Raw genomic sequence first — 498,056 nt, forward strand, 5'->3', positions numbered from 1 at the left:
AGCGTGATAATAGAAACATTGCGAAAATAGGCTCATTATCCTAGATGCATTCGCCATGTTATGCAAGCGACGATAGTGATGAAGAGCTTTACAGGATTGTTCTCACTGCTGTGATTAATATTGCCACTGCCATCTCTTTTTTAATAAACCTGTATTTTTCCATCAATTTTTTCAGTGCCCGACATCTAGCGTAATGTACTTCTTAACTAAACGCTACGTAATTATTCTTTTATTGTGCACTTGTTTGGGATTTTTGTTAGTGGGACAATTATGCGTAGAATATCAACAATGGGACAAACAGACTTGGTATTTTTTTCGAACAAACTGTATGATTTGGATGTGTTTTCTGAAAATATACATAAAAAAGGACTGTTTGACGAAAATGACCAAAAAGCAACATGGGACAATTATGCGTAGAATGGCAGTATTCTAGTCTGGACTGGACATTGCAAATTCAATTATCACATGGCTACTACTCAGCGTGCTGAGTATTGTTCGTGTGATCTTTGTGAATCCGATTACGGAGCTTCATTTGGTATGTAACTCACCTGTAGTAATACAATTGCGTATCTGGATTTTTGGTTCTCCATACATAGATGAATCGAGGATATGCTATTGTTTCTAACTCAGTATGGTAAAGAGCTATAGTTTAAGCAATACTTGAATGACAATATCTCTTTTCGGGGGTGTTGTCGTTTTGTTATCTCAGTATCCCCTCGGGGGTGTTGATATATCTGTTCGCTGCTTGAATAAAAAATATAAATCCCTCCGAAGGTTGGATGTTTTATTCCTGCTTTTGCAGCACCTGCAGATAGTTCAGCATCATTCAGGTCCAGAAAGCTCTATTTTAATTATTCTGTGTCGTTATTTCCCTTACCCCTAACCATACCATTTCTCCAATCCTTCCCATCGGGGAAATGATAAAAAGACAAATCATGGAAAGGCACAAATTTCCGATCAACATGGAGAACGTACCATTTGAGCCAGTCGCTTCTGATTCCTGATAGCCTTGTATAAATCAACAACCATTGCACTAAATTAGTTATGGAATATGCGTTTCCACTTCGTCTCATCAGAATCCGACACTAACTTAGTGGCAGGACAAAGTGAGGACTGGATTGACGGTAGCTGCAAAACCCGGAGACATACTTTGGGTTCCTGAGCAAACCCCTAGTCAATCACTCACTGTTCACTATAGATAATCGCATGCATTGTTGAGTCTTCGCACATCATCAATCCTTAATAAATTCTGTTCGCTTTTCCAGAGGAAAAAAAATAATAACCAAAATGATACAGAGAGGAACAAGTGTTATTAATTAATAAATATATTTTGGCCACTCCGTTTGGTCAACGGATATGAAACAGAAACATGGTTAATCATATTTTATATTATAGTTGGTGAATTATGACTACGTAAACTAAACTGATTTTAAACCGTCTGGAAGTCGCGCTTATGGTCCATTGAACAAGCAGCCGCTGGTGCCCTATGACGATTTCGTTAGATTTTCAGAGCAGCGTGCACTTAGAGCTTTAGCGCGACTGCCGGAAGGTTAATAACGTACATGTTTCCATTTCAAATCTTCGATTGGTCCTTGACAGTGATTGCCATTGGCTCAGGTACTTTTGCGCGTCATGCATTCCATGACTTACAATCGAATCGTGCCTCGACCAAAACGGCATAATACGCCCATTCCCCTTACTGAGCAAAAGGGTAGGGTTTAGCAATTTTTTTTTCTTGATGGAGAACAAACAGTTTTTACCTAAATTGGAGAAATGTAGCATAGTTCAACCAACCGAAAGATTCCGATAAAAGTACCCAACCATACACAGAAATGTGATATTTACAAATCAATACAACAAAATATATTGTTCACTCCATACACTATTCACATTCAAAGTGAAATAAACAAAGTAGTGCATAATAAGTTAACTATGAAGTATGTAGTAAAACTACTCTCAAACAGATATTTAATTTCGACCCTCGGCCAGATTTCTTTGTACATCACTCTTAACTATAAGGTCACTATCGCCGTACGAAGATAAAAACCTGCAATTCACATATCTAGTAATATAATAATTGATCCACCTAGCAGGCACAATGCTTTTAGTGCGTCCGTCAACTTTAGGAATTTTGTTACTTGAAACATCCACATTCAACAGATAAACTCAACCGAACTGTCCATCCTTTGGAAAAATAGCTTCCAATAAACAAATACTTCGCACGTTTTACATACGAATCTACAGTCTTCTAATGATGGTGATGATGACCATGGTTAACAGGCGCAGCTGGAGGGTTGTTCGTGATTGGTCCTCCTACCATAGTGCCATTATTCAGCGCCTGCTGCGTCTGTTTACCATTTCCCGAGTCCAAGTTCTTCAACTGCTGATTCCACATATCAGCATAAACGCCTTGCCTTTCGAGCAGCGATTCGTGCTGACCACGCTCGACGATTATACCATCTTTCAGGACTAGAATCTCATCCGAATGAATGATTGTCGACAGACGATGCGCAATGACAAGTGTCGTACGGTTAGCACAGACCTTTGCCAGTGCCGATTGAATGTTCCGTTCGGTCTGGGTATCTAACGCACTGGTCGCTTCATCCAACAGTACAATGAATGGCGACTTGAGTATGGTACGCGCGATGGCCACTCGTTGTTTTTCACCCCCACTCAACCGAAGACCCCGTTCACCCACCTGGGTGTCGTACTGTTCAGGGAAGGTAAGAATCTTGTCATGGATGTCGGCACTCTTTGCAGCCAATATCACATCCACATCCGGGGCATCTACTCGACCATACTGAATGTTGTACTTGATAGTGTTGTTGAACAGTACCGTGTCCTGGGGAACAACACCAATGGCTTTCCTGAGCGAAGCCTGCTTGACTGTTTTTATGTTTTGACCATCAATAAAAATAGATCCACTTTCGACATCGTAGAAACGGAACAGTAAACGCATGATCGTACTCTTGCCCGCACCGGATGGGCCAACGATGGCTACCGTTTTACCCGCCGGAACCGTAAAGTTAACATTGCGTAATACAAACCGCTCCGGGGTGTAGCCGAAGGTGACATCTGAAAAATCAATAGAACCACCTCGGATGACTGCCAACGCATCAGCACCGGGAGCGTCAATTATTTCCTGATCCTCGTGCATCAGATCGAACATGTTTTCCATGTCGACGAAATTCTTCTGAATAGCTCTAAAACAATAAAAAAAATTTCAAATATATTTAATCGTCGACGTTAGGTTGTTGCGATAGTTGCGAATTTTTACCTGTAGAATGTCCCGAACCAGTTCAGTGGTACGTATAGCTGGATGATGTAACTGGCAAACAGAACATAACTACCAACCGTTAGGCCCTCTTCGTATACGACCAAATAGGCGCACAGCAGTGAGCCCGCCAGTAAACCCACACACACGACGACATTTTGCATCGTGTTGAGGATGTTGAGGGTAATCGAGGAACGCCACTCTTCAGCCTAAAATCGCATATTGGCGAGAAAAAATAAAGATTCGTGAAATATTACTATTTGGTTTAAAAGCGCACAAAAATAGAAAAGGGAATTCACCTGGAATTTCAGGATAGCTGCTCGGTAGCAATCCACTTCGTACTTCTCGGCACCGTAGTATTTGACGGTTTCAAAGTTCAACAGCGAATCGACACTACGTGCTTTCTGATCGTTGTCCGCTAGGTTCATACGTCGCTGGAACTTGGTGCGCCATTCTGTCACCATGATGGTAGCCGCTGCAGGGAGAAGATAGTAACATGAGAGTTAGTATACATTTCACTACATGACTATATATTTTTTATTTTCATATCTTTTCAAATTTCCACTAACAAAAACGCTATACACACTTTTAACATGTTTACCAGCTACTAATTTTGTAAGTCCAGGAGTTTGCGTTTCGACTTTGTCTCTTCAGAACCATGACACTACTTGTGAATACACTAAACGACACCCAACTTAACGATGTCTCGTAAGGGAGAAAGTCGTTTAATTCTTCCCCTACTAAGTCAATCTGGGCGGCTCTTCGACTTCCTTGTGCCATTCAGCACCACGACTCGGCTCCATTGTACCATTCAGCATCGCAACTCCCTTCTCGTACCAGTCAGCACCATCTACTCGTTGAGCTCTCGACTTCTTCGCGAACTACTCGATCTAGTCCCCGATGATGGACCCAGCCAACTCCGACGGAGAAAAGTTGCCCAGAAAGCGAGGCCCACCAACCAGGCGTTGAGGTCATTTCCCCGGTGGTGAATCTAGCCGACGCCGACGGAGAGTCCCCCGGCGGAGGAGGTTCTTCCGATACTGATTTGGTTTTCGCTATATTTCGATCGGACCAACCGGTAGGGTGCAGTGATCGGTCCGGCGATTCCGAGTGGAGTATGACGTCCTGTTCGCTGGCGCCCTGACGGTCCATACCCACCGCTCTGTCGTAGTCTACTCGATTTGTCTGGCGGTGATTGCTCTCTCGAAACCGTTGCTCGCTGTTCATTACCCCATTCTAGCTGTAAGTCGGTCGTGATCTGCGTCACCACTCCGTCAACCGCGTTCCACGTGTTTACGTCTATTGTCATTCTTGTGACGACATTATCCGGGTTGATGTCCGGTCCTCCCGTTTCAAGCATCTTCCTGTGCGTCGCTTCGAACGTCGGACATTCGAAGACCACCTGCTCCGCGTGTCTCCCCGACGTTCTCACACTCTGGGCACAATGGTAACGTTGCGTGCCCGAACCAATGAAGATACTTCTTGAACCAGCTTTGACCCGGCAGGAGCTATGTGAGGTGGAAGTTCACCTCGCCACGCTTTCTATTAACCCTCGTCAACAGGTTTGGTATAAGCCGGTAGGTCCACCTTTCCTTCTCCATGTTGTTCCATTCCTGCTGCCACCTCACCATCGAATCAATTCTCACCATTCTCCTCACGTTTCTGGTGTTTCTCCGATTGTAGCACTCCATATCCTCCGCCAGGGTGATGCAGATGAGGATTCCCCCGGCGATTACACATAGTGCCTCCGACGATATTATTCTGTACACGCTCGGGACTCGTACGGTTATCAGCCGGAAAGTCCTCTTCAGCTTTTCGCGGTTTCGCGTGCCGCACCCCAGACAGGACCCATAAATCGCATTATCGACGATGAAACACTATATAGCAGAAGTCTCGTACTGCTTCTCGTCGCTGACGTTTGGCATGATCCTCGTTATTGCGTTTGTTGCTTTCACTAATTTTTCGCAGGCGTAGTCGACGTGGTTGTTGAAACTTAACCCGTCGTCGATTATCACTCCCAATTGATTCAGTGCGCGCTTCGATGCAACAACGTGCCCTCCGACGTCAATCTGCATCCGATGAATCGCTTTGCACTTGCTGATCAACAACACCTCCGTCTTGAAGTGATCTATCTGTAGCTTGACCCCGTTCATCCAGTTCTCAATCGCGTCCATTGTCTCCGTCACAGACACCTCCACTTCTTCAAGTGTTTCACCCATCACCTTCAGTGACACCCCAACAAACAATTATGCTGGATAATGGCTTGTTCAGTTCTATTTCAGCTTGTTTCCTCGTAAATAAGGCTTGTTCAGCTTTCTTTGTTTGTTGGGACGCTGCGTCAAAACTTCATTGTACATCCCATTCCAGAGAGTTGTCACTTGCATTGACTTCTGCTCTTCGTTCGTCTGGTATAGCATTCTGTACAGCGCTGCGGCGATAGCTCCCCAGGTGGCGCTGTTTAATGCGTTCTTCACATCTATCGTGACCACACCGCAGCATCAATCTACTCTTCGCCTAAAATCAAACAATGAAGAAGTTTCGTTTAATCTGCAGCAACATCTTTCCAGTGGATTATTTTGTCCATACGCAGTACACTGTCCAGGGATCCCCGACAAAATGGGGTTACGAAGAACACGGGGAGGCGCACACAAATTAACGCCCGAGAGAAGATATGAACTGTCGATATTACCTGACGAAGACGAAACCCAAAAATCGTTGTAAGAATATAGAGCGAGTCGCCAGAGTCTGCAGACCGAGTAGCATACCATCTATCGGCGTAAGAAGGCAATATAACTGAATCATTCCATGGAAGTTTCCGCGAATCGCACAAAACATCTTTGTATACGTTCTAGTCGGTATGGTTCCCACACTTGCACAGCGTACTCCAGAACACTTCTGATTAGGGCACAGTGAAGTGCTTTTAGTGCGTAGAAATCATCGAAGTCCGCGGTGTTCCGCTTTAAAAAGCCCAGCATTCCGAAATCCTTAGCAGTTGTCGCGGTGATATGGTCGGAAAAGTCCACGCTTTCAATTGTTCTTCCTTGTAGACTGTACTCATAACGTCCTGGAGTGATCAAGCATTCAAAACTAATTACTTTGCATTTATTAATGTTGACTTCCATTTCGTAAAACGTCCACCATACTTACATAATACAGATATCTTCTTGAAGCACTGAGTGCCGAAGCGATAGTTCGGAAGATTTTGAGAGCGTCCGCGTATAGCAATTTCCCAGACTTGGTCCGACTACAGATATCGTTGATAAACAAAATAAAAATAAGCGGGCTCAGATGACTGCCTTGCGGGACACCAGTGGTTGTTCTGACATTGCTTGAGCGTGTGTTTTTACACTCACGAATGCCGAGCGATCGGAAAGATAAGACTGCAACGTTTTAATTTCAGGATTGCGATGTTGTGCGGTACTTTGCCGAAAGCTTTTGAAAAGTCGATATAAATTGCGGCCACCCGATGACGCTTCTCGATGGCGGGAAATAACATAGAAGTGTAAGCTATTAGGTTAGAAGTTGTTTCGTTACACACCCGCTTTGATACTCGGAGATAATGTAGGATGCAGTTGGAAGAGACAGTACGCGGGCGCAGCATTTTAAGAATTGTGGCGAAAGATGTTTGCTCCTTCTTCTTCGCCGTACGGTGTTGGTGGCGAGGTAGTTGGAGTGTGCTTCGGGAAGAGACCCTCAACGATAATTCGTAGCTTACCCGAACACATTTCGACTGGCGTCGACTGACCCTTCATTTTCGCCATCACGACACGGTACACGTCGCCCCAGGCATTGGCGTCCACTTCTCGAAACAACTCCTTGTGATAATCTGAATTGCTAATTGGCCCTAGCTTTCCGAAACGCCACCTTCCGTTCCTTCTAGTCGGCTCCGATACTGCTCTCTGAGACAAGCAGCGCGTAGCATACTGAGTGTCTCTCTCTACTAGTAAGCTGGACGTCGTCTATTGCGTGATTCCAGTTGTCGTGGCATTGTGGCGTCACAAGCCGTCACAATCGTTCTTGTTAGATCAGTCGCATCCACGTTCTCGGTCTCACCGTCCGGCTGAAATGCCTCAACGAAGAGGATTTTGTTGAAAGCTTTCGTCTTCCACTTTCGCTCGCCGGTCATCCTTCTCCGTGCTACAACAGGGTTCCGTTGGCCGATGCGGTAGCGAATCACCTGGTGATCGCTTTGCGTATACTTCTTGCATGCTCTCCAATCCATGTTCGCGGTCAGCGATGGGCTACAGAATGTAACGTCGACGATAGACTCCCTCCCGTCTCTCCAAAATGTACGTCTAACTTCGCTAGAGCTTCCTGCAAGATATACCCTCTTGTGTTGGTTATTCTACTACCGATGCGTTTAAGTCACTACCAATGACTACCGGCCTTCGGCCGATCTACTGATCGATTAACTGCTCCAGCATTGGGCTGAACTGCTCCACTGTCTACTGTAGAGGAGTGTAACAGTTGAACACGAAGACGCCGTTGGTTTTGGCGATCACGAAGCCTTCGTGTCAGCGTTCTACCACTTCTTGAACGGATAATCTGCTCATAACTTGTACCGCAGCCGTTCCCGATCTGTCCGACACCGAGTTACCGACATCAAAAGGGACTTGATTCGGCTCTGCAATCAAAGCGACGTCGCACATCGTTTCTGCCGTAGATTGCCCCAACACAGCTGCACTGTGTCACAGTGATTCTGATTTAGCTGTTATCTCCATTACCGTTGGTCTGTGGACAGAGCATTTGTAGTCTCCCAGCATTGCCAGTACATCCTGGATCTATCCGGGCCTTTGCAAGTCTCTGCCAAATGTTCAAAGCCCGAACACATGAAGCATTTCTCCGCTTGTTTATTCACTAGAGGGGCATCTCGACCATCCAACCGTAACTTTGCCTACCTCCAGCACCTTTTCAGCAGCAGTTACCGGTAAACGAATCATCGTTGTCTGAGTGTCATCGTACCCCTTTTTAATCGGATCGTCATGCGCACCCCCCGCCCACGTTGCACAGCTGTTTCAGTGCACCTCTCAGCTCGTCGTGATCCCATCACCGTCTTCGGGCTTAAGGCTTTAACTTCTGTCCATTGGTTTGTTAATAGTCTCCTGCAAGGTCGAGCTATTAATCGTGAGATCCTCCTTCATCTCGAAGAGATTCTCACATTTGTGGGTTCGTCTGATTCTTACCACGTTTTCCCTACCTGACCTTCTTGTGCAGCACTGCATACGTTGTTGCGACGAGCTTTGGCGAGCACGGTTTCTCCCTTTGGCGCCTTCTGACGAGTCAGAGGCTTTGCTTTCCTCCTCTGCTTCACTTTTCTCTCTTCCTTCCGCTCTTGCTGTTTCCCGTGTTTCTCCTTCGACCTACCACGGCACCCCAGCTTTCACCCGGTTAAGTAGCGTCCTTCCCTTCAGCAATAAGAGCGTCCTCACGCGTCTGCTTGTTGGACCCCTCTCGTCTTCCGGCTCCTGGCGAAGTTCTTGTCCTATTTGAAGTCATGAAAACTGGCGCGGTCTTCACTTCAACCAGATTCTCCTTTCCCTGCAATGGGGGGGGAGGGCGGTGGGGCTAGGAAGATAACCTTAGCCGACACCAATGCTCGCTCAGCTGCATCAGTTCTCTACGTTACCGCGTCATACTCCTACACGGCAGATACTGGCGCCTTTCGGATTCTCAGAACCATCTCTGCTTTCACAACTGATCAAATGGTTTAACCCTCCAGTTCGGGAATAAAATAGTGTACACGAGTCAAGGTGTCTCATGAAAGGTTTTTGGCTGTGTGCTTACAAAGATCTGCACTGGCTGTTGCTGCTACTTCTCCTCCTCCTGCTCTTGCTGAAAAAGTTCAGCTGCTACTGGTGGTGGTGTCCCCACTAAACCAGCCCTGGTGAGCGGATTAGCCGCACCTGCTCCATATGTGAGTTTCTTATTTGTTCTCCATTGCCTTGGATCCCAATTCCGGGCCACTATCTCCACTCGTTGTGCGTAGTCGCCTCTTGTAGTTCCATGGTTATCTATGCAAGCAGGGAGGTCATGCTAGATTGACACTATCCTTCACAGGAAGTCGGATGAGCGTAAAATCGGGAAAGGTTCATTCGAACCTGGTGACAAGTTCGAAAGCACCCGGAGACCTGCCAGGGTGCCCTGGCGCTCCAACGCTCCCCACTGCTAGCTATTCAACGCGATTTACTCGTTCCGATCCCCGCCGGTGGATTTAGCCTATTAACGAGCTACCCGGTAGGGTGTCGAGGTCGGTCCGGCGATTCCGGTGAAGCCTGAGGTCCGGTTCACTGGCGCCCCAACGGGCATTCAAAGACTACGTGTTCCGGTGTCTCTTGCACGTTCACACATTCCGGACAAAGGGGTGACGAAGCTTGTCCAAACCGATGCAGGTACTTCCGGAAACATCCATGCCCGAACAAAAACAGCCTATGGACCTATGGACCCAAGCAGACACATATGGGTCCACCTTCCTTTCTCCGCGTTATCCCACTCTTGCTGCCACTTAGCATGCGAGTCCGCTTGGACCAATCAGCTTGCTTCACGTGCATTTATCCGCTGGCAGCGTTCCACGTCCTCAGCCAGAGTGATGCAAATACGCATACCGTCTCCGACGATATCGTACTGTACATGAACGCGACACAAACAACCATTAAGCGAAACGTGCTTGGCACGCCATACCTTAGTATTGAGGATGAGACACCTGCCAGGAGACGTCTCGTGCTGCCTCTTGCTCCTCCGTTATTCGGCAGGATTCTTGCCAATACCTTAGTTGTCCTCGCAGCCTTCTCACACACATAGTCGATGTGGCTGTTGAAATTTAAGCGATCGTCGACCATCACACCCAGGTGCTTTAGCGCTCGTATTGATAAGATGAATTGTCCCTTGACGCTGATCTCGACATGCTGGATTTTTTACGGTTACTGGCCAGCACTACCTCGATTTTTAGGTGAGCCAGCTGCAACTTGATGTTAGCCATCCTGGTTTACAAGTTGCATATTGTCTCTGCTGTCAACATCTCCACCTCCTCAAGGGTCTCGCCGGTTATCGTCAGGATAACATCATTTGCAAAACCGACGATATCAACTCCCCTCGGCAGTTCCAGTGTTAACACTCCGTTGAACATTATATTCCAGAGCGTTGGGCCGAGTATGGAGCCTTGAGGTACTCCCGCCGTGACCCTAATCGACCTCTTCCCCATATTCGTTTCGTAGACCAGTACTCGAACTTTAAAGAACCTCCCACAGATGGCCCGGAACCCACATTTTATGCAGCGCTATGGCGATTGCCCCCGAGCTGGCACTGTTGAACGCGTTCTTCACGTTTATCGTTACCACGGCGTAATAGCGATTACCCCTTCTCTTTTGCTTCAATGCTTTTTCCGCGTTCACGACGACTATGCGGATGGCGTCCACCAACGATATCCGGAGCCCAAACTGCCTCTACGATAGTCCGTTCTCACTTTCAGCCTAGATCGTGAGCCTGTTGAGAATAACCCTTTCCCGAAGCTTACCAAGAGTGTCAAGCAGACATATAGGCCGATAAGACGCTGAATCTTCTGGTAGTTTCACAGGTTTTGGTAGCAACACCAACTTCTGAATCTTCCATCTATCCGGGAAGTAGCCATCGTACAGGCATTTGTTTAGAACTGTCGTGAACATGTCCGGAAACGCTGGGATCGCAGTCTTCACGTTGGGGATACCCTCCGGTTCGGGAGCTTTCTTCACTTTTAGCCCATTTGCCACTATAAGGAGCTCGTCATTGGAAACTCGATTGTCACCAGCATTACCAACGTCTGCATCAACGTATGGTGTAGGCGGCCGTGCGGTTGGGTCGTGCTTCGGGAAATAAGCCTCCACGATAATTTTCAGTTTGTCGGCGCACATTTTGGCTGACGGCATTGGACCCTTGGTCCTGGTCATAACGACACGGTAAGTATTCCCCGAGGGGTTAGGGCCCACTTCTCTGCACTGCTCTTTGCAGCAGGCAGACTTGCTTAGCACTATCTCGCGTATAATAGCAGCCCTGGCCGCCCGGAATGTTACCTTACACTCTTCTCTGCATGCCTCAGATCGTGCTCCCTGAACGCGTCTTTTGGCTTTTAGGCAGGCAGCCCGGAGGATACTTAGCCTTTAGGTTCCACCAGTACGCTGGACGCCGGTAATTCCTGGGCTCCATTTTCCTTGGCATTGTTACATTACGTGCCCTCGCTACTGTTTCCGACAGGTCATCGCACTCGGAATTGGAATGACGCTGTTAGCACGAAGTGCTTCCCCAAAAAGGTCTTGGTCGATGTCATTTATTTTCCTCTTCCGCTCGCCAGTCCTCACTCTCAGCGTTACCGTACAATTTCACCGATCAATGGTGTAGTGGATCGCTTGGTGGTCACTATGTTTGGACTGCTCACTAAGTCGCTAATTCAGGTTATCCATCAGCGACGCGCTGCAGAATGCTACGTCGATGATCGATTCTCGGCCGCCTTTACGGGATGGGCTAGCGTTACCTTAGTTGCACAGCCTTACGTCCAGCTTCGCCAGTTCTTCCACTCCATGGCCCAAGCGTCCTATAAAAACCGGCGTTCGCCCGACTAACGAATCGGTAAGTGCGTCCAGCATCCGGTTGTATTGCTCTGGTGTCCACCGTGGGGGAGCATAACAGCTACATACGAATACGCCGTTGATCCTGGCGATCACGAAACGTTCGTGTGTGCTATGCACCACCACTTGAACAGGGAAACCGCCCATCACTTGGATTGCCGCCAGCCCTGCACTATCCACCACCCAGTTACCGTTATCGGGAGGAACACGATATGGTTCTGCAATAATTGCAACGTCAAACTTCGTTTCTGTTGTTGACTGTCACAACAGCTCCTGTGCAATGTCACAATGATTAAATGCAATGCAATGTCACAAAGATTAAGCTGGATTATCCCCATCATCATTGGCCTGCCTTCGCCTTTTTGTACTATGGGCATAAGAAGCCTTCCCTCATGTGGTCTTTTCCGCCCTCATTTGTGCAGAGTAAGCACTTCGGTTGCTTCGTGCAGTCTCTAGCAATGTGTCCCTTCTCCCCACATTTTCTGCACAGATCTGATCTGTCCGGGCCTCTACAGTTTCTTGCCTGTCTGATGACCGAGACCCAAGCACCTGAAACCATTCGTTTAGTGGCCCCAGGGTTCAATCGTAACGAGTACACTGACCATCCGATTTTGATCTTACCGGTCGACATAAGCTTGTTGGCTGCGGTTGGCGATAAGCGTAGCACTGCTGTCTGTGTTCCACTATACGCCTTTCTCGACCTGATTGATATCTGCTCTTTCCCCAGATTACATTGCTCTATTAACGCGCTCCTCACTTCGTCTTCCGTTGTGATCTCGTCCAGATTCCTGCACTCGACCACTGCTTCCTGAACTAAAACTCTCACATTCGCTTCTCTTCCCACCGCTTCCGCCACTAGTTCCCGATTGGCCCCGCTCTTGTTCAATGGATCATTCTTCAGCTCGAACAGCATTTCCCTTTTCTGAGTACTAGTAGTAGCTTGGGATGCTCTCTCACCCTTCTGAGGATGGCAGCGTACGCCACGCCGTCATTTGTTTTGACGACAAGAGCGTCTTCCCTATGCTTCTCCTGGCGAGGCCGAATGTCTTCTTTCTTTTTTTCCTTTCTTTCCTCCTTTTCTTTCTGTTTTTCTTCCTCTTTTCTGCGGTTTCCACAGTTCGCCATTCACTTTGCAGTTGTCAGCAGTTTCGCTTTCACCGACCTTCTTGGGCTTCTTCAGTTTCTTCTCCTTTCCTGGTGTTTCCTTTACTCTTTTCACGCTACCCTTGCTTTTAACGAATTCGTAGTTATTCGATTTTTTGCCTCAACTTCGTCACTTTAGGTAACCCAGCTGGTCTTCTTGGGTAATGCTTGGCTTCGACGTGCGTTCCTGAAACCCCAGTTTTCCTTGGCGTCCAGTTGGTTTATCGCCGCTTGTTCGGACGGCAGGCGAAAACAAGATTTTTGAAAATCCGCCTTTTTTTCCTGTGCTGATCAAACTAAATAACTTTATTTCTATTTACCGTAAATAATCGATTATTTGTTTTACTCACAATTGTTTGTTCTCCTTACTTTACAGCTTCCTCTTTTCCTTCCTCTATCGCTGTCTATCGCAATTTATCTACAATTTAGTATTCACATTTTTTTATTTTATCGGTTTTAGTAATTAATTTGTACGTTCACTTACTTCGTTTTATCTCGGATTTGATAATCTCAACTGTACCGTTCGTACTTGTCCAGTCTTTACCTCCGCGTATCTAGTCATAAATTTGTTGTTTTAATTCACTGCTTTATATTGTTTCACAAACTTACGTATTCTGGATCTTAGTTTTTTAAGTACAGCTTAATCTGCAATCTATCCACTATCCGAATAATTTCCTTGCTCGCAACTTCTAATTTCTTACTCCAAAGTATTTTACTATTCTACTACTATCACTTTCAAAATGGTGTTTTTCTATCCTACTTTCCTTCTTATGTTGTTTGTTTACTTATGTTGTCTCTGACAGTTCCCTCGCTCTACATTCGTGATGCACTTCGTCGTCTGTCAGCATGACAGCAAATTTGTTGCATCTGTCAATTCGACACCGGTGCAATGGTGCAACTGCCAGTGATGCCAGAACATTCCCCGGCCCGTAACCCTGTCCCGGAGCTCGCATCCGGTTCAGAGCTACCAAACTCCATCACAGCTAGTTTTGCTGTTGCTCGCCTATAGCGTCCACTGTTGGTGCGTACCCAGGCCTGCCGAATTCGTCCATCACCGGACACAATGACCTCCTTTATCACCCCGCGGATCCAGTACTTCCGGTTGCTACCTTCTACCACATAAACTAAGTCTCCTATTCTTAATGGTCTCGACTCACCAAACCACTTTGTCCTCTGGTTCAGCGAAGGAACGTACTCCTTGACCCAACGTTCCCACAAAATGCTGGCCAACTGCTGCGATCGCTGGAACGCGTCTCGAAGTGCTGCTGCTGGATGAGGTGGGGAAGATTCACGCTAGGCTGATTTGGGGAGAGTCCCCGCAAAAAGTGGTTTGGAGTGAGTGCCTGCGCTTCGTCACACTCTTGAGACACGTACGTTAGCGGGCGAGAATTTATCATGTCTTCCGCTTCCACCACTACTGTCTGCAAAATTTCGTCCGTCAACCGTCTCCCATCATCAAGCGCCACGAATGCCTCCTCAACCGACCGAACGAGACGCTCCCATACTCCTCCAACGTGAGGAGCCAAGTCCACTTCGTTCTCGCGCTAGTCAGCTGATCCGCACAATCTTCTCCTATTTCTCGGACAACTCCTTCCAGTTCCTTACTGGCTCCTAGGAAGTTCGTCCCATTGTCGGACAGAAACTCCGTCGGCCAACCTCGCCGACCAATGAACCGGTGAATCGCCATCAAACACGACTGCGTAGTCAGTCCGTGAGCCACCTCCAGGTGCACCGCGCGGGTTGCCAAGCAGGTGAACAACACGATCCATCTCTTCTCCGTTCGGCGTCCTACAGTAACAGAAAATGGACCCAAATAATCCACACCTGTGTAACTAAAGGGACGAAGATTCGGTATTAGCCGCTGCACTGGTAAGCCATTCGTGGAACTCGAGGCCGACTTCGATGGACCTTACACCATACGCAAGACGACGACACCTTCCGGACTACTGCGTCAAGCTGCGGAATGTAGAACAGCTGCTTCAGCCCGTTCTTCACCGCCTGTCGATATCCGTGACCGCTCTTCTCGTGATAATGCTGAATAATCAGCTGCGTGATTTTATGCTGATGTGGCAGGATCGCTGGAAAACGTAGATCGAATGACAGCAACCCTGCTTTCTCTGCTCTCCCCTCCATTCGAATCAGCCCGCTTTCGTCAATCAGCGGAGTAAGTTTGTAGAGTGCACTGCTCGGTATGGCCAGCCTGGATTGCTCCCGCTGCCGCTGCTGTTGCGGTTGCACTTGTTAGTTGTTCTGGGTCGGCGTCGTCGCTAACACATATTTGGCGAATTGATTCACCACACTTGCTCCGCTAAATATTTCTTATTTTTGTTGTTTTTGTCCCAACATCAAGCCGCTATCTACGCCCGCAATAAGTTTTCGCCTCATAAGATCCCATGATTACCTTTGCGAGCAGTGAGGTCACAGGCAAGAGTTGACGTGGTCCTTCATGGGGTACCGTGTTCAGAGCCGGATCGGCGCTAGTCAGGAGCCTTGAACTGAGCCTACTTCTACTGGCTAAGGTGCCGTTTTGGAACGTATTTGGAGAACAACCAAAGTTTTATTGGGACGGGGGGCAGCCAGTATGTATGTATGTTTATTTGCAACGACAACCTTTTACTTCTAGAGATATACTTAGGATATAAAATAAATCAAACAAAACTGATACTAACAAAAATATGGAAGGTAATTGATTTAGATCAAACTTCTTGTGTAGCTCTTGAAAGAAGCTATCGTTGATTTCAGCTTGGCGTCGATTGGTAGGTTATTCCAGCAGGTTGCTCCATACACCAGTACACTTTTGCCAGTGGTGTTTGTGTGCCTGGGTATGATGAAGGATCGTGTCCTCAGTTGCTGCCCATGTTGTAAGTGCTGTTGAATGTAGTTTGGCAGATCTCCGTGGTATGCCTGCCTCATGAAGCAGCATATTCTCAGCCGGTAGTTAGAATGTAGATCGACTCCGGGGATGGAGTTCCGGACGTCTGCGGTTGTGTCTCGTCGTCGGAGGTTGTAGACAAAGCGGACAGCTGATTTGAAGCAGCGATGCAGTTGATTTTTGAGAGCTGCAGAAAGTCCGGGGTAGTATACCACATCGGCACACGTGAAGATGGGCATTACTACTGCTTGCATCAGCTTTCGTCGAGTCGGTAATGAAAGGACTGGGGCGAATCGTCGAAACGTTCGTAAAATGTTGTAAGTTGTCAGCGTAATATCGTTTACTTGCTGAGACCAGGACAAGTTACGGTCGAGTTTCAGACCAAGATTTGTGACCTCGTTTGACACTGGCACTATTTCGCCACAAAAAATAATGTTGGTTTGTGGTACCATGACTCCGGATTTGCTGAAGATGATTGCTTGGGTTTTCTTTGGGTTGGGGGCCAGCCAGTTTGCATCTGCCCAGTGAACTATCGTTTCGAGGTCAGTGTTGATAGCATGTACAAGTCTATCCACATCGGAAACCGGGCCGGATATATATATATATATATATATATATATATATATATATATATATATATATATATATATATATATATATATATATATATATATATATATATATATATATATATATATATATATATATATATATATATATATATATATATATATATATATATATATATATATATATATATATATATATATATATATATATATATATATATATATATATATATATATATATATATATATATATATATATATATATATATATATATATATATATATATGTATATATATATATATATATATATATATATATATATATATATATATATATATATATATATATATATATATATATATATATATATATATATATATATATATATATATATATATATATATATATATATATATATATATATATATATATATATATATATATATATATATATATATATATATATATATATATATATATATATATATATATATATATATATATATATATATATATATATATATATATATATATATATATATATATCTGTAGATCATCAGCATACAGGTGGTAGTTGCACATTAAATACGAAGGTAGACTATTTATGTACAAACTGAATAGTAGTGCACTGAGGCACGATCCTTGAGGTGTACCGTCGGGGACATCTTGCTCAGTGGACAGTGCATTTCCTAGGCGAACTGACTGCTTTCTGCGATCCAGGAATGATGATACCAGGTCGCATGCCGTCTGAGAAAAATGGAACTCGTTCCGAAGTTTTGCTCTCAGAGTTTGGTGTTTTACGCAGTTGAAGGCGAGAGAGAAGTCCACAAGGACCATAACAGTACAGAAGTTGTTGTCAAGATTCGTGTACACATCATGTACTACCTTAGTAAGGGCGGTTGTTGTACTATGTCTTTTCCTGTATCCGGATTGGTGCCTTGCTAGAAGGGGTGCATTTGGATTATCAAGATGTTCTGTGATTTGAGAAAGCAGTATTTTTTCTAGAATTTTTGAGATGGCTGGTAGAACACTGATTGGCCGGAAATCTTTAGGATGAGTGGGATTAGACTGCTTTGGTATCGGGGTGATGATTGCCTTTTTCCAGTTCAGGGGGAAGGATTTGGTTTCAATTATTGCATTGAACAGATGTGAAAGTGGTAGCAGGATAACCGGACAGAGTACTTTAATGAATGAAATGGGGATTTGGTCCTGGCCAGTGGCGTTCGTGTGGATGTCACAGATTTTCCGACAAATTTCTTCGCTAGTTGTGCGACGGAAGTTGAATTCGGTTGCGTTTATGTTGACATCCGCACATTGAAGGGGTGCGGTAGGTATCCTAGATTGGTTTGTGTTTTGAAGCTGGCGATGACCTTTGCTAAAGAAACGGTTCAACTCGTCCGCATCGATTCCTTCGGAGAGTGCATTCTTTTTCGTGATGTTATGGACACCTTCTCGCCTCAGGTTGCTCCACAACTTTTTCGCCGGAAGACTATGATCAAAATGTTTCTCAGCGTAGTGTTTTTTGGCGGTGAAAATGAGGGAGTTTGCTCTATCTCGCTTCCGAACGTAGTCCAACCACTGGTTGTCTCCTCTGGTTCTGTTTGGATTGCGTGAGTAAAGTTTGTAAGCTAAGTCCCTCAGCGCAACGGCCTGCTTGATGCTTTCCGAGATCCACGGCGTGCGTTTGTCTCGGACAGTGATTGTGCGTTCTGGAGCGTGATGTTTGAGCATATCTGTGAGTTCTGTAGTAAGTAGGTCTGCTTTTATCGAGACGTCTGCAGAGGTGTAGAAGGGCTGAAGATCTCTGGCTTGGAAATCGGCTTGCAGTCGTAAAGGGTCGATATTATGGAGATTTCGAATGCGCATGGTCTGTGTAGTAGTCCTTTGCATTCTGATATTTGCTAGGAAGTAGATCCCCTCGTGATCTGAAGTGGTATTTCCAGTGCATGTTTTCGACTTAATTACTGAGTCAGGAGAATCTGTGATCATCAAGTCGATAGTAGTTGCGCTGTTCTCAGTTATACGCGTTGGGCCGGTTGGGAGAATAGCTAAGTTAAACACAGCGTTGATGCGCGTCAGTGCTGCGTGATTCATTGTTGGCTGAGTCGAAGATACATTAATGTTAAAGTCTCCGACCACAAACAGCTTGTCGAACCCGATATCGAGAAGGTTGAGTAGTAATTTTTCGTAGCATTGGGAAAAATGAGGGTTTGAACCGATTGGGTTGTAAAGGGCCACTACACAGATGTTCAGCTCGTTAATCTTCATTTGGACAGCGAGAAATTTAAATCTCAGGCCGATAGGAATCGCCGGGTCGAATGATGACTTAAGTATTGGTGTAGCTTTGATTCCCTTCTTCACGTACATACCGATTCCACCGCAGGTTTTTGTACCACGTCCTCTACTTGTGGGCAACGAGTGCCTGATGAAATTGAATGCAGGTATACGAATTAGACCAACGGGGGAGGATGCTTTGAGCTTTGTTTCGGTAACAGCAAATAAATGGTACTGATTCTTATCGAGAAGCAACTTCACGCCGTCGATGTGGCTTTCAAGTCCTCGAACATTTAGATGTCCGATGCGTAGGTTCGGGAAATTATTTCTGGGCATTTCACGTTTGGAAAATCGTCAGCATTGTAGTGTGGAAGGTTAGCAGCGGGATGAGGAAGATACATCGGACGATAGAGCATCGAAGAATACTGATGAATCGTTTGAATTGTGGCTATTTCCAACCAGCTCGAGAAGATGTGCAGCACTTTCCACGGCAGTGTATCCTTTTTGTTCTGGCTGCAGAATAGAGATGTTGTCATTCCTGACGAAAACTGATTGGATGATCTTCTTTTGCTTTAGTCGGAGGGCAAGGTTACGAATCCGGAAAGCTTGTACTGACAGCATTTCATTTACAGTGAAGCGATACTCAAGGGCAGGACCATTTTGCAGATGACATAATTTAGCGTTTTTGTACCTGTCGAAATATCTCTTGATAACCCTATCTCGTGCATCTCTATTATCAAAGACAGCAACAATGGTTGGTGTTATATTGCGATCTGACCATTTAGACGGTTTCACTTTCACTCGAAAACTGCCGGTTACGTGAGGCATTTCTTCTTTGATGTCAAGGAGGGTTAGTACACTTTCAACAATACCACGGACACTTTCTCCATCTTGAAGGGGGATTTTGTTGATAGCAAGACAGTGGGAGTTCACTGACTGTGAGCAATTGTTGGCAAGTTTTGCACCCGCTTCGATGATCTCAAGCTTCTCTCCGATATTGCTTATCAGTGTGTTTTGGATGGCGCACTGGCTGTCACGTTGATTACTGTTGTTGACCTTACTCTGGATCCGGTCTATTTGCTTCTTGTTAGCGGAACAAACACAGTCTAGCTCTGACTGGAGCTTTGCTAGCTTCGCCTTCAGGTCGAGTACGGTTTGCTTCAGCTGTTTGACTTCGTCTTGTACTGGATGAGAACTAACGGGTTTGCTGACTAGACTTCCGCGAATAGAGCAATGTTCGCAAAAAAATATATAGTTCTGCACATCGTTAATCTCAGTGTCTCTTATATGGACACAGACGCAGTGGTACCATACTGAACAGTTGTCACAACAGATCCAACTGATTTGTTGAGCTTGCTTCGACTTCTTCCCTTTTCTGTTAGCTGCCGGATTGGATAAACCGCAGAGACCACACTTTTCCTTTTCCATACTGTGGATGTGATACTTACACAACGCTGACGATTCTCGTAGTTTAAATACGCGTCATTATTTATCCGGATGTTGCTCCATAGCTACTAAAGGAGCGGGCCAGTAAACTTTAGCGAGTAGTAGACAACTGGCAACTCTAGCTGCCTCCGAAAAATTTGAGGAAAACTATCGATATCGCGCACCGCAGGTGCTTGGGTTCCGTACTCTACCGGAAATGCACTCGGAACACTTTGCTGCAGTGATACACTAGAATTTTCGCCAGAAACTAGAGGGAGACACCCGCGACAACAATAAGCCCGCATAAAATCAATTTGTGTAGAGTGCTGGCAGCTCTGTCAACCGCCTCCGCTGACGCCACTTGAAAATCGTTATTTCCGTCCAACGCGGACACCGAAGTTGCGTACTCCACCGGAAGCGTGCTCGGGACGCGGATTAGAGTAGATTATTCAAACTCTCGCGTAGAACAAAGCGAAATAACACGAGAAAATACCTTTGAAAATCGGAACGAAAAAATCGCGACGCGTCACTAGCAGTGTTGCCACAGTACCATCAGCCCACTCGCCGTTTCGGGGAAGTGTCACCCATTCTTATTAGAGTAGTGGAATGGTGTGGCTGTCGGTCCGTGGATAAATTTGAATGAAATTTTTATTTACATCCGTGTTCTGCCACCAGTATGCCATAATGAGAGTGAGGGTGCTTTATTCTAAAATCTTGAATAAAACCTTAGCGAAAGCGGCACCGACTCGCTTCGACGGACCTGCTTTCGGATTTATATGGCTTTTTCTAGAAGTTTAGCAGAGCCCAACCATATCCTAGCAAGACTCCCAAACTCGCAGTAGGTTCCTGATGCCCCATGATGGCCAAATGATGCAACTCTTACTAAAATGTATGCAATATTAGTTGGATTTGCGGTTCTGGATTACTAATGACCAATCGACGTAGCTTTGACCACATTGGCCGTCTATGGCGATTCCTGAGGCCCCGGGGAGTTTGCCAAATTCCTAAGATTTTTACAAACTTGGTTTCAAATGAAAGATATGACAATCCCCATTAACTGCTATTGACTTTCATCCGGCTCAGACTTTTAGTTAGCAAGATTGTTACAAAAAAAGTCCTCTAAAGGCAATAATAAACAATGAACACAAAACTACTCACCAATATACAACGCCATCGTGACAAACACGATCAATCCGAACCACCAGTTGAACGCCAAAACGAAGAATATAACCGCAACGAGAATGTCCACAATAGTCGGTGTAATCGAGAACAAAATGTAGTTCAGCAGATTGTTGATACTATCGGTGCCGCGATCCATCACACGTAGCACCTCACCGGTTTTACGATTCAGGTGCCAGCGCAGCGACAAACTGTGCAGATGGGCAAACAGTTCCACCTCAATTTCCCGCGTAGTGTACTGCTGGATTCGAATCCACAGGAAACTCCGCAAATTATTCAGCAATCCCATAGAACCGGTTCCGCCGCCCTGTAGAAACTTGAAGCCAACGTACAAAAGGATCCAGTCCCAGCGGAAATCGACCGGCTGCTTCGATAGGCTGTCAACGATCTTCATGTTATAGATCTGAACGTACAGATTGATGACGCGACCGCCCAGAAGTAAACCGAAGCAGACTAGGACGCGAATCTGCAGCATGACGTCCTTTTTAGGCCATAGAAAGGGCATCAGTGTACGCATTTTCTGTATTCCATTCCGAAAAGTTGATCGATTTTCTTGCTCCTCCGGAAGGTTTTGATACTCGTCACCAAGCTGGACAGAGGTAATTGCCGGTGCCTTAAGACCGATCACAAAGACAAATAGAGTGGCCGTGTAGCGTAGCACGAACAGAGTAAATTCGATTTTATCCTTCACGGTACTGAGATGGAACCACGCTTTTTCGTAATTGAGATTAACGAACAATAGGTTTTGAGCAATGAACAGTAATGTCCAGAACATTAGTAGAACCAAACCATGACCACGGGTTGGAACCGACGGTAGCAAGTAATACCGTTCCTTCACCAGTAGTAGAATAGAATATGGATACATAAACAGGATAACGCACACCGAGAAGATCATGAATCCGTACACTTGAGCGTCCTCATATACAAATCCTTCCAGAATAAACCGTACTACAGCTAGCAGCGGTAGCAGCACCAACAGAAACAGCTGAAAATTGTACATCTTAGAGGGACCGATCTGCGATGGGTTGGTTTCGGTGCCGTAGCGTCGGTACATAATCAACTGGATGGTACCAAAGAGTAGCAGAAAGCCACCGATCGTAGCTGCAGATACGGTATCCAGAAAGCACTGCGAGATGCCATGGTTAAACCAGATGACCGACATCGACACATTGGTCGGGCAAAATTGTAGCGGAGGCTGCATCGTACTTTGAACTGGCCCGAGGCCACGTCTGCAAAAGACACCGAAGAGAAAGAAACTTTATGTAGTTGGAACTGTTGCTCGAATCAGGTCTTCACGAGTGCGAAAAAGATAAGGGATAAGGGTTGTATTCGTTATGGTTAGCTATATATTGTTATCTTGTCAGGTATGAGTAGATATTTGCTTTTAAGCTACGCAACTGGAAACTCATGCTAATAGATAATCCAAAGAACCTGGTGTAAATAAAATAAGGATCATAGATAGCATTACCGGGAAATACTATCACATGTACGTGTTATTGCCTTCAATAGGAATTTATAATAATCGCAAATACTCTAATTTCGAATCGATTAGCATTGTTCAAAATAGCGCCCGATTGCAGCCACTAATCCAATATTGTAGGCGAGCTTTACAGTAAACAGTAAATAGTGCGCAGTCACAACACGATATAACGAAAGTTTCTTTCGGTTGATCGAGAAGGGATATTTGATACACAGATCGTTACATCATGGCCCAGAAACTACAAAACCAGACCAGTTCCCCCGCCTGTCGTCTACCAGCATGCAAGTGGAGAACAAACAGCGAAATTGTTCCACCGGCTCCCATAGTAAAGGTCACACTTATCAAATTAACACCAGACATCGAAGAAAGTGCAAGTTGTTGCTCGCTAGTAGCCCGTACACCACGAAAGAATTTCATAACCATTTTTGATATTACCTTTCTCACGGTGAAAATAACTTCGCAATTCTACACTTTGTAGCAAGTAGCAGACACTTTTGATCACTAGAATACTATCAATATAATCAGTTTAGCACGGTGAGGAAACGCACTTCATCGTTGGTTTTTATCACTGATACACAATTACACGGCCTGCCGAGCCGAGAACAAGCGGCACCATCAACAGAGTAACGAAACGATCGGCAAGAGAATGAGTTTTGTTTTTTCTAAACCGAATAGAAACTTCGTTTCAGAAACTGCATCGCGATGCACTCTTGATTCGTAAAATGACAGTTTCGTTCCATGCGTCAAAATTTAACCGGTTCGATATCGGGGTTTCGCCTTGCTGCACCGTCGAGTGATCTGCCACTACCCGGTCAAAAAAAAAAGCGGACGAACACGGTGAGGCGATTTAAACAGTCTGACGTTTGACTCAACTCGCCTGTGTTCCTAGGAACAAATGCAATTTGCGAATGCGATTTAAAGGCAATTTCAACACTTAGTCAAATTTTCTGGCGGCTGAAATTGACTTGGTTGTTTTTTGTGTTTTTCAAACATGGTGATTCATGTTTGGCTTAAGCTTAAAATTGTTTTTAAGCAAATTGCGTGTTCTCGCTTGTATTTTGTTTGTCTAGTGCACTTTATTTAGCCAACGAACGTGGGAAATAGTGGAATTGTGTGTAAGTATAGACGAATTTTGCGCCAACTCGAACAAATGTTGGCAGCACTATCTCAGATTTTAATGAAACTTTCTGTACATGAAGACTATTGTCACAAAAAGCCACTTTGCATACTTTGTTTCTCCAAAAATGATCTAGACAGCCTTTTGAAAAGGGCCAAACTTTTTTTACCAATTTTTTTTTCAAAAGGCTATCTTTTCCTTGTCCAAACTGAATTTTTTTGAGTGTATTTTTATCGAAAACTAAACCAATGAAACTCATAATCATCTCAGAATCCATTTTTCCAGCCGCTAGCTGCCTGATACATGCAAAAAGTATCAGTTACGAATGTGGTATATATTCATAACAAACTTAAATGAAGACTGGAAGATTGGAAGATCAGATGACTGGAATATTGGAAGATTGGAAGACTAAAAGACTGGAAGACAAGAAGACTGGATGACTTGAAGACTGCAGTTCATTTGTTCCTCTCAAAACTGATAAATTTTATGAAACAATTGATAAACTTTTCTAAAATTTATTTTATGTCTAATGGAGCAGCAGCACAATACAGAAATAAGAAAAACTTTGCAAGCTTGTGTAGATTCCAGTCAAAGTATGAGTTAAGCGCAGAATGGCATTTTGTTGCAGCATCCCATGGAAAAAGACCCTGCGATGCTATTGGTGGCACTCTCAAGCGAATGGCAAAAAGAGCCAGTCTTGCTCGCGACCAGGCATGGGAAAATTCACTCATTCGTTTGATTGCATCTGATAGCCATTCATCCTTGGTTCAGCCGCACACAATCATCATAGTGAGCATGGAGCAACGAACCATGAGAGAATGCGATGAATCCTCTCTCCACCACCATGTTTGTGCACTCCGAACGGTCAGCGAACGCACTATGTAAGTGAGTGGTTAAAAAAATACTTGAAACGAACCGAACGTCAGCAAACAGGCAGGAATTCAATTCTGGATGAATCAAAATTCGCTCACTCATCGAATGCATATGTTGACTCATTCAGAGGGTTCCTTGTATGTATCGTTTACGCAGAGCTGTACGAATTAGATTTTTCTTTAAACTTCTTGTTCGGCTCGGAAACCTTTTGGTGATTATAAGCCGGGAAATTACATGAAAATATAACACAGTTTGAACGCTGTGTCTGTGACATATGACTTCTATAATAATCATTGCTTCATAGGCAAGGACTCGACGTCGCTTTTGGGAATTGGGGTCGCATTCGGAAAGCGATAGAAATTGTTAAATTTAAAATTAATTCTTTTAAAAGGCTAATGCGATGTTCATATAAACAAATTCATTATACCGCTACGGAGCGTAATTTCCTCACCCTTCGTAGTAGCAATCGTACAGCTGTTTATTATAGTAAATTAAGAGTAAAAACGAAATTAAAGTTTGTTTTGCTATTTTTAAGATTATATTGATTTGTAGACAGAGCTGCGCTAAATAATTTTAAGTGTTGGATACGTTGTACATAAAAACGTATTGACTCCAAAAATACGTCTGTTGAACATTTTTTTCATAACTAGTTCGTCGGGATAATGACGGATATCAATCTTTTTGTAATTATCTTTGTTTTTGAAATGAGTTTGACGAGTGGGTTTTGAAATACCGTCGTCGGTGATTACTTTACGCCAAAAATAGAACGTTTTGTACATTACACTCAAGAAATACGATCACGCAACTTCAAATTTGAAACTGTTTGATGTTTTACATATGGCACAAGTACCTCCAAAGTCATTGAATAAAACTTTTGGAAAATCAAGATTGAACGTGAAATCTAAAGAACTAAAATTGGCGTAAAGTCACCCCCACAAGGGGGCTACCTTACGCTAAAATTTTTTTCCCCAAGATTCATGTTAACTTCTTGATTTATTGTTATGGATTATGCTCGTTATTTATGTGTGAATGCAAATAAATGTAGTGCTCGTAAAAATAAAAGGGTGTGTTCAAAACCTGCGTACCACGCATCCAATAACCTTGTTTTGGAAAATCGATAAGTCCTACAATAAAAAAAGCAAGCCGAGAAAAAAAGCTCTACTTGATATACTTTTTCATTGAGCCTTATGAATTAGACCACCTTGTTTTAGTATTTTGCTAAAAGTAGTTTTAACTATGTTCCGGAGTGCAAAGACTCAACAGAAACGTTGTAATGGTCAGGTCAGTTCATCCATCTTTTATGACATATCCATTTATAATACGACGAATTTTGCGCCAACTCGAACAAATGTTGGCAGCACCCTCTCAGATTTTAATAAATCTTTCTGTACATGAGAAATTTGTCACAAAAAGCCACTTTGCATAATTTGTTTTTCCAAAAATGATCTAGACAAGCTTTTGAGAGGGTCAAACAACTTTTCAAATGGCTATAGTCTAAAAATGATAAATCCTACAAAAAATGTTGTAGGAGTGATTTTCGCAAAAATTAGTCATTAGTTGGACACTTTCAAGAAAAAAAAGTTATTTGAAACAAACTTTTCCTTGCCCAAACTGATTTTTTTAGTGTATTTTTATCGAAAACTAAACCAATGAAAGTCATAATCATCTCAGAATCCAATAAAACTCAGTTTGTCAAAAGATATTGTCCAATTTAGCAATTAAGGGTGTTTATACGCGATTAAAGAGTTTTTAAACTATATGGGGTTGGCTCGATCGGTAGTTACCGAAGAAGCTGGTTTCATTCCAGTAAAGCACATTCGGAATTTAAGCTGGCTTGAGGTTTCTGTCAGAATTTCGAATCAAATAAAACAACCGATCCCGGCTCATTGCTTTACCCTTTGGTCGTTATAACACCTGGCACACTATTTTTGAGCTTTATAACCTTGAATGTCATGTACGTCATGATATCCAAATCCATTGTGAAATATTGTAGTTTTAGTTGAAAACTGGAAAATCCAACCAGACATAATCGTATTTTCTCTGGTTTTTAGGAATGGAACACACTACTCCCGACGTCGTGAATTAGCATTGAACAAAAGAGAAAAAAAATAGTCGCTGATAGGATTTTCCAGTTTTCAACTGTAACGATAATATTTTAACTGCACAAAAGATAGACAGATTAATAAATAGGGGAACCGGGGGCAAGTCCGACGCCGTGGGTAAGCCCGACACCCCAAGACTTTTCCCAGATATCAAATTTTAAATCATACAATAATAACAGGTTATCATTAGTACGATTATTTTGAGTATTTCGAGACACATAGATGCCATATAGATTCATCCAACGTCACAAAATAAACAAAACATGCGAAAGCAAAGTTGATGCGCACTTGGATGTTATTTTTGTTGAAACATTTTAAGGTTTTAACAGCACAAAAGCTTTGAAAATTACCAGTATTTTGCCGCACATTCTAATCTATTCGGATTGTTGGTCAACAGAGTTCCGAAAAATCATAACACATATTCACATTTCTGCTACATATTCACTGAACATGAAATGGTGAAATTGGCATTGCACACCAAAACTTACCACAATCTGACTTCTATTAAGAGTTTAGGTCAGATAGCTTATTCCACTATATTTACACACGATTCCACAATTTCCCGAATTCGTTGGCTAAATGAAGTGCACTAGACAAACAAAATACAAGCGAGAACACGCTAATCGTTTAAAAAAACTATTTTAGGCTTTTTTTGAACTGCCATGTTTGAAAAACGCAAATACAACCATCAAGTCCTTTTCAGCCGCCAGAAAATTTGTCTAAGTGTTGAAATTGCCTTTAATTCGCAAATTGCAATTAACACAGACTAGTTGAGTTAAACGTCAAACTGTTTAAATTGCCTGACCATGTTCGTCCGCATTTTTTGTTGACCGGGTAGCAATTTAGTACCGCAAAAATGGATTATAGGATCACCATTCCCCTTATATAATATGCCCTAAAACTTATTTGAGGAAATCGGCATTTTTGAATTGTAACGTTATTTAACAACCTATTCATTAAATGGTACAAGTGGTGCTGACCATAAGTGGAATAGACAATATGATTGCCAATGGCGTTGGTTTATCGTTTCGTAAATTATAAGGCGAAACTTCAGGGAATAGTTTTTTAAGGTCCAAATGCCATTGCGTTGATCGTACAGGAATGGTCATCAAGTATGCGGGAGACCTAACGTCACTTACGGCCAGTTTTTTTACCTGAATGAAAACCGGCTTTCGTTAAAAACAGGTTTTTGGCTAAGTGGTCACCAGCAACATAAAAACTGGTTTTCAGCGAAAACCAGTTTTCATCCGGTAAAAAAATTGACCGTTAATGAAACTCGAAATGTTATAAATTTTATATGAAAGATGAGTTAAGTAAAACATATCAGTGCACAATTACATACATAATCTTTTTTCTTGCCAAATTGTACTATACTTTCAGATGCAAACCATCAATGAATAGAATAAATTCAAAAAGCTGGATCATTTTTCTAATCTCCAATTATGAGCACCCACTGAGACGTCCAAAAAATTGTTCCAAAGTCGTTCAACACGGGTCCAACGATCGACGTTCGGTGAACGGTTATTTGAACGTTGTCCAAATTGGTCCAACGAACGTCCTTCATTGGACGATTTTGAAACCAACCGTTCTTAGAGGGCAATATCATGAAATGTTCACACCTTTCCACCTCGATCGGATCAAAAACGGTGTAATGCGCATCTTTTACAACCGGTTCGTGTTATGATTTGTTGTTTTGAAATTCTCTTGAGAAACTGCTACCTATCTGTTATAAAAAAACAAGCTCGTTTTACAGGTTTTACAATAATTATTATTTATCAAGCAAATTTCACAATATCGGTTTGTTTGACTAGCAGTACAGCATTTTACACTATTGTGTTCTAAGGTTTTAAAAGTAAAATAATAGAATAATGGATGAAGATGTCGAATTTCGTGACATGGTTCTAAAAAAGCTGGAAGAGAATGGATCCCTGTTAGATCTCAAGGTAGGACATACTCTGGTCAGACCATTCACAAGATACCTAGTACACTAATCCCTTTGATAGGCAAAACTGCGCGCTCACCTGTACGATGTTATTGAAAACGACGGAAAACTGTCCGAGCTTAAAAATAGCGAGCTTATCTATAACGGCGACAAATCGGAACTGGATGAAGATGAGGACGAGCCGGAGGAACAAAATGTCGACAACCGGAGCTTATCGTTAAGCTTAGTGTTCGATTTATTAGACTGCTTGAATCTGGCGTATACTAAACGGGTACTGATGGCAGAGTCTGGAACTAAGAAACCTTTCGCGAGAGATCGACTGCGGAGGGAATTTTTGCGGGAACCAATCAGCGAAGAGAACGATTTTGGCGAAGATGCGAGGGAAGCAATATTGTACAAATTGATAAACCAACATCGGAAAGAATCTCCAAGCATTAGTAAAACAGAAGAAATCCCCAATGAAGAAAGTACAACTTCTTAATGATTACTTGCTTCACCGTCAGGCAACATAAACATTCCCAGAATTTAGGCTTCATATGTGTAAGTTTTATTTTCTTATGATTTTTTTAATCTAAGTTTCTTTACATATATGTAAATGTATTTTTATTTTCCTTGGTAATTGTTTTGCCTATTAATTTATTTCGGGAAATCTATCCTTTGTACTGCTCTTTCTGTATACGTTGGGTGTAAGTCCGGGAAACTAGGTTCCATGAATCCATATACCTATCCATACACATTGCGATGCATTTCTGGAAAGGAACTGTGCGTTAGTGTATCAAATTGATTTAATAAATAACGTGATTCACCTGTTCGGATCCATCCAACTCCGTCCCTGGCTTGGATATACACTTTTTGAAGCATTTTTCAGTCATTTTCTACGATTAATACGCTGAAGCAAACGCAAATCATTCAAAGTAATATTGGAATACTTACCGAGAGTAATTCCTGGGCGTTAGCAAGAGCTATCTGCTGTTTTACCTGGATCATTAGTTCATCTTTTTGTCCCGATGACAGATTATCCAGAGACATTTCCATCTCTCGTTTCTCTCTATCGAATTATTTCAGGTTGCAAATGCACGTCGCCGTAAATCTTTATCAAGCGCAGGTAGGCGAAAGAAAAACACTCGTTTTTTTTCAAAGTTTAATATTTAAACCCAATCTCATGTAAATGCCTTCCTGGGGTTGTGTAATCTTCGACGGATAACACCGGACCATGCGAGAAGCGATTGTTTCGATTCAGATGCCAAACTGTCACTTTAGCATGCATCAAATGACATTAAGGTAGCTGCCGGTCAGGTTAACACACTACTTTGGTTCTTTTAGGTTTTGAGTTATTAAAACTGTGAACCATTTTTTTGTCGCCCTCTTGGGGCCGTACACTATTTACATACGGATTTTTACAACTTTTTAATCTACCCATCCCCTCCAGTTAAGATTTCGTCGATTTCGTAAGATTTTGATGAACTACCCTCCCCTCTACGTAAGATTCTGTCGTGAACTTCTTAATTGAAAAATCACATTGTTAATTCATTAAATAATAAGATAGCGAAAACGATACATATAGAATTATTACAAGAACACTGGCAGATATTCAGAAATTCCTATTTGGTCCACATGATCTGCTTCGCTATATTCCACTTCCTTTAAATCTATTTTCTTGAGAATGTATTGTGGTTATCACTGGAAATTAGCAAAAACATCGAAAAAACAAGATTGCGTAACCAACGACACGACCTGAAACTTGATGAAATATTGTGAAGAAAAAATGTGCGAGTCTTTTACCGCCAGTTATCAGCACATTGAGTGATCCCTTGATTCAAGTGAAAAAAGTATTTTTAGCAACACTTCATTGTTTATAGATTTTTAGTGGCTCTATATAAACCATGTTATGTTTACAAAACCAACCGCCTAGTTACTGAAAAAACGAATTCAAAAGTGCTCTGTGCGGGCTATCTCCCGATGTGCAGGCTCAGGTCCGTTTACAACTTCCAAAGATTGTAAAATATATCTAGCCAACTATTAGGGCCATTCATAAATTACGTAAAGCCTTGGGGGGGGGGGGGGGAGAGGGTCCCACAAATTGTGACATGTTGTTACATATACACGTAAAAGAATTGTGCATGTTTGATTCTATAAATTATGTCTTCATTTTTAATCGATAAAAATTCTTCATTGTGAACCAAGGAATTTATTAAACCAAACTTATTTTTTTGGTTAGATCAACCAAAATATATTTTGAATCAATCTTACAAATTTTGTTATCTGTGCTTTTCGAAGATCGACAAAATTATTGTTTGTTCCAAACAAATCAGTGATTCTAACAAAAGCATGCAGCTGATTGATTCAAAAGGACTGAATGCATTACATCAATAGTCCTTGTTGAATTGAAATAAATAAAAAATAAAAGTTGCTACGAAGAAAACTTTTTCCACGTACGTCAATGTTGGAGAAATTCGCTATTTTTAAATCAGGGAATTCAGATTTCGTAAATTCTTATAGTGCTCAGATTTTCCGGACTCGAAGAGTGCAAGTGCAGCTTGAAAATAATCATGATGTCGCACAAAGGTTAGTGAATAAATTAAGTCGAATGCACACGGTGCGTTTTATGGTGCCTTCCTCTATTCCAGGACTCAAACAATACACCCTGTGTGGCTTAAAAACGACAATCGCAGAACTGAAAACACGTCACCGCACCAGAGATAAATAATACCCGTTCGAGAGGGCAGTTTCCTGTACTTCACCATCTCTGGTCCAACAGGAAGACAGCGTATTCGTGCGCCTTCTGCAATCTTTTTGGAAAATCCGAGACTCTGAAGCACTACATTATAGCGCACATCTGGAACAAATCACGCGCACGGCCAAAGGTACCACATAAAGGGACGGTGATTGGAATCGTATGCGCTGCATGTAATAAAATTTCATTTCATTCCAAGCAAACCTACTCCGGAACAGGTTTGGAATCCCTTATGGATTCTCGCTCAAATGCAGCAAACGATTGAGTCGGAATCGGTTGTTACCTTTGAGCTGGAACTCATAATGAATCCATTCAGAATTCCAAACCGATCCCGGAATGGGTTTGACTGAGTCATACTGAATCCATTCAGGATTCCGAAGCGGTTCCAGAATGATTTGACTGCGTAAAATTAATGCGTTTGTAGCCTGTTTTTAGAAAAAGGCCAATAAGTCAATGGCAAGTATTTACTTTGTGAGGTTCATTTCTCGACAAACATATGATTACGGCCAAAAAGCCAGCTGTCAAAATCCACTTTGAATGGAAATTCCAGACAAACTGTTGTTAGTCGAACACAGTTCACAACAGTTTATGAAAGAGAAAACTTTTCTCTTTCGTTTACTACCAACATCTGTGATTGACGTGTAACGGTTTGTCCGGAATTTCCATTCAAAGTGGATTTTGACAGTTGGCTTTTAGGCCGTAATCATATGTTTGTCGAGATTTGTACTGATGTTATCTGTTCTCAGCGAGTAATGGTTTGTTCTAAATTTGTCACCATGACAGTTGGTCTTTGGTTCCTATTAAAGAATAGGCATATTTTATATACAACAAAATTGGTTTTGCTTCAATATTTGCTATGCATTGATTCAAATATTTGTTATGTTTAAAACAATAAAAGATATTATTTGATTTAACAAAAATGTTTTTTGTATTGAACATTTGACATGCATTGATCCAAATATTTTATTAGTTTTATTCAACAAAATGAGCTCATTGATTCAACAAAGTTGTTTGTTGTTTCGATTGTTGTTATGATAAAATCAAAAAAAAAATTTGTTGGTCCAACTATTTTCCATGTTTGATCCAATAAATTATTCAGAATTATTTCAACAATTGTTTTATTTATATAAACATGTATTTTTTATTGAACACAGAACAACTTGGTAAATTTATTATTTCAACCCTCATATTATTTGACATTAAAAATTATTTTTCTGCGAAGAGAGGGGAAGTAAGCTAGAACGTTACGTAACATGTTTTTACTGAAGGAAAAAAATATTTTTTAAGAATTTGTTACGTAATAGGGGAGGGGGGATAGTGAAATTTGTAACATGAGGGAGTCAATTTTTGCGTTACCATATATATGAATGGTCCTTTAATGTCAGATCGGCACACTCAAAAAATAAATCACTTTAAATTCATGTGAATAAACACGTACTTGGATATTTTTAAATTCCAACATACATCATGTGATTCATATAAGCACCATGTGGTAGTAGCCAGCGATGCCAACCGTCCAGTTTAAACTGGATTCTTACAGTTTTTTTTACAACATCCAGTCAAAGGGACAATTGGAAAAATCTTGCAGTATTTTGAAATTTGAGCCAGTTTTATCCAGTTTTTTTATATATTTATTTGGATTTTTTCTCACAATTTGTAACTTGATTCATAGAATTTTCAAACAAGCCATGGGATGATGCCGAGTGCCCCAGAATAAGATTTTACTCCATCGCACAGTGGGACGGAATCAAAAAAAGCCGGACATTGATATTTGCGACGAAACTATTGGTTATGGCACTTTGATGTCTTCGGAAAGGTTTCTTCATTTTTTAAGCAGTTTAATATAATGTTTGAAATTTTTTATTTAAGGGGGTATATACGCAGATAAAAAAATAACTTTGCAAGTTGTCAAAATTGATAGTCATGTATGGAAAGTTTGTAGACGAAATGATTTTATGAAACTTTGTTGAAGTAGCAAAATGGCTATCTGTTAAGCGAAAAAAGTTATTGGGTGAAATTGAAGTACATGTCGGAATACCCCCTTAAGAAGTGTTTTTTCATTGTAACTTTTTTATTTGATTTTTTACAGTTTCTCAATGTTCTAGAAAGTTGTTGATGCTTTCAAAATACACCTTTTTGTGGAATAGACCAACTCGCTATCTCTTCGTTTTTGAGGGTGTATGTCTGGTTTTTTGTTTTTTTTTGGGCTAACTTTAAGGGGCTATGGTTTGTAGAGTAGCACGTAGTAGCAGCTAAATTTATTTTTATGATGTTCAGCAAGAAATACCCTATTGATACATATATAAATCATAGCGGGATCTAAAAGGATCCTTGGAATAATGTGGGGTAGAATAAACTAGCGTTTAAATAAATTATTGTATTATGAAGCATGAAAAATAAACTATTATGTGAAATTAATAAACATTTGAAATATTATAGTTCATTCCATATATTCCGACATCCAAAATTATTTTTTTTTGTTATTAACATGCTCATAAGTCATCAGTGTCCTGCCAATTATCTTCTTCGGCATTGGGTGAACAAGGTAGTAATTTAACCGAGTATTCTAAGCAACGAAATACCTTGTTCATCCAATGACAAAGAAGATAATTGGCAGGACACTGATGACTTATGAGCATGTTAATAACAAAAAAAAATAATTTTGGATGTCGGAATATATGGAATGAACTATAATATTTCAAATGTTTATTAATTTCGCATAATAGTTTATTTTTCATGCTTCATAATACAATAATTTATTTAAACGCTAGTCTATTCTACCCCACATTATTCCAAGGATCCTCTTAGATCCCGCTATGATTTATATATGTATCAATAGGGCATTTCTTGCTGAACATCAAAAAAATAAATTTAGCTGCTACTACGTGCTACTCTACAAACCATAGCCCCTTAAAGTTAGCCCAAAAAAACCAAAAAACAGACATACACCCTAAAAACGAAGAGATAGCGAGTTGGTCTATTCCACAAAAAGGTATATTTTGAAAGCATCAACAACTTTCTAGAACATTGAGAAACTGTAAAAAATCAAATAAAAAAGTTACAATGAAAAAACACTTTTTAAGGGGGTATTCCGACATGTACTTCAATTTCACCCAATAACTTTTTTCGCTTAACAGATAGCCATTTTGCTACTTCAACAAAGTTTCATAAAATCATTTCGTCTACAAACTTTCCATACATGACTATCAATTTTGACAACAACTTGCAAAGTTATTTTTTTTATCTGCGTATATACCCCCTTAAATAAAAAATTTCAAACATTATATTAAACTGCTTAAAAAATGAAGAAACCTTTCCGAAGACATCAAAGTGCCATAACCAATAGTTTCGTCGCAAATATCAATGTCCGGCTTTTTTTGATTCCGTCCCACTGTGCATCGTAACCTGAACTCTTTTTATACCACTTGTGAGTAAAACGGTTCGGGAATGTACGAATGATTCGATTTCAAATGATTTTTACTCAAACATAAAGGTGGCAGTACATTATGTCTAACATTTTGATGAACATTTGTTGAATTCTCAGCTAGGTGCTATAGTGATATCTAGAGAAAGATTTAAGCGCATCCTTAAGTTTAGCAAATGGTCATAAATTTAGGATTTTGTCGATGTGTAGATTGAAACCTTCAAAACACTAAAATTCTATTACAATTAAATTGGAATATTTTAATATTTTTTTTTTAATTTGGACAACAATATCATCGAATCAAATTTTCAATAAAAGGTATGGAACATACTTTTTGCTTAAAATTACGTTCATTTAATCGTTGACTTTCTCGAGCATCCAGTTTTTCCAGTTTTTTTTTCATGAAAGGTTCCAGTTTTTTTGAAAAAAAAAATGTTGGCAACGCTGGTAGTAGCTATGTGATTGATACATAATCTTCAAGTGATGCGAATATTATAGTCTAAGCGCAGTTTACGTGCATTTCCTATGTGAAAAAATGAAATGACAGTGTGATTAAGAATTTGTTGAATGCAGGACATAAACCTTTGCAAATACGCTGCTGAAAGTATAACTTACTTGTTATATAACATGTCGTTCAAAATGTAATGAGTATCTTAGTATACCATTTCTTACGATTGCCTAAAGGCCTTGCTACTATTATGAAGTTTCGGATTAGTATTGCTTGTAGTCGATATTTCTTCGTGCACATTACTTATGTCCCCCGCTGTTGGTTCGGGTTGTTTTGCTCGTTCTGCTGCAATCTCGATCCGCACTATTGTATGTTCTTCGGTTGTTTTCATCGGTTTCGATTTGGTTGGGTAAGCTAACACTTTTTCACTTTTGTCGTTTGCAGATTGGTTAGGCTTCGATAACAGTTTTTGTTCATATTGTTTTTGCAAATTGGTTGGGTTTCACTGAACTACCACTTTTTCACTTTTATTGTTGCAGATTGGTTAGATTTCAATAACAGTTTTTGTTCATATTGGCTTTGTAGGCTTCGGCCCTCTTGACAACGGTCGCCATGAAATATGTTTAAATCTTCGCGGAACGAGATGCAACTTGGATGGGTGACTTAGTTAGATTTTGCAAAGAAAAAAATGTACCGAATGATTTCTTAACTCAATGGCTTGATAGCCGATTGTCGGACTGGATGTACATCCGTCGAGTCGGGTCAGACCAAAAATAATGAGTGTCGTTTATTATCCAAATTCTCCTTATATACCCGTTTTCGGGTTCTAATGCTAGCTGACAATTAGTCTTCCTTGAAGCTAAAAAAGAGACATAAAATGAAGCGAGGACTAAACTTGCTTACCTTGCAATACTGAATTTATTGATTGTTTTTAGGCTACGTCGCTGTGCACCGAGGCAAGCGCTGGCTCGGTGCAAAGCGGGAAAAACTGTTCCTATCGTATGTAACTTGAGATTGCAGGTGTACTGTCTTATTTATTGCGTTTGGTCGGGAAGCAAGCCAAGCGCTGGGAGGTAGTAAAGCGTGTGTAAACTAATTGCATTGAGTACGGGTTTGCGATGACTTATGTACTACATGTTGATATGGTCATAGGCCTGTTTCGGTAGGTAAGTTAGGTTTGGTATTATTTGGTTGCACAAGATATGTAATAAGAATGTGCTGTACTTGATTAATGTGTTTATTCGGTTTTTAGTTTCTCTGGTAGCTTACACAGAGAGGTGTATACTAAACAGTCCGAACTATCACAGACGACACAGACAGAGTTATGTTTTCATTCTTTCGCTATTTCGCTTCGATTCCGTCGAGTGCTAATCTCCGGTGAAAAACACAATAGAACTCAAAAGAGTTTATAACCTCTTCTAGTGTGAATTTATTCTGAGTTCCAACTGTGATGTTTATCGTACGTATAGCTCTGAGATGACCATCTCCGAATTTGCTTGAAGTAAAATACAGTTCACACTCTTGAAACAATCGCATGGCAGAACATTTTCCGGATACCTTCCGGATTTAAAGCGAAAATTTGAAAAGAATGAAGTTGGCCTAACAACACGAAGGTTATCAACACTTTTTAACTTGTAAGGCATATTGTGACTCCAGCTCCTGAACAGAACAATGTACCACCAAGAGCCAAGGAAATAAGAAATTTTTCTTATTGATTTAATTTTTGATAATTTTTTTATGATATAACGTATGAAAGTACAAACTCTTCCTCCTCTTCAGATAAGTATTTGTGAGATATTTTAGAACTCCTTCCTTATGCCCTTACGTAATTAGCGTACACGCAGTTTTCAGATCTGGGTATCGGGAGTTGAGTGTGCATCCCGAATATATTTTGTTCTCGGGTATCTGCATAGTATGAAATGTCATTTGACAATAAACCAATCGAAAACGAAACAAAAATTTAATCGATTTTGTTTACCACCGAGCCCAACAATTCCAGTGTCTGATTAAATTTTGAGCTTACATTTTCTCAAAATACTATCGTTAAATTTATCGTAACTTGTGTATTAAATCACTAACGAAATGTCGTAATTCGTAATAGTTACCGTGCACCGATTGAGATATGAACCAACACGTGAATGGGGCCATATTTTTGTCGGCGGGTGGCCCTTCTGGCACCAATAGTAACAGCACCACCGCCCAGGTGCCATTGTCCGATCTGGAAAAATCCTCTGCAAGAAAAGCTCGCAAGGAGGCGGAGAAACAGAAAAAGCAAGCAAAAAAGTATGAGGAACAACTGAAGAAAATTCGTGGTCCAAAGAGCCAGAAAATTCAAATAATCGACGAAAGCTTCCTGGAGAAGTACAATCATGCTCAATCGTTACCCCCTGGGCCCAGCCTGAAGACGAAGAAACGTTCCAAGAAAACTCCCAGCGATTTGGTGCAGATTAATTTATCGGATTGCATTCGGGACCGTTTATCGTTGGTGGAGAAGGGCGAGGGTAAAGTTGGCGGAGAAACAAGAACCGTACTGACACCGGTGGTACCAATTGCCATAACGCAACCGATGGTATTGCACAAGGGAAAACAACGGGAGGTCCCGAAAGAGAAAAAGCTTTCCAGATTGAAGAAAGATATAGTTAATAATCGAAAGATCAAACAGGAAGGTGCCAGTGCTGGTAGTGGTGAGCAGACAGTGGGAGAAGAGCAGGAATCTAAAGCTACGGTTAATGGTGAACAACCGACAGATATTAAAGTACAGCCAGTGCAGAAACATCCCACTAAGCAAGCTGTTTCGCCATTTCTCAAAGCGATCGAACGATGCTGTTCCAATGAGGATGCAGTTCCGCCGTGTGTCGGATCAGAGGAGTATCGTGATGGTTTTCCCGCGCTGAATGACACCGTGAAGACTGTAGATAGGATTCAACATTCCAGAGCATTTAGAAGGTAGATTAGCGACGTCATATTAGAGCGATATATTAACTTTTTAAGTTTTTTTAGTTATTGTGACCATCTAATCACGGACGAGCTGCGTACTCATTCTGAAACACTAGTTACGAAATTGTTTCAGTTCCAGGCGACCGCATATGGGAAAAATCCGATAAAGGCTGTTTCCAACAAACGGTATTGCGTTGGATTCAACGAAATACTAAAATATATGGAAACACGTAAGGTGAAGCTGGTTCTGATCGCACCGGATTTGGAACCGAACGACAGCATCGATCAGTTGGTGGAAAGAGTCAAATCTATCTGCCGGCAAGGGCGTGTTCCGTACGTTTTCGGCGTAAAGCGAAGAAAGCTTGGCTTCTATTTGATGAAAAAGGTCCCGGTCAGCTGTTTGGGTGTGCTAAGCTATAGTGGGGCTGACGAAACAGTGAAACGTATGTTGGAGATTGTCGATCAGGAGCGGGTAAACTATCGAAGTCTTGCTGCGGAAGGTTAGTATTTTTAGCGACTGGCAGGCGGTAGCCAGGGTCAATATGATTCTTCGAGGCCAAATATCATATTCTAGTCAAACTTTCATATTTCATGCCTATGCTCTCTGCCGCTTTACTGTCCGGTATCGAAACAATTTGTGTGGACGTTATATTCCGCAAAGAAAGAACATTCCCCTAGTGTATTACCCGTTTGTAAACCCTGGGTATAAATTTGATAAACTTCCGATCTGGTTCTGGCAGGTTCGTTGCTGGTCACAGTTCTCCAGAAATATCTATGTTTAGGTGTTGTGTCAGCGATACAGGAAAAGTCGTAAATGGAAAGTAGTGTGTCGGTAATAAATAATGTATTGAATATTCAGTAACTGAGATTAAAACTTGAATTGATGACGGCCTCACGAGCTTTACAACTGTTCCATTACTAAAGCGATGCAAAACTGAGTCTCTGGTGTACTTTTTCTAGTAGTCAGTTGCTAGAAATTCATGTTTGCATTTTATTTTACTAAATCGAGAATATTTTGTAACTTCTCCATCTTTGTCGTAGGGCTGAAGACGTTTATGATTGTTGGCACTATTTACAATCAAACAGTGATAAAAACAGACCGTTTAGCACAACGTAAGAGATTATTCAATTTGTCGCACAACATTTCTGTGGGAATGTTGAACCGGAAATCCTATATTTATTTAAAACGCTTATCAACTAACTCGTTACAGCTACCCGTTCATTTCTGATGCCCCGAAAAGGGCGGAGTGGGGTCGTGTGTTAATGAAAATAATTACAACAAGAGTGGTGTGAACCGTTTAATGGCTTGTGCAGAATCAGACGGCTGATTAGGTTAATGGATCACGTGTTAATAATTAATGCGGTTGCTGTCGGTCAACTGCATCTTCCTAATCAATTGACAACGATGGAGGATATATACAAATTATCCAATGCACATCAGTAATCAACTAGTTGCTCGCCAATAGGCTCTTTGCCAGGATGGCAGGACTTACACGAATGAGTTTGTTGGACTCCGTTAAAGTGCTGTTTTATACCTCTTCAATTTTGGGCTTGGTTCCCTACTCATTGAGGGAATACTTTTCCAAACATATGCTGAAAATTTCCATTTTAGGAAATATTTGGGTAGTGCTCAACATGTGCAACTATTCAGCGATGTACCATTTGGCTACTGATGATTATATTGGCGTGGGAGGAGGTGGACAAGGTAAATTTGGAATACTCCTTGCCTGAAATGTATAGGATTAAGTTGTGCGTAGTTCCGTTGAGGAAGGCAATTTGCGTTGTCCATTAACTCTTTGGATGCAGAATGTTTAATTTCGTACAAGTAATACTACGTTATAGAGCATTATTCGATATTCCTAATTTTAATTTGTAAAATATCCAAAAATGTCCTGTTCCAAAGTCGAAAGTTATACGAAACCGAAAATTGTGTCATAAAAATCGCATAAACTAATCATAAGCTGTATGATATAATTTGATTCAAATTGATTGGTCACTCAGGTTACCCCATGTGATCAAAAATATTCACATCAGTCGTTTTAAGGTCAGTTTTAGCGTGAAACTTCATTCACTTTAGAAAAAAATGAAATTGAGAGGGTCGCACAGTGGCGGATTTGCCTAAAAACATGGTCAAAAGTCGAAAATTGCATGGTAGTACTTTGGGTTCTAGTACATACATTGTCCTTCAGATGGTGCTAACGCATGCTACTTTAAGTGAAACACTCCAAAATTTCCATATTTGAGGGGTTGACACATCCAAACAGTTTAAACCATCGCGTTTTGCTCATATTTCGATATTATTCATTGAGCGCACGAAACAGACATTTTTGCTAAATTATTGAAATACTTTTTTTGTCCACGTATGTCCAAGGCAATTCGTGTTCCTTGAACGATTCTTCATTTGGAACATAATATAATCCTTGCCCGAATTCGCCCGTTTATGAGTAATCTTTGATTAAGTGAAGACGGAGATGGATTATAAGATTTTCAGTTTAAAATTTTGAACTCGTACTTTTAATTACTGCTGCACCTCCGGTTGTCATAGCGAATCGCGCAATGCATTTTGATCAGGAAGAATTGTGTATTTAGCGGTTAAAATTTCATCGAGATTCATAAACATGTTCAAAAGTTATCAAAAGTGGAACGCAAAAGTCGTAAATAATTTTGGTCGTTCATATTGAAAACCAACGAGGTCAACAGAAGTGACCGCCAAAGGTTCCAAATTTCAAAAATCGATTACGAATACCATGGTTAAATGTTACCGGGAAACTATGACGTTTGATCATGCAAAGCAAAACAAATCTAGAGATGGTATATGTGACTGGATTCTACGAGCGAAAATCAGTAGAGTAGTGCAAAAGAATACTAGGATCTCCGGCCGTGATTTTTCCAAAGAGCTCATTTTGGCGTACACTCCAGCTTGGCGAATTTGTTTGTGAGAAGGTTGACAGTCATAGCATGTCAGCAAGCATTACAACAAAACGTGGTTGCTCAAAACTGTACCGCATGAATTTAAATAGCCGTTTCATCGTAATAATAGACTTTGGACAGATCCTCGGTAAAAATTTAATTTAAATAAAACTATGAATCTTAGTGAATTTCACTTATTTTCGTATTTTTCTCATATTCATTTTAGTTACTGTAATTTGCAAACTTGTTGTCAATTTTCACTCCATGCATTTCGTCGCAGAATCGGCTTATTTTCTGTAATTTAGAAAAATACTATTTATCGTTCTTTGAGAAATATGTGCATCGGACAGCAATTGAACAATAATCGTACAGAGAGTTTAAAAGTTTTGTAACTATGTTGCATAATTTTTCCAAATACTAGTTTGAAATGACTAATAACATCAATTCTCATAATAACTACATTATCTAGACACCCAAACATCTTAATGCGTGCAAATCAACAAATTCTATTATTTAACTACACACTATTTAAAATTCTATACATTATAAACGTTATTGGCATACACTGGAACCATTAAATCTTCATTCGTGAAAATTTACTTATATTTAGAATAAAATTTGAGTTTTGAAAATCTGACATCAAAATCGTAATCTGCGCCCCAAAAAACCGTGGTATGCACCTTTGCAGGTCAATCAAAACCATTTTCGACTTTTGGCCAGGTTTTTGGGGAAATCCGCCACTGTGCGGGGTCCGGTTTTTCGGACTAAACATATTCCTGTCGAACCGATCTTAATGAAACTATTTGTTATTTGTTGTTTATGTATTAAGGCTTTAACCTCGAGAGTCATTCGCCTTTTTGAAAATAATATAGATTTCAAATACATTCCCGATTCTTGTGTTAATTTTCTTCCTTGGTGGTGAGTATAGGTCAGGGTTATCCTCTGTCACTTGCTGATCATTCTGTCTGCCTTCTCCCTCGATTGTGTTTGAGTCCACGATGTCGTCGCTAGAGCTTTGATTTTCGCTGTTTGGTGCTTTTTGTGATTCGAACGATTCTGGTATAGCCGTCATCATTTTTGTTTATTACTTCCCTTGGGACGTTAACTTGGGATGCCATGGAATATTGTTTGTCTGGTATTTATATTTTGTCACCGCCACTTTTTCAAGAGCACCATTCCACTCGATCAATTGTGTTTCCAACTATTTTGCATGATTTGAATCCTGATAATCTAATAAATCGACTAATTTTGTTCTTTTAGAGTTTAATAAATGTTTTATACGGATAAACCGGTGACAAAGTTGAACGCATTTTTCCCAACGCATTCTATCAAGCGTTCAATTCGTGTAGACGCTCACCGAAAGTTCTTTGAACCTTAACATTACCAATGTATAGTACAAAATTTATTCATGAATGAAACAAATCTTCTTGGCGTATTATGTACTTAGATTTGATCACTTACTACACACAATACGACCTGGCAAGCAACGATTAATGATTCAAAATAAATTAACATTCAACATTGATATGCATAGTTTCCTTTCATTAATCATTAATCATCACTCATTGCAAAACAAAAATACATGTTTTTTACTAAAAGGGATTCCAAATGTCATTTCAAATAAAAAGCTTTATTGCTTTGTTCTACAAAACTACAAATTTGTTGTACACGGTCACTTCCAAGAAATTGTGAAAAATGCACGAACATTTATCATGAAATTGCGGATTATGAGGAATATTCGACACAAAAGTTATCTACGACTTCAAAAATACAAACAATAATAAGTTTCACACTTTCGTTTATAATGTGAACAAAATTTGTCTTGTAGGATAATTAATCATTAAACTTTATCAAGACTTTATGAACATGATTTTGAATCTTTCTCTCTGTTTTGATACGGATGCATGTAATGCCACATTATACTATTGGGCAGTGGCGTAGCCAGACATTTGGTTTCGGCACAATCATTTCGAAACCATCAACTTTGAAGGTTGAACAGCCTCGAAGAAGCTGTCCGACATATAAAAGCGCATACTTTGATTATTTTGGTGACTAAATCTCCTAGAAGTAATTATGGAGAAGTAACTCTTCAAAAAATAGTAAGAGCCTTGGTGTCTTCAGCAAAGTTGTTGATAATGTCATTCTAAAAAACTTTGTAGAAAATATGAAGGCTACATAAATGCTATATATCGAGATGGAAAATAATATTTAAGAAATTGTCTTAAAGCCTATTGATTTCAATAAAATTAGACTTTAGAGACTATCATGAATAGAATGTGAATTTTGTTGTTTGAACACAGCAGAAGAGATTTGTCAATTACAGTAAAATCAGCACAACTTGTTTTGACGGTTTTCTTTCACATATAGTCTAGTATATGTCGATATTCTAAACACACGGAGTATTCACGTCTTCTTCAAAATTAGTTATGGAATGTCTTCCACAATTTTTTTTTATTTTGATTATAGAGGCATTAGCTTTAGGGTTTTCGGCTCTTTTTCAAGTTAGAAAAATTTCTAAGCTTATGTACGAACCCAGGTGGGTTGCGTACAAGGCAGTCAATTAAACAATTACGCTTTGCCTGCTTCATTCAACAAAGTTTTTTGAAATAGTCTTGTCGAAAACTATGCTGAAGACATTGAATTCCGAACTAAATTTGTTTGAAGAATAAATATTTTGAATTACTTCTATGAATCATTTATATCATTAGAAGATGTGCGGCTTTACGTTGTAATATACTTCAAAAACGTACAAAGTTTCGAAATAATGTGATCATGACGGTAATATTTTTTTTTGATGGTAATTTTACTTTCATTCACTATTAAAGCTCACAACTCCAAAGCGAGTGCTCATATACAACATGTTATTATACCATTCAATTTAACACTCAAATATACACCATTAATAGCCACTAACTTGAAATATTTTGAAATATTTATTATTTTCAATCCTGCTTTTAGAGGCTATTTATATAATTGATAGTACAACAAAAATCAAACGCTCAAAAAAACCGATCATGACCTGCTAATGCAAACGGAAAAATTAATTTTTCATCATTTTCCTTATACTTTTCAAAATATTGCTATAGTTGTTAATCACGTTGAGTTCTTGTGTCAACTCTAGGCATTCTAAAAAAACATTTTTAGCAAATATTGAAATGTATGCAATTTTTCGGTGAGCAAGTTTATGTTTATAGACAATCAACCTAATCAAACATCACTTCCCATTCGAAGAATTGTCTCTAATCTATATTTCGGAACATCTCTTCAAAAATGAGCTTATGATAATTTGACAGCTATGGGACCTCGGCTAAGGGTTCAGTTACAATTTTCAATTCCCACAATTTTCCAAAAGTCCTTATGATGCCTAAAACAATAGATTCTCAATGTTATTGTATAATATTTAATTAAAGTAGTCAGCATAAACTATTTTTTTTCAATCCAATAACCCCCAACCACCCCTCCCCCGGCATACTGCTATTTGGTAATTAACAGTAACAATAAATTTCAAAATTGGTTGATTTATTTGATTATTAAAATGAAAAAATAACATTTACTGACAAATAAATTTGAGATCTGCGGTTGCAATGAAGTGAAATCCTTCGATGTTGGCAGAAACTTTCCAATCGGAATTGCAACTCTTTTCAGGTAGAGCTAGTTTTGGATAGGTAGATTGGACATGCTTTACAAATCTTTACTCTACCTTTGTACATTCGAAAATCCCGATTAAAAATAGTTATGACCAAACCGAAAAAAATTATGGCAACAGAAAGGCCCACTACGTCATTTGTTAATGCTTTTCTTCTTCAAATTTGCTTGTTTTTTTCAGCCCCCTGTCAAGAATGGCGTCTCTGTACAGCCAGCATCACTGCCATGAAAATCAAAACAATAATTTTGGATCGAATCATTAAAAGCTGTACTTAATTACTAAGTGCCGATTCTCTGAATGAAATGGTATCTATCATCCCGAATGATGCAAAACATCGTGTGGAATGCTTCAATATTGCGCATAGCGCCGAACAAAATTCTTTGTTTGGGGCTTTATAGCTATAATGCCCTATATATCTCGACAAACATGGGATTACGGCCTAAAAGCCAACTGTCAAAATTCTCTTTGAATGGAAATTCCGGACAAACTGTTACTGGCCGAATACAGTACATAGCAGTTAACGATAAAGACAACTTTTCTCTTTAATCTACTGCCAACCTATGTGATTTGCGAGTTACGGTTTGTCCGAAATTTCCATTCAAAGTGAATTTTGACAGTTGGCTTTTAAGCCGTAATCATATGTTTGTCAAAATATGATGCGCTTTAGTTGCCCACTCTGTAAATAGGGAAAAAACGAAAGACGCAAGTCAATTTTTCGATTTTCAACTGCAACCAGAATACAGAGTGTTTGGTTCATGGTTAAGGACCTCTCGAGGGGTGATTCACTGTCATATTTGGAGAAAAAAATCGTTCCACACATACCATCAAATCTCAACCGTTACAGAGTTATTGAACTTTTTGTGTTAAAAACTTATTTGTCTTAAAATAGACGGCGCCGGTAGTTGAGTGGTAAGCGTGACCGCCACTCATTCCATTTGGCCTGGGTTCAATTCCAGCCGAGGTCGTTGAGATTTTTCTGAGGTGAAAAAATCTGTGGTCACGTCTTCCTTCGGAAGGGAAGTAAAGCCGTTGGTCCCCCGGTCCATGAAATTGGTGGATCGATATCTAGTCTAGGTAGTGGAATCACCTTTCTGACGTCGATAAAGAAGAAGTATATCCAACTTCTATACTCTTACTAACAAAAATATCCTCCTCCCGTGATACTTGTGGAGTGCGCAGTAGTATATACGGCCTTTAGCAAAAGCAAGTATCGGACTAACCATTCCTTTCCTTCCGCGATCTACGTTCAGGCCTGGCGTGCGCCGGTATTGATCCAAAAAACACTTTAGGATTACCAGGAGTTGCACATTGAAAGATGTTTCCGCTACTCCCAAGCATAATTATCTACTGATTCCCTGTGCAACTTCAGCAAAGTGTCAAATAACAAGGTATGGAGAATGTTAAGTGGCACCAAATGAACAATAGTAAGGATTAATTTTGTAGATTAATGATTAAAATAGTTATAAAACTCCTCAAAAACGCTAATTATGAACAATTTTACTAGTAAAAAGTCATGTAATACTCTTAACTAAGTGATATTCGTGCATACACCGATACAAAATTTTCTCAGCTTTCCAATGAAACCTTGCAAATAACGATATAAAGTATATTTTTTAGATTATAGTCTTTTAAGCACTTGCCAAGTCAATCACAGGAAAAGTTTAGCAATGAAATTACTAAAAAATAAGAAGAGATAGGAATGTGATGTTTAAGAACAAATTATGAATCGTCTTAAAACCCTACTTTTGGATAATAGATATTACTATAATCATAATTAATTGTTTTGAGAAAATTAACGAAAACTGCCTCAAAACACTAACTTTTAACTACTTTACAACTAAAAGGTAATTAAAACTAATTAACTGAAAGATATGAAAACACCATTCAATAGGAAAATTTGTCACCTTTCGCATGGAACTAAAAGATTTAAAATACAAAGTATATTTTTTGAGTTAGAGGTACTTTAAGACAAATAGATTTTTTACACAAAAAGTTCAATAACTCTGTAACGGTTGAGATTTGATGGTATGTGTAGAACATTTTTTTCCTCCAAATATGACAGTCAATCACCCCTCGAGAGGTTCCTAACCATGAACCAAACACCCTGTATAATCCGTGCTAGTACGATGTGCTCAATCATGCAGGCAAATTTCCGTTAGATCAACGTCCAAATGGTTGTGGTATCGGTAATACCGGTATCGGAAATCCCGGGAATACAGACCCTCTTTTGGTACCGAAATACCGGTATTGAATAAAGACTTGAATTATGGGAGGAACTGGGGTAAAACGAGTACACACGTTTCGGGCGGTCAGTCTAACTATATTCAAACGATAACCTGGACTTTTATGCATAAAAATTACTACCTTTGATCAGCCGCATATAGCCTTTTCCGAAATTTAATGCCAGGAAAAACTTCAAACTTTAGTTGTGCAAAGAATTGGAGTAAAATGGGTGTATACGTTTCGTGAGATTAATCTAATTATCTTGAATCGATGCTCTGGGCTTTTTTACACAAGAAAAACTAATTTTGATCAGCCGTTTGCAACTTTCTTCCGAGTTATATATTCTGTTATATATTCTGCTACGATAAACGATAAATGAATATTCAAGTTGTTGCAGCTTTGGCTCGGGTGGGTTCGCTGTGCCAAGTTGCTTTGCTTAATTTTCTATGCCAGCGGAACACTTCATAGTTGAAGAAAGCTTTCTTGTGAATGGAGAACGACCGGTTCATGTTGCGATTTTTCCGTGCTTGCAAGAAACGAAATTGTTCCGTCCACGTTACGGAGAAAATAAACAACCCAACCAAAGACATAAACAGCAAACAACAGTCGAAATCCGAGCCCATATGCTGTACTACCAGGTGCTGATGAAGCTCAATGGATGTTTCTTGGTCGATGAAACAAAACAAACAATTTTAAACAAATCCTGGAGTTGAAACTCTGCGATGCTCCCGCTCGAGACAAGTTTCCTAGCAGGTTCAAGTTTATTTTTACGAAAAAGAATTATGGTTCGGCAATATATCTGCTCTGGTAGCAAGAATAGCTGTTTTTGTGACGGATTAGACTACGAATTCGGAAGTGTTAAAAATGTGGTACAATAACAAACAAATTTCACCCTTAATTAAGTCCCATCATGGTTTAGGTACTTTTTGACCAGATCTAGACTGTTTTCATTATAGCAAGGACGATAATAGTTCAATGGCAAAGGAGCACAGCTCTTTCTAAAAGAGCTGAATACACCAAATTTTTCCCTGCTTAAGGCAGCAGTCACCAGCGTCACATTGATCGGAAGAAAAATTTGTGCAATCAGCTAGCCATTGAATCCGATTACTCACGATCATTCCGAGCTCCGCTCAATCAAGGGCAAAAGAAGAAAAAGGACATAATAACGGACTATGACCGGCATAATTCGCTTTCGCCGTCTAGTGCTGTAATCGAGACCATCGTAGAGGATGTCCACGTAGAGACAGAACAGGGAGATGAGTCTCAACAGCTGAAGGAAAGTAAAAAAGAAGAGCTGCAGGAAACAGAGGAAGCAACTGTGTATTCAAAACCAGTCGAAGAATCGACGAGTGAGCAGAAGATCCAGTTAGTCAAACAGGAAGAGTTTAGAATAAGTGAAGAGCAGTACCAGGAAATTAATGATCAGAAGTATAAATCAAAGATGCCCGATATGGCTACGAAGTACGACTTTGAAGCGGACGATAAAAACGATTCGGTTGGTTCCGATTCGTTTGAGATGCTGGAGCAACCGGATATTTCGGAAGAATTCGTTATCGTTGAGGAGGTGGCCCGCGAAGCCCACGAATGTGACACGGAAGGTAAAAGTTTCTCATTTAAGCCTGTCAAGGAAGAAAAGAAATACGACGAAGAAGTGGAAAAGTTGTTGGTGAAAATAGCCCCTGCTCACACAAACGCCGGTTCGTTGTATATGAGGGAGGACATGATGTACGAATTCGAGGAAAGTCACGCAACTGAGAGCGAGGAAGTGGATCCGAACGGAGTGACGATGGATTTGCTGACCAATGGTTACTCGTTGGAGGAGAGCAAACACTGGGTTGAAATGCAACTAGCTGAGACTCAGAACTTCCGGTATGCGTACGAGGATAGGCTAGAGGATATTAAGGAGGAGGATACTGATTTCGGTTGAACACGAACGGGAAAAAGATCCAGTTGGTTAGGCTCAATACTGGCGTTTTCGAGTAAAAATGGTAGCAAAGCGAAATCACAAGCGGTTACTTCGAGTGATTGATACGAACTGAGTTTATACCTAATCTATTCTATTAATTCTAAGCAACACGTTGCCCCTACCTCCTGATCTACATCTGCTTTTTCCCCTACTTTCAGGTACTCTTACCAATGCAATCGGGATTTTCATCATCTACATGGAACCTCTGATGATGTGCATCGATTTGATAGCTTCGATGATAAACCAAAAACTACTCATCGACTGCCTGGACCGGCTGGAAAAGGTGGATCAGAAACTGTCCACAGAAAACATCACCGTAAACAACAGTCGAATCCAGCGTTACATCATAATTTTTCTTGTGCTGGTACTGTTGTTCGAATTTCTGCTGACCACGTACAACTTCGTTGTTTTCTCCCAGTCTGTTACCCTCTGGTCATTGGTGTGGTTCATCACCGCCTTTCCCACCGGGATTAATTCGGTTAGCCGCATTTGGTTTGTGGTTTTGGTGCTGGCCGTTCGTCATCGGTTCCATGCTATGAACAACCACATGGATGAACTGGCTGGATTGCTGGAAGAACACAATGACCACTGGGAGGACGAATTGGAGATTGAAAAGAATGACATTCCAATGAATTATCTGGAAAGGGAGATCTTTACGATTCGTAGTCACCGGAAAGGGATTGGAAAGGGTTCCGCCGGAACGAAAATCATCAGTGTGAGACCATTCGAGAAAAAGTTAAATGAGGAAAAGGCGATTGCCCAGAAACGGTCCAAGTTTGATCTTTTATCTTTCGAAAAATACATGAAGATTGACGAGAAGTTGGACAAGAAAATGATCTTGGTTTGTCGGACACACGATGAACTATGTGAAATCGGTAAATCTGTCAACCATATGTTCAGTTTCCAAATGTTAGTCTCGATGGCGCATGGTTTCATGGCGATAACTGCACAGTTTTACTTTCTGTACTGTGCACTTTCCGGCCAGGATGTGCCTGTTCTGTTTCGGTCAGCGCAGGTACCACAAATTACGGTGCTGCAGATTCTCTACATTGCTGCAAAATGTGTCATCTGCATCTATGTCTGCTGGAAGACCAAAACCGAATCGCAACGTACTGGCATCTACATGCACCATCTGGCAAATATGGTGGATGAAACGCATTTCTACCAGATTGTGAACCATCTCTCGCTGAAGCTGTTGAATCACCAGTTCAACTTTAGTGCCTGCGGTTTTTTCGATTTGGACATGACAACCCTTTATGCGGTATGCGGTGAGCTGGGTTTGTAGGCAACTCTCAACTGATTTTCTTTTTCTGTTTTTCTTTCGCAGATAACCGGCGCGATTACGAGTTACCTTATAATCCTGATTCAGTTTAATTTGGCCGCACTTCAAAAGTCGGGAAACTCTACAAGTAGCGTAAATGTGGCTAGCACTGTAGCATCGTTAATGAATATTAATACCACGGAGAGTACCGCTTTGAGCACCTATGTGACTAATCCGTAATGAATATGTAGCTAATCGTAGCAAGCGTTTTGACGAGTGTATCTGTTATAAGTGTTGTTTGAATTTTCCTTTCCGGAATTAAAAGAGATTATATCAAGAGTGCTGATTCAAATGGACCTTAGTGACAAATGTAAACAAACTGAGTTATTTGCAGCACAGCATGTGATTACAAAATAGCTAACGAATACCGAAAACCAGGATTCATTATACACAGTATTTATCAAAATAACAAGCATTATATAAAAAGTCGCAAAGTTTTCATGATCATATTTTGAAATTTTGCACTTGAGACCTTTTAAAATGAAAGGACCTATGCGCGAAATATTTCAAAACCTCTGCAACTGTTCATAGGCGCCATGCAAAAACGACGCAAGATTCATTTCATTCCATGTTTTCCCCACTGCACATAGGTACCTAGTAAAAACGTCCTAAGCATCAAAATAAAAGAAATTATTTTCTTCTGTTCATGCGACTTATTTTCGAAGTTAAATTTAATAAGTATAATAATTAAATGATAATTGGAAAGCTTAGTTATTCTAAAGTAACATGCCATTCGTTGGTTTTAACCACTTCCAGCCAATGATTTGTTAATATAAACTAAAGTTTCCCGCATTTTTTTTCTGCAAGACTTCTGTTAAATCCAGTGCAACTATTTACCATAGTAATGAAGAACATTCGTATTCCGGTGCTCATTTTGTCGAAAACTTTGAAGAAATTCAATATTCGTCGTAAGAGCTACCTTTGCTGAAAAAAGCCGTATGTGCAGCGTCGTATGATTCTTGGGCCCGAAAAGAAGACCTATGTGAAAGGTCCTATAATTTTCAAAAGGACGCATCATTCTAAAGTGCTTAAAAACTACATTAGCACTAAACATTTCATATTTTTAGCATTATTTACCTAAAGAGCATAGTCCTTAGACTATATTGGCATAATTGTTCCATCAAAACGCATATTTGTTCTTTAATAGGGATTTGTTTTAGGTCCATGAAACTTCAGCCTCGTTTTTCTCAGTTCGAGCTCAATGTCACTTAGGACCTTTTGAATAAGTACTCTTGATATAGTTCTTGAGGTGTTGACTGGTGTTTTAAACTGGTGTGAATCAAACAATTAGTAGAGAGTTAAGAAGAATAATGAAGTACGAGTGAAAAAGAAATGCAAATACGGTTATACAACACTGGCAAACAATCAGGGTAAGTACACTTTCAGAATAATACTACCATTTTTGGAATTCGAATTTCAGATGTGAATGTTTTAAAACCGCTATCCGTGTGCCATGAATTGAGCTAGATTGGTAGTTGTTGGTAAAAAGCTAAGTTGATACTTCGAGATATATACTAAGGTCTCATGCAACAGCGTGTTTCCTACTAAGATTGGAAACAGCTTTGACCCACCGTAAAGTGAGATTATGCCACGATAGTTTGCAAGATTTTACTTCTCACTCTTTTTGAAAATTGGAAACAACTGATTTTTTCCAATACTCGGGAAACGCTGATTGTGACAATGAAAGCCGTAACTATGCTCTTTTCCTGCCAGATAACAGTAGTCTAAATCAAATAAACTAATTTGGAAGCCCCCTGAATGCAATATAATGTGAGGTCGCTATCATCGTTGTCCTAATCAAGTTTCATTATGGGTTGATGTCTCTGACAGAAGAAATTGTCGGCGAAAAGGCTTCCTCTTAGGCCATTACTGATATAGATCGTTTCCATGGCGTATCGGCAGTCAGACAGTAAACACTGGAACAGGCGACTACCAGTGGTCGCTGCCAACAAACTGGCGGAGACCGGCAAGATAAAAGTCGGATGGTCGGTATGCTCATTGAGAGTCACTCCGCGAGTAATCGAACTGATAGAGCGATGCTTCAGGTGCTTGAACCTCGGACATTAGGCGAGGAACTGCAAGGGCCCGGACAGGTCTGCACTGTGTAGAAAACGCGGAGGAAAGGGGCCCGTTGCTAGAGACAACTCGAAGCAACCAAGGTGCATGAACTGCAAACCGGGCGGCTACAAATGCCCTGCATACAAAAAGGCGAAGGCAGGCCAACCATGATGGAGATAATCCTACTTAATCTCAATGATTGCGACACTGCACACCAAGTGTTATGGCAAACGAAGTGCGGCGATACAAATATTGTAGACCCGTATCGTGTTCCTACCGATAACGGTAACTCGGTGATGGATAGTGGGCAGTTTCCCTGTCCAAGAGGTTGTGGATAACAGACAGGAAGGCTTCGTGATCGCCAGGACCAACGGCGTATTCGTCTGTAGCTGCTATGCTTCCCCAAGATGGAACCCAGAGCTGTACAATCGGATGCCTGACGCACTAAAAGACTCGTTAGTCGGACGAACGCCGGTTGTTATAGGAGGAGATTTTAACGCTTGGGCCGTGGAGTGGGATAGCAGGCTGACCAACGCAACAGGTTACAGCTTGTTGGAAGCCCTGGCGAAGCTGGATGTAAGAGTGTGCAAAAAAAACGTAAAAACGGTCGCCTATCGATAATGGATAGGCGACCGTTTTTACGTTTTTTTTGCATAACATTCTGCAGTCCTTCGCTGTCGGATAACACGAATTGGCGAGTTAGTGAGCAGTACATACATAGCAATCTCAAGGCGATTCACTATACCATTGGTCGGTTACTGTAACTGGAGAGTGAGGACTGGCGAGCGAAAGTGAAAAATAAAGGACTTTGACAAAAACCTTTTCTTAGAAGCACTTCGTGGTGACATCGTTTTTCCAATCCCGAGTGCTGGTGAGCTGTCGAAACAGTAGCGAGAGCCTGTGATGTAATAATGCCGAGGAAAATGGAGCCGAGGAACTACCGGCGTCCGGCGTACTGGTGGAACTAAAGGCTCAGTATCCTCTGAGCTGCCTATCTAAAAGCCAGAAGACGCGCAGAGGCAGTCAGAGAAGAGTAAATGGTAACATTCATGGCGGACAGGGTCGCCTTTAAACGCGAGATAGTGCTAAGCAAGACCACTTGGTACAAGAAGCTGTGCAGAGAAGTAGACGCTAACCCCTGGGGCAATGTTTACTATGTCGTTATGGACACGACCAAAGGTCCAAAGAGCGCTGACAAATTGAAAATTATCGTGGAGGGTCTTTTCCCAAGCTCATGGCCGCCTATACCGTACATTGATGTAGGAATGCTGGTGACAATCGAGTCTCTAACGACGAGCTCCTGATAGTGGCAAAAGGGCTGGAAGCGAAGAAAGCTTCCGGACCGGATGGTACAGCCAACAGAAAACCGCGATCCTGGCGTTTCCGGACATGTTCACGATAGTCCTACAGAAATGTCTGGATGGTTACTTCCCGGATAGATAGAAGATCCAGAAGCTTTAATCGTTGTCTTGACGATAACCGTCGAGACCCTTGAGAAGGTGGAGATGTTAACGGCAGACACAATAGGCATCGTGGAAACCTGGATGGTTGACGTCCAGTTGCAGCTGGCTCACCACAAGACCGAGGTAGTGCTGTTCAGAAACTGAAAAAAACCAGCGTGTTGAGAACAGTGTCGGGGGGCAATCCATCCCGTCGATGCGTGAGCTGAAGCCCCTGGATGTGATGGTCGACGATTGATTAAATTACCACAACCATGTCGACTATGTATGTGAGAAGGTTACAAGGACAACTAACGCATTGGCAAGGATCATGCCGAATCAAGGAGGAGCAAGAAACAGCACAGCACAGTTGGTAAATGACTTGGAAATGCGTAATATAGACCCGGTGGTTCGCCACAGTGGTCCTTAGCCTCTTGTCCAGTAACTCCTATCCCTTTCCAGCTGGGGTACGAGTAACCATAGGAAAGATCGGCTAACCAACCTCGGTAGGACAGAAAGGGGGGCTCCTCTTTTCGGAGGGCGAGTCCATCCGAGCGTCTGTTCCCCATGTTAGGGGCGGCTCAAAATAGCGTCTGTTCTCCATGTTAGGGGCGGCTGATGTATCGTCCTCGTGTCAGCGTGAGACTTTGAACAGAGCTGACACGATGGTCCTCCGGCGAGACAGGGGGTTGGGAAGGCCCAACAAGCCGCCTGGAAAACTAACCGTTACGAACAATGCAGAAGAAAATATGAATCGGAACAATCGGCAAAGACCTACGCAACGAAATAAGGACTACGATTGGAAACTCGGAACATGGATAATCTACGACGAACTCCAACCACGCAACTTTGAAGTCGTAGCACTGCAGGAACTTTGCTTGACAGGACAAAAGGTATGGAAAAGCGGGCGTCGGGTAGCTACTTTCTACCCGAACTGTGGCAGCACTAACGAGCTGGGAACCAGCATTCCCGAGCAAACGAAAAGCCCATAATACCCCCATGCTCATGGGGTTTGACATGGGTGTTTGAAATGGGTTCAACCCATGAAAACACCATTACCATGGTCCGGTAGATCTCATATAAAATACCATATCTTGGTATATTTATGGGTTACTGAGACCATTTTATGGTGTCTTGATGGTTGTGAATTTAGGCACGGACCATGTTTAAGATCTTTTGAAGGGGCTATGTGGTGTTTGAACCCATGAGTATTTGCTCCGGTTGTACTGCTGGGTAGGATGCGTCAACGCGTGATTGGATTGACTCCGATCAACGCAAGGATGTGTAAGTTGAGGATCAAAGGCCGTTTCTTAAACTACAGCATCATCAACGTACACTGCCCACACGATGGGAGACCCCACGACGAGAAGGAAGCGTTCTATGCGAAGCTGGAGGAGGTGTAGGCCGGCTGTTCGCAACGGGACGTGAAAATCGTCATCGGTGATATGAACGCTCGGGTAGGACCGGTAATCGGGCCAAACAGCTTGCACACCGTACCGAATAATTACGGCCAACGATGCGTGAACCTCGCAGCCTCCCGTGACATGGTTGTTCGAAGTACCTTCCCCCGCAAAGATATCAGCAAAGCCACCTGGAGATCACCTGACCAACGCACCGAAAACCAAATCGACCACGTTCTAATCGACGGGCGATTCTTCTCTGATATCACCAATGTTCGTACCTACCGCAGTGCGAATATAGATTCGGACCATTACTTAGTTGCAGTATGCATGCGCTCAAAGCGCTCTGCGGTGTACAACACTCGTCGTAGTCGGACGCCAAGGCCCAACATCGCGCAACTTGCGGACGCCGGGGTTGCCTAAGACAACGCACAGCGGCTGGAAGCAGTACTACCCACAGAAAAACAGCTTGGCGCAGCTACTCTTGAAGATGGCTGGAGAGAGATCCGTTCCGCCATAGGAAGTACTGCTATAGCGGCACTAGGTACAGCGATTCCGAATCGAGGAAACAACTGGTTCGATGACGAATGTAAGCGCCAACAGGAGGAACGAGATCGCAAAGCGATGGAACAACTGTACCGTGTAAACGACACACGGAATTTCTACGAGAAGCTGAACAGTTCGCGCAAAGGCTACGTTCCGTAAGCCGATATGTGCAGGGACCTAGACGGCAACCTTCTTACGAACGAGTGTGAGGTGATTGAGAGGTGGAATCAGTACTATGACGAGCAGCTCAACGGTGAAGCAGCAGAGGACGTAGGCAGTATGGCAACGGATCTTGGAGCACGCGCAGAAGACGACTGGGTGCCAGCCCCTGATCTCCAAGAAGTCAAGGAGGAGATCGGTCGGCCGAAAAACAACAAAGTTGCCGGCGTAGATCAACTACCCAGCGAGCTATTAAAATACGGTGGAGAAACACTAGCTAGAGCGCTGCACTGGGTAATCGCCAAAATTTGGGAGGAGGAGATTCTTCCGGAGGAGTGGATGGAGGGTGTCGTTTGTCCAATCTACAAAAAGGGTGACAAGTTGGATTGCTGCAACTACCGCGCGATCACATCACTTAGCGCCGTCTACAAGGTCCTCTCTTAAATTCTTTGCCGCCGATTGTCACCATTTGCAAGGGAGTTCGTGGGATTCATGGGTCCCCGCACCACCACGGACTAAATATTCGCAATTCTGTAGGTTCTGCAGAAGTGCCGCGAATACGACGTGCCCACACTTCATTTGTTCATTGATTTCAAATCGGCGTATGACACAGGCGTAGATTAGCTATGACAGATAATGCACGAGTACGGTTTTCCGGACAAGCTAACATGATTAGTCAAAGCGACGATGGATCGGGTGATGTGCGTTGTTTGAGTATCAGGTCCCTTTGAATCTCGAAGAGGGTTACGGCAAGATGATGGTCTATCGTGCCTGCTGTTCAACGTTGCGTTAGAATGTGTAATAAGGAGAGCGGGGTAGACACGAGTGGCACGATCTTCAGGAAGTCCGTCCAGCTTCTTGGCTTCGCCGACGACATTGACATAATGGAACGGAACTCAGATTGAATGCTGAAACTAGCAGGATTGGACTAGCCATCAACTTTTCGAAGACAAAATACATGAGAGGAAGAGGTTCTAGAGACGACAATGTGAATCTCCCATCCCGAGCTCGGATAGACGGTGACGAAATCGAGATGGTCGACGAATTGGTGTATTTGGGCTCACTTGTAACCGCCAACAATGATACCAGCAGAGAAATTCAGAGACGGATGTTGGCGGGAAATCGTGCCTACTTTGGACTTCGGAGGACGCTCCTGTCGAACAAAATTCGCCGCCGCACCAAGTTGATTATCTACAAGACGCTGATTAGACCGGTGCTCCTGTACGGCCACGAGACCTGGACTATTCTCGTGGAGGACCAACGCGCCCGTGGAGTTTTCGAACGAAAGGTGTTGCGTACCGTCTACGGTGGCGTGCAGATGGAAGACGGAACGTGGCGCAGGCGAATGAATCATGATTTGCATCAGCTGCTGGAAGAACCATCCATCGCGCATATCGCAAAAATAGGACGTTTGTGGTGGGCTGGACACGTCGTAAGAATGTCGGACGACGACCCGGCGAAGATGGTTCTTGAGGGCGGCCCTACAGGAACAAGGACGGTGGATCGACTAGATAGAGGACGACCTGCGGACCCTTCAAAGACTGCGAGGCTGGAGTAGAGACGGCTTCTTCATACAGCAAGACATAACAAGCCTCTAGATTGAACGGTAAGGTAAGTAAGAAACAGCTCAAGACGTCTCCTGCTGGGTGTCTCATCCTCAATACTCAGGTATGGCGTACTGATCTGGGCTGCTGCGCTGAACTCAAAGCGGAACCGGACGAAGTTCATAAGCACGTTTCGCCTAATGGCTGTTCGTGTCGCGAGTGCATACAGAACGATACCGTCGGCAGCGGTATACGTAATTGACGGGATGATTCCAGAGGCGACGCATGGTTCCACCGTCAGCCTGTTCAATATACCATAAAGGCCCTCAAAACGTCACAGTCATCTCTAAAACTAATTCGACTCCATGGGACGTTTTTAGATCAGCTGATTATTTTTCGATTATCTCTTCTGATGTTACTCGGGTGGATTCGACGTCCGACAAAATCGTCGATTCCATCCAACATCATAGGGCCAATGAAAGATGTTAGTCGACAACAAATTTGTTGTCAAAATCCACCGGTAAATTGTTAAATAATCGTCTGGTAGAATGCTTAAAAGAGTAAAAAGTAACATATCCGAGATGTGAAAAATTTGAAAAGATTTTCGAACTGATATTTAAGCAAAACAATTATGTATAAAAAATCATTGAACAGAGTTAAAATAATCGAAGCTCTTTTTGGACGGCTGAAAATCCGAAGGGGTATGCCTGGTGTGACAGTGGACAATATCGTCGAAGAAATGTGCCGCGACGGGCATATCTGGGACGCTGTCAACAGAGTCATTACGAGTATACTCTCCGAGCTGCAGAGGAAGTGGCGAAGGGACCAACAAAGTAGCGCCATTGGCTACAATGCCGAGGTGAAACCACAAATTGTGTTTCGGGAGAAATTCCGCGCCGGGGAACTCTCCGACAGTGTAGACTACGTCTATCGCCGGGACCAGTTGAGTAGTACGCGACATAGCAGCGGGCTCGGATCGTCGGGGTCCCTGTGAACCGGACGTCAGGCTTCACCGGAATCTCCGATCTCCACTCGACTTACCGGGTGACTCGTGAGTAGACTAGATCCGAATTAGACCGAATAGACCGCGTCGAATAGCTAGCAGTGGGTCGGTGGGGCGCCAGAGAACTGTAAGCTACGCTCCACCTGGAATCGCCAGCAACTACTGGCTGGCCCGTTGTGTAGACTAGGTCCACCGCCAGAAATTAGATCGCGTAGATCGGGACAAAGCGAGGAGCTAAATGGCTTACGGAAACTAGCTAACGGGAGTAGTCAACCTCCGGGGAATCCACGGTTGGGTAGATTCGCCGCCGTGGATTACCCGACAGAATCGTGACGTTAAGGGTAATTAATTGACTCACGAAATAAACACCGGTACCGAGAGAAATTCTGTTGCCGGGGAATTCTCAGTCGGAGTAGGATAATATTCGAGTTGATCTCGATAAAGCTGGGAGCTAAATGGCTCAAGGAAGCGGGTATCGGTATCGTAAGGAATTCCTCCGTCGGGGAACTATCGGTCGGAGTAGGGTGAGTTCATTATCGGGTACTATCCAAGTAGATCGTGATAGGGTCGGGAGCTGAATGACTCACGGAAACAGGAGCTGCTCACGGCTCACGGGGACGAGAGCTAAACGGTGGCGTGACTGCTTACTACAAAGAAATACACTGCTTCACTGCTCTACTGGCCGGATAACAAAAAACGCGCGGATACAAAAATGAAGAGAACAATACTGAAACCTCGACGAGGCAGAGAATGCGTATAAGATAACGTTGGCAGCGGATTAGCACTATTATTTTTAACGTTACACTATATGGACTGGATAGATCGACTGGAACGATGAGAATGAAGAAGCGGTGAAAATTCACTTTTTTATTGGAAAAGACGAATTTTTACTGCTTCTTCATTCCCACCGTTCCGGTCATTCTTTCTCTGCCTGTTTTCCAGTTCATAAAAATCCTCACGTCAAAACAAGAAATGTATGGATAGATCGATCAATCGGTCCAAGAGTCACCGAACGAATGATAGTTAAGGTTAAGGGAAAAAATTCTTTTGTAACACTTGGAAGAAATCCCACAAGGCCCGGCATGACCTGGAATAGAGAAATTTTTTTCTTCATAAGTAGACTCCCCGTACAAAATTGGTTTCTTAAAAAATTAAAGTGAACGCTACACCACTTTTTATTAAGCATTTATTTGATATATTTTGCAAATTTTACATCGATTCATTTTAATATTTACCTTGCAGTTAAGGTGTGTACTGGTATTAAATATCATGTAAAATACTTGGTTTGCTAGAGGTTTTGTTTTGAGATTTAACTGCGCTCGTTTTTGTTATCATTTATTCTGTTCGGTAAATATCAGTTTGTTTGGTTTTGTCATGCATCAACATCAAAAAAAGTTAACGATTTTGCATTTCACTCCTAGCCATGGTTACTCAAGTTGGTTCAAACATTTCACATTTGTTTTTTTTTTATTTTTTACAATTTTATCTTAACGAAATATTAAGCGAACGAAAGGACTCCAATGATATCAATTTCAGTTTCCTTTAAGCTTACACATACCTTGACTGTGTCAAAAAGTTATATGTTATGTTTACTAAAATGAGTGAAAGTTATTTCTCTAATTTATACTCTGTTCTAGAATAGAGTTATCCTGGGAAATTCTTATCGTCCGTCATCCGGTGACTAGCAGTAGCATTCCACTTTTTTTATTTATGAAGACATTGAGAACTTGTCAAGTCCTGACTGGCGATATTTGCTATCCTCTAGTTGTTTACAGTACGGTTGCTTTTTCTCTGCTTACTAGGCTTCTTCCGCTAGACACTAGTGTGTTGTGTATGTGTATATATGGCTTGTTCCATTTTTTGAAGTGATGCTTTCATTTTTATCGGTAAATTTACTTTTCTCAGTGAGTTCATAGATCTAACAAAAATTGAGCTAAGCTTTTACCTTTTTTGGTATCTGTTGTCTTGATTATTCCGCAGTGTTTCTATTACAATAAGTAAGTGAATAAATTTGGTATGATTTGCTGTTTTGTTTTTGCCTTTATCTAAATTGAAGTAATATTAAATATTTTCGGAAAGGTTTGCAATTAGTTGCTGTAAGATGGATGGAAATCAAATCAGCTGATCTCCGCGTACGCTACCGAAGAGTCGTAGTTTAGTCGTCTTTCTCAGTCGTTTTCTGTATAGATTGAAGAGAGAAAGTGTTAATCGCATCCAGGAATCCATCAGGATTTTGTAGGAGAACTTACGCTCTGTGATTTTTCTTTCGCTGACTCCTTTGCGTCATCAAACGTCAAGTCCCCTATAAAGAATGTAAGGAAGCCTTTAGATATTTTCAAATAATGCATTTCTATTATATTTCAAAATTTTTAAACTAGCTCTGTCTAAAAGGCATGCATGACTTTTGTAAAGCTGGTGTTGATCAAACAATAATCACGTAAACAAAACTTTCTGGTGAGCTCCATTTCGACTCGTACAATTGCATTAACAACGCTTTGAAGCTAAATTATAAGATGATTTGTAATTTTTTCTTAATAGGCCAAAGCAAAAGTTGTATTATATAGTTGAGCGAAAAGTATTCGAAATCTAACCTGGATACATATGTCTACTTAACAGTTCGATTTCCGAAACCGAAAAGTCTCCTCTGCTGCTAGCCGTCGTGGTAGTGGTGGTAGTAACTGCTGATGAAGAGCCACGAAGTGTTTGCGTAATCTGCTGCTGCTGCTGTTGCTGGCCAGAGCTTGTACTACTCTTGAAAGTAATGCTTTCTTGCATGCCGAAGCCATCCAGGTCGCCCATATTGTCTAGGTTATCGACCATCGTGATAGACCCACAGCTCGTTACACTCGATGACATCTGCGAGTCGGTTTCGTTATGGTAGGTGGCATTCGTTGCCGTAGAGCTGGTCTCAAGGCTTTCAGTACTTGTTAGGAAAGCTTCCTGACCCGTTAAAGAATCTACAGAAATATCCTTCGACATACCGACTTGCGTGGTGTACTGGTAACTAGCTGCACTTGTGCCCGCAATGGCTGTATCTTCCGCAGTCACTCTTTGACCGCTAGGAGCCTTAGTTGGGCTACTGAAGCCGCTTTTATTTTCAATACTGTACGGTAACGAGTCCAACGAATCTCGCTTGGTTTCGCTAGTTCTCGACGAGATAGCTCGCTGCATTTCAATCGAATCCGTACTGTCACTGCGCTGGGTTTGCTGTAGCGCCATCTGTTCGATCGAATCGGAACGAGACGTAGTGACAAGGCCGGCTTTGGAGAACTCAATCGAGTCGATACTACTGGTCATGACATCCACATTATTCCTGTTATGAATTTCCAAACTATCGCTGCTAGAGTGTGCCGAAGGAAGGGTATCCTTACTGATGGTCTGCTTCTGGACAGGCCCCGCCCCGTCCAAACTATCTGTAGACACAGTAAACATATGCGAAGTGTCCTCTTCATCCAGTGTATGTCTTATTTGGTTGTCGTGGGAAAATGTTGTAACTGTCGTCGCCGTGGTTGTGGTGGACAGGGAATCCTTGCTTAGTTCGGTTGTTACAGTCTTTGTTTCAACCTTAGAAGTACTCGTTTCCGGACCGGAAGTTACCGTACTAGTTACGGTTGTGGCTTTAACGATAGTGCCGTTTGTTGGTGGACTTCGTTTGGCGCCATTCGATTTGTCAGATTTATTAGATTCGTCCGATCTGGATAAAAGTGCTGCTTCTTCTTTAGCTTTGATCTCAATACGCTGCGCCTCTAAACATGCTGATTCTAATCCTTCGAATTCTTTCAAGCTTGACAAACTTATATCATCGCCATGTCCGCGACTCATAAACCTCTTGGTAAAACTACCATTGCTCAACGAATCCTGGGATCCTTGCAGCATTTTTCTGTTTTCAAGTGAAATGACTTGCTCCAAGCTTTCAAACTCCTGCAAGCTACTCATGGAGATGTCATCATGCTCTCTCGAAGCCAGCCTCTTTGCCAGTAGGTCGTAATCCGGCGTGCTGGAAAATGAATCCTTAACACTGCCAATTCTACTGCTTCCGACTTCGAAATCAGTATCCTCCTCCTTAATATCCTCTAGTCTGTCCTCGTACGGATACCGGAAGTTCTGAGTCTCTGCAAGTTGCATTTCAACCCAGCGTTTGCTCTCCTCCAACGGGTAACCATTGTTCAGCAAATCCATCGTCACTCCGTTCGGATCCACTTCCTCGCTCCCAGTTGGAGGACTTTCCTCGAATTCGTACATCATGTCCTCCCTCATATACAACGAACCGGCATTTGTATGAGCAGGGGCCGATTTCACCAACAACTTTTCCACTTCTTCATCGTGTTTCTTTTCTTTCTTGACAGGCTTTATCGAGACACTCTTACCTTCCGTGTCACATTCGTGGGCTTCGCGGGCCACCTCCTCAACGATAACGAATTCATCCGAAATATCCGGTTGCTCCAGCATCTCAAATGAATCGGAACCAGCAGAATCGTCCTTATCGTCCGCTTCGTACTCGTACTTCGTAGCCATGTCGGCCATCTTTGATTTATACTTCTGATCGATAATTTCCTGGTACTGCTCTTCACTTATTTTAAACTCTTCCTGTTTAGCGAATTGGATTTTCTGCTCACTCGTCGATTCTTCGACTGGTTTTGAATACGTAGTAGCTTCCTCTGTTTCCGGTTCGCCCTGCTGTATCTCCTCCGTTACCTGAATGTCCGGAATGCATGTCTGTTGGTACTCCTGCAACTCTTCCCTCTTGCTATCCATCAGCTGTTGAGCTTCATCTCCCTGTTCGGTCTCTGCGTGAACATCCTCTACGATGGTCTCGATTACAGCGCTGGACGGCGAGAACGAATTACGCCGCTCGTAGTCCGTTTCCATATCGAAACCTTCCGCCATTATGTCTTTTTTCTTCTTCTGCCCTTGATTGAGTGGAGCTCGGAATGATCGTGAGTACTCGGATTCATATCTGTCATAATCGGAATCCGACGATTCATCCCGCATTTCATCACGCTCGGAGCTTGATTGTTTGCCAGATACTTCCTGTGAAATGGAATCTTCTTGCGAGTCCAGCGAATCGCGGGCTTCGGCGGCGATTTCCGAGAGCAGATTTCCAGGGATCGTACTTTCGGTGCGCTTGTGACCCCGCTTTCTGGCCGTTTCTTCGACTGCCTCAACCGTCATCACTTCCGTTGTAGCTTGCGTGTTTAAAAAGTTGATGTCTCCTTCTCTGAAGACTGTAGAGGTGAGCGTTATATCACCTATGATTTCTTTGGTGCTACTTTTGGTGGGCGTTATCGCGTCCAGACCTATTTCGACGTGAGTTGGTAGACTATCAGCTTTGTCCGTTAGATTTTCCATGATTGTTTCCAAATTTGAAGCGCTCGATAAGCTAATGGATAGAATGCTGCCATCCTCCATACTGGTTCCAAGTTTTGCATCATCGATGCACTCCGTTTTAACGTCTTCCAAGCTGGAAGCCTTCATCGATTCAACTAAATCCGAAGCGGTTCCAATGCTGGAACTGAGTAACTCGGCTTGCCCATGTGCAATCCTTTCGGCGTCGTCCTGAAATTGGAAAACATCTGTGGAATCTGCTAGTAGATCATTGTTGAGATCGGTTGCGAAGTTCATTTCCTGTGAGCGCTTCATGGCTATCGGCATTGCGCTGGATACGGAAGAGAGCTCTTCCGGTTCTCCTAGCAAGGGTTTTTCGCGAAGATCCTCTTCTGAATCGTCGTGAATCAGTGCCGCATCTTCCGAATCGAAGTCAATGTCCATGGTCGACGGGACGAGCGTCTCCGTAGCTTCCGATTCGCCGCTAGCCAGATTACCGGAGCTTTCCGAATCGAAGCTTTTCATGCTATCGTGAGAACTGACATTGTAGGAGTTCAGCGTACTAACGGCGCTATGGAATTCCGTCGAGGCAGGCAGGATCGAATTATCCAAAGCGGTTTCGTACTCAGACGAAGCGTATTGTTGCATCAAATTGTCTACGTCGGACGAAAGTGGCCGGCTACTGTCTGTGTGTTCGAAGCTTTGGTAATGGCTTTCGCCGGAACTGTCAACGTCGGTCGTTGACCAACGGTTGCCCTTGCTTTGCGGAGTGGTTGTGCGTATGCGTGGATAAACTTCAAGCTTCGCTACCGAGCTATCGGAGGAGAGCGAGACTGGTTCGCCTGGTTTCGACAGCTGCTCAATTTTGTCCTCGGTATCGGAGGTTTTTTGTTCGAAGGCTTGTGCTTTTGATTCACCGAGCAGGGATGGTTCTGGGAGAATCGTAGTTGTAGTAACAGTTTGAGGAGCTCCCGTTGAGATAATGGTAATTTCCTCTTGTTGAGTTTCGTAGATGGGATCCTGTGCGTATTTGGCGGACGGGAGAACCTTGAACTCGAACTCAGAGGGGGACTGCTTCAGCAGCTTTCCATCGATGACTGATTCGATCAGTTCCTCCTGTACAGCGTCGAGTGATTCCTTAACTTCGTCCAAGGTTTTTTCGATGACCAGTTCATCTATTGTGCGTTTTGTGTAGTGGGAAGTTGTGAAATCATCTTGCAGGGCTTCGATAGGTTCGGTTGGTTTCTGCTTAAGTGGTGTGGCTCCCTCGACGAGAGTGGCAATCTGAGGTTTGATTGGAGAATGCATAACTGGTTGTCGGGCAGAATCGAGTGGTCTGCTGAGATCCAGTTCAAATGCTTTCTCGTTAGCAATACCCTCAATCACCTCTATTACTTCTGCTTTGATGTCCGAATCGAGTGCTGTTCCGCTATCAACTTCTTGTAGCGATTTTAGTGAGAATCCGTCCTCCTGCTTGACCTGGTCATGGTAGGCTTTGAGGGCGTCTGCTTCCGGAGCTGATTCCTGTGAGTACTCGTATCCGTCATTGTCGAAGGCGAAATCTGCTCGCTTATCTGCGGACGAACGAGTAATAATGTCGCTACTTCGATCGCCAATGTAGAACTTGGCGGAGGCCTGATCCTCGTCGCTGGTCTCGAAATCTCCGAAATCTTTCTGTGCGGCTCCGGAGTAATCTTCCGATGCGAGTGATTCTTGTTGCTGGCTGGGTTCAGGATACTGCTCAATCGAATCTTCCGGATGATCGAAGGATTCAATGATGCTGGACCGTGTCTGGGTATCGGTACGGGATGAGATGCTAGTGCGGGGCTTTGGCACCGGCAACGGTTCCTGGCTGCTGGAGAGTTCACTCATATCTCCCGATACCGCTTTGTCCTGGTCGGTTTCCAGCAGGGATGCAGCGTAATCGTCTGTGGTTTTGGCAGCTGGTGCGGATGTTGTCGTCGCTAGCGATGAGGAGGCAACAGCAGCAGCAGAGCTAGCGGTAGTGGTTGTGCCCGGAGTGACACTAGTCGTCGTCGCAGCAGAACCATCAGCTTCGGCGGTAACGATAGATTGCAGCCTGGGCGTTGGCTTGGGAATGTTAATTTCTGTTTGTGGTTGCTTATCTGTTTCTATAAGAATAAAAGCGGTGAGAAAAGCGTGTTAAGGTTACAGATGGTAATAGAAATAAGTGAGATTATCTTCGTTCTTTTGGCGGGTCGAATGGAACACTAAAACAAAACAAAATTTGATGAGTTCTGATTCTGGTTGAATTGCTTCAGTTTGGGACGTTTTTTGAGAGCCGTTTGTTAGTCGAATTTTAGCATATTCTTTTTTTTCGGAAAAAAGCGAAACGTATTTGGTTCGATTGCCAATTCGGTATTTTTTCGAAAATGGAGCTCCAATGCTTCTGTTTTTTTTGGTTGGTCGTATTGAATGTAAATTGGTGGGGCAAATCAATATAAGATAACAAAACCGAAACAACAGAGAGACTGGCATGCTTGTTAGGAACGAAACATTTGTTAATTTTCTGTGATCTAGTTAGTTTAAACGCGTGTTATTATTTTTTGTTTTCATTTTGCTCAGCGCTACCTTGAAGATCATTATCGGGAGTACTGGAACCAAAATCACCGGTAGTAGCGGAAATGCTCTCATCCCAGCTCATTTTTGAAAAATCACTCTGCAGCATTGAAACTTCATCTTTGATTTGTGCTATGGCTTCGTCATAATCGCGGTTTTTATCCAACAACGCTTCCGGCTCGATGTCAGACGACAGTCGAGCAAAGTGCCGATCTATTTTCTTCGCTCGGCGTTCCTTCTGCGCCGCCTCGTCGACAATGCCATCGCCCACGGGTTCCCGGGAGTCGCGAACCGTTGGCATGGCACCGTCTTCCGCCTCACCGGAAGGGGTGACAGTAGCGAGATAGGCTACTAGCTGGTTAGCTTCGCTACTGTCATAATCGGGATTGCTAATGTTATCGTCGAAAGACTTGCCTGACATAGACTCTATGGTGGGCGACTTAACGACTAGGTCAGCCTCGTTAGACGACAGTATATCGCTGCGGATCGCGTATTGCTCGCTCTCCGACTGAGCCTGGGCATCGATCGCAGCATTCGCTTGCAGCTGGGATGAGCTGACGATCGAAACGCTCTGCTCCAATATACTATCGACTAGGTTACTGGCTTCCGATTGTACTAAATTTAGATACTCTTCGCCTGAAATGAGAAAGGGATTTAGGAAAAATAGTTACAATTGATTGTGTACTGGGACACTGATTTCGCGAGCCTTGCGGGCTATAGCTTTGAGACCTTCTACGGCAATGAATTCTTAATGCAGATGATCCAGTCGATTTTCACTGTAATCGACCGTAGTGGAATGAATGGGATGAATCATGAGTATGGATGAAGTATGAATTATGCCAGCATTTGCAATTTATACGATTTCGCTTTTTTCGTCTCTACTCTTTTAAATTAGCATTTCTAGATACCCAAAAAGTGGAGATCGTGTGGACAAATTCCATTAGTTAGCGCCTAGAACCTGCGGAATAGAAATCTTCGCAACCAGAATCAGTTCAAACTCAACTTGCTCTCAGCGCGATGGAACCGATGAGCGCGTGTGTATGTGTTAGTGCTCGCGAGTTTGTGTGTATGTAGATGTGCTCGTAAGAAATTGTGTACAGGACAATTCAGAAGAAAGACCAAAAAAATGTTGAACGATCGAGTAACACACGACAGAAAAACGAACCACAATACTAACCTTCAAAACTTGCCGACGTATGTTTATCTTCTTGTTGTTTGTCATCTGCAATACAAATTAGAGGAACAAAAGCACAACGATAAAAGTAGGTATTCAACATAGTCTTGGTCGAATCGGTTCTCTGCGAATTGTTGATTGTTTATCATAGCTTATAAACGACTAGCTATAGTAACAAAGTAGAAGATGACTGAATTGATAACATATTGATATGTATATATTTTTGTAGCGTAAAGTAAAAAAAAAATGTACCAACTGAACGGTAACATAGCCTACGTAAACATCAAGCTATAGAAAAGAACACCCGTAAGTCACGCATACCAACTGAGTCTATAATAAACCGAAATCAACACTGCTTGGCTAAACAAAAACAAAAGATAACTTTAATAAACTAAACCGATATACCATACCGTTACCGCCACAGACACAATACACAGACATGTTTACTGCTCCCCGGCGTTTGCCACGTCATCCTCTAGGAACTCTACGTCGGTGTGAATTTCCTGCAGGTCACAGCCAACCGCCATACCTTTCACGTCTAGCAGTTCGCTTTTGGGCCGGGTGCTTGTGTCGTAGACCTCCGAGCTGCCACTTTCCTGCAGGGCTGCACGCGTTAGCTCCATCGGAGTAGCCGTCTGTGCCCGGGAGTAACTCTCATCGTCTCCATCGGAGACAACTTGAATATCTTCGCAGTCCGTATTGCAGTAGTATGTATCGGGACTAGATGAAATTCGGCGTATCATTGGAACAGGTGCCACATCGAGCATCCGCTCGGTTATCGGCCCATTTCGTTCTAGTGTCTTTGTAAGGGATGAATAGCCGTCGTGGGATAGTTGGGGCGTTTGGAAAGTGTAATCATTTGTAAGTTCATCACCGGACAGAAACTCCACATCGGTTTTACCGCCGTAGTCGTTTTTAGCTTCCAGACCGCTATACTGTATCGTCGCTCGCCTCTGTTTTGCGCGTTCAAACCCACAATCTTTGGCGTCATCGCTCAGGTACAAGTCTTCCACGTCTGTAGTGGCTGCCTGGGCTGTTTCGGCTTTCATATCTAGGAATTTCTTCCCTTTAAACTGCTGACACGAGCTGCTGTATCCACCATGCGCATGCTTCGGTTTGCGGCGACGTCTCAGCTCACTTCCACTGCCGCTGTTGGAAGCGCCTTGCTCAAAAAACAGATCCTCGGTGTCCGTAAGTGGTTCCCTTGCCGGACTTTTCACCTCCAGTTTCACACTGTTAATACGGGTACAGTCGCTAGAGTACACATCATCGTTCACTGCCTCCGGAAGTGATTCAATAGTGTACTTGGAACTGTCGTACATCTCTCCACCATCCTCATTATCCGACATATCTTCCACGTCTGTCAGCGCTTGTTCAATATCCGGTGTACGAACGGTCAGCATGCCCTGATTCAAGGGCATTACATGCTGCCTCTGATCCCCGGATACACCGTGTTTAACAACGGCTATCTCACGAACCGGTGAAGGCAGAAACTCACTGCTCGCTATCGGCTTCTGTTCTTGCTCATCATAATCTTCACTGTCATTGAAATCTTCGACGTCGGTAGTTCCACCTCCACCGGCTTTGCCAGACCGAACAACGGCCACTGGCATAAGTCGTCTTCCCACGGTTTCCGTGTCATCATCACTCTCAGATGAATCCAAGTTTTCGACATCCGTTAGTGCTTCGTCCGGATTCGGTGCCTGTACCATCAACGACGATGGCCTTGTTCTTGCTTTCGGTTTAACAGGAGCACCTCGTTCGTCGCTAACAAACGTTATATTGATCTCGGGAAATTGATTAGTTTTATCCTCTTCAACATCGCTACCCTCCATCACCAATTCCTCCGCGTCGAACAAGGCCGACCGACGGTTCGGTGCAACAGCACTTGCACCTGCCCTGTCATCATCAGACATGACGAAATTCTCATACTCAGATTTAGGACGTTCTTCCGCCCTTCGATGACACTTTCGATGTCGAACACTAGTATCAACTTCCGAATCCGAAGAGCTCTCATTCGCGGCTTGCTGCTTGTGGAAATGCTTATCCTGTCTACGCCGTACCACGTTATGGATAGCGACTGCATCATTTTCGTTATCTTTCATCAGAATATCTTCCGGACAGTCTGGAATCGATACCTTTTCAAGGGAATCATCATCGCCATCATCGGACATATCTTCGCAATCGGTTAGTGCATTACTGGTGTCCACAAACACTTGCAGCGAATTACTCTCAGGCGCTTTCGATGAAAAGTGCGACGTAGTTTTTGGCTTCTCCCCCTTGCAATCCGATTGCGTTGTTTCATCTGTGTACCCTTGATCCAGAAAGTTATCCAGCACGATATCTGCCTCTTTGGCGGATTTCACCTCACCATCCTCGGCATCATCCGAATCGGTACAATCCTCAATATCTGTAACCGCACCGTTCACTGTTGGCGTTATTGCCTCGATCATGACATTCTTCGGTTTCGAGTTCTTCCGAAAGCGAACCGTGTCCTGCTCCATGATCAAATCTTCCGTGTCAGTGTGGGCTTCGTTGATGTTAAGATTTGCGACATCTTCGATGTCGTCGTCGGACGTTTCCGTAGTGATGGCGATGGTCGGTATGCCTGACATGGCGTACGCTGGGTTCGGTCTGTTTACTCTGAATGTTTCAACCTGAATCGAATCGTAATCGTGTAAATAAAATAAACAAACGAAATATAACAATAATGCGAAACCAATCATACCGAAACTTAGAATGTGTAATTGAAAAACAACGGCATTGCAAGGCAAATTAGGCATGTATCGACAGAAATGAATAATGGCCTGATTAAAACATCGATTATATGAGTTTAGTATGTCGCTAGGTATTTGCTGCTAACGTAGAGAGAGAGGATTATCTGACTACTAGACTTTTCTCCTATTCAGCTCTCTTCTGAATTCGGTTACGCGTTGTTTGCACTCTCTGTTGCTGATCCCTTACAATTAGTCCCGGCTAACAGTTTTTTTTTCGAGTCCGGAGTGTTCAAGTACTAATAATCAGATAACACACATCACCTTACGGCCAATAGGATGGACATAATACTGCTATAGGCAGGACCACGAACGCAAACCGTGCGGCAAGTTGTGTGAACGCAAAGCAAAAAATTTGGAAAGACTAAGCTCTCTTTCATCAAATGCTGCTCCCAGATTGAAAAAAAAAAGAAAATGGCGGACGAAAACGGCGGCGGATGCGTACAGCGAAGATATGCGCAAAAAGTAGGGGACGTCTCTATAATAGTATTATGTCATTTGAATTTGAGTGTGTTTGTAGATTTTTTTTTGGCTTAGATTGCGAGCAGGAGTAGGAAAATTTACCTGTAAACAGGGAACTATCGTAATCAAACTTATACTTCAGACGAGGCGGCGTGGATGCCCGGAAGTCTAGTATCGGCGAGATGCGACTTTCCATTACGATCCCGTCAAGCGATGCTACTGTGCGACGATCGGCATGTAAGGCCTGATAGATCTCGTCGTCACCGTCGGGCAGGACTTCCTGCGGGGGACCGGTTCGCATCCAAATGTCCGACTTGCGATATCTTTGCTCGCTTACGATTTGGGCCTGTTTACGAGTCGTGGTGTTCGTGGACGATGACGCAGACGATGTCGTAGTGTACGCCTTGGGCGACGCTGGGCTTCCGGAACGTTTACGTTTGCCGAGCACATCGTTCTCGTGCTCGGAAGATGACGATGGTAGTGCGATGGAGTCGGATAGACTGGAGTCAGTGGTCAGGTCAATGTCATTGTAGCGGTATTCGTTTATTTTGCGTATTAGTTCGTTTGACGTCGATGGCTGTCGGTAGATCACTTCAATTGATTTGGACGAGTCGATGGTACGCGTGAATACTTCACTTGTCAACACATTTGTACTGTTAGAGGAACTCTTATTGAGACGGCTCGGACTAGATGGCAACGAAGACGGAACTTCGGCGTGATCGAACGTGACGGCATCTTTGTATGAGTAGTGCATGGCCGACTTGCATCGGTACGTGTCGTCTTGCTTCGAATCACCGGACGTATGTATTGTTTTCGTCACTCTTGGTGCTGTTTTGACAAAGCCAATTGTGGATGACATTGTCGTTTGCACATCGGTGGTAGAGGTATCAGCGGACTTTGTAGTCGTTACGATTGTAATCTGTGTGGTTTTCTCTTCAAACGATTTCCCGATTTTTTTCATCGGTGATCTGTCTTTTGTTATCTTAGCTGATTCCTTCGTTGGTGTTCCCTTGGCGCTTGGAACTTTAACCGGAATTAAGCTTTTATTGGTACGTTCCTTTGTGCTCTTGGAAGTGCTGACTGTAGTCTTCGTAGCCAGATTGGCTTGCTCTTTATCGGCCTTCTTAATGGTTTGCTTCGGTTTTTCATCCGATTCTGACGGTAACCGGGAGCGTTGATATCGACTGGTACTGCTAGTTACAGTCGAAGATGACGATTTGCTTGTTCTTTCGGAACTTCGTGTATATTTTGTGCTTTGCACAACTGGTTTAGGCTCATGTTTTTTCACAGCGCTGGGACTAGCAGTGTCTGCTTTACTGGCAAGTTTCGTAGCGGGTACATCTGATCTGGTGCTGGAAGTTTCTCTGGAAGATCTCACTTTTTTCTCGACTAATTGCGTTGTAGTCGACGCAGAGCGGTAGGAAGACTTCACCGGAGAAGAATGGGTTGTTTCGCTTGATTTCAGTGGTTTTAATACCTTTTGGTCCCGGGACAGTGTAGATTGCATGTATCCATGCGATTTGGTGCTGGTATATGTGCGTGACACAGTCGTTGTGCGACTGGTGCTAGACGAATATTCGACACTCTTTGACCCAGACTTGATATCAACGGTTTTGCTCGATTGTTTAGAAATTTCGATAGGCGTTTGCTTTTGTAAGCTAATTTTTGTCACAGTCGCTTTCGTTTTGGGCCTTTTCTTTCCCTGAGTTGATTCTTTGTTGTCGGTAACGGGTTCCCCGACAGACTTTTTTAATTTATTTTCCTTATCTATTTTACTTATTATGACGATTTCCTTTTCTTGGACGTCGATTTTTTCTTCTTGCTTTTGTTGTTCAAAGTGCTTTTCCTTCTGTTTTAAGGCGCTCTCATAATTTGTACTGTCAATAATTGACTCGACATACGATACACTCTCAGTGTACTCGGTGACATCACTCTGTGGCGAAGCAGATTCATGACGCGGGTCCATCGACATCAGTTTGCAGGATTTAACCTGTTTCACTTCTTGCAATTCATCTGCTTTCGTTCGCTCCTCACGTGTTTTTGGTAATCCCGTCATTCCCCCATGACTTTCGGATTCCGTATCATACGGTAATTGGTATTTCGTGGTCGATTCAGTCGAGAAATCAGAGGCAGCATTGTCACTCAACGAAACAGATCTTTCATATTCGGTCGGTATATCCTGCTGAATAGATCCACTAGTATATAACACTTTTTCGGATTCATGAGTGCATGAATCTATGGTTTCACTTGTTGTTGTTGTGCATGATATACCTGACCCGGGAGTTAGTGCCTCTATTTTCATCTCTTCTGGTTTGCTGCTTACAGTTGTGATTTTTAAGAAATCACCAAAGCTGTCTCCAGCCATGAGTTCAAGCGACGATGAGTCGATTCGCTCACTAACATAAGTTATGGATGATGTCGTGAAATCCGTAAGCAATGGGGAATCGTCGTCGCATATCGATCCTTCGACAGCGGAAAGTGAACTCTTTCTTGTGTCTTCCAGACGCGTTTCTTCCTTCTTAAGATCTTCCGGAATATCTGATCGCTCAGATGGTACGGAAAGTTCTAGTTTGTTAACTCGTTCCGCGTCTGGATATAGTCTTTTGCTGATATCAAAAGTGTATCCAGACTTTTGCGCTACTTCTAGAAGTTCCGCAGAGACTTTTTCGAGTACATGATCTGTTGATTTGGTGAATTTCTCAGCTGCTCCAGTCAATTTCAATTCAAATGTTTCTTTGTGTGATTCTTTGTCAAAATTCGATTCTGTGAGTACTGTATCGATTGCATTTGTCCGTGTAGAGTCTTCTTTCACTGTATCAGATTCGTGTACCGTCTTACTTTCAGCCAATTGTCTTTCAGTCATAGAAGACACAAACATTTCCGTTTCTCTAGACGTAATTTTGGTTTTACCTTCTTCGACGCGCTGTCTCTCGGTCTTTGTTGCCGCTTCTTCCACCATGACACCCGTCACATGTGAAATTGACTCCTCAGTGCCGAAATGTATAGTATGCGTAGCTGGAGAAACTGTCTTTTCCTCAACTAGCTTTTCGATTTGTTTGGTCTCAGTCGTGATTTCTTGTTCTAGTTCCCTAGCTTCTACTTCATCAAATGTGGCTGCAATCACAGGCGGAACCAGTTTCTCAGTTACGACCGGCTTAGTTTCAACAACTGGAGAAACGGCCTTCTCCTCAACTAGTTTCTCGTCTTGTTTGGTCTCAGTCGTGATTTCTTGCTCTACTACCTTAGCATGTGATTCTTCAGCCATGATTTCAGTCACAGGCGAAACTGGTTTCTCAGCTTCGACCGGCTTGGTTTCAACAGCTGGAGAAACGGCCTTCTCCTCAACTAGCTTTTCGTCTTGTTTGGTCTTAGTCGTGATTTCTTGCTCTTCTAGCTTTGCTTCTGCTTCTTCAGCCGTGGCTTCAGTCATAGGCGAAACTGGTTTCTCAGCTTCGACCGGCTTGCCTTCAAGAGCTGGAGAAACGACCTTCTCCTCAACTAGTTTCTCGTCTTGTTTGGTCTCAGTCGTGATTTCTTGCTTTGCTTCTGCTTCTTCAGCCATGAGTTCAGTCACAGACGAAACTGGTTTCTCAACTTCGACCGGCTTGCCTTCAACAGCTGGAGAAACGGCCTTCTCCTCAACTAGTTTCTCGTCTTGTTTGGTCTCAGTCGTGATTTCTTGTTCTACTACCGTTGCTTCTGCTTTTTCAGCCGTGGTTCCAGTCACAGGCGAAACTGGTTTCTCAGCTTCGACCGGCTTGGTTTCAACAGCTGGAGAAACAGCCTTCTCCTCAACTAGTTTCTCGACTTGCTTGGTCTCAGTCATGATTTCTTGCTTTGCTTCTGCTTCTTCAGCCGTGGCTTCAGTCACAGGCGAAACTGGTTTCTCAGCTTCGACCGGCTTGGTTTCAACAGCTGGAGAAACGGCCTTCTCCTCAACTAGTTTCTCGTCTTGTTTGGTCTTAGTCGTGATTTCTTGCTCTTCTAGCTTTGCTTCTGCTTCTTCAGCCGTGGCTTCAGTCATAGGCGAAACTGGTTTCTCAGCTTCGACCGGCTTGCCTTCAACATCTGGAGAAACGACCTTCTCCTCAACTAGTTTCTCGTCTTGTTTGGTCTCAGTCGTGATTTCTTGCTCTACTACCGTTGCTTCTGCTTCTTCAACCGTGGTTTCAGTCACAGGCGAAACTGGTTTGTCTGCTTCGACCGGCTTGGTTTCAACAGCTGGAGAAACGGCCTTCTCCTCAACTTGTTTCTCGTCTTGTTTGGTCTCCGTCGTGATTTCTTGTTCTACTAATTTTGCTTCTGCTTTTTCAGCCGTGGTTTCAGTCACAGGCAAAACTGGTTTCTCAGCTTCGACCGGCTTGGTTTCAACAGCTGGAGAAACGGCCCTCTCCTCAACTAGTTTCTCGACTTGTTTGGTCTCAGTCGTGATTTCTTGCTCTTCTAGCTTTGCTTCTGCTTCTTCAGCCGTGGCTTCAGTCACAGGCGAAACTGGTTTCTTAGCTTCTACCAGCTTGCCTTCAAGAGCTGGATAAACAGCCTTCTTCTCAACTAGTTTCTCGTCTTGTTTGGTCTCAGTCGTGATTTCTTGTTCTATTAACTTTGCTTCTGCTTTTTCAGCCGTGGTTTCAGTCACAGGCGAAACTGGTTTCTCAGCTTCGACCGGCTTGGTTTCAACAGCTGGAGAAACGGCCATCTCCTCAGCTAGCTTCTCGTCTCGTTCGGTCTCAGTCGTGATTTCTTTTTCTACTACCTTTGCTTCTGCTTCTTCAGCCATGATTTCAGTCACAGTCGAAACTGGTTTCTCAGCTTCGACCGGCTTGGTTTCAACAGCTGGAGAGACGGCCTTCTCTTCAACTAGTTTCTCGTCTTGTTTGGTCTCAGTCATGATTTCTTGCTCTTCTACCTTTGCTTCTGCTTCTTCAGCCGTGGTTTCAGTCACAGGCGAAACTGGTTTCTCAGCTTCGACCGGCTTGGTTTCAACAACTGGAGAAACGGCCTTCTCCTCAACTAGTTTCTCGTCTTGTTTAGTCTCAGTCGTGATTTTTTGTTCTTCTACCTTTTCTTCTGCTTCTCTAGCCGTGGCTTCAGTCACAGGCGAAGCTGGTTTCTCAGCTTCGACCGGCTTGCCTTCAAGAGGTGGAGAAACGGCCTTCTCCTCAACTAGTTTCTCGTCTTGTTTGGTCTCAGTCGTGATTCCTTCCTCTTTTACGTTAGCTTCTGTTTCTTCGGTCGTGACTTCAGTCACAGGCGAAACTGGTTTCTCGGCTTCGACCGGCTTGCCTTCAAGAGCTGGAGAAACGGTCTTCACCTCAACTAGTTTCTCGTATTGTTTGGTCTCAGTCGTGATTTCTTGTTCTACTAACTTTGCTTCTGCTTCTTCAGCCGTGGCTTCAGTCACATGCGAAACTGGTTTCTCAGCTTCGACCGGCTTGCCTTCAAGAGCTGGGGAAACGGCTTTCCCCTCAACTAGTTTCTCATTTCGTTCGGTCTCAGTCGTGATTTCTTGTTCTATTAACTTTGCTTCTGCTTCTTCAGCCGTGGCTTCAGCCACAGGCGAATCTGGTTTCTCAGCTTCGACCGGCTTGGTTTCCACAGCTGGAGAAACAGCCTTCTCCTCAACTAGTTTCCCGTCTTGTTTGGTCTCAGTCGTGATTTCTTTGTCTACTAACCTTTTTTCTGCTTCTTCAGCCGTGACTTCAGTCACAGGCGAAACTGGTTTCTCAGTTTCGACTGGCTTGATTTCAACAGCTGGAGAAACGGCCTTCTCAACTAGTTTCTCGTCTTGTTTAGCCTCAGTCGTGATTTCCTTTGCTTCTGCTTCTTTCGCCGTTGCTTCAGTCACAGGCGAAACTGGTTTCTCAGTTTTGACCGATTTGGTTTCAACAGCTGGAGAAACGGCCGTCTCCTCAACTAGCTTCTCGTCTTGTTTGGTCTCAGTCGTGATTTCATGCTCTACTACCATTGCTTCTGCTTCTTCAGCCTTGGCTTCAGTCACAGGCGAAACTGGTTTCTCAGCTTCGACCGGCTTGGTTTCAACAGCTGGAGAAACGGCCTTCTCCTCAAGTAGTTTCTCGTCTTGTTTGGTCTCAGTCGTGACTTCTTTGTCTACCAACCTTGCTTCTGCTTCTTCAGCCGTGACTTCAGTCACAGGCGAAACTGGTTTCTCAGCTTCGACTGGCTTGATTTCAACAGCTGGAGAAACGGCCTTCTCCTCAACTAGTTTCTCGTCTTGTTTAGCCTCAGTCGTGATTTCCTTTGCTTCTGCTTCTTCAGCCGTGGCTTCAGTCACAGGCGAAACTGGTTTCTCAGCTTCGACCGGCTTGGTTTCAACAGCTGGAGAAACAGCCTTCTCCTCAACTAGTTTCTCGTCTTGTTTGGTCTCAGTCGTGATTTCTTGCTCTACTACCGTTGCTTCTGCTTCTTCAGCCGTGGCTTCAGTCACAGGCGAAACTGGTTTCTCAACTTCGACCGGCTTGCCTTCAACAGCTGGAGAAACGGCCTTCTCCTCAACTAGTTTCTCGTCTTGTTTGGTCTCAGTCGTGATTTCTTGTTCTACTAACTTTGCTTCTGCTTCTTCAGCCGTTGCTTCAGTCACAGGCGAAACTGGTTTCTCAGCTTCGACCGGCTTGCCTTCAAGAGCTGGAGAAACGGCCTTCTCCTCAACTAGTTTCTCGTCTTGTTTGGTCTCAGTCGTGATTTCTTGCTCTAGTACCGTTGCTTCTGCTTCTTCAGACGTGGCTTCAGTCACAGGCGAAACTGGTTTCTCAGCTTCGACCAACTTGGTTTCTACGGCTGGAGAAACAGCCTTCTCCTTAACTAGTTTCTTGTCTTGTTTGGTCTCAGTCGTGATTTCTTGTTCTTCTGCTTCTTCAGCCGTGGCTTCAATCACAGGCGCAACTAGTTTCTCAGCTTCGGCTGGCTTGGTTTCAAAAGCTGGAGAAACGGCCTTCTCCTCAACTAGTTTCTCGTCTTGTTTGGTCTCAGTCGTGATTTCTTGCTCTACTACCGTTGCTTCTGCTTCTTCAGCCGTGGCTTCAGTCACAGGCGAAACTGGTTTCTCAGCTTCGACCGGCTTGCCTTCAACAGCTGGAGAAACGGCCTTCTCCTCAACTAGTTTCTCGTCTTGTTTGGTCTCAGTCGTGATTTCTTGCTCTTCCAGCTTTGGTTCTGCTTCTTCAGCCGTGACTTCAGTCACAGGCGAAACTGGTTTCTCAGCTTCGACCGGCTTGCCTTCAACAGCTGGAGAAACGGCCTTCTCCTCAACTAGTTTCTCGTCTTGTTTGGTCTCAGTCGTGATTTCTTGCTCTACTACCGTTGCTTCTGCTTCTTCAGCCGTGGCTTCAGTCACAGGCGAAACTGTTTTCACAGCTTCAACCGGCTTGGTTTCAACAGCTGGAGAAACAGCCTTCTCCTCAACTAGTTTCTCGTCTTGTTTGGTCTCAGTCGTGATTTCTTGCTCTTCCAGCTTTGGTTCTGCTTCTTCAGCCGTGACTTCAGTCACAGGCGAAACTGGTTTCTCAGCTTCGACCGGCTTGCCTTCAACATCTGGAGAAACAGCCTTCTCTTCAACTAGTTTCCCGTCTTGTTTGGTCTCAGTCGTGATTTCTTGCTCTTCCAGCTTTGCTTCTGTTTCTTCAGCCGTGACTTCAGTCACAGGCGAAACTGGTTTCTCAGTTTCGACTGGCTTGATTTCAACAGCTGGAGAAACGGCCTTCTCCTCAACTAGTTTCTCGTCTTGTTTAGCCTCAGTCGTGATTTCCTTTGCTTCTGCTTCTTCAGACGTGGCTTCAGTCACAGGCGAAACTGGTTTCTCAGCTTCGACCAACTTGGTTTCTACGGCTGGAGAAACAGCCTTCTCCTTAACTAGTTTCTTGTCTTGTTTGGTCTCAGTCGTGATTTCTTGTTCTTCTGCTTCTTCAGCCGTGGCTTCAATCACAGGCGAAACTAGTTTCTCAGCTTCGACCGGCTTGGTTTCAAAAGCTGGAGAAACGGCCTTCTCCTCAACTAGTTTCTCGTCTTGTTTGGTCTCAGTCGTGATTTCTTGCTCTACTACCGTTGCTTCTGCTTCTTCAGCCGTGGCTTCAGTCAAAGGCGAAACTGGTTTCTCAACTTCGACCGACTTGCCTTCAACAGCTGGAGAAACGGCCTTCTCCTTAACTAGTTTCTCGTCTTGTTTGGTCTCAGTCGTGATTTCTTGTTCTACTAACTTTGCTTCTGCTTCTTCAGCCGTTGCTTCAGTCACAGGCGAAACTGGTTTCTCAGCTTCGACCGGCTTGCCTTCAACAGCTGGAGAAACGGCCTTCTCCTCAACTAGTTTCTCGTCTTGTTTGGTCTCAGTCGTGATTTCTTGCTCTACTACCGTTGCTTCTGATTCTTCAGCTGTGGCTTCAGTCACAGGCGAAACTGGTTTCTCAGCTTCGACCGGCTTGCCTTCAAGAGCTGGAGGAACGGCCTTCTCCTCAACTAGTTTCTCATCTTGTTTGGTCTCAGTCGTGATTTCTTGCTCTTCTAGCTTTGGTTCTGCTTCTTCAGCCGTGACTTCAGTCACAGGCGAAACTGGTTTCTCAGCTTCGACCGGCTTGCCTTCAACAGCTGGAGAAACGGCCTTCTCCTCAACTAGTTTCTCGTCTTGTTTGGTCTCAGTCGTGATTTTTTGCTCTATTATCGTTGCTTCTGCTTCTTCAGCCGTGGCTTCAGTCACAGGCGAAACTGGTTTCTCAGCTTCGACCGGCTTGGTTTCCACAGCTGGAGAAACAGCCTTCTCCTCAACTAGTTTCTCGTCTTGTTTGGTCTCAGTCGTGATTTCTTGCTCTTCCAGCTTTGGTTCTGCTTCTTCAGCCGTGACTTCAGTCACAGGCGAAACTGGTTTCTCAGCTTCGACCGGCTTGCCTTCAACATCTGGAGAAACAGCCTTCTCTTCAACTAGTTTCCCGTCTTGTTTGGTCTCAGTCGTGATTTCTTGCTCTTCCAGCTTTGCTTCTGTTTCTTCAGCCGTGACTTCAGTCACAGGCGAAACTGGTTTCTCAGTTTCGACTGGCTTGATTTCAACAGCTGGAGAAACGGCCTTCTCCTCAACTAGTTTCTCGTCTTGTTTAGCCTCAGTCGTGATTTCCTTTGCTTCTGCTTCTTCAGACGTGGCTTCAGTCACAGGCGAAACTGGTTTCTCAGCTTCGACCAACTTGGTTTCTACGGCTGGAGAAACAGCCTTCTCCTTAACTAGTTTCTTGTCTTGTTTGGTCTCAGTCGTGATTTCTTGTTCTTCTGCTTCTTCAGCCGTGGCTTCAATCACAGGCGAAACTAGTTTCTCAGCTTCGACCGGCTTGGTTTCAAAAGCTGGAGAAACGGCCTTCTCCTCAACTAGTTTCTCGTCTTGTTTGGTCTCAGTCGTGATTTCTTGCTCTACTACCGTTGCTTCTGCTTCTTCAGCCGTGGCTTCAGTCACAGGCGAAACTGGTTTCTCAACTTCGACCGGCTTGCCTTCAACAGCTGGAGAAACGGCCTTCTCCTCAACTAGTTTCTCGTCTTGTTTGGTCTCAGTCGTGATTTCTTGTTCTACTAACTTTGCTTCTGCTTCTTCAGCCGTTGCTTCAGTCACAGGCGAAACTGGTTTCTCAGCTTCGACCGGCTTGCCTTCAACAGCTGGAGAAACGGCCTTCTCCTCAACTAGTTTCTCATCTTGTTTGGTCTCAGTCGTGATTTCTTGCTCTTCTAGCTTTGGTTCTGCTTCTTCAGCCGTGACTTCAGTCACAGGCGAAACTGGTTTCTCAGCTTCGACCGGCTTGCCTTCAACAGCTGGAGAAACGGCCTTCTCCTCAACTAGTTTCTCGTCTTGTTTGGTCTCAGTCGTGATTTTTTGCTCTATTATCGTTGCTTCTGCTTCTTCAGCCGTGGCTTCAGTCACAGGCGAAACTGGTTTCTCAGCTTCGACCGGCTTGGTTTCCACAGCTGGAGAAACAGCCTTCTCCTCAACTAGTTTCTCGTCTTGTTTGGTCTCAGTCGTGATCTTGTGCTCTTCTAGCTTTGTTTCTGCTTCTTCAGCCGTGATATCAGTCACAGGCGAAACTGGTTTCTCAGCTTCGACCGGCTTGCCTTCAACAGCTGGAGAAACGGCCTTCTCCTCAACTAGTTTCTCGTCTTGTTTGGTCTCAGTCGTGATTTCTTGCTCTTCCAGCTTTGGTTCTGCTTCTTCAGCCGTGACTTCAGTCACAGGCGAAACTGGTTTCTCAGCTTCGACCGGCTTGCCTTCAACAACTGGAGAAACGGCCTTCTCCTCAACTAGTTTCTCGTCTTGTTTGGTCTCAGTCGTGATTTTTTGCTCTATTATCGTTGCTTCTGCTTCTTCAGCCGTGGCTTGAGTCACAGGCGAAACTGGTTTCTCAGCTTCGACCGGCTTGATTTCCACAGCAGGAGAAACAGCCTTCTCCTCAACTAGTTTCTCGTCTTGTTTGGTCTCAGTCGTGATTTCCTTTGCTTCTGCTTCTTCAGACGTGGCTTCAGTCACAAGCGAAACTGGTTTCTCAGCTTCGACCAACTTGGTTTCTACGGCTGGAGAAACAGCCTTCTCCTTAACTAGTTTCTTGTCTTGTTTGGTCTCAGTCGTGATTTCTTGTTCTTCTGCTTCTTCAGCCGTGGCTTCAATCACAGGCGAAACTAGTTTCTCAGCTTCGACCGGCTTGGTTTCAAAAGCTGGAGAAACGGCCTTCTCCTCAACTAGTTTCTCGTCTTGTTTGGTCTCAGTCGTGATTTCTTGCTCTACTACCGTTGCTTCTGCTTCTTCAGCCGTGGCTTCAGTCACAGGCGAAACTGGTTTCTCAACTTCGACCGGCTTGCCTTCAACAGCTGGAGAAACGGCCTTCTCCTCAACTAGTTTCTCGTCTTGTTTGGTCTCAGTCGTGATTTCTTGTTCTACTAACTTTGCTTCTGCTTCTTCAGCCGTTGCTTCAGTCACAGACGAAACTGCTTTCTCAGCTTCGACCGGCTTGCCTTCAACAGCTGGAGAAACGGCCTTCTCCTCAACTAGTTTTTCGTCTTGTTTGGTCTCAGTCGTGATTTTTTGCTCTATTATCGTTGCTTCTGCTTCTTCAGCCGTGGCTTCAGTCACAGGCGAAACTGGTTTCTCAGCTTCGACCGGCTTGGTTTCCACAGCAGGAGAAACAGCCTTCTCCTCAACTAGTTTCTCGTCTTGTTTGGTCTCAGTCGTGATTTTGTGCTCTTCTACTTTTGTTTCTGCTTCTTCAGCCGTGGCTTCAGTCACAGGCGAAACTGGTTTCTCAGTTTCGACCGACTTGGTTTCCACAGCTGGAGAAACAGCCTTCTCCTCAACTAGTTTCTCGTCTTGTTTAGCCTCAGTCGTGATTTCCTTTGCTTCTGCTTCTGCAGCCGTGGCTTCAGTCACAGGCGAAACTGGTTTCTCAACTTCGACCGATTTGGTTTCAACAGCTGGAGAAACGGCCTTCTCCTCAACTAGTTTCTCGTCTCGTTCGGTCTCAGTCGTGATTTCTTTGTCTAGTAACCTTACTTCTGCTTCTTCAGCCATGACTTCAGTCACAGGCGAAACTGGTTTCTCAGTTTTGACTGGCTTGATTTCAACAGCTGGAGAAACGGCCTTCTCAACTAGTTTCTCGTCTTGTTTGGTCTCAGTCGTGATTTCTTGCTCTAGTACCTTTGCTTCTGCTTCATCAATCGTAACTTCAGTCACAGGGGAAACTGGTTTCTCAGCTTCGACCGGCTTGGCTTGAACAGCTGGATAAACCTCCTTCTCAACTAGTTTCTCGTCTTGTTTAGCCTCAGTCGTGATTTCCTTTGCTTCTGCTTCTGCAGCCGTGGCTTCAGTCACAGGCGAAACTGGTTTCTCAGCTTCGACCGGCTTGGCTTCAACAGCTGGAGAAATAGCCTTCTCCTCAACTAGTTTCTCGTCTTGTTTGGTTTCAGTCGTGATTTCTTGTTCTACTAACTTTGCTTCTGCTTCTTCAGCCGTTGCTTCAGTTACAGGCGAAACTGGTTTCACAGCTTCGAACGGCTTGGCTTCAACAGCTGGAGAAACAGCCTTCTCTCCAACTAGTTTCTCGTCTTGTTTGGTTTCAGTCGTGATTTCTTGTTCTACTAACTTTGCTTCTGCTTCTTCAGCCGTGGCTTCAGTCACAGGCGAAACTGGTTTCTCGGCTTCGACCGGCTTGCCTTCAACAGCTGGAGAAACGGCCTTCTCCTCAACTAGTTTCTCGTCTTGTTTAGCCTCAGTCGTGATTTTCTTTGCTTCTGCTTCTTCAGCCGTGGCTTCAGTCTCAGGCAAAACTGGTTTCTCAGCCTCGACCGGTTTGGTTTCAACAGCTGGAGAAACGGCCTTCTCCTCAACTAGTTTCTCGGCTCGTTCGGTCTCAGTCGTGATTTCTTTGTCTACTAACCTTGCTTCTGCTTCTTCAGCCGTGACTTCAGTCACAGGCGAAACTGGTTTCTCAGTTTCGACCGGCTTGATTTTAACAGCTGGAGTAACGGCCTTTTCCTCAACTAGTTTCTCGTCTTGTTTGGTCTCAGTCGTGATTTCTTGCTCTAGTACCTTTGCTTCTGCTTCATCAATCGTAACTTCAGTCACAGGCGGAACTGGTTTCTCAGCTTCGACCGGCTTGGCTTCAACAGCTGGAGAAACGGCCTTCTCCTCAACTAGTTTCTCGTCTTGTTTGGTCTCAGTCGTGATTTCTTGCTTTACTACCTTAGCTTCTACTTCTTCAGTCACAGGTGAAACTGGTTTCTCAGCTTCGACCGGCTTGATTTCAACAGCTGGAGTAACGGCCTTCTCCTCAACTAGTTTCTCGTCTTGTTTGGTCTCAGTCGTGATTTCTTGCCCTAGTACCTTTGCTTCTGCTTCATCAATCGTAACTTCAGTCACAGGCGGAACTGGTTTCTCAGCTTCGACCGGCTTGGCTTCAACAGCTGGAGAAACAGCCTTCTCCGCAACTAGTTTCTCGTCTTGTTTGGTCTCAGTCGTGATTTCTTGCTTTACTACCTTAGCTTCTACTTCTTCAGTCACAGGTGAAACTGGTTTCTCAGCTTCGACCGGCTTGGTTTCAACAGCTGGAGAAACAGCCTTCTCCTCAAGTAGTTTCTCGTCTTGTTTGGTCTCAGTCGTGATTTCTTGTTCTACTAACTTTGTTTCTGCTTCTTCAGTTGATGCTTCAGTTACAGGCGAAATTGGTTTCACAGCTTCGACCGGCTTGGTTTCAAAAGCTGGAGAAACAGCCTTCTCCTCAACTAGTTTCTTGTCTTGTTTGGTCGCAGTCTTGATTTCTTGCTCTTCCAGCTTTGCTTCTGCTTCTTCAGCCGTTAATTCAGTCACAGGCGAAACTGGTTTCTCAGTTTCGACTCGCTTGATCTCAACAGCTGGAGAAACGGCCTTCTCCTCAACTAGTTTCTCGTCTTGTTTGGTCTCAGTCGTGATTTCTTGCTCTAGTACCTTTGCTTCTGTTTCTTTAATCGTAACTTCAGTCACAGGGGAAACCGGTTTCTCAGCTTCGACCGGCTTGGCTTGAACAGCTGGAGAAACGGCCTTCTCCTCAACTAGCTTCTCGTCTTGTTTGGTCTCAGTCGTGATTTCTTGCTCTTCTAGCTTTGGTTCTGGTTCTTCAACCGTGACATCAGTCACAGACGAAACTGGTTTCTCGGCTTCGACCGGCTTGCCCGCAACAGCTGGAGAAACGGCCTTCTCCTCAACTAGTTTCTCGTCTTGTTTGGTCTCAGTCGCGATTTCTTGCTCTACTACTTCTGCTTCTTCAGCCGCGACTTCAGTCACAGGTGAAATTGGTTTCTCAGCTTCGACCGGCTTGGTTTCAACAGCTGGAGAAACGGCCTTCTCCTCAACTAGTTTCTCGTCTTGTTTGGTCTCAGTCGTGATTTTTTGCTCTTCTAGCTTTGGTTCTGCTTCTTCAGCCGTGACATCAGTCACAGACGAAACTGGTTTCTCGGCTTCGACCGGCTTGCCTTCAACAGCTGGAGAAACGGCCTTCTCCTCAACTAGTTTCCCGTCTTGTTTGGTCTCAGTCGTGATTTCTTGTTCTACTAACTTTGCTTCTGCTTCTTCAGCCGTTGCTTCAGTTACAGGCGAAACTGGTTTCTCAGTTTCGACCGGCTTGATTTCAACAGCTGGAGAAACCGCCTTCTCTTCAACTAGTTTCTCGTCTTGTTTGGTCTCAGTCGTGATTTCTTGTTCTACTAAATTTGCTTCTGCTTCTTCAGCCGTTGCTTCAGTTACAGGCGAAACTGGTTTCTCAGCTTCGACCGGCTTGGTTTCAACAGCTGGAGAAACGGCCTTCTCCTCAACTAGTTTCTCGTCTTGTTTGGTCTCAGGCGTGATTTCTTCTACTAACTTTGCTTCTGCTTCTTCAGCCGTGGCTTCAGTCACAGGCGAAACTGGTTTCTCAGTTTCGACTCGCTTGATTTCAACAGCTGGAAAAACGGCCTTCTCCTCAACTAGTTTCTCGTCTTGTTTGGTCTCAGTCGTGATTTCTTGCTCTAGTACCTTTGCTTCTGTTTCTTTAATCGTAACTTCAGTCACAGGGGAAACCGGTTTCTCAGCTTCGACCGGTTTGGCTTGAACAGCTGGAGAAACGGCCTTCTCCTCAACTAGTTTCTCGTCTTGTTTGGTCTCAGTCGTGATTTCTTGCTCTTCTAGCTTTGGTTCTGCTTCTTCAGCCGTGACATCAGTCACAGACGAAACTGATTTCTCGGCTTCGACCGGCTTGCCCGCAACAGCTGGAGAAACGGCCTTCTCCTCAACTAGTTTCTCGTCTTGTTTGGTCTCAGTCGTGATTTCTAGCTCTATTACCGTTGCTTCTGCTTCTTCAGCCGTGGCTTCAGTCACAGGCGAAACTGGTTTCTCAGTTTCGACCGGCTTGATTTCAACAGCTGGAGAAACCGCCTTCTCCTCAACTAGTTTCTCGTCTTGTTTGGTCTCAGTCGTGATTTCTTGTTCTACTAACTTTGCTTCTGCTTCTTCAGCCGTGGCTTCAGTCACGGGCGAAACTGGTTTCTCAGCTTCGACCGGCTTGGTTTCAACAGCTGGAGAAACCGCCTTCTCCTCAACTAGTTTCTCGTCTTGTTTGGTCTCAGTCGTGATTTCTTGTTCTACTAACTTTGCTTCTGCTTCTTCAGCCGTGGCTTCAGTCACAGGCGAAACTGGTTTCTCAGCTTCGACCGGCTTGATTTCAACAGCTGGAGAAACCGCCTGCTCCTCAACTAGTTTCTCGTCTTGTTTGGTCTCAGTCGTGATTTCTTGTTCTACTAACTTTGCTTCTGCTTCTTCAGCCGTTGCTTCAGTTACAGGCGAAACTGGTTTCTCAGTTTCGACCGGCTTGCCTTCAACAGCTGGAGAAACGGCCTTCTCCTCAACTAGCTTCTCGTCTTGTTTGGTCTCAGTCGTGATTTTTTGCTCTTCTAGCTTTGGTTCTGCTTCTTCAGCCGTGACATCAGTCACAGACGAAACTGGTTTCTCGGCTTCGACCGGCTTGCCTTCAACAGCTGGAGAAACGGCCTTCTCCTCAACTAGTTTCTCGTCTTGTTTGGTCTCAGTCGTGATTTCTAGCTCTATTACCGTTGCTTCTGCTTCTTCAGCCGTGGCTTCAGTCACAGGCGAAACTGGTTTCTCAGTTTCGACCGGCTTGATTTCAACAGCTGGAGAAACCGCCTTCTCCTCAACTAGTTTCTCGTCTTGTTTGGTCTCAGTCGTGATTTCTTGTTCTACTAACTTTGCTTCTGCTTCTTCAGCCGTGGCTTCAGTCACGGGCGAAACTGGTTTCTCAGCTTCGACCGGCTTGGTTTCAACAGCTGGAGAAACCGCCTTCTCCTCAACTAGTTTCTCGTCTTGTTTGGTCTCAGTCGTGATTTCTTGCTCTACTACCGTTGCTTCTGCTTCTTCAGCCGTGGCTTCAGTCACAGGCAAAACTGGTTTCTCAGCTTCGACCGGCTTGCCTTCAACAGCTGGAGAAACGGCCTTCTCCTTAACTAGTTTCCCGTCTTGTTTGGTCTCAGTCGTGATTTCTTGTTCTACTAACTTTGCTTCTGCTTCTTCAGCCGTGGCTTCAGTCACAGGCGAAACTGGTTTCTCAGCTTCGACCGGCTTGATTTCAACAGCTGGAGAAACCGCCTGCTCCTCAACTAGTTTCTCGTCTTGTTTGGTCTCAGTCGTGATTTCTTGTTCTACTAACTTTGCTTCTGCTTCTTCAGCCGTTGCTTCAGTTACAGGCGAAACTGGTTTCTCAGTTTCGACCGGCTTGCCTTCAACAGCTGGAGAAACGGCCTTCTCCTCAACTAGTTTCTCATCTTGTTTGGTCTCAGTCGTGATTTCTTGCTCTACTACCGTTGCTTCTGCTTCTTCAGACGTGGCTTCAGTCACAGGCGAAACTGGTTTCTCAGCTTCGACCGGCTTGGTTTCTACGGCTGGAGAAACGGCCTTCTCCTCAACTAGTTTCTCGTCTTGTTTGGTCTCAGTCGTGATTTCTTCTTCTACTAACTTTGCTTCTGCTTCTTCAGCCGTTGCTTCAGTTACAGGCGAAACTGGTTTCTCAGTTTCGACCGGCTTGCCTTCAAGAGCTGGAGAAACGGCCTTCTCCTCAACTAGTTTCTCGTCTTGTTTGGTCTCAGTCGTGATTTCTTGTTCTTCTGCTTCTTCAGCCGTGGCTTCAGTCACAGGTGAAACTGGTTTCTCAGCTTCGACCGGCTTGCCTTCAACAACTGGAGAAACGGCCTTCTCCTCAACTAGTTTCTCGTCTTGTTTGGTCTCAGTCGTGATTTCTTCTTCTACTAACTTTGCTTCTGCTTCTTCAGCCGTTGCTGCAGTTACAGGCGAAACTGGTTTATCAGCTTCGACCGGCTTGCCTTCAACAGCTGGAGAAACGGCCTTCTCCTCAACTAGTTTCTCGTCTTGTTTGGTCTCAGTCGTGATTTCTTCTTCTACTAACTTTGCTTCTGCTTCTTCAGCCGTTGCTGCAGTTACAGGCGAAACTGGTTTCTCAGTTTCGACCGGCTTGCCTTCAACAGCTGGAGAAACGGCCTTCTCCTCAACTAGTTTCTCGTCTTGTTTGGTCTCAGTCGTGATTTCTTGTTCTACTAACTTTGCTTCTGCTTCTTCCGCCGTGGCTTCAGTCACAGGCGAAACTGGTTTCTCAGCTTCGACCGGCCTGATTTCAACAGCTGGAGAAACCGCCTTCTCCTCAACTAGTTTCTCGTCTTGTTTGGTCTCAGTCGTGATTTCTTGTTCTACTAACTTTGCTTCTGCTTCTTCAGCCGTTGCTTCAGTTACAGGCGAAACTGGTTTCTCAGCTTCGACCGGCTTGCCTTCAACAGCTGGAGAAACGGCCTTCTCCTCAACTAGTTTCTCGTCTTGTTTGGTCTCAGTCGTGATTTCTTGCTCTACTACCGTTGCTTCTGCTTCTTCAGCCGTGGCTTCAGTCACAGGCGAAACTGGTTTCTCAGCTTCGACCGGCTTGGTTTCAACAGCTGGAGATACGGCCTTCTCCTCAACTAGTTTCTCGTCTTGTTTGGTCTCAGTCGTGATTTCTTGTTCTACTAACTTTGCTTCTGCTTCTTCAGCCGTTGCTTCAGTTACAGGCGAAACTGGTTTCTCAGCTTCGACCGGCTTGGTTTCAACAGCTGGAGAAACGGCCTTCTCCTCAATTAGTTTCTCGTCTTGTTTGGTCTCAGTCGTGATTTCTTGTTTCACTAACTTTGCTTCTGCTTCTTCAGCCGTTGCTTCAGTTACAGGCGAAACTGGTCTCTCAGCTTCGACCGGCTTGCCTTCAAGAGCTGGAGAAACAGCCTTCTCCTTAACTAGTTTCTTGTCTTGTTTGGTCTCAGTCGTGATTTCTTGTTCTTCTGCTTCTTCAGCCATGGCTTCAGTCACAGGCGAAACTGGTTTCTCAGCTTCGACCGGCTTGGTTTCAACAGCTGGAGAAACGGCCTTCTCCTCAACTAGTTTCTCGTCTTGTTTGGTCTCAGTCGTGATTTCTTGCTCTACTACCGTTGCTTCTGCTTCTTCAGCCGTGGCTTCAGTCACAGGCGAAACTGGTTTCTCAGTTTCGACCGGCTTGATTTCAACAGCTGGAGAAACCGCCTTCTCCTCAACTAGTTTCTCATCTTGTTTGGTCTCAGTCGTGATTTCTTGTTCTTCTGCTTCTTCAGCCGTGGCTTCAGTCACAGGTGAAACTGGTTTCTCAGCTTCGACCGGCTTGGTTTCAACAGCTGGAGAAACGGCCTTCTCCTCAACTAGTTTCTCGTCTTGTTTGGTCTCAGTCGTGATTTCTTGCTCTACTACCGTTGCTTCTGCTTCTTCAGCCGTGGCTTCAGTCACAGGCGAAACTGGTTTCTCAGTTTCGACCGGCTTGATTTCAACAGCTGGAGAAACCGCCTTCTCCTCAACTAGTTTCTCGTCTTGTTTAGCCTCAGTCGTGATTTCCTTTGCTTCTGCTTCTTCGGTCGTGACTTCAGTCACAGGCGAAACTGGTTTCTCAGCTTCGACCGGCTTGGTTTCAACAGCTGGAGAAACGGCCTTCTCCTCAACTAGTTTCTCGTCTTGTTTGGTCTCAGTCGTGATTTCTTGCTCTACTACCGTTGCTTCTGCTTCTTCAGCCATGGCTTCAGTCACAGGCGAAACTGGTTTCTCAGTTTCGACCGGCTTGATTTCAACAGCTGGAGAAACCGCCTTCTCCTCAACTAGTTTCTCGTCTTGTTTGGTCTCAGTCGTGATTTCTTGTTCTACTAACTTTGCTTCTGCTTCTTCAGCCGTGGCTTCAGTCACGGGCGAAACTGGTTTCTCAGCTTCGACCGGCTTGGTTTCAACAGCTGGAGAAACCGCCTTCTCCTCAACTAGTTTCTCGTCTTGTTTGGTCTCAGTCGTGATTTCTTGTTCTACTAACTTTGCTTCTGCTTCTTCAGCCGTGGCTTCAGTCACAGGCGAAACTGGTTTCTCAGCTTCGACCGGCTTGATTTCAACAGCTGGAGAAACCGCCTGCTCCTCAACTAGTTTCTCGTCTTGTTTGGTCTCAGTCGTGATTTCTTGTTCTACTAACTTTGCTTCTGCTTCTTCAGCCGTTGCTTCAGTTACAGGCGAAACTGGTTTCTCAGTTTCGACCGGCTTGCCTTCAACAGCTGGAGAAACGGCCTTCTCCTCAACTAGCTTCTCGTCTTGTTTGGTCTCAGTCGTGATTTTTTGCTCTTCTAGCTTTGGTTCTGCTTCTTCAGCCGTGACATCAGTCACAGACGAAACTGGTTTCTCGGCTTCGACCGGCTTGCCTTCAACAGCTGGAGAAACGGCCTTCTCCTCAACTAGTTTCTCGTCTTGTTTGGTCTCAGTCGTGATTTCTAGCTCTATTACCGTTGCTTCTGCTTCTTCAGCCGTGGCTTCAGTCACAGGCGAAACTGGTTTCTCAGTTTCGACCGGCTTGATTTCAACAGCTGGAGAAACCGCCTTCTCCTCAACTAGTTTCTCGTCTTGTTTGGTCTCAGTCGTGATTTCTTGTTCTACTAACTTTGCTTCTGCTTCTTCAGCCGTGGCTTCAGTCACGGGCGAAACTGGTTTCTCAGCTTCGACCGGCTTGGTTTCAACAGCTGGAGAAACCGCCTTCTCCTCAACTAGTTTCTCGTCTTGTTTGGTCTCAGTCGTGATTTCTTGCTCTACTACCGTTGCTTCTGCTTCTTCAGCCGTGGCTTCAGTCACAGGCAAAACTGGTTTCTCAGCTTCGACCGGCTTGCCTTCAACAGCTGGAGAAACGGCCTTCTCCTTAACTAGTTTCCCGTCTTGTTTGGTCTCAGTCGTGATTTCTTGTTCTACTAACTTTGCTTCTGCTTCTTCAGCCGTGGCTTCAGTCACAGGCGAAACTGGTTTCTCAGCTTCGACCGGCTTGATTTCAACAGCTGGAGAAACCGCCTGCTCCTCAACTAGTTTCTCGTCTTGTTTGGTCTCAGTCGTGATTTCTTGTTCTACTAACTTTGCTTCTGCTTCTTCAGCCGTTGCTTCAGTTACAGGCGAAACTGGTTTCTCAGTTTCGACCGGCTTGCCTTCAACAGCTGGAGAAACGGCCTTCTCCTCAACTAGTTTCTCATCTTGTTTGGTCTCAGTCGTGATTTCTTGCTCTACTACCGTTGCTTCTGCTTCTTCAGACGTGGCTTCAGTCACAGGCGAAACTGGTTTCTCAGCTTCGACCGGCTTGGTTTCTACGGCTGGAGAAACGGCCTTCTCCTCAACTAGTTTCTCGTCTTGTTTGGTCTCAGTCGTGATTTCTTCTTCTACTAACTTTGCTTCTGCTTCTTCAGCCGTTGCTTCAGTTACAGGCGAAACTGGTTTCTCAGTTTCGACCGGCTTGCCTTCAAGAGCTGGAGAAACGGCCTTCTCCTCAACTAGTTTCTCGTCTTGTTTGGTCTCAGTCGTGATTTCTTGTTCTTCTGCTTCTTCAGCCGTGGCTTCAGTCACAGGTGAAACTGGTTTCTCAGCTTCGACCGGCTTGCCTTCAACAACTGGAGAAACGGCCTTCTCCTCAACTAGTTTCTCGTCTTGTTTGGTCTCAGTCGTGATTTCTTCTTCTACTAACTTTGCTTCTGCTTCTTCAGCCGTTGCTGCAGTTACAGGCGAAACTGGTTTCTCAGTTTCGACCGGCTTGATTTCAACAGCTGGAGAAACCGCCTTCTCCTCAACTAGTTTCTCGTCTTGTTTAGCCTCAGTCGTGATTTCCTTTGCTTCTGCTTCTTCGGTCGTGACTTCAGTCACAGGCGAAACTGGTTTCTCAGCTTCGACCGGCTTGGTTTCAACAGCTGGAGAAACGGCCTTCTCCTCAACTAGTTTCTCGTCTTGTTTGGTCTCAGTCGTGATTTCTTGCTCTACTACCGTTGCTTCTGCTTCTTCAGCCATGGCTTCAGTCACAGGCGAAACTGGTTTCTCAGTTTCGACCGGCTTGATTTCAACAGCTGGAGAAACCGCCTTCTCCTCAACTAGTTTCTCGTCTTGTTTGGTCTCAGTCGTGATTTCTTGTTCTACTAACTTTGCTTCTGCTTCTTCAGCCGTGGCTTCAGTCACGGGCGAAACTGGTTTCTCAGCTTCGACCGGCTTGGTTTCAACAGCTGGAGAAACCGCCTTCTCCTCAACTAGTTTCTCGTCTTGTTTGGTCTCAGTCGTGATTTCTTGTTCTACTAACTTTGCTTCTGCTTCTTCAGCCGTGGCTTCAGTCACAGGCGAAACTGGTTTCTCAGCTTCGACCGGCTTGATTTCAACAGCTGGAGAAACCGCCTGCTCCTCAACTAGTTTCTCGTCTTGTTTGGTCTCAGTCGTGATTTCTTGTTCTACTAACTTTGCTTCTGCTTCTTCAGCCGTTGCTTCAGTTACAGGCGAAACTGGTTTCTCAGTTTCGACCGGCTTGCCTTCAACAGCTGGAGAAACGGCCTTCTCCTCAACTAGCTTCTCGTCTTGTTTGGTCTCAGTCGTGATTTTTTGCTCTTCTAGCTTTGGTTCTGCTTCTTCAGCCGTGACATCAGTCACAGACGAAACTGGTTTCTCGGCTTCGACCGGCTTGCCTTCAACAGCTGGAGAAACGGCCTTCTCCTCAACTAGTTTCTCGTCTTGTTTGGTCTCAGTCGTGATTTCTAGCTCTATTACCGTTGCTTCTGCTTCTTCAGCCGTGGCTTCAGTCACAGGCGAAACTGGTTTCTCAGTTTCGACCGGCTTGATTTCAACAGCTGGAGAAACCGCCTTCTCCTCAACTAGTTTCTCGTCTTGTTTGGTCTCAGTCGTGATTTCTTGTTCTACTAACTTTGCTTCTGCTTCTTCAGCCGTGGCTTCAGTCACGGGCGAAACTGGTTTCTCAGCTTCGACCGGCTTGGTTTCAACAGCTGGAGAAACCGCCTTCTCCTCAACTAGTTTCTCGTCTTGTTTGGTCTCAGTCGTGATTTCTTGCTCTACTACCGTTGCTTCTGCTTCTTCAGCCGTGGCTTCAGTCACAGGCAAAACTGGTTTCTCAGCTTCGACCGGCTTGCCTTCAACAGCTGGAGAAACGGCCTTCTCCTTAACTAGTTTCCCGTCTTGTTTGGTCTCAGTCGTGATTTCTTGTTCTACTAACTTTGCTTCTGCTTCTTCAGCCGTGGCTTCAGTCACAGGCGAAACTGGTTTCTCAGCTTCGACCGGCTTGATTTCAACAGCTGGAGAAACCGCCTGCTCCTCAACTAGTTTCTCGTCTTGTTTGGTCTCAGTCGTGATTTCTTGTTCTACTAACTTTGCTTCTGCTTCTTCAGCCGTTGCTTCAGTTACAGGCGAAACTGGTTTCTCAGTTTCGACCGGCTTGCCTTCAACAGCTGGAGAAACGGCCTTCTCCTCAACTAGTTTCTCATCTTGTTTGGTCTCAGTCGTGATTTCTTGCTCTACTACCGTTGCTTCTGCTTCTTCAGACGTGGCTTCAGTCACAGGCGAAACTGGTTTCTCAGCTTCGACCGGCTTGGTTTCTACGGCTGGAGAAACGGCCTTCTCCTCAACTAGTTTCTCGTCTTGTTTGGTCTCAGTCGTGATTTCTTCTTCTACTAACTTTGCTTCTGCTTCTTCAGCCGTTGCTTCAGTTACAGGCGAAACTGGTTTCTCAGTTTCGACCGGCTTGCCTTCAAGAGCTGGAGAAACGGCCTTCTCCTCAACTAGTTTCTCGTCTTGTTTGGTCTCAGTCGTGATTTCTTGTTCTTCTGCTTCTTCAGCCGTGGCTTCAGTCACAGGTGAAACTGGTTTCTCAGCTTCGACCGGCTTGCCTTCAACAACTGGAGAAACGGCCTTCTCCTCAACTAGTTTCTCGTCTTGTTTGGTCTCAGTCGTGATTTCTTCTTCTACTAACTTTGCTTCTGCTTCTTCAGCCGTTGCTGCAGTTACAGGCGAAACTGGTTTATCAGCTTCGACCGGCTTGCCTTCAACAGCTGGAGAAACGGCCTTCTCCTCAACTAGTTTCTCGTCTTGTTTGGTCTCAGTCGTGATTTCTTCTTCTACTAACTTTGCTTCTGCTTCTTCAGCCGTTGCTGCAGTTACAGGCGAAACTGGTTTCTCAGTTTCGACCGGCTTGCCTTCAACAGCTGGAGAAACGGCCTTCTCCTCAACTAGTTTCTCGTCTTGTTTGGTCTCAGTCGTGATTTCTTGTTCTACTAACTTTGCTTCTGCTTCTTCCGCCGTGGCTTCAGTCACAGGCGAAACTGGTTTCTCAGCTTCGACCGGCTTGATTTCAACAGCTGGAGAAACCGCCTTCTCCTCAACTAGTTTCTCGTCTTGTTTGGTCTCAGTCGTGATTTCTTGTTCTACTAACTTTGCTTCTGCTTCTTCAGCCGTTGCTTCAGTTACAGGCGAAACTGGTTTCTCAGCTTCGACCGGCTTGCCTTCAACAGCTGGAGAAACGGCCTTCTCCTCAACTAGTTTCTCGTCTTGTTTGGTCTCAGTCGTGATTTCTTGCTCTACTACCGTTGCTTCTGCTTCTTCAGCCGTGGCTTCAGTCACAGGCGAAACTGGTTTCTCAGCTTCGACCGGCTTGGTTTCAACAGCTGGAGATACGGCCTTCTCCTCAACTAGTTTCTCGTCTTGTTTGGTCTCAGTCGTGATTTCTTGTTCTACTAACTTTGCTTCTGCTTCTTCAGCCGTTGCTTCAGTTACAGGCGAAACTGGTTTCTCAGCTTCGACCGGCTTGGTTTCAACAGCTGGAGAAACGGCCTTCTCCTCAATTAGTTTCTCGTCTTGTTTGGTCTCAGTCGTGATTTCTTGTTTCACTAACTTTGCTTCTGCTTCTTCAGCCGTTGCTTCAGTTACAGGCGAAACTGGTCTCTCAGCTTCGACCGGCTTGCCTTCAAGAGCTGGAGAAACAGCCTTCTCCTTAACTAGTTTCTTGTCTTGTTTGGTCTCAGTCGTGATTTCTTGTTCTTCTGCTTCTTCAGCCATGGCTTCAGTCACAGGCGAAACTGGTTTCTCAGCTTCGACCGGCTTGGTTTCAACAGCTGGAGAAACGGCCTTCTCCTCAACTAGTTTCTCGTCTTGTTTGGTCTCAGTCGTGATTTCTTGCTCTACTACCGTTGCTTCTGCTTCTTCAGCCGTGGCTTCAGTCACAGGCGAAACTGGTTTCTCAGTTTCGACCGGCTTGATTTCAACAGCTGGAGAAACCGCCTTCTCCTCAACTAGTTTCTCATCTTGTTTGGTCTCAGTCGTGATTTCTTGTTCTTCTGCTTCTTCAGCCGTGGCTTCAGTCACAGGTGAAACTGGTTTCTCAGCTTCGACCGGCTTGGTTTCAACAGCTGGAGAAACGGCCTTCTCCTCAACTAGTTTCTCGTCTTGTTTGGTCTCAGTCGTGATTTCTTGCTCTACTACCGTTGCTTCTGCTTCTTCAGCCGTGGCTTCAGTCACAGGCGAAACTGGTTTCTCAGTTTCGACCGGCTTGATTTCAACAGCTGGAGAAACCGCCTTCTCCTCAACTAGTTTCTCGTCTTGTTTAGCCTCAGTCGTGATTTCCTTTGCTTCTGCTTCTTCGGTCGTGACTTCAGTCACAGGCGAAACTGGTTTCTCAGCTTCGACCGGCTTGGTTTCAACAGCTGGAGAAACGGCCTTCTCCTCAACTAGTTTCTCGTCTTGTTTGGTCTCAGTCGTGATTTCTTGCTCTACTACCGTTGCTTCTGCTTCTTCAGCCATGGCTTCAGTCACAGGCGAAACTGGTTTCTCAGTTTCGACCGGCTTGATTTCAACAGCTGGAGAAACCGCCTTCTTCTCAACTAGTTTCTCGTCTTGTTTGGTCTCAGTCGTGATTTCTTGTTCTACTAACTTTGCTTCTGCTTCTTCAGCCGTTGCTTCAGTCACAGGCGAAACTGGTTTCTCAGCTTCGACCGGCTTGCCTTCAAGAGCTGGAGAAACGGCCTTCTCCTCAACTAGTTTCTCGTCTTGTTTGGTCTCAGTCGTGATTTCTTGCTCTAGTACCGTTGCTTCTGCTTCTTCAGACGTGGCTTCAGTCACAGGCGAAACTGGTTTCTCAGCTTCGACCAACTTGGTTTCTACGGCTGGAGAAACAGCCTTCTCTTTAACTAGTTTCTTGTCTTGTTTGGTCTCAGTCGTGATTTCTTGTTCTTCTGCTTCTTCAGCCGTGGCTTCAATCACAGGCGAAACTAGTTTCTCAGCTTCGACCGGCTTGGTTTCAACAGCTGGAGAAACCGCCTTCTCCTCAACTAGTTTCTCGTCTTGTTTGGTTTCAGTCGTGATTTCTTGTTCTACTAACTTTGCTTCTGCTTCTTCAGCCGTGGCTTCAGTCACAGGCGAAACTGGTTTCTCAGCTTCGACCGGCTTGGTTTCAACAGCTGGAGAAACGGCCTTCTCCTCAACTAGTTTCTCGTCTTGTTTGGTCTCAGTCGTGATTTCTTGCTCTACTACCGTTGCTTCTGCTTCTTCAGCCGTGGCTTCAGTCACAGGCGAAACTGGTTTTTCAGTTTCGACCGGCTTGATTTCAACAGCTGGAGAAACCGCCTTCTCCTCAACTAGTTTCTCGTCTTGTTTGGTCTCAGTCGTGATTTCTTGTTCTACTAACTTTGCTTCTGCTTCTTCAGCCGTTGCTTCAGTTACAGGCGAAACTGGTTTCTCAGCTTCGACCGGCTTGGTTTCAACAGCTGGAGAAACGGCCTTCTCCTCAACTAGTTTCTCATCTTGTTTGGTCTCAGTCGTGATTTCTTGTTCTTCTGCTTCTTCAGCCGTGGCTTCAGTCTCCTCAACTAGTTTCTCGTCTTGTTTGGTCTCAGTCGTGATTTCTTGCTCTACTATCTTTGCTTCTGCTTCTTCAGCCGTGGCTTCAGTCACAGGCGAAACTGGTTTCTCAGTTTCGACCGGCTTGGTTTCAACAGCTGGAGAAACGACCTTCTCCTCAACTAGTTTCTCGTCTTGTTTAGCCTCAGTCGTGATTTCCTTTGCTTCTGCTTCTTCAGCCGTGGCTTCAGTCACAGGCGAAACTGGTTTCTCAGTTTCGACCGGCTTGATTTCAACAGCTGGAGAAACCGCCTTCTCCTCAACTAGTTTCTCGTCTTGTTTGGTCTCAGTCGTGATTTCTTGTTCTACTAACTTTGCTTCTGCTTCTCCAATCGTAACTTCAGTCACAGGGGAAAACGATTTCTCAGCTTCGACCGGCTTGGCTTGAACAGCTGGAGAAACGGCCTTTTTCTCAACTAGTTTCTCGTCTTGTTTGGTCTCAGTCGTGATTTCTTGCTCTACTACCGTTGCTTCTGTTTCTTCAGCCGCGACTTCAGTCATAGGCGAAATTGGTTTCTCAGCTTCGACCGGCTTGGTTTCAACAGCTGGAGAAACGGCCTTCTCCTCAACTAGTTTCTCGTCTTGTTTGGTCTCAGTCGTGATTTCTTGTTCTATTATCTTTGCTTCTGCTGCTTCAGCCGTTGCTTCAGTTACAGGCGAAACAGGTTTCTCAGCTTCGACCGGCTTGGTTTCAGCAGCTGGAGAAACGGCCTTCTCCTCAACTAGTTTCTCGTCTTGTTTGGTCTCAGTCGTGATTTCTTGCTCTACTACTGTTGCTTCTGCTTCTTCAGCCGTGGCTTCAGTCACAGGCGAAACTGGTTTCTCAGTTTCGATCGGCTTGATTTCAAAAGCTGGAGAAACGGCCTTCTCCTCAACTAGTTTTTCGTCATGTTTGGTCATAGTCGTGATTTCTTGCTCGGTTACCTTAGCCTTTGTTTCTTCGGTCGTGTCTTCAGTCACAGGCGAAACTGGTTTCTCAGCTTCGACCGGCTTGGTTTCCACAGCTGGAGAAACAGCCTTCTCCTCAACTAGTTTCTCGTCTCGTTCGGTCTTAGTCGTGATTTCTTGTTCTACTATCTTTGCTTCTGCTGCTTCAGCCGTTGCTTCAGTTACAGGCGAAACAGGTTTCTCAGCTTCGACCGGCTTGGTTTCAACAGCTGGAGAAATGGCCTTCTCCTCAACTAGTTTCTCGTCTCGTTCGGTCTCAGTCGTGATTTCTTGCTCTACTATCTTTGCTTCTGCTTCTTCAGCCGTGGTTTCAGTCACAGGCGAAACTGGTTTCTCAGCTTCGACCGGCTTGGCTTCAACAGCTGGAGAAACAGCCTTCTCCTCAACTAGTTTCTCGTCTTGTTTGGTCTCAGTCGTGATTTCTTGTTCTTCTGCTTCTTCAGCCGTGGCTTCAGTCACAGGCGAAACTGGTTTCTCAGCTTCGACCGGCTTGCCTTCAACAGCTGGAGAAACGGCCTTCTCCTCAACTAGTTTCTCGTCTTGTTTGGTCTCAGTCGTGATTTCTTGTTCCACTAACTTTGCTTCTGCTTCTTCAGCCGTTGCTTCAGTTACAGGCGAAACTGGCTTCACAGCTTCGACCGGCTTGCCTTCAACAGCTGGAGAAACGGCCTTCTCCTCAACTAGTTTCTCATCTTGTTTGGTCTCAGTCGTGATTTCTTGCTCTACTACCGTTGCTTCTGCTTCTTCAGACGTGGCTTCAGTCACAGGCGAAACTGGTTTCTCAGCTTCGACCGGCTTGGTTTCTACGGCTGGAGAAACGGCCTTCTCCTCAACTAGTTTCTCGTCTTGTTTGGTCTCAGTCGTGATTTCTTCTTCTACTAACTTTGCTTCTGCTTCTTCAGCCGTTGCTGCAGTTACAGGCGAAACTGGTTTATCAGCTTCGACCGGCTTGCCTTCAACAGCTGGAGAAACGGCCTTCTCCTCAACTAGTTTCTCGTCTTGTTTGGTCTCAGTCGTGATTTCTTCTTCTACTAACTTTGCTTCTGCTTCTTCAGCCGTTGCTGCAGTTACAGGCGAAACTGGTTTCTCAGTTTCGACCGGCTTGCCTTCAACAGCTGGAGAAACGGCCTTCTCCTCAACTAGTTTCTCGTCTTGTTTGGTCTCAGTCGTGATTTCTTGTTCTTCTGCTTCTTCAGCCGTGGCTTCAGTCACAGGTGAAACTGGTTTCTCAGCTTCGACCGGCTTGCCTTCAACAGCTGGAGAAACGGCCTTCTCCTCAACTAGTTTCTCGTCTTGTTTGGTCTCAGTCGTGATTTCTTCTTCTACTAACTTTGCTTCTGCTTCTTCAGCCGTTGCTGCAGTTACAGGCGAAACTGGTTTATCAGCTTCGACCGGCTTGCCTTCAACAGCTGGAGAAACGGCCTTCTCCTCAACTAGTTTCTCGTCTTGTTTGGTCTCAGTCGTGATTTCTTGTTCTACTAACTTTGCTTCTGCTTCTTCCGCCGTGGCTTCAGTCACAGGCGAAACTGGTTTCTCAGCTTCGACCGGCTTGATTTCAACAGCTGGAGAAACCGCCTTCTCCTCAACTAGTTTCTCGTCTTGTTTGGTCTCAGTCGTGATTTCTTGTTCTACTAACTTTGCTTCTGCTTCTTCAGCCGTTGCTTCAGTTACAGGCGAAACTGGTTTCTCAGCTTCGACCGGCTTGCCTTCAACAGCTGGAGAAACGGCCTTCTCCTCAACTAGTTTCTCGTCTTGTTTGGTCTCAGTCGTGATTTCTTGCTCTACTACCGTTGCTTCTGCTTCTTCAGCCGTGGCTTCAGTCACAGGCGAAACTGGTTTCTCAGCTTCGACCGGCTTGGTTTCAACAGCTGGAGATACGGCCTTCTCCTCAACTAGTTTCTCGTCTTGTTTGGTCTCAGTCGTGATTTCTTGTTCTACTAACTTTGCTTCTGCTTCTTCAGCCGTTGCTTCAGTTACAGGCGAAACAGGTTTCTCAGCTTCGACCGGCTTGGTTTCAACAGCTGGAGAAACGGCCTTCTCCTCAATTAGTTTCTCGTCTTGTTTGGTCTCAGTCGTGATTTCTTGTTTCACTAACTTTGCTTCTGCTTCTTCAGCCGTTGCTTCAGTTACAGGCGAAACTGGTCTCTCAGCTTCGACCGGCTTGCCTTCAAGAGCTGGAGAAACAGCCTTCTCCTTAACTAGTTTCTTGTCTTGTTTGGTCTCAGTCGTGATTTCTTGTTCTTCTGCTTCTTCAGCCGTGGCTTCAGTCACAGGCGAAACTGGTTTCTCAGCTTCGACCGGGTTGGTTTCAACAGCTGGAGAAACGGCCTTCTCCTCAACTAGTTTCTCGTCTTGTTTGGTCTCAGTCGTGATTTCTTGCTCTACTACCGTTGCTTCTGCTTCTTCAGCCGTGGCTTCAGTCACAGGCGAAACTGGTTTCTCAGTTTCGACCGGCTTGATTTCAACAGCTGGAGAAACCGCCTTCTCCTCAACTAGTTTCTCGTCTTGTTTGGTCTCAGTCGTGATTTCTTGTTCTACTACCGTTGCTTCTGCTTCTTCAGCCGTGGCTTCAGTCACAGGCGAAACTGGTTTCTCAGTTTCGACCGGCTTGATTTCAACAGCTGGAGAAACCGCCTTCTCCTCAACTAGTTTCTCGTCTTGTTTAGGCTCAGTCGTGATTTCCTTTGCTTCTGCTTCTTCGGTCGTGACTTCAGTCACAGGCGAAACTGGTTTCTCAGCTTCGACCGGCTTGGTTTCAACAGCTGGAGAAACCGCCTTCTCCTCAACTAGTTTCTCATCTTGTTTGGTCTCAGTCGTGATTTCTTGTTCTTCTGCTTCTTCAGCCGTGGCTTCAGTCACAGGTGAAACTGGTTTCTCAGCTTCGACCGGCTTGGTTTCAACAGCTGGAGAAACGGCCTTCTCCTCAACTAGTTTCTCGTCTTGTTTGGTCTCAGTCGTGATTTCTTGCTCTACTACCGTTGCTTCTGCTTCTTCAGCCGTGGCTTCAGTCACAGGCGAAACTGGTTTCTCAGTTTCGACCGGCTTGATTTCAACAGCTGGAGAAACCGCCTTCTCCTCAACTAGTTTCTCGTCTTGTTTAGCCTCAGTCGTGATTTCCTTTGCTTCTGCTTCTTCGGTCGTGACTTCAGTCACAGGCGAAACTGGTTTCTCAGCTTCGACCGGCTTGGTTTCAACAGCTGGAGAAACGGCCTTCTCCTCAACTAGTTTCTCGTCTTGTTTGGTCTCAGTCGTGATTTCTTGTTCTACTAACTTTGCTTCTGCTTCTTCAGCCGTGGCTTCAGTCACAGGTGAAACTGGTTTCTCAGCCTCGACCGGTTTGGTTTCAACAGCTGGAGAAACGGCCTTCTCCTCAACTAGTTTCTCATCTTGTTTGGTCTCAGTCGTGATTTCTTGCTCTACTACCGTTGCTTCTGCTTCTTCAGCCGTTGCTTCAGTTACAGGCGAAACTGGTTTCTCAGCTTCGACCGGCTTGGTTTCAACAGCTGGAGAAACGGCCTTCTCCTCAATTAGTTTCTCGTCTTGTTTGGTCTCAGTCGTGATTTCTTGTTTCACTAACTTTGCTTCTGCTTCTTCAGCCGTTGCTTCAGTTACAGGCGAAACTGGTTTCTCAGCTTCGACCGGCTTGCCTTCAACAGCTGGAGAAACGGCCTTCTCCTCAACTAGTTTCTCATCTTGTTTGGTCTCAGTCGTGATTTCTTGCTCTACTACCGTTGCTTCTGCTTCTTCAGACGTGGCTTCAGTCACAGGCGAAACTGGTTTCTCAGCTTCGACCAACTTGGTTTCTACGGCTGGAGAAACAGCCTTCTCTCTAACTAGTTTCTTGTCTTGTTTGGTCTCAGTCGTGATTTCTTGTTCTTCTGCTTCTTCAGCCGTGGCTTCAATCACAGGCGAAACTAGTTTCTCAGCTTCGACCGGCTTGGTTTCAACAGCTGGAGAAACCGCCTTCTCCTCAACTAGTTTCTCGTCTTGTTTGGTTTCAGTCGTGATTTCTTGTTCTACTAACTTTGCTTCTGCTTCTTCAGCCGTGGCTTCAGTCACAGGCGAAACTGGTTTCTCAGCTTCGACCGGCTTGGTTTCAACAGCTGGAGAAACGGCCTTCTCCTCAACTAGTTTCTCGTCTTGTTTGGTCTCAGTCGTGATTTCTTGCTCTACTACCGTTGCTTCTGCTTCTTCAGCCGTGGCTTCAGTCACAGGCGAAACTGGTTTTTCAGTTTCGACCGGCTTGATTTCAACAGCTGGAGAAACCGCCTTCTCCTCAACTAGTTTCTCGTCTTGTTTGGTCTCAGTCGTGATTTCTTGTTCTACTAACTTTGCTTCTGCTTCTTCAGCCGTTGCTTCAGTTACAGGCGAAACTGGTTTCTTAGCTTCGACCGGCTTGGTTTCAACAGCTGGAGAAACGGCCTTCTCCTCAACTAGTTTCTCATCTTGTTTGGTCTCAGTCGTGATTTCTTGTTCTTCTGCTTCTTCAGCCGTGGCTTCAGTCTCCTCAACTAGTTTCTCGTCTTGTTTGGTCTCAGTCGTGATTTCTTGCTCTACTATCTTTGCTTCTGCTTCTTGAGCCGTGGCTTCAGTCACAGGCGAAACTGGTTTCTCAGTTTCGACCGGCTTGGTTTCAACAGCTGGAGAAACGACCTTCTCCTCAACTAGTTTCTCGTCTTGTTTAGCCTCAGTCGTGATTTCCTTTGCTTCTGCTTCTTCAGCCGTGGCTTCAGTCACAGGCGAAACTGGTTTCTCAGTTTCGACCGGCTTGATTTCAACAGCTGGAGAAACCGCCTTCTCCTCAACTAGTTTCTCGTCTTGTTTGGTCTCAGTCGTGATTTCTTGTTCTACTAACTTTGCTTCTGCTTCTCCAATCGTAACTTCAGTCACAGGGGAAAACGATTTCTCAGCTTCGACCGGCTTGGCTTGAACAGCTGGAGAAACGGCCTTCTTCTCAACTAGTTTCTCGTCTTGTTTGGTCTCAGTCGTGATTTCTTGCTCTACTACCGTTGCTTCTGTTTCTTCAGCCGCGACTTCAGTCATAGGCGAAATTGGTTTCTCAGCTTCGACCGGCTTGGTTTCAACAGCTGGAGAAACCGCCTTCTCCTCAACTAGTTTCTCGTCTTGTTTGGTCTCAGTCGTGATTTCTTGTTCTATTATCTTTGCTTCTGCTGCTTCAGCCGTTGCTTCAGTTACAGGCGAAACAGGTTTCTCAGCTTCGACCGGCTTGGTTTCAACAGCTGGAGAAATGGCCTTCTCCTCAACTAGTTTCTCGTCTTGTTTGGTCTCAGTCGTGATTTCTTGCTCTACTATCTTTGCTTCTGCTTCTTCAGCCGTGGTTTCAGTCACAGGCGAAACTGGTTTCTCAGCTTCGACCGGCTTGGCTTCAACAGCTGGAGAAACAGCCTTCTCCTCAACTAGTTTCTCGTCTTGTTTGGTCTCAGTCGTGATTTCTTGTTCTTCTGCTTCTTCAGCCGTGGCTTCAGTCACAGGCGAAACTGGTTTCTCAGCTTCGACCGGCTTGGCTTGAACAGCTGGAGAAACGGCCTTCTTCTCAACTAGTTTCTCGTCTTGTTTGGTCTCAGTCGTGATTTCTTGTTCCACTAACTTTGCTTCTGCTTCTTCAGCCGTTGCTTCAGTTACAGGCGAAACTGGGTTCACAGCTTCGACCGGCTTGATTTCAACAGCTGGAGAAACGGCCTTCTCCTCAACTAGTTTCTTGTCTTGTTTGGTCTCAGTCGTGATTTCTTGCTTTACTACCATAGCTTCTACTTTTTCAGTCACAGGTGAAACTGGTTTCTCAGCTTCGACCGGCTTGGTTTCAACAGCTGGAGAAACAGCCTTCTCCTCAACTAGTTTCTTGTCTTGTTTGGTCTCTGTCGTCATTTCTTGCTCTTCCAGCTTTGCTTCTGCTTCTTCAGCCGTGACTTCAGTCACAGGCGAAACTGGTTTCTCAGCTTCGACCGGCTTGGCTTCAACAGCTGGAGAAACAGCCTTCTCCTCGACTGGTTTCTCGTCTTGTTTGGTCTCAGTCGTGATTTCTTGCTCGACTACCTTAGCTTCTACTTCTTCAGTCACAGGTGAAACTGGTTTCTCAGCTTCGACCGGCTTGCCTTCAACAGCTGGAGAAACGGCCTTCTCCTCAACTAGTTTCTCGTCTTGTTTGGTCTCAGTCGTGATTTCTTGCTCTACTACCGTTGCTTCTGCTTCTTCAGCCGCGACTTCAGTCACAGGCGAAATTGGTTTCTCAGCTTCGACCGGCTTGGTTTCAACAGCTGGAGAAACCGCCTTCTCCTCAACTAGTTTCTCGTCTTGTTTGGTCTCAGTCGTGATTTCTTGTTCTACTAACTTTGCTTCTGCTTCTTCAGCCGTTGCTTCAGTTACAGGCGAAACTGGTTTCACAGCTTCGACCGGCTTGGTTTCAACAGCTGGAGAAACGGCCTTTTCCTCAACTAGTTTCTTGTCTTGTTTGGTCTCAGTCGTGATTTCTTGCTTTACTACCTTAGCTTCTACTTCTTCAGTCACAGGTGAAACTGGTTTCTCAGCTTCGACCGGCTTGCCTTCAACAGCTGGAGAAACGGCCTTCTCCTCAACTAGTTTCTCGTGTTGTTTGGTCTCAGTCGTGATTTCTTGTTCTACTAACTTTGCTTCTGCTGCGTCAGCCGTGGCTTCAGTCACAGGGGAAACTGGTTTCTCAGCTTCGACCGGCTTGGTTTCAACGACTGGAGAAACGGCCTTCTCCTCAACTAGTTTCTCGTCTTGTTTGGTCTCAGTCGTGATTTCTTGCTTTACTACCTTAGCTTCTACTTCTTCAGTCACAGGTGAAACTGGTTTCTCAGCTTCGACCGGCTTGCCTTCAACAGCTGGAGAAACGGCCTTCTCCTCAACTAGTTTCTCGTGTTGTTTGGTCTCAGTCGTGATTTCTTGTTCTACTAACTTTGCTTCTGCTGCGTCAGCCGTGGCTTCAGTCACAGGGGAAACTGGTTTCTCAGCTTCGACCGGCTTGGTTTCAACGACTGGAGAAACGGCCTTCTCCTCAACTAGTTTCTCGACTTGTTTGGTCTCAGTCGTGATTTCTTGCTCTACTACCTTAGCTTCTACTTCTTCAGTCACAGGTGAAACTGGTTTCTCAGCTTCGATCGGCTTGCCTTCAACAGCTGGAGAAACGGCCTTCTCCTCAACTAGTTTCTCGTGTTGTTTGGTCTCAGTCGTGATTTCTTGTTCTACTAACTTTGCTTCTGCTGCGTCAGCCGTGGCTTCAGTCACAGGGGAAACTGGTTTCTCAGCTTCGACCGGCTTGGTTTCAACGACTGGAGAAACGGCCTTTTCCTCAACTAGTTTCTTGTCTTGTTTGGTCTCAGTCGTGATTTCTTGCTTTACTACCTTAGCTTCTACTTCTTCAGTCACAGGTGAAACTGGTTTCTCAGCTTCGACCGACTTGCCTTCAACAGCTGGAGAAACGGCCTTCTCCTCAACTAGTTTCTCGTCTTGTTTGGTCTCAGTCGTGATTTCTTGTTCTACTAACTTTGCTTCTGCTTGTTCAGTCGTGACTTCAGTCACAGGCGAAACTGGTTTCTCAGTTTCGACCGGCTTGATTTCAACAGCTTGAGAAACGGCCTTCTCCTCAACTAGTTTCTCGTCTTGTTTGGTCTCAGTCGTGATTTCTTGCTCTACTACCGTTGCTTCTGCTTCTTCAGCCGCGACTTCAGTCACAGGCGAAATTGGTTTCTCAGCTTCGACCGGCTTGGTTTCAACAGCTGGAGAAACCGCCTTCTCCTCAACTAGTTTCTCGTCTTGTTTGGTCTCAGTCGTGATTTCTTGTTCTACTATCTTTGCTTCTGCTGCTTCAGCCGTTACTTCAGTTACAGGCGAAACAGGTTTCTCAGCTTCGACCGGCTTGGCTTCAACAGCTGGAGAAACAGCCTTCTCCTCAACTAGTTTCTCGTCTTGTTTGGTCTCAGTCGTGATTTCTTGTTCTACTAATTTTGCTTCTGCTTCTTCAGCCGTTGCTTCAGTTACAGGCGAAACTAGTTTCACAGCTTCGACCGGCTTGGTTTCAACAGCTGGAGAAACGGCCTTCTCCTCAACTAGTTTCTCGTTTTGTTTGGTCTCAGTCGTGATTTCTTGCTCTAGTACCTTTGCTTCTGCTTCTTCAATCGTAACTTCAGTCACAGGGGAAACCGGTTTCTCAGCTTCGACCGGCTTGGTTTCCACAGCTGGAGAAACCTCCTTCTCCTCAACTAGTTTCTCGTCTTGTTTGGTCTCAGTCGTGATTTCTTGCTCCACTATCTTTGCTTCTGCTTCTTCAGCCGTGGTTTCAGTCACAGGCGAAACTGGTTTCTCAGCTTCGACCGGCTTGGTTTCAACAGCTGGAGAAACGGCCTTCTCCTCAACTAGTTTCTCGTCTTGTTTGGTCTCAGTCGTGATTTCTTGCTCCACTATCTTTGCTTCTGCTTCTTCAGCCGTGGTTTCAGTCACAGGCGAAACTGGTTTCTCAGCTTCGACCGGCTTGGCTTCAACAGCTGGAGAAACGGCCTTCTCAACTAGTTTCTCGTCTTGTTTGGTCTCAGTCATGATTTCTTGTTCTACTAACTTTGCTTCTGCTTCTTCAGCCGTTGCTTCAGTTACAGGTGAAACTGGTTTCACAGCTTCGACCGGCTTGGTTTCAACAGCTGGAGAAACGGCCTTCTCCTCAACTAGTTTCTCGTCTTGTTTAGCCTCAGTCGTGATTTCCTTTGCTTCTGCTTCTTCGGTCGTGACTTCAGTCACAGGCGAAACTGGTTTCTCAGCTTCGACCGGCTTGCCTTCAACAGCTGGAGAAACAGCCTTCTCCTCAACTAGTTTCTTGTCTTGTTTGGTCTCAGTCGTGATTTCTTGTTCTTCTGATTTTTCAGCCGTGGCTTCAGTCACAGGCGAAACTGGTTTCTCAGCTTCGACCGGCTTGCCTTCAACAGCTGGAGAAACGGCCTTCTCCTCAACTAGTTTCTCGTGTTGTTTGGTCTCAGTCGTGATTTCTTGTTCCACTAACTTTGCTTCTGCTTCTTCAGCCGTTGCTTCAGTTACAGGCGAAACTGTTTTCACAGCTTCAACCGGCTTGGTTTCAACAGCTGGAGAAACAGCCTTCTCCTCAACTAGTTTCTCGTCTTGTTTGGTCTCAGTCGTGATTTCTTGTTCTTCTGCTTCTTCAGCCGTGGCTTCAGTCACAGGCGAAACTGGTTTCTCAGCTTCGACCGGCTTGGCTTCAACAGCTGGAGAAACAGGCTTCTCTTCAACTAGTTTTTCGTCTTGTTTGGTCTCAGTCGTGATTTCTTGCTCTACTACCTTAGCTTCTACTTCTTCAGTCACAGGTGAAACTGGTTTCTCAGCTTCGACCGGCTTGGTTTCAACAGCTGGAGAAACAGCCTTCTCCTCAACTAGTTTCTTGTCTTGTTTGGTCTCAGTCGTGATTTCTTGCTCTTCCAGCTTTGCTTCTGCTTTTTCAGCCGTGACTTCAGTCACAGGCGAAACTGGTTTCTCAGCTTCGACCGGCTTGGCTTCAACAGCTGGAGAAACAGGCTTCTCTTCAACTAGTTTTTCGTCTTGTTTGGTCTCAGTCGTGATTTCTTGCTCTACTACCTTAGCTTCTACTTCTTCAGTCACAGGTGAAACTGGTTTCTCAGCTTCGACCGGCTTGGTTTCAACAGCTGGAGAAACAGCCTTCTCCTCAACTAGTTTCTTGTCTTGTTTGGTCTCAGTCGTGATTTCTTGCTCTTCCAGCTTTGCTTCTGCTTTTTCAGCCGTGACTTCAGTCACAGGCGAAACTGGTTTCTCAGCTTCGACCGGCTTGGTTTCAACAGCTGGAGAAACGGCCTTTTCCTCAACTAGTTTCTTGTTTTGTTTGGTCTCAGTCGTGATTTCTTGCTTTACTACCTTAGCTCCTACTTCTTCAGTCACAGGTGAAACTGGTTTCTCAGCTTCGACCGGCTTGCCTTCAACAGCTGGAGAAACGGCCTTCTCCTCAACTAGTTTCTCGTCTTGTTTGGTCTCAGTCGTGATTTCTTGCTCTACTAACTTTGCTTCTGCTTCTTCAGCCGTGACTTCAGTCACAGGCGAAACTGGTTTCTCAGCTTCGACCAGCTTGGTTTCAACAGCTGCAGAAACGGCCTTCTCCTCAACTAGTTTCTCGTCTTGTTTGGTCTCAGTCGTGATTTCTTGCTCGGTTACCTTAGCCTTTGTTTCTTCGGTCGGGACTTCAGTCACAGGCGAAACTGGTTTCTCAGCTTCGACCGGCTTGGTTTCCACAGCTGGAGAAACAGCCTTCTCCTCAACTATATCCTCGTCTTGTTTAGCCTCAGTCGTGATTTCCTTTGCTTCTGCTTCTGCAGCCGTGGCTTCAGTAACGGGCGAAACTGGTTTCTCAGCTTCGACCGATTTGGTTTCTACAGCTGGAGAAACGGCCTTCTCCTCAACTAGTTTCTCGTCTCGTTCGGTATCAGTCGTGATTTCTTGCTCTAGTACCTTTGCTTCTGCTTCTTCAGCCGTGGTTTCAGTCACAGGCGAAACTGGTTTCTCAGCTTCGACCGGCTTGGTTTCAACAGCTGGAGAAACGGCCTTCTCCTCAACTAGTTTTTCGTCTTGTTTGGTCTCAGTCGTGATTTCTTGCTCTTCCAGCTTTGCTTCTGCTTCTTCAGCCGTGACTTCAGTCACAGGTGAAACTGGTTTCTCAGCTTCGACCGGCTTGCCTTCAACAGCTGGAGAAACGGCCTTCTCCTCAACTAGTTTCTCGTCTTGTTTGGTCTCAGTCGTGTTTTCTTGCTCTAGTACCTTTTCTTCTGCTTCTTCAGCCATGGTTTCAGTCACAGGCGAAACTGGTTTCTCAGCTTCGACCGGCTTGGTTTCAACAGCTGGAGAAACGGCCTTCTCCTCAACTAGTTTCTCGTCTTGTTTGGTCTCAGTCGTGATTTCTTGCTCTTCCAGCTTTGCTTCTGCTTCTTCAGCCGTGGCTTCAGTCACAGGCGAAACTGGTTTCTCAGCTTCGACCGGCTTGGTTTCAACAGCTGGAGAAATGGCCTTCTCCTCAACTAGTTTCTTGTCTTGTTTGGTCTCAGTCGTGATTTCTTGCTCTACTATCTTTGCTTCTGCTTCTTCAGCCGTGGTTTCAGTCACAGGCGAAACTGGTTTCTCAGCTTCGACCGGCTTGGTTTCAACAGCTGGAGAAATGGCCTTCTCCTCAACTAGTTTCTTGTCTTGTTTGGTCTCACTCGTGATTTTTTGTTCCACTAACTTTGCTTCTGCTTCTTCAGTCGTGGCTTCAGTTACAGGCGAAACTGGTTTCACAGCTTCGACCGGCTTGGTTTCAACAGCTGGAGAAACGGCCTTCTCCTCAACTAGTTTCTTGTCTTGTTTGGTCTCAGTCGTGATTTCTTGTTCTTCTGCTTCTTCAGCCGTGGCTTCAGTCACAGGCGAAACTGGTTTCTCAGCTTCGACCGGCTTGGTTTCAACAGCTGGAGAAACCGCCTTCTCCTCAACTAGTTTCTCGTCTTGTTTGGTCTCAGTCGTGATTTCTTGTTCTACTATCTTTGCTTCTGCTGCTTCAGCCGTTGCTTCAGTTACAGGCGAAACAGGTTTCTCAGCTTCGACCGGCTTGGTTTCAACAGCTGGAGAAATGGCCTTCTCCTCAACTAGTTTCTCGTCTTGTTTGGTCTCAGTCGTGATTTCTTGCTCTACTATCTTTGCTTCTGCTTCTTCAGCCGTGGTTTCAGTCACAGGCGAAACTGGTTTCTCAACTTCGACCGGCTTGGCTTCAACAGCTGGAGAAACAGCCTTCTCCTCAACTAGTTTCTCGTCTTGTTTGGTCTCAGTCGTGATTTCTTGTTCTACTAATTTTGCTTCTGCTTCTTCAGCCGTTGCTTCAGTTACAGGCGAAACTAGTTTCACAGCTTCGACCGGCTTGGTTTCAACAGCTGGAGAAACGGCCTTCTCCTCAACTAGTTTCTCGTTTTGTTTGGTCTCAGTCGTGATTTCTTGCTCTAGCACCTTTGCTTCTGCTTCTTCAATCGTAACTTCAGTCACAGGGGAAACCGGTTTCTCAGCTTCGACCGGCTTGGTTTCCACAGCTGGAGAAACCTCCTTCTCCTCAACTAGTTTCTCGTCTTGTTTAGCCTCAGTCGTGATTTCCTTTGCTTCTGCTTCTGCAGCCGTAGCTTCAGTTACAGGCGAAACTAGTTTCACAGCTTCGACCGGCTTGGCTTCAACAGCTGGAGAAACGGCCTTCTCAACTAGTTTCTCGTCTTGTTTGGTCTCACTCATGATTTCTTGTTCTACTAACTTTGCTTCTGCTTCTTCAGCCGTTGCTTCAGTTACAGGTGAAACTGGTTTCACAGCTTCGACCGGCTTGGTTTCAACAGCTGGAGAAACGGCCTTCTCCTCAACTAGTTTCTCGTCTTGTTTAGCCTCAGTCGTGATTTCCTTTGCTTCTGCTTCTGCATCCGTGGCTTCAGTTACAGGCGAAACTAGTTTCACAGCTTCGACCGGCTTGCCTTCAACAGCTGGAGAAACGGCCTTCTCAACTAGTTTCTCGTCTTGTTTGGTCTCAGTCATGATTTCTTGTTCTACTAACTTTGCTTCTGCTTCTTCAGCCGTTGCTTCAGTTACAGGCGAAACTGGTTTCTCAGCTTCGACCGACTTGGCTTCAACAGCTGGAGAAACAGCCTTCTCCTCGACTAGTTTCTCGTCTTGTTTGGTCTCAGTCGTGATTTCTTGTTCTTCTGCTTCTTCAGCCGTGGCTTCAGTCACAGGCGAAACTGGTTTCTCAGCTTCGACCGGCTTGCCTTCAACAGCTGGAGAAACGGCCTTCTCCTCAACTAGTTTCTCGTGTTGTTTGGTCTCAGTCGTGATTTCTTGTTCCACTAACTTTGCTTCTGCTTCTTCAGCCGTTGCTTCAGTTACAGGCGAAACTAGTTTCACAGCTTCAACCGGCTTGGTTTCAACAGCTGGAGAAACAGCCTTCTCCTCGACTAGTTTCTTGTCTTGTTTGGTCTCAGTTGTGATTTCTTGCTCTTCCAGCTTTGCTTCTGCTTCTTCAGTCGTGACTTCAGTCACAGGCGAAACTGGTTTCTCAGCTTCGACCGACTTGGCTTCAACAGCTGGAGAAACAGCCTTCTCCTCGACTAGTTTCTCGTCTTGTTTGGTCTCAGTCGTGATTTCTTGCTCTACTACCTTAGCTTCTACTTCTTCAGTCACAGGTGAAACTGGTTTCTCAGCTTCGACCGGCTTGGTTTCAACAGCTGGAGAAACAGCCTTCTCCTCAACTAGTTTCTTGTCTTGTTTGGTCTCAGTCATGATTTCTTGCTCTTCCAGCTTTGCTTCTGCTTCTTCAGCCGTGACTTCAGTCACAGGCGAAACTGGTTTCTCAGCTTCGACCGGCTTGGTTTCAACAGCTGGAGAAACGGCCTTCTCCTCAACTAGTTTTTCGTCTTGTTTGGTCTCAGTCGTGATTTCTTGTTCTACTAACTTTGCTTCTGCTTCTTCAGCCGTTGCTTCAGTCACAGGCGAAACTGGTTTCACAGCTTCGACCGGCTTGGTTTCAACAGCTGGAGAAACGGCCTTTTCCTCAACTAGTTTCTTGTTTTGTTTGGTCTCAGTCGTGATTTCTTGCTTTACTACCTTAGCTCCTACTTCTTCAGTCACAGGTGAAACTGGTTTCTCAGCTTCGACCGGCTTGCTTTCAACAGCTGGAGAAACGGCCTTCTCCTCAACTAGTTTCTCGTCTTGTTTGGTCTCAGTCGTGATTTCTTGCTCTACTAACTTTGCTTCTGCTTCTTCAGCCGTGACTTCAGTCACAGGCGAAACTGGTTTCTCAGCTTCGACCGGCTTGGTTTCAACAGCTGCAGAAACGGCCTTCTCCTCAACTAGTTTCTCGTCTTGTTTAGTCTCAGTCGTGATTTCTTGCTCGGTTACCTTAGCCTTTGTTTCTTCGGTCGGGACTTCAGTCACAGGCGAAACTGGTTTCTCAGCTTCGACCGGCTTGGTTTCCACAGCTGGAGAAACAGCCTTCTCCTCAACTATATCCTCGTCTTGTTTAGCCTCAGTCGTGATTTCCTTTGCTTCTGCTTCTGCAGCCGTGGCTTCAGTAACGGGCGAAACTGGTTTCTCAGCTTCGACCGATTTGGTTTCTACAGCTGGAGAAACGGCCTTCCCCTCAACTAGTTTCTCGTCTCGTTCGGTCTCAGTCGTGATTTCTTGCTCTAGTACCTTTGCTTCTGCTTCTTCAGCCGTGGTTTCAGTCACAGGCGAAACTGGTTTCTCAGCTTCGACCGGCTTGGTTTCAACAGCTGGAGAAACGGCCTTCTCCTCAACTAGTTTCTCGTCTTGTTTGGTCTCAGTCGTGATTTCTTGCTCTTCCAGCTTTGCTTCTGCTTCTTCAGCCGTGGCTTCAGTCACAGGCGAAACTGGTTTCTCAGCTTCGACCGGCTTGCCTTCAACAGCTTGAGAAACGGCCTTCTCCTCAACTAGTTTCTCGTCTTGTTTGGTCTCACTCGTGATTTTTTGTTCCACTAATTTTGCTTCTGCTTCTTCAGCCTTGGCTTCAGTTACAGGCGAAACTGGTTTCACAGCTTCGACCGGCTTGGTTTCAACAGCTGGAGAAACGGCCTTCTCCTCAACTAGTTTCTTGTCTTGTTTGGTCTCAGTCGTGATTTCTTGGTCTTCTGCTTCTTCAGCCGTGGCTTCAGTCACAGGCGAAACTGGTTTCTCAGCTTCGACCGGCTTGGTTTCAACAGCTGCAGAAACGGCCTTCTCCTCAACTAGTTTCTCGACTTGTTTGGTCTCAGTCGTGATTTCTTGCTCTACTACCTTAGCTTCTGCGTCTTCAACCGTGGCTTCAGTCGCAGGTGAAATTGGTTTCTCAGCTGCGACCGGCTTGGTTTCAACAGCTGGAGAACCAGCCTTCTCCTCAACTAGCTTCTCGTCTTGTTTGGTCTCAGTCGTGATTTCTCGCTTTAGTACCTTAGCTTCTACTTCTTCAGTCACAGGTGAAACTGGTTTCTCAGCTTCGACCGGCTTGGTTTCAACAGCTGGAGAAACAGCCTTCTCCTCAACTAGTTTCTCGACTTGTTTGGTCTCAGTCGTGATTTCTTGCTCTACTACCTTAGCTTCCACTTCTTCAGCCGTGGCTTCAGTCACAGGCGAAACTGGTTTCTCAGCTTCGACCGGCTTGGATTCAACAGCTGGAGAAACGGCCTTCTCCTCAACTAGTTTCTCGTCTTGTTTGGTCTCAGTCGTGATTTCTTGCTTTAGTACCTTTGCTTCTGCTTCTTCAGTCACAGGTGAAACTGGTTTCTCAGCTTCGACCGGCTTGGCTTCAATAGCTGGAGAAACGGCCTTCTCCTCAACTAGTTTCTCGACTTGTTTGGTCTCAGTCGTGATTTCTTGCTTTACTACCTTAGCTTCTACTTCTTCAGTCACAGGTGAAACTGGTTTCTCAGCTTCGACCGGCTTGGCTTCAACAGCTGGAGAAACGGCCTTCTCCTCAACTAGTTTCTCGACTTGTTTGGTCTCAGTCGTGATTTCTTGCTTTACTACCTTAGCTTCTACTTCTTCAGTCACAGGTGAAACTGGTTTCTCAGCTTCGACCGGCTTGGCTTCAACAGTTGGAGAAACGGCCGTCTCCTCAACTAGTTTCTCGTCTTGTTTGGTCTCAGTCGTGATTTCTTGCTTTACTACCTTAGCTTCTACTGCTTCAGTCACAGGTGAAACTGGTTTCTCAGCTTCGACCGGTTTGGCTTCAACAGCTGGAGAAACAGCCTTCTCCTCAATTAGTTTCTCGACTTGTTTGGTCTCAGTCGTGATTTCTTGCTCTACTACCTTAGCTTCCACTTCTTCAGCCGTGGCTTCAGTCACAGGCGAAACTGGTTTCTCAGCTTCGACCGGCTTGGTTTCAACAGCTGGAGAAACGGCCTTCTCCTCAACTAGTTTCTCGTCTTGTTTGGTCTCAGTCGTGATTTCTTGCTCTAGTACCTTTGCTTCTACTTGTTCAGTCACAGGTGAAACTGGTTTCTCAGCTTCGACCGGCTTGGCTTCAACAGCTGGAGAAACGGCCTTCTCCTCAACTAGTTTCTCGACTTGTTTGGTCTCAGTCGTGATTTCTTGCTTTACTACCTTAGCTTCTACTTCTTCAGTCACAGGTGAAACTGGTTTCTCAGCTTCGAACGGCTTGGCTTCAACAGCTGGAGAAACGGCCTTCTCCTCAACTAGTTTCTCGACTTGTTTGGTCTCAGTCGTGATTTCTTGCTCTACTACCTTAGCTTCTACTTCTTCAGCCGTGGCTTCAGTCACAGGCGAAACTGGTTTCTCAGCTTCGACCGGCTTGGCTTCAACAGCTGGAGAAACGGCCTTCTCCTCAACTAGTTTCTCGACTTGTTTGGTCTCAGTCGTGATTTCTTGCTCTACTACCTTAGCTTCTACTTCTTCAGTCACAGGTGAAACTGGTTTCTCAGCTTCGACCGGCTTGGCTTCAACAGCTGGAGAAACGGCCTTCTCCTCAACTAGTTTCTCGACTTGTTTGGTCTCAGTCGTGATTTCTTGCTCTACTACCTTAGCTTCCACTTCTTCAGCCGTGGCTTCAGTCACAGGCGAAACTGGTTTCTCAGCTTCGACCGGCTTGGATTCAACAGCTGGAGAAACGGCCTTCTCCTCAACTAGTTTCTCGTCTTGTTTGGTCTCAGTCGTGATTTCTTGCTTTAGTACCTTTGCTTCTGCTTCTTCAGTCACAGGTGAAACTGGTTTCTCAGCTTCGACCGGCTTGGCTTCAATAGCTGGAGAAACGGCCTTCTCCTCAACTAGTTTCTCGACTTGTTTGGTCTCAGTCGTGATTTCTTGCTTTACTACCTTAGCTTCTACTTCTTCAGTCACAGGTGAAACTGGTTTCTCAGCTTCGACCGGCTTGGCTTCAACAGCTGGAGAAACGGCCTTCTCCTCAACTAGTTTCTCGACTTGTTTGGTCTCAGTCGTGATTTCTTGCTTTACTACCTTAGCTTCTACTTCTTCAGTCACAGGTGAAACTGGTTTCTCAGCTTCGACCGGCTTGGCTTCAACAGTTGGAGAAACAGCCTTCTCCTCAACTAGTTTCTCGACTTGTTTGGTCTCAGTCGTGATTTCTTGCTCTACTACCTTAGCTTCCACTTCTTCAGCCGTGGCTTCAGTCGCAGGCGAAACTGGTTTCTCAGCTTCGACCGGCTTGGTTTCAACAGCTGGAGAAACAGCCTTCTCCTCAACTAGTTTCTCGACTTGTTTGGTCTCAGTCGTGATTTCTTGCTCTACTACCTTAGCTTCCACTTCTTCAGCCGTGGCTTCAGTCACAGGCGAAACTGGTTTCTCAGCTTCGACCGGCTTGGATTCAACAGCTGGAGAAACGGCCTTCTCCTCAACTAGTTTCTCGTCTTGTTTGGTCTCAGTCGTGATTTCTTGCTTTAGTACCTTTGCTTCTGCTTCTTCAGTCACAGGTGAAACTGGTTTCTCAGCTTCGACCGGCTTGGCTTCAATAGCTGGAGAAACGGCCTTCTCCTCAACTAGTTTCTCGACTTGTTTGGTCTCAGTCGTGATTTCTTGCTTTACTACCTTAGCTTCTACTTCTTCAGTCACAGGTGAAACTGGTTTCTCAGCTTCGACCGGCTTGGCTTCAACAGCTGGAGAAACGGCCTTCTCCTCAACTAGTTTCTCGACTTGTTTGGTCTCAGTCGTGATTTCTTGCTTTACTACCTTAGCTTCTACTTCTTCAGTCACAGGTGAAACTGGTTTCTCAGCTTCGACCGGCTTGGCTTCAACAGTTGGAGAAACGGCCGTCTCCTCAACTAGTTTCTCGTCTTGTTTGGTCTCAGTCGTGATTTCTTGCTTTACTACCTTAGCTTCTACTGCTTCAGTCACAGGTGAAACTGGTTTCTCAGCTTCGACCGGTTTGGCTTCAACAGCTGGAGAAACAGCCTTCTCCTCAATTAGTTTCTCGACTTGTTTGGTCTCAGTCGTGATTTCTTGCTCTACTACCTTAGCTTCCACTTCTTCAGCCGTGGCTTCAGTCACAGGCGAAACTGGTTTCTCAGCTTCGACCGGCTTGGTTTCAACAGCTGGAGAAACGGCCTTCTCCTCAACTAGTTTCTCGTCTTGTTTGGTCTCAGTCGTGATTTCTTGCTCTAGTACCTTTGCTTCTACTTGTTCAGTCACAGGTGAAACTGGTTTCTCAGCTTCGACCGGCTTGGCTTCAACAGCTGGAGAAACGGCCTTCTCCTCAACTAGTTTCTCGACTTGTTTGGTCTCAGTCGTGATTTCTTGCTCTACTACCTTAGCTTCCACTTCTTCAGCCGTGGCTTCAGTCGCAGGCGAAACTGGTTTCTCAGCTTCGACCGGCTTGGCTTCAACAGCTGGAGAAACGGCTTTCTCCTCAACTAGTTTCTCGACTTGTTTGGTCTCAGTCGTGATTTCTTGCTCTACTACCTTAGCTTCCACTTCTTCAGCCGTGGCTTCAGTCACAGGCGAAACTGGTTTCTCAGCTTCGACCGGCTTGGTTTCAACAGCTGGAGAAACGGCCTTCTCCTCAACTAGTTTCTCGTCTTGTTTGGTCTCAGTCGTGATTTCTTGCTCTAGTACCTTTGCTTCTACTTCTTCAGTCACAGGTGAAACTGGTTTCTCAGCTTCGACCGGCTTGGCTTCAACAGCTGGAGAAACGGCCTTCTCCTCAACTAGTTTCTCGACTTGTTTGGTCTCAGTCGTGATTTCTTGCTTTACTATCTTAGCTTCTACTTCTTCAGTCACAGGTGAAACTGGTTTCTCAGCTTCGACCGGCTTGGCTTCAACAGCTGGAGAAACGGCCTTCTCCTCAACTAGTTTCTCGACTTGTTTGGTCTCAGTCGTGATTTCTTGCTTTACTACCTTAGCTTCTACTTCTTCAGTCACAGGTGAAACTGGTTTCTCAGCTTCGAACGGCTTGGCTTCAACAGCTGGAGAAACGGCCTTCTCCTCAACTAGTTTCTCGACTTGTTTGGTCTCAGTCGTGATTTCTTGCTCTACTACCTTAGCTTCTACTTCTTCAGCCGTGGCTTCAGTCACAGGCGAAACTGGTTTCTCAGCTTCGACCGGCTTGGCTTCAACAGCTGGAGAAACGGCCTTCTCCTCAACTAGTTTCTCGACTTGTTTGGTCTCAGTCGTGATTTCTTGCTCTACTACCTTAGCTTCTACTTCTTCAGTCACAGGTGAAACTGGTTTCTCAGCTTCGACCGGCTTGGTTTCAACAGCTGGAGAAACGGCCATCTCCTCAACTAGTTTCTCGACTTGTTTGGTCTCAGTCGTGATTTCTTGCTCTACTACCTTAGCTTCCACTTCTTCAGCCGTGGCTTCAGTCGCAGGCGAAACTGGTTTCTCAGCTTCGACCGGCTTGGCTTCAACAGCTGGAGAAACGGCTTTCTCCTCAACTAGTTTCTCGACTTGTTTGGTCTCAGTCGTGATTTCTTGCTCTACTACCTTAGCTTCCACTTCTTCAGCCGTGGCTTCAGTTACAGGTGAAACTGGTTTCTCAGCTTCGACCGACTTGGTTTCAACAGCTGAAGAAACAGCCTTCTCCTCAACTAGTTTCTCGTCTTGTTTGGTCTCAGTCGAGATTTCTTGCTTTACTACCTTAGCTTCTACTTCTTCAGTCACAGGTGAAACTGGTTTCTCAGCTTCGACCGGCTTGGCTTCAACGGCTGGAGAAACGGCCTTCCCTTCAACTGGTTTCTCGTCTTGTTTGGTCTCAGTCGTGATTTCTTGCTCTACTACCTTAGCTTCCGCGTCTTCAACTGTCGTTTCAGTCACAGGTGAAACTGGTTTCTCAGCTTCGACCGGCTTGGTTTCAACAGCTGGAGAAACAGCTTTCTCCTCAACTAGTTTCTCGTCTTGTTTGGTCTCAGTCGTGATTTCTTGCTCTACTACCTTAGCTTCTGCGTCTTGATCCGTGGCTTCAGTCACAGGTGAAACTGGTTTCTCAGCTTCGACCGGCTTGGTTTCAACGACTGGAGAAACGGCCTTCCCCTCAACTAGTTTCTCGATTTGTTTGGTCTCAGTCGTGATTTCTTGCTTTACTACCTTAGCTTCTACTTCTTCAGTCACAGGTGAAACTGGTTTCTCAGCTTCGATCGGCTTGGTTTCAACAACTGGAGAAACAGCCTTCCCTTCAACTAGTTTCTCGACTTGTTTGGTCTCAGTCGTGATTTCTTGCTCTACTACCTTAGCTTCTGCTTCTTCAGTCACAGGTGAAACTGGTTTCTCAGGTTCGACCGGCTTGGTTTCAACAATTGAGGAAACGGCCTTCCCCTCAACTAGTTTCTCGTCTTGTTTGGTCTCAGTCGTGATTTCTTGCTCTACTACCTTAGCTTCCGCGTCTTCAACTGTGGCTTCAGTCACAGGTAAAACTGGTTTCTCAGCTTCGACCGGCTTGGCTCTAACAGCTGGAGAAACAGCCTTCTCCTCAACTAGTTTCTCGTCTTGTTTGGTCTCAGTCGTGATTTCTTGCTTTACTACCTTAGCTTCTACTTCTTCAGTCACAGGTGAAACTGGTTTCTCAGCTTCGATCGGCTTGGTTTCAACAACTGGAGAAACAGCCTTCCCTTCAACTAGTTTCTCGACTTGTTTGGTCTCAGTCGTGATTTCTTGCTCTACTACCTTAGCTTCTGCTTCTTCAGTCACAGGTGAAACTGGTTTCTCAGGTTCGACCGGCTTGGTTTCAACAATTGAGGAAACGGCCTTCCCCTCAACTAGTTTCTCGTCTTGTTTGGTCTCAGTCGTGATTTCTTGCTCTACTACCTTAGCTTCTGCGTCTTCAACCGTGGCTTCAGTCACAGGCGAAACTGGTTTCTCAGCTTCGACCGGCTTGGTTTCAACAGCTGGAGAAGCGGCCTTCTCGTCAACTAGTTTCTCGTCTTGTTTGGTCTCAGTCGTGATTTCTTGCTCTACTACCTTAGCTTCTGCTTCTTCAGTCACATGTGAAATTGGTTTCTCAGCTTCGACCGGCTTGCCTTCAACAGCTGGAGAAACGGCCTTCTCCTCAACTAGTTTCTCGTCTTGTTTGGTCTCAGTCGTGATTTCTTGCTCTACTACCTTAGCTTCTGCGTCTTCAACCGTGGCTTCAGTCACAGGCGAAACTGGTTTCTCAGCTTCGACTGGCTTGGCTTCAATAGCTGGAGAAACAGCCTTCTCCTCAACTGGTTTCTCGACTTCTTTGGTCTCAGTCGTGATTTTTTGCTCTACTACCTTAGCTTCCGCTTCTTCAGCCGTGGCTTTAGTAACAGGCGAAACTGGTTTCTCAGCTTCGACCGGCTTGGTTTCAACAATTGAGGAATCGGTCTTCCCCTCAACTAGTTTTTCGTCTTGTTTGGTCTCAGTCGTGATTTCTTGCTCGACTACCTTAGCTTCCGCTTCTTCTGCCGTGGCTTCAGTCGCAGGCGAAACTGGTTTGTCAGTTTCGACCGGCTTGGTTTCGACAGCTGGAGAAGCGGCCTTCTCGTCAACTGGTTTCTCGTCTTGTTTGGTCTCTTTCGTGATTTCTTGCTCTACTACTTTAACTTTTGCTTCTTCAGTAGTCACTTCAGTCACAGGCGAAACTTGTTTCTCAGCTTCGACCGGCTTGGTTTCAACAACTGGAGAGACGGCCTTCCCTTCAACTAGTTTCTCGACTTGTTTGGTCTCAGTCGTGATTTCTTGCTCTACTACCTTAGCTTCTGCTTCTTCAGTCACAGGTGAAACTGGTTTCTCAGCTTCGACCGGCTTGGTTTCAACAATTGAAGAAACGGCCTTCCCCTCAGCTAGTTTCTCGACTTGTTTGGTCTCAGTCGTGATTTCTTGCTCGACTACCTTAGCTTCCGCTTCTTCTGCCGTGGCTTCAGTCACAGGCGAAACTGGTTTGTCAGCTTCGACCGGCTTGGTTTCGACAGCTGGAGAAGCAGCCTTCTCGTCAACTAGTTTCTCGTCTGGTTTGGTCTCAGTCGTGATTTCTTGCTCGACTACCTTAGCTTCCGCTTCTTCTGCCGTGGCTTCAGTCACAGGCGAAACTGGTTTGTCAGCTTCGACCGGCTTGGCTTCAACAGCTGGAGAAACGGTCTTCTCCTCAACTAGTTTTTCGTCTTGTTTGGTCTCAGTCGTGATTTCTTGCCCGACTACCTTAGCTTCCGCTTCTTCTGCCGTGGCTTCAGTCACAGCCGAAACTGGTTTGTCTGCTTCGACCGGCTTGGCTTCAACAGCTGGAGAAACGGCCTTCTCCTCAACTAGTTTCTCGACTTGTTTGGTCTCAATCGTGATTTCTTGCTCTACTACCTTACCTTCTGCGTCTTTAACAGTGGCTTCAGCCACAGGCGGAACTGGTTTCTCAGCTTCGACCGGCTTGGCTTCAACAGCTGGAGAAACGGCCTTCTCCTCAACTAGTTTCTCGTGTTGTTTGGTCTCAGTCGTGATTTCTTGCTCTATTACCTTAGCTTCTGCTGCTTCAGTCACAGGTGAAACTGGTTTCTCGGCTTCGACCGGCTTGGTTTCAACAACTGAAGAAACGGCCTTCCCCTCAGCTAGTTTCTCGACTTGTTTAGTCTCAGTCGTGATTTCTTGCTCTTCTACCTTAGCTTCCGCGTCTTTAGCCGTGGCTTCAGTCACAGGCGAAACTGGTTTCTCAGCTTCGATCGGCTTGGTTTCAACAGCTGGAGAAACGGCCTTCTCCTCAACTAGTTTTTCGACTTTCTTAGTCTCAGTCGTGATTTCTGGCTCTACTACCTTAGCTTCTGCTTCTTCAGTAGTCACTTCAGTCACAGGCGAAACTGGTTTCTCAGCTTCGACCTGCTTGGTTTCAACAGCTGGAGAAACAGCCTTCTCCTCAACTAGTTTCTCGACTTGTTTGGTTTCAATCGTGATTTCTGGCTCTACTACCTTAGCTTCTGCTTCTTCAGTAGTCACTTCAATCACAGGTGAAACTGGTTTCTCAGCTTCGACCGGCTTGGTTTCAACAACTGGAGAAACGGCCTTCCCCTCAACTAGTTTCTCGACTTGTTTGGTCTCAGTCGTGATTTCTTGCTCGACTACCTTAGCTTCCGCTTCTTCTGCCGTGGCTTCAGTCACAGGCGAAACTGGTTTCTCAGCTTCGACCAACTTGGTTTCGACAGCTGGAGAAGCGGCCTTCTCGTCAACTAGTTTCTCGTCTTGTTTGGTCTCAGTCGTGATTTCTAGCTCTACTACCTTAGCTTCCGCGTCTTCAATTGTGGCTTCAGTCACAGGCGAAACTGGTTTCTCAGCTTCGACCGGCTTGGTTTCAACAGCTGGAGAAACAATTTTCTCCTCAACTAGTTTCTCGCCTTGTTTCGTCTCAGTCGTGATTTCTTGCTCTACTACCTTAGCTTCTGCTTCTTCAGTAGGCACTTCAGTCACAGGCGAAACTGATTTCTCAGCTTCGACCGGCTTGGTTTCAATAGCTGGAGAAACAGCCTTCTCCTCAACTAGTTTCTCGTCTGGTTTCGTCTCAGTCGTGATTTCTTGCTCTACTACCTTAGCTTCCGCGTCTTCAATTGTGGCTTCAGTCACAGGCGAAACTGGTTTCTCAGCTTCGACCGGCTTGGTTTCAACAGCTGGAGAAACAGTTTTCTCCTCAACTAGTTTCTCGTCTTGTTTCGTCTCAGTCGTGATTTCTTGCTCTACTACCTTAGCTTCTGCTTCTTCAGTAGTCACTTCAGTCACAGGCGAAACTGGTTTCTCAGCTTCGACCGGCTTGGCTTCAACAGCTGGAGAAACGGCCTTCTCAACTAGTTTCTCGTCTTGTTTGGTCTCAGTCGTGATTTCTTGCTCTACTACCTTAGTTTCTGCCTCTTCAACCGTGGCTTCAGTCACAGGCGAAACTGGTTTCTCAGCTTCGACCGGCTTGGCTTCAACAGCTGGAGAAACGGCCTTCTCCTCAACTAATTTCTCGACTTGTTTGGTCTGAATCGTGATTTCTTGCTCTACTACCTTAGTTTCTGCGTCTTCAACCGTGGCTTCAGTCACAGGCGAAACGAGTTTCTCAGCTTCGACCGGCTTGGTTTCAACAGCTGGAGAAGCGGCCTTCTCGTCAACTAGTTTCTCGTTTTGTTTGGTCTCAGTCGTGATTTCTTGCCCTACTACCTTAGCTTCCGCTTCTTCAGCCGTGGCTTCAGTGACAGGCGAAACTGGTTTCTCAGCTTCGACCGGCTTGGTTTCAACAACTGAAGAAACGGCCTTTTTCTCAACTAGTTTCTCGTTTTGTTTGGTCTCAGTCGTGATTTCTTGCTCTACTACCTTAGCTTCTGCTTCTTTAGTCACAGGTGAAACTGATTTCTCAGCTTCGACCGGCTTGGTTTCAACAACTGGAGAAACGGCCTTCCCCTCAACTAGTTTTTCGACTTGTTTGGTCTCAGTCGTGATTTCTTGCTCTACTACATGAGCTTCCGCTTCTTCAGTCGTGGCTTCAGTCACAGGCGAAACTGGTTTCTCAGCTTCGACCGGCTTGGCTTCAACAGCTGGAGAAACGGCCTTCTCCTCAACTGGTATCTCGACTTGTTTGGTCTCAGTCGTGATTTCTTGCTCTACTACCTTAGCTTCCGCATCTTCAGCCGTGGCTTCAGTCACAGGCGAAACTGGTTTCTCAGCTTCAACCGGCTTGGTTTCAACAGCTGGAGAAACGGCCTTCTTCTCAACTAGTTTCTCGACTTGTTTGGTCTCAGTCGTGATTTCTTGCTCTACTACCTTTGCGTCTGGTTCTTCAGCCGTGGCTTCAATCACAGGCGAAACTGGTTTCTCAGCTTCGACCGGCTTGGTTTCAACAGCTAGAGAAACGAATTTCTCCTCAACTAGTTTCTTGACTTGTTTGGTCTCAGTCGTTATTTCTTGTTCTACTACCTTAGCTTCTGCTTCTTCAGTTGTTATTTCAATCACCCGTAAAGCAGGTGCCTTATCTTCGATCGGTTTGATTTCTTGTTCTACTATCTCAACTTCAGATTTTTCTTGTTTGAGTATTTCGTCGTCATGTTTAGATTTTTCGTCACCCATGTCGAGTCTTGGTTTAATTTTTTCATAGGTTGATTTCATTTCAGTTTGTTTTGGTTTCGTTCTTTTAGGTATTTGTAATGTTTGTTCTGTTGAGTCTTCCTGTCGAAGTCGGTCAAATCGTGCCTTGATGTCAGCAACTGATTTTTGTAGTTCTTCTGGTGAATACTGCAGCACTTCTCTCTTCGTTCTAGCATAAATTTTATCTGTCTCGTCTTTATCGTGTTTGGAAATCATTTCTTGTTTTATTATTTTTTCCATACGCATACCAATTTGTTTGTTTTTGTCGAACATTTGGAGCAAACTATGATCTAGTTTCGAAATTTCACCTTGTCTGAGCTTTTCTTCGTATTGCGCAACGATTTTCGATTCACTTTCTCCCTTTAGCTGGACTGCATCATCCTTCATACTAACTGTTTCGGATTTGATAATCACCTTCCCAATTGATCGCGATTCGGTCTCCAGATGTTCTAGTTCAATGATCTGACGATCTTTTCGCGCTTCGTCGGTTTCGGTAATTATGGAGCGACTGTGAATTGTTTTCTCAACTTCGATCGCCGACATGATCGCTCTCGTTGCCTCATCCGATTTGACGCGTATTTTTTTTGGACTCCGTGGCGGTGTTTCGTCCTTAGGTTGTCTACTTTCGAACATTTGAATTAGTTCATTTGCACGTTTCTGTTCGAATTCTTCCGATCCGTCCTCCGTCAATCCGGGAACGTATTTTTTACAAATTAATTTCTCGCAAACTGGTTCATCTAGCATGATTTTGGTTTCCGTTTCCTGACTTTCTTCGTCCAGATGACGTTTATGTTGTTCCTGCAGTCCAAGCTGTTGGACGCCACGAACCAGTTTCGTTAGTTTTATCTCTTCGTCAGTGTGATCCATAAGTAGCGAGTCTTCTATTGATCTAATTTTTTCGGTTGGAATTATTTGAGCTTCCAGGTCGGAAAGATCTCGTTCGGTAAGGATTTCTTTCTTAATGGCAGGTGGTGGCAGTGTTCGAACGGCAGATGTATCAATCTGATCGAGTATCTTTTTGTCGATGTGTTCAACGGCGATGCGCTTCTCTAGCTGCTTGATGACCTCCTGAATTGGAGGAATCGATTCTGACATGATGTTTGACTCTTCGGGTTCCTGTTCTTCACCGAACAGTTTCTTCAGTTCGCTTATCTTAGCCGAAGCCACTTTTTGTTTCTTGGGTGATTCGTGGACCTCGATGCTTTTGGTTTGGTAGTCTTCGAATTCAACCTTCTTCTTGGGTGAACTTTGTGCGCTTTGGATTTTCTGATTCTGTTCTAAGATTTTAACCTTCGCTTTGACGTCTCCCGAGCCTCGACGACCGGTTAACAGTTCTTCGTCGGTGATTTTGGACAAGTCGCGTTTCAGAATTGAAATTATGTTTGTATCTAATGGACTGTTGGAAGCATCTTTAGTTTCTACTCGATCGGTTAGTGTTGCTGCTTCCGACGTGTCCATTGCCGCAGAAACAGACTGTTCCTCGAAATCTACTGGACTTGTTCCCATGTGTGCGTAATGCACGTCTTCATCTGCCATTTGGAAATCGACTGTAACATCCGTTTCGTCCGGTAGTATTGGACTTAGACCAGCGTCGGTAAGTTCTAATTCTTCAATTTCTACATCAACGGCCGTATCGGTAACGATGCTGATTTTTTTATTCTTATCTTCAGAGGACGATACGATTCCCGGCGATGTCATGGTTTCGGTAAAACCTCTTGTCAGGGAGATGCCGGTATCGGTTACATGGCCGGATCCGCTTGCCTCGGTTATTGGTGATTCGCTGCTGGAGTCGAAGCTTCCGAACAAGTATACGCTTTTCTTTTTCGAAAATGAAACTGTATCGTCACGCTTTCGGTCAACCGGTTCTGAGTCTTGGTCATCGTCGATGAGTTTAAACTGTTTGTAGCGTTTGGTCGTAGTGGATTCTTTGGCCGATGTTCCGCTGCTGACCACTTCCGAGCTAACTTCGCGGCCATCTTTGGAAGTAGTTGTAGTAGTCAAACTGATCGTCGATTGGGAACTGATGGAAATTTCCACGTCCTTATGACCGTAGACTGTTAAACGACTTTCGGTGATGGCCGACGCATCGGAAGTTTTAATTTCCTTGCGTCCAATAACAAGCTTAATAGCCGGCGATTCCCCCCTTGCATAGTGATGTACACTGTCCGGTGATTCGACGATGTCCGTCATGGGCGAAGTGCCCCGATTTGAGTGCGTTTCGAATCGAGTCTTTCGTTCTGTTTTCTTTGGAGTAGTCGCGTCAGTGTCCAGGTCCAAATTGAACTCCTTACGTGCTTTGGAGGCACGTGTTTCTGGAGTCGTTTCGTCACTGTCTTGTAATGGTAGCTTGCGTTCATCGCCAATATCGGATGATTGGAGGCTCATTGTGTCGAACTCTTCGGTAGAAGCCAGAACAACCCCCTGTCTCGGGATGGACTGTTTCGGGCTACTCTTGGAGGGTAGATTTGGTGTTGCGGTTGCCGAATCCGGCGTGTCCAACCAGTGATAGTCCCGGAATGCCTCCAGATCCGTAGTGGAGGCATCGTCCGGCACCAGCGAGTGGGCATCGTCTGCGAATGGTCCCCGCGAGATAGCGTTGGATGTGTGTGAGTTGGTAGTTTTTGGTGATAAGATTGTTTGATTTTTTAGGAAGTTGTTAATGTTTTGTGGACATCCGCGGCACGATCATTCGCGGTGGTCGGGTTTTTGGGTTCGGTTAGTGCGTTTTGGGGGTTTCGGTGGTTTTTTGTATGTTTTGATTTTGATCGGGTTGAAAGTTAGTGTCATTGGGTTTGATCCACCGAAAGTAATTGAGTGGTCGCAGCGTGTAATTAATCACAATAGTTAATTTTAAAATTAAGGAAATACGTCAATTATGGGATTGTTTTCAATAGATAAAATGAATGGGTTCCATTGAAATGACATTAATGTACATGTGTCAGGTGTATGTTATAGAACCTAAAACAGTCGATTGATAGATATGCGCTTTAGGTATGGATGGGCGCGTTCGATCCTGCTAAGGCACAAATGGTAGGATTTCATTGTTCACTCAATGGAAAATATGTAACAAGGCAATGTTTATTTACCGTATGAGTGTGTACATCCATAATGTTAATTATGTTTGGATGATAATATATGACGTCGTGAAGGATGTTCAAATATAACTAAACCGCACTTGTTTTCGTTTCTATATTTAGTATAGGCGGGGCAATATCAGTGAGTGCACCATGCTTATATTCGATTGGTTCTAAACAGATACTACTAACGATCCCTGTGAATTCTTCCACAATGCAACTCAATTAGGATGTGTTTGTTCAAAATCAAGATCATGGTTGTACTTAATCAACTGAACAAGAGAAGCCAATGCAATTTAACGGTCGAGGACACATGAAAGAAGGAACGAGTGCGTTTTTTATTGTGTTATTTTGAAACAACTAGACTCAAATTGGATCAAGTTTGATAAGGTGCATGCACGCGAGTGAAATAAAAACTGTACTTGTTCGCTTAGGCCTTTATGAAAATGGCGTCCACCATTTGGAGTTCGTATTGCCAGTAATATAAATATTGAAAATCTTTTCAGTTTTACTCAAACTCATAGGCGGATGTCATTTTAAAAAGTACAGGTGCTCTAGCGACGAACGCGTTGTGTTTATGCGTGAACGGCCGTAACACGACTTCATATATTATGCAGCTTGCGGGCATGTCGATGTGTATGTTGGAGTACAGTGTGTTATTCGTGTATGTGTGCGTTTTTCGGTGATGAAGTGCTGCAACCAAGGTGTACATAATTAGTGGGTGTTTCGACATATAAAGCTAATTATAAACAACTGAAGAACTTTATACTTATGGTTGAAGGTCGCTACAGATTTGAACTACCGTACTCTGACGTTTTTGTATTAGATTCGAAGCCTCGCTAGACAATATTTTATACTTATTGAACTGTCCTTGTACCTATTATTCAAAACCAGTATTCCAAACTCTTAACTCCACCAGACAATTGATCATGTAACGTTTCTTTGTCCATCGAATCAACTGAAGATATATGCTTGTTGTAACATAGTGAATTACCGTAAAAATTTCGATTAGATTCTAATATGAAAAGATTGGAACATTTCGATTGAATTCTAATAAGCAAATCTTGGACGATTATTTGATCAAATAGGCTGTAACCTTAGAGTGATTAACTTCTTTTTTCAGGTTTCAAATTTTATTTATAATTTCTATATTCATAGTCAGGCAGGCACAAAATTCAGAAAATCATCAGCTTTAATTTTTGAACACACTGGCATTCAATGCAAATGTTCGAGCTCTAACGAATTGTTTCATCGTCGCGAGCAAGTTCTTAAATGTTCGTAGAGTGAAACGAATTCGAAGATATGATGTGGCTTTATACTCGTGTAAATTTCCCCCGATGTTACATTAAAAATTATGTTTATTTTTGTTTCTCTATGCACGCTAAAAGTAAAAAAATGATCATCATAACCACAATACCACATACCCTCTAAGAACGGTTGGTTTCAAAATCGTCCAATGAAGGACATTCGTTGGACCAATTTGGACAACGTCCAAAAAACCGTTTAACAAACGTCTATCGTTGGACCCGTGTTGAACGATTTTGAAACAATTTTTTGGACGTCTCAGTGGGTAAGAAAACCTTATATGACGTCATGCCCGATTGGCTCCGGCATTTGAGGTATTTAATTGTATCCGCTCATTGTCTCCGCCTAACCACTGAGAACTGACATACAAGTAAAGTTTTCAACTTGTGTAAGAAATTAAACTGTTGCTTTGAAATGACAACAGCAAGTAGCAACTTGCCACTGATCGGCGCTTCGATCGGCCAGCAATCGCTATACAGGACTTGCATGCAAACTTGGATACAATGGTGACTCACGCATGCGAACCTGTATGCGATGGTGATTTTCAACGTATTTTCATTTAAATGTTTACACAGGTTTTTCGGGAAAGTTTGTTCTAGCTTATATGTCTGTTCTCTGTGGTTAAAGTCATTTATTGTCTATCCCGAGATAAACTAGCGTGTCGTTGATTTGTTGCTATATGTGGCACACATGAGTGCGAAGGAAACAAAAATAAACGTCAAATCGTTTTTTTCGCTAGCACTAATGCAAAATGAACATACGCGTAATTCGGCGCACGGCTTGGTGGCGCATGGCTGAAATGTCACGATGTGGATTTTAGAAAAGATTCGCAATACTGCCGTCACGATGGAAAATTGGTCGGTGTTAAGTTAGACCGGACTAAGTCGCAAACATCAAAAAATGAGATAATGACAATACTGGATAAAGAATTTCTTCAGCTACATTCAACTTTTGCCGTATTTGAAATATGTAACCATAAACAAGAATTATGGCAAAAATAATTTCCAATTATAACGTAGAGGATGCTGCAATTATAACGTTAAACCCGTTTTTCTCGAAATCAATATTTTGTCACTTAGTCCGGTCTGACTTAACACCGACCAATTGACGTAATGAAAAAACTGTAGGCAGATATTGTCAAGTGTATATTGTATCCCACCAAATCGAACTGCACAGTATGAAAGTGTGATGAATCAAAAGTGTGATCAAAAGTGCAACTCCTTCGACCTGACAAATCAATATTAATTCGTCAAAAGGGCGAAAGTGTTTTTTGTAAACAAACTTGTTTCGCTCATTAGTCTGCTGCAGAGTGGAATTTCATGAAAAATATGCGTAAATGTAAATTTTTACCCTTTGTGGGAGTAATTTCAATTGTTTTCTGCCTCGAAATTATAGTAAATTAAGAGAAACCATCAAAATAAAAGTTTGTTTACAAATATTATTCGCCCTTTTGCAAATTTAATATGGAAATTATTGACATAGAAAAGTGTCAAAAACAAACTTCTTCTTACTTTTAGTAGCTGGAAGGTTGGCATGGCTGCCAGTATCCCGGTTTTCACGATAAATTTGATGGAAAAAGTTAATTTTTTGCCGTTTTCATATCATTTCATTTGGCAACAATGAAAAAAGTATGATAGCGAAGTGCATCAAAAATCCAATTTTCAAAGCAATAAGCAATATCCACGAAAATAAATCGTATCAAGGAAATACAATACAGTCGTGATTCGCTGGTTGGACACTTTTCAATTGGACTGCTTTTTAGTTGGACGTCCGCTAGTTGGATCATTGTCCAACTAAAAAGCATCTGACCGTCAAAATCTCATGTCAAATTTACTTTGACAATCTATCTAACAATCTTGTACTCTACTAATGTCTTCTTTGGAGAGTTTTTGACATTTGTCAGTCGGTCCAACTAGCGAATCAAGTTCGTTGGTAGGACAGAGGCTGTGGCCCAACCAGCGAATCACGACTGTAGTCTTTTGTGGTAGCTGGATAGTTAGCTACATACGTCATCATTTATTATTTTTTTCATATTAATGAATTAAACATTTTCTAAGTCCAACTAAACAAGTTCGCTGAACTGTCAGAAAAGTGGGGTCCAAGTAAATGCAATGCAGTCAAACTCTCCCACTAAACTAAAAGACTAAAGTTTCGCACCTGGTGGTGTTATCCCAAATATACTTCGAATAGGCCTTCAATTTTTACACAACTACACCACTCGCGATTGGCCCCTCTCGCAAGTTGATGGGATTGACGGTATTGTAAACATCATCAAGCCACAATAGATTCAATAGAGTTATCTAAATATAAGGACCTTCGCTCTGTTTAGTTTTTATTTGCACCAAGTTCTACTACTAGAGGTTAATTAGTTCTCATGTTAATAATCCACCAAACATTATGATTACTGAGGACTTGATTTATATAAGAAGCCCGCTTCAAGATGTTGATTGCAATACGCCTCGATAGTGGTGTGTTGAGGAGGCCGGGAGGGCTGATATGAGCCTTTTATCTGTTCTATACCTTTCCTCTATTTACCAGCTCATAGCCAACAATCAACCAGTAACAAATAGATAATTGAAAAAGGATGTGCTATGTGTGGTGATTGGCTATTAAAGTATTAGTAGTGTTTGAAGTACTATGTCTCATGTGATGATCATAACTTCAGCTGTATCTTGTACCTATCTAATCTATTACGTCTCTCATATATTGTCTTTTATTTCTTCTTTTCGAGTCCTATACTGCCATTATACACCCGCCTTCAGCTGGGTCAACAAAGATGGTGATAGTGAACGTCTTAACACTCACACATTCTCAAACGCGGTCTCAGCGGGAACCTACAAAAATGCCATCGTGCACGCGATTACGAATCGGTCACGTCCGAAAGTCTATCCTTGATCCTAGAAGACTAGGTCCATGCCTTCAGCTGGACCAATTAAGAAAATACGCCCATACCTATTAGACAACACGTTTCATGGCGACATGACCGGGAACCCTATCGATATAAACGATCCCACTCTCTGCCAGAATTCTAACCGCGCACTGAAAATTTAATATCAGACTCACGGTTCGCGCGACCATTCAAGAACACACGTTACAAAATCACGTCAGCGCACAAACGTTAGAGCCCCTCGCGATTTTCCAAGCAACCTACGCCCACGAACTCGCAAACATGGTAACACCCCGGTGATAAGGTGAAAATCTCAGCACTCATAAACTTAGCAACACGATCTCAAGCGTCAACCTACAAACTCCCGCGCTCGCGCCATCATGAATCGGGATCGTCCGGAAGTATCTATCCTCGGTACCAACAATCTAGGTCCTTGTTAATTAATAAAAAAAAAATAATAAAATTGAAAAATAGCTCCCATATCCACTAGACAAAACGTTCCATGGCGACATGTCTGGAAACTCTAGTGATATGGAGTAACTCTCTCCCTGTCAGAATGTGATCCGTACACCGAAAGCTAAAGATCAGAATGACGGTCCGCGAATATATGAATGGCCGCAGGGTTTCAAAATCGAATTCATACACGCGAAGTCACATACACGCGAGCACACGCGACGAACACCTCAACATACGAACGCTTAAGCCCTTCGCGATCATCTACGCACACCTATGCCCGAGATCGCGTAAACTTGATAACACTCCGGCAATTGTGTGAACGTTTTAGTACTTACGATGTTACAAACGCGGTCTCAAACGCGAACCCGCAAACGCGCGCGATCATGAATCGGTCACGTCCGGAAATCTTTAGCCTTCATTCTAGCAATTTAGGTACATACATTCAGTTGGACCAATAAAAAAAAAATAAAGCTCATATCCACTAGACCACGCGTTCTACGGCGACATGAATGGGAATTCTAATGATATGTAAGAACCCACTTTCTTCTGGAATCTGAACCGTACACCAAAAATCAAAATTAAGTATCAGATTCACGGTCCGCACGCGATCATTCTAGAACACACGCGAATATGCGAAAGGCACACGGTTATGAAATAGAATGTATACACGCGAAGTTCATACACGTTAGCACACGCGACATACAAACGCGCACGCGACATACAAACGCACACGCGACATACAAACGCACACGCGATCGAACACGTTAACGTACAAATGCTCGAACCCTTCGCGATGATACATGCGATCGCGAGTCCCTACGTCCGCACATACCTGAACCGTACAATGAATATCACATTCAGAATCACGGCCCGCTACAATTGGCCTAATGCAGTGTTTTATTGGGCGACATTGCCTGTCTCGTCTGCAAATTATAGTATGTGATTCTGACGGGGAGCCCTTCCGAGAACCTAGCTCTACAGCTCCAGTAGGACAACTCTCGAAAAAAAAAACTACACCACTCGCGATTGGCGTCTGTTCTTTTTTATATTTAGATTATTTTGATATACAGTGGTCCAAAACCCAAAACATGTTTAGATACGAGTAGAAATCACAAGTAGTTTTTTCAACTTTTCATTTCAAGCGAAATCCAGCTTCTAATCTTGAACTGAATATATGTGCAATCAACTGTGGCTAGGTGTTTGATGGCAACAACTGTAGTATTTTACACGGAGATATGTTTACCGGGATATGGTTAGCAGTAATATCCGACGGGTGGACTGTATTTAGGATGTTCCGTTCCGTTGTCGGTAATTCGTTCTGTACCAGACAATAGCCCTTATAGCAGCTAGAACAACAATCTGAAGAATTTATTTGAATATTTGTTCCTTCGCTAACCATACGTTTCCGATGCTGGCACACTGGCACAAACACCGAAAAAAGAACAATTTTCAAGACATCTGACCGAAGCTCGTTTGTGATTGGCTGTCACACATTTCATGTAAACTCCAGCTGAAAATCTTGAACTTAAAATCTTACCATAAAAATACAATTTAAGGAAAATAATCCAAACTAGCTTCAAGTTTATGATATTGCGTAGATTCTAATTGATTTTATCTATAAATGACTGTGATTCAGCGGAATAATAGTTTATTGTCTCTTGTCCGGACAAAACCAACCAAGAAGCCGTCAGGTATACGGCGGGTTGAAGTATCTTAACAAAGAATCCATCAATCGGATTCCGGCTTCCATGTCGTAAAAGACAACTGCAGTAGTCCAGGCCATAGACGCGCTATGGCCGTGAGGACAAAAATATGTTAGCTGCAAAAAGGGATTTGCTCTTACTGTTTCAGTATTATAGAGGATGTTTTTTTTTCAAATCCTGGAACTCAAATTGTGTTCCTAAACCTCTTTCTCGATTCTTTCTAAACAATTCTTAGCCAATATGCTTGGCATCTTGAAGTTGTTGCGCCATTAATGCTGGTGATGTAATGTACAGTGTTCTGATCGAAAATAGCTATAGTAGCACAAATGAACTTCCAGTGTAAACTATGCACCAACTATGCATCTATCCCGCCTTTTGCAGGAAGATTAGCTTTCACAGCTTTGGTTCAAAAACCTTATACTACGTTCACACTACGAGTTAAAACGAGTTTTAACGCTATCTTGATGACATTTTTCTTGTTGCTAATTATTATAACGTGTTTTAACTCTGTAGTGTGAACATAGTATTATTTCCATAAAGGGAAACTTCAATGCTGAAAAGTCATTTAACACAGCCTCCGTTGTTTTTCAAAAACGGGCTTGAAAAATTCCTCGTGAAATGTCTCTTGCATGCATACTTGTGAATATTGTGAATATACCGCATAATGAATTGTCCGTTCTGATGATTTCAAAAGGGTTGTATCGCACTAAGGCAAAAACCGAAACACGATTCGTAATAATGGGCAGTTCAGATATTAATTTGAGATACTCTGAATTGATGGAATTCTTAAGTATATGTACGAACTACAGATTAATGCAAGAAAATCGTCTAACATTTCCACGATCTGGAAGGTAGAGGTGTTAGATATTACTCCCTGCTCCGACTGTATAACGCATGCGTTGGCGAACTGATGTGTGCCTAACGAGTTAACTAATCGCCGGTATTGGATCATAAATACATCATCTTTGATCGTTGAAACGTTTCGTTAGATATCGTTACGTATCGTACAAAACTGTGAATTGGGACCTCTGCGAAGAGGGTTTGGCTTTAGGATATATTGGTATTTTCCAACATTTTCTCACGACTCTAGCCTAAATGTTGGATAATACCCATATATCCAAAAGACAAACCCTCTTCGCTGAGGTCCTAGCTCACAGTTTTGTACGATACGTAACGATATCGAACGAACTCGCGCATAGCTAGCATGCGCACCTGTTTCCGGCGATGGGTATTTATTAAGAGTGGAATGCCAAGCTTGCATGAACTAGTTGTCGCATGAACGTAGTGTTGACTATGTGGGTTGTCATGATGGAATTACCAACAATGATCCCTTTATGTTGTACTTTTTTGGCGTCGGCCTATTTACGAAGACGACGCCAGAGAGGTGACTCCACTATCTGGACTAGATATCGACCTATCGACTCATGCACAGGTGACCAACGCCCTTCATTCCCTTCCGAAGGAAGACGTGACCACAGATTTTTTCACCTCAGTAAAATTTCAACGACCTCAACTGGGATTGAACCCAGACCAATTGGGATAAGTGGTGCTCACGTTTACCACTCAAACAACAGATCTGTCTACCGCCATTGGTTGCATCAAGCACCTCAGGAGGCATCCAGTATATATTACTACTTTATGCTAAGATTGTATTGTGATATTAGTTTCCTTTCTTTTTCTTTTCCTTTTTCCTTCCCATCAGGCAAATGATGGCATGGCAAGCAAAAATCCCCGGATAATGCAGGAAACGTGTCGATTGAGTCAATTTATTCTGATTCCCGATTGTTTATACTAAGAACATATAATTTAAAGAAATTAATCCAAACTATCTTCAAGTTTGCGACATTGTGCAGATTCTAATCGGTTTTATCAATAAATATGCTCAATCGGCATATTGGCTATATTATTAGGAGACAATATTTTGATTTTAGAAAGTCTTTTGTTGCTGATTATAACGAATTACGCAACTAGAAAGCGAGCTGACTAAGAAAACGACTGTCCGAAATTCTACACACAAAATATGTCTCATAAAATGAAGTATCCCGTTTTTCTAGCTTGAGCTAATCCACTCCTTCTTTTGTACATGATCTCAATATTCTTTCTTAAGGGTATTAACCAGAATGTCCCAAAAATTATCTCATGAGAAAATGGTATCGACCGAGACGTGGTACAATTTATTCGAGTTGTATAGCTTTAAAATTGATATTTGATGGAACCGTTGATAGAATAGTTGGAGTGACAAAACAAAATCTCGGCACGTTAGAATATAAATTTCATCGATTTTGTTATCTCAACACATTTCCACCATTTTCCACTTTCTTCATTCTGACCTCGTTGTATTTCAAACACTTTTAGGACGACCGATTTTCATAGCAATTATATTTATTCCTGAATACGTTCATTAGTGCCTTGCAACTGCCGATTTTTCAACATTTGCCTTGCAACTGCCGATTTTTTAAAAAACTTCTTACCACTTTCCAAGCTATTCCAATTTCTACGTTGGGAAATCCGTTTCCGATTCCGCGAACTTCTACGTTGTATTCAGTATGCGGAAATCTTCTACTTCCTGGGAACCGTAATACCGGATTTTTAACACAAACTCAAACACAATTCAGCAACACGGAAGTAGTCAAAATTTCACTAAATGCCTCCGGACGCGCGAACAATCAAGAAACGAGTGCAGCCTAGCAGAGGACTTCCGACACTGAAATGGCTCTTCGTTGACCATGAAGCATGCCTGCAATACGCAATACAACGTTAACCATTCCACCTGCGGCTGTAACAGGATTATTATTCCATCGTTCGTTATGAACATTGTTGAAGCGAGCGATTTTTCGTGTGTAGGCTACAATTTTGTCAGAATGTATGACGAGTACTACCATTTGGGGTGGAAGTTAGCCGTCATCAAGCGACAGAAAAACGTCATTCGAACATTGGCGATTGCTATGGATGTTCTAATTTGGGTTCGGCGTCGAACCTAGTATTCAATGCGGGTAAACACTCGAGGCGGAACGTATATTGCGTAACATCAATCAACCGGACATTTCTTGCAAACAACAGTAGGTGTCACTGAGAAATACTAATCTAAGTTCAATACATAACGTGACCATGCACTGATAGTATGGTAGGAAGCCATAGAAGATATTAGGCCTGTTGTATAACCGACTCTGACTGTTCGTGAAGGACGAATCGTGCGAAAGAAACTGAGGTATTGATTTCACTAGAAACTTAAATGTTCTGCTGAACTGTTAGGGAGAGAAACAGAATAACTTGGTTCTAAATATTTGGTAATTTTATTGAATCTTTAAATTGAATGAAGTGTGTTAAATCATGGTCCATAATTTTAGTTATGGACAATTTTTAAGAATCTTTTCGAAGTTTAAAGTTTCAAACACTAACGAAAGTAGACAAAGAGAAAGAATGACCGTGAACGGTTACGAATTGTTTATTTTATTGAACACACTGTGAAAAGCTATGTCCTCAAGCAGGAATCAAACCTGCTATCTTCTAGTCTCTAGATGGATGCGTTAACCACTTCTCCATGGAGGAACTGTGATGATGTAATCACAGATTCCCAACGGTAATGTAAGCCCCAATACCTATCAATGGATTCATCGACCCCAATGCCTCCTATAAGCAAATCGTCACGGCCCCCTTCCATGCATATCTCTCTCGTTTTCTATTTTCAGCTCCAGTGGATCGCGTTCAGGCTTGAGATATTATTATCACTGTTTGCGTCCCATATGTTAATTAGCGTCCCAAGTGATCGTGCAAGTGGTACTAGGAATAGTCCCAAGAAGCTTGGTGAGCGTAACGAAGTGGCCAAGAGGGTCCAGATATATGCTTAAAATCTGATCCAAGAAAGCCTTTACAACTCGATAAAAACTTGATCAGCGTCATCTACGATACTGACACCTAATACGTAGAAGAAACCAGACTGCGAAAGATGTGAAGGTTGAACAGGTCACGGATGTTTGACATATAACCAAAAGAGTAAACCGACCAACACACCTCTGGTCATCCTATCTTTCTCTGACCCTTGTCTTACAGAACGTTCAACAACATAAGACATCCAAAGAAAACCCATGTGGCAACCCACGCCTTTGTATATACTGTGGATAATGACACCAAATCCGTAGCAGAAAGCGTCCCGGGTTCATGGAAGAAGAATTGACCACCATGGTTTAATAGCTGACGAAAATCAAGAAGTCAGAGCTTTGATAACTAAACGGCGTCAAGGTTTCAGTTATGCCAGTACCACCCAAGGAAACATTAAGGATGACGAACGAGGCATAATCATAGCCCAGCTTTAAACAGAGTGGGCAACTTTGAGGGAATACAAGGCCTAAAATATCGAAGGATCACAAAGCTAGGACAATCAAAGATACACGATGACAAAAATTAGCCGTTGCTTGGGAGATTTAGCAGACAATAAGATAAGGACGCCATCAAAAGTGTCACTAAAAATCCCGAAGCACCAACTCCGAATTGACGATCCTGATTACATCAAACTTTTAGTGCAATATGTGCTGGTTCTGATCCAGCTCAGCAGTTTCTCTTGACATTTCAAGCCAAGATTCCGCATTGGACCCCGCCAACATAAAAGCTACCTTTTGTGTGCTACCGCTGGAGTCAGGATATTTTGGCATATGAACAGCGAATCACCTGAGTCTGCGGCATGTCCTTGACGAGCGTAAAGTAGCTTTGTACTTTATGTTGCCAAAATATTCTGACTCCTGCGGTAGCAGACAAAAGGCAAAAGTAGCCGGGAAACTCTAAGCTTGCTCATATGACCCTACTCCACACTTTTCTAAACTTTCTTCCTTCAATTCCTTGATCTCCCTATTAAAAATATTTCACACCTTCCAGTCCTTTGCTAATTAAATGTCGTTACAACACAACAATGTCAACAAAATTCAATAATCGAAACAACTTGACTTGACGGTCTTACCGGTCGTGCTTCAACAAGTTTCCGATGAATGCCAGCGCGGAGATTATCAACTATTATCAATATCTGTGTCTTTTGAAAGCGGATGAGCAGATGACGATAACTGATGATTGACGCCATTTTAACATCAAAGGAGGTGGCTTCCGGTTACCACAAAACACTAGACTACCAGCAATATTGGAGTCATTTGAAAGAAAGAGGTCAGTAGGTGACAGAAATTGATTAACTTCAAAATGGCGGCTTCCGGTTTCCATGAACTTCCTCACGTGTTATGTTAGTGCGAAATTAACCGTAAATCAGTGGAATTTATGGAAAGTAATATTAAATCGGCTGTGATAATCTCACATACACACATTCTCATTTTGAATATGTAAAGATAAGCATTGCAACTATACTCGTCTCTTAGATGTCACATAACTCAATAAAAGATTACAACCTAATGATAATAGGTGTCATCTGAAAGGGGAAAGTAAGTAGATGACGGAAATCGATGCTTGAAACAAGTTTCATTTTAAAATTTTGAAATCAAATGTTTGACTTCCGGTTACCACCAAAGTACAAGCTACAAATAACGGGTGTCATTTGAGAGAGGAGGACGTTAAATGAAGACGGAAGAGGACGTTTGAATTCATTTATGAAATCCCAAATGACAGCTTCCTGTTACCATCAAATTTTCGAAAGTTATAAAAGTTTGTCTCATTTGAAAGGGGAAAATAAATAGATGAGGGAAATTGTTTTTTGAAGCCGTTTTGAAACATTAGTTGGCGACTAACGGTTAGTATCGCTTTGATTCTTTATTGCTCATATTTAAATTTACCCAACAATTATACGGAATAAGACGATGTTATTTATAAGTATAGCTCTTTATTGTTCCACAAGCCTTGGAATAGAACTGGCACAAAGAGTAAAGGTTTTCTTCTTTGAGAGAGGAATAAAAGGAAACGTCATGTGGTAATCGGAATCTACCATCTTGAATTACGAAATGGTGTCAATCACCAATTTCTGACATCTGCTGACCTTTTTCAGATGATAATCATATTGACGATGGTTTCCATACTTATATTAAAGATGGTTTCGTATTGACGATGGTTCGGAAACGGTCATAACTGGTTCCTAAACGGCGTCAGTTATCGATTTCGGTCATCTACAATATTCCCGATCTGCGATGCTTTAATAGGAAACATCGCTCAAAAGTTAACTTTCGTAAGAATTAAAACACGACAGTTTCTTGGTCTAGTCACCTTCTTTTGAGTAGATGCGATTTGACTCACTTTGCTACATTTAGTCTGTACTTGCTTTTTTCGCTTGGGGAGGTGACCATGAGGCTCCTGATTTCAAACTGAAATGACTTTATCTTTATTTTTAAAATTTTGTATGTTAGGATTGATTACAAGTAAAGTTTCAAACTGAACTATTTTGCATGATTCTCATGCTTGTTGAATGTTGGCAGAAATTTGTATCATCTAATTTGAACCATTGAACATTGAATGAACCGCGATAGATTTTTGTGGAATCGTTCTATCATAGTGCATCCTTCGGAAAAGTTGTTAAAAACTTCCTACTCTTTCGCTAAAAATTAGGTTAATCTTTGCCAATTTACATTCTAATTTCAAATGCAATGAGGTAGCGAGCGAGTTCCGGTTGTAATTCTTCGTGGGTAAAAAGCATCATTGATGTTTTATTTGGATTATAGCTGATAATCTGACATGTAGACTAAACCACACATAAAGCGTGGTGCATCAAATCAAAAAGTGTGTTAATTCAAATATTGGTGATCATTAGCTGATAATCATCAGCGAAATCATATGCCGGAATGCCAGGTTCATTATGTCTCCTCAAAAAGCCATCGGCGGCAATAGACCAGTAAAGTGGTGACAGCATACCACCTTGAGGCCTTCCGCAGACACTCACTTTCTTAATCTCTACTTATCCTAACGGTGAGCGCTGGAGTGACATGAAATAAAATGACCCCCGTCGGACTACACCTGAGTCGATTCCTAGTCTCACCAGGAGTGTCTGCTTCAAATCGGATAAGCTACCGGAATACACTACACCATTGTAACGCAGAGAGTGAAGATTGGCGAGCGGAAGAGGAAAATAAAAGACTTCGATAAGGATCTTTTTGTGGAAGCACTTCACTTCAATTCCGAATGCCGATGAGCTGTCGGAAACATTAGCGAGGGAATGTGACGCAACAATGCCGAGGAAAATGGAGCCGATGAACTGCAAGCGTCCGGCGTACGCAGCATCCTACGTACTGTCAGTCTAAAAGCCAGAAGACGCGTTCAGAGAGCACGATTGGAGGCATTCAGAGAAGAGCGTAGGGTAATATGCCGGGCGGCTTTTAAACGCGAGATAGTGCTAAGCAAGTCCACCTGCTACAAGGAACTGTGCAGAGAAGTAGACGCCAACCCGTGGGGCAATACTTACCGTGTCGTTATGGCCAGGATCAAGGGTCCAATGATGCCAGTTGAAATGTGTGCAGACAAACTGAAGATTATCGTGACCTTTTCCCGAAGCACAACCCAACCGCGTGGCCGTCTACACCGTACGTTGAGGTAGACGATGGAAATGCTGGTGGTAATCGAGTCTTTAAAGACGAGCTTCTTAGAGTGGCAACGGGAGTGAAAGCAAAGAAAGCTCCTAGACCGGATGGTACCCCCTACGTGGCACTGAAGATCGCGATCCTGGCGTTTCCGGACATGTTCAGGATAGTTCTACAGAAATGCCTGGACGATGACTACTTCCCGGATAGATGGAAGATCCAGAAGATGGTGTTGCTGCCAAAACCAAGGAAACCACCTGGTGATCCGGCATCGTTTGGGCCTATATGCCTGCTGGATACTTTGGGTAAACTCCTGGAAAGGGTCATCCTCTGATGACCTACGCTGAAAGTAAGAACGGACCATCGCAGAGGCAGTTCGGGTTCTGGAAAGGGATATCGACGATGGTCGTCATTCGCAAAGTCATCGCGAGCGTGGAAAAAGCATTGACAGAAAAGAGCAGTGCTAGCTGGGGGGCGATCGCCGTAGCACTGCACAGAATGTGGGTTCCGCACTCTTTGTGCAAGGTTCTGAAAAATTACTTCCAGAACCGAGTACTGGTCTACGAAACGAACATGGGGCAGAGGTCGATTAGGGTCACGGCGGGAGTACCCAACTCTGGTTGAGAACGTGAAATTCTACCTACGGAGGAATACGCGAAATGCAAGGAGACTGGTCCGTGTGGACTCATTGGCTAAGTGGCAGCAAAAGTGGCACAACGCGGAGAAAGGAAGGTGGATTCATCGACTCATCCTAAATGTGTCGGTTTGAATACATACGAAGCATGGTAAGGTGAACGTCCATTTCATGCAGTTTTTGTCCTGGCACGGATGCTTCCGGAAGTACCTGCATCGGTTTGGACATGCTTCGTCACCTCTTTTCCCGGAGCATGTGAACGTGAAAGAGACACCGGAACACGTGGTCTTCGAATGCCCTAAGTTCGAAGAGTCTGGTGTAACAGTTGACAATATCGACGAAGAGATGTGCCATGACGAACATATCTAGGATGCCGTCAACGAAGTGGCTACGAGTATACTCTCCGAGCTGCAGAGAAAGTGGCGAAGGGGCCAACAAAGTAGTACCGTCGGCTAAAAATGCAGTAAAATCACAAATCGGGCTTCGGGTCGCCGGGACGCCAGTGAACCGGACATCAGGCTTTACCGGAATCGTCGGACCGACCTCGACACCGGGTAGCTCGTGATTAGGCTAGATCCACTGCCGGGGATTAGAGCGAGTAGACCGCGTGGAATAGTTAGCAGTGGGTCGTTGGGGTGTCAGTTAACCGGCAGCTACTCCTCGGAATCGCTGGCAGGTTTTAGCACCTACTGACTGGCCCGTTGAATAGGCTAGCTATACCGCCGGCGACTAAATCGAGTAGATCAGGACGAAGCAGGGAGCTAAATGGCTCACGAAAACGAAAATCGCTATCGAGAAAAATCTACCGCCGGGGAATTCAAAGTAGGGTAGATTCACTGCCGTGGACTATCCGACTATATAGCGCCAAAACTGGGAACTCTCAGCCGGAGTAGGGTTGTTCACCGCCGGATAATAGCTGAGTAGATATCTATAAAGTAGGGAGTTAAATGGCTCAAGGAAGCGGGAATCGATGTCGGGAGAAATTCCTCCGTCGGGGAACTTTCAGTCGGAGTAGGGTGAGTTCACCGTCGAGGACTATCCAAATAGATCGTGATAAGACTGGGAGTTTTATTCAGTTCACGGAAACAGCATCTAAATGGCACACTGGAGAGCTAAAGACGACGTAATAGATGGAGACAAGAAGCAGGATGAAAGTCGAGCCGTTTCATGGAGTTAGTGAGGCTAGAGCTAGAAATGAAGGAAAAGGTGTGACGAAAGCACAAGCCTCCCCCGCAAGTTATACCTTCATGTAGTTCCATGGGGAAGAAGCGCGAAAAAAGAGTAAGGTGGTAAGGTGGAGTAAGTGTCTTTTGTGGTTTTGCACGAAAGTGAGTCGTGAATCCCACACAGCGCCAGTACACCTTTGAAGCTTTTAAAACCTTACTATATAAAATCCGGGATAGTTTGCTCCAAATTTGAGCCAAATCGGACAAATCTAGCTACCGGACCAACGAGTTCGAAATATGGGATTTCTCGACAATTTACGTGAATAATGCCTCCTACCTTGCATGTTCACCGCTAGGTGGCACTGAGTGCATCATTTTGCCACTGCAAGTGATAAGAAACATAATTTTGTCAGAGCAGAGAGTTACATCTAACACCACTTCCTTGACAGATCGTGCAAATGCTGGGCGATTTTCTGCTTTGAGTATATGAAGATTCATGCTATCCGGTCTTCCTTGCTGTATGCCACACGTGACGTTAGTTGGATGAGTGTAACAACTTTGATTAAATCATCGAATCTACTATAATTATTAAAGACAACTTCTTTCTTCAACCTCAACGTCTCAGGAAACAAATATAAGTTACATGATCAATTCCATTTTCTGGTAGTGTCCATTTTTTCTTACGTTACACTATATGAGCCCTGCTTCTATCGACAATATTAGTGGGTTTGTTTACTATCGTCTCCACACTGAAATTAACGATTACTTAGTCCCGTGTACTCATGCTTTGTTCCACAAATTTTAAATCGAATATAGTTCTATAATGAATGGTTCGTTATGCTTCCCATAAATAAACCGAAAATAAACAGAAAATGATTTTGCAAACTGATACTCATGCTCCTATAGCGATTTATGAACTACCGTAAACATGTAGGACTGAAGTATCTAAGCCTCCAGCTTTCGTGTTAGATGTGTGAGGAATATATGATCGTGTCTGAGAATTGTTTGATCATCTGCAAGTGTGTGTGTTAGACTGGAAGCCGACTAGAAATGAGTTTATTTTGGTTTAGAAAAGTTGACATCTGTAAAGTGTTTTTTTTTAAATCAGTTTGAAACAGCGTTAGAAAGCATCATCGAAGGAGCAAAACACACTCTCACAGCGGAGGAAATGTCTCGTGGGCACTATTTCTTTTCCACGGAGCTATCCGAAATACGTGGGAGGGAAGGAGTTCTAGAAATGCTAATTTTGCTATTGTTTGGTTGTGGTACGGCTTGATGATTGCTGACTTGCGTATGTGCAAGCCGTAATGATGATGATGATGGAAGTCGACCAAAGTTATCGTAAACCCGGACAGTGCTACTACTAATTGATCGAATGATGAACACAACAAAAAAGGTTCGCTAAAATTTTGGAGAAAATCGAAGCTATGTTGATGTTACTTTTGTAAATGTTGATGATTGTCCTAGTCTTCAACGAATAAACAGAACTCAGCAAACCAGATTTTCAACAGTGGAAACGACTTGCGACGCACACTAACTTACTGTTCGAAAGGTTAAGGGTGGCAGTGTTGCCAAATTTTACGATTACAAGGTTGATTTATTTTGATACACGTCTCGATATTTGCCATTGCTTGTTGGTGTCCATCGCAACGTTTAAGATAAAAAAAACACAGGAAAATATGTACAAAGAAAGAAACTCATAGAGAACTCAAAATATTAACAGAATTTACAGAATGTACGAGTGTTTGTATTAGAAATGTTAGTCAAATACTTAAAATTAGCCAAGCAAAATCGGTAAAAATGTTAGTTGTTTTCTTACAAAGGTAGATAAAACTATTAAACTGGTAGAGATTGATGCAGATATAATTGAATCAACCTAGAGAACTCATACGGTTAAGCAGTGTTTAGTAATGAGGAGGCCGGGATGTTAAAATTAAATAAACACTATTATAGTTATAGTATGGGTCGTTCTGTCTCTAGACTTTTAACAGGGTTCGTTGTTTTCTGATGCTGGTACTGATTCTTTCGATGGTTGATTTACAATATTTGAAGTAAAACGTAAATACAGGATGATAGTGATTGAAATGAATCGGATGCTCTTTGTTTCGAGAGGGTTAACGATCATTTGTAGGTTGCACTTACCTTGCCACTTTGCGTGTTCCAGTTCATCTTCTTCCGCTTCGTCAACTAGTTCACGCTCGGTCACATACTCAGGAATCGGGTGAGGTGACTTTTCTTGAATATCTGGAAAAAATGGTTGAATATCAAAAAGTTTTCTCTTTCACTAGTCTTTCGTTAGCTCACCGTCTTCAGATCTGCTCAAGTTGAGCGTGTACGCAGCTATCTCTGCTTCCTGCATTTGTTGGACCGTATCGTGAGCTTCTTCAATTATCTCGTCAATAAAATCATCGGGGGTGACGGCTCGGTCGTCCTCAGTGATCAGTTCGTTCAGTACGGTCTCATCGATCGTGGTAAAACTCAACAGCTCCTTGACCTCCTTGCTAGTGATCTCCCCGGTTTCAACCATAGCACTAGCGAGCGCTTCCATTGGCTGCTCGTCGCTGTCCGACTTCAGCGAAGCATCCTTAATGCGTACCGTTCTAGGCGCTATGACTGTTTCGCAAGAATCGCTCGAGAACTGCTCGGATACTTTTCGATCCTTGAAGACGGGTATCTTCGACTGTGTCGCATCGGTTACAGGCGACTTGATTAATACTGACTTGGCCGCGGTAGATTCTGGTGACTTCACCGACGTAGCATCCGGTGATTTGATAGGGGCAGTTTCCGGTGACTTCCTAACGGTCGTTTCCGGCGATTTAACAGCTGTCACTTCTGCCTTAGTATGGGTAGTCTTGTTACTATCGAATCGTGGAATCTTCGACGCTGCGGCATCTACCTGCTTCACTACGTCTTCAGATTTCTGCTCTTTGGTTGGTTCTTTCGGTTTCGAGGGTTCTTCCGGCTTCGGACCTTCATCCGGGGAAGCTCGCTTGCTAAACACCGGAATCTTTGAAGTAACCTCCTGGGTGATCGTCTTTGTGACAGTCTCCACTACGGACGGCTTCTCGTCCGGTTTAACTGCCGCAGTTTGTTCAGTTCTTCGAAACTCTTCGCCTATTTCAGAAATTTTTTCCGCTACTACTTCGGCTCCCTGTCGAATACCAGTTTCGATTTCGGTTTTCGTTTTCTCCGCCGATTCCTTCAACATACCGCTGCGGTCTTGACTGACGGTTTCCTCGCGAACACATTCGAAGCTTTCCTTGGTAAACGCCTCCTGGATCTTGGGTGACGGTTCCTGTGAACTGGTAATGGTTTCTTTGGCGAATGCTTCTGCCCTTTTATCGACGGCTTCTTTGCTTTGCTGGCTAGATTCTTTGAGTTCGGATACCACTTCTGAGTCACGCATCTCCGTTATAGTTTTGTCAACCTTTTTGTCTACGGAAGTTTTCGTTTGAGAGCTCTGCGCGGCAAACTCCTGAACTTCCTGATGGAAATGGTCGCCTGTGGAGTCAAGTTTGGTTGCTTCCAGTTGAACGGTTCCCGCATAGGATTGCGTTTTCGATGTTACGTTGGTCATCGTCTCCTCGACCTTGCTGAGTAATTCGGATTTGGTTTCTTGGTAAGTATGCTCACTTTTTTCCTGCTTATCTAATCTGGCTTTCTGTGCGAGTATCTCGCGCTCTTCATCCCAGTCCTCCTTTATCTCGGTGACCTTTTCGCTATCCACAATTTTCTTCTGTTGCGTTTGTAGTCTTTCTTCCAGTTCGTCGAACTGCTGCTTTTGAGCCATTATATCTTTTTCAAGTTGTTTCTCCTGGGCTAGTACATCCTGGCTGGTCCACGACGTTCGTTTGCTGGATTCGGTTGATTTCGTTTCGAATGACGTTATTTTGTCGTGAACATTTTTGATCGATTCCGTCACCACTCCATGGTCCGAAACGTCCTCTCGCGATATACTGGTTCGCTTTGTTGGAACTGGAACTCGTTCCTTAGCTATCGGAGATTCGTCATCCGTGTCCGGTTTTTTCTTGTCGTCTTTTGGTTTCGGGTCGGCAGCTTTCGGGACCGCTGGTTTCACATCTTTCTTCGCAATTTCATCGACGATTTTAGCGGATGTGTCGACTTTTTCGCTAGTCAACACCTGGGATTTGTGCTCAAATTCATCCACATTTTTCAGGGTGGATTTGAATTTGTCTTGTAATTCCCGGTCGAATTCGTCTTTCGCAATGGCAGTGCCGTCCTTGATGGTGGTTGTTTTCAGTTTCACCACAGGCTCCGGTATTACCGAAGATTTGTACGAGTTGTCGATAGGTTTTTGCATAAGGATTTCTTCTTCGTGCTTCGCTCGCGTATCGTCAATCACGCTAGCCCGTTTGATGGTTATTATTTCTTCCACGATTTCTTTTTTCTGGGTCGATGCTGGAATCGAGCGATCCGCGGACAAGCGTTTCTCGATCTGTTTCCGTCGCTCCGCTACGGTTCTCTTGATGGTCTCCTCTTCCGATTCTTCAGATTCGTCGACCTGTTTCTCTTCTACCGAGTACTTACTGGATTCCTCCTTGGCATATTGGTTGTCTGTTGAGATGGGTTAAGGTGGGTTTAGAATTATTATGAATGTCGAATCGTTTGAAATACTTACCATCTTTTTGTACCAACTTGGCAATGGAATCCTGCTCGGAAATGATGTTTATGTCGTGACTTCGTTTACTAATCGAGAATGCAGTCTTGTTACGCATCGTCACCGTAGTGGTTGTGGAGGTGCTCGTCGCGGAGGATCGCAGGCAGCGATCGACAATATCATCTCGTTGAATTGTGCGTAAACCATTTTCTAGAATGTTGAAATCATTTCGGTCGCTCGATTGGAACATTTTCAGCATAGCCTGAGCTTGCTGAGCACTGCTGGTTGGGTTCTGGGCAATTATATTGTCAACGTCCATTTCGTTGACGCCAATCTCGGGAGCTAATTTGATCCAGTCTTCACCGAGAAGGTTTGAGATATCGACGACACGCAGTTCGCCTAGATAGTTTTGGTCACGTGGTGATACTCGGGCGGCTCGTGCAACGCGAACTACTATATCCTGTGAGTCTTCAATGGTGGTCACTTGGTCGGGAATTATTGTTTCTGGTAGAACGATGTTCAGGATGCAGATTGGTTGCTGTGGTGGTTCACCCTTGGCAATTTTCGGTTCGCGCATGAAGAGGGTCCTACCAACGATATCCGCGTGCTGATCCTTCACACGGACCGAGAACGGTAAACGGTTTTCTCGGAATGCCTTGAACGGTAAACTAAGCTGCTCACCGGATTTTGTTATCGGCACCAGATTACCGGCCAGCTCGATGTACTGCGATTTGTCCTCCAATACCTCGACATCGCGGCTCTTGGCCACCTCGGTGAAGTGCTCCTGATGTTCCAGGGTCTTGTCTTCGCGGTCGTCTGTCATGCAGAAGACACGGAGGCGCGCCTCTAGCGGATCGGTGCGTTTTGCGAATACGACAAATTTGGCCATAAACGGTACGTGTATGGCTTCTCTGCAATGGTAAGGGAAGATAGAGTGTTTTTAGAAGTGTACTGTGGGGATCCTGGCAGGGATTTTCTCAGCCTACTTGTATAATTCGGTTGCCATCTTTGTTGCATCTGCTATGTTACGACAGTCCATAAGCCAGAAGCGGGCGGAAACGGTGGTGGTGAACGAAACGCAGTCATTCACAAAGGTTAGCGGAGTGGAACCCGTAACGTCCTCCCATTGTGCGCGCGTCGTACCACCTGATGGATGGGGATTAGCAAATTCGATGGTTTAGATACTTTGGGCAACCAAGAATAAATATGGAGCTAAGCTGATCGTAAGAAGTACAACAATGAGTTCACAATATTGAAAGCATTCGATGAAACCTGTCCCGTTAGCGGCGTTTAGGGCGTAATTCTCTCGGCAATCAGGACAAGTTCCATGTTTTTGTTAAGAACTACATGAGGGAAAAAAGCAAAGAAAGAAAATGAAGTGAACTGAAGATGGAACGAAAGGTGGGCCAATTCGGTAAGAAACGGAACTGAGAGTGGAATGAAACTGAAAAACGTAAGGAATTCGTAAAACGCTGATCGAAAACATTTGTGTTATTGTTTGTTGACGCTTGAAACCATTACTATCCGCCATATATGTGTGTGTTGGTTTGAGATGTACGATTAATGGAAAGACAAAGGAATGAACAAATGAACAATGAAACCAATGGGATGTAGAAGAGACAAAAATAAATGACGAGCAATACATGCACATGAGCCGTCTTTTATGATTTTTTCGGTTTTTTAGTTCCAGAACATAAAGCGAATACACGAACACACGCAGTGAGGTTAGTGGAAAGTATTGCCTTCTGTAACTGGTTGCGACTTTACGAACTCTACTCGATATCAAAACTCTATAATTACCAAAATATGTAAGTTAAGTGTGTTCAGAAAATTCAAACTAACAAAACAAGTGTACGTGTGTCAGTTGGAAGTGTACGCAGGTGTGTATGTGTACGCGCTTTCCTTTGTGTTAAAAACCGAATGTGAGGAATGAAATAATGCTGCTCTTTCTAGTATCTTTACTAATGCAACAAATTTCGTACTAAAGTAGTTGCAGAACCTCTGGTGGCTTCGTACGCTACAGTGTTTATCACTTTTCATTCAGTAGGGTACCGATCAATTTGCTGAAGGATTTCAAGGCTTTTAGCAACGGTTTCAGAAAAGTCCCTTTTTGGGCAACTAACGTTTTGGAATTTTTTTTTCAGTTGTCGTTTTTTCACTTCCTAGAACTGAACACAACAGAACCAAGGATAATAAATTATTAGTGAAGAAAAACATAGTGTACTGGTAATTTGAGAAAACTAGGTACCCGAATGCATTTGTTTTGTTAAATTAGCAAAAGTATTAGTTGTTGGTAGATTGCTGACTTTGACATGAGAAAACATTAGTACTCCGCATTTTTAAAATTGATTAATTTAGACAAGAAGAACATTATGATAAACAACGGTGTTGCTTTCGGTGGTACCGCGTTCGGGATGCACGTCTTTTCAGTGAACAGTAGGCACCTGTTCGTTTTCTTATTGTTTGTAGCTTCAAAAAGAGTGAGAAGAAGCGTAACTCATACTGGGTAACAAACTGAAGAAGAACGCATTATCTTCGTACTGAAGTAATCAAAAGCTTCATTTTGTTGCTTTGGATTGTTGCTAGGCATGAAGAGCATAACGATTGAAAAATAATTTAGTGGATGCGAATTAGTTCAGATCAAAATAGTAGATCAGTTCACGCGAAAATTAACCTCACTTTTGGTCTTCTGCTAAACAAAACAATAACAAACTACGCACAAACTGACAAATGACCATTTCCCGGTGGTTTACTATTGCTTTTTTATGTGTGACACGTAACATGCGAAGATTTGAAAAGTGAGGTTAGTTCCACGGTGGAATAGCCTGAAATAAATTCAACAAAAGGAAGCGTAGCTCGCGATAGCAAAGTAATATTTATTGTTATTTTCTCGTAATTATAGACTGAAGAATATACGTTTCTGTGTCAACTTTTTGGGAGTTTTAATAGCTTAACATGGGACTTTACCAAAGTTGTAACATTTATAGTTAATACAAAGGAGCTTGATGTCATTTCAATGCAATATAGGTCAAGTAACTGTGCTTTTGTGTGTTCTTGAGTATCTTAGGTGCGGGTGTAGAAATAACATTATCAATGTTGGATAAAATAGGCTGCAGTAGTTGACATCGTTGTTTCTCAACTGAGATCAGACTCGGATTTTGTTTTAACTTTACTGGCAAGGGGTGGTACCCATTTGTTCGTTTAGAACCTTAACAAATCGCAATTTCGCGCATCTGTTGGCTTTGGGGGGAATAAAACAAATCGAAACAAAACTTGAGCGGGGAACAATCCGAAATCGAAATATAACAAAAGTTTAAAGTATAAAAATCGTAAAAAATTGAACAATTTTTGCAGATTGCTTTTTCTGTTTGTTTTGTTTTTTTAGTAGACTTGTTCTGTGTTAGTTACCTTTCAGAGATCTTTTCCGAAACACACCTTCAAGTGGGTAATAGGAATGCGTGCGGTAACAGGCATATTGTCGGAAAATTAGTACGAAAATGTTTTCTTCGTATTGGTAAAATGTGGAAAATTATTGCTTTTGAAAGGGGACAGGCTTGAGAAAAACTAATAAAACCTCTACAACTTAAAAAAAGAGAATACACAGGAAACTCTAGTGATGTCATATGTAGTAACATGAGCTAGTGAACGAAAACGCGTGTATGTGTGTGTTAAATGCCAAACTGACAATGATTTTTTGAAGTATGTGAATGATGACTAATGTGTGAGCTTGGTCTGACTTTGATGTGTTACTTATTGAAATCAAATATGGCCGAAAGTATAAACTTGTATAAGAAAAAATGCGATTCAAAATTGTTATGACGAGGCACACACCCGAATATCGACGAGTTGCGTCAACATTCTTTCAATCGATCGAAAAAAAAGATCATCGTAATACTGGCAACATTGAACTCTCACGTATTTTATGCTTGTTTCATAATTTCAACAAAGGGGAGGAGCAAACAGTGAGCACTAGACATTGGTAAGATAGTTTGACAGATACAGATAGATAGTAGGAATAGTAGAAGATATGGGTAGAGTTTGGTAAAAGTAAAGCCAGGAACTGTGGCGTACGTACCGGTGATGGAACACAGGAGCCGTAGCGTCGGAGCACTGCCCGAGTACTGGTTGATCATGCCTTGGCTGTGGGCACGGGGAGCCGGCATGCTGAGGGTGATTGCCTTGTGGAATTTGCGTCGGCGCGGTTCTACGGTTACGACAGGAGACACAGCAACACCACGGCCCAGCAGCTTCGCAGTCAGATCCGGATCAATTGGTTGAGCCTGTGGAGGGTAAGTTATAGGATAGAAATCCCGAGCAAGGGCTGTGGAACACTGGTTTTTTTTGTTTTGATGGTAGCCGCAGGTTTATTTTTAATATCCCATAATTAGGTTCTTTACTGGCACAGTTAACCTTGACAGTTCGCTTGTACTGTTTACATGGACTTAGAAAAAATTGTGGACGACTAGATTCGCTCGAAGAAAATCGTAAAGAATTTTTCTAAGTCCATGTAAATGTTACTATGTTTTAATTGCCGCAGGGTTCTACTGCATCGATTTTGTTGGCTATTTTCGGCAAATTTGAGACTAAGAGAAACGAAAGCAATGAAATTGAAAGACGGATAGCTATTCTAGAGCGAATCAGTTATAAACTTAGAACGGAAAACTAGAACTAGGCAGGCTCATATGGGCATGATCGAAAGGAAATGTGAAGAATTCTTTGCCTTCTGCAGAGTAGGAGTTGGACGTTTCACCCAAGTCTACCGCATGGTCTATGGTAGAACATAACTCATCATCATGTCGGCGGTCGGCGGTAAACATGATGATGAGTTATGTTCTACCATAGACCATGCGGTAGACTTGGGTGAAACGCCCAACTCCTACTCTGCAGAAGGCAAAGAATTCTTCACATTTCCTTTCGATCATGCCCATATGAGCCTGCCTAGTTCTAGTTTTCCGTTCTAAGTTTATAACTGATTCGCTCTAGAATACCTATCCGTCTTTCAATTTCATTGCTTTCGTTTCTCTTAGTCTCAAATTTGCCGAAAATAGCCAACAAAATCGTTACAGAAGTCCATGTAAACAGTACAATCAAACTGTCAAAAATGAACACTCAGTTCGTTTGTGACGTCAGCGTAAAGTATTCAATTGCACTTTGTTTACTTCTGTCATTTAATTTACGATGTTGCTAGTTTACTATGGTTTGTATAGCATTAGGTTTTACACCAAGCGATATAACCCATCGAAATGTGTAGGATGAACTTCGTTTGACAATTAGGTTCTTTACTGAAACAGTTAACCTCACATTTCTTTACAGTTCACTTGTACTGTTTACATGGACTTAGTAAATTTTTGTGGACGACTAGATTCGCTCCAAGCAAATTGCAAAGCATTTTGCTTGTACGCAGCGCACCTGGGTTCGAGTCCCGACCCCGCACATAGGGTTAGAAATTTTTCATAAGAGATTTTTCTAACACGAAGAGGCGAATGACCTCAAGGTTAAAACCTCTATAAACGAAATAAAAAAAAATATGAAAAATATGTGGACTCTCTAGGGGGACCTGTTTCAAAATATCGGTCTGCAAGATTACTTTTATTTATATTAAATACCTTCTATATAAATCGTTGAGCTAACACCTTTGTGGGGGAATGAGGTGGGGCCATCATCATAATAATTAATGTCAATGAGTTGTGGTTTTTGTCGTGGTTAAAGGGAAACTACCTTCAACACGGTTTACCAAATTTTACCTTATTCCACGATACCCCGAGATTGCGTCAAAAGAGCTCAACTTTTGGTAGTTTTTCGTATCCGTGTAGATTAGTTGGCATCAAATCAGCTAAAGTGCGCATTGTTTTCTTTTTTTAACTGCTATTGCTACTTGCTAATGACATTTCAAGCGTTTTTGACGTCAAACTGACCCCCATCGATCGGTGGAAAAGCGATGTATTGTCAAACTCTGTATGTAGAGATAGGGATGTCAGTTACCTGGTTCTACAAGATGACAGCATGAATAAACTTATGATGAATGAAGTTCATGTGTGACAATTCTCGATGGTTTGTTTACTTTGACAGTTGCGTGAGTGCAAGTGCAACGAGTGCTCATCTGTTACATTCGAAATTACGCAAATCCCATGTAAACAAACCACCGAGAATTTTCAAACGAAGTTCATCCGGCTCATGTTGCGGGGTTATGTCAGATGGTTTAAAACCTAATTCACCGAAAATTTTAGGTCAAAACATAACATTGTTAAATAAACTGTGGAACAAAAAACGCGTCTTTCTGTACGCGTAACACAAACATGAAGGTACATTACCAAGCTCAGTTACGATGCGGCGTGAAATGACGATCGTAAAATCACACGATTCTTGACTTGCCCAGTGAACGAATAGACGGCTAGGCGGGTTACACTAGATACTGGCGATCGGTAGACTATTGAAACTTGGTTCTAGGCTACCTGCCGGAACTTGCCGCTTACTGTTAAAGTAGTGAGGGCATTGACAAACATCAACAAGTTGCGCGTTAAACGCAATGTTGTATAAACAGGTAGGGCTGTGATGGCCCATTGATATTCGTGAAATGTACGTTTGAAGTATGTATTGTCGCGCTTATAATAAAATCTCTCATTGCGCGCGTCCGAAAGGCGCATCAAATATAGCCGCAGTTGCTCCGCAAGCCGATTTCAGTGGAGTCACTAACCAATGAGACAGTCGAACATAAGCGAACTATAGGAGTGATAAGAAGTCTCTATTACAAATAAATGTAGAGGGTATTCTTTTGCTTTGCTTGTTTCTTTTTCGGCCACCTGTGTGCTTTTCGAAAGCTCCGAAGAAAAAGCTTCCTATGAATATGTATAGGCGGCTGTCACGCGCCTATCTGAATTGAGCTTTCATATAATCGCATATCGAGCGACTATCCTGCAAGGCATGTTTGTTTATTTATTACGGCTTTAACCTCGAGGGTCATTCGCCTTTTTGAAAATAATGTACATTTCAAAAATTACAAATTCAAAATTTCATTCAAAATAGATATCAAAATATATATAAACCATCGAACATTATTTTTGTCGACTATCCTGGGTGCACTGCTTTCCGTTTCTTGTGTTGACTTTCTTTCTCGGTGGTGAGCGATGGTCGGGTGTACCTTCTGCTGCTTGCTGATCAGTCTGTCTGCCTTCCCCCTCGCTTGTGTTTGTGTCCATATCGTCATCACTAGAATGGTTGTCGCTGTTAGATTTTTGGTGCTTTTTGTGTTTTCGAGTGACTTTGATATAGCCGTCTTCTTTCTTGTTTATTTCATCCCTGCGTACGGTGAGTATTGGCTTTGGGATGCCGTGGAATATTGTTGGTCCGGCATTCATTTGTTGGCCGGCTGTTTGTTGTGTATCAGCAAATGTTGAAGGCTGTTTGGTAGTGGTGGTTGAAGATGAGTTTTCTTTAGTTGTTTTGGCGCATGGCTTACCGTAGTGTGCAGTCTGATTACAGAACTGACACGTGGGCACCTGCCCAGGGTATGTGCATAGGGTTCTTTGTATGTAGTTAACACCTTGAGATGATCTGCCCTCGAAAGTCAAGTAAGATGGTATAGGTTGGTACAGCCGCATTCGCACAACCCGAACACCGTTGAGAATGCCAGGGAAAAAGTTTCTCCAAGTGTCGTTAGAGACGGATTCCACTTCTCCATACTTCGACATGAATCTTTTAATATAATCCGTGCTAGTACGAGGTGCCAGATCATGGAGGCGAATTTCCGTTAGATCAAGGTCCATATACACGGGGATCTTGGTTTTGACGTTTTCATATTCGACGTCATGTTGCATGTTGTTCTTTGCTACGAACCTTTCTGCCTCGGCTAAGGAGTTGAACGTTATTAGTACTACATTCCTGGTGTGGTGAAGCTGGACGTGTGATATCTCTGTAAGATCAAGTTCCATTTTCACCTTGACCAATTGTTCCACCTCGCGCACTGAAGGTCTAAGACGGGTTTGCGAAAAATCAATCGCGATTGTGTTCTCCCGTAATGGGCGAAATTTATTTTGTTGTTCACTCATTTCACTCGCAGTTAGCTGCAACGGAACTTTCCTGTGTCTATATGCTACACGTACACGTTAGAGCGGCGCGGCGCGGGTAGTATTTTTTGTTTGTGTGCTGTTCGCAAGCAGGTCGCTTTTTGGCTTCTGATCTGTACGAGATGAGGAAGCAGACTGGTGCAAGGCATAATATACCACCCAGTGGTGTTTGTTTATCGAAAAATCGTTGAAAATGCCGTCGTGCACAGTGGAAAAATGCGGTAATACAACTCATAAAGTTCGTAAAAGTAAATTGTCGGTGAGTTTCCACGATTTCGAAAACGCTGCTGTGGGAGGAGCTCGTAAGAAGTTGAAACCAAATGGTAAGTATTATAGAAATTCGATATACCTACATACATTCACTGCGTTGAAGATATTTCGAATTTTCTGTTCGATTCCTCAGCCAAATCTCGAAGTTTTGACACGAATCACTTGGAGAAGAAGAGTTATAACTTTTTTGTTGAATATAATGACTATGCTGCGATGGAAGAATTTATCCCATGCATGCCTAGCTCATTTAATGAAGAAATAATACAGCAGTATGAGGAACCAGTAGACTGTTATGAGGAAGAAAGCGGATTATACACTCTGTGCCAAACAATTTCCATTAGAGAAGAATAAACGTCTGTCTTCGACTGTTCATAAGGATGTGGCTGAATCGCTCTTAGAAATCATACAATTTCAAAAAGCAAGGATACACAAAAAGACGCGGTTACCAAACACGAGAAAATCGGATAGCCGAGGCGTAAAATCAACGAGTAGCAACGTATCATTCGAAGTCTACAAAGAAAGGTAAGTTTTCTACTATTATGGTGAGAGGAGTGTGACTCGTTTTCAGCTTCACTAAAAAGATAAACAGCTAGTATCGCCGCAGAAACGTTTTGAATCGAAGACATCGGAGAAGAATAGGGAGATGCAAGAAATGGATAAAAAATTTGATTCCTGTGGAAGACATGCTTCGATTTAAAAAAAAAAGTTGTGTGGATGACGGAAGAGACCAATGTCTGTAAGGCAAGACTACCATTTTGTATTTAATTCAGGCTTTGCATCTGTTATCAATTTCATTGTTCTTTGAACACTTGTTATCATTTATAATGTAAAGTATACCAAACGAGGAAGTTTTCGATATTTCAGAAGAAGGATTTCATAAGAAAAATTACGTGAAGGATCTCTCTTTTAGAAGTCTTCATCATCTTTCACAATTTGATAAATATCACTGATAAAATGAATGCTTATTTCAATTACTTGCAAGACAGTAATCGGCTTTAGAAACTCAAAAACAGTCGACAACCGTACCGTAGTTTCAAAAAACAATTTCCAAGCATTCCTGATAAAATTCACCTATCATATATTTCGAAACGAATCAATATTAGAGTAAGACATATGCGAAAAACATCGGAGGACAAAAAACAATCAAAAATATAAGTTGAATCTTATATTTTTGAATTCTTAGTCTGCGAAAATAACCTTATCGGACCAGGAGGTACTGAAAAGTGAGATGTAGTTTTACGCAAAATTTCGAGATAATTGATGCACATCATGTACCGCAAAAATAATATTGAACGTTGAAACGAGCTTATTTTTCATTAAATCAATACTGATTCAATGCGGATTCAGATGTTATTTCTTCCTGTAGTGAGGTACCGTAAAACGGAGGAACATTGATCACTTTTCTAAAGTTTTTTTTAATGAGCTTTCTTCAAATCAAGTAGATGTAACTGATTGCATTTGTGCAACTTCTACTGATACCCATGGATTGACAACGTTCAAATTGTTGAGTATATTATTTCCTTTAACTATAAAAACATAATAACTTTGTTGTTCAAAAGAGAAATAACGCACGAAATACTGTGTAAATTGCATATCTGTAGGCAATGTAAAGGCTCGATATTGTGACGACTCGAAAGAAAACAAAATTGCCTAGAAGGATACTTTTTCAAGAAAATAGTCGTATTTAAATAGTTAACAACAAAAATTTCTTATTTTTAATGAAATATTAGACAGAAAAATTTACGGTTTCTAAATAACTAATCAGGTCTGTTGGAGCTGATTGATTTCAATTATATACAAGAAATTATTTGAAACGCTTGAAATGAATTCAATTTAAATTTGCGTTCATAAAAGACACATTAAATGACGAAATAATCGTTTTCGATTGATACTGTACATGTTTAGAATATGGTTTGCTTTACGTTTTAACTGAATTTTTAATTTTTTTTGTAGAATCATATTATCCAACGTTACAGAAAAAAGTCTCTTTTGATCAAAGATACCCCCTTTTAAGGTAATAGTAAAGCTGAATTGACTCAGTTCCGTTAAGGCTCTTGTGTGATTTCGTTCCGATCGGTTAAGATTAATCGCTTAATAGTGCGATGATCAAATTGTGCGCGCTTGCAGAGACACACCATTAAATATCTGTCCTCTGAGAAGATTCAGGTTATATCAGAAGAGAAGCAGGTTATATCAGCTATTAGCAAACTTAAATATTCAATTACTTTTGGTCTTGACCTTCATGTGTTCTCAAAAAATGCGCTAATGTGTTAATTGCCCTGTTCACAATTCTATTCAATAGTTCTTAGACGATGTTGTTATCCCTCCAGTTGGAAAAAGTCAATTGTTTTTCTTGTGTTTAACAAAAAAGGATCGACGAAATGTTGAAAATTACCGAGCAGTTACACGTTGTGCGCTTGTTCTAAAGTGTTTGAGATCGTAGTGAACGATGTTCTCTTTGCATCCAATCAAAGCTACATTTCCCCTGACCAACATGGATTCATCATAAAAGGATCAACCTCTACGAATCGTGTTCAATTCGTCTCATTCTGTTTACGAAATATGGACACTGGTGCTCAGATCGATACGGTATGTACTGATTTGAAATCAGTGTTTGACAAAGTTGACCACGGAATATTTTTGGAAAGATTGAAGCCAATAGGCGTTTCTATTGATCTGATTCGTTGGTTCGAATAGTAAGCGAGTGATCGTCAACTTATAGTGTCCCGTTTTCAAACAAATTGGGTATTCCTCAAGGAAGTAATTTGGGTCCACTGGACTCCATTCTTGTTTACACTATTTATTAAGGGGCTACATACCTTTTTATTTTTCAAAAAGCCGATTTTTTTTTACTTTATCTGAAAGTACAACTTGAAAATATTTTCCCAAATTTTTATAGAAATCCGAGACAATCGAAAGTTACAGCGCGTCCAAGCACGCTTCGTCTACCAGAGCAGTGATAACATGAAATTTTAAACTTGATTATCTCGAAATGTCGTTTTTCCAAAAATCGTTTTTCCGTGATCACGATGGCCGAAGAACCACTCAGCCGATTTTCCTAATTTTTTTTCCAATTGATCGTAATTATCGTTTTCTTGTACCTTAACGATTCCTTTTTTATGCATAAATTTTTGTTTTGCGAATGAGAATTTTTTTTTACAATTTTTAGAGCTGAAAACAGCGATTTTTTTTAGGGAAAACAATCCCGAATGCAGGAAAAATTATTATTTATCCAAATAATCGTTAAGGTACGAGGAATACTCATATACTAATGGATTTTTTTGAGTTTTGGGATTTTGGTTGATCTATTTGTCTTCAACCTCTTAAATAAAAATGGCTTTCAGGGAAAAAGCCATAACTCCGCCAATTATCAATTCATTTTTATAAACTTACGCTTATTTATTTAACTGACAAATGTACTACCAAAATACTATAAGTTTGATGCAATGATATCATTGATTTATGCCTTCATGTAAATTCAAACTTTCTCTACATTTTTCTCACCAAAAGTATATAACCCCTTAATGTTGTAGCTAGAATATTACTACCTACGTAACCGCTTATTTTATGCTGATGATGTCAAATTATTCATGCTGGTCAAGTATATCCAAGATTGTTTAGTTTTACTACAGGACAGATTCGATGACGGATTGAACGTATCGTACCCTCTTGCGCAGGACACACCAAAGTGGTGCCTTGGAAGATTTTTCGTAGTTCAGGCCGAATTGACAACGATTTCATCGGAAACAACAATTCAGGGTGCCGTTCGCAATACACCAATAGAGTACTGGGAGGGTTTTCCGCGGACCCGATGGATCTCAATACGGCGGCAACTAAAACAACTAATATTCAGCACTGGGGTGGTTTTTCGCCGCTTAGGTGGATTCTAATACTATTACATCAAGTACAACAATTCAGCGTACACTTCGTCACACTCGGATAAAGTGTTCGGAAGGTTTGTCGCTTTCCAGGTGAATTCCAACACGACTGGCACCGAAAGAACTCTTCAGCGGGCCCTTCACCGTATTCGGACAGTTTTGCCTAAGATTTTGTTCATCTATCTGATCCTATTGCGCACTTCCCACCAACCTGGACTCCGCACTTTCAAAGTGCGAGTGATCAAACTGCTGCTGAAAACTGCGAACTGTCAAAACACATGTATTTCAAGTGATAGAGATGGTACCTTCATAGACAGACCAGTCGAACTAACCAGTAGGGGAGCCCAGGGCTAGTTGGCGGTTGGGGTAAGTTGGCGGAATCCCCTTTTCTCCGTTTCTATTAGACATAAAGCGCTGTCTCTCGTTGTGAATCTCAAGTAATGTGAAACGCATTATCCAATGTGTTTTTGTTGCACAACATTTTGTTTTGTAGAAGCTGTGGACAATATTGTGTTTTGAGCATACTTTGAAAATTTTCTTAATTTTAAATATTTTGTGTTATTTAAGGTGGTTTTCAATATATTCCCCGAATGATTATATTTTTCGATAGTGCTTGAAAAGAGCTTTCAGTATCCGTATAAATATTACACCTATCCATACACAAAAGTAAATTTTTAAATCCTTTTTTATAAAAAGTGCGGTTGGGGTAAGTTGGCGGTGACGCACACGGGGCAAGTTGGCGGTACTATTTACAGTGCAAAAATAGTCATCAAATATTTTCATTTCTAGAATTCACTCCAAAGTATGAGAAACTTTTTGTTGTGTCTCTCGTCAATGCAGGGGACAATTATTTCGGCCAATCGCTTGAAGAATTTCAAAAATTTGCTTTTGAATATGGAGTACGCGTCAAAGTCAAAATGACGGGATATTGAGATGGAAATATAATGAAAAGTGTCGAATAATAAACAGTTTTATTGAAAAGACAATCGGAACATTTCAAAAGGACCACTGATGTAATCGAATTTCCATTTGGTTTCTTATTTTTTGGCATTCCGCCATCTTACCCCACACATACCGCCAACTTACCCCGGGGCTGGGGTAAGTTGGCGGCTTTTCCGCGTCACAGATTTTTGTCTCTAGAAATAAAGACAACGTATGAAACATTTTCATAAAATTCAGAGATGTTGCCAACAGTCTGCCCTTTCATGCAACGTGTTCTATTTTGCAAGATCTACCAAATTCAAAGCGGTAAACAATGATAACTGAAAACACCGCCAACTAGCCCCGGTCTCCCCTATATGAGAAGAATTTAACAGAAAAATAGTAAGTGCGCAGTGCGGTTAGAATCCAGTTTTTAGTGCCACAAGCAATATTTCAAAGATAGTTGCTAGGTTACACAAACCGTTTTTCCTCTAATGCTGTAAGGGGCCATCCATAAATGACGTAGTATTTTGGGGGGTAGGGAGGGTATACCAAATTTCTGACGAAGTGTGACGAGGGGGAGGGTAGGGTCAGAAGTTGTGCGTCGTAGCATTAAGTTTAAAACCCATTGTTTAGAGAAAACAATTTAATGGTCCTCCATTCCCAAGAGAAATAAATTTAAATTCAAACAAGTCACTTTTGATGTGGTTTTTCAAGAGGGAAATTTTACAATTCGCGGAATTACAAGTTCGCAAAAATACGAAAAGATTTTGTATGCGAATTTAACTTGCTACATTAGTTAGCTAATGTTGCTAACTAGTAGACTTAGTTTGGAAACTGAATTAAATTTTCACTTCGGATTGAACCAAACAAAGTAATTTGGATGAACGTATGCTTCTTAGAATCATTGGGAGCTGCAGGATTGTGAGCTGAACTCTTCATGCTCCCCTTGACATATATTTCCTGATTATACATCATATTAACATTAATCTATTCCACAATATTCCGCCACGTTACTCGGTCAGTTGCTGCTTGTCTCCAACATCTCAGGTGCTCGATACTCGCCAGGTTCTGCTCCACTTGGTCTAGCCACCGAGAACGCTACGCTCCGTTCCGTCTTGTACCTGCCGGGTTGGAGGTAAAAAACAACTTGGTGGGGTTGTTGTCCGGCATCCTCACAACATGCCCCGCCCACCGTACCCTTCCAGCTTGAGCTACTTTCCGGATACTTGGCTCACCATAGAATCGCGCAAGTTCGTGGTTCATCCTTCTCCTCCACACGCCATCCTCCTGCACACCACCGAAGATCGTTCTCAGCACCCTTCTTTCGAAGACTTCAAGTGCTTGCAGATTCTCCTCGAGCATTGTCCACGTTTCGTGCCTGTAGAGAACCACCGGTCTAATCAGTGTGTTGCACATAGCGCATTTCGTGTGGTGGTGAAGCTTCCTGGATCTCAAAGTTTTCTGGAGCCCATAATAAGCACGACTTCCAGAGACAATACGCCTTCTGATCTCCCGGCTGGTGTTATTGTCCGCAGTCACCAATGAGCCTAGATAGATGAACTCGTCAACCACCTCGAACTCATCGCCGTCGATCGTAATACTACTGCCCAAGCGTTCCCTATCGCGATCGGTTCCGCTAGCCAGCATGTACTTCGTCTTAGACACATTTATCTTCAGTCCTACTCGCGCTTCAGTCGGGTATACAGATCTGCTACCGTCTCCTTGTTTCTACCGATTATGTTCACGTCGTCAGCGAAGCATACGAACTGTCCGGACCTCGTGAAAATCGTGCCCCGCATGCTCTTCACATGAAACCTTCCAGCGCTATATTGAGCAGCAGCCAGGACAACCCATCGCCTTGTCTTAGTCCCCTGCCTGTTTCAAACGGACCCGAGAGGCCGCCCGAAATTTTGACACAACACCTTACCCCATCCATCGTAGCCTTAATCAATCTTGTCAGCTTTCCAGGGAAGCCGTTCCTGTCCATCATTTTCATCCCTGACCGTTTTGCATGGACGAGGGGGAGGGGGTAGGTAAATGCTACGTTATTTACGAGGGGGAGGTTAGAATTTTGTGACCAAATGCTACGAGGGGGGAGGGAGGGGTCAAAAATCGCCGAAAAAAAGTTACGTCATTTGTGTACGGCCCCTAAACAGTATATACTGCAAAGAGAACGAGTCAGTAGGTCAGTTTAGTAGAAAAAACTTCACTGTTTCCAAAATATATTCAGTCACATTCAGTGTGTCCAAAATATGCTTGGAACACTGTCCAAATTAGTGTGGAAGGGTCCGAAATGTGAAAAAGTCATGCTGTGAAGAAATGTCATTTTCGAGTTTATGTCAATGTATAAAACATCCATTGACAGTTTTCTTTCAATTTTGGAGCAGACTCGTGCATGTATTGCATTAAAAAACATAGGCAAGCAAATATTTTTTGACGTTTACTTAATTTCACTTCCTCTAGGGGTCCAAAATTGGTTGGTTACCCTAAGTATTGCTCATTAAACCAAGTTTATCAATTCTGTCATCTTAAAAGAATCTTTGAATATTACTGAACGTGGCACCACTTGCATCTGGTATTCTAAATCTGCACAAAACGTTGCATACAACAGGGCTAATTTTTGGAACAACTTGTGTACTGATTCACCCTTTCCTTATGCAAGTTTGCGATATTATGACAGATTGGCAAAGCGCGGCGTTTTATGAAGTGCGGACGTTCCCTTCGATCGGGAAAGGCCTAGCGGAGTTTTGGGCAAATGCGTTAAAAAATAATCTGGTTTGAAAAATATAAAACACTAGCGTTTGAGCGAAACAAAAAGTTGAGTGCAACGCACCCTTGTTCATCCTACCCTTTGATCTAATGAGTTGAATACTCGACAAACATATGATTACGGCTTAAAAGCCAACTGTCAAAACTCTCTTTGAAAGGAAATTTCGGACAAACCGTTACTCGCCAATCACAGATGTTGGTAGTAAACAAAAGAGAAGTTTTCTTTTTCATTAACTGCTGTGCTTAGTCACTAAACGGTTTGTCCGGAATTTCCTTTCAAAGAGAATTTTTTCAGTTGGCTTTTAAGCCGTAATCATATGTTTGTCGAGAATAGACACTGCTCTAACTAGTGTATTTAAATGGGTGGAATACAGGAGCTAAGTTGAATTAGGGCACAGTAACCCTAGTTCCTTGACTTTGATTTTTATCTGATATTCGATGTCGAATGTACACCCAAAATCCCTATTATCTTGAATTTTCTTTGTTTCTTTGTTGTTTAATTTGTAATGTTAATTTTAATTGATGGTTTGAGAATAAATAAAGTTTTATATTTGTTTTACAGCTTCAATTGCTAGTGTTGAGCTAAAATGGCTGATGAACTTAGATGGCTATATGAACCGAGTAACGGCAAGGGAAGGTAGCATTAATTTCAACTCTTTCTCGCTTGCAATCATTGCAAGATTTTGGATGCATCTTTTCTAGAAAATGGTGTTTATACATCAACCTAAACACTGGATTGTCATCAATTTTCATGTATTGTGAGTAGTTGCTTACTATAGTTAAATGATAAATAATATGATTGTGATATTTACGGGCATACGACTGAAAGTATTGTTATCGTAAACGTGGATGAATATCATGAATGATTTCTTTTCCATGACCGATGAATATTTACGATGTACTCCTGTGTGGCTACATCCGAAACGTATACCCTGAAACCTCAAACCAGCTACCATCAAAACACGAACAAATTTTAGAAGCAAGGCGTTATTCATTTCAATGATGCTCGATCACGAACAAAAAGCACAAAATATTTACAAATTAAGCCGAACCGGTGCGATGGTTGCCTCGGTTGTAGTACTAGATTAGTAAAAAAAGCAGACAGAAACAATAATAACTGTGAAGTTACATACGTACATGGAATGCTACATATAGTTGTATACGTGAAAGCGAAACTGAAGATTGGTTGGTGGCGCAAACAAAAGCGGTAAAACTGAACAAAACGTGGTACGATTTAATTGCTTAACAGCGAAGCTCAAAGTATTTAGTAGTTTTTTCTTATTACTTAAGTTTCTGTTGCTATACCGTGACTATTGAATTTATGCTGTACGATGGCATTTTGCGATGCCCAATAAATTTAGCCTTTTTGAATCAACTTTCTGGTGGCGCTATGTGTATCGCTAATCTCAGTTAAGCTTTCCGTTTTTTTGGATTGATTTTTAGAATAGACTTGAACTATTCTTGCTATTTTGTCACAACCCTGCCTCGTCGATTTGTTTTTGTTTTGATTGCTTTGATTCGTTAGAAAAAAAAATTTAGAATTAGAACCAAATGACATTTTGTATAAAACCAAAAAAAGAAATGAAACATGTTTTGTTAGTTTTATTCAAAAGAACTAAATTTATTGGGCACTCTCTAGAGTCAGTTAGCAATCAATAATGTTAAGTGAGTATTGTTGTTTCAACTTCAATTGCCATAATTGCATTTGCAAAGATTTGATTATAGTTATAGTAATGTCTTTTCGTAGTTGTTTATTATTCATTCAATTTTTGTTTATTGTATTTTGCATTTTGAACGAAGCTGATAGATGAGATCTAATATTTTTCAATGTAATGCATCGTTATGAGATCAAAAGATCGTTTTCCCGGTAGAGCTTTGGCATTGTTCATAATACTTCGTCCTCTAGTATTATATTTTTGAGAATTTTCAGGCGCGTGCATGCAACTATCTTTTTGCGTGTATGTGTATTATGGTTATGTACTATAAATTGAATGAAATGTATGAAATTCGAAACAAAACCACAGTTCAAAATAGACCTTAGCATTGGGTTCACTTGTTAATAGTTTAAGATAATAATGTGATAGAATCGCGTTTTCGCCGATAGAGATTGTTGTAGCATTGACGTTTTGAAATTATTGAACATAGTAACTGAAATCGTTTGGCTTTTTAGTTTGCAAAATTTTGCTTGTTAAGCACTGCATGTTTCAGTCAATCCGGTGTATCAAATATTGTGGGCATTTTTGAAGAAATATTTACATACTGATTAAATAGAACGTGAAATTTCACTGCTGTTACGCTTCTTTTCCTCTAGTACCTCTATACAACAGTAGAAAAAACATATTGTATATCTTTTTGCTTACGCAATTAGAAGTTGCAGTCAAAATCGCATGTACATTTCACTAATTTGCTCGGTATTTGTGTGGAACTACTTCGTTAAAATGTCTCCAAAAGTCTCACATGTTATGGAACCAGTGGAAGCTGCGAAGAAATACAAAGGATCGCGAATAAACTTCTTTGGTTCCGTTTTTGTAGTCTTGGTAATTACACACCAGGTTTGCAAAGTGCATTATCTACCTCTGATACAGTACGTTGGAATTATATGATTCCAAGCTGAATTGGTCCGCTCACCTTGAGTTCAGCGTCAATAAAGCGTGTATGGCCGACGGGCAGTGCAAACTAACTTTCAGAATAACTTGGGGTATTAAACCCAAATACATCTATTGATCTTATACGGCAATTGTATGTTCAATATTTTCTTGCATATGTCATGTGTGGTAGCCGAAGGGGGATGATAACAATCCAGTTAAAGGCCAAGCATCTGCAAAGAATGCCCCTTATGGCATTGACTGGTAGATTCACGACAACTCTGACAGCGACTCTTGAGGTGCTGCTAAATAACAGATACATCTTAAACCAAAGGCATACAGATTGCAGGTTACTGGTTTCTGGAACAATAATCTTTTGTCACAAATTATTGTATGGGATAATGAAATTCTTTCTTCTAGCGATATCACGTTCATATGTAGTTTTCCTGACAGGAAGATTCTCTCGAGAGAGGAGTGGAGTGGTTATATGGAGAGAAAAAGCAAAATTTGTGGAATACAAATCGCTGATGCTCCCTGTTTCTCTGTACGTCCATTAAGCATGGATGTTTGAGAAGTAACCTATTGAATGGTCGGCATATTTAAGAGAATTATTCTACTCTCGTTACTTGGAGACACAATAGAAAATGACGAATCTGGAATAGCACTTAATGGCTGTGGAAAGCTGGGTTAGTTGCGGTGCGGTGCGCCATGGTCCACTTGTTTCCATATAAAACCATAATTTGGTGTATTGGTGGGCCATTGAGATTATTTATGATTTTTTTAGAGAGTTGGGCATTCCAGTGTCTCTTCGAGGGGATCCAAGGAGTTACAAACGAATTCAAATTCAAGCGACAAAATTGCCTAAGAGACATCCGACTCGCTTGTGAGGTTAGATTGATTGAAGCAAAGCGAATTTCTTTCTATTTTATTGTTCAACATAGTGCTCGAAGTTCCGATAGGAAGATCTGTGTTGAGGAACAGAACCGGGATCTTACCAGCTTCTTGGATTCCCGGACGATACCGACCGCATTGACGTTGATCGTAGAGCAGAGGAAGAGGTATTTGTACTTGTTGAATTCTAAGTTACGAGAATAGGACTGACTATAAACTACTACAAGAAAAAGTACATGTTAGCTGGTAGAGAGTGAAGTAGTCTCAACGTTGCTGGTTCCGGTAGGTTGTCGACGATTTCACATGTCTTGAAACTCTGGAACGCGTAGTCAGCTAAAGTTCCGTAGCCGACAGACGCATACAAAACTGGCTCTATACAAATCACTGATACTTTCTGTTGCTCTGTACTACCGTTAGGAATGGGCATTGAGTTGAGGAAAGCAGCCTGTCGATTGCTTGGTCTGTTTGAGACAAGAATTCTATGTTTAATAATAACGCCGACGCATACAAACATGCTGACATCGGAAAGCTAATCAAACAAGACAGGTTCAGTGGATTGGACATATAGTGTGATCGTCGGAAGAGACACCAGCTATAGTTATGCACAACAGAGAACCTGAATGAGGCCGTCGACTTCGGGACAGAACCCGCACTTGCTGGCTGTACCCAAGTAACCATAAGCATTAAGCCATTGCACTAATGTTGCATTGAAACCCCATTATAGCACTAACAATGCTGTCAAGCTCTACATTAGCACCATAAATTCATACATGTACAGCCGAAATACAGCAGTATCGCTTGCTTTGTATACGTATTTAAAGCTGAAATAACGCGCACTTGCTGAAATAACGCGCACTTGCTTCAAGGTATGCTTTGCATGAGCATTTAATGCCATTATAGAGCAAATATAAAGCTGATATAAGGTATTTCTCCACACTTGTATTATATGAAGAAATGGTGTAAAACGGATACAAACGTTTCATGCGGTCAATATCTTCAATCGTTCCTCCGGATTTTTCAACATAATAATCAGCCACATTTAACCTCTTTCTGAGACGCACAACCAATTTTAACTTTACACTTGAGATAGGGGAAGAGTTGGGGTAAAACAGGTACACACGTTTCGTTCGGTCATTCTAACTATCTCCAATCGATTCCCCAGAGTTTTTTCATAAGAAATACTATTTTTGATCAGCCGCATTTAAACTCTTTCTGAAATGTAGAGCCAGGTTCAGCTTTATACTTGAGTTATGGGAGAAATTGTGGTAAAACGGGTACACACGTTTTGGACGGTCAGTTTAACTATATTCAAATGATAACCTGGACTTTTAGACATAAGAATTACTACTTTTGATCAGCCGCATATAGCCTTTAACCAAAATATAAAGTAAGGATTAACTTCAAACTTTAGATGTGCGAAGGATTGAGGTAAAATAGGTGTACATACGTTTCGTGAGATTATTCTATTTATCTTCAACCGATTCTATGAACTTTTTACATTACGAATGCTAATTTTGGTCAACCATATTCAACTTTCTTCCGAATTATATATTCAGTGTGGAACATTAACTCAAACGAAAAGGGGAATTGGGGCAAAACGGGCATGATAATACACTGTGCGATCGTTGTAAATACTAGCAATCAATTTTTCAGACTTGAAACACACCTTTTCTGGTACACGTAATCCAGCTTTTTCAAAAAAGTCGTGCTTTGGGTCCTTTTTTCCACTGTGCGACGTGATACTTGTGCATATAATAACATCATCCAAAAGATTGGTTAAATTTTTTTGATCTTGAGTAGATGAAAATGTCAATATAGACGATGAAAAGTTTTGCCACCTGGGACGGGACGAGCGGATGGATACGAAAAAACCTAATGTCAAATGCAGTCAGGGGAACTGTCAATGTAAAATTCAGCCAGTCCATTTAAAACATGTCAGACAGAAAGGGAGACTATACGAGACAAACGATACAATGAACAGAAAAAAAAGAAAGAGAACAACATCTATCCGCAGGGCCCGTCCCAACTAGCCACTAGCTTGCACTACGATCGGCCAGCAAACGCTATACGGATATTGAGTGCAACCTTGTATACAAGGTTGATTCACGCATGCCAACCTGTATGCGATGGTGAAAGTTTGTTCTGTGGTAACATTGAAATAAATTTATAGCGCCTTAGCACATTGGTTGTTACACGTTTCAATGCCACTTACAATCTCTATTAACAACGAAAAACAAAAATGAACTGTAGTTTATATGTAGATTCAGTATCATTGATATTTAGAACGAATTTCATGCTTGCCAAACTGCTTATGTTAGTGTGTATGGTCGTCCTATTAGTGTAAAGCCTGCGACTAGTAGCTGTGGTTAGTATGCCATTACTCCTAGCATTGCGTATAATAAATTGCACGTTATTGTTTATTTGATTATAAGACAGTTGAACGGTGTAAATTTATCGTTAAATTTGGTGACAAATCTAACTAAACCTTTCATCGTTTCTGTCGTCTGTATGCGGTTCTATTCTTCGTCTAGATGATAGAGCAAAAGATACCGCGTCGTGTTTAGAATTCCAGTTCATATACCTTGATATTAACGTATTCTGTTCTGTGTATATAATAGGTTATTTGAAGGAACGGAACAATTTTTACTTCTAAAATCTCAGTGGTTAATGCCTCGTTTTAAACTCGTTATTATTTGATTCGATTGTTTGATAATTATATAATATCGATTGCCTCAATGAGCATAAAAATAAGAAAATATTCTAAATACTTTTGTTTTCAAATGAGCAAAAATGGATTACTAAATATTTCATAAAAAAGCAAATTCAGAGCTGGTTCAAACATTCTACAAACATGCAATTTTCGACGCGTTCCGGCGCACCAGCCTAACTAAATTCGGCGAAAAATAAACACCTAATAATCCTGGAAGCCTTTACGACTTCTATCAAAAGCCAAACCTAACGCAAACATCGATCTGTGAATTGCCTTGTTGCATCTATTTGTTTGATTCTGCGCCTCACTCACTACTTAATACAGTTTACCAGATCAGCGAGAAGCGCTTCTTCTTCGGTACATGATTAACGCTGATTTTGCGCAGTTTCTCGGGCGCAACACCTTTACGGGGTTTGAACAAATTTACCTGTAGCCCAACTTTGATCTTTTTGGTGAGAGCACCTTGCGGGAATACTGCCTGCACCTGCGGTACCACCGTACTGGACACCATGCCACCCTCGGGTCCGATGGCGTGCACCTCTTGGCGGATGCGTGAAATCACGGCGAAGTACTGCGGAAAGTCGTAGGTAACGAAGCGGCAGATACGGCCACCGCCGAGCTCATCCAACTGGGCTAGTTCTGAAATGGGGAAACGGCGACGAGAAAGGTTTTAAAAAGAGTAGTTGTAATAAATTTCAATTAGGTGGCAAAAATTATTAAGAATGACCATACGAATCAGTTTAAAATGCCATAGAGCTGCGAAAACATTTGGACAATATACCGGGAAGGATTTGAAATAGGGAAATAAGTCGAAGTTAACCATCAAACAATATTCTAGATTTTTTGTTTATTGACAAAAATGTTTTTTGTTTATTGACAAAAATGTTTTTTTTGCGATCATAGGCAGTATAGGAATTGTTTAGTATTATCCAGAGCGAGTAAAAGCGCTACAACCTAGGCTTATTAGCCAGGGCAAGGTCTAAATACCTCTGTCCCATCCCAAAGGACCAAAGAAGGGACATTAACCTTCTTAGCAAAGTCACTCCCAACGATTTATTGTACATATCCCATTCAAACTGAAACGATCGGTACGGTTTTCCTCGTTTCTTCCTCCTTTAAGATTCAAAATAATTCGTCAATTAAATTATTCATTAAATGAATAATTTTATTGCCGACTATTTTTGAATCATCTTCAAATCCAATTCTGCATAGTAGGCCTGGCCGTTTTAATATTTGCGACATATGAAAATAGGCTTCAAATATTAATATTGACAAGAAAAACATTACAGAATAACTGCAGTGTTTTCCAGGATGCTTTTCAATACTGGCTGTGTAAGGGTTAGAATAGAATAGAATAGAATTATTGACAAAAATGTTTACGGTTACAAAAAAAAGAGATCATTTTACCAAAAATATGCACATAAATTGTAAGACATGGATAAAGATTTATGGCGAAAGCTTAACTAATAATAGGAGAACCCGGAGTTAATGAGCGGTGGGGGGCGGTGACTCTTTTCTCTCAGTTTGTTTTAGACAATCGCTTTCTCTCGTTTCTACATCAAGTAGTGAGAAAAACATTTTTTAAATGTGTTTATGTTGCATTATATTTTGTAAACTTGCAAGCACTTTGTAGAAGTTGTGGGCGATACTGTGGTTTCGAGCGTAATAAATGATTTTGTGTTATTTACGGTGAATGTTGATCTATTAATGGTTATATTTTCCGATGGTGCACGATCGACCACAGAGATAAAAAATGAAAACACCACAAACTAGCCTCAGACTCCCCTACTATTTTGGGTCAAATACGGTTGGATTTATTTATTGAAAAGCGGGTTCGGCTTTTAATTTTATTGATGCAAATACGGGTCGAGCTCGGGAATTGTATTTTTTAAAAAACCCTGGTACACCTCCGGTTCGGGTAAACTTACAAAAAAAGTATCTGGGTTTAAGTCGGGTCCGAGTATGAAAAAAACCTGTACACCACTAAAATGACATTCCAAAAAGAAATAATTATAAGAAATTGACGAGAGATCCGCTGAAAGTAAATAAAAATAGCCAAATTATGCGATTCGAATATTCTGATCTCCAGATTTAGTCGGTTCAAATCTTTTCGTCGACCGACTTGAATGGTTTTTAACTTCTAACTTATCTCCATATTTAGTCGTTTTATATCGACCAATTTCGATCGATTTCGTCTGCCCACTTCTGTCGGTTGTCGCATCGGTAGACGAGCACGTAATATGTCCATGTTAAGCTCCTGTATGAGTCGGGAGTCCATTTTTTATAAATTGGATTCTCAAAGAAAATTTGACAGTTGCGAAATTTCCCAGTCTACCGACGAAATCGATTGCTTCATGGTCGACCGATTTATTAACCGACTAAGTTGGGTTTCATATGCATCGATAGTGTTGGGATGGCAGTCATGTGACCCAACTACCCCAGCGGTGGCTCATCATCTGACGTAGCTGTCACATCGATTGACGTCGCCCGCGTCGAGTGGAGTCACAAGTTAGATTGTTCCGCGCCAAGCCAGTCGAGAAGTTCTATCGTTCTATATGTCATTAGAATAAAGTTTTAATTAATATTGTTGTGTGTTATACATACATCATATTGCAACAAAGTGGCGACGAAGATTTTGTCGGTTTTGCGAAAGTTGGCGATCGCTTCGTTTTGTTCGTCGTCGGCGAAAAATTGAGATTAGATGCTATGACTACACGTGGTGGTGCAGCAGATCACGCCGGAGAATCGTCCAGTTTCCAGCAAGCACTGATCGAGATTCTCACTCAGCAGTACACTCATCAGTCAGGTATCTCAGCAGATGACAGCAACCCAGATATGCCTTAAGGAAATGTCTCGAGATACCGTAGCACTTGATTCGCTTTCGGGCAACATAACCGAATTCTGTCACAATCCAGTGCAGGGAAGCACATTTTTCTCGTGGTTTTCCTGCTACTCGGACCTGTTTGATAAAGACGCCAGCAAACTCGACGATGCCGCGAAAGTCCGACTACTAATGCGAAAACTTAACCCTGCAGCCCACGAAAGATACACCAGTTTCATTTTACTTAAGCTGCCGACTCAATACACTTTCAAAGAGATGATCGAACAACTGAAATCCCTTTTCGGATCTCCGGCGTGCGTGTTCCATCGGCGGTATCAGTGCCTGAAAACAGCCAAGGAGGAGTCAGAAGATTTTTGTCTGTGGGCTAAGGTCCTCGAGAGACTTGGACATACGCATGAGGCTCATCACGAAACTGAACGAGACAGCGGACATAACCTTGACGAAGGTCGCCGAGGACTGCAGAAGTCTGGTCAACCTCAAGAAGGACAACGTACTGGTCGAAAATCCATCTCAGTAAGCGGTGAATGCTGTCAGACATAATTACAACTCTACCAAACCAAAACGACAACCAGTGGCTGCAGGGAGTAGGCAAAATGCCGAACAGCCGCATACTCCATGTCATGTGGAGGAATGCATTATTTTAAGGATTGCAAGTACCAAGACCATTATTACCGGGACTGTGGAAAAAGGCCACGGAGAGGGCTACTGTACCTGCTTCTCAGGAAAATATGTAGCGAAGGAGACCAACATCAGTGCAAACAAGACCAACAACAGCGCGAAGAAAACCAAAACGACCAAGGTCGTCTCCGTGCATTCAGTAACGGAAGGAAGTACGCGGAGGTACATATCAACAAGGTTCCTGTTCGATTGCAAGTCGATTCTGCATCTGACATCAGCATTACCACGAACCAGATGTGGAAGCATATTGGAAAACCGAAAACCACTCGACCTACACGCTTATCCTCAGCTACTCATTGCAACTAAAACGCTTTTACTCTAAAATGAGTAGAATTTGTTTGAAAGTACAATATGATGTATGATCGAAGTAGGTCATCTCCATCCGACATCGCTACTACATCATTCCAACTACTCTCACCTACTTTTACTCATTTTTAACAAGGTACGGTTTTTCACAAATGAGTAGAGTTGACGCATTTCATTCAAACAGCCGAGCTGCTCAATCATTTTCCATTCATTTTCGATTTCATTGACCCTGTGAATATCTCTGTACTGGGATATTGACTAGGGTTTTCAAGAAAAACTACTCTGAACATACTGCTTACTGTTCATGTAAGCTTGAAACGCAAAATATATTAACATTTAACCTAAACTATGCTTTACAGAGCAGATGACAACTTTGGTTGGTGAATGAAAAAGACGTACAGTTAGTTTATGAAAATATTCAAAGTGAATGATTAATGGAAGCTTTGAATTTGAATCATGGTTGGGTTTGATTGAGCTGCAAGTTGGCATTGGAAATTGAAAATTTGCAGCACTGGTGACAGCGTCTGGGGAAGCACTGAAACTTGCATCCGAGTTCTGGTGTGACGGTACCATCCACGAGGTTCGTGTCGTATTGTAATTCCCTGGATAAATTTGTACGTTTTAGGTACCGACATTGCCTCCATGCCCCCTCCGCACGATGTCCCCTCTCTTCGCTCGTATCTCGGAGCCGTGAACTATTACGCAAAGTATATCCCGCAGATGCGAAATGAAGATTTTTTTCATTAGGTCCAATCTGCAAATGAGAGCTCTCTCTTTCGCTTATTACTGCGAAACAATAAAACTTTTTAAACATTTATCAGTATGTTTCGAAAGACCAATGTTTTTACTAGCTTATTATGTATAGAGTTGAAGGGGAATCAGAAAGGTGACCGAGTAATTTGCGGAAGTGAAAGTAAACAAAGAGAGGCACTCTTTTGCAGATAGGACCTATTGAAAAAAAGTCTTCAAATCTGCGTTTTCCCATGGACAGTTACTGAAGGCAGATAGAAAGTGGAACTGGACGAACGAATGTCAGATATCATTCGACCATTTCAAAGAACTACTGCAATCACCGTTGGCAATCACCCAGTATAACCCCAAGCTGGAAATTGCGGTATCGGCGGACGCATCGACAGTCGGAATTGGTGCTCATCGTCGTTCAGATGGAACAACGAAAGCGATTAGTCACGCATGTCAGAGTTTAACACCTGCAGACTCGAACTACAGCCAAATCGAGAAGAGGGTTTCGCTCTGGTTTTCGCCGTTACTCGTTTTCACCGAATGTTGTTTGGGAGACATTTCACGTTGGAGACCGATCACAAGCCACCGCCAAAACAACCAACAGCAAAACAACTCTTGCATCATGGCCCTTACCAGAAAAATCATGGCAACGTGTGCATACCGATTTTGCTGGATTAGTCGGCAGCTGGTTTTATTTCATCTTGGTTGACGCTTCTAGTAAGTGGCCCGAAGTCGTTCCAACAAGGCGCATTACCACGACAGCGACTTTGACTATTCTCCAGGATATCTTCTCCAGATTAGGTATGCCAGAAACATTGATAAGTGACAATGGCCGTCAGCTTTTCAGTGAAGAGTTTGAGCGGTACTGCGACAACAACGGCATCCTACACTTAAAGACACCGCCGTTTCATCCACAATCAAACGGGCAGAGAGGTTCATAGACACTTTCGAAAGGACACTGAAAAAAAAGAACATCCGGAGGAAAATCTCGAGTCCAAGCGATCGTTTCTGTTGTGCTATCGCTCGACACCATGTCGCGGGGCACCACAAGGTTTAGGAGTCTTTATTTGACAACGTGCCTTTCGAATTCATTTTGGAAGGGACGAATGACTACCCGGTTAAAGCCTTCAATAAACAAATTACAATTCATTTTGGAAACAGCACGAGGTCACGGAGTACCTTTATATATCACGAACAGGAGGCACGCAATGCTTAGTAACAGACATCTGTGCTCGTAGTAAAGCAGGCCCGTACCAATAATATAAAATAAGTCGGAATGAGTATTACATTTGCTGGTAAACACAAAATTCTTGTCCGAAACTGATAGAATTGAAAAGGAAAGCCAATGTAAACACAAAAGGGGCGTAAAATTGAGACTCCACTAAAGGTGGCAGTAGATCACGCCACGGCCCTGTCAGGCCCATTCAAATTTATTTAGATGTCACCAAGGGGATCGTCAGAGTGGAGCTCTTCTCGAGCCAATGATTTGTCGTAGATATTCGTGCAGCTTTTTTAGTATTACTGGAAAGCGTGCTTAAAGCGTCTTGTAAGAGAACGCTTCAGATTATACGGATGCTTTCTATACGCTGGGCAGGGTAATAGGTGATATGAACTTTCCCTACAATAGGCGAAGTCTTGTCGAACAAGACGTAAATAGGTAAATCATTCCCACTAAAGGTCATCCGATACGAGTTTGTAGGAACATACTATTTTGCACTATTCTTTAAAATTGCCATGCAAAAATTTTGGCTCACTGGAGCAAGCGGTCCTTGAAACAGCTTATCTGGTGCATTAGTCGATCCACACATGAAAAAATCGAATCGGTAACCACACCGTCGATCTCAACTTCGTGGGTAGACATAAAATACTTTTCGCCAGTAATGCCAATTTCTTTCAATTAGATCACAAATCTTGAGCGTTTTTTTCAAAAAGACATATCTGCAATGAATTACCCTCTTTGTTTACTTTCTCTTCTGTTAATAATTCGGTCACTTTAACATTTATCCCTAAACCTCCCTAAGTGAAAAGTGTTATAGTGACGCCGTAAAAATCGAAAGAGAAAGTAAACAAACAATCATTGCAGATATGTCTTTTTGAAAAAAACGCTCAAAAAATCTGGACGTACTTTAGAGATATCTGCTACTTAGCAGGAGATATTTGATCTGAAAGCAAATCGTCGCTGTTGACTATCGCTATTTTATGACAAACGCCATTTTGGGGTGAATTGAACTAGATTTACGGTATGGTAAACTGACGATTTTTTACCAGAACGTCCGAGGCCCACGCACAAAAATCGAAGAAGTTTTCCTAGCAATTTCTTCTTCCCTTTACGACATAATTGCTCTCACCGAGACCTGGTTAGACGACAGAATTCATTCTCGTCAGCTTTTTGTTGATACATATATGCTGTTTATAGAAACGATCGCAGTTTTGTGAATACTGCATTGAATAGTTTCGTCGATCCAACACATGTTGACGTTTCGTTAGAACAGCTGAAGCTACCTGACCGTTTTGTCAGCATCGGTGTAATTTATTTACCACCAGATCGTAAGAGTGACCTAGACAGTGCAAACAACCATATCCAATCGATTGATGCTGTTTTTTCTTACCTTGGAAGTAATTATTGTTTGGAGACTACAATCAGTCTGGCCTCATTTGGGACACACATGACAACGTTGCACTTGTAGTCAACGTGCTTCGCTCTTATATTTCCACCGATTGCGCTGCGCAGTTGGATGGGTTCATGAATGATAGCATTGAAAATCATTACGGTCGTATCCTGGACTTTGTCTTATTGAATGAGACAGCACTAGCCGACTGTCAGATCCACGAATCGGCGGAATCTATTTCTGTGATTGATGCAAATCATTCTTCCGTAAAAGTTATTATTAGTCTGCTGGAGCCTTTTTTAGGATATCCCGAATGATCTTGGTATTGACTTTCGCCGAACTGATTTCTTAGGTCTTGCATCAGCACTCCTTCATGCAGATTAGCATTCACTTGAGCATGCGGAAGATATTGAGCTCTACAAGATGACGACACGAAGGAACTCATGATGAATAAAGTTCATGTTTGACAATTCTCGGTGGTTTGTTTACTTCGTCAGTTTCGTGAGTTCGAGTGCAACGGATGTTCATCTGTTGCAATCGAACTCACGTAACACCACCGAGTATTGTCAAAAGAAGTTCATTCGGCTCATTTTGTGGGGTTATGTCGGTTGGTGTAAAACCTAATTGACTGTGCCGTTGAATATTTCACTGCCGTGATTAATGCCCGCTTGACTGATTATGTTCTTGTGCGTTGGCCAGCTCATAAGCCACCGTGGGGTAATGCACATCTACGACATTTTAAACGACTCAGATCTAAGGCACTTCGCTTGTATTGCCGTACGCGCTGTCGTTTTGCCAAATATCTTTTTGCGCTAGCGAGTAATAATTATCGATTCTATAACCTTTTGTTGTACAAACGCTACTCCATTCGAACACAAGCAAACCTGCGCAATAATTCCCGGCAGCTTTGGAAATTCGTGAACTCCAAGCGGAAGGAGAAGGGCTTACCTACTGACATGTTTTTGAAGAAATCTGGCTTCGGAGAAGTGTGACCTATTCGCGACCCACTTCAAAAGTGCATTCAATGAAATTATTTCATCTGCTGATCAAATTGCGCGCGCTTGTAGAGATACTCCATTGAATATTTGTCTTTTGAGAAACTTCACTGTTACAGATCGTCAGGTTTTAGCAGCAATCAGCAAGCTAAAATATTCAGTCAGTCTTGACGGCATACCTTCATGTATTCTAAAGAAATGCGCGGAGGCATAAATTTTGCAGTTTACAACTCTATTCAACAGTTCCTTTAGGCAGTGTTGTTATCCTACAAGCTGGAAAATGTCAGTTATGTTTCATGGATAAGGAGATCGGCGAAATGTTAAAAACTACAGAGGAATTATATCGTTGTGTGCCTGCTCCAAAGTGTTTGTGATCATAATGAACGAGGTGCTTTCTGCATCCTACCAAAGCTACATTTCTCTTGATTCATCCTAAAAAGATCAACCTTCACGAATCTCGCTCAGTTCGTTTCATTCTGCTTACGTAACATGGAAGCTGGTGCTCAGATCGACACTGTATATGGTCAAGGCTCCGAAAATGGCAACCACAGGCGAAATTATTTTTTATCAAATTTTGCGTCAAAATTAAAAAAATATGAATGGTGATCCCAGAAAAAAATTTAATGTCTGTCATTTATGAAAGTTTGTTGATGCTACTTGCATGACCTGAAAGTGACTAAAAGACCGTTATGAGATAAAAAGGTAAACAAAATTCATATTTTCAACTTTTTGCTTGCTACCACATTTTTCTATCGTAGTCTAATTTAAATTTGATGATATTGCTTGAAAAAAATTGATGAATATGGATTATTGCTTATTTTCAGTTGTGAAGTAATGGAAACCAAATAACTTGTAACGTGACAGATCAAAAATTCAAAAAAGTTTTGTGGACCACACCAACAGCATGCATACAATGTCTAACCTGCATTTTTTCTTACTACTTTGAGTCTACTTTTTGAAACTGTATTGTGAAAACTTTAAAGTTTTATTAATTTTTAAGAAAACACAGTTTATCTTATGTAACGTGACAGATTTTTTCTGCTGTAAAGCAATTCTATCAAGTTTGATTCAATTGCGTCAATATTGGTGACCATCTTTGATTCCGATGAAACCTTTTACGTTTCATGTATATGGGAGACTAAGTATTTTTCAATGTTAAACAAACAATTTTTATTCAAGAGTAATATTTAAAAAGGGCGTACGAGATCTTGAATGCACTACTTTCAATATATATGTTTCGAAAATCGCCATTTGTGCAGCAAAACTATATGATAGCGAGGTCTAGGGAATTAGTTGTGTGTGAATATTTTTTGGTGAAATTTTTCAAAAAAAAAGCAAAAAATGTTAAAAATGCAAATATATTGTTAAAAAAAAAACAAAAAAAAAATGAAAATACAATTACAGAAAAACAATGTTTTTGTTTGTTAACGAAAGCCTGGAAACTAATGAAACTATAATTGCACTATTAGGAAGTTATTAGTAAGAAAACATTTTTAACTTCAAGTATTCTTCTAAATTTCTTGGTATTTGCCAGTCATAAATATAATTTTCTTATGCAATATTAATACTAAATATAATTTCGAAGCAAAATGCTCTTAAGAATTTTTTTTCGAAATATTTTTATTTTTTTCCAACAAAAATATCTAGTAGTGAAAATACGCCCTTTTAATAAATTACTCACAAATACCAAACGCAAAAAACATAACACGTTTAAAATTTAATTGCAAATAAAAAAACTTTTAAATATAATTGCATCGTAGAGAAAATAACAATAAAAAGTTTTAACGTATTTCAATAATTCTTTTAATTTTGAATTTTTCTTTATTTTTTTTTTCTTTAAATAATTTAGTTATAGAATGTATTTCAAAATGGGATTTCAATTCAAAATGCTCACGAAAAATTATCCTTCAAAATGCAGATGTTTTCAAGTTATTTTGGATTTTCTTTCGACATAATATGTTACTTCGTGAAATTACGACCTTTTCAAAAGTTTTTCACGTTTGTTCATCAAAACCAATATGTTTTTCAAAATAAACATGAAATTTCCCGTTAATACTCAGTTCCTAGATTAAGGATGATTTGTGTACGATTGTCTTGATATCCTTGCTTCAATAAAAATTCAGAACTGTAACGTGACAGATTCTGGTTGTAACGTGACAGATCATTGAGAATACTCCATAAAATCGAAAACAAAGTTTTTCTTCAGGAAAACTATATTTCAAATTATTCCTTGCTTTCTAAGCTTCAACTTCAAACTGTTTTTATGCAAATTTGGGGGCCAACGGAACAGACTTTTCCAATTTAGTCGGGCAACCTCCAAACTAACTGCGAAAATTGTGTAACGTGACAGACGTATCAAAATGACAATAAAGTGAAAACGGCTCATGTTAGAAAAAAACTTTCTGTAGAAAAAATGTGCGGTTTAGTGACCTTAATAATGTGCAGTTGTGATAGAATATGGTTTTATTGTTTTTGCTGACTTATCTTATGAAATATGCGTAAAAATGTAACGTGACAGACAGAAGCCTTGACCATATACCGATTTGAAATCAGCATTTGACAGAGTTGATCATGCAATACTTCTGGAACGGTTGAAATTAATAGGACTGTCTTATGATCTGATTCATTGGCTCGAATCATATCCGAGATCGCTTTTAGTAAAAAATTGGATGTGTGTTCTCTGCCCCATTTTCGAATAACTCGGGTGTTCCTCAAGGAATTAATTTGGGCCCACTCTTATTCACACTCTTTATCAATGATCTAGCTACAGTATTACCAGCGGGATGTTGTATATTCAATGCTGATGACGTTAAATTATACATGATCGTCAAGTGCATCAGGGATTGTTTAGCTTTACAACAGTTCTTTTTTTTTTTTTTTTCAATTTGTTTATTTGATAAGGCACGTATGCGTTAGCTTAAAGGTGCCATTTTTTCATTGTTTTACATTTTTAATTTCTTAAAACTAGGGGGTTACACATTTCAATATTATTTTGTTTTATATAATGAAACTAAAAAAAAAACTTTACAGCTAACTTATACATATAAAAGAGGGTATAATATAATATTCGTAAGATTTGGGGGACGGGTCATTTTGTGTGTTCTTTGTATAGTAATTCACTTTATGATTTTTAGAAGGGAGATTGTAGGAGAAATTAATTATTAACTAAGCGGAACATTTTACAAGCTTATTAACTAGAAATAACTAGAAAGAGTGGTTCAAGATTAAGGGGAATTAATTAGGGCTATTTTAAAGTAGTGGTACTGTTGGGCAATTCTTAACGAGATTAAATATTGATCAACTAAAACTAAGCACATAAGTTTTGGGAATATATTCAAGGGGAGAAGGGGGTGAAGTCATACATCTGTGTATCAGAGACATGGGAGGGAGAGCGGACAAGGCTGAAGGGGGGGGGGGGGGGTGAGATATAAACTTTCAGTTTCCGGCATCAGGAACTAACGGCCAAGATTACAGATTCGAACGGATTGATCAACTAACACTAGAAGATAGGGGTCACATAAGTTTTGGGAAGATATTCAAGGGGAGAAGGGGTGAAGTCATACATCTGTGTATCAGAGACATGGGAGAGAGAGTGGACAAGGCTGAACAGGGGGGGGGGATATAAACTTTCAGTTTCCGGCATCAGGAATCAACGACCAGGATTACAGATTCGAACGGATGTATCAAGTATTGGGACGCCGGGCGGTTTTCCTCGAGCCGGCAGGGGTTCCTCCAGACGATTTCGTAGTACGGCTCAGATACGGATCGGGAACACACCGCGCTGCGTGTGTGATGTTGTACTGTAGATCTCGCGTTGTTGGTTCATTCGACAGATGTTTTGTCTCGTCTTGGAGTCGTATCAAACCATCGTTGGGGTACGGTAGGCGGAAGAGGGCACTTCTGGGAATAATAAGAGAAAAGATAGGGGCATTTAAATTTGGATATTGATGGTTTTGAGGAACGTGTATATAAGGGACATGTAGAGAATATCGCGGCTTGCTAGTACATCTCGAACCGGGACATTGGGTGATCTTCCTCGGGCCCGAAGGGAATCGAATAGTTGAGATCTGGCAGAACAGTACTCGGCGCATGCCCAGACAACATGTTCGATTTCGTGATAACCGTTGCCACAAGCGCAGATACCGCTATCCACGAGCCCAATACGCCGGAGATGTGCGTCCAGCGTGTAGTGATTGGACATGAGCCGAGACATCACGCGAATGAAATCCCGACCCACATCCATCCCTCTGAACCAAGGTTTCGTCGATACCTTAGGGATTATCGAATGTAGCCACCTTCCCAGTTCACCATTGCTCCATGAAGTTTGCCAACTTTCGAGGGTTCTCTGATGAGTGATACTGAAAAATTCGCTGAAGCTAATTGGTCTTTCATATATGTCACCTTGTAAAGCGCCCGCCTTAGCTAAAGAGTCCGCTTCTTCATTACCTGGAATGGAGCAATGCGAGGGAACCCAAACTAAGGTAATCTTGTACGATCTTACAGACAAAGCACGCAGGCGCTCCCAGATTTTCCCCAGAAAATATGGAATGTGCTTTCTAGGTTTCATTGAACGGAGAGCCTCGATTGAGCTGAGGCTATCCGAGACAATAAAGTAATGATCGGTAGGCAAAGTATCAATGATCCCAAGGGTATACTGAATAGCAGCAAGTTCTGCGACGTAAACTGAAGCAGGATCATTGAGTTTGAATGAGGCGGTGAGGTTTTGATTGAATATACCGAAGCCAGTGGAGCCGTCGAGGCTTGACCCGTCGGTGTAAAACATCTTGTTGCAGTCGACTTCTCGAAATTTACTATGAAAGATGCTTGGGATCACTTGCGGACGTATGTGATCCGGGATTCCACGAATCTCGTCTTTCATGGATGTGTCGAAGAATACAGTTGAATCAGAAGCATGAAAGAGATTGACACGGTTGGGATAGTATGAAGAAGGATTGATATTTTGTGCCATGTAATCGAAGTACAAGGACATAAATCGGGTTTGAGAATTGAGCTCGACAAGCCTTTCGAAATTTGCAATTACTAACGGGTTCAAGATATCGCATCGGATGAGCAATCGATATGAGAGTTCCCAAAATCGATTTTTCAGCGGAAGGACGCCCGCCAGCACTTCGAGACTCATCGTATGGGTCGAGTGCATGCAACCCAAAGCAATACGCAAACAACAATATTGGATTCGCTCTAGTTTGATGAAATGTATGTTCGCAGCGGAGCGGAAACAGAAACTCCCGTACTCCATCACCGACAATATTGTTGTTTGGTACAGCCTGATCAGGTCTCCTGGGTGGGCACCCCACCATGTTCCGGTTATTGTACGAAGAAAGTTGATCCTTTGCTGGCACTTCTGTTTCAGATACCTAATGTGACATCCCCAGGTTCCTTTAGAGTCGAACCAGACCCCGAGATATTTGAAAGTTGAAACCTGAGCAATAGTTTGACCCATTAATTGAAGCTGTAGTTGCGCTGGTTCACGCTTCCTTGAAAATACGACTAGCTCAGTTTTCTCCGTGGAGAACTCGATACCTAGCTGGAGGGCCCAAGCAGACAAATTGTCCAAGGTATCTTGCAATGGTCCTTGCAGATCGACGGCTTTGGGACCTGTAATAGAGACCACACCGTCATCTGCAAGCTGCCTTAGCGTGCAGGAATTGACAAGATATTCGTCAATGTCATTCACGTAAAAGTTATAGAGAAGGGGGCTTAGACATGAGCCCTGGGGAAGACCCATGTAGCTAATTCGTGATGTCGATAAATCACCATGCGAAAAATGCATATGTTTTTCAGACAGCAAGTTTAGCAAAAAGTTGTTTAGAGTCGGTGAAAGACCATGCTGATGCAGCTTCTCAGAAAGAATTTTGATAGAAACTGAATCAAAAGCCCCCTTTATATCTAGGAAAACTGATGCCATCTGCTCTTTGCTAGCATAAGCCATTTGAATTTCTGTTGAGAGCAACGCAAGACAATCGTTCGTCCCTTTGCCTTTGCGGAAACCAAATTGTGTATCTGACAGTAAGCCATTTGTTTCAACCCAATTATCGAGGCGAAACAAGATCATTTTCTCGAACAACTTTCGGATACAGGACAGCATCACAATCGGTCGATACGAGTTGTGGTCGGAGGCTGGTTTTCCTGGTTTTTGAATGGCGATGACCTTCACTTGCCTCCAGTCATGAGGGACAATATTACCCTCAAGAAACTTATTAAATAAATTCAACAAGCGTCTCTTGGCAGAGTCTGGCAGATTCTTCAACAAGTTGAATTTGATTCTGTCTGGCCCTGGAGCTTTATTGTTACACGACAAGAGAGCAAGTGAGAACTCCACCATCGAAAACGGTGTTTCGTTCGCGTTATTGTGAGGGGATGCGGCGCGGTAGATCTTCTGTGCCGGGGCGGAATCCGGACAAACCTTCTTGGCAAAATCGAATATCCAACGGTTTGAATATTCCACGCTCTCATTAGTACTGTTTCGGTTTCGTAAGCGCCGGGCCGTACTCCAAAGAGTGCTCATCGATGTTTCTCTCGTTAGTCCGTCGACGAACCGGCGCCAGTAGCTACGTTTTTTGGCTTTTATCAAACTCTTCATGCGCGTTTCCGCCATCGCGTACTGTCGGTAGCTAGCTGGCAGCCCGTCGTCCCGGAAGGTCTTATACGCAGCGGCCTTCTCCGCGTACACGTCTGAGCACTCTTTGTCCCACCATGGATTGGGAGGACGCCCGCGTGAATTCGCGTCTGGTACGCGTTTAGTCTGAGCTTGAATCGCGGTATCGAGAATCAAGCCAGCCAGGAACCCGTACTCTTCCTCCGGAGGAAGCTCTTGTGTCGATTCTACTTTTTCGGATATCGCGAACGCGTAGCTCTTCCAATCAATATTTCGTGTGAGGTCATACGAAACATTGATTGTATTCGGTGGCCCTGAACCGTTAGCAATATTAATTACGATTGGCAGATGGTCGCTGCCGTGGGGATCAGAGACTACCTTCCACATGCAATCTAACCGCAGCGATGTCGAGCAGAAGGACAGGTCTAAGGCGCTCGGACGCGCTGGAGGGGCAGGAATCCGTGTCATTTCACCCGTATTCAAAATAGTCATATTGAAGTTGTCGCAAAGCTCATGGAGTAGGGTAGATCGATTATCGTCATGAAGGCAACCCCATGCCGTGCCGTGGGAGTTGAAGTCACCTAAAACTAGCCTCGGTGCGGGGAGGAGTTCCGCAATATCGCAAAGCCGTCGGTGGCTAACTGAGGCTCTAGGGGGGATGTAGGTGGAAGCAATGCAAAGGTCTTTGCCTTTAATTCTGGTTTGGCAAGCGACAACTTCAATGCCTGGTGTCGAGGGGAGGTCGATCCGATTGAAAGAATAGCACTTTTTGATCCCCAAAAGTACTCCTCCGTAAGAGTCTTCTCGATCCAAGCGAATAATATTAAAATCGTGGAAGTTCAGGGTTATTTCTGAAGTGAGCCATGTCTCGCATAGGGCAAATGCATCGCATTTCAAATTATTTAGTAAGATTTTAAACGAATCGATTTTCGGGATAATGCTTCTGCAATTCCACTGTAGAACAGTGATTAAATCCTTGACCTCGTTCGATGAATTAGCCATCGAAGGATACAATCGCTGAAAGAAGGGGCCATTTCGCAGTGAACTGCATCAAAAATGTTTTTACTGCGGGGAGAAAGCTTATCAAGATACTTTTAAGGGGGTCAGAAATGTTTAACGCTGTAAGAATACGGTCCACAATGTCAGAGAAATTTATTAAGCCAGCACTGTTTTCTTTCTCTGGCTGAGATATGGGAACACTTGGGGTTTTTGATGTTCCTGGAAGTGCTGGGAACTCCTTTTCTGAGCTCAGGTTACTGAGACCGGGAGCGACTTGCTTCGGTTTTGCACCAGTACTTCCTTGAGTAGTTATTTTAGGGGGACCATGAAGAGACACCTTCTGGCCTTTACGACGAAGCTTGGAAGAGGAAATGTTCTTCCTTTTTCTACTACTTCTAGGCACAGCAGAAGATGTTCCCTCCTGGGGTTCATCACAGTCGCCTTCGTCAGTAGACAAGTTGGTAAAGATGTTCGTAGAGACAGGTGGCGTAGCTATCTTAAGCATTTCTGCAAAAGATCGCTTAGAGCGTCCCTGAAGGGAACGCTTAAGATTTTCCTCGCGCTGTTTGTACGCGGGACATGAAGGGAGATCATGTGGGTTTCCCCCACAGTAGAGGCACTTTTCGACATCTCTACCACAGGAATCATCCGCATGATTCCCACCGCATTTCCCACAGCGGGCTTTATTGCTACAATGGGAGGCTGTGTGTCCCAATTGTTTGCAATTAGTACAGCTCATGACCCGCGGCACAAAGAGGCGAACAGGTAGACGAACCTTGTCAAAAAGGAGGTAATTAGGCAGGGCAGAGCCGGCGAAGGTCACCCGATAAGAGTCTGAGTTGACGTATGTTTTCTTCCCGTCAGCTGCGACTGATGCTGAATGCAAACGTTTGCATTCCAGTATCTTCACTGGCTTAAGCATGGGGTCTTTGAAACAGCCAGTCCCATATTTTAGCAGGTCCTCGCAATTCAGACTCGAATCGGAAACGACCCCACTGACTTCAACCCTGCTAGCTGGAATATACACCCTGTACTCCCTCGTAAAGGGCTCGTATCCAGCAATATCGTTTGCCTGAGTTGAACTGTTAACCACCACCCGAAGCTTATCAGGCCGAATTTTCGATATTTCTGTCACGGCCGAATACCGATCCGTCAGAACTCGAGAAATCTGCAACAGATTCAAACACTTTTTTTCTTTGGTCCGAAAGAAGATCACAAATGGCCCGGTGGCCGAGCTCGGATATACCTTGAGCCGGGGAGCCGATTTTATTTCGACGTCCATCTCACCTTGAGATGAACCGCCGTCAGGGGAAGTCATTTTTGCACGGGCCTATTGCCCAGTGCACGTTATTAAGACAACCAAGAAGGGGAAACGAAAACTAATACTTAGCTTGTGTATGTAACGGTATCCAGACGGCTTACTAAAAGAACACTGCTTCACTTCACTGACCGGCTAACGGTACTCAGAAACAGAAACACAAAAGAAGGGAAAAATAATGAAACCTCAACTAGGCGTAGAGTGTGCCAATAACCTTGAACGCGGATTAACACTATTTGTCGCTATAGAGTGTACGGACCGATGACAAAAGACTTCTATCTCGACTGAGTGCTCGATAACGAATGATTTACAACAGTTCTTGGACACTTTTAGTGACTGGTGCACTTTAAACTCGTTTACAATTAGTATTCACAAGTGCAGTGTAATATATTTTATCATCGCAAGCACAAACCAATTTCATACGACTACTGTATTGGCGATCAGAATCTTGAGTGTGTACTACAAGTGTGTGATCTTGGAGACACTTTGGACTCTGCACTCACTTTCCGACCTCATTTCGACTATATTATTAACAAGGCAAACCGCCAGATGGGATTCATATTTAAAATATCTAATGAATTTAATGACCCTCTCAGCCTCCGCATTGGTACGGTCGATATTGGAATCTAAATCTAACTAATATGGTGTCCGTATCAAGAAACATGGATAGCGAGAATTAAAGTAATTCAAAGAAAATTCGTTCATTATGTACTAAGACGCCTCCGTGGCAGGACGCTAGTAATCTTCCGTCATACGAAGACCGCTGTAGATTATTAGGTTTACACACGCTTGAAACGATAAGAAGAGATGCCCACGCTGTTTTCGTCGCTAAGATTTTTTTGGGAGAGTTAGATACGCCGAAATTATTGGGTCAACTCCACATCTATGCACCGGAACGTGTGCTCCGTGAACGAAGCTTTTTGCTATTGAAACATAGGAACTCCGATCCAATCCGATTTTTTACTTTTGTTTAATTTATTGTATTAGCCTGATTTGTTACAATTTTTTTATTGTTAAGTTATTATTTATTGTTAAGTTCAGTAATGTGTATTCAATTGAAAAGATATGGGGGTTTTATGCCAATTTGAGAAGAGTTAATGTTTCACTCAAATTGGCTTTTCCCGATCCCCCCATATTCATTAACCAACTAGGTCAGATGATTAATAAATAAATAAATTACATTCAGAGTTTATGTTAATACTTTCAATGTTTTGTTACACTGACTGTTCTTCGTTGAAGGGCCGAGCCGGTGCTGATGCTGGTGTTTACTGTCGTGAAATGAGATTAGAGTAATCCCATTCGCTTGGTAGATACTGTAGCGTATTTCAAGCAGAAATCGGCGATTTTGTGTGGCCTTCAATCGGCACTTCAACAGGGAATTTATGATAACAGGATTTATTTTTGCTTTGACAGTCAGCCTGCTCTTAAAGTACCTAGTTCGTCCAATTCGAAGTAGAAAATTAAAAAAAACTTACAAAGGAGCTGAGTGTATTTCATAGAACGTTCGTTTGTTTTGTCAATTTTGACAGCTTTTTTATGGAGTATTGTAGGAGTCACTTAACTTATGCTAAGATAATTTGCCTGTAAAACGAGCACTGTTCGAACAATGTTTCTTTTTTCGAAAAAGGTGTATGTAACACACTTACATCATTCCAAAATATCACTCTTGATTCAACATACAGATGGTCTAACAACGCAGTTTTTATATTTTAGACCTATTCTGAATGAAATTACTCACAAAGTATACAGTAGAAGGTCAGATTTCCACTGTGTACTCTATATCACTGAGTACAAAAAAGAACCATTTCGCACTACTTCGTAACTAAATTGACAAGCATAACCAATGTTGTACTTACCTTCCGCCTCGAAGCACTCATTCAGCACATCGTGAACGATTTCGTCGGACATGTCGATGTTATGTTCGCGCCAAGTTTCTCCATTATCCGATCGGAGAATAACGATCTCGCGTTCTTTGCCCCGAAGAGAAGCAAAGTGCGGTACCTCCATGATGACCGGGCCAAGAAACTTAGCCCCAACCGGTCCTAACTCCAGTACGCGACTAGCCAGCGCCTCACCCTCCATCAGCGGGGGTGGATGCATCGTACGCTGAGGTTTCACATAGCGACAAGTGATCCGCGTCGGTTGAGCAGCTGAACGAGGTGGGACGATAATACGTACTCCACTGTGGCGGCATCCACGCATCGCTCCACCACGAGCGTCCACCAAGAAGGATACCAGGAAGCTGTGGAATTTTGGGAAAAAAATGAAATGATAATTAGTTTACCAGTTCTTCTATCGACCCTTCGGTACTTACTTCTTCCAGTGTAGCTTTCTGCTGGGAGTTAATGTTAGTCCGGCAGCGTGTTAGAATTTTACAATGTTAAACCTTAACCGAGACTTTCTTGGGGTCGGCAGCGATACTTACCCGACATGCGACTGACGTTCGATGTTGATGTTATCAGCGAAATCGGTGACCGAAATACCCGATTGTACCATTGAAGCGTGCTGAGGGCTGATGGAGTCCTCCATGGCGGTTGGCGGAAATTGGTGTGATTCGCTGCTTTGAACCATTCTATTTGAATCATGACGTTCGTCCCGGGTGACGTCAATCGGTAGCGAATCATCACCAAGTGACTTCATCTCATCTACGGTCAAATATCGGTACGGTTGATCGGAGAGTACGGTGTCTTCGCCTGCGAATGAAAGGGTTTCTTTATCACTGTTAGTGAATCGTTTTGGCTGTAATTCAATTACCTCCTTCTTCTTCCGAATCGGACATGAACGTTTCGTGCATGGCTTCCGGAGCGACAACACGGTATTTTTCTTCGGATGGCGTTTGATCCGGTGTAGTCTTTGTATCGGTAACTGATTTCAGCGAGTCGAGTACACTAATGTATCCCAACTTCTGGGCGATCTTAAGTGATGTTTGTCCATTCTGTAAAAGAAATCAGGATTATAAATAATGGTACTATCTAGGGTGACACTTTTATTCACATACATTAGTTACTGCATTAGGATCAGCCTGATTCTCAAGCAAGATATTAACAATATGACAATGTCCCTGCTGTGCAGCTTGATGGAGCGGTGAATACCCGATACTGGTAGCAGCGTTGACGTCTACTCCCTGCTGCAGCAGATAGCGTACCATGTTGGCCTGGCCAAAGTGAGACGCAACATGCAATGGTGTGTATCCGGCCTTCGTAATAGCATGTGTATCACCACCATGCTTGACTAGAACTTGTGCTACGTTGACGCGGTCCTCCTGAGCACAAAGATGCATGGGAGTTAACCCGTTGCGTGCCTGATGATCGGGATTTGCTTTGTTCTCGAGCAGCAGCGCGGACATTTCGTGATGTCCTTCTTGCGAGGCTAGATGTAATGGAGTAAAACCAGCCTTGCTTTCAGCGTTGGCTTGTGCACCGTATTTTAACAATGTGGTAGCGATATTCATTTGATTTTTACGAGCGGCAATATGCAGTGGCGTGTGGCCGTTCTTGGCAGTTGCATGAGGACTGGCGCCTTTCTCCAGTAGCAGCAGAGCAACGTTCTGATGATCGTAATGACTAGCAACATGCAATGGTGTTACACCGTTCTTGCCCTGAGCATCGACCGGCGCATTCTTGGTCAGTAGCAGTTCGGCTACCTTGATGTGCCCGTACTTGGCAGTAAGGTGCAATGGTGTAAAGCCTTTCTTGGTAGCGGCGTCGATTTGAGCACCGTTTTCCAACAGGACACCGGCAACCTGAAACAATAAATTAATTATTGTTGGATAGCTTTATGCTGGGTTGGGGGTTTCAGGATTCAGCAAAATATGACCAGGTTATAACACTATTAGCAGTTCCCTCTAAATTGATGTTTTTGGCACTGGTCGTTTATTAGTACAACTCTAGTCTAATTAAGTTCGCGGTTAGTCATTTTAGTATCATCGATGTTTGGAACATGCTTCTCAGGCAAAACAAAATCGTAAATTAAAATATAACTACCTGTTCTAAGCTTCCTGTCGAGACGATTGAACCAATTTTTATAATAAATGAAGTTTGCTAGAAAATTGTCTGATTATTAAAAACACGAATAATTCGAACAGATAAGCGAATGACGATGGATAGGAACACAATGAAAACAAACATAAGGTGATTTGGTTCACATAAAAGATAACATTTATTCCAACTAGAAATTATAAGCAACAAAAACAACGAATAAGTGACTAGATATGTTTTCTTATAGAAGAGCTACTGCTCACTTAGCCAGCAACTTAGAAAGAACAATCCGGCTAATACATATCCATCCGGCAGCCACGTCCTACCTACATTTAGGCGCCCGTCTAAAACTCTCAGACGATTCCGCCTGAATTTCAGAACGCAGTGCCCTACGCGGCTTCCGAAGATATATTGAAACTCTTCTGCTTGCTTTGTGCGTATTTAATGCAATGTCGAGGATTCTTGTCGAAACTATTCGGCAAGTCGTATCATTTTTGAATAACGAACTAGTTCTTTTGTCTAAAACATCCCATCGAAAAATTCAACATAAACTATATTCTTATAAGCATATACAAAAAATAGCGCCTAGCTCTCTAGATAAAGTACTCCTGGTGTCTGATCCAGAACAACTGCATCAGATAGACCGTGTCTATGTGATCCATCAACTTTTTAGCTACCAGATTCTTTACCTCGTCCTGGCCTTCCTTGGCGGCGATGTGCAACGCGGTGTACATGTCCTTGGTGACGGCGTCCACCTGGGCACCGTGCTGCAGCAGTAGCATCACGATGTCCACGTTGCCGAGTCGGGATGCAATGTGCAGCGGTGTTTGCTGCTCTCGGGCCCTGGCATCCACTTGGGCACCGTTGCGTAGTAGGATGCGAATGATGTCGGTCTGTGGGGTGGAAAGAAGAAGGAATCTTTATAAGCTTTCCGGTAGGGGAATCGATGAAACGGGGACAATGTACTGTTCAGTTCATCTGGTTAGTGTCTGGTGTATTTGAAATTACTCTTACATCGTCAAATGGTTTAAAGGACTGAGCTATCTAACTATGATCAACTCTGGCATTTGTGAAACAACAGGTTGGGGGCGGAGCTTCGCTAGAACGACTAATCGTATGATGAACTTGTAAATTATGCTACTTCGGGGCTAAAACTTGATATTTTCAAACCCCTCCTTCGTACAAAGAACATTTAGAAATAGTTCCATCTCTTTGATTTTATTAGCATTTTCATTTCCCGAAACTTTTTATTAAAGTGATTTGGAGTTTTTTGTTATAAAAATATATTGTTAGCTTGATCTTTCTGTTCTTACAGTTATTGCTTTATATTTGTGCATGTCATATTCTGAAATAGAGGAACTGGGGGCAAGTTTGTCTTCGGGGAGTGTCTGGTGTAAAGTGCTCAAACCGAAAGTTATTTTGTTTATTGATTTTGAAGGCAAGGAAGCAATGGATCTTGTGTGTAATGTTAAGATTTATTTATACCTCCATTGCGCACGAAAAAAATATTTTCAATCTCGCCACACATACGAGCATTCCAAGAGTAGACGTCCAACCATTTCCACGTCGAGGAGCACCGCGGCGAACAGGATAACTATTGATAAAATTGTCTGACACAGGAAATCCAATAAGATTTGTATAGCATGCACTTGTAGTTACTCGAGGAATTAAAAAAAAGAAAGAATTTCTAGTTTCGAAAAATGGCTTCATGAAAACCGAAAAGTCTCATATTTTACTGTAAAATTCTCTCATTTTTCTTCAAAATAATAGTTCATCGACAGGTTACACATATTGTGCATTCTCATAAAAAAAATCAAGTCAATTCATTGATTAGTTTTTGGGTTATCGTGTTCGCCAATTTGAACAACGAGAAAAATGATATTAAAGTCCCAAATCAAATTGCATCACGGAAAAAACGCTGTAGAAAATAACCCATTGGGTATTTCCTCTTGAATATTTGGATACAAGTAGTTTAGAGTGTATTGTTTACACTATATTTTTATAGCTGTCAGTTTTTCGAAAATTGTTGCCGTTTTTGTTTTACAGCGTGGAATGCCTGGCTGTTTACAACAAAATAAGTTCAGTGTGGCCACCGAGATTGCTGGATTCTTGAGGTTCAATACTAGCAATTAAGCGGATAAAAAGAAGTCGATTTTTGCGCACTTCTCCAGACGACCTCTTATGCGTGATCATTTTTTAAAATACCACAGAGCTCCTAAAAGTGTATATCCTGTGCATAATCCTTGTTTAGGTGGTTTTTATCAAGTTATAAAATAAAAAAAGGTTTCATTAAAAGTTGTTGGTTGCCATAAATTGGAGAAAAAACGCAGTGGGTAAGACCAACACTCGTTTTAACTTTCATTTTGCCCATTTTTTTCAATAAAAATGTATGTGAATGTGCGGTAAAGTGCAATTATGGAACCTCCATTTACGAACCAAACCAGGGGATCGTAAATTGAATCAGTTCGTTATTTGGGATTTAGCTCGTAAAAAAGTTTACTTCACATTCTCATTAAAATTCGTTGGTTGGGCAACATTCTTGATAACCCTAACAATATGAGCATTTTTGGAACGGGATTGACAAGTCGATGATGAAAATGGACAATTGGTACCTTTTAGAAATCCAAGATCGTGACTTCCGGTTGATTAATATTCTCGATAACCCTAACAATGTTTTTTTTGGAACGAGCTTGACAAGTAGTTCATGAATTGAAAATCGATTTGATAATGACATAGTGGAAATTGTAAAAGAAGTTCACAACAAACGAACAACAAGTAACAGTCCTATGTTAGTTATTCCAAAATGAATCAGAATTTATGGCACTCTATTCACGAATTTGGAAACATTTCTTTCTGTGCGGTGTCTACAAAATAAATAGCAGAAGAAAAGCGAGTAATCGGAAACTGAGTGAACTGATATCATAGTAGTTTCTCTTGCTTTGGTAAACATTTGGTAGACATTTTGAGAATTTCCGTAAATAATCGTAAATCGACGTGGAATATAAGTTCGGGCGGTGCACCGCTGGCCTAGCGCTCGACGTCGGCGTATGTCAAAAACTACCGGTGGCGGCGGCATGACGCGGCGGTGCACATGTCTAAACGGAAGTTGCCATCTCGGATTTCAAAACGGCTCAAGACATCGATTTCGGTCATAGTCATCATGTCAGGTTGTTGGTCATGAACTTGTCAATCCCATTACTAAAATACCAACATTGTAGAAAATTTTGTTAAACCGGAAGTCGCCATCTTGGATTTCAAAATCGCTTCAGACATCGATTTCTGTCATGCACTCGTCTCTTGTTTCGATTAAACTTAAACGAAGAACGTTGCATGAATTTTTGAATAGCTGAAGTGAGCTGATAGGGTCATCCAGTTCAGTCTCAGTCAGAATGATTATGACGCGTAGCCAAAAATATCTCGTCGATCATAGTCCTTAATCCCTTGACGTTCTGGCAGTAAATCCAGGTTCCTTTCTCGTCTCCTTCGACTTTCTTTGGTGGAAACCCAAATGTTTCTACCGTCCGCTGCAGAGCGCACGAAAACAAACTCCCGAAATAGCAACCCGACGGGCCAAGAAGATGAATGCTGAGCTTTGGTTTTCTTGACGTTCTCTAAACCAATTTTATACGACACGAATGACAAGCGGGTAACATCTTTGCCTTTCGGCACAAGTCGTACTAGATGGATTAGTTCAGGTACACTTAAGCAACGGGGTACAATTTTCTGCACGTCACCGTCCGTGACTATTGGGTTGAGCCCAGAGAGGTACAGCCAAAATTTATAGACATTGGGTACAATAAAGACAACTGAGAGATTGATAAGGCCAACAACATTCGTTCCGTGGTCGGACTAAGCCGAGATAGACGAGTTTTCATCCGTCCGACTACGCTTCAAGAACAATGTAATCAATGACATTTCAAGGTCATCAATGTTTTTTTTCTGGATGCCAAAATTAAAATTTAAAAGTCAAAACATGTAGCTACGAATCAAAAATAAAAATTAAAAATCTGTTCCGTAGATACTTTGCCATTTATTCCTCATTTTTCCGTCCTTGTTCTAATAACAGTTAAAAAAATATTCAGTTCCGCGTCCAATGAAGTTTTTGCTACCCATACTACCCAGCGTTCAAATCTAATACATGCTCAAAAAAGGTAACTTGAACCTTAAAGCACAGGTGCATGGTAATGCTGATTTTATTTTTGGATCGGAGTTCGTTCTAAACTAACATTTTTGTATGACTCTTGTTAATATAAGAGCGAGCCTAGAGCGACTCGTTTCTAAAACCGAAGTCAGCATTAGTTTGGCGGAGAGCGAGTAAAGGCGCTTTAACCTAGGCTTAATGAGCCAGGGCAAGGTATAAATACCTCTGTCCCATCCCAAAGGACCAAAGGAGTGACATTTATCTTCTTAGCAAAGTCACTCCCAACGTTTCATCCTAACCCCCTATAAACTGAAACGGTCGGTACGGTTGTCCTCATTTCTTCCTCATCCAAGTTTCAAAACGATTCGTTGGTTGAATTATTCATTAAATGAATAATTCAATTACCGAATAATATTGAAATATCTTCAAACCCAACTCTGCACAGTAGGCCTGGCCGTTTTAATATTTGCGACATATTATAATATGCTTCAAATATTACTGCTGACAAGAAAAACACTAAAGAATAACTGCAGTGTTTTCCAGGATGCTTTTCAATACTGGCTGTGTAAGGGTTAGAATCAGTGTTGCCACAATTAAATTTGTACTGGGAGTTGAAAAATCCTTTGTATCTGTACTCTTCTATAGAAAAATCTGTACCGGATTCTGTACCCAAATAATGACAAGGTTGTTTAAAAAAATCATTTTTCTTATAGATATTTTTCGTTTGGGGAAATCAAACCAGACATTCTGACTCGTTTGTTTTATTTGTTGGAATTCCGCAAGAACCCAGTTAGAATTCCGGATGAGTTTGATTGGGTAATGTCAATATCAGCTCCAGCTCAAATTCTCGCTGGCACCCTGTTTGCAACCAAAGCTGGCCAACTCTGGCAGCGAGAAGTTGAGATGGGGCTGGTAATATCAATAGGATGCGAGGAACCTGCTTGCAGGAATTCAATTTAAGCAGGTCAGAGTAAATGTATGCACTCTGAGAAGATTTGCTCGGCTTTCACTTAGACATCATCCCTTTGATTTGCTGGAAGCAGGTTTCTCGCCTCTCGCATTTCAATGTCATGTAAAAAATCTGTACCAATTTGTACTTTTTTACAAAAATCTGTAATTTGTACCGTACAGAATCTGTACCAAAAATGCTTCAAAAATCTGTACCTTTTCAGATAAATCTGTACTTGTGGCATCACTGGTTAGAATAGAATAGAAATAGAGAATATTCAGTTCCGCGTCCAATGATCCATTAATAATAAAAAAACCGGTCGAGACATGACGGAGATATAAATTTTTCCCAAGTATATAAAATTTAAGCATTTTTGAGGTTTTTTTTGAAAAACTTATGCCAAATACAAATTATACATATTCATATATACATTTGCTTATACTCTGCAGTGAATATCTCGTAAAAAATATCTGACGTTCAAATTTACAGTTCGTCCAATCATGTATTAAATGTGTAGATCAAATAAAGGTTACTAAAATATAAGAAGCGCAATTTTCGAAAATTTTTGAAACTTTTTTCTGCACTTTGGTAGCTTGAATAATTTTTCGGATACATCAACACATTTTGAATTGATCAATGGTATTTTTAAAAGGTATTAATATTGGTACTGATCTAATAATTTTCTCACGAGATATTGATCAATATCTCGGTGCAATCGTGCCTTTCTCATTTCTCTAAACTATGGCTCGGTGGTTGGTTATTTTCAACATAATTGTGGAAATGTCTATTACATTCTTAGTAAACTTTGGACCTATACACAATGGCTCGCCAGTCACGAACTTGATGAGCTACGTGTCGACGGTGAAACACTTGAAATAATAAAAATCATACTTAATTAGCCTAATCAGCATTAGTTCAATGTTATCTTCTTGCTAACTCATTTTGTCAAGCGGGGTGGGTGTGTGAGGAGGGCGAAAATCACACGAACGAACGACTTCGAGCTTAATTTGGTATGCTTTGTGATATAGTAGTGGTTTGAAGATGATGGGATTAAGGTGGGGGGTATCAGGGCTGGATGGGGTGGTGGTATGAGGGGTGATTTAAAGGGGTTTTAAAAGGGGGGGGGGGGTGAACAGTAGAGGGGGGGTAATCTCTCCGTATACCCCTAACTACGCCCTGTTAAAATCCAGACACCTTATACCAGCCAAAAAAATTGGCCGGGATTAGGTTGACGATTTTCAGAGTGATTGCATAACTTTTCTATATGAGAAAGGCAAAAATGTGCCAAAATTCAAAAAAATTAATTTTCGTCGAATTTTTTTTCGAGTTTGCATCAAATCTCGACGTTTCATGCACCTTAAAGACATTTTTCTTAAAAAATAAAAATTCTATTTTTTATTTTGCCTATCGTTTATATAGCAAATTTATGTGTGGCCGCACTCTTAAACCCGTAACTCCGGAACCTGAATTCCATTTGATACTAAGTTTGGGCAAATCGGTCCAGTCATCTCTGAGCAAAATGAGTGACATTTTTGCACACATACATACACACATACACACACATACAGACTTTTTCCGATCTCGACGAACTGAGTCGAATGGGATATGACAATCGGCCCTCCGGGCTGGGATTTGGTTGACGATTTTCAGAGTGATTACTTAACCTTTCTATATGAGAAAGGATAAAAGCAAAAAAATGTTTTACGAAAAAATCCGAAAACGTTTCTATGGAAAATATTGTTTTCATGCTTAGCGACCTAATGTTAACCTAGAAAATACTACTTCTCGCCACTTAATTCTTGTTGTTAACTAGTGCTAGCTGCTAGCGGTTATGCCATTTTTCTGTGTACCCTCTGTACCGCTACATAAGGGTAACGAAAGCTACATAAACTAAAGACATATAATAATAATTATAAATAATATCCAGAATATCTACTTCTTCTAACCTTTCTGTCATGTTTGAGTGAAATAACACATAAAATGTCCGGACTTGGCACGAGATGTAATGTAATCGATAAATACTGCAAAAGAACAAACAGAAAAAACAGAAATTCACAAATATATTTCAATAAGACAGGTGAAATTTTAGAGCCAATATACTCACACGAAAACAAGGTTGTGAAGCGGAAAAACTACAGGGTTGATTCAAATGTCTGAAGCAGTTCAGTTTTGAGTGTCGAATTTTCTAGGTTATATGACCGCGCTCCGGTTGCCCGCATTTCAGAAAGCACGCAGCGTTAAAGCTATCCAATAGTAAGTAAACCGTCGTTTTCACATTGGAAGTGAAGTGGGACAAGCAGGCGCTGTAATTATCACTCGCTCACGCGATAGGCAGCTTATCTGGTGTTCAACTTTTCCGGGATAAGATGAGTCGCAAAATTTTCCGTCTCCACAAATAGCGCAGGAATGTTTTGTCCGATAAAATTTTTCAGATATTTTCCTTCTCATCGGAGGAGGTGCTAAAATTTTATTTCTGTTGAAATTAATAAAAGTGCCAAAATATAGACTTCAATAATTATTCGTCAAAAGGACGAAAGTGTTTTTATTAGCTCATTAGTCTGCTGCAGAGTGAAATTTCATGAAAAATATGCGTTAATGTAAATTTTCACCCTTCGTAGAAGTAATTTCAATTGTTTTCTGCTTTGAAATTATAGTAAATTAAGAGAAACCATCAAAATAAAAGTTTGTTTACAAATATTATTCGCCCTTTTGCAAATTTAATATGGACTTCATTTCAACGAAAACCGCCGGAAAAGTACGTTAGACTTGTTTTGTTGTGTTTTGGAATAGTACCAGCAAGGCAGCGAGCGCAAAAAGGATATCATGATAAACTCATTCGCCCATTCTCCGGCGGTTTTATTTATCCGGAGAAATAATGTGTTGTATTTATCCGAAGAAGTTGTGTGAGTGTCATTAGGGCCCCTTACACGAGGCACTCGTAATCTCATTACTGAGCAGTAGTGTCACTTTTAATGATCGTGTAAGGCGAGTAATGACGGAATTTCCATACAATTCTAGTAATGACATTACTTAGTAATGACACTATTATTGTGCGTGTAAGGGGGCCTATTAACTTTTCCTGTGAAAATTTGAGTTATATATAAATTGTCGGAGTGGTAAATTATCCTGACTTATTTACTCATATGAGTGATAAATGCAATGCCTGGAAGTGACTATTTGTGGTGTACATTGGAGTGCTAAATTGAACGGTGCAGAAGCTAAAAAAAATTCTGCATCAAAGACATTAGTGAAGCAAGCATGCGCTTTGTTCGTTATCCAATGCACAAACAGTATAAAGAAACAAATCTCGACAAACACAGGATTAGGGCGTACAAGCCAACTGTAAAAATTCACTTTGAGTGGAAATTTCAGACAAATTGTTGGTCGCCAATCACAGATGTAGGTAGAAAATAAAAGAGAAAAAAATTCGCTTTGATGAAATGCTGTGAACTGTGTTCGGCCAGTAACGGTTTGTCCGGAAATTTTCTTTCAAAGATAAGTTTGACAGTTGGCTTTTAAGCTGTAAACATTTGTTTGCCGAGAAATGTACTCGAACTACGGGATAACAACATTACGATTACCTTTTAAAAAACTCGAGTGACGTATGAAAATTAACCCACAGTAAAAACTGTGTTTTGATTATATTTAGAAGTTTTGTCCAGATAAAAAAACTACATTACAAAGAACAACAAACAACACGACTTCTAATACAGTAATATCAGAACTAAGTTACCCGTGTATATAGACAATGATATGGCGGATGTTCGTATACACGACCTTGCACTGCGCACTAAGAAAAATTGTTTCAAACGAATTATGTCGCAATACGGCAAGTGCAATCTGTATTCAATGACACTTAGAGTAATTGTTTCACTGGTATTCCCACCGGCGTTCGTGTTCTGATAATGCGAGTGCTAAACCTATTGCTTAACTAAGTACTCGACAATCGAATGCAAATCTCCATTGAGTGGAGTAATCTATAAGCAAACAACGCAGACCACAAACCCCAGGCCGTTTCCTATATGCCAGTTCTGTAACTAGACGATCAACTACGAGGAAACATCAACCAATAGTGAAGAGTGACTGTTAACAGCAAGAAAGCAGTACCGATGACGGCATGGACGTGAACGATAACGCGATAGAAGGCAGACCAAATGACCCCCAAGCTACGGTAGATAATGCAACTAATGTTTCTCCGCCAATGAAGAGGATCTCAACACGTATCAGCAAAATGCGTGAGCAAGATCCGGCAGTGTTTTTATTTTTACTTATTGAAAAATAGCAAAAAGATCCATGTCTCGGTTATGCTAACTCATTGAGCTGTGTCAAATAAACCTATTAAGAACAATGTTTTCTTAGCAATTAGTCTGTGCACGTAGTCGACGACTAATTCGACATAAATGACTTTTAGTGTGTTTTACACACTTTTATGATAGCAAATTGATTATTCTTGTATTTGCGAGGGATTGGCAACTGACAAATATAGCTTATGTGACCAATGGAGAAGACAATCGGCATAGACTTTTCTACGGCTCATGTACGTACACGTCACATGACACAAATACTACATCACTAGATGGTGAAAAAATAATAAACAACGACGGCAAAAGAAAATGGGATTGTTTTCAACCAAGAAACTGCATTAGTTTTCGGGAGACGGGTGGACAAGAACTCAATTGTATTGTATTGTATTGTATTGTATATGGGACCCTTTTTCTGTGGCCGGGGCACGATACCACACTGTTGTTGTTCATTAGATAAGCAACAAAGCTTAGGTTGAATTAATTGTTTGCTTTACTGACAGCTACAGCGGAGCGATTTCTAGCTGCTTCTCTATACTAGATGAGAAGATGTTCTCCAATCTGCTAGTACAATAAGAAATTAGTGTTTTTAAAAATAATATCAATCGTAGCATTGATTGTAGAGATGTCGTGCTCATTGTGCTGTGTGATTAGAGAAGTCTCAGAGAAATGGTCATAGTTGCGTCCATTTTCATTATTTTCATCTATTTTTTACAAATCCATGAAAACAAGTTCTATTAGATGCTTCTAAGCTGGTTTATGTGAAACGTTTTCTGCACACTTAACAATTTATAACGCTTGAAGCATAAACAAAAACAATTATCTCTAATAGACTCAACAAACATTATTTTTTCGAAAGGGCAGATAAGATTTGTAAACAAACTTTTGTTTTGCTGATTTATGTTGATTTACTATAACTTCAACGCAAAATACATTTGAAGTTGCTTCTACAAAGGGTTATAGAAATAGCGGAATAGTAAGCGAAACAAGTTTGTTTATAAAAATCTCGTTATCCATTTTGAGGAATAAATATAAAAATATTCATTCAAATTAAAATAAAATAAATCGTTGTTGAATATTTAAGTGACAGAATATTTGGGATTTGAACCAACATCTCACCAGGCTCCAAGTCTTCCGACAGAAACCTTCCCGCCATCTTCAATCGTTTCTACCTGTCTTTGGTTTAGCTAGGGTTACCAAATGGGTTGAGAGCAAATAACGGACATGTTGAATCTCAACTGAGATAAATTTGAATGATGTTGTACCAGACCTAGATGCACTGATCGTCATAACAGTGACAAAACATGCTTTTTACTTGAAACTGTTATGTTTTGTTGTTCATGGCACTCATTGACTCATATGAAGATGGTATACTAGCGCCACTATCAAATCAGTGGTACATATATGTAACAAACACTTTCTGCACAAATTCTTTCAGAGCTGGGCTGTTGCATGATTCGGAATTTTTCGTGAAAATGCATGGATTTTTACGATCTTAAGCGATTGATCGCAAAAATACCATGTGTTCTGGTGAAGCTATTAGCGAATTTATATTTGTTTGGAGTCGTTCCGAGAACCCCATGTCGGAGCATCTCTACTGGCGCGCGTACTGTACTATCTGAAGTATAAAAGAAACAATATACCCCATCATACAGCATCATCCAAATGCTAATGATGTGACACCATGGACGCGTCAGAGAATCTTGATTGACACCCTTCGACGTAAGTCTAATCATACCAACCCGTAACGCGGGTGACTTCGTGTAAACTGTCAATTACTATAACTTAATTTAATACATGTAATAAATTATACAAAGTTGCTCTTGTATGATTAGTTTTCGATAAAAAATAGAAATTGTAGTTAGGTACGACGGACAAGTTACATACCTTTTTATTTATCAAAAACAACCGAATAGAAAATTTTCTCAAATTTTCAAAAAGACCCGAACAATAGGTCGAAATTCGCAATGCTTCGAAGTGCGGTTCGTTTACCAAGAGCAGTGGAAAGATGAAATTTTAAAATCGGTTATCTCGAAATGTCGTTTTTCCAAAAATAACTTTTCCTTGATCACAATTGCCGAAAAAATATTCAACCGATTTTCTTTGTTTTTTTCTCAAGGGTTCATAAATATTTTTTCTCGTACCTTAACGATTCCTTTTTTATGCATATTTTTTTGTTTCATGTATAAGAATTTTTGAATACAATTTTTAGAGCTTAAAACATCCCGTATGTAGGATAAAAATACAACTAATCGTTAAGGTACGAGGTATTCTCCTATATCCATGGAATTTTTTTGTCTTTGGTATTTTACTGGATCTGTTGGACTTCTATCGTGATCACTGCGAGCCTCTTAAATATAAAAAGGCAAAAGTTATAACTCCGCCAATTGTCAATATATTTTTATAAACTAATGCTTGTTTTAACTGAAAAATGCACTATTAAAATATTATAACATTGATGTAATAAAATCATAGCTTTATGTCTTTACATAAATTCAAACTTTCTTCAAATTTTTCTCGCAAAAAGGTTTGTAACCCCTTAAGTTTTTTGTTTTCCCATGAGTTAGACGCCGAGTCGTCTTTCTTTCCGGTTAAGAAGATTTATAAGTTTTTCAGAACATTTCAAATTCGACGTTCAATAATAGTAAATAAAAAATGTGAATACTTGCTAATAATGCTACTTCAGGTTCGCGTGATACTACCATGTTTAGATGAGCTTATGATCCAACTCGGGAGCTTAAAAATCAAAATCATCGGGATCTTTCGTAGATTCTACATATTAACGAGTCAGGTTCAGATTTAATTCCTTAAATTTTAATTTTTCGGGTTTTAAATTTTCAAATTCTCGGGTTCTGGTCGGGTTTGGGTTTAACAAAATTTTTAGACTCTGGTTCGGATTTTTTAATTTTAAAATTGTCGGGCTCGGGTCGGGTTCGGGTTTTACAAAAATTTATAATTTTGGGTTCACGTCGGGTGCGTGTTTTTCAATTTTCGAGCTATCGGTTCGAAAACAATTGAAAAGCGACCATCACTAGTCCATAACGATTCAATATATAATACCAGATTTGAACTGAACAGTTGCTTACGTCCACATCGTTTATTTGAAAATGATAACAACATACCTGATTAGCCCTGGCGGCCAGATGTAACGGCGTTTCGCCACGAACCGTCGGTACATCCGGACTAGCATCGTGCTGCAGCAAATAGATGACAATGTTCATACAGCCCATGAAGGACGCTACATGCAGCGGCGTCAAACCACTTTCCGTAGTTGCGCTGATGCTGGCTCCGTGCTTCAGCAGTAGCTCGACGACCTTGATGCGGTTCTTCTTGCACGCAATATGCAGCGGAGTGAAGCCGTTCAATGCCCGTGCGTTGGCGTCGGCGTTGCGGTCCAGCAGAAGCTTCGCAACACGGACATGTCCGCAGTGGGCTGCCACATGCAGTGCCGTCAAGTAATCGACAGTCACTTCGTCGACCGGTGCACGGTGATACAGTAGAATGCGAGCCGCGTCTACGTGTTCACCTTGGGCAGCCATATGTAGCGGAGCGAGCCCGTTCTTCGTTTTAGCGCTGATTGGAGCTCCCCGCTCTAGCAACATATCAACGACTTGTTCGTGACCGGAGCGTGCGGCACAGTGCAGTGGAGTTAGACCATCACGGGTCTTGCTTTCAATGTTAGCCCCCTTCTCAAGTAGTAGGGCAACCATATTGGTCTTGCCCCACTTGGCAGCTACATGCAGCGGACTTATATTGTGCTTGGCAGCATAGTTGACATCTGCACCCTTCTGGATCAACAGATTAGCCATAGCTTCGTTCCCGTAATGAGAGGCAATATGTAGCGGCGTAAAGCCGGACTTGGATGTAACGTCCGGGTTATGGTCATTCTGAAATAGAAAGTAAACATGGAATATTAATTGTCTCATAAACTTTCAGAATCTACTAAACTACCGACCTCTAGCAGGAGCGTAGCTGCTTTAACATCATCCTTTTTAGCAGCAATATGCAGAGCCGGCAAACGAACCTTCCCACGGGTGTCACTTTCTAGTAAAACCGCAACCACCTTATCATGACCCTGCTGCATCGCAACGGCCAGAGGCGTAAATCCGTCCTCGGTAGCCAGACTCTGGTTGGCTCCGTTGGAGAGTAGCAGTCTTACTACCGAATCATGATTTTCCTGCGCTGCCATGTACAGCGGCGTGAAGCCATTCTGCGATTGTACGTTAACGGAAGCATTGCTCTGGATCAACAGTTTAACTACTTCCTCCTGACCGGCTAGCGAAGCGATGTGCAGTGCGGTATTACCTTTTTTGGTAGCCGCATCCACGATCGCACCCCGAGCCAACAGCTCCGAAACCACGGACACGTGGCCATCCTTCGATGCGAGGTGTAGCGCGTTCAAGCCATTCTGAAAAGATAAACAACGAGTGTATAAGTGCGAGAAATCGGGTCACTAAAGGCGTGTGCCAAACTGGAAAGTATAAATCAATTTCCCTCCACGCTCGTCTTGTCGTCTTGTTCGGTAACAATTCGGTTTCATTCAGTTCGAGTTGATTGACGCCGCACACAAAAGTGGCTTTCACTTTCGTTTTCGAACAAACCATAACCTAACTCTTTGTAAACTGCCGTAAACTCGCCGTACGGAAACCGGCTGTGGCTTCGGGCTTTCGAACAAGACAGCGGTGCGCAGGTCGCTACCGAATCGTATCCGTACTCGATGGAGACATGCGCATTTCAGTGCTCACAACGAAGCATGAATCGTTTAGATCTGTCAGACGAACGGCTATTTATTATTCAGAAGTAATTAGCGTGATCTATGGAGGTTCGTTGACGTTTGACAAACAGACTAGGTCTGCAGGTTAATATTTGTGCAGCTGGTGAAATCTTTCATCATCCAAGCATTCATCTCGTAATAGATGTGCACTTTATATCAGGCCAAAGACACCGTGTCCTGGTAATACAATGACCTGGCGTCTGTATGTCCACACAAACTATGCAACGTAGAACTATCGAAACGGAGGTGGGATGAGGTGAAATTATCGTCAGGAACCGTGGCGTCAGGGTGGTGACGTCATTTGTATGTGACGGAGAGACGGGACTACAGTCGCCAATGTTGTAGGTACAGCATATAACACAAAGTTGTATAGATACCGAACAAATATTTGTTGGGCAAATATTTTTTTACTTACCGCGTTGCTAGTATTGATGTCAATATTATTTTTAAGATGCTCTAAAACTTTTTCTAGATTGCCTGCTCTAGCTGCGCGTAGAAACGAGGTGTTTCCGTCAGACTGCAATGGAAGGGAGAAAAAAATGGAAATCGATTAGTTTTCCAGTTATATAGACCAAAGGCGTGGTTAGATTGAAAATACGGTTATTTGGTGCTGTATAGATAGCTACATTCGTATGTAGTCAGAATTGTGTTTGTGTATGCAGACGACATGTCGTTTTGCTGAAGTTGACAAAGCTGTTTTATTGTGCAACATGCGGCCAAACTATGTCGCAATTCACCAGAACTTCTGTCCCCTTTCCTCTCCGCACAGTGATTCCACTTCATATAAAAGTCGGAAAAAATTGAAAAATTTGTTCAAATATTTTCAAACTATGATTTCTAGGCTAATTTTGGGTCGCTGATTTCAAGTTCGAGGTCTAAACAGCCCTAATCATGATATATAAGAAGGGGTGCGGGATCTCAGTATGGTTAATTCATGAAAAAGAAGAGCTCGTGAATTTTTGATGGTGATATTGAGAGTGTTAGTATATTCAGTCAATTTCTATATTAAAATGAAACATTTAAAAAATATTTCTAGAGAAAATTTTCAATAGGACGTAAGTAACAATGAGAGATTCTCTTTGAGGTCTTTCTCTTCTGTTCATTACTCGGCCATTTCAACATTTACTACTCTACTCTTTGCATAATATTGTAGTAAAAACCGCCGGCTTTCGATATGTACTGGAAAATTAGTACAAAGTGTTGTAATGACGTCGTAATAAACGAAAGAGAAAGTAAACAAAGTGAGGCTCTCAATGTTACTTACGTCCTATTGAAAATTTTCTCTAGGTTTTCCTGAATTTTTATTGCAAAATAATAAAGAGTGAGCGAGTGACAATGAAATTCCAGTGACATTTCAAAAATAAGATTGTGGAAGACCACCCAATGTCCCATTTCGAGATATGCTGGCAAATCGCGATCATCCCTATATGTCCCTTATTTATACTTTCATAAAAACTATAAATATCCCAATTTAGCACCTCTCTTTTATTTCTTGTTTTTAGAAATTTCCTCTTACTTTGTGGAACCGATCAGCTTCAGAGTGCCACTATGTAACCGCCGTCGCCCTTACCACTACGCCTGCATAGAGGAAAACTGAAGCGAGAGCGACTCGAGATTCGATGACTTTTGAGGATTCCCCGCGGGTCCGAAGAATACCATCCGCCAATCCGGTACTAGACGGCTTACTAGACTGAGGCGCTAATTTGTTTCGCTGATCTCCCATTTGCGCGAAAATTGCAAGTTTTACTCTTCTTTCCCTGTCACCTGCCTTCTCTCCCTGCCCTTGATACAACTGCTATATTCAATACAATTATGTCATCACAGTAGTATAAAATGAAATATTCAAGTGCACTGCGACAAACAGCTTCATGTTTTTATGGTAAATTGCATAGAACACGGTCGCCTATAACATGCAATGCATATGGTTTGCTTTTCAAAAATCAAATTACAGTTTTGGATGTGTTTATTAATGTCGATATTTGCATTATAAATTAGACAAATAAATTTATTTTTAATAATCGTTTTGCACGTCATCTTCAAGGTTTCTTCTTCCGCTAGAAGAGCTTTGGCGTCTTCTAAAAATCGTTTTATACTTTTTTTAGCCATCACCGAGCCTCAGTCACGACAGAATCCACTTTGTGAACAGGTGACGTTAATCAAGCTCCATTATAAATGTCACGAAAGACATTAATAAACCTTCTGGTGGGATTTTCATCATTTTTCCAAGCTTACCAGTATCCACTGATTACTTAAATTTCACGTGACACACTTCTCGAACGCACTATATGCTACGTTTCGTACTTTGATCTTGATTGTGGTCAAAATTCTCTTTTCCTTTTTTTGGACATCGATGAATATGTTTCATGCAATTTACCATGAAAAAATGAAGCTGCTTATTGCAGTGCGCTTGAATATTTCATTTTAAACCACTGTGATGGGGTATTGTATTGAACATAACACTCGGGGAGAATCGCGTCGACTAACAATCGGGCCATTTTATGAAAGTAAAAAGCTAATAATTTCAGTATGTTGTGATGTTGTTTGCTCCTTAACGAATTAAGGTGGAAGTTACCCCAAAAATATCGTAAAATTTCAAATATCTTTTTAAATTCAACACATAGGAAGTAACTATGTTCAGAAAAAATATGTGTTTCGATACCGCAAACAACTTTGTGGAAGATTCCAAGAAGATACGAGAATGTCTAAAAAAGTTATCATGAAAAAACTAATTTTAAGGGGTCTTCCATATAATATGTTCCATAACTCATAAACTGTTGAAGCGAGATATATAGTGTCTTCAGCAATTTCTTTTGTAGTAACATTTTATACAACTTTGTTGAAGACACAAAGTCTCTATCTCAATTAGTTCGGAAAATAAATTTCGTATATCACTTATAGGTAAATTAATCTCTGAACGGTATACTCCTGTGGATGCGCAATCATAAGAACAACAACTTCTCCGAACAAACTATACCTGCATTTTTCCAAGAACAGCTGATTACTGGATTATTGGCGCACTAACGAACCAATGGTAATCGGCTGTGAAAATAAGCGCTCTGGTTTGATAGACGGATAAATGGGAGAAACGACAATCTAGTCAAAGAAATGCTAAGTTTGAAGAACCATTCTATTTGGTCCCACACCGGACGAAACGACGATTTTTATGTGGCGAATTGTGATTACATCACAAACTACTGCTTCTGATGGAATAAGCAGTAGTTTGATGTGTGTCCTAGATAGTACTTTGATACAGGATGATCCAAAGTACCTTCACTAGGCATCGACGACTGGCGTCCCAGAAGATGTAAAAAACCGAAAGATCAAAGTCCATATGTATACATTAGTGTGGGACACGGTTATATGAAAAAAATAAAATTTTGCTCCGAGTTGGTTCCATTTGGGTCCAAGAATAACTGTGCAAATTCTAAGCTCGATCATTGAAACTATATTTTGGCGCCCACGGTTTAAACTTTACATGGGATTTCGTATGAGAGAATCGTTTTACAAAATAACTCCTCCAAGAGTCGCCCTTTGCCTCCTAAAAATAAACCAATGTAAAATACTGGTATCAGTTGCGATGATTTAAAATTAAAAACTTAACACGGCACAGGAAGTCACATACTAATGAACAACATCCCTATTTGGTTTGTGGCAAGATTTTTTTAAAGAAATGTCTCAGCCATTTGCAAAAACACGCTGTATGTCATATTTTCAGCTATATTATAATATATATTATTTTCATTATTAGCACTTTTCGTCACGCAAATATCTTCAAGCATATGTAACATTCATAACATTTGAAAGTGACAGAAAATGGAAAACAAGTGCTACAGTGTATCCAGTTTTAGCAATATTTCATCAAAGTACACCGTCACTTTGACGCTGTACCTTGCTGGGGTACCGGGTTGTGTAAAACGTGTCCTCGAAAAATCGTCGGCTGCGAAATTTGATTTTGAATTATTTATTGTACAAGACGTACTATGTAATAACCTCATTTAACCCATTCTTGCCCATGTTGTTTGTGGACAACAACGTTTTTAAACAGCTATAACTTTTGATTAAGAAAAAAATTGCTCACAAAAACAAGTAAGGATAATAAATGTGACTATTTCCTTTCATTTGAGTAATAATAGTTTCAAACACCAGCTCTAGAACTGAAGTTATTGCAATTAGTCTGATTGGATTCCGATGGAGCAGTGCTGCCAGGAACAGTTTACGTTGACGACGGAAAATTAATTTTTCATATGTCTTCGTTATGATGCAACATTATTGAAAATTGATAAAACTTATCAATTTAGACTGTCTTTGGTTACATTTTCCACGTAATTGGACTATTACAAATATTCTAGGAGAATTGTATTGAGCATTGGAAGGTAAAAATTGAGCAGCTTCTAGCACTGCGAGGGAAGCACCTATCTTTATGAAAAAATGCTTTTCGTGTTTCTTGACCCCACCGTTTTCTAGGAAAAATAGTTTTGAAACCCTACATGCACGAGAAAAAAGTTGGGCATGAAAGGGTTAATTAAAATCAGTTTTGGTGGTCGAATCTGCTTTAGAATGGTTTTGAGTTTAGAATGAATTTATATAAAAACTATTTTAAAATCAACAAATAAAAAATTGTCGTGTGGGGGGATGCGATCCAGGAGCCTCCTCTTGGATGAGCCACTGTTCTGAAGAGAGGATGCATAACGAATTAATCCACAGCATCATATTAGCATTGTATCGGGTTTATATTTGCTCTATAATAGCACTAAATGCATATGTAATACGTAAATGGCTTAAAGATATTTATAGCATGTATGCGATATAAAAAATGTATATAAGTATATAGTATTAGCGATAATTGTAAATGGTTTGTATGTATGCATTTACGATGCTAACATAGAGCTTAATTGAAATACAAATGTAATAAATGGCCAATATAGTTAAATGGCTTAATTCTTATGGTTATGGTTGAGTTTCTTTGTTGGCAACTGGAAAATTAGGTATTCATCACACTTTTTGAATAGTTCGCTGAACATAGCATTCAAATGATCGAAACAAATTGTATGGACATTTTCACACGATAAATCTGCATTCCATAACAACGGACTATTTTATGATGCTAAATGCCAAACTTCGTTGTCAAATAAACGAACATTACTACTGTAGACCACTGAATTAGCGCATTTTTTGAACCGGTCAATGCTGACAAAATTTGGAAATAAGTTTTTGTTCAATTAACTAGTGTTTGGACTACGGGATTTATAGTAGTACGAAGATACATTGTTTTTACACTCTTGAATCTGACTTAGTAGCCGATGTGATGCTACTCGACACAGTCGATTTCTAACTGTGGAAAGTCACTTTCTACTAGTAAATATTCCGCTTAGCTAACAGACGATCGAATTTTGCAACCCTTGAATTGAGGAGATGTTCTGTCTCTTTTTGTAACTTTTCGAACAATTATAGCGAAAAAACGATTATCAAAAAATACAGCACAAGCGATGCCGTGGCGCAGCAACAGCCGGCACATTGAAACGTTCAATGGTCCATTAGGGTTCTGGACTGTGGTTCTGAGCGCATCGGTCATTTCGTTTCAGCCAACGGTTTTTTGTACCTATTTTCGAACAATATCGGCTTATGTCTTGACGATAGAATTGCATATGCAACACCTATTTTCGATATATTAAAGGGTATCCCACATCAAATTGGATCACGAAAAAAACGCCGTAGAGAATTACCTAGTGGACAGATCCTTGCAGACAATGAAATATAATCCATTAGTAAGCGTTTGGCATATTTATTTCATTCAACTACAATACCATAATTGTACGCTCGCACCTTACGTTTAACTCCACTCATTAGGTTCTGTACAACATCTGGCTGCAGCTTCTTTTGTACCGAAAACCCACTTTTTCTTCAAGTCTTCCAAGGATTTGATCTCCTTGAAATACTCCTGTAGTGCCTGCTTCATTGGCAAACTTTGAACATTTCCACTCCCTTACTTCCTCCGGAACATCAAACTTGTGCTGGGCGATGAAGAAAGCTTCGAAAGCTACCGCCTTGACGTAAGTCTCATCATCCATGATGAGACAATGAAGCTTCGTCAACATCTGTGTGTATAGCTTTCGGGCCCGTGACTTTCTCACCGTATTTTGCCGCTCGTCACGATTTGGAGCCTTCTGCACTTTGTACGTAGTCAGCCCCTTCCGGTCCATGGCTCTCTGAACGAAAGATACAGATTTAACTTTTTGGCCGGTCCCCTGACTGAAGCATTGGGATTCCGCTTAAACTACACGCTTGTGATCCTGATCACTAATAGAACATCCATTCTGACTGCATTGCTCCTTCCGTTCGAAGCTCAGAGTTTGATAGTAAAGTTTTCGCACGACTCACCGTTGACTGCACGATGCCGAGTTGTTTTCCGATGTCCCGCTGAGAGAGCTGAGCATTTCCCAGGTGCTTACGCAAAATCAATTCGCGATGTTGCTTTTCGGGTGATACCAATTTTTCCAATTTTCGAAAAACTGACGGTGATAAAAATATATTGTAAACAATACACTCTAAACTACTTCTACCCAAATTTCTCCAGAGAAAATACCCAATGGGTTATTTCCAAAACCTTTCTTTCCGTGATGCTGTTTCATGTGGGACACCCTTTAATAACAGTAGTTTACAAATTTTGGAGTGATTGCATGAAGCTTAGAAAAAATATGTTTTCTTAGTCAGTTTTGGGTCGCTGAGCACGAAAATCATATTTATTTTCTTTTTCAAAGAACCGTTTGTGTGATTTTTTGAAAAACGTGTTTTTGAGCACTTTTTGCAGTTATTGGTCAATATCTCAGGAACAAATGTTCCGATTAACACAAACGACCATTCGAAAGGTAGCTATGTGCCCATTCCAAAAATGTATAACTTGTTCGGACAAAATATCAACAATTTAGGGTTAAGAGCAACCAAAGTCAAAAAAGTAATGCTTGGTAAAATTACTCATTTTTAGTTGATTTTTCGTAAATTTACACTAGTTTACAAGAAAAATGAAGTTACAAGAGGGAGTGTTTTCTAGATTAATTTTGGGTCGCTTAACACTAAAATAATATTCTATTTAACTTTCAAAGAAGTTCAAGTTTAAAAAAAACAAAACGTTTTTCTTTTGCTTCCTCTGTTTTGTTTTTGTTCTATTTTTTTATCACAGAAAAAATAATTTTTCATATTTGCAGAATCTAATGTGACAGATTTTAACAATTTTGATGTAATCGCGATAAGCTAAGAAGAAAGGTTTTTTCTAAGTTAATTTTTGGTCGCTGAATACAAAAACCATTTTTTTTAAAGAAGCTTTTACAATATTTCTTTGAAAAAGGTGTTTTTGGGCACTATTTTAGTTATTTGTCAATACTGTTGCAATAAATAGTGATCCGGCCCATTACGCAGATCAGATTACCCAAGTAACCATAAGCATTAAGCCATTGCACTATATTGGCTATACATTTGCACTAATGTTGCATTGAAACTCCATTACAGCATTAACAACGCAATAAAGCTCTTTATTAGCATCAATAATTATATGCGTATATAAAGCTGATATAACGCGTACATGCTTCAAGGATCTTTAAAGCATGTAAGCTTTACAAGTGCATTTAATGCCATTATAGAGCATATAAAAAGCTGATATAATGCTATAGTAATGCTGTGAGTTTATTTGTTATGCAACTCTTCTTGAAGATTATATTCGGCAAGGTACCTCAGTTCGAGACTTACAAAAGGTAATTTTCGTAAACATTCATATCATGTGAGAACGAAAACCCATTAAGGATATTCATTACAATGCATTGGAACAGAGTCAATTATGGTTTTGAACAGAATATTTTATTTTAAAAATTTTCCTTTTTGCTCATCATACCGAAAGGAAACATAAGAAATGGTTTTAAAACCATGGCGGACAATGACAACGAACTGAAGCTTTTTAATAGCATTAGTAGTGCCAATATAAGGCTTTCAAATTTGACATTTGTACGCTTTTGTTATATAATAGCATTAGTACTGCAGAAACGAGCTGTCAATCTCCGCACAGTAATAGCACTATATTTCGCCTTTTCTGGCATAATATCGGCATTAAATAAGTATTTAGGGCTTCACGGCTTTTTAGGACAGCTTTATATGTGGATCTAAAGCAGATATTAGGCTACGTTATAATGCTTATTGGTTACTTGGGTAGCTTTTCTAGGCAATACTCCCACGGTCGGCTGTGTGGAGTTGAAATTGCTTTTGTTTAGAGAAGTTTAGAGTTTTAAAAAGAACCAAAAACTAAACAAAATCTTCTCTTTTTCGAGTGATCGTGCACTCGAAGACTATCTAAACAACTACCTAATAAAAAATGCTTTACAGGTCGCATCGCTTGCTTGGAGCGAATCCTAGACCTGATACCCTTCCAAACTACCAACTCCACGACACCTATGGAAGAGTCTTATGAGTCGTCGTCCTTCCGTTAAGTAGGTGGAGCATCAACACTTCCTGTCTACCTTATCCTGTATCCTTCCCCGTGAAGATGGGGGCGGCCGGCAATGATGGCTATCATGCTGTTGAGGTTTTAATATGGGTCGGATTGGTATGAATTCCTACTTACCATTTCCTAAGCAACTCTTATTAGATAATCAGCAGTCAAACATGATAAAGTCAGTGTGCAATCCGCCAAAATCATCGTCACAACGCAACGATACTATTTTAGTTATTTGTCTATATCTCGTTCAAATAGGATTCGAAAGATATTGATGTGCCCTTTCCGAAAATGTATAATATGCGTAGATCAAATGGTCGGTGTTAAGTCAGACCGGACTAAGTCGCAAAACATAAAAAATGAGATAATGATAGCACTGGATAAAGAATTTCGTCAGCTACATTCGACTTTTGCCAGATTTGATATATTTAACAATAAACAAGAATTATAATAAAAATAAATTTCCAATCATAATGTAAAGGATGCGGCGATTCAAACTTTAAACTCGTTTTTCTCGAAATCAATATTTTGTCACTTAGTCCTGTCTGACTTAACACCGACCAAATGTACATTTATTATGATTACAATCGCCCAAATTAAAAAACTCTAATCTTCGACTTTTTTTAAAATAAAATGCATATTTCTAGCAATTTTTTTATAATAAATCAAGGGCAGAAGAAAATTCTTTTAAAATCTAATGAGATAAATAATCTTTTTGCATAAATTTTAAGCCAATGGTCACAAAAATCGGATGAAAAATGTAAATGGTATGAAGCGCTGAGTAAAAATTGTAACTTATTATTCTTCGCACAATCATACTGTCGCCTGAAATACTTGGTAGTTTTTGTTTGTGTTGGGTACTGTCTTCTCGAGCTTGCATCCATCCATCCTGCGGCATTGGAATGGTTTTGGATATTGCATTGTATAACTAAGTGCTCTTTTTAAAATGTGGAAATATTCGTTTGAAAAGTTTTGTTTTGTCTGTGGTGAGTACATATTTAACGAATTAAAGGAATTTTCGCTTTCTGCTTCAACAGGCTTCGCAGCAGATTCTCAGTTCACAGAACATTACGTGACTTGTACTACGATCTCACTGAGACTCCTTCCCAATAGGGACTCAAATATGTGACGACTGGCTTATGAGACCAGTGCTACACCCTCTAAACCGCCGCATCAGGGCAGGGTCTGCTAAAATCATAAAATTTCCATTTCGCTCAATGTGCCATAGCATCAACATTTTTCATCCGATGTTAGTGATATTAGGCTTAAAATTAACGTAAACGTATTTTCTGTTATCTTAGATTCTAAAAGGTCCGAAGAAAAAATTGTTATTCTGTAAAAAAAATCAATTAAAAATGAGTAACTTTTAAAGATGGTCAAAAATGCACTTCTTTAAACTTTGGTCGCTTGCAGCACTAAAAATTTTACATATGATCGACACACATTATATGTTTTTGGAAGAAGCATCTCGGCACTTTCAACCTGCATATTGACTAAGTTAATTGGATGATTTTGACACGAAATATTGACTAAAAACTACAAAAAGTGCTCAAAACCGATTTTTTTAGAAAAGCACAAAATCGCTTCTTTGAACAAAAAAATGAATATTGTTTTCGTGTTCAGCGACCTAAAATTAGTCTAAAAATACTTTTTCTTAAAGCTTCATTTTTCTTGTAAACTAGTATAATCAAGTGTCGGTTTTTGGCAAGTTAGGTATACTACCCATGATCGCATAGTTGTCTCGTCTGTCTCGATCCTACCAGAGGGGCTGGGAAAATTTTTTGTCTTTATTTAGGACTTAATTGTGAGAAAGAATGAATTAGAGTATTTCACACTAAGAGCGGTATACTGAGAAGACAATATTTGAGCCTTGATTAGACCCAGGATTATTGGCCGATATTGAGAATTCATGCTCATATTGTTTATATACAACAACATTTTTAAACAACTATTACTTTTGATTTAGACAAAATTTGCTCACAAAAACAAATAAGGCTAATAATTGTGACTATTACCTTTCACGCGAGCTCTAACAGTTACAAATATCAGCACTGGAACTGAAGTTATTTCAATTAGTCTTATTTAATTTCGATGGGACAGTGCTGCCAGGGACAGTTTATGAAAGAAAGGTTTTTCTTAACCACACCGTTGTTGAGGAAAAATAACTTTGAAGCCCTATATGAGCCAGAAAAAAGTAGGGTATGAAAGTGTTATTTTTTCCGTTCATTCACCCAAAACGTACCCGGTAAGATTCGCTTACATTAATGCAATAAATACGAGCGAAAATTGCAAGCGTTCTGGTAATGTGCGAAAATTGCAAGAAGCTTCCTTGCATGCAATGCAAGAAACAGAAAAACCGAATTTTGCCTATGTATTAGCGATGTATGTGTATTGGTGACCAATATGCGTTAGAAAAAAAGACTGTTGGCATTGAAAAATGAATCCTGCACAAACAGATCGCTAATCAATGCTTTATCCACCCAACCATACTACCAGATAGTAATAAGTGGATAAAAGCCATATATAAACACTTAGATGATTTCACGATTAATGAAAAAAGTAAAACAAGCAGCCAGATTTGAACTCAGGCCTTTCCGCATCATAGCGCTAACTATAAGCACTGATCTGTCCTTACACATAAGAACAGGACGTTTAAACTCTTACACAATTTGATGCCGTCTCGTGTGTAATGAATAAACCACAAAACTGCGTTTGATGATGTTGGTGAGGAATGAATAAAAAGTAGACGGAAAATAAAAACTCGCCGTGCGTTGCTATACCAACCAGCATAGGCATGTGAATGTGGTGGTAATCCTTTGACAGTGTGTTGAAGAAACGTATGTACGTATAGCGAGAGATGAAGTGATTTTATATGCTTGCAACAATTGCAAGCGGCTTTAACTGCAAAATTGCAAGCGATGCTAACATTATTTGCAAGTGATTGTCGCTTGCAATAATTGCAAGAGATTTTTGTTTTGGGTGTTCCGATAGTCACGGAATCAATTCCTTCACTAATAACAATGACAATTCTACGGCTGACATAAGAGCATCTTTTTCATTGCCGAAAATATGCAATGTTTATAGAAAGGTAACAATACTGAAAAAATGAAATAGGTTTACCCCGGTTATCATACCAATACCCACTTATCTTTGTTCGGGATAATAAGATTAGGAGCGCTCCTTTTTGGAATCATTAATAAATTACGCAATGCGAAAATTACCCAAAATAGACTCCCCCTCGCGAATTTCTTTATCCCCTCTTACATACATATAAGTTTAAAAAAAATCTGGAATGAAAATATATTACGTTGCGTTCTCCGCTTCTCTGATTAGTAATTCATGAATGGCTCCTAGAGCATACACCTAGTAGAATTCTATTGCTATCCAAAGTATGGGGTTCCCTAAATCCCGGGGCACCTGGCCCTATCCCAGTAGCGATAGAAGGTTGGTCCATCATTATAATCATACACATTAACAAGTTTTTCAAATATTCACAATGTCAGTTTCATTCGGAATACATAATCTTACAGTTTGTCTTGTACGCTGTCGCTTTAATAGCTTTTGTAACAGTAGCATTAGTTTAATGTAAACAATAGTGTAGGGTAAACATGGTCTAAGCAAAAATAGCTATATTTCACCATTCTACACTATGATCTCCGCTCCAACTACTCTAATTTATTGTTATATTAGTTAGAAATTAGTACCCGTTTCATTTGTTATTAAAAACATCCTGATACAAGTATTATTAAACATTTCTCAAAGATGCCTAAATTGTAGTTTTTTTCCACCCAGAGCAAAATGCCCCCGGTTACAGTGTAATATACCCCACAACAAGAGGATAGTATGCCCCACAGCAATCGGTGAGCATGACCCACAACAATTGGTGGGGCATTTTAGCCGGTGATGAGCTGTTGTGTATGCATAAATAATTCTACACGCACACATAGTTTTAAGCCAAGCTAAAAAATAAGATACTAACTATAATATTATAATAAGCTACTTGAAATAGTTCTATCAAATTCAACTGTTTCTAATTGGTTGTAACGCTATTGGAAATAGTGGGAGCTTACATCAAAACAGCTCTTTTGAAACTTTTGTGTATATTGTTGCTTTGCAACATATTAAAAATACCAAACTAACTTAGTACTTTGATTTCATGAAACGATACTGTTATCAGTCATTTTTACTTTTTAGATAATGGGAATTGAAGAGGGGTATTTTGCCCCGGTGGGGTGTATTATACCCTTTTACCCTATTACAAACCCCTTTCAATAGAACATTTTTTCCTAAATTTGTTCATTATTCTACTGGTATTGAGTTCTTTTCTAGTCTTTTGTCCATTATTTTTGACCTTCTTGTAGCGCCCTTTATCTTCCGTGCTAGAAGTACGTCATATTTAACCTTTTGTATCCAATCGTATCAAAATCACCGTGCGAAAGGAGTCTCAAAGTTACGGAGCAATATTTCGTCAGCAATAGCCCGGCAAGGGAATAAATATAAATTGCTATGAAAAAGGCAGCGATTATCGATTTTCACTTCTCTTCATCGTCATGACAAGGACGGCGTGCGGCTTAGCTTTGTGATATTCAGCGTTTCTCCTCACGCGCCCGTTAAGGATAATAAATGGTTCGCGTGTCTACTTTTTTTTCGTCATAGGTTCTCATCAATCAATCAAGCTCCTTTTTTAGCCCGCTGAACAGAGGTCGGCAATCAGCAGCCAGCTCGACGAGTAGGCAAAGGAAATTTTGCAGACTAGAACTGCTAGACCAGCACGATTTTTTTTTCTACAAAGCGAAACGGATAAGGGTTAAATTACTGCACTCAGCTCTATCAGAAATAGCGACGAGAAAAGAATGTCGATTGGCGTTGGGGCACTAGCTGGCTATAGTTAGTTTAGCACCTGTTTTTCTCTACCATAGTACCATGCATGATCGTATCCAAGGAAAGCTGGTTCTGGTGTCGTGCTCGTGTAGTAAACGGAAGAAAACGACCGCACGAGAGGGTGTGTTTCTTTTCCTGCCGTAGTTGAGTATTGGAAGGGTTGCGGGTGCATGGTAAAATTTGCATATGCGGTGTCGCGTTATAAAACTGCCGAATAAAATCACGTGTCGTAAAATAACCTGTGCTCATTATGCAACTTGAATGGGCTCGAGAACTTTTGAAAGGAGCAGAATTATGACTCATAACTGAAGGGCATAATACAATGGCATAGCTCCTGTCGGGAGTGAAATATGTGACTGGAGGATAAGGGCACTGCAGTGATGCGGAACTAATGAGCGATTGTAGTCGTGAATTTTTATCGTTTTATCTTGAGTTCGATTGTCCTGAGGAACAATGGAAATCAACTTGAGCGAGGGGAAAGGTATATTTGTGCACCCCCGAAACAAAACTTCGATGTTTTGTATAGCGCATTTTCACCATATTGATTCTTCCTCTCTACCCATGTTAAGCCGTTTTGATTAGGGCAGCGTCTGCCATCTTTCTAAGGCAGCGTTTGTCATCTTTTTGACTCAAATGGTTGGGTGAAAATATCGTTTCGCGAATATCTTTTTATGTAAGTGTGGGCCATCGTTTTTTTTTCGAGAGCTTTCCGCTCACGTCATACTGTGCGAGAATAGCTCAATGTTCAAAAAGGCTTGCTTTTGGGCACGAGATTGTGAGCAGAGCTTAAAAAAATTGACAGCCCTGCGTGAACTTGAAAGATAAATTCAATTCATGCCTGCCGCGATGAGCGAAATGTTTGGCTCGTTCTCCCGCCACAGCGCATTCAGTTTCGCTTTCAGAGGCAAACTGAATTTTGTTTCTATGCTACCTCTGAGAGGAATTTTTTTTAACATTTTAACGACAATTAATTTTTTATCAAAATCAGCTATTTTCATGACTGTTTTTATAGTCAACAATCAATGTACTATAGTCCCAAAGTTGTATTTAGAAAGGGTAGTCCTTGTGATCCTTGCAATTTTGACGAATATACTATATAGCTATCATTAAGGGTTCATGTAACATGATTTTTGTTTTATTTAAGGTAGGGTGCCTCTTTAAAAATCGCTTTTCTTATATTATATTACACGGTGCTAAATTATAAAAAAATTAAATGTACTTTCAAAGTGATCCGATAAAGGTTGTAGATCTTGTGAAATTCAACACAAAACCACTTTTGATCAATTTCATATGCCCTCTAAATCTTCATTTTTAACCAAAAAACCATTTTCAGGATTTTCAACACGAAAAAAATTTCTACGTGGTTATAGATCAACCGATTTTAAATTCTCTAAGTGTTTTGGAAAGAAGAAGAAACGATCTTTCCAACGGTATGCTATGTTATGTTCTTTTGTTAAAAGTACTATGCGGTTTTGGGACCACAACATGAAAGTAACCATTATTTTGCGATGTTTTAATTATAAATCCGCTACATTTTTATTTGTAAGCATCTTTGTTAAAATAGTAAACTAGGTAGAACAGTTAATTCTACATCCAAAACCTATTTATGATTAAAATCGGTTAAAAAATGGCAGATTTATTAATTTTTTTTTTTAAATTAGAAGCTTGCTCGCATGAACTTATAAGGGGAAAGTCTCATATAAAATTTAAAAAAAATAGATTTCTTTTGCTCAATCATCTATGCATTCAAAAGTATGTGTGTGAAATTTGAGCTTGAAATTGGAAAAAATAACGGATGACATAATTATAGCATCTTTTAGTGCGAGACAATACCTCATTAACCCCTTTGCGAGCATGTTTCTAATTTGGAAAAAAAATTAATAACTCCGTCATTTTCAACCGATTTTGATGAGAATGCAAATTTGAATGCTCTCTCTAAAATTTTATTAAAACAAAGACGCTACTTTAGAAGAATGTTGAGTAATTTTCATAATTTTCATGAAAAAAGGAATATTATGGTTATTTTTATTTTGTTGATATAACATCGCAAAGTATTTTTAACAAAAAAAACATAAAATAGCATACCATTGGAAAGGAAATTTCTTCTTCTTTCTAGAACACTCTAAAAATTGGAAATTGGTTGAAAAATGATCGCGGAGAAAAATATTTAATGCCGAAAGTCGCGAAAAATGTGTTTTTTGCCATAAATCAAGATTTTGAGGGTATACAATATTTTTCAAACATTGTCTTGTGTTGCATTTGGCGAGATCTACAACCTATACTAGGTCACTTGAAAAGTACAACATTGCTGTAGCACCGTGTTATTTTTATGTGTTAATTTCTCGTGAATACTTTGTTCTGGAGATTTTTAAAACTTTTGTAAAAGTATATTTTTGTCGAAGCAGCTAAGATCTCTTATATTTGAACAGTCAAAGGAGATTTTCAATAACCAACAGTGTTTTCCTCATGACTATATATCCCCAAAAATTGCAAGTGGATTTAAAAGCATTCGTGAAAAATCAACATATAAAAAGATAAATAAAAAAAAAGATTTTTCAAAAGCCACCCTATCTTAAAAATTAGAAAATCATAACATATGAATCATTAGAGATAACTTTGTGAAACATTGTGTAGCTTAATTTCACATATGTTAAACTTGCACACTTTGAACACCCTAACCACAAGGACCACCCTAATTTAACGAAAAGCGAAGATCGAAAATTTGCTGAAGACGCATTGGGTTCTCTCTCGAAGGGTCTAATTATTTTAATAAGCTCTTGCTTAGTTTTAAGAGCTTTTTCGCTTTCGTCAAATTTCTTCTTCATCAAACTGGGTTGTGAAGAAGTTAAGGAAAAAAATCGAGAAACTCTTCGAGGACATGACAAGCACGCCGAAGGGTGACCGGTATACCCGTTACGTGAAAAAAGCAAGGGATATGCCAGGAGAGGAGGATCCTAATATGAAATAAGGTTTTAGGGTAGTTTTAAAGCCACTCATAAAACTAGATTGCACTTGTAGCTATTGTAGCTATTGTATTGTCGTATTGTACATTTTCTAAGTACTATATGTGAACGAAATTAGAATATCATTGTTCTTTTACCCCGAATTGCATTTCTCAAACATTTTATTTGACATTAACAGAAAAGTTAATTCTCATTTGCTTTTGATTATTATTCAAAATTCTTTCATATATGTCATTTTCGACCATTAGTCCCTTTTACCTTGTTTCTTTAGATCTTTTGCTTCTTTCACCCTTTTGTCCTTACAACCTTTTGTGCTTTCAAACTTTTGTCCTTTTCCCCCTTTTTGCCTTTCGATTTTGAGGCCGTTTGACCTTTTTCTTACGACCTTTTGTTTCCTAAACCTTGCACGGCCGGCTGGCAATCTATCATCGACGTAAGGTTCTGCAGGTTCATCGCTAGTGAGAAAAATGAGCTGGAGAGATAGTGAGGGCTACACCCACAATGACCACCAGGCTATACATTACAGTATTGACCAACGGACGCTACTGCAATGTAGCGGATGAGATCTCTTGAAAAAAGCGGAAGACGAAAGACTTCGATAAGGAACCGTTTTCGTTGAGGTACATCGAATGGACAGCGGTGTTCAGAACATGGATACAGCCAGGCTGACAGAAATGTTAACGACGGCTTGTGATACAACAGTGCCTAGAAAACAGGAGCCAATGACCAAAGTGTGTCCAGCTTACCGAGACTCTTCGCTTGTCTTAAAGCCTTAGAGAAGACGCGTTCAACGATCCAGAATCGAAACAGATAAAGTGGCACGACGTGTAATGTACCGGGCAGCCAAAAACTCTCTTAAACAGAAGATAAACGTGAGCAAATCAAACTGCTACAAGGAGCTGTACCAACAAGCTGATGCCAATCCTTGGAGTAACGCTTATCGAGTCGTGATGGCAATGATCAAAGGATTATCGACATCGGCTGAAATGTGCCCGGATAAGCTGTAAGTAATAGTGGATGGTCTTTGCTCGAAGTACGACTCATGGCCGTCTTCACCAGATGCCGAGGCAAAAGCAGAAATCACTACAGATATACAGGTCCCCGATGTCGCGCTGCTGGTAGTGGTGTAGCGTTTAAAAGTAAAGAAAGCTCCCGGTAACGATGGGATTCCCAACATGGCATTGAAAAAAGCAATCCTGGAGTCCCCGGTCATATTTAGGACTGTGATGACGAGCTGTATTGGAGAAGGTTTTAAAGAAGATTATTTCCCTGTTAGATGGAAAATACAGAAGCTAGTGCTAGTCTAAACTAGGGTACCCGCCAGTAGATCTTGCATTATATAGACCCATATACCTACTGGTTTCATTCAGGAATTTCTTGGAAAGGGTTATCCTAAACATGCCACGAAATTCACCAGGTTCCGCTAAGGTAAATTGACAGTGGAAGTAATCCGGATAGAGAGATCGAAGAAAGTATTCCAGCAGAAGAGGAGTTCTTGGTGCTGCAGAAGACATCAAGAATACGTTAAACATCGCCAGTTGGGAGGTTATACCAGCGTCGCTACGCAAAATGTTAGTCCCCCAAAACTTTTTTTTTAATCTAAAGATTTATTTGAAACGGCTCAATGTGTTAGTACAACTGAGCCGTGGGTCTTTTAATTTTTTTTTTACAATAAGTAAAAATAAAAAAAATGCTAACAATATCGGTCTGCCAGATCTTGTTGACGCAGTTTGCTGCTGCGTGTTGAGATCCTTTTTTTCGGCGGTGAAGCGGTCGTTGGGGGTCGTTCAGTCTGACTTATCTCGCGTTATCGTTCCCGTCCATGTCATCATCGGTACTGCTTTCTTGCTGTTCACGATCAGAGGTTCTTATTTGTTTCTTGTTCTTACGGGTCGCTGTTGTATATCTGTCTTCATCGGTATTTGCTTCTTTATTGGTGATGCTAGTTGTTGGTTTGGGAGCGGTTGTCGTGGTCGTTGTACCTGCATTATTGGTTAATTGGATCGTTGTTTTTGATTTATCTGAAGGTGTCGGTGGCTGCTTGTTAGAGTTGGCTGTAGTAGATGAGTTTTGACTTTTGGCGCATGTTTTTCCGTAGTGGGCTGTATGGTAGCAGAATTGGCATGTTAGGGTCTGCCCGGGATATGTGATTAGCGTTGTTTGCTTCTAGGTCACGCCATTCTTAGGTGATTTGCATTCGATAGTCATGTAAGAAGGTATTGGTTTAGTCACTCGCATTCTCACAATATGAACGCCGTTGGGAATGCCGGTGAAAAAATTTCTCCAGGTGTCATTTGTAATAGATTCTACTTCTCCATATTGTGACATGATTCGTTTAATGTAATCTTCCTTAGTGCGCGGGGCCAAATCATGAATACGCTCGTCCACCATGTCGTTTTCCATATGCACAGGGATCTTAATTCTGGTGTTATTAAATTCGACCTCGTGTTTTAAATTGTTCTTTGCAATGAAGTTTTCGACCTGTGCTAAGCTTCTAAACGTGATTAAAACACAATTTTTACGTGATGTAGCTGAATGTACGTAACTTCAGCGAGATTAAGCTCCATTTTCACTTTTACTAATTGTTCCACTTCTTGAACTGTGGGTCTAACACGAGTTTTATTAAAGTTGATCGAAATCGTGTTATCCCGTAGCACGGGCACTTTTGTTTCATTTGGCAATTTGTATGTGCACTGATATAGAACAATAGCTAGCTTGATTCACTGGTGCCTATAGCCTGCTATAGCGTAGCGATTTTTTTTTGCTTCTGTTTTGTGTCAGAAGATAGACTGTCCTCCAATACTTGTCCAACATTCTTAAAAGCTACAAAACAAATTCGAGGCGGAAGTTGATGGTGAGCACGACGGGAGTGCCATTTATACTTGGCCCAGCGCTTTGGAACATCATGTATAATGGTGTTCTAATACTAATAATAATACTATTCGCGAATGACGTCGCACTAACGATAACAGACAAGACGCTGGAAAAGAAGGAAATGCTGACAATGGAGACCACCAACACAATCGAAAACTTGTTGAATGGAGTAAAAGCTGTAACCGCCGAAGACTAGACCGAGGGGAGCGCGACAAAGTGGGGAGCGAAAAGGCTCACGGAAACGAGCATAGGTGTCAGGAGAAATTCCACCGCTGGAAAATTCATAGTCGATGTAGGGTAGAATTACCGCCGGGGACTTTCCGAGTATTTCTTGACAAAATTGGTAGATAAATGGATCACAATACGGACCGGTACCTGGAGAAATATCGCCGCCGAGAAGCTCTCAGTCGGAGTAGAGACAAAGTAGATAGAGCTGGAAGCGAAATGGCTCATTCATTTAGCCCCTCTCTCTTATTTCTCGTTTCCAGAAGCTCGCTGTCCTTTGTAGACCCGACCAGTGCCAGAGTGCCACTATGCGACCGCCATCGCTCTGCATAGAAGAAAGCTGAAGCGAGAGCGACTCGATGGTCTGATAACTTCCCCGCGGGTATGAAGAATTTCATCCGCCAACACGGTACTCAACGACCTACTGACAAGGCACTGTGTCGCTGATCTTCCGTTTGCCCGAAAGTTACAAGCAGGGATGCCAAAGGTACTGGTAAACTACATTTTTTTCGGTATATTTACATTTGCACAAGCCGTACAGCCCGCTACAGCGACGCATCACTACAGCTATTGCCAGAACGGTAGCCAAACCGAGTACATTTTCCCGTAGAGCAGTAGAATACATTTTTGTTTTGCTGTTGTACTCCGACTGCTCGGTGAGAGTGTGGCGTAGTAAAGTTTGTTCTCTCGCTTTGTACACTTTCCTCTGCGTAGTCAAAGGGAGAGGCCCGCACACGAAAGCATTGATGCCGGACGTGGCGTAAACGAACTGCATTTATTGTCATCGTTTGTGATTGAAAATATTGAATAAATTAAAAATATTATAAAGTGTAAAATAAGAAAAGAAAAGCTGTACCGCTCGCGTCTGGTCGCTGTACTGGGGGCAGTATTTCTTTGTCATGTTACTGCTTTGCTTACAGACTGCCGTACAGCGCTGGGCGTCCTGCAATAGCGAACGACAGCAGCGTCAAAAGAGAAATGAGAATGTAGGCAAAAAAATTACAGCCGCAGAAAAGGTAGGCATTTTGCATCCTTGGTTACAAGTTCTGCTCTTTTCTCCATATCATCATATACGCCTTCTCTCCCCTGTCCTTGATACAACTGCTGCTACACCGATGATGGAAATAAGCCCCCTTTGAATATCTTAACCAAGCATAAGTCTCCTTAAAAAAATTAAATTTGTGTTCTGTATATCTAGTTTTAATATAGCTGTTAATTTTAAACTTCATTAAAACTGTTGTCCCCCATCTTGTAAATAGAATTGTATCTCTAGTTTTGAGATATCTGTGAAATTTCTCATGAATATTTATTCCGCCTTTTATATACCAAACTATATATTAAGTTTTAAGATAACTGTAAAATATTTCGTAAAAAACTATTCCTCCCCTTTGAATATCAAACTGAATTCCTTATTTTACAATATTTCATAAAAAAAATCTTTTGCCCCCACTCTTGTATATAGAAATGTATTTCTAGTCTTAAGATAGCTGTAGAATTCTTCCTCTCAATATATAAAAAATATCTGAACATTGTAACCTCCTAGTTTTAAGTATTTAAAATGAAAAAAAAAAAACAAATAAATTTGGCACCGCCAAGCTAACGCATTTGTGCCTATCAAATAAACGAACTGAATACAAAAAAAGAAATGGTCTAACGGTACTCTCAGTCGGAGTATGGTGGGTGGATTCACAGCTGAGGACTACACGGGTAGATTGCGACAAAGCTGAGGGCTAAATGGCTTATAGAAACGGAAGCAAATTAGCTCATAGAATCAGGAACTAAATGGGTCAGTCAGACGAGAGCTACGTGGCTTGTGGAAATTCACCGCGTGGGCACATCAAAGTGGAATTCGCAGGTAAACGGCTCGAATACGCGAAGGATCTAAACGGCATAATGGATAAAATGCGCGGGAGTCGCTAAAACGACGAAAAGAATGGCCAGTTGTTTCACGCAAAACCCCGACGTCTCTGTCCGAGATATCGCAAGCAAGCTGAGGGATTCCATGAGTTGAGTTTCTTTTACGTCTTTAAAACGATAAACATTTGATTTTTGGCATTTTATGATGGAGTAACGGGAATAACGATTAAAAAGGGCATAATCTAATTAACTGTTTTTAATGGAACAAAGTTCCAAATATCTCGGAAACTATCGCATTTTGGAAGATTTTTGTTAAATGTAATTCGATTTAAAACGATACTTAGAATTATATTCTATAATAAAATTACAGTTTTGTATGTCAATTAGTATGAAATTTAAGAACATGTATAAAGTTATTGTTAGAAAAACTTTTTTACCGATAAGTTCTCCTTCATACAATCACATTCAAAATGTTTCTTTTCTCTTTAGGTTTTTGTTGACAAAATATATAAAATTAGAAAAAAATGGGCGTTTTTAGCAAATTAAATTTTTAACACAAATTTTTGTTTTTGCGAAAAACGACATAACATTTTTTTCAGTGTATATTTTTTTGTGTAAATAAATATTTATTCCCTGAAACTCGTTCTCAGAAAGTTTTGCTGTATAGAATAATCGAACAAAAAAATTTGTAAAATAATGCATGTAGAAATGTTTACGCCCTTTTAAAAAATGTCTCCTTAGTCAAAATAATCTTACTGATCGTGGAAAATTTTTAGTCTTCCATGCCGATGAAACGTGTATAGTTTCATGGGAATCTAAGATGGTGGGTCACGATTTCAAATATTTTCGGACGGATCTTCGTGGATTTCCTCATTTGAGAGATTTGCAGGAAGGTGGACACTTGAAGAGTGACATGAACCCTCCCAGCACGCCAGAGCTCTGCCCCAATAGTCGTCAGCAATTTGCAGTTCAAAGGAAACTGACGTTCTGCGGCGAGAAAAGGTACCAAAGAGACTGGGTCTTTTTACTATTCGCTTGAGAGTGCCACCAATAGCATCACAGGGTCGTTTTTCATGGGATGTTGCAAAAAGATGCCATTCTGCGCATAATTCATACTTTGATTGGAATCTACACAAGCTTGCGAAGTTTGTCTTATTTTTGTATTGTGCGGCTGCTCCATCAGACATAAAATGAATTTTAGAAAAAGTTGACAATAGTTTCATAAAATTAATCATTTTTGGGATGAACAACTTTCCAGTCTGCCAGTCCTCCAGTCTGCCAGTCTTCCAGTCTGTCAGTCTTCCAGTCGGCCAGTCTTCCAGTCTGCCAGTCTTCCAGTCTGGCAGTCTTCCAGTCTGCCAGTCTTCCAGTCTGCCAGTCTTCCAGTCTTCCAGTCTACCAGTCTTCCAGTCTACCTGTCTTCCAGGCTTTTTAGTCTTCCAGTCTTCAAGCCTTCCAGTCTTCTTTCAAGTTTGTTATGAATATACGCCAAATTCGTTACTGATACTTTTTGCATGTATCAGGCAACTAGCAGTTGGGAAATAAGATTTTGAGATGATTATGACTTTCATTGGTTTAGCTTTCGATAAAAATACACTGAAAAAGAAATTCTGTTTGGACAAGGAAAAGTTTTTTTCAATTTTTTTTTCTTGAAAGTACCCAACTTGAATTTTTGGACGGTAGGTAGTGAACCTATCTGGGAACAAAATATCATTCAAATCAAAAATGTTTTTTTTGAAAATAAATTTTAAATTTTTAAAATTGTTTTTTTTCAGTGTTGGAGTCGATGAAGTTTTTTTCAATATTTTTATTCCAAAATTTGAGTAATTTTCTGAAAATCACTGCTTCAACTTTTTGTGTAGGATTTGTCATTTTTAGACCATAACCATTTGAGAAAAAAATTGGTAAAAAATGACCCTTTTCAAAAGACAGTCTAGATAATTTTTGGAAAAACAAAGTATGCAAAGTGGGTTTTTGTGACAAAGTTCTCATGTACAGAAAGTTTCATTCAAATCTGAGAGGGTGCTGTCAATATTTGTTCGAGTTGGCACGAAATTCGTCTGTGTACAATTGCATAGCTTCGTCGAACTTTAACGAGAGACTGCACAATGAAAAACACCAAGCGAGATCTTTATTATTTACAAGTGTAGATTTTTTTTCAAGTTTTTCGGTGGGTAAGCTGAATGCTTTCTTTATTTAAGTGACAAGTTTTGATTCTGAGCACATTTCAAGCCCATTGGATGGAATAATGAACAAACATCTAGTTTTGGCACCTATGAAAACTTACAGTGTTGTGGACTGCATCAGCATTAGGGTACGGATGTTACGTTTGTTCCGATACCTTTTTGTTTTGGTAACTCGTCACAGCACATGATAAAATTCAACCTCGTATCACACAGATTCCTTAGTTCTACATATGATGGTCTCAAGAATTTAACTGTATAATATGCGAAATAATCAATATAGAAGTAGCAAATGCATCTTTCTTTCTTTCATGAGCTGTTCTTCAAGACATACATTTTAGTCTTGGAAAATTATAGCTTAATACAAATGAGATAGATTTGTTTTATTCATTTGTATGATTTGAAGTAAGCAAAAGCCCCCTGGAGCTAGGTTTCATTCGAACCCTCTCTCCTTCAGGCATAAAACCTCCTCATATCTTTTACCAACAGATTAAACGAGAGTTTTAAAATTATATTAATTATGTGCAATTTATCGGTTATACGTCGAGAAATTAACGCAAGTTGAGTTTTCGCACGCCAAGTATTCGGTCTGCTTCTTTTGTTTGAGAATAGTTTTCATTAAGTATATACAGCAGAATAAAAATTCATTCGTAATACCGTCAGAGCAGAGAGTTACATCTAACACCTCTTCTTCGACAGATCGTACAAATATTTAGTGATTTCCTACATTCGGTATATGCAAATTTGTGCTGCTTAACTAGTCCATCAATTCGGAGCCTCTCATATTGATTTCGGAGCTGCCCCAAATTATGTGGTGATTATTTGCATCACTGCTGATTATGAGTGGAAATTCAGTTCGGCCACAGTTTGATACAATTCTTTTAAAATCATCACTAGGCGATGCTTTATGTTCTATTATATTCTATTCTAACCCTTACACAGCCAGTATTAAAAAGCAACCTGGAAAACACTGCAGTTATTCTTTAGTTTTTTTTCTTGTCAACATTAATATTTGAAGCATATTATAATATGTTGCAAATATTAAAACGGCCAGGCCTACTGTGCAGAGGTTTGAAGTTGTTTCAATATTATACAGCAATTGAATTATTCATTTAATGAACAATTCAACCAACGAATCGGTTTTGAAACTTGAATGAGGAAGAAGCGAGGACAACCGTACCGACCATTTCAGTTTATAGCGGGTTAGGATGAAACGTTGTGACTTTGCTAAGAAGGTTAGTGTCACTCCTTTGGTCCTTTGGGATGGGACAGAGGTATTTACACCTAGCCCTGGCTCATTAAGCCTAGGTTAAAGCGCTAGGTGATGATTTATGTGGCAGCAAATACGCCGAACAATAGACGCATTTTCTGATTATGTTATCAATAGTCAAATTGACTGTGACAGCACAAATATCACGAGTTATGAGATCGGATAGAAGATATGCGTCAATAGTACTATTAACAAGTACACATGCACGACACATTTCACGTGGATTTATTATGTCATTTTGGTTGAAATTTACGAAAACGGGGTTAAGTAGCTTTCCAACAGGAGAGGAAGTGTTAGTGAATATTGGACTTGCAAAAGTTACATATTTGATAAATAGTTTGACCGGTTTCAAACACATTCGTGTGTTCTCAGTTTTTGATCGTAACACCCTTTATGATATACAAAACATTCATTTTTCGACAAGTGGTGAAACATTAGTGAAAAGTTTTTTAGTGACATCGCAATGCTCGTAAAAAAAGTTAACAAAAAGAAGCTTTCAATATTAATTACGACCAAATGAAAATTTGTTCCTAAAATTAGTTTACTTTTAAAGACATGAATTTGTGCTAGCGAATAATATGAAAAATTATGACAACTGTTTAGGGAAAAGTTATTGATTGGAACCCAAACCGGTTTTAGCACAATAGCGCACAGGTCGATGGCAGCCATTAAGTTTGGAAAACAATTATGTTTTCAGGATAAGGAAAATTTATGAAAACATCCGCAAAGTTTTTCAAATATTGCAAAAAAGCATGAAGAACCGATTTTCGCACAGGTTCTTTAAACTGTTGAATGATGTGAGTTTTATCTTTTATTTCTGTAGGTTTCCCATACACAACGATCTAAAATCTACATTTAAATATTTATCAAATTGAACAAATTTGTGTTAATAGTACTTCAGATTACTCTGACCGATTATGTGCCTGTCAATTGACAACAACAAATCAACACATTTTCTAATCCTAAATATTTCACTTCTGTGCAGTTCTGTTACGTGGATGCTTAGTAAAAAGATTGTCAGCCATTTTGAAATGCTGATATTTCTCATCAGTATATGCAGACAGATTTTTACTTCCATATTACTTCCCAGGTCTTTGCATTACTTCCCAGTTTGACCTTTAGCTCGTTCACCGACAGCTACGGAAACTTTATCCGTTTACCTTCGATTACATTCACCGAATTATTTGCCGGTGCCCCCTCGGGGCGTAGCTCGTTCTCAGCTCCACTGAGATTTCCCCTACTACACTTCCTAGGATTGAGACTGCAGTAGCACCACTTCAATACCAGCAAGCGTACAGTGAAAATATCGATCGCGATGCGGCAGGGATTAAATCCTTCACCGGCCGCCGCAGGTTGCCCACCCTACACAGAGCTATTTATGGGCAAAATTCGAAAGACCAACCCAACCCGAAACTGCAGTTTTCCGATTGTACGAACTATCCAGACAGAACGGAGCCATCTTTCAGTTTCATATCGTCTGTCGGTCTCCAGCACAGGCAGAAACCGCCATTGTCGGTCGATCGATTTTTCCCCAGTCCCTGCCCGCTTTTCTGCATGAGGCAGAACCTTGAAAGTGAAAAAAAGATGGTGGACAGACTGGAATTTTCTCGCCCAGAAAAGGAAATCTTACCTGGGTCCCATTTTCGGTGACCATCGCAAGATCCTGCTGGATGGGCGGTTCCTACTCACTAAATCCCATAAAAAATGGCTAGGTAGCTGATGATTCGTATAAGCTATCTTTATTAAATGCACTATAATTGTAGAACTTGTAAGATTTTTTTTCTCTTCGGGGGGCGTGAAAAATCTATTTCGCTAGCTTTTTGGTGAAATTAACGGGTGATAATTGTGGGAACTAAACTTTTTCACATGTAAATGATTGATTGCATAACTTTTTCGCTCACTTCACAAGAATTTTTCACTAGCTAAAGACTATAAGTGGAATTTTCAAAAGATAGCTAAAGGGGAAAGTCACTTTCCCCTGGAGAGGTTTTCAGTTTTTCTTCTTATAATCCGTTTGGGAGCTGTACTAAGACTGAACAGGAAAGGATCCTTGCAGCCAGGATATATCATTGCCGATGACAGCCGAGTGCAGAAAATTCGAACATTCGATATTTTCCGGGAAGCGCAAGCGCCAAATCTTCGGAAACTGATCGACAGGATTTGACAGGACAACCCGAACACAGAAGGAAAACAGCGACTGCGAAGCGACAAGTGCCGGCATAAACAAAAACTTTCCCCCGGTCGCAACGGTCACCCTCCGGTGTTCCATTTCCGCAGACATATTCCAAAGCAACATGCGCGCCAGATAGCATAGAGGAGGGTGACCTGCACGTGTTTCCCTTTTTTGGGTAATGTGTGTTAGCAGTGGTATAGTGTGAAGCCCTAGCCTGCGACTATGTCAGCAGGGGGTGTCTTTCAACGCTTATTGCTTTATGTTGTTTTTATGTGTCATTTCTTCGCCGTTTCTTTCGCATGATTCGTTCGCTCGAAAGTAATGCGGCCTTTACGTGATATCATCGATGTCGTGAAAGGGCCGACTAATTTACAGTTACTGCTTAGGCTTCTTCCTTTTTTGCTCATTGCTTGTTCCAAGGGATGTCGGTGTAGTTTCGGGCTTTTTCGGGCAAAAGTGTCCAATGTGTTCCAAGTCTACTTAAACGATAAAACACAGTTGCTCTTTAGTTTAGATAGCACCAGTTTGAGAATATTTTCGTTGAATTTCAAGACTGAAAATTGGCAGGCAATAGGGTGGGGCACTTGGTCATTTTTTAAGGACAACATTCGCTTTAGAATCATAAGGGGGTCTGTACTCTCGAGGTCTGAAATTGAGTTGTTTTTTGGGGAATAAATTGCAAAGTATCTACTGAATAGATTACGAGTTTTTTTAAGTTACTTGTTTTGACTTTTAAATTTTATTTTTAAAACCAGAAAAAAAACATTGACGACCTTAAGACGTCATTGCTTGAATTGCCTGTAAGATTTTACATAAATTGTTTTATTTTTGGATCTGAAAAACGCATTTGAAACAATTTCTAGACCTTTACTGTTGCAAACTTTGGAGTGATTTGATATCAGCGGGATATAACTCAGACTATTTTAACGATGTTGTATTTAGCTTTCTCTTGGTATAAATGCCATGACGTGGCTTTTAATATTTTGTGACTTGTTTGCTGTCGACACAGTTCTTTTATTTGCAGGTAATGATAAAGATGAATCGCTTGCTCGTTGGTTAAGGGGGGGGGGGGGGGCAGATAAGGGTTTCAGCGTTAAAAAAATTAGTTTTTTTGTCAATTTTTTTTCGAAAGATGGGTGAAGCGAATTGATCAAAACTTTTGTGCATTATACTACATCATTTCTATAACATTTTGTATTTTTTCATGCAAAAATATCTATAAGCGATCCGGTGGCGAAGCTTTTTGGAACGTATCTGGAAAAACACGATTTGCGGTGTGAACTGCTATTCAAAAACTACTTGACCGATTTATTGTAAACTTTGCATACACATTCTATGTTAAAAATAAAAGTTTTCGGGATAATTTTTCAATTAAGGGGGCTTACTACTCATAAAACGGCGGAATTTCTCTTGAAAAATAGTCCAGTCCGTTTTTTGTTAACTGGTTTGGCCATGACTCAAAATAATAATCATTTTCTAGATAAATTGTACGGGTGGGATCATCATCGTCATCACTATGACTCCTCAGCAATGAGTGATATGTTGAATTTTATAATGAAGCCACAGATTCTACGCAGATTTTAAATTCATTATTTTTTCGATTATAAAGGTGGGCGCCACCCCAAATTTTCCCATTTTATCACAGTTGGTCTGGGGGGGGGGGGGTCTGGTGCAGTGGGCAACAGAAATCGATTTTTTTTTATTTGCTTAATTGTTAGTATTGATCCTCTAGAATAGACTTGTGCAATCTTGGTGGTCACGCTGACGATTTTTTGTTTTGAACAGCAATGTGTTTCGCGTTCGTATTTATTGGCACACCCGCAGATCGATCGTTTTTCGAAATCGCCTTTTTCACATTGGCGGTCACGATAGTTAAAAAAAACTATTCAACGGATTGACTTTTTTTGAGACTGCATAATATGTGTAGCCAGTCGATGAACCACGGAATAAGCATATATTTCTCCCCAGTATTTTGAGGAAAGGTGAATGAATTTTACATTGAAATAGGAGATTTTTCGGTTTTTATTAGGCCATTTTTACGAAATTCAAGGTCATCGAGTGACTACAAGTTCAAGTTTAATAAATTTTATGTAAGTTCCTATTTCTGGCAATTTTATCAAGAGTTATTATGTCCGCCGTGGCGCTCCTCGACGTGAAAATGGTTGGATGTTTACTCTTGGAACGCTCGTATGTGTCGCTTTGCGTGACTGACATTTTTGTTTCCTGCCTTTCCTTTTATAACCTTCAAATTACTAAGCCCTCTTCGATACACCAAAATCGACGTTTAATTAGCCATAACTTTTTTCTCTGTTTAATCGATTTTGATGCAGTTTCATGCAAAAAACGCTTACAGTATGATGAGACATTTCTTATAATTCTTATCACTTTCTTCGGGTATTATTTCGATTGACAACATTTAGAACTTTTGTTTTTGATAACACATACTACATGGCATAGTGGCAGGACTTAGAGAATCGCTCAAATAAGCATAGGACAATATCAGTGCTAGAAATCTCAAAGGCTAAACCGAACGGAAAAGCGTGAAATTGGTCCATAAAATAGACATACAAACGAATTATTGCTAATGCTCTGTTAATATCATATCTATCTAATTTAAAAAATGCATTGTGTAGGGAATACTAAATTTCCCTAAAGCAGTTATATATGTTGTGCTAGGCTAAAAAAATCGAAAAACAAATTTTGAGTCGATTTGAAGTTCATACTCTCAAATGTCAAACGCGATTGAGTACTAAGCATTGAAATTTCAGCTCTTGATATCACGCTTCCTCTGAAGTGCATGCGTGTATAGTTCAAACTACTTCGATATCGTCTTTCACTAAAAGTGACTTTCCAGTAGTATCTTTGATTTGAATTATTATCGCTAATCCTAATGCCAAAGAACAAAAAATGATCATAACTGGAATTTTCTTTTTCACGAAACTTTTCGATAATTTTTGGTCACTTGCGTTAGTGCACTGGGTGCACGCTACTCTGAAAATCTATTAATAATTTTAAAATACCTTATAATTTTCTCAACCTTATTTGGGAAAGTAGTTTAATAAGCTTTTGTAATATTGTTCAGGAAAAAAGCTTAAAGTTTCTGTATTTTCTCCATCTGCAACATATAAACCCTTAAGTATACCAATTAATTTAAGATACCCTTTTAACATAAAAAAAACTATCGCATGAACGGGAATAGATTCGCCAAATTTTGGAAGAAATCGATAAAATAACCTCTTGAAAACTATCAAACAATTGGTGTAGTTCGATGCAATTGAAAAAAATGTCCTCATAAAATGGGATGTACCTATTAATGTTCGACACAGTTAATAATAAATACAGTAAAGACCCGTTTTTATCAGACCCTGGTGTATTTTAGACTGACAAATTGGGGACATAGCCTAAATCGGGACATTTTATTTTCTTCATAAAAAATCGTTAAAATATTCTTCCCTTTCCTTGATGTAGTCTGATAACTATTTCTGATTATTTAATATAGTCTTCTAGCGCAAAAATTAAAAAAAAAAATGGTTTTTTTTTACTCTTTAAGATAAGGAAAACATGCTCAAGAAAGGATTTACTCGAATTCAGCCTTGTTTGTCTGCTAGAGCCCATCAAACATACTTTCATATGAGGATGACAAAATTGGCGACTGATCAAATTGGGTCGGGTCTTCAATGTATTATAATAGATAGGCAGTATTTGAAGAAGTTTCTGATGGTGAAAATCGAACTTACTACCCAAATAGCATAATTCCAAAACCGTCATCTTTAAAGTTTTAAAATTATGGAGAATCAAATTTTCAAAAAATTGTGACAGAGTTCCTGTTTTTAGCGAATTTGTTGAGACCTTCATTTCAATCAACTTTATTGCAGGCATGAATACTACATGTTGGGAGTATATTAAGTTATAAAAAGATATTTACGAAATGTTATGTTATTACCCGGAACACATGGAGCCTTGATGTCTTCAACAAAGTGGTTTGTAGTACAGTATTGTTTCGATTATATCACTATGCGTTTATATCAATACTCGTTTATATCACCCTCGATTATATCACGGTTTTGCCTCGATTATATCACGCTTTTTGAAAAACAGACAAGGCACACTACGTTTTGTTCCAATTAAGCCACATGTTGTGTCCTGGTTCTTTTAGGATTTTTTATAATTGATTTGCTTATTTACATGTAGGGTAATGAGCCTATTATTGGGTTTCGGACTATTTCGTTAAGGGTTTATATAAGGTCGGTCAAAAAGTCGAGCTTTTTTATTTTTTTATCTTAAAGTATAGATTCTTAAGAAAGTATCTGAATTTTTTAGAGGTCTAAGCAGTAAGAGCAATGTTATAGCGCTGTTCATCTTGTCCCTTTACACGAACGGAGGGCGTGGCGCGAAACTTTAAACATGAATTATCTTGAAATCATGTTTTGCCAAAAACGTTGTTGCAATGTCTAGAAGTGCCGAAATATCTTTCCGTCGATTCCAATTTTAGTTTTAAATTCCTATTTGCCGTGTCCTTGATGGGTCATCTGGTGTATTAGGTAAACAAATCCACTTCTTTTTTATTCGGTTAATTGTTAGTTATCCGCAGGCAAATCAAACAAAATAATGAGAAATCCAAAATACGCACGATATGGTAGGTATGCCGAGTTATGTATTTTCTCTTGAATTGATTACCTTTTCTTTTGAAAGGACAACATCAACAATTGGAGATGGAACTATTTCTGTGGATGTTGAAACAACAGGAACTGAATCATAGCCTCTTCGAATACTTTGATTTTAATAGTCATGATATTTGTTCAAAACCCTAACGTGCCAGATTCCTTCAAGTTTAGCTTTGGGAAGTTCAACAACTTTATGAAAAGGTCAAGTGAAGCTGTATGGGGAAAAATTATCCGTTTGACCCATATCGTTTGACCCAACGCGTTGAACAAAGATGGCAGACGCTGCTCTAACCAACGGCTTGAAATGGGTAGTGTGATAATAGAAACATGGCAAAAACAGGCTCATTACCCTACTATGATTTATTCTTTTTGACTAACTTTAACTTTTTATTACTTTTTGTTTATAGAAATACATGGGTTAATGCTTGACTGTAATTTTTTGTTTTGTTTTGAATATATCACGCTTCAAATATATCACGCTAAAATACAGACCGACCGTGATATAATCGAAACATTACTGTAGTTAAATTTTGCTGAAAACATTAAGTCGAACTAAATTCGTTTGAAGTGTAAATTCTTCATAAATACTGATTAGAGGATATAACGCCAAAAAATTTTTTAATCAGTTGATGTGTTGTTCAACGTTTGTATAACTCATCAAAGAACTAAACATCCGAAATTGGCGGTTTCAAAATAATGTGATCTTGGCCTTGAATTACTGTTTTCGAATATTTATTATACCTATTCATATAATTGGTAATAGAACAAAAATCAAACGCTAACAATAATCGATCAGGATCTGCTAGAACGCCATTTTTCATAAATTCCCCTACTTTCTCATTAGTAATCATATTACATTTTCGTCTCAACTCGACATATTCCCAAAATAAAAACATTATGCAAGTTATGCAATTTTTCGGTGAGCAGTTCTATGTTTCATAGACAATTCCAATTTCGCTTCCTATTAAAAAGACGCTAACCCATATTACAGTACATCCCTTCAAAAGTGAACTCAATGTGATAGGAAACCTGAGAATTATGATTGATTTGGAACTCTGGAATAGAATAATAGATCATATACAGATCAGGATCCCATACCCACAATTTTTCAAAAGTCCTCGTGATGTTTAAAACAACAGGTTATCAATATACTGATCTGATAATTATTATTGTAATATTGAATTAAATCAGTCAGCATCAATAAATGTTTAACTTTAATCATTTTTTTTGTGGGGGTGGTGTTAAGCCCCAAAGCCTCCTCTTGGCTACACCGCTGCTTGGAGTTATTTGTTTCGCTTTTATTTTCCGTGATATATTTAAGATCGATCCGATGGTTATGTTAGAAAATTTGCAGTCAGAAAGTTCGCGCAAATGAAAGTTTTTGAACCGATAAGTGATCAACTTCTATCTAGACAATTTGGAATTATTCAGTGGTTTTTTCTAGCGGTTGTAGATAGAAAAATGAAGCATGAAATTCGTTTTACCGAAATAATATTTGGCTTATTTTATTGGATTATAAATAGGGGACAAACGGTACTCCACAAACAACAAGCCATAACTTTTAAAATATTCAAAATAGAGCCATAGTACTCAAGTGAGAGCAAGGATGTGAAGTAAACAGATCGGAAAACTAGAAGTGGCAGGGTCATTGGAACAGGCTTAATATCGTGCGGGCTTAATTTTTGCCTTCTGTTAATAAGGGTCGAGCTTAGGCAGAATAACTACGAATCACCCGTAGTTATTCTGCCTAAGCTCGACCCTCATTAACAGAAGGCAAAAATTAAGCCCGCACGATATTAAGCCTGTTCTAATGACCCTGCCACTTCTAGATTTCCGATCTGTTTACTTCACATCCTTGCTCTCACTTGAGTACTATGGCTCTAAGTTTCATAACTTTCCCTACCCAATAATCTCTAGCTAATTGGATGTCGTCAAAAAGTAAAAAAGAAAATGTGACTAACATAGTCGAAATAAAAAAGGAAAAAAAAATTCAAAATAGATATTTGATTTCTTCAGTAAAGTTATTCGCAAAAGTAAGAGCTACAAATTTGCTGAAGACATTATTTCAATACAATCACTTCCAAGAAAATTTATGAAAATATCTCACTCTTAGGGGGATTAATCAGTAAAATCACAATACCAAATGAAAGGGCATATTGTATGCTTTAAATTCTCCGAAGATACTATTGACCTAAAATTATCCGTTTTGGCGCTAATAATACATTGAATGTTTTTGGTCTTATTTCTGACTAAGAGAAATGATAAAAAACTTTCGTCCGCATTTAATGTTAAATATTTTTTTCGATAATGGTCCGGTCGACAATCTGTAGTTCGTTCGAAAGGTATTCGTATAAGCTTTCTAAAAATATAAAAATGGTTTAGTTATGTTGTCAATTTCGGCAACAAATTTCAAAAAACTGCGAAAGACGCTATTTTTACACCTTCAAACATTCATATCTTGGAAACTAAACATCAGAATCAAAAACCATTTAATAGCGTTCTGTCTGGGTGATAGGCCTTTCATATAAAATTGGTTTGGATAAGATCGGTTCAGCTATTGCTGAGAAACACGAATGAGAGTTTGTCCGTAACATGCACACACACAGACATTGTCCCAAACCGTCGTCGAGCCCTCCGGGCCTCGGAAAGAATCTTGAAAGTTTGAGCGAGTTTTCTACATTTCTTTTCTAAGAAATGTAAAAACTGGCAATTCTTCTACGTCGACTGTTCATTGTTATTTGGGGGTCAGTCAGTCCGCCTTCTATCGCGTCATCTTACAGCAGGTACGTGATTTTCCGTATACGCACGTCCATGTCGTCTTCGGCGCCATTTTACTTACTTACAGTCGGGTATTCTAGTTCTTGTGTGTTGTTATTATGTTTCCGTCGTCTTCGGCGTTCGTTTCTTTTTTAGAAACAACAGGTAAAGCTATATTCCCCTCTCATATTACGCAACAAACTCTTAAAAAAAATCCAGTAAAAACATGTTTCGTAACGTTCTAGATTACTCCCCTTTCACCATATGTCTCAATTACTCGTTACTGGCTTCCGTTACCCTCAATCTTAAAATTTGATTTTGTGATTGATGAACATTGAAACAATTTATGCATTCTACCGAAAAGGATTCTTTCACATAACTTACAGTCAATTATCAAGCATAACACCACAACAACACTATGTACCGTCAGAAAGCCCATAAAATATAGTATGTGCCACACATGTCCACACTACGGGCAAATTTTTACCAAATTAATTAACTTTTCCATTGCCTTCGGCTCATCGTTTTCATTCATTCGAGATGACCTACTAAACATCGCATCTGTCGCCCTTTCGCTATCGGATCCCGTGTCAGCCCTGCCTATCTTGATAGTACAGTGGTAATAATTTTCCCATAAGTTGATGCTAGACAACGGCAATAAATTCATCGCCATTCGCCCCGAGGCGGTCTCCCGCCCACTTTAATATCCTATTTCAAGAGAACCTTTGTGAAATTGTAATTTTCCCTTACTTTTGCTCGTTTCGTTTCGAAATTGCCGACTATTATGGAGCAAGAATAATTTGCGATTCCATCGGTTAAATTATATTTCAAACTATTTGTAGATTTTGGCGGAAATTAAATTCCACTACTGCACTGTAAACTGAGACATATAAAATGAGGTGGTAGATTGGAACTTTATCTGGCTTTAGATATTTGTGGGTGGATTTAATTTATCTAAGGTTGGATTGATCTACAATACTAAATGGAAATTCGCCTAAAAATGTCAAAGTAATCATTTCAATTATTAACTCTCTATACAATACAAATTATACAGCGTAATGGCCATGCTTAAAAGTCATGCGAACAATTAGCAAAAACCAATACAGTCGATTGTACTTTTTCCACTCATCAGAAATCAAAACGGGAGATATTTATGATTATTATTTTACGTATATCGATCAACTTTTTTCACGCAATCTTTTTTTGCAAACTACCAAAGAAAAAATATTAATCTCACTCCACATTGTGTTCGCCGGATGTGGATAAATGCGAATCGGAGACAAATTGGGCACGGGTCGGTTACCACAGAGTCGGTTTCCTTGCTTTTTTATTACTTCGCTTGCGTCACGCAAGCTAAAGGAAAAATGATTCGATCTGACGATATCATAAATATTTATTGCGACATCACATCCCGTTAGATAGATACTCGCCATTCGAGGCAGCCGAAAGTCCTGTAAATGGTGTACGGGACACTCGTTAGGTGACAGCAGAATTCGCCTGGTAGATATCAACCTATGGGAATTACAATTATTTTTTTGGCTTTTATGTGAGTAATTGAGAAGCGGTCATTATAGATTGATCAGCTTGGAATGGATTCCGTTGCCAAAAAAGTTGAGCAAGATGTCTTCTTGACTCACATCTGCCCGGCATTGTGCCATTGATTTGTAATATATTGGCGTCGAATTTATTATTATTGTTGAGCTTTGGCTTGATCCAAAGCAAAGTTCGGCATTACAATCCCTTTGCGTAATTTGACCTTCAGTGTTAACAGATTTTGCAATCGATTCACAGCCATAGCTACGCCCTTGTTTAAGTTTCAGAAAACGCATCTTAGTCAAAAATTTTGGGATTTGGTGGTCGATTTTAAGAATGATTACATAACCTTTCTATGGGAAAAAGACAAAACGGTTTATATAGGCATTCACATGTAATCGGATTCTTTTACTCATAACATCGATTCAACTATAATTATGTAGTAATCAATGTGAGTCTACCGGTATATCGGTTTGTATGGGAATTTAGTATGCGGCGGCATACTTCAATTACGAGAAGCAGAACTCCGATTAACATGAAATTCAATAGCAGTTAATAGAGATGCTCGGGAATCAGAAATCGGAATTAAATTCAATTCAATAGGATTCATTTGAGACTAAGCTTTATAAAATCGATTTGGTCATATCCGAGTAACAGAGGTGAAATTGTTTGTCACATATACTACCTATAAAAGCATAAAAGTCCCATCTGTATTTTAGTCGAAAATGAGTTATTTGTTGGATTGTATTCTGTATCACCACTGAATCACAATGAACAAATAAGATTACCAGGTTTGTTCAGAAAATATCGCAATGGGCAGTACATGCACATACACATAGGGGGCAAAGGACAGGAGTTCAGGGACTTAATGATCCCACCCCTCTTGACCTACTGCGACATGAGGAGTCTTGCTAGGATATGGTGGGGTTTGGATTGGAGTTAACGTCGTATATGCGGACCATACACCCAAAACTCGACCGTAATACCTTTACGCTAATAAAAAAAATGATCTAATAGCAAGACGTTTAATCCTAAAACGGTCGCAACAAAAAGTTCTCCAAACGCAATACCAACACATTAAAATCTTCTCTGCTTCGCACATATGTTTCATCGATTCTTATACAATAAATATTAAGGCGTCGGATTGTCTGGAAGTGTGTAACACTTCGTTTTTCATTGTATTGCGCATCAAGCGAAGCAAACACAATGTGGAAAAAGACGAGTTTTAATTTTTTCTACACGACGCATTCCGTATTTGAAGATCGGCTCACACTCGGCTAGCTTCAAAGCACAGTCAGAAAAAAAACCGATTCGGAATAGTGGTGGGTAGAGATGGTCGGGTTTCAATTGTTTTGAACCCGAACCCAACCCGAACCCAAGAGCTTGAAAATTGAAAAATCCGAACCCGACCCGAGCCCGAAATATTAAAATTTGAAAAACCCGAACCCGACCCGAGCCCGAACATTTTAAAATTGCCAAACCGAACCCGAAAATAAAAATTTTGTAAAACCCGAGCCCGACCCGAACCCGATATTTTCAAAATTTAAAAACCCGAACCAGAAAAGATTCAAACAACCTTGCTCGTCGTGCTCAGCCAAAACTTCTAGTTTTTTTTATCGAAAACTATTCTCGCAAGAGTAGCTTTGTATAATTTATTACATATCAATTGGCAAGTCGTATTCGAGAGTTTACTCGAGGTCACCCACGTTACTGGTTGGTATGGTCAAACTTAAACTTGTGTCGAAGAGTGTCAATCAAGATTCTCTGTCGCGTTCTTGATGTCACATCACATCACATCGTACAGTATGCGCGCCAATAGATATCTCCAATGGAGTTCTCGGAACGACTCCAAACTTCTACAAATCCGCTCATGGCTTGAACAGAGCACACAATGTTTTTAATATTAATTCTTTAAAAGAGTGGAAATTCATGGATTTTCATGAAGGAATCCGAATCATGCAACGGCCTAGCCCGGGGACAATCTGACAGAAAGTGCTTGTTTCATATATGTACCACTGATGTGATAGTGGCGCTAGCATACCATTACCATATGAGTGCCATCGTTGATAGGTTGTCTGTACTTCCCGTTGCTTGAACCAATATATTTTCCGAAAAATTTACTTTGACTTGGTTTATTGATGATTATCATGAAAAGTAAACCGCATAGAGATTTTATACGCGAAACTTTTACTGTTAAATGCTCTCTCATGAGTACTCGTTTGAAAAAGAAAATAATTCAGACAGTTTGCGAATCTGAAGAGAAGAAATTTTAAACATGAATAAAAAATACAATAGTTGAGCATCAGAAAATATAACGAATTTTAGCGATTTCAAGGTGGGAAAATTTAGTACGGTTATATGTGTCATCCATTCGTATCACGAAGTAAAGTAAAGTAAATAAAGTTAATACTATACAAAAAGACTGGGTGTCGCAAGCAGCGACCCGACCAGAATTCGAAAAAACCGAACCCGAAAGTGTAAAATTTCAAAAACCCGGACCCGACCCGAACCCGAGAAATTGAAATTTGAAAACCCGACCCGTAGCCGAGAAGTTTAAATTTACAAAACCCGAACCCGACCATCTCTAGTGGTGGGCAGGGTTATCAAAAATACAGAAAATCGGTGCTTATACAGATTTTTCAACCATATTTAGACCAGAATCTGTATGTACAGATATTCAGATTTTTGTGTGTAAGGACAGATATACAGATTTTTGAGGAGGGTTTTTAGGTGTAAATCCTAAATGTTGTAAATGTTACTTTCCACAGCAACGATTGTAGTCTGATTCATATTTGGGTCTATCAAAATATTAAGAAAGTTCAGTCGTTCACATTTGCCAGGACGTGATGATTCTTTGTCTTATACAAAACAATCTAAAAAGGGGGACTGAGGAGTACACAAGCCCCTCCCCCCTCTTCTTTTCATTTTTTGTGTACGTCTATGTTATTCAGCAATTCATTCTAAACATTTCATTCAAAGGTACCAAGTCTCTGCGATGAATATATTCTCATTTATTTAAGTTCTAAATATCGATGTCGGTGGGGCACTGACAGTGTTGGAAGAAATAATGAATTTCTGCATTTGGATTGTACCATAAGTTTTAAAATCGTTATAACTATTTTTTGAAAACTCGTAGCTAGTTACCGTCTTCGACAAAGTTGTTAACCAAGGTTTGAACTATAGTTTTATAAAGCTGGTTTTTCATATTGAGTGAAATAGCGATCTTCATAAACGTAAATCCAAAATAATTGATTTCCCCATATAAAATATCATTCAAACTTTGAACGCAATGCGCAAACTCGGGAAGCAACCGACCGCTCCCAAATTTTGCACATGCATTTGGGACTGCAAAAGGAATTTAAAAAGTGTTGTGCTGAAAAATGTCATATGTCGAGCCACTCTAATGTCTATGTGTGTGTTTATACAATTTATCTCCCACTAACCGGCAATGTTTTTATGCATAAATGCAGACAATTTAGCCCTGACGATAAAAGGTGATAGCTCTACTGTACTTCTACGTGTATTCTGAAGTCGTTATGAAATACAGTAAGCCCCGCACGAATGCATCCACTTATCAATTGGATACTTCCAGAATAAAAATTTGCATTTTGTCATTCTGGCCCGTATTTAGGAATATTAAAATATTTGGGTAAACGTGAGCAAATAAAATGAATAAAAATTCAACGATATCACCACCGTTTGTCGTTTTCACACTTTTCAGTCCTTTTCTGAAATATTGCCTCTCTTTTTCCTAGGAATCGCTGCTTTTCCGCGTGAACTGTTTACCACGGCGAAACCTCCATGCACCTCGACTGAAGTAGAAAATTTCACCAGTTTTCACTAGGTAGGTGACGTAAGTGCATATCCTAGCGGCGCTAGTCGGAAACGTTTTGATTATCAACAGATGGCTGATGCATTGAGACTTCTTCACCTCGTCATATCAATATGTGTACATGGCAGGGTTGCCATTATTTTTCAAAGAAAATTTGCCGGTCAACTAAAAATGTCTAGCAAAATCTGGCACTTGACAGCGATTTCAGTCATCGAGATTTGGCATAAATTTTAGTATTCATAAAATGTACATCAATCAATTTTTGTAAAATTAGTTACATTTGCACCCAGAGTGTCTGTTTCAAATTTGAATCAAATTGGACAAGTTTGGCTACCGGACCAACGTGATTGAATTTTGTATGGGATTTTTCGTCAATTTACATGAAGAAAACGCACAAGCTTGCATTTTCGTTACCAGGTGGCACTGTATGCAATGGAGTTGCTTGATGGTAGCGCTAGTGAGAGGACGTGTTTTGTGTATGCGGTCAGTCGTCGCACCTTTAATTTGTTCAATTAGTTCCTCAAATATAATGGTAGTGTACATATGCAACAAATAAAATGTGCGAGCAATAATAATCATTCAATGATGGAATAATGAATTCGTACGTAGCTATTTAAGTGAAAAATGTGTTCTCCTCAAAATTTTCGGTTATTCGATGACGAAGCCTTACAAAAGTTGTGTTGTATAGAGAATACAGTGTTAGTGAGTTCCGATGGCGATTTGTAAACGATTGGCACGTAAAAGCGAGCGAGGCGTACGGCAGAACTACTCGGGTGAGCTCGGTCCATGTCTGTGTGCGTTTTTAATTTTCTTACAGGTACTGTGTATGCGACAAAAGTAGAAATGTGACGGCAACGAACGTGCCATGGTGATTGAACGAGTGTAAATAAACGAGTTAGTGTGGGAGAGTGTTTTGAGTGTTCCCATGCCTAAATATCTCGCGGACGGCTGCCCTCTGGGTTCCGCGATGTTCGCGAGGTTTGGGTGGCAGCCCCCTTGTGGGGTTTCGTGTCAGTTAACGGATGTCAGCTAATCGATTTCCTCGATTTTCCAAGGCTAATAATCGATTATTGATTTTCGAGTATTCTAGTGATTAATCGATTATCTGCGTTAATTGAGTACAGAACGCATGACTACTTGTGTTGCCTTATTTATTTTCTTTGGAATGGTTTCTGCGGATATGATCTTCTATACATGCTCTTTGCGGACTTGCGGCCGGAGGGAGTTTGGTGCGCTTTGACAGTATTTTTGTCTGCTGTTTTTGGCGCTTCGCTAGCCTGTATGTAACGAATCGAAATGGATCATTACCGGAATGTGAACTTGTCGTTTTCGGGACAGTGTGGTGTTTGGTATCATGTGTGCTAGTTGACTTTGTTGCCAAGCCGAGGTGCGCGAAATAAAACTTTATGAATGCTAAAAGATCAATAGAGATTAAGTATACAGTAGTTAAATCAATCGCGCGCGGAATTGATTGCTCCGAATCGACATTGTATTATTTACTTAGAATCGGTATTTTATTGAACTATTGTCTTAGAAATAACACAGTTTTTCATACTTCATTTTTGAAGTTCAATATTAGTAAAAGTCACTTTTGCTACGAAACCATTATACATGTACAATTCCAACTATCTATAAGAATACTACAATAAAGTAACTCACACACAAATACGTGTTGCATATGATTTCGAATTTATTTCAAACGATCGGCGGGTAAAGTTAGCACCGATACAGCAGAAACCACCAAAAATTCGTCGCGTGATAAAAAAGGGGATGAAACCGATTTATTAAAATATCCAAGGCTCCTCATAGTCGGCTATCAGGAGTTCAAGTTGCTTATTCGGCCTACCGTACTAATACAACAAATGATAAATTCCCCAAATTCTCGGCAGCCGGCTGACCAGAGCAATTATTGCATGATAACGCTAGTAGCACACTTACTAACAAATCTTCCCTTCCCGTGATACATGTGGAGATGCAGAGGATTCCTCGGTCTCTGGTAGCAACATGTATCGGACTAACATTCCTTCCTTCCCCGGAAGATCTGCATACGGACGTGGCCGGTGTCGGTATTGATTAGCATGCAGGGATTAATATCGATTGCACAATGTGATTCATCATGTTATTCCCCAGCATGTTGTTCCAATGAACATTTTGCAATCTAAATTGGTTCTGGTCAATCACGGAGTAGCAACCACGGGCGATCTCTTATGCTTATGCTTATACTTTAAATTGGCTGACAGTTTTAGATATCACAGCCGGAGGAAAACAAACCTCCAATTAGTGTGTGTGAAATGACTTGCATAGAACTCTATTGTTTATACCCTACCATTTCGGTACGGTACCATGTCTCCTTAGTTAACCGGATCGTCATGTGCAACTCGCCCAGGTTAAAATGCAGCTTCAGTGCACCTTTCAGCCCGCTCACAGTCCTGATATCATCCTGGTCTATACACATAATCACTGTCTAAGGGCTTAAGGCTTTAACTTCTGCCTTTTCACCCAGTGATGTGGTAAAAATCTCTTGTATAATTGAGCTGTTAATCGTGGGATCCTCCTTCAACTCGAGTATATGTATGTAATTGTGTATATGTGTGTATGTATGTATACATGTATTACAATGCGTATATGTATGTAGGTATTTGCATATGTATGTGTGTATGAATGTATGTGTATATTTTTTATGTATACGTGTGTGTATCTATGTATGTTTACATTCGTATTGATTTACATGTCGTTTAAATTTCATTATTTTTTTGGTTTGTGTGTGTATGTGTATATGTGTGTATATGTACATATAAATGTTCAAAAAATGGTTGCATTATACACGGGATTGTTTTGTAGTGCACATATATAATCTATTAATGTGAAAAACTGATACTTCTGGATAGAAGTCAGATCTTCCTCCAATTACAGCCCCTTGGAGATCTCCAATGGAACAACTTACACAAGTTCAACAGGCAGTGACACCAGACTAAGAGAAACAAAAATGCTGAGGAAAACACGGAGTCTATCGGTTCTTTTTTATTATTTCCCCTTTTCTTTCTTAAAAAAGCAGGAATTCAAGACATGTGGATGAGAGTCAAAGGAGACATAAATGGGAGATAGAAATGAAGGTAGAAAAATACAAAAATAGTAAGTTTTTTAGTACACATGTGTTATGTTATACATACAAATTGAACCAATATACTAAATACGCGTCGATTTCCTGCTTAAATGGAATCGAAAGTCTTACTGTAATGTTACAATCCAATTGATACAAACATTACAGTAAGGCGGGGCTAGTTGATGGAACGATGACCTCGGAACATGTCTGGCACTGTACACGAAATGGGTCATCGGAAAGTCAATTGAGCTAACACCTTCCTAAATCCGTGAACCAAGTTATTTGCATGAATGTTTAAATACATGCAAACATCTTTTTTCTGTAAATCACTACCAGCTAGTGGGAGATAGGATGGTTAACACACACACACACACACAATTAGTTACATTTGCACCCAAATTTTCAACAGTTAAGCGTACAACGCGAATCGAAAATTCAACAAACAATTATTGTACACAGCAATTATAAATAACACACTTAAGGTGCAACTGAGAACGCCTCAAGAAGCGGCCATCTTGGAAAACGAATAAAGCAGTTTTTTCTCAAAGCGTTGGGAAAATCTTCATAAAAATGAATCAGTGTATTCGGGGTATTACTAGAGTATTACTGATCCATTTTCATGAAAACTTTTCAAACGGTGTGAGAAAAAACTGCTTTTTTGTTTTTCAAGATAGTCGCTTCTTCAAGCTTTCTCAGTTGAACTCCTGGGGGTTTTGAGGAAAGCAAACCGAAGGAGCCCAAAACTGAACATGGACCTGAAAAAACTTCTTAAATGTCGAGTTAATATTCTCCACGCGCACCGAAAAACTGCGAATGCAGAATACAATTAACCAGCAACAGATTTTCCTTTTTCAACGTTATCAATATAAAACATCCACGGATCCGTTAAGCTTTCACCTTCGGTAGTGTTAAATAATCATCTTGAATCGCGATAAATAAATTGAAAGAATCTATCTTAAACATGCGACAAAATTTTTCAAACGGGTCGCCCAAATTCGATGGAATTACAATTTCAATGATAGATTAAATTTTTGGTAATATTTGGCAGTAGAAAATCAAATCCAGATGAGATTTGCGGAATTTTTCATCATTATATTGTCATTTGAAGTTTTCCGCCTGTTTATTTTTTAAACATTACACGGTCCTACAGTGATTTTGTACTTATTAAGTGACCTAATATAGGTGGTAGATCTCCTCAAATGCAACACAAAATAATAGAGTAGAGTGGGGTCAAGTAGGTCAGTTTTCTTTGGCGAGCTCGTACGATGGCATTTTTGCACCGATTTTGACAAACAAGCAACGTTTTGGCAATAATGATTTTATACCTGGATAAATAGTTTTCAAACTAATTTCAATAAGGCAAAGGTACTTTTTTCAATGTTTTTAAAATCTGGCGGTACGATAGGTTACTACATTCGAGGTTAACCCTTAAATGCGCAATGTTGTTTCAAAACAACATTGTAAAAATCGCCTCAAAATTATCGTAGTATCCTATTGAAGCTGTGAGATGATTTTTACAAAATTTGTAAAAAAGTTGATTTGCGCCTTTAGGGGTTAAATAAAACAATACACACCTTTAAGGGTTAAATAAAACAATGCACACCTAGAAAATCAGTGGTTCAACGTTTATTTGACGAGTATGAATACTACAGATTAGTTAAAAATTAATAACACAAATTCATTCAGGTAAGAAAATTGGGAAGTGGCAAATGATGTTAAAAATCATGAATGCGCGGAGAATATGTTGAAAAACCATTCACAGGTTGCGTCTGACTTTGTACTTGCGAATGACTTTTTCGGTGTCCACATCGTCGCTAGAGTGTGAAATTGAAGTTGTGCATTTCGGCTCACGTGGTTGCTTAGCTGTGCATCGATCACGTTTGCGCTTCGAAGGCTTTTTTTCGATTCCTTTTCCTGCTCTTTTTAGATCGTTTTTTTCGATTCTTTACTTCAACAACTTCAATTATTATATTGTTAACATGTTGATGATGAGCACTTTCCTTTCACACGAGCACGTAATGTTTCGGACGGAACCTTGAATCGTTTAGATGCTGGCTGAATACTGGCGCCATCTTGAACAGACGCAATTGCGTTCTTTATGTCCTCTTCACTTTGCTTTGGCGTTTGTTGGCACGAAATTACTCACAATTTTCCTATCAAAATAATTCAAATTTACATTATAGTAGTGACGTCTAGTGCCCTCAAACGGCTGATCTATCGTGCGCCCAAGCGCATGTTTCAAGTTGATGCGCGTATTGTTTTTCAAAAATTTAAATAGTGAAAAACACAAAACTCGTGCTCAGCATTAATTTTTACGTAAGAAAAAAACTCTTGGCATTTTTTTACTCTGATTAAATGTACTGTACTGAGAATGAAAGACAATGAATTTTCGAAGAACAACACGCGAAAACAAACAAACGACGTCGTAACGTTGTCCACGGTAAGAGCCAAAATGACACTCGTCAACGATGTTCTCTACCGTGTATCTAATTCACGCAACACGATCGACCTCTGCAATAACATAGCAAAGATAATTCCCTATACCTATTGAAAGTATGGGGGCCATTTGACCCTATTCTATTCTATATGAAAAATGTTGCGTACCGTCACCGGGGGTTACATTACGCCACGGGGGCTACTTTACGCCAAAATTAAAGAATGATACTTGAGCTTCTAGTTCAAATTTAACGTTATATTTTGACAAAAGCAAAACATAGTATGATTCACTGGTTCAACACAAACATAAAAAATGGATATTGGTTTAAGAAAATGCTTGAAGTAATCGTAGCAGGCGATGAAACTGAAATATAAAATATACTCAAAAAGCATTGTAACATAAATTCTCTTGAGAAAGTGTGACATACTAATCAAATTATTAGATAAGAGGATATAGATTACGTGAAATTAACCTGGCAATCTAATGCAATTATTTGTGTTTCGTCCTTTTTATCCGTATTTTGTTTGTTTGCTAATTAGTGCCCATATGTCCATATTATCTAAAATTGGGGCTACTTTACGCCAAGCTTTACATAAGTCTATATTTCACAATTCGTATATTTGATTTAAAATTTACTCTTATTTTAGGATTTGATTCTAATTCAAAGCAGATTTTTATTAGCGTACTAGTTTGATGAAAAATAACAGTAATCTATATTTTGCAAGTTGAGTAGTGTAGTTGCAATGGCGCAAACATATAAAAACGCTATAGTTGCTAGACGTATTTAAAATATGTGTTTTGAAGCAATTTGTTGTGGAATGACAGAAAAAGCAGCGGGAAATAGTGCTGCAATAAGGCGAATGACCTTATGGTTAAAACCTTGCTAAACAAAAAGGTCCTCAGTATATTGGAAATGGATATCTCATTACAGAGGGATGAACTGATCTGACCATTAAATATACCAGTACCATTCACGTTTCTGATGGAAAAGTCTCTGCACTCTGGAACACACTTTATAACTGCTTTTTGAAAAATACTAAAACAAGGTTGTCTAATTCATAAGGCTCAATAAAAAGTATATCATAAAGAGCGTTTTTTCTCGGCTTGTTGTTTTTCATTGTAGGACTTATTGACTCTCCAAAAACAAGGTTATTGGATGTGTGGTTCGCAGTTATTGAACATACCCTTTCATTTTTACGAGCACAACATTCATTTGCATTCACACATAAAAAACGAGCAAAATCCATAACAAATCAAGAAGTTAACATGATTAAAAAAAATCTTTTTGGCGTAATATGGGGCGACTTTACACTAATTATTAGTTCTTTATATCTCATATTCAAACTTCTGCCATACGTAAAACATCAAACAGTTTCAAATTTGAAGTTGCGTGATCGTAGTTCTTGAGTGTAATGTACAAAACGTTCTATTTTTGGCGTAAAGTAACCCCCGATGAAGGTATCCTTAAAATTTTATTTATCATAAAACAGTTGTTTTTCGTGGCTTTTACGCTGTCATTTTTCAATTGATTTTCGAATTTTTCAATGTTCTGGAAAGAACACAACAGTATGAAACAAATTATTATTTTGCGTTTTTTTCATAAAAATTTTGAAAATTGCTTAACATTATTCTAGAGAAGAGTCTCTGTTCTAATAAAAAATAGAACATTTAGTTTCGCATCTAACGACCTGTTTATCATCAAATTCGGTTAAGAAATGGCAGTGTTATTTTTTTCTAAATTAGAAATTTGCTCGCTTGAACTCATAAGGGGTTAGTGAGGCATTTTTGCATCCTACAGGGCCTCTAGAATTATATCTTCCTTTTTTTCCAATGTTAACTTCAAAGTTCACATACATACTTTTTAATGTATACGTAATCCAACAAAAAATATCGATTTTTTGAAAATTGTATATGACTCCATCCCCTTAAAAGTTCATGCGAGCAAGTTTCTAAGTTGGAAAAAATAATAGCTGCCATTTTTCAATCGATTTGATCATAAATAGGTCATTGGAAGCGGAAAAATTTTATCTCTAAATATCTCTAAAAACAAAAACACTTCTTAATATAAATGTTGAGCAACTTTCATATTTTTCATGAAAAAATCACAAAATAATGGTTACGTTAATATTATTGTTCCAAATCCTCATAGTATTTAAAACAAAATAATATAACATACCGTTGGAAAGGTCATTTCGTTTTCTTTTAAGTACACTCAAAAATTGAAAATCTGTTGAAAACTGATTGCGTAGAACATTTTTTCGTGCCGAAAGTCCTGGAAAATAGTTTTTTATTGCAATAAATCAATATTTTGAGGGTATATGAAACTGATTAAACGTGGTTTTGTGTTGTATTTGACCACCCCTACAATTTTTAACAGATTACTTGAAAAGTATACCTATTCAATTATTTGTAATCTGTAACACCACGACTACGGGTGACCTAACTGACCGATTTTAACAAACTAACCAGCAATAAAATTGTAGTAAAACACAGATTATTCGTGATTATTTCGATCCGGAATGTTACGATTTTGTAAATTTTTTATCAATTGTTTATAACCAAATAAAATAAAAAGTTGTTCTGGGCCTCTTTCCTGGTAAAAAACCACATATACTGCTTTTAATGCCTAACAACATGCCGCCGACAAAAAAGGCCCGCCACTTAAAACTAAGCTATTGCACGTGGAACGTCGCCATCCACGGATTTTGAACAAAGGAGGCGTAAACTGCTTGCGTTACCGCGAGCCCGCATGGACTAACATGGTTGTTGCAGCTTTTGTCGTATTATCAAACCAATGGAAGTGCGGCAAGCAAGTATGATAAACATTTATTCAGGCTATAAATTGGTATTCAAAGCGATGATATGTACATGTTTTTTCGCGATTTCCTTCTGAATTTGATTTTACAAACCCATATACTACTGAAAATTGGAATCTTCCAGTGAAATTATAATTTCACCTAATTTGGGCAGACCGCTTGAGAAATTTTGATTCAACAGTATTTCAATGTCTTTTCGAGGGACCGTTGAACATTGATGATATATTGGTTTGACAATAATATGTGACTGTAAGATTTTATTGCAATACCTCAGGTTGTCATCTAAGAATATTTTTTAAACTTCGAATTTGAAATTTTTTTGCGCATATTTCGAAAAGTAATAACACGTCATCACTGGTTTTCAGCTATTTTGTTCTTAGTTTACGTTCAGATAATTCAGAATATCGGGAATCTAGCTAAAAGAAATACCTCATTAACTCATCATCGAGAAAAATCATAACACCTAGACTGCGTTACGAGGAAATAGTTCATGCTATTATGTATACTATCCGTGGAGTATTTACATAACATGAGAACACTCTCTCCCGGAAATGATGAATCATTTTTCTCATCTCGAAAATAAGACTTTCTTCCGCGCATTTTCTAGCACCCGTTTCTAAACGTAAAGCGAGAATAATTTCCTTCCGGCATATCAAATCAATTCGCCCGAACCTGGAATGCACTGAGTACATATGTGACCATTCAAACACGACACCTATAAAACTTGAAACCTATACCAGATTCGGTGCTATAATCAATAAAAAGCCACATCGCTGGCTCTTATTGCGACATGCTCATTCGCCCTTTTCACCCAGCCAATCTGAACAGCTACTTACGCCAAGACTCTGCAGCGATGGAAATCTTTTCTTCAAGGTCAGCATTTTTTGTCAACGGTTCCAAAAATGTTAGAGTTCCTTCTGCTTACAGCACTCAGTTGCCGATTCTTGATTTTATTCGTAATTGATGTAGGGGGAAAATGTTTTCCGCTTATTCTCGTTTCGTTTTCCTCGTTCTCTCCAGCGCTCACTTCTAATAACTTTTTACATTAATTTTCAGGTAATAATTTCGAAGCAATTTTTACGCCTGGTGTTTTCCAATTAATTTCCAGCTGATTTGAGGGCACATTTTCTGATAACAGAAAAGAATTGCGATCACTTTGATTATAGGGTAGTTGGCACTCGAACGGTACTTTCACTCTGTAAGAAAAGTGGTTATTCTCGCACTAATCCATTCACGAATACACTCATCATTAATCGTTGCCCACAACTGTGCGAGACTGACGAAAATAATGTTCTGAGTAGGCATTCGGTTGTTTTTCCATGCTCAATAAACACGCACTTTAAATAACACATCCGCGCAAGATCTTCGCGTCAATACCTTGGCCACTTCCAATATTTTCAACAGGTCCGAGGTGTTGATGGAGCAGCGATCTCACATATAGGTGGAAAGGGCCGGGCGCATTTTCTGAAATATAACCACGACTTGGCAAAGTATATTTTCGGATGCTGCTAGCAAAAGCGCTAACATTAGTACCTAGGTCGAAAGTCTATTTACGGAAACTAATAATGCGAATGCAAATGTCATTCACGCGGTCACACTTTTGATCAAGTAAGAATCGCTCGCTGGGAAATTAAATTTATCGTTGGGAATGAATCGACCAAACTAATTTTTCATTTTTTTCTTGAATCGGGGGTAAACATGAAGGTTGAAAGTAGACACATCTGTTATGACGTATAGGTAACCGACAATACAACGTGTAAAATTGAAAACTGATATATTGATGGTTTTAAATTTAAATTCCCCTTATATCAAAACTATAATCCGAAAAAATACCGCAGCCCGTATTCTCTCGATAATATGATCGATCAGTAAACATGATCGTCTGCGGAATGTGAGTTCAACAATTTGTCACCGATCGGTCAAAGTTGATCGAGAAACAATCTGCAGAATCTATCGTAGCATAGCTGCAAATCACTTCAACATCACTACACTTGTACTGATTTTACTTTAATTTTCGTGTCACGAAGCGTTCGCGATGCAGGTCGTACTAACATGTGATCACCGGAACCGAAACAAATGACCACCGCGCCAGCAGGCGGGCTATTCTTAGCACGAGCACGATCCGCGTCTAGACCGAAACTGTGAAGTTGGTGATGATAGTCGTGCTGTTGTTTTTTTTTCAATTGTGTATCCCACTCGACAATTCTTGTGTTGACGATCAACGCAAAACAAAAACAGAGTACACACGTCTCAATGTTCGCAACCGGTCTAGACTCACGCGCATCAATGGGTTTTCGGAAATGTGATACTTTTGTGGCTGAATATTGTTCAACTGAGTTACTTCATCTGATGAATACATATAGTTCTAAGCAAGATTGCCCTAAAATTACTTTAATTTATTCTTATTCACCCGATGCCACCCCTTACATCAAAACTGACATAGTTCAATGTGAATTCTGGTTCATTTTACCAGCTTTACATGTTTAATTCAAACAAAATAGTGCGTATAGAGGGAATATGAAATCATGAAGCTGACCGCGGCAAACCAACCAACCAACCGAGAAGATGTTCGCACGTTATCGACACCTTCGTCGACCACTTTCAGCTCGTCATTCGAAGAACTAGCTAGCGAGAGCTCTAAACCCGATACGCTTCGACGACAGGTGTGCCGATGATTGATTTACAACTTTCGAGAGAATCTAATAGGGGTCAAACTGATCGATATCGGCCGTAATGTGTTGGTAAATTATTCTCATGTGTTTGTGGGATATGGAAAGGTAAAGTAAAACATATCTACTGTATTATGTTGATCCAAGCGGGACGACGATGAGAAAACGTTTCATTTTTCTATAGAATAGATCCTATAGATGCTATTTATCTGTTTTATTTTTAGATGCATGTTGCGTAACAGAGTAGTTTTGTTTAGATTTAGTATTGCTGATTTATGACACATTTTATCTGTCAAATAATGGTATCAGGATAAGCACTTGTCAAGTTTACTTTCTTTTAACTCGGAAATATGATACAAGGCCAGTTTCAACGAAGCTGCCTTCCCCTCATCAAAAAATAGGATTCCAAAGTTAAATAGATGAATGTAATACGTATCTAAATGTTGAGCATGAGTTCACATAACAGTTGCATACAGGGTCCGGCAATTTAACTGCCACAAATTTTTAATCGCTTTTGCAATATCATACATAAAAGGTAAACTGACCACCATTCGTTGTTTTGTTTACTTCGATTACACGGTACTACAGTGATTTTGAACTTTTCAATGGAACTAGGTTGTAAATAAGTCTCATAAAAGTAACACAAAAGAAAAGTTTGAACAAAAAAATTAGTTTATAAATTCATAAAAAAAAAGATCACGATTTCATGAACTGAACGATTGACGAAAACCATGAACATGTTTCTGAAATTATGAATAATAAACCTTGTATTCATGAAACTATTTATGTTTCCAGAAACACTAGTTCGCGACTCATATATACATCATATATTCAAATGTTTGGTTGGGTTACTGTGATTTATATTTATAATTTCAGGATCTTAGTCTCGATTCTCGTAAGCTCTATCCACATTATCGTGATATTTTAGTCACGAGTAGAGTAACTTATGTTCTTGAATTTAAAATCGTGGTCACGATTTTTTGATATTTTATTCACGAGTAAGATGATTTTTGTTCTTGATTTTAGGATCCTTGTGACGATTTTCGTAATTTATTTGCACGTTATCTTGACATTTTATTCTATAGATTACTTTCGAACTTGACATGTGAAGTGATGTAACTAATGTTCATGACATTGGCTGTTTTTATGTAATATTCTTAGTTTCTCTCCGCCTTATCGCGCTCTGTAATATTTTGGTTATTATCGGTTATTTTACTCGAAATAACGTGACTCTACGAACAGGAACATGAAAATGCGACTGATTCGCGGTATCTTGTTCTGTGAACTATATAACAAAAAAGATGTATTTAATGTATTTTTGGGGCTCCGCGCAGTTTTCTTTTTCTGTCCAGGCATCATACTGAACCTTATCAAATGAATAACGATGTTCTAATAGCTTTCTTGTAATTACTGCTTGTGCCTCTTACTGGTCGCTAGCAGTCGGGCATATATGACAATTCATGGAATAGTGCATTGAACAAATATAATTCTACGAATAATACTCCAAATTTTGTGAAATAGTTCACGTGAAAATTTTATGACCATGTTGCAGGAATTGAAAATAATTACGTATATCTTCTAAATATCACAATCTCGCAAGATAGATCGTATATCATGTACTAGGAATCATGTGCTAGTCCTCAAATCCATGAATATTCCATGATTTTGTGAATTATTTCACGCGTACGAATGGCCAGTCGTGACTATTGTACTAGGAATCATGAGCCAGTTCACTGATACACGAATGATATTTTATGAGCCCGAATGGAAAGTCGTAACTATTATGGAATCATGAACCAGTTCACGAATACATGAATAATATTCCATGACTTCGTGAACCATTTCACTACCACGAATGGTAAGTGACTAGAAATCATTGTGCAATAAAATTGGACTAAACCGTTTTGCGCGTTAAGGGCACAAGACCAAATATAAATTAAGTTTTGCTTTTTTTGTGTTTCGAATTCATCTTCGTCTTCGCTTTCTCGTCAGCAAACTAGAGCTATATTTGCTTCCCGGGACATCACTCGGGACATGTGGCTTTAGGCGTTCACATATGTCGTGTGAACTGTTTGGAATTTTTTGTGTCTAACTAGTGCTAATTTGAGTACTAGTTTAGATACATCGTCTAACTAGACACCCAGATGGTGCTAGTTACTGACGAGATGAATTCGAAACACAAAAAAACCTAATTTAGAAATCATTATTCAGTTCAGAACATGAATATTTTTTGATTTTGTGAACTATTTCTCGACCACGGATATTGGATCGTGATCAATCTATTAGGAATCATTAATTAGTTGAGGAAGATGGAATGGATTCATGAATAAAATTCCGAGTTTCGTAAAATAGTTCACGAGACCGTTTTGGTTTTTTTGAACTAATGTTCCTAAATCTATGAATATCATCATGAGTCAATCTTTGCTTGAATGTTCATAAAGTTGTGTGCTAGATCACGTACAGAAATGATTGGGTAATAGAGTGCCCAGAAAAATGATGAATTTTTTAAAACTCAATCGGCCCACCCCTGAGTCGATTCCTAGTCCCACCAGGAGTACTTGCTCCAAATTTGAAGCAAATCGGACAAGTCTAGCTACCGGACCAGCGTGCCTGAAGTTTGTATGGGATTTTTAGACAATTTATATGGAGAAAAAACACTAACTCGCATTTTCGCCGCTAGGTGGCATTGTATGCGTCGTATTAGCACTGAAAGTGAAAATAAGAAACATAATTTAATTGACTGCAACTTTGTCGAAGACTGCTAGTGAATCCAACTTTGTTAAAAGAAGTTATTAAATTTTTAACGAAGTGATGTCTGAGTCAGTTTTGCATGGGGCCTAGCAGTGCATGGTTGTGTATCAGTACTCGATTCCCACCAACTATACATTCTCGTGAGATAATGGTTAGATTTAGCTGTATAGTATATTCACAAGAATTGTAGAACATAATAGGAGTTATGTTTTGGTTATAAAATTTTAGTTCCACCTGTGACCGCATAGAGGGCGCCAACACTAACTTTTCATAGAAGTGAGATAGAATATCAAGATGTTCGGAAGAGTTATTTAAAAATGCTTGATCTACAACTTTGTGGAAGACACCTAATCTCTATCTCTTTCCGTTAAAAAGTTAGTGCTGGCGCCCTCTATGAGGTAAAATGTGGAACTAATATTTTCTAACCAAAACATGACTCGTATTACTTACTATAAATCTTCTGAACATACTATTGACCAAAACCTAACCATTATTTCACAAAAATGTTTAGTTCGTGCGTATCAAGTACTGGTCCACAATCATGTACCGCTAGGCCCCATGCAAAACTGACTCAGACATCACTTCGTTAGAAGTTTAATAACGTCTTTTAACAAAGCTGGATTCACTAGCAGCCTTCGAAAAAGTTGTAGGCAATTAAATTATCTTTCCTATTTTCACTTACAGTGATAAAACGATGCACACAGTGCCACCTAGCGGCGAAAATGCGAGTCAGTGGGTTTTCTCCATATAAATTGTCGAAAAATCCCATACAAACTTCAGGCACGTTGGTCCGGTAGCTAGACTTGTCCGATTTGTTTCAAATTTGGAGCAAGTACTTCTGGTGGGACTAGGAATCGACTCAGGCATGGGCCGATAGGGGTCATTTTTTCCTGTCACTCTATTGGGTAATGATATGGCAGAAACTGTGACTAAAGTTCACAACATAAAAATAAATATATCCACCAATAAAAGCGTTACGAGGGCGAAGGGTAATCGAACATAATTATTAAACACATGATTGTTGTTCATGTTCCAGTTTTTGTAACGCCAAAAACGTGATTGTTCTAGAGATCATGGCACTTTCTACACGATTTCAGGAACAATTTTTTCCATGTATGTTATTTTATGTCGTTTTGTAGGAAATAGTGTGCATTATTAGGATAATAGTATGAAAATTGCATTTTTTTCATGAGAAATATGCAAATTGTTTAACATTTATCCAAATACAGGCCATTATATTAATTGTAGAAAACATTCAATTCTACGTCCAGTGGCATTTTGATAAAAAAAATCGTTCGAAATATCTCGGATATGCGCTTCGACTTCGTCGCATCAGAATCCAACACTGACTTAGTGACGAGACTAAGCTAGCGCCAGATAAACGCTAGCTCCAAAAAGCAAACTCCCAGTCCTGCTTGAAATCCCGCAAAAATATAGCACTTGTCATGAAGCAAGAAAACCGACTGCTAAAATAAACCAAGGGAGGCGATGCTTAAAAATATAAATTTCTTTTTACGTTTCATTGACGGAAGCGTGTTACTGACCCATAACTTCAATCGTGGGCTGGAAATAGAGTTAGAGCCAGGAAAATATCAATTGATTTTATGTTATAATTTAATACAGGGCTTAAGTATGTGGGCAAAAAGAGTGCGAAGTTACCACGGCAACAATCAGACGACTAGAATGTGAAGCGTCTCAGAATAGGGAACGCTAGTCCAAACCTGGGCCGGGACCTGCCGATAGATGTTTTCTGTTTTTTAGTCCATTTTATTTTTCGTCTCGCATAGCCTCTCATTCTACCTTACATATATTAAAAGGACTGGTTGGATTTGACAGCACTCCCTGGCCCTTGCACTAATGTTTCATTGAAACTTCGCTGTAGCATTTACAATGCAATCCAGCTCTATGTTAGCATTATAAATGCACAACCGAATTATAGCATTATCGCTTGCACTATATATGTATATAAAGCAGACATAACGCTTACATGCTTTAGGATCTTTAGAGCACATATGCTTTTCAAAAATCGTGCATTCAGACGATTACAATGCATTATCTTTCTATTCATTCTTATAGCTTGCGACTTTTTTCGTTCGAAATCTTCTTTCCGGAGATATGGAATAATGAATCTATAAACACTACGTGCTACGAACACTATATATTTAAAATTAAGAAAATTTTCGTTTTCCTATAAACACTACGTGCTACGAACACTATATATTTAAAATTAAGAAAATTTTCGTTCTTCAAGTCGCTATGTTTTTAGTTCGTGAAATGAACGACACCAACTATTTACAATGCACAAAAAGGCTTGGGTCCGCGGATAAACATATTCATAGCACATTTACGAATAAATTCGCTTAGCGATATGAATTTGTTAATTATTTTGGGGGTTCTTTGGAGAAAATCGTCCATATTACGAAAAATGCTCGTAAATATTTAAAAGACTTTCGTATATTTTATCAAACAATTCGTTTCAATAATGAAACAGATTCGTAATAATCCTACGTAACTCGGACCGTGTTTTTTACGAAAAACGCGTAATAAAAATAAAAAAGTTTCCATAGAACTACAAATGATTCATCGAAACTCCGTATATTTTACGACTGTTTTTCTGTGCGAAACCTATTCGTAGCATATTTACGAATATACTCTCTCAGTATGTATACCAATTAAGCTAACTAATTCCATTCTTATATCTTATATTCCTACAACCAACCGTTCCTAACAGACGATGATGAACAATATTAAAAGGCGAAGCCTTTCGAGCTATTGTGTTAAAGATTCATTTAAATATGATTTTTTTTAACTTTTTGGGTCACGCGAACATAAACCTGTCAAACTTAGAGCATTTATCCATTTAAAACTATGTAGATTTAATCTAACAATCAAAATCCTGAAAATAGCGATATACCCCAGGAAGACTTTTCATCATCTGTCATAAAACTTAATCACCATCGTCGTCGCTGCCATAAAATGGTTTATGCTCATTGCTCCAAATATCATGAGGCCAGTATGTAATGCCACAACCAGGTTTGATACTACCAAATAAGCAGCAACATGAACATTTTGCCTGAAGTACATCCAATATCACATACATAGTAATGGAGAAGTATGATAGTTTGTTAACAAAAAACAACTATTGTTTATATAATGTACATGTAGGGTACATAAATCTAACGTGAATTTGAAATTATGTGTAATATAACATAAAACATGAAGCACGACGTTGACAACATTCATCCAATATGTAGTATACCGAGACTTATCAGAATTCACCAAATAAGAGCAGTTTATCATTAAACCTAAATGCAAAAATGATAATTTGAGCAAAAACTCGTACTTGTATCAGAGGAAAATAATTATGTCTACGCCTGTATCTTAATGGGTTATAAAACTAAAATAAGACCGTAACACCAAACTCAATTCTCCTACAAAGAGTTCTAAAAGAGGAAACTTATTGAAATGTTGATTGTCCCGAAGCTCCATCCTAGTCATAAACAGGTTGACCCAAATTTGTTTAATTGTCAAGTGTGTGTGTGTATTGTACCTACTATCCTTATCATCCGACAGTAATTACCAAAAATCTTCAAATGTCAGACAACTATCAGCCGATATGTGTGATGTTGGCAGCATTAAACCGTAACAGTTTAATTAACTCTATAGCCCCGGATAGCAATGTGACTTTGATGGGTTGCTAAGGCCCCGAAGAGCTTTTTTCTCGCATTGCATCATATGTCAACATGTGACCTAGCAGTAAAGAAACAACCGAACAAGTGAAAAGTCTCGGCGCCACTTTAAAGCGATAAAATCTGCTTCCTACAGAGTCCAGTTGAACGAATCGAGAACGAGGAAAATTTGCCCCCCGTAATATTGAACTCACACGTGGCATACCGTTACATGGATGGGTACCCATAATGGAAAACGAATAGGGTTGGGCAATGATTTTGCAATTTCACAAATCTGTTTGACTTCGGTAAGCCATAATAAAATGACTCTCTGAATCCGGTATGTAGATGGATGCTTAAGGATCCTTTACAGAACAGACGACTGTAGAGTGTAGATAACCCAGGCAATAATTCGAATGATTTTCATTTTTCAGTAAAATAAAAGTTTTGTTACCGATGGTGACGGTTTTATGAGAGCAATAAACAATACCGGATAATGCAACTGTTATTGACATCTCAAAGCTGTATGTGCAACCCCAATAAACCATATAGATGAACATATTAATAAAAATACTCGTTAGCTTTGAGGCTACATTATAGCGCACAAAAAATTCGAATTCGAATATCGACAAACATATGGTTACGGCGTACAATCCATTTGTCAAACTCACTTTGAGTGGAAATTACTGGCAAACCATTACTTGTTAATGACCACGGTGTTGTCGGTAGTAAACAGAAGAAGGAGGTTTAACTGTTGTGAACTGTGTTCGACCAAACACGGATTGTTCGGAATCTCCTCAAAGCAAATTTTGGTAGTTGGCTTATACGTCCAAATCGTAAGTTTGTCGAAGAATGAACGTTAAAACGCTACCATAGGATATTATTGAATTTTTGTTGATCGGAGTGCCGGTTCCGGAGTTAAAGGTTGAAGAGTTCGGTCACACAGTAAATTCACAATCTATTTTTTTTTTTTTTTTTAGCATAACTCTCCGAGCTCTCGATCGAAGCAGTTCGTTTTCTGGTGCTGTGCATAAAGTGAACAAGAATATATATTGTCAGTGAAGGTCAACTATTGTTTGAGGCAGTCTTTGTTCGCCGGTGCCCAGGCTGGTGAAGTGAATACCAGAATTGCCGGACACGCCGCTATATAAGCTAAGTATTATTTTTCTTTCTTTCGTTTCCCTTTCCCCGATCGGTCTACTTTTCCCTTTCCCCTGAATACAAGTTTCATCTCTCGTTTACACCACGTGCTATCCTCGTGCCTAAATGGCCGAGGGCGAAGGAACATTGGATGGGAATGATATTCCCATGGATTTACCGGATAAACCCGATATTACTCCCTCCCCTGATTCCCCCAGTCCTCCCCGTATTAAAACATACCCAGCCAGTTCAAATGGACCCTGGGTGGTGTATTTCCGGCCCAACACGAAATCGCCCAATATTCTAGAAATATCACGGGAGCTGACTGCTAACTACCCGGCCGTAGCTCAGATAACACGTGTTCGAGCCAATAAGATACGCGTTATAGTAAATGACCTCGATCAGGCAAACCAGATTGCTCGCAGCGAGCGTTTTACGAAACAATTCAGAGTGTATGTGCCTTGTAGGGCAGTGGAGATCGATGGAATAGTTGCCGAACCGGGTCTAAAGTGCGAAGACCTGTTGAAGTACGGGGTTGGCTGCTTTAAGGACCCTTCACTTCAAAAGGTGAAGATTCTGGAATGCAAGCAATTGTATTCCGCAAAAACAGAAAATGATAAGACAACTTATTCTCCGTCAGACTCGATTCGGGTGACTTTCTCCGGGTCTGCTCTTCCCAACTATGTCCTCCTGGATAGGGTTCGCTAACCCGTTCGCCTGTTTGTACCGCGGGTAATGAACTGCAGCAATTGCAAGCAACTGGGCCACACAGCCACTTATTGTGGCAATAAAAAACGGTGCGGCAAATGCGAGGGAGAGCATGAGGATGACGCTTGCGGTGGAGAAACTGAGAAGTGTATTTACTGCGGGGGCCCTCCGCATGCTCTTAAGTCATGCCCGGCGTACAAGCAGCGCGGGGATAAAATTAAGCGCTCCCTTAAGGATCGCTCGAGGCACTCTTATGCAGAAATGCTAAAGAATGCTTCGCCATCTGTCCCTTCCGAAAATTCCTTTGCTCTTTTGGCTGGCGTTGAGCAAGAATCTGACGACCCACAAGAGGGAACATCATCGGTTAACCCAGGGGAATCCAGGAAGAGGAGAAATCTAGCCTCCCCTAAATTGCCTCGTAAGGGTGCCAAGGTGTCGTCCCCTCAGAGTGCGCCAACTACAATCAATAAATCCAACGGAAGTGATGCACTACAGCCGAAGCAATTTGCTCCAGGACTTGGAAATATTAATTCTAACAAGGAGTACCCACCACTTCCAGGGACACCAAAAACCCCAAGTGTCCCCTTTTTTCAAACAGATACTCAGTCCAGTAGCGGACTAATGAAATTTTCTGACATAGTGGACTTAATTTTCACAGCTTTCAATGTTACTGATCCTCTTAAAAGCCTTCTGATACGTTTTCTCCCTATAGTGCAAACATTTTTGAAGCAGTTGACTACTAAATGGCCCCTCCTTGCAGCGATCGTATCCTTCGATGGCTAAGTCATCGAACGAGGTCACCGATTCGATCACTGTTCTACAGTGGAACAGCAGAAGTATCCTCCCGAAAATCGATTCCTTTAAATTTTTACTAAATAGTTTAAAATGTGATGCTTTCGCATTATGTGAAACTTGGTTAACTTCCGATATAAATCTCAACTTCCACGACTTTAATATAATTCGTCTGGATCGAGAAAACCCCTATGGAGGAGTACTTTTGGGGATCAAAAAGTGCTATTCTTTCAACCGAATTAACCTCCCTTCGACACCAGGCATTGAAATTGTCGCTTGTCAAGTTCTAATCAAAGGTAAAGACCTTTGCATTGCTTCCATCTACATTCCTCCTAGAGCCTCGGTAGGGCACCGAACGCTTTGTAATATCACGGAATCCTTACCGGCACCGCGGCTAGTTATGGGAGACTTTAACTCGCACGGTACGGTATGGGGTTGTCTTCATGATGATAATAGATCAACATTAATCCAAGATCTTTGCGACAATTTCAACATGACCATCTTAAACACGGGAGAAATGACGCGGATTCCTACACCACCAGCACGCGCAAGCGCGTTGGATTTATCGCTTTGCTCGACATCGCTACAGTTAGATTGCATGTGGAAGGTGATCCCTGATCCCCACGGTAGCGATCATTTGCCTATCGTGATTTCAATTGCTAACGGTTCAAGACCATCGAAAACAATCAATGCCTCGTATGACCTCACACGGAACATTGATTGGAAGAGTTACGCGACCGCGATATCCGTTAAAATCGAATCCACTCAAGAACTTCCTCCGGAGGAAGAGTACAGGTTTTTGGCTGGCTTGATTCTCGACAGTGCGAATCAAGCTCAGACTAAACCAGTACCCAGCGCGAATACCCATGGACGGTCTCCCACACTGTGGTGGGATAAAGAGTGCTCAGAGCTGTACGCGGAGAAGTCCACTGCATATAAGGCCTTCCGGGAAGACGGGTTACCCGCTAGCTATCAACAGTACGCGTCGCTAGAAAGGCGAATGAAGAGTTTAATGAAAGCCAAAAAACGCAGTTATTGGCGCCGGTTCGTCGACGGGTTAAAGAGAGAAACAGCGATGAGCACTCTTTGGGGTACGGCTCGACGTATGCGTAACCGTAATAGTACCAACGAGAACGTGGAATATTCAAACCGTTGGATATTCGCTTTCGCCAAGAAGATCTGTGCGGACTCTGTCCCGGTACAGAAAACGTGCCGCGCCGCGTCTCCTCCCGATACCGCGAACGAAACACCGTTTTCGATGGTGGAGTTTTCACTTGCTCTCTTGTCATGCAACAATAACGCCCCAGGGTTAGACAGAATCAAATTCAACTTGCTGAAGAATCTGCCTGACACTGCAAAAAGGCGCTTGCTGAACTTATTTAACAAGTTTCTTGAGGGTAACATTGTCCCTCATGACTGGAGGCAAGTGAAGGTCATCGCCATTCAAAAACCAGGAAAACCAGCCTCCGACCACAACTCGTATCGGCCGATTGCAATGCTGTCCTGTATTCGGAAGTTGTTCGAGAAAATGATCTTGTTTCGCCTCGACAATTGGGTTGAAGCAAATGGCTTACTGTCAGATACACAATTTGGCTTCCGCAAAGGCAAAGGGACGAACGATTGCCTTGCGTTGCTTTCTACAGAAATCCAAATGGCCTATGCTAACAAAGAGCAGATGGCATCAGTCTTCTTGGATATTAAGGGGGCTTTTGACTCAGTTTCTATCAACATTCTGTCAGAAAAGCTGCACCAGCATGGTCTTTCACCAATTTTAAATAACTTTTTGCTAAACCTGTTGTCTGAAAAGCACATGCACTTTTCGCATGGCGATTTAACAACATCGCGATTTAGCTACATGGGTCTTCCCCAGGGCTCATGTCTAAGTCCCCTGCTCTACAATTTTTACGTGAATGACATTGACGATTGTCTTGCCAATTCATGCACGCTAAGGCAACTTGCAGACGACGGGGTGGTCTCTGTTACAGGGCCCAAAGCTGCCGACTTGCAAGGACCATTACAAAATACCTTGGACAATTTGTCTGCTTGGGCTCTTCAGCTGGGTATTGAGTTCTCCACGGAGAAAACTGAGTTGGTTGTTTTTTCTAGGAAGCGTGAGCCGGCGCAACTCCAGCTTCTATTAATGGGTGCAACGATCAACCAGGTTTTCACATTTAAATATCTCGGGGTCTGGTTCGACTCTAAAGGTACCTGGGGAAGTCACATTAGGTATCTGAAACAGAAATACCAACAAAGGATCAATTTTCTCCGAACAATAACTGGAACATGGTGGGGTGCTCACCCAGGAGACCTGATCAGGTTATACCAAACAACGATAATGTCGGTGATGGAGTACGGGTGTTTCTGTTTCCGCTCCGCTGCGAACATACACTTCATCAAACTGGAGAGAATCCAGTATCGTTGCTTGCGCATTGCCTTGGGTTGCATGCATTCGACCCATATGATGAGTCTCGAAGTGCTGGCGGGCGTTCTTCCGCTAAAAAATCGATTTTGGGAACTCTCATATCGATTGCTCATCCGATGCGACATTCTGAACCCGTTGGTGATTGAAAACTTCGAGAGGCTCGTCGAGCTTAATTCTCAAACCCGATTTATGTCCTTGTACTTCGACTACATGGCACAGAGCATTAATCCTTCTACGTATACTCCCAACCGTGTTCGTTTCCTAGATACTTCTGATTCTACTGTATTCTTCGACACATCCATGAAGGAAGAGATTCGTGGAATCCCGGACCATATACGCCCTCAAGTGATCCCCAATATATTTTATAATAAATTCCGAGAAGTCGACTGTGACAAAATGTTCTACACTGACGGATCAAATCTCGATGGGTCCACTGGCTTCGGTATCTTCAACAATACTATCACCGCTTCATTCAAGCTCAATGATCCTGCTTCAGTTTACGTCGCAGAGTTAGCTGCAATTCAGTACACCCTTGGGATCATCGACACTCTGCCCACAGATCACTACTTCATCGTTTCGGACAGCCTCAGCTCTATCGAGGCTCTTCGTGCGGTGAAGCCTAAAAAGCAATTCCCGTATTTTCTGGGGAAGATACAGGAGTCCTTGTGTACGTTATCTGAAAAATCTTATCAGATTACCTTTGTTTGGGTCCCCTCTCATTGTTCTATCCCGGGCAATGAAAAGGCCGACTCATTAGCAAAGGTGGGCGCATTAAATGGTGACATATACGAAAGACCAATCTGCTTCAACGAATTTTTTAGTATTTGTCGTCAGAGGACACTCAACAGTTGGCAAACCTCATGGAGCAATGGTGAACTTGGACGATGGCTACATTCGATTATCCCAAAGGTATCAACGAAGCCTTGGTTCGGGGGGATGGATGTGGGTCGGGATTTTATTCGTGTAATGTCCCGACTTATGTCCAACCACTACACCTTAGATGCACATTTGCGGCGTATTGGGCTTGCGGAGAGTAGTCTGTGCGCTTGTGATGAGGGCTATCATGACATCGAGCACGTTGTCTGGGTATGCGCCGGGTATTTGGACGCCAGGTCTCAGTTAAAGGATTCCCTTCGGGCCCGAGGTAGACCACCCAATGTCCCAGTCCGAGATATGCTGGCAAATCGTGATTTCCCCTATATGTCCCTTATTTATACTTTCATAAAAACGATAAATATCCCAATTTAGCCCCTCTCTTTTTATTTCTCGTTTTTAGAAGTTTCCTCTTGCCGTGTGGAACCGATAAGCTTCAGACTGCCACTATGTAACCACCGTCGCCCTTATCACTACGGAATCTGAAGCGAGAGCGACTCGAGGTCCGAAGGATTCCCTTTGAAGGATTCCCCGCGGGTCCGAAGAATACCATCCGCCAATCCGACCTACTAGACTGAGGCGCAAATTTGTTTCGCTGATCTCCCGTTTGCCCGAAAGTTGCAAGTTTTGCTCTTCTCCACCGGTCACCATCTACGCCTTCTCTCCCCTGTCCTTGATACAACTACTTCTACACCGATTTTGGAAATGACCAAGCATAAGTATCCGATAAAAAATCAAATTTGTATTCCGTATTCCTAGTTTTAAGATAGTTGTAATTTCTACTCTTTGTTAAAACTATTGTCCCCCATCTTGTAAATAGAATTGTATCCCTAGTTTTAAAGCATCTGTGAAATTTTTCATAAATATTTGTTCCCCCTTTTGTGTACCAAACTATATTGTTAGTTTTAAGATAACTGTAAATATTTCCTAAAAAACTATTACTATTGAATTCCTTGTTTTAAAATTTTTCATAACAAAAAATCTTTTGCCCCCTCTCTTATATATAGAATTTTTTTTTTCTAGTCTTAAGATAGCTGTAAATTTTTTCTCTTTTATAAAAAAAATATTTCAACATTGTAACCTCCTAGTTTTAAGATATTCAAAATGTAAAAACAAAAGAATTCGGCACCGCCAGGCTAACGCATTTGTGCCTTTCAAATAAACGAAATGAATAAAAAAAAAATCTATTTTTTTTAGTTCATTTCGTTTATTTGATAGGTACAAATGCGTTAGCTTGGCGGTGCCAAATTCTCTTGTTTTTACATTTTGGATATCTTTAAACTAGGAGGTTACAATGCTGAAATATTTTTTTTTATAAAAGAGAAAAAATTACAGCTATCTTAAGATTAGAAATAAGATTCTACATACAAGAGAGGGGCAAAAGAATCCACAATCTATTAACATTATTATATCAAAATGATGCAAAACCTAATAAAATGATTACACATTTTTTTGGATTTGCAGGTTTAGTCACTAATAACACGGTGCTACAAAATAAAAAAAATGAATGTACTTTTAAAGCGGTCTGTTAAAGGTTGTAGATCTCGTCAAATACAACACAAAACCAAGTTTGATCTATTTAATATGCCCTAGTTTGGAAAAAAATTAAAAACTCTGCCATTTTTCAACCGATTTTGATAATAAATAGGTCGTTAGATGCGAAATTGGATGCTCTCTCTAAAATTTTATTAAAACGGAGGTGCTTCCTTAGAGAATGTTGAGCAATTTTCATAATTTTCATAGAAAAATCGCAAAATTATGGTTGTTTTTATATTGGCCCGAAACCGCAAAGTATCTTTGACAAAAGAACATAATATAGCATACCGTTGAAAATGACCGCGTAGAATTTTTATTAATGCGGAAAGTCCCGAAAAATAGTTTTTTTTTGCAATAAATCAAGATTTTGAGGGTAAACAACATTTTTCAAAAATTGTCTTGTATTGAGATCTATACTAGGTCACTTGAAAAGTACAAAATCACTGTAGCACCGTGTAATGAACCAAAGTCGCTTTGAGTACATTGACCACCTACGACGGTTCATAAACTATGATATGAGCAAAGGAAATTTTAGAAATCAAATTTGTATTTTAGATACAAATGTTTTTAAAATGCATGAAAGGTAAAGTTTTGATATCACCTCGAAATTTTTTTTACCAAGATCGATTTTTTGGGACTTTAAAATGTGTTTGTACAGTGTATACCGAAGATAAGAAATAAATAAAAATTTATGCAATCACTCTGAAAACCGACTATCTAATCTCGGAGGACCAAAGGGTCACTCGAGGCCTCTGGACACTATTGAATTGAGGGGCGCTGTATTGCAAAAAGATGTAAAATTTTATTCTATGAACGTGTTTTTTTAGTTCTTTTAATTTGCCACGCTCTATGCGTTACCTTAACTGAGCCGTGAGTCTTTTCTATATTTTCAACAAATAACTATGAAATAAAAATAATTGATGCAGTATTATGTCGTGTAGTCGCTCCTCTATTTTGACATCTGTCATATTCAGGGAATCTTAATAATAAGACTGTTACTTTCAACCATTATTTTAAGTTGTTCTGGAAAACGAAACGTTCAGTTTGGACGAATGTGTTCAATTGTATTAGAACTTATTTGCGTTGGTGATGGGACCGTAACCCTAAGTGTCATTCACACATTCAGTGAATTTTCCACCTCACGAATACTTATTACTAGGTAGTATGTTAGCATGCGTGGAGAAGATATGGGCTCAGATTCACCGCCGTTTAATTCATGTAAAACGTTTATAAACCCTCCGGCACGCGCGCCAAATTTTGTAACACGAGCACTCGCGAGTGGTACTTTGTACAACACTGATAGTCTTTACAATACCTCGTGATCCGTATCATTTGGAGCACTACTTTCTTCTGCAAACTTGGACAGTAGATAATGGCTTTTCGGATGCGCGAATGAATATATCACTGAATTCTACCGCCAGGTAGTGCTAGTGAGAGGTAATTTTTCTCGATCTACTATAGCTAAATTGTTTGATTTTTCAGCAGATATGTGTCTGCGGCAATGTTGTTCTGGTGATCAAAACCTGCGAAATAGTTCGATATTCTGCCACTAAGTGGTGCTAGTGACTATGCCATTTTTAGCTTACTGTAACTCGAATTCCTGATCTGTTAGCAGGACGGTGTCTTCGATACAGTTGTACAAGAGATAATAACCTACAAAATGATACACTGAATAGTTTAGGATTCTGCCACTACGAGCGCTAGTGAACATACACATTCATGATTTCTGAATCTAAAGATTGCGACTATTTGGAAGTTCTGTGCAGTATGGTCCCAAAGCTGTATTTAGGAAGACAAAACTGTTTGCATCCATACCGTTCGGTTTAGATATAAAGTGTCTTCGGCAAACTTTTTTAGAACTTTCTTGCCTTGTTTTTATATTAGTTGAATTAGGGTGGTCCTTATCGTTAGGGTGTTCAAATTATTAACATTTTAACCATTTCATGCCCAACTTTTTCCTAGTGCATGTAGGGTTTCAAAACTATTTTTCCCTGAAAACGGTGGTATCAAAAACACGAAAAGCCTTTTTTCATAAAGATGGGTGCTTCCCTTGCAGTGCTAGAAGCTGCTCAATTTTTACCTTCCAATGCTCAATACAATTCTCCTAGAATATTTACAATAGTCCAAATGCCTGGAAAATGTAGCCAAAGACAGTCTAAATTGATAAGTTTCATCAGTTTTCAAAAATATTGCACGATAAAGAAGATATATGAAAAATTCATTTTTCGTCGTCGACGTAAACTGGCCCTAGCAGCACTGCTCCATCGAAATCCAATCAGACTAACTGCAATAACTTCAGTTGTAGAGCTGTTCCTTGTAACTGTTAATGCTCAAATAAAAGGTAATAATCAAATTTCTTAGTCTTACTTGTTTTTGTGAGCAAATCTTGTCTCAATCTAAAGTTATAGCTGTTTAAAAACGTTGTCCACAAACAACATGGGCATGAATGGGTTAAATATGTAAATCTCAACTACATTATGTTTCACAAATCATTCAAATTGAAGCAACTTTTCTGAAGAAACTATATGGCTATCTCTAATGGTTCATGTGTTATGATTTTTGCAATATTAAAGGTAGGGTGGCTCTTGAAAAATTCGTTTTCTTTTAATATCTTTTTATGTGTTAATTTCTCGCAAATACTTTGCTCTAGAGGTTTTCTGAACTTTTTTAAATGCACATTTTTGCCGAAGCAATAAAGCTTATATCTCTTTTGTTTGCATAGTTACAGGCGATTTTCAAATCAAAAATTCTTGTTTTCAAAATTCTTCCAAGATTGCGAATGTGGTCCAGAATGTGAATTTAGCAGGAATTTTGACTTTTTCTAAAACTAAATGACTTAGCCTTACAATATGTTTGGTAAAGTTATTGTATTTTTTGTTGTTTTCTTTTTGTTTAAACAGATGCTAGGGTGGTTCTAATTTTAGCAATATTTAAAATTGAACTTTTTAAATGTTCGAGATGGAGATTCACTGTCTACGATGAAGTTGTAGAGCAACATATTTTAGACAAATTTGCTGAAGACATGCAAGCTCTAGCTTTTATACTTTCCATTGCACGAGAAATCCAAATGTAATCTCTAGGGTGTTTCTTAAAAAACGGTTTTATTTCTATAACTTTTGTAGTTTTTATTTTACACTAAAGTACCCTTAGGACAACTTGAAGATTATTATAGGGCGCATAATTTGCTTTAAAACACCAACTACTGAACTCTTTTCGTTTCAAAGTTATGAGAACTTTTATAGAAAAAATATTACTTTATCAAGTAGCATTATGTTCGATCATGGCACTTAACGTTAAATACCGTTGCTGCCTTATGAAAAAGCATGTTTTGTAGTATATATCACAAAAAATGGCAGATACGAGTTTTTTTATATCTTACAATATTTACTCAATAAATAAGTTATTTTTAGTAAAAAGCATATATATCTTTCTAACGACAGAATTTGATACAAGTTATTTTTAGTAAAAAGCATATATAGCTTTCTAACGAGAGAATTTAATTAATGTTCGAGATATTAATACAAATAATTCTCCTTCAAAATATCTGAAAGTATTTCTAAAGTGATCTTAATGAAAAATCAAAACTGCAAAAGTTATACAAATAAAACAATTTTTTAATAAACACTCTAATTTTTTGGGAGATTTCTTATTAAATAGAAAGTACACGACATAGAGTTTCAGGGTCTTCGACAAAGCTTTTTAAAATTTTAGTGTCTTCGATTTTGTGGAAGAAAGCGAAACTCTGTCTCGAACCATTAGAAAAAAAAAATTTCCTGATTTTAATAAATTTCGAACCACCCTACTCACTATTTAACATAATAGAAAATTATTGTAAAGTGCAATATTTAATCATGAAATATATTTTTTTTATTTTATCCACCATGAAAGTAATTTAAACATACACACCTAGAAAAACTCGTGTAAATTTACGTCTCCTGACCATGACATATACTAGCATCAAAAATGACATAGTTTTACATTTGATTTTAATTTTACATGTCGTTGATTTTTTTCGAGGCACGTAATTTTACTCCACATATGGCGTTTGTTTAAAATGTTGAAGGATGTAATTTTTTGGCACTGCGCATGGAAATACATCTTTCATGTAAAATTAAACAGAACACTGTTATATTCCGTCACTTCGGCTTGTTAGATTGTGGCAAGTTTAGAATTACGTCAATGATAACATTCAGATTTTTTTGGTGTGTATTACAAAGGGTCAATTCATGAAAAAAACAATATTTTAATATAACTTTTTCAGTTTTCATTTTTTTCCAACCTATCCTTCTGATGATTTTCGAAGCTTTTGAAGCCGAATATTTTCTTCTAACACATCAAAACTCTAGCTTCCTTCGTTCAAAAGATATAAGCACTTAATATATCAAAAATAGATTATTTTAACTCAACTTTACGAAATGTAACAAAATATCGTATTCGTCACTTTTTGCCCAATTATAACTCTAATCAAGACTTTATTTATAGTTGAAAAAGAATTATCTTTTGTTTGCCCCAAAAAGTTATATTGTTATGCCAAAAAAACCCAATTTTAGCGAAAAAGTGCTCATAGCTTTTCAACAAAAATAGTTAGATATGTGGTGCCATGAAACAAGTTATTCGCCTTAAAACAATCTTAAAGTTGTCTGAAGACTACTTTTGTTTTAAATGAATACCGCAAACGTTATTTGAATAAAATAGTTTTTCTAAGAAACACCCTAATCTTCGATTTTAAATATGTTGTGAAATGAAAAGTATGACAACTAGAGCTAACTTTTTCAAAATTTGTCGTTCTACAACTTCGCTGATCAAAATGTTAATTTTTTGATCTTGGTAAAATTAGAACCACCCTGATTGTTGTTTTAACAAAAAGAAGGGCCTCACAAACTACGAAAACTTCTCCAAAGACTTAATGAGCCTAAGTTTTTTTTTATGTCGTTTATTTGACACGGCTCATAGCGGTAGCTTAACGGAGCCGTGGATCTTTTATGTGTTTACAATATGTAAAAAATAAAAATAAAACAAATATTATTGATTGTCCGTTGGATCTCGTGCGCGCAACTTTTTATTGCGAGCGGAGACCTTCTTTCGCGGCTCGCCTACTGCGTCATGGGGACCATTTAATTCTCTCCTGTCCTCCACATTAAGGTCATCATCGTTAAAAGTGCCTTGGTGCTTGCGACCAGATGTTCTTTCCTGCTTCTTGCACTTACGGGTGACCAATGTAAATCCGTCGTCATTGCTATTATCTTCATCACCGATGTTGCTTACAGTGGTTTCTGGAGTGCTGGATGCTGCTTTGACAGTTGTTAATATGGACTGAACAGCTGCCACAAATTTGGCAACCGTTTGTGGTTCAGGTATTGGTATTTAAAACTCTTTTTTGGGTTGGTTTACCGTGGATTCGTTGGCAATCGGTAGAGGTGCATTCTCCTCTGTATCTTCCGCGCAAGGTTGTCCGTGGTGTGCTGTTTGATTACAATACATGCACGTGGGAGTTTGCCCCTCATGGGTGCATAACGTAGTTTGATTAATAGTAGCTTCGTGGGTTTTGAGTTTTATAGTCAAGTGGGAGGGGATAGGTTTTTCGATCCGCATCCTCACCACAAGAACACCGTTAGGTGTACCCGGGAAGAAATTTCTCCACGTATCACGTGTAACTGATTCTACTTCGCCGTATCGCGACATGTATTTTGCGATTAGATCAGGAGGGGTACGTGGTGATAGGTCATGTAACTTTACATCTACATAGACTTTTTCTATATACACGGGAATCTTAATTCCAAATTTATCACTTTGAGCCACGTGCTTTAAGTTGTTCTGCAAAACGAAACGTTCGATTTGTGCTAACGTGTTGAATGATATGAGTACGACATTACGAAGATGATAATACTGTAGATACATAACCTCCTTGAGCCTAAGCTGCATCTTCACCTTCAGCAGGTATTCCACTTCACGAAAACTCAATTTTATTGAACAGAATTTAAAGTCAACGACCGCGTTCGGTCGGAGCAGAGATTTTTCGTCAACTTTACTCATGATGGCAAGAAAAAATTAAAAGTTTCCTTTGTTCTCGAGACAATGCACACTAGATCGAGAGGTTGCTAGTTTTTGTTCACTTGGTTCGATTGTACGTCTGACTTGGGCAGAAGTAGAAAGTAGACTGAATGAGCCTAAGTTGTTTAGTTTTAGAAAAAATTCAAAATTCCTGCTGAATTTGCATTCTGGAACACTGTGGAATTGATGTTCAATCTTTTAACTTCATTTGAAAGATCGGAACTTTTCTAGTTTTGAGTAAAAATACTGCGAGAGCATTATTTCTGTAAAATAATAAATAAATTTAAAAAAATGATGCATTTTTCAACAAAATCGTTCATAAAATTTCAAATAGACGAGATAATAACTTTGTTACTTCAGCAAAAATATGCGCCATGCAAAGTTCTAAGAGTGCTGAAAACAAAGTATTTACGATAAATCAATGTATGACAAATGAAAAATGAAAAAAAAGATTTTAAGGGGTCACATTTTCATCGCTCAATCTCTTATGGTAAAATCAACTGAGAAATAGTCAATGTGTGTGATAATGCCGATTGTCACGGAAATTCCATTGGATCTGTGACACCAGGCCCGTGCGAAAGGAGAGGGTTTTAGGGGTTCAAACCCCTCCCAGGAGAGTTTTGAATTGCTTTTAAAAATTGATTAATTTCTTGTTCAGGAGAAAAAGATTATACGGCGAGCCGTTTGGAAACATAAAATGTAATTTAAATTCAGTAACTCTAAAAACAAGTCATTGAAGAAACCAAGGAAGAAACCTTTTAAGGTTGGCTGGAAAGGGATGTATTGCAAGTTGGTCGGTTTCTCTAGATCGGTCCACGTTTCGACAAGTTTCTATATTAACAACAGTTGTGAGTAGACCAGTTACACAGCAAAAGTCGGTCAGCGGGCTAGCAACAGGAGCTACGGAGGAAAAACACAAAGTCGGACAAAATCGAGATATCGTTGTCTGGAGAAATTTTACCGTCGATCCATCGAAATGGCTGACAGCTAAATAGCTCGCAAAATTGGGCATCAGTAGCGGGAGAAATTCCACCGCCGAGGAACTCTCAGTACCAGCTAGCAGATAAATTGGAACGAATATCGTACGAGGAACATAAAACGTGCTTCTTCTAATACTTTCAATTAACTTCATTACGGTTAAAATGAATTAAATAAAACTCATGAATAATTCCAGAGCGTGCTGGCGTGTTAGTGCCACTAGACTTTCTTTTCACAAGAATAACTTGTGAAGGAGAAAAGCCAAGTAAATTTTTCAATTTCTTTGGATATTTCTTCCAAACTTGCGGTAACCCTTTCTAGACAGCCTTGAATGGTCTATCTGTTTTGAAACCATATGAATAAAATTTATGTAACTTCTTCACAAGATACTGGAGAAGTCGATATTCTCATCTTCGGCCAGAGAAGAAACAGACGTGAAAAGAGGCTTTCACGTCTGTTTCTTCACTTTGGCATTACGCACAGCGGGAGGAAATTCACAAACTTCTGTTTCACATTTGGATAAAACATCGAATGAGTTGCTACAATCAATTGGATTTTCGGATGGAGAAATTACCTTTTTTCGCTTTCTTTTAATAATTGGCACGCTCCCTTTCTGGAAGGCCCAGACGTGTTGAAAGAATTAAATATTTCTTTAGGCTAAAATTATTATTTGAAAATGTTTTAGTCTTGAGAAAGATTGATTGTCGAAAAAATACAGGTAGTACAGATGAGAACGACTGTTGCTGTTGAAAATATCTAGGTAAACCAGGAGCTATCAAGATTTGTGACTGGACCGAACGAAGGTTCAAGCCGGACTGTTTCAATTTGCGCATTACTTAGCAATTCAAAATATTTTAGAATGAATCATCTTAAACCGTTCATCATCGAAAAATCCCTATTTCTGCCATTGAAGCAATAAGAAAGTTACACTTGCTGCACCGTTAGTCTACTAAATAGAGCAGCTTTGAAACGTAATCCTTCACCTGTAGCGAGGAAGGTGGAAATAAACGTTCGGTACTGTATATGTTAGCACTACAAAACGTTAGACTGTACCGTGTATTCAGATTATACAACGCGGATACCTGTCAAAGGCCACACCACACATTCGGTCTGCACACCAGAAGGTAAATGCAGAAAACCTAGAAAAGTTATCTACCTGGAAGAAAATCGATGGCAGAAATAGTGGATATATGCAAATTTACCTCCGGTTTTCAACGTGATAAAGATCTCCCCGTAAACGGTTTCTATTCACGCAAAAGGTTTGCGGTTTCCAACATTGAAATAATTGACCGCAATTAAGATACGCTTTGCACAATGTTGCTTCCATCGTTTCGTCCTTGGCGAAAATTTGCAGCAATGTTGCACGATCGTGAAAAACAATCAGTAAATCAATTGAGCTTATATCGTGGTAGGTACACAGGAATTGGTGCTACCAAGAAAGTTGAAGGTTTAGTCGGAACATTGCGGTTTCACGTCAGTGAGTTATCATTACCTATATTTAATAAAACTTTATGTGCACCTTGAGGAAAAATTGAAAAGCATTGCATTGAAACCAGCACGGAATTTCGAACTTTTGTCAGATTTTGCGGCTGATTCGTCAACCTTTTAAGGTAGGTTTAACTTTTTGCGACGCGATTTTTTTTTTCATTGTAAATACTGTTATTTTTAGCTTTATCTAGGTTTTTGGGGTCGCTGATTCTGACGGCGAAAATGTAAAATACAAAATGGCGAATCCAATATGGCGCCATTATATTGGCCTAAAACGTCTTACAAAGGGGGTTTTAGGGTCGCTGATTCTGATTCTGACATCAGAATCATAATCAGCGACCCCAAAAACTCTCGTAAATCAAGTTTTATGCTCATTTAAACAAAATTCGCAAATTTCGTAAAAAATTGCCGCCAGTTTGAATTTTCTAATTCTGTTATCAGAATCGTAATTAGCGACCTCAAAAGCCACATGATCTATTTTATGCTAGTTGAGAAGTTATCCCTGTGTCTCATAATCTTTCATAGACCAACATAATAATAAACTCCTTTTTTGCATATTTTGATAATTTGTTTCGGAGAAACTAACCTACGAAAAATTCTGCAAAAAATCTATTATTTAGTTCAATGTTTGAGATACTTGCAAAAAATTTCAGATCTCTAGGACTTTTAGTTCAGACACAGATGAATTTATTGTAAACGAATGAGTTTTAATTGTTTATAACTAATAAGCAGAGGTTCAAATATTCGCTCATTCTCACGACAAGCAGTTTATCGCACAGCCTTTTCATCCTTAGTAGGCACGGACCCAACTTTTTACCTTTCAAGAAATTGTGAGAATTTGCTGACAATGCAGTATGGAAGCGTGATAATTTCGCAGCTTCGAACCTCGTGATAAATTAAGTTCAAGAAAAACTATGAATATATTACATTATAGAATTTATTTCCTCACATTTTTGCAGTATTTTCATTTTAAGGATCTGTATCTACTCATTTTTGTGAATTTTCACGAAACCATTAGTTATTCGGCAGTTTTAAATTAGGCGCGAAAATATCATCTCATATTATACCGCGAAAAGATGAGATCCAATGCTGTCATGTCGAGAAAAGTTGGAGAGCAAACAATGTTACATCGTATGGTTGCTTTTTTATTGCTGGTCGAAGTAGGTGAAATATCGCCTTATTCTGTTCACGAATACGAAAATTGTAAACTAATAAGTAATAAGTAATTAACAAATTCGCATATTTTTGTGCTAGTTGTACTTCTTACATCTTCTTAGGGATGATTAAAAGAATGAATTCGTAATTAGATGTCAGCGCCAACTAGAACGCGCGATCATGAAACGGTCACGTCCGAAAGTTTTACCAGTCTGGACTAATGCCTTCATTTGAACCAATCAAAAAAGTGACGCTCATATTCACTAAACAACACGTTTCATGGTGACATGACCTGGAACTCAAGTTTCCCCATAGGGAAACGGACTACCATCTGTACCATATACTAAAAATTAAGCATCACGGTCCGCGCGCGGTCAAGCAAAACTACACACTACGTCATTATAAAATCGAAGTTATACAGGCGAAGTCACATACACGTGACAAACACGTTAATATACAAATGTTTGAGCCCTTCGCGATCATCCCCGGCATCTACACCCGCGATCTAGTAAACATGATGGCATGTCAGTGATAAAGTGAATGTCTCAGCTCCTATAAATTTTCAAACGCGGTCTAAAGCGTGAGCCTAAAAACTCCCGCACTCGCACTATCATGAATCGGTCACTTGCGGATGTTTCCATTCTTGATGTCAGCAGACTAAGTCCATGCCTTCAATTGGATGAATTAGAAATAAGAAAGCTCTCATATCCACTGGACACCACGTTATATGGCGACATGACCGAGGACTCTAGTGATGTGGGGTAACTTACTCCCTGTCAGAATGTGAATTGTACACCAAAAACTAACTATCAGAATGAAGGTCTGCGTGACCATCCAAGAACGCAGGCGTATATAGGAAATGCCCCACGGTTACAAAATTCAGCCTTGTACACGCGAAGTCACATGAACACGAGCACACGTGACAAACACGTTAACGTACGAACGCTTAAGCCCTTCGCGATTAACAACGCACACCTACGTTTGCGATCGCGCAAACTTAATAACACGCCGGTAATAAGGAGAACGTTTTAGCACTCACGAAGTTTCAAATGCTGTCTCAAACACGAACCTACAAACGTCCGTTTTCGCGCGCTCATGAATCGGTCACGTCTGGAAACCATCACTCTCTGTCCTAATAACTTAGGTCCATACATTCAGTAGGACTAAAAAAAATAAAGCACATATCTACTAGACAACACGTTCCATGGCGACATCACCGGGCACTCTAGTGATATGGAAGATCTCACACTCTTTTAACATCTTAGCAGTACACCAAAAAATAAAGTATTAGACTCACGGTCCGCGCGCCATTATCCAAGAACACACGCGAATATGCGAAAGGCACACGGTTATAAAATAGAATTCATACACGCGAAGTTACATACACGTTAGCACACGCGACATACAAACGCACACGCGATCGAACACGTTAACGTACGAATGCTCGAGCTCTTCGCGATGATACACGCGATCGCGAGTCCCTACGCCCGCATATACCTGAACCGTACAATGAATATCACATTCCGAATCACGGCCCGCTACAATTGGCCTAGTGCAGTGTTTTAGTGGGCGACATTGCCTGTCTCGTCTGCAAATTGTAGTATGTGATTCTGACAAAAATCAAAAGCTCATGAACACTGAAAAACTAAAAACACATTTTATAAAAAGTGTTTAAAAAACAACTTTTCTTTGTAAATAGGTGTACTATCTATGCAGATATTGAAAGGTGTTTGCACGAAATATAATAATTCGCGCTATAGATTAAAAATCACCTTAATTAACTCAAAAATTAAGAAAAAATACTTAGTATGCTCGAAAACACAATATCGCCCATAACTTCTACAAACCAAAATGTTTTCACTATAAACTCATTGGAAAACGTATTTCACATTACTTGAAGTACACAACGAGACAGCACCATATAGCTAATAGAAACGAAGAAATGGGACCTCAGCCAACTAGCCCCGGATTCCCCACTGTAAATTTATCCCGACCAGAAGGAAATAACACAATTATAACTCATGCTGATATTTTGTTACGAAAAATTTCCTATCAAATTTTGTTATAAAGTAGAAACCGTTAGGTGTTAAAATAACAAAAATTCTAACCAAAAATTGTCTACGAATATCACATTTATAACAAATGCTGATAGCAATATAACACGATCATAACAACTTGAGATAGCATAATTGACCCCAACATAGCTTGTATTACTTATTGTATAATATCAATGATTTTAGCGTGCACGTCTAAAAATAGAATACGAGAAAAATAAAGCATACATTAGGGCGCTTTTTGCTTTGGAGCAAAAAGCTTCCTGCAGCAAAAGCTTTTATAGCATTGCCAAACGATTGCATACCTGCTGGCTGATTGTTATATTGTGAGTATATGACAAGCAGATTATTATTTGTCCTTATTGCCGCTTTGAACCTGGGTATTCTGAGTTTGATGGGGAAGTTTCCTGCATGAACCAACGACGTTGTTTTCGACTGAGGTTTAATGTTAGCATAACATTCCACGCATCCGTCAAGGGCAAAACGATTATAGATGCAGAAGACGTTTCCAGAACGCACACATTGAACCTTGCCCAAGCCTAAGTGCTGTTTATTTTCCTGGTGTCATACGCTTTGTTTTTATTCAGTTTCACTCACTAATACAGCTGCCTGTATGACGATAGACTGAATAGCTTTATAATGTCTTTTCAGATTAGGAAAGAGGGGCTATTTTTAGATTCTAAATAGTGCGCTTTGGCGCTTCCCTTGGACGTTAACGTGTTTTACATGGTTTTTAGAAATAATGTTGATGCGACATGGTAACATTGAGCGGATATTTTACGGAAATGATTTCACGAAGTATACAAATTTAGGATTCCGCATAGATTCAAAGCAACAAATGAGTTTTGAGGTTTCAAAATAAATCTCTTTTAGGGATTTATTATTGGCATTTTTGATATGGGGAAGACTAAATAAACCAGTGCAATTTGATTTCAATTCGCGTTTCTTTCATTTGGACTGCTTGATACTTCCTGCATATTCTTCGAAATAAATTTTATAGGAAAATTATAATCTTTATAAAAAAAAAGCTCTTTGATAACTTCACGATTTCAAAGCTTTTTATAATAATGGCTTTAACATTTTAATCATACGCCTCCTACTCGAAGTTATGTGTCAGAAGAGTGTCTCAGAAAATAGGAAATGTCCTCTCTTAATCCAACTGAAACCAAGTAAGTCAATCAAACACCTCACTGACAAGTTCTCCGACCACTTGCATCTAAAACTTGTCTATACTCAAAATGCGGAATTGTGAAAATCCAAATAAAAAAATCAAAAGCTTCGAAAATTCGCTTTAAAAAGACTGTACTTACTGTAAAATCAATTAATCTAATGATAGCACCAGAAGATATAATCTTGATATAAGTTTTCTTACATTCCTGATCAATATATCATAAAGATAACACAGAGAGTAATAAATATCAACATGAGATATAAATTTGATAGTTTTCTGTTATGGTGTTCTGATCGGGATCTTAACCGAAAATTTCCATCTTTGTTTTCACAATAACGTCAGACATCTATTTCCGTCATCTACTCGTAAATCTCATTCTAAAAACACACACGTTTTTGAGGTTATATAGAATCTATCTAAACTGAAAGTCGCTATCTTGGATTGTTAAATGGCTGCAGACATCGATCTCCGTCATGAACCCTTTTCGATCAATCCAATCCCTTTTCGAAAAAATACATATTGTTGAGGAACGCGTCCAATGTAAAATAGACAGATTAAGAATGACCGGAACAGTGAGAATGAAGATGCAATGAAAATTCTCCTATTATTGGACACACTGAGAAAAAATATATCCTCAAGCAGATATCGAACCTGTGATCTCCCAGTTTCTGGTTGGGTTCCAACGAGAAACTTTCTATTGTCTGCCGTATCAACCCCATTCCGTCTATTTTCTGCCATATCAATCCCATTCCGAAAATACCAAACTTTTATTAATAATAGTTAGCTGAGAATGTTTAATTGTATACGACTTCATACGGTACTGTACCTATTTCAACCTTTTTTTGGAACATTGTTTGTAAAAAAGGGGTGCGCGACGTTTGGCATAAATACGTTAGGCATAAGTACGTTAGGCATACATACGTTTGGCATAAGTACGTTAAGCATAATGGACGTTAGATATAATGGACTATTGGCATAATGGACGATTGGCATAATTCACAAAAATATAAAAATAATCGCAAGGCTTTCGTTTTGATAGTGATTTCGTTTTTTTCTTTTCAGAGTAAAAAAAAGGACGCTTTGCTATACCATACCTTCGCATAACTTTAGCGAGAGACTCCAAAATGAAAAATACCATGCGAGATAGGGTAATTTGGGGAGAGATGCCGCACATTTCTTAAAATCGATCCTGCATCGAAGTTAACCATTCAATGTTTGACAAAATTGCGACAAGTTTCGAAAAAACTGTGAAATGGTTTTTTTCATGGAAAAAAATCCATAAAATTTCCATGAACATTTAAAAAAAAGGTCATTGCGGGAGAGATACCGCATGTGCGGGTGAGATGCTGCACTATGGTCACAAACTGAAAAATGATGAAAAAAAGGGTTTTAAGCTATCATTGATGTTTTTGTGATTAGGGGTCTTCAGCTGAGTTTCATGAAGTTTGATTACACCTATAAATCGGCCAGCTCCTTAATTTTTCTTAAGGGGGTAATACCATTTCTAGAAACATTTTTTTATTCAACATTTTAAGAAATATTTTATTTTTGCAACCTTGTGTAACGGTTTCATTGGAGTAGCTTAATTAAGGGTACTGTTTATTTATATGTTTGTACGAGCGATATATTGGTAGGGGTTCCTTAAAAGCAGTTTTTGGTTGCTTCGTCGAACAATGTATTTATATAACTTTGGTTTGTTCTTGAATGATTCATTTTAAAAAGCATCAATTCGTCGAAATTTTCATTTTTAGCCCAAGACTGACATCACTACAAATCAATGCGTTTACTAAAATTAGTGCCTGAAACTTTAAAGAATAAACCGAAGTAACTAATACTTAGATACATATCGCCCGTTCAAATATATAAATAAATAGACTCATATTCCTATATGCCACTATTTTAGGTCCGTTAGTTTGTGGATATACCTTATTAATAATCTATACCTGACGCAAATGATCATTTAATGACATTTCGAGGTGAAAAAAATACATTTTAGCTACGTATCCTCTGCCATCGAGTGCGGCATCTCTCCCGAAATTTTGATGCGGTATCTCTCCCAATTGTATGGGAGAGATGCCGCACGACGACTTTTTCCTCTGAAATTATGGATGATCGTGCTCATGATCAGAATGCCTTCTAAAAGGTCCCAGCTACTCAACCGATACATGAGTTACCAAAAAAAAATCGAACGATTTAAAAAACGAAATTTTAATGTGGTACTGAAAAACTTTCGACACTCCGTGATGCAACTGGACGCACATAATCATTAATAAAAATTTTGTAAGTTAATAATAAGGATTATTTTACATCTCCAGTGTTGTAATTCTTCAAAAGACAAACTCGCAATATCATATTACCGTATATAAGTGACCCTATATACAAGATATAGAAAGTGCGGCATCTCTCCTGTCGCGGCATCTCTCCCGAAATTACCCTATTTAACCCTTGCAAGTGCAGCTTTTTTTATTTTTTTCCTGTAGACGAGATGAAGAAAAAAAGATTCATTAAATGCACAGTTTTGGCACAAGTACACTTAAAGCCTCTTAGATTAATTACTAATACAGTTGCATCCAAATATTAAAAAAATAATGAACAGACATTAAGTTTTGGATCCTATGGAAACTGGCAGTGTTATGTACAGGAACAACATTTGGTTACGGATTCTACGTTTGTGATGATACCTTTTTAGTTTCGGTAACTCGTCACAGTACAGGATTAAACTTTCTCTCATATCAAAAAAAATCCGTAGTTCTATTTGCGATGGCTTCGAGAATACAATCATTGTGCTTAAGAATATGAGAGACAATCAATATAGAACCAGCAATATTCGTATATTCGTTGAATGAATAATAAAATTTTGTTCTTCAAGGTTATATATATTTTCTTCTTGGGTAATTTCATCTTGCACGCATGAAAAACTAATCTAAGTTAACCCTTACATGCCCAACTTTTTGTAGTGTCCGTAGAGTTCAAGAAACACGAAAAACCCGCTTTGAAAGATGCTTCTTTCGCAGTGCTGGAAGCTGCTCAATATTTACCTTCCGGTGCTCAACACAATTCTCCTAGAAAATTTTCAATGTTCTATATGCTAGGAAAAGATAGTCGAAGACGGTTCAAATTGATGCGTTTTATCAGTTGAAAATAATGAAGATATATCAAAATTTTATTCATCAACGCTAACTGTAAATATCACTGGTAGTACTGCTCCAGCAGAGTTATATTAGACTAATAGAAATAGCTTCAGCTCTAAGTTCTAATAGTACCAGTTACTGGTCTTACCTGTTTTTTGAGTAAATTCTGCCTAAATCAAAAGTTTTATCAGTTTAAAAATTTTGTTTGCAAAAATCATGGGCATGAGGTTGATGTGCGTTATTCATACCTTAATACAAAATTGACCGATTTTAAACAAGAGTATTAGCCTATTTTATTTCGATGTGCATTCGTTCTACATCTTTTATTTGAGTTAAGTTTTTTTGAGGTATTTACAATAGAATAAAATGTTGATCGATTTCTATTAGCTTCCAGAGTGATTCTACAACATCAAAAAATTTCAAACATTTGCGCTCTTACCACCCGATGCTATCACCACCAAAAAGTTACTTTCGTAAAGGATACTTCAACATGATAATTTATGCCTAACGTCCATTATGCAAAGCGCCCTTTATGCCTAACGTATATTATGCCTAACGTACGTATGTCAAACGTCCGTATGCCTAACGTATTTATGCCTGATGGGGAACACCCGTTCATTATTTCGAATGAATTTCATTATAATTTATCACAAGATGGCGACTGTGCAGTATTATTTAGAAAGGATTCACAGTCGGCAATTTACCACTCACAATTCGATCGGAGCAGGTATATTATTCATGAATTAATAATGTAAATATACAATATAAAAAATTTAAAGTCTTGAACAATGAAGGCAATCAATGCGGGCAGGTTGGCTTCTTTTCGCACTTTTTGTAATGGTGCACGCGGTGCTCTATTTTTTAACAGATTTATAATTTTCATGGTGTAGTTAGAAAAATTGTCAAAATTTAATGTTTCGTATAGAGTTAAAAAATTCTTATGCTCTAAAAGTTGAAAGGTAGATCGGCAGGAAGATATGAAGTAGAGCGCGCTAATAACCTTCGATTGATAGCAGTTACCAATTTTCTAATGGACATCGCTGTTTCACTAGATAATGTGCATTTTGGACAGCATCATAAATTACAAACCTGAAAAATGCACTATTTGATTGCTGCAAAATATCCGCAGATCTTCCTATAATAATTCCAACAACCCACACAGCTCATCTGCCAAACTTCGGATTGAACTATCTCATCATACCATCCAGTTGATTTTTCCTATGTTCATTGGGGCCATTTCATCCAACGTCAAAATGTTTATCACGTCTCTTGGCAAATGAACGGTGACGGCGACTTCGTGTCGCCAACGCTTCCATCGACCGATGCAGGCATCAAGCAGGCAGGCAGGCAGGCAACGGAACCAGGAATGGGGAACCACGTGTCACCAGGCGGAAAACGGCTCTCAGCCAATAATGCGGGGTGCGCAAAAGTGACTGCTGTGTGCTGACCTGCATTCGGTGCTAGCAAATCCAAATGTCGTTTTTCTTAGACTTCAGTGTTAGGAGTCGTGTAGAAAGTTGTCTTGTTCTTGCTGATAAAGACGCTGCATCGCTGGCAGCGTCAGCAGTATTTGCTATTCTGCACATTTGAGTGCCAAATTGGCACTGTTATGAGGAGGTTTTCGCGGTGAACATTACGAAACACTTCGTAACGAAAACGATTTGAAGTTATCCTGCAAAGTTGAGCATTCAGAATGGCAAACACGATTTGGTATGTGATTGTTTAGCATTATGGTGTTTGTGAAAGAAATCAGTTTTAAGATATTGAAGGTTGCTACAACATTGCAGTACCGCGAACAATTTATTTGATATCTATTAGGATAGCAGAGATGACAAATTTTGACTGGTTGACCGGATTTCAATTGCTGTTCACATCTTAACTACATTCTATCAATCACGAAGAAACAAACCATTGTCGGTCACGTAAACTCATCTCAGCATATGTTGGACAGTTTCTAGTTTTCTTTAATTAACAGTACCAGCGTAATCCTTCTGTCAGTAAGATCAGAGCATTCTGGCTCTGCATTCTACAATTGTGTTGAAGGCTGAGAATTGGCTGTGAAGTCCGTCGAAACAGAAGATTGTAATAGTAGTGCCAAGGCTTTGTTTGATAGTTTTCCTAATTGGGGGAAGAAGATTACTGAACCGCAACGGTATGAGAGGAAGCTCAATTTTCATAACTACCATCATACCGAACCAGAATCCAGCCCCGGTACAATCAAATGATCTAGGGTAAATGGTCCTATATTTATCACATAATTCATTAGATTGTGCTTAAATCGGTATCAATATCTTTGCTTATATGTTTTTCATTTCCATCACCACGCTACTCTAGCTAATGTATTCGAATGAGTAGGATGAAAAGAAGGCCTAAGATAAATTCGGGAACCGATACCTTAGCAAGAATATACCCCTAAAGGCTGTTGAGGTATCGTGAGTGGTCTGCATAGATGTGAACAGTTTCAATTTAACCACTTACCGAACCAGTATGATGATGGTGATGATGATGATGGTGGTGCTGTCCATAGTGCGTTCCACCCGTCGCACCTGGTGTGGGCTTCAGAGGCTTTTCCTGGTGATGATGGTGATGCACTTGCTGCTGATGCTGTGCCATCTGGTGTTGATACTGCTGATGGTACTGTTGCCGTTGCTCCTGACTACCACTGTGCTGGTGATGATGTTGTTCGGCCGATTTAGGTGACATCGGCTGATGGGAGTGATGGGCTTTGGAAGATTTTCCATTGTGTCCACTTTGAGCCTGCGTCGAATGATGACCGTGGCCATGGGCATGCTGGTTAGTCGGAGGTGATGGCATATTGTGACCACTGTGAGGCAAGTGTGATGCGTGCTGTTTACCATGGCCATGCTGGTGCGGAAAATGGCCTTGTGACGCTTCCATCATGGTGGGTTGGATGTGAGTTACGAACTGGGCCATCGTGATGCTGTGTTGTTCAACAATCTATTTTACTATACTTCACTGACTTTAATTTATTTTAATTTGTTTTGTAAACAGATGCTTGTAGTAACGATAACTTTATACTGGTTTAATTATGTAGTAAGAATAACTAGTGTATAAGTTAGCACGATAGGTTAGTCCAAATATTTTATCTAATAGCTTGCTAAAAGCGACATTTGACTGCTTTCCAAGCGAGGAGCACCTGAAAATAGAAAATAAGAGAAGGGTCGTGTTAGTTTATGGACTAAAACTTTAGACTGCATGCATACAACACAATAACAAATTTGGCAAACACTCCTGTTGATGGAAATCTATTTCACATGTTCACATTGCTAGCCAAAAATCCTACCGACAACCACGATGGCAATGTGCCATCTCCATAAGTAGTTTCTGCTGCAGTTTCACAACGGTAATCATCCACCAACAACCAGTAACTAGAGCATCATGCAATTTATTGGGTTGCGGGCCTGTTTGGCGCCTATGATTTTACAATGAGAATTTATTGTTAATTCAATTTGCGAGTACGAATAGTTTCGCATCACACAGTAAACTTTTATGTCAAAAAATGGTGATCTAATTAAACCATTTATAATGTCGACATTCGATCGATTTGAGGAATAAATTGATCTCATAATTTGTGTCAATAAGCGGATTTTTTTCGGATTTTCCTCGTGATTTGTTTTTTATGAGCTCTAGTCATGATTTCAGTTCATAAAAAATTGTATTGTATTGTTTATTTTGGGTTTTAACCGTTAGGTCATTCGTCAATAGTTCATAAAAAAGAAATATCTTTACAAATAACAGCGCTATCCTTGTCTTATGGAAGAAACGTTGAGCACAATTAGAAACATTAATTTTGCTCACGATTCTTCAGGCCCGTGCGCAAGGGAAGGGTTTTGAGGGTTCAAACCCCTCCCATGAGAGTTTTGAATTACTTTTGAAAATTTGTTAACTTCCTGATCAGGAAAAAAATATACTGTGAGCCGTTTTGCCAGGATGGATGTAAGTCAAGTTGGTGAGCATCGTTGGATCGGTTCACGTCTCGACAAGTTTCGATATTAACCCTTTGCGACGCAGTGGGACGTATACGTTCCACCTGCTTCTCCCATGTTTTTATTGGAGTTCTAGTTAGCGCCATTTTTTTACGAAATTTGCGAATTTTGTAACAATGAGCATAAAACTCGATTTATGAGTTTTTGGGTCACTGATAACGATTCTGATGCCAGAATTCGAAAATTCAAAATGGCGCCTACAAAATGACAACCGTTTTTTTACGAAATTGGCTCTTGTAAGATGTTTTAGGCCAATATTAAAAAAACAAGTAATTTAGCCAAGCAGTCGCTATATTGGATCCGCCATTTTGAATTTTACATTTTCGACGTCAGATTGAGAATCAGTGATCCCGGAAACCCCGTTGTAAGATGTTTTAGGCCGATATAAAAAAAAACATGAAATTTCTCCAAGCACAGACGCCATATTGGGTCCGCCATTTCGACTTTTACATTTTCGACGTCAGAATCCGAATCAGTGATTCCGAAAACCCACTTTTAAGACGTTTTAGGCCAATATAAAAACATGAAATTTGGCCAAGCATAGTCGCCATATTGGATCCGCCATTTTGATTTTTTTATTTTCAACGCCGGAATCAGAATAAGCGACCCCGAAAACCCTTTTGTAAAACGTTTAGGCCAATATAAAAAACATGAAATTTAGCCAAGCACAGTCGCCATATTGGGTCCGCCATTTTTAATTTTTCATGTTCGACGTAAGAATCAGAATCAGTGACTCCTTTGTAAGACGTTTTAGGCCAATATTAAAAAAAACAAGTAATTTAGCCAAGCACAGTCGCCATATTGGATCCACCATTTTGAATTTTACATTTTCGACGTCAGAATCAGAATCAGTGAACCCGAAAACCCCCTTGTAAGTCGTTTTAGGCCAATATAAAAAACATGAAATTTAGCTAGACACTGTCGCCATATTTGATCCGCCATTTTGAGTTTTGCATTTTCGACGTCAGATTCCGAATCAGTGATACCGGAAACCCCCTTGTAAGATGTTTTAGGCCAATATAAAAAAAACATGAAATTTCACCAAGCACAGACGCCATATTGGGTCCGCCATTTCGATTTTTACATTTTCGACGTCAGAATCCGAATCAGTGACTCCGAAAACCCTCTTTTAAGACGTTTTAGGCCAATATAAAAACATGAAATTTGGCCAAGCATAGTCGCCATATTGGATCCGCCATTTAGAATTTTTTGTTTTCAACGCCAGAATCAGAATCAGCGACCCCGAAACCCCTTTTGTAAAACGTTTAGGCAATATAAAAAAACATGAAATTTAGCCAAGCACAGTCGCCATATTGGATCCGCCATTTTACATTTTCGACGTCTTGTAAGACGTTTAGGCCAATATAAAAATATACAATTTAGCCAAGCACAGTCGCCATATTGGATCCGCCATTTTTAATTTTACATTTTCGACGAATCAGATTCTGACCCCGAAAACCCCCTTTTAAGACGTTTTAGGCCAATATAAAAAACCCGAAATCTATAAATGACATAGCATTATATGGGAGAGTTTTGTATTTTGATGTGTGACGACAGCGGGGTAGGAGGTCATGTCATGCTACGTAGCTTTTTTAAAGCGGAATAGGGGTTGACCTGATGTTACGACAATCTAAACCGTTTCATCTAACTAAAATCGTTTTTTTATTTTTTTACCAGGGGGTTTGTGACAAAATGCTACGAGGGAGGTGGGGGGGGGAGGGGTTCAAAAATCACTCAAAAATGCTACCTCATTTATGGATGGTCCCCAAGTGCAGTCGCCATATTTGATCCGCCATTTTGAATTTTACCTTTTCGATGTCAGAATCAGAATCAGTGACCCTGAAAACCCCCTTGTAAGTCGTTTTAGGCCAATATAAAAACATGAAATTTAGCCAGCACAGTCGCCATAGTGAATCCGCCATTTTGAATCGTTAACACCAGAATCAGAATCAGCGACCCCGCAAACCTATATAAAGCTAAAAATAACAGTATTAACAATAGAAAAAATTTGCGTCGCAAAGTGTTAATAGTGGAAATATGATTTTTTGGTATTCGTTGATACCGCTGTGTGTCGACATAATTAGTTTACAAGCCTTCTGTATTTGATTTGCTGTCAATTTTGACATTCCATATTTTATTCTCTTTTCCGAGGCCCACAGGGCCGAGTCTTTTAAACCAATCGACTCAGCTCGACGATTTGGAACAATGTATGTGTGTTTTTATAGTAAAGCTAAAAAGGATTCAAGAGGCTGGTCTGTAGTGCTTTGACGACTCACTTTCGTGCCTAACTACTAGAAACATTCCTAATGCTTTTTTCGCCCTTCTTTCACACTGAACTAAATCATGTTATTGCTTCGTGGGGGGGTCGTTGTGCTTTCGTTGCACCTCTTTCTTCTGCTCTATCTTGGAGCCTCACTTAGTTCCTGAAATAGCTTGACCTTTCAGTTTTGAGTTAACTCTCTCGACTTTTACTTTTTGTCTCCATCTTTACGTCACCATTTTAGCTGCCGTCCCGTGAGCCGTTGGGATGCTGATTCCATGAGCCATTTAGCTCCTGTTTCCGTGCGTCATTCAGCTCCCAGCCTTATCACGATCTACTTGGATTGTCCCCGACAGTGAACTCACCCTACCCCAAGTTATAGTTCCCCGACGGAGAAATTTCTACCGACATCTAAATCCGCTTCCTTGAGCCATTTAGCTCCCAGCTTTATCGAGATCTACCTGGATATTATCCGGCGGTGAACTGCCCTACTACGACCGAGAGTTCCACGGCAACAGAATTTCTCTCGATACCGATGTTTGTTTCGTGAGCCAATTAGCTCCCCCTTTTTGTCACGATTCTGTCGGATAGTCCACGACGGCGAATCTACCCTACTGTGAATTCCGCAGCGGTAGATTTCTCCCGATGCCGATGTTCGTTTACGAGAGCCATTTAGCTCCCCGCTTCGTCCCAATCTACACGATCTAGACCATGGCGGTGGACCTAGTCTACTCAACGGGCCAGCCAACAGATGCTGAAGTCTGTCCAGCGATTCCGAGTGGAGCGTAGCTTCCGGTTCACTGATGCCCCAACGATCCACTGCTAGCGATTCGACGCGGTCTACTCGGTCTAATTCCCGGTGGTGGATCTAGCCTACTCACAAGCTACCCTGTAGGATGGCGAAGTCGGTCCGGAATCCAGTGATACATCGCGTACTACTCAACTGGTCCTCGACGATGGACCTAGTCTACACCGCCGAAAAGATCCCCGGCGGCGCAATTTCTCCCGAAATCCGATTTCTGTTTTCGCGACGGCTTTTTAATCAATGGCGCTACTTTGTTGGTCTCTTCGTCACTTTCTCTACAGCTCGGAGAGTATACTCGTAACCACTCTGATGTCAGAGTGCAAAATATGCTCGTGTACCACGACGATATTGCCAACTGTCACACAAGGCACTTCGAATGCCCTTGGTTCTTCTACCTAGGTCGAAGACCACGTTTTCCGGTGTCTCTTGCACGTTCACACACTGCAGGCAAAGAAGTGACGAAGCGTGTCCAAATCGATGCAGGTACTTCCGGAAGCATGCGTGCCCGGACAAATGCTGCGTCAAATGGAAATTCACCTCTCTATGCTTCCTATGCACCCAAGCAGGGATGAGTCGGTGGGTCCTTTCTACGCGTTGTCCCACTCTTGCTGCCACTTAGTCAACGAGTCCGCCCGCACCAGGCTTCAACTTGAAATCTCCCATCCAGGTTTCCACGACGCGTATTGATTCTGCCGTCACCATCTCTACTTCCTCGAGTGTCATGCCAGCTATCGGCAGAACAACGTTATCTGCAAAGCCGACGATCTCGACGACTCCCGTGGACAGTTGCAGTGTTAACACTCCATTGTACTGTATATACACCAAAAAATAATGAAATTTGAACGACATGTTAATCAATACGAATGTAAACATAGAAAGCTTGAATCAAAAAATTGATTGTAAATTAAGTTCAATTCGATGCACTCAATGGTAGCATCAAAAAGCATATGATTTTACACTTTCGTTCGTGTCATATTACAGGTCATTTATTTTTACAGCAATATTGGTTTGAAAATACATTAAAGTGCATTGGTATCCCATTTAATGAAACTGTAATTTTCATTAAACGTTTGAAATTATAACAAAATTCGCTGAAGAAAGCATCACAAGTTGTGTGTATTTGTGGTGGAACTTAATTTTACATTTATCTTCATGCTCCAAATATGTGCATGAAAATATATTTAAAATCACAAAATATTTTTTTCTGTGTATTCTAGAGCGTTGGGCCGAATATGGAGCACTGAGATACTCACGCCGTGATCCTAATCGACCTCTGCCCCATGTTCGTCTCGTAGACCAGTACACGGTTCTAAAAGTAACTTTTCAGAACCTTTCACAAATAGTCCGGGACCCGCACTCTGTGCAAGCGCTACGGCGATAGCCACCCTGTTGAACGCGTTCTTCACGTCGATCGTACCCACGGTGGCGTAACGAACACCCCTTCTCTTTTGCTTCAATGCTTTCTCCGCGCTCGTAGTGACTGTGCGAATAGCGTCCACTGTTGAGATCCCTTTCAGGAATCCGAACTGCTTCTACGATAGTCCGTTCACACTTTCAGTGTAGTTTATCAACCTGTTGAGCATGACTCTTTCCACAAGTTCACCAAGCGTATCCAGGCCGATATGATGCTGGATCTCCTGATGGCTTCCCCGGTTTTGGCAGCAGCACTAGCTTGTGGATCTTCCACCCACCTGGTAGGTAGCCTTACTCCAGGCATTTCTATAGTACTGTCCTGAGGATATCGTCCGGACCGGGACCTTTCATAGCTTTAAATCCTTTTTTACTGTAAAGTCGTTGGAGACCCGATTGTCACCAATATTTCCACCGTCAAAATCTATGTACGGTGTAGACGACCATGCGGTTGGGTCGTGCTTCACTGAGAGTCCCTCCATGATAGTCTTCAATTTGTCAGCTCACCTTTCAGTTGGCGTCGTTGGACCCTTGATCTTGGCCAACACGACACGCTAAGCGTTGTCCAAGAGGCTGGCGCCTACTACTCTGCAGAGCTCCTTATAGCCGGTGGACTTGTTCAACACTATCTCACGGTCGGAAAGTATTCCTGGCCACCCGAAATAACACCTTAAGCTCTTCTCTAACTGCCTCTGTTCTTGCTATCTGATCGCGTCTTCAGTCTTCTAGGCAGCTCTGTCGCCAATTATCACTACAAGTAACTTATGAACTTAGAAGGACTTAGACAAATCTATTTTAAACATTAGGCTTTACCACTTATCTGTGTCATTCCAATCAAGTACGAGACCTGGCTAAAGGACTCAATCTGAATAAAATCGCTTCGAATCCTTCTCGAAAGTGGGCCATTCACAGGTCTAGTACTCTGTTGGAATGACACTGACAGATAAATGGTGAACAAACGATAGCGAGTCTTTATCCAGAGGGATTTAGCGTCTTCACTTTCGAGTGGTGAGGAAAGATGTTTTAACCACTTTGGTATTCCGAGTGTTGTTAGTTAGTATGCTAGTCAAAAGCTTTCAAACCGTATATGATAGTATACAAATCAAAATCGCTTTTAAACCATTTGAAATACTTGAAAGCGCTAGGAAAACAGGTACCAGTACTGACGTAATAGATAATTTTGGTCCCTATAGTAGAAAATCCCACTGATTTCTTATGGAACATATAGGCACATTTGGTCCACTATGCAAAAGAGGTCAAATAATTAATGAGTGATTTATGTTGTGCTATCCTTGCTTGGGGTAAGTTACGGAACTGTGTTCTGGTTTAATTTCACTCTATTATAAAAAAACACCTGTGCTATATCCCATAGATACACTAGTACTTCAAAATCTGTATACCATTTTCTAACCTGTAAGTTTTTTGATTACTACTTATAGTCATCAGTGTTCGTATCAGCTAGTTACGAACACGAACGCTGATTAAGACCATAGATTTTTATTATTAACATATAATTGGTTAATTTTATTAAAATTCATTTCAACACCCCCACCTTCTTATAAGCATTCAATTTCGAAACGCTACTGTGGGATGCAATCGCAAGAAATCATACATTTCTGCCAGCTATGCTATATTTCAAACCACTATTCGCCGTTGGTCCCATTGGAGTTTCTGTCCTCCCTCAACAAACCAGAGCGCAAATATATGGTGTAACTCGTAAACCTCTGCTGTTCTGCTGATAAATAAATTCTGCACAAACTGGAAGGTACATCGTTTTGCCTTTCTCATATAAAGAAAGGCTATGCAATCACTGTAAAAATCGACTTTTTAACCGAGGCCCGGAGGGCCGAGTATCATACACCATTCGATTCAGTTCGTCGAGATCGGCAAATGTCTGTGTGTGTATGTATGTGTGTGTATGTGTGTGTGTATGTGTGTGTGTATGTGTGTGTGTCATTTAAACTCACACAATTTTCTCAGAGATGGCTGAACCGATTTTCACAAACTTAGTTTCATCTGAAAGGTATAACGCTCCCATAAGCTGCTATTGAATTTTTAGTTGATCCGACTTCCGGTTCCGGAGTTACGGGTTGAAAAGTGCGGTCACACAGCAAATTCCCATATAAACTGGTACCACCATAATGTTCAAATAAAACATATTAAAATTGATGTAACATTACTCTAGTTTGCGGGTCTGGATCACTAATGATCAATCAAAGCAGCTTTGACCACATTGGCCACCTATGACGGTTCATGACGCCCTCGGGGAACCCGCCAAGTTCCTAAGCTAATATCACACCCATTCCACAACGAATTCTCTACCGATTTTTACGAACTTAATTTCAAATGAAAGATACAGTAATGCCATTGACTGCTGCTGAATTTCATTCGGTTCTGACTCTTGCTTCCGGAGTTACAGGGGTGTTAGTAAGGATACACTGGAATTTACCATATAAATCGGTACAATCGTAATACCTCAGAGGCTAAAAACTATTGAAATGGTCACCAAATTACTTCTAATCGTAGATCTAGATCACTGATTGCCAATCAAACATTCTATGAATATATTGTCCACTATCGACGATTTCGGAAGTCCAGAATTCCGGGCATATTCCACAATTAAAGTCACATCGGTGATGACTGAACCGATTTTCTCAAACCAAGTCTCAAATGGAAGGCAAAATATGCAGTTGAGTATTGCGTAGCCGTCTCAAATGAAAGGTGTTGCATCCCCAGAAACTGATATTAAATTCCATCTCCATCCGACTTCCAGCACCGGAGTTACGGGTTGTGGAGGTCGATCACATAGAAAACTCCGATTCAAACCGATACCGCGATGAATGCAAAAAGGTGCTCTTATATATACTTACCAAGTGTAATAAGAATGAAAGACATTTCCATAAAGTTATATTGTACGAACCAGCTATTAAATCATAGTTTGGAGAAATGAGAAAGGCACAATTGCACCTCTAGGTGGATTAAAACAGGTTTTGGTTCTTACCATCACAAAGGCAACGTATTGAACGAAGTTCGTACGAAACAGGGATTGCCTGTTACTGTTTCTATTTGTGGAGTGCCGTGCCATATTAACGACAATTGATCGTCTGTCGCAATGAAAATAATAGCTTCTCAAAAGTGTTATAGCATTTCTGGTCATTAAGTGAGACACTAAATGGTAGTTGACCTACAAAATGCGCAAAATAATAAAAAAAACCTTTAGTAAGTGTTTTAGGGTGATGATTGAATAGTTATCATAAATAAAGTCACAAGTATCATATCTCACAAAGTAAACAACATATAGAAAAACAAAAATAATAGTTTAAAATGTCCAGGTTAGGCCTTTACATTGAAACTAATTTCGTTAAGATCGGTTCAGCAGCTGCTGAGATAATTACATGACTTTAGTGCACATACATACATACCCACACACACATACAGACATTGCCCCAATTTGTCGATCTTAGTTAATTGGTATATGAGACTCGGCCCTCCGGGCCTCGGAAAAAGTTCTCAAAGTTTGAGCGAATCCTATACAATTATTTTGTAAGAAATGTAAATATTCTTCAAGCAGCTTCTGTTTTAATATCGTTTTCACCTCCCACAATATAAGCACAGCCACATGCAACAAGTACTATCACCATTTACGCTATGAATTAATTCAACGAAAACATAACTAAACTGCTAGTTCTCTCATGATATTCCCCTTCGTGTTCATAAATACACAGTTGCAATGTTGCTCACAATGTAAATGTAAACAGATTTCCCGAGAATCATTGTCTCAAGTTACGTTCACAATACACGTGTTAAGCTTGTTTGTATGAATTTGTTTGCAATGAATTTCCCAGCACCTCTGCTTTCGCTATGGTAATCGATACCTTCCACCATTGCACCGGTACGCGAGGTTATAAAAACAAGTGTTGTTTTGTTTACTTTCTTCAGTAACACATCACAGTTTTTCCGAATACTATTTACTATCAAGCGTGTACCGTAGGAGCAACATGTTCGGTCTTTTGTTCGCATTGTTCATGATCATGACACTTTCTTACTACTATCATTTCCGGAGGTCGCGAAAGCGATTATACGAATTGGCGGCCAAGTTTCCAGGACCGTTAGATTTACCATTGATCGGTATCCTGCACTTAGCCTTCCGAGGAGGCCCAACGGAAACATTGAACCATTTGCTTCAGTACTTGCACAAGCTACCGACGCCGATGCGGGCATGGTTCGGACCATTCCTCTTTATTGTCATAGATCAACCGGAGCATCTGGCTATCGTCCTGAACTCTCAGGACTGCATCAAACGAGCAAGTGTATACCAATTCATGGGACTTGAGAAGGGAGTGTTCAATGCAGCGCCGGATCTGTGGAGGAAACTTCGGAAGCAACTCAATCCTTCGTTTGCTGTTCCTGCCTTGAAAAGTTTTGTGCCCATATTTAACGAAAAGGCTGACTTACTAGTGAAGAATTTGGAGTGCATGGTCGGAGAGAAACCATTCGATCTTTTGTATCAGGCGAGTGAATATATGCTCGCGACGAGTGCGATCAATTCGTTGGGAGTGGATATGGACGATGACAGTAATTACAAGCAACGCTATTTGAAGAACGCTGAACGGTGAGTATCCGGTCCGATTATCACAAAAAAAACCGGTTTTAATCCACCCCGATGTGCGATCGGATACCACACTAAAGCTACGGTACTAAATTCGCTCAGAAATGATTCGAAGTTGTGGGTATTCTGATTCTGGTTGCATCTCGAATCGTCCTATTCCATCTTATTGCACTGAAAAATCCCAGCCAAACTCATCCGGGATTTGATTCAGAATTTCGGTTGGATTCAGCATAATTTACATGTGTTGAAGTTGTGGTTGGTAACTTGCAACATTTTTATGAAATTTTTACTAACAATGTGAATATTAACATGACAAATACAATTTATCGCTGAGACTATTTGTATCGAATCAATGATCGCAAATATCACAAATATTGTGAACTTTTGAGATGAAACAATATTTGTGATATTAAACAGAAAAAAAATCTTTTCCTTCTTTTCTCATTCCATTTTACTTGTTTTAAAATTCTGAATCATCTTATTTGTTTGAAATTAAGTGGAAATACTTAATTTCCACTTAATTTCAAACAAAAGAATGTTAAATTTGCCTCATTGTCAATTTCAAGGAAAGATATCGAATGAAAAATTCTATGTGCAATATTTTGAAAATGCTACAAGTTTGCTTTGCAGTTTGCTTGTAAATATTAATGTATGCTAGAACATTAAGATAACTCAAAGAAATTTATTTCACTAAGTAAGCGGTAGATTCAGTGAAATAATATTGTTGTATTCCTTTTTTGATGCTGAGTCATTTATTTTTTTTTTTCGATATAGAAATTTTTACCTTGGGGGGAAATCTCTTTTGGAAACGTCTCTAACCCTATGTGCTGGGGCTGGGAATCGAATCCAGCTGAGCTGCGTACAAGGCAATCGACATTTATTTATTTGTTTATTTGTTTGTTAACAGAAAATTCAGAAATGATGTACAATTTTCAAGAGATGTAATGGAATGTAGTCTATGTTGGGACGGGTTTGTTTAGAGGCTGATATTTAGTTTCCATGATCATATCTTTTTAGCTTGTGGTACACCACTTTGTAGATATATTATGTGGCTTAATGTCTACGAATGGAAAATGTTTACTTGCAATTTTAAATAAGACTAAGGATCAATTTTCTGCATGACAGCAGAATGGCAAAAAAAATTGTGTTGTATAGGTTGGGACACTTCAAACAATTTAAATAATCAAAGACAATTTAAACTTTAATGCATTATATTCATTTTTTGGTTAATATTATTTGTTAATTGGTATTTTAGAATAAGAATAAGTAACTGAAAGACTTATTTACTTCCATTTGACAAAGTTTATCTGATTCACAGTTTTTACATGTAAAACTTGTACGCAATCTTGTACGCATGCGTAATTGCATGGTGTCCCAACCTATACGACACGCTTGACCCAACCTATTTTTCGAAGAAAAAAAATCCAATGATGCACACGCAAAACCCTGATCGATAATAACATTTCAATTACTTATTAACACTTTAAAATTATTAACGTTGCAATTTCGACGAAAAATATTCAATTTAAGATGGTACAACAATCAGCACAACAAAAGATTTTTCGCTCGTTTTTTGACACTGCTCAGTACAGCTGTGACAAGAATGAACTATAACTTCAATTTGGCATCAAAAGTGAGCTACGACCGAGTCTAGTATGTGCTAAAAATAACAGATGGCAACACTGCATAAGAACGAAAATATCGAGCTGTCCCAACCTATACAGCGTCCCAACCTATACGACAACCCCTTACACTGAAACCTCCATTTACGAACTCTTTTTTACGTAATATTCGATTTACGTATCTTTTTTATCGATGTCTGAAGTCATTTTGAAATCCAAGATGGCGATTTCCGGTTTAAAAAATTTATATAACCTCAACAATATCGGTATTTTTGAAATGGGGTTCACGAGTGCATAACGGAAAACGATGTCTTAAGCCATTTTGTAATTAAAGATAGCGACTTCCGGTTTCGATTAGTTAACTATAAACTCTACAATATGGGTATTTTCGGAGTGGGGTTGACGAGTGCAGTGCGGGAATCGATGTCTTGAGCCATTTTGTAATCCAAGATGGCGATTTCCGGTTTAGAAAAACTCTATATCCTCGACAATATGCGTATTTTTGGAATCGCGTTGACGAGTGCATGACGGAAATCGATTTGTTGAACCATTTTATAATCCAAGATGGTGACTACCGGTTTAGAAAAAAATCTCTATAACCTCAAAAATATGAGACTTTTGGAATCGGGTTGACGAGTGCATGACGGAAATCGATGTGTTGAGCTATTTTGTAATCCAAGATAACGACTTCCGGTTTAGAAAAATTCTATAACCTCAACAATATGGGTACTTTTGGAATCGGGTTGACGAGTGCATGACGGAAATCGATGTCTTGAGCCATTGTGTAATCCAAGATAACAACTTCCGGTTTCGATTAATTCCCTATAACCTCAATAATATGGGTATTTTCGGAATGGGGTTGATGAATTCGTGACGGAAATCGATGTCTATAGCCATTTTGTAATCCAAGATAGCGACTTCCGGTTTAGATAGATTTTTTAAAACCTCAACAATATAGGTAGGGTAAGGTGGGGCAAATCCGACCTAGTAAATGATTTTGGCTGTAATATGGGGTCATGCATAAATGACATAGCATTTTAGGGGGTAGGGGGGTACACCAAATTTGTGACGAAGTCTGACTAGGGGGAGGGTAGGGTCAGAAGTTGTGCGACGTAGCATTAAGTTTAATTTTTTTGGCGGGCATCAAAACCCATTAATTAGAGAAAACAATTTAATTTTCCTCCATTCCTAAATTGATTTTCACGTGGTTTTTCATTTTGTAAATTTTACTGTTCGCGGAATGGCAGGCTCGCAAAGAAAAGGATAGATTTTTCATGCGGATTGAAATTTCCACATTAGTTAGCTAATATTGCTAACTAGTAGACTAATTTTGGTAGCTGAATTAAATTTTCTTTCGGATTCAATCAAAGAAAATTTATTAATTATTTGAGCTTATGCTTCCTAAAATCGTTGCTGTTATAATGAAAATGTTGATAAAAATCGTCAAACATTTTGTAAGGACATATATTTAAAAGAATTGAAAAACATATGTAATTTTTTCATCTTCCGGTCACGTTGCGGGGGGGGGGGGGGGGTTAGAGATATGCTACGTCATTTACAAGGGGGAGGTTAGAATTTTGTGACCAAATGCTACGAGGGGGGAGGGAGGGGTCGAAAATCGCCAGAAAAAAGCTACGTCATTTGTGTACGGCCCCTATGCTCATTTTACATCGGATCAAGTCGTTTTATATACTAAATTAAAGGTTAGACTTCTGGGCAACTTTCTGTATATAGCATATTATTCGTATATTGAGAAAACTTTGAGATACAAGCGGTTTATGAAAACGTTCATTTTTGCTGTTTACAAAAATGGTTGTGGTAAACCAGACCACCTATGTTTTTGGTTGATTTAGTACAGATATTACCCAAATTTTATGGTTTTTCAATGATAAATCAATGAATGTTATTGAATTGTAACATGAAGAATGCGAATGGAATGGTCAATCTTGGAATGTCAAAGTCACGAGCAGCAGCATGTAAAGATATTCCCATTTGCATCGGAGCAATTGCTTGACGAATATTATATTTCTGAAGTTTTTGTGTCTTTCGTTTGTAATTATGAACCAATACGCAAAAAAATAATTTAAATCCATTTACATTTTTATGCTATCACTTTAACAATCAGAAATATCCTGTAAACAATGATGCACAAAAATCAAATCAAAAGTTGTAAAAACACACTTGTTGTCGTTTGAGCATCTCAATGTAGACTAATAAAATACTGTCATACCATTATTATGATTATTTTAGATGCTGTACACGACAACGTTGACATTAGTTCACGTGGTGCTTCCGATTTTGGATAACAGAGGGGGGTCGGGTTTACCCAACGGTCGGATTTGCCCCACCTTACCCTATGTTCAGCACGGGGTTGACTAGTGCATGACGAAAATCGATATCTGAAGCTATTTTTAAACTTAAGATGGAGAATTCCCGTTTAAATTGTTAGGGTTGTCGTGAATATTGCTCAACCGGAAGTTGCCATATTGGAATTCAAAACAGGTTCCAATTGTCCATTTTCATCATCTGCTTGTCAAGCCCGTTCCAAAAATACCCATATTGTTAGGGTTATCAAATATATTGCTCAACCTGAAGTCGCCATCTTGGATTTCAAAACAGGTTCCAATTGTTCATTTTCATTATCTATTTGTCAAGTCCGTTCGAAAAATATCCATATTTTTAGGGTTATCGAGAATTGGTTGGTTCATCCCCTCTAGGAGTTCGGCCTGAGCGACCTCGGAGGGAGGGCCTGCTCGCATAGGTTGATGATAGTGTTCGGACATCTCGTGTAGCAGGGTCGGTCCCGGGTTTTGTGGAGGCGAGCCATTTCTGGGAGGTCTGTGCCGGTGTATTCCAGAAGTCCTTTCGAGAAATCCCAGAACGCGCCTGAGTGTGTTGTTAGCGGCTGCCCACCGAAAGGGGGAATGCCAGCTTCGATACTAGAGTTGTGGTATCGGTAATACCGGTACCGAAAATCCCGGGAATACCGACCCATTTTTGGTACCGTAATACCGGTACTGAACAAAAGCCAGTACCGGTATTTTCGGTACTATACAATTTTTCATGACAAATATGTTAACCCTGCATCTGGGATCTGTTTCAAAATATCGGTCTGCAAGATAACGTTTAATTATATTAATTTGCCTTCTAGATAAATCGTTGAGATAACACCTTTGTGTGGGAATGAGGTTGGGCCATCATCACAATAATTCTAGAAGTAAAAGTTTTATTGGCGACATTCTGATTGGTTTCCATTATTCAGTGGGTGGCGCGTAATAAGACTATGGTCTAAGTCATGTCTGTATTTGGTTTGGTCTTAAACCTTTATCTATAAAAGAACGAACAGCGATTTAGTAGCTAACAGTTTTAGACTTGGTGAACTGTTTCAAATGGGGTGATTTGTAATTATTAGTGATCAAAAAATTCAGCAAAACTCCATAGTTTACAGGAAAGCAAGTAGCCTTGATATGCACTAGAGAATAGTAGGCAAACGACATAAAGGTCGCAACCAATTTTCAGAAAAGCAAGAGAGGAAATGCGATTAACCTGCTCGGATTTACTGCCATTCTCGCTTTGATTTACTGTTGTGAATAGGGTTTCATGCATCTACCATCTGTTCAAGTCGACGAAAGTCGCACCACTTAGCAGTTATTGATTTCAAAGTGGCCTAGATTTCGAAATAAAAGAAGGTGCCCTATACGACAATATCTTCTGTGAAATGAGTCTTGCCATTCCGAAGCAATTAAAAACAAAAAACATGTTTTTTGATAAGCACAAATCAATCATCTGAGAATAAGATCATCAGTTTGAGCATTCAATTTCAGATTGAAGCTTTCTCGAATTTTTTAAAAAAATATTCGAGTACCGGTTCTCGCCAAAAAGGGTCGGTACTGCGAACCCTATTCGACACAGGCTGCATCGGCAGAGGTGCTCAGCAGTAGGTTGGAGGCCAACCGAGTCGTTCCGTTGTACAGGGGGAAGAAAGGATCTTCATAAGCCCGTCCAAGTTGTGGCTGGTTATTTCAACACTCTGCAGTTGATGAGCGCACTACTGACGTTCAGAGCAGTTCTCCTATTCCATGTCGGATACGGGGCACTGATGGTTCGAATGAGGTGTTTCCTGCTTTCACATTCTCTTTTGACAGTCCGGATATGTGATACAAGAAGTCGCCATCTTGGATTTCCAATTGTCCATTTTCATCATCTACTTGTCAAGCCAGTTCCAAAAATACCCATATTGTTAGGGTTATGGTGAATATTGCTCAACCAACGAATTTTAGTAAGAATGTGGAGCACGAACTAAATCCCAAATAACGAACACTTTTTTTACGAATTAATTCAATTTATGAACCCCCGGTTTGGTTCGTTTCGTAAATGGAGGTTGCGGTGTATTATTATTTCCCTCTTCTGAATACGCTTTGTCTTAAATCTCTGCACGATTCTTGTTGTATATTCCACAACTTTGGAGGGTTTGAGTCCACAACATGATTAACATAATACCTTTTCAATATCTATTATTGTACACTGTGTATCGTTTATTATAGATTGTTCACACTCGTAATGAATCGCATTTTCAAGGCGTGGCTATATCCTAAATGTATCTATAAACTAACATCTAGCTACCGGGAAGAGATGAGCCACCGTGACATGCTTCAAGAAGTGTCGAAAAAGGTTAATCTTTACAACCTGTGTAATTAAATCTTTAAAAATATCCACTATTCTTTTACTATAGGTGTTCGCAATGCGTAAGGAGGCTAAACGGAAGGAGTCGAGATCAGCGACAAGTGCCGACCGTGATGAGAACAATTTCCGCCGTCCACAGATTTTCATCGACAAACTGGAGTGTATTGCCGACGAAATGGGAATTCTGGACGAGGATGGCGTGATACAGAACTTGGACACGTTCATATTCGCCAGCAACGATACGACGTCGTCCGCCATGGCTACAACTGTGCTCATGCTGGCAATGCATCCGAAAATGCAAGAAAGGGTCTTCCAGGAAGTTATCAGTAATGTTCCAGGTTCTAACATCGATTATGACGATTTATCTAAGCTCGTCTATTTGGAAATGGTTATCAAGGAAACGATCCGTTTGTTCCCTATTGTACCAGCAATTGGACGCATGTGCGAGAAAGAATTGCAAATTGGCGAGTTCATAATTCCAGCAAACGCTCAAATTTTGATTCCGGTAGTAAAGATCAATCGGAATAAAACCGTCTGGGGTGAATTGACTGATCAATTCGATCCGGAAAATTTCTCTTCGGAGAACTGTGCAAAGCGACACCCATACGCTTATCTTAGCTTCAGTGGGGGGATTAGAAACTGTATAGGTATCAAGTATGCAATGATAGCCATGAAAATCGGTCTTGTCAAACTTATAAAGAGCTATGTATTTGCAACTGACTTGTCGTTGGCTGATGTTAGGTTTCATTTTTCGATTGTGCGGCACATTTCGAACGCATTGGTAAGACTAGAAAAGCGTGAAACACAAGTGTCACTCAGTTAACTGCGAAAAATCAATACAGTAATGTTTCGATTATATCACGGTCGGTCTGTATTTTAGCGTGATATATTTGAAGCGTGATATATTCAAAACAAACCAAAAAATTACATTCAAGCATTAATCCATGTATTTCTATAAACAAAAAGTAATGAAAAGGTCAAGTTAGTTAAAAGAATAAATCATAGTAAGGTAATGGGCCTATTTTTGCCATGCTTCTATAATCACACTACCCATTAGAAGCCGTTGGCAGCGTCTGCCATCTTTGTTCAACGGTATGGCATCAGTGGATAATTTTTCCCCACACAGCTTCACCTTACGTAGCACATACCATTTCTTAAAATAGTTGAACCACCCAAAACTAAACTTAAAGGAATCTGCCACATTAAGGTTTTGGACAAATATCATGACTATTAAAATCAGTGTACTCGAAGAGATTACGAGTCAGTTCTCGTTGTTTCAGCATCCATAGAAATAGTCCCATCACCAATTGTTGACGTTGTCCTTTAAAAAGAAAAGTATTCACATCGATTCAAGAGAAAATGCATATCTAGGCCATATCTTGCGTAATTTGTTTTTCTCATTATTTTGTTAGATTTTCTTGCGGATAACTAACAATTTAAAAAAGAAGTCGATTTGTTTACCTGCTACACCAAACGGTCCCTCCAGACGGTCCCTTAAGGACAAGGCAAACAAGTTACGAAGAATTTAAAACTAAAATTGAAATCGGTCGAAGAATATTTCGGCAATCCTAGTCATTGCAACAACGTCTTGGTAAAACATGATTTCGAGATTATTCACGCTTAAAGTTTCGCGCCACTCCCATTCTTCACTAAAAGGAACAAGATAAACAGCGCCATAACTTTGCTTCTACTCCTCATACCTCTATAAAAATTTCAGATACTTTCTTAAGAATCTATTCGTTAAGATAAATGAATAAAAAAGTTCGACTTTTTGACCGACCACATCATATATAAACCCTTAACGAAATAGTCCGAAACCTAATAATAGGCTCATTACCCTATATGTAAATAAGCAAATCAATTGTAAAAAACCCTAAAAGTGCCAGGACACAACATGTGGCTTAATTGGATCAAAACGTAGTGTGCCTTATCTGTTTTTCAAAAAGCGTGATATAATCGAGATAAAACCGTGATATATTCGAGAGTGATATAAACGAGTATTGATATAAACGCATAGTGATATAAACGAAACATTACTGTAAGTGAATTTGAGTAGTTCAGATCTTTCTGCAGACAACATGGCAATTAAAAAATGATACTTCTAAAATGGTTAATAAAACACAAACCTGATTTGTTTTTCTTTTCGAAATCATATTCAATAACGTGTAAAATTTGTCGAAATAGTAGAGTGCTGTAGACAGAAGTAGGCCACCGACAGAAGCGGGCCGCCCAAATTTTTTAAGATCTAGTGACATCTATATCAAGCTATACATACAGTGACACAATCTCATATTCGCACACCTCTTAGTGTATATGTTTAATATTGTTTCATAAATGTTTGCGCTATTTAATATAGGTTTTGTTTTGTAACTGTGGTAGTAGAATCATCATCTGTCATTTTCTTATCATTCGTAGTCTAAAATGTGCAAGTTTCCGTACACTACACATAAAAAATCATTACTTGGTGTGAAAATGGCACAATTTCATATTCGTACACTTTTGAAAAATCAATTATTTTTTTTGTTTACTTGTGGCTTTAACCTTTTTAGGTCATTCGCCAGGTAAAAAATTTAATTACATTTCATTTCAAGTTACTGGAATTTGGGTTGGATTTATATTTGGTATGACTCTTCTTAGTGGCGGGAGCCAGCTGATCCGGATGGGCCGCGGTAGTCCCTCCCATCACCCGGTCCGGGAGTGGCGAGGGGCCCTAGGTTGTGAACGGTAGATAGGTTTGGGGCTGGATGCTGTTGTCGTGGGGGCGGCGGAGTATCCTTCCATCACCAATTCCGGGTGTGGCAAGGGGCCCGCAGTTGTTGGTGTGATGTTGGATGGGCCGCGGTGAGCCCTCCCGGCATCCTGTCCGGATGTGGCGAGGGGCCCGCGGTTGTGGATGGATAGTCTGTTGGTTGCATTCCGCTGTTGAAGGTGTTGTCGGTGCTTGATGGTTTTTACGTGGGGGGCCGCATCCTGATTCTTTGGCGCACGATGAAAAGTGAGAAAAGGTCGAGCTTCCCTTCGGATCTATCGATTAGAACACTTATGGACACTTTTTACCTCGAAAAAAATCGATTAAATTAACTACGACCGAACTGAAACAAAACTTATGTGAACAGAAGGGCCCGCTACGTCAATTGTTTGTGCTTTTCTTCTTCATATCCTCTTGTTTTTTCAGCTTCACCGAAGAAAAATGACAACCGCACTCACACACAGAAAAAAATGTGCACACCTGTATCCGTCTTGGGTGTGACCGACTCTTAGGCGTGATAGTATTCTTTGTTCAGCTCTGGAGCTCCGGTCGGTCCACTTGGTGGTGTCGCCCTTGATTTTTTGGGTGTGACTCCAAGATGATCTCCAGTGCCTGGTGAAGTGGGTGGCTACTTGGTTGGTGAAAGACTTTGTTATGTCAGCAGCTGGTGTTTCTGGGTGTTGTATTAGCGCACTGAATCGGCCCAGTGCTGCCAGACGGTCTGCTATTTCGTTTTCTTGGATGCCACAGTGGGCGGGTACCCAGCAGATGGTGACTCCCGCATCGCTGTGGTTTTCTATTGTCTGGATGAAAGGGTGGCGGCAGTTGCCGGATTGGAGGGCGGTGATGACTGAAAATGAGTCTGAGTAAACCACCGTTGGTTGGTTGGACGGTTTGGTGATTAGGCTCTACGCGATCGCTGCTGCTTCGGCTGAGAAAATGGAGCAGGTGGCTGGTAACTGTAGCGATATATTTGTTACTGGTTCTGGACCTGATATACCGATGCCAACTCCAGTGGCTGTCTTGGAGCCGTCGGTGTAGAGATGGTAGTGGTTTTTGCACTTGCTGTTGGTGTTAGAGATGGGCCATTCGTTCGCGAACGGTTCAAGTGAACTGGTTCTTCGAAGAGAATGAGCGACCGGAAGTTCTTTTTAAAAGAACGGTAGTTCTCAATTCTCTTCAAAGCGAATGAACTGAACATGACCCAAAGCCGTTTGGCGAATTTCTCGGATCGATTTTTAGGCGAACGAATGAAAATGAACCGACTTGCCGTCCCACAAACCACTCTCTGTGCTCTCCCAGAATGGAACCGGCGAAGAACGACTCACAAGCGAACGACTCATCACATTCTCTATTTCTCTAGTTATACATCATGAAGAAATCGCTACCCTTGATGAACTCGTTAAGCATACAGGGGTATAATAGTTTGGGCAGCATCTGTTTGGTTCCTCTCCAAGAATAGAATGTTTTGAGAGACATTCGCTAGATACAAGTAAAATATCAGCTGAACGGAAGAACGGTTCATCTGAACTAGTTCTTTTTACAGAACTGTTTAGTCGGGAATGGTTCTTCGAAGTGAACTGTTTCGCCCATCTCTAGTTGGTGTTATCGTGGAACCTGGCTCTGGCAGCGACGGGTGGGAGGTCTGCCAGGTGGAGGCTGGTATCAATTGCTGGTATGTTGGTGTTATACCACGGCTTATTTCTCGCGGAGCGGAGCCGGGCCAGCTGGGGCAGTTCTTTGCCGGTGTAGAGTTGGTGGAGTTCTTTATCTAGGTCAAGAAGCATGCAGTCTTGGCCGGATGTTTTCTCTAGATAGCCAAGGGCTCGACGAAAGATGACAATGGCGGTTTGCCAGCGGCAGGGGAGCTGACCGGCTTCCACACATGCCGCGTTGGCAGGGGTGCTGGGAAGGTGGTTGAATGCTATCCTTATGGAGCGGTTATATGTTGTGGCCAGGTGATGAGGTTGTTACGGCGGAGTCCGGTGGCTTCGATACCTTAATATATTCTGCTCCATATTAGTGCCTTGCTGACGTTAATCGCTGTAGATCTATTCCACTTGGGGTGGCCGTTTCTGATCGTTCGTATCAGTCTTAACCGACTTTCGCAGTCACTTTTTACATTGCGAAAGTGGGGGAGGAACGTTAGTTTGCTGTCGAACGTGACGCCAAGGATCCTGGGTTCCTTCGCGTAGGGTATGATGGTGCCGGAAAGAGAGACGGGGATCCCGGTTGGTCGGTGGGAGCCAATGCAGCAGTGCGTAATAGTGCATTTGGTGGGTGAGAGAGTGAATCCAACGGAGGTAGCCCATTTTTCGATGGCGTTGGCCGCTAGTTGTGCTTTTCGTCGAGTAAGTTTGATACTTCTGCCGGCGACGACATTGACTATGTCATCTGCGAACACGTAGATGTAGATGTTTTTGGGAAGTTTTTGGAAGACTGAGTTCTTGCTTATGAGGAAAAGCGTCACTACAAGGTCAGAGCCCTGGGGACCCCGTTGCCTTCTGTGAAGATGTTTGATGTTGTGCCACCGATGCAGACACGGAAAGTCCGGTCCTGCAGCTAATTTTGTAGAAATGCCCCCATATTGCCGGTGATCCCCCAGTCGGCCAGTTGCCTCAGAACGCCGCCCCTCCAGACGGTGTTGAATGCCTTGGCGATGTCAATGGTGAGTATGTCGACGTGCAGTCCGGCTTCAACCGCTCGATGGATGGTTTCTGTGAGCGCCTTCAGGTGGGATCCAGTGCCTGTACCCTGTCTATAAAGGCGAATTGTCGGTGATCTAATAGGCTATTTTCCTGTAGGAGGGTAGTCAATCTACGGTTAGCGAGTCGTTCGAACGTTTTTCCGATGCAGGACAGGATGCTGATTGGCCGGAAGTCGTTGGCTGCGCGATGGCCTGTGCTTTTCCTCGGGATGGGTACTATCAGGGCCTTCTTCCACTCCTGTGGCAAGGTGCCGTTGTTCCACAGGCGGTTGAAGATGTTGAAGAGGCATCTCTTGCCGATAGGCGGGAGGTGCCACAGGAGCGTATAGCAGATGCCGTCGGGTCCGTTGGATTTACCTTTGCCAGCGGCAATGGCAGCGGAGAGTTCCTGTCCGGTAAAAGGGCGGTTGTAAGCTTCGTTGTCTCCGGTGGGAAATTGGACCGGCGGGGTTTGAAGCTTTGTCCTTTTGCTGAGGAAGGAGGGCGGGAGGGCGGAGTCGGCTGACAAAGATGAAAAATATGGACCGAGATTATCGGCTATTGCTCGGGGGTCAGATGTTGGTGCTCCGTCAACTTCGAATGTGAGGCCGCGCTGCCTCCTCTTGCCATTTAAGGCGCTCCACAGTTCGGTGGTGCTGCTGTCCGGGGATATCTCATCCAGGAATTTTTGCCAACTGGTGGTTTTTGCTTTGATGATGGCGATTCTAGCGGCGTTTCTTTTTAGCCGGAACAGATTGGCTTTGGCTTCTCTACCTGGGTCGTGAGGTGTGGTTTTTTGAAGAGAGCGGAGGGCCTTTCTTCGCTCCTTTATGGCTGTGGCGACATCGGTGCACCACCAGTGGACAGCTCTGCCCGGTGGGGACCCGCTGGTTCTCGGGATGCTGGATTCGGCTGCAGCGTTGATGATATCGGTGAGCTCGCTGGGGGTGTAGGATGTTTGGGGGTCTATATGAGTTGCTCAAACTGTGCCCAATCAGCCTCTTTGTAAATCCATTGACGTCTGCGGGTGGTGGTGGGCGGGCCCTGTGGGTGACTAGTATTGGGTGGTGATCACTGCTGCAGACGTCTGGTAGAACTGACCAGAGGCAGTCTGAAGCCAGTGTGTTGGAACATATAGTCAAATCGATTGGGGATGATGTGGTGCCCCTCGTGAAGGTTGGACTGCCGTCGTTTAGTAGGATGGCTCCGTGAGATTCGATGATCTTCAGTACTTCGTTGCCTCGGCAGTTGGGGCGGCGTGAGCCCCAGGCGGGGTGGTGGGCGTTAAAATCTCCCAGGATGATGTATGGTGTTGGGAGTTGGCGGATGAGCTCGTCAAGGTGTTTGCCGGGATCTCGTATGTCCTGCGGTATGTAGATGGACACAACTGTGCAAGGAGTGGGGACCTTGATCCGTTTAGCGATCGCCAGTAGAGGTGTGTTGAGTGCGATGTTCTCTTCTGGGATGTCTGACCGGATGGCCAGTCCGATGGTCTGGTAGATGTTTCCGCCAGTTCGGAGTTTCCAGGAATATTGGCCCCCGAACCATGGGGCGATGTCGGTGCCGTCGGCGATGTGCGTCTCTTGGATGGCAAGAGTGATGGGGTTGTGGCGCGCGATTAGTAGTTGAATGTCGCCAAGGTTCTGTCGCAGCCCGTTGGTATTCCAGTGTAGGGCCTGCGAGCTACGATTGCGGGAGTTGAATTCGTCGGAGCCTGGTTCATGCTGCGTAGATTTGCTGTCGGGTCGGGAGTCACTGTGGTTGTCGCTGTCGTTGTTCCTCGGATCCGTTTCGCCGTGCTGGGTTGGCGGTTCAGCGAGGTGGGGTGGGCCAGTGTGGTGGTATCTGGTGTTGTCGTTGGTCGGACTACCATACTGCCCTTCCAGTGACCACGGAGGGTATGGCAAGGGGTCCGCTGGTGGGGTTTGGTTTGAAGTGACTAGTGTTTCCCAGTCTGAGTAGTCCGGGGTGTTGAGGGGGGTGCTCGAAGGGGTTTCCTAGGAAAGGGTCGGAGCGGTAGATTTGCGGGTACTGGCAATAGGGTTTGTAGAGACTCACCCGGGGGGAAGCCGGTCCCCCTGCACCTGTTGCCGTCCGGGATTCATCTAAGGTGGTTTCTAAAGGCTTTTGTCTAGAAAAAAAAACCTGTTTTAATCCACCTAGAGGTGCAATTGTGCCTTTCTCATTTCGCCAAACTATGATTTAATAGCTGGCTCGTACAATATAACATTATGGAAATGTCTTTCATTCTTATTACACTTGGTAAGTATATATAAGAGCACCTTTTTGCATTCATCGCGGTATCGGTTTGAATCGGAGTTTTCCATGTGATCGCACTCCACAACCCGTAACTCCGGAGCCGGAAGTCGGATGGAGATGGAATTTAATATCAGTTTCCGGGGACGCAACACCATTCATTTGAGACTAAGTTGATCAAATCGGTCTAGTCATTTTCGAGAAACCAATATAACCGTTATTCTGAATTTGGATGCTTCCGGATCCGTCGATGGTGACCAGTGTGGCCAAAGAGACTTTGAATGACTGTTGGTGACCTAGATCTACAAATTCAACAGTTGTGTTAACATTTTGGAAAAAATTTCACCTTTTTACATTCAACGCAGAATTCGTTAGAATCGGGATTTGCTGCGCGATCGTACGTATCACCCTGTAATTCAGGAACCAGAACTGGGATCCACACAAAATTCAACAGCAGCTGATGGACCTTTCATTTAAAATCAAGTTTGTCAAAATCGGTTCAGAAAATTCCGAGAAACCGATGTGGACAAATCAACAAATTTTGTTTTGTAACCATACTCTTCAACTCGTAATACGGAACAAGATGTCGGTTGAAAATGAAATTCAATAGCAACCTATGGGAATATTATACCTTTCATTTGAATCTTAGTTTGTAAAAATCGGTTCAGCCATCTCCGAGAAACCGATGTGGATATTAGGTTAACAAATCCGCACATACACACACATACATACATACATACATACATACATACATACATACATACATACATACATACATACATACATACATACATACATACATACATACATACATACATACATACATACATACACATATACATACACACATACATACACACACATACGCACAGATATTTTGTGATCTCGGCGAACTGAGTCGAATATAATATGAGACTCGGCCCTCCGGGCCTCGGTTAGAAAGTCGGTTTTTGGAGCAATTGCATAACCTTTCTATATGAGAAAGGCAAAAGAATAATATTTAATCAGCTTAATCAGCATGAGTTCAATGTTATCTTCATGTGATTATATTTTGAAATGTTGGTGGAATGGGTTTGAAAGTAGAGGGAATGGGGGGTTAGTAAAGTGGGAGTGGAGGATGCGTCAGAAATCCTTCATCTTATTTCGATATACGGGGTGGATGAAGGAAATGCGGGCGTGAGGGTGGTCCAAGGGGAGGGGAGTGATGAAGGAGGGAGGTGTAAGGGCAAGGCGGGGGGGAGGGGCGGCGACGCAATACTAAACTGCATATTTTGCATTCCATTTGAGACTTGGTTTGAGAAAATCGGTTCAGTCATCACCGAAGAACCGATGTGACTTTAATTGTGGAATATGCCCGGAATTCGGGACTTCCGGAATCGTCGATAGTGGACAATATATTCAAAGAATGTTCGATTGGCGATCAGTGATCTCGATTAGAAGTAATTTGGTGACCATTTCAATAGTTTTTAGAATCTGAGGTATTACGATTGTACCGATTTATATGGGAAATTCCAGTGTATCCTTACTAACACCCCTGTAACTCCGGAAGCAAGAGTCAGAACCGTATGAAATTTAGCAGCAGTCAATGGTATTACTGTATCTTTCATTTGAAATCAAGTTTGTGAAAATCGGTAGAGAATTCGTTGGGGAATAGTTGTTATATTAGCTTAGGAACTTGGCGGGTTCCCCGGGGGCGTCATGAACCGTCATAGGTGGCCAATGTGGTCAAAGCTGCTTTGATTGATCATTAGTGATCCAGACCCGCGAACTAGAGTAATGTTACATCAATTTTAATATGTTTTACATCATTTTAACATCATGGTGGTACCAGTTTATATGGGAATTTGCTGAGTGACCGCACTCTTCAACCCGCAACTCCGGAACCGGAAGTCGGATCAACTAAAAATTCAATAGCAGCTTATGAGCGTTATACCTTTCAGATGAACCTAAGTTTGTGAAAATCGGTTCAGCCATCTCTGAGAAAATTGTGTGAGTTTAAATGACACATACACATACACACACACATACACACACACATACATACACACAGACATTTGCCGATCTCGACGAACTGAATCGAATGGTGTATGACATTCGGCCCTCCGGGCCTCGGTTAAAAAGTCGACTTTTACAGTGATTGCATAGCCTTTCTTTATATGAGAAAGGCAAAAAACGTTTTTCGAATAAAAAGTATCACGCACATATAAAAAAATAAAATTTATTCATCTCATACAATAGGTATCTTTGATCCCTGTAACACTGGGTACACGTGATCCCTATCATTAGTTCTCTCAAACACTTTTGAAATGTATAGAAATAGAAAAACATCATTTTCATAAAGTTCCTGGCATTATTAATTGGTCTAAAATGTTTTTTCTGTGAACAAATTATGATATAAGTTACTGAAGGTTGGAAAAGCCAGTTAAACACCTCTGATTTACCACAAATACTTGTCTTGACATTCTATTGTGATTAAAGTTTGTCGTGCATCTAAAAAGGTAGTTTAATTAATTAATTTATCAGGACAGGTGATTAGCTGAACATTCGTGTCTATTAGTCATAGTGTGCCTTGATTCTTTAGCCCTAGTATGCAGGGGATCAAGTTACCACACGTTTTTTAAAAAAACTCGTTTCGACATGATTTTCGAAATCGTTCCTATTGCTGGCAGGGCATAGTATTCAGATTTACATATTATTCATAGCTCTTAGAATTCAAATTGACTACAAATTGGCGAATTATGCAATTTAAATGTTTATTTCATTGGAAAGTTATAAGAAAAAAAACAAAATCAAGTGTACCCACTCTCACCTAAATATAAAACCACAATTTTAGTTTTTGTATCAAGAGACGTCAACCCTCCACATAATCGGTTATCGGCACGTTTTGGAGCATCACGATGGCCACATTTTGGGAGTTTTACAAATGTTTGTAAACCTCCTATCAGCATCAGCTCAACCTCACTAAAGGTTGGACAGGTAGGAAAACCTGAGAAATTGATCACTGCTGTGTTAAGGTTCTACGTAGAAAGTTTTAAAATAACAACGAAAAAAGGAAGTTTTTTTCTTACACCGTTGGAAAAATCTTAACGAAAATGAATCAGTAATACTTTACCAATGCCACGATTTATGTTCAGGGAGATTCACCCAGCGGCCTGCGAAAAAACTGCTTTTTTCGTTTTCCAAAACGGCCACTTATTGAGGCGTTCTCAGTTGCACCTTAATGTTTTACAGTCACAGGTTTTTGTTCCTTGAATTCGTGCAAATCTATAGATGTATTATATACTAGCATAATTAGACTCTGATCAACAGAAACAGCAACAGGTTCAACCTCTTTTGATTTGAACAGTAGAATGCATACAATTTCTCTAATCGAGATTCAAATAAGTAGATTTAGAAGGGCCCGTCAGGATCACCAACTTGGGGACCCGACGCGGCTCTCGACGCCCCTGGGTAAAATCACTTGTAACTTCAATGTCATACCTCAGCTTGAGTATCAATTGTATCAGTGTATAGCAAAAGCAAACAGATTTTTCCACGAAATTTGGTTCAGTTTTGGAAATTTGTAACCTTTTTACTTTTCGCAAGCAAGCCACGTGGTTAAAAATGCTATCAGCTGATTCACCCTAATATAAAATGATCCTGACTCATAACAAAAAATCTGATACCTGCTCGTAATATATTCCTATTTCGTTCAATAGTAAACAAGCGTGGCGCCATGTAACTCTTAAATTGAATTTTGCCGACCTACATAAACACATAAACAGTAATTGTTGCTTTGGTTGCCTGTACCTCAGCTGCGTTCCACAAAAAAATCATTTAATCCAATAAACCGTATCTACGCCGATATTACGATATTACACTCTACATGCACGCTATGTTTAAACGTGCGATACTAAAGTTCAGGTTTCAGCAGTAAAGCTTCTCAAAAGGACCTTCTTCCGTTCACCAGCAGAGTGCTCCTTCGAAACTCCTTTATTCCAATTGCGACGCTCATACACAAAGCGAAGTTCTGATACCGTACCACACCCCAAAAGCCACCACTAGATGCTGTGAGTGTATCTCTCTCACCGTGAAGTTTTCGCTTCTAAATATCGCTTTTCACTGAGTTCAGTGAAACCAGAGCCCAATACAGCGTTTGCATGAAATTCCAATTCACTCTCGAAGTAAACAGTTGTACTTGCCACACACATAAGCAGCCAAATTATCTTCTGGCACGCATCCAAACCTGGCAGCTACGAAAGTGGACTTCTCCCATTGTCGAACCACACGTCGACACACAATGGAACGAATTCGTTGATGGGTTGCGGTTGTGTGGAGCGTACGTACCCTCGAAAACCCACCCCAACTTTGAGGGGAGAAATACTGCCTGCCATTCACACCGAATGCCGAGATTTTTAGCTTTTGTGATCAGAAGAATAAAGTTTAAACAGTGCCTATATTGCGTTTTTATATTTTTGGAAATTGTTTCCTGATTTGAATCAACGCTTTTAACGAGTCTCCACAAAGTTATACTCCCCCTCCCCCTACGTAACAAATTGTCACAAATTTCTCTCTTGTATTACGAAACAAATTCTTTGAAAATATTTTTTTCTTCAGTAAAAACATATTACGTAATGTCCTCCCCAAGATGCGACAATCTGTCGTACCACCACCACCCCCCACCCCTTAAAGCGAAACGAAAATTATGAATGGCCCCTAATATGCCTGCAAAAATAAGAACATAAATCATTAGGTTTAAATCGATTGTATTGCATTTTCTAGGTTATGTACCTACAAAATTCATGATGACGCAATGTCATATTAGAGTAAGAATTTGAACCAAATGCACAACACACGATTTTATTTTATCTTGAAAATCCCATACTACGAATTGTTATAGGGACACTTGGATTCCTTCATCAATTTTCGACATAAGGCATCTCGCGGATAGTTTCTACAAAATAAATCGCGTGAATGAGCAAAAGAAAATAATTGTTGCTTTATTTTCATATAAAATTAATCTACTATGCATAATTGCGGCAAGTCATGTATTTTGTCGTCAATACTGCACGTGTAGTGTGAGTTGCTACTTTTAAGTTAAGTTGTTATGGTCCCAGGACTTTTGTAATCACACATCATGCAACCAAATAGGGTTGCCAACTTTGGTGAGGCACTGACCCGGTGATTATAACTGACATGGGAGTAGGCTTTAAGTGAACATGAGCATATGATGAAACCATACAAAAATATAATCAAAACGTTGTACATTTAAAAACACATTAATCGTTTTTCATTACCTACTGAGTTAAAATGAAACAAGTATGCATCTGCCGTACGGGAACGGTGGGTGGTAAGCCTAGTTTACAATTGTATAACGATGGAGCTATTCCAACAGGATTGCTATGATTAATAATAAAATCCACTTGTTTTGGAGTCATGCTGCTTCTTTAGTTAATAACTTTTCTCAGCGAATTTTCACAAACTTACAATGTTCCACGAATGCGTTCAGTAGAAGAATACCTTTAGACATATAGAGCGTCCTCGTGAATTGATTTATGAGGCGATTTTTTAAGAATTTATTTTTAATTTTAACCGATTTTTCATACAAATTTCGATATAAACTTTGAAACACAAGCGATCGGTACCAAAATTTGCACAATTACTAAGGGCCATAAAAGGAGTGGTGCTTGGTGGAGCCAAAAGTGGTGGAGCTAAAGGCAAAAATTGAACCAGTCTAGTATGCACTCTTTCATTTCTTCTGTAACTCGTTGGGGTATTGTTTCACATCACCTGTTAACCGCAAAAAAAATCGAAAGCACCAGTCAGTCTCGCGGTGGAGGATAACGCGAACAACAAATGCTCTCGTTCATAGATAACAGGGAAAGAGAGTGAAGAAAGCAGTATAGCGGCATCGTGTGGGGAGCACACTGCGGTATTTTTCAGGTTTCTTGTGCCCCCGTCGCTAGGAAGGTTCCAACCAAAAAGCAAAGCCGCGATCTCCCATCAAGCAACAGTTGCATGTAAAGCATCAGATGCAATGAAGTGCAAGAGAATTGGTAAAATTGGAGGAATTTAAACTATTTAAACTATTTGAAATCATTTGGTACAATATTAGTAAATATCGGAATAGTGTAGCTGTAACTAAGTTTATTTTGGATTCATTTCCCTTGTTTTTCGCAGCAGATCTGAAATATTTGTTAGATGCATCTTGGCAACCTTGAAAAGAAAGGTCTGTCGGGAAAAAAAACTTGAACCCAAGAGGTGGTCAAAGCACTTCCTACACTTTTTAAACACATTGCACAGAAACAAAGAAATTCAGTACTGTAAAATTACCCATCATCTCACCAGACCCGGAGAAATTGAAGTAAACCCCGGAGGACCGGAGCTCGCCCCCAAAAACCGGAGTCTCCTGGTCAAACCCGGAAGGGTGGCAACCCTAGACCCAAACGTTCAACGAGCATGAAGCAACCAAGCGATTCCATGGTAGCGGCAGGAAAAGCGGCACTGACAGACCAATACGATATTGAGCCAATTTAAGCGTCACTCCAACATTTCAATTAAAGTTTTCATTTATTTTGAGCAAGAATAATAAAACATTCCAGCTAGTTGGTACATCGATTGCCTTGTACGCAGCTTACCTGGGTTCTATTCCCATCCCCCGCACATAGAATTAGAGATTTTTCTAGAGAGATTTCTCTAACCCGAAAAAGAGGCGAATGACCCAAAGGTCCTCTATAGTCAAAATAAAACAAAACCTGTTTTACTTCATCTAGTGCTGCAAGTGTGCCTTTCTCATTTATCCAAACTATTATTCAATAGCTGGTTGGTTATGTTCAATATAATTGTGTAAATATCTACTACATTCATACACCTTGTACCTATATACAATGACACAACTGTCACGAACCTGACGACTAACATGTCGACAATGACACACTTGGAACAAACATATAATATTTAAGTAGATAAATCAGCAAGTTAAATGTTATCTTCGTGTCCATCGAAAGCTTAGATCGGGGAGTCTAGAACATTTTTTTTAACATTTTGATGATTAATCTTTTAGGTGATTTTTCAATTTGTAGCTTAAAACAGCTATCTCCCTTTTATGAGGTTAAATCAGTGAACACACATTGTCAGATGAACGGACTTGCAACTGTAATGAAAACCTTCGAAGACAACATTTAGCCAGTTTCGCGTTGGTAATTAGGTGCCTTGAAATGCGCAATACAAAACGTTTCCGTCAATTTCTTTTTCTTCGAGATATATTTTTGCTCGGGATTCCTTTGTAACTGATGTTGTATTCAAAGTTCTGTTCTATGGATTCTTTGAACAATTTTGTCTCAATTAAATTTGATTTCGTTTACGATCACGATCGAAAGACTCTCCCTTTAGATAAGACATAAGATCGGTCGTCCACATTTTAGTAACAAATTATTTTCTACGCAAAATCATTTCATGTTGTTTTGTAGTCAGAGAAAATACTTGGAAGAAGCAGGGTGTTATCTGGTTTTAGGGATTGTGTATTTGTTCAGAGAAAATGCTTGGAAGAAGCAGGGTGTTATCTGGATTTAGGAATTGTGTATTTGTTCAAAATAGCAATTCTATTACAGGAAATATGGGAAAGTTGAAATTTGAAAATGCACTATATCAAGTATTTCGATTTGATTTTTTTTATTTCGATTATAGAGGTTTTAACCTTAAGGTCATTCGCCTCTTCGGGTTAGAAAAATCTCTTATGAAAAATTTCTAACCCTATGTGCGGGGTCGGGACTCGAACCCAGGTGCGCTGCGTACAAGGCAATCGATTTACCAACTACGCCCACCCCATTTCGATTTCATTAATCAACGAAACAAATTATCTAAATACACCAAATTACGGTAAAATTGTCTAAGAAATCCGAAAATGATATAATTCTGAATAAGAAAAAGGTGGGAAAAGAATCCCGAACAAAAAAAACCCTAATAACATAAAATATAAACAAAAGGGTATTGTTTCGCAGTTATTGTATAACAGGTTCATAACCCAATGTTGGTTCAAAAACTCATCTGTTTTAGTCTTTTAACAACTCGATAGATGCGCAAAATTGTAAAGTTATAATAATATTTTTGTGAATATTCGCTAATCCGAAGAAAAAGTTTTCAAAATTTCAACAAATTTCGGAAGGTTAATTCACAGAGATAGTTTTATCTCACTCATTGAAGTAGGAAGTAGTTATTAGGAAGTATGAAACAGATATTAGGCCAATGTTCTTATAACATATGTATGTACTAACAAACACTGTAATCATTGAAGTCGAAATACACAAAAATAACTTCACGATCAATACATACACAGAACTAATTGATTTCAACGAAGACAAATATAGCATAAACTAAAAATTTATTTTCTGATGCCAATTATTCATGAATACTCAAAAAAGTTAGTTTCCTAGATCGATGAACAAATAAATAATAGTATCCATATTATATAAACTTAGATATTTATTTTTCCAAAATAAAAAGTTCTAGACCCTTAGGAAAAAAAGTAGCAAGTTTCCGGATAGGGAGTACATTAGTGATTTTAACCATAGAACGTTGCACTGGGGTAAAATATACCCCACGCGATCTTTGGAGCCGTGTGAAGACGAGAATTCGGCATTTACTGTCCTGGGACCCTAATCATAATTCAATTTAGAGTTCCTAATAAGAGTAGGAAAAGGCGGTATAGCCAGTTTGCCTATAGTCTTCGTGGAAGCATGTATCAAAGTTGGCATGGGGTACATTTGTACCCCAGTGTACTGTTGCCGTTAGTGTTTCGTCGGTTTCGTGCTGTCAGTGGAAATGTGATTCGTGACAATACCAGTTTAAATACTGGTTGTTTTACTACGTAATGGCAGGTTCCAAATGAAACTGAACGGTCTCTATCCGATCATAAATATATATTTTTCGATCATTTTGATGTCACCTTCAATGTGGTAACATATCGTAATCCTAAATCTTCAAACTGGGACCTCTTTTTAGAAAACTTGGCGACTAAATTTCATGGATATTTTCCAACAATTAGTCAACTAGACGACTTAGATGACGTCGTGGCTACGACAAACTCATTCATATTAGCATCCTACGAAGAAGCTTGTCCACTTCGTACTGTTAAATCGACTAGGGGAACCCCTTGGTGGAGGGCTGAGCTTGAAAGAATGGAGAAAGTTATGAGAAGAGCTTGGAACCGGCGTCAGCGTGATGACTCCAGGGCTTTCACGTCAGCTCGTAGTGCATATAAGAAATGCCTTAGATCTGCAGAACGGGCTGGCTGGCGAAACCTGTTCACTAATGTCTCTAGTCTGAACGAGGCTAGCAGATTAAATAAAATTCTCTCCAAATCGAATGATTTTCAGATGAACTCCTTAAAAACCAGAGATGGTTTTTATGTGACGGACGAAAAATATGTTCTTAATTGTCTCTTCGACACACACTTTCCAGGTTGTATCGATCCGGAGTTGAACAATGTTCACAGATCTCATTCTGGTGATTCGGACTCGTGGGCGTTAGCACGCATATTGGTTTCCACTGAATCGGTTAAGTGGGCAGTTGATAGCTTTGCGCGGTCATGGGATACCTGCATGTATCTTGGGTTGGATAAACGCAATGCTTGGTAACCGCATACTTTGCTCGTCACTGCGACAGGCTGCGATACGGAAGTTGAGTATTTGCGGTTGTCCTCAGGGCGGCGTTCTGTCACCTTTGTTATGGAACTTGGTAGCTGACGGCTTGTTGAAGAAACTCAATGAGCTTGGATTTACAACCTACGGGTTTGCTGACGATTACCAAATACTAATTACTGGAATTTGCATCGGAACAATCCTTGACTTAATGCAACAGGCATTAAGAGCTGTCGAACAGTGGTGTCGACAAGTTAAATTATCAGTTAACCCAAGCAAAACTTCAATGGTTCTTTTCACGAAGAAGCGAATAACAACCGGGGTTCGTCCCTTGCAGTTCTTTGATTCTGAGCTACTGTGTGCAGATCAAGTCAAATACGTTGGAGTCATATTGGATTCCAAACTGAATTGGTCTGCTCACATTGAGTTCAGAGTCAAGAAAGCGTGCATGGCCTTCGGGCAGTGCAGACGAACTTTTGGAAAGACCTGGGGTTCCAAACCTAAATACATCTATTGGATTTACACGATAATTGTACGTCCAATACTGTAATACGGATGCCTTGTGTAGTGGCAGAGGGGAGAAGTGGTGACAGTCCAGTCAAAGCTAAACCATCTGCAAAGAATGGCGCTCATGGCGTTGACTGGTGCTTTCACCACGACTCCGACTGCTGCTCTTGAGGCACTTCTAAATATCAAACCATTACACATACACCTCAACCAAGAAGCACTATCATGTGCATACTGACTGCAGGTTACTGGGCTTTGGAACAGTAATCATGTTGATCTTGCTACCAGTCATACACGATTGTGGTCACAAATGGTTACATGGGGTGAAGATATTCTTGCTCCCAGCGATATTACACTCACTTGTAGCTTTCCTTACAGGACATTCCATGTGAAGATTCCTTCTTGAGAGGAGTGGTTGTCTGGCTATATGGAAAGTCAACAACAAACGCAAGTGGTCTGTTACACTGACGGTTCTCTGATGGAGGGACGTGCTGGTGCTGGTGTCTACTGTCGTGAAATGAGATTGGAACAATCCCACTCACTAGGTAGATACTGTATTCCAAGCAGAAATCTTTGCGATTATGTGCGGGGTACAATCGGCCCTTCAACTGAGTTTGTCCGGCAGAGTTATAAACTTCTGCTCCGATAGTCAGGCTGCAATCAAGGCCCTTAGCTCAGATAAATCCCGGTCCAAGCTAGGTGCCCGGACATTCTGGTATTACTGGAAATGAATGGGCTGACGAATTGGCCAGGGCAGGTTCAGCGATTGACTTCGTTGGTCCTGAGCCCGCGCTGCCAATTTCGACAAGTTGAATAAGGGAAAAAATACGGTCCTGGGCTTCGTCCGAGCCCCGTAATGATTGGAGAAATCTACAAACCTGTTGCCAAACAAAAGCGTTTCTAGAACAACCGTGCCCAGTGCACAGTGGTCCAGATCGCTAATTTAGGAGGAATTTTTACTTTCTGACAAACCTGTATAATTTAGCCGTATCATGTCTTAGGATGAATTTGTGTACTTTAGAAGATGCTTCTTTTTATTGGAATAGTTATTAGGGTGGTTCTAATTTATCTAAAATACGAAAATAAACTTTTTACTGATGAAAGATAGAGCTCCACAGTCTTCCACAAAGTTGTAAAGTAACTTATTTTGAATAAATTTGTTGAACATATTAAAGCTCTATCTCTTTTAGTTTTTGTTATATAAGAAATTTAAAAAAAAAGATTAGGGTGTTCCTGAAAAAAACGTTTTTTTAGTATAACTTTCGTATCTTTTACTTTTTGTTAACACAACCTTTGAACAGCTTATTGAAAACTTCAAGCCGAGTGTTTTTCTCCAAGACACCGAAGGTCTAACTTTTTTCTTTAAAAAGTTATGGACACTTTTCGTTAAAAAAATAGCCTATTTCAAGGCTCAATATCGCTGATGCGGGTACCTAAAATTGAATTCTGTTTCCACCACATGAAAGACCATACTTATTAGTATATTTGAGCAAAAATTGGCGAATACGATATTTTTTTAAAATTTGCAATTTAGATTTAAAGTTTGTAGTTTTGCAGGTTCAACGCATTAAAGCATTTACACACATATCGTTGTATTATGAAAAAAGCCACTTTCAAATATCATTCTCTCATCGCAGCAAGCTTTGCATAAGTGAAACGACTGTCAAAAAAGGTTTCTGATTTTATTCGTTTTAAATAAAACTAGTAAATATGGATATTAGTCGAAGAGAGTTGGCGAATTTGCTTATTGCTGGTAAAAAGACAGATGAACTGCTTAAGTTCATTACAAGTAGTAATCCAAATGTAAAATTGAGACTTGTTAGTGCTCGGAAGAAAATAAAAATCTTCATGTTGGAATTTAGAAGGTTGTGGATTCGGAGTAAGCGCACGCAAATTCGGTTTGAGCTGGAAAATTTTGTGTGGCTTGAAGGAAAGCTAAGATTCGAAGTCGAAGGTAAAGGTAAAGGCCGAAAGAGGAAACCATTTTCCGAAATATGTCGCAGAGCCAAAATAAAAAGATTAGGAAAGTTGCGCGATAAGTATTCCACGGAAGAACTTGGTTTAGCGTCAGCCGTCAACGCTAATTCTACTGGTTTCCGTTTAGTTGGCAGACAAATCGAACGATTGTCGAAAAGTCCCGTCAGATCTACCGTAGAGAATTTAGGATCTATGGCCGTCCCGATTGCAGAAGCGTTTACTGCGGAGGAGGCACTTAGATTTATTTGTGAAAATGATTTTTCTAAGGCGCAGTACCAAAACATACGCAGCTCAGTTATGCAGAAGGGTTTGGACATTTATCCCGCGTATAATAAAATAGTAGAAGAAAAGAAACTATGCTATCCGATCGGTATGTACTATTCTCAAAGATTCGTCCCTGAATCAACAATTTTTTTCAGGAATTTCTGTTCAGCCTTCTTGTGCGTATGTTCCCCTTCAAGCTCTTGTTAACCATACCGTGGAACGACTCATCTCGTTTCTGAATATTGGAGTTCTACCACTGCATCCTGAGGATAATACGTTTGTTATCTTTAAGTGGGGCTGCGATGGAAGCAGCAACCATTCCCGGTAGGCAACATTATTTTTCTTCTAAACTTTGACTGACAGTCTCTTTTCCACTTGAACATAGATACAAGCAAATGTGCGTTGACGAAGATGAAAATGGAGAACTATTCGAGTATAACGATTCGCATATATTTGCTCTATCTATAGTACCTTTACGTGTAGTTAGTCGCCGGAAAGATGAGTCAAGAGATTGCATTCTTTGGAATAATGATTTTCCATCTTCAGTATCCCTGTGCCGACCAGTAAAATTAATTTTCAAGAAGGAAAATCCTGAACTAACAAAGGATGAAGTTGCCGCGATGAACAAGCAAATCGATGAATTAGTCCCGACTATAGTAAATGTTAATATGCGCAAGATTCCGATTAGTTCAAGCTTCATATTTTCCATGGTTGATACGAAGGTAGTGAATGACGTAACAGGCACACCGTCTCAAGCGTGTTATATATGCAAACGCTCCGGAAAGCGATTGAATGATCCTTTACTGGAAGCCAGCGATCCACCGGATAGTTTATATGTTTTTTCACCTTTACATGCATTAATACGAGCAATGGAGTTACTATTGAATATTGCTTACCGTTTAGCTCTAGCAAAACCGCGTTGGCGCGTAGGCAAAAATACCAGCGAGCTTAAGGAACGACAAATAAAAATTCGACAAGCGTTACGTGACCGTTTAGGTCTTCGTATTAGCGAACCTTTGCCAGGTGGCGGAAATTCTAACGATGGTAACACAGCTCGAAAAATTTTCAGAAACCGAGATGTCGTTGCAGAAGAAACCGGGTTGGACGAAATGTTGCTAGAACGTATGTATGTGCTATTAACAATCATCAACAGCAAATTGGGAATTAACGCGGATGCTTACCGGAGTTACGCCGAAGATACACGATTGCTTTATGTACGCCTGTATGGTTGGTACGCTCTCTCACCAACCGTGCATAAACTCCTGGTCCATGGAGGAAGCATTATTCAACATAACATGCTGCCAGTAGGTATGTGCAGTGAAGAAGTTCAAGAAACCAGGAATAAAAGTATTCGCAGATTCCGAGAATTCCACGCACGCAAATTCGATCGACTCGTCAATCTTGATGACGTTTTCAAGAGACTTCTTGTTTCATCAGATCCTATAATTTCTCTTAAATGTAAACGTCGAATTCAACGAGCACCGCTGGATATACCTGAAAATGCAATGCATCTACTTTTGAATTAATTGGCATTGAATAAATTCTCCTTATATAAATCATAAATTGTTGTCATAGCCAAATTATTTTTAATGAACACATTCTGTATTGTTGATATGTAAGCAAAACAGAAAAGGAAATACAAAGGCTTTAGGCAATTTCTTTTATGTCGCTATGCGATAAAATTTAAAACTTTGGTTAGTAAATTTAAAATTACATGCTTAAAAAAAATAATATTTTCCAATTTTTGCTCAAATATACTTAAAAGTATGTTCTTTTCTATGGTTCAATCCGAACTTACTTTTATTTGCCCCAATCAGATATAATGACATTTGAAAAAGGGCTATTTATGAGCGAAAAGTTTCCATAACTTTTGAAAGTATAAAGTTAGACTTTCAGAGTTATGAAAAAACGTGGATTGAAGTTTTCTAAAAGCTGTTCAAAGGTTGTTTTAACAAAATATAAAATTTCTTTCGAACATTAACATGGATATTTTCCAACAATTAGTCAACTAGACGACTTAGATGACGTCGTGGATACGACAAACTCATTCATATTAGCATCCTACGAAGAAGCTTGTCCACTTCGTACTGTTAAATCGACTAGGGGAACCCCTTGGTGGAGGGCTGAGCTTGAAAGAATGAAGAAAGTTATGAGAAGAGCTTGGAATCGGCGTCAGCGTGATGACTCCAGGGCTTTCAGGTCAGCTCGTAGTGCATATAAGAAATGTCTTAGATCTGCAGAACGGGCTGGCTGGCAAAGCCTATGCACTAATGTCTCTAGTCTGAACGAGGCTAGCAGATTAAATAAAATTCTCTCCAAATCGAATGATTTTCAGATGAACTCCTTGAAAACCAGAGATGGTGTTTATGTGACGGACGAAAAAGATGTTCTTAATTGTCTCTTCGACACACACTTTCCAGGCTGTATCGATCCGGAGTTGATCAACGTTCACAGATCTCATTCTGGTGATTCGGACTCGTGGGCGTTAGCACGCACATTGGTTTCCACTGAATCGGTCAAGTGGGCAGTTGACAGCTTTGCTCCATACAAATCACCCGGAAAAGATGGGATACTTCCCGTGCTACTGCAAAAGGGATTTGATATTCTTAAACATGTCTTGAAAAAGATTTTGCTTTCCAGTCTTGCTACCGGGTATATCCCGAAAGCATGGCGAGAAATAACTGTTAGATTTATTCCCAAAGGGGGGCGCTCAAGCTATGAAGAAGCCAAGAGTTTTAGGCCAATCAGCTTAAGTTCTTTTCTTCTGAAAGCTTTGGAACGGATAATCGATCATCACATCAGGAACGTTAGTTTAGTTGAATATCCACTGCACAAAATGCAACATGCATATCAGTGTGGGAAATCCACGATCACTCTGCTTCACGATGTTGTTTACAACATTGAGAAAGCCTTCTCGCTCAAGCAATCTAGCTTGGGTGTATTCCTAGATATTGAGGGTGCTTTTGACAATGTGTCCTTCCAGTCTATTCTGGAAGCGACGCGCGGTCATGGGATACCTGCATGTATCTCAGGTTGGATAAACGCAATGCTTAGTAACCGCATGCTTTGCTCGTCACTGCGACAGGCTGAGATACGGAAGTTGAGTATTTGCGGTTGTCCTCAGGGCGGCGTTCTGTCACCTTTGTTATGGAACTTAGTAGCTGACGGCTTGTTGAAGAAACTCAATGAGCTTGGATTTCCAACCTACGGGTTTGCTGACGATTACCAAATACTAATTACTGGATTTTGCATCGGAACAATCTTTGACTTGATGCAACAGGCATTAAGAGCTGTCGAACAGTGGTGTCGACAAGTTAAACTATCAGTTAACCCAAGCAAAACTTCAATGGTTCTTTTCACGAAGAAGCGAATAACAACCGGGGTTCGTCCCTTGCAGTTCTTTGATTCTGAGCTACTGTGTGCGGATCAAGTCAAATACGTTGGAGTCATATTGGATTCCAAACTGAATTGGTCTGCTCACATTGAGTTCAGAGTCAAGAAAGCGTGCATGGCCTTCGGGCAGTGCAGACGAACTTTTGGAAAGACCTGGGGTCTCAAACCTAAATACATCTATTGGATTTACACGACAATTGTACGTCCAATACTGTCATACGGATGCCTTGTGTGGTGGCAGAGGGGAGAGGTGGTGACAGTCCAGTCAAAGCTAAACCATCTGCAAAGAATGGCGCTCATGGCGTTGACTGGTGCTTTCACCACGACTCCGACTGCTGCTCTTGAGGCACTTCTAAATATCAAACCATTACACATACACTTAAAACAAGAAGCACTATCATGTGCATACAGACTGCAGGTTACTGGGCTTTGGAACAGTAATCATGTTGATCTTGCTACCAGTCATATACGATTGTGGTCACAAATGGTTACATGGGGTGAAGATATTCTTGCTCCCAGCGATATTACACTCACTTGTAGTTTTCCTTACAGGACATTCCATGTGAAGATTCCCTCTCGAGAGGAGTGGTTGTCTGGCTTTATGGAAAGACAACAACAAACGCAAGTAGTCTGTTACACTGACGGTTCTCTGATGGAGGGACGTGCTGGTGCTGGTGTCTACTGTCGTGAAATGAGATTGGAACAATCTCACTCACTAGGTAGATATTGTACTGTATTCCAAGCAGAAATCTTTGCGATTATGTGCGGGGTGCAATCGGCCCTTCAACTGAGTTTGTCCGGCAGAGTTATAAACTTCTGCTCCGATAGTCAGGGTGCAATCAAGGCCCTTAGCTCAGACAAATCCCGGTCCAAGCTAGTGATCGCGTGCCGAACCCAAATCGAAGAACTAAGCATTGTCAACACTATCTACCTTGTCTGGGTGCCCGGACATTGCGGTATTACTGGAAATGAATGGGCTGACGAATTGGCCAGGGCAGGTTCAGCGATTGACTTCGTTGGTCCTGAGCCCGCCCTGCCAATTTCGACAAGTTGGATAAGGGAAAAAATACGGTCCTGGGCTTTGTCCGAGCACCGCAATTATTGGAGAAATCTACAAACGTGTCGCCAAACAAAGGCGTTTCTAGAACAACCATGCCCAGTGGTTTCGAAAAATCTCTTACATTTTTCGAAGCTCCACTGCGGCATGCTGACCAGGGCTTTAACCGGCCACTGCAAACTCAATTATCACATGGCAACTATTCAGCGCGCTGAGTCTTTTTCATGTGATCTTTGTGAATCCGACTACGGAACCTCATATCATCTGATATGCAACTGTCCAGCGCTAGCGCAATTGCGATTTCGAGTCTTCAGCCGTCCTTATATAGACGAAACCATGTTTGGTCGACTGAAACTCAGAGACATACTAAAGTTTCTTATCCAATGTGGTAAAGAGCTTTAGGATTATTCGCAGGCAAGTTGAACTACTTGTGAGTTTAACTTACCTGTTGTTTATTTTTGTTTTGTGCTGTTATTTTTCCCACCCTTCCAATTCTACTTCCCCACTCCTCCTTGTCCTTTCCTTCCACTCAGGAAATGATGAAAACACACGGCAAGGCACAAATCCCCGACTATGTACGGGGAACGTGCCATTTGAGCCAATATATTCTGATTCCTGATTCCTGAAGGTTGTTTTAACAAAATATAAAATTTCTTTCGAACATTAACAAGTCTCAATTTTACATTTGGATTACTACTTGTAATGAACTTAAGCAGTTCATCTGTCTTTTTACCAGCAATAAGCAAATTCGCCAACTCTCTTCGACTAATATCCATATTTACTAGTTTTATTTAAAACGAATAAAATCAGAAACCTTTTTTGACAGTCGTTTCACTTATGCAAAGCTTGCTGCGATGAGAGAATGATATTTGAAAGTGGCTTTTTTCATAATACAACGATATGTGTGTAAATGCTTTAATGCGTTGAACCTGCAGAACTACAAACTTTAAATCTAAATTGCAAATTTTAAAAAAATATCGTATTCGCCAATTTTTGCTCAAATATACTAATAAGTATGGTCTTTCATGTGGTGGAAACAGAATTCAATTTTAGGTGCCCGCATCAGCGATATTGAGCCTTGAAATAGGCTATTTTTTTAACGAAAAGTGTCCATAACTTTTTAAAGAAAAAAGTTAGACCTTCGGTGTCTTGGAGAAAAATACTCGGCTTGAGCTGTTCAAAGGTTGTGTTAACAAAAAGTAAAAGATACGAAAGTTATACTAAAAAAACGTTTTTTTCAGGAACACCCTAATCTTTTTTTTTAAATTTCTTGTATAACAAAAACTAAAAGAGATAGAGCTTTAATATGTTCAACAAATTTATTCAAAATAAGTTACTTTACAACTTTGTGGAAGACTGTGGAGCTCTATCTTTCATCAGTAAAAAGTTTATTTTCGTATTTTAGATAAATTAGAACCACCCTAATAACTATTCCAATAAAAAGAAGCATCTTCTAAAGTACACAAATTCATCCTAAGACATGATACGGCTAAATTATACAGGTTTGTCAGAAAGTAAAAATTCCTCCTAAATTAGCGATCTGGACCACTGTGCAGTGGTTTTGAAAAATCTCCCACAATTCCATTTCATACCGTTTCTTGACAATACTTTCAACTTTTATAATCATTTGTTTTTTTCAAATCGGTTAAAAATTCACAAAGTTATAGTAATTTTTGTGAAAACTGTCAAAACCACGATTTTTTTCAATTTTGTTTTTGTTTAAATCAATTTATGTAACATTGATTTAATAAGTTCCATACTTTTACTTACTCATTTGTTCTCGCAATTTAAAAATGAAGAAAATGATATATTATACATTTCTTTTGTTTGCATTTTTTCCTGCGAAAATTACGATCAAACGCGTGGGGTACATTTGTACCCCAGTGCAACGTTCTAGGGTGGAAAACGCAAGTGCAACGTTCTAGGGATAGTTTGTTTGTGGTAATATCGTTCTACCAAAGACAAAAATATACCGAGTAAAAATAAATCGGGTAAATGTCGGTCATTGATGTCTTCGGAGGCAATTATTAACGTAACAAGCCCTCCTTCTGATACTGTATGTGTAATAGAGCATTGCATTTTTTTTTTAATTCTCAAAGGCCCCCCTCTCATATTGTGACAAATATCAAAGTAAGCTCAGATGCCAAATTTCACATCATTTGAACAATTCTACACTCCCACCCAATTCGATTGAAATTTTTGAAAATGATACTTTTGGGAAAATATTGAGGAAAAATATATTAATTGCTATAACTTTTGAAGTAGCAATCAGAAAATTACAATTTATACCTCTTTTTAAAGGAAATAATCTTAGTATTGGAGATACTATCGTTTCTAGAAAAATACGGGAAAGCGGGGTACTGCGTCATTTTGGCATTAAAATCCCCCATTTTAAATAATTTTTTCTGCTCCGTGATGCAAACCATACATAGGGTTACTGCTCCCTAATTCATCTTAACTCCTCTATTCATCCCACCTATTTGAACACATTAGTTAGAGCAGTATCTGCTGTCTATTCAACGCATTAGCTCAAATGATAGGATGAATAAGGGTACTTTGTACTCTACTTTTCGCTTCGCTCAAACGTTGGCATTTTACATTTTCCAGGCAAAAGTTTTAACTTACGAAGGAAGCAAAGATGATTATACCTATTTAAGCGCAATGCAGTCACCCTCAGTCGAGTTATCAACGAAATAGTGTGACATCATGACTAATGAGATGAATAAGGGCTCATCTACCCTATTTTGCAGTTTTTCTAATGTGAAAAAATCTCGGAAATCGAACGGAACTTTTTTGATCTTTGTCCGAATACGAGAAGTTGGGGTTATAGCGCCTTTTATCATTCATATTAAATTTTATCATTTTCTCGTGAATATATCTCTATTTTGCTTCACTTAATTTTAATAAATTGTACCTTGTTGAACGTGGAAAATTCTTAGGAACAAAATAAAAAAAGATTCGTTACCGGTAAAATTCAGAAACATCAAATTATCTGACATATAGTCTCGATTTCACATTTTTATCATAAAATCGTACATATTAACTCCATTTAACAACAAAATTCTTATTGAATTTACTAATTTAGTGTAAATTACGCTTGAAGATCACATGAGAAAAGTTTCCATCCTGGAAAAACAGGGGAAGTAGAGGTATTGGGACATTTAATAAAAAAAATGTGATTTGTAGAGTTAATGTCAAAAAATTTGATGTTTCTGAATTTTACCGATAACGAATCTATTTTTGCTGTATTCCTAAGAATTTTCCACATTCAACAAGGTACATTTTATGAAAATTGATGTAAGAATAATAGAAATATATGCAAATTAGAAAAACTGCAAAATAAGTATGATTTGCATCACGGAGCAGAAAATTTTTTAAAAATAGGGGATTTTGGGGCCATAACGACCCAGTACCCCACTTTCCCGTATTTTTTTTAGAAACAGGAATATCTCCATTCAAATACTAAGGCTATTTCCTTTGCAAAGAGGAATAATTTGTAATTTTCTAATTGCTACTTCAAAAGTTATAGCATTTAATATATTTTTCCTCCATATTTTCCCATAGTACCAATTTCAAAAATATCTAAAGATTCACCCCCATTAAAGTGAGATATCTTCTGAGAGCTATTCATTGAAACTCAATCTTCAAATATAATCATCAAAATGTTAAAAAAAAATTATCGTTCTAGACCCCCGATAGAACATTTCAGATTTAGTTTCAGATGGAAGAGGAGTATCTAAGCTAGTGAGCAGACTTTACAATTTTCGCATTCGTGAACAGAAAAAGGCGATATTTCACTAGCAATAAAAAAGCAAACATAAGATGTAACATTGTTTGCTCTCGAACTTTTCTCGACAAGACAGCGTTGGATCTCATCTTTTCGCGGTATAATATGAGATGATATTTTCGCGCCTAATGTAAAACTGCCGAATAAATAATGGTTTCGCAAAAATTCACAAAAATGAGTAAATACAGATCCCTAGAGTGAAAATACTGCAATAATGTGGAGAAATAAATTCTATATTGTAATATATTAATGGTTTTTCTTGAACTTAATTTATCACGAGGTTCGAAGCTGCGAAATTATCACGCTTCCATACTGCATTGTCAGCAAATCATCGCAATTTCTTGAAAGGTGAAAAGTTGAGTCCGTGCCTACTAAGGATGAAAAAGTTGTGCGATAAACTGCTTGTCGTGAGAATGAGCGAATGTTTTAACCTCTGCTAGTGAGTACTTCAGCGAAACTGACTTTTTGTCTAAATATCTAGTTCGTAAAAATGGGGACGGCGCTGGTGGTTGAGTGGTAAGCGTGACCGCCACTCATTCTACTTTGCCTGGGTTCAATTTCCAGCCGAGGTCGTTGAGATTTTTCTGAGGTGAAAAAATCTGCGGTCACGTCTTCCTTCGGAAGGGAAGTAAAGCCATTGGTACCCGGTCTATGAGTTTGGTGGATCGATATCTAGTCCAGATAGTGAAATCACCTCTCTGGGGTCGGTAAAGAAGAAGTGATCCAACTTCTATACTCTTACTAACAAAAATATCCTCCTCCTGTGATACTTGTGGAGTGCGCAGTAGTATATACGACCTCTAGCAAAAGCAAGTATCGGACTAACCATTCCTTCCCTTTCCTTCCGCGATCTACGTTCGGGCCTGGCCGGCGCCGGTATTGATTAATATTTTAGAATTAACAGGAGTTGCACATTGAAAGATGTTTCGCTATTCCCAAGCATAATTATCTATTTATTCTCTGTGCAACTTCAGCTAGTCCAGATCGATAACGGAGTAGCCGCCAGGGGTGGTCGCACAAGCTCAAGCTAAATATCTAGTTCGTAAAAATGGGTTCAGTCATTCGATGATAACCGATGTGACTTTAATTCTGGAATATGTCCGGTGCCCGGGACTTCCGAAAATGTCGATAGTGGACAATATATTCAAATAATCTATAATTGGTATCAGTGATTTAGACTTGCAAATCGAATTAATTTAATGATCTTTGAAATATTACAATTGTACCGGTTTATATGCGAAATTCCTATGTGGCCGCAGTAACCGGCCTGTAACTCAGAACCAAATTCAGATATGAATGAAACTCAATAGAAGTCCATGCGAGTATTATAATCAAGTTTGTAAGAATAAGTCAAGATTTCACTGGAAAAATGGTGTGACATTAACGCCAGAAGCCCACGTTACGGCCATGTCTCTTACTGCTACTTTTCGGTGTACCTCGTTTTTTAGTACGTAAAAACTTTTTTATGCTTTCCATTTTCAGTACTCTAGCGATTGTTGACTGCGATGTGTTGAATTGTTTTAACAGCTTTCATGTACTTTCGCCTAATTTGTCTTTTGAGACATTTTAATTTTAATGCTCGTCGCCTTGCTCATGATACTTTTTCAACAGGATTTCCTCTAGTTATCAACTGTTCCTCCTTTTCGGTATCTCAAACACATGCTGTATGCTTCAAGCAAAAAAAAGTGCTTTCGCTGTATGCTTCAAGCAAAAAACGTTTATTCACTTCTTATTTGGAGTGCTGGCCAAGCATATCGAACACACGTTTTCGAAAACAGTTTTGTTCGTTAACTTTCATATTGATTGTCTAAACACGAATCGTCAATTTTGAGAGTTGACTGGTGTGAGCGAACAAAAATATTTGTACATTTAGTTGTCTCTTTCTGACACTCGTAGAGCTAAAAGTCATTCGAATTTAGTCCAGCTACATCTGACTCACCCGTTAGTCAAGTTTAACCGAGAGAAATTTTACGATTTTTTTTAGTCAGCAATGTTCTCCTTCAGTGCAAACAAGTCAACCCAGCCGTCACACATCCTTTATGTGGGCGGGATTCCGGGACGTCTCGTATCCGCGGGAAACGAATTCCCGCAATACCGACGACAGGGGATTTGATCAGAGTCATTAACGACTTTTGAGCCATGATTTCGGGATAAAAAGCCAGCAAAAACGACGAACGTGTTTTCCTCTTGACTGCTTAATTTTTTTCTACCTCAAACCAACCCTCAGACAGAGCTGATTTTTCGTGCAGATTCCATTTGAAGCAATCTGAAGATATTTTCGACTACCCGACGCCATAAATTCGTAGTAAAAGTTTCATCTCACTCAGACAATTGGGTGGTACTGGGTGTTAGATTAGGGTGGCTCATGAAAAACAGGAAGTAAGAAATCTTTCAGGTCGGACAATTCAAACAATTCCAACAATCCATTACTGATGTATTAATTTATTCATATTTGAGATGGCTCACCGTTACAATTAGATATAATATATCTATTACACTATGAGCCACCCTAGCGCTCCATGTACATACGATATAGGTTTGTTTGGCTTGAAACTTGTAAAGAGGGAGCACTTGCACGGGCACATTTTAGCAGTCTTCCCGACTATCGCTCCTGTTTTGCCAACCGTCCGCCGTGGGAGCAAAAGTAATGACCTGCAGAATTAAATAACAAATAATTATTAAGAAATGCTTTCAGACAGCAACTGCTGCGTTTGATAGTGGGTAGCGACAATTCAATTACGGGACTTTGAGTCATTCTGGTTTCATTCGATTTATTTAGAATGATTGAGAGAGCGTAACACTTTTTAGTAATTTGAAACCTCACGCCAATAGAAAAACATACCATGAACATGCAACGTGCTTTATACGATGGAAGAGGGAATGTCACCCAGTTTGGTTTACAAAGTGTGTACACAAGAAACTGTTTTTGCACTGACTCGATGCGTTCTCTGTATAGGATAGTGTATGGATTACATACTACGCTGCAATATTACAAAATTATCTAAGTAGTCTGATTATCCGTGCAGATATTATTTTTAAATATCCAAATAATTTACCCTTTAATTTAAAACTAGTTAAGATCATTTCGGCCATTACTCAGGTAATCACAGGACACTAATGTACACTGCACATACATATATACACACATACATAGCTCCAAATAACAAAAAATAATCACATTCTATTCTCCCAACCTTCACAGATTACCTAAATGAACAACTTTGATCAGTTAATCTTTAATCATAAAACAAAAATCTCGTTTTGAAAAATAGTCTCAACCGATTTATTTACGTGTATAGTTTTGTGATATCCCGAAAGGAAACAAAATTGCATCTGAAATAAATTGCTTGATCGCAATACGTTTACTACACCAATGCATTCCCCTCCAAATTTTTTTTTAAATTATTTTAAGATTCTTAACTAGTTTAAAAATATTTACAAAAGATCATTAATTCATTAAATTCTCATGGATATCGTTCTGGTGTAAAGTTATTATTATATTTCAGTGAAGAGTTAATATAACCTTCTTTTCCCCTATGTATTAAATTACTGCACACAGTGGATAATGTCATCATGCTATATTCTCCTTGCTACAGAAGAAGCCCGTCAACTCTGCTTACGCTGATAAATTTATCGTCGCATTTTTTTTGGTGAACAATGACTTCATCACTACCGACGGCGTCGGTCGAAGGTTCCGGTGGGTGCGTTGTCCTTTTTTGTCTTCTACTTCGTAATCGTCATCTATTCCCTGCGCTTTTTTTTCTCTTGGCTTCACGAAACAGTCGGATCTGGTAGCGTAACTTTAATGCATAACCCTTAAATGACAGTGTAGTCTAATAGGAGCTATTACAACATTTTTATTCGGACATTTTAGTTTTCTATCAAAGAATATTTTAGATATTTTAAAAAATATTTTGGGGGTTGTCCAAATATTTGAGCACTTTACACCAGACACCCCCTTAATACCAAAAAAATCAACCAAGCCATTCTATTGCAATTCGGGACGGCAAATGAAAAAAAACATGACGACTTTGCACGTTAATATCTCTCAATTCAACAAATATGTATGAACGAGAAATTTTTTACGCATTTCTAATAAAATTTTCAAAATAGAAAAAAGTTTATCCTTTTTATATGGAAACTTTTCTGTGAACCACGCGCTAATATTCAGTATGATTTTGACTGTTTCTATGATAAGCTCCCCCTTGAACGATAAATTAGATGTGTTTTCATCAAGCTAATGAGCAAAAAAAAATTTTTTTTGGTTCTTGAATTATAACAAAAAGAGTAAAATTTCAGTGGACAGCTTTTTAGTTGCGCTGTCGAAATTCAGAGAAAACTAATTGCCAAGCATCAAATTTCGAAAGGAATTCAGAGAAAATATTTAAAGTGTTGTCCAATCGATCCAAATTTTACGATCTTGTAAAAAATGCATTGTCCAATACTCTTAGGGCTTTTGGTGGAATTGGGCACAGCCCGGGGTATTCCGGGAGCCTGGATCCACCGATAAAGAGTTCACTTTTCGACCGATTATAAAGCCCGTTTTTCGGGTTTGACACTTTAGCAAAACTAGTACAATGGAGAATATTTTGAGGGTTTTTTGATCAAATCGGACACACCCCGGGATGTTCCTGGTTCTTCTGGTAAAGAGGACGCTTCTCGACTGATCTTTTTGAGAGCAATCCGATAAATTGACCACACTCTGAGGTATTCCGGCAATCTGGTTTCTCCACCAAAGAGGCCACTTTTGGACCCTTTGGAAAGCCTGTCTTGTGAAATTTCAAACTTCATGACTTTCCGAAACAAGTAGGGGAACATGGGGAGACTTGACCAAGGGCAGAATTCTATTATTCTCAATGACGTGTTCTGTTGAGTTGTTAAAAAAAATTCAAAAATATTTTTATACATGTTTCCATCCCTTAAGGTAATTTTAAAAGTTTGGAATAAAAAACTCTTTCCTTATAGAAAATATTCCGTAAATTATAAATTTGCGTTAAATGATGTAATTTTTTATCAAACTTTGTATGGACATATCTACTCGACTAATAATTACATTTAAAGTACTCATATATCATCTTATTCCTGATTATGATATTATGAAGTAGTTAAATGATTTTACACAAATCGGACCATTGGAATAGTTATTACGAAAATTTGCACGACATTGAACGCAAGAACTAAAGTTGGGGAGACTTGATCAAGATTTTATGGGGAGACTTGACCAAGTGTCAATAAGCTGAACAAAGATAAAAATTTCTGATATTTACTATGCTGTGGTATCTACTGTTAGTGATAATGAAGTCACACAAAAATCCCACCTCAAACATCAGTTTATATCATTTAGTACGAATAAACAAAGTTAACAGTAATATGACTGATTTCGTGACATGTTAACACGCCATGGAAGCAGTACAGTTAACCCTTAAAATGAAATGCATTTAAAAAAAATCGAAATTTATAAACGATTTTATGATTTTTACTGCTTCCTAAGGATCTCGACTACATGGAGAAAAAGAACTACAGTATATTTTATGTCATTATTTTTTGTTCTGATTTTTCAAAATTCTCTTGGTCAAGTCTCCCCAGGCCTTAGTCAAGTCTCCCCGTAGTGGGGAAACATGACCAAAAAAAAAAAACGTTCACAGGAAAATTTTCTTAACTTTTGAAAAAGTAAACTAAAAATTCTGCAAAAAATCATGAACACGCACAATACCTTTGCACATTATATCTCAATGACTTTTGAAGGATTGAAATTGTTTTTGAAGATTTATGCAGCTTTAGCTGAAAACCTGGTCAAGTCTCCCCATGTTCCCCTACGCTAAATCTATTCCCTCCGGCAAGGAGGACATTTTTTTACTAGTGGCAATAACCTTCAGCGGAAATACTTCAAATGTTCCCATAGACTTAGGCACCCAACTTGTAGAAAAATGCAAAATTGTACGAGATTTAGGCGTAATCCTAGACTCTAAGCTCACATTTGTGGATCATAATATAATAATAAATAAAGCAAATAGTATGCTGGGCTTTTTCAAACGTTTCAGCTGCAATGTTGAAGGCCTTTACACAATTAAATCATTATACAATACATATGTCAAGCCAATTTTGGAATATTGCAGTATAGTATGGAATCCATACTCTGTCCTGTACAAAGAACGCTTCGAATCAGTTCAAAAACAATTTCTTTTGTACGCACTTCGTAAACCAAACTGGACGACAATTCCTCTTCCATCGTATAAAGCACGTTGCATGCTCATTAATATACAATCACTCAAAGAACGCCGCGAATTTGCCGTGCTTTGCTTTATCAACGACATTATTTCTCAACGTGTACAATACGCATCATTACTTTCGCAAAAAATGTACCTAATTGTCAACTAAGAACTCGTAATTTATTCCAAGAACAATCTTTTAGGACAAACTATGCTAAAAATAGCCCCGGCAATGGAATGATGCGTCATTATAATAAAAATTGTGTAATAATTGACCTTTCATGTCTAGAAAACAAATTAGATCTGAATTTAACCGTAGAAATAATGTATAATATAGAAGTAAATATTTTAATACCATTCTGTGTAGTCTACATATACTTGACGAAATAACTTTAAAAAAAACACTTCAAACTTCACTCAAGGACATTTTGAGGGTTTTTGGTCAAATTGGATACACCCCGGTATGTTCCGGGAACCTTATCCATCCGGCAATGAGTACAGTTTTCAATCAGTTGTAAAACGAGTGCAACGGATGTCATTTTGAGGATTTTTTTGGCATCGGACATTCTCCGCAGTATTCCGGGAACCTAATTCCTTCAGCAAAAAGGATACTTTTCGACCAGTTATAAACGGTTATGATCTTGCAAAAAAGTGCACTGGATAAAATTTTGAGGGGTTTTGATCGCATTAGCCAAACCCTATTACAGAAATCTGGTTCTACCGGATAGGATGGAACTTTTCAAACATTTTGAAACCCCATCTTGCGACATGTCAAACTGTATGATTTTTCAAAACACGTGCATTGGAGGTTATTTTGGGGTATAATCAAGGAACCTTGATCACCACTACCAAGTGCTATTTCGATTGTTCTGCAAAATCATGAAGTTTGACATGCCACAAGACGAGTTTTATAACTGGTCGAAACTGCGAATCTTCTACATACCTTGCAGATTGAAAACTCGGAGGTAACTGGTAAAAAAATACCAGAAAAATCTTTGTAGGTGTATGAAATTGAATTGTCACAGCGGCAAAACAAATGTCTGGGCATAAATTACGGTTGTTTGCCGAAAACTCGCCAGCTTGTAAGGGAACGGGACACATACAACTTGGTATTAAAGAGCTTCAGTCATACAAAAAATATCTCAGTAAAAAAAGAATCTATAATTTTGCCGAACATTTGCGAAAAATTCTTTGAAAAAAAGAATACCAAATGGACTACCTACGGATAAGCCCCGATACGCGGTGACCTAAATTTATTCCACTCTAGCAGCTCCGGTCGATCACAATAATGTTAGGATACTATGGTACGCATCTTTCCGGTTCTGTGCCTTCGCCTGCTAATATGTATGTTAATAAGAGGATGATACAGAAACTGGTGGATGATGTTCAAGCGTCGCGAACTCGCACATCATGTACGAGAGCGTCTGTTTCAAATTCGTGCAACGGATTTGACGCAAATCATTCTGGCGGAAGATAGGGAGAAAAAAGCCTCTGTTAGTGCTTTGTTCGGATGGCAAACTGCGTCTAATGTACGCGTACATCTGATGGCAGGCGAGTGATATGAAGCAGGAGATTACGTTGCTACGTGACAGTTTTTTTTGCGTGTATTTGCAAATTTCTATCGATTAACTATTGCAACGTGAAATTTCCATGGCACCACGTAAAGCATTTAACCATTATGGTAATTATGGTAATTATGTTTCCTACCTACCGTCAAAAATTCAAGTTGGGCACTTTTAAGGAAATAAGTTATTTGAAAAAAACTTTTCCTTGTCTAAACTGATTTTTTTTCAGTGTATTTTTATCGAAAACTAAACCAGTGAAAGTCATAATCAGCTCAGAGATCAATTTCCCAACTGCTAGTTGCCTGATACGTGCAAAAAGTATCAGTAACGAATTTGGTATTCATTTGGCATAATACCCTGGTTATCTGTAACTTACCTGCATCAATACTCATTTTATCAAATAACAGTACTATAAAACTAAGGCCTCAAAGCAGTCTAGTAACAATAATTGTAAAGAGCAGTTCTACTAAAATTATCATTATGGATCAATTGTGCAAATCAAAGTTAAACAGTATCAAGTGCTGTGGAAAGATAAACAATCCGAAGTGTAATCGTAATAATTAACATCCGGAAGTCGCCATCTTGGATTTCAACATGGCGCCAGACATAAATTTCTGGCACCTACTCGTCAAGACCATTCCGAAAATAACCAGTCAGTCTAGATTTTACACTGTGAACTCTGGATTCTGCTCTCTGGACTATGGACACCAAACTTTAGATTCTGGACTATTCACTCTCATCGCTGGATGATGGACTCTTGGCGCTGACCTCGAATTTCTGTACTATATACTCTAGACTCTGAACCATAGTATCTGGGTCTTGATCCTTCACTCTGGACTCTGAACTTTAGGCTCTGCACTCGGGTCTCTGAATTCTGGACTGACTGGGACTCCGGACTATGGATTCTGGTTTCTGGGCTCTATGCTCTGGATTCGGGGTTCTGAACTCCGAACACAGGGCTCAGTATTTTGTGCTCTGGACTCTGGGCTCCGGTCTCTGGGCTCTGTGCTCTGGACTCTGCGCTCCAAATTCGGAACACTGGGCTCAGAATTTTTGGGTTGAGGACTCTGGTCTTTGGACTCTGAACTCTGGACTCTGAACTCTGGTCTCAGGATTCTCGTCTATGGACTCTGAGCTCTAGATTTTGGACTTTGAACTCTGGATGCTATACTCTTCACGCTGGGTTTTGGACTCTGGACTCGCCTCGAGATTCTGTGTTATGGACTCTGGATTCTGATCTCTGGGTTCTGGGCTCTGTGCTCTGGACTCTGAACTCTTGCCTAAGTCTTTTGGGTTATGTACTTCTGTGCTCTAGAGTCTGAACTCTTGCCTAAGTCTTGTGGGTTGAGTACTTCAGGCTCTGGATTCTGGTCTCAGAACTCTGGACTCTGGCCACAGCAATTTGGGTTGAGGACTCTGGGCTCTGGACTCTGGACCCAGGATTTTCGACTCTGTTCTCTGCACTCTGAACTCTGCATTCTTTACTCTGGATTCTGAGCTCTCGCGTCGAGATTCTGTGCTATGGACTCTGAACTGTAGACTGTCTCTAAGCTATGGGTTCTGGGTCTTGATTCCGGACTTTGGGTTCTGAACTGTGGACTCTGGACTCTAAACTGTGGACTATGTACTCTGCATTCGGGGCTCTGGATTCTGAACTCCAGACTCTGGGCTCTCGCGTGTCTCATATCGGAGCTCACAACTCGCGATATCTGTGTTGTCACAGTTACACTGACTGTCGGAAACGTAGACAAAAAATATATATATTGTTCAGCATACCTACCGCATAACGAATCATCTCCTTCTGATGATTTCAAAAGCGTTGTATCATATTGTAGCAGAAATGGGCTTCCGCTCATTATCGGCAGTGATGCGAATGCTCATCACATCATTTGGGGCAGCTCAGACATCAATCTGAGAGACTCTGAACTGATGGAGTACATAAGTAGTACAAATCTCCATATTCTGAATGTGGGAAACCGACCAACTTTTGCGAGGTCTGGAAGAGAGGAGGTGTTAGACATAACACTTTGCTCTGATAGAATTTTGCATGAACTGGGAAATTGGCAGGTTCCAAATGAAACTGAACCGTCTCTATCCGACCATAAATATATATTTTTCGATCATTTTGATGTCACCTTCAATGTGGTGACATATCGTAATCCTAAATCTACAAACTGGGACCTCTTTTTAGAAAACTTGGCGACTAAATTTCATGGATATTTTCCAACAATTAGTCAACTAGACGACTTAGATGACGTCGTGGATACGACAAACTCATTCATATTAGCATCCTACGAAGAAGCTTGTCCACTTCGTACTGTTAAATCGACTAGGGGAACCCCTTGGTGGAGGGCTGAGCTTGAAAGAATGAAGAAAGTTATGAGAAGAGCTTGGAACCGGCGTCAGCGTGATGACTCCAGGGCTTTCAGGTCAGCTCGTAGTGCATATAAGAAATGTCTTAGATCTGCAGAACGGGCTGGCTGGCAAAGCCTATGCACTAATGTCTGTAGTCTGAACGAGCCTAGCAGATTAAATAAAATTCTCTCCAAATCGAATGATTTTCAGATGAACTCCTTAAAACCAGAGATGGTGTTTATGTGACGGACGAAAAAGATGTTCTTAATTGTCTCTTTGACACACACTTTCCAGGTTGTATCGATCCGGAGTCGAACAATGTTCACAGATCTCATTCTGGTGATTCGGACTCGTGGGCGTTAGCACGCATATTGGTTTCCACTGAAGCAAGTGGGCAGTTGACAGCTTAGTTTAGTTGAATATCCACTGCACAAAATGCAACGGAGATCTGAGTAGGCGATGGCTGAGTGTAGACGTATATATTTTTACAAGCGTCAATTTTTTTGTAAAAAAAAATTGTGTCGAGTGAATCGAAGAAAAATTAATAGATCGGAATATTGAAGCTCCAAGTGCACCGAAGGGGCTACAAAGGACAACAATCTCTGTGAAGATTGTTAACGGATGGAGAAAACTGCTGAATATCTCAAACTTCAGTTGCAGACCAATGGCTGGAAGGAGTTGTCCTGTAGAACCGTAGGATTCTTGAAGCCTTCCGAAAAGGGGAGCAAAATTTACGCAGCAATTGAGGATTGATGAACCTGATCCTCTGAAAATGTCATGTGCCGCGAGACTGGGTGAGATCTATCTGATTATGATTTTTAAAAGGTTTTTAAATGTTTTCTTTGAATCTGTTCTCACCGTAAAATTAGCCAATTAGTTTGTAAATTGAACATAAATCATGCACCAAACTGACCTCAATCAGCTGTCAATTAATAAGTCCTTAGTATAAAAAACGCGTTCTGATCTATTTATGCTATATGAGGTGTGATTTTTTGTATTTAGCGTCTAGGCTTATGCTTTTCCAGAAAGTGTAGCTTATATGTGTTTAGTTTTGTATTGGTCGGGGGAGTTTGGACTTATGCTATTGTTCCGACTGCGACGAATTTCGTGGGACTTGGTGTGGATTGACGGTCCTACCATGTTTGTTCGGACGGAGTCAGTCTGGAGGCCGTGTAGTGTTCGGTGTCAGCACTGGGAGTTGATCGAATCGGTTTCTGCTCCCATGTCATAACCGGTTAACCCATTTGATCAGTTCTCGGTGCTGGTACTGGATATCGCACTGCTTATGGATTGTCTTTGTCCAGGGAAGTATGGTGGGATTGTCTGTCCACGGTGGTCTTTTGGAGTGCGTTACGGTCGGAGTCGTGGCATGGATCAGGGTTCTTTTTATCAGCATAGGGTTGGATGTACGTGGCTGGTCGATATTTTCATCTATGAAATAAGATGTATTTAATGTTTCCTACTTGCTTTCTGCAAACTGAGATAACAAACGATAAATTCTAAATTTTGGCGAACGAGTGTTATAAACGTGTGGATGCGACTTTTAGTACATTCCGGCGTTACGAAAATTTTCTTATTTTTTTCACAAAATGTGGAAGAAATGCGTTCCGGAACGTTCCGGAAGGTTTCTGTTTTCATGATCCTGTATTGTCTATTAGGACGTAGAAGTCCTATATGGATTTTTGTCGAAGGTGAGTTGTCTGTTGGTTTGTATTTTTATGCGTTTTTTGTTTATATTACTACTAATTAACCAGATTCGCCAATTTTCTCTATTGTTTCAGAGAGCGAGTAAGGGCGCTATAACCCTGGCTCATTAGCCAGGGCAGGGCTTAATGCTTCTGTCCCATCCCAGGAGCCTAGGACCAAAGGAGTGACATTAACCCTCTTAGCATAGTCACTCCCACTTTCTTCCTTATTCAAGGTTCAAAATAATACGTTGATTAAATTATTCATTGAACGAATAATTTGATTGCCGTATAATTTTGAATCATCTTTATTTTGTACGCTGCACAGTTGGCCTGGCCGCTTTAATGCTTGTGTCATATTCAATATGTGCCACAAACATTAATAATGACAAGAAAAATTGTGGACGAACGTCCGCAATCCCTACATGTATTGGCTGTGTATGTGTAGACTAGACTAGACTAGACTAGATATCCACTGCACAAAATGCAACATGCATATCAGTGTGGGAAATCCACGATAACTCTGCTTCACGATGTTGTTTACAACATTGAGAAAGCCTTCTCGCTCAAGCAATCTAGCATGAGTATATTCCTAGATATTGATGGTGCTTTTGACAATGTGTCCTTCCAATCTATTCTGGATGCGACGCGCGGTCATGGGATACCTGCATGTACCTCGAGTTGGATAAACGCAATGCAACCGCATACTTTGCTCGTCACTGCGACAGACTGAGATACGGAAGTTGAGTATTTGCGGTTGTCCTCAGGGCGGCGTTCTGTCACCTTTGTTATGGAACTTAGTAGCTGACGTCTTGTTGAAGAAACTCAATGAGCTTGGATTTCCAACCTACGGGTTTGCTGACGATTACCAAATACTAATTACTGGATTTTGTATCGGAACAATCGTTAACTTAATGCAACAGGCATTAAGACCCAATGGTGTCGACAAGTTAAAAATTTTCAACCTCAATCAATTTAAAATGTTGTTTTCTGACAAATCTTGAGCAATAAAATTCTTCCGAACAAATGAACGTAAGCATTTTTAACAAAATAAATAAGTTCTAGGTATTTGACTGCTAGACTAAAACCATGAGCAGTTAGATCCTCTGCGAATAACCCGTTGGAAGTTTAACAGCTTCTCCGAAATATTGTTGATCATATTGGAGTTATCAATAAAACTGTTATTAAATAATTTTTTTAAAGAATCTCAATTCCACTGATAGTATGATGCCTAGTTTGCCACCTAGTGTCGGAAATGTGAATAAGTGGATTTTTTCCATATAGATTGTCCCAAAATCCCATACAAACATCAGAGACGTTGATCCGATAGCTAGAATTGATCAATTTGGCCTAAATTGGACCTGACGCTTATATAAATCCGTAGAATAGAACGGTTGGCGTAATTTTTTCTTCATTTTTTCACGCTAGTGTGCAATTACGAATAATCTTATAAGAGAGCATTAATGTAATTTTCTTAGATAAATCAGAAAGGTTGACTTTTAATTCCACAGGTCTACTGACAATTTTTAATAATCCTTCAACTATTATGTTCAGAACAACTTTAGTATTGTATCAAAGTAACTATACACATCTTACCAGATAAATTATTGCACTGTACACTACAATACTTCCAGCACAATGTTGAAATTCTAAGTAACAGCACTATGTATCACCATTTATTGCAACGAACGCACAGAAGCTATGTAAATATATATTATATCTAAGAATAATCCAGCCTTTGCTTCCTCGCTCCCAGGTGCAATAATTACAGGAATAAAGCTTCAGGTCAAACTAACACCCAGCACTTTTTTCTCACTACTCGCCCTCAATATTGTGGCAATTCTCGCGTAAACATTTCGTTTCTATAGAATTATATGCAGGTACCCTATCGCAACTGTTGCCCGACGGCACAATATTTTCCGTTGGTTAGATCACCAGTGAAGCTGAAAATTGAATCATGGCACTAATTCTTCTAATCCGATAGCGACTTGCAATGGGTTGCACCACGACCGCTAGGAACTATGGGTGGGATGAGAATTTTCACATCCTGCTCACGTGCTTTGCAAACACTGCTCGACGCCCTCGGATATCTTTTTCCCGTGCAATTTATTTATTTCACATAGCACTAACTAATTGAAAATTTTATGAGGATAAAGTATTTTCCCTCTGGGCACACACACACTGAATGGAACAAACACCAGACAAGATTAAAAAAGTAAATCCTACTGACGACCACCCCTTGAGGATGAGCAAAGTTAAATCATTCCCAGATCATTAACACAATTCCCCGCAGTTTGGCGATAACCATCAGCGTATGAAAGCGAAAAAATGAACAGCGAAGTGAAAAAAAAAACGATTTAAATCTTTTCTGAAGCTACTCCTACTGACTAACTTTTGCTCGATTTTCCCCTGTCGTGTTGTGGTTTTCCTCGACCGCACTCATAAATAACATCAGCAAACGTTGTTGCTGCTTGCCACAGATCTTCTTTTCACTCGCCGTTCAGCACATACCAAATTTCTACAACCCGGATCAATCAGCCAACAACAAAAAAAATTAAGATAACTCATCCGTCCAAGATGAGACAGCCAAAAAACACGAAAAACAGTAATTATGTAAAATTGATTACCACTGGTAGCACCGCCCCCGGTCCGTTTGCCCGGATCAGAAGCGGAACCGATAGATGCTAAACTGGGCTGAGCCCTTGGGATACAGAGATTTGGACAGACTACAGGGATCACACCTACGACGGTTACGCGACACCAGTCAACGCGTCTGACTTGGCGAACGATTGACGAAGGAATGAAAAGTGCTGGCTGCTTTTCGAAGGAGATTCCCATTCGTTCGTGGGAGCGAACGCAACTTCGGAATTCCTTGCCCGCCCAAAGTCAATGGGATGTGTAGTTTGTGTTGTTGTACGAGAGCGAAATGGCAGAGAGCGCAAGGATACCACCCGCCGGGTTGAAAAGCTATGCTGTAGCGTAGGTCTCAAGCAGAGTGGGTGGTGCTGGGTGAATGTTTCGGATAGTGGCTGGTGTGACAACCAGGATATGTTGCGTGAAGTCGTGCCCGGTGGGATGATGGTCTTCCGTGATGTCGCTATTGCTGCATTGAAATCTTCAACATATATGTACTGTTCCTTTAGATAGGCTCTTTATCGCTGGCGCCAATCCAATCCAAATAGGGAAAATAGTCTTCACGCTCGGGCTTTAGGTTCCGCAAAGTCTACATCTTATATGGATACACATTAATTTGCTTCTCGGATTTTATTAATCTGTTACAGAAACACAATTCACACACTGTAATGCTATACTGATGGGACAAAGAGCATCATTTCAGCAACAGTGCTAAATAATAAATGTTGGCCCTGCGATCGTTATTTCAAATGCAGATAATTTTTTCCTATCTCGATATTCTCCATGTCCTTATTATCCTCTATTTTAATTATTTCGTCGTTCCCTTCAGATTGACTGTGCTCATAGTTTTTGTATGCTGATGTTTTCCTATAAGTGAATATCTGCTTATCTCGATCTATCTAGCTTTGGAAGTTTGGCTACGATGTTCTCTCTAATAGAGTCTCTATGTCCATGTGTTATTTTTTTTATGAGGGATTCCACTAGAAACCGGCCGACCGCAAAATATGTTCAATTACTGTATTTTAAACAGCAAAACTGTCTGAGAACGAGTCACAGATAATGAATAATTCTGTACCAGAAAAATATGCACTGAAAAATATGTTGTGTCATTTTTCACAACAGCGAAAATTGGGGATAAAAATTTAAATTGTCAAAAAAACATTTTTTGTGATTTTTTATATTATATTAACCGAAAGAGAAAAAAACATTTTGAATGTGATTGTATGATGGAGAACTTATCGATAAATGTTTTTTCTAACAATAACTTCATACATGTTTTCAAATTACATACCAATTGACATACAAAATAGAGATGGTCGGGTTCGGGTTTTTGGACCCGAAACCCCGACCCGACCCGAACCCGACAGATTTCGGGTCGGGTTCGGGTACTGTAAATTTAAGCTTCTCGGGTTCGGGTCTAGTTCCGGGTATTCAAATTTGAAATTCTCGGGTTCGGGTCGAGTCCGGGTTTATGAAATTTTGGACTTTCGGGCTCGGGTCGGGTTCGGGTTTTTCAAATTAGGAATTATCGGGGTCGGTGAATTATACTTCGTAATACGAATGGATGACCCATATAACCGTACCAAATGTTAGCACCTCTGAATCGCTAGAATTCGTCGTATTTTCTGGTGCTCAAATATTGTATTTTTTCATTCTTGCATAAAATTCCGTCTCTTCAGATTCGCAAACTGCCTGAATTATTTAATTTTTTGAACGAACATTCATGAAAGATCATTCAACAATACGTGTTTCACATCTAAAATCTCTTTGCGTATTATTTTTCATGATAATTAGTAATAAACCAAGTCAACAGGAATTTATCGGAAAATATCGGTTCAACTTTTTATAATGGAATATAAATTTCGACAAGTACTTTCAAACCGATATTTAAGCCGCGGCGACTTTTTCTCTACGTAAACAGTTTTGTGGGGTGCATTCGTACCCCAGAACGAAAATCGCTCTAGTATGTCTAATTTTTATTAAATTTATAATTAAATTGGATAGTTTTATTCTAAAATCATTCGTAAAGTAAGTAATTAGGTAATATTTCATTTTGTATAGAACAAGTCTTTAAAATACGTCAAAATTTTCTTTTTTCTTCATATTGCTATAACTCCGGTAGTTTCAAATCGATTTTGGCCATTTATACGACGTTGTAAAGCTTATTAAATTTCCTTTTGAACAATTTTTTTAAAAACCGGTCAAAAAGTATATTTATTCCGATGCTTTTTTAAAACCAAACGCCAATACAAACGTTAAAAATACAGCAATATGCAGTAACAGAGATGAAACAGGAAGGCGTCGAAGGAATAGGTAGAGCCGGTGCTTTGTACGTGTATATAAAGTAAGTATGTTCCAGAGCCTAGGCTGCAGAAGATAACGATTCGAATGATGCGTCTTTCATAGTATATACAAATCATATTCACGAATGTGTTTTGACTCTTTCATCCGCAAACGCAAAAATTACGATACCGATCCAATCGCATTTTCTAGTTGCTTTGCTATAGTGCTTTGTTATACCAAATAACAGATACTATTATTCAGCAGAGTTGCTACTTATACATTTTTACACAAGTTTCTCGCTTACTATGTATCGATATTTTGCTTTTAAAAAAATATATAATTTTTTTTTGAATTATGTACACATGACAAAACACTAACGCTAACGGTTTTGTGGGGTACATTTGTACCCCAAACAAACTTTAAGCAAGCACTGTTAAATTGGTCAAATGAAACAAATAGGTTGTACCTGCCTTCACGGAAGTTTAATAATCAAATTGGTTTATGATAAAGATTTCTTGCAATTCTTGTCATTATGGCGGCTCAAATTTAAAAAGGGTGCATTATTTTTTTAAAAGCAGATAGTTTAGGCCAAATTTATTTTCTAGAAACTGTCTTTGTTCCATCAGACCTAAACCTAGCTTCACTTCCGCCAGGTTTCGTTGTTCATGACACTCATATGGTGATGGGATAATAGCACCATTATCAAATCAGTGGTACATATATGATACAAGCACTTTCTGTCAGATTGTTCCCGGGCTGAGCTGTTGCATGATCCGGATTCCTTCATGAAAATACATGAATTTCCACGAACTTAACGAAATGATCGCGAAAATTTTGTGTGTTCTGTTGAAGCCATTAACGGATTTTTAAGTTTGGAGTCGTTCCGAGAGCTCCATTGGAGATGTCGAAGCATCTCTATTGGCGCGCATACCGTATAATCTGAAGCATAAAATAACGTCAGAAAATGATTGATACCCTTCGATACAGGTTTGACCGTTCCAACCAGTAACGTGGGTGACGTCATGTAAACTGTCGAATACGAATTGCCAATTGCCATAGCTTAATTTAATACATGTAATAAACTATACGAAACTGCCTTGCAGGAATGGTTTCTGATAAATATTCTTAGATGAGTCAAGGGTCCAGATCGGGTGCCTAGGATTAAAAATCTTCGAGGCTTCTCAAATTTTAAATTTTCGGGTTCGGGTTTTCAAATTTTAAAATTCTCGGGTCGGGTCGGGTTCGGGTTTTACAAAATTTTCATTCTCGGGTACGGGTCGGGTTCGGGTTTTTAAGTTTTAAAATGTTCGGGCTCGGGTCGGGTTCGGGTTTTTAAATTTTCATGCGCTCGGGTTCGGGTCGGGTTCGGGTTCGAAAAAATTGAAACCCGACCATCTCTAATACAAAACTGTAAATTTATTAACGCGTCCACTGGAAAACAGACATAGAAAGAATGACCGGAACACGGTGAGAATGAAGAAACGGTGAAAATTTTCCTTTATTGGAAACACCGAGAAAATATATATCCTCAAGCAGGAATCGAACCTGCGATCTTCCAGTCTCTAGTTGGGTGCGTTGACCACTCCGCCATCGAGGAACTGTGATGATGCCATCACATATTCCCAACAGTATCGTGATCACCGCAGCAGCCTCCAATACCTGCTTAATTGACCCATCGACCCCCAATGTCTCCTATAAGTAGATCGTCAGCTCTCCCTCTCATCGATCGGGCCAAATCTCTCTCGTTATCTATTTTTAGGTCCAGTGGACTGCGCTCAGGCTTGAGAATATTTATTATCACTGTTTGCCCCGTTAGCTAACTCAGTCGCCGCCAGACTTTTGGCAGTGAAAGAGCTTTGGAGAGGCATGTTGATGTCTGCCAAAAGTCTGGCGGCGACTGAGTTAGCTAACGGGGAAAACAGTGATAATAAATATTCTCAAGCCTGCGCGCAGTCCACTGGACCTAAAAATAGATAACGAGAGAGATTTGGCCCGATCGATGAGAGGGAGAGCTGACGATCTACTTATAGGAGACATTGGGGGTCGATGGGTCAATTAAGGAGGTATTGGAGGCTGCGGCGATGATCACGATACCGTTGGGAATGGCATCATCATAGTTCCGCGATGGCGGAGTGGTTAACGCACCCAGCTAGAGACTGGGAAATCGCAGGTTCGATTCCTGCTTGAGGACATATCTTTTCTCAGTGTTTCCAATAAAAGTGAATTTTCACCGTTTCTTCATTCTCACCGTGTTCCGGTCATTCTTTCTCTGGATGTTTTCCAGTGGACACGTTCATAAAAATCCTTGAAAAAGGAAAAAACAAAGACTCACGTCCAAACAAGGAATATGTAGTTTTATTACAGAATATAATTCTAAGTATCATTTTAAATCAAAATGCATTTAACAAAAATCTTTCAAAATGCCAAAGCTCTCAAGATATTTGGAATTTTAATCCAACAAAAAAAAGTGTAATTATGCCGTTACCGCGTTATCCTATCATAAAATGTCAACAATCTAGTGTTTATCGTTTTAAAGGCGCAAAAAAAACTTTGTCAGTGTATTTGTACCATGGGGCAGCTTTTAATAAAAGCGTTTCCCTGACAACAAGCTTTGAAATATTTTTATAATTCATACTATTTGCATTCAAAAATATTTTTTTTTATAAACGACAATTTAAATGGAAATGCTCATGACAATTTTTTTTAAATGTTGAAGTTCCGGGATATTTTAAATTTTGCTTTAATATAGAAATTTTGTTTTATTGGGTCCTTTATACAAATTATTCGCGTTTCTCCATCAACAACAATATCTTTTTTCAAAAGACTTATAATATTTCCTGTAACTCTCCAATTGACATCAAGGGGATATTGTAAACTATTTGAAAGATATACGAAAGCAATCTACAATATCGCCTTGACGATTGGGAAAGTTACAGGAAATATTATGGGTCTTTTGAAAAACCTATTTTTGTTGATGGAGAAATGCTTATGAAACTTATGAAAAGGTCATAATAAAAAAATATAATTGTTTTGCTAAAACAAAATTTAATATATATCGAGAACTACCACATTTCAGAAAAAAATTGTTATGCGCATTTTGTTTAAGAATGGGGTTCGGAATCATATTTAAAAAGCAAATTGTATTCTTGGCTACAGGAAGTATGAATTATAAAAATATGTCTGAAGTTGTTGTTAGGAAAACTTTTTCATTGAGAGCTTCTCCATGATCCAAATGCACTGAAAAAAATTTCTCTTACGTCTTTAAAACGATAAACATTAGATTGTTGACATTTTATGATGGGGTAACACGAATAACTTTGTTGGAGTACAATTCCAAATAACTCGACAACTATCGCATTTTCAAAGATGTTTGTTAAATGCATTTTGATTTAAAGTGCTACTTAGAAATATATTCTGTAATAAATTCACAATTTAGTATGTCAACTGGTATGAAATTTAAAAATATGTTATTGTTACAAAATCATTTTTACCGATAAGTTCTCCATCATGCAATCACATTCAAAATGTTTCTTTTCTCTTTCGATTTTAGTTGATAAAATATAAAAAAAAATTTAAATTTTTTTTTTTACAATTTAAATTTTTGACGCAAATTTTTGTTTTTGTGAAAAATGACACAACATTTTTATCAGTGTCTATTTTTTCGTACAGTTGTACTCATTCCCTGTAACTCGTTCTCAGATAGTTTTCCTGTTTAAAATACAGTAATCGAACAACAAAATTTTGAAATTAATGCAATTAATCTCTTGAGTCAAAATAATCTTATTGACTGTGGAAAATGTTCACACGCAGAAAAAATTGCCGATTCAATAAAAATATGGATTAATTTCAATAAATAAAATGATTGGTCGGGATAACATAAATTAACATAAATTAATTCATTGAATTCATTAAAATTTACTTAATGTTTCAATAAAAAAAACTATTGTACCATTTTTAAATAAATATTTTGTTGAAATTAAAACAAAATCTAATAAATAAAGTTTTCAATATCAGTAGAACTGAAGTTATTTGCAATTGTTCTGATTGGATTTCACATTTTCAGTTATCGGTGAAAAATTATTTTTGTCTTCAAATATTGCTGAAAACTGATAAATTTTATCAATGTAGACTGCTTTCGGCTATCTTTGCCGCCCAATTGAACTATTGAAAACTTTGCAGGAGATGTGTATTAAGGTATGTAAAAATTGAGTAGCTTCTCACACTGATAGACAAGTATCTATCTTGATCAAAACAGATTTTGCGTGTTTTTTTACTCTAACGCGTTTAAGAAAAACGGGTTTGGAACCATATATGATCTTGAAAACTATTAGGTATGAAATGGTCAATTTTATCCATATTATTTATCTTATTAATTCAATTTTTTATGGTTTTATTCATATTATTTATCATTTTATTAAATTGTGAATTTTCCCCAGTTCATATATTTTATTCAGTTCCCTCATTTTAATAATTCGGTTTAGTCAATTCTTTTTATTATTGGATGACAGTTTGTTAGCTTAAAACAATTTAATTTACTTTCTTAATTTCATAACTTTTTTAATATTGTCTAATTTTCATTTGAGCTTATTTGATTTATTTTATTAATTTATGAATAACTTTTTTGCTTCAAAATTATTTTAAATTTTTATTTGTTTTATTATTTTTCTTCAATTTATTCAGTTTATTCGAAGTGTTATTCGTGCAGGACTCGCAACTACGCTTATCTCACATCTAGTTGCTTGCAAACTTTGCGCGTGTTCGCAAACTAATGAATAATACAACAGTGATATGTGTAAGAAATGTCTCAACTCACTGATAGGTGGATTAAATCGGTTTTTGTTGACAAAATATAAAACAAATCGAAAAAAAAAAATTTTGTTGCTTAAATTTTTAACATAAATTTTTGTTTTTGTGAAAAATGACACAACATTTTTATCAATGTGTATTTTTTGTACAGAAGTACAGGGTGTGCCATCTGGATGTAACCTATTTTAAATGGTGATTTGGAATGACAATCTCGTTCTCCGGAGTTAACGGTAACAGATTTTCTTTCTGTGAAACGTAAAGTTTATTCTAGCAAACCTAAGAACCTTGACGAACTCAAAGCTGAAACAGCTGCCGTTAAGCCCAGAATGCTGTGCAATGTCATGCAAAATGTCCGCAAAAGAGCTGCTTCTTGTGTATCAAATGGGGGTTGTCATTTACTCGACGTTGTATTCTAAACCTGGTTTATAATAAATGGCATAAAATATCCTAAAAAAATTGTTTAGTTGTGAAAATCGGCTGAAAATGGCGGAATTGTTCAATGTTGAAAAAGGATACATCCAGCTGGCGCACCCTGTACTCATTCCCTGTAACTCGTTCTCAGATAGTTTTACTGTTTAAAATACAGTAATCGACCAAAAAATTAAAATAATGCATAGAAAAACAATCTCGATTCAATAAAAATATGCATTAAATACAATAAATAAAATTATTGGCCGGGAGACAAATAAATTTATTTATTAAATTCAATTAAATTTATTTATTATTTCAATATAAAACTATTGTTTCATTTTTAATGAATATTTTATTGAAATTAAAACAAAACTATTCAAAAAAAACTTTATTGTTATTTAGTAAAAATTTATTGTTGTTCTAATAAAAAAAACCTATTTTAATCCACCTAATGGTGTTTTTGTGCCTTTCTCATTTATCCAATAGCAAGTTATATTCAATATATTTGTAAAAATGTCTATTACACTTTGCACATATTTACAAGGGCAAGAGTGTCACAAACCTGGTGAGCAACATGTTGACGATGACGTCCTTGGAACAAAAAATATAATATTTAAGTGGATAAATCAGCATGAATTAAATGTTGTCTTCGTATAACATATTTTGGAATGCAGTGGGAGGGGAAAAGGATTATACCTGTAAAAGAGGATGTGAGGGAGGCCTAGTTGGTGAAAATGAATTCAGTCATCACCGAATCCGATGTGACTTTAATTCTGGAATATGCCCGGTACGTTAGTTCGGTTTAAATTCCTATGTAACCGCAATAACTCCGGAATCAAAAGTCAGATCTGAATGAAATTCAATATCAGTCAATGGGTGTATTGTATTTATCATTTGAAATCAAGTTTGTAAAAATCAGTTAAGAATTTGCTGAGAAATCATGTGATGATATTATCATACGAACTTTGATAGTTACCCGAGAGAATCAAGAACCGTCATAGGTGGCTAATATTTTTTTTTGTTTTGATTATAAAGGTTTTAACCTTGGGGTCATTTGCCTCTTTGTCGGGTTGGAGAAATCTCTTTAGAGAAATCTTTAACCCTATGTGCGGGATTGGGAATTGAACTTAGGTGAGCTGGGTATAAGGCAATCGATTTATCAACTATGCTATCTCCACCCCCTAAGTGGTGGCCAATATGGCCAAAACTACTTTGATTGGTCTTTAGGGATCTAGGCCCACTAATCCACTAATCCAAGTAATGTTAAATCCGTTCAATATGTATTGCATCATTTGGACATCTTCATGTTGCAAGTTTATATAGGAATTTGCTATGTGGCTGCAGTCTTCAGCCCATAATTCCGGAACCGGAAGTAGGATCAACAAAAAATACAATAGCAGCTTGGGGGAGCGTTATAACCGTTCATTTGAAACTAAGTTTGTGCAAATCGGTTCAGCCATCTCTGAGAAAATTGAGCGGCTTTATTTGATACACATATGCACCCACAGACATTTTGCGGTCTCGACGATTTGAATCGAATAGTATGTGACAGTTGGCCCTCTGGGACTCAAATGGCAGGTAGATTTTTGAAGTGATTTCCTAATATGTATATAAGAAAGACAAAATTAATTTATATTTCCAAACCAACCTAATTTCATATCTGTATTGCAGAGTAGATTTGTTTCGTAATGACGTATTTGATAGGGCGATTGATTTGAGGTATCAACTAATGAAAGTAGTACTGTTCGTGAAATCTTTGTTCAAGTTGTAGCTTCGCCAAATGGTTGACTGCTCATCATTTTAGTTTAGCTGTGTAAATATTTTTTTAAGAACATGGTAAGCTTCTTTTGTTATATTCAAGATGATGCTGTTCGAATAATACTTCTAACATTGATAGTATTAACTCAGCAAAAAATATTAGCTGACAATTAACTAACATATATATTTCGAAATCTGAACGGATCTGATTTTTCAGATTTGGATGAATCTGAAAGCTGACAAGTCCATACAAGTAATAAATAATGTTATAACTAGTGTATTAGGAAAAGATTGAAGAGTTAAAATAACTCATTTGCTCCTTTTATAAACTGGTTGTCTAGAAATGGACGAAAGCATACAGAACAAAATCGAATATGATTTTTAATTATTCGGGTTGTTTGAAACACCCAAAGAACATCAATTTGAAAGAACAATGTAAACAATGGACTAGTTCGCTATGGACGTGTGTGTGACAAAGATCTATTTTGCGGAGAGTACAGTCGCAATGAGACGAGAAGGTATTTATAGAACATTGTTGTCATGTTGTTGTACCATTACATTGTACGATTGATAGATTATAGTGAAGACCCGCTTTTATCAGCCCACGATTTTGTCAGCCTCATATGAAAATTGATAGTTGGTAGTTTGATGAGCTCTAGCAGACGAACCAAGTCGAATTCGAGTAAATTTTTTCTTTAGCATATTTCTCTTATCTTAGAGATCCTTAATATGAAAAAATCCAAATTTTAATTTGATTTGAAATTTTGCGCTGTCTGACCCTATTGAGCGAAATTTATACTAAATAATCGGAAAGGGACTAAAGAAGAATATTTTAAGAGCTTCGGTTTGTTAAAAAGAAAGAAAACTATATGTCCCGATTTTGTCAATATCCCCGTTTTAACAGCCTAAAACTCACCAAAGGGATGTTAAAAACGGATCTTCACTGTATTAGAATTGTCTAAAGTTGATGCAAGTTATTATGAAAATTCTGCTACTTAACTTGAGTGCCTATGCTACAGAATTTGCGAAGTTAAAGGCGGATGAAGTACTATCTCTGATAGTCGGCACTAAGTTTACAAGGCATCAATACTTATTAATTTTCGCATAAGTAGTAGAAAGGCGTCTGGAGTACTAGGGCTCTAAATTTTCATAACTTTCTCTACCCAGTAATCTCTAGCTAATTAAATATCGTTAAAATGTAAAAAAGTGTTGTACTTAAATCGAAAATACAGCTAAGAAATCAACCGATTCGAGGCTAGCCTAAACACACAATTAATAAAATTGTCGATTAAAACCAACAAACCAAAAACAAAAATTTATGATAAAAACTTAAATGGCGAAAAAATCCATTTTTTAAATTTTTTATTTTGTTACCAAAAACCTAAAGAGAAAAGAAACATTTTGAATGTGATTGCATGATGGAGAAAAAATCGGTAAAAAAGTTTTTCTAACAATAACTTCGTACATGTTTTTAAATTTCCTATTAATTGACATATAAAATTGTAATTTTACTACAGAATATAATTCTAAGCACCATTTAAAATCAAAATGCATTTAAATCGAAATTCTCTTAACAAAAATTTTCTAAAATGTAGTAGTTCTCGAGATATTTTAACTTTTGTTTTAACAACACAATTATTTTGTTTTATTACGACCTTTTCATAAATTAGTCGCGTTTCTCCATCAACAATAATAGGTTTTTCAAAAGGTCCGTAAGCTTTCCTGCAACTTTCTCTTTGACATCTAGGCGATATTGTGAAACATTTTAAAGTTACATGAAAACAACCAAAATATGATTCAGCTATATAGTTTAATCAACAGACCCTATGGTTGAAATATATTAAAGTTAAAATATCTCGAGAACTACTACATTTTAGAAATTTTTATTAAGAGCATTTCGATTTAAAATGGCGTTTAGAATCATATTCAAAAAAAAATTGTATGTTTGACTGCAAATAGTAAGAATAATAAAAAAAAATGTCAAAAGTTGTTGTTAGGAAAACTTTTTTATTGAAAGCTTCTCCATGATCCAAATACACTAAAAAGTTGCTTTTACATCTTTAAAACGATTAACATTAAATTTTTGACATTTTATGATGGGGTAACGCGAATAACTTTTAAAAAGAGCATAATTACACGAATTATTTGTTTTGAAGGAGCAAAATTTCAAATATCTCAAAAACTATCGCATTTTGGACGATTTTTGTTAAATGCATTTTGATTTTAATTGGTGCTTAGAATTATATTCTGTAATAAAATTACAATTTTGTATGTCAATTAGTATGAAAGTTAAAAACATGTACGAAGTTATTGCTAGGAAAACATTTTTACCGATTTTTTCTCCATCATGCAATCACATTCAAAATGTTTCTTTTCTCTTTAGATTTTTGGTAACAAAATATAAAAAATTTAAAAAAATGGGTTTTTTCCGCCATTTAAATTTTTATCATAAATTTTTGTTTTTTGAAAAATAACACAACATTTTTTTCAGTGTGTATTTTTGACAGACAGAAGTATTCATACCCTGTAACTTGTTCTCAGAGAGTTTTGCTGTATAAAATACAGTAATCGAACAAAAAATTTTTGAAATTCATGCACGTAGAAACGTTTACGCCCTTTTGAAAAATTACTCTTGTATCAAAATATTCCAATTGCCAGAGAATATCATGGAGATTCATACATTGAACACACTTGCAAAGTTTCGTTCGAATCGACGATGGTCATATTTTGCGGTCGGCCGGTTTCTCATGGTATCCCTCTTAGTAAGAATGTCGTTAGATTCTCTCATCTAATATAAAATTTGTAGTAAAAAAAGTGACAGTTCACTAAAGTACGGTGGAATCTAATCCGCAAGAACCGAATTGACGATAATGAAATCGGATAGTTTATTTATGTTCCCATTCGTGTTCATTATCAACTATTGGCAAAACTTATATCATAAAATGTATGACAAAATCAATTTATCACCATAAGATGAATCGATCTGATCTTTTCGATATAAAATTTGAGCTGAGCGTTTCCAAGTTCACTTATAATATATGGCTATTGGACGAAATTCTTTAAAAATGTATATGGCGGATCAAGAGAATGTAGGTCAAAGGGAAGGGAAGGGGGTTGATGTAGAAAGAGATGGTGTGAGGGGAAGCTGAGAGGGGGCTGATGGAGTATGCAACACCCAACCGAATATTATACCCACCATTTTAGATTTGGTTTATGAAAATCGGTTCAGTCATTACCGAGTAATCGATGTGACTAACTCTGGAATACGTCCAGAACCCGAAAATTCCGGAACTGTCGATAGTGGACATTATATTCAAAGCATCTTTGATTGGCCGTCAGTGATCTAGTCCTGTAAATAGAAATGATGTTATCTAGACTTGCAGATAGAAATGGATTTTTAGCCTTTGAAGTATTACGATTGCACCGGTTTATATGGGAAATTTCTATGTGGTCGCAATAAACAACCTGTAGCTCCGGAACCAAATGTCAGATACGAATGAAATTCAATAACAGTCCATTGAAGTATTGTATCTTTCATTTGAAACCAAGTTTATAAAAATCGGTCAAGAACTCCCTGAGAAAAAGCTGTGAGATTAACTTAAGAACATGGAAAGTACCTGGTGGCATCAAGAACCGCCATAGGTGGCCAATGTGGTCAAAGCTGCTTAGAATGATCATTAGTGATCTAGACCCGCAAATCCGAGTTATTTTGCACCCTTTTTGATATGTATTACACCATTTGGACATCATGGTGTTACCATTTTATATGGGAATTTGCTGGGTGACTGCACTCTTCAACCCATAACTCCGGAACCGGAAGTCCGATCGACAAAAATTCAACAGCAGCTTATGGGAGCGTTATACCTTTCATTTGAAATCAAGTTTGAGCGATTCGGTTAAGCCATCTCTGAAAAAATGAGTGAGATTTGAAAACACACACACCCACATACAGACATTTGTCAATTTCGACGAACTGAGTCGAATGGTATATGAGACTCGGCCCTCCGGGCCTCGGTTAAAAAATCGGTTTTCAGAGTGATTGCATATCCTTTCTTTATGAGAAAGGCAAAAATGTTTTCAAGCCAAAAAGTTTGTTGTTTGAATTAATAAACAATAAATGATTGGATTCAAAAACACATATTTTTGGTTTAAATATGCTTAATTTTTCTGCGTGTAGTCTTCCATGCCGGTGAAACGTGTAATGTTTCATCAGAATGGTCGTATAGTGGAGCATTCAATACATCAAACAAGATCAAAATAATTTTGAAGGTTTTTTGTCTAACAAAACAATTAAAACTTAATAAAAAGTGTATTAAAGGGTTCTAGAAGAAAAATTGCTCGAATCAATCCATCTTGAAGTGATATTTTACTTTTCCCGTTGTTGAGTTCATATTTTTAGATAAAATATTTAAATAATTAAAATTACATGGAAGGTTCTGAAATGAAATCTGTACGGAACTTTTCGTAAGGACCTGGCTCAAGTCGCAAAAGGCATCGTGATAATCGGAATAATTTGTACAATGTGATTATTTGAAATACAAATCAGCATTTGGGTAAATGCGGGTCATTTTCAATGGGAGCGAATAATGAATGACAGGTTATGTTCACAATAATGAACAGGTGAGTATGGTAAAGAGGTAAAAGAGTCACTGTTAAATATTTAAATAAATATGAGACACTGTTAAATATTTAAATAAATATAAATAAATGACACAATTATTACATCATCATTGGAAAAGGGGAGGGCCATCTGAGCACCCTTTGAAACGTATTGGATGGGAAAATTGGATCGTATTGGATCGTTATAAAACACAACTTTTGGATAATAGATATTGTTATCATCATAATTCATTATTTTATGAAAGTTAACAAACACCTCATCAAAGACACTAACTTTCAACTATTTTACAACCGAAAGGTAACTAAAGCTAATTATCCGAGAGATATGAGAACACAATGCAATAGGAAATTTTCTCATACTTCCAATGGAACTAAAAGATTTAAAATTCAAACTATACTTTTTGTATTAGAGGTATTTTAAGACGAATAAGTTTTTTACATAAAAAGTTCAATAACTCTGTAACGTTTGAGATTAGATGGTATGTACAGAACGATTTTATTAATCAAATAGCGAAACACCCTATACAAAACAAGTCAGTAAAGCCAGTGTACTAAGTCATGTGAAAAAACCGAATTTTCAAAATCTGCATAGATTACTAACTCTTCATACATCTCTATTACCATAGGTATCTTCCAGCAATCGGTTCTATTCCTCTTGTTATAGGAACCCAATATGTATAACACTCCCCATTAAACAATTTAAGAATACTGACTTTTCGCACACTCAGTGGATCCAACAACAAACAAATTTGGTTTCTTAAGTAAAATTTGCTAGCTACGACGTGCATGAAAATTGAGGACATACGTGCTCCTAATTTTCAAACATTGAATATAGTTAGTAAAGGCCCAAAGAATAAATAATTTGTTAAACCAATTATAATAATTCAGTTTCCAATCCAAAAAAATACTTCGTAAATTAAATTGCATGTTAAAAAAATCATAGACGCGTTGAAACGACGCTCTGAGACGTTTTTTGCGAGATGTCGAATCAACTACTGGAAAAAAGCATTCGTCTGGTGTTTCACAAGCCTCTCAATGGAGACGCGCGGCTTCCCATCCAAACGGCTGCCTCCTATGTTGCACGACGCACTAGAATCATCGTGCAACACCCCCACTTCAATGGCAATCATATTCCGCTCGGGTCATTTTCCTTTGGCTTCTACTCTCAGACACTCTCGGTTCGAGTGGCTCTCACAGCCATAAACGCACTTCGGTTCTGCTGATAGCGACGTTGCTCTCGCGTACCTAACATATGAAATATGGGTTCTACTTTCTGCATGCAAAGCTGATTTTGCTTGAGCACGAAACTAGAAGAACCATACTCCACTGTCACTGCTACATATAACACAGTGGCAGGCTGTGTGCTAGGCCCGCACAGCTAGCAGTTGGTATCAATGAAAGGACATTCGTCGTTTCGCCACCCATGCAAACAGTAATTCGCTTAGTCCGCTATTTTTGGGGGAAAATTGAAAACTACGAGTACATATCTGTAGCTATGTCACCGTCAGGATATGTTGGTCGCACGGGGAGGTCGGAAGTGGTTGGAGTCAAACGAATTATGTACGGTCGGCTGACTACAAGAGCGTAGCACGATTCTTATCGCAATTGCAAAGTCCAATTTGAAGCGGAAAATACTGCGTGTTAGGTGCGCTTCAAGGCGGTTGTCACAAGGCGGGCGTGGCATAGTCAGCTCATGAAATGTAGCTGACTAGAACAACGGAAGGTGCTCACGTGATCTGGCAGGTTGGTTGATAAGGCAGTACACCGGAATCTGATGACGCCACTAGATGAAATATACATGACACGGGATAACAAAAATCGTTGCCGAGCATAGTGAGCCTATGAAATCTTTTGCTATAGATACAGCATCGAATGAGAAGATAGCCCTCCATCACATCGTGACGGAACGAGTTCAAAGAACCAAACAACAACGCAAGTTTAAGCAGTGGCAGGAATGTACACACGTTGAAAGGTCATTTTAAGGTTATACCATACTATCAACCTCACTTTTCTTCCCTTTATCATAAGCTCCCGAAGGCAACCTCATCATGTTAAAAGCGGTTGGTTGCTTGCTTATTGTTCATACTTTGCACTTTTCTGTACTTTGCCTCCGTCTTTTGTACATGTTCTGCTGAACGATAGCAAAGCTGTATAATGCAATGGAGATGGAGGAGAATGATGATTCATTTGTTCTCTCATTTTTCCGCAAAAGGCTAGCACCGATTAATGGGGTAAGCGTAAGATTTCTGAAGCGATTGTTGGATGCAATTGCCTTTGTTAGCGAACTCTTTCGCAAAATTCAAGTGAACATTGACCGCTCTGAGTATATTGGTTGTTAAGGCAGCACGAGCTTATTCATGACAAGAAACCATTATATAATTGTCGGTGTTCTAAGGTTGCACGAACGATTTTATCGCATGTCGTCTGGAAGATCTCTATTAAAATCCTGGATACAAAAGTATCATTTTCAGAAATTCTTTGAATCTGAAAAGCATAAATAAGGATGAATGTTACATACCTAGTTGAAGGAGAAAATTATTTTGTCAATATATCAATACATTTACACGGAAAGATTTTACATTCTAAATTCCAAGTAAAATCAAGGGTTTCTTTTTTATTTTAACAATTTCCCATTTTGACAAATTGAACCTTCATCCAACAGTTACACCGCTCAATAGGTTGACTGATAGGGACCCCATATCAAGGTGCGATCTTTATTAATTCTTGATCTGGAGTCTAAAACTAAAGTTTTTATCAACCTATGAAACAGTAGCAAACGGCGTAGAAACGACTTTTTTCAATATTGATTAGATTTTTCACGAAATGATGCTCTTTTAAATAAAAAATAGTTGACAATTTCGTTAAAATTGGCCCAAAATCGCTCTATGTTAGATTTTTCTTTAAAGAGAACAATTTAGGTGAAATCTATTTTTTCCATCAAGGAGAAAATTATTCAAAACTCCCCTCCCCCAAACCAAAATTATTTGGATTTAAAAAAAATACTTGATGCTGACTAATTTAATTAGGCATTGTACAATAATAATTTTGGAAGTATATTGTCTGATAACTACATTAAAAACCTATTTTAGGCATCGTGAAGATTTTTGGAAAATTTGTGGAAATTAGATCTTGTAACTATTCTGTTAGCAGAGGTCCCACAGTTGTCAAATTATCATGAGCTCTTTTTTTTGAAAACATGCTCCAAAATATGGACTAGGGACAATGCTTCGAATGGGAAGTGAAGTTTGATTAGGTTGATTGTCTATAAACATAAACATGCACACCAAAAAATTGCACATTTAAAAATTGGCTAAAAATTTATTATTTCGCGAATGCGTAGAGTTGTGAGAAAAACTCAATGTGATTAACAACAACAATAATATTTTGAAAAGTAGAAGGAAAATTGTGAAAAATGACGTTTTCTGTTCTCTAGCAGGTCAGGATCGGTTTTTATGTGCATTTGATTTTTGTTGTATTATCAATTATATAAATAGCCTCTAAGCAGGGTTGAAAATAATAAAAATATTTAAGTATTTAAAGTTAGTGACTATTAATGGTGTATATTTGTGTGTTGAATTGAATGGTGCAATAAAATTTTGTGCATGAGGACTCGTTTTGGAGTTGTGATCCTTAATAGTAAAGAAAAGTAAAATTAAGGCTCGAAAATATTTTTTTACGGTCAGGATCACATTATTTCGAAACTTTCAAACAACTTTGTTGAATGGGGCGGGCTAAGCGTACTTGCTAAGTTGATTGCCTTGTATGCAGCTGATCTGGGTTCGATTCCCAGCCCCAGAACCGAAAAACCCTAAGGTTAAAGCCTCTATAATCAAAATAAAAGAAAATACTTGAAGACATTCCACAACTAATTTTGTTGAAGACATGCAACCTTTGTTAATATATATTATTTTCTATTTGATTATATTGTTTTGTTTGCATTACATTTCTAATTTAGTATATTGGGTGTTCAGCCACAAGTGGTGACTTTTCATCCCTATTGTTTACATGATTCAGTTAATTATTATTAAGATATAATATGCTTTCGCAGCTAAGTTTTTTTCAGTAGAATGTTTTAAACCTACTTGTCTTCTGAATAAGGAGCTAAACAAATCTTATAAAATAACTTATAAACTATAAAGAGGGCTAATCGTTGCAATTGAAGATTGCAACGATTTTTGTCGGAAGTTGCTTATAATACTGTTCGTCATAATTTCTAATGTTTCTATGTTTGCGAGTCTGTGCAACTTATTTGTGCTAAACCAGGGAGGACGCTTCAAAATCATTTTCAGAATTTTATTCTGAATCCTTTAAAGCGTTTTCTTCCTAGTAGCACAACAACTTGCCCAGATTGGCACTGCATATAGCATTGCTGGTCTAAATATTTGTTTATAAATTAATAGTTTGTTCTTTAGGCAGAGCCTTGAATTCCTATTTATAAGAGGGTGTAAACATTTTATATATTTGTTGCATTTTGTTTGGATTCCTTCAATGTGATCCTTAAAAAGGAGCTTTTTATCGTAGATCAAACCCAAGTATTTAACTTGATCTGACCACGTTAAATTCAAACCATTAAATTTAATAATATGGTTATTATTTGGTTTAAGAAAGGAAGCTCTTGGCTTATGCGGAAACACAATCAATTGTGGTTTTGCCGCATTAGTGGAAATTTTCCATTTTTTTTCAAGTAATCATTAAAACTATTCAAGCTTCGTTGTAGTCGACTGCAGATAATACGAAGACTCCTACCAGTGGCTGAGATGCTAGTATCATCACAGAAAAGTGACTTTTTACAGCCTGTAGGTAGATTTGGAAGATCACCCGATCAGAATGAAATAACAAGATTATAACAGAACACAATTTTGTAATATATTGTCTTATAAATTAGGTATCGTTAGTAGTTAAAATAACAGAAATTTATAACAATTAACAATACGAGATATAGTTTTTAAATATTTCTGTTATGTGTTTCTGATCGGGCAGAGGTAAAAATATTGTATAGGATTGGTGCGATGCTTGATCCTTGAGGGACACCAGCTTTAACGGGTAGCTCATTAGATTTAGAATTCTGATAAGAAATTTGTAGGGTACGGTTAGTAAGATAATTTTTAATTATCTTTATTATGTAAATTGTAAAATTGAAATCCCACCATTGTACCAAGCACTGTCGAAAGCTTTTTCGAGGTCTAGAAGAGCAACTCCAGTGGAATAGCCCTCTGAGATATTTGACTTTATCATGTTAGTTACTCTCACAAGTTGATGAGTAGTTGAATGTTCAACACAAAATCCAAACTGCTCAGGAAGAAAAATAGAATTCACATTGATATGTGACATCATTCTAGTTAGGATGATTTTTTCAAATAATTTACTAATAGAAGAGAGTAAACTAATTGGTCGATAGCTAGATTCTTCTGCTGGGTTTTTATCTGGCTTCAAAATAGGAATAACCTTGGCATTTTTCCAACTTTCAGGGAAGTATGCTAATTCAAAACATTTGTTGAATATTTTGACCAAGTATCTCATGGTGATTTCGGGAAGGTTTTTAAGAAGAATGTTGAAAATTCCATCATAACCTTGAGCTTTCATATTTTTTAACTTTTCCATGATGGATTTGATCTCATCATAGTTTCAACAATATCGTCTAGAATATTGTATTTGAAACGTTTTCATATTTTTGTAAGACTTCGGTTTCAATAGGACTCACAACGTTGAGATTAAAATTATGGACGCTTTCAAACTGCTGAGCAAGTTTTTGAGCTTTTTCTTCGTTTGTAAGAAGTATGGGGTCACCTTCCTTTAAAGCTGGAATTGGTTTCTGAGGTTTCTTAAGAACCTTAGAAAGTTTCCAGAAAGGTTTAGAATTTGGCTTGATTTGTTCAACCTCTTTCGCGAAATTTTCATTTCTTAAGAGTGTAAATCTATGCTTAATTTCTTTTTGTAGATCCTGATAGATACATTTCATAGCAGGATCACGAGAATGTTGATATTGACGTCTTCGAACATTCTTCAAGCGAATCAGAAGTTGAAGATCGTCGTCAATAATAGGAGTATTAAATTTTTTCTGTGTTGTTGATACTGATTAATTTCTAGTATCAACTATAGAATTACTTATATTTTGTAATGCCGTATCAATGTCAGCTTTATTTTGTAAATCAAGGTCATGATTAAAATTATTCTCAATATAAGTTTTGTACCTTTCCCAATTCGCGTTGTGATAATTGAACACTGAGCTAATGGGATTGGAAACAGCTTCTTGAGAAAGTGAAAAAGGTACTGGAAGATGATCAGAATCAAAGTCAGCATGTGTAATCAATTCGCTACAAATACGACTTTGATCTGTCAAAACCAAATCAATTGTTGATGGATTCCTTACGGACGAATAGCACGTAGGACCATTCGGGAACAAAACTGATTAATAACCAGCAGAGCAATCATTAAAACGTAGTTTACCGTTGGAATTGCTTTGAGCATTTTCCAGGCTCGGTGTTTGGCGTTAAAATCACCGATTAGGAAGAATTTCGACCGATTTCTTGTAAGTTTTTGTAAGTCTCCTTTCAAGAAATTAATTAACTCACCAGTGCACTGAAAAGGCAAATAGGCTGCAGCAATAAAAATGATACCAAGATCAGTTTCAACTTCGATACCCAAACTCTCGATCACCTGACACCAAGGTGACGGCGTAACGGAATGTTTGATCCTGCGATTAACCGCTATTGCGATTCCTCCGCCGAATCCAACAATTCGATCAAATCGATGAATAACAAAATTAGAGTTACTCTTCAATTTAATATTTGGTTTTAAAAAAGTTTCGGTCACAACGGCTATATGCACATTATGTATCCTCAAGAAAATGAAAAATTCGTCTTAGCACGTTTTTAATGAACGAGAATTCCAATTTAATAAATTTAAATGATTATTTAAAGTCATTGTTAAACTTTAATTTCATTACGATTTTGTTAGCAAATTCCCACCTCACTTGAAAAACTTCAAACATGGAGGCAGAATTTAACATAGCAATCATCATAGGTAACATAGAGTCTTGCAGGTATTTTAATTTTTCTTCCGTTACGCTACCTAGATCCATTGGACTAAAGGAAGCGTTTGGTGCAAACGAGTTTGTAGGCGTGGTAACGGTAGCCGTTATTTTGGCCTTGTTACCTGCCACTGATGCTTAAGATGACACACCATTGTAGGATGGTGTGACGGAGGTAAAAGAAGTTGTAAATCTTTTTTGAATCGGATTAACACGTTTGGACGTGTTTTCTTGAAGTGTACCTGAAGAAGTAGGTACATTTTTTATTTGTTGTTTTTATTGTCTAGAACGAGAATTTACAATTTTTTCTCGAACAGGACAACCCCAGAAATTCGATTAATGATTTTCGCTACAATTAGCGCATTTGAAACTTTTTGTGTTTTTTTTTTCACCGTACAAGTATCTTTCGTGTGCGATTTATCACCACAGATCATACTTGGCATCTACGACACTGGGTCCGATTTTGAATTCTGCCCCCATGTCGTCTATAATGTTTCCACTTTACTCGCACGTGGAACATAAAACGTGCTTTTTCAAATACTTTCAAATTAGTAACCTCATTACGGTTAAAATGAATTAAATAAATCTCCTGGATAATTCCAGAGCGTACTGGCGTGTTATCGCCGCTAGCCTTTCTCATCATAAGAAACAACGGTCACAACGGCTATATGCACATTATGTATCCTCAAGAAGTTGAAAAATTCGTCTTCGCACGTTTTTAATGAACGAGAATTCCAATTTAATAAATTTAAATGATTATTTAAAGTCATTGTTAAACTTTAATTTCATTACGATTTTGTTAGCAAATTCCCACCTCACTTGAAAAACTTCAAACATGGAGGTAGAATTTAACATAGCAATCATCATAGGTAACATAGAGTCTTGCAGGTATTTTAATTTTTCTTCCGTTACGCTACCTAGATCCATTGGACTAAAGGAAGCGTTTGGTGCAAACGAGTTTGTAGGCGTGGTAACGGTAGCCGTTATTTTGGCCTTGTTTCCTGCCACTGATGCATAAGATGACACACCATTGTAGGATGGTGTGACGGAGGTAGAAGAAGTTGTTAATCTATTTTGAATCGGATTAACACGTTTGGACGTGTTTTCTTGAAGTGTACCTGAAGAAGTAGGTACACTTTTTATTTGTTGTTTTTGTTGTCTAGAACGAGAATTTACAATTTTTTTCTCGAACAGGACAACCCCAGAAATTCGATTAATGATTTTCGCTACAATTTGAAACTTTTTGTGTTTTTTTTTCACCGGACAAGTATCTTTCGTGTGCGATTTATCACCACAGATCATACATTTGGAATCCAAATGACACTTTTTTGTGCCGTGCCCAAAGCCTTGGCATCTACGACACTGGGTCAGATTTTGAATTCTGCCCCCATGTCGTCTATAATGTTTCCACTTTACTCGCACGTGGAACATAAAACGTGCTTTTTCAAATACTTTGAAATTAGTAACCTCATTACGGTTAAAATGAATTAAATAAAGCTCCTGGATAATTCCAGAGCGTACTGGCGTGTTATCGCCGCTAGCCGTTCTCTTCATAAGAATAACTTGTGAAGGAGAAAAGCCAAGTAAATTTTTCAATTCGTTGGATATTTCATCCGAGCTTTGACCTTGTGGTAGCCCTTTCAAGACAGCCTGGAATGGTCTAGCTGTCTTGAAATCATATGAATAAAATTTATATAACTTCTCCGTAAGATACTGGAGTAGTCGTTTGTGGCCAATCAATTCTTCCGCTGTAACTCGACATTCTCCGCTTCGGCCAATCTGAAAAGAGACTTTCACGTCCGGAAGGAACGTCGAAAGCTCAGTTCGAAAGGCTTTGAAGTCGGAGATCATCACTGTTATAGGCGGAGGTGATTGCGTTTTCTTCTCATTGGCATTATGCGCAATGCGAGAAAATTTAGAAATTTCATCAGCTTCACATTCGGATGAAACATCGAATGAGTTGCTGAAGTCAATTGAATTTTCGGGTGGAGAAGATACCCTTTTCCGTTTAGCTTTAATTTTTAGCAAACGGCCTTTCTGGGAGGACCCAGGCATGTTGGAAGAATTAAATATTTCTTTAGGCTGAATTGTTCTTGAAAACTGCTTTAGTCTTGAAAAAGACTGAGTAGAAAAAGTAGGTAGTCTTGAGAAAGACTAATTGTCGAAAAAAATATAGGTAGTCTTAAGAAAGACTGATCGAGCGAAAATATAGGTAGCCTTGAGAAAGACTGTTGCTGTTGAAGAACTCTAGGTAAACCAGGAGCTATCAAGATTTGTGACCGGTTCGAACGAAGGTTCAAGCCGGTATGATGTTACATTAAAAATTCTGTCATTGTTCTATAGATTCTTCGAACAATTTTATCTCAATTAGATTCGTTTCTTGGATTCGTTGATAATTACGAGTTAAAACGCGATCCCAGTCCCTTTAAAAATACATAAGAGCGGTATCCACATTTTAGCAGAAAACTCTATTTTCCGCAAAATCATTCCATCCTCTGTTTTAGTCAGCTAGTAAATGTTTGAAAGCTGCAGGGTGTTATTTGTTTTTAAGGATTGTTCAATTGGTTAAAGTAGCAATTCTATTATAGGAAATATGAGGAAGTTGAAATTTTAAAGAGCACTTTATCAAGTTTTTCAATTTACTTAATCCGATTTATCTAAATACATCAAATAAAGGTAAAATGGACAGAAAAATCTGAAAATAAAATAATTTTGAATAAGGAAAGGGACGTTAAAAATCTCGAGCAAAAAAAAGCTCCAATAACATAATATATAATCAAAATGGTGTTGTTTCTCGCATTTGAAGATATTCTAAAAAGTTATTAAACAGTTTTATAACCCTATTTTTGCCCAAAAACTCATCCGTTTAAGTCTCTTCACAACTCGACTGATTCGAAAAATTATAACGTTTTCTACACAGTAGTATTTTCAAGGTAAAATATAATAATATTTTAGTATATTGATCGCAAATGCAAATAGAAAGTATTCATAATTTCAACCAATTTCGGAAGGTTAATTCACAAAAATTTATCTCACTTACCATTGCAGGAGGCAGATATTAGGAAGTAGGAAGCAGATATTAGGTGTGTACTAACACACACTGTAATAATTGAAATCGATACACATAAAAATAACTTATCGATTAAAGGGATATTCATTTGTGAAAAGAATTCTATAAATTTAAGGATTAAATAATACATTTCCACAGTTAATTGAATTCAAAGAACACAAATGCATTATAAACTAAGAATTTATTTTCTGATAACAATTATCCATAAATTTTCAAAAAAAAAAAAAAAATAGTTTCTTAGACAACGAGTAATGAAGTATCCACATGTATATAACTTTGATACTCATTATTCGAAAAAAATGTTCTAGACCCTTAGGAAGAACAATTCAAAACTTGTCTCGTTCAAAAGAGAAGTTTGTTTCCGGATAGTGAGTACATCAGTGATATTGATTTGTTTGTAGTAATATTGTTCTACCAGAGACAATAAAAATATCGCGAGTAAAAATATTATTCAAAATTACAATTTGAATTAACACAAATTTGGCTAAATGTCGGACATTAGTGTCATCGGAAGTATTTATCAACGTAACAAGCATCTTCTTCTAACACTGTATCTCTAAAGATTCACCGCCTACAAGTAAGATATCTTCTGAGAGTTATCCATTGAAACGCAATCTTCAACAATAATCAACAAAATGTTAAAAAAATTGTTGTTCTAGACTCCCCGATAGACCATTTCAGTCAACGTCTGTATTTGAATCAATGTTTCAGTATCAAGTATCTATCATTTTAGATGGTATATCACACATGCATTTATAATTATTACAAATTGTTTAGATCAGTTTCATTAATTAATCACATGGGGATAGTTGAACCATATACAGACTATCATAAAAACACGTAGAACCGTACAAAAAAGTTCGTTCATTCTGTCTTTTGTCCAAAAAATAATTTCATTTGTATGTTTGTAATATGAAATCCATATCACAAACTATTTGTTTTTGTTTTTAATATTTTTGAGTTCTTTCGTTTCTCCCATCGTGTTTTTCTTTGATCAATTTCATTTGAGGCGAGTCGGTAGTGATGCTATTTCTTCCTCGTCTTCTTTCCTAATTTCTAGACTCACGTGGTTGAGCCTTTGGAAATCCGCGCATGTTTCTGGTGATTACCCTGGTAGATACCTACACTTTCTGCCTGCCGATGGAACATTATAGGTATATTCAGTGAGATCTCAGACTGGTTTGATTCGTAGCCTATAAAAGGAGTTTCTACACTGCTCAATCCGAATCTTATTTATATACAATGAAAAGGATAAGCAGTCAATTCTGATTCTTGTTGTCCAAAATCAATTACGTTTCTCGTCCTTTTTAAATTTCTGACGTAACGACTTAAAGTAGGGTACGAGATATTGTATATTTTACCTGCTCGACGTACTTATGTCCCTTAGTCAAGATTGTAAATTAGCGCAGACTTCATAGTTACTATGAAGCCTGTTTGCGTTTAGCGTTTATAGTTGCACATTATTTTGACAACCATTGACGAAAAATTACATAAAACCGAACCTAAAACTGGTTCATTTATCCCCGCAATGCCATAAGCAAATTTGAATTAATTTTAAGCTGACAAATTTCTTCATATAAGTAACAGATTTTGTACCTACTTACAATAACGAAGCTTGAGCTTGAGCTTGTGCGACCACCCATGGCTGCTACTCCGTTATCGATCTGGACTAGCTGAAGTTGCACAGGGAATCAGTAGATAATTATGCTTGGGAGTAGCGGAGCATCTTTCAACGTGCAACTCCTGGCAATCCTTAAGTGTTTATTGATCGATACCGGCGCCGGCCAGGCCCGAACGTTGATCGCGGAAGGAAAGGGAAGGAATTGTTAGTCCGATACTTGCTTTTGCTAGAGGCCGTATATACTACTGCGCACTCCACAAGTATCACGGGAGGAGGATATGTGTTAGTAAGTATAGAAGTTGGATTCTACTTCTTCTTTACCGACGCCAGAGAGGTGACTCCACTATCTGGACGAGATATCGATCCATCAACTCATGAACCGGGGACCAACGGCTTTACTTCCCTTCCGAAGGAAGACCGAAAAACTTTATGATGTTTAGACAGCACAAACTTTTTCCAAATAAAAAATGCGTCTCAATTGAGGCAACTTTTAATGCACAATAGCTTACCGACAGAGTTACCAAAACGCATAAACTAGAGATTACTGGGTAGGGAAAGTTATGAAAATTAGAGCCATAGTACTCAAGTGAGAGCAAGGATGTGAAGTAAACAGATCGGAAAACTAGAAGTGGCAGGGTCATTAGAACAGGCTTAATATCGTACGGGCTTAATCTTTGTCTGCTGCTAATGAGGGTCGAGCTTAAGCAGTATAACTACGAATCACCCGAGTTCACTAGCATGTGTCCTGGTATCGATAGACGTGTCCATCTTTACCGTTTAATGTGACTAACATAGTCGAAATAAAAAAGGAAAAAAGAAAACGCGTAAGGTTTGCACTAAAATTGGTAGAATGTGACAAATATCCTTAGTGGTTCACTTATACCCGTGGCTCACCTATCCCCACTCTCCCCTAGTACCTAACAGTTGCCCCGTAACGATGAGGATACAAGAGGTTTAGGTTTAGTCAGTAGGCTTAACTGAAAAGCAGTCGAACTACAGTCAAGACCCGATTTTATCAGCCCCCGATTTCGTCTACCCTCTATTTTATCACCTTTTTACCCGATTTTGTAAGCCTCATAAGAAAATTGATAGTTGCCAGTTTTATGGACTCTAGCAGACAAACCAAGTTGAATTCGAGTAAATGCTTTCTTGAGCACATTTTTCTTATCTAAGAGATCCGAAATATGCAAAAACAAAATTTTTATTTTTTTTAAATTTTGCGCTGTCGACCCCCTTAAGAAAAATATAATCTAAATAATCAGAAAGGGTTATGAGGCTATATCTAGAGACTAAAAAAGAATAGTTTATTAAAAAGAAAGAAAATAGATATCCCGATTTTGTCAATGACCCCGTCTTATCAGTTCACCATATTCACCAAGGGGCTGATAAAAACGGATCTTCACTGTATTCCACGAGCGGTGTCTGTTGAAGATTTCTTCTCGATATCAGACATTTACCCAATTTGCAATATTGTATAATGCCAGAAGTTTAGCTTCCTAGCCAAAATACCAGAGTTTGTTTTCGCTTTCTCGCCAGCCAGCTTCTGTATTTGCTTTCCGGGACATCACTCGGGAGAAGCCAGTTGTGACATGTGACGTGTGAGCTATTTAGAACTTTTTTTGTGTCTAACTGGTGCTAATTTGGGTGCTAGTTTAGATAAACCCAGTTGGTGTTAGTTACTCGGCCCTCCAGGACTCGGGAAAAATCTTCATAGTTTGAGGGTTTCTATACCATTCTTTTATAAGAGACGTACAAACATCAAAACTCTTCCCTTGAGAATTTTCTGCGCACGAGCTTGCATCGTGTGAAAGTTAGAATCAAACGTAAAATTATACCACTTTGTACGTTCCCATATAATAAGTTCTGAAAACTTCAGTTTAAATCATTTTTAAAAAAGAAGTGTATACTTGACAAATATTTTTTCCTTGGAACACTACTAATTCAAATGGTAATTGCCAATTGGCTCCACAGGCTATATGCTACATATGTGGTCGTGAAACTAGTAAATTGTTTTTCATACTTTGATGGGACAGTGTTTCAGCTGTGCGGGGTTGTTACCGTTAGTCGATTATAATAAATTGTGCAAGACTATAAACGATAATTAACACTAAGTATTACCCTAGACATCTGTGTCATTTTTCGACCTCATAGCACAAACAAGACAATCAGAAGGAGAAAGAGAAGAAGGAATTCAGTAATAAATCCTTGTTAAAAGTATAACGTTGGGCGCGTTCTTACCCAGACCCACACCTGATCGTTTCATTCGCCTCCACTTTAATTCAGTTCAATAAAACGCAAAAACCATTAGGGGAAGTGCATCGCGGATGGACACCTCGAATAAAACGTACACTCAGCTTTAATTTTTGGGTGCGCACCGTCCCAAATGCATGCATTCACATCGCTACGATAGCGCAGCCTCAGAATTTTAGTTAAATTTAGTTAAAAAGTATTCTTTGTGGGTATGATGTATTGGACACCCAATTGTTGCGAACATGGTTTACGAATCACCGTTTCTTTTAAATTTGTAAAATAATTGTAATCAGCTGCAAACCATATCAAACGGCACCACCATCAAATTTAGTGTGAATTAAGGACAAATCCTACTAAAAGTTGAATATGTTATCAATACGTAGATGTGAATTGCTTTGAGTTTGCTAGAGTAAAATTTTCAAATCAAAAGTATTCATGCTATTTCATGTTTTCAAGAATGCATTGCATCCTTTTTAAAGAGCACTAAAGTCACACCCGGCAAACAGTTTCGAAAACATAAGGTATCCATTTTAGGTACAGCTCACCTATATGCTGCTACCGGTTTGCTCCAAGTATCATTTCCTCATCTCACTGTTCTCATTATGTAGGGTGTTGAGTTCACTTTCACGCTAGTCCTATAATCATGCTACCTACTGCCATTGGTTAGATGTGATGGAAGTGTCTGCCATCTTTGTTCGAGTAGTAGTATGATAATTGGGGTGCTCGATTCGATTCTATAACTCGTATACTAGAAAAATAAAGTAAGTAAACTGGGTCTGTAAACTAAAGTCTGTTTCTTGCCTCCAGTTTAATTTACGTGGTGGGGTCACATATACCAGATAACATTTCTTTTAACCCTCATGCTAATTAGGGCGCATTGTGCATCCAAAAGAAGATCCTTGTCTTTGTAACATTTAGTTGACCAATGTCGTACCGGATTGTCAGGTGATCACTACACGGAAACTCTCCCCCACTCATGTTTGTCACCAGCGAAGAACAACAGAAGATTACGTAGACGATGGGTTCTCGGCAGTTTCAGCAAGAAGTATTACTGGCGCCCTCTTTACACAGCCTAACATCCATTTTTGCTTGAGCTACCCAAGAATTGAAATCGCCTCCAGTGACAACCGGGTCTCTTATCAAAATCTTGTTAACTATTTCTTGACCAACTTTCTTCTACCGCATATAGGGTTCCAAAACTATTTTTTCTTAGAACTGTTGGCACCATGAAACACGAACCTGGTTTACTGAAGATAGGTGCTTCTTTCGCAGTCCTAGAAGCTGCTCAATATTTACCTTCCGATCAAGTCAAATTGCATGAAAAAGGTAGTTAAAGGCAATCTAAATTAGAAAGTTCTATCAGTTTCCAATAATATTTATTTATAATAAGCTACGAAAATATTCCAAAATTTCACTTTCAACATTAACAGAAACTATCCCTGGCAGCACTGTTTCAGCGGAACCCAATCAGATTAATTGTAATACCTTTTGTTCAACTCATATTTAGTCCCAGCTTTTAGCTTACTTGTCGTTGTAAACATACGTTGTGTAAACCAAAAGTAATACTCGTTTAAAAACGTGTTTATTTATCAACAGCATTGGCATGAATGGGTTAAAGATGCCATTGGAATTCTGAGCAGGAATCAATTGTTGAAGGGGATAATGGAAGAAGAGCAATATTATGTCAAAGTCCACTGGAACTCAGAGCAGGATATTCGTAAAAATTTTACACCGGATTTCATTGAAAATAGGAACATGATTCTACCAGCATCTTGAAAAAATCACAATCTTCAGCAGAATGCTACTTTCAGCAGGATTCCACCAGACCTTTGAGAAGCTTTTCTCTAGAATCCTGCATCAAAATTAAAAAAAACCCATAGAAATACGGATAAGCATTCAATTGAAATTTTAAATAGATTCCATCGGAATGCTAAGAAAACTTCGATCAGAATCCTAGAAAGTATCCATACAGAAGTGCCAAGATAGTGCCAGAAACCGACCGAGTAAGTATTTATGTGCAAAAAGGCCTGCAGTAACCAACATGTGTATTACAAGAAAAATGTACTTTTAGTATAAAACTAAAAAGTTGCATATTTGGCAACCCTGCCGTAAAAACTAGCATATTTTCTAAATTCATTGAACAAATCCTTCAAAAATCATCTCTCTGATTGATTCTAGTGCAAACAGTACCATAGATATAATCCGAAGAACATTTTTTTTTCAAACAATTTGTTCAAATTAGGAGTGTTTCCATGGACCGAGGGGTGGTTAAAAATGACAGAATAATTTGGGATAGTATATATTGGCTGTAGCTGAACAATTTCTTCAAAATTGGTTTCAATCCGTGAAGGTCGATCCCAAGTTTCAGTTTTTGGGCCACTTTGCGCAGAATGACCCATATATAAGCTTTTTTGAGGAAGGCCAAAATTTGTGAGGAGGTTAACCCTAGACCCCCCGAAAACAAGTTTTGTTGACGGGAATGATCGAACTAGCACTATAATCAGACATTTCAGTTGAAATTTCATTTTTTTTCGAAACACCCGGATAATCGAATCATTTCCCCCGGATAATCGAATCCCTAGATAATCAAGTTTGACCTGTATTTACATTCAGGCAAGCACATGACCATTTCGCTTGAATTTCTCAACGATGTACACTAGACTGTCCAGAAAAAAATAAATTTTTGAAAGCTCAATCGATTCACCCCTTAATCGATTCCTAGTCCCATCGGGACTGTGCTTGCACCAAATTTAAATCAAATTGGACAAGTCTATATCGAACCAACGATCCTGAAGTTTGTATGGGATTTTTCGACAATTTACAAGGATTTCTCCCACTAACTAGTATTTTCACCACTAGGTGACACTGTATGCATTGGATGCATACAGTGTCACCTAGTGGTCTAATTCAGTTTTGCATGGAGCCTAACACCGCATAGTTGTGTATCAGTAATCCATTCCCACAAACTATTCATTTTGTGAAATTATTGTCAGGTTTAGCTAAATAGTATTTTAGAGGAATTATAAAATATAATACGAGTCATGTTTTCGTTAGAAACTAACCAACACTAACTTTTCAAGAAAGTTGTTCAGTAAAAGTACTTCAAAATCCTTCCACAATTTTGTAGAAGACACCTAATTTCTATCTTTTTATCTACCGTTGAAAAGTTAGTGTTGGCTCCATCCATGCGGTAACATGCGGAACTAAAATATTCTAATCAAAACATAATTCGTATTATAAACTGTAACTCTTCTGTAAGCTACTATTGAGCTAAACCGAAATGAATCTTAAAACTAACTTACAAACTATATTTTTATGTTGTAACGTCATTTAATTACCAAGGAACTGGAAGGTGTGACATATTTTTCAATAGTAAAAGCCATGTACTCAAGGAAGAGCAAGCCTAGAGTTTCCCGACGATTTAACCCTTTGTCTTCTTCAGCAGAAGTCAGTTTATTTTAGCATTTTTAAATGCGAATCACCTGAGTCTGCGGCATATCCGGACGAGCATAAAGTGACTTAGTCGGAACCGTCGAACTATAATGAGAACTAATTGTTGTATCGTTATTTGGGAGTATATTCAAATGGCTAATAGCTCAAATTTGGTTAGATTATGTTAGATTTTTATTAGTTCTATCGGACAGATTATGTCAGATTTTTATTAGGTAAATTTCATAATTAGTATTGTAATTTGAAGTAATTATTCTCACTAGTGGCAAGCACTGTTGAAAGCATATTTTTCGTCTAGAAGAGAAACTCTAGAACATTGCCTTAATTATATTAACGACTCAGACTTGTTGATAAGTAGCTGAATATCCAATATGAAATTCAAACTGCTCTACAAAAGAATTTAATTCTCATTGACATATGATATCATTCTAAATCGATTTTTTAAATAATACGGAAATTAATTTGAAGCCTTACACAATGGGGCCAAAATAAACTCACCACCCTAGCTTTAGCGTTCATTATGTCATATTACACTAAAAGCTATAGAAATGAAAAAGCAATAAGAAAATTCGCCGGAAACTATAGCTGTGTTTGAACATCGTTCTGAGATTTCCTGCATTTCCAATACGAGCATTGTTTCCTTCCATTGGAATGGATATACCGTTATTGAAAGTCTAAAATAAAGGAGAACGGAATAGCTAACAATTGATATCCTATCGAAGAAGGTTTGGGGGATAAGAAGACGCTTCATCCCACAGCGCTGATATAGTTCCAAATCTCCCTTCTTTCAGCGCTTATAGCACCTTATACTGCAGCTGCATCGTACCGATAGTAGGTGTATGCGACAGCCATTTTTCTTTGTCACGAACTACAACCATTTTTTTGGTATGAAGTTAAAGTTCGATCCAGTTAAAGTCAGGACGCAAAATGAATTTGATAATATTGCTGGTTGTTTTCAGCTCTGAAATATTTTCTTTTGGATGCCAAATGTTAGTATTTTTTTCACAAACCAAGTATTTTGAAAACAAGAAATCATTGAAATTCGAAAATTACGACGTAAGTATCAAAATTGCATACTAAGGGATAAAAAGTACATCAATATGAACTTTTACCGAGACAAAAATGTTGTTTGACCACGACAGAAGATATCACCAGCAACTTCGAGATCTTTTTTTGTACACAAAAATTTCAGATCTGGAAAGAGATTTGCAGTTGCGGCTTTTGCACTAACTATGCAATGGACTCTAAATCGCCATCCATAAAAACTTTAAAAGACGACATTTCGCCTAATTCAACTTGTAAAGCAGAAAATGAAGGAGTTTGTTGAGGAGTCGACAGAAAAAGTAGGCAATCTCATGATGGTGTGATACTTAAAATATAACCAAGTGCAAAAAACTTCTAATTTTAAGTTTGGTAACTGTTCCCTAAATCATATCATCACTTCTATCCATATAACCTATTTGAACACATTAAGTTGGGCAGCGTCTGCAATCGTTATTGGCAGGGTTAAAAATAACCGAAACTCTTTTTTGACGGCTGAGAATAAACCTTACGCAACTCGCGACGAAAAGAAAAAGTTTTCGTTAAAAATTCGTGTTATTCGTTCAATGAAATATTGTATAATAATATTCAATTCACTAAATATCTAGATAACTGTCTCCAAATGTTGGTAAAGCAATTAATGTAATTAAATTTTAGTTAATTCAAAAGGTCCTAAGTGACCTTCACTTTGCAGTGAGAAAAATAAGCTTGAAGTCTAACACAAATCTCTATTTGAGAACGAATATGTGTTTTGAAGGAACAATCATGTCGATATAGTCTAAGGACTATGCTCTTTAGGTAAGTGATACTAAAAATATGAAATGTTTAGTTTTAAAACCCTTTAGTATGATGCCTCCTATTGAAAATTATATGACCTTTCACATACGTCTTTTTTTTGGGTCCAAGAATCATACAACGCTATACATAAGGCATTTTTCAGCAAAAGTAGCAGTTACAATGAATGTTGAATTTCTTTAAGGTTTTTCGACAAAATGAGCACCAACCAGACTATGAGAAGAATCTACGTAGGCGTTGATTAAATCTGACGCAAATTTAAGTGCTCTTGAAAATTCGTGCATTTTTCGTACACCAATAACGGAATGAATAGTGTCTTAGAAATTATTTGTAAAAAATATGTGCGCGTGTGGGAGGAAGATTTCTATCTCTGATTGGCTTATTCTGCGTAGAATGAGATCGGTCCCTGACAAGGTGTGTTTACAGAAAGTGGAAGAAGCTAGAAGTTCTTGACCTCAAAAACACAATCCAGGCAGCTGACAAATAGGATTACCGTGAGAGGAGTTCATCTGCAATAGGGTGAGAGCAATCTAATTTATTTTGTAATAGTGTATAGTTTTGTATTAGGTTCTTAACTGATACTGTCACTTCAGTTTGTCGCCAGTTCACTAATACTGTTTGAATTTTTGTGCACGACCCTATTCGCTCTAAGAAGATCGCAAAGAAATCCAGGTCCTTGTAAACTGTACTAGCCGAACTGTCAAAGGTAAACATTTGAGAATTGTTTTGGTATACGTCTGTTCTGATTGGAAAACCGGAATCACCAGTCGTTCTTCTAGTGTGAACCTCTTTTTATGGCATTTTGCGAACCTTTCTTTTAATTTTCGTTCACCACAAAAGAATTTATCTAATGTTTCAATTGTGGATTCTCGTTGTTTCGGAGCATGTGTTGTTGTATCGATTAAATTATAGAATTGGCAACATTCGAGTGAAAGTGAAGTCTAGTCCATTACATTTCAGGCAGCAACGCAAAAATGTGTTGCCAACATTGGTTTTTTGCTTTATTTTTCATTTCAGAGTTTGAGAGCGAGTAAAGGCGCTTTATCCTAGGCTTATTAGCCAGGGCAAGGTGTAAATACCTCTGTCCCATCCCAAAGGATCAAAGGAGTGACATTAACCTGCTTAGCCAATTCACTCCCAACGATTTATTATATCCCCTTTAAACTGAAACGGTCGGTACGGTTGTCCTCGTTTCTTCCTCCTTCAAGATTCAAAGCAATTCGTTAATTAAATTATTCATTGAATGAATAATTTAATTGCCGTCTAATTTTGAAACATCTTCAAACCCAACTCTGCACAGTAGACCTGGCCGTTTTAATATTTGTGACATATGAAAATATGCTTCAAATATTAATGTTGACAAGAAAAACACTTTAGAATAACTGCAGTGTTTTCCAGGATGCTTTTCAATACTGGCTGTGTAAGGGTTAGAATAGAATAGAATAGAAAATGAGCACCAACCAGACTATGAATGTTCTCTACTGCTATGGTAAATAGCTGAACTGGAAGCCTTAGAGAAAAAAGATGGCGGTAAACTTGCAACGAATGAAAGCGCAGTTAATTCGTTTCACGCTTATGGTTAAGAGGCCAGGATTTTCTTTTGGGAGGGCTTTAAAATTATTGCATACATCTTTAATTCTGATCTGATGAAATTTTTAGATGGTGAAAGCAATTCCAAATGTAAGACTATAGAAACTAAAAATCCTAAAAGCATGTTCTTTGTTACAAGAAAGGCTATAGTACATCGACGGATTATTGATGTTGAATTTCATTTTTATTATTTATTTACAGGTTACAATTTACTCCCGTCACAGCAACGGGTATCCAAGAGTTTTATAAATATTTTTATGCTTAACGAATATGAAAATCCTTTGCGGAGCTAGAACATGCAAGGTATTCTGAACTACAAGTTTGCAAGGTGTAGAAGACACTAAATCGAATTAAGTAGAAAAATATTGTTAGAATGTTCGATCGAACAGTATAACAAAATTTGCATTAAAGCTTCTGATTTAGCAGGCGATTTGTAGATGCGCAGAAACGGTTCAAATTATATTTTCTTGATCTGGCGTCTTGCCACTATTACTAGTTCTATGGTATCGTATGATATGCATATGGTAGCACATTTTTTTATATATTCTATTTAAATGAAACTATTTTCAAGGCTGGTCCTGGCCTGGAAAATCAGAGCACCGACCAGGAAAGATTCATGGTGATCAACAGGATTAAATGTATTTTTCAATGATTTCATCAAATAAAAGAAACTGCCCAGAATTCAATCTATTGAAGAAAATTGTGCACAAATCGAAAAAAAATAACACTGATTACTACGATCTTCTAATACACCGGATTCTGCTTTTGGACGACTTTTTTGCACGGTTTTGCTAAATAACACGATTTTTTATGTATAAAATACCTATATATCAGTTCAATGATACGATCATTCCGTGAAAAAAATCCGTGCTATTTCGAGAAACCGTGTTAAAAAAATCCGTGTTATTACGACAAATACTGCAAAAAAATATTTTTTTAATAGGCATTTAGTATCTGCAGCTGAAAATAAATGGCATTGGATATTTGCAAATGCAAATGAAGATGGTCTGCCAATGTGCAAAAATCGCGCATTTTTCAATTTTAGGAAAATAGTTTTTAATCAAAATTCAAGTTATGGTACTTGAAAACTTGAAAATTAATAATATTGGGCAATGGTTTTTATAGAATGCGCTTCTTAGATGTCATCAAATAATATTCCGGTTCAGATATCACATCACATTGGCAATAGAGCAATGGATATATATATATATATATATATATATATATATATATATATATATATATATATATATATATATATATATATATATATATATATATATATATATATATATATATATATATATATATATATATATATATATATATATATATATATATATATATATATATATATATATATATATATATATATATATATATATATATATATATATATATATATATATATATATATATATATATATATATATATATATATATATATATATATATATATATATATATATATATATATATATATATATATATATATATATATATATATATATATATATATATATATATATCCAAGTTCCCCCCGGGTATTGCCAGTGCACAAAGTATATTAATAGCGAGGATTTTAATACGCAGGAAAAATACGTATGGTTTGGTCTGAGTAGATAACAACTCATTTTTCTTTTTATCAACCAATTAGTGATCTCTGATCCAATGGGACTTTCAAAAAGTTAGAAACAGGTACAATTATATTTTTTACTAAGATGGAACGAATTGCTAGCACCAATAACCTGTGACCTTCGTCTGGCATATTCCATTCTCGTTGGTACGCATGTGTTCATGACTGGTTTGTGGATGAGTGGTCCTACTTATAGGTGAATTGATCACTTCGCTTGGGTGCAGATATATATGACTCCTGCTAGCTGTCGAGCTTGTGGAAGGAGTGCAGGACTGGCACCTGCGAGAATGTTGATTGTTTCACTTGAAAAATTACTTTGGTTCTTAGAAATAACAAATCGCTACCTCAGATCAGTGTAATATGTTCGAGTTGAATGCTCAGTGGTTGAAATGCGCATTCGGTTCGAGCAGATTGAGTCGTTTGGAGAATTGGTGGTCCCCTAGAGCAGATACAAATAACGCTGAAGTATCCAATAAAGGGAGATTGTTTCTGTGGAATTTAAAAATATCACTACTCTAGCATGTTTTCCTAGTGTACATCAAAACAACTACCAATATCGACTAGAACAGAGAATTTCAAATTCTGTTATAAGATGGAGAAGAAATATAGCGCAGTTGTAGTGAATACAGTATTCGCGAGAAAGGGCCCATACTGCTGGCATCTTTTATCATGTTTATTAATAATCGATTGATCCGCGGAGACGAAAGAGAATAGGAACAAGACAAAAGGTGGTTCTAATTCTAAATTCGTTTAGTATAGAGACGACTCAAACATTTTTTAGAAGTAGACAAATTGGAGGACATCACACTTTTTGAGACACACATGCACAAAATTTTGGCTTTCTCTTGAAGATCGGTGTTTGATTGGCAGACAGTCGCCACTTCGTCCGATTTTGCAAAGTTCGTCTCCAGGAACGGATCGCTATCCACCAAGGCATACCCTTATAAAAAAATATACACGAACTTTAACCCATATAATCCAACGATTCCACATATCGTTTGGATTATACCCTGAACAGGTCGTTAGGCTTTTGGATCATGTTTATTAGGGTATGCTGCAGTCGCTAAAAAACTGGGTTCGCTAAGTCTAAAATATTGAATTCTTCAACTTTTCAGGAAAGAATTTTAATCAGCAGTTTTGGAAATTTTAAATGCAAAGAAGGGGTCTGTCAATATTGCAAATTGGTAAATGCTGCCACTTTTCACGAAAGAGTATTTAATTAAGTAAAAGCCAATCAATAGGCCGTTGAAAATTGACAATTTGTGACATTTCCAGGCATTGCATTTATCGCTCATATGAGTAAATGAGTCCGGATAATTTGCTACTGCGACAATAAAAACTCACATTTTCACACGAAAAGTTATTGACACTCACACAACTTCTCCGGATAAATAAAACCGCCGGAGAATGAGCGAATGAGTTTATCACGGTATCCTTTTTGCGCTCGCTGCCTTGCTGTCGCTATTCCAAAACACGAAAAACCAAGTCTATCCTACTTCTTTGCCGCTTTTATTTGAAATTAAATGTATATTTTGACGTTTTTAATGATTTCCACGAACCTTCTCCGGTGAGAAGGAAAAAACCAAATAAATTTTATCCGGAAAATAATTCTCACGCTATTTGTGGAGACGGAGAATTTTGCGAGTCGTCTTATCTCGGAAAAGTTGGACATCGGATAAGCCAAAGGCCGTAGCATAAAAGTACGCAAAGATTGTGCAAAAAGGGACCATCCATAAATGACGTAGCATTATATGGGGGAGGGGGGAGTTTTGTCTTTTGTGATGATGTGTGACGACAGGGGGGTAGGGGATCTTGTCATGCTGTCGTTTTTTATTTTTATTTTAAATTTTGCGGGGACAAGGAGGGGTAGAGTTACCGTCAAGCTACGTAATTACCAGGGGGTATTTCGAAGTTTGTGACGAAATGCTACAATGGGAGAGTGGGGTGTTAAAAATCCCTCAAAGAATGCTTCGTCATTTATGGATGGTCCCAAAATGAAGCCAAAAAAGTACCTATCGAGCAAAATTGGAATCCAACTTTGCTGCTGAGGTATCAGAGATGGATTCCAATTGTGCTCGATAGGTAGGCTTTTTCGACATCACTCTTTGCGCAACTGTTCTCTATAGACTGTGGGATAAGCTTCTTCTCGCGTGAGTGAGAGAGAATTACAATACCTGGACATTTCAATTGCGCAAGAGTGTCTTTGTATGAGAATGATTGATAGTGTTGTCCCAGAATCGCACAATATTTCTTACTAAACTGTATATGACAGCATACCGTTCGAAAGGTCTAGTTTTCTTTTTTCAAAAAATGTCACAAAACCGAAGATCGGCTGAAAATAACAACGTAGCTAATTTTGTTGTGCAGAAGGTCCCAAAAAATAGTTTTTTTTTACTTCAAAATTTTGTGTGCATTTTGTATCGCATATGCTACACTAGTTAATTTTGAAAGTTTAAAATCGCTGTAGCACCGTGTAATCTACAAAAAGTTAACAATCTCTAAACATTTGAAACATTTTACCATTTTGACAATTGCTTTTCAACGGGCAATAACTTATTTTAACGAACTAAATAAAAAAATCCAAGAAAAAAGTTCTTGATAAATTAGAAAAAACTTCAACTTGGCACATTGACGACCTTTTGTGCATTGAAAATGTCCAACAGAATTCATTGTCAAATACCAAAATCCTGTTAATAAATAAATCTTTTTTCAAGCACGGATTTTTTTACACGGTTTCTCAAAATAACACTTTTTTTTGCACGGTTTCTCGAAATAACACAGATTTTTTTTGCATGGTTTCTGAAAATAACACGGATTTTTTTTTACACGGTTTCTCGAAATAATACGAATTTATTTTTTGCACGGGACGCAAGAATTTGGTGTATACGTAAAATTGGTAAATATATCATTGATGACAACATCAAAATAACTAGCAACTACAAATATGAATAAGCTCAATAATTTCAGCATCTCTTGCTTCCAATATATGGCAGAAAGTACATCGCACTTACTTCCTCTTTCCGGAATAGTAAGTAAGGTGTAAGGCCGACTTTCTATGATGATTTCTGTTACACTTTCCAAGTCAATTTGTCACTTCGTTAAACAAATATATTGACACTAATCTGCTCAGTAATTGGTTTGTTTTTTGAATAAAAGTAATTTGCTCTAATATTTTTCCATTAGATTTTCGATTACTTGAAAAAAGCTGTAGTGTTTGTTTGATTAAAGGTTCATTTTACCACAATTTGAAAAACACTTCCAATTTAAGCTGTTGCACCAAACGCATCAAAGTCCTACGTAAGCGTCTTTTGAAAATGATAGGATCAGAGCGCAATTCCGAAAACACTCGAGTTTGATAGAAGAAGTGTTCTTGAGTCGATTTCAATTGATTGATTCTTTTTTCTCCCTTTTCTCCGTGATTTTTGATAATCTCTCTTTCTCTCATTTTATTCCATAGCGAACAAAATTAAAACGAAAGACTGTCACATACTGAAAACATGAAATCGAAACTATAATCCCAACTTATTGACTTATAGATTCAACCAGTTACAACATTTTAGTCGCTCTCTATGATAGCCTACTGATGTCTGTTCACTGTATCATCGCAACATTAGGTTTATTATGATTGATTGACTAATATGTGGTTTAGCATCAATTGACATCCGATGGAAGGTAAAAAAAATCTCATCAGTTAGTCCTACGCCTACTGTGTACGTTTCTGCATATCAGCGAGGTTAGTAGTACACGAGTGTATATAATTCGTATATAAACATATATAAACATATAAAACATACAAACATATAAACATCTCAGTAAAACCGCTGTTCTACCATTTTTTGGCTTGTTTACTTTTACGTGTTTTTCTTGATTATTGTTCGATTGTTAAAAATGTCACGGTTTTCCCGATTAACAGTGTTTTAGTACGAAACGCATTCCCTGCATAAATATGAAATTGAGTGTCAATAGAAATACTATAGCATTAAAATGGCATGAAAGAAAAACTGTCTTCTTGGCTATATTGTGATGTTTTTTTGCTTAGCACGCTTGAGTGAGATGCCTGGTGTTTATACAAAGCATACAGTACACTAACCTATTACAAACATTCAATTTGCGTATGATTTAACTAACTTTATTGTAGCATCAATCACTCGATGTGCCTCATTTTTTAAAGAGTTTTTTATGCCCAATTTTCTCTGAAAAATTTTATTATATAATTCGTTTATTCGATTCGGTTCAATGCGTTAGATAAACGGAGCTGTTGATCTTTCATATATTTCCATGATGTAAACAGTAAAAATGATGGGGGTGGGCGTAGCGCAGTTGGTAAATCGATTGCCTTGTACGCAGCGCACCAGTGTTCGAGTCCCGACCCCGCATATAGGGTTGGAAATTTTTCATAAGAAATTTTTCCAATCCGAAGAGGCGAATGACCTTAAGGTTAAAACCTCTATAATCGAAATAAAAAAAATAAAAATGATAAAAGGTTTATGGTTGTCCAACATATCTCGTGCGAGCAACAAGCGATTGCCCGTGGATACCTGTTTACTAGGTTAGGAAATATTGTTCCGTTCATTGCTATCTCGTACACTTCCGTGCCATCATCGTAGTTACTGCCATGTTCATTTTTGCGAACATCTGATTTCATCCTTGTTTCATACCCTTGCGGGTCACGAGTGTGGACTTTCTCAATAATGGTGCTGGCTGTTAGTTTTGAGAAACTTGACGTCACTTTTGCCGTCAGTATTCCCTGAATAATAGTCACAAATTTGAAAAGATGTAATGTGTGTTGTGATACTGTCCCATTATGTTTTGTACGTGCAGTGTCAGGTAGGAGGTAATGCGTCGTCCACCTTGATTCTCACCACAAAAACACCATTTGAAATACGGGGAGTTACTTCCTAGATTTATGGATTCCATTTCTTCCAAATGTGATATGAATCTTTGAATGGTCCCGGTGGAAATAAGTGGAATCAGTTCTTGAAGCCGAACATTGATTTTCTCGTCGTCCATACACAGTAAACTGGATGTACCTAGAGAATTGGTACTAGCGCTGTACCCAAACAGAAGGTACGATTTACCCACTAATAGGTGCAAATCTCTATAATATTTATTCTTTTTCATGTACAAGGTATTTATAATTGATTCCTAATCACCTAGTTTAGGTAGAGTGAATATACCTACTTCTAAGTTCGTGCACTTTTCTGGATGCCTAAGTAAATAGTACCTAAATTCCACAAAACTGCACATACTCACCAGTAGGTAACTTGAAACCACCTAAAATTAGGTAATTGGTAATCAAATCTGAGCGGATATTACCTAGAAATAGGTAAATATTATAGGGATTGGAACCTATTACCAGGTAATTTGTACCCCTTTTTTGGGTACTACGCCACTACCAATTTTCTAGGTATATCCAGTTTACCGTGTATATCATCGCTGTTGTGCTATCTTATGACAAGCGCCATTTAGCACATTTCGAGAAAAATGATTTTTAAAGTTTGAGATTGAATATCTCGAAGCTTATAAATGGTAGAAACAATTCAGAGAAAACAATTGTTGCTTGTATCTATTCTGTATTAGTCTCTCAAATATTACGAAAATCGCTTTGCGATTGAACTAAAATCAAATTCATTTCATAATATTTAATCACAAATTAATATTTATGGCAGTTTTGCACTTAAAACATTTTTAACCTCGCGGTATTATAGCATGTCAAGGTAAATCAGTCAGTTTTAGATAACTAGCGCCACTTAGACCGCGATTATCTACAGCAACAAAATAGTTTTAATAAACCAAGCATTATTGGGAGGGTTGAGATTTTTATTTTATTATAATTATCGTCGTCTTGAGAACTTTTTTTATTTGTGTGAGTTTGACGGTAATGCAATTTGTAAAGGTAAAACTAATCATTTCTCTTTAGTAGATGCGGGAAGGTCCACTCACAAGCGCAGGTCAATTATGGTACATTGTTAGTAGACAAGCAGTGATAACCTGCATGTAGCGATCCCACAGACAACGAATATCCTGATTATCACGTGGAACCTCCAGATCTAGCACGCTTTGCGTGAGACATTTCATGAACTGACCTACATGGTCTTTGGACCAGTTGTTCGCTTTCCATGGTTCGATCAAACGTTCCGTCAAGTCCAGAAACAACTGACGCATTTCCCGAGTCCGATGCAAACTACAAGCAATTGTGATAATTGATCGCCAGTACGAACGGAAGTTACTGTCGATTTCCTGATAGATACGCTCCAGTATGGTTGACTTTAAGCGCATTGTGACCAAGCTAAAACAGCGTAATTATTCTGTTACTCATAACATATTACTCTACATATAGCATTACCATTTTATTTCCTTCTCCTTATCCAGCAGGTATCGTATTTCTCTCAGATCCAGTAGAAATTCTTTGTCCATCTCTGTGTCATAGTATTCTGGTCCCGCATGCTGATACTTGTAAGTCCAATTCGACCTAATAGCCTGCAATATGAGGACATGAAATTAAACTGACCTACCAAATAAAAATATTTTCAATGCCTGTGCACAGTTGAAAAAATCACTAAAATTAAGATATTGCAGCTTCCGTTTCGTAGTCTCAAATCGTAGGCAAGCAATAAACACAATAATAGCATATTTATCAGCCAACTCATCTGGCAGTATGAACTGCTGTTTAATATTGTTCGCTGTATTTCCCGGCAGTTCTTCCATTGCCTTAAATATGCGTTTCACGTTGTCAAACTGCCTGCGGCAAGATTTAAGCCGAACGCCGGTCTTCTCGGCCACCTCGTCCAGGTCCTTGCGGTTGCGCGAGCTAAACTTTTTGCCGAATAACTCCCGTGCGACGGAATCGTCCAACGAGTAGTACCTGATTGGAAAGGGCGTATAATGAATGTAATGTGAATGTTCAAGTATTACGTGTTACTTCTCTATCAGCAACGAACGACTCTGCGGTTCCAGCTGGAATGATGGCTGCTCGGAGAGCTTAGTTGGAGTGTACAGGACACGCTCCAACAGTGAATAAGTACGATAGTGATCCAATACATCAGACGTGATAAGCTCTATTGGAATGTCTACCATCATGGTTTCTTTCTGCTTAAGCAGGGTGACGGCCTCGGAAGCTGGCCAGAGTAAGAAAGGCAGATAAATTTGATGTCTTGGATCAATCCTAAACTTGATGGCTCACAGTAATACTTACACGAAAAACCTTCTATCCATAGTTGATAAATTTCGGGATCGACAAGTGTATAATTACTGATGAAAACATCAACTTCTGCATACATTTTTGCCTTTTTGAAATGTAAATAAACTGTTGGTCGTTTTGACAGATGGTAAATAAACTACTAATAATTAGTAATTATTTAATTTATTTAATGGGAGAACTGGGAGAACACCGTTTATTTGCGCATGCGCTCTGAGAGTCCGAGCAATAGTATAATAGAGAGAACAGCAGAATTCACAGCATGAACGTTAATAACCCTCGAAAAAGCATAATAGGTATATGAGCGACCGAAAATAAAAGTCACAAGGATAGAACATGCTTCGTAAAACCCGTTTCAAATACATTAGAATATAGAAACCGGATATAAACTCCAAGCATAAAAATCTGGGACATTCCTTTGTAAGAGTTGGGTAAAAAAAACCTTCAGTAAAAAACCGGAAAGAAATACATCCAATTCTTACAAAGTAGTTTTTGTTAGCCGACTTTTAATTTAGAACATCAAGATATACGGATACTACTACGAGCGATTTATTTTTTTTTCAAACGATTTTTATACTGGCAGAGTTTTACGGGTTAGAACTTTTTAAGCAATTCTTATACTGAGGGATTTCTGTACGATTTTTATGCTTGAAGTTTATTTCCGATTTTTTTATTCTAATATGTTTGAAACGGGTTTTGCGAAGCATGTTCTATCCTTGCGACTTTTATTTTCGGTCGCTCATATATTATTCCAGAAATTGGTTAATATAGAATATATTCATCAGAACAAATGAAGTTATTGACGCTACCAAAACATCATTTTCATCAGGGATTAGCAAAATATAAGAAGAGGTGAAGAAAGAACCGGCTGACGGATCCTGTGCTAGGTCAGAGGTTAATACCGCAGTGTATAGAGAACAGTTGCGCAAAGAGCGAAGTCAAAAAAGTCTATAGTATGTTACCCTGCTCCAAAAACTTGTGGATTAACATGATAAAAATCCTCGTCTTACAATATTACTATGAAAGCACCGTTATATAAAGCGACAGTCCACTTGTAGGAACGAAGATTTCGTCAGAAGATGGCGTGTAGCAAATAAAACTTCATGCCAGATAGAAATTACCAATAGCATCTGCCTTACAATGGCAGAACAATGGATATTATGATAATTACTGTTTCAACATAGTTCATTGCAGAATTCTCTCAATAGATTTACAAGAAAACTTCATGTGACAATTAATTTTACTTGCCAACAAAAAATGATACTGTAACAAATGTACGGAATAAATATTTTTTCAATGTTGAGATCAAGGATGCAAAATGCCTACCTTTTCTGCGGCTGTAATTTTTCTGCCTACATTCTCATTTCTCTCTCGATGCTGCTGTCATTCGCTACTACAGGACGCCCAGCGCGGTACGGCTGCCTGTGCGCAAAGCAGTAACATGACAAAAAACTACTGTCCCCAGTACAGCCACCAGACGCGAGCGGTACAGCTTCTCTTTCCTTATTTTACATTTTTTAATATTTTCAATCTTTTTAATATTTTTATTCAAAAATGACGGTAATTAATGCGGCTCATTTACGCCACGGCCGGCATCAACGCTTTCGTGTGCGCGCCTCTCCCTTTGACTATGCAGAGAAAAATGTACAAAGCGAGAGAACAAACTTTACTACGCCACACTCTCACCGTGCAGTCGGAGTACAGCAACAAAACAAAAATGTATTCTACTGCTGTACGGGAAAATGTACTCGGTTTCGTTACCGGTCTGGCAAGAGCTGTAGTGATGCGTCGCTGTAGCGGGCTGTACGGCTTGTGCAAATGTAAATATACCGAAAAAAATGTGGTTTATCGGTACCGTTGGCATCCCTGGTTGAGATACCGAGGGTGGTTTTTTACATTGAGAGTTGCTTTTACATTGAATTTTCTGTAGAATCGTTAACCCTCATAACTTTTAAGTTTAAGTAACTATATACATAACTATTGGTTTCGATCGATCTTGCTAATTGCTGAGCGAACGTCGATTTTTGTCTCGTTTAGCTATGTGCTGTGATGATGCACACGTCGACTCTCATAATAGTTTGTTCATCACCAGCTATCTGCTCATGCGACATGCATGAAGTGGAATTTGTACTGCGTTTGGCTGCAGGATGCACAGTGTTCGAACGTGTGCAGTTGCAGAGTGGTTTGGAATACAATTATCGCGTATTCAATAAGCATCTAGACTAGTTATTAAGTGTCACATATTTACTAAAATGTAGGGCAGTTTTACTCCAAAGGTTTTATTTATAAATGACTAGCATTGAAGGGAGTGGGGGGATTTGATATTTTGTGACGATATGTGACGATGGGGAGGTAGGGTCTCAAGCAAAGCAACGTAGCTTTCTTTGAATTAGAAAAATGTAAATTGAGTTGTGCATCTTCCTAAGAATAAGTACAGAATAATAGAAAATCCTACACTTAATTAAATTTGTTTATATATATAGTTTTTGTAGTCATTCTGGCATGCAAAAAATATTGCATCGACTCTTGATTATTATCTTCAAGCCTTGTTTTGCAGAGTTGAATCGACTGCTCTGTATTAGGCGTTCCACAAGACGTTTGTTTGGCGATTCAGCGGTAGGTTTTGTCAACACATTGCAGCTGTGCCGGTGTTCTAGACGTCGAATAACTCAATGCCTAATTTTAATAGTATGATATAAACAAAATTACATGCGAAACAGCAAGAAAACGGAAAAGTTTGTCAGTGCTTGTGTGCTATTGCCATTTTTTCACCCAAAATAAAGATACGAGGATAAAAACTCGTTGTATCAAGGTTCATTTGGGTTAATTGGCGATATGAATAGTTAAGTTTCAGGTATTAGACTGTGACCCTTATTTTAAAAGCGAAAAACTAAGATTTAAATAACGACTAACGAGTTAAATAACGACTGGATACTAAAGGCGCTGAATATCTGTTACAAAATCGAACGAACGAGTGCTCGGAACGGTTAAGCTAGTGAAGCTTAACCGTTTCAGCACGAGACTTGTCAATGGCCCTCGTTCGAGAAGGATTTGAATAGATTGAATGTTTTTGACATGTCTCGTGCTCAAACAACACTGATGAATAAATGGGAAGCAAACGATTGAGATTGCGAGTTTCCGGAGACTCAGCGACCTTAATTATTACTACTGCTGAATTTCAACTGCTATCATCTACCTATCTGTCAACATTCCAAATGGGCCGCTTTCGAGCATACATTTAATCACTCGAGAAGATATAACCTTCGAGCAGTCAAGGGAAAAAAATCTTTAAATAACTCAGAGCATAAGATTCAATGTTAGAGCTCTGATAAGTTAAATATGAAATTTCAAATGTTTTACTTCTCTTGTATTTTATAATGTCGTAATTGCCAGCAGAAATACATAATACGTCTTCTGTATTCGAATAAAAAAAATGAGGGGGGGAGGGGGTTGTTATCAAGCTACGTCATTATCTAGGGCGATTAGAACTTTGTGACGAAATGCTACGAAGTGGGAGGCATGTTTCAAAATCACTCAATAAATGCTACGTCATTTATGGATGAACCCAAAATATAAGAGTATTAGTTACTAACTTTGCATAAATTTAAGAATATTTAAAAACTCGACAACACATTGCAGGTTTGCTGTTTGGAGGTGAATAAAAAGATGATAACCCTTTAGAAGGAAGTGGTAACTATATTGCTATCATTTTTTTGGTTAATAACAATATAGTGAAAATTGTCTTTTATTTCCTGTAAACTTATAACAACTTTGTACTGTACTGCTAATAATAGCAAGTTCTATGAGATTCCCTATCTACATGAGACAGACTTGCGATTATAGGCAGTGTAGTGGTTTTGAATTGCAACTGTTCATCCAAACTTTAAATATTTGGCACAGTGTACTGCTTGAAACACAGTTATTCGAAAATTGATTCTACAGAGGTAATGCAAACTAACTCTAGCAGGTGCTGAGCCAGAATCATGAATTGAATGATAAACGAGGACGACGCGCCAATATCATCACCTCTTTTCCACCGGACAAATCAGAAAATTTAGTGAAAAATTTCTATTCTCGACAAGTATTGCACGCAATATGATTGTATTGGGGTTTTCGATTGATGTGCACTGGTGTATTGGAGTGCACTGGTTTTACACTTTCGAGTAGAATAGCAGAAAACTGGATATGTTTCATTGACACTTCTGCTCGAAAGTGCAAAAGCAGTCCACTCCACTAAACCGATGAACTGCCTATATGTCCCCAATAATCAATCTGACATAGTTCTGTAGATGGGCAACATCGAACCCAAAACCGTCCCACAAAAATGTAAATTTTTAATCCTTTTATTAGTTAACACGGACAGTAAGTGTTACCATGTTTTGATTGCCGCAAAGTTCTCCTGTTTCGGTTTTGTTGGCTATTATCGAAAAATTGAATACTAAGAGAAACGAAAGCAATGAAATCGAAAAAACAGATAGGTATTCTAGAGCGACTAAGTTATAAACTTAGAACGGAAAACTAACGGATATTCAATTTCATTGCTTTCGTTGCTCTTAATATTAAGTTTGCCGCAAATAGCTAGCAAAATCAGCAAGGACAATAAGTTTTGTGTCATGTATTGCGTCGCGTGTTTGTGAGTGTGAATCGAGTCCCTACGTTGGCACAGTCCCAAAAAAAAAGAAAGAAATGATTGGATTGGATGAAGTAGTGCTGCCAAGGACAATTTCAGTTAAATACGAAAAATTAAGTTTTGATATAACTTATTGCAAGAATATTATGGAAATATTCTAGAAGAATTGTATTAAGACTTGATCAAACAAGATTTAAGGGAAAATAGTTTAGGAGCCCTATATATGGCAAAAAAGTTGTTCAAGAAAGTGTTAAAGTTAGTTTGGTGTTCTAGCATAATACTGTACTTAACTGTAAATTATTGGAAAATTACCGTGCTCTCACTGTGAAAATTATGGTTTTGTTACTGTACATTTTTATTCTGGATTCCATCCATTGAAGACCGATTAATTATTAACGAAATAGTGAGGTATCGTCTGTAATACGACCAAATTGGTTCTTTACTCTAATTATTACAGTGATACTTTAAGCAAAACTATTATTTTTATAACAAAAATAAACGATCTCAATAAAAATGCAAGATGCGCTAAACACAGACTATACCACGTCTGTTTTTTACGTGCTTATTTTGAGAATCACTTTTTCCCGCGAATAGATATAAACAGAGAAGGCAGAGAACTATGCCCCGTGAAACATTTCGCGAGAGCCAAAAGACACATGCTTTTTACTCTCTTTCACTCTCTTACGCATCGTTTTTCCCGAGCATGCTTAAAATCTTTTTTCAACTCGCAGCGCCATCTGCCTTTCTACATCTCATTAGTTCAAATTCACCGATTCACCGCAAATAGCAGAATGATCTTCATTTCCTTGGCAGCTGCTGATAAGTTCGAACGTTCGATCGATTCGCTGCGTGTTGTCGTGTACAAGATCAGTGTGTTTGAATGTGATTTTTGCTGAAAATTCTTTATCGATGATGGTCAGACTGTTGGTATGGTAGACCTGATGTGATTACGGTGATTGTTTAAGAAGAGCTGATTGTTTTAGTGCAACGTGTGCATATAGTGGGTGAAATATTTCAAGGCTTCCAGTGGATTTACGCGCGCGATGACGATATCTTGTACAACGGCACCTCAGTCTATCGTTCAGTGAAAATATTTGTCCAATTTTGGCTATTTTGGTGCACGAAAGCCATAAATTTGCAGCAGAAAATAAATTTTTTGAAATCAATCATGCAAATAAATCGTCTTGTTCTAGCACTTTTAATCACGTACTTTGCAATAATTAGCGCGACCGGCAGTAACGCCACAGATAACGATGAACTCTGGAGGCTGCTATTGAGCGGAAAGCTTGACCAGATCAAAACAAAAACTGCGCTAGAGGTCAAGCCTCGGGGCACGCTAGAGGCAGCCATTCATTCAAGGATTGCCATTAGCGGTAATAACAATTACGAGCCGGATGATAAGACAACAGTCGCGAAAGAGGATGACGAACAGCTGTTTGGTTCGGTGGATTCCGGGGAGTCTATGAGCGTAGAAAAGATCGACAGCTTAGAAGAAGACGATAAGGCGACGTTGTTTGGCGAGGGGCAAAGTTCCCGGGATGTTGCTTCCGATGCTGGCAGTGGAAGTGGTGAATTGTTTAGTGATAACGATGGAATGCAAGCGGATGGCACTGACATCGATGACGACATTATCGAAGTCTTGCGAAGATCATCGGTATCACGTGAGATTTTGGGATTGTTCGGTTTGTTGAAGGAGAAAAATGAAACGGACGAATTGAAATTAAAATTGCAGAATGTTTTGCGACCCGTTTCCGAAAGACTTAGTGATGGATTGCCGAGCATTTTGGAGGGTGAAGAAAACTCTGCTGTTCCAAACGAAGAAGTTGGGCCTACTGATACTGTACAAGCGGAATCGTTGGTTGCTGATCGATCACAAACTCAGCCGATTACGAATATTTTAATACCGAAGCTGGGCGAAAAATTATCTACCATCCGCAGAAACTATGAGGCTCCTGCGGAAGGACAGCGGAGTTTGGTGATTGTTTTCGACGCAACTGGGTCAATGTTGGATGATTTGAAACAGCTACGTGACGGTGCCAAACTAATTATTGATGAAATTACTAACTTGAAGAACAACCCAATTTACAACTACGTATTTGTACCCTTCCGTGATCCGCAAGTTGGGCCTCGACTGGTTACGCGAAACAAAGACGAACTACTTCAAGCACTTGAAAATCTCCAAATCTATGGAGGAGGTGACTGCCCAGAGGCAGCATTGGCCGCTATTTCAGAAGCAGTTGAAGCGGCACTGCCGAACTCGTTCGTGTACGTATTTACTGACGCCACTGCTAAAGATTTTAAACTGGACCAAAAAGTTCTCCGGTTAGTTCAGCAAAAGCAAACGTCGATATCTTTCCTTCTCACCGGATTCTGCGACGGTAAAAGCACGCCTGGTCATAGAGTTATGAACGACATCGCAGCGGCTAGTAACGGCGAAATCTTTGATCTCAAGAAAGATCAGATCGAACAAGTATTGCTGAGCATCAATGGTAAGCTGAACATAGATCATGTACCGTTGAAATCGGTCGATTCCAGCAAAGCTGAAGCTCATGATATCGATTTAAATGTGGACAACACACTCAAGGAGTTTAGTGTTAGTGTGGCAGGTCATCGACCCAACATTGAGATCATTGACCCTCAACACGTTCCCTATAATAAGTCAAGAGCTGTATTGGACCTGGAAAATATCAAGGTAGTAAACGTGCTCGAACCAGCTCCTGGAAAGTGGAATATAAAAGCTGGCTCTAGTTCATCCCATTCAGTACGACTATCAGGCAACAGCGATGTGAAGTTCAAGTTCGGTTTTTCCCCAGCCAAACCGTCCTCAATTGCTACCCTCTCTCGCCAACCGATCCTTAATGCCGATAACATCCTTACAGTTCAACCATCCCAGCCGAACCTTGTTCAAAATCTAACAAACGTAACAATTGCCTCCCATGGCAACAGTGAACCCGAGGAAACTTCGTTCAAATTTACACTACCCCTGGAAAAAACTGTGCTAGAAGATTCTACTCCCGTATTCCTTACCCCAACATTTAAGGCACCTCGACAAAGGTTTAAAATTTCAGTAAGTGGCCAGGACAACAACGGAAATCCTCTAGCTCGCCTGATTTCTACTGCTATTCAAGCCGCTGGCTTAAGTGCTCCGGAGTTATCGCTAGATTTCACCGACGCAGAGCTGCTCGAGGGTGACAGTGTAGAAATTAACTGCCGTGTAGAATCCCTTTCGCCGGTAGTCGTTCAGTGGAAGCGGTTCAACCGACTACTAACGGAAGCAAAGTTTGAGTAAGTATTGCAACTACCGTTAACATTCTCTAACTAACTAGTCGACGATCAGATCTACAGACACGCTTAAGCTGCGACTATCCAATGCATCAACTAAACAATCCGGACGCTACGCTTGTCACGCCAAGAACAATATAGGTGAACAACAAATTCTTGCCGTGGTTAAAGTGAAACCTCGACCCGAACCAGCGGTTGGCGTTTATCCGAAAGATATTGTAGCATTCGAACACGAGGCTCTAATCGCTCTTCGCTGTATTACTAAGAACGTTAACCCTAGTGCTGGTAAAATTTGGAGTCATAACGGAAACCAAATTACGGACGCTGACAAGGAATACTTGGAATTGTACAACCTAACTGCCAAAGATGCTGGGACATACGAATGTCGTGTAGCATCCGAAGGAAGAATTATATGGGATTCGACAAATGTTACCGTAGAGTATGCTCCGAAAATTCCGGGTCGGTTGACTGAATCTGCTACATCCCCTTACGGTCAGCCGCTGGTTTTAGAGTGTGGTCTAGAGGGAAACCCCGAGCCTACGATTACGTGGAGCTATCGACCGCTGGACGATTTAGAAATGATCCCGTTAACGGAAGCTGGAAACAAATTTCTAATTCCCAAAGTAATACCGGAAGTCGAGGGATCGTACATCTGCGAAGGTAGAAATCGTCATGGTTCGGCGAGAAGGACACTTCTAGTGCAGGGGGAAGCAAATGGTAAGATTGCATGCGGGACTGATTCAACTTTTGAATATGAGATCCACTAGGCTCTGTTAATTCTATTTTGGTTTCTTAGAATGTGTGTCAAACTTGGTAGCGATCGATTGTTTCTATGGAACACCAAACTATATCCCAAGTAATTATGGTAGTTTTATACCTCGCCACAAGTGCAATCTAAGTGCAGCCACTGATAAGGCTATTAAATTACCATAAAACCTCAATTGTTACTAGGGATGGTGACCATTATGAACAATCGAGCAACGTTAGAAAACGCCTTAAAAATCGCCAAATCGGCAAAAATTTAAATATTTTTGGAAAGATGTAAATTTATTTTTGGATTTTTCGTAATTTAACATTGTTCTATGTTAATGGCATGTTTCTAAGGTTAATTAGAATTTTCTCATAATATTGAATCTTGACGCCAAATCTTCGATTTTTTGCAGAATGAAATGCCCTCTCCTAGGTTGACGGGTATGACGGTACTGCAAACATCTTCAAGCATATTTGAGCAGACAATTGCTTTAAGATGGTTATTGCATTACGCCTCGATAGTGGTGCATCGAGGAGACCGAGAGGGCTTATGGGCCTTTTTTATGTTTTGTGTTATTTCATACTCTGCACAAGCCCAAACTAAAAGTCAGCTAAGAGCCTGTGCACACTGGCGTGGCCGATTGGCGGGTCGCCGTGGATTGACTTTTTCTATGGGCTGTGTTTGCAGACATTGTTCAACAACTTAACGGCTGTCTTTTTGAGCACGGTTCGCAGTGGGAGTCATTGTGTGTCGATTTTTCGGTCGACCTCGTCAACGTGCACAGGCGCATTAAAAATAACAGTTGAACCCTATTAGTTGTGTTGCGTTGTAATAATTGTAGTTTTTAGTACTAGTGTAAAATTGTCATGTGCTAGTCGTATGTCTATCTGTGTATGTGTTCGTCTGAGTATTCAGAACTGGCTTATATGATAGAATAGTGGGTAATCCTTCTTGGGATCATTTTTTATCGGTGTTCAATTCGTGCATTCGATTCGATTCATTCGGATTGGATAAATGAAGGTACGATTAATTTACCGACGCACGTCAATCATCCATTCCCGGTTAGCATAGCATGAGAAACTTTTAACGGAATGCAATTGTCGTTAATGGTAAATATATATCATTTTCTGGCATTTAGACGATTCCAAGTAGTTTTATTGCATGTTACATGTGTGTTGTTCAATTAATACTCAATAACAATACTAACTCTTCTCCTTGGGCTTGGCGGTGGACTCCAGACTGCAAATTTTCTGCTTAGGGATTTGTAGCTTGGAGACCTTGGATTCTGTTGGTCCCTAGAATCTAACAGCAACACAGCGCGTGATTCAGTTGGTGGATAGAAGCGAAGGAATACCCTGACGACTGGAGGATTGAATTGTTTTTGCTATCTATTCAACTAGATCCAGACCGATGCAGTATCCTATAGTTGATGGTTCATTACATATAATCTAAATTAAATATCATTCAATTTGCACAATGCATTAAAACTTAAGGCAATTACCCAAAGTAATCGAATCATACCAATTTAAACCCAAATCTAAAAAAAATTCAATTGCACAATGCATTGAATTTAAAATTTAAATTGAACTATCCAAAGTATTAGGATCATATCAAATCAAATGTTCAAAATGTACCTAGTAATTTTGAAGAACCATCATCCACGCGAACCAAACCGTCAAATGAAGTGGCTATGTTCCCAAATATAAGCAACTTAGAATACGTCCCTCCCGTTCTTTTCTTCTACTTCAATTGTCTGTTTTTGTTTTTCTTCTATTAGTTTGCTTTTCCGCTACTCATGTAAACGAAAAAATCAGTCAATTTATACGCTTCTACTTAATGTCTTCATTTTTTTCTTTGAATTCGGCATGTTCTTTAAATTTTATCACTATATTTTAATTTAGATTCATTATAACACTCACTAACACAATCAATTGCATATTCTCTCATATACACTCATAATATCTCATTCAAAACGTACAAACGCCGCTAGCCTTCGCGATAACACAAACCGGGTCACAAACGCGAACATACAATTGCAATCATCTACACATACTCGCGATCTCGCCAACAACCCACCGCTCGCGCGATCATGAGTCGGTCACGTTAGGATGTCCCTGCCCTCGTTCTTAACAGCCTAGATTCATGTCTTCAGTTGGACCAATAAAAATGAGGCTCATATTCCATTCCATTCCATGGAAACGTGACAGGGATCTCGTGTTATGGGGGAATTATCTTCTAGTACCTCGATCCGCGTTCCGCGCGATCATTCAAGAACACACGCGAATATGCATATGGCCACACAGTTACAAAATCGAATTTATACACGCGAAATCACATACGTTCTGGCATACGCGACAAACACGTGAACATACAAGCGCTTGAGCTTTTCGCGATCTTCCACGCACATCTACAGTTGCGGTCTCACAAACTTGATAAAACCACGGGATAAAATGAACTTTTTAACACTTATAAATTGGCATCACATAATCACAAAATACATACATTAGCTATCAAACCTTATGGAGAAACATATTGTATTTATTTCTGAACAGCCAACAGTAGTACTGTTCAATGCACCTTTTCATCACTTTCTGCAGCGCAATTATTCGTCAAGTATACATCAATCCATTAACCCTACCCCAACCCACACCCTGTTCCTCTCCCATGGCGTTTTGGTGGTCCGCATAGACTATTCTGCCATTACTCCTCCTATCATCGGACTTGGACTGACTTGCGCTCTCATTGCCCCACCAAACGCTGCAAAATGAAAATGAAATGAAAATGATTTTTTGCAGAGTGAAATAGATAATGAAGTCTTGAAAAGTTTATTCAAGCCACGGTTATTCAAATTACTATATTTTAGTTAAGATTCCAATTAAAGTCAAACTGGTTTCATTCGAAAGGTTATTCGTTTCGCTTATATTACCCGTTCGATTTAGTTGATACAAGCCTTTGTTCTAGCTCAGACATGCACAATAAATAATATATCGTGCATTAATTAAAGTCGTAATGTTCAATGGTTGTACTTTTTGTTGAAACCGTTCGGAATGATGGCTGGCACTGCATTATACTTGAAAATTAGCGTACTTCACGGAAATGAATGTCTTGTTTTGCAACTATTGGCCCGGAGGCCTGCTAAATGGTAATTTTTCAAAATGAATCTGAACACCCAAAACAATTTCCTAATGCAAAAAAAGGCATTACATTCTTTCGTGCATATTCCGAATTAGAATCATGCCTTCTTTGCATTATAGACCAAATATAGCTACGGCATTATACCAACACAGCTTAATCCATGATGAAATACATTGATTGATAATACACGCCACAATATGTTCTGTCCGTATGTAAAAGTATTAGTTGGTTTTGCTTGCTGAGTCTGCCAAAAAGGTGGTGTATTCTATACATGTACACCTCTGTGGTGTTTGTATGAACTTCTGTCTTCATATACATTTCGTCTGCGAACAGTTCGATTCCAACCAACCCAACCTGTTCATGGGGGTGAGTGAAATACGCGTTTTTATTTTCCCACAGCGATTGGTAGGGGAATTATGGTTAAAACCGACACCTTAAGCTTAACAATTTTTCTAAGTTGCCACCAAACCAATAAAATTATAGTTTTTATGCAGAATTCTTCTTCAGAAAATTCTTAACAAGACTTAATTTTTTCAGCGCTTCAAAAAATTAATTTCATTAAAAATTATTGGTTGTAAAACTTGGAAAACAAAGTGACTTTTTGTAGGCACTGCGGGTAAAACCGACACCCTATAGGGGTAAGATCGACACCCCCTTTAATTTATTTTCTCTCCACTTTATTAAAATCTTTATGTTTATTAAACATGAGATATATGCGTGAATAATAAAGTGTGAGTATGTATGATGCTAATATGTGCTTTTTATTGCTTCATCGTGTAGTGAGGGGAAGAAAGTTCGAAAGCGTAGTACTATAAATAAGAGTATTTTATGCTATAGGATTATTTATTGATGAGTATTTCCAAATAATCCTTGCGCACATCGTTGCAACCTCCAGTTTCATATTATTTCGTAAGAGAAGATTTGCAAGCGTTCTACGTTCTGCTAATTGGATTCATTCACTTATAAGTGACACACACACTTCTTAGTAAAACTATCTTTTTCAGATTTGATTTTTCGGACTCTGATCATCAACGATCTATTGGGGTACACATAAGATCACTGTCTCATTGTGATAAAGTTCGTCTATGACAAACCAAGAGAACACTAGAAATTCGGTTTGATGAGCTTTTTGCAGAAATAGCAACAGCTTCGATAGAATCAGATAAGCAAAAATTCCAATTTTCGATTTTTAAAGAGACTTACAAGAAATAAACACAATAAGAGTATTTCTGTGCATTTCTGTTGATACTATAGTGTTCTAATAGGCTAATTGAAGTGTCACAAAGATCCCCAGTATTTTGAAATGAATCGCAAATATACACAACCATCTTAACAGCGTGTCGGTTTTACCCTAACCATAGGGTGTCGGTTTTACCCCAACAGCGCACATTTTTTTATAAAAGCGATTAAAAATATTGAATTTGTCAAACTCGTCTTCAATGCACCTAGTTGATCGTAGGACAGGCCGATAATAAAAGGTAGTGAAAAATGTGGTGATTTGAAAAGCTTTTGTTCGGTTAAAACCTTAAAATCAACCAACGAAATTTAACATCCAGACGAGTATGAACGCTGCTGTCGTATGTTTTGTTTATTTTTATTACATTCGGCGTACCAACATAAATCCAATTTTTCTTCAAATGCTCTAAATAAACGTACTAATAATAATGTATCATTATGAAATCAATAAAAATTTGATTTCTAGGAAATGTTGTGGGGTGTCGGTTTTACCCACAGTGTCGGTTTTTCCCACAATTCCCCTATATGCAGTAAAATCATTTCTTCCGCCTATAGTGCACCTTAATAATCATTTACTATTATTAAAATTTTCTGAGTCTATCTAGTGACTAGAACTCGCTTTTCGCTGATATATTTACGGTCGAGAGAAGGCCAAAAGCTTTACATAATATCAACACATAAACATCACCCCCACCCCACCAAATTGATGACACTATGACCTGCTCTCTAATATGCAGCATGTAATCAGTGGAAAGACGAAATGGAAATAGGTCCTTCAGCGTGTATTAGTATTTTCAGAGCGCACGATGTATACGAGTGAACATGTTCTTTACATGTGTATTGGTACGGAGTCATTTTAAAACTAATACTCCGATATCGTTGGAATCACTAATACATTCCCAACTGTGGGTTTGTGTAAGTTTCTATGGCGTATTCGCCATTTAATGAATTCTTGTCACGGACCAATATCGCTTTATATGCATTGAACCAATCACAATGCAAAATTTTCATTAGAATCATGCTTAAATCATACGTATTCGTGGTTTGGGTGAAAAAGACGCGTGGTAGTATCGTAAACTAATTTAAACATATCTCTCAGAATTATCAACAATGTATGGTATACCGTTAAACAAAAATCACAACAATAATTTTTTGATAATTTTCAGATTTATATTCGGTAATGTTTAATTTTTTAAGTGCCAAAATAAAGTTAAAAAATAATAATGTGAGCTCAGCGTCACAAAATTACCTTAAGGTGAACTTTTTAAGCAAATTTTTAAAATTTCATTCATTGTGCGGCGCTGATGATTGAGTGGCAATCATTCATTTTAGTTCTCACTCATTCACGCGAGAAAGAGTTTATCCGATGTCCAACTCTTTCGGGATAAGATGAATCGCAAAATTCTTCATCTCCAAAATAGCTTGAGAAGCATTTTATCAATAAAATTTAACTGATTATCTCCCTTCTCCCCAAAGATTGTATTTTTTTATTTTCGTAGAAATAAATAAGAGTATCAAAACATATACTATATTACCAAGCAAATTGAGAACGAAGTAACATATCTCGAGTACTTTTACAAATGGACGTAAGTAACAATGAGAGATTCTCTTTAAGGTCTTTCTCTTCTGTCCATTAATCGGCCATTTCAACATTTACTACTCTACTCTTTGCATAATATTCTAGTAAAAACCGTCTGCTTTCGATATGTACTGGAAAATTAGTGCAAAGTGTTGTAATGACGTCGTAATAAACGAAAGAGAAAGTAAACAAAGAGAGGCTCTCAATGTTACTTACGTCCATTTCAGTGGCGTAGTAGCGGGGGGGGGGGGTTTGGGGACGAAACCCCCCCCCCCCCCCGAAATATTTTGGAGAGATTTGAAAAAATTGAATATGTTAAGCAAAAATATGCCTAATATTTTAAATGAAATTCTCAAAGTTTCATTTGCAAAAGTTATCTTGTAAAAAAATTCCCTTGTAGTGAAAATTAGCTGCAGACTCGACACCTACCTGTCGGCACGTTGTGGAGGCTAGCTCAACCGCCGAGGACTATAACGAGTATATTGCGGCGAAGCGAGGAGCTAGGAGCTTAATGGTTCACGAAACGGATATCGGTACCGAAAGAAATTTCGCCACATTCTGTAGTCCTTGACTGACGGCGAACATGGACTGGCGAGTGTGAGAGAAGTATCCCCATAGAGGCCATCAGGCGATTCGCTACCGCATCGGCCAATGGAACCCTGCTGCAGCACGAAGAAGGACGGGCGGCAAGCTAAAGTGGAAGACGAAAGCCTTTAACGAAAACCTCTTTGTTGAGTTACTTCGGCGAACAACGGAATCAAGTACATTGATACGGCTGACGGCTTACAAGAAGGATTGTGACGGCTTGTGACGTTACAATGTCACGAAAACTAAGGCCATGTAGTAGACGGCGTGCAGCTTACTGGTTAAATGAGTAACTCAGTATGCTATACGCTGCTTGTCTTAAATCCAGAAGGCGGGCTCAGAGCGCAAGATCGGAGAGTGAGAGAGGAGCGCAAGCGTCGTATCTAGAAGGTAGGGACTCTTTAAAACAGGAGATCAAGCTTAGCAAGCCAATTGCCACAAGTAGCTGTGCTGAGAAATAAACGCCAGTCCCTGGGGGACGCGTACTGAGTCGTTATGACGAAGACGAGGGTCCGTCGACACCAGCTGAAATATGCCCGGGTAAGCTAAAGATAATCGTTGAGGGTCTCTTCCCGAATCACGATTCAACTACCTGGTCACTGACACCGTACGGCGAAGAAGAAGGAGGTAACACAGTCGAGTGGCAAGTGACTAACGACGAGCTCAAAGACGCGTCGATGTGACTAAAATCAAAGAAAACCCCCTGTCCGGATGGAATACCAACCGTGGCGCTGAAAGCTGCGATCCTGGCATATCCGGACATGTTCAGGATGCTACTGCTGAAGTCTTTAGACGATAGTAATCCCCGAAATGAGGAAGGTGCAGAAACTGATGTTGCTGCCAAAGTCAGGGAAGTCACCGGGCCATCCAGCCTCGAATAGACCAATGCCGCAGCGTGGCATAAAAGAATGAGCCAGATCCTGAAGAGCTACTTCCAGAGTAGAGCACTGCTGTACCAGACGAACAAAAGGGCAGAAGGCAATGCGAGTCGCAGCGGGCGTTACTCAGAGCTCCATTCTCTGTCAAACACTTTGGAATGGGATGCAAGATGCACTGATAACATAAATTCGTGAATATAATAAATCATGCAATGCACGAATTCATTCGTCGTTTTCTGCAACTAAGTATTTTCGTGCATTGTAAATAGTAAGTTTCGTTCATTTCATGAACAAGAATGGCCGTATGGTGAACGAAAGCTTTCGTAAATTTTACACATTTAATGTAAACTTCACGAATGATATCGTTGATAACGACATTATTTTTCGTGAATGAAATGAAATTTTTTGTTTATTTTAATAAACGTTTGTGTATATTTCGAACGACTTCGTTGGTCGCACGAAATCTTTTCGTTTATCTTAGAAAAGTTTTCGTATTTATTGGCCTCTTATTGTTTTCAGTCGATCTTTTAAGATTGATGTTTTTTTTTAATTTAAAAAAATCGATCTGGACAAATCGATTTTATTGTGATTCGAAGAAATGGCCGCTTGATGAACGAAAGTTTCGTTTATTTTGATAAATGTTTATGAATATTACAAACGAATTCGTTGGTCGCATTCGATCTTTTAGGATCGATGTTTGACAACACCGATGTCGCTCAGGCAGAGAAAAACTCAAAATTATTCATACAAAATCAACGAGCAGTTCGCGACGGCTCAACTGATTCTGTACTGCTCCAGATTCTGAATCAACTGGAAGCGAAAGAGGTCCAGGAAATCTTCCTGCAACCGGCGGACACGGATACGACTACTAAATAGTCAGACAACAACAATTATCTGACGAATACCAACAATTGCTCCATATTGCTCCTTTGACGTGGACGGTTTGACGAATGGTGCTCGTAAATATTATAAAGATATTCGTATATAACAGCGAACGACTCGTTTGCTGAATGAAGCTGTTTCGTAATAAGCTAGCGAAAGTCATTTCGTGGTTTTCACGAAAAACTCGTAATAATAAACAAAAGTGTTTCGATAGAACTACGAACGATTCATCATATGTACGAAAAATTCGTATATTTTATGAAAGTTGTTTGTACGAAATTAATTCCTAGAGATTTACGGATATATTCTATCAGTGCTGGGTCTTAACACTGCGGCTGCCCAGGAAAGTGAAAATCGTTGGTTTCGTGGACTATGTCAATAACGGTGAGACACTTGAAGAAATGGAGGTGTCGGTGACGGAGACAATAGATGCGATCGAGAGCTGGATGAACGGGTCAAGCTGCAAATAGCTCACCACAAGACGTTGCTGTTGGACAGCAACTGCAAAGGGGTTCAGCGGATACAGATCACCATCGAAGGGCATGTGATTGCATCGAAGCGTGCACTGAAGCAATTGGGAGTGATAATCGACGACTGATTGAGCTTAAACAACCACGTTGATTAAGCATTGTTCTATCCCGGGCAATGAAAAGGCCGACTCTTTAGCAAAGGTGGGCGCATTAAATAGTGACATATACGAAAGACCAATCTGCTTCAACGAATTTTTTAGTATTTGTCTATAGAGGACACTCAACAGTTGGCAAACCTCGTGGAGCAATGGTGAACTTGGACGATGGCTACATTCGATTTTCCCAAAGGTATCAACGAAGCCTTGGTTCAGGGGGATGGATGTGGGTCGGGATTCTATTCGTGTAATGTCCCGACTTATGTCCAACCACTACACCTTAGATGCACATTTGCGGCGTATTGGGCTTGCGGAGAGTAGTCTGTGCGCTTGTGACGAGGGCTATCACGACATCGAGCACGTTGTCTGGGTATTCGCCGGGTATTTGGACGCCAGGTCTCAGTTAAAGGATTCTCTTCGGGCCCGAGGTAGACCACCCAATGTCCCAGTCCGAGATATGCTGGCAAATCGTGATTTCCCCTATATGTCCTTTATTTATACTTTCATAAAACTCTCTTTTTATTTCTCGTTTTTAGAAGTTTCCTCTTGCCGTGTGGAACCGATAAGCTCCAGACTGCCACTATGTAACCGCCGTCGCCCTTATCACTACGGAATCTGAAGCGAGAGCGACTCGAGGTCCGAAGGATTCCCTTTGAAGGATTCCCCGCGGGTCCGAAGAATACCATCCGCCAATCCGACCTACTAGACTGAGGCGCAAATTTGTTTCGCTGATCTCCCGTTTGCCCGAAAGTTGCAAGTTTTGCTCTTCTCTACCGGTCACCATCTACGCCTTCTCTCCCCTGTCCCTGATACAACTACTTCTACACCGATTTTGGAAATGACCAAGCATAAGTATCCGATAAAAAATCAAATTTGTATTCCGTATTCCTAGTTTTAAGATAGTCGTAATTTCTACTCTTTGTTAAAACTATTGTCCCCCATCTTGTAAATAGAATTGTATCCCTAGTTTTAAAACATCTGTGAAATTTTTTATTAATATTTGTTCCCCCTTTTGTGTACCAAACTATATTGTTAGTTTTAAGATAACTGTAAATATTTCCTAAAAAACTATTACTATTGAATTCCTTGTTTTACAATTTTTCACAAAAAAAATCTTTTGCCCCCTCTCTTATATATAGAATTTTTTTTCTAGTCTTAAGATAGCTGTAATTTTTTTCTTTTTTATAAAAAAAATATTTCAACATTGTAACCTCCTAGTTTTAAGATATTCAAAATGTAAAAGCAAAAGAATTCGGCACCGCCAAGCTAACGCATTTGTGCCTATCAAATAAACGAAATGAATAAAAAAAAACCACGTTGAGTACACATGCGAAATGTCGGGTCTTTATCTAGTGTTTAGTCATCGATTACCCTGATGGAGGATATCAAGTGCTACAATCAATGAAATGTTAGAAACGTGAGGAAGATGATGAGAATCGATTCGATGATGACGTAGCAGCAGGAATGGGATAATACGGAGAAAGGAAAGTGGACCTACTGGCTCATCCAAACCTGTCGACGTAAGTCAATAGAATGCACGGAGAGATGACCTTCAACCTGAAACAGCTTCTACCGAGCCACGGCTGCTTAAGGAGTATCTTCATCGGTGTGGGTACGCAACGTCAACACTGTGCCTGGAGCGTCTTTGAATGTCCGGGGTTTCAATTATTTGAATGTCCGAGGAGAGTCTTTGAATGTCCGAGGTTTGAAGTGACGTGCAGGGAGCTACTTAAAATGGGAGAACCGGACATCAACCCGGATAATGTATCCCACAGAATGACAAGCGACGTAGAGACGTGGAACGCAGTAAACAGAGATATGATGTAGATCAGTGATTCTCAACCTGGGGTCCGCGGGCCCCAGGGGGCCGCGAAGTCATAGCTGGGAGTCCGCGAAGAAAAATATATTTTCCGAGTGCATATTGAAATTTCAAATCTTGTTTCCTAACAAATTGAAAATAACATATTGATAGCATACAAAATTGATGTTTATCTGTGGGGGTCCGCAGCAACCCAGTGTGATATCTAAGGGGTCCATGGTACGAAAAAGGTTGAGAACCGCTGATGGCATGACCGTCTTACAACGGAATAGACATCGAACAACGATTTCGGGAGAGCAATCACCGCCAGGGAACTCTCCGCAGGTATAAGCTAGATCCACCGCCGAGGACTAGTCGAGTAGACCGCAACAGAGCAGCGAGTATGAGTCGTCGAAACGCCAGCGAACCGGACGTCACGCTCCATGCGAATTCGCCGGACCGACCATGGCTCCCCAGAATCGATATTGGGAAAACTTTTTTCGCCAGGGAACTTTCCGTTAGCGTAAGCTAGATTCACCGCTGGGGACTAGACGGATTAGACATCAATGAGACACCACTAGTCGCGGGTCATCGGCGCACCAGTGCACCGGATACCCAGCTTCACCAGAATCGCCGAACTGACCGTAGCACCTGGCTGGTTGGCTCTAACTTCTCTCGCCGGGGAACTTTTCGTCGGAGTAGGCTAGATCTATCGTCGGGGACTAGACCGAGTAGTTCGCGAACCAGTCGGAAGCTCAACGAGGAAGTGGTACTAAATGGCACAAGGGAACTGAAGGGCTCAGTAAATTAGACAGTCTGAAGTTTGCCGCCCAGATTGTCCTCGTAGGGGAAGAGCATGTATTCTATACCAACAGCTAGCTTTCCTACCTTGACTACCCAAACCTGTTCCCTGAGTTGTTGGTTTTTGAACATTTTTTCCTGCTCAGAATGTTTTTGAACATTTTTTCATATATACACAAAAAAAATTTCATATCCCCCCCCCGAAAAATTTTCTTACTACGCCACTGGTCCATTTGTAAAAGTACTCGAGATATGATTGTATATGGTACATGATTGGTCCCCAGAAAACCTCTTCCCAGAAACCATTCCCCAGAATTCCATCCCCCAGAATGTACCATTCCCCAGTCGGTGCTAGTTACTGACGGGGTGAATTCGAAACACAAAAATCAAACTTAATTTAAATTAAGCCCTGCACCCAGGGATGCGAACGGTATCGGTGAACTACATTTTTTCCGGTTAATTTACATTTGCACAATCCGTACAGCCCGCTACAGCTACGCATCACTACTGCTCTTGCCAGAACGGTAGCCGTACAGCAGTAAAATACATTTTTGTTTTGCTGCTGTACTCCGACTGCTCGGTGAGAGTGTGGCGTAGTAAAGTTTGCCCTCTCGCTTTGTGCACTTTTCTCTGCATAGTCAAAGGGAGAGGCACGCACACGAAAGCGTTGATGCCGGTCGTAGCGTAAATGAACCGCATTCATTGTCGTCGTTTGTGATTGAAAATATTAAATGGATTAAAAATATTAAAAAGTGTAAAATAAGGAAAGAGAAGATGTACCGCTCGCGTCTGGTGGCTGTACTGGAAGTAGTATTTTTTGTCATGTTACTGCTTTGCTTACAGGCTGCCGTATAGCGCTGGGCGTTCTGCACTAGCGAACGACAGCAGCGTCGTATGAGACAGGAGAATGTAGGCAGAAAAATAACAGCCGTAGAAAAGGTAGGCATTTTGCATCCTTGCTTGTTCCCTTAATGCGCCAATTGGTTTAACCCAATTTTCCGTTTTGGAAAATATTGCATAATGCCAGGCGTTTGGATCTTTAACCAAAAGACAAGAGTATGTTTTCGCTTTCTCGTCAGCAAACCAGAGCTTCTGTATTTGCTTCCCGGGACATCACTCGGGATAAAGCCAATTGCTTCAGGCGTTCACATGTGTCGTGTGAGCTTTTTGATTTTTTTTTCTAACTAGTGCTAATATGGTTACTAGTTTAGATACATCGTCCAACTAGATACCCAGTTGGTGCTAGTTACTGACGAGATGAGATCGAAACACAAAAATCAAACTTAAACATGAGCAGTTCCTTGAATTTGTATGCCAAATAACCCTTGAACGCAAACTTGTGATCTTTTCGCCTTCCCGGTTTATTCAAGCATAGGGGGTGATTCCTTCTTTGAAGCTTTCTTTGAATCTGTATTAAAATTGAAATTAATGCACGTTTTGACAAATTTGGTGGGTGTTTAGATACATTTGAAAGTATTTTCCTACCTTATGCCAAACGGTACTTATACCACAGACTAACAGACATAACACTCGAAAACAGTTATTCCCCAGCGTCAGCGGTCATTATAAATGTATTTTTACTTGGGACTGTGGACGCATTTGAGAATTTTGTTCATTGTATTTTTTCAATGGTATAGATGTCTACTATTCAGCTTTTTGTTGGTGGCTGCGTTCCTAAATGCGCCCTCCATTTTGACAAGTCGTCCGTCAAATTCCAGTGTCAAATTTGACAAATCAGTCGTGTCCAAGGATGCAAAATGCCTACCTTTTCTGCGACTGTGATTTTTCTGCTTACATTCTCATTTCTCATACGACGCTGCTGTCATTCGTTATTGCAGGACGCCTAGCCAAAGATAAACTCAAGATTACTAGGTCCCATACAAACCATTAACAAAAGATGGTTCAGCAACCGTGAACCGGTGAACTCATTAATAGTATGCTTTTGCTGACCCCTCGTTAATAGGCGTCGATAATTTTTAGCACGCGTCGACAAAATGCTATGGTTACGAATCAAATCAAAGTTGTAGACAATCTTGTTATGAAAGAAACATGTAATCTATATGAATAGTAAAACATATTGCAGCTGTTTGTAGACCATTTATGGCCTAAATTATTAAAGGGAACGAGTTCGTTTCTAAGCAGGTGAATACCGTAACAATTCCAACTAAGGAAATTCGCAGTTTACCATCGACTTCACTCTCCCGACTTTCTTGCTGAATCTGACGTGAAATATATCAATTGTTAGTTAGCAGACTAACTCAATAACTTCACATATCACATAATTACCGAACTTTGAAAACCTCGAGGTTTGTTTATTTTTCTGCCGAAAATTTCCTTGTTATTTTCGTAATAACTTATTGTCATAGATACGACGCAAAGATCGGCGTTGTTTCTTTTTCGCAAGGCCTCGCTTCAGTTTACTATTGAGTTGTCAGTCTGACGGTGAACCGGGTTTATCGAGGGGTCGCTTTTGGATAGTACATGCGAAACATCGGACCACTCTATCTTGAGTTTATCTTTGGCCCAGCGCTGTACGGCAGTCTGTAAGCAAAGCAGTAACATGACAAAAAATAGTGCCCCCAGTACAGCCACCAGACGCAAGCGGTACAGCTCCTCTTTACTTATTTTACACTTTTTAATATTTTTAATGCATTCAATATTTTTAATCACAAACGACGACAATGGATGCGGTTCGTGTACGCCACGACCGGCATCAACGCTTTCGTGTGCGGGCCTCTCTCCTTGACTATGCAGAGAAAAATGTACAAAGCGAGAGAACAAACTTTACTACGCCACACTCTCACCGAGCAGTCGGAGTACAGCAGCAAATCAAAAATGTATTCTACTGCTGTACGGAAAAATGTACTCGGTTTGGCTACCGTTCTGGCAAGAGCTGTAGTGATGCGTCGCTGTAGCGGGCTGTACGGCTTGTGCAATTGTAAATATACCGAAAAAATGTAGTTTACCGGTCAGTTTTGACAAGCCGTCCTTCAGCAGAATTTTCATAACGCAGTAGGCGTTGATTTCTGTTCTTAGCGCAAACGTTAAACGTGAAATTGGATCGTTGCAAGTTCTCTGTCGAATATAAAAACTTATTTCGGTACGGATCCGCACAGTCAACTGTATTCATTCGTTTGTAACCCAATTCAACAGCGGCACTACATTCGAAATGAAGATATAGAATACATACTTTTCGAAATTTGGAATACGCAATCTACCTGCACATATCGATCGAATAACCGCGTGCAATTTCTTCTTCTTGTTTCATTCTTCTTAAAATTGAATTGGTATACTGAGGAAAACCAAACATGGTTAAACAGGCAATTGTCAACTATTTTTGCAATTATTTTATTACATTTTTAATTATGCCGAAATTCAGGTAAGAATCGAAGTTCAAACAGCTGAAAATATGCTTATAAATCCATTGATCAGTATTTAGATACGCAAAGCGAATTGATATCAACGAAAAAGTCTATTATAAACAAATTAACAAATTTCAAATTGAACGTTTAACGTTTGAGACAACCAAAATGAGCGGGAATATCAGAGCTGCGAAACTTGAGGTTAAAGAGATGATTTGTCAAAATTGACACTGGACGGATGATTTGTCAAAGTGGGGTGCGCATTTAGGAACGCAGCCACCAACAAAAAGCTGAATATTGTGTTAAACGGGTTTTTCGATCCGCGCATCAAAGACGTTTTCTACGGGCCATTGTTCGAAGCGGCGTCCTGGCCGCCATGGGACACTCTCGGCTCGAGACGCCCGCCTCAACATTTTGATGGCATTATGCACGTTCTCAGAATATTTGGAGTTGCACTGTACATGTTAACATGTCTCAAGAACATTTTACACGGCTTGATCTGCAGAGGCAGTTATAAAGCAAACAACGGAAAACGGCGAGCAACGAAAAATTTCGGTCAAAATTGTTAGCCACGTTTTAGCCCGTCATATTTATTTTTTTATTTTGATTTTGAGTTATCCTCCAATTTGTATTTATAAATCACAAAACCTTTTATTTTTGTTGATTTTGGCTGAAATACCTTTTATTTTTAGTGGGGATCCGCCATATAGGATTGATCATTTTGAATTCCGATTCGTAATCAGCGATGTAATTTCATGTAATTAATACAAAATATTGACATTCTACCACGAATCATTCATCGAAACTTTAAGCGCGTTTATCTCAAAACAAGATTTTTTAAAACTGCATATAATCATTTGAAAACGGTTTAATTTTAAAACTTCATCTTTTGACCTCTCGAAAGAAACCCTTTTTCATTGGAGGAATGACCTATAAAATCTACAAATTCTTGTATTCACTATTTTGAGTGAATCCTTAAAGTGCAGAAAGGGCTATAAAATCAATCTCAAAGTTGGAGATGGCACTATTACGTCAAATTTGAAGTTTTTATGCGTTTTTAGGTTAGTTTGTAAATGAAGACGAAAATATAAACTTTTTGAATCCTAAAACTTGTTCCTTCTATGTTCTAAATGCTCAATTTTTACTCATTTGAATAAGAACCATTCCTTGAGAGAGGGTGGTTTAAAGGTTTCAGCGTGAAAAAACACTTTTTTTGCGATTTTTTTAGAACTTTGCGTGATGCAAATTTCTCAAAACTTATGTATATTATAGTGTATCATTTCAACAACATGCTGTAATTTTTCAATGCAAAAATATCGACAAACGGTGAAGAAGCTTTTTGTGTAACGTCTGTGGAAAAAAAACTTGTTTTAATCCACCTAGCGGTGCAATTGTGCCTTTCTCAATCATGAATCACGAGAATGTGTGCGTTGTTTATATTCATTAAAAGCTTTTAAATGCATATATTACATTTTATTATTATACATCACATGACAACTATATACAGGAAAATAAATCATTATTCGAGTTCTACAATTTTGAAAAAGAAAAAGACAGCCATGGTAATATTGAACTAAAAAAAGGTGCGAAATCGGCAAAGTCCCAAAAAGTCGATTTTTATAAAAAAAAATTTTCGAGATAACATAAAAAAATCTCGACGTTTCATGCATTTTAAAGATGTTTGGCATCAAAAATACGAATTCGATTTCTGAAATTTCATGGGGTCCCCCATTTGAAAAAAAAATTGAGTTCCGGCTTATATGGGAATTTCATATGTGACCGGACGATTTAGTCTATATTTCCGGACCCATATAAGCGATCCGTACGAAATTTCTTAGACATCTATGGGGATATTATAGCTATCATTTGGGTTTAAGTTTGTGAAAATCGGCCCAACCATTTCCGGGAAACTGATGTGAGTTCGTAAATTTTGAAAGATGGCCGCTTTTCCCGGGCACTTCCGGAACCGTCTATGGTGGTCAATGTAGTCAACGAAAGTTTGTTTGGCCGTCGGTGACCTAGAACTGCAAAGTTAAGTTATTTGAGAGACATTTTAGCGAAATTTTTACCTTTTTTGCTTCCATCGGAGTATCGGTTTGAATCACAATTTGCTATGTGATCGCACGCCACAACCTGTAACTCCGGAACCGGAAGTCGGTTGGGGATAAAATTTAATAGCCATTTACGGGGACGCAACATCTTTCATTTGAAACTAAGTTTGGTTGATTCGGTCTAGCCATCTCCGAGAAACCGATGTGACTGTTAGTCTGAATTTGGATACTTCCGCCGGGGCTTCCGGAACCGATGATAGTGGCCAATGTTACCAAAGAGACTTTGAATGGCTGTTAATGACCTAGTACTACAAATCGAAGCAGTTGTGGTCACATTTTGGAATTTTTTTTACCATTATACATTCATTGCAGAATTTCTTAAAATCGACATTTTCTGCGTGATCGTACTCATCACCCTGTAATTCCGGAACCGGAAGTCAGATCCATTAGAAATTCAATAGCAGCCTATGGGAACGTTGCACCTTTCATTTGGGACTAAGTTTGTAAAAATCGGTTCATCCATCTCTGAGAAAAGTGAGTGAGATTGTGTTCGCGTACACACACAGACGCACATACACACACATACATACACACACAGACATTTGCAAAACATGATTTGCGGTGTTACCTGCCATTTAAAAACAACTAACCGATATCTTTGAAACTTTGCATAAACATTCTTTGTTAAAAATGCCTAACCCCTACGTTGAGTTTTTGAGATAATTTTTAATTGAAAATATATCTCAAAAACTCAACGTAGGGCTTGAAGACCATTTTTTACAAATGAAAAGCAAATGTTAAAATCAAATAGAGGCATCGTTCTGAACACACACCTACAACATGAGTCAACTTTTGTAGAAACATGCTTAAAAATTGATTAAGTTTATTTCGATCAAATTTTGATCACCTTTATGTTACACTAATAAGTCATGAATCTGTTTCAAACGATTTCTATTCCATTTCATCAGGCCCGTGCGTAAGGGGAGGGTTTTGGAGCTCAAAATTACTTTAAAAATTTATTAACTACCTGTTCAACAAATAAATTATACTGTGAGACGTTTTGACTCATCAAATGCCACTTGGATTCGATCACTCTAGAAACAAGCCGTTGTGGAAACCAAGGAAAAACCTTGCGTGGGGGGCCTGAAAGGGATGTAAATTTAGTTGGTCGGCTTCTCGGAAATATAGACTAGTTACACAGCAAAATCGGTCAGCGGGGGCTAAAAAGGAAAACACGAAGTCTGAGAAAATCGGGAAGTCGTTATTTGGAGATATTTTACCGCCGATGATCTTTCCGTCGGAGTGGCGGACAGCTAAATGCCTAGTGAAAATCGGCAACGGTATCGGGAGAAATATCGCCGTCGAGAAACTCTCAGAAACAGCTATCAGATAAATAGGAACGGGTAGCACCAAGAATGGTAAGAAGCACTGCGCATCCTCCGCCGTATCAGTTTGTATCTCAACAGGTGACGATATTTGCAGCAGACCTGAGCAGGTCATATATTCCGCGAAGGTTGATGAGTAGGCAATAAAAAGTAGCAATGAAAAAAAACATGAACGATTAACACTAAACAAAATGAGCTCAATCCCTACTAAAGTAGTACCTAATAGTTGCCCCGGATGGATGATGATTGCTAGATAAAAGAGGTTTAGGTTAAGTCGGTAGGCTTAACTACTACCAATCAATCCGACACTACCAGGAGTCAGCAGGAAGAACCATCCATCGCGCATACCGGAAAAATAGGACGGTGGGCTGGACATGTCGTAAGAACGTCGGACGACGACCCGGGGAAGATGGTTCTTGAGGGCGACCCTACATGAACAAGAAGACGCCCCGCACAGCGAGCACGGTGGATCGACCAGATAGAGGACGACCTGCGGACCCTTCGAAGTTTCTGTTGAAGATTCCTTCTCGACGACAAACATTACTCAATAGCTGAGTCGACTAGTACACAAGGCCTCGGAAAAAATCAAAACCCTTCCCTTGAGAGTTCTGCGCACGGGCCTTTGTCAAATTAAGAGATGTACACAGGTAGGTGATTGGGCTTCATATTTTCTGCCACCAAACAAGTGAATATTGTTCTTTGGTTGCTGTAAATTTTGTTAGAAATAATGAAGATCGATAAAAAATATTTGAGCTCCCCGTTTATTTGTCCAAATATTTTGTTGAAAACCGATTATTGATATATTTCAACTTCCGTATATTTTGCTCAGAATGTTTTTTTTTAATCTCCTCATTCTAAAATACGAACGAATTTTTGTATGGAGCATCTTTCGTGCTCTATAGATAATAAACTATTTCAATTACCAGAAGAATGACTGATTTTCATTTCCTTTCATTTTTTTTTCGAGGAATGTCCTACTGGATCTGTTGAGCTGTAGGTTCTAGGAAGGGCTCCCCATCAGAATCACACACTACAATTGCAGACGAGACAGACAATGTTGCCCACTAAAACACTACTTAAAGCCAATTGTAGCGGGCCGTGATTCTGAATGTTATATTCATTGTACGGTTCGGGGGGACTTCGCGATCGCGTGTATCATCGCGAAGGATCGAGCATTTGTACGTTAACGTGTTCGATCGCGTGTGCGTTTGTATGTCGCGTGTGCTAACGTGTATGTAACTTCACTCTTGAGACCGCGTTTGTGAATTTAGTGCTAAACCGTTTACTTAGTCACCTGGGTATCATCTCGTTTGCGAGATCACTGGCGTAAGTGTGGGTGAATGATCGCGAAGGGCTCGAGCGTTTGTATGTTAACGTATTTGTCGCGTGTACTAGCGTGTATGTAACTAACGTGTTGTCTAATGAGTATTATCGTCATTTTTTATTGGTCCAATTGAAGGCATAGAGGGGTAGAAACTATCGGACGTGGGCGATTCGAGATTGCGCGAACGGTGGGTTTATGTTTGAGACCGCGTTTGTAAATTTACGTTTATTTAATTCGCAGGGTGTTTTAATGTTAGCGAGACCGCGAGCGTTCGCGTGTGATCAGGTTTGTGTTATCGCGAAGGCCACGTTTGTACGTTTGGAATGAGAGAGATTGTGAGTGTATATGAGAAAATAAGCAATTTATTGTGTTAGTGAGTGTTAACATTGATCTAATTTAAGATATAGTAATAAAAGAAAAAAATAACATGCCGAATAAAGAAAAAAGGAACGAAATTAAGTAGAAGCGTATAAATTGATTGGTATTATTTTTGGTACACATGAGTAGTGGAAAAGCCTACTTCTAAAAGTACAAAAACAGACTAATGAAGTAGAAGAAATGAATACATTTAACATGCAATCAAAGTACTTGAAATCCTCTAAATACCAACGAATGATACTTATTTACCGTTAACGAAAATTGATTTTTGTTTGAACTTTATCATGCTATGCTGACCGGGAATGGATTATTCACGTGCGTCGATAAATCAATCGCGCCTTAATTCATCCAATCCGATCTTCTCCAATGAATCGAATCGAATGCACAAATTGAACACCGGTATAGTGACCAACGAATCTCAGGCAGGATTACCCATTATTCTATCATATATGTCAGCTCTGCATCCATTCCCTGACCCATCTATCACAAATTCTGACACGAACGCATACGCACACTCAAAAAAATGATCACTTACCAATCATATGCAAAAACATATAAATATTTTCCATAACACTCTTCACGTAAATATTACATGCTTCACACATAGAAAACTTTGTTGTCAATCTAATTAAAACCAGTGTCGACTGCATGTATATATTAAGTGAGGTTCATTTCTCTTCCATTGGAATTTCACATACTTTCTAGATGTAGATAATTCTAGATAATAACTGCATTTAAAATAGCATTCAACAGTACCGTCTTTACGCATGGGCACACTGGGCCAGGGCCAGGGGCCCCGGGCTTTTAGGGGCCCCCAACTTAGGATGAATATAGAATCATAGTTTCAAAAAATAGTAGCACTTAATTGTTTATAACTCTTTAGCGTGCGGGGTAACAATGGATCAATTGCTCGGATTCACACATTGCACCTTATCCTATGTGATTTTTAGAGAGCATCAGACAATCAACCAGAGTGATGGTAGCGATAGCGAACGAGGCACTACATGATCAGGATGGTATTGGACCAATTCAAACGTCAATCCAACATTTTGATTCAAGTTTCAAATCATTTTGAGCAAAAACAATGAATTATTTTCTACAATGCTAGTTTAGCCTAGTCTACACATACATAGCCAATACATGTAGGAATCCTGGAAAATTGCAAATTTTCACGTACAATTTTTCTTGTCAGTATTAATGTTTGTGGCACATATGGTATGTGACACAATCATTAAAACAGCCAGGCCAACTGTGCAGCGTACAGAATGAAGATGATTCAAAATGATACGGCAATCAAATTATTCATTTAATGAAGAATTCAATCAACAAATCATTTAGAACCTTAAATAAGGAAGAAACGTGGACAACCGCACCGACCGTTTCAATTTGATGGGGATTTGGTAAATCGATGGGAGTGATTTGGCTAAAAAGGTAAATGTCACTCCTTTGGTCCTAAGTTCCTGGGATGGGACAGAGGTATGTAGTCTTGCCCTGGCTAATGAGCCTATATTATAGCGCCTTTACTCGCTTCAATGAAATGTTTTCTACAATACGTATGTAAAGTTCGAAAGGCATCAGTAGTGGCAACAAGGTGGCACAAGGAAGCTGTACAGAAAGTGGAAGAAGAAGATGTCGAAATTCGGTACACAGTCCTTGTTTGGCAAGCGATCCGCGCATGTGTAAAATTTTAATTTCTTTATCACATCAGGGATCGTGCATGGACAAATCTTCATGAAAACCTCTAAAAATGACTCTGGGACTTTTTTTATTCAGTTCGTTTATTTGATAGGCACAAATGTGTTAGCTTGGCGGTGCCAAACTCGTTTGTTTTCACATTTTGGATATCTTAAAACTAGGAGGTTACAATGTTGAATTTTTTTTATAAAATAGGAAAATTTTTGCAGCTATCTTAAAACTAGAAATTAAATGCTATATACAACGGTGGGTTACAATAGTCTGTTTGATTTTTTTACAGCTATCTTAAAATTAGGAATCCAGTTTAATTCTCCTTCTGTACTTCTTGAGAGTTCACTATACTTTCGCGGCCAGATTAGGCCTTTTCCACTATGCCGTCGTAGTCTAGTACAGAACGGTACTAGACTACGACTCTACCATCAAAACCCTAGATTTGCCACTTGACTACCGGCGCCGTCTTTGAGATACTAATTCGTTGAATAGGGGAGACCGGGGCTAGTTGGCGGTGTTTTCAGTTTTCATTTTTTTTACCGCTTTGATTTTGGTAGATCTTGCGAAATAGAACACGTTGCATGAAAGGGCAAACACAACGACAGAGAGCGCTTTATGTCTAATAGAAACGGAGAAAAGGGGATTCCGCCAACTTACCCCAACCGCCAACTAGCCCCGGGCTCCCCTATTATAAAAGAAAATACTATAAAAGAAAGTACAAAACTTCTGTTAAAATATATAACAAAAATCTACCTCACCGGCAATTTGTGTATGAAGAAACGCTATTTCAAAAAATCCTGCAGCGAAAAATGCGAATATCTAAAAAGAATGAACCTCGAATCGCGCACTTTGATTCGACATAATATCGATTGATTTCAATGGCTGTAATATTCAATATTATCATCTGTAAATGAAGTTGAATTATGATTGAAAAAAGTGTGGCTTTTTTTAAAGTTGGGAATTGGCTTTTTCCAACTGCATCGTATCAGGAACAGTAAGAAACTGAGAACAACTTTGTACGAATCAATGTAACTTTTGTAAATCATGTAGTCATCATCTATTAACAAGTTGAATTTTATTGGCATATTGCTAAATATTTTTCTAAGATTGTCATAGTGTCAGGACAATGATTGAATGAATCGTCGACATTGTAGAGTTGACGTTTGACTTTCCTTACTCATTCCTCATTATTGACGGAGGCACTCTTCAGCCCCAAACAACGTCTTACAACTATGAAGATCAGCTTATATCATATGGGGTGGAAAGGTGGCATATATGGCTCCCTGATGCTGGAGATAATTTTTTGATCATCCTACTCTACAGCAGTATATGCCTGTTCAATTATAGGGGCCCCTCAACTCAGTTGTGCCCAGGGGCCCCGAGTGGTCTTAAGACGGCTCTGGCATTCAAATGCTTTTCTTATGTGTGAAAAAGGTGGAAGACGGTGAATAAATAAATAGGCATGGAATTTTATTCTAATGCATCTTATATTTATATGCTTTGTTTATAATTAATAACATTTGCATAACTGACAACAACTAGAACCGGTTCTCTTACAATGCATCCTTTGTGTTGAGGAAATCAGCAAACTTCGTCGCAATTTTCGTTGGTTCCTTTAATGCTTACAGTTTGTTTCCGTATCCGCACTCTGAAATATAATTTCATTTTATTTTTATTGCTTATTATGTACATAATCGATTGAATTTACGTTTAAATACCTTCAGAAAAGCGTTCGAGTATCTCCGATCGTAACTCCTTTGTCTTGTGCTGTTACTATGCGTGAAACCATATTGAAACTGTCAACTTTTTTCACATTGTATATTCACGTAATATTCATGTTCTTTACACGTAATACTTAAGTATGTGACAATCACATAGAATGTATGTATAGTATACTTGAAAGTCATCGATATAGCATTTGTTATTTATCAAAGTAGATATAGCTGCACATGAATCTAATGTGATTGGTTATTTTTAATATTTACGTGCTTTTTCACTTAACATTGATATGATTTTTTGGCTCAGTGTATGACTAGCACATAACAATTGTACACTAATAAAACTACAATTATTTACAACACAACAGAACTAATAGGGTTCAACTGCTATATTTTTTTCAATGCGCCTGCTCACGTTGACAAAGCCGACCGATAAATCGACACACAATGACTCCCACTGCGAGCCGTGCTCACAAACACTGCCATTAAGCTGTTGAACAATGTTTACAAACGCAGCCCACAGAAAAAGTCAATCCACGGTGACCCGCCAAGCGGCCACGCCAGTGTGCACAGGCTGTTGGCTGATTGTCAGTTTGGGCTGATGCAGAGTATGAAAAAAAAAACACAAAACATTAAAAAAGGCCCATAAGCTCTCTCGAGTCTCGGTCTCTTCGATGCACTACTATCAGGACGTAATGCAATAACCTTCCTAGAGCAATTGTCTAAGAGTAATGCATACTCCGGATTCCAGCAATAGTTGTAAATCTTTTCATGCCGGTGTTATTTTTAGTTATTAGATATTGAATATGGAATCACTGCGACAGTTTCAAGCAATTTTCCGAAAGCCCAGCAAATTTTCGAAAGCTCTAATGATTTTCAAAACAAAAGGCTTCCAAAATTTTTATTAAACAATACTATTATAATTATTATAATATACTTAGTTTAATTCTAATTTGAGCTCACGAAGTCACCCTAATGTGTACATAATCTTTTACTGCAACCCTTTTTCGAGTTCAGCTAGATCCCTTTGTCCCTTGTAGAAGAAGTAATCAATGAAATTCGCTACCAAAAACCGTAGCAAAGCCTGGTAGAACTGGTATTTGACTTGGAATAATTTCCCACATAGGATTTGGAACTTATACATTGTATACTTTATGAGATATTTGTAGAGCCACCAAAAATCCCAAAAGTGGAAGATTCGACAATCTACGTACAGCCAGGAAACACGATGACGTTGAACTGCTCTTGTGATTTGTGTCAACCACTAAGCGAATACATCTGGACAAGTGAACAGTTTACATTTGAAAGCAGTCCGTACGACTCACAGGATAATGCCCGGGTTAACCTGAACGTCGACCAGACTCGTAATGCCGTCCAATATCAACTGACGATTGAAAATTTCAACTCGACAAACCAAGGAAGCTACAGCTGTATTCTATCGAACGCTCACGGAGCAGACAGTATCGTTCTAGAAGTTCGTTTGATGGAAGCACCTGTAATCGAAACAGTTCTAGTTGATGATCAACCACGAGCTGTGAAAAGTATAGGACTAGAAGACTCCGTTCACTATCTAACGTGTGATGTTACGGGACTTCCCGAGCCACAAATTCAATGGATCTTCAACGGAGAACTTGTCAATAATGATCACCGGTTTACGCTGCAAAACGATAACAAAACGCTTCGGTTTGTCGAGCTGTTCGGACCAACTTATGCAGGCATATATCAGTGTCTAGCTTCAAATCCTATGGGAAGTTCCTCCAAAGATCTTCTGTTGCGATATGGTAGCTCTCCACGTTTCACAACTCTTCCGCAAGCATCTCTCAACGTTACCGTTGGGGAACCATTGTCGCTTGATTGTCCGGTTGCTGGCGTTCCGACTCCGGAAGTCACGTGGTACTTCAATGAACAACCGCTACAGAAAACGGTACCCTTCGCCACAACTTTGGACGATTCTGGAATTTACGAGTGTCGTGCTAATAATACGTTCGGACAGCTATCAGCTGTTACTACGGTCCTGGTGTATGGAAAGCCGCAGTTTGTGCCAGGTCCATCGGAAGATACAGTCGTGTTTGTGTCACGTGGTAAGAACGTCAGCTTGGAATGCGCTGCAAATGGATTTCCAAAGGTAACTGCAACTGTATTTGTTCAATATGTTCAAAAATAACTAAGACCTTAATTACCTTATTCCTTAGCCTAATATCAGCTGGGCTTTCGACAGTATCCCAATTAATAGGTTGACCAACGTTAGAATCACTGATACAGGTCTTTTGATCGAAAATGCAACAGGGAATACCCAGGGAATATACGTATGCAACGCCGAAAACTCAATTGGAAACCTTCAGAAAGTATACTATCTAACTGTAAAAGGTATCCTTTGACAAATTTTATCTGTTCTTGTATATAATAACAACGAATTCCCGCAGAACCTCCGCGAATCACTTCCCATTTGCCGGAACGCCTTCAGCTACTTCCGAACGAGGAAATTCAGCTAAATTGTACCGGCGAAGGTAACCCTCCACCACAAGCTTCTTGGACCAAGAACAACTTTCCACTACAACCAAACGCTAGCTTGATAGTTTCCTACAATACGGATTCCATCGGCAATTACACCTGTTCATTGGAAAATGATGAAGGCATTGAAACGCATTCAATTGAGATAACAGTTCTTACTCCTCCGGGCAGAATCTCGAATTCTTCCAAGACGCAGCCAACCGTTCAAGCTAAACAGAACACTTCGCTAGAGTTAGTTTGTCCCTTCGATAACTACGATAGTCTCCTGTGGCAATTGAATGAACGTAACCTAGACAGCTATCTGGACTTAACAGACGTTCGGATAGTAGAAAACATTCTCCAAATCGAACGGCTTCGTCAAGCGCACGCAGGAACGTACACTTGCTTTGTCGAGAATCCTGCCGGCCGAAACAATCATTCGTTCATAGTAGGAATTCTGTCGCCTCCACGGATCGAACAAATTCATCTCGTAGACGCTAGCGATGAGGTTGATGTAAGAGATTCGTCACCCGCTGAAAATGTAGCGGAAGTTAGTCTTCTAAGCGGCGAAGAGTTACATTTGATTTGTCACGCAAGTGGCTCTCCGATGCCTGCAATTTATTGGAGTAAAGACGATTCGGTGATTACGCGAGGCAGCGAACTGGTGGTTGAAGATGTGGACACGCATCACAACGGCCTGTACACATGCGTTGCCGAGAACGAACTGGGAAGTGCTCGAAAGGTTTACAGGTTAGATGTTATGACATCTCCACGGCACTGGGGAGACGCGATGAGTCATATCGAGGTGTTCAAGGATGAGGATCTGAGGTTGGAATGTGTAATGCGAGCTAACCCACCGGCCAGCATTCAGTGGACGAAAGACGAGTAAGGATCTGTTCTTGGTTGTGAGGGTTTAACTACATTGGTCATATTTCAGAACCATTCTTGAGGAGTTTGAGGATGCTCTAGAATTTATTGCTATTCAACCGGAGGATTCAGGTATATACACATGTGAGGCCGAAAATATCTTCGGAACAGATGAAAAGAAGTTTCAGGTTACAGTTTACCGTAAGTATTGTTAACTCGTCACATTTGTAAATAATCCAATCTATCCCTATCGGTACTTCAGAACCATCGGAGATTATACTTTTCCCCGAAAATCGTACGGTTATCGCAGGTACCGCTTTGAACATAGATTGTAATGCAGTTGGTAATCCGTTGCCGATCGTTAGCATCATTCACCAGGGTGAAGTACTGGCATCAACTTCTGATTTGGAACTAGATTCTATGGCGTTTGACAAGTCGTATCGATTACAAGGCAAGACTTATTCGATACAATCGCAACAATTCATCGCCACGAAGACTTCACCGTTCGAAATTCATTTGAATCTCCACGAATTGAGTGCTACAGCAAACTCTGCCGGAAAGTATCTATGCCTGGCCCAAAATGCCGTAGGCCATGACGATCGCCATACCAAGGTCGAAGTATTCGTCGCACCGTTCATCCAGTTAAACAAGTTGAAGACTGGTCCACATTTTGCCATCTTAGAAGGGCTTCCATTATACCTGTACTGTCCGATGGCAGGGAATCCCAAACCTGCTGTTAGTTGGTTCCGCAATTCGAAACCGATGAAATTCAACGGTCAGACACTATTTCTATCGTCAACCAGTCGAAAAGATCAAGGAAATTACACCTGCGTTGGGGAAAACCCCGCCGGCAAGCAGGAACTGTCCTTCTCCGTAAGTATTCTCGTTCCTCCGACGATGATTAACAGCGTAGTTTTCAGTGACAATGAAGCAGCGGCCGATCAACCGGAACAGGAGGAAATTTCTATTCTCAAAGGCGATAACGTAACACTGGATTGTGCTAGCCTGGGAAACCCCGCACCGGAGATCTTCTGGACTAAGGTGGTTTACCTGGACGAGAAACTTAACGAGAGACTACCCAACAAGGAGTCTGTTTTGGAATTGTATAACGTCGAAGCGACATCCACGTATTCGTGTTACGTGAACAATACAGCCGGCTCGACTCAGAAGCTATTCCACGTGGTCGTTCAGTCTGCACCATGGTTCAAAAACATCGATTATGCGACGAAACCGATGGTTCTGCTGCATCATAGTCTGGACATGAATTGTGAAGTTCTTGGCGTACCAGAAGCGGAGGTTTTCTGGACCAAGAATGGCACTGTTTTGAATGGTCAAGAAACGGGGCTTTTCTTCGCGGCGAGTGGTCAAATTTTGAGAATTTCTGGTGCACGGTCTACGGATGAAGGCGAGTACAAATGTGTCGGACGAAACCTGCACGGCCAGGTTAGCCGGGAGTTTTATGTGACTGTAGAAGGTAGGACCAGATTAGTTGTTGATTGTAAGAGTGTAGTTGTAAGCATATTTCCTTTACAGTTCCCGTTAGCTGGTCTCCATGGGGAGAGTGGAGTGCCTGTAGCTCCAGCTGTGGTAAAGGAACTCAATTCCGTTCACGTATATGTTTGCTGCTGAGCGGGTCACCAGCTCACGGAGCTCAATATAACTGTATGGGCGAAAATGTCCAGGTGAAAAGCTGTGAAATGCTTCCATGTCCAGTCAACGGCGGCTGGGGAATGTGGACTAAATGGAGCAACTGTTCACAGGATTGTGTTGCAGAGTACACCGGGCAAAAGTCGATTCGCTTTCGGAATCGTACGTGTGATAGTCCCCCGCCATCCTTGGGTGGCAAACCCTGCATCGGGGAAGATCACGAGGAAGAAGTTTGCTCAGTTAGGCTTTGTCCTGTCGATGGTGAATGGACACCATGGACCAAATGGACACCATGTAGCGAGTCTTGTGGTTTTGGACGATCGCTTCGCTGGAGAAGTTGTGCCAATCCAGCTCCTCGTAACGGTGGACTGCCTTGCAAGGGATCGGAAAGTGACATTAAAATTTGCAAAGAAGGCGAATGCACTGTAGATGGTGGGTGGTCCTCGTGGGGTCCTTGGTCAAAGTGTAGCAAACCATGTGGAGTTGGCTTGCGACACAGAAAGCGCTCGTGTACGAACCCTGAACCGAAAACCGGAGGTCGTCAATGTGAGGGCGAGAATATTGAAATCGAGAAGTGTTCTAGCAAATCATGCCGAAACGATGCGCTTATAAAAAATTTAAACCGTGACTCAAAGGTACACTTTATTAAATAGTTTCAAATTTGTCGAACTCACCATCATTTTTTTTTTCAGCGAAAATTCTCCCCTCTTTTGACGTACGAATCTAAACACCCATCCGTAGAGGAAGATGACTACGAGGACAGCCCTGTTTCTGAAGTGCCGCAAAAATTCAAAGTAATTCGTAACTTTGAGTTTGCCGACGCCGCTCCAGTCGAATATATCGATGGACCAGTAGAAGACGTAATCGACGAGGATTTTGAGGGTCATCACAAAATCATAGTAAGTCTCAAAAACACCGTCAATTTGTCACAGGACACTGCCGGATACCATCTGAATTTCGGTGGACTTAGCAATTCAGTTGAGTTCAACTGCGTTACGGGGCTGGTGTACAACGGAACGGCAGGAAGATGCGTTGACGTGAATGAATGCGAAACAGGCGAAAACCATTGTGTTACCCAAGGGCAAATATGCGTCAACAATCAGGGAGGATACGAATGCCTCTGTGTGGCAGGCTACCGAATGATATCCGATGAGTGTGTCGATGTGAACGAATGTCGTGAGGAAACTCACGATTGCTCACACTTTTGCGTCAATAATCCGGGTGGATACAGTTGCTTCTGTCCGTCGGGATTCACTCTCGCAGCAGATAATAGAACTTGTTCCAAACGGAGAACTCGTCAACAACCCGCGTTTAGCATTATGAACAATGAAATGATTTGTCCTGATGGGTACCATCTTGATGGAAGCAAGTGTATTGGTAAGTCTTTTCGGCTAAAAACCCGTGCTGGAATATTTTCTCTTTTCCCTTACTAATAACAGATGCTGACGAATGTGCCGAAAAGGAAGACGAGTGCAACGAAGGTCAGTCTTGTTTAAATACCAAAGGTAGCTACGTATGCGTTCCGACAGCCTGCCCCGAAGAATACGAGGAAGATGAACTGCTAGGGTAACTCAACTTGGCACATTATTTTAAGCCTAGTCTTATCTTTAGCATTTCCAGCCAATGTTATCAAGACTGCCGATATGGACTAAGCCAACTGTGTCAAGATGGGGCCCAAATCGAACAAACGCTGACCTATAAAGTTATTTCGATAGATAAATTTCCTCCGAAGCAACCTCTGGCCGTCTTGGCGATTCCAGCCTACCAGCATGCTACGATGCAGACGACATTCAGTTTCCTGGAACGAACGTACGCCCACGTGTTTAGAGTGGAGAAGACTCCGCATACCTCCGGAGCCGTTTACCTGTACGGAAACAAGAAACTCCAGCGTGGTAAGATCTACAAGTTGAAGATTGTTGCGCACGCTTTTGGCAACGAATCTGGGGTAATGGATTATGTGCACAAGTTCGTAGTTTATGTGCATTTATTGGAGTGATTAGCGATACTTGAGAAAGTTAGTAATATAGACTGCAATATAAATATGATATTAGCATCAATAAATAGAGTAGATTAATAAGAACAACAAGAAACTAATTGACCTTTCGAATTACGTTGTAGTTATTGACCATACGTCAATCGACTTAACCATCTGTAGCTCAACTGTATCGTTTAGCAGAGTATGACGCACCCTTGCCGCGAAACTAGCATCACGGAATGATTAGTATATAAGGACAGAGAGAAATGAACTGGCATTCAGAAATAAATAGTCATACAAGTACCTGTGCTTTTACTCGTGCCTGGAGATCTCCCAAAATGCAAGAACTATCTTCCGGACTCAACGTCGACGAAGCACTACTGAAAATGGTATTCGTGCAGAGGCTCCCTAAAAACATTCGACCACCCCTCAATATTAACGACGGTAGTCTCCCAAACCTAGCAGAAATGGGAGACGTAGCCCATGTCAGGTCTCAAAGGTAAAAATCTAGGCGTAGTAAGAATTTTTTTTCGGGGTGGATATATGTAGTACACAGTAGTGAATTATGCGTATAGATATACACAATATATGATAACGGTATCTGGGTAGCGGATAGATCAGGAACGTCTGTGATACAAGTTATGGGCGGTGACCGCCAAAATCAGTGGCGTCTTTGTGTGTAGCTGTTACGCTCCTCCAAGGTGGGCAGTAGAGTAGAAGCCGGTAGTCATTGGTGGTGACTTCAATGTCTGGGCTGTGGAATGGGGCAGTAGAGTAACCAACACAAGAGGCTATATCCTGCAGGAAGCACTAACGAAGTTAGACGTACGATTGTGCAATGAAGGTTCTGTTAGCACATTTCGGAGAGAAGGGAGAGAGTGTATCATCGACGTCACATTCTATAGTCCTTCGTTAACGGCGAACATGGATTGAAGAGTATGTGAAACGAATACACATAGTGACTACCAGGGAACCCTGCTGCAGTACGGAGAAGGAAGACCGGAGAACGGAAAACTAAAACATTCAACAAAGACCTCTTCGTTGAGTCACTTCGGCCGAACAGCGAGACCGAGAACGTGGATGCGGCTGACCTAACAAGAAGGATTGTGGCGGCTTGTGAAGCCACAATGCCGCGATAGCTGGAAAGACGCAATAAGCGCCGTCCAGCCAACTGGTGGAACGAGACGGTTAGCACGCTACGCGCTGCTTGGCTCACGGCCAGTAGGGGCTCAGGAAGCAATGTTGGAGCCAGGTAGAGGAGAGCGCAGGGCAGCATTTCGGGAAGCTAGGGCCACTTTAAAATGGGAGATCAGACTTAGCAAGTCAGATTACCACAAGGAGCTGTGCCGAGAAGTAGACGCCAATGTCTGTGGTGACGCGTAACGAGTCGTGATGGCGAAAATGAGGGCTCGACAACGCCTGCCGAAATGTGCCCAATTAAGCTGAAGATAATCGTCGTGGGTCTTTTCCCGAAGCACGATCAAACTATCTAGCCACCAACACCATACGGCGTATAAGAAGGAGCAAACACTGACGATCAGCAAGTGGCCAATGACGAGTTCGCAGAAGCATGAAGCGCCTCCGGTCCGGATGGAATGCCACATGTGGTGCTGAAAGCTGCGATCCTGGCATATCCGGACATGTTCAGGATAGTGCTACAGAAGTGTCTAAATGGAGGCAACTTCCCCGAAATGTGTCTAGAATCTGGAAAAGATCATCCTTAACAGGTTGACGAAATTCACGAAAGGTGAGCGCAGACTGTCCAACGTGCAGTACGGATTCCGAAAAGGAACATAGACAGTGGATGCAATTCGGACAGTGCTCGAGAGTGCTGAGAAGGCATCTAAACAGAAGCGATACTGCGCTGTGGTCACGATAGATGTGAAGAATGCATTTAATGGCGCTACACAGAATGAGGATTCCCGACTATCTATGCTAGATCCTAAAGAGCTACTTCCAGAGTAGAATGTTGCTGTACCAGACGAGCGAAGGGCAGAAGTCAATGCGAGTCACAGCGGGCGTTCCTCAGGGCTCCTTTCTCGGCCCAACTCTTTGGAACTGGATGTACGATGGGCTGCGGCTCCCCGGAAAAGTGAAAATCATGGGTTTCACGGACGACGTTACGATGTCGGTGACGAAGACAATAGAAGTGATCGAGAGCTGGATGAACAGGGTCAAGCTGTAAATAGCCCACCACAAGACGGAGGTGTTGCTGGTCAGCAACTGCAAAGCAGTTCAGCGGATGCAGGTCGACGTCGGAGGGTACGTGATTGCATCGAAGCGTCCTCTGAAGCAATTGGGAGTGATAATTGGCGACCGGTTGAGCTTCAACAACCGCATCGACTACGCCTGCGAAAAGTCGGCGAAGGCAACGAACGCAGCACGAGACGTCTACTATCTACCGTTTCGTCATCGATACTCCGATGTGGGGTTCGTGCCTGGGGTGGTGCGCTGAACAGTGAAAAACTGAACAGGATATTCCGGCTGACGTCCGTACTAGTCGCGAGTGCTTATCGAATAATATCGTCGGAAACAGTATGCGTTATCGCCGGGATGATCCCCATATGCATCACCCTGGCTGAGGACGTGGAATGCTCCCAGCGGAGAAATGCACGTAACGCAAGGAGACTGGTCTGAGCCGACTCGCTGGTTTAATGGCAGCAGGGGTGGGACAACACGGAGAAAGGAAGGTGGACTCACCTTTTTTACTTTATTTTTATTTACGTGACTTTAAAAGTATTTTTTCATTCGTCACGAGGTGGACTCACCGACTTATTCCAAATGTGTCGGTGTGGGTGCATTGGAAGCATGGAGAGGTGAACTTCCATTTGACAAGCTTTTGACAGCTTTTGTCCGCGCACGGATGCTTCCGGAAGTACTTGCATCGGTTTGGACATGCTTCGTAACCCCCTGGCCCGGAGTGTGCGAACGTGCAAGAGACATCGGAACACATGGTCTTAGAATGCCCTAGGTTCGAGGAAGTTCGTAGGGATACCTGGGACGCTGTCAACAGAGTGGTTACGATCGTACTCTCCGAGCTGCAGAGGAAGTGGCGAAGAGACCAACAAAGTAGCGCCATTGGCTAGAAAGTCGCTGTGCGCGCCACAAATCGGGTACTTTCCGACGGCGTAGACTAGCTCCACCGCCGGGGACCAGTTAAGTAGTACGCGACGTAGCAACGGGTTTGGGTCGTCGGGGCGCCAGTGAACTGGATGTCAAGTTTTACCGGAATTGCCGGACCGACCTCGATACCCTACCGGATAGCTCGTGAGTAGGCTAGCTCCATCGCCTGGGACTAGATCGAGTAGATCGGGACGAAGCGAGGAACTAAATGGCTCACGGAAACGAATATCGGTATCAGAAGAAATCTACCGCTTGATTTCGGGAGAACCTCTCTCACCCGGGAATTCTCCGTCGGAGTAGGCTAAATCCATTGTCGGGAACTAGACCGAATAGTTCGCGAACAAGTAAGGGAGGGAGCTAAATGGCTCATCGGTGAAGTAGAGCGAATTGGAACGAGAGGGGAATCAAAGGACTTAAAGGAGTTGCGGTGCTAAATGGTACCGAATAGGGAGCCAAAGGGCTCAAGAAGTTGTGGTTCTAAAACCAAAGAAGAATCTCAATCGGGAGAACTTTCTTCGCCGGGGAACTCTCCGTCGGCGTAAGCTAGATTCACCGCCGGGAACTAGACTGAATAGACCGCGACTGGATACCAGCAGTCGCAGGTTGTCGGGGCACCAGCGAATCGGACGCCCTGCTCCACCGGAATCGCTGAACTGACCTCGACACCTGGTTGGTTGGCTTGGTTTCGGGAGAACTTCTCTCGCTAGGGAATTCTCCATTGGAGTAGGCTAGGTCCATCGTCGGGGACTAGACCGAGTAGTTCGTGAACAAGTCGGGAGCTCAACGAGTAAGTGGTGCTGAATAGAACGAGAAGGGAGTTGCGGTGCTGGATGGCACAAGGGAGCCGAAGGGATCGGTAAAGTAGACAATCTGAAGTTGCGTCCCACATTGTCTTCGTAGGGGAAGAGCACTAAGTCTCGACCCATAGCTAACTCTCCGACTGCCATGGTCTGTATGCGTGGTGGTGAACTAATAGTGGGTCGAGGAGTGCACAGTGGTCGGAAACGCCAAAAACGTGAACTTAATTCACTAGAGGCCAAACCATCGAATATATTTACAAGATGTCTTTGGAGGAATTGTTTGTATGAATATTCCCCACAATCTGATAATAATTGAAATTAGGCATGGCTTACTATGATCGAACTAAAAAAATTAGCTTTTTATACTGACGACGTAGAAAGTTGGTGTCTTCGTCAAAGTTTTAGAAATGCTCATAGTGAAGAATATTGTTGAATAACTTGAGCTTGTAGGACTAAAGATTATCGAGTTATAAGGCGTTTCCTATGGCAACCCCCTTAAATCTATTTTTTTAATATAACTTTTTTTATTGTGACTTTTCGTACAAACTATGTTCAAGACAAATGTGTAGGTATCAAAACTACATAATATTGTCGAAGACTGTATGAAAAAATACTCATTCGTTTCAAAGTTTTTGAAGATTTTTATATTTTTTTTACGCCAACTTCAACTACGTATAAGAAAGAAAGGTGCAAACCAAAATGCACGAACAGGCACTTTTTTCACTGTCTAAAGTATGCACAATAAATCTAAGAAAGTTTGGTGCGTGGCACTCTAGAACCCTATGCATAGGGTAGGCTTACTTTATCATGTTTTTTGACATTTTCCATATAAAAATCAGCAAAAAAAATTTTCACTTATGCCTAAATAATTCAGATTTTATAAACGTGGGAGCTAAAATCCCAAACTAACATATACTCAAATAGACATGTCGTAATGAATTTAATGCTTACAACTGGATGTCATACCATTAATTACAATATTTTACGGAAAAAATCGAAAAAAATTTTTTTGCTGATTTTTGTATGGAAAAAGTCAAAAAACATAATAAAGTAAGCTTACCCTATTCATAGGGTTCTAGAGTGCCACGCACCAAACCTTCTTAGCTTTATTGTGCATACTTTGGACAGTGAAAAAAAATCCTGTTCGTGCATTTTGGTTTGCACCTTTCTTTCTTATACGTAGTTGAAGTTGGTGTAAAAAACATTTTTAATCCACCTAACAGTGTTATGAGACATTTCTTATAACTCTTATCACTCTCTTCGGATATTATATCGTTTGAGAACATTTAGAACTTGATGCTTCGCGATGTTTTTGAATACACATACTACATGGGATAGTGGCAGGACTCAGAGAATCGCTCAAATCAGCATAGGACAACATCAGTGCCAGAAATCTCAAACCAAATCAATGGGAAAGCGAAAAAATGGCCCATAAAATAGACATACAAACGAATTATTGTTAATGCTCTGTTAATAAAATATCTAAATTGTGGTGGGAAAACTGAATTTTCCTAAATGGGTTATATATTGTACTAAGCCAAAAAAATCGAAATTTTTTTTTGAATCGATTTGAAGTTTATACTTTACTCAAATTTCCAACGCGACTGAGAACTATGAAATCAACGCTTTTTCTTGAAAAGGGCGATACTAGCAGTGATACCATTCAAAGAAAATCAACAGTGAATATTTCCAGACTTGGTTTTTTTTCTATTTAAGAACTATTGTGTTTTTACATCCTAGATTGCATGATTCAGTGATCGAAAGCCAAAACTTCATAAAGTATTTGAAATTATTAAATTAAAATTTGTTTTTGCTATTGAAATTGACAAAATGATAGAATCGCCTTTTTGGCGATTGTTTACTTTTTCGGTCCCACCTATCAGCATTGAAGTATCGCCATTAGGTTTTTTACAATAGCTACCGTTCTACACCACCGATTTCGTCCGTGTTTTTTCAATAGCGATCATTGTTACTATTTACAGCTGGTATCAGCTTGATAATCCTAAAAAATACGAAAATAACAGTTTCGCCTCTAAACTGCTAGCAAAAAAAAGTATCGCCCTGTTTGTTTGCATGGAGCGTGGAGGGCGAAACTTTAAATAAACATACAAAAATACAATTTCGCGCGTTGTATTTTTTGCTGTAGTTTAAGAAAGCAATATCGTAGAATCCAAATTTTTAGGTTAATTTGTTGCGTTTCAAAGCCCTCATTCGCATGTATGAAAAAAGCCTTATGTTTACATTTGTAAGTATCACCCTTTTCACAAAAAAGCGTTGAAATGAAATCGCAGCTTCTAATATCACACTATCTCTGAAGTACATGCGTGCATAGTTCCAAATTTTACTTCGACATCGACTTTTTCTAAAGGCGACTTCCCAGTAGTATCCTTGATTGGAATTATTATCGCTAATCCTAATGCCAAAGAACAAATAAAAACCTCTCGAAAACGAACCGTTTGGGAAAATCATCATCATTACTGAAATTTTCATTTTCACGAATCTTTTCGATAACCTTCTGTCACTTGCGTTAATGCACTGGGTGCACAGTGCTCTGAAAATCTAGCGAAATCGTCTTAGGGCACCAGCGGGTCTAATTCAGAGCTATCTGCGCGGCCAGTTAAATCTGTAAAGAATACTAAAAATTAATTTCCATAATTTTCAGTTCAGCAATTCGAGAGATCGTGCTCACCGCAAGCCATGAAAAATAGACTACGTTGTGAAGCGATGGTCACTATTTATCAAAAAATCACGGTTAAATAAAAAATAATACTATTAAAAAATTTCAAATAGTTTATAATTTTCACAAACTTATTAGGAAAAATTGTTTAATAAGCTTTCGTAATATTGTGTAGGAAAAAAGCTGAAAATTTCAGTATTTTCTCTATCTGCAACATATAAACCTTTAAGTATACCAATTAATTGGTATACGAATTGGAATAGGTTCGCCAAATTTTGGAACAAGTCTATAAAATAATCCCTTAAAAACTACCTAAAAATTGTTGTAGTTCGATGCAATAAAAAAAATCTCCAAAAATGAAATGTACCTATTAATGTGAAACACAGTGAATAATACATACAATAAAGACCCATTTTTATCAGCCTCATGACGTATTTTAGGCTGACAAAATGGGGACATTGACTAAATCGGGCAATTTTTTTCTTTATAATAAACTGAAGCTGTTAAAATATTCTTCCCGTCCCTTGATGTAGTCTGATAACTATTTCTGATTATGATGAATTTTTTCATTTTTGCATATTTCCATCTTCATGATAAGGAAAACATGCTCAAGAAAGGATTTACTCGAATTCAGTCTTGTACGTCTTCTAGAGCCCATCAAACATATGTTCATATTTGGTTGATAAAATCGGGGTTTCAATGTATTATAAAAGATATTCAGCATTCGAAAAAGTTTCTTGTGAACGAGTGTAGAATGACTTTGTTTCTACTTATTTGAAATCAGCGGCGTAGCCAGAAATTCGGTTTGGTGGGGGTTTGGTGAAAATCGATCATACTGTCCAAACGGCATAATTCCGAAACCGTAATTTTTGAAGTTTTAAAATTATGCAGAATTAATTTTTCAGAAAATAATAACAGAGTTCGTGTCTTTAGCGAATTTGTTGAGACTGTATTGTAGTCATGAATATTAACCTGAGAAAATTCACCATAAATACTTCTTGGACGATATACCGTCAAAATTATTTTATCAAATGATGCGCTGTTTGACGTTTGTAAAAGTCATACTAAACCTCCGAAATTGGCGGTTTAAAAATGATGCTATCTTGACCTTCAATTACTGTTTTTAAACATTTGACCTATACATATAATTGGTCATACAACAAAAATCAAATGCTCATCAAAATCGAACAGAACCTGCTAGAGTCGAATGGAAATCGTCATTTTTCATAAATTTCTCTCTACATTCGGAAAGTGTTATCCTCGTTATTAATCATATTACGTTTTCGTCTCAACTCGACGCATTCCCAAAATAAAAACCTGTTTTAATCCACCTAGTGTTGCAATTGTGCTTTTCTCATTTGTCCAGACTACGATTCCATGGCTGGTTATGTTCAATACAATGGTGGAAATGAATATTACATGTTCAGTACGATTTGCACATACATATAATGGATCGACAGCCCCGATCTTGAGATACTATGTGATACTGAAACATTGATTGAAACCAGCGGCGGATCGTGGAGAAAGATCCGGGAGGTCCAGGTGTTGCCGAAAATTTTCAACTTGTTAAGAAATTTTAAACTATTTTTAATTTTAAAGTAGCAACCCCTCACTGCATACTCCCTCCGGGCCGGTATGATTGTCGATTTTAGAGGGATTGCATAACCTTTCTATATGAGAAAGGCAAAAATGTACCAAAGTCCAAAGAAGTCAATTTTTGTCAAACATCTCAATGTTTCATGCATTTTAAAGTCATTTGACATCAAAAATACAAATTTGATTTTGAAGATTTTTCATTTCAGTTTATATGGGAATTTGCTGTGTGATTGCACTCTTCAAATCGTAACTCCGGAACCGGAAGTCCAATCAATAAAAAAAAATCAACAGCAGCCGATGGGAAGGTTGTACCGTTCATTTGAGACTAACTTTGTGCAAATCGGTCCAGCCATCTCTGAGAAACAGAGGTCACATTTTTTCCACATACACACATACACACACAGACATTTTCCGATTTCGACGAACTCAGTCGATTGGCATATGACGCACGGCTCTCCGGGTCGGGATTAAATTGACGAATTTTGGAGTGAATGAGAAAGGCAAAAACATTTTTGGCAAATGTCGAAAGTTATGCATTTTTTGGTGAGCAGTTCTATGTTTCATAGACATTAAATCAATTTTAACTTCGCTTCCTATTAAATAAAGACCCTTATTACAGTACATCTCTACAAAAACGAGCTCAATTTGAAAATAAATCTGAGGATTATGATTGATTACAGAACTCTGGAATTTTCTATTGGAATGTTTTCAGGCAGGAATTTGATATTGATGCTATTAGACAACTGTAAAATCAAGACCAATAGATCAGTTACATATCAGGACCCCATTCCGACAATTTATCAAAAGTCCTCATGACGTTTACAACAACAGGTTATCAATCTACGGATCAGATAATTGTTATTGTAATATTGAATTAAATCAGTCTGCATCAATAAATTTTCAACTTCAATCCAATAATTTTTTTGGGTGTGGGGGGGGTTGTATGGTGTTAAACCCCAAAACCTTCTCTTGGCTACGCCGTTGCTTGGAGTTATTTATTTCGCTTTTCATTTTCCGATATGTTTCAGATCGATCCGATAGTTATAAGTTACAAAAATTGCAGTCAGAAGGTTCGCACAAATGAACATTTTTGTACTGATAAGTTATCAAGTTCCTTTCAGACAACTTGGAAGTGTTTGGTGATTATTTCTAGCGGTTGTAGATAGTAAAATGAAATACAAAATTCGTTTTATCGAAATAATGTTTAACTTATTTCAATGGATTATTACTATATTGAACAATAAATAGGCGACAAAGAGTTATCAACAAACAACAAACTATAACTTTTAAAGTATTCAAAATAGATATTTAAAGTCTTTAGTAAAGTTATTCGCAAAAGTAAGAGCTACAAATTTGCTGAAGACATCATTTCGATATAATCACTTCCAAGAAAATTTGTGAAAATATCTCGCTCATAGGGGGATTAATCAGCAAAAGCACAATACCAAAAGAAAGGGCATATTACCTCCATTAAATTCTCCGAAGATACTATTGACCTAAAATAAGCCGTTTTGGCGTTAATAATAGATTACATGTTTTTGGTCATATTTCTGGCAATGGGAAATGATAAAAATCTTTCGTCCTCGTTTAATGTTAAATAACTCTTTTGATAATAATCCGATTTCAACAATCTTTAGCTTGTTCGAAAGGTATTTGTTAAAGCTGTCTAAAACATATAAATTGTTAATCTATATAGTCAATTTCGGCAGATAATTTTAAAAAAACTGCAAAAAACGCCATTTTTACGCATTCAAACATTCATATCTTGGAAACTAAACATCAGAATCAAAAACAAATTAATAGCGTTCATACTGTTTTTTTTAGTTTTTTCATTTAAAATTGGTTTGGATAAGATCGGTTCAGCCATTGCTGAGAAACACGAATGAGAATTTGTCCGTTACATACACACACACACACAGACACACACACACAGACATTGTCCCAAATCTTCGAGCTGAGTCGATTGGTATATAAGACTCGGCCCTCCGGGCCTCGGAAAAAATCTTGAAAATTTGAGCGAATTCTATACATTTCTTTTATAAGAAATGTAAAAATGTGAAAATCTTTAATAACTTTGAAACAAATGAGTATTTTCACATACAGTCTTCGACAATATTATGTAGCTTTGATACCTACACATTTGTCTTGAACATAGTTTGTACGAAAAGTCACAATAAAAAAAGTTATATTAAAAAAAACTAGATTTAAGGGGGTTGCCATAGAAAACGCCTTATAGATCGAGAACCTTTAAACCTACAAGCTTAAATTCTTCAACAAAATTCTTCAATATGAGCACTCCTAAAACTTTGTCGAAGACACCAACTTTCTATCTCGTCAGCATAAAAAGTTATTTTTTTAGTTCGATCATAGTAAGCCATGCCTAATTTCAATTATTATCAGATTGTGGGTAATATTCATATGAACAATTCCTCCAAAGACACCCTGTGAATATATTCGATGGTTTGGCCTCTAGTGAATTAAGTTCACGTTTTTGGCGTTTCCGACCACTGTGCATGGGTCTCACCGTTGGTAACAGTGGTAAAGGACAACGGAGATCTTCGCTTATGCGTGAATATGCGCAGAGCGAATGTGGCTATCATGCGGGAACGGCACATTATGCCAACAATAGAAGATTTCCTACCGAGATTCACGTCTGCGAAATGGTTCAGCCGGCTTGATGTCAAAGAAGCGTTTCATCAAGTGGAACTTGATAGTGAGAGTCGCTACATAACCACATTCATTACCCACATGGGACTTTTTCGGTACCAACGCTTGATGAACGGGGTGGCTTGTGCCCCAGAGCTCTTTCAAAGAATTCTTGAGCAAATCTTGAGTCCTTTCAGTAAGAATTGAAGTCAACTTCATAGACGATATCCTAATTTTTGCTAGTTCGGAAAAAGAACACGATGAAGTACTCCATGCAGTGCTGTCGACGATGAATGAATACGGTATACTACTGAATCAGAGTAAATGCGTATTCAAGGTTGCCCAACTGGAATTTCTAAGACACGTCGTATCATAGGACGGAATCTATCCTTCGAACAACAAGGTAGAAGCTCTTCAAAGATTTCGAGCACCTACAACCGCGGAGAAAGTTCGCAGTTTCCTGGGTTTGGTTACGTACATCGGTCGATTTCTGCCAAATCTAGCGACAATAACTGCTCCGCTCCGTGAATTAACCCATGCTGGGGTTAACTTTGCCTGGGGAAGCGAACAACGTGCGTCTTTTGCTAAACTCAAGGACATGATTGGGAACGTACACCATTTACGATTTTTCGATAACAGTATGCGAACAAGGGTTGTAGCTGATGCCTCACCAATTGCTCTTGGGGCAGTTCTTTTACAATTTGAAGGGCCCACCGATGATATTCCCCGGCCAATCGCTTACGCCAGCAAAAGTCTGACAGCGACAGAAAAACGTTACTGCCAGACAGAAAAAGAAGCTCTCGCTTTAGTCTGGTCTGTGGAGCGATTTTCCATCTATCTCATAGGACGCAAGTTCGAGCTGGAAACAGACCACAAACCTTTGGAAGCGATTTTCAAACCCACTTCAACACCATGTGCACGAATCGAACGATCAGTCGTTTACGTTTGTTGTGAAATACCGTAAAGGCATAAGCAATGTAGCCGATCTATTATCATGGTTGGTCGAGGAACAAGACCCAGAAGAGTTCGATGCTGAAAGCAAGTTCATGGTACTAGCCGTTTTAGAATCAGCAGCGATCGATGTGCAGTTGCTGGAAGAGATGTCCAGTACCGATGTTACTTTGGAGGCTGTAAAGCAGTGTTTACAAACTGGGTGTTGGGATGCCCAACAAGTTAAGTCGTTTGCTCCTTTCAAGAACGAATTAGGACTCATCGAGGAACTTGTAGTTAGGGGAAATAAACTGGTAGTTCCAGATTGTTTGAAATCGCGTATGTTGGACTTGGCTCATGAGGGCCACCCTGGCGAATCGGTGATGAAGCGGCGGTTGCGTGACCGGGTTTGGTGGCCCGGAATGGACCGTGATACCGAAAAAAGGTTAAATCATGCGATGGATGCAGATTGGTGAGCTTGCCAAATAGACCGGAGCCGATGAGCCGTCGTGAAATGCCGTCGAAACCGTGGATTGAGGTAGCCATAGATTTTCTCGGACCCCTACCCTGTGGAACTTACTTACTTGCTGTAATCGACTACTACAGTCGTTATAAGGAGGTAGAGACAATGACTAAAATAACAGCCAGGGAAACCGTAGAGAGACTTGACAAAATATTCAGTCGACTCGGTTATCCACAATCACCTTAGACAACGCCAGACAGTTTGTGGGGACTGAATTGGAGGAGTATAGCAAAATGAAAGGGATTAATCTCAGGCACCCAACCCCATATTGGCCACAGGAAAACGGGTTGGTCGAACGTCAAAATCGCTCCCTACGTCTACAGATCAGTCATGCGCTGGGTCGGGACTGGCGTCGGGACCTTCGGGAGTATTTACTGATGTACTACACCACACCTCATTCGATCACGTGTAAAACTCCGACGAAATTACTGTACGTAAGAACGATCAGATCAAACAATCGAGACAATACTGTTGGGTGACGTTCGGGACCGAGATCGAGTATTGAAAGAGAAAGGGAAGCAGGCAGAGGACCTCCGACGCCGCGCAAGGAAGTCATCACTCTCCACAGGCGATACAGTACTTATGCAGAACCTGCTGCCAGGTAATAAGTTGTTGACGACGTTCAACCCGAAAGAGTATGTTGTCACGCATCGCGCAGGACCGCGTGTAACCGTCGAAGATCCAGCAACCAGTAAATCCTATGACCGCAACGTAGTTCACCTGAAGAGACTACCCGAGAGTACAACAGAGCCGACAGAATCAGTAGCAGCTGCTGCGATGGACAACGTTGAATATCAATACCCTGAATTTAGCAGTTCAGAAGATGATCTTTACGGATTCGACGATAACCTCGAAACGGATCACAGAGTCGAGCCGGAAATGGTTTCCATAACTCGACAGCGTCGAGTCGTTAAGAAGTTAGAAGGCTTGCAGACTACGTACTTTAATCTTCAGGAAAAAAGGGGAGATGTGGTACCTGAGTACAAGCTTGGGAGAAGAGTCGTGACAGCTGATGTTGGTGGTCGAGAAAAGTGTATTACACAAATGAGACAAATGAATAATAAATAAACGGAGTATTACAAAGAGCAAACCGTTGAAGCAACAAATAGAATAAGATAAGGGTTCAAAATGTGCTAATTTGAGAAGTTCTTCACTTAAAAGTAAAAAAAACCTTTATTTTTACCTTTATTAAACACATAATTCAGCTAAAAGTCAAAGGTGGTATAAAGGCAAATGTATAAGTAAAAACAACCTGTTGAAGACATATAGTGCAGCTTAATGAATAAAGGTAATAGTATTGGCAGCAAAATCATTTATTCAACTCGTAATTCAGTCTAATTGGGATGGTTGAATAAAAGCATTAATATTGCTGCTGCTACATTTGTTAGTAGTATAGTTCAGCCTAGTTTGTACTGGCGAATACTGGAGCGTAAATAAGCTGAATACAGTGGCGGATCCAGAGGGAGGGTCCTGGGGGTCCGGACCCCCTCCGAAATATTTTTACTTGCTAGAAAATTTTAAATTAGTTTAAATTTAATATTAGTTTCAAACTCAAAATCATTCCAAACCAAATTTGACCAACAAAACATATAATCATTAAACAAGGTTATTATGTATGACGAATTATACATTGTTCATTTTAAAATCTAAATTTCAGACCCCTCCCGAAATTTTTTTCTGGATCCGCCCCTGGCTGAATAAACTGTTAATGTTTAAATAGTTCAGCGAAAGTTTTATTCAGCTTTCATAGCTTTTAATCGGCTTTTAATCAGACAAGTAGTCTTATAGTTCAGCTCCTAATGTTTGTTGGGATGTGCTATCTCAAGGCGTCTTCTGGCTTTTAGGCAGGGAGGTTGATGAGCCTTTAGTAACACCAATACGCCGAACGCCAGCAGTTCCTCGGCTCCAAGTACCTCAAATTTCCTCGCTAGTGTTTTCGACAGCTTACCGACGCACAGTGGGATGGAATCAAAAAAAAAGCCGGACATTGATATTTGCGACAAAACTGTTGGTTATGGCACTTTGATGTCATCGGAAAGATTTCTTTATTTTTTAAGTAGTTTAGTATAATGTTGGAAAATTTTGATTTGAGGGGTTATATACGCGGATAAAAAAAACTGTATATATGGAAAGTTTGTAGACGAAATGATTTTATGAAACTTTGTTGAAGTAGTGAAATGGCTATCTATTAAGCAAAAAAGTTATTGGATGAAATTGAAGTACATGTCGGAATACCCCCTTAGAAAGTTTTTTTTAGTGCAACTTTTTTATTTTCATTTTTTACAGTTTTTCGGTGTTCTAGAAAGTTGTAGATGCTTTCAAAACACACCATTTTGCGGAATAGACCAACTCGCTATCTCTTCGTTTTCAGGATGTAAGTCTGTTTTTTTTTGTTTTTTTTTCGTGCTAACTTTAAGGGGCTATGGTTTGTAAAGTAGCAGGTAGTAGCAGCTAAATTTATTTTCTTGTTGTTCAGCAAGAAATACCCTATTGATACATATATAAATCACAGAGAGATCTAATGGGATCCTTGGAATAATGTGGGATAAAATAGACTAGCGTTTCAATAAACTATTTGTATTATGAAGCATGAAAAATAAACTATTATGCGAAATTAATAAACATTTGAAATATTATAATTCATTCCATATATTCCGACATTCAAAGTTAATTTTTGTTATTAACATGGTATTAATATAACGCAGTATTCTAAGCAACGAAATACCTTGTTCATCCAATGACGAAGAAGATAATTGTGTTGTTCTCTCCATCTATATTTTAGCCACCGCAAGCCATTCAGCTCCTGATTCCATAAGTCATTTAGCTCCGATTTCTATGAGCTAATTAGATTCCAGCTTTGTCGCAATCCACTCGAATGGTCCCCGGAGGTGAATTCACCTTACTCTGACTGAGAGTTCCCCAGCGGCGGAATTTCTCCCGATACAGATACCCGCTTCCTTGAGCGGTAATGGGATTTCTCTCTCCATCGATGTCTATTAGGTGAGCCAATTAGCCCCGACGATGGATCTAGCCTACTCAACGGGCATCGGCAGGTACCGAGGTTTGTTGCCAATTTTCACTACAATTAAGTTATAAAATATTCTTAGAAGATGACTTTTCAAAAGAATCATAGAGAATTTAAAACATTTGGCACATTTTGGACGCAAATGTTCAATTTTTCAAACTCTAAAATATTTCGGGGGCTGTTTTGACCCCAAATCCCGACTACCTCCACCATGCGCATGAAAAATCATCACGATTGTTCGGATCGAATTTTTTTTTCCAAATTTCTGTAGCAGCCACTTACGTGCAGCTCAAACTGTAAATATATTTCACGATTAATATTTTCAAACATCAGTCTCCTACCCGACTAAACTTACAATAAGTGGTTTAACCCTGCTCTTGCACACCCTTGACGGACTACAGATCTAGTCTTTCACTGCGGTGCTGTTTTGTCCGAACCTTCAACAGTTTCTATCTATTTTTAGGTTAGAATCACGGTGCTGCAGGTAAGTATTATTGTAAATGCCTTATTTTTAATTAATCGAATAAGAATTCATTTAAATTTTACTCACAGTGCTCTGAATATCTTAATTAATTAAACTTCTGAAATATTTCACACTTTTCTATCCGTAATACTTTCCTTCTAAACAATCCGAAATTATAATCTTCCACCACCTGTCGTCTATATTTTATTTATTTTCTATCCTTTCTTCACCTTCGTTTTCCAACATTACTGTCGTTGCTCATGTCAATCAAAGTAGACCGAGGGAAACCCCACTTGTGTTTATCCACTACCCAGCGGTGTTAACACCCCTGCCCGTAACATCCGGTAGCTCCTGCGGAAGTATCGGGTTTACTGTCTTGAACCTCCAACACCGCAAGATTTGCCACAGCACGCCTGAACACCCCAGTCGCTGTTCTTACATTCGCTTGCCTCGTTCTGCCGTCGGATCCTGGAAACACCTCCTCTATGATTCCTCTGATCCAGCTCTTCCGATTTTTTCCGTCAACTATGAACACGAGATCACCGACTTCGATTGGCTTCTGATCTTCGTACCACTTCGTCCTACGATTTATCGTCGGCAGGTATTCTTTGTACCATCTGTCCCACATCCGGTCAGCTAGATACTGCGATCGTTTATACACATCTCTCAGTGCTTCTGCGAAGTCTACCGACTCATCGATCTGCAAATCAGCACTCGTCACAGAGCCCCGAAGGAAATGATTCGGAGTCAATGATTCATTTTCTGCTGACTCCTGCGGCACGTACGTCAGTGGGCGTGTATTTATCATATCTTCCGCTTCTGCCAAGGATGTAGTCAATATCTCGTCCGTCAGCGTTCTTCCATCATCCAGCGTTTTCAAAGCTTCCTTCACAGATCTTACCATTCTTTCCCAGATGACGCCCATATGAGGCGTAGCAGGAGGGATGAATTTCCAGCTTGTAGTCGAACTAATGATTTTATCTGCACACTCGCTTCCAATTTTTGCTTTCGTCCTTTGCATCTCGTTATCTGCACCCTTGAAACATGGTGCGTTATCTGAGAAGAACTCGTTTGGCATTCCGCGTTTGCAGGCAAATCTTCTGATAGCCATTACACAGGATTGAGTCGTCAGACTATATACAACTTCCAGATGCACCGCACGTACCACTAACCAGGTCAATATAGCCACCCATTTTTTTCTTTCCTGCGACCAATTGTCACTTCCAAAGGTCCTAAATAGTCAACTCCTACTGAACTAAAGGGGCGCAAATGAGATGTTACACGCTGGATCGGTAGCGGCGACATGATGGGGGTGCGCGGGTGGCACCGATGTACCTTACACCACATGCATTCACGCATTACGCGCAGAATCGCAGTTCTCAGCTGAGAGATCCAGAATCTCTGTCGCATTTCGTTGAATACTGTTTCCCGATTACCGTGCCCATATTTTTCATGATAAAACTGAATTAATTTCCTTGTTACCTCGTGTTTACGAGGTAGGATGATCGGAAACCTTTTGTCAAAGGGAAAGTCAACACATTCTTCCAACTTGCCACCTACTCTGAGCACACCATTCTCATCCAATAACGGAGTCAGTTTGAATAGGCAACTCGACCTACCCACCTTTTCCAAAGATTGGCCAGGCATCCGAGTTAAGTTGTTTGTAAGCGCACTCATTTCGTCCGGAAAACATTCGAATTGCACCTGTTTCCAAATGATGGTTTCCGCTGATTGCAGTTCCTCCCTTTGAAACGGCTGTTGCACTGCTAGAAGCTGAGTTTTAATCAACCTCCGCTGGTTCTCCGTTGCTCTTGTAACTCGTATTGGCAACCCTTTCTTCTTGCATCTGCAGTTGTCAATGAAGCGCATAACGTTTGCTGTCACTCTGATCAGCTTTGTCCACCGAGAGGTTGTTTGAACGTCGATGAAGTGATGGAGCAATACAATACCTCTCGCCTCCTCGTCGGTTTCTTCAATATGAGTTTCTTGCGTTGGCCACTGGTCTTCATGTTGATACAATAACGAATTACCATTAAACCACGCTCCATTACTATCTAGTGGTGGGCCACTACCCCACTTCGTCAAGACATCAGCCATGTTCAACTTCGACGGAAGCCATCGCCAGTCTGCGACTTTTGTCGATTCTAAAATGTCCCCAACACGGAAAGCCACAAATTGCTTGTACTTGTGTTGATCAGTCTGTATCCAGCTACATACGGTACGAGAATCAGTCCACAGCACACAACGGTTAATGCTCAGGGAGTGTGTTGTAAGAATCGTTTGCTTCATACGGGCTCCAAGAACAGCAGCCATCAATTCGAGACGGGGGATGGACTGGCGTTTCAAAGGAGCTACTTTCGAACGCGACATGATCAAAGTACACCTAATTGTTCCGCCAATGTCAGCACGCAAATATGCAACGCAGCCGTAGGCGTGTTCACTCGCATCCGTGAAAATGTGAACCTCCAGCGACTTGACTAACGAAGTCATTGCATCTCCGAGATAACAACGAGGAATACGAATTTTTTCAACGTCCGGAAGTAGACCAATCCAGCGCTTCCACATTAGCCAGCCTTCATCGCCAATTTCGTCATCCCATTTGCAACCGGAACGCCACAAATGCTGGATTATTATCTTACCGTGGATCGTGAAGGGTGATAATAGCCCGAGTGGATCAAAGAATCCCATAACACTGCTCAAAACGATTCTTTTTGTCGGCCTTTTCCCTTCTTGGAAATACGGTTTGAGTTCTTCGCGGTGCTGAGTGGAAAAGGAAAATTCGTCTTGTGCTGGGTTCCAAATAATTCCCAAGACACGTTCATTCGCGGTTTCTTTGTTCTCATTGAAATGGATTTCTCTAGCTGGGTTTTTTTCTCCAAGACCACGAAGTACTTCAGATGAGTTCGAAACCCAGTTTCGTATTTCGAAACCCGCTTTAGAATGTACAAAGCTCACCTCCTTTGCACGTCGAATGGCATCTTCGACGGTATCGACGCTGTCAAAGTAATCATCGATATAGTGTCGATTGATGATCGCCGCTGCTGCTTCCGAATATTGGGATGAATACTCTGCTGCGTTCCGGTTTTTCACAAACTGAGCCGAACACGGTGAGCTCGTTGACCCGAATGTTGCGACGTCCATGACGAATATGCTTGGTGGTTCCTTGGCGTTCTTTCGAAAAAGAAATCTTTGAGCTTGTTTGTCTGCGTCAATTATTTTCAGCTGGTGATACATTTCACGAAGATCTCCACCGAGAGCTATTCTATACTCCCTGAATCCAACAATAACCGCTACTAGTGGGATGAGCATATCCGGCCCCTTTAGTAGGTGCGAGTTTAGCGAAATCCCTCGAACAGAGGCGGCAGCGTCCCACACCAGACGCACTTTCCCTGGTTTCTTGGGATTCAAGACGACGTTTATTGGAAGATACCATGTTTTATCAGGCTCCGTTTTCAATAATTCGTCGCAAGTAGCTAGATGAGCATATCCTTTTTCTTGATATTCTTATATTTGTTGGCGAACTGTATTGAATAGCTCAGGGTTCTTTTCCAGCCTTTTCTCCAACTGTTTAAGCCTTCGTAATGCCATGGGGAAGCTTTCCGGGAAACGCGGATCATCTGTTTTCCACAGAAGACCGGTTTCGAAACGGTTGCCAACTCGATGAGTCGTGCGCTCTAGAATTTCTCGTGCTCTCTTCTCCTCCACTGATTCTTGTGGGACTGTCACCACCGACTTTTCAACAAGTCATGCAGGTCTTCGTTAGTGACATCCTGGTGGTACCCCAGGTAACCATTCTCCCACTGAGCAGCTGTTGGCTTCGGACCATAGACTGTCCATCCTAGCTTGCATCGAACTGCTATGGGTTCTACTGTTGCGCCTACTCTAACTTCTGTTGGGGCAAAAGAATGGATGTTATTTAGCCCGATGAGCATTTCTGGACGGCCGTCGTACGATGATATCGGCACGCCGCGCATGTGCATATACTGCTCCGATAATTCCTCCCCATTCAAAGACTGTTGTGGTAGCATGAGTTTTTCAACTGTGCGAACTGTTTTCAACAACATCCTTTCACCTGATCCTACTGCTGATGCCCATAAATTTAATCGACGTGAATCCTTTTCGACTCGTGTAACATCAGCCGTCCACTTTATGATTAGTTTTTCTTGGACACCAACGACACCTAACCGATCCGCCAACTGCTTCTCCATCAAGGTAACAGAGGCACCTTCATCCAGAAATGCTAGTAAAGTTACTGACTTATCACCGTAGTGCAGCTTCACCGGAATCATTCGGAACAATACCGGATTACTGGCATGAATATGTGCGCTCGTACCGACGACATCTTCCGTCGGATGCAGCAACGGGTTGTGAGATTCTCTGCATTCCCCAACATTGCAGCGTATTTTAAATTTGCATTGTGTACCACCATGCTCGTTGAGGCAAACATTGCACAGCTTCCAGCGTATAACGACTTTTAGTCGGTCAGGGTAGTCCAAATTCTTGAAATCTTGGCAGAATCGTAGGCGGTGATCAGTACGCTGACACACCTTGCAAGCTTTAGGCTGTCTCTGATCGAATATGCTCGAGCCCAAAGTATCCACAATACTGTGATTGAACAGCGCTCCGCCTTCCCTCAGCTTTCCTCTTACAGAGTGACTAGTAGGCGATTTCGCTTTATATTGCACGTCGACGTTTGCTTCACAGGCATCCGCAACAATTTCTGCAAGGAAATCAGTGAATGTCCTCAATGTAACTTCCTTTTTACTGCGTTTGAAACGGACCCACTCGCGTTTGTCAACATCTGGAAGCTTGTCAACTAAATCTTGGATGAGTAGCGGATTTATCAAGTGGTGTGAAAGGTCCGCCGCTTCAATGTGTTCGCACAGCTGTTCCACCACATTGCCAAAGGGTATATAGCTGGCCAATTTTTCAGCTTTGGGTGATTCCAATCTGCAAACTTTCTCCAAGTGACTTTGGAGCAACTGTTCTGGTCGACCATACAGTTGACAGAGTTTTGCAATAACTCTGGGAACTGATTTCGGAAGCAGCAACTGCCCACGAACTAACTCAAGAGCTGGACCTTTTAAGCTTTCCTGCAAACGAACCAAGTTCTCGACGTCGGAAAACCCGCATGCTTTATTCGATGCTTGATAAGCTCCATAGAACAACGGCCATTCTTCCGGTGTACCGGTAAACATGGGTAGTTTTCGTGTTATTCCATTCCTAGCAGCCATCTGCGATTTGGTTGGCCCAGATTTTTTCTGCTCTTTGACGTTATCTTTTCTAACCGATTCGCAGTTATCTTTTCTAACCGATTCGCCCAGATCATTACTGGATTCGCTGTAGGTAACCTTTTCATCTTCACTCTGTGACTGCTCTTCTTCATCTTCGTCATCATCCGACTCGTTAGTCTTGGGGAGCAACTTCACGTTCCCTTTGGTGAGCTGACCGACTGCACCTTTCACTTCGTCCAACTCTTCGTCTAGACCTTTCATTGCTTTTTGGAATGACAGTTGCATTGCTTTCATTCTATCCACATGCTCTTGTTTTTCCCGTAGACGTTCCTCTTGAAGATATTTCTGATCTTCTTCTTCCTTCTCACGCAGCTGTTTCTCGAGCAAATTTCTCTTTTCCTCGAGAGAGCGTTTGAACGCTCTTTCCTTCTCCTTTAATGCCCATTCGGCTAGAAGTTCATGCTCCATCTGCTTCTGTTTTTCCTCCATGGCCTGCATTCTTTGCTCAACGGTGAGAACGTTTGAACGATCTGACTTAACGCTAGACCGATCAGAATCATCCGCGTTCTTCTTCGAACGACCCGTTTTCTTCGGTTCCTTGTTCTTCTGGAACTCTTGCGCCGCTTCTTGGCAAGCGGTCTCTGAACAGAACCACTTCTTCTCTTTTCGAACAGCTGCTGTTACTCCGACGCATCGAAAATGATGCCAGCTGTTGCAGCCTTCACAGCCAACCATTCCCTCATTCTCCGCGGATATTTGTCCACACGTATCACAAGGGGTTTGTGTTAAATCTAGTTCAGCCATGGTGTTTTGAGTTCAGGGTTCAATCCGAAGCAATCACTTATTTTTGAGAATGTTCGGATCGAATTTTTTTTTCCAAATTTCTGTAGCAGCCACTTACGTGCAGCTCAAACTGTAAATATATTTCACGATTAATATTTTCAAACATCAGTCTCCTACCCGACTAAACTTACGTGGTTTAACCCTGCTCTTGCACACCCTTGACGGACTACATATCTAGTCTTTCACTGCGGTGCTGTTTTGTCCGAACCTTCAACAGTTTCTATCTATTTTTAGGTTAGAATCACGGTGCTGCAGGTAAGTATTATTGTAAATGCCTTATTTTTAATTAATCGAATAAGAATTCATTTAAATTTTACTCACAGTGCTCTGAATATCTTAATTAATTAAACTTCTGAAATATTTCACACTTTTCTATCCGTAATACTTTCCTTCTAAACAATCCGAAATTATAATCTTCCACCACCTGTCGTCTATATTTTATTTATTTTCTATCCTTTCTTCACCTTCGTTTTCCAACATTACTGTCGTTGTTCATGTCAATCAAAGTAGACCGAGGGAAACCCCACTTGTGTTTATCCACTACCCAGCGGTGTTAACAACGATGTAACGCATCACATCCAGTCCTCCCGTTGCCTGCAAAGTCCGTGGCATTATAACGTTTTACGAATTTGGCAAGCTCCCCCACCCCCTCCCCCCTCATAAACAAACGTAGACTTTTGCTAGACCCCTATCCCCCCTATGAGTCTACGTGGTTTATGAACAACCCCTTACGACAGCAAAATCAAATGGGCTTACTATTCGTTCGAATCGATTTCGAACGAATCTTGCATTCGTCGTAAACCAGAATAAGGGTGATTGCCTTTACAAGGCAGTTTTGCCAGCTCGACGGTTTCTGCGTGGACAAAGCAAGTTAAACGTTTATACAGTAGTTTATTACCACTCGGGAGGGACTTGGCTGTATACCCACTGCACTATTACCGAGGTGAAGTGATTTTCAAATTCATAGTTGTACATTTTAGGTATACCTACTATATGATAGAAGAGCAGATAATCCATTCCTCCCCCCTCAAAGTCCACCACGATTATCCACAAATAAAAAAAACACCAACTCTAATTTTTGGAAAAATTTTATTTGAAAATATCTCAGCAACTGACGGTGCACCTTGTAGGCGTTCTTCCACAACGAACTGCAGTTGCAGGCAGACTCTGTGCTTTGGGGCAGGTACGTTCCGAGTCTAATCGGTAGGCAACTGGAAAACACTATGTCAAATATCAAACAGAAGAACGCCAATCCTACTAGCACAGGTCAAGGTATTCGTTATTACAGCAAGATATTTTTCTATGTCTTCTCTTATTTTCCTATATATTTTATTCCACCGATTCCGTTCATACACATTTTTATATCTAGCGGTAAATTTTGGGAGTACGCAGCGAAGTATAAAGGTCCCCAGGGGTAGAAAAAATCACGCATTCGCGCTGTCACACAAGCTTCGTTTTATTCTACTCCTTTCGACATATCAAAGCTTATCACTATGGGTAAAAGGACAGAGACTAAAAATAATAAGAAAGAATGTTCTAAAATGTTCCTATTTCAGTATAGTTTTGTTGTGTCGTTTCTTTGATTCGCGTCCTGACCAGTGACGATAGATAAACAGCAGCAATAAAAAAGTCTTCCTACTTCAGTTCAACTAGGTATATTATAAAGAAGCGTATTCTTTCTTTCATTTTTCTTAATTGCATCTTGTTCTTTGTATTGTTTGATATTTTGTAATTCTTTTTGGCTCGCGTATTTGTATTCTCTGTTACCGTCTAAATGAAATATCTAAGTTGAGTAAAAAGTAAAGCTTCAACCGATGTAGGTAGTGCGAGTTCTCTACTTCCACTGATGGCCTATTCTAAGTGAAAAGTAAGTTTGATTAAAAAAATGAACTATGCTGCACAATGTACGGAACGTAAAAACTAATTTGTAAACTACATAGTCGAAATTATTATCATACTACTCCGTTTGATACGCAATCGGTGGATGTTATTTGCACTTACTCTTGACTGGAATTCGCCTATTGGGAGGTTCAATAACACGTGCAACACAAATTGATTTGTCCGATTGAATAAAAAATTTTGAAAGTGCTTTTTACATTTCGATGATTTGTAGTTGTTTCCTTTTCTTAGACCTCTCAAAGGATTTCTCGGAGTATGTCAGGTTTAGTATAAAATTTACTACAGTTTGAAGACATCATCTAAACAAAGTGACTTTGTGGAATTTATACGGTTTCCCCTACAAGAGGGTGACATTCTAGAATAGTTCCAACGATCAATCGACATCTAAATAAACTTTCCCCTTCCTACGTGAAGTTCGTCGACTTCGGAAAAAATGATAAGACAATAACAACCTACAGATTTCACAATTGGAAGGAACCACAGAACATGGGGCTTGTGAAAGAGAACACTGAAAGCGATAGTCGTACCAGACGTCCTTATTTCAAATCCAGCTCATCGCTGGTGTCGTCCTCGTCCGGCGAAGACTCGACAGTACTTGATTTTTGCGCTGTCAACGCTTTCGGGGATTGTTCGGGTGAAGAAATTGGAGATGAATCATCATCAACCGTTTCCACCGAAGTTATTGTGCTGGAACCTTGCGGTACAAAACCGGACTCGTGGTCGATAAACATTTGCGCCATTTGTTGGTTCATATCAGTGACATGTTCCTTGCATCTTGTTACCAAGTCCTCGTAGGGCCGACCATGCAGAAAACATACAATTATTACTGTCATGTTGTCCCCTCCAATTCCGCCCATTTGACAATCCGGGGCGAGACAACGCGTCATTAGATTTTCACAGATATTCTGCGGATAAATTCCCTGGGCAATCTCCGCTTGAACAAACTCCAACACCGATTGACTCGGCAGAACATCCCAAATCCCATCACAAGCAATCACCAAAAAATCCCAATCTTCACTGATCTGTCGTTCTTCCACATCTGGATAGGCCGTCACAACCTGTTCCTCCGGCAGTTTGTCACTGCTCCGCTTCAAACTAAAATCGCCCAACGCCCTCGAAAGCGCCAGATATCCGTTAACCCTATTGTACTCCACATATCCACCAGCTTTCTTTATCCTTTCAAGCTCACTCGGATTGTTAGGTTTGTGATCGAATGAAAGTACATCCAACTTTCCCCCGATGCAGGCAATCGCTCTGGAATCGCCCGCATTTGCACAATACAACCGATCATTCTTAATCACAACGGCAACGGCAGTCGATCCGGCCATCTGTTCCTTCAGCGATTCGTCATTCAGCATGGCTTCGTCAATGTCCAAAAATCCTCTCTGCAAAGCTCGCTTCACGTCGTTGCCATACTCTGGCCGTCGCGTGACAAATTTATGCAGATGCTTGCCGGCGTACTGTGCAATGTTGGCTCCACCATGACCGTCGTACACCGCGAAAAATGCCGTTCCCGGATCATCCGGAAGCGACAGAATATGAGTGTGTGAATCTTCCATATGTATACGCCATCCCTGCATGCAGCTGGAGCCAACTTTGTAGTAGTCATTCTGGCAAAAAGCTGACTCCTTGGACGTTTCCGGCTCGGACAGCGTTTGTCCCATTGTCGCTGATTGCGATACACCGTAGAGATAAGGCTGAAAAAATAAGACATGTTATTACTTGAATTGAACTATAGCCTAGTGACATAATCTCATTTTAAGCATCTGCTAGAAATATTATTGAGGATTTTCAATAAATAGTTCATTGAAATAAAATTTGCATTGTCTTTCGCAACAAAGGGAAGAGCGAAAATCAAATCGATCAATAATTAGCTCTCAAACAAAAATAAAATAAAATTCACTAAACCTAGTAGGCGACACCAACCAGCAAACGTTTTGACACATCCCACCACTGAGCAACTGTTTCATAACACCGAACAACAATAAAGTATCCCTCAATTGCATCAGCTCGAACACGCGCGCTTGCAATAATGAGGATTTTCCGAAACCGATCACGAGCGGTATTCTGTGCGGCCGACGTCGACCGCAAGGGAATACAAACGCAGAAGACAAACAGGACGCGATCAATTATCTGCATCAACAGAACAGTTCTCGGCACCAATTCAATGCCAGTGTCATCCACGAAGAGCTGGTGGAGCAAAAACGTAACAATATACTCACCCAGAAGGGAAGAAATGACGGCTGGGCTGCAGTTCAATTTGTGTTTCTGCTTCTCCAATTCACCGCGATGGATCGTTCCGCTTGTAAAGGTCTGTCTTTGCTCGTTCTCAGCGAATCATTGCACCGTCGAGATGACTAATATACCACAGTAAAGCAATTCCAGAATAGCGACACCTTTGCACTGCAATGTTACCCAGCCGATCGCGCGAAGTCCGATTGTTTTTGTTATCTCTGTGCACTGGTACTTTTCGGTGTTTTATTCGACTGCTCTCCCTTAAGCGGCTTGCCTCTGCTGATAACACACGTTAATAAAATCCAGTCAGTCGCAATAATAAGTCATTAGCCGACATAGGGGGAACACGGCCAAGATGAGACATTCAATCCACCAGAGCCAACGAAGAGGGAAGAAAAATGTAGTTATGAATAGTTGGTAATTAAAATCTCCTTTACAAATACCTAAACTCGGTACAATACAATTATAGATAACCGCTGATACGACCGAGGTGTGGTCAACATACCTGGCAACGGAACTTTGAACCAAAAATGCACTGGAAATATAGATTAGCTTATCAGCCAGCAGCAAAAAGATCTCCCAAATAATGAGCAAAACGGGATCGTACGAATAACGAATGCGAACAACGAAGAAGTGCTTGATTGGTTTCTGCTTTTTTTGACAGCTGTCAGTAGCTATGTGGGTTCGGACTGTTATGCCTACTGCGATCATACCACGTTTTTCTTTCTTCTTGGCTGCTGCACACAGAAAAAAAATCAGTGGAAATTTTGCACCTATTTGACGAAACAATGTTTTTTATTTCTGATGATTATTTCAATATTAATTCGTCAAAAGGGCGAAAGTGTTTTTTGTAAACAAACTTGTTTCGCTCATTAGTCGGCTGCAGAGTGGAATTTCATGAAAAATATGCGTTAATGTAAATTTTTACCCTTCGTAGAAGTAATTTCAACTGTTTTCTGCTTTGAAATTATAGTAAATTAAGAGCAACCATCAAAATAAAAGTTTGTTTACAAATCTTATTCGCCCTTTTGCAAGTTTATTATGGATTTTATTTCTTTCCTATTCCGAGCAAAGTTAACATTGAATTTCCATGAAAATGACTTTCAGACATAAGGATTATAAAAGGATTTTATAAATCTGTCTAATGATTTGAGGGGGAAATTTACCAAATCCTTCTCTTACAATTTTCAAAAGACAGTCTTATATAATTCCTAAAAATGTCCGAATAAACGCCATAGGTGCCCATTTATGAAAATTGCTGACATTTCTAAGTAGAAAACATAGTAGAAATAATGGTTCCCACGAAACAGTCTTATAAAGAGGGTGGTAAATCGATTGCCTTGTACGCAGCGCACCTGGGTTCTAGTCCCGACCCCGCACATAGGGTTAGAAATTTTTCAAAAAAGACTTTTCAATAACGTTGATACCACTGTTTATATTTTTAAAATAAATTGTTTTTATGTAGATTCAAAACAAAGTTGTTGCGTTGTTCTTTTTATTTGCACTTTCAAAATGGCTTTTTATCGACTCATTCGAAATGAAGCTGATTTTTTCAGCAGAAGCGGAGATCATCGGGCTGCTAGAGACGTTTATCTGCCAACAAGTGTTATTGAATTTTCTGTAAGTATTTGAATAATTCACATAGAGATAGAATAGCTAATCCCTACTCTGTTTCTTGTAAAACGAACAGAATTTGTCTTGCATTGATCAGAAAAAAATATTCTAGTTGCAGTTGAAAATCGAAATAGTGAACTTGCGCCTTTCGCTTTTTTTCTATTTGCCGAGTGGGTAACTAATACCTGTTAGAGAATCAACTTGCGCATCATCTACATCAGTTGCGCTTTAGTTGCACGTGCTGAAAATAGGAGAAAAACCGAAAGGCGTAAGTTCACTATTTCGATTTTCAACTGCAATCAGAATATCTATCTCGATCCTAAGCCTAATATTCTTCATGTTTCCACAGAAACTGAACACTCATCACTGCCAAAGGTTTGCGCAAAACGGATAGATTGTTGGAAATTTTGCGGGAGCAATCCTCGGCAACATATTTAATGAATGAACGATCCATTCCCTACCAGGAGTATATTGTCAATGACTTTGCTCACACCTTTGAAACCTCAAACAAGGGCTTTGTTTGCCATATAATTAGAACAAAGAAATAAAAAAAAATATACCCAACATAGTTTTAAAAGCATTTATATTTATTCTAACCGGCATGAATGTTGTTGAGCATATTTTAGACAAGCCAGTTCAATTGTCAAATCATTCATTTCAAACATTTACTCAATTGGGTCATTAAGCTATATATAGTTTTCCGTTCCATTCGATAAATTTTAGGTCCAATATACATAATATAACATTATTTAAAAAAAAATTCGTTGTAATACGTAAAAACGATTTTTTTGTTTTTTTAAAATAAATCTTATGTAAACTTGGCAACCACACATATGAAAACTGCGGTTGTTTACATCTCCTATCAGGACAACACCCAAAATGAAAAAAAAACTATACGCAACGGATGGTGTTTATGTCAAATAACAATAACCCTCCGGGAAAACCGAGAAAACATGCCCTAATTTTTTCTGACAGGGCATAATTTGTCGTGAAATTCGATATGTCAAATCCTTCCTATAGTGTCAAATCCAGACTGTCAACATATTTCTTTATTTAAAATTTTAATATTATTTTCACGTTTCCTGAGTTGGAAAAAAACATTGTTGCAATCATGAAAATCAGCTTTATCGATGTAAGTAATAAAAAACGATTTTTTTTCTCATTTAATGACCCAATTATTGATGTTACCCGTATTGTTTTTGATTCTAAATAATACATTTTAACCAAACAAATAAATTTGCCATAATTTCAACACGAAAACTATGTTAAATCAACTTGTATGTTAGTTAGATGCCTGTCAAAAAGGCTAACAACATTAATTTGTTTTGAATTTAACAAAAAACTATTGTTGTTTTAACGAGAAATCTACATAAGCCATAGAACAAACCAAAAAAAGTTGTTTGTAATACAAACTTTCTTTAAATTCACAGTACTTTATTCTGCATGTGGGAAACAGGACTTAGTAAGATTTACAACTGAATGATAATGTTACTTCTCATATGATTTTGATAATTATCGGTTCCGACAGCATGAAGTACCAAATTACTTTACGCTCTTCCGGACATGCCGCAGACTCCCCAAATAACCACATGCATTATATTGAAGCAATATTTTAACATCGATAATGTTCATTTGCTCTAAAACTACTTTCTTAAAACAGTGCTGCCATAACACAACATCCCAAATGTTTCAAGACATTGCCTCTTATGAGCAATGTAACAGGCATTACACATACCTTTAGAGCAACGGTTTAGTGTTTGATCGCATTGCATTTACAAATGATTTGACGCTCTACTGCGCTACACTTGAAAAGCATATAATGCTTGAACTAAAAGTTATGAAACATTAAAATAATTTGACGTTTATGAAGAAAATGTTCTAATCAAAAAATATCAACCTGAAACAAAATGGAGAGTAGTGTGGCAAACGGGCAATTTTCTACGAATGGGGCAAAAATATCGGAGCACTGCACCGCCTATAGCTTTTGACCAATCCTATTTCCGTTGAGGAATACATGAAATTAAACAACACGAGTATTCATTCCTATAATTTGCAACTCAGATGAAGCATATCATAGAGAAACCACTAAATGCTCATAATTTCATCTGCACAATTTGATGTCAATATTAACTATGTTTCGGAATCTCTACTAAAACTGATCTCTGCTTCGTTTGTTGATGTTTATATTTCGCGATCCGATAGCCGCACGATAAATACTAATCTACTCAAAAAATGACAAATGTTTGCACCTCTCCTTCTATACCGACGTGCCATTGCATTAACAAAGGCTATATAATGTAAAACGTTATTCATATATTGCAAATATCATTCCGTCGGCAACTATCCTCCACAGATAAGAGTGCTAACGGCCTACCTCGTATGAAGCTGATGTCAGAAGATCATGGTTCGGATCCCATAAAATTAATTTAAAACTCTGAAGGAATTGGAATTTTGTGGTGATGTTAATGACTAATAAGAAGTGGAAAATGGGAAAACGTTCATTTTTCCATTTTAATTATTTTCATTTTGGCATTATATCAGCTTTTTGTTGTGTTATATAACATCGATCTGTCAAAACGAAACAAACATTATTGCAGCATCTAGTAACGCTTTTAACAGACTAAAGCTTTATAAGAGCGTTACTAATGTAAAATAAATGCTTTCTTTGACAGCTCTTACATCAGTCGCTTAATCGCCCTTTTCCACTTTATAAAAGCATTGGTGTTGGATTTACAGCAATGAAGCATTTTATCGCATTCTGCGAACGACTCATTTAAGACTGTTAACTTTATATCATTTGAAGCGTCGTGGTTACTTGGGTCAGGTGATTCGCCTTCCTATGCCAAAAGATCCTGACTCCTGTGGTAGCAGACACAGGGTTAAGTCGCCGGTAAACTATAATCTTGCTCATATGACCCTTTTCCACACTTTTCTAAACTTTCTTCCTTCAACTCCTTGCTCTCCCTTGAATACTATGGACGGGACTTGCCGATTGGCGAATCAAAGCGTGATTGACTCACAGATGGCAAGTATGTAAAAATGATGATGGGAAATTTGACATCCGTCAAGCAACGGTGAATTTTTTTAATATTTACGAAACCTTCTCTAATATCTTCAACACGGAATCCAAAACGGCAAGAAAAACGTTAGGTAAGTTATAGAAATCTATCAAAGATATAACTGCAAAAATCTGACGTTACTTAAATAATGTTTTGTTTTAATAACCGCTGACATTGGTTATTTTTTCAGAAAAGAAAAAATGTGTTGTTCACGCGTGCCTGAGCTATTTTGGTACATCCGGAAATTTTTCAAAATTCCCTATCCAGTGTTTCATAAATGAAAGCAGCTCTTGCACTTCTCCGATAAGCGCCGAAATTATGTGTTCAGCTCATTTAACTTCGGCGGATATCATTGCAAGTAAGAAAAGCTGCGAAAACCGCATATCCCTCCTTTATTGGATGGATGGATTCTCCGACGTAATGTAGGACATTCATGGTCGCAATATGACAAAAATAACATAACCTTTTATATTTCAAAGTAGGTTTTGCAATACTTCAAAACTTCATGAACTATAACTTTACCAAATTGCGCAATAAAGTAAAAGTTATTTCTTACCATCACTTTTATATTCCATATCAAAATAATTTGTATTTACCTGTAAGAATATCGTTTAGAAATTCACTTCCTCTACAAAAATTAACCCATCATCCTTTTTGTAATTGCAGGCCTGACAGACAGGTGTCTCACAACACGTTTTAGCTTTGCTTTGATTCTTCAATAGATGTTTTCTTTTTCTTTTTTTCTGTTCATTCTATCGTTCGTCTCGCATAGCCCCTCTTTTTGCCTCACATAGTTTGAAGAGACTGGTTGTTTTTGGCAGTATTTCCTGGCTGCATTTGATGTTCGATTTTTGCTATTTGCATATCTCGTCTTAGCTGTACACTGAAAAAACTTAACACGTTAACATCATGTGGAAATCTATTGAATTATTTCAATCCACAAACACATGAAATGCACACGGTTGCCACTTGAATATGCATTCGAGTGTGGGAAATATGGTTTTCAAATGAAATTCATGCGAACATGCTGTGAAAAGCACATCAAAATCATAAGAAATACCATTGATTAAATTTTCCAAATGAATTACGCGTGAATATCACTTTGTTTTGCTTATAGATTTCATTGGTAGAAGAATTGGTGAAATCAATTGTTTTACATGTAGAAATGCACTACAGTCGTGATTCACTGGTTGGCCACACCTCTGTCCAACTAACAAATTTTATTCGTTGGACCGACTGACAGATGTCAAAAACTCTCCAACGGAGACGTTAGTAGTGTAATTGCTTCTATTCACATCTCTAATAAGTGTCAGATTGATTGTCAAAGTAAATCTGACATAAGATTTCGACATTCAGATGCTTTTTAGTTGGACAACGGTCCAACTAGCGGAGGTCCAACTAAAAAGCGGTCCAGTTAAAAAATGACCAACCAGCGAATCACGACTGTACATGTTTTTCATGCGAAAGTCATGTGGAAAGTTCATATTTTACGACTCAATAGCATGGCAATGGACATTCAATGGATAAATATGTCGTATTCACGTGGAAATTGTTTGAATTTAATTTGAAACGCCATATGAAATGCTTTTTAATGGATTTTCATGTGAAATTCAAAGAGAAATCATTTCTTTTTCTTTTTAACATGAGAACGCACATGAATATGATGTTTAATTGCATATGGTTTTATCGTGTCGATTATTTTCAGTGTACAACATAATATACTGTCAAAATTCACTTTGAGGGAATCGGAAAACTTCGGATAAACTGTTTCGCTATGAGGACAGATGTAATACAACATAAAAGTGGAAAGTTTTCTTCGTCCTCTGCTGCGATCTATAATCGGCAAGCAATGGTTTGCCTCAAAGTGTATTTTCTTTTTCTAAGCAATTTTTTTTTTCTTATTTTGTTAGTTTGAAAGGAAAACTTTGAAACTCAAAATCATTTTTAAACTGTCGAAGAATAATAATCATAATAATAAGTTTTCTTTTGAACTAAGAGTGTGTGTTGGTTATTTTATGCTAAGAATGAAAAAAAAACCTATTTTCACCATCATTTTATTTCTGTGTGTATTGCACTTAACTTGCTTCACGCAGAAAAATCAGGCCTTTTTAAATCAACAAAACGTTTAGTTGAATCTAAAACGTGGCGAGTGATTGTTTCAAACTGAAATGGGCGTTTTTCGAAAGCATGTATTTGGTTTAGTTCAACAAATACTTCTGTTTACATTTTAAATAGAAACATTGTTGAATCAAAATAAAATTTGTTAGATCTAACTGATCTTTTTATTAAAAACCAACAGATTCTTTGTTTAATTTCAACTAAATTTGAGTTGTTCTCTCCTTTGGTTGATACAAAAGATTTGTTTTTGTTTCTTCAAACTTGTTTGTTCGGTTAAACTTATCATGATTTTGTTGTTTCAAACGAAATATTTGTTGAAACTAGTGAAAAGCCATCAAATGAATTAGTTGGTAATTTCAACCAACAGTATTGATTGAATCAATCCTTACTCTTGTTTGTCACTATATTAAACGGGAAAATTGTTATTTGAAACCAAAATTTGTTTATTTTTACCATTTTTTTCTGCGCGTTAGATTAAAAATTTATTCCAAGCGAACCAATTTCACAATTCTAGAGCGTTTTTTCATTACATCATATCTAACAGAAACGTCGAACGGAGAAAATCGCGTGCAAAAATTTCCCTGCAACTTTCAAATCTATTTAACAATTAAAGCACACAGAAGGCTATTAATTCTACTATCACCTCTGCATTTACTCAGGATCGTATAAGCATATTACATGATTTCGCGAAGATAATAGAGAGATAATTGATAACTATTATTTTATTACATTTTGCCAATCACCTTTGCTATTATGCTCGTTTATATATGTGGCCTTGGCAACTCCGTTTGTAGATGGCACATTTTACTACTTTATTTCACCATGGATTTTGTTCTACCTATTCCAACGCAGCAACAGCAACAGCGTTGGAATAGGTTGATCAAAATCCATAGTGAATATTTTTGTGGCTTGTGTCCCGTCGCCTCGTGAGCGAACTGGTTTAGAGAGACGGGCTTGTAGTTGTGATATATTTCATGTGCTGTATTGCAACCGAGAGTGTAGATATGAGTTTTGACATTGGAAAAACATACTAACTACAGTCGACTTGGAGAAACATCATAACGCAAAACATCACATCTACAAAATATTAGCAAAGCTTTGGTATACTATATGTGACATTTTGACTTAAGATTAAATTAACATATAAAGAGTTATCATTTTTCTCTATTATTTGTGGACGATAAAGAGTCAATGCTTACCTTTATTTGGCATAATAAACTCAGTTTGTTTACATTTGTTAGATATTACGTTTTGAATAAACGGTGTAGAATTGGTTCAAACATGCATATTAGAATTAGGCTTTACAGAAAAATCGAAACTATTTTTGACGTAGTTTTAAAAGTGTTTTTGGAAACGAAAACCTGTTTCCCATCATCTTTGATGCGGAGGGAAAGTGGATTATTATAATGCTACGTATTATAATAAACCATGAACATTATTTCTAATATAGCGAAATCTTTATTAAACGCAGTAAAAATCAGTACTGTAAATATAGTGCGATTACTTATCGAATTTAAAAGCTTATTTTGCTCGGTGTATGTAATTTGGGTGGGCATAAGAAATTAAAACCATTTTTACGGTACCGTTTTCTACATAAATTTCGGTGCAACATACGCATATGTATGCGTGTAATCGAACTGAAAACGGCTGACATTTTTGCGTCAAGAGAAGCTTCATTTTTGTTCAGCCGCAAAACGTTTTTCGCAGTGTGGAGTGTGAAAAATTACCGAAAGTAAGTTGAATACGTTATTAAGGTGAAAAAAAACAATGTTCAATTAGTTGTGCATTGATTTTTAGCAACATTGTAATAATTGGAGACGTGTTTGTCCGACAAAGTGTTGTCAGCAGAACATCTTCGCCTTCGCATCGCAATGGCTGGCGGATCCGGCTCGAAGGTGGTGCAAATCACCAACATTGCCCCGCAGGCGACCAAGGACCAGATGCAGAACTTGTTCGGCCACATCGGTAAGATAGATGAGATTCGGTTGTACCCGACTATTCGGGATGTGTCCTGTCCGGTGGTGTCTCGCATCTGTTACGTGAAGTATTTCGAGAGCAGCTGCGTCGCGGTGGCTCAGCATTTAACCAACACGGTTTTCATCGATCGAGCTTTGATCGTTATTCCGGTGCAGGGTGGCCTGATACCCGACGAGTACAAGGCACTGGAGATGGCCGCGAATGGAACGCTGGTACCGGGCTTGCAGAACATCGATACTCCGAGCAAGCTACCACCGGAGGTTGTGAATCGGATTGATGGAATGGTGCCGAATCAGGTGAGTAATAATAGTAATTGTATTTGTTGTACGGTAACCTGTTAGCTAAGCTGTACATCGGATCGAGGAATCTTGTAGCGTTAATTGTGTTACATTACGTAGGAAAGAATAATACGTATACTTAACGTTTGCATTTGACAATTTAGGGTAAGGTGCCTATTGTCACTATTTTAATTATAGTACTATTTGAAGCAGAAAATACGGCAGTCGATTTTAGTTTTCGTTGCTCTCACAGTATTTCTAGGAAAATTTTTATCATTTTTCTGGCAATTGGGTTATCTAACTTGCTTTTACTTTTAGAACGAATTTAATATATTTTAGAACCGAATTAAATATATTAATGTAACTTATAGGCATAGTAGAGAAATTCAAGTAATTAAAGTAATAGGCCAACATCCTCCTCCCTTATACGACCAAAATATGTTCAGTATCCTAGTAATGCTACTAACTGTTGCAACCTAATTACTGTCGCTTGAAATTTTGAAATTTTTTAAATTTAATTAAAACTTCCGCTTTTTCAGGTGGTTAAAACCATTGACCCAAAGCTGGACGAAAACAACCTGCCGGAGTATCCTCCACTCCCGGTCAATTTTGATGCGAAGAAGATTGAAGAGACGCGTCGCACCGTTCTTGTGCTGGATATCAAGTCCGACTGGCGGTTGGAAGATTTGATGGATCATTTTAAAGCAGCTGGCGAAATCAAGTACGCACGGTTTGCCGAGAACGACCGATCGCGCTATGCCATGCTGGAATTTTGTGACCAGAGGAGTGTTATATTTGCGCTAAAGATGCAAGGGTCCGAATTTCGTGGCTATCGGCTGAACATTCATCATTCGACGCAACCGATTGTGAAGCCGGAGGCGAAGAGCAATGAGGCAGCCCAAAAGGAGATCGAGGAAGCGATGTCGATTGTAAAGGAAGCTCACAGTATGATTTCGGCTGCCATCGATCCGGTAATCGGAATGTTGGCTAAGGATAAAAGCGCTAGCCGACGCCGATCTCGCTCGAGTTCCCGTTCGAAAGATCGCCGTTCCCGATCCCGTTCGCGAAAGCGTTCGAAATCTCGTTCCAAGCGTTCGCGATCGCGAAAACGTTCACGCAGTCGTTCGAAGAGATCCCGCAGCCGCTCAAAGCAGTCGCACACCAAACGGTCGTCATCCAGAAGCAAGCGATCACGATCCCGTTCAAAGCGTTCCCGATCGCGTGATCGTCGCAAGCGCTCCCGTTCGCGAAACCGCAGCCGATCACGTTCGCGTGATCGCCGTCGCTCACGCTCCCGTTCCGATCGTAAACGTTCTCGCTCCCGTGAACGTCGTGATCGCAGCCGCGATCGAAAGAAGTCTCATCGCAACAAGGAAGAACGTCGACATCGCTCGCGTTCGCGTTCTCGTAGTCGCAAACGTTCGACATCCCGTACCCGGACCAGCCGTACGAAAGATGTGGCTCGTGCTTCAAAAAAACGCAGTCGATCACCGGATAAGCGGCTTAAGAAAATTCTGGAGGAGAGCGTTAGTCGCGATTATGACGCCGAAGAACGTATCGGGGAACGCGGTGGGGAGGACGATGCCGGTGCCGGGGCTGGCGGTGGAGGTGTTAGCGGTAGTGCAACGGCGGTGAAAAAATCTTCTTCACCAGCGACAGTGCGCGAGAAAACGGCTAGCCCGACAACGGAAAAGTCGGATAATATGGATATTTCCAATTCCCCGTAGAAACCAGGAAGGCACTACAGTTTTTTTAATGTCACGATGCTTTTTATTAAGATTAATAGTGATATGATTTTTTGCTTGAATGTACAAGATCCTTCTGTCGGATTACATTTAGAACTATCTAATTAACTGTAACTGTATGGAATGAAATGACGGTTGCGTTTTTATGGTAGAGCAAAGAAAAGAACTCCAGGATTAGAACAGTACCATCGTATTGTGTATTTTAAGTAAACGGAAAGTAGCTTGCGGCATTGACAATGTAACAGAAATGAGCTCTTCACGCGGTTTCAGCTTTGGAATTAATTAATGAGTGATTGTGCTCTCATTATTCGAACACGACACGACACGTCGGAGTTCATGCAATAAAGCATTGGGTCCTATTCTCACAGTCACGTCACTTAGTGACTAGAAGGAAATTTTCATCTAATCGCTAGGTGACGTGACTGTGAGAATAGGGCCCTAGGTCTAACTTAAGGTTGGACAGAGAATGCGCAAAATTCGCAGACGAAAAAAGCAGTTTTTTCCCACACCGTATGTCAGATCTTCATAAAAATCAATCAGCGTATGTAGAATGTTGTTACAGTACTGCTGATTGATTTTTATGAAGATCTGACATACGGTGTGGAAAAAAAACTGCTTTTTTCGTTTGCGAATTTTACCCTTTCTCTGTCCAACCTTAACATGATTCAATAGCAACCTATTTTATTGGAGTTTTTCTCATACGTTTGACTCCAGATTGTCCAAAGGTTTAAAAGGTATTCAACTCCTTGTAAAAATAGGGAATATCATGCTTACCATTCAGTCCAAAGTACTTTGCGGTATCAAGCGGGAATAAAGTTGAAAAGCATTTTAAATTCATAACTTGATTTTTTTAGCTAGCTAATAGGCTGCAGCTTTGAGTTTAGGGGATCTCGGTCTCGATCCCGCGAGACAAAATTTGCAAAATCGGAGGAGGACTAAATTTTGCGCCTGCTTGTCTCGAAGTGTGTAACGTCAAGTCCTCTATTTTGTCTAGTCCAATGTATCAAGATCCTAACAACGCGTGTTAAATCGTCAGTGATGCAATTAAATATTCGCATTGATTCCACTTCTGTCTTGTTCCTGATCTCTTGGGTCCCCTAAGTTTGAAGCAGATCAATCGACTATTTACTAATTCAGCGCTGATAACCGTCCACGAATACTAATTTCCCTGTAACTATGTATTCTGCCAGTTATTATTCATGTTCTAGTATGTATTAATGATTGTTTTGTTTGATAATCAAAAATATTTTAAGATTTTAATTGTTACAACTAAGTCACAGAGAGCAGACATCCAGTTTCGAACAAACAAGTTTAAAATACTTGTCAATTGAACCAATATTTGCTAGACCATTACGACCACCATATATTCCATAATTATAACGATCACTTGAATATCAATTCAGTAGCACTCACGCAGTAAACGGAATAATGACAAAACCATCTTTGGTGGAAACCTCTCGATTACCTTTGGATGTGCCTTTTACTCAACATTTACGCTTGAGATGGAAGTCTGTTCTCTGTGCGGAAAATGATATTGTTTCTCAGTGTTGCACGACCCAGGGGGAACTTGGCCTTGATCGTACTGCTCTGCCGTCGATGTTACGTGACATTCGTTATGGAATATTGCTTGTTTGGGTTCCATTAATAAACAATGTCTCGCAGAAAAAAAAATTCTAGAAATTGTTGGTTAGTTTTTCTCGATTATTCATGGCTTTTCCCCAACTGTCAATATCTTTAGAGCAGACAATCCAATGAAAAATAGGATTGACAGGATTTTTAGCACCTTGTGTCACATCTTTATGTTTGTTATACATACTAAGAATACCAAATCATGTGATGTGATGGCTGGAAGATTAGAGAAGCAACCCCTCCCCCCTTTCAACCAATTTCATAACTTGAAAATTCGAAGTCTTATTGTGAATACCTTAGCATCATTTGATATATGACGTTTGATAAAATCAGCAATGTCACATGTTTTTGTGAAATTGTCTGTAGAAAAATAATTAAAGTATCTGTAAAAGTCTGTAGATGATTGTGTAAATCCTATTTACACTAGATTATTACTTTAAAAGTAACTTGAAATTAGTAAACTATTGTGGAGGAATCACTCGTATTCGGATCAAATTATTCTAGTGCAATTTTGTTAAACACTGTTACTCAAGTTTTTAAAAGTTTGTAGATTTCTGATTACGTCTGTACTGCCGCTAGAAGCATAACTGTCCCGTGTGCTATGGGAATCCCTATACACATGGGACAATTATGCTTCTAGCGGCAGTGTAGAAGACTATGTCTGTAAATCTGGCATCGCTGGTTAAAATAAACGTTCTTAAGGGTTTTGTTTAGTTTATGTACAAGATCAAATAACCAAGTTTTTAGGTCGTCAAACGGTGAGATAGCATAGTCTTTACTAAAGGAATTGGAATGGCAAAGAGGCGCCATGTTCCGTTTGTAGTTTCAATTCAGCTGTAGAAGCTTATAGCTGAGTTTGGATTCAGGACGGAGCATGTCGTTTCTTTGTTTTTTTTTAATCTCTTTAGTTCTCACAAGTCTCCTATCTCATGCCTCCACGCGAGTCTAAGTCTATTGATGACATTTGGTCCTTAGACCGGCGACGACTGGGTTATTGTTTGGTGCACTGACGTACTGCACTTGTCAGTCTTCTGTGCCTAAAAGTGTTTTTAATTGTGTCAAATACTTATCTTACTTCCGTTGAAATCGAAGATAATTGCTCCCCGAAGTTGTCCTCCTTTCGTTAATGGGATACCGGGATGCACCGCAGCTTGTATTATGGAAGCCCTCGATCCCCCCGCCACAGTCCAGCTACTGCAGCCAACGTTCACCAGTCGTCCCGGTCCTGTGTGCGGGAGTGGAGAAAGGGTCTTCCAAACTTCCTACTGCGGCAAGTACCCATCCATTCAGAATAATTCATGCGCTGAAATGTTCCCCGATTCCAGTTCTCCGTTAATTGCGTCGTATAAGCACCAGATACCGCTCCTCCTGCCAGCGAACCGCTGCTGTTTACGTGAGGTACCTAGTCCAGCTTTGTTGCATACATCCCACGTCATCTCGTCTCTTCGGTCACCGGGACGCACACTTGCCGCCAGTCGTGAGGAAGCCCTTAGTCCCCCCATCACAGTCGAGCCATTCCTGCCAGCGACCAGCAGCCGTCCCGGCCCTGTGGTGGAGTTGGGACGAGGGGTCTTCCGTAAACCTACCTCAGGCAAGTACAATGCATCTGTGAGTTCTTCCTTGCCTCAAAGCTCTTCGATTTCCAGCCTTGGTCAACGACGGGATAAGCTGCTGTTATACTACCAAAATGTTGGTGGTATCAACTCAATCGTCGAGCAATACCGCCTTGCAATATCCGATAAGAATTTTGACATCATTGTCTTCGTCGAAAAGTGGTTGAACGATGACACGCTTTCCAGTCTGGTGTTCGGTACAGGATACGAACTGTTTCGTTGCGACCGGAACCCTAGCAATAGCCGAAAATCCACCGGAGGCGGCGTATTAGTAGCGGTTAATACCAGTTTGAAGGCAAAAACTGTCGAGAATATTTCTTGGACTTGCCTAGAGCAGGTTTGGACGATTATCGAGCTTGGCGACCGTAAGTTATACTTGTGTGCGTTGTATGTTCCACCCGACTGCGCTCGTGATATCGAATATGTTGAAGCACACTGCAGCTCACTTTTTACTATCCTCGAAGACGCGAACGCAGTTGATGAGATCATGGTACTAGGAGATTTTAATCTTCCTAGCATTTCGTGGAAGTCTTCCGTACTCCACCCAGCTGCAGTAAGGCTACTTGACAGCTATAGCTCAGCCACGTTACTACAAATCAATTCTATTGCCAATGAAAATAGCCGCCATCTCGATCTTTGTTTTGCCAGCGATCAGGTTTCCGCCACATCAATAGTGATGGCGCCCTCTCCTCTAGTAAACCCAGTGATGCATCATCCTCCATTGATCGCTACGATTGATGCCACTGTGGTGCATGATTTCGATATTGCACCACGTTCTGTCACCTACGATTTCCGTAAAGCCGACCATCGCAGTATCGCAGACCTTTTTTCCACCATCGATTGGGAAAATATTTTGGACCTCGAGGATGTCGAATCTGCAGTCCAAACCTTTTCCAACGTTCTGGCGTACGTTATTGACAGGTACGTTCCGAAGAAAGTTCACCATCGACAAACCGGCCCTCCATGGCAAACGAGTACATTGCGACGGTTGAAGTCTATTAAGAGAGCTGCCCTGCGGAGGTTTACCAAGTATCGTACAATATCACTCAGAGACTATTACGTCAGTCTCAACCATGCGTACAAACGAGCCAGTCAAAACTGTTTCTATCGATATCAGCAAAATATTCAGCGTAATCTCAAGTCGCATCCTAAACGTTTCTGGAAATATGTAAACGAGCAGCGCAAGGAATCAGGACTGCCGTCGTCTATGACTTTCAATGGTAACACAGCTTCCACATCACGAGATATATGTGCACTTTTCTCGGAAAAATTCGCGAACGTGTTCACAGATGAGGAATTAACTATTGAGCAAATCGAACTCGCTGCTAGCAGAGCTCCACTTGTGGGTCAAACTCTGAGTGCTATCGATGTCAACGCAACGATGATTACCAGAGCTTCCTCTCGACTTAAGTCATCCTTCAATCCGGGACCCGACGGGTTCCCCTCCGCTTTTCTGATAAGGCACATTGAAGTTTTGGTTAATCCGCTTCTTCACATCTTTCGAACATCTATTGACAGAGGTATTTTTCCATCTTGTTGGAAATTAGCGAACATAAAAAGGGAAATAAGCGAGACGTCAATAACTACCGTGGAATAACTTCATTGAGTGCTATCTCGAAGTTGTTCGAACTTGTGATTATGGAACCTCTTCAGGCTCACTGTAAGCAGTACCTAAGTGACGATCAACACGGCTTCACGTCTGGACGGTCAACTGCGTCTAACCTATTATGTTTAACATCCTTCATAACAGAGAGTATGGAACATCGCGCTCAAACCGACGTTGTTTACACCGACTTATCTGCCGCTTTTGACAAGATAAACCACGATATCGCAATAGCAAAAATGGAGAGATTTGGAATTAATGGTAGTATTTTGCAATGGTTTCGATCCTACCTCACTGACCGAGAGATAACGGTTGTCATAGGAGAATGCCAAGCCCCTACATTCACTTCTACATCTGGAATACTTCAAGGAAGCCACTTGGGACCGTTGATGTTTCTGATATACTTCAATGATGTACATCTAATTTTGAAGACTCCACGATTATCGTTCGCAGATGACCTCAAGATTTTTCGCCTAATTCGTTCAATTGAAGATTGCAGAGTTCTCCAACAGCAGCTTCAAGTCCTTGCTGATTGGTGCAATACGAACCGCATGTATGTAAACCCGAAGAAGTGCTCGCTAATATCTTTTTCACGGAAGAAGGATTCGATTTATTTTAACTACCGTCTACTAGAGACTGAAATCGAACGTGTCAGTCACGTGAAGGATCTGGGAGTGATTCTGGATTCTCAACTTACGTTTAAACAACACGCATCCTATGCAGTAGGTAAAGCGTCTCGAGCACTGTGATGCATATTCAGGATAGCCAAAAACTTTACGGATGTTTATTGTCTCAAATCGCTGTATTGCTCTTTATCCCGATCAATTCTAGAATATTGCCCTGAAGTGTGGAGCCCGAACTATAATAATGGCGTTGAAAGAATTGAAAGTGGGCAGCGACGCTTTTTACGTTTCGCGCTCCGTAGATTGCCGTGGAGAGATCCTGTCCGACTACCTAGCTATGAAAACCGATGTCAGCTGATTCAACTAGAGCCCCTACATGTTCGAAGGAATACCGCAAGAGCTTTGTTCATCGCTGACACTCTGCAAGGCCGTATAGATGCCCCAGCTATTTTGGAACAAATCAACATAAACGTCGCACCTCGAGCACTACGTAACAACAATATGTTTCGGTTGCCATTCCGACGCACAAATTATAGTATGTATGGAGCCATCACTGGTCTGCAACGAATTTTCAACCAGGTAGCTTCAGCATTTGATTTCAACGTTTCTCGACATACTCTGCGTGTACGTTTCTCTAGATTGTTTAATCATTTCGTTAACAACACTTGACCTTTTAATTCTTTGTTTGTAATTATTGTATGATTATTGTTTTTATGTGCGACTTGAGTATTAGAAATAAGATTAGTATTTAGGCTAGGCTGCCTGTTGATGTATTAAACAAAATAAACAAAATAAACAGATAGTAGCAGAATGAGAGGGTGCGAACAGATATAATCAAGGAAACAGTACCGTAAAAATGAATATCTGATCGGAAATCAGCCGCAACAAGACTTTAATCTGACTACTATCGATGATCGTGGGTCAATACGTATTGAAAATTCGCCGCGTCTGTTTTTATTAATTTATTTTCAAGTTCCGTTATTGCTAACCAGCCCGTGTATTAGTTTAATAATCCTTTGTATTTCTCTTCAATGATCATTTTATCGCTTGTATACGTGTATTTTACAAATCATCCGATACGTAAAATAGGAAATACATACCTTGATTTATCTCGCGCTATCATAACTCTCTGTCTGTATAACGTGTTATCACTCGGTAGTTTTCAACCAAATAAATATATCGTAGAGAAGAAGCAGCGAATTCTGTCTAAATACTGTTACATTAGATAGTGATCCGGCCCATTACGCAGATAAGGTTAGCTTTTCTAGGCAATACTCCCATGGTCGGCTGTGTGGAGTTCAAATTGCTTTTGTTTAGGAAACATAGGATACTCACGGTAGCCGGCTGCCCAGAGTTTAAAACGAACCAAAAACTAAACAAGATCTTTTCTTTTTCGAGGGATCGTGTACTCGAAGACTAACTAAACAACTACATAACAAAATATTCTTTACAGGTCGCATCGCTTGCTTGGAGCGAATCCTAGACCTTATACCCTTCCAAACCACCAACTCCGCGACACCTATGGAAGAGTCTGATGAATCGTCGTCCTTCCGTTAAGTAGGTGGATCAACACTTCCCGTCTACCTTATCCTTTATCCTTCCCCGTGATGGGGGCGGCCGGCAATGATGGCTATCATGTGTTGAGGATTTAATATGGGTCGGATTGGTATGAATTCCTACTTACCACTTCCTAAGCAACTCTTATTAGATAATCAGCAGTCATACATGATGATGTCAGTGTGCAATCCGCCAAAATCATCGTCACAACGCAACGCAACGCAAGATCAAATATCCAAGTTTTTATTGCTTGAATGGACGGAATACACTACAAAATATATAGAAACCAAATCGAGCCGTTCGTTTCATTGCTGGTGGTACCGGTTGATGGGTTGGAGGTACTAGGCGCGATCGTTCTTGATTGAATATTTGTTTCTGTTAGATCCATAGACATTCGCCGGACTTTTCTTAGCTACTTTTGCACGATATTTTCCTGGGTGCATGAAGTGTTGTCTGATTCAACGTCCCATTTTCGATTGATCCGCATAAAATGACTAAGTAAGAATGAATTGGTTTGTTCGGAAGTATTCTCACCACAATGACAATATTAGGAACACTCGGGAAAATGTTCCTCGTAGTCTCAGCAGTTATGGAATTCACTTCTCCGTACTTTGACATAAACTTTTTAACCCGCAGAAAGACAAGGGGTCTCAGAGGCCCGGCTAGTTACAGTCTTCTAGTTGCAATGGGGAATAGGAATGAGAACGGCACCATCGTCACTTGATCGCATATGCTCCTAGGATTTGCGGACGATATTGATAACATTGGAATCGACTGTCGAGCCGTGGAAGACGCTGGGTCCAATAGTGATGTTGCTGGTGAAGTGGTGTTAGATGCTGATAAATTGGAAGTAGTGGAAGAATTTGTGTACCTTGGAACTCTAGTGACGTGCGATAATGATGTTACCCGCGAGGTGAAAAGGCGTCTTGCAGCTGCAAATAGGGCTTTTTACGGACTTCGTAGCCAGCTGAAGTCCCGTAATTTGCAGACGAAGACAAAATTCGCGTTGTACAAGACATTGATAGCTCCGGTTGTCTTGCACGGCCAGGAAACGTAGACGTTAAAGGAAGTTGATCGTAGATCGTTCGGTGTCTTCGAACGTAAGGTGCTGCGAACAATACTCGGCGGTAAAGAAGAAAATAACATCTGGCGGCGTCGTATCAATCACGAGTTATACCAAGTATATAAAGGAGTGGATATTGTCAAGCTAATAAAAAACGGCAGGCTGCGGTGGGTTGGTCATGTGGCACGAATGCCGGAAGAACGACAGGCGAAGATAATATTCAGTAGAGAACCGGGAAGAGGCCAACGACTCTGTGGCAGGCCACGCACACGATGGCTGTTTGCAGTGGAAGAGGACCTAAAAGCACTCAATGTCCAGGGTGGCTGGAAGAGATTGGCCCAGGACCGGGTCCAGTGAAGGAGAATTCTTCACTCGGCGTAGATTCAACGAAGCGAATTGTTGCCCATCAAGTATCAAGTAAGTAAGTTGCAATGGACTTGTTATTTGACACACACATGATCGACCGTTTTTGTGGCTTTCGATTCTCTCACTGATAAAACAACATAGAAGAGGCTTTTGATTTCATTGGGACTTAAAAGCGATGCTTCTTGAACTCACAATTTTAGGCTTTTCTAATTATCTGCAATTAATTTATCGGATTTTATAAATAAGAAATAATACTTTTGATATGCCGCACTCATACTTTTTTCTAAATGAATTTTCAACATAAGGAATATTACTTTTAATCAGCCGCACATATCTTTTTTTCGAAAATGTGGAACCAGGATTAACTTTAGACTTTCTTTATAGGAAGAATGGAGTTAACGTTTTGTGCGCTCATTCTAACTATTTTCGATGAATTCTTAGAGCCTTTTAACATAAAAATTACTACTTCAGATCAGCCTTATTCGACCTCATCCCTAAATGTAAGAACAATTTTAACTTCAATCTTGAATTATGAGATGAATAAGGGTAAAACGGGTTAACGCATTTCGTGCGGAGATTCTGACTATCTGCAGTCGATTCACAGGAACTTTTCGCATAAGCAAGTCGATCAACTGCATTCCGACTCTTGTCGAAATATATTGCCATGTTTAATTTTCCTCTGGAGCTTTGGGGAAAATTGGGGTTGAACGGGTTCCGTGCGGTCATTCTATCTATCTTTAATTGATTCCTTGGACTTTTTTGCACAAGAAAAACTTCTGTTGATCAGCGTTATTAAGCCTGCTTATGAGATGTTGTGTAAAGTTAAATTACAAACTCAACATTTCGGAAGAATTGGGGTAAAACGGATTAAAACGTTTTGTGCGTACAATTATTTTATCTTCTATATAATCTTTGGATTTTTTGCATAAGAAACACTAATTATGCTAGCTAGCATTCAGTTTTCTTCCAAGCTATATACTGCCCTTGATCGCATATTTGTGACATTTTCTATGGAATTTCCTATCTTTATGGGACTGATTTGCGATCATAGGCAGTATTGCCAGTAATAAAAATAAACATACAAAAAGGGGAATTAGGACAAAACAAGCATGATAGTTTTGCTTGTAAAACTTAGTCAATATCACCGTACAGAGATATTCACAGGGTCAATGAAATCGAAAATGAATGGAAAATGAATGGAAAATGATTGAACAGCACGGCTGTTTGAATGAATGATGCAAACGAAAAACTGCGGGTTGGGTTATTAAGCTATATCTAGAGCTTTTTTCATTACATCATATCTAACAGAAACGTCAAACGGAGAAAATGGCGTTCAAAAATTTCCTTGCAACTTTTAAATTTTTTTAACAATTAAAGCACTATTAAATCTACTATCACCTCGGCATTTACTCATTGCAGGATCGTATAAGCATATTACATGTTTTTCGCGAAAATAATAGGGAGATAATTGATTAACTATTATTTTATTACATTTTGCCGATCACTTTTGCTATTATGCTCTTTTACATATGCGGTCTTGGCAACGCCGTTTGTAGATGGTACATTTTACTGTGACGTTGTGACGGGCTTGTAGTTGTGATATATTTCATGTGCTGTATTTATTTATTTATTTCATTTTTCAACGGACCTCTAGGGTCTTATTGAAATAATTAACCTATTTGGCAAAATTCTTTTAACAATTAACACAGCATTAACATAACTATTGCTGACAAATTTGAACAAACCTAACTTATACAAGTCAACAAATAAAAAAACGGGAAATACCATTAAAATTTCATAATCATAAACGCTGCGTTCTTCAATGCGATCATGGATTCCAGGGTGCTTCAGAATGGTTTCTTCGGAATTCGCGATACCGTATACCGCGTGGCCATGTTCCCCGCGAAAGAGCTTTCTCCTTCATCGATGCATCTAGTTGAACTTTAAATGAAACAAAGTCGAGAGTTTTTGCGTCTTGCCAAACTGGAACGAGTTTCTTAACGGACAAAGGTATTCGATCCTCCAGGCATGTCATTACAAGATTTGACACTTGTTCTTCGCTGACGTCGTTACCGATGTTAGAAAGAAATAGTTCAAAACAGTTTACGGATTCCGAAATGTTGGCATGTAGACTCAATTGCGTCGATGAAAACGGGTGCATTGTTTCATTTTCAGGCATACTAGCAATGTTCATAGCTGGATCGTTCGAAGTTGCCAATTCCATTAAGCCACTGACAGACGTGTTCAAAAGTTCAATGCTGGACTTCAAATGTGCGATCTCCTCGTCATGTTTTTTTTCGCGTAGTGCATGAACGGATTCAAGAGATGTTATGGTACTGCGGAATCTTGTATTCTCCAACACGTCACGGCATCTATCACACATCCAGAATATATTCGAATTATTGCATGCCTCTATTTCATCCTCGGTTAAACCAGCGCATTTTTTATGAAATACTCGCCAACCATCACAAAACCCTTCACAAATAATCCGTTCCGTCTTTCCAACAGCAAGGTCACATTTTCCGCAGATAACTTCCATCGTCACAGAGGTACAGCGGTCCCACGTACAGTACAATATAAAGCGATCGTTTTGCAACCGAGAGTGTAGATATGAGGTTTGGCATTGGCAAAACATACTAACTACAGTCGACTTGGAGAAACATCACAACGCAAAAAATTACATCTACAAAATATTAGCAAAGCTTTGGTATACTATATACTATATGTGACATTTTGAATTAAGATTAAATTAACATATAAAGAGTTATCATTTTTTTCTATTATTTGTGGACGATAAAGATAATATGGCACAATAAACTCAGTTTGTTTACATTTGTTAGTTATTACGTTTTGAATAAACGGTATAGTTATATAGTTTTCCGTTCCATTCGATAAATTTTAGGTCCAATATACATAATATAACATTATTTAAAAAAATCGTTTTATTACGTAAAAACGATTTTTTTTTATTTTTTAAGATAGATAAATAAAATGAAATATTCAAGCGCACTGCGGCAAGCAGCTTCATGTTTCCATGGTAAATATATTTTTTCATTTCAATTTCCACCCCATTTCGCGAAATTTTCCGAAACCCGATTTTTCAACTTTTACTCTTCCAAATAATTGCACTTTTTAAAAGAATCTCGAAATTTAATTGCATACCGTGTATTGACTATTTTTTCAGCTTTTAGAATCATTTGATTTTTTTTAATCGTTTGAAAATTTGCAAAGTTAAGGTAATTTTTGTGAAAAAAGTCAAAATCTCGATTTTTTTACTTTTTTTTTTGTTCAAACTTATTTATGTATCATTGATTCAATAGATTCCGAACTTTCACTTACACAACTGTTTCCGTAATAAAAAACGAAAAAAATATAATTATACATTATGATGTTATACATTTCTTTGGCTTGCATTTTTACCTGCGAAAATTGCGATCAAACGCGTGGGGTACGTTCAAATACAAATTACATATTTGTATTTGGTACGTTTGTACCCCAGTGCAACGTTCTAATGTGGAAAAAGTAAGTGTAACATTCTAGGTTAATTCTTATCTAGTGCGTCTCCATGCATCTTTGGAGTATTTGGAGTCTTTACTCAATCTGTACCTACAAACACCCTCAAGGTTATGCAAAATTACGTACACAACTTGTAAGTGGTACCAAATTCCGCGTAATTCAGTACTTATAGAAAAATTAACTTAAAAATCTGTTTAGAAAAGAAAATAATTGACCAATTTAAATTAGTTATGTTCATATCTTAAATAGAGTACATATTACAGTGAAGACCCGATTTTATCATCCCCCGATTTTATGTACCCCCGATTTTATGTACCCCCGATTTTATCAGCTTTTTGATTCGATTTTATCAGCTTCATATAAAAAATGGTAGTTTAATGGGCTCTAGCAGACGAACCAAGTTGAATTTCGAGTAAATCCTTTCTTGTGCATATATTTCTTATCTTAGAGATCCGAAAAATGCAAAAATTAAAATATTATTTTTTTTTTAATTTTGCACTGTCAGATCCCCTTAAGGGGAACTTAAAGTAAATAATCAGAAAAAATGGCGAGGCTATATCTAAGGACCAAAGAAGAATGTTTTAAGAGCTTCGTTTTATTAAAAATACAGAAAAATATATGTCCCGATTTTATCAATGGCCCTGTTTTATCCGCTTAAAAATCGCCAAGGGGCTGATAAAACGGGTCTTCACTCTACTATAATAATTACACTAGTTTACAAAATAAAAATGAAAATCTGAACTTGAATATTCGAACATCATTTCCGATGTAGAATTGCGTGCTGAGTCCGAAGATGAGGTCCAAAAAAATTACAGTAGAACAGTTTTCGAGTTACAGTAAAAAAATGAATTTTACCTTTTAAATAAAAAGTGCGTTCAGTAAAATCCAAATATCTTTGGTTGTAGTGCATCGAAATGAAATGTTATTACGTTGAATTAAAGGTAATATAATGGACTTGCGGTCGTTAGAACATTTTGTTTTAGTGCGACTACTGGTTCTGGCGTTATTTACGAGGTTATTGAACTTTTTTTTTAACTTTTACTTCTTTTTTAAAGAAAAATGAGCGTTTGGTCAAGATTTTCGTCTAGATAAAGCAATTCTAAAAATAAGATTTTTATAAAAATTAAAGCTTGCTTATAACCAATGAATATAAGCACTTGTTAGTTTTAATCCGATGAAAATTGCGAAAGTTATTAAATTTTATGTAAAATGGCAATTTTAGTGTTTCCCAGGGTCAACTTATTGAACCGTCTTGATTCCAATTTTTTCTTGGCCTTGTTTCATAATATATGCGGGGCCCTCTGTCAGAATTCTGTTAAACAAGTAAATGGAAGAATTTTGAATGAATTTAATATGAAATTATATTCGAACTCGTTTATCCAAATGATTCAAGACTTCTGATAACCAAAATTTCAGGCTCAATGAAGTTATAAGTCATCGAATGATTGACATACAATACTGCGTGTAATATTTACAAGTGTATTACATAAAATATCACTCTTATGATACAAAATTCGTTGTAAACTAAACCCTCGTACGTCATAAAATTCGTTTTTTTAAACGCTAGATACTCAACACTGGGTTTTGTACAATGCCAATACAAAATATACGAATCCGTATGATACTACAAACGTTAAGTATTATAAAATTAATAATTTGTAATACTTTTGATTTGTTTTCCTCTCTAGAACATCTAGCAGTTCGTGTGGTGAAATTATGTAGGACATCGAACTAGACTTATTTTAGGTTTAAAATCTCAAAATCTGAACTTCAGAAAGATTTGAAGAACGTTGAATATTCTGTATTGGCACTTAGATGTTTTTCGCAAAATATTGTTGTTTATTGAAGTTTTGTGATCCGGCACAGCAAAATCGGTACATCGTAGAAGCCAATGGGAATCCAATATATTTTCAAAAAATAAACTTCTAGGCGTTTTGGTAACGTAAAATAAATTAAAATAAGTTAGTAGAACAAAACGTGACGAAATAGGTGGATAAGTCATCATTTGTAAAGCTAGTGCCCGAATTTAGCAGTTTGCACCGTCATAAGCTTCAACGTATTTTGTAGATATACGGTTCTGTATGACACATGTAAATATTATGCGTACTTTTAATGCATAATTTTTAATGATATTACTCCACTGAGCCTGAAATTATTGATATTAGAAGTCTTCAATCATCTGGCTAAACGAGTTCGAACATTACCCCACATTAAATTTTTTCAAAATTCTTCAATTTGCTTGTTTAACAGAATTCTGACAGAGAATCCTTCATATATTAAGAAACAAACCATAAAAAATGTGAATCGAAACGGTTCAATAAGTTGACCCAGAGAAATTCAAAAGACCCATTCTACAGAAAATTGCATAACTTTCACAATTTCTATCCGATTTAAACTGATAAGCACTTATTTTCATTGGTTATTAGCAGGCTTTAATTTCCCGTAAAAATAAAATTTTTAGGATTGCTTTATATTGCCCAAAATATTGACCAAACTAGACCTGTGCGCTGCCGCGCCACGCCGCCGCCGCCGGTAATTTTTAACGTACGCCGACCCCGAACGATAGATCGGCGGCGCGCCGCCGATGCATTTTTCCCGCGCCGACAATTCGCGAACTCTAAAATTGTTGACTCATAATTTTATCCACAAATCTAGGAACATTGTCTATGGACCGAATATACGACGTTAACTGATTCATGATTTATCACATATGATCATTATTTGGTATTAGTGGTCGTCAATTGGATTACAAAACTAAAATAATCTTGATATTTTCTCGAAAACCATTACACGACACTCGTTATATAATTCAAAGATCCATTCTTGCTTCGTCAACTGGTTATGATTGTGAGCATATAAGTTTCAATTCACCATTCGTGTGCGTGAAATGGTCCACAAATTAAAAAAAAAAACTTCCACTTTCAAGATATATGTGCCTGAAATTTACGATTATGTGCCTGATCCTAATCTTTGCACGTAATCAATTTCACTGGAACGCAGTGTATTATTCATTGATTTTTAACCGATTCTTAATTCCTAATATGCTATACACGATTCACCAGTCGAGCTCGTGAAACTGTTTATGATGTAATTCATGAAGTAATTAATTTTCCACATAATCTTATTATACTTACGTAAACAATTACAAGGAACTCAGACTATATTTCATGGATTATTCGCTCTGATTTTTGATTTTGAAATTTCTATGTGAGCTATTGTGTACAACTGCTAGCGACCAGTCTCATAGGCGCGAGCACTAGATACAAAGACATTACTATGACCTGTAACCCTGTTATTCCTTTGTTAAAATTCAGAGAAATGTTCGGAATTAAATGAAACTGCGCTGAGTAAAATACATTACCTAGCCACAATTCGTGTCCGTAAAATAATTTAGAAAACTATAAGACACGTGACTCTATGTAAAAAATCCAACGGTAAGCTCAAGACTAAAATATCACGATAACACGACGAGAATTTACGAAAATCGTTGCACGTCGTTCAATTCTTGACTGTTTTAGTCAATAAAGTTAATACAAATCAATGTTTCATCGAGTTATGAATTAGAATCATAAAAATATTAATCATATTCAGACACAACCACCTACTAAACATTTGAGTATAATGTCATCTTTTTTTGCATGAACTAGTTTTGTGAAAACACAAAAATTATTTTCAATACGAGGTTTATTTATAATTGATTGAATCGTGACCTATTTTAATTTTTTTTTTCTCGAAGAATAGTTGAGCAAAGTGATCTTGACTTTTCACGACGCTGGTGCACAGATGTGGCGATGCAGAGAGTAAGATTTCTAGTCTCATAAATTATTCATCGTGTGATCTAGCCCCACTCAAGAAAGATTTTCAGTGTCAGTTGCACCAGCCTGGTATCACAGACAAATAAGACGTAACACGAGATGAATTTTCATCACTCGTAGAAAAAAAACGGTCGATATCAATTACAAATCGGTGGCGTTACTGAAGAGATTTTGACACAGAGCTAAATGCGTTACTTAGTTTCCGCACCCACCCGAAAACGTAACGGTCTTTTTAATCTCATGCAAACCAAAACAAACAATATGGGCTGGAAATGTGAAATTCATTCTTGTCGAAGTGCCCAAGGTGGGAGTTGTTCACAACCATTTCTTAAGTTACAACACGATGCCGATCGGTGAGTAAGCACATAACAGGATGTTAGTAATTTAATTGATTCGGTGTATCGAATGTATGCAATGGATTAGAATTTGTTGGTCCCCGGAACTGCTGGAGAAATTGGCGGGGTGCAGGTGCTACGAAAACTAGAGATACGCTCAGACCATTTTCAATCAGACTTGTTTTGTGATCAGTTTCAATCTAACGGGAGCTAACACGTCAAGTCGTGGAATGATTATGATTGATAGTAACTGTATATTTAGGTTTCGTCAGGGTGTAGATCTGTATGATTCCAGCACATCGAGCATACTTTGCACTCAAGATAGAAGCAGATCGTACGTTGTAAGAAAATGTAGTGCCAGGGAATCGTATTCTTTATCATCGTGGCGATTTTGTACTTACACACTCAATTCGGCTCGGCAATTTCCCAACAGCCGTGTGGTCAGCAAATTTAGAAACTGATATCTCAGTAAAGTGAGATTTGTTAGCTGATTTTTGGTGAAATATTTTCCAAGTATCAGCTATGAAACGTCACTTTTACTGAGATCTCAGCGAAAAAATTATTTACTGAAATGTCAGCTGTTGAGATTTCGGCAAAAGATGCCAAAAAGCTGAAACTCGGTAGAAAAAATTAAGTGTGTACAAGAAGTAAAAGTAAACACCAGCCTGGAAAATGAAGTAATGTGTCTACCTTGAAAGGTGTCCTTACACGATCATTAAAAGTGACATTTCTGCGCAGTAATGCCAATAATAACGCCTCGTTTTAGGGTACCTGATAGCTGCGTGATTCTAGAAGAGCGACGGTAAACAACCCAGGGACAACTTGACAGATAGTGCTTGTTTCATATATGCACCACCGATTTGATGGTGGCGCCAGTATGCCTTCTCTGTATGAGTACCACGAACAACGAAACGAAAAAGTTTCAAGAGAAAAGTGTGTTTCGTTACGTGTGTTATGAACGCCGTCAATGCGGCTAGAACAACATTTTGAAAAAGCTTATTCCAAAATATGAATAAAGAAAACTATTATTAGAGAATAAGTTTATCCCTAACTGAAAACAGTCAGCAAAGTTACATAAATCTTATTATATATTTAGCTGGAAGTCGTTGTTTTTAACAACCGGCTCTCTTCCTTTCTAAACATGTTTTGATTTTCTTGTTGTATGAAGTTTGAAATCGTTAAATCATTGGTGCTTTTCATCTCGAGAAATGTAAATGAAGAACATTTTGGCCATGAAAGTACATCACCACCATTTTGGCCATGAAAGTACATCACCACCAAGCTTAACAATTTTTCTATTTCGTTCTTCAAATTTTACAACTGTAAAAATAGTTCACCCTTTCATTTATTATCTTGCATTTGGCAAGCAGGGTGGGCACTATTGGAGGTTCAGTTGAAAATGCATCGGCGCACACCTCTAGACAAAACGCACTTTTTTTCAAAACATGGCGAAAAATTAAGAAAAAGTTAAAAAGATTCGTAAATAACATCAGAATCAGTAGTCGCACTAAAACACAATGTTCTAAATGATCGAAAGTGCATTCAATTACCATTAATTCAACATAATAATATTTCATATCGATGCACTACAACCGAAGATATTTGGATTTTACTGAAAGTACTTTTTAAATTTAAAGGTGAAATTCAATTTTTGCCTTTCTCATATAGAAAGGTTATGCAATCACTCTGAAAAACGTCAACCCAATCCCGGCCCGGAGGGCCGAATGTCATATCCCATTTGACTCAGTTCGTCGAAATCGGAAAAAGTCTGTATGTGTGTGTGTATGTATGTATGTGTGTGTATGTGTGTGTGTGTATGTATGTGCGTATGTGTCAAATAATGTCACTCATTTTTCTCAGAGATGGCTGGACCGATTTGCCCAAACTTAGCCTCAAATGAAAGGTGCAACCTTCCCATCGGCTGCTATTGAATTTTGGATCGATCGGAATTCTGGTTCCGGAATTACGGGTTTCAGAGTGCGGCCACACAGAAATTTCTCATATAAATTATAGGAAAAATTAAAAATAGAATTTTTATTTTTGATGCTAAATGTGTTCAAGGTGCATGAAACGTCGAGATTTGATGCAAACTCGAAAAAAAAATTTGACTACGATACACTTTTTTAGATTTTGGCACATTTTTGCCTTTCTCATATAGAAAGGTTATGCAATCACTCTGGAAAACGTCAACCTAATCCCGGCCGGGAGGGCCGAGTGTCATATCCCATTTGACTCAGTTCGTCGAAATCGGAAAAAGTCTGTATGTGTGTGTGTATGTATGTATGTGTGTGTATGTGTGTGTGTATGTATGTGCGTATGTGTCAAATAATGTCACTCATTTTTCTCAGAGATGGCTGGACCGATTTGCCCAAACTTAGCCTCAAATGAAAGGTGCAACCTTCCCATTGGCTGCTATTGAATTTTGGATCGATCGGAATTCTGGTTCCGGAATTACGGGTTTCAGAGTGCGGCCACACAGAAATTTCTCAAATAAACTATAGGAAAAATTAAAAATAGAATTTTTATTTTTGATGCTAAATGTGTTCAAGGTGCATGAAACGTTGAGATTTGATGCAAACTCGAAAAAAAAAAATTTGACCACGATTCACTTTTTTGGATTTTGGCACATTTTTGCCTTTCTCATATAGAAAGGTTATGCAATCACTCTGAAAAACGTCAACCTAATCCCGGCCCGGAGGGCTGAGTGTCATATCCCATTCGACTCAGTTCGTCGAGATCGGAAAAAGTCTGTATATGTGTGTGTATGTGTGTGTGTATGTATGTGCGTATGTGTCAAATAATGTCACTCATTTTTCTCAGAGATGGCTGGACCGATTTGCCCAAACTTAGCCTCAAATGAAAGGTGCAACCTTCCCATCGGCTGCTATTGAATTTTGGATCGATCGGAATTCTGGTTCCGGAATTACGGGTTTCAGAGTGCGGCCACACAGAAATTTCTCATATAAATTATAGGAAAAATTAAAAATAGAATTGTTATTTTTGATGCTAAATGTGTTCAAGGTGCATGAAACGTCGAGATTTGATGCAAACTCGAAAAAAAAATTTGACTACGATACACTTTTTTAGATTTTGGCACATTTTTGCCTTTCTCATATAGAAAGGTTATGCAATCACTCTGAAAAACGTCAACCTAATCCCGGCCGGGAGGGCCGAGTGTCATATCCCATTTGACTCAGTTCGTCGAAATCGGAAAAAGTCTGTATGTGTGTGTGTATGTATGTATGTGTGTGTATGTGTGTGTATGTATGTGCGTATGTGTCAAATAATGTCACTCATTTTTCTCAGAGATGGCTGGACCGATTTGCCCAAACTTAGCCTCAAATGAAAGGTGCAACCTTCCCATTGGCTGCTATTGAATTTTGGATCGATCGGAATTCTGGTTCCGGAATTACGGGTTTCAGAGTGCGGCCACACAGAAATTTCTCAAATAAACTATAGGAAAAATTAAAAATAGAATTTTTATTTTTGATGCTAAATGTGTTCAAGGTGCATGAAACGTCGAGATTTGATGCAAACTCGAAAAAAAAAAATTTGACCACGATTCACTTTTTTGGATTTTGGCACATTTTTGCCTTTCTCATATAGAAAGGTTATGCAATCACTCTGAAAAACGTCAACCTAATCCCGGCAAAAAAAATTTTCGACTCGTTTAGGGTTTCTGGATTTTAACAGGGGCTTAGTTGATGGTTTGTGGAGAGGGGTTACACCCCCTCTCTACTGTTCGTGCCCCTCCTTTAAAAATCTCCTTAAATCACCCCTCAGACCACCACCCCATCCAGCCCTCATACCCCTCCCTTTCAACCCCATCATCTTTAAACCACCACTATATCACAAAGCATACCAATTTAAGCTGGGGAGTCGTTCGTTCATGGGACTTTCGCCCTCTTCACATACCCACCCCCGCATGACAAAATGAGTTAGCAAGCAGATAACATTGATCTAATGCTGATTAGGCTAATGGAGTATGATATTTTTTTGTTTCAAGTGTTTCACCGTCGACACGTAGCTCATCAAGTTCGTGGCTGCCATTGTGTATAAGTGCAAAGTGTACTAAGAATGTAATGGACATTTCCACGATTATGTTGAACATAAAAAGCCTCCGTGCAATAGTTTAGAGAAATGAGAAAGGCACAATTGCACCGCTAGGTGGATTAAAACAGGTTTTCAGTTCAATATTACCGTGTCTGTTTTTTCTTTTTCAAAATTTTAGAACTCGAATAATGATTTATTTTCCTGTATATAGTTGTCATGTGATGTATAATAATAATATGTAATATATGCATTTAAAAGTTTTTAATGAATATAAACAACGCACACATTCTCGTGATTCATGATTGAGAAAGGCACAATTGCACCGCTAGGTGGATTAAAATAGGTTTTTTTTCTGTAACTCGAAAACTGTTCTAATGTAAATTTTTTGGACTTCATTTTTGGATTCAGCATACCAGCTTATTTAGTTTAGAAATGCTGTAAACTAGTGTTATCAATGAACATTTGTTGCGAATAAACAATAACACATCTCGATTTGGTTTTTTACTGCTCCTATTTCATGTGAATTCGTAGTTATATTTTTATTGAATTTGGAATCAACAGATAATAAGACGTAATGAAGGGCTGAGATGGATTAGGGAGCGTCTACCCTGCCTCCGTATTCCAATTTTCATTTTATGCTCCGACGAGGGTCGGTTTAGAGCTAGCGAAGAGCCTAATATTTAACTGCGTAGTAGCTACGAATGGAAAAAAAGACGAAATGAAACCAAAACAAACCCATGATTCCATCAGGCAGGGCCATTAGCTTCGATGGGTGGATGATGATGATGACGAACCCCTTTTTCTTCTTCAGTGTATTTATGATCGTCAGCAAGCGAAAGGGCCTGAAAATATGTGTGCCAAAAGAGCGAGAAAACAACAACAACATAGAAACGGCAGCAAAGAGGGTGAAGCTATGGATAATAACAAAATCATATGCTTTCAATGACGATGACGTCGGACGGAATACGACCTGGTATAGCGTTGAACAGTGGCCGCTACGTTCGAGATCATAAAACGTTCAATGTTGTGCGGATGGCGACTTTGAGGAGTCAGAGAAGTAATTATTATTGTTTACATATTTCTAGCTTTCCTACATGGTTTGAGGTGGAAGATTAGTCTAAAATGCAGGTACATACATAGATGTGTATATTAGAAAGAAGCATATACGAAAGAGAGTTGAAAGCCAAGCAAGGAAAATCAAACACTTAACTATGTGTAGGAAATCAACTCCCCTGGCGATGATTGTAAAAGGAGGTTACAGCTGGCTTTGCTATATTTACACGTAATTGTTTTCCTTTCTTGTAAAATAAAGGCTCTTAATTTTTTTCCTAGGAATTAATTCACCAAAAATAGATTGCAATAAATGTTGGTTCCAACTCAACCAACAAACAGAATCCCATAGGTTCAAAATTTGGCTAACATAATGCTAATGTATAGAATATGAAGTTGATAAAACTTGGTTCAATATCATTCAGAACAAATTTACAGAATATTGAATTTTTCGTTTCTGGTTGATAAACTTTTCTACCTCATGGATTTTGTCGATAATTAGGCTGACAATCGTGGGGTCCTATTCTCACAGTCACGTCACCTAGTGACTAGAAGTAAATTTCCTTCTACTCAAGATGTTTTAGTTGTTGGAATATGCGTCAGATCAAGGTGCTTAGTTACCTGAGCCAAGTAGTATATAGGGGAACTGGGGGTAAGACGGACATGTTAAGGATATACCCAAATAAAACATAGTAAAAGCATGTTTTTGTCAACATGTAATACTCTATGTTGTAGCTCCATATGTTGGCTTTCGATTACCCAGAGGGATTATGTTACAAAAATCAACAAGTATCTTTTTTGAAAGAAATAGAAAACAAAGAAATATCTGCACTTTTTCCAGACTGGGGGTGAAACGGACATATGGTGGGGGTAAGACGGACATGTCGCCGAAATGATGATCACAATACAAAACATTAAAGTATACTGTTTCTAACGGATGTTTGGATAGTTTGTGGTTCTTCTTAATATATATGTTCAATTCGAGGTGAAAAATAACGTTTTGGTGTTCGATTTAAAGTTGAAGCAAATGATGTATTTTCTAATATAGTTTTTTTTCGCTGTCATAAAGAGGGCTATACAATCAGTTCCAATGATCAAGCACAATTTATATAAAACTGGGAAGTTACATATTAAATACGCAATTGGTAACATCAGTTCCTCAAGTACACACAGCCAGAATATGGGACCTGTACAAAGTCGTTTACCTTTTCCAGGTCCTAGCAATTCCGTATTCAACCTCGGTCACATTATCGTACATCTTGCGGTCTACTACATGTGAGACTTCAGCTAACATGATGGTTCTCCACGTTTGGCTGCTAGAATTTCGTTTCTACCCGCGACATTCATATAAGGATGAATCAATAGAATTAATCAAGACTGGCCGTCTTGCCCCACCAGTACACATATTTTTTAAACGCTTGCACTTATTTACTCGTATATAAACATACCTGTTATTTTCCACGAAGATGTCATTCAAGAGTTACATTTTCGAAATAAAAGAAAAAATCCGTGAATACATTGATTTTTTACTCGATAAACCTTAAAATCAGTGACGTAAAAATTACATCCGCTCGAAGATGCACTACTATTATCAATGGTTTGCTTAAATTTTTCGCGTTTAAAAATATTCAAGGCCTACTGAGTACTTCATTATTCAAGGATATCCCTAAAAAGAGGATACTCATATAATGCAATTGAACTTTATATGTTATATGCCTAAAATAACCATGTGTCCGTCTTACCCCACCTGTCCGTCTTACCCACAGTTCCCCTAATCGACATATTCCTTTGTTGACGTCTATAAATTCATTATCAGTAAAGGAAGGGTACAACTGAGAACACTAGATCTACATTGTGACAACTACAGTGTTTTATCTACATGATCAAAAAGCTGGATTGTATAATCAGACTTTTATTAACTTATTTATACAAAATAAACTAAATCTAGAGAAAATAATTAACCTGCGCCCAATTTTTTGGTTTTGTTTAACTTTGTGTACTAATAGACGGGAACAACGTCAATAGTTGGGCTTAAATCCACACACCTAGAAAAAATCGTGTAAATTTACGTCTCCTGACCATGACATATACGAGCATCAAAAATGACATAGTTTTATGTTTGATTTAGATTTTACATGTCGTTGAATTTTGCGAGTCACGTAATTTTACTTCGCATATGGCGTTTGTTCAAAATGTTGAAGCGTGTAATTTTATGGCACTGCGCATGGAACGTACTTCTTCCATGTAAAATTAAACAGAACACTGTTATATTTCGTCATTTCGTCAATTACGGTTTGTTAGATTGTGGCAAGTTTAGAATTACGTCAACGATAAAATTCAGAATTTTTTGGTGTGCAGTCCTATAATTACTGATTGGCATTCTTTTCTGTGAAAGAATATGGAATAAAATACAAAAGTAAATTCTCTAAATAAAAACATTTGTTATTACACATAACTCACCGTCAATATTATCTTGATCGCAAACTTTATTTGCGGAAGCACGAACTAAAACTTACGCAACGCGAAAATAATAGAAAAAAAATTTCTCTCAACATGACACAAGTCAATCATTCCTTGACATTTAAAATTACTATATTTGTTGTACATTTCAACGGAAAATGTATTCAGCTGAATTTTGTCGGTATATGACGTTTGAGTTGACCAGGATAAAACAGAAAAAAATAAAATTACAGAAACATGCGTAGTAAATGCAATCGCAAATACAGAATTACTATATCAAAAATTGTAGTAGGTCGAGCTATAGAAAGTAGTCAGCGCTATCGTTAGATTTCTTAAGAACACATAGTACATTTTGCCATAAAATGTTTGAGTTGACTGTATTTTCCATTATTTTAAGATTGGACAGAGAATGAGCAAAAATCTAAAACGAACAAAGCAGTTTTTTCCACACCCTGTGTGTGTTGTTACCGTACTGCCGATTCATTTTTATGAAGATCTAACACACGGTGTGGAAAAAACTGCTTTTTTCGTTTTCGATGTTTGTCCATTCTCTGTTCAATCTTAAACATTTTGAGCTATCCAGCTTTTTACGTTTCATAATGGTGGTTAAATTGTTTAGTTTGCAATACGTTTAGTTGCCCTTTTTTATAATAATCTTTTACGTCAAGTGCCCAGCAAAAGGGATTCATCCAACGTTAGTCCAATTCGTTGGATGTTTATTAAATGAACGCCCGACATCCTGAACTGGGCGTAAACTAGGTCACCCGTCGTTCCATTGATTACACGACTTGTATTGATCAGATCTGCGATAAAATACAAAACAAATAATAATAATAGAAAGAAAACAATAACAATGGAAAATAGCCAGTGACAGGCTAGGCTGGCTAAGCTCTAGAGACAGTTACAGTTCTTTAGTTTTGTCTTAGTAATGTATGATGTCGTTCTACATTTTGCACGTGATAGCGTAGCGAAGTAATGTCACAACATGTCTGCGGGATTTTGCCTAAGATAAGAATCTCTCGTTTCGTCGATAAAACCTGTACCTTAGACCTAATATTTAATATGCTTATCACCCTACGTGCTGTGTTTTGTATTTCCTTCTATCCATCTTAAAAGCTGAAGGGGTCACATCGGCAACAGTGTATGTAGAAATTTCAACCTGAAAATAGGGAGTACGACGGGAAGAGAGCGAGTTAGCATGACTTCCACGTTGCTCATATTCTGCTCGAAGATGAGAAAATAATAACAACAATGATTAGCAACGATGTTTGCATCTATTATCAAGACTCATTATTGTGAATCTGCGAAAAATCCGACGTATTTTTTCAATGGTCCTGTTTGTTTCTCGAGCGAAAATTTCCGTCGAAGAAATTCAAAATAGTTATAAAAGCAGTGCATAGAGCTATACCAGCCAGTGAATAACCACCTCATTACAGTAATTAAATCGTCTGTATTTACCTGAATCCCCGAAATCCTTCGATGTACTATCAGTGATATCAGATTCCGCTGCCACTTATTTGCTTTCCCGGATTCTTTTCTTGTTCAAGAGTATTGGTACGACTTTTGAGACTAGAGGCTAACCCAAGATCACTCTGAAACTCAGTGCGACTACAGTGTACAAAACCGATAGTAGTGTTTTGTCGGAGAGCTCCCACATAGCAGCAGTAGTGGCACTATACCGTTACCATATCTTCTTCAAAGTCTTCATTGGCACGGAACATCCAATCATAATCGACGCTGACGCAACAATTCTACGCCAGCTTTTGTCGGCTCCAACAGATATGTCGGCTTTGGTGTTTCATCGCCGAACATGGTTCCCTCTGCAGCATCTCAGCAGTTTGCCGACAAAATGAAAGGGGTGATATACATCAAAATTGTCTTTGGCATCGAAACAAGTGCCGTTTTGAAGTAGGGTTTTCTTATACCCCAGATTTATTATCGGTGATCTCGCTCTGATTGTTTTCTTATCCAAATAGTACTATATATTTTTTTATAACTAAGTTTATTTAGGCCCAAATACGGTAGCTTAACTAGGCCGATAATTCATTTTTTAAAGGTACATCGCACGTGTTAGTGGGGAAAAGAAAGCCGTATTTAGGGGCGGCTTGCTCCCCTCTTATGTTAGTAAAGGAAAAAGGTAAGAAGTGGGATACATATTGTAAAATTTTGTAAATTCTCGTTGGCTGGTTGATGATTGTGGCGGATATGAACACTTTATTGTAGTGATTTCCATCCTGTAATCGCAGGGGCGAGAGGAGGGTCGTTATTTCGGATGATTATTGGCACTCCGATGCTGTCATGATGCTCTTGTGACATGTGTCATGATGTTCTGGATGGACGGATATCGAGAAAGGTATGCATCGTAGACTCGTGAAGCAATGCCATATTGTAGATGCAGGGAGAGGTTGACGAGGTTCTACTGTGAATGAGAGGAGAAAATGTATTAAACTTGGACATCAATAGTTTTCAAAAAGGTGTAGATAAAAAAATGTATTTGGGGGGGGGGGGGGGGGGTAACGGCTTTGCAGGACGTCCCGGACTGGCACATAGGGTGATCTACCTCGGGCCCGAAGGGAATCTATTAGTTGGGACCTGGCAACACGGTACTCTGCGCACAGCCAAACAACATGCTCGATGTCGTGATAGCCGTTCTCACAAACACAATGATTACTGTCAGCAAGCCCTATACGACGAAGATGCGCATCAAACGAGTAATGGTTGGACATGAGCCTTGACATCGTTCGAATAAAGTCCCGGTTCACATCCAAGCCCATAACCCAAGCATTCGTTAATACCTTCGAGATAATAGAATGTAGCCACCGTCCCAGATGCCCATTGCTCCATGAAGTTTGCCAACATTCGAGCGTCCTCTGACGAGAGATACTGAAAAATTCATTGAAGCAATTTGGTCTTTCGTAAGTGTTGCCTTCTACTGCGCCCACCTTGGCTAAAGAGTCCGCCTTCTCATTGCCCGCAATAGAACAATGCGACGGGACCCACACCAAGGTATTCTGGTAAGATTTTTTAGATAAAGCACTCAGATATTCCCGTATTTTCCCCAGGAAATACGGTGAGTGCTTTCCAGGCTTCGCCGCACGGATGGCCTCAATGGAGCTGAGACTGTCCGAAACGATGAAGTAATGGTCTGCGGGCAGGGTGTCAATGATCCCGAGAGTATACTGAATGGCAGCTAATTCTGCAACGTAAATTGAAGCAGGATCATTGAGTTTGAATGAGGAAGCAAGATTTTCGTTGAAGATACCGAAGCCTGTGGACCCGTCGAGAATTGATCCGTCAGTGTAGAACATTTTGCCGCAGTCGACTTGATGGTATTTATTATAGAAAATATTTGGGACCACTTGTGGGCGAATGTGATCCGGGATTCCACAAATCTCTTGCTTCATGGATGTTTCGAAAAATACAGTTGGAGCAGAAGTATCTAAGAGATGAGCACGGTTAACGTTATACGAAGATGAATTGATGTTCTGTGCCATGTAATCGAAGTACAAGGACATGAATCGGGTCTGAGAATTAAGCTCGACAAGCCTTTCGAAATTTGCAATCACCAATGGGTTCAGAATATTGCATCGATACGAGAGGTCCCAAAATCGATTTTTTAGTGGAAGGACGCCCGCCAGCATTTCTGAACTCATCGTATGGGTCGAGTGCATGCAACCCAAGGCAATACGCAAACAGCGGTACTGGATCCTCTCTAGTTTGATGAAATGTATGCTCGCAACGGAGTGAAAGCAGAAACATCCGTACTCCATCACTGTTAATATCGTTGTTTGGTACAGCCATGTTCCGGTTATTGTACGGAGAAAGTTGATCCTTTGTTGGCACTTCTGTTTCAGATACCTAATGTGACATCCAGTCTTGTTTTGCATCTTGACAAAGATTGCAAATGTAATCAGCGCCAACAACCCACTAGTAACTTGACAGATACCAAGGCTTGTGTGTGCGGTAAGTGTGATAGAGACAGCTGTAACTTGGTATGTGTAACTGAGAGAAAAACAAAATAATCTATCACACACCTATTTTATTGGCCAGTAGTGTATGTCGGCTTTGGTGTTTCATCGCCGAACATGGTTCCCTCCGCAGCATCTCAGCAGTTGCCGACAAAATGAAAGGGGTGATATATTCCAAAATTGTCTTTGGCATCGAAACAAGTGCCGTTTTGAAGTAGGGTTTTCTTATACCCCAGATTTTTTATCGGTGAGCTCGCTCTGATTGTTTTATTATCCAAATAGTACTATATATTTATTGATATGTAATCCTTCCCAAATTTGAATGTGAACTTGATTACGTACTTCTGTAGTATTTTTTCTCTCAGGGTCATACCAACAGTATGCCAATAAAATAGTGGTTAAATCCAAAACCGCAAGAATGAAATTAGAATCATTTTAGCATTTTAGCTAAATACCTTTGTCTCAGTGACATTAACCCTCTGGAGTGACATTAACCCTATTAGCCAAACCACTCCCAACGATTTATCAAACCCCCGGTCGGTATGGTTGTTCACGTTTCTTCCTCGTGCAAGATTCAAAATAATTCGTTGATTAAATTCTTCATTAAATTAATAATTTGATTGCTGCATAATTTTCAATTATCTTAATTTTGTACGCTGTGCAGTTGGCCTGGCCGCTTTAATAATTGTGTCACATACCATGTGTGACACAAACATTATTATTGACAAGAAAAGTAGTAGGTGAATGCCTACAATTTTCCAGGATCCCTACAAGTATTAGCTGTATGCGTAGACTAGACTAGTCTAGACTAGACTAGACTAAAACCATCATTGTGAATCTGCATATTCTAATAATGAAACGCGCATGGAAACCTTACCAGTAGTTACTCGAAAGACCGGAAGTTGCCTGGACTGAAATATGAAAGTACGAAGTTCTAGTGTTTCGTGCCAGTGTACATCCGAAAGTAGAAATTTGCCAAAAAATTTCTAATATGGCGGGCGATTTGTGAATGTTGTGAAATTGGCGTGTCACTCCTAGAAAATAAACGTTCAAATATGCTGCGCTAGAAACGCGTCGTTATGGTACGAGACCCACAAGTGGATTTTTTTGCCGAAAGAGATGGATATGCATCGTAAGCATCGCAAAATTCTTCGTGAATTAGGCAGCCAAGACGTGCATCGCCCGAAACAGTGAAGTGCCTCAAACACGTCGAGTCGGTTATCAGATTCCGCTATGAAGCGCTACGCTCACTCCGCCCGACTATTTGCGTCATCTTTTTTGGGCGATTAGATCGGCTGGCTTTTGTCGCTCAGTAAATTAGACCAGGGATGGCATTTCGCATCTCGATTCGATCAACATTCCATCTAATCGGCCTTGTTCCCCATTATGGGTTTCGATCCGACCTTGAAAGTTAATTTTAGTTCGAGTTCACTCGAAAAATGAGAAGTATAAGATTACCGAGAAGTGTTGGCGTTATGGAACCAAAATAATTGAACTCGAAAACGACCGACCCGAGTAGAACGTAATCGATGGATAATTTTATTGTTGTCGATTTCCATCGTTCGGCCTCTTTTTTCATGTCATTCCTTAAATAGTTTTTGTTAACAAATCGGTATACTTACCCTCGCTTAACTTTTAAACCAGATTCACCAGTACGTTCAAGCCTGGCTTAGCGCTAAGCGAGGATGAAGAAATCGGCCCGTAGAGAATAAAAAGTTAACAAATGTGGGGAAAAGTGAGCACTTTTAGCTAGTCGATTTTATATCTATTTCCCCCATCTGGAACATACATTTTTTTGTAAAAACCTAGAATCACATCCAGTAGAGTTTACGAGTCGGATCGGAGCTCGTTGAATGCGTTATCCGCTTTTATTCTGGAAATTTGACGGTCGCCAAAAAAGAAAAGTAATACGAACTATCTTTTTTGTATTTTCTTATTTAACAGATTGCGTTCAAACAACTGGTACGCTTACGGTCGAAATCAAGTACCATAATCTAAGGAACTCTAGTGCTTGGCCGAATGCGATACGTAATCAAATACAAATATGTTAGTACGGTATGCTCCGATGATTTTTCGAGGACACGTTTTACACAATCCCGTACACTAAAAAGGTACAACGTCAAAGTAACAGTATACTTTGGTGATTAATGTTAATGTTAAATTTGGCTGCACTGAAAAGCAACTCTATTATTTCTATCGGACAATATCATGAGAACCTAAAATTTTGATCAAAACTGTGTACGTTTTGCTATGTCTATTCTTCGCGACTTCACATTTATTGGTAATTTAGGTATCAGGATTCAAAATCAAATTCAGAATGTATAAACCGGGTTGGAGCAACCTCGATGGTAAGAGAACAACCGTGAACTATTCGCTTCACTCGGGTTTCATCATTTGAATATAAAGTCTCAATTTTCTAATAGAAACATTATGACTCTTTGTAATTCTAATATCTGTAAAAGGCAGTTGCAAGCCTAGATGATTAGTACCCATGCAAATCTGTCGAAATAGTCTCAATTTTTGGAGATGGAGAAATATTTCACGTAGTCAGTTAACGGTTTGTTGCTATTTCACAAGTAGAAAACACGTAGGAAATAAGTTTAATTTTGAACATTGACACCGGAAGAAAATAGATAAAAGGGTTATTCTTTTATGAAACTTGGTTAAAATATAAATTGGTTTAGCGATGAGTTTAGTTTTAAAATATATTATTAATAAGCCTTACATTTTATTATATTTATTTTATTCATTACGGTTTAGTCGATCTTTGATACAAGCTGCTTCGAAGCAAACAGGATCAAAAGAATGCTTTTGTTTATTTCGGGTTGCTACCAGAAGAAGACACGAATAGAGGAACGATTTTCGCCCTATTTGTTCTAGGGCACTTCCAGTTTCTTCGGATACTAGAACTAACGCATTATTTGTTTGTGTAGAACAAGCCCAATATCCTATACGATCTCTCGTTTTTTTGTGTGTGGGATTCATTGCCGTAATACCAGAGACTAATTAGTCTCTGATGGATAGCTACTCCCAGGCTACATTCGTTGATTCTATGTGCAATTTCGCTTGTTCTGGTTAATCACAAAGTAGCAACTACGAATTGTACGGTCATCATGCTCATGCTCAATCGGACCCAATGTTACCTTTTTGCGTTGCGCTTGAATGAAATCTAGCGTGTTTTTTGAAAAGGGCTAATAACCATACTGTCAAAATTCACTTTAAGAAGAAATTCTTGACAAAGCATTAATCGCAGATTATAAATCACACTAGATGAAAGAGAAAACTTTTCTCTTTCATAAAATGTTAACATCCATTCTCGCCGAATTACGGTTTGTCCGGAATTTTCAATCAAAGTGAATTTTAATGCTAATTTGCCGTTTACAAAAAACACGCGATAAATGTTCATTGTACACTCCGCATTGTGCACTTCCCACTAACCTGAACTCCGAAATTTCAAAAGGCGAGTGATCAAACTGCAACTTAAACCTGCGAGCTGTCCAAACAGATGTATTTTATATGATAGAAATGGTACTCTCATAGACAGACCACTTGAATTAACCAGTCTATGAGAAGAATTTAAGGTGAAACGATGCCAAAATCACAATAAAGGTTCGGTTATGTTCGAGTTACGTTCAACATCTGTATGCAGCTGGAACGAACTATACCGATAGGAGATGGCACGCACACAAGCGCATCGTTCAGCAATCAGTTGACTGATTTCTGTACCACGTGTTTCATTTGTTAAAAATAAAAAGGTACAAATTTTGTTTATTTCGGGTTGCCAAACGGATCAAAATTCCATGAAGAGAATCTATTCATCTGCACAGGCTAACATGCTTACATACAGTGATACAAGTTCTTAGCAATCTGAGAAAAGACATTTAAATTACAAATGATTTTGTTTTGCACGCCAATATAATGCTTTGGTTTTGACGATGAAATAAACAGAAAAAGCAGAAACGACGGCAGCCACTGCCACCTTGTGACTCCATTCAGCATGTCCTTAATAGAAAAATGTTAAATGCGTACTGCGGTTAGAGTCCAGTTTTCAGTACCACAAGCAATAATACCACAGATAACCACAGACCTGTGGTAACATGTAATAGCCTCATTTAATAAAATTCAGTTTTGGTTGTCGAATCTTGTTTGGAATGGTTTTGAGTTTAGAACGAATTTAAAATAGAATTTAATTTAAAATTTCTCAATTATTAAAAAAAATTTTGAACGTGTCCACTGGAAAACAGATAGAGAAAGAATGACCGGAACGGTGAGAATGAAGAAACGGTGAAAATTTACCTTTTTATTGGAAACACCGAGAAAAGATATGTCCTCAAGCAGGAATCGAACCTGCGATCTCCCAGACTCTAATTGGGTGCGTTAACCACTCCGCCATCGAGGAACTGTGATGATGTCATCACATATACTCAATAGTACATTGTAACCCGTCAGGGTACAATTTAGCAGTTAGAGTGTATTGTTTACATAAAATTAGACTTACCGCTGTTCAATATGTTCGTTCATGTTTTGATGTAAATTTCATTTGTTTTTTCATCCATGAACGTTTTTTTGACATAGCTAGGTTAGATAATTTTTGTTGCATGTTTGTGAATTAACAGTAGGGTTTAGATAGGCTTCAATTTTCCACTAGCTGGCAAAAATGATTGCTGAATACGCTACTCAGCGGGTGACAACGACGGTGGTGGTGGAAGGTGGAGTGGCATGTTGTGGTCGAGTGCGGAAGGCGGCCATCGTAAAATTAGGAGATATTGACGGACCACGGTATCGATCAGACACCCGATCAGTTTTTTGTGTTTTCGGGACAGTTTCCCGCCACTAGGAAATTATTTCAGTGTGCGCGTACGATGGCAAGCTAAA

General features: G+C 40.1%; 13 protein-coding genes across 18 annotated transcripts; 6 read left to right on the forward strand and 7 right to left on the reverse strand.

Annotated features, from left to right (window-relative positions):
- Nucleotides 1–1,862: 1,862 nt before the first annotated feature.
- On the reverse strand, nt 1,863–23,529 carry LOC131684581 (ATP-binding cassette sub-family B member 6). The gene is made up of 5 exons (XM_058967584.1): nt 23,247–23,529; nt 21,311–22,560; nt 3,574–3,749; nt 3,278–3,483; nt 1,863–3,203 (listed from the first exon to the last, which is right to left on the reverse strand). The coding sequence occupies exons 2-5, from the start codon at nt 22,530–22,532 to the stop codon at nt 2,249–2,251; spliced, it is 2,559 nt and encodes an 852-aa protein (XP_058823567.1). The 5' UTR covers nt 22,533–22,560; nt 23,247–23,529; the 3' UTR covers nt 1,863–2,248.
- A 5,057-nt stretch (nt 23,530–28,586) lies between these two features.
- LOC131684593 (uncharacterized) lies at nt 28,587–29,464 on the forward strand. The gene is made up of 2 exons (XM_058967598.1): nt 28,587–28,846; nt 28,907–29,464. Exons 1-2 carry the CDS (start codon nt 28,772–28,774, stop codon nt 29,324–29,326), a joined length of 495 nt encoding a protein of 164 aa, XP_058823581.1. The 5' UTR covers nt 28,587–28,771; the 3' UTR covers nt 29,327–29,464.
- Nucleotides 29,342–243,123, forward strand: LOC131684588 (gustatory receptor for bitter taste 66a). 3 transcript variants are annotated; one of them, XR_009304665.1, is made up of 5 exons: nt 29,342–29,385; nt 49,292–50,394; nt 50,461–50,764; nt 51,696–51,824; nt 242,965–243,123. XR_009304665.1 is itself a non-coding variant. In XM_058967593.1 (3 exons), exons 1-3 carry the CDS (start codon nt 29,382–29,384, stop codon nt 50,632–50,634), a joined length of 1,281 nt encoding a protein of 426 aa, XP_058823576.1. In that variant the 5' UTR covers nt 29,342–29,381; the 3' UTR covers nt 50,635–51,690. The 3 variants fall into 3 exon arrangements, 1 of the variants encoding a protein (XP_058823576.1); XR_009304666.1 differs by lacking the exon at nt 242,965–243,123 and adding an exon at nt 147,702–147,742; XM_058967593.1 differs by lacking the exons at nt 51,696–51,824; nt 242,965–243,123 and having other exon boundaries at nt 50,461–51,690.
- On the reverse strand, nt 29,370–30,103 carry LOC131684594 (mitochondrial import inner membrane translocase subunit Tim13). Its single transcript, XM_058967600.1, has 3 exons — nt 29,779–30,103; nt 29,652–29,720; nt 29,370–29,594 (listed from the first exon to the last, which is right to left on the reverse strand). The coding sequence occupies exons 1-3, from the start codon at nt 29,878–29,880 to the stop codon at nt 29,496–29,498; spliced, it is 270 nt and encodes an 89-aa protein (XP_058823583.1). The 5' UTR covers nt 29,881–30,103; the 3' UTR covers nt 29,370–29,495.
- Nucleotides 37,382–39,246, forward strand: LOC131684589 (selenocysteine insertion sequence-binding protein 2). The gene is made up of 2 exons (XM_058967594.1): nt 37,382–38,397; nt 38,452–39,246. Exons 1-2 carry the CDS (start codon nt 37,574–37,576, stop codon nt 38,891–38,893), a joined length of 1,266 nt encoding a protein of 421 aa, XP_058823577.1. The 5' UTR covers nt 37,382–37,573; the 3' UTR covers nt 38,894–39,246.
- On the reverse strand, nt 59,776–99,162 carry LOC131684583 (microtubule-associated protein futsch-like). 2 transcript variants are annotated; one of them, XM_058967585.1, is made up of 8 exons: nt 96,792–99,162; nt 82,233–84,461; nt 71,021–81,620; nt 67,686–67,730; nt 66,521–67,144; nt 61,195–66,060; nt 60,853–60,905; nt 59,776–60,782 (listed from the first exon to the last, which is right to left on the reverse strand). In XM_058967585.1, the coding sequence occupies exons 1-8, from the start codon at nt 97,578–97,580 to the stop codon at nt 60,759–60,761; spliced, it is 19,230 nt and encodes a 6,409-aa protein (XP_058823568.1). In that variant the 5' UTR covers nt 97,581–99,162; the 3' UTR covers nt 59,776–60,758. The 2 variants fall into 2 exon arrangements, with proteins under 2 accessions (XP_058823568.1, XP_058823569.1); XM_058967586.1 differs by lacking the exon at nt 96,792–99,162 and adding an exon at nt 87,267–88,068 and having other exon boundaries at nt 82,233–82,583.
- Nucleotides 98,974–165,824, reverse strand: LOC131680762 (titin-like). The gene is made up of 24 exons (XM_058961473.1): nt 165,701–165,824; nt 165,502–165,617; nt 150,093–150,297; nt 147,004–147,163; nt 146,039–146,928; nt 143,704–145,974; nt 143,542–143,643; nt 122,361–125,251; nt 121,608–121,811; nt 120,962–121,202; nt 120,693–120,901; nt 120,093–120,590; nt 119,787–120,005; nt 119,481–119,699; nt 118,728–119,378; nt 118,152–118,484; nt 117,564–118,091; nt 117,117–117,461; nt 105,306–116,333; nt 104,856–105,092; nt 103,237–103,261; nt 100,118–100,630; nt 99,724–99,838; nt 98,974–98,983 (listed from the first exon to the last, which is right to left on the reverse strand). Exons 1-24 carry the CDS (start codon nt 165,822–165,824, stop codon nt 98,974–98,976), a joined length of 22,134 nt encoding a protein of 7,377 aa, XP_058817456.1.
- On the reverse strand, nt 163,522–346,272 carry LOC131684585 (ankyrin-3-like). The gene is made up of 13 exons (XM_058967589.1): nt 346,115–346,272; nt 345,084–345,430; nt 286,463–287,141; nt 203,769–203,870; nt 202,535–202,987; nt 201,702–202,466; nt 189,878–190,081; nt 188,210–188,953; nt 187,966–188,146; nt 187,637–187,904; nt 187,526–187,543; nt 187,068–187,453; nt 163,522–168,746 (listed from the first exon to the last, which is right to left on the reverse strand). The coding sequence occupies exons 3-13, from the start codon at nt 286,916–286,918 to the stop codon at nt 168,433–168,435; spliced, it is 3,891 nt and encodes a 1,296-aa protein (XP_058823572.1). The 5' UTR covers nt 286,919–287,141; nt 345,084–345,430; nt 346,115–346,272; the 3' UTR covers nt 163,522–168,432.
- Nucleotides 296,417–305,484, forward strand: LOC131684587 (cytochrome P450 4C1-like). Its single transcript, XM_058967592.1, has 3 exons — nt 296,417–297,078; nt 303,242–303,368; nt 303,430–305,484. Exons 1-3 carry the CDS (start codon nt 296,465–296,467, stop codon nt 304,201–304,203), a joined length of 1,515 nt encoding a protein of 504 aa, XP_058823575.1. The 5' UTR covers nt 296,417–296,464; the 3' UTR covers nt 304,204–305,484.
- A 42,009-nt stretch (nt 346,273–388,281) lies between the features above and the next one.
- On the reverse strand, nt 388,282–389,820 carry LOC131684592 (acidic fibroblast growth factor intracellular-binding protein). Its single transcript, XM_058967597.1, has 5 exons — nt 389,678–389,820; nt 389,405–389,600; nt 389,020–389,347; nt 388,829–388,962; nt 388,282–388,771 (listed from the first exon to the last, which is right to left on the reverse strand). The coding sequence occupies exons 1-5, from the start codon at nt 389,760–389,762 to the stop codon at nt 388,435–388,437; spliced, it is 1,080 nt and encodes a 359-aa protein (XP_058823580.1). The 5' UTR covers nt 389,763–389,820; the 3' UTR covers nt 388,282–388,434.
- A 5,308-nt stretch (nt 389,821–395,128) lies between these two features.
- LOC131684584 (hemicentin-1-like) lies at nt 395,129–429,048 on the forward strand. Its single transcript, XM_058967587.1, has 11 exons — nt 395,129–397,595; nt 397,648–398,309; nt 422,936–423,891; nt 423,959–424,133; nt 424,190–425,141; nt 425,194–425,324; nt 425,386–426,597; nt 426,657–427,405; nt 427,463–428,147; nt 428,210–428,336; nt 428,391–429,048. Exons 1-11 carry the CDS (start codon nt 395,479–395,481, stop codon nt 428,764–428,766), a joined length of 8,142 nt encoding a protein of 2,713 aa, XP_058823570.1. The 5' UTR covers nt 395,129–395,478; the 3' UTR covers nt 428,767–429,048.
- A 22,629-nt stretch (nt 429,049–451,677) lies between these two features.
- Nucleotides 451,678–455,405, reverse strand: LOC131684590 (probable protein phosphatase 2C T23F11.1). 2 transcript variants are annotated; one of them, XM_058967596.1, is made up of 3 exons: nt 455,245–455,405; nt 454,727–455,015; nt 451,678–454,201 (listed from the first exon to the last, which is right to left on the reverse strand). In XM_058967596.1, the coding sequence occupies exon 3, from the start codon at nt 454,166–454,168 to the stop codon at nt 453,041–453,043; it is 1,128 nt and encodes a 375-aa protein (XP_058823579.1). In that variant the 5' UTR covers nt 454,169–454,201; nt 454,727–455,015; nt 455,245–455,405; the 3' UTR covers nt 451,678–453,040. The 2 variants fall into 2 exon arrangements, with proteins under 2 accessions (XP_058823579.1, XP_058823578.1); XM_058967595.1 differs by having other exon boundaries at nt 454,727–455,018.
- Nucleotides 455,406–463,156: 7,751 nt separating this feature from the next.
- On the forward strand, nt 463,157–465,659 carry LOC131684586 (probable splicing factor, arginine/serine-rich 7). 2 transcript variants are annotated; one of them, XM_058967591.1, is made up of 3 exons: nt 463,157–463,262; nt 463,328–463,803; nt 464,325–465,659. In XM_058967591.1, exons 2-3 carry the CDS (start codon nt 463,402–463,404, stop codon nt 465,510–465,512), a joined length of 1,590 nt encoding a protein of 529 aa, XP_058823574.1. In that variant the 5' UTR covers nt 463,157–463,262; nt 463,328–463,401; the 3' UTR covers nt 465,513–465,659. The 2 variants fall into 2 exon arrangements, with proteins under 2 accessions (XP_058823574.1, XP_058823573.1); XM_058967590.1 differs by having other exon boundaries at nt 463,367–463,803.
- Nucleotides 465,660–498,056: the final 32,397 nt, after the last annotated feature.

This window comes from Topomyia yanbarensis, chromosome 2 (genome assembly GCF_030247195.1).
Source record: "Topomyia yanbarensis strain Yona2022 chromosome 2, ASM3024719v1, whole genome shotgun sequence".
In the NCBI taxonomy this organism is placed as follows: Eukaryota; Metazoa; Arthropoda; class Insecta; order Diptera; family Culicidae; genus Topomyia; species Topomyia yanbarensis.

Bases quoted from the DNA above. Each gene is read 5' to 3' on its own strand.
- LOC131684581 (XM_058967584.1), bottom strand. From the start codon at position 22,532: ATGCAGCCTCCGCTACAATTTTGCCCGACCAATGTGTCGATGTCGGTC. The intron at 3,484-3,573 runs GTGAATTCCCTT...ATGCGATTTTAG, and splicing joins CAGCTATCCTGAAATTCCAG to GCTGAAGAGTGGCGTTCCTC. The intron at 3,204-3,277 runs GTAAAAATTCGC...TTATTGTTTTAG, and splicing joins TGGTTCGGGACATTCTACAG to AGCTATTCAGAAGAATTTCG.
- LOC131684593 (XM_058967598.1), top strand. From the start codon at position 28,772: ATGGATGAAGATGTCGAATTTCGTGACATGGTTCTAAAAAAGCTGGAA. The intron at 28,847-28,906 runs GTAGGACATACT...TCCCTTTGATAG, and splicing joins GATCCCTGTTAGATCTCAAG to GCAAAACTGCGCGCTCACCT.
- LOC131684588 (XM_058967593.1), top strand. The intron at 50,395-50,460 runs GTATGCGGTGAG...TTTCTTTCGCAG, and splicing joins ACATGACAACCCTTTATGCG to ATAACCGGCGCGATTACGAG.
- LOC131684594 (XM_058967600.1), bottom strand. From the start codon at position 29,880: ATGGAAATGTCTCTGGATAATCTGTCATCGGGACAAAAAGATGAACTA. The intron at 29,721-29,778 runs GTAAGTATTCCA...TATTAATCGTAG, and splicing joins ACGCCCAGGAATTACTCTCG to AAAATGACTGAAAAATGCTT. The intron at 29,595-29,651 runs GTGAATCACGTT...GTTCCTTTCCAG, and splicing joins AGTTGGATGGATCCGAACAG to AAATGCATCGCAATGTGTAT.
- LOC131684589 (XM_058967594.1), top strand. From the start codon at position 37,574: ATGAACCAACACGTGAATGGGGCCATATTTTTGTCGGCGGGTGGCCCT. The intron at 38,398-38,451 runs GTAGATTAGCGA...AAGTTTTTTTAG, and splicing joins CATTCCAGAGCATTTAGAAG to TTATTGTGACCATCTAATCA.
- LOC131684583 (XM_058967585.1), bottom strand. From the start codon at position 97,580: ATGACCAAACATGACGAAAAACTAGTTGAGGAGAAGGCCGTTTCTCCA. The intron at 81,621-82,232 runs GCTGTTTCTCCA...GTTGAGGAGAAG, and splicing joins AGAAACTAGTTGAGGAGAAG to GCCGTTTCTCCAGCTTTTGA. The intron at 66,061-66,520 runs GTAGCGCTGAGC...TTATTCTTATAG, and splicing joins TCCCGATAATGATCTTCAAG to AAACAGATAAGCAACCACAA.
- LOC131680762 (XM_058961473.1), bottom strand. From the start codon at position 165,824: ATGCCCATTCCTAACGGTAGTACAGAGCAACAGAAAGTATCAGTGATT. The intron at 121,812-122,360 runs GTAGTAGAGCAA...GTCGAAGCTGAG, and splicing joins CTGAAGAACCAGACGCAAAG to AAACCAGTTTCGCCTGTCAC. The intron at 119,700-119,786 runs GTAGTCGGGCAA...GTTGAAGCCAAG, and splicing joins CAGAAGAAGCGGAAGCTAAG to CCGGTCGAAGCTGACAAACC.
- LOC131684585 (XM_058967589.1), bottom strand. From the start codon at position 286,918: ATGGCCCAGTTCGTAACTCACATCCAACCCACCATGATGGAAGCGTCA. The intron at 188,954-189,877 runs GTAAAGAATCTG...TTATTGTTTCAG, and splicing joins CCAAGGAAGGCCAGGACGAG to GTTGCCGGTGTCCTGTTGGA. The intron at 187,905-187,965 runs GTAATTGAATTA...TTTCATTCGCAG, and splicing joins CGATTCGGAAGAAGAAGGAG to GCGAAGACACCGTACTCTCC.
- LOC131684587 (XM_058967592.1), top strand. From the start codon at position 296,465: ATGTTCGGTCTTTTGTTCGCATTGTTCATGATCATGACACTTTCTTAC. The intron at 297,079-303,241 runs GTGAGTATCCGG...CGTTTATTATAG, and splicing joins TATTTGAAGAACGCTGAACG to ATTGTTCACACTCGTAATGA. The intron at 303,369-303,429 runs GTTAATCTTTAC...CTTTTACTATAG, and splicing joins TTCAAGAAGTGTCGAAAAAG to GTGTTCGCAATGCGTAAGGA.
- LOC131684592 (XM_058967597.1), bottom strand. From the start codon at position 389,762: ATGTATGCAGAAGTTGATGTTTTCATCAGTAATTATACACTTGTCGAT. The intron at 389,601-389,677 runs GTAAGTATTACT...TACTCTGGCCAG, and splicing joins ATGGATAGAAGGTTTTTCGT to CTTCCGAGGCCGTCACCCTG. The intron at 388,772-388,828 runs GTAATGCTATAT...ACGCTGTTTTAG, and splicing joins AAGGAGAAGGAAATAAAATG to CTTGGTCACAATGCGCTTAA.
- LOC131684584 (XM_058967587.1), top strand. From the start codon at position 395,479: ATGCAAATAAATCGTCTTGTTCTAGCACTTTTAATCACGTACTTTGCA. The intron at 423,892-423,958 runs GTAACTGCAACT...CTTATTCCTTAG, and splicing joins CTGCAAATGGATTTCCAAAG to CCTAATATCAGCTGGGCTTT. The intron at 424,134-424,189 runs GTATCCTTTGAC...GAATTCCCGCAG, and splicing joins ATACTATCTAACTGTAAAAG to AACCTCCGCGAATCACTTCC.
- LOC131684590 (XM_058967596.1), bottom strand. From the start codon at position 454,168: ATGGGACAAACGCTGTCCGAGCCGGAAACGTCCAAGGAGTCAGCTTTT.
- LOC131684586 (XM_058967590.1), top strand. The intron at 463,804-464,324 runs GTGAGTAATAAT...CCGCTTTTTCAG, and splicing joins ATGGAATGGTGCCGAATCAG to GTGGTTAAAACCATTGACCC.